The 576,716-nt window shown below is 43.3% G+C and overlaps 6 protein-coding genes across 9 annotated transcripts in view; 1 reads left to right on the forward strand and 5 right to left on the reverse strand.

Annotated features, from left to right (window-relative positions):
- RASEF (RAS and EF-hand domain containing) overlaps positions 1–33,141 on the reverse strand; it is a 112,346-nt gene extending 79,205 nt beyond the window's left edge. Inside the window, 3 exon segments of the mRNA XM_068242856.1 lie at positions 30,312–30,501; positions 30,504–30,682; positions 33,086–33,141. Of these exon segments, the coding sequence (XP_068098957.1) occupies positions 30,312–30,501; positions 30,504–30,682; positions 33,086–33,141 (425 nt within the window).
- A 2,480-nt stretch (positions 33,142–35,621) lies between these two features.
- Positions 35,622–128,086, reverse strand: LOC137518697 (uncharacterized). The gene is made up of 15 exons (XM_068236876.1): positions 127,994–128,086; positions 122,738–125,351; positions 117,599–117,713; positions 112,722–112,816; positions 106,013–106,129; positions 105,582–105,643; positions 104,121–104,268; positions 90,727–90,896; positions 68,230–68,384; positions 64,200–64,277; positions 63,623–63,812; positions 53,827–53,954; positions 42,843–42,959; positions 38,093–38,203; positions 35,622–35,823 (listed from the first exon to the last, which is right to left on the reverse strand). Exons 1-15 carry the CDS (start codon positions 128,084–128,086, stop codon positions 35,706–35,708), a joined length of 4,311 nt encoding a protein of 1,436 aa, XP_068092977.1. The 3' UTR covers positions 35,622–35,705.
- A 19,918-nt stretch (positions 128,087–148,004) lies between these two features.
- On the reverse strand, positions 148,005–443,273 carry FRMD3 (FERM domain containing 3). Of its 2 annotated transcripts, XM_068236899.1 has the most exons (15): positions 442,901–443,273; positions 298,242–298,346; positions 290,191–290,227; positions 282,482–282,487; positions 254,645–254,723; positions 227,892–227,989; positions 205,367–205,490; positions 201,256–201,343; positions 198,192–198,280; positions 195,910–195,973; positions 187,159–187,247; positions 185,104–185,178; positions 182,432–182,500; positions 180,067–180,200; positions 148,005–156,792 (listed from the first exon to the last, which is right to left on the reverse strand). In XM_068236899.1, exons 1-15 carry the CDS (start codon positions 443,039–443,041, stop codon positions 156,191–156,193), a joined length of 1,800 nt encoding a protein of 599 aa, XP_068093000.1. In that variant the 5' UTR covers positions 443,042–443,273; the 3' UTR covers positions 148,005–156,190. The 2 variants fall into 2 exon arrangements, with proteins under 2 accessions (XP_068093000.1, XP_068092990.1); XM_068236889.1 differs by lacking the exons at positions 282,482–282,487; positions 290,191–290,227; positions 298,242–298,346; positions 442,901–443,273 and having other exon boundaries at positions 187,159–187,244; positions 254,645–254,717.
- A 21,239-nt stretch (positions 443,274–464,512) lies between these two features.
- On the forward strand, positions 464,513–495,095 carry IDNK (IDNK gluconokinase). Its single transcript, XM_068236914.1, has 5 exons — positions 464,513–464,588; positions 469,497–469,527; positions 472,360–472,446; positions 481,256–481,299; positions 492,491–495,095. The coding sequence occupies exons 1-5, from the start codon at positions 464,551–464,553 to the stop codon at positions 492,831–492,833; spliced, it is 543 nt and encodes a 180-aa protein (XP_068093015.1). The 5' UTR covers positions 464,513–464,550; the 3' UTR covers positions 492,834–495,095.
- Positions 495,096–522,676: 27,581 nt separating this feature from the next.
- UBQLN1 (ubiquilin 1) lies at positions 522,677–554,426 on the reverse strand. The gene is made up of 11 exons (XM_068236925.1): positions 553,911–554,426; positions 545,903–546,054; positions 545,683–545,813; positions 542,774–543,036; positions 541,210–541,368; positions 537,166–537,409; positions 534,265–534,407; positions 532,306–532,389; positions 529,127–529,242; positions 525,497–525,665; positions 522,677–524,313 (listed from the first exon to the last, which is right to left on the reverse strand). Exons 1-11 carry the CDS (start codon positions 554,037–554,039, stop codon positions 524,161–524,163), a joined length of 1,743 nt encoding a protein of 580 aa, XP_068093026.1. The 5' UTR covers positions 554,040–554,426; the 3' UTR covers positions 522,677–524,160.
- Positions 554,427–575,162: 20,736 nt separating this feature from the next.
- Positions 575,163–576,716, reverse strand: part of GKAP1 (G kinase anchoring protein 1) — a 70,023-nt gene continuing 68,469 nt past the window's right edge. For all 3 annotated transcript variants that reach the window (XM_068236953.1, XM_068236939.1, XM_068236946.1), the window contains one exon: positions 575,163–575,348. In XM_068236953.1, coding sequence (XP_068093054.1) covers positions 575,301–575,348 — 48 coding nt within the window. In that variant the 3' untranslated portion in view covers positions 575,163–575,300. The remainder of the gene's footprint in view (positions 575,349–576,716) is intronic.

Consider the following 576,716-nt stretch of genomic DNA (forward strand, 5'->3'; position numbering starts at 1 on the left):
CAAATCCCTTTCCAAAACCGATAAAAATCTGCAGCAGCTGGGGAGTCTGCCACCTGATGCAGAACGTGCAATCTTGTAATAGCTGATAAATTGAACAAAAAAAGGCGCCAATACAGGACAATTTGTTAAAAGAGGAGGTAGCGCTTGACTTACTGTATCTCTTCAAAGTAGACACAGATTCTGTTGATTAATAGTCAACAATAATTTTATTCATTTACTCCCATTACTATAGCATTGTGGAGTATTTGAATACAATTATTGTTGACCATTAATCAACCAAATCTGTGTCAACTTTGAGGAGATACAGTAAGTTCATCACTACCTCCTCTTTTTAATGGCTTTCAACAAATGTCATCCTGTAGTGGCGCTTCTGTTCAAACTATCAGTATACTGCCAAATTAACAGGTGTTCCTGTGACATGTTAGGGAGCAACTACATGACTGGTAGGACACTAACTCATCTTGTGTACTCTTGCAGCACTGTTGTATTAGCGGTTTTTGTGAGCCTTTGCACTTTGAAGTATTCTTGATATCAGCTGCATGCAGGGTCCTTTCTCTCCCCATTTTTTTTTTTTTGCATAGACTATACATTTCCATGCACTATTGCACTTTCTCAATTTGAGGCACTCTTGTCTCACACACACTTTTTTTTGGGGGGGGGGGGGGGGCATTTGCACACCATATATTTGCATTTTTGCACATGATTTGTCATTTTATATTTTTTTCCTTCCTCTTTATTATCCTGGTTTTTCACTTTTTTATATTGCATACTTAGCCATCCCAGTAATTATACATCCTCCGCCTTCTTGCCTGTTTTTAGTATTTTTTATTGGTGTGGGGTATGCCCCCGTAATTAAAATCATTCATATTATTGAGTCGAGGTTCACAGTGTGGTCAGCTGCATAACTCACGTGTTATAATGAGTGTGAACTGCAATGGAGACTGGACATAGACTTTAATGCAAAGCCTGCATGCAGCGAGTTAAAATAACGTGATCAGTTACTGTGAACAGGCCCTTGGCATTCTATGGGCAGTAAGTTGGCATGCAGAATTATTCTGCAACACAACTGACCACTGTGAACAGGGCATCCAGCTCTCTTTTTGTGGTAGAACATTTTTCTTTTTTCCCCAGTTATAACTAGCTTTACCACACGAGCATATAGCGATTATAATGTATGGCTTCATAGCCTAAGACAAGGATAAAGGCTTAGTTAATCAATCCACTAGTAAATTAATTGGACATTAAAAGTGTTATCCTCTCCAACACAACCAACAAATGTAAGCAGTCTGTGGAGGATCAATAAACTCATGAATGAGGAAATAAGAATCAGAAAGTGCATGAGCTTTAATCACAAAGCCTGATGTTGGATTTGCATATGGTTTAGAAAAGAGAAACATCAAAACGCCCCATCTATGGACTGATCTTCTAAGATTTTGGGCTGACTCATTACAAGATGTGATAACAGCCTTCAGTTTCCTTATTGCTGTCCACAGTAATTCTTGGGTCAATCTCTGGGGAATTCAGAAAGTACAAAAATTGCTCTGCATAATGAAATCAAACAAGAGCCAAATGTACAGTATCCCATGCCCTATATCCAGTATTGCGTAACCAATGAGAGATTCCCAAGGATTTCCTACCCAAATCAAAGCAAAGGAAGAAAAGGTAGAGTCTACGATTAGGCCCTGAACACAGCTCTAGGCCCACTGTCACATGCATTCTAAACACATGCCCCATCCTGGGTGTAAAAAAAAAAAAAAAAAAAAAATTATATCTATCTATATATATATATATATATATATATATATATATATATATATATATATATATATATATATATATATATATATATATATATATATATATATATATATATATATATAATATAATAATAATAATAATAATAATAATAATAATAATAATAAAAAAAAGAGCTGGTGGGCTTCCACAAGCTGCTAGAACCTTCTCAACAGGGATGGTGGCTTGCTCACCCCATCTACTAGACAATAAGGAGAAGCTGCAAGTTTTGAAGAGGGCCACTCATTTCTGACAGCTAATGAGGTGACATTAAGGGCATGTTTGCACTAGAAACATTGTGGTAGATCATAATATAAGTTATCACACAGCAACGAGATTTAATGGTCCTAACATGGGCCCATTCATATCAGTGCTATAGTGCATCGGGTTCCATCAGAATAATGCAAGCTGACTTGTGTGCTACCAGACAATGAGCATGTTACGCCCACATTACACGTTAGTGATGGTAAGGTACAGTGCGCTGCGACGTGCACGTTACCGAAACACACTCATTTTGAATGTAATGTGCATTCGTTTCAGCAGGAAACTTAGCTTAAGGAGTATGATTAGTTTCCTGCTTGTCCAGTTTGTGTAGAGCAAAACCCTGAGCTCCTCATCTTTTTCTTTGTCTAGTTTATGTTGCTGTATTCTAACACAACTCCACACATGAACTAAACTGATTCCTGTGGTGATCTCACAGCACAGATTCCTCTTCCACAGCAAGTAATTAAAGCAATGAAAACATAAAACAACCATTGCTGTTCTGTTGTCAGGCAGAAGCTATGCCATCTTATTTGTGCATCACTGATTCTTGGGAAGTTTTTTGTTTTTCCCTTCACTTATAAATCACTGACTTTTGTTCACTGACTTTCATTACAGCCTCACAGTAGGAGTTTTGCATTGTTTGGCTCCAATATCAGAATTGCACATAAACCCCATTCACTATCTTTCAGTGATAACCATGATTATGTGCTATCAGGTTACATAATTCCTCTACAAATATAGGTGGCGTCTTTAGTTAGTGCGGTGTGATAGGCTGCTACCACAAAAGAAAAAGCTTTATTTATAGTCTGAGTTTCATACATTCCAGTTTTCTTTGAGCATAAAAAACTTTATTCTACATATCAGGGGCGTAACTAGAAATCACTGGGCCCCCCTGCGAATATTTGGATGGGGCCCCCCCCATAGGTGCCAAATAATCGTAATGGGGCAGCGTTTCACTGTAAATTAATTGTAAAGTGGGCAGCATTTTACCAGACAATCGTAATGTGGGCCAGAAAATCGTAATGTGGGCAGAGTTCACCAGAAAATCGTAATGTGGGCCTTTAGAAAATCATAATGTGGGCAGAGTTCACCAGAAAATCCTAATGTGGGCACCAGTCACCAGAAAATAGTAACGTGAGCAGCAGTCACCAGAAAATTGTAACGTGGGCAGCATTCACCAGACAATCGTAATGTGGGCAGCGTTCACCAGAATATCGTAATGTGGGACAGAAAATCGTAATGTGGGCAGAGTTCACCAGAAAATTGTAACATGGACAGCATTCACCAGACAATCGTAACTTGGGCAGTGTTCGCCAGAAAATCGTAATGTGGGCCAGAAAATCGTAATGTGGGCAGCGTTCACCAGAAAATCGTAACGTGGACAGCATTCACCAGACAATCGTAACGTGGGCAGTGTTCACCAGAAAATCGTAATGTGGGCCAGAAAATCGTAATGTGGGCAGAGTTCACCAGAAAATCGCAATGTGGGCAGCAGTCACCAGAAAATCGCCATGTGGGCAGCAGTCACCAGAAAATTGCAATGTGGGCATCAGTCACCAGAAAATCCTAATGTGGGCAGCAGTCACCAGAATATCGTAATGTGGGCAGCAGTCACCAGAAAATCCTAATGTGGGCAGCAGTCAGTCACCAGAATGTCGTAATGTGGGCAGCAGACACCAGAAAATCCTAATGTGGGCAGCAGTCACCAGAAAATCCTTATGTGGGCAGCAGTCACCAGAAAAATCGCAATGTGGGCAGCAGTCACCAGAAAAATCGCAATGTGGGCAGCAGTCACCAGAAAATCCTAATGTGGGCAGCATACACCAGAAAATCGTAATGTGGGCAGCAGACACCAGAAAATCGCAATGTGGGCAGCAGACACCTGAAAATCGCAATGTGGGCAGCAGACACCTGAAAATCGTAATGTGGGCAGCAGACACCTGAAAATCGTAATGTGGGCAGCAGACACCTGAAAATCGTAATGAGGGCAGCAGACACCTGAAAATCGCAATGTGGGCAGCAGTGACCAGAAAATCGCAATGTGGGCAGCAGTGACCAGAAAATCGTAATGTGGGCAGCAGACACCTGAAAATCACAATGTGGGCAGCAGACACCTGAAAATCGTAATGTGGGCAGCAGACACCAGAAAATCGCAATGTGGGCAGCAGACACCAGAAAATCGCAATGTGGGCAGCAGTGACCAGAAAATCGTAATGTGGGCAGCAGACACCAGAAAATCATAATGTGGGCAGCAGACACCAGAAAATCGCAATGTGGGCAGCAGACACCTGAAAATCACAATGTGGGCAGCAGTGACCAGAAAATCATAATGTGGGCAGCAGACACCTGAAAATCACAATGTGGGCAGCAGTGACCAGAAAATCATAATGTGGGCAGCAGACACCTGAAAATCACAATGTGGGCAGCAGTGACCAGAAAATCACAATGTAGGCAGCAGACACTAGAAAAAAAAAAATGCACCTGTGAAAAAAAAACAATTCACTTACCTGACAGAAGTCTTCTCCTCTCCCGGCATCTGGCTCGCAGCTCCCAGAGTCCTCCTGCAGCACATCTCCCGCGCTGACAGGCAGAGTGCAGGGCTACGGCAAGATGGCTGCCGAAGCCCTGTACTAGAGACACAAATAGTCTCCAGTGTAGGGCTTCTTCGGCGGCCATCTTGCTGTAGCCCTGCTCTGCCTGCCGGAGACTATGCAGGCTGCTGGTGGAGCGGGGCTGCGGGGAATGAACTGGCAGACGCTGCGGCCAGTTGAGCACCTTGCTGGGGGGTCCAGAGCAGCGCTCCCCCCACGCACAGTGAGCGGGCCCCAGAGCAGCCCCGGGCGGCCGGCCCCCCCTGCGGCTGAGAGAGTCGCATCCCCGGTAGGTACGCCGGTGGTGACAGCCTTTCCTCCTCCGGGCCCCTGACTTGCTAGGGGCCCCCCTGCAACTGCAGGGGCTGCAGGGTCTATTCCTACGCCCCTGCTACATATCACACAAGCAAGTCAACCCGATATAAAAACGTTGGAGAGCTCCGTATGTGTGTGGGTTTTTTGTTTGTTGTGAACAAGAACATATTATACCACAAAAATGTTTTCAAAGTTTTAAGTCCTTTTTTTTTTTACTTTGTTGAAATTCTGCCCTAAAGCTGTTAGTATGTAATGACAATAGCATAACATGTACTTATCGTTCTCCCAATGATAGCAACTTTAATGAACATATATGTACTGTCACAAGGCAGAAAGAAAAGTGCAGCACACAAACCAGGACGCAAATTCGTTGTAGGCAAGAGGTCCTCAGTAGAAGCCGAGACTGCAAAACTGCTATCAGGCCTCTACTCCCTATGCACCCACTACACAAAGATAACAAACGCAAAAAACAGAAATTTCCAACTGACACGGGTAAACTCACTCCTGTTAGTAACAGTACCAATTTAAATATTATCCAGGACAGGTTTCTGAAACAAAAAAAAAAAATGCTCTTGTCATGACGTATTTACATATCCTGTACTTTCCGTAGTCACTTTATAGTGTAGCATACCACTACTTCAGTAGCAACTGTCAGTAGCATTTTGGCAAATAATCGCCAAACCAGCTTTGGAGAAACAGACGCAGTCCATTAACTGGTAGTACTAACATAAACATGTTGCAAATATAGTATTATTGCTCTCACCTGATCTAATAACCTACTCTCACATCTGCATTTAAGACTTCTTTTCTCTTCTGGAATGCATTTCCATAATCCATTTGGCACTCACCATCCCTCAAGATCTTCAATCACAACCTTCAAAATTCACTTTTCTATATAAGAATATACAGTAAGGTAACTTAGGACACACCACCTACTTAGCCCAAGTCCAAGAACTAGTCCAATATCACTTCCTAGCTTGGCCACCACAGTTTATCAAGTTTATTTCCCTATGTTTTACTACTTTATTCTTTTAGATTTAGGCCTCTTTCATAGTAGGACGTTGTGTTTTGATGCAACGTCAAAGTCGCAACGCAAATTACCACGCAAGGCCCCAAAAAAGTTGCAACAGAACTTAATGCCCCATTACGGTTGCTTATAGTAGGGCTACAGGCAATGAAACGTATGCTTCCAAGTCATTACTGAGCATGTGCAAACAGTCCAACGCAGCTAATAACGTGTATAACGCATTGCATGCAGTACTTTCACTTAACGTGCAGCGTTAGTCACCAACGCAATGTGTACACTGTGAACGGGGCATTGATTTTTCATTGCAGTGAGTTATTCTGTGTTAAATGTTGTTTTAACGTGCAAATTTAACATCGCACGGTGAAAGAGGCCTTAAAGCTCCTATAGGCGGGGCTAGTCCTCTGAATGTGTCATGATTGTTATACATTGTCTTGCATTTTCTGCTATGAACCCCATACTGAGTGCCATATTGCTGTGCACTCTATACTACCCTGTTTGTGTTATTACGGTATATTTGTTATTGTGTGTAATTTGTGTCACTGCAACTGCACCACAGAATATGTTGGTGCTATATAAATCCATAGTAGTAATATAAGCATATCAGCTCTTTCAAGAAATACCAGTATACAAAAATGGTACAGTACTTATGAGCTTGTAGTGTGGTCCTTCCTTACTACATAAAACCACAGAAACCTGTTCCTTACAGCAAGATTATGTGAAATGAAATATGATCAGAGCTAAAACGACAATCCAGGAGAATAGTGCAAGTTCCAGGAAGTACAAGGAAGGGTTAGACAAGGATTTCTGAAGGCATGCGTCTTTTAGCCCATTGCTATGCAGATAGTCTGCATATAAAAGAAATACAATACCATTGCTACTCTTCAGTTAAATTCCTATAAAGAACTATGCATCCTCTACTCACACACAAAATTTGTTAGGCATAGCTGTCCCTTCTGCACCATTCAATGCATTAATAAAACCTGCTAAGATGTTTATAGAACTTACTACCACAGTTTGTCACAAACATTTCTTTGAACTAACCACCTCCAGTCCTCACCAACTAAAACATCTTATGCATGTTCTCCTTCATGCTAGACACAACTAAAATAAAGTGGATGCCCTCACTGTGTCCCAGCTAAACTACTGTGAGGGTGCACAAGCAATTTTGACTGGCCAATCACTGACCAATTTTACCACCTTGATGTAGCATGAACGCCAACAGATTTTGAATACTATGAACAGATTGTGTAAATAAGCTCTCATACTACATAGAAGTGGTAAAATTGGATGTGTTTACCAAGCTTAAGATACTTTCAAGCTATAATCTTCTAATTCATTACTTTGATACCATCACAGTACATCCAGAATTCTGCATATCAACTCATCTACCCTCTTCTTACTTTTCAACATTACTCTTATTGGTCATTTACTCTATTGGTGGCCCAACCCTGGATTCCTCTCGGGCTACTAGCTCTATCATACAAAGCTTTTCCCAGTCTGGCTGCACAATCAATGCAATCATTTCTAGATAGGGTAAATTATCAATATCAGTGAGAACTTGATTTTTACACATTTTATTCTAAATGCAATTATCAAGCAAGCGTACTAGCGTAATTCATTACGTGGCACTGATAGAGATATATTATATATATATATATATATATATATATATATATATATATATATATATATATATATATATATATATATATATATATATATATATATATATATATATATATATATATATATATATATATATACACATACAGTGAAGGAAATAATTATTTGACCCCTCACTGATTTTTTGTAAGTTTGTCCAATGACAAAGAAATGAAGTCTCAGAGCAGTATCATTTCAATGGTAGGTTTATTTTAACAGTGGCAGATAGCACATCAAAAGGAAAATCGAAAAAATAACCTTAAAATAAAAGATAGCAACTGATTTGCATTTCATTGAGTGAAATAAGTTTTTGAACCCCTACCAACCATTAAGAGTTCTGGCTCCCACAGAGTGGTTAGACACTTCTACTCAATTAGTCACCCTCATTAAGGACACCTGTCTTAACTAGTTACCTGTATAAAAGACACCTGTCCACAGAATCAATCAATCAAGCAGACTCCAAACTCTCCAACATGGGAAAGACCAAAAAGCTGTCCAAGGATGTCAGAGACAAAATTGTAGACCTGCACAAGGCTGGAATGGGCTACAAAACCATTAGCAAGAAGCTGGAAGAGAAGGTGACAACTGTTGGTGCGATTGTTCGAAAATAGAAGGAGCACAAAATGACCATCAATCGACCTCGCTCTGGGGCTCCACGCAAGATCTCACCTCGTGGGGTGTCAATGGTTCTGAGAAAGGCGAAAAAGCATCCTAGAACTACACGGGAGGAGTTAGTGAATGACCTCAAATTAGCAGGGACCACAGTCACCAAGAAAACCATTGGAAACACATTACACCGCAATGGATTAAAATCCTGCAGGGCTCGCAAGGTCCCCCCGCTCAAGAAGGCACATGTGCAGGCCCGTCTGAAGTTTGCCAATGAACACCTGAATGATTCTGTGAGTGACTGGGAGAAGGTGCTGTGGTCTGATGAGACCAAAATAGAGCTCTTTGGCATTAACTCAACTCGCTATGTTTGGAGGAAGAAAAATGCTGCCTATGACCCCCAAAACACCGTCCCCACCGTCAAGCATGGGGGTGGAAACATTTTGCTTTGAGGGTGTTTTCCTGCTAAGGGCACAGGACAACTTAATCGCATTAACGGGAAAATGGACGGAGCCATGTATCGTGAAATCCTGAACGACAACCTCCTTCCCTCTGCCAGGAAACTGAAAATGGGTTGTGGATGGGTGTTCCAGCACGACAATGACCCAAAACATACAGCAAAGGCAACAAAGGAGTGGCTCAAGAAGAAGCACATTAAGGTCATGGAGTGGCCTAGTCAGTCTCCGGACCTTAATCCAATAGAAAACCTATGGAGGGAGCTCAAGCTCAGAGTTGCACAGAGACAGCCTCGAAACATTAGGGATTTAGAGATGATCTGCAAAGAGGAGTGGACCAACATTCCTCCTAAAATGTGTGCAAACTTGGTCATCAATTACAGGAAACGTTTGACCTCTGTGCTTGGAAACAAGGGTTTTCCCACTAAGTATTAAGTCTTCTATTGTTAAAGGGTTCAAAAACTTATTTCACTCAATGAAATGCAAATCAGTTGCTATCTTTTATTTAAGGTTATTTTTTCGATTTTCCTTTTGATGTGCTATCTGCCACTGTTAAAATAAACCTACCATTGAAATGATACTGTTCTGAGACTTTTCATTTCTTTGTCATTGGACAAACTTACAAAATCAGTGAGGGGTCAAATTATTATTTCCTCCACTAACATATATATATATATATATATATATATATATATATATATATATATATATATATATATATATATATATATATATATATATATATATATATATATATATATATATATATATATATATATATATATATATATATATATATATATATATATGTATGATCTTCTCAAAAAATTAGCATATTGTGATAAACTTCATTATTTTCTGTAATGTACTGATAAACATTAGACTTTCATATATTTTAGATTCAAGTACACTCAACTGAAGTAGTTCAAGCCTTTTATTGTTTTAATATTGATGATTTCGGCATACAAGTCATGAAAACCCAAAATTCCTATCTCAAAAAATTAGCATATTTCATCCGACCAATAAAAGAAAAGTGTTTTTAAAACAAAAAAAGTCAACCTTCAAATAATTATGTTCAGTTATGCACTCAATACTTGGTCGGGAATCCTTTTGCAGAAATGACTGCTTCAATGCGGCGTGGCATAGAGGCAATCAGCCTGTGGCACTGCTCAGGTGTTATGGAGGCCCAGGATGCTTCGATAGCGGCCTTAAGCTCATCCACAGTGTTGGGTCTTGCGTCTCTCAACTTTCTCTTCACAATATCCCACAGATTCTCTATGGGGTTCAGGTCAGGAGAGTTGGCAGGCTTATTGAGCACAGTAATACCATGGTCAGTAAACCATTTACCAGTGGTTTTGGCACTGTGAGCAGGTGCCAGGTCGTCTGGTCTGTGAGCAGGAGGAAGCCCCATTTGCTAGTCAATTCACATTGAGGTGTGAGCTGTGGGCTCATCCTGTCTTCCCCAAAGGCAGGACACTGGCCTTGTGGTTCTTAAATAGCATCTAAATGAGATCAGCTTGGTCAAACTGAGTTTTACACCTCTGGCTAAATTAGCAAGTCACAGGGCCAGTTCCATGAAAAGACTCTGCTATCTCCTATGAAGACAGCAGAGACTCCCCAGGCTGGACTGCCTGGTATCCACAGACATGAGATTCTGATTTGGCAGCGCAACGACAATCGAGGCAGGACCCCGATTGCGGTTGCGTTTTCGTTTCTCATGGCTGTTCCGTGACACTAACCATCCCAACTGCACAAACACCCTTACACACAAACAATAATATATATAAAATCCTTAAAATACTTCACTATAAATAACATGAATAGAATAATTTATACATTTGTAATAGAATAAAGAGCCTTAAAATCACGTACACATTAATAATATTATAAATAGAAAAAGGTGTGTGTGTGTGTGTGTGTGTGTGTGTGTGTGTGTGTGTTATATATATATATATATATAGATAGAGATATATATATATATATATATAGATAGAGATATATATATATATATATATATATATATATATATATATATATATATATATATATATACACACATACATACACATACACATACACAGTATATATAATATAATAAATAGCCTTACAACTACATATGCATTAGAATTCTTAAAATAATGGTAATATTAAAAGCGATATATTAGTGTTAATAAAACTATAATCGACGCATTATAAGTGTGAAAAACAAAGTTAATACCAAAAGCGATGTATTTCTAATATAATAAGGTTGAAAACGATATTTAAGCATTATACATATGAAAACGAATTTTAAATGACAAAATAAGTGTAAACGAAAATTTACTTCTTACAGTCCTGTAAGCGAAATTTAAAACCTGGAAATTAAGTTAAAGCTCCTATAAGCGAAATTTTAAAAAACGAAAAATAAGTATAACAAAGTCAAAACGAACTTGTAAACGATCTTTGTTATAAACCTTGTGCTGTAAACTAAAAAACTTTTGTTAACAAGATCCCTGCAACCGCTATTTCTCAGGCGCCCTTTTTTCCTGTCGGGTGCCGAATAGCCGATATTTTGCACTGCAGTCTATGGCGGCGCCCTTTTTGTTCACTAGCCATATGCGCCCTTTTTTACTAGCCCGAGGTCAGACTTTGTCTGATACTCATGCTACGTACACACATGCGACAACGATCGTTCGTTGTAAACGACGAACGAACTTTCAATTGATGAAAGAACGACCTGAGTAAAGTTAGTTTTAAAATGTGTGTAACGATGTGATCGTTAGAACGAACGTTACATCACGTAAAGCAACTATTGCGCTTGCGCATAAAAATGAGAAGTTTCATTGAGAAATAGCGAAATGCGCATGTCAAGCCTAGTACGAACGACCGTTTCCAACGATGTACTACTTTTGCAAACGATCGTCGTTGGTAAAAATCCGCCAAGCTAGATCGTTAGTTTTTAACGATCTAGCTCGTCCGTCGTTAGACTTAATCATCGTTGGTTGCTTTTTTTTAAACGATCGTCGTTTGAAACGATCGGGGAACGATCGTTTCAAACGACTATAGTCGCATGTGTGTACGCACCTTCAGATCCACATAGGGTGAGGCCATGCTGAACTAGGTCTGGTAACAGTGCCTCTAGTGATTATCCCAAATGCATCCAGATGATATTTAAATTAGGTAGGGCAGTGGGAGGAATAGGGCCAGTGGCGACCAAAGTGTCGGACACTTTGATCTAAAGCATCGGATGCTGTACAGGATCTTTTTTGGCAACATAGTCTAATGTAGGATTGCAAGGGGTTAAGCGAGTTATGCTATTTGCGTACCTTGCTACATTAATTGCATAAGTCCGGTGAACTGAAAGTGTGCTGTCAGCAAACATTACATTTACCAACCTTTTATGCATAGTCTACAGACACACTTAGACCACAGATACAAAAAAAAACTCTGCTTCCTCTGGTAGATTCTCCATCACTCAGCTTAGTACCTCTTCACCACTTTTCTGTATACTTGCAAAAAAGCATTTGGAACTAGACTCTGGGCGGCTAATTCAGACGTCCATCTGGACCAGCCCTAAGCTTGACCGACCCTAGCGTTTCTCCAGGATGTATTTATTCTATCAAACAAACTTGTACCTGTATTCCTTGATGTTATCATTCTGTACATTAGTTTTGGATGTATTTGGGTTTCTAGATGTCTCAATGTACTGTGCAATATAACTATGTTATATCTGTGTCTGCAGTGCTCTGTGCTAGTTGTCTGAATCACCTAAGCACAAGTGATCACTAGGTTTCTACCATACAGCTCTCAGGTCAGGCACTTCTCAATAATCACTTCATTCTACACACGGCTAGGAAACTTCTTGGTTAACTCCTGGCCTGCATGTGTAAAAGGTTGCATCAGCCATCACATAGAGCTGGAAGTGAAACCACAGCACTAAGCACTATCAGACGCAGATAAGTTTTAATATTTGTGTACTTTAGGACTAGTGGAAAAAATCATATCAAAAATGACCTTTATTACTGTTTAAAAACACATCTCATAACAGAGGTTCACTAGACAAAATATTCCATGAGCTAAATTAAAGTTACAGTAGGTAATGCATTGGGCAGGTTAACCTCCTTAGCGGTATGAACGCATTGTTACGTCCATTTGAATAATTTTTTTTTTTTAAACACGCAGCAAGCACTTTGCTTGCTGTGTGTCTCACCCAATCGCCGCCGCCGATCCGCCGCTACGCAGGGCCCCCCCAGGCGAGATCCTGTGCGCTGCCTGACCAATCAGTGCCAGGCAGCGCTGAGGGGTGGATCGAGTCTCCCTGTGATGTCACCGACGTCGCGACGTGCGTCGCCATGGCGACGGGGGAAGCCCTAAAGGAGATCCCGTTCAAGAACGTGATTTCCTTATGGCTTACAGCGCCGGTGGCGATCGGAGGGGTGGGAGGGATGCGGAAGGGAGGGGGGCATCATGTAGCTAGCGCTAGGCTAGCTACATGATTGAAAAAAAAAATATATATTAAAAAAATAGCGCTGCGCTGCCCCCTGGTGATCTTTAATAGAACGCCAGGGAGGTTAAAGCCAATGGTGGCAGGGTTCCAGTGGACACTCAAAACATTCTGCTAAAATCATATTGAATATGTAATAATGCAAAATGGTACACAGACACCAGACAAATGATCAATATCAGTGAGAACTTGATTTTTATCTATTCTACCAAAAAATAAATAAAGTGGGGGCGTGGCCGGATGCCGAACAAGATGGACGCTTAATTCCTCGCTCCGGCAGGGCTCCTGACATACATCTTCTCCCACCCTTTCATAAAGAAATGGCAGGCAAACCGAACAAGACCACCTCGTCTCAAAAGGCCCAGGGAGACCCCGACACCCAAAACAGGAGTATTCATGCGATCTTCCGCTCACACAAAGCCGCTGAAGCCGACCGCAAGGCCTCCAACATGGCGCCCGCTACTGCCTCTGATCGTGCTGCTGAACCCCCACCCGCCGCCGATACTGACTCTCCGGTAAGCAATATCGCCATGTTCAACTATATGCGCCAGCTACCTACAATGTCAGACATGACTTCCTTGGCCACTGACATTAAGAACAGTATGATGGGGGCGATGCTGGAACTTAAAGATGGGATGCAAGGCCTAGTTGAGCGGTTAGATAAGGCGGAAAAAGCAGGGAATAACCGTGACGCAGCAATAGAGGAACTACAGCAATCTGCTGTTTCCCACAACCTTCAGCTTATCGAGATGAACCGTCACATGGAGGACTTAGACAATAGGGGAAGACGCCACAACATACGGGTAAAGGGAATCCCTGAGTCTGTCCCAAACGAAGACATACAGGTAGCATTACAAGCAATCTTTAATAGCCTCCTGGGACGACCCAAAGAGAGTACGATCGAGATGGAAAGAGCACATAGGGCCCTGAGGCCACGAGCTAAACCCAATGATCAGCCCAGAGACACTGTTGCTTGGTAGACTTTACTCTGAAGGAAGAAATTATGCGGATGGCGAGGGAACAGGACACCATCTACTTCAACGACAGTACTATTACAATTTACCAAGACCTCTCCCCAATTACACTGCGCAACAGGCGTGCATTAAGACCACTACTATCCGAGCTACAGAGGCATGGGATCACATACAAATGGAGATTTCCGTTTGGGCTCTATGCATCTAAGAACGACCGGGCTGCTCTCCTAAAAACACCCTCTGACCTCGAAAAATTCTGTGACGTCCTGCAAATAACACACATTGATCTTCCAGATTGGTACAGTGAATTCCGCTTACCTGTTGAGCTAGACCAAATGTACGCAGCGGGGGCAATCGCAGGCACAGATTCTCTTCCTAACCAAAATGTCAGACGCATGCGAGGTCGAGGAACTTTCCGCAGAAAACGCATCAACCGCAGCCCAACCCCGGAGAGCTCCAGGGAAAGCTCCCGTCCAAGGGATGACAGTGAGTCCTCGCACCCTCAGTCAGGAGAGGGATAAATAAAGGTCCAATAAGAGCACTCAACTGCACTTACGCATACCTGTACCACATAGTAGCAATTTTTCTGCATTCTTAATGTTCTCTCTATGTCACCGATTGTTATTGATGTTCTTCCAGATGCTTCTGATGCTAACCCTTTCTTCTTAGGAGATGGGCTTAAGTATTGAAATTAGCCTCATTCAATTGTTGTATTAAAAGTTAATATATATCTCTAGAACTGTAATTATAGGATAGCAACAGATTTGATACTCTAGCTGCGTAGAAGCATATTTAAGCTACTATAGTATATGCCACAGGTATTAGTTACCACCTGACTCTTTCGACTGACTACTTTTCAGGCGTCCCTCCACCTCAACCTGCAACAATATACTTTGCCTAGCCATTATTAATATGTTGTATACTCATATGGGTGGGGGAGATAGAGGGACAGGGAGCCCTCAGGACACTTAGTAGATCTCTTTTTATTTCACATAAGAAATCAGCCTCTTGTTTGGCCTCTCTGACCATCTCTCCCCGCCAGGGGTAGATACATAGGCAGTCCAATACTGACTCCCATCCTTTTATTACTCCCTGCCTATAGATATATACCCCAAGATATCCCAGTTTACAGGGATACACCACTTGATAATTGGTGCTCCCGGGGATAAAATTTCTAGTTCTTATACAGCAGCACTCATTAGATTAAAAACCTTAAATCTAACTACAGGACAAACCACGGTTCAGAACCACAAGATTTACACCCTAAAGGGGTACAGGATGAGTATCCTGCTCAGAACTTTAATGTTTGTGATTTTTATTTTTTTCCTTTTTGTTGATATACTCCCCCTCGCTTTCCAGAGGGCAGTCATGACTCCTCTCTCCATCACTTCTTATAACGTAAAGGGCCTTAATAATCCCTCCAAAAAGGCATTCCTTATTTCTGGAACTGCATAAGCTAAACACGGATGTGGGTCTCATACAGGAAACACATTTCCGAAGGGATCAAATACCCTCAATCAAAGATAAATATTTCACGCAGATCTACCATGCAACAGATGCCTCTTCCAAAACTAAAGGAGTTATGGTTGCCCTCCATAAGCGATTATCATTTAAATTACTTGACATAGTACGTGATGAAAAGGGTAGATTCTTATTCATCAAAGGCAAAATGAATGGAGAGTTAACCACACTGGTCTCAATCTATACTCCAAACTCTAAACAACCGAGGTTCCTCCGAACCATAGTGACCAAATTGAAGGGTTTCTGTGAGGGCCTCTTGCTGATTGGGGGTGACCTTAATGTCTCTCTAGATCCAATGATGGACACTTCAGATGGGAAATCTTCCCTTCCGTACTCAGCCATAAAACATATTAAACATACTTTGAACTCCATGCAACTAATTGACTCATGGAGATTAGCTAACCCAACGGGAAGAGACTACTCCTTTTTTTCAGCTTTACATCAAAAGTATACCAGAATCGATCATGTTCTGATCATGCAGAGAGACCTTCACAGACTCCAAAACTCTGAGATTGGTGTAATATCAATTTCAGATCATGCACCAGTCACCACCAGGCTTCATAAAAAAGATACCCACCCCAAGCAATGGTTGTGGAGACTCAACCCTAATATCTTAGCAGGGGAAGAGGCAGTACAGAAAATAAAGATAGCTTTAAAAGAATACTTTGATTTGAATGCTAACGAAGACACAAATCCTATGACCACATGGGAGGCACACAAACCAACAATAAGAGGTTTATTCATAAGCCTAGGTGCCCAGCTTAAAAAGGAGATGGAGGGTCTCATCAGCCATCAAACCAAAACGCTACGAGAATTAGAACTGAAACATAAAAAAGCACCTGACCGAAATGACATGAACGAGATCACTGAGGCTAGGCAAAATTTACTAAGGACCTTAAACAGACGGGCTCAAAAGACCTTTCTCCATAGGAAAAATGACTTCTATGAACAAGCTAATAAGCCAGGCAAAATGCTTGCCAGAATACTGAAACAAAGGACAATGCAACTTCAGGTAAATGCTATCCGAAAAACTGACTCCAGTGTCACAAACAAACTAGATGATATAGCCGAACAGTTCAGACTTTACTACAGCGACCTCTATAACCTACAGCTCCCTCAAAATAAAGTAACTAGAGAGCACTCAATTAGAGCCTTCCTGCAAAAAAACTCACTACCTCGCCTACCTGACTCAGACTTGGAAAAACTAGAATCAGAAATCACTCCTGAGGAATTCTTTTTTAGCACTAAAAAACACCCCAGCAGGAAAGAGCCCGGGGCCTGATGGCTTTTCAATTCCTTACTATCGTAAATTTAATAATCTACTCTGCCCACATTTCCTAAAGGCCTTCAACAACATGATAAAAGACCCTTCCCACTCACAAGAACTACTTCAAGCCCACATAACAGTGATTGCCAAAGAAGGAAAGGACCCCCTCTCATGTGCTGGATATCGTCCCATATCACTGTTAAACAATGATCTTAAATTATTCTCCAAAATCTTAGCCACACGTTTATCGCCTCATATGCCATACTGGATAGACAAAGATCAGGTTGGTTTTGTCCCAGGACGTGAAGCCAGGGACAATACAACTAAAGTCATAAACATACATCATTGGCTCTCTCGGCGGTCGGTGGGGGGACTCCTTCTCTCCACCGACGCCGAGAAGGCCTTTGATAGAGTAGCATGGGACTACATTGAAGCGGTCCTACAGGACGCGGGAATCAGGGAAAATATGAGAACCTGGATCTCTATACTATACTCAAACCCATCTGCCAGAGTTAAAGTGAATTACACACTCTCAGATAGTTTTCTCTTAAGAAATGGCACCAGGCAGGGATGCCCAATGTCACCACTTATCTTCGCCCTGACACTCGAACCCTTCCTAGTAGAAATCCGTTCAAATCCAGATGTTCATGGCGTGCGGATCGCTTCTAAAGAATATAAAATAGCTGCATATGCAGACGACTTGATTTTTTCATAACTGAGCCTTTAATATCTTTGCCTAATTTACTTCATGCATTTGACGCCTACGGGAAATGATCCAATATGAAAATAAACTACAGTAAATCCGCAGCCATGAACATCTCTATGCCAGACTTACTAGCACAACAATGCCACAAAAACTTTCCATTTAAGTGGGAAACCCATAAATTCACCTACCTAGGCATTAAGATCACTAGAAAACTGTCAGAGCTATTTAAGGAAAATTACCTCCCCCTCATGGAATCAATCCAAAAGGACTTGGGGAAATGGAGTGGAAGACCTTTATCCTGGTTTGGTAGAGTAGCAAGCATTAAAATGACAACTCTCCCTCAAATGCTGTATGTATTTCAGGCCCTACCCATATATCTTCCCAAAACTTGGATTAAGAGGTTACAATCTATAATCACTAGATATGTCTGGGGAGCCAAATCCCCTAGACTCAAAAGTTCTAAAACTTTGCTATCCTAAAAACAGAGGAGGTCTAGGTCTCCCCGACCTGTGGGCCTATTACCAGGCCGCCAACCTCACTAGAGTAGCACATTGGCACTGTAACGTTAATTCTAAGGATTGGGTACTCTTGGAAAATGAATTCTACTCCAGACCAATACTGTGGCTCCCATGGTGCCCCCCCTCCAAGGCATATTCAGAGATGAACTCTGAAATCAATACACACCCCTTAATAGGAGCAACCTTAAAGAACTTTAAGACCCTCTGCCAGGGAACCCCTATCTCCTCTATTCCAGGCCCATTTACCTCTTTACGATACAACCCTGACTTCCCTCCTGGACAACACCCTCAATTTTTACCTTCCTTTGCATTGTCACCCAACTTACTAGCGGGGGAACTGATGGCTGATGGGACCTTCCCTACCTACTCTTCATTGTTAGCCGATTCCTCTGAAAAAGTACCTTTCTGGACATACTTGCAAGTAAGAAGCTATGCACAACACTGGGCTAAATCTGGGGTTCTGTCGAGACCACTTACCCCTTTTGAAAATTTTTGTAAGCAGGCCACCCCTCATAGACATCTTCTCTCGCGCTTGTACAAAATAATTTTAGACCAAATGCAAAATCCTAGATTCCTATTCAAGGAAAAATGGGAAAAAATTTTAAGTAAACAATACTCAGAGGATGATTGGACTAAAATATGTTCATTAACCTTTAAGAGCTCGCTGAACACTGTCATGCAGGAGTGTAATTTTAAACTGCTCTCTGGTTGGTACAGAACCCCAGAGACCCTACACAATATGTTAAACTCAATCCCCAACACTTGCTGGAGGTGCAACTCAGATGTAGGAAACTTGATGCATATTTGGTGGCTGTGTGATGGGATCAAGGGGTTTTGGGAAAAGGTACAATCCTATATTAAGAAAATCACGACTGTCGACTTGCAAATGTCCCCAGATCAATACCTACTTCACTTGTGCCAAGAAGCGCCACATCAATATAAGTCCTCACTAACATGTCACATGATCAACGCTGCTAAGGCGTGCATCCCACTATTATGGAAAACACCCAACCCTCCCTCACTGAAACTCTGGTTTGGGAAAATTAACCAAATACATGAGATAGAGGAATTGATAGCCTTGAAAGCATATAAAGGAGATAAATTTTACAACACCTGGGCACTATGGATTGACTTCAAAGATAGTGATGAATACAAACAAATATTAAGTCCCACTTCTTCCCACTAGTCGATGATACTGGAAAATTATTAATACACCATACGACCAGAATATGCTTAATACCCAGGAACCCCCTAATAATAATAATGTAATAAGACCACTACTCTAGCTATAATTAGCATTAGCACTTGAACTGCCGCATCTATAGGGTAACAATAAAACAAGCATCCATCAAAACTAGCCAAGATCCCTGAGATGTTTATAGGATGAGACCCACATGTCAAGTAACCTCATAGAATGTCAATAAGTGCCGACCCACATGTAACCCTCTCTCTGCCAGTTCCATCTGTGATACTGATACCCCCCCCCCCTTAAAGGGTGTCTGAACTGTTTTATGCAACATGTAACATGCAATAAGTCCCCTTGTAACGAGTACACTGTTATGAGATTGCTGCTGTATCACTGTTAACTTAGTTCTGTTTTGTATATCCTAAAGAATATGCTATATCCTATGATAGAGAGCCTTCTCTTGAAGACTCTCTTTTCCTTTTTATGATGTTGGATGTTATATTTCAATAAAATGTTTAAAAAAAATAAATAAATAAAGTGTACGGCCACCTTTATTCTATTATGCGCCTGAAAATAAACACCATACACATTCACATTTGATTCAAATTGAATCGAATCATGAATTGGACATCGAATCAATGAATCGAATCAAATTGAATCTAATCTGACAAAGAATCATATGGTGTGGATGGGACTGACTCTGGCTGATTCTCCCAGCAGCTTATGACTCTTTGCACAAACGACTCTCTGCAAAGATTGTTGCTAGGCAACCAGACTCCCAATGTAAACACATACTGAGGAGCTCAGCTGTAACAGCGATTCCTGCCAGCAGTGGATTATACCACTGAAAACTAGGTAGGCAGGAGTTATGGTTGTGAAATGAAAGTAAAAAAACAACAACAAAAAACACCTCTAACAAATGGATTCCCAGTCCGTCATCCATCACATGTTGTATTGATGAAATAATTTTATTTTTTATTTTTTTAACACTATTTTAGAAGGATGTTTAATAGTTTATGCATAAACCACTTTTTTTTTTCCTCATTCGCAAAAGAACCCCTTTAAAGTAAATCTGTAATGAAAAAAAACTCCCCTGGGGGGTACTCACCTCAAGTGGGGGAAGCCTCCGGATCCTATTGAGGCTTCCCCTGTCCTCCTCGGTCCCACAGCGGCGGAGAAATTCCTCCCGGAGCGGCAGCGATGTAACTATTTATCTTTTGGCTCCAGTGCAGGCGCAGTTTCCGCTCTACCCACGGAGATAGGCGAAAATAGCCGATCTCCGTCGGGCCGCTCTACTGCGCAGGCGCAAGTCTCCTGCACCTGCGCAGTAGAGCAGACCCGATGGAGATTGGCTATTTTCGCCTATATCCGTCAGAAGAGCCACAACTGCGTCCCCGCTGGAACCCGAAAAGTTAAATATTGCACAGGCTGTCGGATTTGTCGCCTGTGCGTTCGAGGCTGCAGCGAGACCGCAGTGGGACACAGGAGGACGGGGGAAGCCTCGATAGGGTCCAGAGGCTTCCCCCTACTGAGGTGAGTACCCCACCAGGGGAACTTTTTTTCAGTACAGGTTTTCTTTAAAGGGCATCCGAGGTAAAAATTAACTAATGAGAAAAACAAATGTATCTATCCTCATTCTCCTAAAAATTACTTTTTTAGATGTCCCACAGTTTTATGTTATATTTGAATCTAGATTTTAAGTTTTTACTGTTTCATTGTCTCTGCTCAATGATGCCTTCATTGAAATATGCCAGTGCTCAAATCTATGAATTATTGACCCTTTTTATCTCTTTCCTGCTCCCAGAAGCCATTTACTGACAGGAAAGTGTTTTATGGCTGTAATTACTTATCATTGAGGGTTATTCAATAGTCAGAGATAACACAGCATAGTTATTTGTGTGTTTGGCACACAACACTGAACACATCAGTGTTCTCCACAGAAATGTTTACCAACACTGCACATGTCTATCTCATCACGTCACCTCAGTTTTTGAACATTCCGGCCACTAGAAAGAGCAGAGAGTATAAACAAATGGTCTTTTGTACAAGGATCTGTTCACATAACAGTGCAGGTGGGCGCAAAAAAAAAACAAACAAAAAAAAAACAACACATAAGCAGCTCCAGGTTTTTTTCCCGCTTAAATGTGCTGTCAGTTCTAATGCATTTCTGCATTGTGAAAAAAAAAAAATGTGTGAAAAACCCAAGAGCTCTTTCAGATTTCAAAGTTGGTTTGCACTAGCAAGAAAGCAGGATGCACTTGTGTTGCAATATCTTTTGCGCACATATGCATTTTTATTTGCCTGTGCATTTTGCCTATGCATGGCAATGAATAGGTAGAAAGACACGTTATGAAAATGTAGCATGCAGTGTGTGTGCGCATAATGGCCATGCATTCCATGTTTTTTTTTTAAAGAAAAAAAAAATGTACTTGCTACAATGGAAGTATATGCCATTAGAGGGCAACCCTAGTTTTACCCCAGGCATCCTGCAAGAAAATGACAATGGATATAACCAAACTAGGTAATTTACTGAATTTGGATGATAATAAATGGTTAACATTTAGGCTTTGTTAACATCTAAAATCGATTCGCTACAGGCCGCATTTTGTGCTTTTTCGCACGATTCCCCCGACCACCCCGAGCCCCCCTCCTCCCTCCCAGCGCTCCACTGCGTGCTACAATTTTGTACAAAGCGCTTTTGCAGAGCGATTCCGTTTTTTCACTTCCTGACGTCAGTCAGGAAGTTAACTCTTTCACCCGGAAATAAATAAATACAATGTATTTATTTATAACAGCGAGAACGCAATCGCCGGATAAAGCAATTTGTGATCGCTTTGCGCATTTCCTTTACCTTCCATTGTAGCAAAGTCGCCCTGAAAATGGATGAATGCATGTCTCCATAAAGATAAGGGTACCAAATGATTCTTCACTTAGTGTACAACAAGAACTTGTTTTCCAACATGTCCTCACAGTACCTGAAGGCTTTAGTCACCCCTTTCAAATATACCTCTTGGTATGCGAAAGAGCAACTTATATAGGCACCCTAGGAAGATTAGAACTGGATATGAACTGACTCTTACGCTGGGAATACACGGTTCGTCTCTGCAGTGCGTTTTTGCTCCCGATCGCTTTTGCCGCTCGATTCAGCTCTCAATTCTCTTATCTTCCGATCATTTTTCTTATCTTTTTCCATTCACTTCGATCAGAAAACAAGCGGCCAAAGAATCGAATGGGAGATTGGACATGTCGGAAATTAGCTATCGAACCATCTTATCAGCTTTAAAACCGAACCGTGTATTCCCAGCATTACCAATATGGCCAATGGTAACGGATTATATATGCGCCATAAACACATTTTACCATGCTAGAGCAAGGAGAAAGTGATGGGGGGGGGGGGGGGGGTGTAAGGTTTTATGAAAACACCTTTTAATCTAATTCATTGACAAAATGATAATGTATGGTTTAAACTGTAAAAAATTTAATAAAAAACGATGAAAAAAAATAAATAAAATAAAAAAAAATCTACTTGTTTGAACATAGAAGATAACCGAGAGCCCAATATACAGTAATGTAGTATGCCAGAAGGTATATGAAGTCTCAAATCACAAGTCTGGGTTACCTCCAATGTAACCACTGTAAAGGCAGGTGGGGAGATTAGACCCGACCCCACTAGAGTTACGAAGTAGTTATATGTAGTAACAAAAAGGGGCGACACACTCCCCCAAGGGTGGACAACGGGCAATACAACTAATGATATAACAAAAGGTACCAACAACTATAAAATTGTTAAAGGACATCCGGGGTGAAAATTAACTAATAAGATAAACAATTGTACCTATCCCCCTTCTTGTAAAAATGACTTTTTAAGATATCCCACAGTTTGATTTTAAATTTAAATCTATTTTTTAAGTTATTACTGTTTCCTTGTCTCTGTTCAGTGACACATTAATTGAAGTATGCCAGAGCTAAAATGTGAACTATTACCTTTTTTTTTTTTTTTTTTAAATAGCCTACTCTCATAAGCCATTAACTGACAGGAAAGTGTTATATGGCTGCAATTTCTTATCAGTGAGGGTTATGCTATAGTCCAACCCGGTCCCGACCCAGACAGAAATTGTCAATTGCGTACCTGATTTTAAACTCAGCTAAGTTATTTGTGTGCTTGGCACTGTACATATACATGTCTATCTCATGTCACCTTGAATGTCCTTTAAAAATAAGTAGTGGTGGACTTACATTCTATTTGATTACTCAAGCAGTCAATTTCAAAAATACTTTTTATTTATCACTAGGAAATGCACATGACATGTTCAGGCATTACTGGAAGACTGGTGGCAAAAGTTAGACTGGAGGTGATAAAGGTTGCTAACACAACCACAAGGGCCAAGACCTGTTGTGGCACCCCTAATAAAAAAATGAAATTCCACTTGCTGGCTATTAAAATAATTAATTACTTTTGAAGCACATTTCAATGGGGTAGGAAGGGGGGGGGGGGGTGTTTGGTTGGATAGAGAGAGGGATCTGTCCTGTGTCATAGGCATCATAGGCATTTGCTCAGCATTCCAGTGCAGATTCATCACAGCAGTTCAGAGGCTGAACTGTGTGACAGGTTTTTAATGCGGCTATTGGGAACTGTCATTTTTCAGTGCGTCCGGAAAGTATTCACAGCGCATCACCATTTCCACATTTTGTCATGTTACAGCCTTATTCCAAAATGGTTTTAAATTCATTTTTTTCTTACACACACACAAACACTCCATAATGACAACGTGAAACGAGTATACTTGAGGTTTTTGGAAAATGTATTAAAAATAAAAATATGAGAATGCACATGTATATTAGTATTCACAGCCCTTGCCATGAAGGTCAAAATTGAGCTCAGGCACATCTCGTTTCCCCGATCATCCTTGAGATTCTTCTGCAGCTTAATTGGAGTCCACCTGTGGTAAAGTCAGTTGATTGGCCATGATTTGGAAATGTACACACCTGCCTATATAAAAGGTCCCACAGTTGACAGTTCATGTCAGAGCACAAACCAAACAAAGTCAAAGAAATTGTATGTAGACCTCAGAGACAGGATTGTCTTGAGGCAAAAATCTGTGGAAGGTTTCAGAAAAATGTATGCTGCTTTAAAGGTTCTAGTGAGCACAGTGGCCTCAATCATCCGCAAGTGGAAGTTCAAAACCACAAGGACTCTTCCTAAAGCTGGCCAGCCATCTAAACTGAGCGATGGAGGGGGAAGAGCCTTAGTCAAGGAAGTGATGAAGAACCCGATGGAAACTCTGTCAGAGCTGCAAAGGTTCTCTGTGGAGTGGGGAGAACCTTACAGAAGGACAACCATCTTTACAGCAATCCACCAATCAGGCCTGTATGGCAGAATAGCCAGATGGAAGCCACTCCTTAGTAAAAGTCATGTGGCAGCCCACCCGGAGTTTGCCCAAAGGCACCTGAAGGACTCTCAAACCATGCGAATTAAAATTCTCTGGTCTGATTAGACAAATATTGAACTCTTTGGTGTGAATGCCAGGCATCACGTTTGGAAGAAACCAGGCACTGCTCATCACTAGGCCAATACCATTGCTACAGTGAAGCATAGTGGTGACAGCATCATGCTGTGGCAAGGTTTTTTAGTGTCAGGAACTGGAAGAAAACTCTGTGAATGTTCTTGAGTTGCCCAGCCAGAGCCCAAACTTGATTCCAATAGAACATCTCTGGAGAGATCTTAAAATGGCTGTGCACCGACACTTCCCAACCAACCTGGTGGAGCTGCAAAGAGGAATGGCCGAAACTGGCCAAGGATAGGTGTGCCAAGCTGGTGTCATCATATTCAAAAAGATGTGAGGTTGTAATTGTTGCCCAAGGTGCATAGACAAAGTACTGTACATAAGTATTCACAGCCTTTGTTGATTATAAATGATCAGCGCAGAGTCCAAAAACAGAAGACGAGTCTTCAACAAAGAATAAGATCAGGCAAATCTCCACCACAATAAATATTGAGGTCACGGCAAAGCTCTGCATTCATGGATACCCAGAAAAAGGAAAGAGGCTTACCAGCTGGTGACAACCCACATTATAAGGTTGTATCAACGATTTGGTAGGACATCAGGAAGCAACAGTCTGTCCAGGATCCACCAATTCAGCAATGATTCCTCTCACAAATGGATATCAATAGTAAACATCATAAAAACACAAACAAACGGCAACTCTAAGTGTAAACCGTTTTAATATAGAGTTTTCATAGTAAAAACAGCATAAAAAAAAAAAAAGCATAAAAACAAAACTTACATACTGGGCCCATGCAATGGGAACCCCGAGAAAGTTGCATGAGTGTATGGGTCAGCAGTAAAGGACAGTATAAAGGTACCGCCTGTCTCCTTCCTGACTGGTTTCGCAAACTAGCGTCAGGGGAACCTAGTCAGGGGAGCCCTGACGCTAGTTTGCGAAACCGGTCGGGAAGGAGACAGGCGGCACCTTTATACTGTCCTTTACTGCTGACCCATACACTCGTGCAACTTTCTCGGGGTTCTCATTGCATGGGCCCCGTATGTAAGTTTTGTTTTTATGCTGTTTTTACTATGAAAACTCTATATTAAAACGGTTTACACTTAGAGTTGCCGTTTGTTTGTGTTTTTATGATGTTTACTATTGATATCCATTTGTGAGAGGAATCATTGCTGAATTGGTGGATCCTGGACAGACTGTTGCTTCCTGATGTCCTACCAAATCGTTGATACAACCTTATAATGTGGGTTGTCACCAGCTGGTAAGCCTCTTTCCTTTTTCTGGGTATCCATGAATGCAGAGCTGTGCCGTGACCTCAATATTTATTGTGGTGGAGATTTGCCTGATCTTATTCTTTGTTGCAGACTCATCTTCTGTTTTTGGACTCTGCGGTGGTCATTTATAATTTACCTGCTTGTGAACTCTGGACATTGTTCTTCTCTCAGCAGCGGCCACTTTGTTTCCTGGGCGCTGATACACATATGCAAACTTGTGAATACTTATGTACACGGGATTTCACTTTTTTTTTTTTATGTTTTAATAAAGTTGCCAAATCCTCCAGTAAACTTTTTTCATGTTGCCATTATGGTGTGTTGTACATAGGATTCTGAGGGAAATATTATTTTAATCCATTTTGGAATAAGGCTGCAGCATAACAAAATGTGGAAAAGTGATGCACTGTGAATACTTTCCAGATGCACTGTATGCCATGGATATGATTGTGTTTTTTTCTTGTACTATTTGAACATATTTTGTTTTGATGTGCACAGATAGTCATGTAGAACAAAAAAAAAAAAAAAAAAATGACTGGATGGTGCAAATGCCGTGTCCAGAATGGTCAGCAAGGGTGGCCACGGGTGTGAATTTTCAACTTTATTTAAAACATACAGAAAGTTTCTAAAACAAATTAGTTCGTAGAAAATCGGTTGTTACCATATTTAAAAGACTAAAGAGAAACCGTGACCAAGAATTGAACTTCCTCCCAATCAGTAGCGGATACCACCTTTTACACAAACATATCATCTATTCCTTTTCACAAACAGATCATCAGGGGGCTCTGTATGGCTGATATTGTGGTATTGTGGTGATACCCCTCCCATGGTCCTGGCAGTTTCCTGTCTGTGAACCTCGTTGAACTGTGGGAAATAGAGGTTTACAGCTGTTTCCAACTGCCAAAAAAGCAAGCAGCAGCTACTTCCAGTGACATCACCTGCCAGCAGTAAAAATGTCACCATGTGATAAATATCAGAATGTAAATCAGGGAGAGGAAAGCTTTTACAATGGGCAAACACTGACTAAATCATTTATACATAATTATTGTAAAAATGAAGCACTTTTTATTACATTATTTTCACTGAAGTTCCTCTTTAAAGACTAATATAGGCGGTGCTTCAATGCACAGTACCTAGATATCCTTATTGTACGTATACAACTGGTAAACTGAAATCCAGTTTCTGAAAACCATTTCCATTCTGCTCTCTTGCATAAGGCCCAAAACATATTACAAGTTAGACAACCACTGGCTTTGCAGATGTTGCTACACTACAAGCTGGAACCATCACCATCCATCATGCTGGCACTGAGAATTCACCTAGGCTATGCAAGGACAGTATTATTGTCTACATTTCAAGTAACAGCTGTATGATGAAGTTTTTTGTTTTTTTAACCTCACATTACTCATTGGATAAAAGATCTCAGTAAAGGTGCCTATTGCCAATACCATTTTTTAGCAAATTATAAATATTTTTGATAAGATAATTCAGAATAAAAGAAAAGCATATCTTAGCCAGTTATGATAACATCTATGAAAAAATCCACCATGTGGTACAATGAATAAAGCTACACAGCCACATTTCAAACCCAACATTTCTGTCGTTAAATATAAGCAAGTAAAACTTTCAACAAACAAACTATGATTGATGCATGTTCTAATGCAGTTTAACTAATTCAGGTAGATTTACCAACATTAGTTTATTACACAGTTTTCCAAACTGTGATATGCAATACCATGGGTGGAGACTGAACTTTGTTTAGGTGAGACATTTCAAGGCTCAGGATTTCTTTGCAGAACTGCATTGTGGGAGAATCTGTTAAATATACTTTCAGTTACAGTGGTAGGTACCAAAGGGAGCACAGTTAGGCTCGGTTCACAGTTGAAAACGTATCCGTGGCTCCGTTTTGGGGCACGGACCAAAACCGGAGCCACAGATACAAAATGTTAAAAATAGCGTCCGTCTTCACCCACTTCAAAAACGGATCCGTGGGTGATCCACTTTTAAAAACTGAACGGAGGGTCCGGATTTGCAGGGTTTTCACGGACCCTGGATACACACGGGTAGTGAAAATCAATGTAAAAACGGATCTCCCTCTACACAGACAGCTTTGGACACAGAAACGGATCATTTTCCAGTGTCCCAGTCCTGTCTGTGGGTGGGGAGGGCAGCGGGCACCGCGGTGGGGAGGGTCGGACCCCCCTCACCTGGGATCTCCCTTCCCCGCTCCCCCTCCAGCTAGTTGCTTTTAAAATGTATCCATCAGAAAGCAGCGAGCAGGGAACTTACTTCCTTGCGTTTCACCACTCGCATCACTTCCTGCAGTGCCACCCTCTGAAGTACTGAGGGCGGCATTGCAGGAAGTGACGCAGCGAGCTGTGGAACACAAGGAAGTAAGTACCCTGCTCGCTGATGGATACATTTTAAAAGAAACTAGCTGGAGGGGAAGCAGGGAAGGGGAGCCCCTGGGAAGGGGGGGGGGGAATACAACCCCTCACCCCGCCGCTGTACCCGCTGCCCCCCTTCCTGCCAGGGCTGGGGATCGGTTTTCATGAACTGGAAACGTATGCTGCAAAAAGGACACTTTTTGCAGAACGGAGGGGAAACCTTTTTTTTTTTTACAAAAAATGGATCCATTTGAAACGGGATCCGATCTGCAACCTGACACGTGTGGACCGAGCCTTAAATTATATCTGAAGGGGGGAAAAAAAGTGCCCAAATTGGGTACTAACCTCGGTAAAGTGCTGCCTCTGGATCCTTCAGAGGCTTCTCCAGTCAAGCCACCTCCTTGCCATTTTAGCCCTGAGACCGCCTCAAACCGGTCAACAAGGGCTTTTCAACGGAGCTCACCTGCACTATGAAGATCCTCAAGAGGCATTCCCTTCCATTCCGCGCTCGGACCAAAGTTCGACAGAGCTCGTCCGCACTGCACAGACACAAACAGCTCACACCTGCACACTAGCACGGAGCTGAATGGGCTTGACTTTTTTCACGGCTGCTTCCTGCTAGTGTGCATGTGCGAGCTGTCTACACCAGTGCAAGCTCCATCATAAGGCCCCCTTGCACACTGCAAATCTGATTTTCGATTCCGATATTCCCTGGATACTAACAAAAAGAAAAAAACGCAGAACAAAAACACAGCAAGCAGTACTGATTAAAAATCGCAAACGCATGTAAAACCATGTCAAAATCACAAATTGTAATTGCATGTAGTGTGCACGAGTCCTGACTTCGGGGGTCCCAGCGCTGGAACTGAGAGACAGAGGAGGATAGGGAATACCTCTGGAGGATCAAAAGGCTTCCCTCTCCGGTGGCAGGTGTCTAAATGTTTCACCTAAGAATCACCCAGGTAGAAGGGTTTCCCTCGGCTAGTAAAGGCTCCAAGTGACATTTTTGATAACCAAATTGTTGGAACCACAATATCTCAAAGATGCAACACACACACACTAGCTTGAAAGAAGATAAAAGGTGTTACAATCAAGATATAATATCAGTAAGTAACCAAAAATACAGGTTCATTAAAAAAAAAAAATAGGATATAATAATAATAACAATAACAAATATATATATATATATATATATATATATATATATATATATATATATATATATATATATATATATATATATATATTCACATAGATAGATAGATAGATAGATAGATAGATAGATAGATAGATATTTCCAGTATATATATATATATATATATATATATATATATATATATATAGACATATGCAGACACTTTTAGCTGATGTATCAGTGCTTCAGTGATTTTGATTTTATGGACCTGTTTATATGGTTATATAAATATAAATAAGTATAAATATACATATAAATAATATTACATCTTGTTTATAAGACCCTTGATCTAATTTCAAGCCCATTTTCTTTCCTGATATAGGATTCCTATCATGAAAACATTCTGGATACATTTCTGGCACTGTAGGTTGACAGTTCACTTGCATGGCACACCTGGTCATTAATAATAGACTAGGTGGTATATTCAGACATAAGACAGCAATAGTGGCTGTTATACTAGTAGTATTATAGCTTATATTACTGAACAAATTTTGAGCACCATCAAAGTATCATATGAAAAAAATGAATGAAAACCAAGAGAAGACCTCCAGAAACTCCCCAGAAGCCAGGTGACAGCTGTTACTCACTTTGGGATGTAGTTGGACTCTTCTCCCAGGCGTAGTTGGAAGTCTTTCCAAGCTGGACTGAAGTTCTCCTCCTCATGTTGCTCCTCACTTCCTGAAGGTCTGGAAGACGTTTGTGATTCCCCTGTATTAGAGTCCCGATTTGCTTCTGCCATCTTCGGAAAGCTGTCCTGGAAGGTGTTAGTCCCGTTTATCCAGATATAATGAAGAGGTGTTCCACCCCTGCTGGACTCACCCCGAGCTCCACATACAAGGAGGAGAAGTCTCCTCGACCCAGGCGTCCAGGGCGCTTGCCATCAAAACAAATGAAGACACAAAACTTGTCCAAGTTTAGCTACTCTTCCAAGCACAGGTGATCAGCCCACTCACAGTCACTGATAGGAACGAGATAACCTCAATCCTTCACTTCCCACAATATCAACACTGTAACGCAGCTTACAGCAAACAAGCACCGCCCCGATCGCAGGGTCCCAGTCGTGACTTCACTTTTAAATATCTGATTATCCTTTGCTTAGTGGTTGAGCTTCACAGAGATATTGCATGCAGAGAGGTGAGCTGCGCTCCAGGAACAGGTGGAGGACGGACTGCAGACGTGGCCAGCAGGAGATCAGTGTGCCCACAAACTAACGCAAAGTTATTATCAGAGTGAAGTAACTTTAGAAAAGCAAGTCCCAGTGATATTCTGTATTCCCGGTATCCCCAAAAAGTGTGCACCTGCTTGAGATCACTCCAGCCCCAGCAGCAGTTCTTCTCTGTACAGCACTGAGCTCGTTATTACATAGCATAGAGGCATCCGCTGATCCCTCCCACCTCCTGCAACTGGCTGACATATTAACTCCTTGTGGTCAGCAGAGCATCTATAGCTTGCAGGTAAACGAGGGCTCATTTTCTATCATTTGTTATTATAATATTCATGAATGCTTCACAGTGTGTTATAGGGCATTTTACCCTTTCTACACCCCAGTATGTTTATGAAAGCTATGTGTTCCTCTCATAAGATTTACATTTATTATTAGATTGTAAGCTCGCAAGGGCAGGGACCAAAGCATGAGGCAGGTGGTTACGGCGCTCAGCGCACAAGCGCTGAAACTAGGTGTCAGTATAGCAGTAATGCTATAGTGCGCGGGGTGCGTAGGGGCTCAGTCACACTATGCGCTGCGCTGTCAGTTTTGACATAGTGTGCGATCCACATGGTCACATGAAAGTCCATAGAATTTCATGTTATGTTGTTCACAGTACAGCTGTGTGTTCTCATGCGTTACGATGAATTGCGTCTGGGAACATTTTATCACACGTTTTCCCGATGGGTTACATTGTGCTGCGGCTGCTGACCTCTGCACTTTAACGCACCACGATGTACATTCCGTGCATTGAGAATGCTTGCACAAAATCACATTTGTGCAAGCATTCTGTAGTGGGAAAGAGCCCTAAGGGTAATTCAGGGTTCCAGTGATCGCCGGACCCCAAATTACTTCACCCTCCAAGTTGTTATGATTCAGAGGGGAATAGTATTTAACCTCTTGAGGACCGCTCAACACCAATCGGCATGGATGCGGCGGCAGCCCCAGTACCGCCTAACGCCGATCGCATGCAGTCCTGGTGGCGTGTTTTACAGGAGATTGCGCATGCCGATGTGCGCGCATCTCTGCATGGTTGACGGAGCTGTGCTCCGCCATTAGTCTCCCAGCGGCGATGGCTGCTTTTTATGAATAAAGAGCTACAATATACTTTGGTGGTGCCGACCCATTTTCATTATTGGACTTTGCTGACCCCAAGAGGCACTGGGGTTGGGGTCTGCCACTGCCGCTTTGCATTGGTGCTCCCCATCTTGCTTTTCACTAAGCCTGATGCAGTGTCAATCACATGCTGGCAAAGAACTCCACTGTCTAAAATTGGGTTTAATAAAAATCGGGTTTCACTCTGGGTACCCAGAGTGAAACACAATTTTTGTTAAAGGCACGACATTTGACCTGAGGTATCGGTTTATACAGCGTTGTCCTAAACGAGCATAATAAAGATAAGAAAAAGTTTTTGAATTCAACATTGCTTTACATCTACTCCTTGAAGGTAGGCTTTGAACCCCATATCTTCTTGGTGTACATGAAAGCTAGTCCAGTCTGTTACCATATTACGTTATCCTATAAATGTGTATATTGATTTTTTTGGGCACCTCCTACTGCTTACTAGTTTCCCTATAATCAACCCCTGATTTAAGGGGACAAATTTCAGGCTAGTTTTTATTCTGTAGCTGTGACCGACAGAGTACATCAACAAGGCCGAGTGGGGAGGGTACTTCCCCACATGCTCTCTCAAGTGGTTGCCTCCCAAGCAACCCAACCTTGTGAGTATATCTACAAAGTCTCATTAGCGCTACCATTGTGACCTAACAATATTGCACCAGACTGGGCTCCCGGCATCCCTGTGTGCTTTTTCTTCACAAGTTTGGATTGTTAAAAATAAACAAGTTTATTCATTTACATTAGCAATAAAAGTATGTGAACCCTTTGGAATTATATGGATTTCTGCACAAATTAGTCATAAAATGTGATCTTATCTTCATCTAAATCACAACAATAGACAATCACAGTCTGCTTGAACTAATACTACACAAATAATTATCGTATTTTTTTGAATATAAGACACTCCTGACCATAAGACACACCTAGGTTTATAGGACAAAAACTAGGGGAAAATAATATATATATAAACCTAGTTCATCCATGCTGAAGGAGCATCTTGTGGATCATGCCCCCTTTGTACCTCATGCCCCCTTGTACCTCTTGTATCTCCTTGTGTCCTCCTCTGTCCCCCTTGTGTCCTCATTTGTCCACATTTGTCCTCCTTGTGTCCTCCTCTATGCCCCTTTGTATCCACCTTGTGTCCTCCTCTATGCCCATTTGTGTCCCCCTGTGTCCTCCGTTTGTCCCCCTGTGTCCTCCTCTGCATAGGCATAGTACAGCGAGTCCCCGACATTGCGATGGGTTGGAGGTTTGCATTGGCAGGTGTTCACAAGTCAGGAACTCCCTGCATTTTTGGACTATAAGATGCAGTGACTTTTTTCCCCACTTTTGGGGAGAAAAAGTGAGTCTTATATTCCCAAAAATAGAGTTAATGTTTCCATGTTTTTATTGAACACACCATGGGCTTGATTCACTAACCGTCGCTAAGTGATAGCGACGGAGTGAATAGCCACTTAGTGCCTGAAAAGTAGCTTTGCGGGCACTAATAGTCCCGCAAAGCTACATCGCGCACAGCTCAGGGCAGTGCGCGCGCAACCAGTAATAGTGCACGGTGCGACGTCGCACCCTCTGCCCTGTAGACGAAAACGGCGCATAGGGTTCCCATAAAACGGCGCATCAATGCTTGGTGCGACGTTTACAGGGCAGCGGGTGCAACGTTATAGTCGTACCACGCACTATTACTGGCTGTGCGTGCACTGCCCTGGGCTGTGCGTGATATATGGGCGCAAACCACTTAATTCCGTGGTTTGCGCCCACTATGTCTTTAGGCTCACTAACTGGCTTAGTGCCGGTTAGTGAATCAAGCTGCATGTAAACATTCACAGTGCAGTTGGAAAAGGTATGTGAACCCTTGGATTTATTCACTGGTTGAACCTCCTTTGGCAGCTATAACTTCAACCAAACGTTTCCTGTAGTTGCAGATCAGACGTGCACAAGAGTCAGGAGTAATTTTTGACCATTCCTCTTTACAGAACTGTTTCAGTTCAGCAATATTCTTGGGATGTCTGGTGTAAATCACTTTCTTCAGGTCATGCCACAGCTTCTCAATTGGGTTGAGGTCAGGACTCTGAATGTGCCACTCCAGAAGGCGTATTTTCTTTCAGTTTAAGCCATTCTGTTGTTGATTTACATTGACTTCTATGCTTTGGGTTGCTGTCCTGTTGCAACACTCATCTTCTGCTGAGCTACAACTGGTGGACAGATGCCCTTAAGTTCTCCTGCAAAATGTCTTCATAAAATTGGGAATTCATTTTTCCTTCGATGATAGCAATCCATCCAGGTCCTGACGCAGTAAAGCAGCCCCAAACCATGATGCCCCCACCACCATACTTCACAGTTGGGATGAGGTTTTAATGTTGTTGTGCTGTGCCTTGTTTTCTCCGCACATAGTGCTGTGTGTTTCTTCCAAACAACTCAACTTTGGTTTCATTTGTCCACAGAATATTTTGCCAGTACTGCTGTGGAACATCTAGGTGCTCTTTTGCCAACTTTAAATGTGTAGCAATGGGTTTTTTTGGACAGCAGTGGTATCCTCCCGTGAACTCCATTCTGGTTTAGTGTTTTACATATCATAGATTCGCTAACAGGATGTTAGCATATGCCAGAGACTTTTTATAAGTCTTTAGCTGACACTCTTCTTCACCTCATTGAGCATTCTGCGCTGTGCTCTTGCAGTCATCTTTACAGGACGGCCACTCCTAGGGAGCGTAGCAACATTGCTGAACTTTCTCCATTTATAGACAATTTGTCTTTCCGTGGAATGATGAACAGCAAGGCTTTTGGAGATACTTTTATAACCCTTCCCAGCTTTATGCAAGTCAACAATTCGTAATCATAGGTCTTCTGAAAGCTCTTTTGTGCGAGGCATCATTCACATCAGGCAATGCTTATTGGAAAAAGCAAACCCAAAACTGGTGTGTGTTTTTATAGGGCAGGGCAGCTGTAACCAACACCTCCAATCTAATCAATTGGACTCCAGCTGGTTAACACCTCACTCCAATTTACTCTTGGGGATGTCATTAGTCTAGGGGTTCACATACTTTTCCACCTGCACTGTGAATGTTTACAATGGTGTGTTCAATAAAAGCATGGAAGCATAAGCAGACTGTGATTGTCAGTTAGTGTGACTTAGATGAAGATAGGATCACATTGTATGACCAATTTGTGCAGAAATCCATATAATTCCAAAGGGTTCACATACTTTTTATTGCTACTGTACTTGGCTGAGGTGGTGGGGCTGCTGTACTCATGCTAGATTCTCAGCACAGGTATTGGCAGCCTCATCACACTTATGAGGCTTAGCATTATTCAAACCGATGATCTGAAAAGCAATTAAAATCCCTTAAAAGTGTTTTTGGTGTGAAACAGCCCTATCTGATTTCCACCTTTCAGTAAGGTTACTTGGCCTGTCTGAGCTGGATTTATATTCACCCAGAATGTTAGGGGTGATCATTAAGATATTTCCTATTGTCTATACATGGAACAATAAGTGAAACTTACAGTAGTATGACTACTGGCAGAAATATACCATAGAAGGCTATGAAGAATGAGAATGCATGAATTGTGTTATGCACAGCATTTTATTATGAGAAATTATGCTGGAATTATGCAATAAATTAATACACCTGTGAAAGACAAAGCTGGATGATCTTTCTTCCTAAATATTTACAGTCGGTATTGAGAGATCATGTAAAATATGAATGGATTTGCTCAATTTTTTGATATGTTCAAGATCAGGAGATATGCGACAGCCATAAAGATGGAGTGTCTTCAACCTTAAAAACAGTTCAAAATGCATATTGTTAATAACAATAAAATAATGTTGTTTAAATGCTAAAATTGTCCACTCTTGCTTACCCTCTCCCCCCTGACTAGCCCCTCAATTCTGACTGCCCACTCCATCCTCACTTCCCTCCCCTCACCATGGCTGACCTCTCTACCCTGACCACCGTATATACTCGCAAGCAAGCCGAATTTTTCACCCCCCAAAAGTTGGGGGGTCGGCTTGCTTGCGAGTCATGTGCCAGTATGGGTAGGTGGGTAGGTAGTGCCCCTCCCCGCTCCCCCTGCCTCCGCTGCTATTACCTTAGGCGGCGCCGCTTCCTCTATCCCCGTCCTGCTCCGGTAACTAATTCACAGCAGCGCGCCCCTCGGCGACTGCTGTGATGACGGAGGAAACCATAGAGAGTGGTTCCCATAGTAACGGCGATACACATCGCTGCTACAGGAAGCCGCTCTCTATGGTTTCCTCCGTCATCACAGCAGCCGCTGAGGGGCGCGCTGCTGTGAATTAGTTACCGGAGCAGGACGGGGACCCATACTGGAACTATACTAGCCATACTGGGCGCAATGCTAGCTATACTGGGGCACTATGCTAGCTATACTGGGCACTATGCTAGCTATACTGGGGCACTATGCTAGCTATACTGGGGCACTATGCTAGCTATAAAGGGCACTATGCTAGCTATACTGGGGCACTATGCTAGCCATACTGGGCACTATACTAGCCATACTGGGCAATATACTAGCCATACTGGGCAATATACTAGCCATACTGGGCACTATACTAGCTATACTGGGACACTATACTAGCTATACTGGGCACTTTACTAGCTATACTGGGGGACTACCTACCCATACTGGGCACTTTACTAGCTATACTGGGCACTAAACTAGCTATACTGGGCACTATACTAGCTATACTGGGACACACTGGGGGGGATCACGCGGCCAGCATTTCCTACACCCGGCTTATATGGGGGTCAATCATTTTTTCCTGATTTTTCAGGTAAATGTTAGGGGGTCGGCTTACATGCGGATCGGCTTGCTTGCGAGTATATACGGTATATCCCTTACTTCTGACTGCCCTTCTCCAACCTGTCTTCCCTCCTCCCAACCTCCAACCTGGCTGACCTCTCTATCCTGACTATACCCCTCACTTCTGACTGCCCTTCTCCAACCTCACTTCCCTCCTTCCACCATGGCTGACCTCCCTATCCTGACTATATCCCTCACTTCTGACTGCCCTTCTCCAACCTGTCTTTCCTCCTCCCACCATGGCTGACCTCTCTACCCTGACTATATCCCTTACTTCTTACTGCCCTTCTCCAACCTGTCTTCCCTCCTCCCAACCTGGCTGACCTCTCTATCCTGACTATACCCCTCACTTTTGACTTCCATTCTTCAACCTCACTTCCCTCCTCCCACCATGGCTGACCTCTCTACCCTGACTACTGTATATCCCTTACTTATGACTGCCCTTCTCCAACCTGTCTTCCCGCCTCCCAACCTACAACCTGGCTGACCTCTATATCCTGACTATACCTCTCACTTCTGACTGCCCTTCTCCAAACTCACTTCCCTCCTCCCAACCTGGCTGACCTCTCTGTCCTGACTACATCCCTCAATTCTGACTGCCCTTCTCCAACCTGTCTTCCCTTCTCCCACCATGGCTGACCTCTCTACCCTGACTATATCCCTTACTTCTTACTGCCCTTCTCCAACCTGTCTACCCTCCTCCCACCATGGCTGACCTCTCTACCCTGACTATATCCCTTACTTCTTACTGCCCTTCTCCAACCTGTCTTCCCTCCTCCCAGCTTGGCTGACCTCTCTACCCTGACTACATCCCTTACTTCTGACTGCCCTTCTACATCCTCACTTACCTCCTCCCAACCTGGCTGACCTTTCTACCCTGACTACATCCCTCAGTTCTGACTGCCCTTCTCCAACCTGTCTTCCCTCCTCCCACCATGGCTGACCTCTCTACCCTGACTACATCCCTCACTTCTGACTGCCCTTCTCCAACCTGAATTCCCTCCACCAAACCTGACTGACCTCTCCACCCTGACTTCCTCCCTTACTTATGACTTCCCTTCTTCATCCTCACTTCCCTCTGCCCACCATGGCCAGCCCTCTTCTGACAATGGCATGGATGATGGCTATTTTTTTCTCCGTTGGGGGTGGGGGCCCCATCCAAATACTTGCTGGGAGGTACTGTGATTTTTAATAACGTCCCTGCATCAAACTATATACTTACTGTACCTTTTGCAATTTTTGCAAAGTTTTTGAATGGCGTCGGCTGTTATTTCCTTGCAGAAACTGAGCTTTAAGCATTCCAGAGAAGTATAGGAATAGCTGGCTAGCAAGCATACTCTGCAAGGGAAAATCAATAATAAAAAATAATATACACAATCTATCTTTTCTTTCTTGGTAAAAAAAAAACAAAAAACCTAATCATCATTCTATCTGTCATAAGCATGACGCAATGTAATAGTAATATAAAGAAGAATATGATTGCCATATGCAAACTTGACAGCAGACTAGACAATAGAAATGAAGTAGGCACTTCCTGTGCTGAAGCTAACATTTATTTTATTGATGGACACTCTACATTTAGCAGGTTAATTCAGATTAAGGATGTGTCAGGTTTGCTTTTATTATAATTATGACCGTGTAAAGCCATGTACTAATTTAGAAGAAGCAGAGAGGTCAGAACTAGATTGAACTTAATGAACTGGTCAGACAGCTGAGAGGTGTGTGGCTGTTGGAGACCGAGACCATAGATAATCTACCAGAGTGAGATTTGAAAAGATGCGGGCACCAGTCCACTAGGTTATGCACAAAATCACCTTTTTTATTGCATGCTCAGCAAAACGCATAGAACATTACAGTCTGGACAGCCTGACAGCCATTTCACTGGCTAGACCCGCTTCATCAGAGACCACAAGTAAAGTTGTAACTAACGCCTCTGAAGAAGTGTGTATAGCCCGTGAAATGGCTTTTAGGCCTTCTACACTTTAATGTTCTGTCTGTCTTGCTGAGGATGCAATAAGAAGTCTCACTTTTGTGGTAAAGCTATGTACACACACTAGATTTCCTTTACCCAAAACAAATATGTGTGATCATTTGGTAGAAAATGTTGTGTGAGTACATGTGCTCTTGGCTCCCTCCCCACTAAAGATTTACTAAGGTAGATCCTGATTGTTCGAATGCTACCCTGTTTCTCTGAATATAAGACACTGTCTTATATTAATCCCCCCCCCCCCAAAAAAAAAGAAAGATTTCCTTTACCCAAAACAAATATGTGTGATCATTTGGTAGAAAATGTTGTGTGAGTACATGTGCTCTTGGCTCCCTCCCCACTAGAGATTTACTAAGGTAGATCCTGATTGTTCGAATGCTACCCTGTTTCTCTGAATATAAGACACTGTCTTATATTAATCCCCCCCCCCCCCCCAAAAAAAAGAAAGATGTGCTAGGGTTTATTTTCATGGGGGGATTATATTTTCAAGAGGGTAGACACTATATTAGTATATGGGGAGGTGTGTAGACTCTTATCGCACCTCCCTTGTGGCTGAGTCCCCTGCACACCTCCCCATACACTTACATAGCGTCCCGTTTAGCTAGGGCGTATTTTCAGGGGAAGGTAGGGCAGGATGTGCTTCTTCGCACAGGGCTGATCAGTCTATATCAATATTGATCAGGGAAACAATGTTGCCCAAAGTGACTAGGAAAATCTTTTGAGGCAGCAGGTATCCCATCTGTATGCAGCTTAAGCTAAGCTATCAGGTTTACTTAATAAACCTGAACAAAGCCTAATGATGATATGCAAACTTTAAAATCAACAAAAAGCTATCAAATTAACTTACTGTGGTCAGATGTGTGAACTCTGTGTTTCATGCTAGATACACACGGTGCGTTCCCGCACTCGACTTCCCGCTCGATTCCCGGCCGCTCGATTATTTCCGACATGTCCGATTCGCGTTTCGATGGATTGTTAGGTCGATTCGGCATACTTTACATGAGAATCGACCTAACAATCATCGAAACGTGATCGGACATGTCGGAAATAATCGAGCGGTTGGGAATCGAGCAGGAAATCAAGTGCGGGAACGCACCATGTGTATCCAGCATTAGGGCCATTTCCACTAGGATATTACATTTTGCCTCGCTTTTCCAATATGCAAATTTTTGCATTTCTTATGCAAATTTTAATGTGAATTTTCATGTGTGTCTAGCATTAATTGACAATCATTTTAGGATGTGTGGTGCAAGAATCTGCAGCATGCAGCCCATATTTGTCCCGCATTGGAAGACATTTTGAAAAATGCATTCAATGGACACAACTCCATTGAACTGTATTGGTTTCAGTGTTAATGGGCCCTTAATAAACTGGACAAGACAGCACATGGAAACTTCACTGAGACTTCACAGTGTTAAAGAATGTCTGTTTGGGCTCTGAAGAGGGAGAGAGAAAGAGTAGGAGAAAAAGTTAAGAGGAAGGTTGAATAAGACACAACTAAACGCGACAAACAAATGACCAAGAGAATAATGAAGGCAGAAGAAGGGAAAAGTTTATTTGCGCAACACCTGCAATGTAACTTGCATAAGTACAAATATAATTGCCTTGCGCTGCCTGCATATGGCAATTTTACTGTAGTTTGGTGAATATACAGTATGTGTCATTTACTGTGGATGACATCATCTCAAGTACCCCTTCACACAAATATACTAAGAGAGGACACAGGCAGCTCTTTTTTCTTTGTTGTAACTTTTACTGTGCTTGAATACATTTTTCTGGAATTGGGGTGCCGGAATCCGTTTCCTTCTTTGGCATTATATATTAAGAGTATATTATATTTTGATTATAGATGCTTTTTGTAAGCAGCTAGAACTCCTTATAATAAGAAGCAAAATAAAAAAATAATATCATGAACTTTCTTTTAAAGCTTTCTCTGAAGACAGACAGGTTAGAGCTGTGTCTTTAATAGTCCTAAAAGCAGAAGACTGAAAAGGGTCCCATTGTACAGTACAATACTAACATAATTACTACAGGACAGTCAAAGAGCATGGGTTTCCATAGCAGCTTTCCTTCCACAAGCTGAAGTCTTACAGCACTGTAATACAGGAGTGGAGATTAATAATGCTTCCAGAAGCACTGAACATCTTTTCTTAAATGTGTATTTTAATTAGTTGACTACTATTCAATAAATACTGAATAGCAAGGACCCTCATTATGCCTGGCAGTAGTTAGCCTATTATTATAGACTCCTGTGACGCATGGCTCTTCTCAGTGACTTCAAGCTTGCTTTCTTTCAACCACTTTCACTGCATTTATGCTGTCAAGTAAGAAACAATATAGCATGAAGGCAAACAGGAGAACAAGGGATTCCCTCCAGCTGAACAGGGATTCTACAACCAGTTCCTTATTGTACACAGTGTATGGACTTTTAAGTTAATTCTTATTTATATCACAACATGGGACTAAGGCATTGTATGGGAGGATGGTTGAGGACATATACAAATTTTTCCTACCAAGGCACTAAAAAAAGCTATATAGGAGGATTATTTGTGGACTTCAAGTAAAAATTCTTCAATTTGATGTGGTACTGACAGAGCTGTAGAGAACTTTCATATTTGAGGCTGGACTGGAGGTTTAGCAATTCTGCTACAAACATTTGCCCTAGTTCCCCTAAAACTAACATGGAACCTTGCCTTGCTATTACCCTAAAAAACAATGCCTTGCACCATTTAATTTCTGTGGACTCATGTTCATCCCCAAACTGAAATCTGTCTGCTGGTAAACCAATGAAATAGATGTTTGGGACCACTTGGTACATATACCATGCTAATCATTGTACAGTATTGTTCAAATGTAATTTCACTTTCATACTTTGTACAACACAGGTACGTCAATTGTATTGTAGCTAATTCCTAATGTAGCCTAACTGTGAACCCTGCGCCTAACACTACCCATCCTTTCTTGGCTGGATAGTGTACTGGTTAAGGGCTCTGCCTCTGATACAGGCAACCTAGGTTTGAAACTTGGCTCTTCCTGTTTAGTAAGCCTGCACCTATTCAGTGAGGAGACCTTGGGCAAAACTCTCTAACACTGCTACTGATTATGGAGTGTGCCCTAGTGACTGCAGCTCTGGAGATTTGAGTCCGCCAGGAGAAAAGCACAATATAAATGTTATTTATCTTGTCTTGTCCTTTTTTAGCTTAATTTGGCTACTGTGGGCGCCCCAATTACACACTTTTTAACGTAATTCATGCTCCGGCTATAGCGGGCACCTAAAGTACACACTGGATGCCGCTATAGCCGTGAATAACATTGTGTTCTATGGCAGTGCCCAAATTACCAAGAGCCAAATGGCACCCAAATTACCTGCCTCGACATTTTGGGGCAGAGTGCCACACAGACACCTCGTTAGGCTGCACAATCTAACTCACTGCATTAAAGTTCTCAGTGCCCCTTTTTTCCATACACATATAATCGCATTAGGTGGGAATGGCCCACTGGTTTGCCAGAAATAATGCATTTTTTGTGTGTTGAAAAGCACTAACAGCCGGGTTTAGTGGAAACGGGCTCTAAGACATTTTGATTAAAAGTATCCAATGAAGATCACTAGTATAAACTAAAAATAACAGTTTGTGATAAGTTTCTCAGTTTCTGAAGCTTCAGCTGCTGTATTAAAACAATATCTTTCTCAGTGTCAGCAAATAGTGTAACTTCTTACATGACTATTAGAATCAGAAAGCTATGATGGCCTAAGGTAAAGAACAGCTTCGCCATCCCAGGAGAGATACCTGTGCATTTCCAATCATCTCTGCTGACCCCAAATGCTCCAATGCATTCAATCCACAGCAGGTTCCATGTATTTCTTCAAAGATTTAACATTTTCGGCTACTCAAACCAGACAGTAACAAAAATATCAATATCTGTAGCCAGGCATGGCAAAATTCATTTTGTATTAGCATCACTGAAGCTAAAACCTGTGAATGAACTTACCCCCTTTTTCCTGTTCCTGTTGAACTGAGATCCAAGGAACAAATCTGTTGGCAGCTTCGGGCTAGGGCTTGAATTCCAATGTCTGATATCTTTTTGCATCCACTTACATCAAGATACCTAAGGAAAGATTCCACATTGCACAATACAATTTTCTTTAGTATTCATCGATCACACGCAATAAACATTAGAAAGTATTATTCATACCTATACAAAATATAATAAGGTTTTTGTAATGATCGCTGCTGCAGCAGCTATTGCTGGAAGTAGTAGTGCTGCAGCTCAGGCAGATCTGATCTATTTCCATGCAAGCTGCATAGCTTTGTCTGTCTTTCCCTGCTGTCAGCTTGTGACTGATTATCATTCACCTGTGTGGGAATCTGCATGTCTGCTCCCATTGGATGACCTCAGTATAAAGATCTGCTTCCTGCAGGGTTTCCTTGGGTTTTCATAGCTTCAGCTTAAGCCTGCCTTGCTGTCGCTTTAGCCCCCGATCGTGTTTCTTGTTAAAGATACTTTGCTGGTCTTTGCATCATATGTTGGTTCATTGCCAATATATATGCATACCAGCACGTTTATTATTTTCCTTGTATTTGTGTTACGTTGATATATCAGTGTCGCTGATGTATACGTACACGAACTGTTTATATCCTGTGTGCAGTTAGTCAGCTTTCCAGCACGTTTTGGTAGGTTGCGCGTACCGTGACCACCCGTGCTGAGGTAGTTACCCTGCTCCTGGTTCTGTTTGTGGATTGCGTTCATCTCTGCGAAGAGATAACGAATCCTTCTGAATCCTGTTCTGTTACCGTTTGTGGATTGCGATCATCTCTGCGAAGAGATAACGAATCCTTCTGAATCCTGTTCTGTTACCGTTTGTGGATTGCGTTCATCTCTGCGAAGAGATAACGAATCCTTCTGAATCCTGTTCTGTTACCGTTTGTGGATTGCGTTCATCTCTGCGAAGAGATAGCGAATCCTTCTGAGTCCTGTTCCCTGTGTTACTCCATTCCTAGTCAGCGTTCCTGCTTATGTCATATATCGGTTCATTGCCGATATATACATATGTTAGTCAGACGTTACAAATAGTTTCATTGATAGCTGTAATTGTAATACGCTAGGAAAACATACTTATTGTATATTTATCTGTGTTACGTTCATCTATCTTAATCCTGCTATTTTCTGACTATCCTGTCCTGTCTTTGTGAGGCACGCCATCGCCGCATCGCATTGGCTGCCTCATTCCAGTCTGTCTGGTTTTGGACGCTTGCTGTCGCTAAGTAGCCGCTAGCTAGCAAGCGTTCATTCTGTCTACCTGTCCTGATCTCCTCAGCTACTTTGCGCTGAGACGTTATAACGAAAGCATTGTTTGTGGCTGTCAGATCTGCACCGGCTCTGTGCGCCACAATCTCCTATTGGAGTCAGTCCTCCCCTCCACTATACTAGGGATAGCCTGTTTCCTTGTGCTAGTGTGTGTACCTCCTCCACGCCAGCTCATGCGTTGCATGCTGACTGTGGAGAATACACCACCAAGCCTTACATTATGAAAACCCCATTACCAATCCCCATTGTGGGGGGGATTCCCAGAAAGTATGACACTGTTAATTATGGTTCCTGTTCCTTTAAGAAATTTGAAGAACTTAGCTCTGAAACAGAAAATGAGTTTTTCTCTGAATGTGCCAGGTTCCTGACCAATCCTGATCTCCAAGCGACTCCTGTTTCAACCTGGGCACTCCAACTAAGTTATATTTTGTTTAAAGGGGAATTATTCCAGTGGGCATTTGATGTTCTCAATCATTCCGATTTGAAAGATAGACCGCTGGAATTTCTAGCGTTTGTGATCCATAACTGGTTGCGCATAGATCCATTGCCTTTTCCTCTTAATGAACTCATGGCAGCAGGCCAATCAGCTACTCCTTCAATTGCTTGCAAGAATGAGCAGCAAGCAGAAAGTGTTACTGATAATTTTCCTGCAGCTTTGAATAAATCACCAAAAACCGCAAGGTCAAAGGCAAAACGCAAACGTTCTAAGAAACGTGTCCAATCTGCAGAATCGTTATCCTTAGCGACTGAGACCTATAATGAGATTCTGCCATTAACAGATAATGAAATGCAATTGTCTTTCAGGGGAGTTAAATGGACTTATGAAACTACTAATGAACTTTCCTCCCTGGCTAGGGAAAATAAAGATTTTTGTTTAAAAGAATTATCTGAGTATGATTATGATGAGATATTACAGAGTATTGAACAAATCAACTTATTTGTGAACCAAGGGAAGTTTGCATACACTACAGTTCAACACTTGCTACAGGTATTGGAGATTCTTAAGAATAAGGAATCTGCCAATCACCTGCTAATTAACCCTATACATGTGCCTGCCACAATCATATCTGCAGACTGTGATCAGCCTAAATGTTTCGCTGTTAAGTATGCATGGGATCCTCCATTCGAGAGGGGAGAGATGGAAGCCCTGGTCTGTGAATGGAAGAATGATTCAAGTTCATTTTGTCAATTTTACAGTGCAAAAAGTGAAATGGTATTGAACGCATGCATTAAGTCAGCCTATAACCTAATAGAGGCTGGTGTGTGTAGGTATGACTGTGTGGCTCCTTTGATTGATGTGTGGGAACTGATTTTGGATGATTTTTATGTGACTCCGAATTCGCAAATTTGGCGTTCTGACCCGCCTGCTTCAGCACCTTTGGCTGATTCAGCAGGTGATTCGGAGCTCTTTTTGTGTGAAATTGAAGTTCCTGCAATTCCACCCTGTACCATGGATAACTCAGTGTTACTTCCCAGTAAAACAGAAGCCACTGATACATTCTTAACCTTGCCCTGCGCAAATTTCTCAGCAGAGAATCCAGAGGTCCTGCTGACTTCCGAGTCCAGCCTAGCCAGTACTCATGACTCCTTGTTTAGTGAAACAGACACCAGAAAAATCTTACCTGTCTCTGCAAACACTTCTGCAGAAATTACCTGTGTTAATAAAGTTCAACTCCTGTCTGATCCAGCAGATGCCAATAGATGCACTACATCAGTTTCCGAGTCCCAGCAAATGAATGGTGATTCAGATGCGCAAACATTGTGTCTTGATCTTCCTGTTTCTACACCTCGCTCTAGTTTCGTGAATAGCTCAGAGCATCTGCTATGTGAACCTGAAATCGCAGAATTATTACCTTGTTCAGAAAATTTTTCAATAAATTTGCCCTGTACCATGAATTGTGCAGTAGATCTCTCCAATGAAACTCAGGTCACAGAATCATTATGCTGTCCAACAGGTGCTTCCATGGTTTTGCCCTGCAATATGGACTGTTCAGTGATCCTGTCCAGTGAAGCTGTGGTCGCAGAGTCTTATGCTTCACCCAGTACTTTGGATACTTTAAACCCTCTAGCAGAGGAGGCTGAAGCACTGCTTACCTCAGTTGGTGTTGCAGTAATATTCACTTGTCTAGCAGCTGTTTTGGAATTACAGTCTGCTCTAATAAAACTTGATGAATTTCTGCCCAGCAAAGCAGAAGCCATTGAAATTTTGTCCTCGTCAGCAAGTGTGTCAGATACCTTGCCCTGTACACAGTCTGATTTAACCAATGTTGTTGAGTCCCTCTCCAGTGTTGTAACAGCCGAGGAACTCCAGCCCTGTCCTCTGAATGTTTCAGAAGTCTTGCCCTGTAACATGGATAATTCTGATTCTCTGGTCAAAATAATAGAAATCTCAGAATTTCAGTCCGGTCTGATGAGTGTTCCTGAAACCCAGCCCTGTATCCTGAAAGATTCTGGTTCTCTGGCCGCTGTGGCAGAGGTTCCAGAGTCCCCTTCCTGTCCAGGGAATTCCTCAGTTTTGCCTAGTCCAGTGGGGGCTGCTGCAATGCTGACTTGTTCTGCAGCGCCTCATGAGCTCCAATCCAGTGTATTAAATGAGTCTCTGTCCAGTCCAGAGGTAGTTGTGGAGTCCCTATCTGGTTCAGTGCATACATCAGAAGATTTGTCCTGTCTTGTTGGTGCCCCTGAATCTGATTTGTTGCTGACTTTGCTGGAATCAGCGACATCTAAGTCTGATCCAGCATTCTCGTGTAAAAGTCCAGTAGTTGCGAAGTTTAGTCATGATGATTTTTTTTTTGGCCAGTCCTGGTTTTGGTCCTGTCTTGGCTGACCCTGAGGCTCACAGTTCCTTGACATGCCCAGAGGTTTCTCTTGTGCCGGTGTGCCCAGATGTTCTTTGTGTGCCAGAATGCCCAAGTGTGTCTAAGGTGTTAGCGTGCTCTGATGCTTCCTTAGTGGGAACACGTTCTGATATTGCCAGTCTGCCTGCATGCCCAGAGATGGTTCTGGTCCCTGAAAGCCCTGATATTGATGTTTGTCCTTGTGGCCCTGACTCGGGAATTGCCCTAGGTTCCATAGGGGTTCTTGATGGTTCTCCATGTGAGCCTAAGGGGCATTCTGACCTATGGGGATCTCTTTGGAGCTTCAAGGTGTTCTGGGAGGTCTCTGAGAAAACTTGTCCTGGTGCCTTGGACTGGTTCAACAGTGGGTTTTGTGTTGGTAAAGACAGTACCGGTGGGCATTGCAAAGGCTTTGGCGTTTCTGAACGGTTTCTGGAAGGCGGTGGGTATCGCTCAGGGAGTTTCGGAGGGCTTTCTTCTGGAAATCATGGTTCTGATGGGTGTCACACTGGGGCTTGTAGTACTGATGGGCATGGTTCTGTAGGTTCTGGTTCTGATGGGTCCAGTCTTGTGGGGACTGATTCTGGAATTCGGTCTTGCCGGGCTGTCCCGGTCATCATGAATTATCAGTCAGACTGTTTTGTTGGGAATTTCAGTTTTGAAAAGCGTCTGGAATCCGCTTTTAAAGGCGGGGGTACTGTAATGATCGCTGCTGCAGCAGCTATTGCTGGAAGTAGTAGTGCTGCAGCTCAGGCAGATCTGATCTATTTCCATGCAAGCTGCATAGCTTTGTCTGTCTTTCCCTGCTGTCAGCTTGTGACTGATTATCATTCACCTGTGTGGGAATCTGCATGTCTGCTCCCATTGGATGACCTCAGTATAAAGATCTGCTTCCTGCAGGGTTTCCTTGGGTTTTCATAGCTTCAGCTTAAGCCTGCCTTGCTGTCGCTTTAGCCCCCGATCGTGTTTCTTGTTAAAGATACTTTGCTGGTCTTTGCATCATATGTTGGTTCATTGCCAATATATATGCATACCAGCACGTTTATTATTTTCCTTGTATTTGTGTTACGTTGATATATCAGTGTCGCTGATGTATACGTACACGAACTGTTCATATCCTGTGTGCAGTTAGTCAGCTTTCCAGCACGTTTTGGTAGGTTGCGCGTACCGTGACCACCCGTGCTGAGGTAGTTACCCTGCTCCTGGTTCTGTTTGTGGATTGCGTTCATCTCTGCGAAGAGATAACGAATCCTTCTGAATCCTGTTCTGTTACCGTTTGTGGATTGCGTTCATCTCTGTGAAGAGATAACGAATCCTTCTGAATCCTGTTCTGTTACCGTTTGTGGATTGCGTTCATCTCTGCGAAGAGATAGCGAATCCTTCTGAGTCCTGTTCCCTGTGTTACTCCATTCCTAGTCAGCGTTCCTGCTTATGTCATATATCGGTTCATTGCCGATATATACATATGTTAGTCAGATGTTACAAATAGTTTCATTGATAGCTGTAATTGTAATACGCTAGGAAAACATACTTATTGTATATTTATCTGTGTTACGTTCATCTATCTTAATCCTGCTATTTTCTGACTATCCTGTCCTGTCTTTGTGAGGCACGCCATCGCCGCATCGCATTGGCTGCCTCATTCCAGTCTGTCTGGTTTTGGACGCTTGCTGTCGCTAAGTAGCCGCTAGCTAGCAAGCGTTCATTCTGTCTACCTGTCCTGATCTCCTCAGTTCTGGTTTATGCGCTCAGCGCTACTTTGCGCTGAGACGTTATAACGAAAGCATTGTTTGTGGCTGTCAGATCTGCACCGGCTCTGTGCGCCACAATCTCCTATTGGAGCAGTCCTCCCCTCCACTATACTAGGGATAGCCTGTTTCCTTGTGCTAGTGTGTGTACCTCCTCCACGCCAGCTCATGCGTTGCATGCTGACTGTGGAGAATACACCACCAAGCGTTACAGTTTTAAAGGTGTGATGTTTTATTAAGTTAGAACATTTCAACCTACTGTAAGTTTGTTTGTTTGATTGATTGATTCATTGATTGTTTTTATCTTTTTACACTGATAAACAAAAATAGACTCATTCCAAATATAAAATCCAACTATAAAAAAGAATATAACTGAATGTGTAAGATTGTGCCAATTGTGGCAAAAAGTCCCAAACTATTGCTTATAAACGAAAAACAATGTAACTAATCCTGTATTTTGAATAAGGGTAAAAAAAAACAACAACTGTGGTAATATATATATATATATATATATATATATATATATGTATATATATATATATATATATATATATATATATATATATATATATATATATATACAGTATATATATATATATATTATAGATTATAGGGGAGCTGACAGGGTTCGGCTGATGCCGGATAAATGAGCTTTCTGGTTACTCGAAATGGAGGAGACTCAATGTTAAAAATTTCCCGCCGCTCCCGTGGTCCATAATGCCCCACTTTCACTTTCGTGACTCCCGGGTCAGGTAGCTGCACTGAGAGACTGTGTGTATCTCATAGAGTGCAGGGAGGCAGGGGAGCGGCAGGAGGCGCAGACAGGGAGAGAGAGCTGCCCAATGGCAGACCAGAAAACCCTGCAGGAACGTCCCTGGTGGGTGTTTTAAACAGGGAATTCTTCTCCCCTATATTTACCTCCGAGTTAGCAACAAATCTTGTAGCTAAACTCGGGGGGCTATAGTCCAGCAGTGGGGGGCAGAGAGCAGTGGTTGGGGGACACAGAGCCATGCCATTAGGCAGAGGACATGGCTCTGTGTCTCATCTTCCCCTGAAGATCCACCCTGGGTTCTTTTTAAGCACAACAAGGCTCACAAACAGCCTAAGAAGTTGGCCTCTAGGACTACAGTATATACAGCATATATTATATATATATATATATATATATATATATATATATATATATATATATATATATATATATATATACATATATATATATATATATATATATATATATATATATATATATATATATATATATATATATATATATATATATTAGTTTGGGTTCAGAGGTCACACCATCAATATGTAGATGTACTCAACTGGTGAAAATGTAAGTGACAGATGAGGTCACATGTATCAACTTTTCCTTATGCTGGGCAGGAGGACTTAACCCCAACCCCTTTCCATTCTATTCAAGATAAATAATGACAAGATAAAAAAAGTATCCTGGAACTGAGCTGTAAATCTATTGACTGCATACAGGTAATCTTCTTTTAACTAGTGACTTTGCAAACAACGCATAGGTCATATTAAGGGGAATGGATACTTTTCCGATAAGGAATAGGACATTTTGTGTTTCTATTTGCAGAGACCTGACATGAAAGTGTTTATTGGGTATATTCACAAAAGTTTGGCAACATTTACATGTACAGACAGAAATAACATTGCACATAGAGTACCCATAAAATAATAAGTCTTTTAGTAATAAGTAATAATTAAATAAGCATATTCAATTTAGTAAATAATTTCTCTATTTTGGTGTAAGAAGTGACAGGTCTTTACAAATGAGACTTCAGATGCTGAACATGCAGATTTATTACTGGTCAGTATACGGACAGGTATAATGTGACAGTGCTGCTGAAAAAACATAAAAAAACTCATAAGTGCAGACTGTAAAAGTGTAGCAATTCAAAGGGATCAGCATTTGGTTTCAGTTTTAGTTTCCACATCTTTATTTCAAGCCAGCCTGGAAAATAAAGACATAATTCTGAAAGATAGGGGTAAGTTCTTCAAAATCTCAGAACTGATGTCTGACAAAACTATTGCATGATAAATTCAATTCAATTATTCTAGCAAACTTTAACCCAGGACTTAACTTAATTCCAATCACTTTCCGATACCCCCTTTCCCATGAGAAATCTTTACCTTTTCTTAAATAGATCATCAGGGACGTCTGTGTGGCTGATATTGTGGTGAAACCCCTCCCACAGTGTGATGTCATTGCTATGGCCATGACAGTTTCCTATCTGTGAAGCTCATTGCATTGTGGGAGATAATGGTTGTTGCCAGCTGCCAAGAGAGTAGTATCTCCATCTGTGGTGGTGTTTATAGACAAGAGCAGTTTGTGCTTCCAAAACAACATGAAATAATTACATGGCGAGTATCAATCATTTGTTGATCTATCTTCGTTTTTTTAACATCTTTGCTTTTTTAACATTTCACTTTGCATGTATTGAGTTACCCCAGCAATGGCCCACTTTCACTTTTGTGACCTGTGGGTCAGGTAGATGCACTGAGAGACTGGGGCAGAGAGCGGCAGTTGGGGGACACAGAGAGCCATGTCATTAGGCAGAGGACATGGCTCTGTGTCCCATCTGCCCCCTGAAGATCCACCTCGGGTTCTCTTTAAGCACAACAAAGCTCACAAACAGCCTAAGAAGTTGGCCTCTAGGATTCTAGGACTATATACAGTATATACTGTATGTATATATATATATATATATATATATATATATATATAATATATATATATATATATATTTGGTTTCAGAGATCACACCTATCAATATGTAGATGTACTCAACTGGTGAACATGTAAGTGACATATGAAAAACTTTTCTTTATGCTAGTCAGGAGAACTTAACCCCAACCCCTTTCCATTGTATTCAAGATAAAATAATGACAACATTTAAAAAAAAAGTAGTAAACTTTAACCCAGGACTTACCGTATATACTCGCATACAAGCCGAATTTTTGACCCCCAAAAAGGGGGCCAAAAGTTGGGGGGTCGGCTTGTATGCGAGTCATGTTGGTCCGTGGGTCCCCCCCCCCCCCCCCCCTCCGCTGGTCCGCGGGTCCCCCGCTCCCCCCACGTCCGCCGCCGCTGCTATTACCTGCCCGCATCTTCTATTCTTCTCTCCGTGCTTGTAAACATTCACAGCAGCGCGCCCGGCGCTGCTACTGTGACGAGGCAGGAGGCAGGAAAGAGCGCGGCTTCCTGTTACTATGGGAACCGCTCTTTCCTGGCTCGCCGCTCGTCACAGTAGCAGCGCCGGGCACGCTGCTGTGAATGTTTACAAGAACGGAGAGAAGAATAGAAGATGCGGGCAGGTAATAGCAGCGGCGGTGGGGGTCGGGGGAGCGGGGGACCAGCGGAGGGGACCCGCGGACCAGACTATACTACCTACACTGGGCACTTTACTAGCTATACTGAGCGCTATACTGAGCACTATACTAGCTAAACTGGGGCACTATACTATCTATACTGAGCGCTATACTAGCTAAACTGGGGCACTATACTATCTATACTGAGCACCATACTAGCTAAACTAGGGCACTATACTATCTATACTGAGCACCATACTAGCTAAACTGGGGCACTATACTATCTATACTGAGCACCATACTAGCTAAACTGGGGCACTATACTATCTATACTGAGCACCATACTAGCTAAACTGGGGCACTATACTATCTATACTGAGCACCATACTAGCTAAACTGGGGCACTATACTATCTATACTGAGCACCATACTAGCTAAACTGGGGCACTATACTATCTATACTGAGCACTATACTAGCTAAACTGGGGCACTATACTATCTATACTGAGCACCATACTAGCTAAACTGGGGCACTATACTATCTATACTGAGCACCATACTAGCTAAACTGGGGCACTATACTATCTATACTGAGCACTATACTAGCTAAACTGGGGCACTTTACTAGCTATACTGAGCACTATACTATCTATACTGAGCACTATACTAGCTAAACTGGGGCACTTTACAAGCTATACTGAGCACTATACTAGCTATACTGAGCACTATACTAGCTATACTGGGCACTATACTAGCTATACTGGGACACTATACTAGCTATACTGGTACACTATACTAGCTATACTGGAGCACTATACTAGCTATACTGGGGCACTATACTAGCTATACTGGGGCACTACCTACCCATACTGGGCACTTTACTAGCTATACTGGGACAAACTAGGGGAATAAGGCGGCCAGCATTTCCTACCCCCAGCTCATATGGGGTTCAATCATTTTCCCCTGGTTTTTCAGGTAAAAGTTGGGGGGTCGGCTTATATGCGGGTCGGCTTATATGCGAGTATATACGGTAACTTCATTTAGTAGCTGATACACCCTTTCCCATGAGAAATCTTCACCTTTTCTCAAATAGATCATCAGGGACGTCTGTGTGGCTGATATTGTGGTGAAACCCCTCCCACAGTGTGATGTCATTGCCATGGCCATGACAGTTTCCTATCTGTGAAGCTCATTGCATTGTGGAAGATAATGGTTGTTGCCAGATGCCAACAGAGCAGTATCTCCATCTGTGGTGGTGTTTATAGACAAGTGCAGTTTGTGCTTCCCAAACATCCAGCAGCCTGTCCCCTGGGATCGCGGTGGGCTCCAACAACATCAAACTTCATCGGCAAAAGTAGATTCAAAATGCGCTGGGCACCAAGATGTCTGCTACCAGTGAAATTTATTAGGACAGATACAGGTACAAGGTTATGCAAAGGGAGGGGTAGGTCTGACAGCCGTTTCACAGATAACCCGCTTCTTCAGAGATTCTCTGAAGAAGCGGGCTATCCTTGAAACGGCTGTTAGACCTACCCCTCCCTCTGCATAACCTTGTACCTGTATCTGTCCTAATAAATTTCACTGGTAGCAGACAATTTGTTGATCTATCTTCACTTTTTTAACATCTCACTTTGCATGTATTGAGTTACTGAGTACCAGACCAGTAACCCCCCCCCCCCCCTTCTACTATCTTTCGGTAATGTTCCACATTCGAAGCAAGCAGAACAGTTAGATTCCTCTTGTACTTACTTAATAGTTCTTAGGTAAGTGCTGATTTCCACCAGACTGACGTCTGTGACTTGGGAGCAAGAACTGAGAGTGAGATTCTCCAGCTTTGGACATTGCTTCACAATAACATGAACAGCACGATCCCGTACCTGCAATACAAAAGAGCACAGCACTGAAATAAGACAAAAATTAAGACAGCTATAGCTGTGTGCTTCAAATTGATTGTTAGAATGGATGGACCCAACTAGGCCTAAATATCACTTGGCAAACAATTTATTTCACTTTTCTCTAAGTTGACCAAATACTAAAGAAAGACAACAGTGTACCATGAAATACTATTTTGATATTAGGTAGGCGATCAGTGATTGATCGGCTGCTTCTGCCTATCCCAAAACAAAATCCCGGCAGATTGGCAGCAAAACAAGTATCAATGAAACAAAGAAACTATAAATGTGGAACCATCTTCCGCTAGAACCAACCAGAGAAAAACTCATGGGACTTGATCAGCTAAAGTTCTCCATCATTTCTGGCATGTCTGATCTGCTCCTGATCCAGAGAAAAACTCATGGGACTTGATCTGCTATTGATTTTGCACAGTAGTGATCTGAAAATCAATCTTGTTATCGATCAAGAGCAGATCAGATATGTCTGAAATTATCGGTTCGACCTGTTGATCTGACAAGAAATTGCAGGGTGTGCACCTAGCATCAGAAGTGCAGAGACTGGCACTCGCTCATGTCAAATTTCACATAAAACACAGACTCAACTCTGCCAATGGATCGCTCCAATGCAGCTACAACTTACACAAAGTTATGCAGCCCCTTTGGCTCTGATCTTAAATGTGAAAAGTGGGAAAATGCATACACTGCTATTAAATAATACATATATTTATATATATATATATATATATATATATATATATATATATATATATATATATATATATATACAGTGGCTTGCAAAAGTATTTGGCCCCCTTGAAGTTTTCCACATTTTGTCACATTACTGCCACAAACATGAATCAATTTTATTGGAATTCCACGTGAAAGACCAATACAAAGTGGTGTACATGTGAGAAGTGGAACGAAAATCATACATGATTCCAAACATTTTTTACAAATAAATAACTGCAAAGTGGAGTGTGCGTAATTATTCAGCCCTCTGAGTCAATACTTTGTAGAACCACCTTTTGCTACAATTACAGCTGTCAGTCTTTTAAGGTATGTCTCTACCAGCTTTGCACATCTAGAGACTGAAATCCTTGCCCATTCTTCTTTGCAAAACAGCTCCAGCTCAGTCAGATTAGATGGACAGCGTTTGTGAACAGCAGTTTTCAGATCTTGCCACAGATTCTCGATTGGATTTAGATCTGGACTTTGACTGGGCCATTCTAACACATGTATATGTTTTGTTTTAAACCATTCCATTGTTGCCCTGGCTTTATGTTTAGGGTCGTTGTCCTGCTGGAAGGTGAACTTCTGCCCCAGTCTCAAGTCTTTTGCAGACTCCAAGAGGATTTCTTCCAAGATTGCCCTGTATTTGGCTCCATCCATCTTCCTATCAACTTTGACAAGCTTCCCTGTCCCTGCTGAAGAGAAGCAACTCCAGAGCATGGTGCTGCCACCACCATATTTGACAGTCGGGATGGTGTGTTCAGAGTGATGTGCAGTGTTCGTTTTCTGCCACACATGGCGTTTTGCATTTTGGCCAGAAAGTTCCATTTTGGTCTCATCTGACCAGAGCACCTTCTTACACATGTTTGCTGTGTCCCCCACATGGCATGTGGCAAGCTGCAAACGGAACTTTTCTGTTAACAATGGCTTTCTTCTTGTCACTCTTCCATAAGAGCCAACTTTGTGCAGTGCACGACTAATAGTTGTCCTATGGAAAGATTCCCCCACCTGAGCTGTAGATCTCTGCAGCTCGTCCAGAGTCAACATGGGCCTCTTGACTGCATTACTGATTAGCGCTCTCCTTGTTTGACATGTGAGTTTAGGTGGATGGCCTTGTCTTGGTAGGTTTACAGTTGTGCCATACTCCTTCCATTTCTGAATGATCGCTTGAACAGTGCTCCGTGGGATGTTCAAGGCTTTGGAAGTCTTTTTGTAGCCTAAGCCTGTTTTAAATTTCTCAATAACTTTATCCCTGACCTGTCTGGTGTGTTCTTTGGACTTCATGGTGTTGTTGCTCCCAAGATTCTCTTAGACAACCTCTGAGGCCATCACAGAGCAGCTGTATTTGTACTGACATTAGATTACACACAGGTGCACTCTATTTAGTCATTAGCACTCATCAAGCAATGTCTATGGTCAACTGACTGCACTCAGACCAAAGGGGGCTGAATAATTATGCACACCCCACTTTGCAGTTATTGATTTGTAAAAAAAATTTGGAAACATGTATGATTTTAATTCCACTTCTCACGTGTACACCACTTTGTATTGGTCTCTCATGTGAAATTCCATTAAAATTGATTCATGTTTGTGGCAGTAATGTGACAAAATGTGGAAAACTTCAAGGGGGCCGAATACTTCTGCAAGCCACTGTATATATATATATATATATATATATATATATATATATATATATATATATTTTTATATACATTATTTGTCCTTAATAGTGTAATGATCTGCTCAGCTGTCTGCACAGGCAGACAGCTGTTTGACCATTCTTTAGGTCTGAGTGCTGCAGGTCTCTGGAAAAGAGAGTTGCTCTGCTAGTGAGGAATTTGCATATACTTGTCATGCAAATTGCTTAGTTGCTTCCTCTGATGGCTTGCAGTATAAATACCATTTCTTCCCAGAATTCCCTGCTGGTCATACTGGTTTGTTTCTGCTTACTTACCTGGAGTGTCAGCCTTTGCAAATCGTTTGCTAAAGATTATCTTAGAGTAATTCCTTGGGAATGCACTAGGCATTCCTTCTAGCGTAGTCAGATAGTATTATCTGTTTTGCTTTGTACTGTCTATCTGTTGCGATTGTCTTGTCACCAGCGGCGGTCGACAGGAAATCGTACTGTCTGTTGGGATCGCATTCGCCCTAGCGGTAGTGGCGGTGGTTCCTTCTATCTGCGAGTGTAGCCCAGAGCTGCGGTTGCTGCTGGCTACTCCTTCTGTCTGTCTTGTCTGGAGCGAACGCTTGCTGTAGGCTCGGTGAGGCAACCGTTTAGCAAGCGTTCACATTCTCTTTTCGTTTTTGTGTTACATCGGTTAGTTAGGGTTGGAATGCTTTATCTCTATTGCGCTTTTTGTGCGGAGACCGCGCCATTAGCGTGCTTTGTCGCTGTTGTGCTTTTCAAGCGGCGACCGTGCTTAGCGAGTGCATTTGTTATTTTCCTTGGCGTTCTGATCATTGTTATTTGCTGTGTCTTTCTTGCTACATTTGTGCTCTGTCTTACTCAGTCTTGTGTCACTATTGGCAATCGCCACTCTTGCGATAGCATTCCTACTGCATTTCTGCTGTGGTGTGTTCGCCGTCGCTGGGTGGCGACTAGATTGGTGGACACACATACATTCTGTCTCTGTGTTCACTTTCTCTCTACAGGTGCATAGCACCAAAGCTGGGTTCTATCGTTTTATACGCTTGTGGAGGACTTCCGCAGTGTCAGCGCACATCTTGTGCGCTGACCACGGAGATATTTCTGCAATCCTTACAGAATGACCAGCCAAACCCAAATTCCCAGTGTAGAGGGAATTTCCGATTTGTACGTTTTTGTCGAATATGGTTCTTATACCTTTAAGAGCTTTAAAAGACTAGTCCCTGAAACCAAAGAGGACTTCCTTTCTGAATGTGTAAGATTCCTTCTGAATCCTACATGCAAATTTCTGATGCGTCCACGTCAGCTCTCCAATTAGCTCATACTCTATTGCATGGAGATCTGTTTGTATGGGCTTATGATATTTTGAAAAGCAATTCCTGGGATGATAATCCTTATCAATTTCTTACATTTATTTTCTCCCACTGGTTTAAACTGCCTTGTTTACCACCCATTCTTGATGAATATGTATCTGCTAATCACTCAACTATTCTATCCCATCCATGCAAAACCATTCAGTATATTAAAGGAGTAGGAAGATCTATGCATGTTCCTGAGCTCAACCCGTATGAGTATTACCTTGATACAGGGTTGTTTGAGCCTCCATTTGCTCCATGGGAGATTGGGGCTCTGATTGAGGAGTTCGAGATGGATTGGAAGGCGTTTTGCGATTTTTACATCGCAAAAATCGAAGTGACTCTTAATGCTTGTGTTAATTCTGTGTACACTTTGATTGACTCTGATGAGTGTGATGAATGTTTTGTGGATCCGGTGATTTGTGTGTGGCAGACGATTTTATATGAATTGCACACACACCAACCAATTGATTCCAATAAAGAGACACCGTTATGAGATAATTGTTCCTGCCTTTCTGGGGTGAAGCAAGTGAGCTTAGACACTGTGCGATCTGAAATGAATGGGTGTACTACTGTGGTTGACACCTGTGCGAATTCTGAAAGATTCTCTTCTGCTGGTGTGAAGTTTAAGTCTGTGCGATCTGAGGCCTGTTTCTCAGATGTTCCTGCAGATTGTGATCGGCGTGAGTGTGTCAGTTTTGTCAAAGATATGTGGGATCCCTTGTCGCTTAAAAACAGATCTTTTCCTCCCAGTGATTTTTTAAGACCCTCCATCTATGATCCTGCTATAGGGAAAATTCCTAAACCATGCAGCCTCAAGAGTAATGTTAATATGACTAATAAAGTCTCTCATGTTGTTGTCACAACCTCTTCTGCAAATAAATCTATGTCTCGCTCTGTTCACACCTGTAAAGGCATGTTGCCAGATGACAGTGGTTCCAGTATTTCTGTTTTGAACACTTTGCAGTCTGCTCCACAGATTGCGGAGGCTTGCGCTCTGGAAGCGTCAGTTTCACAACCTAAAGCGATCTTGGATTCGCAAATTTTGTGCTCTGACTCCTCGGATTCGACATTATTAGCCGAGTCTAAGGGTGAGACAGCGCTTTGGTTTTGTGAATCTGATACTGAGGAAAGTAATGACTTTCCACCCTGTACTCTGGATGAGTCAATATTACTGTGCAATAAATCTTCTGCAGGGAGCCCAGAGGCGCCTCTAGGTATTGCAGCTAATTTTATCTGTTGTTCTGCCATTTCAGAATTGCAGTCTGGTTTGACTGCTATGAAGGATTCTGCCTGCAGTGAAACTAAACTAGGGAGTCAGTATTGGTTTCACTAGATATTCCTGTGCATCCTGTTCTAGATGATGAAATTCAGTCTCAGCATATGGTAGAACCATCCCTGGGACATTTGCCTTGTCCGCAAGAGGTATTTGATGTTCGGCCCTGTAACATGGATAGTTAAGAATCCTTGTCAGAAAACTGGGGAAATGATGCTTCTGAGGTCTTGTTTGATGTTCTGGAGGTCTCTGAGTTCCTCCCAAAGGGTGCAGAACTTTTAGGAGGTGCCTCCTGCCCCGCAGGGCCGTTTGAGGTTTTGCCCACTTTGGTAGGCATTGCCATTATGCTGACTACCTTTGCAGCTCTTGTGGAGCTCCAGTCATGCGTAGTCAATGATGAGTTCTGGTTGGATACAATTACAGTCACAGAGATTTCTAAGTCTGAGTCCAAGTCTTCTTTTGAAAGACCAGTGCTTGTGACCACTACTTGTGATGATTCTTTGCTCGGTCCTGGTTTTGGTCTTTTCGTGACGCACTCTGAGGTTGGCAGTTCCTCGACGTGTCCTGAGGTTTCTCCTGTGCTAGTGTACCCCGATGCGCTCTGTGAGCCAGGATGCCCAAGTGGGTCTCGGTTGCCAGCATGCTCGGATGCTTCCTCGGTGGAGACATATTCTGATATTGCCTGCATGCCCAGAAGTGATCCCTGAAAGCCCTGATCTTGATGGTTGTCCTGGTAATCCTGAATTTGGAATTGTCATAGGTTCCATGGGGGTTCTTGATAGTTCTCCATGTGAGCCTGGTGAACATTCTGGCCTCTTGGGACCTCTGCGGAGCTTCAAAGTGTTCTGGGAGATCCTGGGAGAAATGTTTCCTGGTACCCTGGATGGGATCAACAGTGGCTTCTCTTTGGAAAGGGACACTTCAAATAGGTATTGTGGCAGGTTTGGTATTTTTGGAGGGTCCCTGGAAGGTGGTGGGTATTGCTCGGAGAGTGTCGATGGGTTCTTCTCTGGTATTCACAGTTCTGATGAGTGTTACGCTGAGACTTGTAGTACTGATGGGCATGTTTCGGTGGCTTCTCCTTCCGATGAGTTCAGTTTTGGGAGGACTGACTCTGGAATTGGGCCTTGTCGGGCTGCCCCGACCTTCATGAGTGTTCAGTCGGACTGTTTCCTTGGAGATATCAGTTTTGAGGGACGTCTGGAAGCCGTCCCTGGAGGGGGGGGGGGTACTGTAATGATCTGCTCAGCTGTCTGCACAGGCAGACAGCTGTTTGACCATTCTTTAGGTCTGAGTGCTGCAGGTCTCCGGAAAAGAGACCTGTCTTCACTTTGCAAGTTTCAGAGTTGCTCTGCTAGTGAGGAATTTGCATATACTTGTCATGCAAATTGCTTAGCTGCTTCCTTTGATGGCTTGCAGTATAAATACCATTTCTTCCCAGAATTCCCTGCTGGTCATACTGGTTTGTTTCTGCTTACTTACATGGAGTGTCAGCCTTTGCAAATCATTTGCTAAAGATTATCTTAGAGTAATTTCTTGGGAATGCACTAGGCATTCCTTCTAGCGTAGTCAGATTGTATTATCTGTTTTGCTTTGTACTGTCTATCTGTTGCGATTGTCTTGTCACCGGCGGCGGTCGACAGGAAATCGTACTGTCTGTTGGGATCGCATTCGCCCTAGCGGTAGTGGCGGTGGTTTCTTCTGTCTGGGAGTGTAGGCCAGAGCTTCGGTTGCTGCTGGCTACTCCTTCTGTCTGTCTTGTCTGGAGCGAACGCTTGCTGTAGGCTCTGTGAGGCAACCGTTTAGCAAGCGTTCACGTTCTCTTTTCGTTTTTGTGTTACATCGGTTAGTTTGGGTTGGCGTGCTTTGTCTCTGTTGCGCTTTTTGTGCGGAGACCGCGCCATTAGCGTGCTTTGTCGCTGTTGCGCTTTTCACACGGCGACCGCGCTTAGCGAGTGCGTTTGTTAATTTCCTTGGCGTTCTGATCATTGTTATTTGCTGTGTCTTTCTTGCTACATTTGTGCTCTGTCTTACTCGGTCTTGTGTCACTATTGGCAATCGCCACTCTTGCGATTGTATTCCCACTGCATTTCCGCTGTGGTGTGTTCGCTGTCGCCGGGTGGCGACTAGATTGGTGGACACACATACATTCTGTCTCTGTGCTCACTTTCTCTTTACAGGTGCATAGCACCAAAGCTGGGTTCTATTGTTTTATACGCTTGTGGAGGACTTCCGCAGTGTCAGCGCACATGTTGTGCGCTGACCACGGAGATAATTCCGCAATCGTTACAAGTAGTTTTTAACACTTGGTTTCTGATAGTTGTCCTTAAAGCACAGCAAACCTAATACAAACAAACAAACAAACTAGATACAATATATAGAAAGCTGCGCCAGATGGTAGAATAACACTAAGTCAAATCAAGGTAAAGCAAAAAGGAATAAAGCCGGGAGGTCAGAACAATACAATACAGAGCAGGGAGCACACATCTAAGCAGCAGAGCCAAACTGAACTGAAATTTTGTCAAAGTTCTGAAGTGGGTGGAGTCCTTAAAGTGAGCTGAGCACAATTTTTTTGCACCCAGGACATCTCAATAGCACATTAAAATGCATATTAACATTGTGACTGATTACTAAAAAAAATTCACTCTACCCCTTCTTTTTTTACATTTAAATGTTTGTTAGAGGCTGTCATTGCTCCACATCCGTGGCCTTCCATTTGCAGCAAGAGCGGGTAGATAAGGATTGCTGTAATTTGCAGAAGCAATGAGCAAACAAAGCTTCCATCAGCGGGAGGGGGGGGGGGCTGTGGCAGATAGGACACTGTACTTTAGAGAGCCACAGTTGAGCCCCTTCACACCTCCCCCTGGATAGATAAGAAGGGGAGGAGGGCATGGCAGCTTCTACAGCTATTAGAAACCAGGACAAACTACAGAGAAAGAAAGCTGCTTGGATTCCTTTAGATGCAAAAAAGCAACAGGTAACATGGTTCACTAAATATCCAAACAGCTTGTAGGAGGGTCACCAATGTCCAGAAAGCACTGCAGAGCACCGTCTGCCGATGAGCAGAAATAATAAGCATTTAGGCAAATGTTAGGTACCAACAAGGTGAACAAAGTAGAGCTGGACTCCTAACACTATGGTAGAAAGGCTGTATACTATAATCCATACTGTCACATAGAGATGCAGTAATCCAGTACAAGCCCACTTTAACCACTTAAGTACCAGCGGTCTCTGCCCTCTTAAAGGGAACCTAAACTGAGAAGGATATCGATTTTTCCTTTTAAAATAATACCAGTTGCCTGACTCTCCTGCTGATCCTGTGTCTCTAATACTTTTAGCCACAGCCCCTGAAGAAGCATGCAGATCAGGTGCTCTGACTGAAGCCAGACTGGATTAGCTGTATGCTTGTTTCAGGTGTGTGATTCAGTGATTCAGCCACTACTGCAACCACAGAGATCAGCAGAATAGTCAGGGAACTGGTATTGCTTAACCCTCCTGGTGGTCTATTAGAAACCACCAGGGGGCAGTGCAGTGGCTTTAAAAAAAAAAAAATTTGTTAAATCATGTAGCGAGCCTAGGGCTCGCTACATTATAGCCGCTGTGCAGCGGCATCCCCCTGCCCGCTTCGATAGCCTCCAGCGATCTTTGATCAGGAAATCCTGTTCAAAGAATGGGATTTCCTGAAGGGCTTCCCCGTCGCCATGGCAACGGGGCGGGATGACGTCACCGACGTCGTGACGTCACATGGAGTCCCGATCCACCCCTCAGCGCTGCCTGGCACTGATTAGCCAGGCAGCGCACGGGGTCTGGGGGGGGGGGCGCGGCGATCGGCGGCTAATCGGCGGGCAGCGGCGGCGATCGGAATGCACACGCAGCTAGCAAAGTGCTAGCTGTGTGTTGCAAAAAAAATTTATGCGAATCGGCCCAGCAGGGCTTGAGAAATCCTCCTGCGCGGCATAGCCCGAGCTCAGCTCGGGCTTACCGCCAGGAAGGTTAAAAGGCAACATCCATATTCCTCTCAGTTAATGTTCCCTTTAAGGACCAGAGACCGCTGGTACAGAAACGGCAGAATCCTGACAGAATACCGACAAATCGCCGCACATACTCTTTGCAACCGCCGCACGTCGGGATCCTGGGTAACCCACTCTGCCGTCTTCATGACGGCAGAGTTCCTGTGAGCCGGTCAGGACTGCTTTCATTGGCTCCTGACCCTGCCTATCAATGTAAGCCAATGAGAGCGGCTTACAATGAAAGACAGGGCCAGGAGCCAATTAAATCGGCTCCTGACCCACTCACAGGGCTCTGCCATCATAGACACAGGCAGAGCCATAGAGCTGCGGTGACTGACGGCGGGGATTAAGAGGCGGGAACAACGGAAACGGCGGATGCGCGCAGCGGCGACTAATTGAAATCTACGCTCTACCAAAACAGGGCGCAGATTTCAATTAGCTCAGTCCTTAAGTAGTTATTACACTCATGGTTAAAGCTATAACATGACTGACTACAGTGTGTCACATCCCACTGGATACAACAAGTAGTAGGATTGCCAAAGTTAACAAACATGTTGAAGATTTTGGACTTTCAAATACACACAATTAAATAATCAGCTAGTTTGTTAGGACAAAGTGTCCAGATGTTTATAACTTACCACATTCAGGCCTGTCAGATTGAGTGTGTTCATCTTGTGTAGATTGGACGCTATCTTTGTCAGACAAACATCAGTGACTTTCGGTACTCTGCCAATGTTTAAGTTCTCCAGATGGGAACACTCAGTAGTTAGAGAAATCAAGCAATGAGCAGTGAGGGCATGGCAGCCAAATACTTCTAGTTTGATAAGACTGAACATAAATATCTATTAGAAACCGAACACAACATACATCTTAAAGATACTACAACAGCTTTGACATTCAGAAATAGAAAAGTGCATCAAGCAGTCTATTGGTCTGATCTAATTCACTTTTTCTCCAAAGTTTTCTTCTAGGTGACATTTTCAGATTATAAATAAAATGCTTTTTAAGCCACCAGCAAGCAAGAAAATACTTTTTGGCACGTTTTCAATTGCAGATTACAAACGTTATTTTAAACTAAAGATGAAAAATTATCTCAGAGGAGAAAACTTGGGATAAAAAGTAAATTGAATCAGAGCTAATGTAGCCTTTTGAAGACAAGGCTAAATTAGCATTTTTTTGTGTGGTTTATACAATTAGCACCTAAGGAATACATACCTTTTACTATGTTTCTTTAAAAGGGCAGTGATGGCTTGATCTGTAATTTTGCAGCCATTTATTGACAGAGCTTTCAATCTGTAGGAATAGATGGCGAATAAAATCAGTTTATTTCACCTATGTAATTATGGATGGTCAACAACTACATTGTCTATGGCTTTTTCTAGATAATTATATACATATTGCTGTACAGATAAAGAAGGAGAATTTCCACTTGTAGGCTTAAAAATAATTGTGTAATTGTGCTGATATATAAGAATTTTGAAAAGTATGATAGAAAGCATTGTAGCAACCAGTACAATTTCTGCATGGTAAATGTCAATGCTTGAAACTAGGAATAGTCAAAGACAAGACATATAACATTCATATTGACGCTTTTCTACTGTAGCAGGTACTTAGGTCGCACTTCACAGACAACCAGAAGGATTAGGGAGCCTTGCCCAGAGACTCCTTACTGTTTTACATTATGCAGTTAGTACAGTTTGAGCTGGGAACCCTGATCTAAGCTCAACCAGTATACTATTTGGCTGAATTTATGCAAATTGCATACTATTTTTGTGCAAATGCATGAAGCCTGGAAATGGGCTAATTAATGCAGCAGCTCTTGGATTTGAGTGGTCTATTTCCAAGCTCTAAAAAACGGGGAAAAAAGGAGTGAATGAAACTCTTGAACCTTATTTGCAAAGCTCTCTAACACATGGTGGTGGTGTGTGTGGGTGGGTGGGGGGGGGGGGTGGCTAGGGTTATCCTTTCCTATTAACTTGTGGTTAATGGGTCTGTACCACTCTGTGCTCTGTACCACTCTGCGCTCAGCCACAGCCAGTGTGAACAAGCCCTAAAGCATTTACTTTTGGTCTCGCAAGACTTTGAATGCTTATACAGTATTTGGTTCCACAGTAGTACATGTAAATTTGCAGGGATGGCACTGCTTTGCTGTAAGCACCATCACTTTTCATATTAAAAAGGTTTGCTCCAGTCATTTGGAGCAATACCTGGGCCCATATGCAATTCACTTTTTCTCCTGAGTTTTCTCGTAGGAGATAATTTTTCATCTTCTATTTAAAATAACTGTTCAGTGCTTTGCAATTGAAAAAGTACCAAAAGGTAGGTGAAATGGTACTATCTAAATTATTTTGAGTATTGTCTTGCCTGCTGATGGGTTAAAAGGCATTTTATTGACAAATCTGAAAATATCACATAAGACACTGATCTGCAAACTTCGCTCTCCAGCTGTTAAGGAACTACAAGTTCCACAATGCAAAGCAGGAGTCTGACAGCCATGGTCATGATTCATAAAGGTAATTGCATAGGGGCAATATGTTGCACGCGCTTTTCAACAAGTGTGGCCCCAGCCTTAGTGCATGTTTCATGGTTCTATAGCAGTGTCCCATACCTTTTGTTTTCTGCCATAGCTATATGAGACCATGGTGGTAGCTGGCAAACAGGGAATTTTTGTTGTGCATAGTTATGCATGGGCAATGTTTTGTTGTAAATGGGTGATTGCCAGCTTTGCTGGATCCATAGCTCATTGCCAAGGATCTCAGCTCAAACAAAGCAAGTCTATTGTCTGTTATAGGCAACAGAGCCGTTCCTTTCATTCAGCTTTTTAATATGTTAGTCCTCAGCTGAACAGATGTCATTGTTCACCTGACAATTACCCCTATGCAATGTACCACAGTTCACACACCTGTCTGAACCAAAAATATCACTGTGCCTTTTCTTCATCTGGGTCTCCTCATTGTTTCACTGCAATCTCGTGACACCTTATACTGTGTTTATGTATTGAAATACAATCTATCTGCTTTAAATAACAAGAGTCATTCAAGAAAAATCCAGCTATGTATCCTGCATGCCATTTCATGTTGTTTGTGATATCATATGTATACCTGCTGTGTTTCTTGTCCCTAGATGATGAAAGAATTGCAAAGTCTGAGCTAAAAGAAGAAACACTACCTCATTTAAAATGTAAAAAACTAGCAAACTTGTTTTGTTATAAATAACCTATTTGTCTTGACATTGCACCAGGTAGAGCCATTTTCCCTCATTTTCGATTTGTTAAAAAAAAATGGCAGCGACCCCAGGGTCACAACGCTGCAGAGAGTACTCTGTGCTCTCCCTCTAGGAGCACAGAGTGCAGAGGTGCAGGAGAGAGGCGGGAAATGGGTGGAGAAGAGGCGGAGCTGGGCCATTGAGAGCAGGGGAAGGAGCATTCCTAACGTTGGGGGGGGGGTTGCAGGAGTGCCTCTCCTTTAAGGAACGTGGCGCAGGGGGTGCAGAGAGCAGCTGGGAGGGGAGACAAAGGGATGGCATTGAGCAGGGAACATGCTTCTGTGTCCATTTGCCTCCCATGTGCCTCCTCGGGTACACTTTAAGATGGACTGAAACAAAGTAAAAAAACTATCCTTTGATCTGATAAATTTAAAATTATTAGTGAAAATCATGGGTACCGCACTTTCCAAAAGAGAGGAAAAAAACATGCAACTTGTTATCAACATACAAAAGTTACCATCCATGATGGTATGGGGTGCATTAGTGTACAAGGCATAAGTAGCTTTATACTACTTCTATACTACTGACCCATTAAAGTGGATTCATACCAGGGGTCAAAGCCTGCTGGTCCTAAGTTAGTTAAGGTGAAATTTCAGCATGCATGCTTTAAAATATACAAATTTGCAATAAACAATTGTATTGTCACATACTGATTCTATCTTCATTCATCAATGACTTCCTGCCCTATATTTCTATAAAAACCACTCTTGTTGCCATCTACCTACCAGATCACAGAACCATCTCATTCTGATAATTTTACATAAAGAATCGGCACTCATGCTAATGGTGCCCACTAATGATACAATCTTTTTTAGGGACTAAGCTTTTTTTTAAATATGGATATCATGAGGGTATATTACTGTTATTTTAGTACATAAGTGCTTACAATTGATGGGGACGGGAAAAAAAAAACAGAAAAAAATACACCTTTATTTGCACATAAGATATTGATGCCATACATTGTGCTAGGAACATAGTTCAAATGTTGTGATAGCCAGGACTAATGGGCAAATAAAATGGATGGGTTTTATTTATAACAGCATTGCTTATTTTAAAACTATAGGAGATGGAATTGAAAAAATTGTGTATTATTTCTTTCTTTTTTTGTGTGTGCTTGCCTATAAAATGCATAGAAAATAAAGTAATTACTGAAAACAAGTATCAGCCACAAAAAGCTTTATTTGTGCGAAAAAAAGATATAGATCATTCATATGTGATGAGTAGTGATAAAGTTATTGGCGAATGAATGGGAGGAGCGCTGACAGAGGAAAATTGCTACTATCCTGAAGGGGAAAACACCTACAGGCTGAAGTAGTTAAAGAGACACTGAAGCGAAAAAAAAATGATGCTATTATGATTTGTATGTGTACTACAGCTAAGAAATAAAACATTAAGATCAGATACATCAGTCTAATTGTTTCCAGTACAGGAAGAGTTAAGAAACTCCAGTTGTTATCTCTATGCAAAAAAGCCATTAAGCCTTACGACTTTCAAAGTCGTGGAGAGGGCTGTTTTCTGACTTTTATTATCTCAACTGTTATTGAACTATTTACTTTTTCTCTGCCAGAGGAGAGGTCATTAGTTCACAGACTGCTCTGAAAGAATAATTTTGAATGCTGAGTGTTGTGTAATCTGAACATATTATAGAATGATGCAATGTTAGAAATAACACTATATACCTGAAAAAAAAAATATGGGAATATTTTCTTTGCTTCTAATCTTCTAGTAATTATTCATAGTACACAACCAATTCATTATATCATATATTTTTTTTTACTTCAGTGTCTCTTTAAGGAGATTCTATAGTCCTTCACTCTGTATATTGGTGCCAGCATATGGGAGACAGGACTGTCGAAGTTAATAGATAATTTTCATTCATTTGAGATTGTAAGAGAGTGCAGGAATTAACTATTTGTTGTTGGTTCAGTGACACTTTGTTCAAAATAGTCTTAAAAGAAAATAGTGTACAAACTGTACTCACCGTGTAACACCATCTACAATGGCAGAGATGCCTTTATCGGTGGTGCCTGTCCAGCTTATATCCACTGATGTCAGATTGGTGCAGTATCCACTGGCACAGGACAACACCACATCACCTTCAAAGCTGGGTCCACTGCAGTTGGTTACATTTAGCTCCTAGATAAATGGACATAGCATTCACTGAGTCACACTGTTAAAAGTATGAACACAATGGGCCATATGCAATTAACTTTTTCTCCTGAGTTTTCTCCAAGGTGTTAATTCTAAACTTGTCGATAAAATGTCTTTAAAGCCACCAGAAAGCAAGAAAATGCTTAAAATAACTTTGATAGTAGTTTTTCACCTACTTTTCGTTACTTTTTCAGTTGAAAAGAGCTGGAAAGTTATTTTAAATAGAATATGAAAAAAGTGAATTGCATTTGGGCCACTGTGTAAAATAATACAGTTTTGTTGAAATAATTCAAGTTTATCCTACGCTTTTACGTTATCTGTTGAAAGTAATAATCAGAATTGGGAGCTGTAGTACCTAAAATCGATTATAGAAATTAGCCAAGAAGCTCATACACAGATAAAAACAAGCTTTGTTACTGAATACCCTGATTTACTAATATTGTTCTCCTTGTTTATAATGGAGAGCACACTTAACGAGGAACTCCAGTGAAAATAATGTAATAAAAAAAGTGCTTCATTTTTACAATAATTATGTATAAATGATTTAGTCAGTGTTTGTCCAGTGTAAAATCTTTTAAATACCCGATTTACATTCTGATAATTAGCACATGGTGACATTTGTACTGCTGGCAGGTGATGTAGCTGCTGCTTGCTTTTTTGGCTGTTGGAAACAGCTGTAAACAGCTATTCCCCACAATGCAACAGGGTTCACAGACAGGAAACTGCCAGGACCATGGTCCTCAGAGTTTCTTGTGGGAGAGGTTTCACCACAATATCAGCCATACAGCGCCCCCTGATGATCTGTTTGAGAAAAGGAATAGGTTTCTCATGGGAAAGGGGGTATCAGCTACTGATTGGAGTGAAGTTCAATTCTTGGTCACGGTTTCCCTTTCATATGGCAAAACCAGCCTCTGGCTTAGTTAAAAAATGTTTGCAGTTAGGTAGGACCGGTACCTTCATAGGGTCAAGATGGGCAATTGCCCAGGGCTTCAAGCACATTAAGGGCCCCACAAGTCAGGATATGTAGCGGTCACAAGTGTACTGTCAGTACAGAATGAAAATGTACGGGGCCCTATATTTATTTTTTGCCAGGGGCCCCATTTCACCTAAAACCATCCCTGCAGATAGGTGGCAAAATGTTGATTGTGTGCTCCTCTGAGGGACAGTGGCAGGACTAAATAACTGCAGAGCATTATATAAATATATATCAGTGCTATAAAAATATAATATTTCCCAAGAAATGTTGTTTGTCATCTCGGGGACAAAATGAGTAAAACTCATATTTCATGCTGACACATGATACAATTTTCTGGCAGATTTACCTGCCAGATCAACTATTTACAACAGGTCCGAGCGATTGTCCGTTCACGTCTATGGAAAATTGATTGGAAATCAGATCAGACCTGTTGGAAATAGTCGATCTGACAGGTAAATCTGCCAGAAAATTGTATTGTGTGTACGTAGCATTTGGACGTGCTGTCCGAAACATCATCCATTTTATCTACCTTGCTAATGACTCAGTAAACAATGTATTTCCCACTCAGCTTGTTACGGACTCCTTCAACCGCAAACTTTGTATTTTAATAGGTGTTTCACATGTGAATAGCATTTATCGCATACCTGAAGTTACATGTAGCACAATGAGCTAAAGATACAGTATAGAACCAATACAGAGCCAATCGTACTTAGAAAGTTTGTGTTCCTGGTTATTTTGTTTTTTCATTGCAAGGCTTAATAAATGAGTGCAATCAGGCTGCAGTGTAAGCTCTCCTGAAAACGAATTAAAGGCCATAAAACTTTTCTGTGGTTGTGAAAAAACTGTGGGGCTGTGCAAACATTCCTGACTACAAAATAGTATGAAAAGTTCCAAAGATCTTCATTACTCTGTGTGGGTGCTGAATGAACAGCCACCGTGTCACTGTTCTGTCTGGCTGAAACTACTTACCTAAGCCTGTAATCTTTAAAATAAAAAATAAGAATCAGACACTTCAGAAAAGTTCTATTTAGGATTAGTCTTATAGATAAAAATTATTTAAAGAGGAACTGTGGCGAAAATATTAAAATTTAAAACACATACAAATAAGAAGTACATTTCTCCCAGAGTAAAATGAGCCATAAATTACTTTTCTTCTATGTTGCTGTCACTTACAGTAAGTAGTAGAAATCTGACATCACCGACAGATTTTGGACTATCTTCTCATAGGGAGGGTTCTCAGGGTTTTCCGGCGAATCCACAAATCCCTCAAATATTGGGAAATATTCGGGATTTGTGGATTCAAATCCCAACGCCATTTACCGCTCGCCAAATCCGCCGAATCCCGACGCTGCGTACCCGCGCATCCGCCGCTCCCCCTCATCCCCCTCCGTCCCCCTGCGTCTCCTCCGCTTGCCCCCCACATATTTGAAAAAAGTATCTGCTCACCTATCCAGAGCGGAGTGCAGAGCCATAGACCTCTCGCTGACTTCCGTGTTCTCCCTAGTGACCTGCATTCACTATTACGTCATCAGTAAAAGCCGGTGCGGCCACTAGGGGGAACAGGGAAGTAAGCAAGAAGTCTGCCACTCTGCACTCCAGTGGAATGTGAGCGGGAACTCATTTATGCGCGGGGGGCGAGCAGAGGAGAAGGCCACGGGGGGGGGGGGGGCCTATACTGGAGGCCCTATACCCTGCTTCCTATACTGAAGGCCCCTATACCAACCTACCTACCTACCTGTACAGGAAGCCCTATACCCTGCTACCTATACTGAGGGCCCCTATACCTACCTACCTACCTACCTATACTGAAGGCCCTATACCCTGCTACCTTTACTGAAGGCCCCTATACCTACCTACTTACCTATACTGAAGGCCCTATACCCTGCTACCTATACTGAAGACCCCTTTACCTACCTACCTATACTGAAGGCCCCAGTGGCGTAGTTAACTACCTGCGGACCGACGCAGTACGATTCTACAGCGGGCAGGTGGCGCTGCGGTTCTGACTGGACGTAAACTCTACATCCCATTCACCCATTCACCGCGCGTCCCTGCTGTTCCCGCCGCTTTCTCCCCGCCGAAATTTGCTTGCCCTGCCGTCTCTATGACGGCAGAGCACTATGAGCCGGGCAGGAGCCGTTTTCATTGGCTCCTGGCCCTGTCATTCCTGTAAGCCGTTCCCATTGGCTTACATTGAGTGACAGGGTCAGGAGCCAATGAAAGCGGCTCCTGATCGGCGCACAGCGCTCTGCCGTCATAGAGACGGCAGAGAGAGGAGTCTGCGGCGGGGACAGAGCGGCGTGACCGGCGGGAGTGACGGATTTTAGCGGAGATTTGTCGGGAAGCAGCGGTTTACTGTGCCAGCACCCTCTGGTCCTTAAAGGGAACCTGTACTGAGTAAAATTATTTAAAACAAACACATGAGGTAACTTCAAATGAACATTACATAGTTACTTTGCCATCAGTTCCTCTCAGAAGCTCACCATTTTCTTCTGACAATGATCCCTTCCAGTTCTGACAACATTTTGTCAGAACTGAAACATATCAGTTGCCGTCAGTTATATATCAGTTGCTGTCAGTTACAGCTGAGAGGAGAACTGATGTGTCCATGTTTCCCTATGGTTAAAGTGGGCGATATTACAGTTTAACTGTGTGGTGACCAGGAAGCTGTTATGGGGTAATGGCCATTTTCAAAATGGAGGACGGAGAATTCCATTGATCACAGTGGACAAACAGGACACAGGAGAGGGGAAAGAAATTGATGAGTAGACTACGCAGCAGGTAAGTATGACTTGTGTATGGTTATTTTGACTTTTAATTTTCAGTTCAGGTTTTCTTTAAGGGGGCAGAGGGTGCTGGTACTGAAGTGGTTAAGGAGCTGTGGGCCCCGATGCAAGTTTTACAATGGGGCCCCACAAGCACTCTCTACGTAATAATTGATAACGGCACACCAAAACCTGCCAATGGCAACTACAGTGTCAGAGTTGCAAGAAGGTAATGGGGAACAGCTAGTTAATTATTACCACTATTCAAAGTATTTATAGAAGTGATTAGCATGAGCACAGGACCAATAGAGAGCTAATACTGCAGTTGGAGGGAGGGCCCTTTGGGGCCCCTCTGGCCCAAGGGCCCCGATGTGGTCGCAACCTCTGCAACCCCTATTGCTATGCCCCTGGAAGTCCCCTTTACCTACCTACCTACACTGAAGGCCCTATACCCTGCTACCTATACTGAAGGCCCCTTTACCTACCTACCTATACTGAAGGCCATATACCCTGCTACCTATACTGAAGACCCCTTTAACTACCTACCTATACTAAAGGCCCCTTTACCTACCTACCTCTCTATACTGAAGGCAATATACCCTGCTACCTATACTGAAGGCACACCTATCTTGCTACCTATACTGAAGGCCCCTATTCCTTGCTACCTATACTGAAAGCTACCTATATTGAAGGCACCTTTACCTAGCTACCTATACTGTGGGTACCTATGCCTGGGTACCTATACTGCAGGCAATTATACCATGGATTGCACAATTATGTGCAGGATTCGTTAAATTCGTGATTCGAAAGGTTCAAGATATTCGAGAACCTTTTTTAGATTCGGATTCGTATTTGGATTCAAAGAAATTGTGGATTCGTCCCATCCCTAATCTTTATGTAAATCTTTTTCAGGGAATGTCTTTATAAAGAATAAAGGCCATGCTGAAAATGCCTTATGGAGAGATGGGCTAGTCCAAAACCTGTCGGTAATGCCAGATTTCTACTACCTACTGTGATAGGAGAGAAGTAATTTATGGCTCATTTTACTCTGGGAGAAATGTAATTCTTATTTGTATGTGTTTTAAATTTTAAGATTTTCGCAACACTTCCTCTTTAAGTATTTAAGTTTATTTTCATTTCAGGCTTGCCATTGAGAATCTAACTGATCTTTCATTTTCACTTAAAGAAAACCTGAACTGAAAATTAAAAGTCAAAATAAGCATACACAAGTCATACTTACCTTCCATGCAGTCTACTCCTCAGTGTCTTTCTCCTCTCCCACGTCCTGTTTGTTCGCTGTGATCAAGGGAATTTTCCGTCCTCCATTTTGAAAATGGCCATTACACATAACAGGTAAAAACAAGGAACACCAAGAGCCCCAATAGTGTAATATGTACTGGTAAATGGTTACTAGATAGAGTAAATATTAATACTCACAAACCAGGGTTACCATTAGGCAACCACTGTAAAGGTAGGTGGGGAGATTTTCCTGACCCCACTCAGGAATAAGAAGTCGCTCTCTGTAGATGAGAAAAAGGGGGTTCAACCCTTCACCCAGGGTGGACTCCTCTGCCTGGCTCTTCTACTGACCACATATGCTATTGCTCCGTTGTTATTGCCTGATGAAGCGGGATCAAACCTGCGAAACGCGTTGCATATTTGGAGTTCATAAATAAAATATATTGACTGTGTTTACTACAGTCGTTGTGTGTCTACTTGGAGGAGGTAAGTCCACCACTACCTCCTCTATTTACCATGGCTTTGGTTTTTAAGCTCATTTAGCTTCCTTTTATCCTTTTGGCGCCTCTGTTCTCCTGCATATTACACATAACAGCTTTCTGGTCAGCACACAGTTAAACTGTAACATCGCCCACTTGAGCCATAGGGAAACATGGACATTACCTGGTACATCAGTTTTCCTCTCAGCTACAACTGACAGCAAGTGATATTTTACTGACAGCAACTGATATATTTCAGATCTGACAACATATTGTCAGAACTGGAAGGGATAATTGTCAGAAGAAAATGGTGAGCTTCTGAGAGGAACTGATGGCAAGGTAACTATGTAATGTTCATTTGTGTGAGAAAATGCGGAAAAGCCGCCGCGTGCGCTCAGAGCAAGGCGGCGGATTCCGCATCCAGGTTCAGAAGGACGCGCGCGCGCGCGCTGAGAGGCAGAACTTTTATGACAGCCAGAAGGGAGTCAGCTGACCAAGCCGGTCAGCTGACGATTGTACCAGTTCCCATTGGTCCAGCACTTAGGGGAGGCGCTGGAGAGAGCTGGGCTATATATACTGGGTGCTGGTCATTCGCTGGTTGTCTGTCGTTGCGATCACTACGTGGAAGCACTCAGACCTTATTGTCAGAATCTGTGTTATCTTTCTGTTATAAACAAACAAACAAACAAACACAGAACATTTATATTGCGCTTTTCTCCTGGCGGACTCAAAGCGCCAGAGCTGCAGCCACTAGGACGCGCTCTATAGGCAGTAGCAGTGTTAGGGAGACTTGCCCAAGATCTCCTACTGAATAGGTGCAGGCTTACTGAACAGGCAGAGCCGAGATTCGAACCCAGGTCTCCTGTGTCAGAGGCAGAGCCCTTAACCATTACACTATCCAGCCACTGCATATACTTCAGACTAGTTCCAGGGTGTTGATGATCAAGGACCTAACACCTAAGATTAGGAATCTGTGTTATCATTCTGTTATCCTTCAGACTAGTTCCAGGGTGTTGATGATCAAGGACCTCACACCCAAGATTAGGAATCTGTGTTATCATTCTGTTATACCTCAGACTAGTTCCAGGGTGTTGATGATCAAGGACCTCACACCCCAGATTAGGAATCTGTGTTATCATTCTGTTATACCTCAGACTAGTTCCAGGGTGTTGATGATCACGGAGCTCACACCCAAGACTAGGCATTGTTTATTATCTGTTATGACTTTCTGCTTTCCTGACCACTCTTCTGTTCACTGATTTGGTACTTCGTTATATCTGATACTCTGTTGCCAAACCCTGCTTGCCTTAGGATTACCAAATCAGCCTCCTGTCTTTGTACTTTGTATGTCCGTGTGTTGCCGACCTGGCTTGTCCGACCTTGAGAGCTATCTCCCCAGTTAAGAGATAGTTCACAGATCAGTCAGTGACATCCTCCTATTAGTGTTACTCACGCTCTGGTCCTTCCCTCTCCCAGTCTGACTCCTCCCTGCGGGAGAGTCTCAGGCTGCGGAAAGGTACTTACTCTAGCAGTATTCCTTACTGCCTTGTACCTGTCCTCCTGGTATTATTCTCAAAGTATTACTGTTACACCAAACACTCATATCTCTCAGGTGTCCAGAGGTTAGTAATATATCTGATTATTGGTGATACTGCAGATCATCAATAATCGGGTATATATCTGTATTTTTGGTGATACTGCAGATCACCAATAATCAGATCCTCTCTGTGTTACACCGATCGTTACAGAACGACAGACCAAAAAATGCAAATGGACGCACTCACCAGCCGTCTGGGCACACTTACCACTTCTGTGGAAAACATCAATATAGTGCTGGGCAGTCACCAGACGGTAATGGACGCTTTGTCTGGATCTTTACAAACCCTCCAGACGGCAGTGAAGGATGTGCGATCTCCTCTTAGCACAGACATACGTATGCCTGTACCTGAAAAATTTTCTGGTCACAGATCTGACTTCCGAAATTTTAGAAGTAGAGTGTTATACTTTGAGTTAAGACCTAATTCTTCAGGAACTGTGGCCCAAAGGGTTACCTTTATTAAAACCTTGTTATCTGGCGATTCTCAGACCTGGGCGTATAGCCTTCCCACCAGTCACCAGGCCCTAACCTCTGTAGAGGAATTTTTTAAAGCTATGGCTATAATTTACGACGATCCAGACATTGCCTCGACTTCTGAGCGGAAGCTCAAACTTTTACGTCAAGTCAAGAGTCCGGTTGAAGATTATGCTGCTGAATTTAGGAGTTGGTCAGTATCGGCCAGGTGGGACACATTTGCCCTTTTAGATTGTTTTTTATCAGGGTTGGCAGACGAGGTCTCTGATCTTATGTTAAGTCAGCCGGAACCTAAGTCCATCGATAAAGCCATTTCATCGGCCATCAGGATAGATCGCCGGCTGCGATATCAGAGACAGACCCGGGGTAAAAACCATGTAAGAATGGTGTCCCACGCTGCTCCCCCAGTGACTCCACTTCCACCCGCTTCACCTCCACCAGAGCCAATGCAGATTGGTCGGTCAAAATTGTCTCAAGTGGAGCGGAAACACAGAATCTCAGAGCGTCTCTGTCTTTATTGTGCAGAGGGGGGTCATAGAGTACAGAATTGCCCTAAGAAGTCGGGAAACGCTACTGCCTAGGTGTAGTCGGGGGTAATACCCTAGGCAAGCAATTTTTACCCCTGGATGATAAACGTTTGCTTCTTCCCTGTGCTATTTCATGGGAAGATAGGTCTGAAGTCACTGAGGCCTTTATTGACTCAGGCTCAGCGGCTAATTTTATGGATTTTGAATTTGAAAAAAAATTGGGTATTCCGGTCACCCCGGTAGAACCACAGATACAGGTTACTGCAGTAGATGATTCCCCTCTGCAGGGTAACAGTCCTCTGTCACAGACTCCAGAAGTGGGGGTCGCTGTCGGGGTGTTGCATAGGGAAGATTTGTTTTTTTTTTGTGTTACGTATGTCCACCTCCACGATCATTCTTGGCATGCCTTGGTTACAACTTCACTCACCTCAGATTGACTGGGCTACTGGTCAGCTAACGAGCTGGTCTCCCCAGTGTTTTCATCATTGTTTAGCGAAGGTGACCTTAGGTGAGATCAAGATTCATGTGGAGGGATTGCCAGATCAGTATTCTGAGTTTGCAGACGTGTTTTGTCCTAAATCGGCTGATAAACTTCCTCCACACCGCCCTTTCGATTGTCCTATTGATCTCCGGTCTGGTTGTATGCCCCCTAGAGGTCATCTCTACAATTTATCTGGGCCCGAAAAATTGGCCATGCAGGAATACATCCGTGAAAAATTAGCTAAAGGGTTCATTCGCCCTTCCCGGTCGCCTGCTGGCTCAGGTTTCTTTTTTGTAAAGAAAAAAGACGGTGGCCTTTGGCCGTGCATTGATTATCGGGGCCTGAATAAAATCACAGTAAAAAATCGCTATCCATTGCCTTTGATAGATGATTTATTTACTCAGGTCACCAATGCTAAGATTTTCTCAAAATTGGATTTGCGGGGTGCATACAACCTGGTACGGATCAGAGAGGGCGATGAATGGAAGACGGCTTTTAACACACCCGATGGGCCCTACGAGTACCTGGTGATGCCCTTCGGGTTGTGTAACGCCCCGGTCGTCTTTCAGGAACTCATTAATGAGGTGTTCAGAGAGGTTTTAGGCAAATTTGTCCTGGTATATTTGGATGATATACTAATCTTCTCAGCCAACCTCTCAGAGCATAGGGATCATGTCAGGTTTGTGTTGTGCAAGCTAAGACAAAACATGTTATATGCCAAATTGGAGAAATGCATTTTTGAGGTAACATCTCTCACCTTTCTGGGGTACATTTCTACCTCGGGCCTTCCTATGGACCCTGCCAAAGTCTCTGCTGTTCTGGAGTGGCCTCAGCCCGTGGGTCTGAAGGCTCTCCAGAGATTCTTAGGGTTCGCTAACTACTATAGAAGGTTCATAAAGGGGTACTCCACAGTCATCGCACCCCTTACCAGTCTCACAAAGAAAGGGGCAGATACTAACCATTGGTCCTCCGAAGCTCTTGCTGCTTTCTCCACCCTGAAGGAATTGTTTTGTACTGCACCCATTTTAAGACACGTTGACATCTCCTATCCCTTTATTGTGGAGGTAGATGCCTCAGAGGTTGGGGTAGGGGCTGTGCTGTCTCAGCGTTCTGGGTTGCAGGGAAGGTTACACCCGTGTGCCTATTTCTCTCGTAGATTTTCACCCGCCGAAAAAAACTACGATATAGGCAACAGGGAGCTCCTAGCCATTAAATTGGCCTTTGAAGAATGGCGTCATTGGCTAGAGGGAGCAGAACATACGATTACAGTTTACACTGATCACAAAAATTTGGAATACATCGAGGGGGCTAAGAGATTGAGTCCCCGACAGGCTCGGTGGTCACTGTTTTTTTCGATATTCAGATTTATAATCACGTATACCCCGGGTAGTAAAAACGTTAAAGTGGACGCTTTATCCAGATGTTTCGAGCCAGAGACAGCACAGCCCTCCGACCCAGAGACTATTCTCCCACAGAAAGTGGTGTTGGCAGCCACAGAGACCTGGAGGAACTGGACTGAAACTTTAAGTCCTTTCCAACAGGATGTCCCTGAGGGAAAGCCTGAAGGAGTCATGTTTGTACCATTGCCATTCCGCCTCCAGATTTTGCAGATGTTCCACTCCCACAAAAATGCTGGACATCCTGGTGCCACCAGAACACAGGATCTTGTTGCTAGGTGTGCATGGTGGCCTTCATTGGCAACTGACTGCAAGGAGTATGTGAGAGAATGTGCAGTATGTGCAAGAAGTAAACCCTCCCGTCAGGCGCCTGTGGGAACGTTGCAGCCTTTACCCACCCCGAGTGAACCATGGACCCATTTGTCCATGGATTTTGTGGGCGAACTCCCGAAGTCTGAGGGCATGTCGGTCATTTGGGTGGTAGTCGACAGATTCAGTAAAGTGACCCATTTCGTGCCCCTGAAAGGACTCCCCTCGGCCCAGGAGTTGGCCGATCTTTTCATCCTGCATATCTTCCGGCTACACGGTATTCCGGAGAATATAGTGTCTGATCGGGGAGTCCAATTTGTTTCCAAATTTTGGAGGGCATTCTGTCACCAGTTGGGCATGGAACTTTCATTTTCGTCGGGCTACCACCCACAGACCAATGGTCAGACCGAGAGAATTAATCAATCTCTGGAACAGTTTTTAAGGTGTTATGTGGCAGATGCACAGACTGATTGGGTCAAGTTGTTGCCGTTTGCAGAATTTGCACACAATAATTTGAAAAGCTCTTCTTCTGGATTCTCTCCATTTCAGGTGGTAACAGGAAGGTTGCCTAGGTTCTCCCCATTGCCAGTGGCCTCTACTTCGTTTCCAGCTCTGGAGGCTTGGCAAAAGTCATTTAAAAACATTTGGGGAATGGTAAAAAAGAATCTAGAGAAGGCTTTTCAGAGTCAGAAAGGACAAGCTGACAAGAAACGTTCCATAGAGTGGAAGTTTCGGCCAGGAGACTTGGTCTGGGTGTTCACTCGTCATTTGGCCCTAAAACAGCCTTCACCCAAGCTAGGACCCAGATTCGTGGGTCCTTTGCCTGTAACCAGGAAAATCAACAATGTTACTTATGCCATTGATCTTCCTGCCAGTATGCGGGGGGTGAGATCATTCCATGTATCCCTGCTTAAGCCAGGAGTGCAGGTAGATTCCACTCCTCCTCCCCCTGTGATGGTGGACGACCAACCTGTGTATGAAGTGGAAAAGATTTTAGACTCACGTATTGTACAGAATTCGATACAGTATTTGGTTCACTGGAAGGGTTATGGCATTGAGGAAAGAACATGGGTACCTGAGTGCCGCATGCATGCGGATGAATTGAAGAGGGAGTTCCATGCCTTAAATCCTGAGAAACCGGGTAGGAGCTGTCCGGAGTCCACTCCTCAGGGAGGGGGTACTGTGAGAAAACGCGGAAAAGCCGCCACGTGCGCTCAGAGCAAGGCGGCGGATTCCGCGTCCAACGCGGCGGTTTGCACGCGTAGGCCTACATCTGCCAGTATGGCTGAACGCGGAGAAACCGCCGCATGCCTTGATAGCGGTGCGGTGGGCTCCGCGTCCAGCGCAGCGGGTGGTACACAAGACATGTCTGGTGTGGCTGGGACTGATAGTCCACACAGGTTCAGAAGGACGCGCTGAGAGGCAGAACTTTTATGACAGCCAGAAGGAAGTCAGCTGACCAAGCCGGTCAGCTGACGATTGTACCAGTTCCCATTGGTCCAGCACTTAGGGGAGGTGCTGGAGAGCGCTGGGCTATATATACTGGGTGCTGGTCATTCGCTGGTTGTCTGTCGTTGCGACCACTACGTGGAAGCACTCAGACCTTATTGTCAGAATCTGTGTTATCTTTCTGTTATACTTCAGACTAGTTCCAGGGTGTTGATGATCAAGGACCTCACACCCAAGATTAGGAATCTGTGTTATCATTCTGTTATCCTTCAGACTAGTTCCAGGGTGTTGATGATCAAGGACCTCACACCCAAGATTAGGAATCTGTGTTATCGTTCTGTTATACCTCAGACTAGTTCCAGGGTGTTGATGATCACGGAGCTCACACCCAAGACTAGGCATTGTTTATTATCTGTTATGACTTTCTGCTTTCCTGACCACTCTTCTGTTCACTGATTTGGTACTTCGCTATATCTGATACTCTGTTGCCAAACCCTGATTGCCTTAGGATTACCAAATCAGCCTCCTGTCTTTGTACTTTGTATGTCCGTGTGTTGCCGACCTGGCTTGTCCGACCTTGAGAGCTATCTCCCCAGTTAAGAGATAGTTCACAGATCAGTCAGTGACATCCTCCTATTAGTGTCACTCACGCTCTGGTCCTTCCCTCTCCCAGTCTGACTCCTCCCTGCGGGAGAGTCTCAGGCTGCGGAAAGGTACTTACTCTAGCAGTATTCCTTACTGCCTTGTACCTGTCCTCCTGGTATTATTCTCAAAGTATTACTGTTACACCAAACACTCATATCTCTCAGGTGTCCAGAGGTTAGTAATATATCTGATTATCGGAGATACTGCAGATCATCAATAATCGGGTATATATCTGTATTTTTGGTGATACTGCAGATCACCAATAATCAGATCCTCTCTGTGTTACACCGATCGTTACAATTTGAAGTTACCTCATGTGTTTACTTTAAATATTTTTACTCAGTACAGGTTCTCTTTAAATAGGGCCAGTTTGCACTACAAACCACAAATCTCAATTGGTAAGCGTTTATGATTTTCTCCTTATTTTATCAGTTTTGAAGGAATAAGTAAATTTTAAGCATTCCTTCAAATACAGTTGCAGGGAAAATGCTGCAAGCACCATGTTTCCGAAATGAAAACAAATCACACTGCAGTAGTGTAATCACCCCTATAGGGTTCCACTGTCCTAGAGCTTTGCCGATCGCCAGCACAAACGATCCAGAAGCACAGGTAGTGGAAGCAAGCCCTTACAATATTGGCTTTTGAATAGAACTTGGTTATGGTTTATAGACATTTCTTGTGCCTCCCTTCCATTTGGGGAGCCTAGAGGTGCAAGCATGTTGAGAGACGGCTTACCATGGGAAAGCCGCGATGATGTCACCTTCCCCCGGGCATAGAGAGCTGGATAAGTAGACTGCATAAGACTGCCCATCCAGTCCACCGATCCAGCTACCCTCTTTCCCTGAAATTAAGACATCCCCTCAAAGTAAGCCCTATAGGGAATTTCAAGCATGCTCCAAATATAAGACCTACCCCCGAAAATAAGCCCTAGCTGCAAGCCCTAGCTAGGGGTAAAAAGTATGGCAACTTGTGTTTCTACTGGAGCCGATGGTCTCTTAGGCAGGACTCTGTCATTGGGCCCAATCACTGCACTCATTGCTACTAAGCGAGTGCAGTGATCGGCCCAATAACAGAGCCATGGTTCCGCCTACGAGATCAGTTGCCGTACTTCTTCCACATAGGCTGAAGACACAGCAGCATGGAGTAGGAGGGAAGAAGAGGATTAGGGGGACATTGCAGGACACTGGGGACAGCGCCACATGGAACTAGGGGTAAGAGGAGGATGCAGGGGGACATCGGAGCACACAGGGGACACCAGAAGGACATAGGGTTACACGGGACGCAGGAGTTTAGGTGATAGAGGAGAACACAGGTATAGAGGGGGACACTAAAGGTACAATGGGGACACAGGAGCACACAAGAGGTGGATCTGGCAGGAAAGAGGTAGCACAGCGGGGAAGGCAGGAGGACACAGAACAGGATCTTGAAAATAAGACCCAACATTTGGGGCAAAAATTATTATAAGACAGTGTCTTATTTTAAGGGGGAGAAATGTGGTATCTATGGTCTGAAAATGGCGAGATCAGTGTGGCTCCAGAATAAAGAGTGTGGACACACGCTGCAGAGGATTGGGGGGGGGGGGGGAGCGGCATTAAGTACACTTGCAGAGGAGTTTCAGGATCTTAGATTCAGTGGAGGCCCAGTTTAGGGCACCAAAACACCTGTGTTTATAGGCTCCCGAGATCCAGCCCTGATTATTATCATTATTGTATTTTTTATTTATATTCCACCATTTTCAAAAGAAACTGTAACTGAATTAAGTCAGTGAACACCACACAGTCATGAAGCTTTGCATACAATTTGCTGACATGCTCAGATTCACAATAATCTTTGTAAAGGTGGTTATAACTGGATGGCTTCACCTCCACTGCAATGATGTTTGTCTGGTTCTGGTATTAGCTCACATTTTTGTCACATTTAGCCCTTGGGGTTGAGATAGGTTTTCAGCCTATCACTTCTAAAGTAACATCAATTATTTGATTTTAGAACAATATTGTGTTTTGTCTTTATAATATTATATGCTAAATATTCTTATTCTAGAACAGGGGTAGGGAACCTATGACTCAGGATCCATATATGGCTCTTTTGATGGCTACATCTGGCTCACATACAAATCAGTAGGGTTTTATTCACTAAGCTACACTGCTAAAGCAGGGCAGCTTAGTGTGTTAGTGCAAATAAAAGTTTCAAAGTAGGCACGCTACTGCTGTAGCATGCACTACTAACCTACTCATGCTCCCCTGTCACTTGACAGCCTATTGAGCCAAAGTGCGGGGATCTCATCCTACAAAGTGAATCAACCCCCAAGTCAGCTAGCTAATTGTACAAGCTGTTAGTCGGTATTTCTCCTGTCTGGGAAATTGCTGATGTTGCTGAAACTCAAGAGAAGCTGAAGACGTGTCTGACACTTCTGCTGCCTGGCGGATCAACTGTGTACACATCACCATGGCAACAGGGACATAAGCCCTCTGCTGCGCATGTGCACTGTCCCAGTTTAAAATATATTGTATGGCTTTCACAGAATTACATTTTAAAATAAGTGGCGTTTATGGCTCTCTCAGCCAAAAAGGTTCCTGACCCCTGGTCTAGAACAACAGACAGCTGTCATTTCCACCCACCTTATAAAGCAACTTGTTGCATAAAGCTACAATAATCAGCCATTGTTATTCTTCGAGATATTTGTACCTATAAGCATGTACTTTTGTCTGCAAATTATTGACCAGTATGTACCTCAGCCTATCATCTGTAGACCAGCCTAGACCCAATACTAACTAATCTCACTCCAGTCAGCATAAGGCTTGTAGTGTGAACTAGCTTCTTTGAGAATAATGAAGTCTGATTTGTCACAGGATTTTTAAATGGCTACTACATGCCAGAAGTCGCCTGCAGTGACCATTACTCTGCATCCACAGCTCCCCTCTGTAAATCCCTGCACTGGCTCCCTATCAGCTTCAGAGGCAGTTTCAAGATTCTGTTCCGGGCCTATAAATCTGTACACCTGCCCAACCTACATTTTTAATCTTGTCCACAGGTACATACCATGACATTCTCTCCAATTCCACAATGACCTTGCCAATCTCATTGGCTCACATTGGTCACCATGTCAGGAGCCAATGAAATCGCCTCCTGACCGGCTCACAGAGCTTGAGTGAGTAAGCTTCAGTGACGGGTGAGTGGCGCAATCAGACATTGGTCACAATGTCAGGAGCCAATGAAATCGCCTCCTGACCGGCTCACAGAGCTTGAGTGAGTAAGCTTCAGTGACGGGTGAGTGGCGCAATCGGACATTGGTCACAATGTCAGGAGCCAATGAAATCGCCTCCTGACCGGCTCACAGAGCTTGAGCGAGTAAGCTTCAGAGACGGGTGAGTGACGCAATCGGTGTTAGCAGTGGGTCTGTGCAGCATGTTGTCGGTAAACCTGTTTTGTTGCACCAGCGGTCTCTGGTCCTTATTGGGCCAGAGACTGCTGGCACTGAAGTGGTAAAGTTACTAACAGAGTTTGGGGTTCTTCTCCATGATCCTGTCCTAATCTGCTGCTTGACTGTAGCCTGTTCTACTTTGCATTGAAGTGTTTTGCCTGCTAGTAACTAAAGCTGAGCTGAGGACACCCCAGGCTTTTTTTTATTATCCTATATAATAAAAGCCTAACTGTCCCAGCGTCATCCTCCAACAGGAGGAGGACGGGGCCAGGGGTTGCGAACGGAGGGTGGCGGGTGGGTGTGCGCGTGCACGCGGCAGGCGGGCGCGCGCAGTGGGTGCACGTGTGCGCTGACATGCGGCAGTGAGAGAGACCTAGAGCCCATTTTTAAATGGGCTTAGGTGTACTAGTTTATTTATAATTAAAAAAAAACACACAAACAGATTCAAGCTGCAGAGATGTTTACTTTAGATTACAAAATCACAGCTCCGCTGCACATTATTATCATATGCAAATCTGCTACTACTTATCATGCAAACAGGAAACTCAGGAGGAGGGGCGCAGCTAACCTGACAGTTACATAGTTACAAAGTTAAGGAAAGGTAGGGAGAAAGGCTGCGCATCCCTAAACACATGTTGCAATTGAATGGTTAATCGCACAGGCATACACCGCCGCTGCCAGACTGAAAAATGCATTTGTCAGGTTAGTTGCTCCCAGCCCCTCCTCCTCAGTTTCCTGTTTGCATGATAAGTAGTAGCAGATTTGCATATGATTTGCATCTGAATTGAATGCGAAGTGTGCAGAAAATCTATTTAGGTGCTTCACACTGAGCTGGTGGTCATTTCAGATGCAGCCTTAGTGGTATGCGCTGGCGTTCTCCTCGCTGTTCAACCAAATGTAAGTTACACATTTTTTTTGCTTAGCTGCTCCCAAGGTTTTAAATTTAGGTTAGGTCACTTGCCCGGAGGTCTGCCTCACCGTGGCGCAAGTGTCTAGTATAATATACTTTGCATGCAAACCATATTGGAAGCTAAAGTTCCTCCTAGTTTAATAAATGTTAGCACTTGTCTTGGATGCAGGGCATACATTTTTCAGTCTGGCAGAGGCGGTGTATGCCTGTGCGATTAACCATTCAATTGCAACATGTGTTTAGGGATGCGCAGCTTTTCTCCCCACCTTTCCTTAACTTTGTAACTATGTAACTGTCAGGTTAGCTGCTCCCAGCCCCTCCTCCTGAGTTTCCTGTTTGCATGATAAGTAGTAGCAGATTTGCATATGATTTGCATCTGAATTAAATGTGAAGTGTGCAGAAAATCTATTTAGGTGCTTCACACTGAGCTGGTGGTCATTTCAGATGCAGCCTTAGTGGTATGCGCTGGCTTTCTCCTCGCTGAGTAAATTTTTAATCCGGAGGTTCACTTTAAGGACCACGCTAATTGAAATCTACGCCCTGTTTGGTGGCTATCTGGCTGCCAGGGTGTAGATTTCAATTCATCGACACCGCGCATTCTCCCCGCTTTCATCGCTTCCAACAATCTCGCCGCTGTCTCCCAGCCACAACTCACTCGCTCTGCCATCTCTATAACGGCAGAGCCCTGTGAGAGGGTCAGTAGCTGATTTAATTGGCTCCTGACCCTGTCTATCAAGGTAAGCAACTCCCATTGGCTTACATTGATAGACATGGTCAAGAGCCAATGAAAGCGGCTCCCGACCGGTTCACAGGAACCCTGCCGTCATAGAGATGGCAGAATGAGTGGCTAAGGTTCTGGCATGGACGATGATTGCGGCGGGTATGTGCGTTGATTTGTCGTTATTCCACCGTTTATTGTACCAGTGGTCTCTGGTCCTTAAGTGGTTAAAGCTTTCACTGTGTCAGATATATAATGTTAGTTTGTTATGTTTTTCAGCATTTTACGACATCAAATTCGTTTTCAGTGAGAGTTATGTTACACATAGAGAGCAGATAAACTGTCATTTAGCGTCCTGGATTCCCAACCCTTACAGTGAAAAATAAGGGACCCAGCCTAGTTCTAAGTAGGATTGAGTCGGTACATACCAATGTTTACCACTTTGTGTTACGTCACTTCAGGTACCCTCTAAAGTGTACCTGAGGTGGATTGAAATTAAAAACATACTTACCTACGTAGAGGAAAGCCTCTGGATCCTGCAGAGGCTTTCCACGGCCTCCTGGTCCCCACTGTTGCCACATACTGACCCCCAAAAATAATTAAACAAGAGCTTGCCGGATTTCTGATCGTGACTGCGCTCTTCTTCATGCACAAGTGCAGCCATACTGTGCCTGCGCTGTAAGCCATAGCCGTTCATGCATGAGTGGCTCCATGTTTCTTCGCAGGCTCAGCTGTACTCATGCGGGTGGAGCATGGCCCACTTGTGCATGAAGAGGAGTGTGGCTGCAAATTTCAGGAACACGGCAAGGAGGACACGGAAGCCTCTGGAGGTATCTGGGGTTTTTTTTGTCAGAAGTTTGCCTCGGATTTACGTTACAGTGAACCTGAAGGGTAAAAAGTGCCCCAAATGGGTAATTACCTCAGAAGAGGGAAACCTCTGAATAATCCCAAGGCTTCACCTGGCCCCCTCACACCCACTAATCCAGTACTGGGACCCCCGGAATCTACTTAACAAGGGCTTTTTCTGCTGAGACCGAGTGACTCTGTTCTGCTGCACAGGTGCAAGGCATCATGCATTGGCCGCACTCACAGACAGAAGCACAGCTGCAAACTCCCAGAGGGTACAGCACTGGATCGGTGGTCTGAAGGAGCTCGAGGGAAGAGGTAAGTATCTAACTTTTGCTGGTTTAATGTGATTCATGTGATTCAGCTGAAAAGCAGGCATGAATCATTTGGTAATAGTCAGATAACTTATAGGCATTTATGTTAATGTATGCATAAAATTAGGTCCTAAAACGGTTTAATTACTATTGAATCATAGAGTAAAATGGAGTCAGCAAAATCCTAAAAATTAACAGAATAAATGCACTAAAGGAGTTTAGAAATGTCGGTGTCCGCCACTGGCTCCGGCTCCGCACTCTTCCTCACATACATGCGGTTGCCGGCAACCATGTGTGGGCACGTGCATGTGAGGAAGAGTGCGGAGCCAGAGCCAGCGGCAGCACAGACAGGTAGAGTTTTCATGCACTGGGCACTATTGGGGAATATTTCACACTAAGGGGGACAGAGCTGGGGGTTCCGCCGCGATCCCCCGGGTATCGAACGCTGTTACAGTCGCACACCCGATCCAATCGATAAAGGCGACCAATTTCAGCCCAGCATCCTTGACTGTGCATGCTCTTGATGGCACCGATTTTCATACGATTTGATTATAATAATTGAATCAGATGGTCGATCGGCCGCCAAATCCCCTGTTGTATGACCACTATTAGAAACGAGGCTATGACGATGAAAAGTCTCTGTTTGACCAAGTGACAAGGGATAAACAACAGTTATATAAAACAAATCACCTTAATTTCATCTGAGTTAACAGTGACGTTCTCCTATTTCTCAGTACAAGCTATATAATCTCACACTCTTGCCTGCCAGGTATGGTTCCAGGATGTGGTTTTCTTTTGTAAACAAACACGTGAAAGCTCTTCAAACTGCACTGGATATGTCATGGGTGAGGCCACAATAGTGCTGCGCCTGAAACATTCCCTCACAGCTACATCTGCACTACACTAATGACGTCTGTCCTGCTGCACTTAACCTGCTAACTGCACAGAGAAAACAGCAAATGCAAACAATGCACCCTGCCAAATCCCCTTAAGACTTGGAAGCGACAGGTGCATTATTCATAAGCACACTTTGCCAAACTTTAGAAAGGCACATACAATAAGTTCTGGATTTCTCGGTCACAGTTTTAAATACGTAAGACTCTCTCTCTTTGGTTATCCTAGATGTGTCCTCAAGTACTCCTAACAGGGTTTCTTCTTAACATGGTCAGGAAGGTGCTCTGGTGAAAACTGCCATTTATAAAGAATGCAACATATGGTATATTTCACTCTGCTGATATTACTCAAATGACTATGGGGGTAACAGATTGGCAACTTTTGGTATAATGGTTTTAGGTGAAATGTAAATTTTGCTTTTACAAAGGCTATGTACACTAGTTCTGTACGAATCTTGTTAAATTTAGTGGCAGACATTCAACTTCAAAAGCTGACTATGGGCTCTAATTACACTTATTCACATACAGGGAATGCTTAGTCTTTTTGGCATATACACTGCCTAGTAATGTATTTTATCATTCCCTCATTGATGCACAGAATAGGAGCCACATTGAAGGACAACTGAAGTAAGAAGCATATGGGGGCTGCCATATTTATTTCCTTTTAAACAAAACCAGTTGCTTGGCAGCACTGCTGATCTTTTTGGCTGCAGTAGTGTCTGGATCCTACCAGAAACAAGCATGCAGCTAATCTTGTCAGATCTGACAACAATGTCAGAGACACCTGATCTGCTGCATGCTTGTTCAGTGTCTATGGCTAAATGCAAAATAGCAAGACAACTGCTTATAAGGAAATAAATATGGTAGCCTCCATATCCCTCTTGCACCAGTTGTCCTTTAATTTATTCTCTGATCCCTAGAGCAACAGTTTGCCTGCGTAGTAATAAGGAGCCACTCATGCATGGCTTTTTTTTCCTTTATGATTGCAGCTGTGCAGTGTGATCATAATCAATATCACAATCAGACCAGGCAAAAAATTTTGGTCGATCAGCAAAACGGTGAAGCGGGAGTAGATTTTTTTTTTTCCAACTCAGCTCTTGTATCATATGCCCAACTATTTAATACAAGCTTCATCGCAGCCCTCTTGGGTCGGGTAATTGTTTTGCATCATTGTTGGTTTATCACGTAATCAATGAAATCTTTATTTTTCTTCTTCCTTCCATCCCTCCCTCCAACTTTAAAAGAGAAGGTTGTAGTAAGGCACAAAAGCAAAACAACAACAACAAAAAGCACAAAGGAAAAAAAAAAAAAAAACCAAAGGAAAATGATCACCAAAGTTATAAACCATTCCGCCTATATAATATTCCCAAGCCTAGTGATTACACAAGTCTTAGGCTATTCGATAACTCCTACAAATACGCTTCATATGATACACAATTTAAGTTAGAACCATCTATACTCCGCCTCTCCTACTTCACATAATTATTTGACTTAAAAACACACTGAATATACATACTCGCTCTTCCATTCGTTATACTCCAAACATTCCATTAGTTTATTTTCATTCTCCCCTATCAATCTCTCCCCAAATCACATAATCGTGCTTAGTATATTGTCCCAAGAGGATCTAATTACATTTAGTTTATTAGATAATGACCCCTCTTCTATAAGTCCAGTGCAGTCCTCAAGGGTACAGGATAACCCACCAATCCAGTCCTCCAAGGTTGGAGTAACAACTTCTCTCCATCTCTGCACAATCAGTCTTTTGGCCACCAAAACCCCTATTTGTTTCAATGAGGGGCTACCGTTTTCATCCCCTAACCCAAGAATCACCGCTTTACTGTCCAGGTCTTTAAAAGGTTTATTATCATCCCTGCCGAAAGATATTATGGCAGTCCACAGATTTTTTATTTCGGGGCATGCCCAGATATTATGAGTTAGAGTACGGCCATCTGCTCCACATCTCCAACATTCGTTAGACTGGCGTCCCTTTATTCTAGCCACCCGGTCGGGGGAGAAGTACCATCTATTCAGTAGCTTGTACTGAATTAACTGGAGTTGATTGATAGGTATTTGCCAGATGTTTTTAAAAGCTCTTGCCCAAAAAGTGTTGTCAATTGTTAAGCTAAGTTCCACTTCCCATTTTTCAGAGCTTTTTAATTTTCTACCCTTACCAAACTCTCCCAATAAGTTGTAAAGGCATGAAGGGACTTTAATGGATCTTTGGCGTAGTAGTATCAATTTTTCATATTTATTTAGCGTTACCCTTAAACCCTCCGTTTTACTTTTTATATTATTCAGATAACTTTGCATTTGTATAACTGCATAACTTCTGGGATTCCTTGGATCCTTTAATAAACTTTCAATATGTAAATCTTTATTTCCCAGCAAATGTCAATGCTCAATATTATTTTTCCTAAACCAAGACTCTGACTGTGCTGGTGGGAAGTCTGGATTATGGCCCAGTGAGGTCAGAGCAGAGAGTCCCCCTGCTTATACCATTCTTTTATTGTTTGAAGTATTATGCGTATAGAGGGTTTAATCAGCCGATGGTCTACAGAGGCCACATTGGCTGGGATCCAAGAAAACAGGAGTAGATTGACTCCCCATAGCATTGCACTGTACTGAACATTGAAATACTGTAGTTTGATAGATTTTCAGTTGATTTCATGGTGAAAATGAAAATCTGTGCTGTGTATGAGGGGATTCGATCCCTCTCTCTGACCAGATTCCTCTGTTTGCCACATTGGGTAGCAATCTGTATGTTTATGCATACCTTCAGGGTCAAAGTGAAATTGGTTTGGTGTGCTTTTATCTCACACTGACATTTGTGTAGGGGTCAAAGCTTACTTTCAATGAGAAACATGCACATGTTTAGTAATCTTACTGTGAGCGAAGCCTTGCAATGCTGAAAGACTTTCCCAAGACCATCTTGTGTTATGCTCTGGTTATCATCATGGCAGCGATGTAATGACAATGACTCGGGGTGATGAAGTCCTATGTTTAGCAGGCAGTTGTCATCAAGGGAATGACAATTTGTAATTTTAATTACCTTCCCTAAAGAAGAAAATAAGAAGATAGCAAGAAGAAAAAATGGAGATCAATTTATAACACAAAGGAACACAAATATAAAAAATCAACTGCTTTAGATGCGAATGATGCAACTAATTGTAGATGATCCCAACCCCCCTATACACCTCCTCTGCATTACCTCCCACATTGACTGTCCCTAGTCCATAGGGAAGTAATACTGCACACCTTAATGATATCATACATATTATTGGACACAGTGGTGGTGATATTGAGACATTGTAAATGACTACCAGTAGATTAACAAAAATGAGAAAAAGGGGTGATGGGTGATGACAAGTGATCAGGTCTGCAAAGTCAGAAGCAATCTTGGGATTACTGTGCGTTGCTAGGATCCTAAAAGATCCGGGGCACTTTTTGGGCGCTCCAGATGGAAAATGGGTGTGGCCATGCACCAGAATGTGGGTGTGGTCATGGGTGGAGCCGAATTTACATGAACTTAACAACGGTCTAAGTAGGCCTGCCCAGCAAAATGTTGAATGAAGCCCCCTCCCTTAATAAAAAAAAATGTAGCAAATAGGCAATGTCCCTGCCTAATCAGAGTCACTGCCTAATCTGATTATAACTAATCAGAGTTATCTGGCTTCTGTGCTGGCTGGTCTGACTTTCTGCTAGGCGAGCTGGCCTGCTGCCAACATATTACGCAGCGCTGGACATTAGTTTAGGTTACAGACAATATTTAGGGGTGACATACAGCAATATGACAATACAGGAATACATGAAAACCAGATCACACAGCACAGTATGAGTACAAGGTAATGCCTAGTCAGTCACTGGATGGGAGCATGGAGATTAGGCAAATCGAGTTCTCTCAAGAGTGCACTCAGATCCATAGGATGGGTGTACGGTAATGGAGGTGCATGAATAGGTAGGAGACATGAGGAGGACCATGCCCGAAAGGCTTACAATCCAGAGGGAGAGGTAGGGACACGAAAGATAGGGGACGAGAGTTCAGCTGCGGGTTTAGAGCACTAGTGTGTGTGTGTGTGTGTGGGGGGGGGGGGGGGTAGGCCAGAGTGAAAAGGTGAGTTTTAAGGGCCTTCTTGAAAATGTTGAAGGTGGGGGAAAACCTAATGGGGGAGGTAGGGAATTCCATAGTTGGAGCAGCTCTTGAGAAGTCCTGTAGGCGTGCATGGGATTGGGTGATCCGGGGATAGTCAGGCAAAGTTCATTAGAGGAGCAGAGTGAGCGGCTAAGTGTGTACCTCTGGGCAAGATTGGAAATGTAGGTTGGGCAGGTTTTGTGGACAGATTTATAGGCCAGACACAGTATCTTGAATCTGATTCTGAACTGAAAATGGAGCCAGTGGAGGGAGTCACAGAGGGGAGCCATCGTGGTGGAGCAATGGGAGGGGTGGATAATTCTGGCTGCCGCATTCATGATGGACTACAGCAGGGCAATTCAGGTCATAGGGAGACCAGACAAAAGGGTGTTGCAGCAGTAGTCAAGGTGGGAAATTATGAGGGCATGGATGAGGAGTTTGGGGGTGACAGAGGTCAGGAAAGGGCAGATCTTGCAGATGTTATGGAGGTGGAAGTTGCATTACTTTGTGAGGTTTTGGATGTGAGGGGTGAAGGAGAGTGCGGAGTCCAGAGTGACACCCAGACAACGGGTTTGAGAGGTAGGGCGAATGATTGTGTGACATTCACATCTGAGAGGGTCAGGGATGGCCGGGGTGGGAAGATCAGGAACTCAGTTTTGTCCAAGTTTAGTTTCAGGAACCTAGTGGACATCCAGGAGGAGATGGCTGATGGAGGAGACCTTGTCCATGGTAGTGGTGCATAGATCAGTGGTGTGGAGGTAGATCTGGGTGTCATCTGCATACAGATGATAGTTAAAACCCATGGAGGAGATAACCTTGCCAATGGAGGATGTGTATAGGGAGAACAATAGGGGGCCAAGGACCGAGTCTTTGGGGACTCCTACAGAGAAGTGTTTGGGGGTGGATGAGGACTTATTTAAGGAGGTTGTGAAGGTGCGGTTGAAGAGGTATAATGAGAGCCAAGCCAGGGCGAGGTTATGAATGCCCATGGACTGGAGGAGTAGGGGATGGTCCACTGCGTCAAAAGCTGTTGAAAGGTCAAGGAGGAGGAGAATGAAGTATTTGCCTTCAGCTTTAGCTAAGGCAAGGTCATTGACCACCTTGGTGAGAGCTGTTTTGGTTGAGTGGGCAGGCCAAAATCCAGATCGCAGCAGCTCTAGCAGGGAGTTGGCATTGAGGTCCTGGATCAGGATCAAGGAGTTTTGAGGCAAAGGGAAGGAGGGAGATAGGGTGGTAGTTGGAGGGTAGTGAGAGGTGGAGAGGGTTTCTTGAGCAGGGGTAGTGCAGTGACCTGCTTGAAGTCTTAGGGGAAGGTGCCTGTGGATAGGGGGAGGTTAAAGAGAGTCTGAAGCCATAATAAAAATGGCTTTTTACCTTATATTCAGCAGGGGCAACACCGCTATCCCGCGGCACAATGAGCGGTCTTTACCCCCCAAATCCCCCCTGGTACCTCCGGGGAGCGATTCTGTGTGAGGCAGGGCTATGAGCTGCAGCCCTGCCTCACACACGTCTATCAGCGGTCGATCTTCGCCTCTCCCCCGCCCCTCTCAGTCTGCCTTCGCTGAGAGGGGCAGGGGAGAGGCGGAGATCCGCCGCTGACAGACGCGTGTGAGGCAGGGCTGCAGCTCATAGTCCTGCCTCACACGGAAGCACACAGGGGCAGCAAAATCCACGACCAAGAAAGTTGTGGATTTTGCAGGGGGGATTTGGGGGGTAAAAACCCCTCGTTATGTCGCGGGATAGCGGCGTTTTAGCAGGGGCAAACATACCCGTGCTGAATATAAGATAAAAAGCCATTTTTATTATGGCTGCAGACTCTCTTTAAACAGAGCAGTGAGGACTGGGGCCAAATCCGGGAAGTGAGGATGGAGTAAGTCAGAAGGGATGGGGTCAAGGGGGGGAGGTAGTGGTATGTGAAGTCTGCAGTAGGTGGTTGACTTCCTCAATGGTAGTAGGAGTGAAGGAGGTGAGGGGAGGATCGGGTGGAGGAGGAGCTGGATGGGAGGGGGTGGGAGGTGAGGATTGAAGGCTGGATATTTTGTGACAATTGGAGACGATTTTGTTCGTGAAGTGGGTGGCTAAATCCATGGCAGAGAGGGAGGAAATGGAGGGTGGGGGGTGGGTTTAAGCAGGGAATTAAAAGTGGCAAAGAGACGCCGGGGGTTGGAAGCTTGTGCTTTGATGAGCTTGGAGAAGTATTCCTGCTTTGCATCAGCAAGGGCAGTGTGGAAATGCAGCAGGTTAGCTTTGTACTGTAGGAGATCCTGGTGGAGTTTTCCTCCATTTCCGTTCAGTAGCACGTGTTACCCTCTGGAGGTTGTGTGAGTATGGGTGCTACAACCGCTCCACTAATCCCCAGCTCTAGCGAACGCTAGAGCTGGGGGTTAGTGGGGCGGTTGTAGCAGAATATTGGGGAAGCAGCTTCCTCTAGGGCCGATGAGAGGGTTTAATGATACTGAGCTGCAGCAAGATTAGGACAGGTTTGTATGGGGAGAAAGGAGGAGAGGGCATGTAAGGGGTGTTTTAGGACACTAGGGTTGAGCTGACGTAGGTCTCGCTGCCATTGGCCAGGTGGGTGGGTGGATGGGAGCTGCCTTCTGTGAGGAGGTTGAAGGTGAGAAGGTGGTGGTCTGAGGGTGGGAAGGGAGTGATGTCAAGGTCTGTAATGGTGGTGGATTTACTGAGTATAAGGTCGAGAGTGTGACCTGCAGTGTGGGTGGGGTTGATTGATTGAGATCTTCTGTCCGTGACAGTGAAAATCTATAAGTGTATGGGCAACTTAAAAGGAACCTAAACTGAGAAGAATATGGATTTTTCCTTTTAAAAAAATACCGGTTGCCTGATTTTCCTGCTGATCCTGTGTCTCTGATACTTTCAGTCACAGCCCCTCAACAAGCATGCAGATCAGGTGCTCTGACTGAAGTCAGACTGGATTAGCTCCTTGCTTGTTCCAGGTCTGTGATTCAGCCACTACTGCAGCTAAAGAGATCAGCAGGACTGCCAGGCAACCGGTATTGTTTAAAGGAAACATCCATATCCCTCTCAGTTTAGGTTCCCTTTAAGTGGCATTATATAACATCATAGTTCTGGTGTCACTACTGGACATTGCATATCTAATATTTTACAGCCATAAGCTACTTTAATAAAGGTGTTTATCCGTTGTACTTACAATAATAATTAAGGTAAATAATTTTATATCTTTTTTTTGTTTTCTTTCTAAGGAATGTGTGTATGAGACAGTTCAGACAAGCCAGATGAATGGCACACCACTTGTACTATAACATGCACTTGTTCCTTTGTTTGCCTTTCAATTACTGAGAAATATTACTTGTTTGCTACCGGTGACTGCTCAGTCACTAAGCAACCTGGATAAACACTGAGGTCTTATCTACCTACAGCGTATAAGCACCGCAAATTGCAGCACTCAAACTTCCACACAAGACAAACATATTGTTCAGAAGGCAAACGGTCATTGTGACGTCCTTCTTTGAGATTGCGGACTACGCTGCATTGCGTGTTTGGTCAAGGTGGTAATATTTGTACTAGACTTTACTATTTCAGTGCGCAAGCAACATCTAACAGAATAAACCATTTTGCCAGTTTCTAGGCACAATCCCAAATTAGGTCATTGAAGAGTTATAGAGGTGACCATATTATGATCCTCTAGCTATAATGCTGCCTAAGTCACGCCACTGGAAAATCAGAGCACATCATCTGTATACTTACTGCCATGCAGATCATGTTGTAATTGGAGAATCGTTTTAATTTTTTAAGTGGCATATCACTTTTGCCTAAAACTTGTTATAAAGTACTACTGCTGCACTCATCTTATTGTATTTTAATGCTGTTAAAATTGTTTTTCCATTCCTATTTGCATTCAAATGTAATTCTCGAAAACACATGTTGTACTTGTTTTCAACACAAACTTCTAACAACTTAGAAAAAGACTTCTAGCAACATTTGAATGGAGGGTCAAATCGAGTTCCCTCAGAAAACTCCCAAATACATCGATCAACATTAAGAAAAAAATAAATGATTAAAATCCCTATTTAGTTTATTGACTTACAGACTAATGGAAAATAGGTAAGGGGTCTGCTATAAGATCCCTGTTACCCATTTTCTTGGGTGGAGGTGGCTAACTGACTGTTCACTTAACCTTTTGCCGACCGCGTCACGCCGATGGGCGTGGCCGCGGCGGCAGCCCCAGGACCGCCTAACGCCGATTGGCGTAAAGTCCTGGGGCTCTGTTTTGAATGAGATCGCGCGCACGCTGCGCGCGCATCTCATTCTCGGAGGGCGGAGCTCCGCCCCCTCTTCAGTCTCCGAGCGGGAGACTGTTAGACGGCGTAATCGCCGTCTAATTACCCGTACAGCGCTGCGATCAGCAGCAGCGCTGTACTGGAGACAGCCGTGTGACATGGTTGTCCCCTCCTGAGCCACAGAGGTGATCGGCTGTCATAGGCTGAAGCCTATGACAGCTGATCACAGGGATTGACCGGCGGGGGGGAGGGAGGGAGGCGGGTATACAACAGGGAAAAAAAACACACTTTTTATTTAAAAAACAAACAAATAAACAAACACAAATAAACAAACAAACACTGGGGGGCGATCAGACCCCACCAACAGAGAGCTCTGTTGGTGGGGAGAAAAGGGGGGAGGAATCACTTGTGTGCTGTGTTTTGCGGTCCTGCAGCTTGGCCTTAAAGCTGCAGTGGCCAATTTAATGAAACTGTGCCTGGTCTTTAGGGGGGTTTAACACAGCAGTCTTCAAGAGGTTAAAGAGACTCTGTAACAAATTTTTCAGCCTAATTTCTTCTATCCTATAAGTTCCTATACCTGTTCTAATGTGCTCTGGCTTACTGCAGCCTTTCCTAGTTGCACAGTGGCTGTGTTATCTCTGTTATATAATCTAATCTTCTTTTCCTCTGTCGGCTCTGTCGGGCTCAGGCACTCAGGCTGGAATGTGCAGGTCTGCTTGTGATAGGATAGAAGCTATACACACCCTCTCCAGGCCCCTTCCAAGCTCTGTATGACTCACACACTGAGCTACTCTCAGTCTATCACATGCTGTTAGCAGCCATGTCTTTTGTTTGTAAACACTGCCTAAAACTGGCAATTACAAGCCAGGATTGCAGCAGGGAGTGGCAGAAACAGCACAGAGGGGCCCAGGAGAACATAATGACAAGCATGATAAGCTTTTTATTGTAAGAATTTTAGAGTACAGATTCTCTTTAAGTGATGTCTAGATAACGTTAAAAGCTCCACTCCTCGTATTGCCTTCACTTTCCCTTGGGCACTGGAGATGAGGAGGAGCCTTTTGTTCTTAAAGGGGCACTACAGCGAAAAACTGTAAAATTTAAAATATGTGCAAACATATACGAATAAGAAGTACATTTTTTCCAGAGTAAAATGAGCCATACATTACTTTTTTCCTATGTTGCTGTCACTTACAGTAGGTAGTAGAAATCTGACAGAAGTGACAGGTTGTGGACTAGTCCATCTCTTTATAGGGGATTCTCAGGAATATATTTATTTTCAAAAGCACTTAGTGAAAGGCAGTTGTTCTGTCCAACTTTCAAAAACTGTGTAGGGAGCAGTGAAGCTGGCCAGCATCATTGTTTAAATCCTTTTTAGGGAATATCTTTATAAAGAATAAAAGCCTTGCTGAGAATCCCCTATCAAGAGATGGACTAGTCCAAAACCTGTAACTTCTGTCAGATTTCTACTGCCTTCTGTAAGTGACAGCAACATAGGAGAAAAGTAATTTATGGCGCATTTTACTTTGGAAAAAAATGTACTTCTTATTTGTATATGTTTGCACATATTTTAAATTTTACAGTTTTTCGCTGAAGTGCCCCTTTAACAATGGAACAAGGGTGCTTTGCAAGAGGGGAGGCCATTTTGCTACTGGCCTTTGCATGGTACCCCACATTAAAAGATATGTTGATACTGGCCAGGGGCTAAAAGAGCTATGCAAATGGACTCTACCTTCCTGGTCACCCAATCCATATGATGGATAAAGGGGTATCTAAAGTTGAGAAGAGGGACTATGCTGTGCAGATGTGTACTTGTACACGTGTGCATAATGCTAGAAGACAGACTTCACAGGCAGCCATCACACTGCATGATTATTACATAAATACAACAAAATGTACTTTCCATCTCAATGGAGTCCACTGGCATAACTATGTTGGAGCAGCACGTGCAATCATGGGGGAAGGGGGGAGAGGCGGCTTTGAGGAGGGACCTGGACTTCTTCCTTACTCCTCCACCAGGACCCCCTCATGTGCTGCCCTGACTTTACCGCTCAGACCTACAGAACAGCACAGTGACAGAGCTTACCTATTCCTCCATTGGGTCTCTCCGGTGCTCCCTCTGCAGCCACTTGGTGTCTCTCTTTGCTCTGTCTTTTTCTCGGTCTGATGCATGTCACATAACGTGCAGAGGAATTCAGACCAAGAGAAGGTCAGAGTGCAGAGAGGACAGTGACACCTAGTGGCTGCAGCGGGAGTGCCGGAGAGACCCAATGGGGTAATAGGTAAGCTCTGTCACTGACACCCACTAATGTGTAGGTGTGAGTGGCAGAATCAGGAGAGCACAAAAGGGTTGCCTGGATGGAGGAAGAAAGAGCCCATCCTCCCCACTGGTCTCACGGGGTAAGGGGGGTTCTGATTGTAAGAAGGGGGTCCCTTAAAAGTTTCACTGAGGTGCCCTGTCAGGAGTAGTTACTCCCCTGATGGAGTCTATCACAACGCCTTATGTGTAGAACACCATGGAAGTTTAGGGCTCCTGCACATGGTAGCTGCATTACTGGGATAGCAATTGGCAATCCCTTGACTTAGGGCCTGTTTCCACTACACGCAGATTGGATGCAGAATGGATGCAGAAAAACTGACTCCAATGAATGCCTATGGCGCAATTTTTCAGATGCCGATTTTCCCATAGGCATTCATTGGAGTCAGTTTTTCTGCATCCATTCTGCATCCAATCTGCGTGTAGTGGAAACGGGCCCTTAGTAAATAAGGCCAACAGCCTCGTTTCACTCTACAAATAGTACTTCACTAGCAGTCACCATTAGTCCGTGGTTTTACTCATTACAAATTAAACTGTATAGAAAAAGTAACAATGAATAAGCGTGCAATTACTCAATTTATTCCATGTTTTAGCAAATTAGAACAGCTCTCTTCTGAAATGCTTTGGATCACTGTTGATAGCTATTCATATTAATCAATTTGGGAGATTAGAGCTTGTTTTCCATTCGAGTAAACTAATTATAGCTACAAAAATAGCTGCTGAGTATGTGAATCAGACAGCTGCTTGTGGATGTGTACAGCTTCTCTCTGCAAACAGCAATGCACAGAAACACTCATTCTGCAACTCTTTCATCATCATTAATATCCACAATTACTGTTTACCTCTCATGTACAGTAAGTGTTTGCAGGGGTGCCTCTAGTCATTTTGTCACTCCAGGCGAGAAGACCTGTGGCGCCCCCCCCCCCAAGCCCCTCCCCCCAGGAAAATAATCATAATGGAGCATCGTTTCACCAGAAAATAATCATAATGTGGCAGTGTTTCACCAGAAAATACACTTATTGCAGCAGCAGTTCACCAGAAATTAATCATAGGGCAGCAGCGTTTCACCAGAAAATAATCGTAATGGGGCAGCGTTGTCAGAAAATAATCGTAATGTGGAAGCGTTTCACCAGAAAATACACGTAATCCGAGCAGAGGAGAAGAGTAGAGAGGCAGCATAAGATGTAAGAGGGGGGTAGAGGAACAGAGAGGGGGAGGGATAGACAGCATAAGATGGAAGAGGGTGCAGAGAAACAGAGGGGAGAGGGAGAGACAGCATAAGATGGAAGAGAGTGCAGAGGAACAGAGAGGGGTAGAGACAGCATAAGATGGAAGAGGGGGCAGAGGAACAGAGAGGGGAGAGGGAGAGACAGCACAGCACTAAAGCACAGGTTTACAGCTTTACCAGCCTACAGCCTAACCAGCTTTCAAAGAAAACGCTAGTATCAAAAGAGCAGGGCACATTCTAGCAGTTATAACAGTACTGGGAGTCTGCACACAGGACAGGAAGTGTTCTTAGCAGCCTGCCTGCATACCTTCTCTTCTGCCTGTGCATGCAGCTTATCATCTCTGGAGTCTAGAGCAGAAACGTCCCTTCTCCCGGGCTGTGTTGCTGTCTTGTGCGGGGGCGGGGCTCCAACACGGACACATCACATTCTTCTCTCTGTTACTGCATCTGTCCCCTGGCTGTCTCGCTCCAGTGTCTGTGTGAAGCCAGTGACACAGGTGGGGGGTCAGACTGTCGGGGGCATAAGCTGGCTGGCCGCTGGCTCCTGGTTTGACTGGCGTGGGGCGGAGTTAAAGGCTGGGCCACACGAGGTAAACACTTTACCTGTGTGGCTACTGAGAAGAAGGGGCACGGCTTTAAAGAAGGAGCCTGGCAGAGAAGAGCAGTATTGATTGCTCTATTGGCTGGGGAGAAGTGGAGGTGGAGGCACTGCTGAGCACATGGTAGCGTGCCGAGCACCGGGGACTGAGTCGGGAGGTAATATAATATTAAAAAAAAACATGGTCACAGTAGCAGTGGCGGGGGAATGCGCCTCACCACCTCATGGCGCCTCACCACCTCATGGCGCCCCAGGCAACCGCCTATACTTGCCTGGTGGGTGAGACGCCCCTGAGTGTTTGTATATACAAATATTTGGCTGTAATGGGAAATAAATATCTTCCAATTTAAAATCATATTTTAAAGTGGATCTTCAGAAATAAGGATTGCAAGTTCCAGTGAAAAGAGCTCCTTATCCTACATTTGTCATATAGAATAATAATATAACAGTTGCTTAGGAATTAAGCTTTAGCAGTTGTGACTTAACCCCCAAGTGTACTGGCATGGGAAATGCAGCAGGGGAGGACTGGCCCAGGGGGACGGGGGGCAATTGCCCCCCGGGCCGCCCGAATCTTAAGTAATTAGGGCCAGCCGCTGCTATACGCAGCGGCCGCAGACATACCACAGGTGACAGGTTCGCAGTGGGGATTGTAACCTCACACGATATTTCCCGGCAAATTGAAGTATCCAATCAGAGAAGGGGCTGAGGCGGCCGGACGTGGTGTGCCCTTGTGCGTGGCTGCGCCTGCGGTGGATGTGAGCGGCACAAGGACACAAATAGCTTAGGTCCTCTCCGGCCCGGTGGGTTGACCCTGCTTGACTCCGCCCCCCGCCTGGAGCCATTGCCGCCCGCAACGTGCTGCTGTGCCTGCGGTGTCATCGGAGTGAGCTGTCTCACTCTTCAGCTTTCTGTGCTGGGGGGGCTGGGGGCCTGGAGCTGCGGCTACGAGTGGCTGGCTGTCCTGGCTGGAGGAGTCGGACACTCTGGGGGCTGGGAGTCGGAGATGCCACCTATAGCTGCTTGCTGCTGTGGAGGAGGAGGAGGTGTAGGATAGGACTGAGGAGACAGGAGGATAGAGGAGGTCGGGTCCAGGTTGCCAGAGGAGAAGGTGGTTTTTATAAATTTTGTTTCTGTACTTCTTCTCCCTTCTTGTCACTGAGTTACTCACACTTTGCTGCCTGCCTGCTACTGCTGTCAAATTCAATTTTCTGCCCAGGCCAGTGCCCTCTGAGGTTTTTTTTGTGTGATAATCATCCCCATTCTGACCCTGGCCTGAGGGGGAACGTTTTTTCTTCTTGTGGTGTGATTGGCAGCAGGGGAGGGGGGAGGCAGGCAGTTAGGCACTGTCAAACAGGTAGTTGGAGGGGGGGGGGGGGGGGTAGGTGTCAGACAAGTAGTTTGTGTGGTGGGTGGGCAGGAGTGGGGTTAGGCATCACCAGGTAGGTAGGTTTGTGTGTGTGTGTGTGTGGGGGGGGGGGGGGTTGAGTGAAGGAGTTATCAGGCATTTTTAATGAAATAAGTGTTACTTACCCGGGGCTTCCTCCAGCCCCACGCTCCCAGCATGTCCCTCGCCGCAGCTCTGCAGTCAGCCAATCGCTGCCGCTGCCTCCCAGTCCCCGGCGACGGCACCAGTCCGACCTGGATGTCAGCCTGTACTGCGCCTGTGCGAGCAGCACTGTCAATCCCCGCCACGTGGACCGGAGTGTACTGCGCATGCGCAGTAGTTCTTCGTCTGCACAGTACGCTCTGGTCCATGTGGCGGTGATGGACAGCGCCGCTCGCACGGGCGCAGTCGGCCTGACGTCATCGCCGGGGGCTGGGAGGCAGCGGCAGCGAACAGCTGACTGCAGAGCTGCGGCAAGGGACATGCTGGGAGCTTGGGGCTGGACGAGCCCTGGGTAAGTAGCACTTGTGTGTGTGTGTGTGTGTCTGTGTGTGAGTGTGTGTGTATGTGTGTGTATGTGTGGCTGTGTGTGAGTGTGTGTGTGTGTGTGTGTGTGTGTGTATATATATGTGTGTGTGTGTGTGTGTGTGTGTGTGTGTGTGTGTGTGTGTGTGTGTGTGTGTGTGTGTGTGTGTGTGTGTGTGTGTGTGTGTGTGTGTGTGTGTCTGGGGCTGTTAGTTATCACAATTTGAAGATTTGCACACAAGAAAGATATGGCTTTGGGCTGGGGATGCCGTGAAATGGGCCTCTAGTTTGTGTTGTCCCCCCAGGCCAAAAGGTCCCAGTCCTCCCCTGAAATGCAGTACACTTGTCTCTAGCTGATTTCATGGAAGAGCAATGTCCTCTGTTATTGTGCCTTCAATTCCCCAGGTACAGTGCCCCCAACTATAGTATCTCTAATTAAAGTGCCCCAGATTCAGCACCCCAATTTATGATTTCTGTACTGTACTGCTCCTGCTGTGCTCTCAACCATAAGGCCTCATATTACATTGACTTCAGTTAAAGTGTGTCACATGATGGTGCCCTCATTTATAGGGTGCATAGGTTGCCTGCACTAGATTTAAAGAATAAGGGTACTGGAAAAGTTTATTTGCTCCACACGCTTGTTTGAACATATATCCCCCTCTAAATTCCCATTTCTTCACTCGACTCCCCCAACCACTTTACCTGGGTGCACCAGCAACTACTGGAGGCACACCTACCCAAGGCAGGATTTATAATTTTTCCGCCGCTAGGCCAAGTGTGACTCCCTTTCCGTGCAGCATCACCTCTCCTATTCCATATGCAGCCCCCTCTTCCATGTGCAGCATCTTTATACTGCAGCACATCTCTATAATGAACAGCTCCCTTGGACATTAGCTTCCCTTTTCATGTGTTGCTCCAAATTTGCGGCCTCTGTCTTCATACATATCAACCTCTTTTCATGACCAGGCGCCCATTGGGCTGCAAACTGCCCAATGCCCAGGCCTTTGTGGCATTTCCAGAAATCCGGTCCTACACCTACCACAGGTAGGCCACTCCAACAGTTGTGTAGGAAATAACAGATGAGCTTCTCCATTTAAATGAGTGGAAAGGCTATATACAATTTTCTTCACAGCACCATCTTTTGGCAGAGGAAACAGATAGGCATGAAAAAGTCTGCTTGGCCTCTGAGAGCTAGACCTTCAATACTAATAGGGATTGGTCTATGGCAGGAGAGGGTTTTTCAGGGGTTTTTTTGTTTCTTTTTTAAGGGGAGGGGGCAACCTTATAGGAAAAGTGTACATTATAAGTTACATACAATTCAATGTATGTACTTTAAATGTATTGCAAATGTGTATGGAGTTGTTTGCCTTTAAATTAGGAGTTTTTATCCTTAGGTTATCACCACCCACATAAGCTGCTTGCTATTAGCACTGTGAGAAAGTAGAGATAGCTATGATAACTTTAGGCAAATGTGCTATTTATTTTGACTGCCATATATTTTGAGAACAAGCAGACTAAATAAAACAACAACAAAGCATAAAGCCAATAACAACACAATGTTTTGATTTCAGATACCATAGACTCCGTAAGTTATTTGCTGAAACCAAACGTGAAAGGAACTACTGAATAAACAATAATATTTATCAGGACAGGCCTGGAGTCATGCGGTCACATGGGTGTAACTAACTGAATAGTCACATCATTAGAGGCACTGCCAGATCAGCTCATATGGCACTCTTGCTTGTCAAGTACAACTTACTGTCAACTTACTGTCTCTTTTAGTGCCGGTATTTATTTTTTATTTGAAAAAATAAAAAATTAAAAAAGAAAGAAATACTTACATAGGCTGTCATCATTTGCAATATATCTAAATCGTTGACAAACTTGAGCAACTTTAGATAGGTCTTTATGAGTCAGCTTTTTTAAAATGTAGATCCAAAGTTCATCTGGGAGAAGAAGCCACACAGAGCCATCATTTTCTTCTGGATTCTGCACCAAATGTAAGCATCACTTAGTCAATACAAGGATCACTCTCTGTCAATATACTTAGGGCTTGATTCACAAAAGAGTGCTAACTGTTTGCATGGCCGTTTTCGCGTGAATTTTCGCATTGCGCGCAATCGCGAATTTTCGCGCGAACGATAACGGTTTTCGCGCGCAAAATGCATTTTTTGCGCGAAAATGATATCGATTTCGCGCGAAAATGATATCGATTTCGCGCGAAAACGGCCGTGCGAAAACGGCCGTGCTAACAGTTAGCACTCTTTTGTGAATCAAGCCCTGTATATACAAACACTGAACTTATTACTATTAGTGTTGTTGTTCAAATCCGGGTTCCCTTATACCAGGCATGGGCAAACTTGGCCCTCCAGCTGTTTCTAAACTACAAGTCCCACAATGCATTTGCCTTTATGAGTCATGGCTGTGGCTGTCAGACTCCTGCAATGTATTGTGGGGCTTGTAGTTCTGTAACAGCTGGAGGGCCAAGTTTGCCCATGCCTGCCTTATTCGGAATCCCAGATAATGCCAAGGTAAGAGGAAACATCGGTGACAGGTGAAGGGCAATGTGAAACACAACCACGTGACTCTCTCCCTGGTAATGGTGCTGAGCTGCTGTGCACAGCATTATCCAAGTTTCAGAATAAGGAAACCCGGATTCGAACAACCACACTAATTTCTGCATACTTTTACACAACATGCTACACAAAAATACCATCCTTCAAGTGACTGTTAATTATGTAAGCGCTCTAGAGTTTGTAGGACAACAAAAAACTTGAAATAACTTTACACAAAAGTTGAAGAATGTTAACAAAATAAATAGCAAGTGGTATAGTTCAAATGTAATCAGTGGCTAAAGGACATTCCAGAAACCCGAAGACAGAGGAATACAGAGAATGCCAACTTCATTCCCTTATAAACAATGCCAGTTGCCTAACTGACATGCTGAGCTTCAGTTGTTTTTGAGTCCCACGCCTGCGACAAGTATGGAAGTCAGACCAAAATCAAAGCATCTGATCTGCATGCTCATTCTGAATCTAAGCCACTGACGTAAAGTAGCTGGATAGCTGGTAAGGCTTTTGCCTCTGATGTGGGATTTGAGCCTCAGCCTTTGACCAAGTTTGAATCCCGGCTCAAGCCAAAACATAAAAAAGTAATTAGTTGTTGGGCAAGGCCCCCTAATGATCATGGTTGCCTGTAGAGAGTGAAACACTCTCTACAGTCTGCCAGAAGAAAAGTGCAATAACCTATATTTATTGTCCTTGTAATTTCCACTGTTTAAAATTAAGTTTATATATATTTACCCATGGAAGATGGTGGGATGAACTGGCTGAATATCTTCTACAAATATGCTCAGTGACTGCCCCTGGAAACAGAAAATTTAGTAAAAACATCAATACATACAATGTATAGGTGTTACAGAGTACCCAGTTAATAACTAAATGGGTACTTTGTAACACTCGAATGCCCAAGTTCCTGAATATAGAACTACAGTATGTTAATCTATGGCTTGTACTAATGAGGTCCAATAAATCAGAAACAGTTGTATGCATGTTGGATTACCACTCAGTAAATTAATAGGCTATAGTCACACTGCACACAAGTGTTTCCTAATGTGTGTCAGACTTTCACGGACATGTAGAGATGTTTTAAATATTCATTGGTGATGCTTTATGGGAGTTCCCAGAGATGTTTCCGGACATTTTAGCGCCCCAAGCTTACTAAGTCAACTTACATGCATTTGCAGTCTTCATATAAGCAGCAGCAACATTCTTGTACTCAGCAGTCTTGTTGTGAGAGGTACTGCTTGGTCTTTGAATTTGTCTTGTCATTTTTGTGGATGGGTCAAGGTCTATGTGTCAAAGTATAAGAGACAAAGGATCAGTCAGACACAAAGGTCAAAAGGTAGTCAGCAAAAGCACTTTCCAAATTCCTCTCACTTAAGATTTGATGTTTTTGATACTGACAAAACATTATGTATAACCGGTGTAGTAATCTGCAATCATTGCAAAATCCACGCTTATTGTTCCATAAGTTTGGGATTTTTTAGAACAGGTAAAAAAAGCAGGTCTCACTTACTATGAAAGATTAGGCAAACTGGGCTTGGAGAAGAGATGGCTTCAAGGCAAATATTAACATGTATAAATACATCAAACAGCAATTTAAAACTTGACAAATTACCCTTTTTAGCCCTAGGTTTGTACAAAGGATAAGAGCACATGGATCGGATATGGAGGAAAGGAGTATAACTACTTTTTATAAAGGGGTTTTACCCAGTAAGAGTAGTAAAGACTTGAAATATGAATCTCAATTCCCTGTATCTTAACATAGAAATGTTATGTCAATTCTATGTTTGCATTGGATGCTTCCCTTAACTTGCAGGGCATTTGGAGCTAAGATTGCTAGACATGGGGACAGAGCAGGGACAAGGTCCTCCAGCACCCAAGGCTGAGACACTAAAGTGCGCCCCTCCATCCCTCCCACCCCAGCTGTCACTCACTGATTGCTATTAGACTAAGAGGGCCACAGGGCCCACAACCTCCCCAACACCTTAATATCTAGTTATCTGGCTTGCAGTCACTGCTATGTATCCCCTTTTCTTATTTCTTTCTGCTTCAAACACAATTAGGAATGACAGCTGAATTAATTGTGCGCCCCCTCCTACACTGCGCCCTGAGGCTGGAGCCTCTCCAGCCTATGCCTCGGCCCGGCCCTGCATGGGGAGGTGATTACTTGATTCAGTCAGGGAAATCATTTTTACCCCAGTGGCTTTACTTTCCCCTAGATTTAGGTACAGTGAGGCTTAAAGGACCATTATCCCATAAAACCGACAGGTTTTGGGCCAGTCCATCTCCTCATGGGGGATTCTCAGGGTTTTCTTTGTTTTCAACAGCATTTCCTGAACAGCAGTTGCAAAGTCTAACTGACAAAATAGTGTGCAAGTGAGTAGGGAGGCTGGATGGGATCTTACTATTTTGGCAGTTAAACTGCTGTTCAGGAAATGACATTGAAAATAAAGACAACCCTGAGAATCCCCCATGAGGAGATGGACTGGCTCAAAACTTGTCGGTTCTGTCAGATTTTTATTGCCTACTTTTTTTGCGACAGTGGTCCTTTAAAGTGAACTTGAGATGAAAATAAACTGATAAGATAAACAATTGCATTTATGCTCCTACTCCTCAAAATGACTTTTTTAGATAGCCCACGGTTTCAGTTCATATTTAAATATTTACAAACTAGATTCAATTTTTTGTTGCCTCTGCTCAGTGGCAGCCTGATAAGTGTCCCAGAGTTAGAACAAGGTTCATAGTTCATGTATTTTATCTCCTTCTGTTCTCAGAAGTTGGATTCGGCCAGGAAATCTTTTTGGCTGTAATTAGCTTATCAGCAGGGACGGATCTAGGGGGGGGGGCGAGCGGGTCTCTTGCCCCAGGCGCAGTTTGTTGAATTCTTAAAAAGGCGCCAAAACTGGATAGGGAAAGGCAGTTTAGGCACCAAAACCTGACCTTTAGGCACCAAAACCTGACCTTTAGGCGCCAAAACTGGATGAGGAATGGCAGTTTAGGCGCCAAAACCTGACCTTTAGGCACCAAGACCTGACCTTTAGGCGCCAAAACTGGATGAGGAATAGCAGTTTAGGCGCCAAAACCTGACCTTGCCCCAGGCGCAATTTGGTCTAAATCCGTCCCTGCTTATCAGTGATGTTTACTATATTCCCAAAAAGGTACCTACAAGACAGAAGACAGTAAAACAGCTTGGTTATTAATATGTTTTGCACTGTACATACACATGTTTATCTCATCATGTCACAATTTACCTTGGGTACAAATTTAACCACTTGAGGACCACAGTGGTAAACCCCCCTAAAGACCAGGCTATTTTTTACAAAATTGGCCACTGCAGCTTTAAAGAGAACATGTACTCTAAAATTATTACAATAAAAAGCATACCATTCTATTCATTATGCTCTCCTGGGCCCCTCTGTGCTGTTTCTGCCACTCCCTGCTGCAATCCTGGCTTGCAATTGCCAGTTTTAGGCAGTGTTTACAAACAAAAGACATGGCTGCTAACCAGCATGTGATAGGCTGAGAGAAGCTCAGTCTGTGACTCATATAGAGCCTGGAGGGGACGTAGAGAGGGTGTGTATAGCTTCTTTGCATCACAAGCAGAGCAGCACATTCCAGCATGAGCCGACAAAGCTGACAAATGAAATAAGATTAGATTATATAACAGAGATCATACAGCCACTATGCAACTAGGAAAAGCTGCAGTAAGACAGACCACATTAGAACAGGTATAGAAACTTATAGGATAGAAGAAATAAGGCTTAAAATTTTGTTACAGAGTCTCTTTAATGCTGCAGGGCCGCACAACACAGTACACAAGTGATCCCCCCCCCCTTTTCTCCCCACCAACAGAGCTCTCTGTTGGTGGGGTCTGAACGAGCCCACCCCCCCAAGTGTTTATTTTTTTTATATAAATATTTATATTGTGTTTATTTATATTTTTTTTACTATTTCTGCTATTATAATTTTTTTTAAATCCCTCCCTCTCCCCAGCCAGCCACTCCTGGCGACCGGCTGTCATAGGCTTCTGCCTATGACAGCAAATCGCTCTCATGTGTCCCGCTGTACTATGTGTGAAGACAGCGGTCTCACCGCCTAACAGTCTCCCGAGCGGCGATCCCGCTCGGAGACCCCCGAGCAGGAGATGCACATGCAACCTGCGCACGATCTCCTGCAAACTGCAGCCCCAGGGCTTGACGCCAATTGGCATTAGGTGGTCCTGTGGCTGCTGCCACGGCCACTCCCATTGGCATGGGGCGGTCCTATAGTAGTTAAGAGGTTAGATATGATGGACCCATTTCCTTTTTCAACTATGTAACTGTAAGGAGTCAGCAGGCCACTGCCGGCCCTTCTGTTGACTCACATGTTGTTGCCGTCCCTGCCGCTGACTCACGAGCGGGGCAGGGTGGCAAGCGGAGGACGCGTCTCAGTGCGTGCTCCACCTAGGTAACAGTGGCTATGTTTCTCCCTGCATATCAGCTGATCAGCTGACATGCTGAGTTCTGATTGGTCAGTCCATGTATTTGAATCTGCTGGGCGCTTCTGTCTGGGCCCGTGATAGCCTATGCTGGGCTTGTAGCTGAGATTGCGCTCACACCAAGTGCCTTGTCTTGCTGCAGATTTCTAAATGTCTCTTGACCAAAGCTTCTTGCAGATTTGATTACCTGTTGCCACCTGTTATTGACCCGGCTTGTACCTGACCTTGTATCGTACTGGATTTCCTTTTGCCAACCTCGGATTGTTAAAGGACCTTGCATGAACAATGCCTGCCCTGATCCCGGCCTGTTTTGACTACGCATCTGTATTGTAATTACACTTTCGTCTGGCTTGCCTCAGCCCATAGGCCTCAGGTGACTATTCAAGTATACTGTGTTTGCATTACCTTGCTGTGTTTGGTGAGTGCTATGTGCCAGGTTGTATGCTACATCTACCTGCAGGGTTGTGTAGTTTGTTGTTAGGCAGGTACGCAGGTGTTAGGGCTGGGTATAGGTCAGTCATATGAGCATACAGTCTGACCTATAGCTAGTAGCCAGGCAAGCCTGACAGTAACAATACCATTTGCCTTAAAGAGGAACTTTAGTGAAAAAAACAATGAATACAATTGCTTACTTTTTTACAATATTAATTTTTAGATCATTAAGTCAGTGTTTGCCCACTGCAAAATCTTTCCTGTCCTTGATTTACATTCTGAAATGTATCATTGGTGGTAGTTCTGCCAGGTAATCTGTACAGAATGTTCGTTTACTGAGAGCTCTTTGCACAGAGGGAGATATTGCTCGCTTGGAAGTTGGAAAAAAGCCGTTATTTCCCACAATTCAACAAGGTTTACGGACAGCCAACTGTCAGGACCATGGTCATGACTTCACACTGTGGGAGGGTTTTAACCACAATATAAGCCACACAGATCCCACCTCCTGATGAAATATTTGAGAAAAGGTAAAGATTACTGGCGGGAAAGCGCGTCTCAGCTACTGACTGGGATGACGTTAAATCCTTAGTCCAGTGGTTCTCAAACTTTTCCGGTTGAAGGCACCCTTGGCGATTTAGACATTTTTTGAGGCACCCCTATGGGCTGTCGATCTACCATCGCTCCCCCGATGCGTCCGACTGATTGAAATTTACAGTCCGATTGTGATTTATGATCGATTTTTACAATCGATGCGGCTCATGGAATGACAGACAACCAACAGATTTGATCACAATAATCAACTCCGCCAGAAAAAAATTATGCGTGTTTGACACAGACACACACTCTGTACACACACACTCTGTACAAACACACACTCTGTACACACACACACTCAGTACACACACACACACACTCTGTACACACACACACTCTGTACACACACACACACACACACACACACTCTGTACACACACACACACACACACACACACACACACACTCTGTACACACACACACACACTCTGTACACACACACACACACACACTCTGTACACACACTCTGTACACACACTCTGTACACACACTCTGTACACACACTCTGTACACACACACACACACTCTGTACACACACACACACACTCTGTACACACACACACACACACACACTCTCTGTACACACACACACACACTCTCTGTACACACACACACACACTCTGTACACACACACACACTCTGTACACACACACACACACACACACACACACTCTGTACACACACACACACACACACACACTCTCTGTACACACACACACACACACACTCTCTGTACACACACACACACACACACTCTCTGTACACACACACACACACTCTGTACACACACACACACTCTGTACACACACACACACACTCTGTACACACACACACACACACTCTGTACACACACTCTGTACACACACTCTGTACACACACTCTGTACACACACTCTGTACACACACACACACACTCTGTACACACACACACACACTCTGTACACACACACACACACACACTCTCTGTACACACACACACACACTCTCTGTACACACACACACACACACTCTGTACACACACACACACACTCTCTGTACACACACACACACACACTCTGTACACACACACACACTCTGTACACACACACACACACACACACTCTGTACACACACACACACACACACACTCTCTGTACACACACACACACACACACTCTCTGTACACACACACACACACTCTCTGTACACACACACACACACTCTGTACACACACACACACACTCTGTACACACACACACACACTCTGTACACACACACACACACACTCTGTACACACACACACACACACACACACACACACACACACACACACACACACACACACACTCATCCATCACAAGCCCTCTCTTGAAACAACCTGCCAGGTAACATCATGTGTAAAGCCTGAGAATAACCCCCCAGAAAAAACGTGTGGGGCCAGAAAGAATCTCCATACCCCCCCTCCCCATTAGAAATATGTGTGCAGCCCTTAACTACCCTACCCGTGCACCCCCGACTCCCCCCTCCTTCCTGCCCGAAGGGCAGGTGAAGAGCCTTACTTTGTGCTGGCTGGAGAAGGTAGAGTCCATACTCATTGGTGGCTCTACTGTATGTTTAGACAGCGCATTTTTTTTCTTTTTAGAAACACGCACTGATTGCTGTGCTCTGTCCCCGGCTCACAGCGATGTGGGGCTCTGATTGGCCGCTGCTCTTTCTTGTGGACGGATACAGTCCCCGGCTCACAGAGATGGGGGGCTCTGATTGGTCGCTGCTCTCTCCTGTGGGCGGATACAGTCCCCGGCTCACAGCGATGTGGGGCTCTGATTGGCTGCTGCTCTCTCCTGTGGGCGGATACAGTAGAGTGTACTGTATCCGCCCACAGGAGAGAGCAGCAGCCAATCAGAGCCCCACATCGCTGTGAGCCGGGGACAGAGCACAGCAATCGGCGGCCGTGTTTAAAAAAAAAATGCGCTGTCTAAACACAAACACAGCAGGGCACAGCGCGGCACCCCTGGGAAGTGTCCGCGGCACCCACTTTGAGAACCGCTGCCTTAGTCAAAGTTCCTCTTTAAAGAGGAACTCCAGTGAACATTTTACAGTTGGCAGGTGATGTAGCTGCTGCATGGTTTTTGGCAGGTGGAAACAGCTGTAAACAGCTATTTCCCACAATGCAACAAGGTTTACAGACAGGAAACTGCCAAAAGTTCGAACTTTTCCTGTGGGAGGGGCTTCACCACAATATCAGTCATACAGAGCACCTTGATGGTCTGTTTGTGAAAAGGAATAGATTTCTCATGTAAAAAGGGGTATCAGCTACTGAGTAAGATAAAGATCAATTTTTGGTCGGAGTTTCTCTTTAAGTTACATGACACAGAATGAAAATATTCTTGAACAGACCTAATGCTTTACCCCCTGGGCACTGGCCATTCCTCCTTGTCGGATCTGCTGATGAAGGTCTTTGGATGCTCTGTAGTGACCTGCACAATGGATTCCTAAATTAGCAGGCAAATATAATTATAACAAGACTACTATACTGAATAACATTAAAGTACAACTGCAGGAAATGTAATTGCTCCTAGAATTTATTGACAACTATGGCTTTTATTCACAATCATACAGTCTTACCGAACGTTTGATAATATTTAGAATGCGAAAATCAATTTCAAATTCAATGGGGTTCTTCTAAAAAGTTTTATTGCCTTTGGCTGTGTCCACATTTTCAGCGCTTGGCACTGCCCCCTTGCAGCCGAGCGCTGCGCTGTTCTCTGTACCAGAGATACAGAGTGCCACAGAAGCACCACAGCACTCTACTGCAAGGGGCAGGGCTAAGCTAGTTACACTAGCTGCTGGGTGTGCTGTGATTACTATTGATCTTCCATTGTGACTTTTACCTGAACTGTCACTGCTCTATTGAATTGCTGCCTGGATTGAAACTTACCTGGACTTTGACAACTCTATTGGATTGCTGCCTGGACCGACCTCTTTCTTGTACTTAGACTACACTTCTGAAACACCTCCTGGTTTCTAATACTGATCTCTGCATGTATTATTATTATTGACTAGCTGATGGCCGGGCGTTGCCGGGTATGTATTTGGCTGGTGTTGGCTCCGCCGGCTTTTTCAAACCCTATCACACAATTACTCAATGACCTAGTTTGTGAGCTTTGCTGTCTTTGGCATCAATAATTTGCATTGAAATGAAACAAATCTGATTGGCTGTGGCCCCTCCCCTTTTCGGAATTTGAACCCCAGTCAACCAATTAGCAACTTTACCAGGTTTGAGGCTTGTGCCATTAACAGTGCAAGAATAGCAGCAATTACATATTTCCCTTGAAAATCAATAGGTGAATTTTGATTGGCTTTTGTAGGCTCCACCCACTTTTTCCTGAATATGAATCCCAGTCACCCAGTGACCAACTGTGCAAAGTTTGAGAAGCCTACCATTAACAGTGTAAGAATGGCTGCAGTTTACATTTTTTCCATTGAAATTTATATTTGTCTCTACCTACTGATGGCTCGGGTATGCATTTGGCTGGTGTTGGCTGCGCCCACTTTTTCTATCCTTAACACAAAATTACTCATTGATGAAGTTTGTGAGCTTTGTGGTCTTTGGCATCAATAAGCTTCACCCACTTTTCTGAATATTAATCCCAGTCACCCAGTGACCAACTGTGCAAAGTTTGAGAACCCTACCATTAACAGTGTAAGAATGGCTGCAGTTTACATTTTCTCAGGGAAATTTGTATTTGTCTCTGCCCACTTTTTGGTTATGGGGATAAAAAGTATCCTATATGTTATTCCAGGTAATGTACTATGTGTGTGCTAAATTTCATTCAAATCTGTTCAGCCATTGTTGCGTGATTGAGTAACAAACAACTATACTTTCGCATTTATAATATTAGTGAGATGTGTCACTGTAATAACTGTGTACCAAATCTGTATATATCAAATCTGTATATATCTATATGTACAAATGTCTTTATTGTGTGTATACTATTGTCTGTGTTATTATGTACCCCATGTTTGTTTCTTACTTTATACAGCGCAACAGAATATGCTGGCGCATTATAAATCATTAATAATAATAAAAATAATAATCTAGCACATACAATATAATGCATGTCAGCAATGAGTATTGCATTGTTTAGTCAATGGTGACAATATCAAACATGATTTTTATAAATCTTTGAACGTATTGTCTTATCTCAAAACATGTTTAGCTTGCATTGTTATAATTCATTATTGCTTATTCCAATGTATTTGCGAATATTCACGTTCATATATTTATAATTATTGTTTGTGCTCCCTATCTCTTCCTATACAGATGGATAAATTGTTTTATTTCCTCTTGACAGACGTTTATTGAAATAATAAATGTGGTACCTCTACAATACATCCTGAAAGGTCTTATTTCTTCATCAATAACATGCAATTAAAGAGGGGATAACATGCTGGCTTTTCTCACTGCCTGTGGCTGATATATGAAATGGGAAAGCCACATTAATAACACAGGTTGCCCATTGACTAATGATCATGTTTTATTTCATTACAGGAATCCTATGTTTAAAAATAGCTCTGTTTACAGATATAAGTACCGATTTCCATCTTCTTTTCATAATGCTCTGTAATAATTGCCATTAGTCACATCATACTGTGCATATTCTGAATGGGGCAGTGTGGCAAAATGTCCTGGGATGTGGCCATTGTGTCGAAACAGTTGTTCTCTTGTTTACAAAAGTCCCGTGGGGTATATACTGTACATAGCTAAATTTGATGTGGAACAGAATAAGTCAAAGGCCACGGCAAAATTCTTTAAAATCTGGGGCCCTTTCCTCAAACAGTACACCCTCAAAGCAAAGCTGAAAATATAATTGAACTGTTTAAATTGACCACATGGTATGTGACTAAACATATGGCAGGGTCTCTTAGTGGATTGGATATTTTAAAGTGTTTTAAGGTACTTGCACAGGTACCCTTACCCTAGTATATGTTTGTAGGAGAACTCAGGGCATACACGTATCTATAATACTTTGACTTTGAGAGACGTTGAGTGTAGGGTTGTTGAGCTGCATAGTTCTATCTTTATTTTTCCTATTGGTGATAGTTTTAAGTATTTTGCCTGTGATCCTAGGGACAGGATTGTTTATCTGTAATCTGAGATATGTTACATCAAGGGAGCCTAGTGTGTTTTTCTCTTTTTCATCAAATGTTATTGTTGCAACTCAAACTTAAAGTCTCCTTTATGTTTTCATAATTTACTCCTATTGGCTAGTTGCTAAGCATTTTGCTACCTTATGTAGAAAAAGTTTGATTAAATAATGTTTGGATGCAATATCTGTACTGACCTTTCTTTTTGTGATTCAAATGATTGACATCTTATTTTCCATGTACCGCCTTTGACTTCATAATAAAAAAAAATATTTAAAAAAAAAAAATCACATGGGGTGTAGGTAGTTGCTGGCCTAGGGCCCGATTTAATTTACTTTTTCTCCTAGGAGATAATTTTTTATTTTCTGTTTAAAATAACTTTTCAGCATTCTGCGATTGAAAGGGTACCAAAAAGTAATTGAGAAAACTACTGTCAAAATTATTCTGAGTATTTTCTTGCTTGCTGGGGGCTTAAAATACATTTTATTGGTAAGATGTGAAATATCACTTAGGAGAACACCTAGGAGAAAAACTGAATTGGTTTGGGCCCATAGTTATACAACTATGGGCCCAAACCAATTCAGTTTTTCTGTGTTTGGAGAAAGTCCATGATCCATGAAGTTGCTTTATCAGAGATCTACATCTTGGAGTGGATAGATAGCAAGGTGCCTCATAGCTTCAAGTGAAAAAAACAAAGAATATGTTGCTTGATGTGTTGTGATAAATGTTTAGCAGAACTGCAGCTGAGCCTCCATTGTAGCAGCTTTTTAAGGTAATGATGAGAATAAAGTAGAGACCACAGCCAGAACTATGAACTGAAAGTCAGTGGGCTATTCAATAACACTGCAATGGTCTTGTAAAATTACAAATTATGAAATACTTTAGTGCTGATCAACATATTCATGCTTCAGTAGATCAGAAGAGATAATTAAGGGCCCAATTACACAAACGTTTTTTGAGAACGGAAAACTATGACATTTTATCAAACTCTTAAATCAATAGTATGTTAATCTGTAGGCCCATATGCATCTATGTCCAGATAAGGGGAGGGGGTGTTAAAAAACACTATTTAAGGTATTTAGATTGTGGCAGCTGTCCTCAACCATGAATATGTGTTTGGCCTGTGTACACACAACATCTCCATCCTTCTACACTCCAGTCAGAGCCTTGGTGAAAATTGTTTGTTGACCTCAAACTGTCACCCAGGGATTGACTCCTGATACCTGCGGGCAACAGTAATTTGCAATGTGTACAAGGCTTTAAAACGGACCTGAACTTAAACTTCCTCTCTGCTCTAAAAGATAAGCAAACAGCATAGAAACCTTTAAATAAAAACATTTTTCTTTGTTACAGCTGATACAAATCCTGCAATAAATCTGAAGTTTGTCTACCTCCTGCTTTTATGGAAGCAGACATATTGTCCACATCCTGTGTTTATCAATTAGCTCTCTTCTGTAGCAGGAGCTGATACAGCTGAAGAGATCAAATTACAACTTGTGATTAGTCACAGATGAGGGGTATTTAAGACTAGCAAAACTCTCTAAATACATACATTTCTCAGGTTCAGGTCCACGTTAAAGAACAATGTATATAACCCCCGAAATCCTGGGGCAAAATTCAAGGACTTTCTAAGTCGTAGATTTTGCTGGCCGGGAGAGGCAGAGCTTAGAGCTGCAGCTCTGCCTCCAGTCCAATCAATCTCTGATGATCTGAGAGAGGCGGAGATTGACTTCACTGGAGGCAGAGCTACTGCACTCATCTCTGCCTTTTCCAGGAAGTGACAGACAATATTGCCACAAGGATTTCAGGGGGTTAAACATATCGTTCTGCCGCCAGCATGTGGCAAATCATCTTTGATCATACTGCTGAAGAGCACTGGGAAATAAAAAGAGGTAATTTTATTGGCTTCAGACTCCCTTTAAAGGGACAATCAGACTGTTGGAGAACAAACAAGTGGTTATTTGTAATCAAATCACAACCTCTTAATCAATAGACCCTTTTGGCACTGTGCATTAACTGTCCTTAAAGAACTGCTTTGCTTGTAAGTCTAGTAAATAATCATATATCTCTAAACCCATGTGAAAACTAGCAGATACTGTATTGTAATAGGAATAGGACAGGCTAACCTTGATTTCAGCTCTCCATGTGTATATGAGGACCATGCAATACTGGACTTCTCCCAGTGCCTCTTAGGACCAGTGGCTTTAGATGATTTTTGTTGGGGTTTTTGCTGCTTTCTATCTAAAATATGTAATTATAATGAAATTAATACATTAGTTGTGCTTGGTGGCACCCACCCACTTCCCATGAAAGTGAACCTGTATAAAAATTCCTTAGTAAGTATAGAACGTATACAGATATGAGCGATAATAGGATCCGTCTCGCCGTTTTTCAAAATCTCTAATGTTTAAATGAGTGTTTGAACTGTACAAAGTACCCAGATAGCTCCTGGCCACCCAGAACTACTAGGAACGTTTAGGGGGCCGAAAGAAACCAAAAAGCCCTCTTGCATAAAATTGCTTTGCAAAATGTAAATGTGTCTTCCTAAAACATAAGCTACAGTATTTGCAGTAATACAGGTTTGAGTGAGGAAGAAAGATCTTCCATAATGCATCAGATCATTAGCATATTCAGCAGAAATGCATCATGGGAGATCTTTTTTGCTTAGTTAAAGCTAAATTATTGCATATACCTTCTGTGTTAAGGAGGCAAACATATATTTATGTATGTGGTCAAAGAAAGCTCATCCCTGCATATGAGCTCCTCAGTATATTTGAGAGCAGGTGCAACAGTTTCCCTGACTTAGCCAGTTACCATCTATGACCAGATACAAAGGTCAGAAAGCTCAGATATAAATTAAAAACTTACAGACCACAAAAAAGATGAGCAGCAGTCTAGTCTTATCCCCTCTCAGTAAATCTGTATATGCATTTAGCTTACTAAAAACAATTTTTTGTACAGATTAACTCTAAGGTTAGTTTTTAAGATATATATTTCAGTTTATCTAGAATACCTAACAGCTTTAAATGAGAGGCACAATAATTCAACAATTAACAATTTTATTTAATTTATTAAATATGTGTGCTGTACAATCAAACCAATATTGCCTAAAAATATGTTATTTATGTTAAATATATGCATTTAGTTATTGCTGCTGCTTGATTTACATATAACATTAATTAACATTAGAGAGTCATTATTATACATTAAGCATAAAAAATAATAATTATTATTAAGTATGGCCAAAATCTGTATATAGCATATTATGTGGTCATAATTTTCTGTTACATGCACTCCGGTGATCCATTCAATTTTGCAAAGAAATAGTTATTTTGACCACGCAAATTATAACAAATCATAACGTAAACCTGTGTCCAAATGTTTATGGGATAAGACTCAGACCAAGTCAAGTTTGTCTAACTTTTATAGAGTGAGATTTAGGCCTCAATTCATCAAGCATTACCGCATTCTGTAATGCTGAAAACAGCTGAGTTTATGGAGCATTTAGTAAAATGTCAATTCATCAAGGCTGTTTCCGCATGGCAAGCTGAAATTACCGAGCAGTGAGGTAAATTGCCGACTTGTGCGGTAAACACCTCAACAAATATCAGTAAATGTCAATTCATCAAGGTTACAGCATGCGGTAAAACACAGTAACCTACCCAATATTTACCGGCTGCTCTCGTCTGTCGAAAACTAGCTTTGAATGCCTTCCGTGTGGATATCCCCATGATTGACAGGAGCAGAGAGCCAATAGGAACAGCCTCTGTCTCCTGCAAGTCCCTATGATTGGTTCCAAAGCCTTCTGTGGCGGGTCCAGCTTTTCTACCCCCAGGCAGCGAGCAGAGAGATCAGAACAAAATAGGCTTCCCCTGTAGCCGTTTAACCTCTTGGGTTCCTGTTTGAAGATGCATAGGAGCTAATAGGGAAACCACCTAAGCATGACATGTGTAATGTCTCCTGGAAGTTCATCTAAGCTGTGGCAATTAACTACTTCAAGACCTCCTCACGCCAATGGGCATGACCGCAGAGGCAGCCCCAGGACCGCCTAATGCCAATTGGCATCAAGTCCTGGAGCTGCAGTTTGGCAGGGAACGACCGCGCACATCACAGCAGAAAAAAAGTCCAATAGCTCTACTGCAAAACTGTGAAGTAAGTACCAGGGAGTCAACCAGTCAGCACCTGGATCCAAAATGGTGCACAGGAAGCTCAGCAAAATGAAAGGAAGACCGGGTCTCTACCTGGATTTGTGCAATTATAGCAAAATATTTAATGTGCCATAGCAGCTAGAAACACAACTTTCGGCCTAAGGCCTTTATCAAGTGTTACCAAATACATTCAGTGCTCACATATATAAGACTCACATAATAGAAAAACACGCCCCAAAATAGGACGGGCACAGACTGCAAAAAAGTTGAGAGACAGCAGCCAATTTAAAGAGACAGTACAAACATTACTGTGAGAACAGTTGCTACAAAAAACATCTTAAATTAAAGTCCTCATTAAGTCCATTCGGAGTTAGTGTACTTAGCTTGTCAATCCATCTGCTCTCGCGCCTCAATAGAGCTATTTGTTCGTCCACACCTGTACTGGTTAACACCTTCTCCAATACGCACCATCGTAAGTCACTCACTCTGTGGTTGCATTCAAAGAAGTGCTTACCTACAGGGGAATCAATTTTTTTATTAGGATCGTTATGATATTTTTCATACAGCCTGATAGTTAACTAAAATTAAAGTGAATGGGAACTTTTCCTGTGTGACGCCTAATGTTATCTATTTATTAAAATGCCCATGCGGCATGGGATATGTAGGACAGACTACAAGACCTGTACGTGTTAGAATCAATGAGCACCGTAGTGACATCAGGCTGTATGGAAAATATCATAACGATCCTAATAAAAAAATTGATTCCCCTGTAGGTAAGCAATTCTTTGAATGCAACCACAGAGTGAGTGACTTACGATGGTGCGTATTGGAGAAGGTGTTAACCAGTACAGGTGTGGACGAACAAATAGCTCTATTGAGGCGCGAGAGCAGATGGATTAACAAGCTAAGAACACTAACTCCAAATGGACTTAATGAAGACTTTAATTTAAGATGTTTTTTGTAGCAACTGTTTTTGCAGTAATGTTTGTACTGTCTCTTTAAATTGGCCGCTGTCTCTCAACTTTTTTGCATTATGTTTGTGCCCGCCCTATTTTGGGGCGTGTTTTTCTATTATGTGAGTCTAAGGCCCCGTTCACACTTGCGGTTTTGTAAAAACCGGAACGGATGTCCGGACCGCACCGGATCCAGACCGGACCTGATCCGTACGGTTCCTATCCGGATCCGGTCCGGATCCGGTCCGTTTGCATCCGTTTTCCGTGCGGTATGAACACGGTTGCGGTCCGGATCCGGTTTCTTAAAGAGATAACAACCTGTAAATACCTGGGGTCTGGGAGGTCAGCAGAAGCTCTGGGGTCATTGTTGGAGACAGGTGGATGTGTGGAGACCATCCGTGGATACAGAGACTGCAGTTGGGACCATGAATCCAATCATTTTTTACTCATATTACCTGTGAATTCTCTCCTTCCTGTTGTTCACCTACTACTATGTGGGGAGAAGGCCTCACCTCCTCGTTATCAGACATATCATCAGACATGTTGCTGCCAAAGAGCTCCAGCATGAAATCGCTGCTGCTCCACTCTGTGAACACTGGGCCCATGTGGTCCCCATCCAAAATGGCCACTAGAAAAAGTATAGGAAGTGGGGTAGAACGTCCGTTTTTTATAGCCAGTGTGTTGTGCGCTCTCCGTTTCTCATTGGTTTGTATTGGCCGGATGCAACAGTCAGGCTCCGCTCCGGATACGTCTGCCGGAGGAGCCGGACCAAAAAATAGCGCATGTTGGATCTTATGCCGGTCCGGATCCGGTCTGGACGAAACGGACGCATGTGAACGGACGCATAGACTTTCATTGCTATGCCGTGCGTCCGTTCCGTCCGTTCCGCATGTGGTCCGGCTCCGGCACGGCGATTCCGGACGGCGACCGCTAATGTGAACCGGGCCTAATATATGTGAGCACTGAATGTATTTGGTAACACTTGATAAAAGCCTTAGGCCGAAACGTTGTGTTTCTAGCTGCTATGGCACATTAAATATTTTGCTATAATTGCACAAATCCAGGTAGAGACCCGGTCTTCCTTTCATTTTAACGACCGCGCACATGCCAGTTCATGGAGCGGATCTCCGTGATTAGCCTGCTATCCGCCAATCGCGGCTAGCAGGCTGTTTGTAAACAAAAGGGGAAAGAAATCCCCTTTGTTTACAACTGTACAGCACTGCGGTTTCCGGCAGCACTGTACAAGATCGGCGATCGCTGGCCTCTGATTGGCCGGGGATCGCCGTCCTCTCATAGGCTGATGCCTATGAGAGGCGGAACAGGACGGATCACTGTCCTGTTCCAATTTTGATGGGGGAGGAGGGAAGGGGAGGGAGGAGGGAGGGAGAGCATCATAGAGGCTTGGGGAAAAAAAGGCCACAGCGATCGGACCCCTCCGGCGGCATGTCTCCTTAGGGACAAAAAAAAGAGGTGAGTCCGATCGCTGGGCTGTGCAGGAGGCTGAAGAAGCTGCACAGCCCAGCTGAGCTAAAAACAGGCTGGTCGTTGGGGGGGTTAACACTGTGGTCGTCAAGTGGTTAAATAAAATGTTAAGAAAGACTAATGGACAGATTCAGAGCGAGCAGAGGCAGTATAACAAAAATGTACAACTAAAGGGATGTCGGGATTCCTCTTACTATTGGAATGCTGTCTCTGCATGGAGAACAGAGACAAATACACAGGCTTCTGCTGTTACTGAATAGGTTTTTGTCAATGGACTTTGGTAAATTACCGAACTACTACCGCACCTGTGAAAATATTGATGAATTAGCAAAAAAAAAGTCTAAACTACCGAATGCGGTATTTTCCCAATATTTAATTTTTTTTTAATCATACAGCCTTTGATGAATTGAGGCCTTAGAGATTTAGGCTTGAGTTGTAAATTGTACCCACATCCCTCACTAAACTGTTTCCATTAGCCGCTAGACCAGTACCCAGTAATCTTGATACCTATAACTTAAGACTAGAGATAATGACAATTGTCCAGTGGTTGCAGCTTAGTAAGGGAGTTACAAATGGACACAATTTACAACTCGGGTCAAAATCTCACCCTATAAACAGCTGGACAAAGGGTCACTTTAAATATATGCAGTAAAGTATGCAGTATCGTCAAATTATGGTTTACCTAGTGGTTTGAGTTTGGATTCAGTCTCATGAATGTTCTCAGTGGACCCTCCAAAATGTTTCTCAACCCTTGCTTGTTGATAAAAAAGATATGTATCAGGTTTTCGACCGCAAGCTTCCAGTGATTGTCCACTCTCATCACTGTCACTTGGGACATCATATATGACAATTGTTTTGGGTAGATAGTCATTGATAGTTCCTCTTTCATTTTGATGCTTGGGATGTTCTGCAGAAGACTCATCTTCACTTGAAATGTCACAGAATTGATCACCTTGAAAATCTTTGCTTTGTTTAGTTTTCACTTGACTTTTTAACATATCCAACTGTTTCACACAGTGGAAATATTTCTCTAGTACACTGCCATCAGAGTCTGAAAGCACGTCTGACTTGTCTTCCCAACAAAGTGCAGTTTTACGCTCCTCATGAATTGGCTTCTTTCTTAATGTCTCTTCAAAATGTTTCCCAGTTTCATTCTTAACATTTAAAAAGTTATCTAAAGTTTTTTTATGTGGCCTCGGTAACTCTTTTAGAAGGTTTTCTTGTGAGGTTTGGTCTTTGTCATCCCTTAAAATTGAGCCACACTCTTCACACCAGCTCGTTTTTGTGGTATTGCTATAACTGCACACAGTACAGACTCTGAACCTTTTTGAATCAGAGTCTTCAGACAGACTGATGGTTTTATAGGTCTTGTATGACGAAGGCTGTACTCTACCTACAACATTGTTCAAGGTTGTGTTGTCCTCTGATCCTACACTCCTATTCACAAGGTATGTCCTTCCTGTCCTTGACCCATCTATCTCTAATTGTTCTTTCTTTTCAGTTACTTTCTGGAGCTTGTCAAGATTGTCTAGAAGAGCATTAATTCTTTCTGTATCTAGACTGGAATTTGATGAGCTTGCATCATCATCTTTGGCTATAAGTAAATTGTTTGTGTTATCATCTGATCCTTTGATCCTAAAAGTTTTCATGTTATAATTCCCATGGCTCTCAAACATGTCAACACCATCAACATCATAGTCTTCTTCCTTAAAATTAATAGACTGTTTGGACAAATCTAAATACATTTTGTTGCGGAATTCATCCGTGCCCAGTTCATTTGTCGCCTTATGTGGGTACATGCTGTTGAAAGATTTGACATTCTGATATTCTGTTTGCTCACTTTCGGATAAGGGTGACACTGGTCTTTCTTTGAATGTAAAGTTGTGTTGTTTGGAGAAAGATGAATCTAGTGTTTCTGTTCTTGAATTATTAAAATCGGATTTTATTTTAAAGGTGCTCCTTAAATTATTTGTTTTTTTACTATCATTTCCTAATGTTTGCTTATTGATGCCAGAAGCATCATATTCTATATCTGCATCATGCTGTAGTGTACTGCTACTAGAAGCAACATCCATTTTCAAGAAAGTATTCCCTGTCCTAGAACTTTGGTAAGGCTGAAATTCTGAGGCTTTGTCACCCACAGTAGTCAGACTACCTCCACTATCGCCATCAAGGTAATCCAAGACATTTCCTCCGCCGCATTTCTTGAGGAATTTTTTTGCCCACAGCATTACATGCTGAAGTTTTTCTGACTCTGGAACAGATACATCTTCTAAAAGGCGCTGATCTAGATCAGAAACTAGGCTGCTTCTAAGGAGACTACGGTGACTAGAATGTCCAATAATTTCTACATCTGGTTTTGAATTTGGGTAACGATTAATGGAAGGCTCTTTAGGCATTGATTTTTCAGGTATCGGGTAGTAAATGGGAGCTTCCTTTGTTATATGTTTAAGTTTGCCTAATGTTGGCCTAGAAAGGTTTTCTAAATTTTCTGGATCAGAAGCTAATTTACTTTCAAGACTACAGTGATTAGATCGTCTACTGATGTCTATATTTGGTTCTGAATTTGGGTAATAATTAATTAAAGACTCCTTAATTCTAGATTGTTCTGGTATGAGATGATAAATGGAATGCTCCTCAATCTTTACTTCTTTTTCCTGTGGATCAAAGTCATACATGGAAATGATTTTACTACCATTTTCTAGTGTTGGCTCAACATTTTGTTGAATCGGTGGTTCCTTAGCAGTTTCTTTTGATGCTGGTTGTAAAACATGCTTATTGATAGGAGTATCCTGCAATTCTTCTAGGCTTTCTTGAAGACCAATGTGAACAGATGGTTCAGTACCAAACGTCTCTGAAGCAATATGCAAATTACTGTCTACTCTTGGTGAAGAAGGTGAATTCTGCTGAACTATAACTTCTGAAGTGCTTTGCTTTCCTGTCTCTTGAATCTCATTATTCATTTCAGACGTCCTTGCGTCTACTGTTTCCTCACAGGAATTAGCAGTATTTGTATCAAAGCTGTTCCTTTTCTGGACTTTACTTGTTGCAGACATATCCTTTCTTGGATTTAAAGCAGGTGCTGAAAGGCATCTTTGTGGTTTGTGACTTTCTGCAGGTCGGTGGTTCTTAGAAGCCACTAGACTTTCAGGCTTTTCTGCGGTGAATAAAGACGTCCTAGAACTTTTTTCACTGAAGTAACTCAGTCTTTTTGCCCGGAGAAACTTTAAGTTACTAGTACGGGGTGTATCTGTTGTCTTATTTCCATTATCAGTCATGTTTGGTGACAGCTCCATCTGTGGCAATAACAAAGGAAAATAAATGTGGGCATGCATTTAAAAACAAAAACAATAATTATTGGTCCAATTACTGTATTTAACTGTTGAGTACAAATTTGGGACTCATTGTTACTCCTGCATATGTAAATTAAGAGAGATCCACCATATACATACATCAGCCTCCCATAATATGTCCACCTATTCTATAAAGTTAGCAGCACCCATACTATAGTAAAAACATTTGAATATATGTAAAATTCCAAGAATTTTCCCAACTCCAGGTACCCAAAAATTTATCCTACTCCTCTCAAATCCACAGCCCTGACCCTGTGTAGGTAGCCGGAGGAGCACCAGTATTAGCTAGATTTAGCCCCCAGTATAGATAGCCACAAGAGTCCCTAATATTAGGGAGCCACTTGCAGCCCCCTCCCAGTATAAGATGCTCCCTAGTACAGGTAGCCAGAAAGTACCCCCACCTTGTAGGTAGTCAGGGAGCCCACTGTGTAGGTAGCCAGAGAGCCCCCTTTCATTTCTGTAGCGAGAGGGCCCCAAATCTGGTAGCCAGAGAGGCCGTCATCTTGGTAGCCAGAGAGACCACCTTCATTTCTGTATTGAGAGGGCCCTCAAATCTGGTAGCCAGAGTGCCCGTCATCTTGGTAGCAGAAAGACCCCCACTTTGGTAGCCAGCGAGACCCACCCCTCCCCCCACACACACGCACATTTTGTAGTCAGCGAGCCCCCTGCTTTGGTAGCTACAGAGAGGGGGAACATGCAGAGTGTGCGCAAGAGGACTTGGGAGTACATTAACTCACCGACCGGAATCCATGCGCCGCATTTACTCTCTGATTCCTTGAATCCCATCTCTCTAAATGGTAACAGCGCCCACTACAGGACGCTATTACTGCCACCAGTGAGAGAGACGGCATGCAAGGAATCAGAGAGTAAATGCAGCATATGGATCCAGGCAGGTGAGTTAATGTAAATACTCCCGAGTCCAGCTGCGCACACTCTGCATGAGCCCCCCGCCGATGCATCTGTTTCTAGAAACAGGCATGGTCACAGGTTTTACATATTTTAGACCCATTGGTTCTTTCTCATACTCAGCTATAGGTAATTACAATAGGTCTGAAACATAAAGCTCTGTTACTCATCCTTACTGAATGAAGCTGTTTTATGCTTTATGTGCAGGCCTCTTCTTCTGCTGTGGATATTATACTGTATTTGTAGCAACATGAAGGTGTGACAATAACTCTGGTGCTGGCAGTAAAAGTCAGCCAACATCTCTCTCTCACAGTAACACAGTGGAAAACAGAAAATTGCCTTCTTAAATCAGAAGGTATTTATTCATGTTGGAGTGAACTCCGAGGTGTCCCACAGTGCATCACTGCTGCATATGCAAATCATCTTTATTGTCCCTGATAGCTAAACACACCTTCAGAACCGCTGGAATGCAATGATGTGTAAGCTTGTTACTTGTGCAGAGCCACAATAATTCAATGTGTATAGAGATTGAGACTGGTTGGTCCTTGTTAGTGCATGGCAAGGACTAATATGACTCTATGCGTTAGGACTTAAAATACCCGGAGTTACAGATTGCCTGGCAAACTCATGGTGCACCAGCACTGGAGGAGCGAGTAAGGGAATAAAAAGGACCCCCAAGAAATCATCTTACAAAAAAGCTATACATAAAAGAAATTTTCAGATTTCTGTTATACATATCATTCTAGTAAGAGGGAATTTTGTTTCTTTTTAGCCCGTTACACACTCCTAGGAGTTCTGGTTCACTATGAGCATGCTGGATAATCTATAACACAGTGGCCAGCTGACTTTTAATGTTGCCTATACTCCTTGAGCTGTGAAAAGCTTCTGCCAGCCTTTATATAATGCCATAACGCTGATCACGATCTCATAAGTTTATTGACAGGCGATTACATTCTGGGAAAGAGGCAGTTGCATATCTGCCACTATAAGCTCATGTAGTCCTTATTGGGTTTGGAGGAGTCCAGCTTTACCAAATTGACACCAGAGCAAAAATCACCAAATCAACTTTAGGCCTGGGACCCAAAGCGAAATTGCTATTGCTAGCGATTTGTGGTACCACTTTGCAATGGATTTTGGGAGCGTTTTCCCTGCTCCTATACATTAGAACGGAAATGTTCCCAGCCTCCCAAAATGCTGCATTTCTTGCGATTGCGATCGCAATTGCTCTGGTGGAATCAGTCCCATCCACTTACATTAGCAAAGCGTTTAGGAAAATCGCTAGCGATTTAAAGGGATCCCTAAACGCATAAAAAAATGCTCTGGTGGGTTCCTACCCTTAGAGATCTCAATTAAGAGTATCACTATGATAAAGATGAAGCACAGAAATCTCACTTATCACCATTAAGGGGCTGAGTGAACAACACCATGACACCAAACATACAGACCCAATACCCATTGTTACACCTGTGCATGCAACTGATCAATATAGCAAGACAGAAGGTTTAAATTAAACCTACTGGAATAGGTTTATTATGCAATGTGTATGCTGTTTAAGCATAACCAGTTGGAATATGAGTCGGATATTGGATGACTAATTACACGAAATAATTGGACAGCCCAGGGATACGTCCATTTTAATATACAAAAAAATAAGAGAAGTAAGTTACACAAGCCTTTACGTCAATTATAATGGGAAACTGTAGCCATCTAAGCACATATTTCACAGCAGAAAACGAGAGATACAAGTACGGCGTTATAGTGCAGAAAAGCATTGCGAGATCGCGGTAAAATTACCCGAATCAGCGGCTCCAGGACAGCTCACGAGCAGAGGCGATGAGCCTTGCGGTTACCATAGCAACACGGACGCTAAACAGAGCCAGGCTAGTGCGCAGGCGCGTAGTTCAGGAAGCCGCCTAGAGAGAGATGATGTCATCCGATTCTTACAATTCATATTCAAAGCACTCGTGTTCCAGGGAAATAACCTGATCTTTGTTGTAGCGCTGTACGCCATTGCCGTCCTAAAGAGAACATCGGCATTGACAGTATAGATACGCCCTTCCAGCTTAAATTTCCTGCCTTTTAACTTGCATTTTTGAAGCCGAAAAGGTTTACTGCAGGTGCAAAAGGTCAGCGGAGGTTAGGATGAAAGTGGCGCGCTTTAGTAGTATATCTAGGATCTAACAAATAGGATTAGGTAGCCTTTTTCGACAAAAAATAAAATGATGCTAGTGTATTATATCATTTGACCACTAGATGTCAGGTTTGAATAAGACTTTGCGATTCTGCAACCTCTATTTGGATAAGTATTGTAATAACTTGGCTCTAAAAATATTAGATTTTAGAAGTATCTGGTTTAGGAGTTTAAAGAGGAACTGTAGAGTAATTTTATTTTATTGTTCGTGTTATTTTACATAATTAATGACATGGCTTTTTTTTTTTTTTTTTTTACAATATTTATATATAGATTTCTGTGCGCTTTTTACAGCGCACTGCCCTGTGCGATCAGCAAGGTATTTACTTTCCCATGTAACTAAATGTAGCTGGTTCACATCTATGCGCTGCGCTGAGCAGCGTTACAGAAACGTAGGGTTGCATGCATTTCTGTGCGTTGAGCTGGAAAGCGCACAGCAATGCAAGTGAATGGGTCCGCTTTTTTAGCGCATAGAAGCGCGTTCAAGCGCATAGAAGCGCATGCGTTTTTTACCCCTAATTGGAGAAAAAAATACATTTACATACAAAAACAAAGTTTTATTGACAACTGCTGCTGGTACAACAAGCAAAACGTGCTTTAACTGGTTCCCCGCCGCCGTACAGTATATCTACGCTCCTTTGGACTTCACTTCCCCGCCCGGAGCGTAGATATACGCACCCCCCGCCGCTACCGCCGCTACCGCCGATGTCCGCTCTCCCGCTCGCACTCCCGCGATCGTGCACGCCGCTGCCCGCTCGCCCGGAGATCAATGAACGGGAAAATACATTCCCGTTCGTTGATCTCTGCCCCCGCAATGATCTGCTGCTTTCGCTAAGCAGCTCGATCATTGTAAAAAAAAAAAAAAAATACCAGCCTCTTTGTACTTCCTCCAAGCTTCCGGAAGGAAGCTTGGAGGTCGCATTAAACTGTTGCCATCTTGTGGCCAAATAGTAAACTACACCCTAAACTATTTTTCACACACACATACATTACTTATACAAAAAAATTAACTCATTACCTCCCACACTCCCCATTTTTTTTTTTTTTGTAATTAAAAAAAAAATAAAAAATGTACAATTAAAAAAAATACATAAATAGTTACCTTAGGGACTGAACTTTTTAAATATTTATATCAGGGGGGTACAACACTGTTACTTTATAAACTATGGGCTTGTAATTAGGGATGGACGCAAAACTGAAAAAAATGCACCTTTATTTCCAAATAAAATATTGGCGCCAAACATTGTGATAGGGACATAATTTAAATGGTTTTATAACCGGGACAAAAGGGCAAATACATTTCATGGGTTTTAATTACAGTAGCATGCATTATTTAAAAACTATAATGGCCGAAAACTGAAAAATAATGTTTTTTTTCCCATATGTTTTCCTATTTTCCCATTAAAACAGATTTAGAATAAAATTATTCTTGGCATAATGTCCCACCTAAAGAAAGCCTAATTGGTGGCGAAAAAAACAAGATATAGTTAATTTCATTGCGATAAGTAATGATAAAGTTATAGGCGAATGAATGTAAGGAGCGCTGAAAGGAGAAAATTGCTCGGATGCTGAAGGGGTAAAACCCCTCAGTTGGGAAGTGGTTAAAGAAGCGCAGCGCAACGCACAGATACGCGCACTACAGCGCTCACAAGCGCATGCGTTTTTTACCACGCGCTTTCACACGTTTTTAAGCGCAGCAGATGTGAACGAGGCCTAGTCAGTATTTGCCCATTGTAAAATATATCCTCCCCCTGATTTACACTCTGACATTTATCCCTGGTGGTGACATCTTTAGTCCTGCCAAGAGATCTGTATGGAATGTTCCTTAGGGCCCATTCACACCTGAGCGGGAATCGCACGATTCCCGCTCGCGGCAAACCGCTAGCGGTTCTGCAAGAACCGCTACACATTGTAGCCAGTGGCCGTGTTCTCACTGCCGCGGTTGCGGTTAGCGATAACCGCAACCGCGTTGCATGCAGCGGTTTGCCGGCGACGAGCGTTCCGCGATTTGCGATCGTGATTAGCGTGCATAGCACGCTAATCGCGATCGCTCCAAAACCGCCGCAGTGTCCAGTGATTTTTCCGCGCTAATCGCGGGAAAATCACTCCCGCAGAACGCCGGCGGTAATCGCCGGCGTTCTGCGATTGTAAGTGTGAATGGGCCCTGACTGAGAGTTCTATGCACTCAGGGAGGTAAAGCTTTCTTGGCAGTTGGAAACAGCTGTTATTTCCCACAATGCAACAAGGTTCACAGACAACAAACTGTCAGGACCATGGTCACGACACCACACTGTGGGAGGGGTTTCAATATCAACCATGCAAACCTCCCTGATGATCTATTAGAGGAAAGGTAAAGATTTCTCATGGGAAAGAGAGTATCAGCTACTGATTGAGATGAAGTTCAATCCTGGATTAAAAGGTCCTCTTTAAATTAACAACCTACAGTGGTTTGCAAAAGTATTCGGCCCCCTTGAAGTTTTCTACATTTTGTCATATTACTGCCACAAAAATGAATCAATTTTATTGGAATTCCACATGAAAGACCAATACAAAGTGGTGTACACGTGAGAAGTGGAACGAAAATCATACATGGTTCCAAACATTTTTTTACAAATAACTGCAAAGTGGGGTGTGCGTAATTATTCAGCCCCCTTTGGTCTGAGTGCAGTCAGTTGCCCATAGACATTGCCTGATGAGTGCTAATGACTAAATAGAGTGCACCTGTGTGTAATCTAATGTCAGTACAAATACAGCTGCTCTGTGACGGCCTCAGGTTTTCTAAGAGAATATTGGGAGCAACAACACCATGAAGTCCAAAGAACACACCAGACAGGTCAGGGATAAAGTTATTGAGAAATTTAAAGCAGGCTTAGGCTACAAAAAGATTTCCAAAACCTTGAACATCCCATGGAGCACTGTTCAAATGATCATTCAGAAATGGAAGGAGTATGGCACAACTGTAAACCTACCAAGACAAGGCTGTCCACCTAAACTCACAGACCCAATATATTTTTTTGGTCAACTTCAAGGAGGACGAATAATTTTGCAAACCACTGTATATAAAGAGATACTAAAAGATAAGCATAAATGCATGCATATGCTCACGCTTTAACTACCTGAAGACCGCTTCACGCCGATAGGCGTGGCCGCAGCGGCAGCTCCAAGACCGCCTAACGCCAATTGGCGTCAGGTCCTGGAGCCGGCTACTGAATGAGATCGCACGCAGGGTGCGCGCGCATCTCCTTCTCGGGGGGCGGAGCTCCGGCCCATCTTCAGTCTTTAAGTGGCTATCGCCGCTCGGGAGACTGTTAGACGGCATGATCGCTGTTTATTTACACAGTACAGCGCTGCGATCAGCAGCAGCGCTGTACTGGGGACAGCCGTGTGACACGGCTGTCCCTCTGGGGCACAAAAGAGCGATCGGCAGTGATAGGCTGAAGCATACCACAGCCGATCGCTGTGATAGGCTGGCTGGGAGAGGGAGGGAGGCTGGCTGGCTAGGAGAGGCAACAGAAATGTTTTTTTAATAAAAACACTATAAATATTTATATAAAAAAAATAAACAATTGGGGGGCGATCAGACCCCACCAACAGAGAGCGCTGTTGGGGGGGGGGATCACTAGTGTGCTGTGTTGTGCAGCCCTGCAGCTTGGCCTTGAAGCTGCAGTGACCCTTTTAGTAAAAAATAGCCTGGTCTTTAGGGGGGTTTAGCACTGTGGTCCTGAAGTGGTTAAAGAGAATCTGTATTGTTAAAATCGCACAAAAGTAAACATACCAGTGCGTTAGGGGACATCTCCTATTACCCTCTGTCACAATTTCGCCTCTCCTCGCCGCATTAAAAGTGGTTAAAACAGTTTTAAAAAGTTTATTTATAAACAAACAAAATGGCCACCAAAACAGGAAGTAGGTTGATGTACAGTATGTCCACACATAGAAAATACATTCATACACAAGCAGGCTGTATACACCCTTCCTTTTGAATCTCAAGAGATCATTTGTGTGTTTCTTTCCCCCTGCAGCTATCTTCCACTGAAGTGTCAGGCTGTTTCTTCCTGCAGAGTGCAGACAGCTCTGCCTGTATGTAATTCTTCAGTATGTGAAAGCCCAGCCAGCTCAGAGGAGGATTTATCCAGCTTGTAAAAGATAAGAGAGAAGAGAGAAGCTGCCCTAATCTAAATAATACACAGGCAGTGTGCAGAGAGGGGCCTGGAGGGGGGAGGTGCATCACAGAACCACAACACTGAAGAACTTGGCAGCCTTCCAGACACAGGCTGACAAGTCTGACAAGAGAGAGATAAGTTGATGTATTACAGAGATGGTGATAGCAGAAAGTGCTGCAGTAAGCCAGAACACATTAGAATAGCTTTTTGAACTTGTAGGATGATAAAAAACAGGATGCAATTTTTGTTACGGAGTCTCTTTAAAGGAAGAGATTTGCCTTTTTGGAAAACTAAGTACTTATGCCTTTATAATATTGGCAGGCAGTACTCATCTCCACAGCACATTTTATTAGTCAAACGATTTACAACTCTAAGGCAGGGATGACACATTCCCCTTTTTCAGTGCAATGCAATGCCCTGCAGAAACACCCTATGTCTACAAGTGGGTGGTTAACATTGTTCACGGTTTACTGTCCACATTGACAGCTGGCTGATAGGCTTGCATTAAGTGTGAAACACATTCTGTATGCAAAAGAGAACCCAGCAGGCTGTCAGTTTTTAAACTGCGAACACAAAAACACGGACACAGTGAACAGAGAAGCGCAAAGAAGATGCCTGTAGCGGAATGGCCGCTGAATGGCCTGAGGCATTTCACAAAAACTTGAACGTAATTTTGTCACTGCAGTTGAAAAGAGTTATTTTTTATTTTATTAACTGCAATTTGCATGGTTACATTTTTTACATCATTAACAGAACCATGTCAAAGAGAAGTGTAGTATTTTCAGGTGTTGAACTCCAGGCCATCATGAAATACCTGCACAAGAAAACTCTAAGCATCCTTTCACACTGAATCAGTTACAGTCAGTTATAACTGAACAGACAACTGATGTGCAGCCCAGGTGAAGGTAATACACATTTTAACTGAAAACTTGCAAAATGCACTGCTATTGAACAACTGAACGGTTAAACCGCATCTTTTTTTCGGTGTACAGTGTGAAAGAGTTAGAACGCGTATAATGTGAACTGACCAATAGGGAGACATGGAGACTGGGCTGCACATCAGTTGTCCATTCAGTTATAAGTGACAGCAACTGATTCAGTGTGAAAGGACCCTAAGGTGGCATTCACACTTTTCAGTGCTTTTTGCATAGAAAAACTGAGAACCAATGTTAGTCAATGGGCTAATTCACACTGTGTTTTTCCCATGCAGAAAAAAACTGACCGCAGTACACCACTGTCTATGAAAAAATGCACACATTCCCCTACATTCAAGCACATAAGGTGTGCAGATAACACATGCAGAAAAAATGACAGACAAAAATGAATGCTGCTCAAAGGAAATTTTAATGTTGAGATAATACTCATCTATGAAGAAGTGATGTGCCAACTTTTCAGTATAGAGATCAGTATAGAGATTTAGAGACTGAAGACATAGCAAGATCTGGGCAGCATTTAACAGTGCCAGCTCCTGAAATTATTAATAATAGTCATGATCTCATTTTGTCAGATCAGGGAATCTCAGCTAGAACAATTGCTGATATACTACAGTAAAGATATCCAGGAAAAGTCTATACTTCAGCAGAAGGTGGATATGCAGAAGCATTCAGTGAAGCGGATGCACACATTTCTGAATGCTGATAAGAGAAGAAAGAGACTGGACACATCCAGTGATTGCAGCACTTTATGCTATTCAGTGATAGTTTTGTGGAACCACTCACCACTGATGCAGAGGCCCGATTACACCACAAGGGGTGCATGTCAAAAAAAGGGCGCCTGGAAATTTGGGAGCCCAGGAACCTGATAGTAGAATATCTGTAAAATTATCAATCTTCTACTCTCACACTGAACACTCCCACTACCGATGCCTAACAGTAACCACCCCCCTCCCCACAACTAATCTTAACTGTCCCAGCCACTGCAAACCCCCCCCCCCCCCCCCCAGCTAACCTTAACCCTAACCCCCATTGCTAACCTTAACCATCCCCACTGCCGAAAAACCTGCACCGACGGCTAACTTTAACCATTCTACCTCAAGGGCCAGCCTTAACCGTCCATGCCACAAAAACTTACACCCACTGCTAACCTTAACCCTTCCGCCCCCACAGCAAAACTTAACTGTCCCAGTCACCGCAAAACCAGCACCCACGGCTAACTTTAACCCTTTCTCCCCCACAGTTAACCTCAACCGTCCACACCGTCGCTGCTAAATACAAACCCAAAAACCATAATTTTCCCGCAGTCCAGTCATTTGGAATAAAATAAATTATTTGTCAGTGAATAAAATAAAGGTAAGTCTTCCTTAACACTGTAAGGCTCCCTCTGCAAATCCGTTTTCCGATTCCGATTTACAATTTCGATTTTCCCTGAATGCAATCAACAGAAAAACCGAGGAAAAAACGCAGCATGCAGTAACGATAAAAAATCGGAATCGCGTGCAGTGTACAGGGAGCCTAAATCGCAATTCTGAATTCTGATTTATGATTCTGACTTACTAGCAACATAGGAAGAGAAACATAGCACGCAGGCATCAAAAATCGGAATTGTATGTAAAATTGCATCAGAATCGAACTTGCATGCAGTGTAAAAGCCCTCAACCGTAACTAACAGAAGTTTCAGTCATGAGATGAGCAAAATGAAAAAAACGTTATTTGTTGTCATGTTTGACAAAGCATTCCGGACACATCTAAAAGTACAAATTGAATCGAGAAAACAATGGCAGAATAATAGACACTGATTTCTCAACAAGTGATTTTGTTGACTTTTGCATGGCATTGTTTTACGCTGTGAGGGGGGGAGGGGCTGGTGTGTTTGCAGGGGGCCTCCATGATCATTTTGTTTGCTGAGGGGCCCTGAGCGCTATTATTACACCCCTGCCAGGGAGTCCATATACTTCCTTGAAAGAAAGCTCAGATGGAAAGAATCTGTTCAGTGAGACAGAATTGTAGATTGCATTACATTGAACACTACTGATGATGTAATCATGCTGTGCAGTATGCACAGGTGTGTTATTGCAATTATTACCATTACAGTTACTTCTGTAGGGAAGAAAAACATTGTGGAGCTACTGCAGCTGGTTGGGTTGCATCATCGTGAAAAATATACGCTGCTACGTCGGAAGCCGGTGAGTTTCTTCTGCTGTAACAGTAATGCTCCGCTTGCGACTCTGCAGAGGGAGGGAGCGAAGGGGAGGGGGACACATTGCGTAGCCCAACTAGGCCTTATATTCGGAGGATTTCTTATATTTCAATGATGAGTCACAACATACCACGTGACGAAACGCGTAGGGCGGAGCTTGGAGGACGCACGCTGTACTACCACTAACCGGAGGAGACGTGGCCTGGGCATGTGAGAGGTGCCTGGAGCTGGCGGCGATGTGGTATTGTGATATGCTATATTGCAAGATTTTTTTATGTACGCAGTTTTAACTTGGGGGCCATTGGGAGCCTATTAAAGCGGTTTTATGCTATGAGAGACTTCTTGATGTTTTTAAAGTTTTACAATCCGGATGTTTTATGATATGCAATACTGCCAAGAATTTCTGTGGTGAGCAGGGAAAGCAAGGGGGGTGTGTGATCCCCATCTAATCCTGGTGATAGTCATTTATTCCCTCACGCAGTGTGTGTTTATGCACAAGGGTGTCACTGATGAGGCAATACTCACTATGAGAAGGATTGGGCCGTTGTGTTCTTATTTATAAGGGCCTTGGATTGCAAGAGAAAACACGGATAACTGGCGCGGCTATTGTGTGAACCTTATTTTTCAAGCTTGCTTGAAATATAAGACATGTCTTATTTTCCGGGGATGTTTTATTTTAGGGGAAAGATGGTAGGTATAAAGCACCACATCTAATTATGTCCAAAACACTTATTTATTGCACAATTACCAGGACACACCTGCATTCCAGCACTGATGAGTCAAAACCTGCACAACATTTAAAACAACAGTATACACATGCGATCGTGGTCAGAGCTAAAGTCAAGCAGGAAGCATAGTGGGCAAACAAATTTGAAAAAGAGCATTCATCTGTTACTAATAGCCTGTTATAGATTTTTGACACCGGTGGCAACCGCATGGTTTTAACAATGTGTCTGCAGAATGTTTTAAATGTTGTGCATGTTTTGACTCATCAGTGCTGGAATGCACGTGTGTCCTGGTAATTGTGCAATAAATAAGTGTTTTGGACATAATTAGATGTGGTGCTTTATAACTATATTTTTCATGCTTTTTTATACCGGTTTACATGGTTGCGCCAACTCTTGATGTCCAAAAAAACACAGAATTATGGAAATATTTATGCATTAAGATTGCTTGTACGTATGCTAGCCAATAAAAAAAAACAGTTTATTTGGGTTGCATCATCAGTTGTTGATGCATGACCTGACTAGTGTCTAGGTTCCCAGTTAGAACCTTTAGAAACTTCAAAAGTGATTTTATTAAAACAAGCTGAGCAAGTAGCTTCTATATAGGCCAAATCTAGCTCTGACATTGAGGGTCCTTTTGCACTATTGTGAATGGAGTGGTGCTTTAAAGAGAACATGAGGTGAGAGGGAATTAAAGAGACTCTGAAGTCTCTAAAAAAATCATTTTTTATTACAAAATCCACTTTAATATACAGTATTAGTCCTACCTAAACCGCCGCATCCCCACCGCTCTAATCTAACTAAATCCCCCCAAACTCCCCGGGGGGCAATCCGGGCAGCGCTTCCGTGAGAGGCAGAGCTATGAGCTGCAGCTCTGCCTCTCAGAGCGTCTGTCAGCCCGGATCGCCGCCTCTCCCAGGCGGGGGAGAGGCGGAGATCCGCCGATGACAGACGCGTGTGAGGCAGGGCTGCAGCTCATAGCTCTGCCTCACACGGTAGAGTAGAAGGCAGCAAAATCCACGACAAAGAAAGTCGTGGATTTTGCAGGGGAGAGGGTGGGCAATTTAAGGGGGATTTAGATTACGGTTTAGATCGGGCTAATATGTTAAAGAGGATTTTGTTATAAAAAAACGGATTTTTAAGAGACTTCAGTGTCTCTTTAAAGGATACCCGAACTGAAATGTGACATAATGAGATAGACATGTGTATGTACAGTGCCTAGCACACAAAGAACTATGCTGTGTTTCTTTTTTTTCTTTCTCTATCTGTAAGAGTTAAATATCAGGTATGTAAGTGGCTGACTCAGTCCTGACTCAGACAGGAAGTGACTACAGTGTGGCCCTCACTGATAAGAAATTCCTCTGTTTATCTCTTTCTTGCTCTCAGAAGCTATTTTCTGCTAGGAAAGTGTTTTATAGTTGGAATTTCTTATCAGTGAGGGTCACACTGTAGTCACTTCCTGTCTGAGTCAGGACTGAGTCAGGCACTTACATACCTGATATTTAACTCTTTCAGGCAGAGAAAGAAAAAAAGGAGCACAGCATAGTTGTTTGTGTGCTGGGCACTGTACATACCCATGTCTGTCTCATCATGTCACATGTCACTTCGGGTATCCTTTAAGTTCAGTTATAGATAAACCCTTTTATCTTATCTTTTGTGACTCTCTTTCAATTGGCAGAGTTCCAATAGATTGATATACAGCCCATGTTTTCCCATTATTTACGAAGGGTAAAAAATCAGATCTGGGAAATTATAGACCTGTAAGCTTAACGTCAATTGTGTTCAAACTATCGCTATAAAAGACTTCATAGCAGAGAATAATGTTATTTCTCAGCAACAGCATGGGTTTACTAAGGGAAGATCTTGTTTGGTTAATATGCTCAGCTTTTATGAGGTGGTGAATGGTAGTGTGGATATTGGGAATGCTGTCGGTGTACTTAGACTTTGCAAAGGCTTTCGATACTGTTCCCCAAAAAAGTCTAGTACAAAAGTTGAGGATGCAAGGATTGGGGAAGTGTATGGATAGGAAACTGGTTAATGGACAGAAAACAGAGTTGTGGTCAAAAGATCTTATTTAAAATTGGTGCACTGTTACCAGTGGGGTCCCACAGGGGTCAGTACTGGGTCCAGTACTCTTCAATTTATTTACTAATGACCAAGTAGATGAAGTAGAAAGTAATGTTGATATTTTTGCAGATGATATAAAACTGCAGAATTATCAACTCTCAGGAAGATAGTGACATACAGGATCTGGATAGGATGGCTATATGGGCACATACCATATTTTTCGGACCATAAGATGCTCCGGACCATAAGACGCACCTAGGTTTTGTGGACAAAAATCAGAAAACAAATATATATATATACTTATCCTGGTGGTGTGTCCATGGCACAGGGGCATCTTATGGACCTTTTGTCCCAATCCACCCAAATTATTATGGCTCCCTTGTACCTTTTGGGTCCCCCTTGTGCCTTTTGTGTCTCTCCTTGTCCTCCTCAGTTCTTCCTTTGTCCTCCTATGTTCACCCTGTGCCCCCCATGTCCTTCCTGCGTTTGTCCTGTGTCCCCCTTTTTCTGTCCTGTGTCCCCCTCTCTGTCCTGTGGCCTGTTGCTGCATCTCCCATGGCCCCCTTCAGATGCCTGCCGGCCAATCAGGTCCTCACTCACCGCACCAATGCGCCAGAAGCTGGGAGGAACACCAATGGAACACGCTGGTGCGGGGGGCGGCGTATGGGTCACGTGCCAGCCACTCAAAATGGGCATTTCAAGAAGAGCGAGGCAGCCCTCTGGCAGAGGAGACTTAGTGGAAAGCACGCACTGACATCGCTGTACAGAAGCATCAGGCCAGGAGGAAGAGTGACAGCAGGGGTCAACGTATCGGGCCGCTGCAGCGGCCATGAATGACAGCACCCCACATGATTGGCTGGCATCTAAAGGAAGAATATGGAAGCGGAGGCCACCTGGACATTACCTTTAAAGTGAGTAACACGCTGGCGCATTGGTGCGGTGTGTGGCAGGGGTTAGCGTGTCTGACCACTGTGTGTTTGGGTACCTGGTGCTGGTCCCGATTGTTACATTCGGACCATGAGACGCACATACTTTTGCCCCCCACTTTTGAGGGAGAAAAAGTGCGTCTTATGGTCCGGAAAATACGGTAAATGGCAGATTAAATGAAATGTTAAGTACACATTTTGATCGTACCAACGGTCTACCACACAAAATAAATGGGATATAGCCAGGGCCGGTTTAAAGAGAATCTGTACTCTTTAAATTTTTACAGCAAAAAGCATACCATTCTATTCATTATGTTCTCCTGGGCCCCTCTGTGCTGTTTCTGCCACTCTCTGCTGCAAACCTGGCTTGTAATTGCCAGTTTTAGGCAGTGTTCACAAACAAACTAACCAGCTTGTGATAGGCTCACATAAGCAGAGTTTGTGAGTCATACAGAGCCTGCAGGGGGCCTGGAGGGGGTGTGTATAGCTTCTACCAATCACAAGCAGCCCTGCACATTCCACACATTCCAGCCTTAGCCCGACTGTGCCGACAGAAGAAAATAGATTAGATCATATAACAGAGATAACACAGCCACTGTGCAATTAGGAAAGGCTGCAGTAAGCCAGAGCACATTAGAACAGGCAAAGGAACTTATAGGATAGAAGAACTAAGGCTGAACATTTTGCTACAGAGTCTCTTTAAGAGGCTTGGGGGCCCTGGGTCAAAGGTAAATTGGGGGCCCCCTACACCCTCAAGCAAAACCCCCACCTTTCAACAGAACCCCCCAAAACATTGAGACGCATTAAAAAAGAAATAAAAACGTGGGATGTCCCTGTTTAACTCTCTAGAAAGCCCACATCTGGAATATGGAACTCAGTTCTGGGCACCATATTACAGAAAGGATATTGCAGTTTTAGAGCAGGTGTAGAGACGAGCAACAAAAATTTGATTAGAGGAATGGAAGGTCTCACTTACCAGGAAAGTTTAGATAAACTGGGCTTATTTAGTCTGGAGAAAAACATTTCTGTAGGCTTGTGCAAAGGACCAGAGGACATGATCTGCACCATTTGTTTAGGAAAGGGTTCTTTACAGTAAGAGTGATTCAAATGTGGAATGTATTGCCACATGCAGCAGTTATGGCAAATTCTATATCTGCATTTAAGAGGGCTTAGATGCGAGGCTTTCCTTGCATTTAAAAACATCCATAGCAATAATTACTAGGTAATTCCCGGTAGTGTTGATTCAGGGATTTTATCTGCCATCTGAAGTTGGGAAGGATTTTTTTCCCTTTTGGGGCTAATTGGATATGAGGGTTTTGTTTTGCCGTCCTCTGGATCAACATCCATATGTGAGGGTGTAGTACCTTATTTTCTGGCTGAACTCGATGGATGTATGTCTGTCTTTTTTCAATACAAATATTGATGTACTATCTAACTATGTAACATATGGAGGCTGATATATCTATCATATTTTTTGCACTATAAGACGCACCTGTCCATGAGATGCACCTAGTTTTAGGAGGAGGAAAACAAGAAAAAATATTCTAAACTCTAATCCTTGCCTCATGTCACTAACTGTCCTTTGGATCTTATACTCAAATCATTATCTCATGTCATCCTTAATGACATGAGAAAAAGATTAGGGTGTAAGCTCCTTTGGGAAGTTAGTGACACGAGGCAGTGATTACATTGTAAGCTCCTAAGGAAAGTTAGTGGCAGCAGGCATGAAGGCAGTGCAGTTTCTAGGCTAAAATGCACCCAGGGCGAGGGTGTAAAAATTGCGCCCCCCCCCCCCCCCCCCCGCGAGCAAGGTATGGGTGCCCGCAGTATAGGTTAGCCAGGTCTAGTTGCACTTAGTATAGGTCCCCCCAGTATAGGTAGCCAAGAATAGGTACCCCAGTATAGGTAGCCAGGCATAGGTGAGCCAGTATAGTTGCCCCCGCTATAGGTTAGCCAGGTAGGTGCCTCCAGTATAGGTAGCCAGTATAGTTGCCCCCAGTATAGGTTAGATAGGCAGGCGCCCCCGGTATAAGTTAGATAGGTAGGTGCCCCAGTACAGGTTATTTAGGTAGGTGCATGCAATATAGGTAGCCAGTATAGTGGCCACCTGTATAGGCTAGCTAGGTAGGTGCCCCCAATACAGGTTAAATAAGTGCCCCCAGTATAGGTTAGATAGGTAGCTGCCCCCCAGTGTAGGTTAGATTAGGTAGCTGCCTCCCAGTGTAGGTTAGATAGGTAGCTGCCCTCCAGCGTAGGTTAGATTAGGTAGGTGCCCCCCCAGCGTAGGTTAGATTAGGTAGGTGCCCCCCAAGTATAGATTAGATAGGTAGTTGTCCCCCAGTGTAGGTTAGATAGGTAGCTGCCCCCCAGTGTAGGTTAGATAGGTAGCTGCCCCCCAGTGAAGGTTAGATAGGTAGCTGCCCCCCAGTGAAGGTTAGATAGGTAGCTGCCCCCCAGTGTAGGTTAGATTAGGTAGGTGCCCCCCAGTGTATGTTAGACTAGGTAGGTGCCCCCCAGTGTAGGTTAGATTAGGTAGGTGCCCCCCAGTATAGGTTAGATAGGTAGCTGCCCCCCAGTGTAGGTTAGATTAGGTAGGTGCCCCCCAGCGTAGGTTAGATTAGGTAGCTGCCCCCAGCGTAGGTTAGATTAGGTAGGTGCCCCCAGGATAGGTTAGATAGCTAGCTGTCCCCTATAGTGGAGGGGGGAGCCGGAGCCGCGGGGAGGGCAGCCCGACCTCTCCCTCCCTCTCCCGGGCGCCCTCCGTGCTCCCCCCTCAGATGCAGAGCGAGCAGCCGGGAAGCGCTGTTTGCAACTCACCTGCCTGGCTCCAAGCGCTGCTCTCTCGCCGCTGGTCTGTCTCTTCTCTCTGCATACATGCTGATACACGCGGCTTCCGGCTAAACAGGAAGCCGCGTGTATCCGCAGTATGCAGAGAGAAGAGACAGACCAGCGGCGAGAGAGCAGCGCTTGGAGCCAGGCAGGTGAGTTGCAAACAGCGCTTCCCGGCTGCTCGCTCTGCATCTGAGGGAGGAGCACGGAGGGCGCCCGGGAGAGGGAGGGAGAGGTCGGGCTGCCCTCCCCGCGGCTCTGGCTCCCCCCTCCATTATAGCGCCCCCCTCCTAACAGCGCCCCGGGCGGCGGCACGCCCCGCACGGGGGTAGAAACGGCCCTGCATGAAGGTACCCCTATCCCTGGCAGTGTAGTGGTCTCCGGGCTCCACTTTCCTCCCTCCCTTCTTGCAGCTTCTTATTCACTGCACATTACAAATAATTAGCAACCAGCTATGTCCTATTGCAGTGACCTGTTAAGAGTATCTTTTCATATTTTTAGGACACTGGCTTAAAATAATTTTGGTTTGTAGCATGTCCATTGACATTACTAGGAAGTATGGCCAGACTGTGACTCCCCGCCTCTGTCTGACAGGTGCGCTATGTCCTTGTGCTGTCTCCTCCCTCCCCCATGTGGAGTTATGCAGAGGAAGCGTCTGTGTGTATAACCCACTCTACCTGCAGCAGCAATCTGGTGATCAGCAGTGTACAATACTTATCTTTGTATTCAGGATCCTTGCTTGATGAGTGAGGACCCTGAAGACACAGAGAAGTACAAAGAGCCACTGCAGGGAGGGTGGGTTATACCCTTACTGCACATAACTCTGCATGGGGGGGGGGGGGAGTGAGTGGAGAACCCAGTAACATAGCGAACCTGTCAGACAGGGGGGAGGGGGGGGCACAGTCTGGCCATATTCACACCATAAGACGCACTAACATTTCCCCCACTTTTGGGGTAAAACTTGTGGTATGAAAATATAGGTATTTCCTTTTAAACAATACACATTGCCTGGCTGTCCTGCTGATCCTCTGCCTGTAATACTTTTAGCCATAGACCCTGAACAAGCATGTAGATCAGATGATTATGACAAAAATTTGACAAGATTAACTGCATGCTTGTTTCAGGTGTGTGATTCAGACTACTTACCAGAAACATCAGCAGGACAGCCAAGCAACATATGTTTAAAATGAAATAAATATCGAAGCCTCCAAATGTCTTACCTCAGGGTCCCTTTAACTCAAGTTTAGTTTTTCGTTAACACTAGACAAGAAAGGTACAGAGGCATCCAAATATTGTATTTTGTAGGATTTTATTAGGGATTGTCAGCATAATAACATACAAAATGTGAAATTTACTTCATACAAATATCATAAGGCTCCAATGACGGGTAGAATTTCTTCTCATTTACAACAGAAATTATACATAGATATTCATTTAAGTTCCCAGAGGTGTATTTTTTTCTTAAATAAGACATACCACAAAAGTACATTGTAATTACAGACATAAATACAAATCACTGTTCCAACACTTTGTCTTCATAAAACCCACTAAGAAATACCTCATCTGTACATACATAATCGACTGAACAAGGCTGGTCGCAAGAAAGTCCTGCATTTACTGTGCTTCCTGTTTCCTGTCTGTGCTGTCCTCCAACAGGCCCAAACCTACAGGAGTTTCCACAAATCTCTCCCAGCTGTCAGGTGTCAATTGTCATGCCACAATGAAATCCGGGACATGCTTTTCACTCCTTTTTCTTGGAAATATTTTGATCCCCACACAAATGCTATTTTAAAGCCAGAGATTATCAGATTTGAGACAAATCAAAGGACTGAAACTAAAGATAGTGATAGCAATACAAGATTGTAAATGACTGCAAACTAAAAATAAGGCTCTATTTTTATACGCTTATTTTTTCTACTGACATAAACAGCCATACATGTTAGAACACCTGCAAGAGATTCTAAAACGGTTTTTTTTTCAATTGTATTTATTTTATTTTCTAAAAATGTTTTTGTTTTGCTTTTAGGACCATAATAATTAGCATGAATGAAAATATGATAATAATAATATAGGGTTACGTGTGCCACCAAGCCTTATAAAAATAAGAAAGGCTTAGCTGGAACATATTTACGAAGGACAACAGGATCTAGACATAAGTCATAGAGTCTGGGGACTTTGCTCTTGTAATGTTTGTTGCAGCAGTAAAGCTACACTGTCTTCTGCTTAAAGAAAATCTGAACTGAAAATTAAAAGTCAAAATAAACATACACAAGTCATACTTACCTCCTGTGTAGTCTACTCCTCAATCTCTTTCTCCTCTCCTGCGTCCTGTTTGTCCACTGTGATCAATGGAATTCTCCGTCCTCCATTTTTAAAATAGCCATTACACCATAACAGCTTTCTGGTCAGCACACAGTTAAACTGTAACATCGCCCACTTGAGCCATAGGGAAACATGAACACACTTGTTCTCCTCTCAGCTGTAACTGACAGCAACTGATATATAATTGACAGCAACTGATATATTTCAGTTCTGACAAAATGTTGTCAGAACTGGAAGGGATCATTGTCAGAAGAAAATGGTGAGCTTCTGAGAGGAAATGATGGCAAGGTAACTATGTAATGTCCATCTGAAGTTACCTCATGTGTTTATTTTAAATAATTTTACTCAGTACAGGTTCCCTTTAACCAGCTGAGCGGTCTGGACGAGCTCAGCTCGTCCAACACCGCCAGCGGCTGCCGCTCAGGCCCTGCTGGGCCGATTTTAATGAAATAAAAAGCAGCACACGCAGCCGGCACTTTGCCAGCCGCGTGTGCTGCCTGATCGCCGCCGCTCTGCGGCGATTCGCCGCGAGCAGCGGCGAAAGAGGGTCCCCCCAGCCGCCTGAGCCCAGCGTAGCCGGAACAAAAAGTTCCGGCCAGCGCTAAGGGCTGGATCGGAGGCGGCTGACGTCACGACGTCGGCTGACGTCGATGACGTCACTCCGCTCGTCGCTATGGCGACGATATAAGCAAAACAAGGAAGGCCGCTCATTGCGGCCTTCCTTGTTTATTCTGGGCGCCGGAGGCGATCGGAAGATCGCCTCCGGAGCGCCCTCTAGTGGGCTTTCATGCAGCCAACTTTCAGTTGGCTGCATGAAATAGTTTTTTTTTTATTCAAAAAAAACCCTCCCGCAGCCACCCTGGCGATTTAATCAGAACGCCAGGGTGGTTAAAGAACATGAGCAGGTGGGGATGGTGCTGGAGCAGAGAAACAACAAAAAGTGTGTCTGTAATATTTTATATGTAGCTAAAAGTAATTTAAATTAATTAAAACAAATCTGCCAAAGACTATACATACCATTCAAGGAAACTTTATTTTGTATATTTCAATTTTAACTCATTAAGTCAGAAAATGTTTGCCAATTTCACTTCTACATGAGCAAGATGTAGCCTCCATAATGCATCATTTTAAGAAAGGGGGTGGAGTATGCAAATAGTTCCTTTACCCCTATTGTGAGCCAGACATAAGTCCAGAACCAATGGTTCATAGCTTTGCCTGTTCCACCACTTTGTGCAGCAGTGCAATATATGGATTGGATACAGCAATGTGTACAGTACTTGTTTGGGAGGTGTTACAGGGTCACCAGTTAGGTTCTAAAGAAGCTCCAGGATTTTTGTAGCAGACTAAGAAACTGGTACTGGTTTTGCATAACTAAATTGCATACCTGAAGTTACCTCTGATTATTGAAACAAGCTTTTCAGATAACATTTCTGCAATTCCTACCTCACAGCGTTTTGTCATTGTCTAGACTACATTAAACACTTCACAGTTCCATTCAAGAGAACAACATTTTGTCAGGTATGAAGATAAACTGTGAGGAGATTCTTATTTCTCCATCTGCCCCATATAAGATTGTCTACACCTGCCAATAACAAGACACTGACGCACTGCCGTGATACAGGAAATGCATCAAAACTGAGCAAAAACGCTTCACAATCCTAAGTTTACCTCGTAATGTGGGAAAAAGGGACAATTGTACTTTCAGTGCCCAAACAATAATTTTGTTTTGAAACTAACAAACCTTACTGTTATTTTCCCTGAGCTGTGGTCATGTGGTTATGCCAACAGGAAGATGCCAACTGAGACAGAACTGCCTGCATTTGGGTTGGCAGGGAATCTGAAGCCCAGGGAACATGGGACATTTTACAAGGCTATATATAGTTTATGCAATATGGAGTGTCCCACATTACATATAGACAATATGGTATTTGGTGTTTGCTCTGCTTTACACTAAATATCAAAATGCAAATTGGTCCCTAAAATACACTGCCACCTACCTATTTTAGTGCACCATTGCTGCCAAAGTTTCCAACTAGTCCTCACTGTACCTGTGCAGAGTGAGTAGTGGTGTCGTCTATTATGTTTAAACAATGGTCCAGCTGAAAATCGTGCCCCAACGATGATAAAATACAGTGATGTAGATCAACAATCTTTGTTAGTCATTCATACCAAATGATAACAAATGATTGATCAATTCAAAGTACTTAAAGGACAACTGAAGTAAGAAATATATGGAGGCTGCCTTATTTATTTCCTTTTATACAATACCAGTTGCCTGGCACGCCTGCTGGTCTATTAGGATGCAGTGTCTAAATAATGTCAGAAACAAGCATGAAGCTAATCTTTCAGATCTGACAATAATGTCAGAAACACCTGATCTGCTGCATGCTTGTTCAGGGAATATGGCTAAAAGTATTAGAGGCAGAGGATTAGCAAGATAGCCAGGCAACTGGTATTGCTTAACCTCCCTGGCGTTCTATTAAAATCGCCAGGGAGGCTGCGGGAGGGTTTTTTTTAAATTAAAAAAAAAGTATTTCATGCAGCCAACTGAAAGTTGGCTGCATGAAAGCCCACTAGAGGGCGCTCCGGAAGCGTACTTTCGATCGCCTCCGGCAATCGAAAGTAACAAGATAGGCCGCAATGAGCGGCCTATCTTGTTTCGCTTTACTCGTCGCCATGGCGACGAGCGGAGTGACGTCATGGACGTCAGTCGACGTCCTGACGTCAGAGCCGCCCGATCCAGCCCCTAGCGCCGGCCGGAACTATTTGTTCCGGCTGCGCTGGGCTCGGGCGGCTGGGGGGACCCTCTTTCGCCGCTGCACGCGGCGGATCGCCGCGGAGCGGCGGCGATCGGGCAGCACACGCGGCTGGCAAAGTGCCGGCTGCGTGTGCTGCTTTTTACAAAATTGAAATCGGCCCAGCAGGGCCTGAGCGGCGACCTCCGGCGGCATACCCCGAGCTCAGCTCGGGATTACCGCCAAGGAGGTTAAAGGGACCCTGAGCAGTGCCTGAATTTAAAAGATTGCACTTTCCTGGGGCTTCCTCCAGCCCAACGCAGGCTGCGAGGTCCCCTGGCGTCCTCCTGGCTATTCTCCGCGTGGCTCCGCCGGCCCCCGTTACTGGCGACACCTGGGCCGACTCTTCCTGGATCCTTACACTGCTCGTCATCACGCCGGCAGCTACGCGTCATCACGGTGCCATCAGGCCCAGGTGTCACCGTTAACGGGGTCCGGCGGGGCCGCACGGAGAATAGCCAGGCGGACGCCGGGAGACATCGCAGCCTGCGGTGGGCTGGAGGAAGTCCCAGGTAAGTGAAATCTTTTAAATTCGGGCACTGCTCAGGGTCCCTTTAAAAGGAAATAAATATGGCAGCCTTCATATCTCTCTCACTTCAGTTGCCCTTTAGGTCTTCTGAGTCTTCACCCTCATTGCTTGTGGTGACCAGCGTGTGTATGGAGCTTAAGGGCCTGTTTCCATTAAGTCTGAATACGCAGCTTTCCTAGCAAGTGAGCTAGATGGGGAAACAGTGCCTATTTAGACAATAGCATGCCATCCAAATCGCATGCCGGTGTAATTACAGATGGCACACAGCAGGTTTCCATAGCACGCAACCGATTCCCTACAACCATGCATGGCACAGGTATAGCGATTCTGCTGCAGCAGTTTAAAAATGGATGCGACACCCGGTGGAAATAAGCCCTAACACTTCCTACAGTGCTACATTCCAAAGTTGTTCAAGTCCTTTAGGCCTGGGCAAACACAGGCTGCTGGAGTCTCCAACTATCTTTCCTGCAGTGCTCCCTACAGACCAAATACAATGTATAGGCATGGTCACAGCTGAATACCATAGTGCAAAAGAAGTGTCTTTGCTAGTTAACAGAAGTTTATTAACAAAGGAAAGGATACCAAAATTTACACACAATTTAAATGGAATATAGCATTTGCTTATTGGCCCATATGATAGTACTTTGTACATGTGAGTTGGGTACCAACCAATCATTTCACAGGGCTGTAGCTCTATTGTTGCAAATTGTGCAGAGCTTTATGGTGAAAGCTGGGAGAGATTTGAGGAACTCTCTATACATGGCTAAATGCTCACTTTCCTAATTATAAACCTTTATGTCACTTACATGAAAACCTTCCACATTCAAACATTGTAATTTACACTTGCTTTAACCTGCTACATTTTGATTCTTCATTAGTCTTATTTAATAACATTAATAGATGTACAGTACATTGCAAGTACACAGCAAGAAGGTTTTGGAACAAATGATGTATTAAATAGCCTGCTCGGTTATACAGTTATAGCAGGAACCTATCTATGAAGCAGAATAAATATTCTGATATAAGCATTTTATATGACGTAAGAAGAACTGCCATCAAAAAGCAGTTCTCCTTAAGCAGATACATTTTATACTAAACCAACACATCTTTGTGCATTTGGAACATCTATTAGATTTACCAGAACTGTTTGAAGTTCGGATTAGAAAAGAGTTGTAATATTTGAGGGAGATTTAGCAAGACCACTATAAGGAAAACTGGAGCAAAATGGAGCAACCGATGAGGATTCAGCTTTTGACTGAGAATAGGACTTTGATTGGCTGCTCTAAGCAACTGTTCCACTTTTGCTCCAGGTTTCCATGTATTTGTCTTGGTAAATACCCTCTCTCTGCTGGTGAATTCCCCCTTAATCCCTGTCCCAGTAACCCACTGTTGACTAGACAGTGTTATTTGCTCCCTGGGCATCAAAATAATATATGAATAATGTACTCCACAAAGAGGAGACAGGATGATCAGGTATCAGCAGTGCCCTAGGGGTCAATAGTACAGGAAATAAGGGGGAATTGTCCCAGTCAAGACCAGGACAGCCAGTAAGAAGCTAACAGAGATACTGTTCTTCCCACACATCCCTCAAAACATGAATAAACATCTTGACTGGAGTTTCAAGCATTAATTGCCTCTTAAGGGGCACGTCTATACTTATGTATCCGGTGGGGATCAGTGGAGTGAGAGGACTGTATGATATCATTCCATCAGTAATCCCATATGAGAGGCCTTCTCAGGATCTGTGGCTTTCCTGTATGGTTCACAGACACTGATGCAAGTTCACAGACCCAAGAGAAAACTCACATCATGCAAGTATCCAGTCATAGCAAACTGGATTAAAAGAGATGTGCAACTTAACGCAAACCTGAAATGAAACTTTTCTAATGAGATAAACAATTGTATCTATAGAGCTAATCTTAAATTAGAATGGTATATTCCTATTTGGAATTTAAAGGTTAAATCTTGGTCTAACGTTTTAACAGTCTCAGGTGCATGGCTACAGTTATTAATGTTTACTCATCCCCCAGATGGCACATTGCCACCTACTGAACTTTTTATCGCACTTGTATTTATGCCAGCCACACATGGGTTCTATGATCTCTAATTAGTTATCAATCAGAGTAATCCCTGCAGACTGCAAATAAACTCTTCCTTACAGCTCTGCATTATTAACCTTGACAATGAAAGGAAAAAAAAAAAAAAAACATTGTCAGGATGTAAGTAAAATTGATACTGTACATATACATGTTTATCTCATTATGTTACACATCATTTCAGAGTCACTTTAAATTAAACCAGCCTCTCCTGATGGATTTTGTTAAAGTGCACTTTCAATAGTTTAGTTTTAATAAAAAAAAATTGCCCCTCTAATGTGCAACATTTAGGTTGAACAATTTACTTCTTTTAGGCATTTTTTTAGGTATTGTTTCCTGCTTTTCGACAAAGCATACCGTTTTCTATAAATGGGTTGAACACAGTAGGTAGGCTAATAGAATTAGTAATTTAACACTAGCAGGTTATTTAAATAACAGGGTAATGTTTACCATTCAGTGTGTGTTACAGCAAAATACAACAGCTAGGATTTTACTCATGGATTCAACTGTTCACCTGAATAATACCAAAGTTTACATAATATGTCTCTTGACAACAGAATTCTTTCATGTAAATATTGGGCAAAAACTGTTTTTGAACCCTATTTCATAGCTGCATCAGCAAAGGAACCCCAGAGCATGCTGGGAAATGTAATGCACCAACTGATGATGCTAACAGTAAAGAAATACCAGGTATTGCAATATCCAACAACATTCATAGGCTACCATAACTACACTTGTCACGATATGGTCATAATGAGATTTGGGGCTGACTCTTTAGTTAAGCCCTTCAGACAAACTGAAGGAACTGATATTTCAAACTACCTCATGTAAACTTTCTATGTTGTCCCATAGACACCAAGCAGGTTTGAGCCAGCAAAGTAAGGTGATACTGCAGTGTTAAAGATGATTATGAGGAAGTACAGGAATTGTTACATGACACAGTTGTATACATTTGTTCATGTTTGTGCTGGAGTCAGAGGTCAGTGTGGAGATGAGCTGATACAGTGTTACATTCCTTCACAATGTTAGGTGTGTTCAGCTCCACCTTGTTCAGCTACACATGGGGAAATACTGCTAACTGAACACAGAAATAGCAAAAATTAGACATAGAAGTCATAGACTGGCCAAAAGCTACATTTTCATGAAATTGCTTTACAAAAATAAGAATTGCTTGCATGGAAAACTGCTAAGACAATGCAATTATATAATTTTCTGTAGTAATGCACATTCACACTTTCATATAATCAGCGCCTCTTGATTGATTGAGATGTCGCTGAAAGAATTAGCAATTTAGCATAAGTTACAAAAGCAGCTTCAATTTGTTCTGAGAGGTTTAATCCCTAGAAAGACATTGCAGCTCCTAGGAGCAATATTAGTAGACAGAGTTAACAAAGTGACAAATCACAGTATCTAATTCTTATGCATCATTTACAAGCTTTTCTCTATGTTATACAAGGTTCTACCATGACATTTTTATGACTGAATTCAACAGAATTTCCCAAGATCCGTGTAACAGCTGAACCCCACCTAAACCCCCCAGTTCAGTCAGTCCTGTGTGAATGCTCCTCAAGTTATAGAGTCACTGGTTAAAAAAAGCAACAGGTGGCATTGTCACAACAAGGCAATGATCACACTGTGTATGTCACGTTTCTTACTAAACTTCAACATTTGTGTGATTGAGAAATTAAAATAGTTAATTCCGTTTTCTGTCCCTTTGGCCACAACAACCCTATAAAAATTCACTTTTCACTTACAGCTAGAACTAATCAGCATTTGTGATGCTGGTTTTGGTCTTATGTTGCATACTTTACTTTTGTTTGTGCTAAAATGTTTGACTATAAAAAAAAATATTTACTGGTAAGAATACCAAAATGGGCAATATCTTGAACACGCCAAAGCTATATGTTAAGCAATTCTTTAGAGTTTAATGTTGCAAGTAAAAGATCCAGCTTCAAGCCACTTAATCCTGACTTGACAACTAAAACATGCTCTAACCTCTAACACATCTTAAGGTAGCCATACATGGGTCGATTTTCCTGATAGATTGTGTCACCTTGAAATCTGCCAGTGATCTATTGCCCTCATCCTATCCCACTGAGTAACTTCTCATCAATGTATGATAGTTTATTGATTAATATAATCGATTCCCAACCAGGTTTCTGTTGAAATGTAATGGGGAATAAGTGAGACAAGGTGGATCTATGCTTTCTGATTGATTTCTGATTGTTGAGTCATTGTCTACTTGCCAGATTGGGATGTTATCGACCCATGTGTAGTTAGCTTTAGAGAAGGGTGGCTGCATCTGGGTCCTCATATATTCTCTCTTATCGTGGCTTTCTATGAGGAGTCTGAGGAGTGTTACTCTTGCTTCTGAGTGCTTTGATCACCCACTACTGTAGAAGATGCAACAGGGCAAGCAAGACAAACGAGGGAAGAGGAGAAAGATAAACGGGGGAGGAGAAGGAAGGACTCTGCACAGATATTACTGTCTGAATTCTTGATGCATATCTAATAAAACCCTAACAAAACCAATTCAAACCAATGAAAGATCTGTTTTATTTGGACTTATCATTAAACAGCATAGGGAGTTATAAGTGCTGATCTAAGGTAACCATGAATAAAGCACATGGCAGTAGTATTTGTTGCAATTAAGGCCACACTATACAATGGTGTATTCATGTAAGTCAGAGACTTACGGATATGATTTGAACATGATTAAGCAAATTATAAACTAATAAAAACTTCTATTTTTCCTTTTCCTGTAAGATACCACATTATAAATTGCCCAATCCCATCATGATTGTCAAGAAAGCTTTCACAAATACAATTTATGAGTTGCAAAATATTTCTTATAAAATCGGATTCCCATTTCTGAAACCCATCCTAAAAAAATGTGCCAAACTTAAACTCATTATCACTACCTTTGTTGTGGACATATTAGCAGTTATTATTCACATTAAACCTTGTAAAAAAAATAGGAGGGAAACTGTGTGTTGCTTTGTAGTATCTGAGTAACTGCTGGTTAGGAAATGAAAACACAGCAAGCACTCAAAAGCCACAAAACAATTTACTATGTTGCATCATTGGATCTTATTGTAATAGATTTTTGTAACACTGCAAAGAAAGTTAAAATGAACCTGAAATTTTCTTTAGATGGTAAAGAATATTAAGTACTACTTCCGAAATATGACAAGAAGGTTTACCAATCAACCCAATTTGAATACAGACCTTAAAATATACTTCAAACCCCGGCTAAGAGGAACATTAACAACATCTAAGCTCCACTTAATGTGGTAGTTAAAGTGAGCACAGACCTACAAGAGCTGAGGCTAATGTAATAACATCACTAACCTCTGTGGTTTCATTCACTAGCTCTCGGGTTGAACAGCATGCACTACCAGCTCTACCACCTACAGCTTAATCTGTGAGGAGAATGTGCTGAGGTAATTAATGTGCTGAGTAATACTTCAGCATCACTTAACTCAATCCCACTAAAGGTGGCCACACACAATACAATAAAATTATCAGATTTTATGGCAATTTGATAAAACTGATTGGATTTCTCAAAAAGTCAAAAGCTTACTCGAGCAAGAAACCCAATCGGATTCCCATTTTTTTTCTATAATAAGTAAATTGGGAGTGGTGGATTTTACTAATCAGTTTTTATGAAAATTGAATGGTGTAGGGTAGATTGTCAATTTCTTGATATATACCAAAGCAATTTTCTTAGAGTTTTCAATCATTTTGTTTTTCATAATTGGGGAAAAATTGAACAGGTGTGTGTAGCACATCGGAAAGATTTTTCAAATGTTACAATCAATCAGAAAAATGTATTGTAATCCTTGAATTTAAACAATTGTATGGTGTGTGGCCACCTAAACAAGAATTTCCCTTAAAATTTGCCCTAAATAAGCCAATGGCCCTTATCCATTTAACCTTTCTCTTGAGTTTTCTCCCTTGAGAAAATGTTTCACCTTATCTACGGAAAAACTTTTCAGCACTTAGCAACTGATAAAAGTACTTAAATGTACTGTAGGTAGAAAGGTAACTTGTTTTAGGTAATTTCTTGCTTTGTGAGAGCTTTAAATGTGTTTTATAGGTAAGGTTTTAAAATACCTCCTTGGAGAGGACTTAATGGGACATGGGACATTGTATCAATCACTGCAGTTCAGCTAAGAAAACTGTAACATGTATATTGGTACCAATGGTAAGAATGCTATATAATATTACTGTACAAACACATGATCTAAAACATTTTCCCATTCAAAAATGGATGGATTGAAATATATAGGAGTAATTATTTAAGCCCATTGTGCATTTTTTCTTTGTTAAAATATCAAACAAAAAGCACCAAGATCATTTTACGAGATTTCAAAGTATATCAATGAGTGTATTTGATCTAATCTCTCCTCTAGGTTTTAGTTTGTGTAAAAGTCAGCATGGGAAAATGGAAAATGTAATCAAATATAGACTAGGAAAATATAGACATATGCCTCTGCCTATAATGTGCCAGCCAGTACATGCCTCTAATGTGCCAGCCAGTACATGTCTCTAATGTGCCAGCCAGTACATTCCTTGTTTGGCAGAAGATATCTAAAAGGATCATAGCAATGGTCAAATACTTTCTACTCTTCTCTAAATTAGTGAAAAAAAAGTGCACTGAAATTCCAAGAAGGTTGAAAATCTGTGTATTGATTAACAAACTATATCAACTGTCAGAATAATTGGGGTAGCATTAGATGGACCCTCAGTTGAGTGATACACAATCTACCCTAAGACATGTCTGGGGAACATTTGCTTTCTAAAAAGCTGGTTGGAAGATCATATCAGAATAATGTTTTCCTATTTATAAGCTTAAAACTACGTATTAGACATGAATACCGTTCTCCTGACCACAAAGAAAATGTGACCAAGTCTCCATAATATTAATTTCAAATTATAGGCATAAAAACCTCCCGTAAGGCAATGCCTCTCTATGTACCCTGTCAAAGTAACAAGCACTGCTTCATCACTGCTTGTGAGAACATAATCAATCATAATAATCAATAATTGCGTACAGATAATAGCTGATGCTTGTGCACAGACAATAACTGGTCAATCAGTAAAGAGTAACTCTTAATTGGTTAGTAATTGCTACATGTTACTGCACTAGATAATAAGACCACTCTGCTTACATCCCACTCAGTCTCTAGCCTGGCTTTTACCCACACCCTATTAGAAATGAGAAAACAATGATCATATGTATGTAGTAAATGTTAATCTGGAAATTTAACAAATATCTTAATGTGAAAAACGTGTAATTTTTTCATAATTTGCTTATATAAACCAATCCCTTCATCGTCTGCCAAATGTTTAACTTAATTTGATCCAAACATGATATACGGTACATTTAGCACAGATTAACCTAAATAAATACAGTAAATCCTTAATTCATACGCCTGCTCTGTTTTGGATGTAAAAGTTACCTATACAGCAAGGTAAACCCTCTGCATACAATGTAAATATGGTTTGGAAAATTGAGACATACGTACCAGAACAAAATCATGTTAGGGCAAAAAAATATTCTAATGGACATTTAAAAATACCTTTTTTTCAATATGCTCTTGTGCATTTTTTTAATCTGTACAATTAAATAAGTTAAGACATATTTCTTTTCTACAAATGTTTACCAAAATTTTGAAACACATAAAAAGTTAAGAAAAATTAAACCAGCAAAAAAATGTTGCTTGTATAGGCCTCGGTTAATTCTTCCACTGCCAGAGATACCCGGACCAGAGCTGTGTGATATGTTCCGCTTCTCTATGACATGGAAGGAGCTGGGGACTTTAATCTGAGGTTTATATCCAAAATGAACAAACCCGAACTGCTAAAGATCAAGGATAATCGGATTCAATTTAAACACACCAAGTCAGCATCTACGAATATGTACATAATGACCAACTATACAGTAAAAAAGCAATAAATTCAACAATTTTTACAATTGACTTCCTGGTTTTTTTTTGGTAGCAGTTAACATAACCTCTTCTGCGAGAAAAATATCTTTTTGATATGGTGAGGACAAGAATTTGAATATAACCCTCAGATGTTAATATTGCAATAGTTTAAGCACTGTTGGCGACATTCAGCGCAGAACTGATCTTACACGCCAGCCACTTCCTAAGTGGACAGTAGTACTCGTTGTGGAACTGCTCAAACTCTGGTGTCTGCCGGATTTCATGGAGAAAGGAAATGTCAATGTCTGACTCCAGAAGAACGAGGAGAAGCGGGAGAAGCACCAACAGCAGCCCCAGTGCCACCAAGACAAGCCGAGAGAAGCTCTTCAGGAAGGCATTCAACTGCATGTTTCCCATGAGGAAATTGTAGCTTACACTTAGGGCTTTCCTGGCTTCCTTCAGCTCTTCCTCCTCTGCAATCAAAAATGCATGTTCATCTGCATCAAATTCCTCAAATGAATCAATATCTCTGTCTCTGTCGCACTCTGGCCTGAGGGTGCTGTTAAACAGCATCTCAACTCCCTCATCTATTGGTGTGGGCAGCAAGCTAGCACTTGGGTTATACATCTGCTCTGAGATAGTTAAAGGCTCCTCTTTCATTCTCTCTTCCTCATCATGCCTTAGATCTGGCATCACCTCTATGTCTCTGGTAGGGGAATTGCCAGCAGCAGGAGAGGAACTGACATCATTGTGATGTGAAAGCAAGATACCTACAGAGAAAACAAAGAAAGAAAAGCATGTTTTTATTAACCAACAGGCTAAGGAGCTAATTTGTTAAGGCATGTTGCAAAGTACACTATACCACAGCAAGTATCACCATTTACCACCCGGTAAACTGAAATCTGATGACTTGCTATGGATTAGTATAATCTGCAACTATGACTATGATTGCTGTAGGCACAGATATTAAATGCTAGTAACAAGACATGTAGATTTCACGGAGAAAATATACGGTTAGCAACATAAGCCTTTTTGAAAGAGGATATGGTTTAGCAATTGACCATAATGTTATTATGTTATGTTTCTAATCCTTGTTTTATCACTAACAGGCCACCTATACATGCATTCTCACCGTGATCACAGGACTGCCTCTTGTGTTGTTCAGTCAAGCAAAACATATCTGCTTCTAAAAATGACTGCATGATGTACAAGGTAAATGCGGTCTATGTAGTACAACATAACACTCCTCCTGAATTCATTACACATTGTTCATTACTCTTTACATACAAGAATCAGATACACCTTTTCTTACACACTTCAAGCATACTTAGGACTTATGCAAGCATTCTTAAAATGGGGCCAGGATCAGTAAAGCAATATATATGCCACTTTCATTGTGCATATTCTTTTATTCTGTGATTATACTTTGGTGTTGGCCAATTCCTGCGGTGTTGGCTCAAGCAGTGATATACAGCAGTGCGGCTAAACTTCTAGTGATGCTTACTTTTAAGAATAGTAAGCAAGCACATCCATTACTGTGATGTTAAATTGCAGATTTATTAAAGCGGAATATAACCCTGCATTTCAACTTTGCTCTAAAACATTATTTACAGTATATTATATGCCAACAGCATTTTTTTTTTTACTAGACCAGCATTGGAAGGGTTACACAGGGCTTTAAAGTTCCTGGAGATTTCTGCAGACGCATCCGAAGCTGACATAGATACATTTTGTTTACATAAATGTATCTAAGTGTGACATGTGACTCATCTCTCTGACTGAGAAGGAGCTGGAGGACAGCCAAAGAGTGTGTAACATTTCTCAATAGATACATTTAACTAAATAGAATGTAATAATCTGAACTTCTGCATATCTCTCCACGAACTTTAAACCTCTGTGTTTAACCCTTCCAATGCTGGTCTAGTAAAAAAAAAATGCTTTTTGCATATAATATGCTGTAAATAATGTTTCAGAGCAAAGTTGAAATGCAGGGTTATATTCCGCTTTAAGCAGTATTCACTACAGGGTTTATACCCCGGCGATGGTGGCACTAATGACCAGCCATTAGGTGGTACTGCCTTTTAACCAAACCATGGATTTGATAAGTGTAAATGTAATTAAAACATTTACAGCAAATGAATAATAATCATATCTAAACATTTGTCATGAGCTAGTAATGTATCCCTTATCCATCTATGTAGATTTAGTGCGGGGAGCTGAAAGCCAGGAAGCATGCAAGCCCTCCTACCACCCTACTGTGTATAGAGTATGAGTCCGGTCTTACAAGAGGTGAGTCACTTCTTATTATAAACAGGACTCATATGTCAAGTTTTAAAACACAGCTAGCATCAGTAATGCTACAATACATTTTATCTAAAAAGGATGTAAGTAAACTAGCATTTTATGCCAATAATTTACTCCTCTGACCCGTTCGCATTAATGCAGTTTAATGCATACTACAAGCCATCAAATTCTTAAAGACAACCTGAGATGAGCTTAAAGAATATTTGAAGTCATGCACATACATTAAGCTTTACTTACCTGGGGCTTCAAGACCCTAGAAGTCTGTTTGGTCCCCCGCTGCAGTTCCACTGTGATCCCTCAGTTTCTGCACATGACAAGTGCACCGGGAGTGTTCTGCGCATGTGCAGTGCTACTACATTTGCACAGAATGCTCCCAGTTACAGAAGTGTGATCATGACCGGTGGGCGTATGCGCAAATGTCGCCACATAAATTGCTGAGGGATCAACTGAACACTGGACCACAGCGGTACTGCGGCGAGGTACTGCACAGACTTTTAGGGGCTGGGAGAAGCCCCAGGTAAGTAAAGGTTAATGTGTGTGCCTCACCTCGGATACCCTTTAAAGACAAAAATTAGATACTTACCTAAGAAAAGAGCAGCCTTTAAATCCTCCAGAGGCTTCCCATGTCCTCCCGGGGACCACTGCTGCTGCCTGGGACCCCCTTCATGGTCACAACCATGCTCCTCTTCATGCACGAGCACAGCTATACTGCACTTGTTCATAATGGCTGTACCTGCACATTAGCACAAAGCTAAACGTGCTTGGTGGCCACGTAACATATCCGACAAGCTCTTGTCCAACATATTCCGGAGGTTTGTGTGCAGTAACGGCAGGGGCCAGAAGGACATGTGAAGCCTCTGGAGGATCTAACGGCTTCTCTTTTCTAAGGTAAGCATCTCATTTTTACTTTAGGTTCTCCTCATGTACACTTTCAAGCATACCTAACCCGAAGCAAAGCTACATAAGGTAAGTTTGTTGTCAGTGTACTCAGTGCCAGGCTGTGCAAAACTTCAAAGTATAATTGGAAAGCCAAATAATTTCCTGTTTTAAAGTGAAGCAAGATTAGAGTCTTTCAGTATGCTACTGCACACTATATAGGGACTAGATTGTGAGCTCCTCCCAGGGACCGTTAGTGACAAGACTATATATACTCTGTACAGCGTTGCGGAAAATGCTAAAATACTAAATAATAATAATAATATCCCCATAGGGATGATTTCCCTATACATCCTGTTCCGTGACCATATATCACCAGAAAAAAAGAATAAAACCCTGACAAAACTTCTAAGACTAGCCACACACCATACAACCCTCACAGAACTCAACTGGTAAGGCTACCATACACAATTTGATGTTTTTAATAGAGTACATATTAGCAGGGCCATTTCTGGCCATTCTTAGGGCCATTTTTTAAGGGTGACCTAGCTAGCAACCACTGTATCCTGCTCCAGTTGTACTCTAACTGGCTTTGGCCAGTGCATGTTTGGTGAGCAACACCCTCTTCTCTATACTGTCTATGGATCTTAATTTTGCAAGCTGTTAAATTAGCTCCTTGAACTTGGCAAGCAAGTTTGATATAAAGCATACACTATTTATTAGCTAAATATGTGCACACCATTGCCATGATCAGTGTAAAAAGGTCTAGACATTTTTGACGTGTGCAGATTAAGAGCAGACCCTGCACATGGCATAACTGAGCAAGCATAATTGAAAGTGGAACTAATAGGAAACAGTGCATGAGTGCATGGGGAACATATGAGCAGCTTCAGCACAGCTGAAGATAAGTCCTGTGGATTGCAAAGGCAGCAAGAAAATATAGAGCTTGAATCTGATTGGTGATTTCGAGGCAACACATAAAAGGATATATATTCAAAATACCTCAGTACAATGTATGTACGCAGAGGGCTCTTATAGCTCACCAGGCTTCATGCGTACTACATAGGACATTGCGCAAATAGCGCAACTTTTACAAGCTGGATAGAATAGCGGCTGGATAGTGTACTAGTTGAGGGCTCCTCCTCTGACTCAAGCGACCTAGGTTTAAATCTAGGCCCTTCCTATAAGCCAGCACTTATTCAGTAAGGAGACCCTGGGCAAGACTCCTTAACACTGCTACTGCCTATAGAGCGTGTCATAGTGGCTGCAGCTCTGGCACTTTGAGTCCGCCAGGAGAAAAGCACAATATAAATGTTATGTGTCTTGTCTATTCTACATGCATAACAGGCAACTTAGGCATTGTATGTATAACACAAATTACAGTATTTGTGAAACATGCACATGTAAATTTTACTGAGGTTTTGTGAATGTACCATATATACTGTACATTGTTATAGCAGAGCCTTCTTCCCTAATGGCATGTCAGGGTAATGTTATTCTCTAAATCAGCAGTCTCTGTGGGCGAGAAGCGATGAGGAGCTCAGCCCACAGATACATAGGTTAATTTGTGTACAAGAAACAATAATTGGCTCTCATGTGAAGAGCAGTAATGTGATGACCCTCTGAACCATAATAATTATGAGATGTTTTTTCCACATGATTTTAACAGAGCAGTATAATATAATTACTCAGGCTGCTGCAATCAAGAGGACTTGATGGATCAGCTCCTCAGGAAATAATTACTCTCTTACTACATCCTGTACTTGTTATTTGAAATAGTCAACAAGTAGAATTAATCCAACTACTAATAAATGTAATTCTGCTATCTTCTGTTACTCTCATTATTTTTATGTAACCATAGTAATAAAACTTATGATATATAATGTACACTGAATCAGAGCACCCTTCTTCAAAGTTAACAAAAATTATACTTCAGCTACAAATATATAAACGTAGGACATTTATCAAACAAATAAGGGTAGCCATGCTCATCCTGCTGGTACTTAAAGTGTACCTGAAGGCAAATTAGGAGAAAAAGTTAGAAACAAACCTCAGTAGATGGAAGCCTCTAATTTAGAGGCTCGCCCCAATTCTCCTTGAGCTCACTGTTTAAGTGCTGGGAGTTAAACCTATACAACAAGGATTCATCAAATAAGTTAGTGCGGCCGCACTGCACTGGCGCTAGGTGGCCTGTGTCGGCAGCCTCCTTACCAAAATGCTATGCAAAACAGAAGTTTGCGTTCTTAAAACAGAAGGTAATCGCAAATAGCTTATTTTGAGTGTGTGTTTTGATCGCGGAGGGTAAATGATTGCTCATTTAGCCAACTAGACTAACAGAATCAGACAACTAACAGAGATCTGTATAAAGAGGAATATAGGGCTGCCACCTTTACCCTGTTCTAAAATGTTATTCACCTTTAAAGAAAACCTAAACTTAAAATTAAAAGTCAAAATAAGCATACACAAGTCATACTTACCTTCCATGTAGTCTACTCCTCAGTGTCTTTCTCCTGTCCCGCGTCCTGCTTGTTCACTGTGATCAAGGGAATTTTACCGTCCTCCATTTTGAAAATGGCCATTACCCATAACAGCTTTCTGGTCAGCACACAGTTAAACTGTAACATCGCCCACTTGAGCCATAGGGAAACATGGACATTATCGGCCACATCAGTTGTCCACTCAGCTGTAACTGACAGCAACTGATATTTTACTGACAGCAGCTGATATATTTCAGATCTGACAAAATATTGTCAGAACTGGAAGGGATTATTGTCAGAAGAAAATGGTGAGCTTCTGAGAGGAACTGATGGCAAGGTAACTATGTAATGTTCATTTGAAGTTACCTCATGTGTTCATTTAAAATATTTTTACTCAGTACAGGTTCTCTTTAAGCTTAACACAACTAGAAGCAGCATTAAAGAGAACCTGAGGTGAAAATAAACCAATGAGATAAACAATTGTATATATGCTCCTACTCCTTAAATGACTTTTGCTATATCCCATGGTTTTATTTTATATTTAAACATTTACAGACTAGATTGAATGTTTTGTTGTCTCTGCTCAGTGCCAGCCTAATAAGTGCCCCAGAGTTAGAACAAAGTCAATAGTTCATGTATTTTATCTCCTTCTGCTCTCAAAAGTTGTATTCTGCCAGGAAGGCAGGCTCTTGTAAAAAACAAAAAAGGACACAGGGAGACGGGAGCCCGATCTGGTGTATTATCAAAGGGACACTTGGAGTATATATATGATAAGAAGAGATATACTCACAAAATTGGGTTGCTGAAAAAGCAACCACTTTTCTCGCATTTGAGGAAATGCCGTCCTCACTCGGCCTTGCTTCTGATAATATGGTTAGTCGCAACTGCAAAAAGATTGGTCACTGGGAAGACTTCCAAGTGTACACTCCCCTGTACAGGGGTAAAAGAGACTGGGAGAGAGTAGGAGGTGCCGTGGACATATATCAGTGTTTCTAATCATTCATATAGTAGTTAGAGTAAGGTACTATAGTTCCAACCTTATAGTAGTAAAAAGCACTGGTAAGGTAGTGGTAAGTATTTCTCAAGTTTTATTGGGGCGCAAATGACAACGTGTTTCACGGTCAAAACCGCTTCCTCAGGTCTATAGGTGTGCCTTAGGTGCAATGTCACTATCCTGGGCACCAAGAATCAGGGGCGGACTGACCATTAGGGCACTCGGGCACGGACCGAGGGCCCGTGGTCAGGGGGGGCCCGCCGCCCCTCCAGAGAGCCCTGAGCAGGAGGGGAGACAGCCAGCGAAGGAGGGCGATTTGCATAGCAGCGGAGAAGGGGGGAAGTTTCCCCCCCCCCTTCTCTCACCTTGGGGCCCCCCTTCCTGGCTCTCCCCTCCAGAATCTGTAAAGTGTTGGCGCAGAGGCTGACAGCGGGCGGAGACTTACCGCTGTTCAGCCACCGGAGGGAGCGCTGATCTGTGTGCCACTAGTGGCACACAGATCAGCGCTCCCTCCGGTGGCTGAACAGCGGTAAGTCTCCGCCCGCTGTCAGCCGCTACCCGCTGCGCCGACACTTTACAGATTACGGAGGGGAGAGCCAGGTAGGGGGGCCCCAAGGTGAGAGAAGGGGGGGGGGGAAACTTCCCCCCTTCTCCGCTGCTATGCAAATCGCCCTCCTTCGCTGGCTGTCTCCCCTCCTGGAGACACTACAAGCCTGGCTGCATATACTGGGGGCACTTACAGACCTAGCTACATATACTGAGGGCACCTATAGACCTGGCTATACTGGGGAGACCTATACACCTGGCTGCATATACTGGGGAGACCTATACACCTGGCTGCATATACTGGGGGCACTTATACACCTGACTAAATATACTGGGGGCACTTATAGACCTAGCTACATATACTGGGGGCACCTATAGACCTGGCTATACTGGGGACACCTATACACCTGGCTGCATATACTGGGGAGACCTATACACCTGGCTGCATATACTGGGGGCACTTATACACCTGACTACATATACTGGGGGCACTTATAGACCTAGCTACATATACTGGGGGCACCTATAGACCTGGCTGTATATACTAGGGGCACCTATAGAGCTGGCTATACTGGGGACACCTATACACCTGGCTACATATACTGGGGACACCTAAAGACCTGGCTATCTATACAGGAGACACCTATAGACCTGGCTATCTATACAGGAGACACCTATAGACCTGGCTATCTGTACTGAGGACACCTATAGACCTGGCTATCTGTACTGGGGACACCTATAGGCCTTGCTACCTATTCTGGAGACACCTGTAGACCAGGCTACCTATACTGGGGACACCTATAGACCTGGCTATCTTAACTGGGGACATCTATAGACCTGGCTATCTTAAATGGGGACATCTATAGACCTGGTTATCTATTCTGGGGACACATGTAGACTAGGCTACTTATACTGGGGACACTCTATAGACCTGGATACCTGCACTGGGAAAACCTATAGACCTGGTTACTTCCACTGGGGATACCTTTTGACCTGGTTACCTATACTGGGGGCACCTATTTTGGGGGAACTGCTGCCAGATTAACTATTTTTGGGGAACTGCTGCTGCCAGATTAAGTGTATTTTGAGAAACAGCTGCCAGATTGTGTATTTTTGGGGAACCGCTGCCAGATTGTGTATAATGGGGGAACTGCTGCTTCCAGATTCTGTGTATTTTGGGGGAACCACTGCTGCTACATGTATTTTCGGCGGTGATCCGCTGCCAGATTATGCATATTTTGGGGAGACGTTGCCAAATTATGTGTATTTGGGGGAACCGCTGCTGCCAGATAACGTCTATTTTGGGGGAACGACTGCCATATTATCTGTATTTTGAAAGAACCTCTGCCAAATTGCATTGATTTTTGGTGAAATGCTGTCAGATTACATGTATTTTGGGGCGAAACACTATGGCAGAGTTCAAACTTCCCCGGCAGACCTATTACACCACTGCTAAGGTCATGTATATTTTGCCCCACCCATATTCTGTTGCGTGACCACACCCATTTTTCGGCGCGCCGGGGTTTTTATCAGTATAAAATATCACAATATAACATATTTACTGTTGTCAGTAAATTATTATATCTTAGTCTGTAAAAATATAACGTGAAAGGTGGGAGACACTGGTATGGGGGCCCCATAATCTCCTATTGCCCGGGGGCCCCATGAGTTGTTAGTCTGCCCCTGCCAAGGATAGTGACATTTTTACTACTATAAGGTAGTACTCTAACTACTATATGAATGATTAGAAACACTGATACAGTATATGTCCATGGGTGCCAACTTTTATGGCTATACTTTTCTTAGCAGTGATGTTTACTATATTTCTGACAAGACAGAAGTTGTCACCTCCATGCCTAGAAATTAACTATTTCAAGCAGCAAAATAAAACAAGTAAAACTGCTTGGTTATTAATATGTTTTTCAATGTACATACACATGTTTATCTCATCATGTCACATGTCGCCTCGAGTACATTTTAAGCCAATGGATTTAAAGAGGAATTGTGTAAGCAAGGATTGAACTGTATCCCAATCAGTAGCTGATACCCCCTTTCCCATGAGAAATCTTTACCCTTCATCTTCGGGGGAGGGGGGGAGGGGTTTGTGGGGTGATGTTTCTTTGTGGCTGATATTGTGGTGAAACCTATTCCACGGTGTGATGTCAGGACCTAGTCCTGTCTTTGAGCTTGTTGTTACATTGTGGGAAATAATGGCTGTTTCCAACTGCCAAGCAACCAATATCTCCCTCTGTGCATATGTGTAGCTATAAAAAAACAACATTTTAGCCTATTACATTGTTAGTGGGTGTGGTTATAGGTAATGGCAGTATGTGCAGTCTGTTTGTTTTCTGTCTGCCAGTAGTAAATATGATTATTTGTAGACTGATTGTGGAACAAGCAATAAGCACAAATTACATGGCGAATATCAATCATTTCTTGATCTCTCTTCCAGTGCTGGACAAGTGAGAGGGAAATGAAATGATCTCACTTTGCAATGTATTGATTTATTTTTTCCCCTTTTCGATAAAGTTTGTCTTCCAATCTCAGTCTGAATACCAGCTCTATGTACAGTACGTATTTTGTGTCAATGATTCAGCATGTACAAAACATAAAAAAATATATATATTTGAATATGGATTAAAGTCCAGGTATAACTTTAGTTCTCGTTCTGGATAGTATGGAAATGCAGTAGATTTTTGGGGTTTTTTTTTTAAATAATGTCTGAGACCCTACTCTTCACGTTCAACCCCCAGGACCTCCATAACATTAATTTGAACTAAGCTGACCCAGTGGACAAACAATAAAATATTATCCCAGACAGTAGCACAGACAGCAATAAAAACCCTAGACTGGTTTTAACCCCTTTTAACACTATGCAGAAGTAAAATATTTTTATTTTTTTCTGGAGTTGTTTGTTAACATGCCCAGAGGCAATACATATGTACAAATTTAAGATTTCTCTAACTTTTTGGACAAATGAGAAGGAAAAAAAATAGATCTCAGTCCACTAAAATCTCTCCCTCTAAGAAACACAGTCACATGCATGTATTGACAACACTCACTCATAAGCCAGGATTTTCATATGGCCCATAGAGAATAATTACATGGCAGTACTTAGCATGGTGTGTGTGTGTGTGTGTGTGTGTGTGTGTGTGTGTGTGTGTGTGTGTGTGTGTGTGTGTGTGTGTGTGTGTGTGTGTTGTCAGAACTAGGGGTAAGTGGGGGGTAGTGTTAGGTTTTGGTAAAGGGGGGGGGGGGGTTAACATGAGAGGTTACAATGGGTGACAGTAGAATATTGGTAACACTACCGATATTCTACTATCGAATTTATCTGGCACTAGTACGTCTAGCGCACAAAGTGAAAGTTTGGCTTTACTGTGTGCCAAATTTCCAAGTGCTGTTTTTACATGTGCAAAAACCAGGAATCCTAGTGCCATAATGCAATAAAATACCTTCTATTATTGCTATTATAGGATATTTCCATGTCATGTAACTTAATATGACAAAAACACAAGTAGGAGCCTTGTATGACCCAAGCCTAGCAATGATGCTGCATATGCCAGGACACCCTGGGACTGGATTAAGTGCAAAAATAAAACTGTTACCAGAACTCTTTCCTCTGATCCTGGATCCAAACTTCAGCAAGCGGATGAAGATCTCTTTGCTGGAGTGATTCACCATGCGCAAACATACACTTTTCGTGGTCTTGATTTTAACCAAGCACTTCACCATCCTGTCTGCTCTTGTGCTAGCCGTACCATGCAGCAGTGTCTCACAGTCTCTAACAATGAATGCTACCGATACGCCAGCACTAGAAATGTTTCTAGCGAGAGAATAGGAAGGTCACATACACAAAGCCAGGGATTTAAATGAGAGGATAAAGTGATCTACCACTCTAATAATACACACTTAGCTGCAGTAGCTAGCTATGCATCCTTTCTCTTTTTAACAACAGATATAAGTTTGGCTACAGTTAATCTAATCAATGAACAGAGGATGTAAGTTTGTCAGTTTCACAAGTGTGCAGCGACATGTCTGGAATTAAAAGCTACAGTTACAAAACATACAGAACATCCTACGGTGATGAAAGGACTGAATATGCATTTAAAGCTACACACTTCAGTTGGTTTCTTTTATAGGTGATTGGATTGTTTCCAAAATTATTTGCAGATTATGTAACTATATTAATGGAAGTTATATGGTATAACCCCTCTCCCTCCTCCCCACCAAACACACAAACACTTGGTAAATAATGTTACTGTGTTATCAGTTATCATTTTGCTGTACTGGTAAGGCTATAGCCTTAGATGTGGGATCTGAGCCATTGACCAGGGATCAAATCCTGCCTCTAGCCAGTACGTACGTAATGATCCTGGTCGCCCGTGGAGACTGCCTTAGGTGGCTGCAGCTCTGGCGCTTTCAGTCCGCCATGGGAAAAAAACAGTATAAATGTTCTGTGCCTTGTCTTCAACAATTTATTTAGCTTTCCTAAACCTATCATGTTTTTGCATTCAGTGCTTGCCTAGATACAGGAACATGCAGATAAACAGAGAAATAAAATGTCAAAATATTGGGGTGTATGTAGTGCAAAGTCTTAACACGTGATAAGTAGAGCTTAATGCATTGCATGTAATATATTGCATTCTGCTCTTCTCATCGTGCAGTAAAACTATATGCACATTAATTTCCTGAACGCAGTTTACTGCATACACAGATTGTGAGCCCCCTCTGGGGGACAGTTAGTGACAAGACTATTTACTCTGTACAGCGCTGCATAATATGTCGGCGCTATATACAGTAAATACTTTAAACAAATACACCCCATTCTCAATACTGTTTGAGTAATATGTATGAAAGAAGTATTTCAATGCCACCATCCAGGATTTTTTTTATATAATGCCCCATCCACTCGATGTCCATCTCATAATACAGTGGGTTGCAAAAGTATTCGGCCCCCTTAAAGTTTTCCACAATTTGTCATATTACTGCCACAAACATGCATCAATTTTATTGGAATTCCACATGAAAGACCAATACAAAGTGGTGTACACATGAGAAGTGGAACGAAAATCATACATGATTCCAAACATTTTTTACAAATCAATAACTGCAAAGTGGGGTGTGCATAATTATTCTGCCCACTTTGGTCTGAGTGCAGTCAGTTGCCCATAGACATTGCCTGATGAGTGCTAATGACTAAATGGAGTGAACCTGTGTGTAATCTAATGTCAGTACAAATACAGCTACTCTGTGACGGCCTCATAGGTTGTCTAAGAGAATATTAGGAGCAACAGCACCATGAAGTCCAAAGAACACTCCAGACAGGTCAGGGATAAAGTTATTGAGAAATGTAAAGCAGGCTTAGGCTACAAAAAGATTTCCAAAGCCTTGAACATCCCACTGAGCACTGTTCAAGCGATCATTCAGAAATGGAAGGAGTATGGCACAACTGTAAACCTACCAAGACAAGGCCATCCACCTAAACTCACAGGCCGAACAAGGAGAGCGCTGATCAAAAATGCAGTCAAGAGGCGCATGGGGACTCTGGACGAGCTGCAGAGATCTACAGCTCAGGTGGGGGAATCTGTCCATAGGACAACTATGACCAAAATAGAACGTTTTGGCCAAAATGCAAAAAGCTATGTGTGGCAGAAAACTAACACTGCACATCACTCAGAACGCACCATCTCCACTGTCAAATATGGTGGTAGCAGCATCATACTCTGGGGGTGCTTCTCTTCAGCATGGACAGGGAAGCTAGTCAGAGTTGATGGGAAGATGGATGGAGCCAAATACAGGGCAATCTTGAAAGAAAACCTCTTGGAGTTTGCAAAAGACTTGAGACTGGGGCGGAGGTTCACCTTCCAGCAGGGCAACTACCCTAAACATAAAGCCAGGGCAACAATGGAATGGTTTAAAACAAAAGTCAAAGTCCAGATCTAAATCCAATCGAGAATCAGTGGCAAGATCTGAAAACTGCTGTTCACAAACGCTATCCATCTAATCTGACTGAGCTGGAGCTGTTTTGCAAAGAAGAATGGGCAAGGATTTCAGTCTCTAGATGTGCAAAGCTGGTAGAGACATACCCTAAAAGACTGGCAGCTTTAATTGCAGCAAAAGGTGGTTCTACAAAGTATTGACTCAGGGGGGCCGAATAATTACACACACCCCACGTTGCAGTTATTTATTTGTAAAAAAATGTTTGGAATCATGTATGATTTTCGTTCCACTTCTCTCGTGTACACCACTTTGTGTTGGTCTTTCATGTGGAATTCCAATAAAATTGATACGTTTGTGGCAGTAATATGACAAAATGTGGAAAACTTCAAGGGGGCCGAATATTTTTGCAAGCCACTGTATATGCTGCTTATTAATTGGAAACAAACAGTAAATACTTTTAGTGGTATCAGAGAGCTGATTAGGGATTGTTGTCTTCTGAGCTCCCCTTCCCACTGGAGATAGTAATACATCATCAGACTGCCTAGCAGCCTGCCCATGTTGTTGCCTGTTGGAGGAGCATAGCGTGACTGTCACTAGCCCTTGCTCTGTAAGTAATGCCTAATGGGAGGGGATGTTCCCCAGGCTGCAGCTACTTACCCTCCCTGCAGTAGGCTGGGGGGGGGGGGGGAGGTGGAGGTAATGGCTGATTAGAGGAAGCATGTCCTAGACCAGGGGTTGCCAAACTTTTTCGGTCCAGGGCCAGGTCAACATACTTCAGACTGCTGGGGGAATGGGACATACATGAAATGATGTTGAAAAATATTACATTGAATCTAGGTATTGATTTCTCCCATCATGCCCAGAGGAGAACTCCCGGCAGCAGCCATTCAGTCATGTGGCGCCTGAAGAACCTCTTTATGCACAAGACAGTGAAGCATACCCAGGTGACAACCTGCCGTCCAGTTTGACAGCATTGTCTCCTGATAAAGAATTGGATTGGAAGGCAACGAATTACTGCCTGATGGCTTCTACAGTATGTGGATGGGAGGTGCCAGTGCTGCTATTCTATATGCAGGCTACCGATATTTAAAGGTGCAGTGGGCCACATCTATAAGTTATACATCTTGTGTTTGGGGGCCAGTGAAAAAGCCCCGGGGGGCCGCATTTGGCCTATGGGCAGTAGTTTGAGGACCACTGTCCTAGACAGACAGGTTTCTAAACAATGAACCTGGCTGTCTGCAAGAAAGGAAGTGATGGAATGTCCACTGCCACTCTGATGTCAAGAAAAGGTATTTCCTGTTTTCTTTTTATTGAACAACACCTATCTATGACAGGATGATCAGAAGAGGTTGTTTGGTAAAAGTACTACTGGAACTGGAGTGTCTATAAAAAGGTGTGTAGCAATATTTGGGAATAGGGTTTGCTGCTGTGTTGATCTTTAAATTAAAATGAATTATTGTATGTTTCATCAACAGCAAACACTCATGGAGTACAAGCACACGTACTGGATGCAAACCTATAGTACTAAGAGAGTCACAATGCTTAAGGTTGAGGGCAGAGCACACACAAGGCGAATGCAAGATACAGTAAGGGGGGGAGATTTGACAAGCAGGATGCAAGTAGCTCAGTGTATAGAAAGGAAGGGAAAGATCTGAGTCTGCATAGCAACAGGAAAACACAGAGCTTGTTTATCAGCAGGCTTTATAGCAGTGGTAAATCTGAGGCATGTTAAGAGACAGCAATATGTATATAAAATACACCTAGACTCACACAAATGCTTTCTAGGATGGCGGGATGTCCTTTGCTTGGGCGCAGGCTTGCTGTGGGGTCTCGGAAAAAAAGTGGAAAAGTCAGGCGCAGGTTTCTACCTTGCCTTAAATCTCTTTAAAGTATAATGGGGAGGGGGGGGGGGTGCATTTATCAAGACATGGTGAATCCCCAGAGGAAAATCTCCTGTGGATTTTCTATTTGTATTTCTGAAATCATTGCAGTTCAAATGAAGAAAAGGAGCATCTATAAAGGTATTGCATGTAGATAGCGTTCACTTCAGACACCAGAAAGTCTGGCTTATGGTGCCCATACATGGTACAAATGTTTTCAATTTTTTTCGATAATTTTATTTGATTATTCTGTTAAGATTGAAAAAATCGCATAGTTGTTTTCGAGGTACTATACACAAACGTTTGATTTGTCGGAAAATCTGGAAAAAACGATTGAATATAAAGATTTTTCCAAGATGTCCAATCAGATTTTTATCATCGGGGTAATAGTTCGTTTGTCTTGAGCAATAAAAAACAAGATTCTTTTCGATTTTCATGCAATTTGATCAGTATGGTCGAATAAATGGGAAAAATGAACATTTTATTGTACCGTGTATGGGCACCATTAGGTTGAACTGGATAAGCTATCTCAGTACATAAATAAGGATTATCTTTACACACTTAATAAGCATAATTACGTCACCTCAGCATGTCCATATGTCCTGTTACACCACCAACACTATTATCTACACCTAAGCACAAGCAAAGCAGCTTGGTAAATACAGTCCAATGTACTGAGAAGTGCAACGTTATATACATGGGAGAAGCAAGCAGGCCCTAGAAGGCAACATTTGCTGGCCCACACCTTTTGGCCTTCCTATACCTCAGCAATGGATATTATTATGCTCATTTTAGACAGGAAAGAATACTGATTCATACGGGGTTCACCATCACTAATCAGCAATGTACCACTGTTCAAACACTTTTACAGAGATATTTTAGCAACCATACACATCTCAGCCACAATACTGTACAATTAATATCTGTATAATAAGTCTCCTAGTGCTAAGGAAAGGGTGTCAAACTCGATCATGTAATGGGCCAAAATCTAAAACCTAGTCTAAGTTATGGGCTAAGTTGCGGGCCATACTGTTTATTAAGATTCAGGCTAGGTTCACAGTGAGATGGTGCATTGTGCATTTATGAACGTGCACATAGATGACAGCTGCTAATTCAGCATTTCAAGGGTCCAATATCCCATAGGAATGCTGCAAGGTCCTTACCTGATAGATAAAAACAACTTTTGGTAGGGATTGGTTCACACTAGGGGGTATATTCACTAAAACTGTGGTAATCAGAATGATGTGCGTAAAGTCTTACTGCACGATGCGTATAGCATATGCAATACTTTTCATTAATGGTCAAACAGACATGCAGAAAAGGCCCATGCTTATCTATGGGCTTATTCAATCTCCACTGTAGAAAAATGAAGTGCCAGCATGGCTTGTTCAGCCAGTAGACTGACAAAGGACCCTGAAGCAGTACAGCATATCTGGTCTACATACAGTTAGGCCAGTTTCACGGACACTGGGCACTGGCAGCGGGGAGGCATCTGTCTCATGGAACCACATCTGAGTGTGGTTGCAGCTACGCTCAGATGGGACATAGGTGGTTCTCTTTGATTATAAATGCCGTCATTCAGCTGCATTAGACTGTAGCCGGAAGGTGCTCATTGGCACATTTAACCTCTTGACGACCAGCTAACGCCGATTGGCGTAAACTGGTCGTCTGCGGGTTACCATGGAAATGGCCGCTCGATCGAGCGGCCTTTCCATGTCAGTTCACGGAGGGTGTCTCCGTGAACAGCCGGAGAGCCGCCGATCGCGGCTCGCCAACAAAATGTAAACACGCGGGGAAGAAATCCCCGCTGTTTACATCACACGGCACTGCTGCGCAGCAGCGCCGTGACGTAGATCGGCGATCCCCGGCCTCTGATTGGAAGCCTATCCTATCCGAATTCCGTCCTGCGCCGCTCACAGGGGGAGGGAGAGGGAGGGAAGGGGAAGGAGGCCAGGAAGCGCTGCGAAGGGGGGCTTTGAAGAGCCCCTGCCGCAAGCGCAAGCAGCCGGCGGCGGTCAGACCCCCCCAGCAGGACATCCCCCTAGTGGGGAAAAAAGGGAAGTAGTCTGAACGCCCTGCTGCACTCCTGATCGGTGCTGCGGGCGGTAGAGCCCACGCAGCACCGATCACTGGAAATTACCCTGGTTGTCAAGTGGTTAAAGGACAACTGAAGTGAGAAGGATATAGAGACTGCCATATTTATTTCCTTCTAAACAATGCCAGTTGCCTGGCAGCCCCACTGGTCTACTGGTCTACTTGGCTGCAGTGGTGTATGACTAACACCAGAAACAAGCATGCAGCTAATCTTGTTAGATCTGACAATAATGTCAGAAACACCTTATCTGCTACATGCTTGTTCAGGGTCTATGGCTAAAAGTATTAGAGGCAGAGGATCAGCAGGATAGCCAGTGTACCAGAGCTTCCCCCCATAAATAATTATTACATACCTGGGGCTTCAGCTTGGATTGCTGACACGCCGCCTTCCTCCAATGTCTGCAGCACTGGTACCGGGTCCCCGCACTTCTGTCAGTCAGAGCCAGTCCACGCAGGAGAAGTGCGCTTGAGCCAGTCCACGCAGGAGAAGTGTTGCTGGAGAGATACATAGAGGGCGCACTTCCCTTACGTCAGACTGGCTCCGACTGACAGTAGTGTGGGGACCCGGTACCGGCGCTGCAGACATTGGAGGACGGCGGCGTGGGAGCAATCAAAGCTGATGGGGCTGGAGGAAGCCCCAGGTTTGTATAAATCTTTTTGGGGGGGAGCTCTGAGTCCCTTTAAAAGGAAATACATATGTCTGCCTCCATATCCCTCTTGCTTCAGTTGTTTAAGCCATCCATGTGAAAAAGCCTTTATGCTCCAGTATAGTGTGAAATGAGTCTAAATCAAAGAAAGGTCTGCAGTATTGCTTATATTTTACAATCGTCTTCAAAGCAGGAGGATCTAATGAGCTCCACTGATTTCAGAGTATTTGCAGACTGGTGCTTATCAAAAAGAGTTTTAACTTTCCATCAAGAAATTAAAAAAGCCTGTGTGGTGCAGTTTTAAACAAAATAATGTTTCTTGCCTTTGGGTGTCATAATAACCCGGACTTGGCGACAAAAAGTGTATTTATGCAAGACACAGCAAAATGCTACTCAGTTTAATTAAGATTATAACTGAAATAAGAAAATGATATAATGCACAAGGGAGGCCCCGACTCACTTACAATGCACTACATAAAATCTATTCTTGTCAGCTAAATGCTGAACAGGCTACGTAAACTTTAAAAGAAAAAAAATACTGTGACTGTTCTTAGAGATAACATGCGCATAATGCCTTTTATTCTAAAATAGCAGGTAGGGAAAAAGTCAAGCTGTTTAGTTCCAGCCAATGCCATCTGATGCTATGAGTAGAGGTCAGCGTGGATGTAATGGTCACAACAGGAAACAGGAAATTGCATGCTTCTTCCTGTGGCAATTTCTCAGTTAACTAGAGACTCCCACAGGAATAAGTGGAAAAGCTGTATCGGCTTTTGTTGGGTGATTACAATGAATGTAACCAAACTCACTCCTGCCCCTACCATCACATGGCAGTGAATGCTATTCTTATTACATTTTTATATATGAGAAAATGAATGTCAAAACTTTAGGCTGATGAGTTTCCATGATCGCAAATGCTATCAGTTTGCCCACAATGGACGCAATTTGACAGCTTAGGCTGCCTCCATATGTGGGGCATAAAACAGGATCGCGCATGCAAATCCCCATCGCCATGCATAACACAGCTATGCATAACACAGTTCTCGAAGAAGCATACCAGCATGGTGAAACTATAGCCTTAGGACCCCTCATCCACTAACTGTTGCATAACCCCTCTTCCACTAGCCTTTTCTGGATCAGAAAAGCTCAGGGGTTAATATGAAAATCATGGTGCTTTTCCACTAGTGTGATTTTTTTATTTATTTTTTTGCCCTCCTGCCTGAAATTGCAAAGACACTTCAATCGTGCTGTACATCCGTCAGATCACAATAGGATTGTGGGAAAATTGCGGTAGTGGAAATAGAAAGAAATGCGATTGCAGCACAATTGCAATAGTGTTCCTTAGTGGAAACGGGCCTTTATTGTTACCCACTACTGGGACAACAGTTTTTGAAAGCTTTAGGTAGTTGTAAGAGCAAACAACCAGCTGGTCACACACTGCCAACTGAATCAGGCAATGTCATGTATTGTATATAAGCTTGTGAAGTATGCTACGGATAGCATATTTTTGGGTAAATGAAATGACCTGACTCATCCTGAGAACCTAATATACTGAAGTGATCCAGCAAAGCCAATTCAGAATTTTTAATGTTGTGAAATGTTAGTTGGCAAAATTCTGCCATCTTCAGCTGAGTCATAGCTGACGGTGGCAAAGATTACTTAGGTGTTATTGAAAGTGCACTTGTGTGATAGCAGTCACTTTTACACAACTGTATACGTTCTGCAAAAAAATACGTTTGTTATATACAGATAACCTAATTTATCCATTATTCTCCAGACACGGGGAATTCTGGGAAACCAGACCCTCACTCTGAGGAAGAAAATACATCTGATTTTACTGGAAAACGTAATATATGCAAAACTTGCAGCATATAATACAGAACAATAAAATATACTCAAAACTTAAGTTATACAGCAGCCATTGTTACTCAGTCACTGACTGGCAGCTTATGTCTCAGTCTGCTAGTTTCTGTTACAAACATTGTGCAAGGATTGTGTTTTAAATACAAATACAAAGAAAGTAATCCTGAAGTGGGAGGGATGTGGAGGCTGTCATATTTTTCCTTTTTAAACAATACACACTGCTTGGTTGTGTTGCTGATCCGACTGCCTCTAATAGTTTTAGCCATAGACCCTAAACAAGCATGAAGATCAAATGTGATAGCAGTAATGCCATTCAACATGTTTATCAGGCACAATACTAGCGGTACATTATTTTTCCAAGTATAGCCTCTAGATGGCAGGAGTGAACCCTTTGTATTATTATCTGCAAGCTTAGAAGAAAGTCCTTATTCACATGAGTTCTCCTCAATCTGATGGCATAATGCTTGAAAACTGCAATGCTTATTCAGGGCTGGTGCACACCAAAGGCTTGATTCACTAAACCGTGAGAACTCATACCACGTCCGTTTTCGCTTTCGCGTGCGATTGCAAATTTTTGCGCGATATCACGGATTTTTGCACAATAGCACATATTATCGCGGTCGTTTCCATGCAAACATTCACGATTGTGCACAAATGCTAAAACGCGCGCAAAATGGCAATGATACAGGTTCTCACAGTTTAGTGAATCAAGCCCCAAGAGCGGTTCTGAGCATTTTTAAAAACGCTTGGGCTTTGAAAAGCGCTTGGCTAATGTATTTGAATGGGATGGTGCACACCAGAGCGATTCGCTTTTTCCCCAAACGCAAACTCGGGTCCTGCAGCATTTTTGCTGATTTCTGAGGTGATTCAGCCTCGATGTAAAGTATAGGAAAGTGGAAAATCGCTCTGAAAAGCGCTAGATCAGAGCGGTTTTCCAAGCATTTGTGTTATAGAAGCTGTTCAGTTACAGCTCTACTGTAACAAAATATAAAAAACGCTACACCAAAACACTCCAAACATCGTTAGGTATGCTTAGAAAATCGCTAGGCACATGCCTAGAATCCTCTTAAAAAACCACTTCAAAAAGAGCTAAGCGTTTGCTTTTTTCGCTAGCGCTTTTTGGTGTGCACTGGCCCTAAGCTCTAGTAATGTGCCTTAATCTGTGATCAATCAAGAGACTGCAGGAATAATATGACTTTGCACTACAGCTTGAAAAGCACTCAAGAAGCACAGTAGGTGACTTAAAGGATAAGAGAACCTATAAATATATCAGTCTCAAACGCGTCCCAATCGCCGGGAATTGGAAAAAAACGCCTAAAAAAAGCCCACCGCGGACGGACACATGAGCAGAACGCAATGTGAACAAGGCCTTACTGAACATAAGTAGCAGATAGTAGTTTTGCAAAATTGCAGGTTTTTTTTCCAAAACTTTTTTTTATGCATAACTAATGTGAAACAATATTCTATCAAATGCATAAAAAAATGGTGCCTGACCTCTGTGCAGTTCAGTAAAGCAGATGTAATAAGTCAAATGGAAACAAACATAAAGCTAACTGAGCTGTAGCACATATCACTTACATTCTAACTCTGCAATTAACAGATTATAATACTGCTGATGACATTTTTCTGCCAATTTAAATTAGTTAAAACGTGAACAATGATATTGTCTTGTAGACTGAATGCGTGCTCAAAGAGAGCATGGAAACTGTACATGGCACCTATTACTGGGAGGATTAGATTATTATTCAGTACTATATGAGCTCAAACTTTAAAGGACCCCTATGAGGAAAATCTGTAAAATTCAAATGTATGTATGCATAATAATATTAGATGATACATTTCATGCACGATAAATGATATTTATGTAGCTGTCAATTGCAATAGGTATTATTAACCTCCTCAGTGGTATGGACGAATATATCCGTCCATCACCGCCGGAGGTCGCCGCTCAGGCCCTGCTGGGCCGATTTTTACAAAATAAAAAGCAGCACACGCAGCCGGCACTTTGCCAGCCGCGTGTGCTGCCTGATCGCCGCCGCTCTGCGGCGATCCGCTGCGAGCAGCGGCGAAAGAGGGTCCCCCCAGCCGCCTGAGCCCTGCGCAGCCGGAACAAAAGTTTCGTCCAGCGCTAAGGGCTGGATCGGAGGCGGCTGACGTCAGGACGTCGGCTGATGTCGATGACGTCACTCCGCTCGTCGCTATGGCGACGATGTAAGCAAAACAAGGAAGGCTGCTCATTGCGGCCTTCCTTGTTTATTCTGGGCGCCGGAGGCGATCGGAAGAACGCCTCCGGAGCGCCCTCTAGTGGGCTTTCATGCAGCCAACTTTCAGTTGGCTGCATGAAACAGTTTTTTTTTATTTAAAAAAAACCCTCCCGCAGCCTCCCTGGCGATCTTAATAGAACACCAGGGAGGTTAATCTGATGTCTTAGAAACTCTAACTGGTTTTAGACTACTCCATTTACTCATGGGGGATTATAAAGATTCCCTTTATTCTCTTGAAAGTGCTTGCTGCACATTATTCTGGCAGTTGGACCCTGCCACTACCTTTATGTTTGTACTTCGGCAAAGAATAAAGAAAACGCATGAGTTTCTCATGAAGAAGTGCATTAGTATCAAACGATGTACCCCATGTTTGTTTCTTACTTTGTACAGTGCCATAGAATGTCCTCAATTCTGGTAGGGTTTTAAAACAAATTACCTCATGTGCGGTAATTTACCTCATAAGTTAATGACATTTAGCAATTCTGGTAGGATTTAGTCATGTTTTACCTCATACGGTAAATTATGAGGTAATTCGTGAGGTCATTTGCATTAATTTTACTGAAAATAGCTATTCTCATGGAAACTAGTGGGCATGTTAGCACATAATTTACCGATCAGTTTAAGACCTGCCTGTACCTGGAGGTAAAGTCAATTTGAATGCATTTTGCAGTTTTTAGTGGAGTTCCTATTGCTGTTTTAGTGGAGTTCCTATTCAGGCTGTGTAATAGAAAAAAACTCCAATTATTTCCTGGATTTTTTTTTTTATAAGGGATGTTTATAAATATACTTTTTAAAGGTTGCTACAGAATCAAATACACCTTCCCCATCAAAAACAAATTCTTCTAAAGACTATCCTAACTTATGGAAGACAATTAGACAATTATTATTTATTTACTACATGCTTACCGCTGAAATACCGCACGTATTACCACAATTTATGCATTTACCACACGTTCAGAAATGCAGAAAAAGCTTCAGAATTGCTAAAGAAAGAGGAAAATACTGCATGAAGTATTTTACCGATAAAACAATATTTACCTCACATAGATACCAGAATTGAGGCCATTTTGTTGGCACAAATCAATAATAATAATAACGAAACCAGTCAGAAAGAGATTGCGGCCATAAAATTAATAACACTTACTGTAAGTTACAGCTACATGGGAACCAAGTCATTTACAGTGCATTTTACACTAAGAAAAACATACATCACACATGCATTCTATTTTAAATTTTACAATTTTTCACCATAGTGGTCCTTCAAGAGAAAATCGGTATGACTTCCTCTTCGGTGCAGCGGGGAAGTTTGTTTTAACATTTGCAAATGTCACCTCACTTTAATTTTCTTAGTTAGTGCTATTTAGTAAGGTAGGTGTCACACGCAGTGGATTTCACGCAATGTGAAATTGTGGTATAGAACACAAATAATGTGTTCCCACGTGCCTACTGCAATTGTGCTGCAATAAGCATTGTGATTGTTCATTTAAAATACTGACAGCCCTTAGGCATGGTCCACACTTGCGCAATGCAAAATCATATGTAATGCTTTACTGTGGAGATGCACAGATTTGCTCAGAACTCATTTTTTTTTACTGCGATTCCCACGCGTTTTAAGAATTCCAAGAGTCCTTGCAGCATACAAACTCACACCGCATTCTACCCCTATAGTCAGCAGGTGCTGGTAATTTATGGTGGGTGAGGCACAATTGTTATGGTCCGCAAAACCAAATACATTTTTTGCAGACACATGTGGGGTTGCAGCTTAAAACTAAACCTTACCCTACTGTTAACATTACCTATACCTGCCCATGAATCCTTCAGTAACATTGACCCAAAACTAATTTATGCAACTGGCGGCAAATCCTTGCTCTCAGAAACTATCAGTATCAGCAGTGCTAATCTCTGCACACAAATAAGTGGCTTGGAGATTACCAGATTGCTATTTACAGCATTTATAAGTAAAAAGAAGGGAGTATAATAGACAAATGATGCATTTGAACACAAGTATCCGCTACTTGGCTTACCTTCTAAATGCCTTAACTGCCCTTACAGATTATTTGAGGACTCACAGTTATTTGTAATGTATTTTGTTTTCTCACAGATTGCCGTACTGAATATATGTTTAACATAAGCAGATAACATTTATTGATGAATCAATTTACCTTCGTCTTTCAGAACTGCCTCCTCCTCTTCATCCTCCTCACTAGGAGACGGGATCAGTGGCTGCAGTGGCTCCATATTGATGATAAGTTGTTTGTTTAAGGAGTATGAGCTACGACTGTGCGGTATTAACGACCTACATGATAAATGAAGGCAATCAACAAATTCTTCTAAAAAAAATATGCAACCCCCCTCCCCCCAAAAAACGAAACAGTTCTACGTATGCATGAAAAAAAAGGCCACATTTATGCTGTCAATGAGTTGTAATATCCTGTTTAACCACTTGCTGACCGCACTCATACCGCGCGTCGACAAAGTGGCAGCTGCAGGACCAGCGACGCAGTTCTGCGTCGCCGGCTGCAGGCTAATTAATCAGGAAGCAGCCGCTCGCGCGAGCGGCTGCTTCCTGTCAATTCACGGCGGGGGGCTCCGTGAATAGCCTGCGGGCCGCCAATCGCGGCTCGCAGGCTAAATGTAAACACAAGCGGAAATAATCCGCTTTGTTTACATTCGTACAACGCTGCTAACAGTAGCAGCGTTGTACCAGATCAGCGATCCCCGGCCAATCAGCGGCCGGGGATCGCTGTCACATGACAGGCAGGAGCCTGTTAGAGGCTGCACAGGACAGATCAGTTCCTGTGCAGCCTCCGATCTCTCGGGGAAGGGAGGGAGGAGAGGGAGGGGGGGGGAATTTCGCCGCGGAGGGGGGCTTTGAGGTGCCACCCCCCCGCAACACCCAGGCAGGCAGGAGCGATCAGACCCCCCCAGCACATCATCCCCCTAGTGAGGAAAAAAGGGGGGCGATCTGGTCGCTCTGCCTGCACCCTGATTTGTGCTGGGGGCTGCACAGCATACCCAGCACAGATCAGCTAAAACAGCGCTGGTCCTTAAGGGGGGGTAAAGGGTGGGTCCTCATGAAAAGTGCAATTGTATTTATTTGCCTATACCAACCAATAAGATCTGTATTTACCGAAACAACAAATAGATTGCTACTTTTACTATAGTTTGAAAATGCACTTTAAAAATGCACTTTTGTACACCTGATTTTTGCGTTGCGGTGTGATGTTATGCTCCTGCTGCATCCCACCGCAGCACAAAAAATGACAAGCAAATGACCCTGCGACAGAGTCCGGTGACAGGATCATATGCTTAGTGCCATCCCCCGTCAGACGTACTCCCTCCTCTACGAATCCCGTTGTGATGCACCGTCACACATACTGCGTCGCCCATTGACTTCCACTACCCCAATCACCATGCGGTAAGTGTGGTGCTTGCGGTAACTTGCTGCAGGCTGTGCGGCAGGATGAACACTTCTGGTGCGACACAGTAAGTGTGCTAGGCCCCATTAAAGGAACCCTGAGTAGTAAAAATAAATGAAATCGGGGCTTACCTGGGGCTTCCTCCAGCACACCGTAGGCCGCAAGGTCCCCCGGCGTCCTCCTGTCTCCTCTCCCAGTCCTGTTGCAGAAATCATGACAGGCGTCACCAGGGCTGAGTGTCGGGCTGACACTTCCTTAACGGTGACGCTATGCGTCATCACACTGGCTGCTACACGTCATCACGGCAGCCGGCGTGACAGTACTGCGCATGCACGGTTTTCTACCTCTGAACCACGCATGCGCAGCACTGTCACGGCGGCCACCATGATGATGCGTAGCAGACGGAGTGATGACGCGTAGCATCACCGTTAAGGAAGTGTCGGGCCAACACTCGGCCTGGGTGTCGCCGGTCGTGATTTCTGCAGCGGGACTGGGAGAGTAACCAAGAGGACTCCGGGGGACCTCGCGGCCTACGGTGGGCTGGAGGAAGTCCTAGGTAAGTCCCGTTTTAATTTATGTTTACTGCTCAGGGTCCCTTTAACTTGCATTGCCATTGTGTTACCAACAGGGAAACGCATTGCAAGTGTAAAAGGGGCCATAATATGATGTTCAGTTTCCTAACCCCCTTGCCCTGTGTGAGGCATACTAAATTCTCTTATCCCATGAGATCATATGGATACTGCCACTGCAATGGACTTTTGTATCAGCAGGGCATGGGGGATGGCTAAGTGAACTACCACCAATATTCACCAAGAAGTTTTGAATCAGGATGATACCATTTATTGGCTAACTTAGAGATGGATAAACAGTGAGCTTTCGACTTATAAAAAGCCTTCGTCGGACTGGTTCCTCGAAGCTTTTTATAAGTCGAAAGCTCACTGTTTATCCATCTCTAAGTTAGCCAATAAATGGTATCATCCTGATTCAAAACTTCTTGCTTTTACTCATGGCTAACACGGTACAACACTTTACAATATTCACCAACCAAGACAACTTTGACTACTATCTGTAACTGCATGTACTGTAAATAAAACATCTTACAGTTTACCTGTGAACCTCGGGAGGGTCCCTGTGGATTTTCGAGCTGGCTTCTACAACTTCCTTTGCAACTTTCCCACTGATTTAAAGACAAAAAGTAAGTAATTCAGTTTTCATGATATACTTTATTGGCATTGTCATATTAATGTATGTGGTTTTAGGAACACACTGTACTGAGTCTTAGTAGATTAGACATTACAGTAGATTCAACGTAAACAATACATCTAACAAAAGACACACACTATATGATTGGCACAGTTGTATTACTAATTGAAAGCGTACTGCTGATAAAATGAATAAACTATTACTGTAATGTTTTCACATTCACTGTCACTGTATTATTTAGGCAATAGTTAAATTAAGTAACCTTACCTAATATAATCAGATCAAAATAAAATGTCACACTTACAGTGGCTTCCACAAAAACTAGCCCTAGCCTAGACTATGATAGATAAATTAGAATGTGACATCAGTCGAGGGAGAGTTGTGACATGAACAGTCCGTGTACTCCGTAAAGTGCAGGCACATACAGTGGGATGCGAAAGTTTGGGCAACCTTGTTGATCGTCATGATTTTCTTGTATAAATCGTTGGTTGTTACAATAAAAAATGTAAGTTAAATATATCATATAGGAGACACACACAGTGATACTTGAGAAGTGAAATGAAGTTTAATGGATTTACAGAAAGTGTGCAATAATTGTTTAAACAAAATTAGGCAGGTGCATAAATTTGGGCCCCACAAAAAAGAAATGAAATCAATATTTAGTAGATCCTCCTTTTGCAGAAATTACAGTCTCCTAACACTTCCTGTAGGTTCCAATGAGAGTCTGGATTCTGCTTGAAGGTATTTTGGACCATTCCTCTTTACAAAATATCTCAAAATATCATTCAGGTTTGATGGCTTCCGAGCATGGACAGCTCTCTTTAACTCACACCACAGATTTTCAATTATATTCAGGTCTGGGGACTGAGATGGCCATTCCAGAACATTGTACTTGTTCCTCTGCATGAATGCCTTAATGGATTTTGAGCAGTGTTTAGGGTCGGTGTCTTGTTGAAAGATCTAGCCCTGGCGCAGCTTTAGCTTTGTCACTGATTCTTGGACATTGGTCTCCAGAATCTGTTGATGCTGAGTGGAATCCATGCGTCCCTCAACTTTGACAAGATTCCCAGTCCCTGCACTGGCCACACAGCCCCACAGCATGATGGAACCAACACCATATTTTACTTTAGGTAGCAGGTGTCTTTCTTGGAATGCTGTGTTCTTTTTTCTCCATGCATAATGCACCTTGTTATGCCCAAATAACTCTATTTTAGTTTCATCAGTCCACAGCACCTTATTCCAAAATGAAACTGGCTTGTAAAAAGTGCGCCTAATGGTTGAATGATGCACAGTAACTCTATTTGCAGCCTGATGATGTTGTAGGTCTTTGGTGCTGGTCTGTGGGTTGACTCTGACTGTTCTCACCATTCGTCGCTTCTGTTTATCTGAGATTTTTCTTGGTCTGCCACTTCGAGCCTTAACTTGAACTGAGCCTGTGGTCTTCCATTTCCTCAATATGTTCCTAACTGTGGAAACAGACAGCTGAAATCTCTGAGAGTTTTCTGTAACCTTCCCCTAAACCATGATGGTGAACAATCTTTGTCTTCAGGTCATTTGAGTTGTTTTGAGACCCCCATGTTGCTACTCTTCAGAGAAAATTAAAAGAGGAGAGAAACTTGCAATTGACCCCCTTAAATACTCTTTCTCATAATTGGACACACCTGTGTATGTAGGTCAGTTGTCACTGAGCTTACCAAGCCAATTTGAGTACCAATAATTACTTCTAAAGGTTTTGAAATCAATAAAATGACAACAGTGCCCACATTTATGCACCTGTCTAATTTTATTTAAACAATTATTATGCATTTTCTGTGAATCCAATAAACTTAATTTCACTTCTCAAATATCACTGTGTGGGCCTCCTATATGATATATTTCACTGACATTTTTTTATCATAACAATCAATGTTTTATACAGGAAAATCATGACTATTAACAAGGTTGCCCAAACTTTCGCATCCCACTGTATGTAAGTTAGATGCCCTCAAGTAGACTTACAGTACATTTCAGTGTTGCCTGAACATCATACTGAACTTTGGCTTCTGGCATGGCCCTGGTTGCATATTAGTTGCTTTGCTGCCCTCTAGTGGTCACTTTGCACACTGTACTTTTACAAGAATGCTTAAACATTGTCAATGGTATAAGGTTTGGTATTATTATTATTATTATTATTATTATGCATTGTTATAACACTGACAATTTCCCCAAAGCTTTATAAAGTAGACTGAATAATTCATGTCACTCTCCCTCAAAAAGGTTAAAATGTAATGACCCTAAAACAGTCATAGTCTAATGCCCCTTCCACCTTCTATGGCCTGCATGAACTAGTTAACCTGCCAGTACGTATTTGGGATAGGAAAAAAAAGAGTTCCCACAGAACTCTATTATTTATACAGCAAAAACAAATATAATAATAATGTAAATGATACTTGTACTATATGTTATATATAATTGATTTTGAGTCAGAAATAAGCATTAAAAAGTATCATGCTTTAAATAGGATAATATATAAATGTGATCTGAGACGAATTACACACAGGAAAAGACAAAAGGCAATTTATATTATGAAACACATACCAATATCGATATCGACTTCCTTTAAAAAATATATTGCTGCTTGTCACAGTCTTTACTTGGCTGGATTTTGCATACCTAAGAATAAAAGCATAATTGGAACACTTTAGAATATTTGGAATGGAAAGCACTAGTAATGTCGCACATCATCACCCTCCAGCATGACCAAGTCATGTCAACAGCTTTGTAGCTGCAGCACACCACTGGTTATGGTACATATCTATGTAGAGGCAAGCAGCCACAGTGCTTAATGGTTGTTTGCAGCTGCATTGGATAACATATTTTGCAACTCCTTATTAATGTGTCCCAGCTACAATGTCTCCAGTGTAACAATATTCACTGCAGTAGGTACCAAATCATTTGCTTCTAATGAGCCCACTGAGATATATAAAAACCTTTTGTAAATAATAATAAAAAAGTATAATGAAGTTCAGATGCAAGACATTTTCCTTTAGTAAGGTGTGTTAGAGTTTTTTCTCCTGATCCTGCCAAAAATATCCATATTAGAATGCATGAACACAAGAGTAAAAACATGAAAACAAGTGCAAGCAAAACGTTCACAAAACGTACCTTGAACAACCAGTCCATGTTTTATTTAGCAGGAAAATCATGATTGCTCCATGTGCTTTTACTTTCTGTGCACCTGTTTAGGTAATTCACTCTCTACTGTGTCTTACAGAGACACTTAAGCCTATGAAAAAAAAAAGTTTTATTCACATGGGGCTTCTACTAGCCCCCTGCAGCTGTCCCGTGCCTCGAAGTCTCGATCAGATCCTCCTGTCCTCTGCCGTCAGCTACTTCGCCGACAAGCCTGGCCACGCGAAGCCTTCTCCGTGTTCCCATCCGCAATAGTGTTCTGCACCTGCGCAGGGCACTATTGTGGACAGGAACCCGTAGGAGACACGTGGCAAGGACTGTGCAGGAAATCAAAAGTAGCTGGCATCGGGGAACAGGAGGATCTGATCGAGACTGCGAGGGCACAGGACAGTTACAGGGGGCTGGTAGAAGCCCCAGGTGAGTAAACTGTATTTTTTTTCACAGGCCAAAGGATCACTTTAAGACCTTACAGGCTCTTTTTATTAAGTACAGTTTATGACACTGTCCCATATGTTGTTTACTACAACTAAGGGATATTATGGTTACTTGCCACTACATAAGATATGTAACCAGTGGTATGTTGCTGCTACAAAGTCCATTGGGCTTGATTCACAAAGCGGTGCAAACTGTTTAGCACGGGTGTGCTAAACAGTTAGCACGTGAAGTGCTTTTCGCAGACTTTTGCGCGCGCAAAAGTCAGAGAAAAGCACTTTACGTGCTAACTGTTTAGCACACCCGTGCTAAACAGTTTGCACCGCTTTGTGAATCAAGCCCAATATGTTTTTTTTAAGGAGATTCTGTCAAGTTTTGTACAAATGGTTATTAACATGCTTTAATAGTGAAGTGAAATCACTTAACTTCTAACAGGCATCCAGATTCCTGGCAGGTCCCTTTGCTTATGTATACATTTGACTCCCCAATAACTATTCACTGATAATACTTGGGCAGAGATAACTGGTAATAATTGATATAGCACAATAATAGCCCAACGGATGACAAAACAAATGCTGTGATTCATACAAGCCAGCTCAGAATGAACAAGCTGCACAGCAATAATTTCCTACAATGGTTCCAACAGTGTTCTTATTACTGGCTCACAGAGACTATAGTTCTAATAACAATATGGTGAGATTAAAAGATCTATGGCTGGCCCTTGGTTATCACAACCATACAGTGGAAGATTTAGAGAAAACAGATAGTGAAAAATGAAACTGGAAAAATTACTTGTTTCAACAGTCCGGTGTTCCTACCTATGGGCATTCATCAATGACAGTCATTATTGCCTATAGCATGGTAACATGAGCAGATGTATGGCATGGTACCTTGGAGAGTTCCCAGCACCTCTCTGCAGACTGCACTTGCCTTTCACCTATATCTGAATGTGTTTTCTTGAGTTGTAAGCAACAAGTTTCTAGATAAGGGATGCTTGGGCTATAATATATAAGAAGAGTATGGACTCACTTGTAAAAGGCCTGATTTTCAACGCCACATTTCCAGAGATGTTTGCAGGCAGCTGGTGTTGAGGTATGGTAGGTTAAAATTGCTTTCTTCTGGAAGATATACAAAAAGGAGCTATATTACTGGTTATTTTACAGTTAACATAATTTTATTCTGTAGTTACTTTGTCATGTTTTATGCATTAAAAATTACATACATATAATTAACGTCCTTAAAAACTGGCCTGTAAATAAAAACCATAAAACGCAACCTAATGTTCTCAGATACTTTCAAAGTAAATTCTCGCTATGAGTGTTGCATAACAGGTGTATTATAGTGTGAGCATTATTCAACACACACTTTAGCCTCGATTCATAAAAGTGCTGTCGGTAAGGTAACGTCGAGCGGGGAAACACCCCTGTCGGTATTTCCGCCTTCAGGGTGGTAATTCATAAAAATTTTGCTAGATGAGACAGGCGTGCGGAGATATTCCGCTGTAGGCAGGCGTTAGGCTGTCGGGAGACATGCAGAAACAGGAGAAGCAGGCGGAGTCCCTCCGTGCGGTGTTCTCTCTGCAGCTGCTTGGGAGGTCTGTCCCATTCACTGCACTGTATTCCGCATGCTTCTCGCCACATCAGAGGTAGCGGTAATACCCGTCCGCATACCGCTACCTCTAATCTTTATGAATTGACTACTTGTTACTTTTGCTATGATAATCACCGCGCAAGGCGGTGATTCATCACTCTGTTCGCGAATGTCGGCTTTTCATGCGGAAAAAGCCTTTATGAATACAGATTTTGCTGTGTGGTCGGTAAAGTGAGCCGTTTTCAGCATTTCCGAATGCGGGAATGCTTTATGAATCGAGGCCAAAGTGCGTAAAAAAACACCTTTGCTGTGGAATATGGGAAGATTTGCGAACATTATTCAGAAAGGCACTGTTGACAGCACATTAGGCTAGTGCGATCCAGTACACTGCAAACATGTGAACTTGTCCATAGAATTGTATGATCAATGAGCTCACATTTGGTAACATGGCAACACAACGCACATGGGCCCATATGCAATTCACTTTTTCTCTTGAGTTTTCTCCTAGTTGATCATTTTTCATCTTCGCTTTAAAATAACTTTTTAGCACTTTGCAATTGAAAAAGTACCAGAAAGTAGGTGAAACAATACTGTTAAAATTATTTTGAGTATTTGTTTGCATATTTTTATTTACAAATTGTGAAAATATCACCTAGGGGAAAAATCAGGTGAAAAAGTGAATTGCATATGGCCCATAGTGTGAAAGCACCGTTAGTGTGAAGTAAAGGCAAGCTAGATGGTCCTGAAGATTCACACACTGAAGACCTTACACCAGTGCAATGGGGAAAGGAGACACCAAAGAAGTATAGAAGAGATGGAGAAGGTACCATCAGGAGCCTCATACTAACAAGGTGACCGAGAATCTGCTTTTTTCACTGGTTATGGTGTATTATTACCCAGTGTAACTAATAAACCTGGAGTTATACTTTAAGTTATGAAGTAACTACACCTTTCTGTCCAAACAACATGATAAGGTGCATATGGTCAGGTCTCCTGCAATATTCTTCTATAACATTATGCAATGTACAGTTTTTACAACTGTGTGATTACAGGGAGGTAACTGAATACACAGAGAGGAAGCCATGTGACAGCAGCAACTTTGTTCTGTGATAAGTGGCGGTATTGGATAACAATAAAAGCAGCTGCAGCTGGAGATCTGTACAGTGGCCCCAGCCCTTTGCTGTGTGTTGCTCATGTCATAAAATAACCTGTAACTCCAGAAGCAAAACACAGGGATAGCACAGCTAGCAGGATTTCACTCTGGGATCATCTAATGAATAGAAGAAACATCCTATTATTAACTAAACTGAATGTTTGTTTGTAAAAAGTGGATATGTTGCCACAGCAGCCAATCAGGTTTTAGATGTCAATTTTCTATTGCAGATTAGATGATTAAATCTAAGCCCCAAGCTAACACTTCATCACAGACTGTGATAAATGTGCAGAAGTACTGCTGAGTTACCCATATCCTCTTCCCAACAGCTGTTTGCTTTCCTTGTTACCCTTTCATTGATGGATCAAATTGCATTGTCTATGGAAGGGTATTGTGGCTGGTGACACCACTATACTTCACTTACTTGCTCTTAAAAGCTCTCACACCTTTCAACTACACTATTTTCCACAGATATAGTAAAATAAACATCAAATCACGTGTTTTTAAATTTCAAATGCATTCTTAATACTGAATTCATTCATTATTGATGCCACATTAGCAGGTGTCTTAAAGAGACACTGAAGCGAAAAAAAAAATATGATATTATGATTTGTATGTGTAGTACAGCTAAGAAATAAAACATTAAGATCAGATACATCAGTCTAATTGTTTCCAGTACAGGAAGAGTTAAGAAACTCCAGTTGTTATCACTATGCAAAAAAGCCATTCATTTCCACGACTTTCAAAAGTCGTGGAGAGGGCTGTCTTCTGACTTTTATTATCTCAACTGTTTACTTTTTCTCTGCCAGAGGAGAGGTCATTAGTTCACAGACTGCTCTGAAATAATCATTTTGAATGCTGAGTATTGTGTAAGCTGCACATATTACAGAATGATGCAATGTTAGAAAAAACACCATATCTTCTAGTAATTATTCATAGTACACAACCAATTCATTATATCATTTTTTTTTCGCTTCAGTGTCTCTTTAAAGGGTACCTGTGAGTTAAAAAAGTTAAACAGACACCTCAGTAGAGTGAAGCCCCCATCCCTATTGAGCTCGCTATTCCAGTATTGGGACTGTCTGAACCTATTCGACAAGGTGTTGTCAAATAGGTTTGCATGGCAGGGGTTTCCATTCGTGTACGAGCGCGGCCGTACGGCACAGGCACAGGATGACGCGCACCTTGTGCATAGCACGGAGCCACTCATGCACGGCTTATTCCTACATGTATGAGTGGCTCCATGCTGCAGCTGCACCCCTACACAGCCTAGAGCACGATTGTGAAGAAGAAGAGGGTCCTGGTGGGGATCGGTGGGCTACAGGAGAATCGGAGACCCCTCCCTCTAGGCTTCCCTCTCTTTTTTAAGCTCACAGGTTTACTTTAAATATTAGTAACATGATCCCTAGCTGCTTGTTGTCACAAAGAAAGTGCTAGTTTTGTGAGGGCAGGCACCCACACGGACTGGCCCAAGGTACAGATGGATATAGGAGGTGCTTGCTTAGATAAATTATACATTTAGGGTTACTAGTCGGCGGGGCACCAATGGTGAAGCCTCTTAGCCTATACTGAAACTATTAAAGGATTTTTCCTCATATATGTAGTGTATAGCTGTAGGGCAATAGAGCTATAGACAAGACTGGATAGTTTTCACCACCCAAGGTCCACTCTCGCCAGTCGCCCCTGACATTATTTCATCCACCCCAAGTATAAGTAAGACAGATGACCACTTCTCCCCAGTGAAGGGATCCATATATCTATCCTCCTCCTTCAGTATAGATAGCCAGATGGTTTCCTCCCAAACCCCAAAAACATACAGATAAGTTAACCACTTGAGGACTGCAGTGTTAAACCCCCCTAAAGACCAGGCTAATTATTGCTAAATTGGCCACGGCAGCTTTAAGGCATAGCTGCAGGGCCGCACAACATAGCACACGAGTGATTCCCCCCCCCCTTTCACCCCACCAACAGAGCTCTCTGTTGGTGGGGTCTGATCGCTCCACAGTTGTTTATTTTTATTTTTTATAAATATTTATTTTATTTATTTTTTAATACACTTTGCTTTGCTTTTTTTTTTATTTATTTCCCCCTGCTCGCTCCCTCCCTCCCTCCCTCCCCCCACCAGCCAATCAGGGTGATCAGCTGTCATAGGCTTCAGCCTATGACAGCCGATCACTCCCCAGCCTCAGGAGGGGACAGCTGTGTCACACGGCTGTCCCCAGAACAGTGCTGCTGTCGATCCCAGCGCTGTACATGTAAATAGATGGCGATCACACCGTCTAACAGTCTCATTGCTGCTCGGATACTGAAGGCGGGGCAGAGCTCCGCCCCGAGCAGGAGATGCACGCGCAGCCTGCGCGCGATCTCCTGCAAAGTGCAGCCCCAGGACTTGACGCCAATTGGCGTTAGGCGATCCTGGGGCTGCCGCCGCGGTCACGTCCATTGGCATGAGACGGTCTTAAAGTAGTTAAAGAGGAACTCCAGTGAAAATAACGTAGTAAAAAAGTGCTTCATTTTTACAATAATTATGTATAAATGATTTTGTCAGTGTTTGCCCATTGTAAAATCTTTTAAATCCCTGATTTACATTCTGACATTTATTACATGGTGACATTTTTACTGTTGGCAGGTGATGTAGCTGCTGTTTGCTGTTTTGGCAGTTGGAAACAGCTGTAAACAGCTATTTTCCACAATGCAACACGGTTCACAGACAGGAAACTGCCAGGAGTACCACGGTCCTCAGAGTTTCCTGTGGGAGGGGTCTCACCACAATATCAGCCATACAGAGCCCCCCTGATGATCCGTTTGTGAAAAGGAATAGATTTCTCATGTAAAATGGGGTATCAGCTACTGACTGGCATAAAGTTCAATTCTTGGTTGGAGTATCTCTTTAATTGGCTTCCCCCTGAATTGCCCCTAGACTACGATACATACACTTCATGATACATACATAGACATATGACTATGGTAGGTATTAGATTGTGAGCCCCTCTGAGGGACAGGTAAGTGACAAGACAATATACTCTGTAAAGCGCTATATAAATGTTGTCACAATATAAATACTGAGGACAGCCTCAGTGGGGGACAAGTAACATATGGTGCTAAGCAGCTGTGGATGACAAGTGGCTTTGGGTGTCAAGTAGCTGTGGATTCTAAGTAGCAGTGTGCAGTAACTCTGGGTACCAAGCAGTAGTGGGTGCCAAGGTGTTGTGGGTGCTAACTTGCAGTAAGTGCTAATTTTGCAATAGGTACCAAGTAACTGTGGTTGTCTGGTAGCAGTGGGTGCAATGTAACTGTGAGTGCAAACCAATAGTGCATGTAAAGAAGCAGTGAGTGCTAAATAAACAAAGATACCAAGTTGTGGTGGGTGAAAAACTGCAGTTGTGTTGATTGCCAAGTTGATGTGGAAATTAGGTAAAATTGGGTACAAAGATGCCTTGGGTGCTAAATAGCACTAGGTGACAAATTGCAGTGGGTGCCTAGCCTGCTGAGCTCCCGCCTTTTGTTGCCTGTCCTCTTCAAGGTTGCATAGCCTGGGACACCAAATATCTCAGAAATTGCCCAAATTATAAATGCTGATTTTTGTATATGTGACACATAGAACTGATACTAGCACATTTTGTCTGTTTTAAGAAGGAAAGAGGGATTTGGGAGGGATCAGCATGTGGTGTGCCCCTTGACTCTGGTGGCACTTCAGACACAGGTCTTCAGTGCCTCCGCCAGAAAATGGCCCTGCCCATTATACAGCTCTTTAAGACAGTGCAATGATATGGAAGGTAGCTTTGAGGGCTGCTATACACTTACTAAAGCTGTGATTAGATGCAAAGTCCCAACATGTTGCCACACTAACCACAGGTCAACAGAGATGTCAGGGAGAAGAAGCCTTCAGAGAGGAGAAGAAGAGAACAGGAGGGCACTAGGAGCCTTTCTGGGTAGGTGAATAACATGTTTACTCTGAGGCCTGAGGCACAATGCAGAGCGCTTTTTGATCTGTCAGCGCCGCGTGTGCGCTCCCATAAAAATTGTGATAAAAATAGCAGTAAAATCCCGATTTTTCATGCAAGTCAATGGGAGCTTTTTTTTTTTAAATGCAAACTTTAAATTACATGACCTGCGTGTGACAGTTATGGCAGTTGGAGGATCTCTGGAGAGAGAGCAGAAAGATAATTTGAGCACTCGCATGTTTTTTCTCTAAACGCTACATTCTCTTACTAAAGCTTTTCCAACATCTTGTAAGCAAACAGGATTGAAGTCCGATGAAGGCTATACAGCCGAAAGCTTGCTTACTCTTATTCTTTTAAGTTAGTCAATAAATGGTATCATCCTGATTCAAAACTTCTTGCTTCCAATGATAGCTGCAGTGATTCCCATCTGATGACGGGTGATGCTGATGCTTCTAAGATGTTTTGTTATTATTACTGTGTAATTATATAGTGTTGACATCTTCCACAATGCTTTACACAGTATATAGTCATGTTCATAACTGTCCCTCAGAGGAGGTCTAACCTGTACCATAATCATAGTCTAAAGTCCCTATCACAGACTAAGGTCAATTTGGGAGGGAATCCGTCAACATAATCTGATTGTTTTCTGTGATGTGGGAGGAAACTGAAATGCCTGAAAGAGAACAATGTAAATATGGATAGAGCATAAAATCTCCATATAAATAGTGTCCTGGTCCAGATTTGAACCTGGGACTCCAGTGCTGCAAGACTATTGCCCACTGTGCCACTTTGTAATCATTCTTAAGCTTCATGCACTTGAGTTATCTTATACCCATGTTCAGAAATAAAAGAAAGTTGTTATACACAAAACAGGACTGTAGTGCACTTCTACAGTCACAAGAAGGCAGCACTGGGCAGTTTAGGTCCTCTGTAGTGAGTTGCAGAACTGAACTATGCTGCATATGTACATTGACAATGTACATGAGAGGCTGGGACCAACAATTTTCACATGCTGATTTCACAGCTAAAACGTGAGTCTAGCACAAAGCTAAACTGGTAAAAGGGGTCTTTAGTAGATCACTGAACTGGCAGGAATTGTATTTTATTTTTTTATTAATGTCAGATGTCTTTAGTGTGCTTATTTGGGACATTCATCTGTTTCCACCTATGTGTCTAAGTTGTTATAAGTATTCTTTCAGGTCTGCCATCTTACCAGAAAAATCTTATCAGCTTGCTGCATCCCTGACTGAAGCACCACAGTCATCTCTGTATGACCCTCTATACAGAACTACTATAGTTTATACAGTGAAGCCTTTTTATGCCAATTATTGCCATTCTCTTTCTATTCCTCTTACAGATCGGTCTCCTGGTCATTCGTGGTGCCACCTAAGAAGCGATGGAAGGCGTGGATGGCCTGGGACTGGTGCTATAAAATCTCAGACAAGTACCTCTTGGCCATAGTGCTTGCACATTTCCTCCATGCTGGCCTGAAGACTGAAGAGAGAGTCTTACAAACAGAACAGTTCCAGTATCTCTGGTCTAAGATCACTATTTGAGGGATTCCAGTTAATACTCTTATGCTTCCTTTTTGATTTTTAGCGAACTAGATAAAAGAGGATGAGCCAGCCTTTGAATGCCAACTCTACCCCTGGGCCCTTGGATGGACGTGTCTAACCGCAACATCCAGGCTGCACCAGCTTTCAGATGCCAACTCTACCCCTGGGCCCTTGGATGGACATGGCAGAACAGAATGTTTAGGCTGCACCAGCGCCAAAATGATCTTCTCCTAAAGCTGCACTTCAAGGCCCATGTGTCTCAAGAAACCTGTGACCAGGTATGGGAAGTTACCCAAAAAATATGTAAGGGGATGGGTGAAGAAGTGGGTGACTCGCTCTGTGTGATAACAACTGATATCTCTCTCCTCAACCATGCTGTGAGCTCAAAGCCCTAATGCCTGGTACACCCTATGCAATTCCCATCCGATCAGCGGGTTGAAACAATAATCTTGGACAGGTGCAATCAGGGTTTCAATCTATTTTGTACAGCAGTGATTGAAAAATCAATTGGAAAAATGATCAGAAATCTGAATGGACCTGTTAGAAATTATTGATTAAACCTGTCGATCTGACGGGAAATTGCATGGTGGGTACCAGGCATAATGCAGGCTCAGTCAGCAGCAAGTGCTGTGCTTTTGGAAGGTGTTAGGTAAATAAACAGGCATCCTGTTTATTTACCTAAGACATACCACAGCACAGTACTTGCTGCTGACTGAGCCTGCATTAGGACAACTGTCTTTGAGCTCACAGCACATAGGGGAGAGAGATATCAGCTGTTATCACACAGCCAAACTGAACACAGCACCCCTAGGACAACTTTGTTGTTCCTCCTATCCATGTGTAGCAGCGCCCCTTCCATGTACGGCCCTTTCTTTCATATGTAACATCCATGTACAGCAGTCTCTCTCTTTCATGCGCAGCTCCCGTCTTCCATGTGTTGCTCCCCATTTACACACTCCCTTTTCACCTGGCAGCCTTTTCTTCCATATTCAGCAACCCCTTTTTTATGTGGAGCCACCCCTTGGGCAGCAGACGCCTAAGGCCCTGGCCTTTGTGGCCTTTCCTGAAATCCGGCCCTGCTGCTATCACATGACATATCTGCTCTATTGACAGGGATAAGGAAGATTAATTTTACAGTATACATTGGTAGTTACATTTAAAGTAAACAGGAACAGAAAAGGAATATGAAGCAGGGAAATCCCAAAGTCTGAGTTATACTGAAAGAGTTGTTCACTATTTCTGAAAGTGCTACTTGCATGACAGCTGCACTAATCCTCAACATTTTAATACATTCTGAACAACTGCCAAAAGCAAGTATGCAAATCAGGCATTCTGAATTAGTCCAGGAGTGTGACGCTACTAAAGCCTATACGTCATTATGGCAGCCAGGAAACTGGAATTTAAAAAATAAAGATGGCAGTCTCCACATTTATATAGGATAGTATAGTATATACAGTATAGGATATATATAATTATAATATAGTTAGGATTATTTTCAAGAAAAAAGTTTAGAAAGTAAAAAGAACAATTTTTTTACCTCTTTCTGCAAAACTACAACACAAAACGTCTTCCCATCAAATCGCATTTTGCAGATATCTGGCCTGGAATACAAAACAAACTGATTTAAAATGCAGAGAAACATGGTGTTTGACCATCCCACTGTATGCTATCTTTGTCTATCTTTTGTTCACTCGATAAAACCAATAAAGTTTTAACTGTTAAAAAAAATGCAGAGAAACATATAACAATTTGGTTCAAGTTTAGATTTTAAAATTCATGTCAAAAAATGATATGCTTTAGACATTGGCTTCATTTTTGCCAGTGGCATTGTTTGGCAGCATCAGCATAACAGCAAACCACCAACTCAAAGCACTGTTAATGTGGCATCATTTGTCTACCCTCTCAGTGTTGGTTCACACTATAGTGGGCAGTACCGCATCCATATTGTAAGGATACATTGTACACACTGTGCGGTCTGCTGAAAGATCCACCGCGCAGAGGCATGCCATTCATCAGATGAATATAAAAATGGACACATCAAAAAACAGACTAGTGTGGGCCAGTCCATCGCAAAACATTCCCAGCTTCATCGCCACCAATTTTGTCTGCTGCCCATTCCATTTAAAATGTAGGGCAGTGGACTGTGTGTGTTTTATTTTAGCCTATTACTAATGTCTGGGACATTAAGCAGACCTTGATTTATGCAAGCTGGGGTGCTGCTTTAAGCAGCTATTTACAGACTCTCCTTATTTTTGTTGCAGTTAAAATAATCTATGGGATCCCATACTGCATCATTGATTTCTCTAAGATGCAGGATACTGCAGTGAGAATCTTTACTGCTGATTGCATTATGAGCTTAATGCAGAACTGAAGATAATATTAAAACAAACAGTTTCACTTACCTGGGGCTTCTGCAAGCCACCTGCAGCCGTCCTGTCCTGCGCCGGTCCTCCACGAACCTCTGTTCTCCCGCTGCCAGCTACTTTCGGTTTTGCCGAGGGGCCACTGCGCCTGCGTATCCTTCTTCGCGTTCCAGTCCACAAAAGTGATAATGCAGATGGGAACATGGAAAAAGGAAACACTTGGCAGGGCTGCGCAGGCGCAGTGGCCCCTCGACTTACAAGTCGAGAAATGAAACTAGCTGGCGGCGGGGAACGGAGGATCGTGGAGGACCAGCGCGGGACAGGACGGCTGCTGGGGGCTTACAGAAGCCCCAGGTAAGTGAAACTGTTTGTTTTAATATTATATTCAGTTCCGCTTTAAATCTTTAGTCTTGAATAGATCAAAGTTTGTTCAGTGAACTGTGCAAGGAAGCTTAGAAATCAATGGTATTTGTCATGTATTAGGATAAACCATTCCCTAACACTTGTATTATCATTTTGCTATGGTGACATAAATATTGGTATATACTGTATGGTATGTTTTGCTATTTAAGTGTTAAAGGGAAAGTTCAAGCAAAATAAACAAAAATGAGTTTCACTTACCTGGGGCTTCTACCAGCCCCATGCAGCCATCCTGTGCCCTCGTAGTCACTCACTGCTGCTCCAGTCCCCCGCTGGCAGCTTGGCGACCTCGGAGGTCGGCGGGACGCATTGCGTACATTTTTACGCATTCCCACTAGTGCTGGAACATTAACATATACATTTTTACGCGTTACTGGTTCAATGCGTACATTTTTACGCATTGAACCAGTAATGCGTAAAAATGTATGTGTTAATGTTCCTGCACTAGCGGGAATGCGTAAAATTGTGTCAAAAACGTGAGCCTTATTGAAATTTCCATTGCAATTTTCAATTTGTACTTCCTCTGCATTTAAAAAAAGTCCCTCTGCTTAAAATCGCAAAGCGCATGCAATTTGCACTCAATGTATGGCAATTGGACGTATTCGTTTGGCGTTTTTTTCATGCATTTAAACATGAGTTCTTGTGCAAATGAGGCTTGGTAATGTATTTCCTGCCCCCAGCTTCTTATCTTTTGACTTTTGTGTAAGGTGAAGCAGTAAAAACATATATAGGACAAAATGCAGACAATCGCAAAGACAAAAGCACACATAAAACTCAGGGGAAAAACGCATAAAAGTGCATTGAAAAATGTGAGTCATTACAACACATGTGTTTGCACAGTTACAAGTGTGATTCCTGCCTTTGCCATACTATTGTTCATGGTAGCTTGGACATGTCATCATTAATGCATGTAGGGAAATTATTTCCTTGTTTTTCCTATAGGTCCATTTATTTGTATTGCTTTATTAAGCCTTCATATACGGTAATAAAATACATGCCATTACAGACACAATAAGGTAAGACTGAATGTAATTACCATCTTATCAAATGTATTCTCTTATTTCCCTGGAAAACGACAAACCCTGCAGCAGTGAATCCTAGAAATGTTGTGGTCCCAGTTGAGTCCTTAAAGTAATAAAATAGAGGTACATAAAAATAAAAATCTATTTTAGGCTGAAGCAATTTAATCTCCAACACATAAGTAAACATAAAAATATCGTTTTTCTTTTCATCCTGCTCATAAGAAAGATGTTACCTAATGCAATATACATTGAAACAGACAGGTTGACGTATTCTTCACGTTCATAAATCCTTATCAAATCCTCTTTATATAACGGTAGTTAAACATATTTTAGCACACTGTATTTCACCAACATATTTGTGTTTACTCTGCTGTTTACCAGGCCTATATTATGGGATTCTGCATCTGCTTTAATGCAAAAGCTACCTTTCATTGCTGTCAGCTGTTACTGAAATGGAACTGATGACTCCAGCAACAACAATAACTATCTTGGCACTCCAAGAAGATCTGTAATATTTATTATAAAAGCTGCAATAATCAAACATTTCGGAACAGCTATGCATTTCTTTATCAGGGCAAAAACTTCAGAATAAATGATGTGCTTTGAACAGTTCACGCGCTAACATTTCGGAAACATTAAACAAAATAAATAACAAAATATAAAGGAAACACTATGTGACTTCACCAAAAAGTGCCATAATTGAACCACAATTATATGCCACCTTTATACACCTGTCACTAATAAAAGACAAATCTGAACCACTTAGAATACACAGTATTGATAATATACTGGACTATGGGGATTTTTTTTATTTTCTACTATACATCTCCCCCTCCCCCCCTTCCTCTTGGCATTCCAGCTAATTGTTCAGAAGAGAGAGAGACACGCAAAATATGATGTAAGTGGTTGTGCTACTACAAATTTCACTTGGAACTGGTGAATCCCCACAGGATCACTAGGGCTGTATTCACACAGGCAGATTACATGGATTTGCCAGATACTGGCAGCCATCTGTGAGTGGTGGAGTGGCACCTGTCCCATGCATGGACATCCTCTAGATGTTACATACAGCATTTGTCTACTATGTAGCAACTGCAGCATGTCAACTTCTGAAACGTGTGGTTACAATGTTGCCATTTAGCTGCACTATACAACAACTGGACGATGCTCGTTGCTGGCAGAGCTGTGGCTGAACCTTATTGCAAGAGAGCAGTTTCACCATCTTTGTGAATGTAGCTTTGGACAGGCAGAACTCACATTACTTTAACGCATTTCACCTGCCAAGTTCACAGTTTTTGTTAGGATATCATTATATATTTTTTTAATTCCTAAACTTTTCATTAGCACTTTTTTTTACACTCACTTTATTGCTCATACTTGTGCTGTATATACTGGCTATTTTGTCTGTTTTTATTTGTTAATATAGTTATGGTGATTCCTCTAGGGGGTTTCATATCTGATACTGAAATTTTAAACTGAGTAGTGTATAGCTCCTGTTTTATATATAATTATTTAAAGCTTCAATAATTATTATTACACTGCAAATGCTTAATTAACATTTGAAGCATATAACAGTACTGTTCCGATAAAACGGAATTCAGCCATCTGGCAGTTTTAACCCACCGGCATGCCTGGGGAAAGTAATGGGGGCTTTCCGTTCTAAGTTTGCAGAGCACAGCGTAGCAGAAATGACTTACAAATCCTCTGGGCGCCAGTCTTTTTCAATCCTGCAGCTGCTTTGCTGCAACCTCGTACTGCTCCCTGGCAATCACCTGACCTGTGATGTCATGTGATGCATCGGAGCCGTCCAGAGAAGAGAGAAGTAAGCTGTGCTCTGGATTTCATCTACGGGGGGGGGGGGGAGGTTAGTGTTATTTTAGGCCCGGTTGCTAGACTTCTTAAAGAGGAACTGTCGTGAAAATCTTAAAAACTAAAACACATACAAATAAGAAGTACATTTCTTCCAGCGTAAAATGTGCCTTACATAACTTTTCTCCTATATTGCTGCCACTTACAGCAGATAGTAGAAATCTTATTTTGCCGCCAGGTTTTGGGTTAGTCCATCTCTTCATGGGGGATTCTCAGCATGGCCTTTATTCTTTATAAAAACGCTCCCTGAAAAAGATTTAGATAAAGATGCTGGCCAGCCTCCCTGCTCGCTGCACACTTTTTTGGCATTTGAACGGAGCAACTGCCATTTACTAAGTACTTTTAAAGATAAAGAAAACCCTGAGAACCCCCCATGAGAAGATTGGCTAGTCCAAAATCTGTCGGTAATGTCAGATTTCTACTATTTACTGAAAGTGACAGCAACATAGCAGAAAAGTAATTTATGGCTCATTTTACTCAGAAATGGACTTCTTATTTTTATGTGTTTACAAGTATTTTAAATTGTACTATTTTCGCGACAGAGGTCCTTTAAGCAACCAACAAGACACTTTTCCAGCATCAGGCAATCCCTACCTTTGCCAGATACCAGGAACTTTACTGAAAATATATATATACCGATTACTGGCGCGTCTTCATGTCCCCCTGTGGGGACGAAAAAACGCTGATCGCGATGGGAAGCCACCGAAAGCCCAAACGAGATGCAGCCGAATGGGATGCCACTGGAAGCCAGGCAGAAGCCCGTGTGAACTGACCCTAAAGCATGTGAAAAGCCTTGCACTCATTTGTTGTAATTTTTGACGTTAAAGAAGTTTTGTACATCTAAAGTCACTAACTGCATCGGAAGAAAAGAACACTGGGGCAACAAAAACATGTTAATTTCTCCCAATAGTTTATTTTCATACTGTCAAACGAGGTAATTTCCACTTGGAACTTTTTTCTTAATTGAATTATGCTATTATCCCTCCGCATGGGAATATATATTGTAACCGTGCCAGACTCATACTCTCTGTAAAAGGCATAGCGTGTATCCAATTAGCTGCACAGACTGAGCCTAACAGTGCATGTGCGCATGTAACAATTGATGTTATCTATTAGTGTCACAGCTCCATTGGTTGCACAGTGGAAGAGTGAAATTGCTGATCAGAAGGCAGCAGTTTATGGACAGTGGACTAAGAACAGCTGGTGTACCTTGCATGGATGAGGGTCAACGCCGTATGTTTCCAAGGAATGTGCTTTCAATAGCAAATTAAATTCTGCAACAGCTGGGCTTTGACCTCTGAAATGGTACAAGGGGAAGGAAAGGTCATTCAAAGTTTTACATAGTAAGCAAATCATGGCAGAGAATCCACATTTTCTCCATCTAGCCAGATTCAAAAGGAAACAGCAACAACAGCAACAACTTTCACAAAATGCTGATGTAAATGTTAGATCATATGGTGTCATTTTTTTGTATACAACATATGGTAAACATTTTTTAAAGCAGTAGATGGATTTTGAAATGACACTGACTTCTAAACAGTCTTTTCTATATTATCAAATCTTCCTCAGTAGATATTTTTTGCGACTTATACATTAACAAGAAAGGCAAGCGCTGACCAGATCATACTCAATAGGACTTCTTAAAGGGAACCCAAAAAAAAACGAGTTTCACTTACCTGGGGCTTCTACCAGCCCCCTGCAGCCACCCTGTGCCCTTGCAGTCATTGATGGCTCCTCCGGTCCCCTGCCACCAGCTAGTTTCATTTTTGCTGATTCGGTGTCGACGGGCTGCCACACATACCTTTGTGCGCACTCCCACTGGTGCAGGACGCTATCGTGGACGGCAACACGCATCTTTGTACACGTTGCACCAGTCACTCCCTCCTCTGAGTGTGGAGCTACTACTCCCCCCCCCCCCCCCCTTCCCTGAGGAGTCATACCAGATGACACTACAGGAAAAAGCTAACAGTGGGCAGGGTGTACACTACAAGTTATGGAGAACAGTTGAATGCTGCTGAGTGCCCACTGAGTTCTAGTGACCAACCTAATACTAAAGGCACATCTGGTTATCTATTCTGGAAGCGGGAGGGGGGGACGACAGGGTAACCGACCTAACACTTAGGGCACATCTGCTACCTATACTAGGACAGGCAACATTTTGGCCCCCAAGTAAAAAAGTTTGCCCACCCCTGTTCTAGTCCAATACTGTGGCTGAGAGGTAAGCTTTATTTATTCTTGTAATGTGTGAGTGCCGTACTAACATACTATCTTCTTCTCCAACTGCAAGGGGCAGTTTTAAACTAAGTAGGTGTATGCTTAGTTTAAGGTAGATTTTAAACTATATTAAATTGCATGAGGGAAGGTTTTGCTAGCTACTGAAATATTAAAATGTAAAATAAAAGCCCTGAAATACTAAAGCTCTATTTTAGTAACTTATTTTTATCTAACTGATCTCTGCACCACCTAATCTACCATTGACCCCACCATTCACCACAGACCTCCAAGCCATGCTGAGCATCCTTGAGCCTAATCAGCACTGTTCTGACTCCTGTATCTTCTGCTCATTCCACCAGGCCACGTCCCACACCAGAGCCATAGCCTCTGGTGATGGCTGTACTTGGCGGTATTCGGGGCTGTAGCATTCACACTCCCCAAACTGGTGGCAAAAGGAGTGAGGGAATGTGAAAAGCAACATTTTCTTCTTCCCAAAGTGACTATGGGAGGCTGGCCACTGTGAAGACACACTCTGCATACATAAACAGAGCGAAGCCCCAGCATGATGCCATCGCTCAAATTTTTGGTTTCACAGGTCAGTATAGCTGAGTGGGAGGGCACTCACCTTAATAAACGTTGGAGCAGTTGGAAGCATATTAATTTTTGCTGCTTGAAAATGAACCAATCAAATTTGACCTTAGCAGGAATCAATTGGTCCATTTTCAAGCTACATAAATTTGCATTAGCAATTTATACACCCCTGCATGAACTCTGAACGATTAGCATCTCATTAACCATTCCTATGATGTATGAGGGCTCTTTGGATAGATTCCTGTGTTTGGTGGGTGCCCATTAACAGGTGAGAGGGTTTATGGTATGGTCCGATCTACCCACATTCAGGCGCACCATGATTGCCAGGTCCTATTATCAGGAATCCCACCAGGCAAAGGGATTTCCCTGAAGAGCCCTCATGCCACCACTGGTGAGGAAGGAAAATCTGCCATGCTGTAAGCTGCAGTACCTGCTGGTATGGCGTGGGTGTGGGGCTCACTGCAAGATTTTTCCATCAACTCTAATATTTTGAGTGAATACAAATTCCATGTTTGGAATGAAGTGGCATTTCAATTTGCTGTTAATTTTAGAAATTCACAGCTTGCAGCAAATTGACATGGAAAGATTATTTTAATAGCGTTAATCTGCCAAAAGACCTGTGCAGCGTTGCAGTATGTTAGAAAATATGAATAGAAATGGGATTTTACTATGAAGAATTCCTGAGTGTTTGTTTTGTTATTTAAAGTGGAACTGTGACCAATATGTCAGCTGCGCTGTGAAAGCTTTACCACAACTCTTTTACCTGTGGCTGTCTTACTGTGAAAAATTAATGTTTCCTTTTATCTTTGCAAAACATAAAACAAATGTAGGATTTTTGTATTAATATTTCTTTTTACTAGGTCACAGTTTATTGTATTTTTTCTTCTGCCTAAAGGTGGCATTTAAACTCTTCAATTCAGTTCTCCTGGATTCTTCATTGCTGGAAAAGATGATTAGGGGACCAATTGCTTAGAGATTAACTCTTTGTGGTCAGCACAGCAGCTACAATTTTGCAGAGTTCCACTCTAGCTCAGAGTGTAATGAAGCATTTAAACCTTCCCACACCCTCCCAGTATGTTCATAAAAGCCCTATGTACCTTTCATTACTCTGTCCAGCATGCATGTAATAAGATAACGTTTCTCACAGCTCTTAATCTTTCATAAAGAAACAGGGAAGAATGCAAAAATGGTAAATGCTTTAATACCCACTGAACAGGGAGGAAATATAAAGGAATGATGTGCAGGGTCAGCCGTGTTCCCAGTGAAAGACTTGCTGGTGCTCCTTCCTTAGCTACCTCATGTAGGCTTTGGTGGGATAAAGGAAGAGTTTGCATGATACATAGAATGCTTATCTAATAACCATGGGTCCTGCCAGGGAAACTTTGATGGGGTCCATCCAACATTCACAACCCTTTGACCTCCCAATGTAGTGAGCCCCACGGCCTGGGGGGGGGGGGGTCTATCTGCTAGTGGTCATATATCAAGTGTGACCACCATGCGGAGTACACACCACTGGAATCGGAGATAAGAAGTCTATCGTGGCTGTGCCTGACATGTTCAGCACACACTGCTGGGATCATAGATAAAGAATATGTCTGCAGCTGGGGCTGTAAGTCTCCTTGTGGGGTCTACGCTACGCTGTATGTACTAGCGATGTTGCATTTCAACTATTGCTCCTGTGGGGAGGCCTGCAGGTGGATTCCTCATTGTCCACACACAGTAACAGTTTGTCTCCCCTGTGACAGTATGAGCTATACCAATCGGAAAGTTGATTTTCCCACAGCTTAGATTACCCAATTAGAGGCTATTTGTGCCATTTTTGTAATGACATATCACCATCTTATCTTTATTTGCTATTTAGTTTTTTTTTTGTTTTTTTTTGTACTATTTTTTGCTACAGTGCCCCTTTCAGATGGTTCCACATATACCTTTTTGTTTGCACGGCAGCAGTTTCCTTAATAGAAATGTATCTCTTTGAGTCTCCGTAAAGTCAATGACAGTGCCTCAGTCTGGACACTGTTGTGCCCTTGAACCAAACTTCTGGCAAGGTAGAAAGAATGACCCTTTTTATCTGGAGCAACTGTCAGTTCTAATTTAGAAACATTGACTTTGCAGGCATGGCCATATCCAAAAATTTCAAAAAGCAAAATGGAATCCTTCATAAATCAAATCCTGTAGATCACATCAGATTCTGTAGGCCAGGCCAGCAAGGTGAGATGGCCCTGTGTACAGTACTAGTAAGACAATGTTATTTAGGAATCGAGAACATGGTACATATGGGCTAAAGTTCAGGTTTGCTGAAAGTGCCACTTCACACTAAGACTGGCAAGCATCATACTGTAGCAGTTCTTAGTTGAGAATTGTTATTTAAAAAAAAACAGATAGCCACATCATGATCGATGGTTGCCTTTAGCACTAACCAAAATAACATTGAATAATTGATGTAATTGGTTGCAGAAAATGCACAGAAAAACTGACTAGTGGAGACAGACACTTACTGACATTGCAATAATACCTGAGTTCACTTTTATGAATTTCAACAATTTTGCGCTCCAGCTTCAGTGATTGCTTCGGGAATATCTTGAAATCGCAGATGTAATTGTCGGGATGTTCATCAGGATCATAATCGCCAATCTCAGCTGTAAAGGTAATAAACATCTATTAGAAAGCTCATGGAAAGACAACAGGATTCATCAGAATGTTTTTACAGTGGAGTGGATAATTATCAGAGTGGGCTTTATTTGCGGATGTGTAAACACGCAGGCCAGAGCCCAAATGGCTGCAGGCAAGAGGCCATCTGCTGCTGCAAGTCACAGGATCTCCATCACTGAACAAAGGTGAGATGGATTAACACATTTCACTTACCATCTTAACACAGATAAATACATATCTAGAGCTGTTGATGGGATTAAGGGAAACTGTATTGAATTTCCAGTGCACGTATGTTCTGAGATTACACTGGAGTGGTCAGCTCATTGTAGGTTTTGCTGCTACAATATCTTTCTATGTATATATTCCATATATCTATTATTGTATTACATATAGAGATCTGTTGATAAGTCAGCAAAGAAAGGTCTGTATGCAACAACTCTGCCTCCCTGTTCTGTGTGTGTGAGATAAGAGATCAGCCACACACACAACACAGAGGACTTTGTAAAATTGCACTGAGAAGTGAATGGTACAGAGCAAAGGTTGTTTAGCACTTAACCACTTGAGGACCTAGGGCTTTCTACCCCTTAAGGACCGGCCACTTTTTTTCCATTCAGACCACTGCAGCTTTCACGGTTTATTGCTCGCTCATACAACCTACCACGTAAATGAATTTTGGCTCCTTTTCTTGTCACTAATAAAGCTTTCTTTTGATGCTATTTGATTGCTCCTGCGATTTTTACTTTTTATTATATTCATCAAAAAAGACATGAATTTTGGCAAAAAAAAGATTTTTTTAACTTTCTGTGCTGACATTTTTCAAATAAAGTAAAATTTCTGTATACATGCAGCGCGAAAAATGTGGACAAACATGTTTTTGATTAAAAAAAAACCCATTCAGTGTATATTTATTGGTTTGGGTAAAAGTTATAGCGTTTACAAACTATGGTGCAAAAAGTGAATTTTCCCATTTTCAAGCATCTCTGACTTTTCTGACCCCCTGTCATGTTTCATGAGGGGCTAGAATTCCAGGATAGTATAAATACCCCCCAAATGACCCCATTTTGGAAAGAAGACATCCCAAAGTATTCACTGAGAGGCATAGTGAGTTCATAGAAGATATTATTTTTTGTCACAAGTAAGCGGAAAATGACACTTTGTGAGAAAAAAAAAAAAAAAAAAAAAGTTTCCATTTCTTCTAACTTGCGACAAAAAAAAATGAAATCTGCCACGGACTCACCATGCCCCTCTCTGAATACCTTGAAGGGTCTACTTTCCAAAATGGGTCATTTGTGGGGTGTGTTTACTGTCCTGACATTTTGGGGGGTGCTAAATTGTAAGCACCCCTGTAAAGCCTAAAGGTGCTCATTGGACTTTGGACCCCTTAGCGCAGTTAGGCTGCAAAAAAGTGCCACACATGTGGTATTGCCGTACTCAGGAGAAGTAGTATAATGTGTTTTGGGGTGTATTTTTACACATACCCATGCTGGGTGGGAGAAATATCTCTGTAAATGACAATTTGTTAATTTTTTTTACACACAATTGTCCATTTACAGAGATCTTTCTCCCACTCAGCATGGGTATGTGTAAAAATACACCACAAAACACATTATACTACTTCTCCTGAGTACGGCGATACCACATGTGTGGCACTTTTTTGCACCCTAACTGCGCTAAAGGGTCCAAAGTCCAATGAGTACCTTTAGGATTTCACAGGTCATTTTGAGAAATTTCGTTTCAAGACTACTCCTCACGGTTTAGGGCCCCTAAAATGCCAGGGCAGTATAGGAACCCCACAAATGACCCTATTTTAGAAAGAAGACACCCCAAGGTATTCCGTTAGGAGTATGGTGAGTTCATAGAAGATTTTATTTTTTGTCAAAAGTTAGCGGAAAATGACACTTTGTAAAAAAACAAAATTAAAATCAATTTCCGCTAACTTGTGACAAAAAATAAAATCTTCTATGAACTCGCCATACTACTAACGGAATACCTTGGGGTGTCTTCTTTCTAAAATGGGGTCATTTGTGGGGTTCCTATACTGCCCTGGCATTTTAGGGGCCCTAAACCGTGAGGAGTAGTCTTGAAACGAAATTTCTCAAAATGACCTGTAAAATCCTAAAGGTACTCATTGGACTTTGGGCCCTTTAGCGCAGTTAGGGTGCAAAAAAGTGCCACACATGTGGTATCGCCATACTCGGGAGAAGTAGTACAATGTGTTTTGGGGTGTATTTTTACACATACCCATGCTGGGTGGGAGAAATACCTCTGTAAATGGACAATTGTGTGTAAAAAAATCAAAAGATTGTCATTTACAGAGGTATTTCTCCCACCCAGCATGGGTATGTGTAAAAATACACCCCAAAACACATTATACTACTTCTCCCGAGTACGGCGATACCACATGTGTGGCACTTTTTTGCACCCTAACTGCACTAAGGGGCCCAAAGTCCAATGAGTACCTTTAGGATTTCACAGGTCATTTTTGTTTCAAGACTACTCCTCGCGGTTTAGGGCCCCTAAAATGCCAGGGCAGTATAGGAACCCCACTAATGACCCCATTTTAGAAAGAAGACACCCCAAGGTATTCCGTTAGGAGTATGGTGAGTTCATAGAAGTTTTTATTTTTTTGTCACAAGTTAGCGGAAATTGATTTTAATAGTTTTTTTTCACAAAGTGTCTTTTTCCGCTAACTTGTGACAAAAAATAAAATCTTCTATGAACTCACCATACTCCGTACGGAATACCTTGGGGTGTCTTCTTTCTAGAATGGGGTCATTTGTGGGGTTCCTATACTGCCCTGGCATTTTAGGGGCCCTAAACCGTGAGGAGTAGTCTTGAAACCAAATGTCGCAAAATGACCTGTGAAATCCTAAAGGTACTCATTGGACTTTGGGCCCCTTAGCGTACTTAGGGTGTAAAAAAGTGCCACACATGTGGTACCGCCGTACTCAGGAGAAGTAGTATAATGCGTTTTGGGGTGTATTTTTACACATACCCATGCTAAGTGGGAGAAATATCTCTGTAAATGACAATTGTTTGATTTTTTTACACACAATTGTCCATTTACATAGAAATTTCTCCCACCCAGCATGGGTATGTGTAAAAATACACCCCAAAACACATTATACTACTTTTCCTGAGTACGGCGGTACCACATGTGTGACACTTTTTTGCAGCCTAGATGCGCTAAGGGGCCCAACGTCCTATTCACAGGTCATTTTGAGGCATTTGTTTTCTAGACTACTCCTCGCGGTTTAGGGCCCCTAAAATGCCAGGGCAGTATAGGAACCCCACAAGTGACCCCATTTTAGAAAGAAGACACCCCAAGGTATTCTGTTAGGAGTATGGTGAGTTCATAGAAGATTTTATTTTTTGTCAAAAGTTAGCGGAAAGTGACACTTTGTGGAAAAAAACCAATAAAAATCAATTTCCGCTAACTTTTGACAAAAAATAAAATCTTCTATGAACTCGGCATACACCTAACAGAATACCTTGGGGTGTCTTTTTTTCTAAAATGGGGTCACTTGTGGGGTTCCTATACCGCCCTGGCATTTTACGGGCCCAAAACCGTGAGTAGTCTGGAAACCAAATGTCTCAAAATGACTGTTCAGGGGTATAAGCATCTGCAAATTTTGATGACAGGTGGTCTATGAGGGGGCGAATTTTGTGGAACCGGTCATAAGCAGGGTGGCCTTTTAGATGACAGGTTGTATTGGGCCTGATCTGATGGATAGGAGTGCTAGGGGGGTGACAGGAGGTGATTGATGGGTGTCTCAGGGGGTGGTTAGAGGGGAAAATAGATGCAATCAATGCACTGGGGAGGTGATCGGAAGGGGGTCTGAGGGGGACCTGAGGGTTTGGCCGAGTGATCAGGAGCCCACACGGGGCAAATTAGGGCCTGATCTGATGGGTAGGTGTGCTAGGGGGTGACAGGAGGTGATTGATGGGTGTCTCAAGGTGTGATTAGAGGGGGGAATAGATGCAAGCAATGCACTGGCGAGGTGATCAGGGCTGGGGTCTGAGGGCATTCTGAGGGTGTGGGCGGGTGATTGAGTGCCCTAGGGGCAGATAGGGGTCTAATCTGATAGGTAGCAGTGACAGGGGGTGATTGATGGGTAATTAGTGGGTGTTTAGGGTAGAGAACAGATGTAAACACTGCACTTGGGAGGTGATCGGACGTCGGATCTGCGAGCGATCTATTGGTGTGGGTGGGTGATCAGATTGCCCGCAAGGGGCAGGTTAGGGGCTGATTGATGGGTGGCAGTGACAGCGGGTGATTGATGGGTGGCAGTGACAGGGGGTGATTGATGGGTGGCAGTGACAGGGGGTGATTGATGGGTGATTGATAGGTGATTGACAGGTAATCAGTGGGTTTTTACAGGGGAGAACAGATGTAAATATTGCACTGGCGAATTGATAAGGGGGGGGTCTGAGGGTAATCTGAGCAAATAGGCGGGTGATTGGGTGCCCGCAAGGGGCAGATTAGGGTCTGATCTGATGGGTAACAGTGACAGGTGGTGATAGGGGGTGATTTATGGGTGATTGATGGGTAATTAGTGGGTGTTTAGAGGAGAGTAAACGCTGCGCTTGGGTGGTGATCTGCTGTCGCATCTGCGGGCGATCTATTGGTGTGGGTGGGTAATCAGATTGCCCGCAAGGGGCAGGTTAGGGGCTGATTGTTGGGTGGCAGTGATAGGGGGTGACAGGGGGTGATTGATGGGTGATAGGTGATTGGCAGTTGACAGGTGATCAGTGGGTTATTACAGGGAAGGATAGATGTAAATAATGCTCTGGCGAATTGATAAGGGGGGGTCTGAGGGTAATCTGAGCGTGTAGGCGGGTGATTGGGTGCCCGCAAGGGGCAGATTAGGGTCTGATCTGATAGGTAACAGTGATAGGGGGTGATTGATGGGTAATTAGTGGGTGTTTAGAGAAGATAACAGATGTAAACAATACATTTGGGAGGTAATCTGACGGCGGGTTTGCGGGCGATCTAATGGTGTGGGTGGGTGATCAGATTGCCCGCAAGGGGCAGGTTAGGGGCTGATTGATGGGTGGCAGTGACAGGGGGTGACAGGGGGTGATTGATGGGTGATAGGTGATTGGCAGGTGATTGACAGGTGATCAGTGGGTTATTACAGGGAAGAACAGATGTAATGAATGCACTGGTGAATTGATAAGGGGGGGTCTGAGGGCAATCTGAGCGTGTGGGCGGGTGATTGGGTGCCCGCAAGGGGCAGATTAGGGTCTGATCTGATAGGTAAAAGTGACAGGTGGTGATAGGGGGTGATTGATGGGTGATTGATGGGTAATTAGTGTGTGTTTAGAGGAGAGAATAGATGTAAACAATGGATTTGGGAGGTGATCTGATGTCGGATCTGCGGGCGATCTATTGGTGTGGGGGGGTGATCAGATTGCCAGCAAGGGGCAGGTTAGGGGCTGATTGATGGGTGGCAGTGACAGGGGGTGATTGATGGGTGATTGACGGGTGATTGACGGGTGATTGACGGGTGATTGACAGGTGATTGACAGGTGATCAGGGGGGATAGATGCATACAGTACATTGGGGGGGGGTGGTCTGGAGGGGGGGGGTCTGGGGAGAATCTGGGGGGTTGGGGGGTGATCAGGAGGGAGCAGGGGGCAGGGGGGGGTATTAAAAAAAAATAGCATTGACAGATAGTGACAGGGAGTGATTGATGGGTGATTAGGGGGGTGATTGGGTGCAAACAGGGGTCTGGGGGGTGGGCAGGGGGGGGTCTGATGGGTGCTGTGGGCGATCTAGGGCGGGGGGGGGAGAAAATCAGTGTGCTTGGTGCAGACTAGGGTGGCTGCAGCCTGCCCTGGTGGTCCCTCGGACACTGGGACCACCAGGGCAGGAGGCAGCCTGTATAATACACTTTGTAAACATTACAAAGTGTATTATACACTTTGTATGCGGCGATCGTCGGGTTAACATCCCGCCGGCGCTTCCGTATGGCCGGCGGGATGTTGCGGCGAGTGAGCGGCGATAGGCGGAGGCGGAGGATCGCGTCACGGATGACGCGATCGCTCCGCCCATGCCCAAACAAGGACCGCCGCATTTTGTCAATACGGCGGTCCTTGCGGCGTCTGCTTCCCGGCCGCCATTTGTCTATACGGCGGTCGGGAAGTAGTTAAAAGAAATATGTACAACTACTAAGCAAGTGGATGTGCCTCAGGACATATAAATAATTACCAACTACATATGAACTACTGTATATATGAAACATGGTTTAACATTAATCTGATGCCTTTTATGTCTATATTTTAAATAATTAACTATATTTAGCTATAGCTCCCTTCAGATAATCAACTGCAATGTAACACTAAGAAACACACAAACGTAAACATTTCAAGAGCTAGTTGTAGAGGAAAGTGTACAAAATATAAGTAGTAATTCTATCTTCATGTACAGTTGGCTTTGAGGCAGGTGGTTTCGGTGCACTGCGCTCAGCGTTCCTTAGCAGTAATGTTATACTGCGTGGGGCACATAAGGGTAATTCGGGGCTCCAGCGATTGCCAGTCACCAAATTACACTTCCCTCCCAGTTGCGATGACTCAGAGGTGGGATAGTATAATGCAGCTGGGGATTTGAGAAGCAGCAGGAAGAGACGTCATTTGGCTCACCCTGTGCCTAGCTCATGTACATATACTAGTACATACGCAGTTGCCTTACTCTCCAATACTATTATGGAGAAGCATACAATCATCTGCAGACACGGGTGTATATTATTGCACATGATTGGCTGACGGGCTTCCTGTGGACCATATAAAAAGGGCAGTTTGCTGGCTGGGAGTGAGCATTTGCTTCTCGTGTGTTTTGCAAAGGCTATTTAGCCCAGGATGGCAATAGCTGTGTCTGATGCATTTAAAAATCTTAAAAGGAAATAATGCAAGAGGAAAAGATTTTTATCCAACATCAACTCTTTTTTTTTTTCTTTTTTTTATCACAACATATTATTTTAGTCAGCTCCAAAAATTGCACTAAGACATTTAGCTGAAAAAAAAAGCGTGTTAAAGTGAACCGAGCACCTTTTTAGCACTCAGGACATTTCTTTAGCACATGAAAAATGCATGCCAACAATCTGTTTCATTATTAAAATAAACTTTCATTTTACCTTGTATTTTACAATCAAAGTAGTTTTATTAGCCTGTTTCAGCAGCCTGACTGTCCTCAGAGATCTCAGGAAGCTAATTGTTTTATTGAGCTAATTACCCAGAAGTAAACAATACCTTTTCATCAACAAAAGGGGGTGGGTAATTAGGACTGTTTCTTCAAAGACATTGTGTGTGTCAAACAGTCCTAATTACCCACCCCCTTTTGTTGATGAAAAGGTATTGTTTACTTCTGGGTAATTAGCTCAATAAAACAATTAGCTTCCTGAGATCTCTGCAGACGGTCAGGCTGCTGAAACAGGCTAACAAAACTACTTTGATTGTAAAATACAAGGTAAAATGAAAGTTTATTTTAATAATGAAACAGATAGTTGGCATGCATTTTTCATGTGCTATAGAAATGTCCTGAGTGCTAAAAAGGTGCTCGGTTCACTTTAAGAACCTGATACGCTCTCCATGGTGCTGATTCTGTGTTTTTATGGACTCTGGGTGAAGAAAACTTTATCCAGAAAAACAGCTGCCCCTGTATCACCTCTACCAGTCTGTCCCATTAGGCATGTGGTATTATCAGGACAGGGGGCGATTTTCTATCCTGCTGATACTAGTCAGCTCAACTTGTGGTTAGTGGTTACTCCTATTAAGGAAGGAGATTATTCTGGGAGGGTGAAGTCACCTACTTACTCTAATGCTAGAACACCCTGTTGGGCAACAGGGTGCTATAAAGCACAATGCCTTGTAAAAGAAAGCGATTATACCTATATTCACCCCGTAACAAAATCATACAAATATCAGGTTCAAGCTATCAATTGTCAAAAAGTGTTCATTTTATTAACAGACGTATCCCAATTCATTAGAAGCATGAAAACATAATAAGAAAGATGGGGGAAGATACATATCCTTGCTGGATGTTGATGTATGGGTGATTAATACTGTATACAATCTAGCAAGGATATGTGTGTTTATGTTTTTAATGATTTTTAACTAAATTGGGATATGTATGTAAAATTAACACTTTTTGATAATTGATATCTTGAACCTGATATTTGTGTGATTTTTGTTTTGGGGTGAATATGGGGAAGTATTTTTGTATACTTTTACATGGTTGGTACCATCCTTTCCCCTACTGACACCTAATTTGGGTTATTTATTCGTTTAGTAATTATGCCATTTTTTGTGGAATAAAAGTTTGTGTTTTTTGTTTTGTCATAAAGCACAATGCTTGTCACCACTGGGTACTTTACAACATGCGCCCCAGTTCTGGACACTCCTTATAAAAGACACGTCAGTGCTGAAGGTCACACAGGCTGCTGTCTGCCAGGCATGTGACTGCAGCTCTGCTGCCTCTTGCACTTGGGAGTTCAGTCATGCCAAGGTGATATGGGTTGGTAGAGATCAGAAGAGGCTTCACACTATGTTGTTTTATGTAGTTCATGTCGGCAAAGGAAAGTGGGACAAGAGCAAGGCTGGAGAACTTTGGTAGCAGAGAGAAGACACAGAAGCAGACAGAGGATACATGGGAGGTAGTGGCTGGAAAGAGAACACCTGGCATCTGGAAATTCTGAGGAGGTAGGTACTGCACTCCCTCTCTACAAAATGTTACTCTACATTGGTTATTAAATCAAAATAGAACAAAGCGAGCATATTAACCACTTCAGGACCACAGTCTTTTCGCCCCTTAAAGAGAATCTGTATTGTTAAAATCGCTCAAAAGTAAACATACCAGTGCGTTAGGGGACATCTCCTATTACCCTGTGTCACAATTTCGCCGCTCCCTGCCGCATTAAAAGTGTTTAAAAACAGTTTTAAAAAGTTTGTTTGTAAACAAACAAAATGGCCACCAAAACAGGAAGTAGGTTGATGTACAGTATGTCCACACATAGAAAATACATCTATACACAAGCAGGCTGTATACAGCCTTCCTTTTGAATCTCAAGAGATCATTTGTGTGTTTCTTCCCCCTGTTCTCATGCACTGAAGTTTCAGGCTGCTCTTTTCTTCCTGCAGAGTGCAGACAGCTTTGCCTTTGTCTGTAATTCCTCAGTATGTGAAAGCCCAGCCAGCTCAGAGGACGATTTATCCAGCTTGTAAAAGATGAGAGAAGAGAGAAGCTGCTCTAATCTAAATAATACACAGGCAGTGTGCAGAGAGGGGGGAGTTCATAGCAGAACCACAACACTGAAGAACTTGGCAGCCTTCCAGACACAGGCCGACAAGTCTGACAGGGGAAAGATACATTGATTTATTACAGAGACAGTGATAGTATGAAGTGCTGCAGTTAGCCAGAACACATTAGAATAGCTTTTGGAACTTATAGGATGATAAAAAACAGGATGCAATTTTTGTTACGGAGTCTCTTTAAGGACCAGAGCCTTTTTCTCCATTCAGACCACTGCAGCTTTCACGGTTTAATGCTCGGTCATACAACCTACCACCTAAATGAATTTTACCTCCTTTTCTTGTCACTAATACAGCTTTCTTTTGATGCTATTTGATTGCTCCTGCGAGTTTTACTTTTTATTATATTCATCAAAAAAGACATGAATTTTGGCAAAAAAATGATTTTTTTAACTTTCTGTGCTGACATTTTTCAAATAAAGTAAAATTTCTGTATACATGCAGTGCGAAAAATGTGGACAAACATGTTTTTGATAAAAAAAAACCCATTCAGTGTATATTTATTGGTTTGGGTAAAAGTTATAGCGTTTACAAACTATGGTGCCAAAAGTGAATTTTCCCATTTTCAAGCATCTCTGACTTTTCTGCGCACCTGTCAGGTTTCATGAGGGGCTAAAATTCCAGGATAGTACAAATACCCCCCAAATGACCCCATTTTGGAAAGAAGACATCCCAAAGTATTCAGTGAGAGGCATGGTGAGTTCATAGAAGATTTTATTTTTTGTCACAAGTTAGCGGAAAATGACACTTTCTGACAAAAAAAAGAAAAAAAAAAAGTTTCCATTTCTTCTAACTTGCAACAAAAAAAAATGAAATCTGCCACGGACTCACTATGCTCCTCTCTGAATACCTTGAAGTGTCTACTTTCCAAAATGGGGTCATTTGTGGGGTGTGTTCACTGTCCTGGCATTTTGGGGGGGTGCCTAATTGTAAGCACCCCTGTAAAGCCTAAAGATGCTCATTGGACTTTTGGCCCCTTAGCGCAGTTAGGCTGCAAAAAAGTGCCACACATGTGGTATTGCCGTACTCAGGAGAAGTAGTATAATGTGTTTTGGGGTGTATTTTTACACATACCCATGCTGGGTGGGAGAAATATCTCCATAAATGACAATTGTTTTATTTTTTTTACACACAATTGTCTATTTATAGAGATATTTCTGCCACTCAGCATGGGTATGTGGAAAAATACACCCCAAAACACATTATACTACTTCTCCTGAGTACGGCGATACCACATGTGTGGCACTTTTTTGCACCCTAACTGCGCTAAGGGGCCCAAAGTTCAATGAGTACCTTTAGGATTTCACAGGTCATTTTGAGAAATTTCGTTTCAAGACTACTCCTCGCGGTTTAGGGCCCCTAAAATGCCAGGACAGTATAGGAACCCCACAAATTACCCCCTTTTAGAAAGAAGACACCCCAAGGTATTCCGTTAGGAGGATGGTGAGTTCATAGAAGATTTATTTTTTTTGTCACAAGTTAGCGGAAATTGATTTTAATTGTTTTTTTTCACAAAGTGTCATTTTCCGCTAACTTATGCCCTAAACCGTGAGGAGTAGTCTTGAAACCAAATGTCGCAAAATGACCTGTGAAATCCTAAAGGTACTCATTGGACTTTGGGCCTCTTAGCGCACTTAGGGTGCAAAAAAGTGCCACACATGTGGTACCGCCGTACTCAGGAGAAGTAGTATAATGTGTTTTGGGGTGTATTTTTACACATACCCATGCTGGGTGGGAGAAATATCTCTGTAAATGACAATTGTTTGATTTTTTTTTACACACAATTGTCCTTTTACAGAGAGATTTCTCCCACCCAGCATGGGTATGTGTAAAAATACACCCCAAAACACAATATACTACTTCTTCTGAGTACGGCGATACCACATGTGTGACACTTTTTTGCAACCTAGGTGCGCTAAGGGGCCTAACGTCCTATTCACAGGTCATTTTGAGGCCTTTGGATTCTAGACTACTGCTCACGGTTTAGGGCCCCTTAAATGCCAGGGCAGTATAGGAACCCCACAAGTGACCCCATTTTAGAAAGAAGACACCCCAAGGTATTCTGTTAGGAGTATGGTGAGTTCATAGAAGATTTTTTTTTTGTCACAAGTTAGCGGAAAATGACACTTTGTGAAAAAAAAAACAATACATATCAATTTCCGCTAACTTGTGACAAAAAATAAAATCTTCTATGAACTCATCATACACCTAACAGAATACCTTGGGGTGTCTTCTTTCTAAAATGGGGTCACTTGTGGGGTTCCTATACTGCCCTGGCATTTTACGGGCCCAAAACTGTGAGTAGTCTGGAAACCAAATTTCTCAAAATGACTGATCAGGGGTATAAGCATCTGCAAATTTTGATGACAGGTGGTCTATGAGGGGGCAAATTTTGTGGAACCGGTCATAAGCAGGGTGGCCTCTTAGATGACAGGATGTTTTGGGCCTGATCTGATGGATAGGAGTGCTAGGGGGTGACAGGAGGTGATTGATGGGTGTCTCAGGGGGCGGTTAGAGGGGAAAATAGATGCAATCAATGCACTGGGGAGGTGATCGGAAGGGGGTCTGAGGGGGACCTGAGGGTTTGGCCGAGTGATCAGGAGCCCACACGGGGCAAATTAGGGCCTGATCTGATGGGTAGGTGTGCTAGGGGGTGACAGGAGGTGATTGATGGGTGTCTCAAGGTGTGATTAGAGGGGGGAAATAGATGCAAGCAATGCACTAGCGAGGTGATCAGGGCTGGGGTCTGAGGACGTTCTGAGGTGTGGGCGGGTGATTGGGTGCCCGCAAGGGGCAGATTAGGGTCTAATCTGATGGGTAACCGTGACAGGTGGTGATAGGGGGTGATTGATGGGTAATTAGTGGGTGTTTAGAGGAGAGAAGAGATGTAAACACTGCACTTGGGAGGTGATCTGATGTCGGATCTGCGGGCGATCTATTGGTGTGGGTGGGTGATCAGATTGCCCGCAAGGGGCAGGTTAGGGGCTGATTGATGGGTGGCAGTGACAGGGGGTGATTGATGGGTGGCAGTGACAGGGGGTGATTGATAGGTGATTGACAGGTGATCAGTGGGTTATTACAGGGAATAACAGATGTAAATATTGCACTGGCGAATTGATAAAGGGGGATCTGAGGGCAATCTGAGCGTGTGGGCGGGTGATTGGGTGCCCGCAAGGGGTAGATTAGGGTCTAATCTGATGGGTAACAGTGACAGGTGGTGATAGGGGGTAATTGATAGGTGATTGATGGGTAATTAGTGGGTGTTTAGAGGAGAGAATAGATGTAAACAATGGATTTGGGAGGTGATCTGATGTCGGATCTGCGGGCGATCTATTGGTGTGGGTGGGTGATCAGATTGCCCGCAAGGGGCAGGTTAGGGGCTGATTGATGGGTGGCAGTGACAGGGGGTGATTGATGGGTGGCAGTGACAGGGGGTGATTGATAGGTGATTGACAGGAGATCAGTGGGTTATTACAGGGAATAACAGATGTAAATATTGCACTGGCGAATTGATAAAGGGGGGTCTGAGGGCAATCTGAGCGTGTGGGCGGGTGATTGGGTGCCCGCAAGGGGTAGATTAGGGTCTAATCTGATGGGTAACAGTGACAGGTGGTGATTAGTGTTGGGCGAACAGTGTTCGCCACTGTTCGGGTTCTGCAGAACATCACCCTGTTCGGGTGATGTTCGCGTTCGGCCGAACACCTGATGGTGTTCGGCTTTTTAAGTTCGGGTTCGCCCCGAACTTCTAATGGCCGCCGAACAGGGCCGAACAGGGCCCCTGTTCGGCCGAACAGGGCCCTGTTCGGCCGAATACTGCCCCCCTATGGGGTCGCAGGCATAAGGGGGGAGCATGCCCCGATCGCGGGGGGGGTCAGAAATTCCCCCCACCCCCTCCGCTAGCGCTCCCCCCTCTGCCCGCTTCCCCATACAAAAGTTTAAGCAAAGTACCTGTAGTGGATGGCCTGGCAGTGGGCGGCACTGTGGAGTGAGGAGGAGGAGTCCGGAGAGTGACGAGTTGAGGGAGGCCGGGCAGCGGGCGTGAGGTCAGAGAAAGGGCGGAAGTACCACAAGGGTACTTCCGCTGAACCGCCCGCTGCCCGGCCTCCCTCAACTCGTCACTCTCCGGACTCCTCCTCCTCACTCCACAGTGCCGCCCACTGCCAGGCCATCCACTACAGGTACTTTGCTTAAACTTTTGTATGGGGAAGCGGGCAGAGGGGGGAGCGCTAGCGGAGGGGGTGGGGGGAATTTCCGACCCCCCCCCGCGATCGGGGCACGCTCCCCCCTTATGCCTGCGACCCCATATGGCCCCCAAAAGCTGGATGTTCGGAAAGTTCGGGGTTCGGCCCGAACATGCCGAACATCTCGGCCATGTTCGGCGAACTTTCCCGAACCCGAACATCCAGGTGTTCGCCCATCACTAGTGGTGATTGATAGGTGATTGATGGGTAATTAGTGGGTGTTTAGAGGAGAGAATAGATGTAAACAATGGATTTGGGAGGTGATCTGATGTCGGATCTGCGGGCGATCTATTGGTGTGGGTGGGTGATCAGATTGCCCGCAAGGGGCAGGTTAGGGGCTGATTGATGGGTGGCAGTGACAGGGGGTGATTGATGGGTGGCAGTGACAGGGGGTGATTGATAGGTGATTGACAGGAGATCAGTGGGTTATTACAGGGAATAACAGATGTAAATATTGCACTGGCGAATTGATAAAGGGGGGTCTGAGGGCAATCTGAGCGTGTGGGCGGGTGATTGGGTGCCCGCAAGGGGTAGATTAGGGTCTAATCTGATGGGTAACAGTGACAGGTGGTGATAGGGGGTGATTGATAGGTGATTGATGGGTAATTAGTGGGTGTTTAGAGGAGAGAATAGATGTAAACAATGGATTTGGGAGGTGATCTGATGTCGGATCTGCGGGCGATCTATTGGTGTGGGTGGGTGATCAGATTGCCCGCAAGGGGCAGGTTAGGGGCTGATTGATGGGTAGCAGAGACAGGGGGTGATTGACTGGTGATTGACGGGTGATTGACGGGTGATTGACGGGTGATTGACAGGTGATCAGGGGGGATAGATGCATACAGTACACGGGGGGAGGGGTCTGGGGGGGGTCTGGGGAGAATCTGAGGGGTGGGGGGGTGATCAGGAGGGGGCAGTGGGCAGGGGGGGGGATAAAAAAAAAATAGCGTTGACAGATAGTGACAGGGAGTGATTGATGGGTGATTAGGGGGGTGACTGGGTGCAAACAGTGGTCTGGGGGGTGGGCAGGGGGGGGGTCTGAGGGGTGCTGTGGGCGATCAGGGGGCAGGGGGGGGGAAATCAGTGTGCTTGGGTGCAGACTAGGGTGGCTGCAGCCTGCCCTGGTGGTCCCTCGGACACTGGGACCACCAGGGCAGGAGGCAGCCAGTATAATAGGCTTTGTATACATTACAAAGCCTATTATACTATTTCCATGCGGCGATCCGGGTGCTAGTAACCCGCCGGCGCTTCCGAACGGCCGGCGGGTTACTACGAGCGGTGGGCAAAGCCAGTCCCCGGCGGCTGATCGCCGCATAGCCACCCACGCAGCCGCCCCCGCCGATGGGCGTATTGCGGTCGTTTGGGCCCGGACTTTGCCGCCGCCCATCGGCTGGGGGCGGTCCTCAAGTGGTTAAAGAACCTCCTGTGTTATGGTATTCTAGGAGGTTCCTAGGCTTGGGTTACTGAACAGGAAAGAAAATAGAAAAGAGCTTCCCACAAGGACATGAACAAGAATGTCATCTACAAAAATCGCCTGGACCAATTCACAATGTAAATATAATCTTCATTGAAGGAAAAAATTGATAAAAACCACTAAAAACAAAATGTGGCCCAAACTCTGCATTGGTTAGACGTTAGGGGAAGGGGAAATGGGTGAGGATACTTTTCTATGTATTCTGCAACAGAGATGACTCGAACCTCCAATTTTCGGTTCGCGAACCTCGAACTTCCCCAAAAAGTTTGGTTCGCGCAAACTTTTCGAACTGCAATAGGCTTTAATGGGGAGGCGAACTTTGAAAACTACAAACATTTATGCTGGCCACGAAAGTGATGGAAAAGATGTTTTAAGGGTTCTAACACCTGAGTTTTTGCATGGCGGAGTGGGATACACGCCAAAAGTCCTGGGGAAAAATCCAGATTTGACGCACAGCAGCGTTTTAAGGGCAGAAATCAAATTGAATCCTAAATTGGAGGCCTAAAGTGCTTTAAACCATCTTGCATGTGTATGCATCAATCAGGTAGTGTAATTAGTGTACTGCTTCACACTGACAGACCAAACTCACTGTGTAACGCACCGCAAACAGCTGTTTGTGTAGTGACGGCCGTGCTGGACTGGTGCGCACCATGGCCAGAGTGCAGACGGTTTTCAAGCCCATATGGTCGCCGGGCTGAGGTAGCTCAATGACAAAACAACAGTAACTGTCCAGCTGATTGAATTTGGTCTATCCACAATGAAGCAACGACCTTATTATGTTGGGTGTGCCCCCCCCTCGCCCGCCCGTGACACACTCATATAGCCGGCAGTCATTGCTTCATTGTGATATGCAAGCCCCTTCACCGCGGCAAGGTAACGATCACGAAGGGGAATTGACACATGTACATGCCTTTTGTTTGCAGTTGCAGCTGCATTGCAGCCAGAAAAATTAGACAGGCATGTACACGCACCAGAAAAATGATTATAGCGATTAGCGATTATAAATTCAGGAATCCGCCTTGAGTCCTGGACCCTGTTGGTGGTGGCAGAGAAGGCAGTCAAGCGGCCTGTAGGCAGAGATGCTGTGTGGGGAGCGACTTAGTCTTGGGGCATGCAGTAACACGGCGTGCAGGCAGAGATGCTGTGTGTGGGAACTGACTTAGTCTTCGGGCAGGCAGTAGCCCTCCGGGATCCATGCCTCATTCATTTTGATAAAGGTGAGGTACTGAACACTTTTGTGACCTAGGCGACTTCTCTTCTCAGTGACAATGCCTCCAGCTGCGCTGAAGGTCCTTTCTGACAGGACGCTTGAGGCAGGGCAAGAGAGAAGTTAGATGGCAAATTGTGACAGCTCTGGCCACAGGTCAAGCCTGTGCACCCAGTAGTCCCGGGGTTCATCGCTGCTCACAGTGTCTACATCCACACTTAAAGAGAAACTCCAGTGAAAATAATGTAATAAAAATGTGCTTCATTTTTACAATAATTATGTATAAATGATTTAGTCAGTGTTTGCCCATTGTAAAATATTTGAAATCCCTGATTTATATTCTGACATTTATCACATGGTGAGATTTTTACTGCTGGCAAGTGATGTAGCTACTGCTTGCTGTTTTGGCAGTTGGAAACAGCTGTAAACAGCTATTTCCCACAATGCAACAAGGTTCACAGACAGGAAACTGCCAAGAGTACGTACTCAGAATTTCTTTGTGCGAGGGGTTTCACCACAATATCAGCCATACAGCGCCCCCTGATGGTCTGTTTGTGAAAAGGAATAGATTTCTCATGTAAAAGGGGGCATCAGCTACTGATTGGGGTAAAGTTTCATTCTTGGTCGGAGTTTCTCTTTAAGGCCAGGTAGTTGGTGGAGGGTAAATCCCGAAGGGCTAAGGCGAGGCGTTGGACTAAAGAATGTCCGCATGTCCGACATCACCATGAGATCGCTAGAGCGTCCTGTCCTTGCCTGCGTGGACATGGGAGAAGGATTACTGGCAGTGGTACCTTTATTCCGTTGTGCTGTGACATCACCCTTAAACGTACTGTAAAGCATAGCTGCCAGCTTGTTCTGCAAGTGCTGCATCCTTTCTGCCTTCTGATGATTTGAAAACATCTCTGCCAGTTTGTGCCTATACCGAGGGTCTAGTAGCGTGGCCACCCAGTACAGCTTATTCCCCTTGAGATTTTTTACACGGGGGTCCCTCAACAGGCTGGACAGCATGAAAGATGCCATCTGCACAAATTTGGATTCAGACTTACTTTCCATCTTGCTCTTCCTCAGTGATGTCAGGTAAGTTCTCCTCCTCCCCCCAGCCATGAACAATACCACGGGAAAGTTGAGCAGCACAAGCCCCCTGCGACGCCTGCTGTGGTTGTTCTTCCACCACCTCCTCCAAAAAAACACCTTCCTCATCATCTGACTCCTCTTCCCCACATGAATCTTCCTCCTCCTCCTCCTCTGTGCTGCCGCAGGTGTTGAGGAAACATCTGGTTCTGAGAATTGATCCCACAACTCTTCCTCCTGTTCCTGTTCACTCTCCTCCACAGCTTGATCCACCACTCTACGCACGGCATGCTCCAGGAAGAAAGCATATGTGTAATGATCTGCTCAGCTGGCTGCACAGGCAGACAGCCGTTTGACCATTCCTCTAGTCTGTGGGCTGCAGGTCTCTGGAAGAGAGACCTGTCTTTCCTTTGCAAGTTTCTGACCTGCTCTGCTGCTGAGGAATTTGCATACATTTGTTATGCAAATCACCTAGCTGCCTCCTTTGAAGGCTGGCAGTATAAAAGCTATGTTTTCCCAGAATCCTTGGCTGGTCATCCTTTCATGGTTTGTTACTGAGAAACACTCCTTGAGTGTCAGCCTTCCCTGTTGGATTGTTAAAAGTTATCTTGGAGTAATTCTGGGGACTGCACTAGGCAGCTCCTCTAGTGCAGTTAGCTTGCTTATCTGTTTTGTCTGTGTTGCCTCTCTGCTGTGATTGTCCTGTCACCAGCGGTGGTCGTCAGGAAATCATTCTGTCTGTCTGGGGGTGCTAACCAGAGCAGCGGTTGCTACTGGTAGCCCCTTCTGTTCATCTGTTTGGATCGCACTAGCCCCTAGCGGTAGCGGCTGTGGATCCTTCTGATCTGTGATCCTGTCCCTGAACCCGGATCGCACTCGCTCTGGCGGAAAGAGCAGTGGATCTTTCCTATCCTGTTCCTGAACCCGGATCGCACTCGCTCTGGCGGAAACAGCAGTGGATCTTTCCTATCCTGTTCCTGAACCCGGATCGCACTCGCTCTGGCGGAAAGAGCAGTGGATCTTTCCTCTCATATTCCTGTTTTCCGTTTGTCTGTCTTGTCTGATACGAACGCTTGCTGTAGGCTCGGTGAGGTAACCGTTTAGCAAGCGTTCACGTTCTTTCTTGTTGTGTTTGTCTGTCATTGGTTAGTCAGGGTGGCGTGCTTGTCTCTGTTGCGCTTTTCGTGCAGAGACCGCGCCGTAAACGCGTTCGCTGTTGCGAATGAGTGCGGTGTTCGCGTTTAGCTAGCGTATGTTGTTTTCATTATTTTCTCATTGTTGTTTGCTGTGACTTTGCTCCTCTCATGCTCTGTCCTTTTCTGTCTGGTGTCTGTTGGCAATCGCCATTCTTTGCGATTGCGTTCTTGCTTTTGTTTCTGCTGATGTGTGTTCACCGTCGCTGGGTGGCGACTAGATTGGTGGGCACACATTCATCCTGTATCTGTGCTCTTTCTCTTTAAGGGCTGTTCAGCCCTGCATTGCCTTAGATCTGTACAATTCCCATCTGACATCTGTGGCCTTGCAGAGGCTGTGCACGTCTGCACTCCACAGCGCCATCTCCCGGTGGGAATTGCCCTCTGCTGGTGCATTGCACCTAGCCTGGGTTCACTTAATTATACGTTTGCGGAGGGTTTCTGCTGTGTCAGCGTGCATTTTGTGCGCTGACCACGAAAACGATTCCGCAAACGTTGCAATATGGGATCAAGTCACTGATGGCGCTTTCACTGCAACTCACCAGGTTTGTCACCTCCTCAAATGGCCGCATGAGCCTGCACGCATTTCGCATAAGTGTCCAGTACTTCGGCCAGAACATCCCCATCTCCCCAGAGTGTGTCCTTCTACTGTAGTTGTAGAGATACTGGTTGATGACTTTCTCCTGTTGTAGCAGGCAGTTAAACATAAGGAGGGTTAAATTCCAGCGAGCGCTTTCTCCGCTGAATATCGGCCAAGCGTGCCATGGCCGTGTAAGACTGCCTGAAATGCCCACACAATTTCCTGGACTGCTTCAGGACATCCTGTAAGCCTGGGTACATAGACACAAATCTCTGAATTATTACATTGAGCACATGTGCCATGCAGGGTACATGTGTCAACTTTCCCAAATTCAAAGCCGAAATGAGATTGCTGCCAGTGTCACACACCACGTTGGTGCGGGGTCAGCCACTGATCCACCTGTTTATTAAGAGCAGCCAGGAGAGCTGCTTAAGTGTGACTCTCCGCTTTGAGGCAAGACATGTCTAAGATGGCGTGACACCGTCGTACCTGGCATGCAGCATAGGCCCTGGGGAGCTGGGGTTGTGTAGCTAGAGAGGAGATCACAGGACCAGTAAAGTTGAACTGCCACTCAGCCAAGGAGGAGGACGACAGCGAAGAGGATGTAGCAGGAGGAGTAGGAGGAGAAGGAGAGGAGGTGGCAGCAGGTCTGCCTGCAAGCCGTGGAGGTGTCACAACTAGGTCAGATGAACAGCCACAAGGGGCTGCCGGGCAAGGGGGTGACTGGCAGACATTGGCTTTTTCCGCTCAAAGATTTCCCTCACGGACACCTGGCTGCTGCTGTGGGCAGAGGAGCAGGACCCGCTCAAGGTGAGAGGCGAAGTGGAGGAGGGTGGCTGTGATTCTGAAGGTGCAAGAAAGAAAGCGGCTGAAGATGATGCACCTGAAGGAGGAAGAGGAGAAGGAGGGTGGCTTTGCTTTTGTTCGCAGCTTTTCCTCAGGTGGTCTTGCCATTGCAGTTTGTGCCTTTTCTCCATGTGCCTTCGTAAGGCGGGTGTTGGCCTTTCCACGGCTCAATTTTTGGCGGCAGAGAGAACAGATGGCATTGCTCTGATTTGAGGCAGACACACAAAAACACAAAAAAATTTCCACACCGCTGAGCCCAGAGGTGTGGGCACTATGGTGGCGTCAGCAGCTGACGTTGAAGGGCATGTTGGCTGGCTGTCCATAGGTGGAGATACATGGCGCTGAACACTGCCACCAGCTGTTTCTGACGACGAGCTCCCTCTGCTTCTTTCAGCAACTCATCTCCTCCTACTCCTCTCTGACTCCCCCTCTGAACTAACCCTTTGGTCATCTTGTCTATTAGAATCCCACGTGGCATCCATGGCATCATCATAATCATCCTCCCCAGCTTTGCTTGCATCAGACACCTCCAAAACTGCACCAACAGCAGGTACTTCATCATCATCCTCCTCACACCTTACATCCATAGTGTCGCCTAACTCAGACATATGAGGTGGTGTAACTTGCTTAGCGCCTTCATCTTGTTGTAACAATAATGGCTGTGAATCAGTGAATTCCCCACCAAATAACTCCTGAGAAGTGTCAAATCCAGTGTATGTGGTGCTTGTAGTAGCGCTGGTGGCTGTGGAAGATGAGGTGTTTTGTGTTAAATAGTCAACCATGTCCTATCATTCTTGGAAGTTGATGGGACGTGCCTTCTTCTGAGCACTATACTTTGGTCCAGGGCTGCACGAAATCACGTCAGCACGACCTCGAACAGACCTGCCGGGTGGCTTGCCTCTGCCTGTTGCTTTGTCCATATCGGGGGGGATGAAGTGAAAGGTATGCACTGACTTGACTAATACAATGTGCAGTCACACAGGTGCAGTGAAAGGTATGCAGTGACTGGTATTACAATACAATGTGCAGCTGTCACACAGGTGCAGTTAACAGGTATGCACGGACTGGTATATTAAACAGCGTGCGGTCACACATGTACTGTGAACAATTATGCAATGACTAGTATTACAAATGTGCAGCTGTCAAACACACAGGTACCATGAACAGGTGCAGTGACTAGTATATAATATAACACTGTGTGCGCTCACGTAGATAGGTGCACTGAACAGGTAGGTATGCATTGATTGGTATTACAAATGTGCAGCTGTCACACACACACAGGTACCGTGAACAGGTGCAGTGACTGGTGGTATATAACACTGTGTGCACTCACGTAGGTAGGTGCACTGAACAGGTAGGTATACAGTGATTGGTATTACAAATGTGCAGCTGTCACACACAGGTACCGTGAACAGGATCAGTGACTGGTGGTATATAACACTGCATGCGCTCACGTAGGTAGGTGCACTGAACAGGTAGGTATGCAGTGATTGGTATTGCAACTGTGCAGCTGTCACACACACAGGTAGTCACTGAATGTGCTGGGCCTGGCAGTGGCACAGTAGGAATTACCAAGGGGCCAAGGGCCAGCTGCGACTGACTGACAGGGCTGTATAAGTGTCTGTGTGACACACACAGACACAAATAAAAAATAGATCACAAGAACAATATTAGCTCTCAAAAGAGCTGTTGAGGGGTGCTTTTTAGCAATAAGTATCAGCAAGGAGCAAGCTAACAAGCCTAACACAAGAGCCTAACTAATCTTTCCCTATGTCTACAGCAGGTTCTCTCCCTTCTCTAATTACTGCAGCCACACGAGTGAGTGAAAAGGCTGACACTGCCTGCCTTTTATAAGGGGGGGGGAGGGGCTCCAGGAGGGAGTGTAGCCTGATTGGCTACCCTGTGTCTGCTGACTGTGATGTAGAGGGTCAAAGTTGACTCTAATGATATAGTATAGGGGGCGGGTCAAACTCGCATATAGTTCGTGGTTCACCGCAAACGCGAACCACCGAAGTTCGTGCGAATCGGTCAACCGTTTGGGCCATCTCTATTCTGCAATGCTACAGCAAGATCCAGACAGAGGCTGGAAAACTTCAACATTACCAAATAACCCCATGAGCAGAAACAGCACTGATCTCTCATGCACGTAGGAGCTAGAGCCTAGACAAAAGCAACACACCGCAAAGTTCAATACAGTTTGCATTATCTTCTGGACAGAAATTGAAACTTTTATTACATTTTTAAATATTACGGTTTGCTTTAAAAGTCAGCCTTTATTTTTTTTTATTTTTTTTATTAAAACTGAGCTTTTGATTGCTAGTTTTGCTCTATATCTTGATTTCAGACTGTAATAAATACAAATGCGGTGACCTTTTAAAAGCAAGAAAAGAAGCTATCATGGCTTGCTATGTAGTGAAGAAGTGCTGAAGGCCCAATAATAATGTTATGTAACAAAAGACAATATACAAACCTTGAACTATACAAGCACCAAGAAAAGCAGCATCAGCAAAGGAGCACAGCAGACGTCCATGGAAAATATCCCTCTTTGTTTGTAGGTACAGGAGATATCTAGAAAGCGCATAAAACAAAACAGACATTTAGAGAAACATTTTCAAACACTAATTAGTATACGGTACTTAGTATAGTTAGTTATAAGCATCCCCAGTGTTAAAATGACACAATTTTCATCTTGTTCTGATTCAAACGGATGAGAGACTAAGGGCTTGATTCACAAAGCGGTGCTAACTGTTAGCACGCCCGTGAAAACCCCCTTAGCACGTCTAAACGAGCTTTATGCGCGCAAAACTTTATGCGCACAAAAATTTATGCGCAAAAAACCTTATGCGCGCACTGCACAGAGCGCAGGGCGCTCCGTGCGAAGTGCCCTTTAAAGTCTATGGGACTTAGCACGCATAGGACTTTGCACGTGCAAAACTTTACGCGCAAAACTTTGCGCGCGATCTGATTGAGAAATCCGGTGCTAACCTACTTAGCACCCTGGTTAGCACGTCTAAAGACTTTAGACGTGCTAAGTAGGTTAGCACCGCTTTGTGAATCAAGCCCTAATGGCCCATACTCACGGGCTACAATTGTCGCCGCAACCACGTGGCACGCGTGTGTTGCAGCGACAGGTCGCCTGTGAGTATGAGGTGCGCACCCCGAACCATCGCTCGTCGCTGCTGTCGCCAGGCGATTGGCGTGGTCAATCGCATGGCGACATTTGCCGCCGCAACTTTGCCGCAACTGTCGCTAGTCCACGTGTGTATGCGGACTAGCGACAGCAACCAATAGAGAACTCACGCCACTTCCGGCGGGGGGGGGGGGAGGGGGAACGTCGGTGACAGCTTCCGTCGCTTCAGTAATCCCTGTTCCGTGTGTATGCGGAGGAATCTGGCGATGAGCTGTCGCCGAACTGTCGCACACACACTCCCGTGTGCTAGCGACAGGCAACAAAAGTAGCCCGTGAGTATGGGCCATAAGAGTGTTAGTTCTACACTGCATAGTTCCAAAGCCAAGTTCCATTCAATAATTTTGAGCTCTTGTATACATGAGAGCTGGATGACTTTTTAGATAACCCTTTATTAAAAATGTAACCTGAGACAAGAGTGAAAACCATTCACATATGTAGAAATATAAACATCTTCAGTAAACACAGATATTTTTATGGCTGGATGGTGTACTGTTAAGGGCTCTGCATTTGACACAGGAGACCAGGGTTCGATTCTCAGTTCTTCCTGCTTAGTAATCCAGGACCTATTCAGTAAGGAGTTCTTGGGCAAGATTCTCTGCTACTGCCTATAGAGTGCACCCTAGTGGCTGCAGCTCAAGCACTTTTAGTCTGCCAGGTGAAAAGTGCAATAAAAATGTTCTGTGTCTTGTCTGTTCATTTTGTTAGCATTAAGATAAGTAATAAGTGACAAAACTCTAACAACAAGAATACTGTGTGGCATCTAAATGTCAATTGAAAAAGAACCATTTGTCTGACAACGAAGATGAAAACGGGAAAATATAAAATGTCATAAAATTAATAAAGGCCATAGAAATGCTCCAGCATTATCAAACTGTGACCTCGCCTTGTTTACATAGTCTGTCATTTCCTCTAGCCTTTTAATATGACCTATTTATGTTTTAAAATTTTAAAATATTTAGAGCTGTTCAAGCTGTCAAGCAATCTGATCATTGAAAAAAACATCTTAGCAACAGAAGAGATAGACCTTTCCCATATACCGTATGGATTAGGCCACGTCAATATAGAAGTCAGAAATGTGATGCGCTGCTGTAAAGGGAATAAGATCCAATAAAACGTTTGTAAGAGCATTGTGTAGAAGGGAAATAAAGTGTGCATTCGCTGACAGTAAAATACTCCTATAAATCCACCTTCCTAAAATAATCTAATATAACAACATGATACAGACAAACAACTTTCAACGTAAATGCTAATCTACTATGTATTTTATTATTCATTCATATTTTTTTTAAAGAAAATGTTTCTTTTTACAATAAAATGTTTTTCAGCATGCTAACACCTTGCTTATCAATTAAAGCAATCACTTTCTTCCCTAAATCCATAATAACCCAACTAACTAAATAGCAATGACCCCTGCACAGTGCAACATCGTTTGTACATAATTAGTGAATGGCAGGCTTAAGCTAATCTGCATTTAATTACAACAGCTAACACAAAATAAACATCAGTGCTTTGAACGCACCACGGAAAGCTTATTAAGCAAAAACAAGGCCAGAAGAATCGTAATTTTAGGATATAAATATAATATAAAACATAATGTGTAAAATATGGCTTGTCCTTCCTCCCAAAGTATGCCCTCTATAAAGCTCATGGAACTTCCATTACAGGCCAAACTTTCCCATGTATCCTGACTCTATAAAATCACATATAAAGCCACCAAAAAATCATTATTAGTTAATAAAAAGCATTAAGAAATGTTTGAAAAGTATTTATACACACTTATGGAGTACAAATATGTAGGCATTAAGAAGTACTCGAGATGATGTTATTCACAATCGAAGGTACTTGGTAAACCAAATTAAACACAGCATAAAATTGCAGTATACATTCGGCTGTAAGTTGAGAACTTAAAAGTTTGACTCAGTAAAGAAAAGTTTAGGGTTGACTTGTCTACCAGTCAAACCTAAATTTCTGACTTGTAGCTGGGATGTGGAGAACCTCTGTCTCCCCCTATGTCTGCCCCTCTCCCTCCACAACTCCCAAGTGCACCCATCTCTCACTCCTCCCCGTACCTATATGCAGAGTGACTGCAGCAAACACACATGGCACCGAGACCTTTATCTCATCTTGAGGGTGGTTTGGTCAGCCTGAATTAGCGTCCCTCTGTCGGCTCCTGATGATGTCCCCGGGAGCCGACAAGAAGGACAACACCGAAACATTTTAGTGCAAGCATTTTGCCAGACACCAAGAATTGGTAAGTGTGACTGTATATAACACTGACTACTGATTGCCAATAAAGATCTTTTGTTTGGTAAACAAATATTTCTTGGCAGTAAATGAAACCTAATGTGATGGACTGTTTTTGGTTGAACATCAGAATAGCTTTGTATATCGATATCAATATGTAGCAGTGCTGCCAAGTTGTGAATGGAAACTCTCTATTGATCATTGCATAGCCATACCTTCCCCAGGTTTGCTTGCTGATAAGCTCAGGTTTCAGCCAATAAGCTTGGTTTTTGAAGGACAAAGCTCAGTTTGAGTAGATGCTGCATAAATGTCATGTATAGGGCCAACTTAGGTTCAGACCTACAGTAAGTGAACAATGCAACATCCTACCTCCAGTGCAGGAAGGAGAAGGGAGGAATTGTGCAGTTGCATCCATGTTACCACAAAGAGTGATATCTTCAAAAACACATGCAACGTTGTTTGTCTTTTACCAACTATATCTTCTGAACTACTAACTCAAAGAATGTGATAAGGACAGTTTGTTTTAAAGCAAACCTGAACTGAAAATTAAAAGTCAAAATAAACATGTACACTCATACTTACCTCCTGTGTAGTCTACTTATCGTTCTCTTCTCCTGCACCCTGTTTGTCCACTGTGATCAATGGAATTCTCTGTCTTCCATTTTGAAAATGGCTGTTAACCCGTAACAGCTTCCTGGTCAGCACACTGTTAAACTGTAATATCTCCCACTTGAAACATAGAGAAACATGGACATTACCTTGCCCATCAGTTGCCCTTTTAGTTATAACTGACAGCAACTGATATATGTACCTTTAACCACTTGATGACCACAGTGTTAACCCCCCCCCCCCCCCGTACAACTCAGCACACAAGTGACCCCCCCTTTTCTCCACACCAACAGAGCTCTCTGTTGGTGGGGTCTGATTGCTCCCCCAATGTTTTTTTTTTTTATATAAATATTTATTTCTATTATTTTTAAACAAAATGTTAATTTCTTTTTTTGATACCCTCCCTCCCCCCGCCAGCCAATCAGCATTACTGGCTGTCATAGGCTTCAGCCTATGACAGTGGATCACTTCCGCATCTCCAGAGGGGACAGCCGTGTGACACAGATCGCACCGCTGTACAATGTAATTAGACTGCGGAACAGTCTCCCGAGCGGTGATCGCCGCTGGGAGACTGAAGCCGGAGCGGAGCTCCACTTTCCAAGCAGGAGATGCGCGCGCAGCCTGCGAGCGATCTCCTGCTAGCCCCATAGACAGCCGTTCAAGCCACTCGGCATGGAGCGGTCCTGGGGCTGCCGCACTGCTCACGCCAATTGGCGTGGAGCAGTCGGGAAGTAGTTAAAGAAAACCTGAACTGAAAATTAAAAGTCAAAATAAACATACACAAGTCCTACTTACCTCCCGTGTAGTCTACTCTTCAATCACTTTTTCCTCTCTAGCGTCCTGTTTGTCTACTGTGATCAATAGAATTCTCTGTCCTCGATTTTGAAAATAGCCATTACCCCATAACAGCTTTCTGGTCAGCACACTGTTAAACTGTAACATTGCCCACATGAGCCATAGGGAAACATGGACATTACATGCCTCAACAGTTGTCCTTTCAATTATAACTGACAGCAACTGATATAAAACAGACAGCAACTGATATATTTCAGTTCTGACAAAATGTTGTCAGAATTGGAAGGGGTCGTTGTCAGAAGAAAATGGTGAGCTTCTGAGAGGAACTGATGGCAAGGTAACTATGTAATGTTCATTTGAAGTTATCTCATGTGTTTATTTAAAATAATTTTACTCAGTTCAGGTTCCCTTTAATATTCTAATAAGAAGAGCAGGCATAGTTGTCGGCAATGTTCCTAGCAACGACTTAGAGTGCTTCCACTGCCAAGGTAAAATCCCATACAACAGCTGCATACATCATTGTAATATAGGAGGAGCTGTAAACATGATTGTTCTTCTGTTTGTTGTCTGTTCAAGATCATCCATCCCAGAAGGTTGTCAGTGCGGGGCTAAGATGATCATTTAGTTTGACCCTGTGTTTACAAATGATTAGATGTTGCCTACTGTAGAAATAAACCTTGAAGCAAGTGATCAGCAGCACCATGTAAATGTATTTCAAGCTCTCTATTGCATAAAAGACAGAGAGGTAGCCATAACAAGCGACAGACGCTGTTTCGGAAGTGGATTTTCAAGCTGTATAGTCTCTTTCTCTCTCTCTCTCTCTCTCTCTCTCTCTCTCTCTCTGAGAAAGCCTATACAGCTTGAAAAAGGAATCCTCTTCTGATCACTTGCTTCTATGTGTAGGCCCTGTGGGGGGACAGGACCATTTTAGCTGTGCACAAGCCTTTATCCACCTTTGGGTGCTTGTCAACCCTGCTAGGAATAAACCTTTACATGCAGCAAGATCTCAGAAAGATAACTACCAGAATTCAGAAGAAATCTCCTGCATTATATTTCAGTTATAACTAAATTCTTAAAGAGGAACTGTTGCGAAAATCTTAAAATGTAAAACACATACAAATAAGAACGTTTCTTCCCAAGTAAAATGAGCCATAAATTACTTTAGTCTTATGTTGCTGTCACTTACAGTAGGTAGTAGAATATGACATTACTGACAGGTTTTGGGTTAGTCCATCTCTCCATGGGGGATTCTCAGCATGGCCTTTATTCTTTACAAAGACATTCCTTGAAAAAGATTTACAGTATACAATGATGCTAGCCAGCCTCCCTACACACCGTACACTTTTTTGGCAGTTGGACGGAGCAACTGCCATTCACTAAGTGCTTTTAAAAATAAAGAAAACCCTAAGAACCCCCTATGAGAAGATGGGCTAGTCCAAAATCTGTTGGTAATGTCAGATTTCTACTACTTACTGTAAGTGACAGCAACATGGGAGAAAAGTAATTTATGGCTAATTTAACTCCGGAAGAAACATACTTCTTATTTGTATATGTTAACATGTATTTTAAATTTTTCAAGATTTTTGTGGCAGAAGTCCTTTAACCAGTTCGGCCTATCTGGACGAGCTTCGTCGTCCAGATAGGCACTGCTGCTGCCGCCGCCTCGTGCGCGCGATCGGGCGCGCCCCCGCGCGCGCTCCCGCTGCCCGCCGCTAGCCCCCCGATCAGTAAATGGGAATATAATTCCCATTCACCGATCTATCTTCCCCGCAGAAATACTGACGCTTTCTATCCAGAGAGCGCAGTATTTCTGCCCCCAGGAAACATCTCCCCTGCTTATAAGTTCCTGGATGCGAGATCGTTCGCATCCAGGACTTTTTTCACTGTGGCCATCTTGTGGCCAAATAGTAAACTGCACCACAATACATTTTTAATAAAAAAAAATATTATTTTACATTTAAAATTAACAGTTTCCCTCCCACACCAAAAATTACCCACATACACTTTTTTTATTAAAAATAAAAAATACAATTAAAAAAAAACAAAAACAACATAAATAGTTACCCAAGGGTCTGAACTTTTTAAATATGCATGTCAAGAGAATATGTTATTATATTATTTAAAATTATAAGCTTATAAATAGTGATGGACGCAAATTGAAAAAATGCACCTTTATTTCTAAATGAAATATCGGCACCATAAATTGTGATAGGGACATCGTTTAAACGGTGTAATAACCGGAACAGATGGGCAAATAAAATACATGAGTTTTAATTACGGTAGCGTATATTAATTTCAAACTATAATGGCCAAAAACTGAGAAATAATGATTTTTTTTTCATTTCTTTCTTAATCTTCCTGTTAAAATAGATTTAGAAAAAAATAATTCTTAGCAAAATTTACTACCCAAAGAAAGCCTAATTAGTGGCAGAAAAAACAAGATATAGATCAATTCATTGTGATAAGTAGCGATAAAGTTATAGGCGAATGAATGGGAGGTGAACGTTATGAGATTTTCGGACCGCGGCGCTGAACCGGTTAAGTACAACTGAAGTAAGAAGTACATAGAGGCTGCCATATTTAATTATTTTTAAGCAATACAAGTTGCCCAGCAGTCCTGATCTCATTGGCTGCAGTATTGTCTGAATCACCCACCTGAAACAAGCATGCAGCTAATCCAATCAGACTTAAAGCAGACCAAAACTCTTGCACAAAAGACAAGTAAAACACATAGAAATTCACCCTGTGTGTTTTCACAGAGAATAGCCTGTCAACTTCTCCCTTATCTGCTGAGGTTTGTGCCAACTCTGTGCTAATATGTAAACACAGGAGATTAAAGTTGGCCATACACTAGACTATTTGCCATCAGATCGACCAACAGATAGATCCCTCTCTGATCGAATCTGATCAGAGAGGGATCGTATGGCTGCCTTTACTGCAAACAGATTGTGAATCGATTTCAGCATGAAATTGAAATTGATTCACCATCTGTGAAGCTGCCGCTGCCCCCCCCTGCATACATTACCTGATCCGGCCGGCGCGAGTCCCCCGGTCTCTGCTGTCTACCAGCTTCACTTTACTTCCTGTCTGGGAAAGTTTAAACAGTAGAGGGCGCTCTACTGTTTAAACTTCCTGTCGGGACAGGAAGAAGTGAAGCCTGCCGGAGCCCAGCGGAAAAGGAGCAGCGGGGACAGAGGGGATACGCGCCGGCCGGATCAGGTAATGTATTGCCGCTAGTGTCGGTCGTCGGACATTTGAACGCTGCTATCGACGCACTCCCGACCCTCCGGCGATCGAGCGAAATCTTCCGCACGGACAGATCGATGAGAACGATAGATTTGGGACGAAAATCGATCGTTCGGTCTGCGTTTGCTCAACGATTTCACAGCAGATTCTATCACAGTCAGTGATCAAATCTGGTGTATATCGGCGGGAAATAGTATAAGTGTATGGGCCCATTAACTCTTTCTGTGCTCCCATGAAACCAGGAAGTAACCACACTGCAGATTTATTGCAGGAGTTCTGTAATTGTAACAAAGGTATGGCAGGACAACCAGGCAATTTTAATTGTTTAAAAGGAAATTAATATGTCAGCCTCTTTATCCCTCTCATCTCAGGTCTGCTTTAAACCCCCATCATCCTTGTTCTGCTAGAGCTAAATCATGTGACAAGCAGTCACATTTTGCAGTCACACAAAAAGTGTCTCATGTATGTGCTGTCTTTTTTTCATCAGTGTGCAAGCATGATAGTGCATGCCCTTTCTTGCCACCCGTGAAGTAATGTATTATTGCACAATTACTGTTATGGAAAGGAGCACAACATGAAGGATGAGGCTCAGCAGTATCATTTATAAATAGGGAGAGGAGATTGGAGAAGGGCGTGTGCTTATAGAATCCAACCAATAACTTCAATAGAAGAGTGTTTCAAAGGTATAAAGGATTCCATTTTATAAAGTAGAAATAGATAATATAACACAATGATAATTGGATGTCAGATAGCCAGAGCTACCTTAAGAATAAAAAATGACAATTTCAAAACACACCGGATTTCTCCCAACATATATATACTGTAGCATACACACTGCTGTCTGAAAAGCGACTAACACTTTTCACCATGAAGGGGTGAACAGGATTTAGCTCAAAAACTCCATCCAACCTCAGAAGCCCATAAACTGAGAACAGTCAGGTAATGACCATATACCATCCGGATAAATGAACAGTTCAATGAGCTATGGCTCAAACATAATTCCATCCAGCAAATGGCAGACCCAATCGCAGACTATCCAATGTGGCATATGAAAGAGCTCAGCCCTGGTAACAAACAGCATAACTCAGTGGAGAACAGCAGCAGACGACTCAATAGGCATGGAGAGAGAGCAGCTCAGAAGGCAAATGCATATGCAAGCAGTCAGAGAATGGTGAGTAGCAAGCAGTCAGGTCCAAGCTTATTAATCTGAATTGAAGTTCATTTAAATACCTTCCCGCTTGTGTGATGGATGTAAAGGTTTGCTGTCCTGCATTGCAAGCGGAAGTCCATAGGCTCCTCATACAGCTTGCTTTGCAGCGTGGACCATGTCGTGTGTGCAGTGTCACGGGTTTCACACACCAAACGGTTTTGCACATGCGGGTTTCCTCAGGGTGTTAAGGGTTCCTCAGCAGTATCATGGCTACTATAGCAGAGATATGGAGTGGCAGACACATGAATCAGTTGTCATATGCCATTTCATTCATGTGCTTTTGCCTAGAATACCCTTCATGTACTTAAAGGGGCACTATGGCGAAAACGTTTTTTCCAGAGTAAAATGAGCCATAAATTACTTTTCTCCTATAATGCTGTCAATTACAGTAGATAGTAGACATCTGACAGAAGTGACAGGTTTTGGACTAGTCCATCTCTTCATAGGGGATTCTCAGCAAGGCTTTTATTCTTTATAAAGATATTCCCTGAAACGGATTTAAACAATGATGCTGGCCGGCTTCTCTGCTCCCTACACAGTTTCTTGGCATTTGGACAGAGCAACTGCCATTCACTAAGTGCTTTTGAAAATAAATACATCCCTGAGAATCCCCTATGAAGAGATGGACTAGTCCAAAACCTGTCATTTCTGTCAGATTTCTACTACCTACAGTAAGTGACAGCAGCATAGGAGAAAAGTAATGTATGGCTGATTTTACTCTGGAAAAAACTTACTTCTTATTTGTATATGTTTGCACATATTTTACATTTTACAATTTTTCACCATAGTGCCCCTTTAAAAGTGTGGGTTGGATGGCACTATACTTAACCGCATGCATACGGTATCATTGCTAGTGTGTATGTGCGGTAATTCCAGATTTTACCTGCAGGGTGTGGTGTAGGTGAAGTCAGCACATCATCCAATAATAGAAAACCCCCAGAAATGACCTGACTGCTTTGTCTAATTAAAATACAATCTAGCCTGACAGTTTAATGGTGAGTTTATATAATGAATACCTGTTATAGGTCCAGGGCCACCAATCTGCTCCCTAACAGCCATTTCATAAGGGGCATCAATCAAACCCTAGTCATGACTGGAGGAAAATGTAATCAGTTTTTATATAATCATTTACTAATTATTCCCACACAATCACTCGTTTGATTGATAAAATGATCAGATTGCTGTATATGGGCACATTGAGAGGGTTGATGGACCAGCGATAGAGCACAGTTGTTACTGGTACATGTCTTAAAAGACTAGAAAGTATTTACAAGCTGCCCTTGATGCACAGCTAGGATATGAATGACAGATAAAATAGCTGCTAAAGCTCTTTGGTTGTGCTTTGCTTTATTAGGTGTTTTTCTCCCTTTGACATAATTTACACAGAATAACATTTTGACAGGAGCATCAAAAGCATCAGAGATGTAGCAAGTAAAACAAATGTTTGAAAGTGAAAGGATGATGAGCAGGTGGCAGACTAATAGCACCATTACATTGAGCCTCGTACATTTGTAAATTGCTTATGCTTCAACAAAAGCATATTAAGAAGACATGAGTCATGCTTTTACTGGCTTAATAACAACATGACTCTTATTACTGGAGCAGCAGCACAAAACACTAGCAGCAGCCACTAAGGCCACATACACACATCAGACTATAGTCTTTGGAAACTGAAAGATCACAGACCAATCTTACCACCCTTCATGTAGTATGAGAGCCATACTCTACATAGTCTTTTCTATGGAGCTGAACTCCACATCAGAAAAAATCTTTGCAAGATGCTGCACACACAGATGCTGTACAGACACAAAAGATCAATATCTGCAAAAGATCTGTTCCTGCCAAAAATCCATTCCTGCAAATTGCAATGATAGTCTATGAGATCTGCAGATCATCATACACACATGATTTAACTGACATTCATCTGCAGATCAGATCCACCAGGATGGATTTTCAGATCTGCGGATCTGCAGATGAATGTCAGTTAAATCATGTGTGTATGATGATCTGCAAATCTCATAGACTATCATTGCAATTTGCAGGAATGGATTTTTGGCAGGAACAGATCTTTTGCAGATACTGATCTTTTGTGTCTGCACAGCATCTGTGTGTGCAGCATCTTGCAAAGATTTTTTTCTGATGTGGAGTTCAGCTCCATAGAAAAGACTGTGTAGAGTATGGCTCTCATACTACATGAAGGGTGGTAAGATTGGTCTGTGATCTTTCAGTTTCCAAAGACTATAGTCTGATGTGTGTATGTGGCCTTACTCTTGCTGTTTTCTATTTTGTGGCTGTCCATAGGTCAGTTCTCTACAAAAGTATTTTTGAGAGCGTTGAAATACATATATATTTTCTTCTGCCTGCATTATTAATAAAGGGAAACTATAGTGGAAAAAAGTAAGCAGTTGAAATCTGACAGAACTGACAGGTTTTGGATTAGTCCATCTCCTCATGGGATATTCTCAGGGTTTACTTTTTTTTCAAAAGCATTTCCCAAAAGGCAGTTGCTAAGTTTAACTGACAAAATAGCAAGATACAAGCCAGCCTTCCTACTCACTTACACCCTATTTTGGCAGTAACTGCCATTCAGGGAATGCTTTTGAAAAGAATAAATACTGAGAACCCCCGATGAGGGGATGGATTAGTCCAAAATCTGTAAGATTTTAACTGTTTACTTTTTCTCGCTATATATATTGCCACTTATTGCAAACTGGACGTTTATATGCATCCAGTTTGCTTGCCCTTAATGCTATCAGGACGGCAGCTCCACAGGTTGTGAATCAATTTTATGCTAAAATCGATTCAAAATCTGCGTGCGGTGTATGGGCAGCCAATAGATCCCTCTCTGATCAAATTCGATCAGAGAGGGATCAACCTGATGGCAATCGACTGGTGTATGGCAATCTTAAGATCTGAACACTGTTTTCCCACAGTAGGTCTTTGTCTCTTTTCTTTCCCACACAACAAAGGCCTATGGAAATAGAAAGTGTTTGAGAATTAATTGCTATTGTACACATCTGATCTATTTTCAATTAATTCCTTCCACCCACTTATCCCAAAGTTCAGAAGCATGTAACAGATGGAGATACACACATAATATAGCCAAAGATGAGGTCTTTTACAATGTGAAGAAACACAATGTTATTGCCAGCAGATAATGAGGATTGCCACTCTCCACATTCCCCTCGTAGTCAATCAGTGCCAAGCAGCTTGCCAAGCTTACTCCAGCTACTTCTTCATATGAACTGGCTTGCTGAACATTTCCTGTTGCTGCAGTTCTGCCTCACTATTGTTTATAGTGAAAGCAAAATGCAGAGTCACAAAATCCACCCCAGCTCTCCCATTACATTATGAGCTTCTAGCACGTGATTATGTAGCCTGTGCATGTATGGCATAACGGTGTATATGGAATAGTAAACATTAGGGCTGATCATTGACACACATGATTATGTACCCGCGCATACGTGGCATAACAGTGTACATGAAATAGTAAACATTAGGGTTGATCAATGACACACAGGACTATGTACCCCGTGCATGCGTGGCATAATGTGTATATGGAATAGTAAATTTTAGGGGTGATCAATGACACACAGGATATTGTACCCCGCGCATATGTGGCATAACGGTGTATATGGAATAGTAAACATTAGGGTTGATCAATGACACACATGACAATGTATCCCGTGCATACAAGGCATAACAGTGTATATGGAATAGTAAACATTAGGGTTGATCAATGACACACAGGACTATGTACCCCGTGCATACGTGGCATAATGTGTATATGGAATAGTAAACATTAGGGTTGATCAATGACACACAGGACTATGTACCCCGTGCATACGTGGCATAATGTGTATATGGAATAGTAAATTTTAGGGTTGATCAATGACACACATGACAATGTATCCCGCGCATACGTGGCATAACGGTGTATATGGAATAGTAAACATTAGGGTTGATCAATGACACACAGGATACTGTACCCCATGCATATGTGGCATAACAGTGTATATGGAATAGTAAACATTAGGGTTGATCAATGACACACAGGACTATGTACCCCGTGCATACGTGGCATAATGTGTATATGGAATAGTAAATTTTAGGGTTGATCAATGACACACATGACAATGTATCCCGCGCATACGTGGCATAACGGTGTATATGGAATAGTAAACATTAGGGTTGATCAATGACACACAGGATACTGTACCCCATGCATATGTGGCATAACAGTGTATATGGAATAGTAAACATTGGGGTTGATCAATGACACACAGGATATTGTACCCCGTGCATATGTGGCATAAAGTGTATATGGAATAGTAAACATTAGGGTTGATCAATGACACACAGGATACTGTACCCCGTGCATACGTGGCATAAAGTGTATATGGAATAGTAAATATTAGGGTTGATCAAGGACACACATGACAATGTATCCCGTGCATACCAGGCATAACGGTGTATATGGAATAGTAAACATTAGGGTTGATCATTGACACACATATTTATGTACCCGTGCATACGTGGTATAACAGTGTATATGGAATAGTAAACATTAGGGGTGATCAATGACACACATGATTATGTACCCGTGCATACGTGGTATAACAGTGTATATGGTATAGTAAACATTAGTGGTGATCATTGACACACATCATTATGTACCCCGTGCATACGTGGTATAACAGTGTATATGGAATAGTAAACATTAGGGGTGATCAATGACACACATGATTATGTACCCGTGCATACATGGTATAACAGTGTACATGGAATAGTAAACATTAGGGGTGATTATTGACACAAATGATTATGTACCCCGTGCATACGTGGTATAACAGTGTATATGGAATAGTAAACATTAGGGGTGATCAATGAAACACATGATTATGTACCCGTGCATACGTGGTATAACAGTGTATATGGAATAGTAAACATTAGGGGTGATCATTGACACACATGACAATGTATCCCGCGCATACAAGGCATAACGGTGTACATGGAATAGTAAACATTAGGGTTGATCATTGACACACAAGACTATGTACCCGTGCATACGTGGTATAACAGTGTATATGAAATAGTAAACATTAGGGTTGATCAATGACACACAGGATATTGTACCCCGTGCATATGTGGCATAAAGTGTATATGGAATAGTAAATATTAGGGATGATCAATGACACATATGACAATGTATCCCGTGCATACGTGGTATAACAGTGTACATGAAATAGTAAACATTAGGGTTGATCAATGACACACAGGACTATGTACCCCGTGCATACATGGCATAAAGTGTATATGGAATAGTAAATATTAGGGTTGATCAATGACACACATGACAATGTATCCCGTGCATACAAGGCATAACGGTGTATATGGAATAGTAAATATTAGGGTTGATCAATGACACACATGACAATGTATCCCACGCATACGTGGCAGAAAGTGTATATGGAATAGTAAATATTAGGGGTGATCAATGACACACATGATTATGTACCCATGCATACGTGGCATAAAGTGTATATGGAATAGTAAATATTAGGGTTGATCAATGACACACATGACAATGTATCCCGTGCATACCAGGCATAACAGTGTATATGGAGTAGTAAACATTAGGGGTGATCAATGACACACATGATTATGTACCCCGCGCATACGTGGCAGAAAGTGTATATGGAATAGTAAACATTAGGGTTGATCAATGACACACAGGACTATGGACCCCGCGCATACATGGTATAACAGTGTACATGAAATAGTAAACATTAGGGTTGATCAATGACACACATGATTATGTACCCCGTGCATACATGGCATAAAGTGTATATGGAATAGTAAATATTAGGGTTGATCAATGACACACATGACAATGTATCCCGCGCATACAAGGCATAACAGTGTATATGGAATAGTAAACATTAGGGTTGATCAATGACACACAGGATTATGTACCCCGTGCATACGTGGCAGAAAGTGTACCGTATATACTCGCATACAAGCCGAATTTTTGACCCCCAAAAAGGGGGTCAAAAGTTGGGGGGTCGGCTTGTATGCGAGTCTTCCCTGGTGGTCTAGTGGTGGGTGGTGGGTGGTCGGGTGGTCCGCGCCCCGCTCCCCCCCCTCCCCGCTCCCCCCGCTGCTATTACCTTCTTAGACAGCGGCCGCTTCCTAATCCGCGTTCCTCTTATTTCTCAGAGTGTCAGTGTATCACAGCAGCGCGCCCGGCGCTGCTGCTGTGACGATGCAGGGGGCAGGAAAGAGCGGTTCCCTTGGTAACGGCGATACAGATCGCCGCTATAGGGAGCCGCGCTCTTTCCTGCCCCCTGCATTGTCACAGCAGCAGCGCCCGGCGCACTGCTGTGATACACTCTGAGAAAGAAGAGGAACGCGGATTAGGAAGCGGCCGCTGTCTAAGAAGGTAATAGCAGCGGCGGCCGCGGGGGGAGCGGGGGGAGCACTAAACTGGCTAAACTGGGCACTATACTAGCTAAACTGGGCACTATACTGGCTAAACTGGGCACTATACTAGCTAAACTGGGCACTATACTAGCTAAACTGGGCACTATACTAGCTAAACTGGGCACTATACTGGCTAAACTGGGCACTATACTGGCTAAACTGGGCACTTTACTAGCCATACTGGGGCACTATACTAGCTAAACTGGGCACTATACTGGCTAAACTGGGCACTATACTGGCTAAACTGGGCATTATACTGGCTAAACTGGGCACTTTACTAGCCATACTGGGGCACTATACTAGCTAAACTGGGCACTATACTGGCTAAACTGGGCACTATACTGGCTAAACTGGGCACTATACTAGCTAAACTGGGCACTATACTGGCTAAACTGGGCACTTTACTAGCCATACTGGGGCACTATACTGGCTAAACTGGGCACTATACTGGCTAAACTGGGCACTATACTAGCTAAACTGGGCACTATACTAGATAAACTGGGCACTATACTGGCTAAACTGGGCACTATACTAACTAAACTGGGCACTTTACTAGCCATACTGGGGCACTATACTAGCTAAACTGGGCACTATACTAGCTAAACTGAGGCACTACCTACCTATACTGGGCACTATACTGGCTATACTGGGCACTTTACTAGCTATACTGGGCACTATACTAGCTATACTGGACACTACCTACCTATACTGGGCACTATACTAGCTATATTGGGACACACTGGGGGGCTGCACCAATCCAGCATTTCCTACCCCCGGCTTATATGGGGGTCAATCATTTTTCCCTGTTTTTTTCAGGGAAAAGTTGGGGGGTCGGCTTATATGCGGGTCGGCTTATATGCGAGTATATACGGTATATGGAATATTAAATATTAGGGATGATCAATGAGATGCAAATCATTTCTCCTTGGATTCAAAGTTAATGTAAATCGTATACAGATTGAAAGTGGACCAATCATAATAACTTCCTGTCAATTTTTATTGGTCTTTGGTCAAGCTGCATAACATTTGCCTGAAATTTGAGTGTAAGGGGAAATTATTTGCATCTCATTGTTCATCCCTAGAAAACATGCAAGAAACTGTAAAGAAAAAAAAAACTCTCATAGCATGCACTGAGGATGCGAAAGAAATAAGCCAGCCAAATCCAGAAATTGACAATCAACTAAATGGCAGCTGGTCAATTAAACCATGGCTACAACTTTGGTTAACTCAATTTAAAGGAAGTGAGCAAAGTGAAAGGGATAAGGAGGCTGCCATATTTTTTCTTTTAAATAATACCAGTTGCCTGGCGTCCTTCTGATCTTTCTGGCATCAGCAGTGTCTGAATCACCTAACATAAATGCCAGAACATTTGCACTGTTCAACAACTCCAACTCTAAGGGCCCAGACCCACTATAAGAGCTTTTCTAAGCGCTTTGCGTTTGATTTGCTCTTTTAAAAAATTTCTCCCATTCACATTCATTAAAATCTTGGTAAAAAACGCAGCTATTTTCCGAGTACACGTTTGCGGAATCACAGTGATTTTTACCGCAATTTTAATGAAAGTGAAAGGGAGAAATTTTTAAAAAGCGCTCAGAAAGCGCTAATCCATCGCAAAACGCTCAGAAAAGCGCTTCTAGTGTGAATGGGCCCTAAGGGCCTATTTACACTACTTCTGCATCAGTTTTTCTGCATCCAGATTTCTGGATGTGGCTATTTAGGGCCTGTTTCCCCCACGCGCGGATTCTGGATGCAGAAAAACACATCCCACGTATGCGCAGAAGACCCTGACTGACGCGACTGAACCTCCTACCGGGGCTGATTGCGGCAGAACATGGGAGGACGGCGACATGCTTATGGTAAGTATTAAATCTTTCTATATTACCTTCTCTGGTACACTCTAAGCATTTTGCTGACATCCACCAGTGTTAAAAGGCCATGGGAGCTTGAAACTTGCTTGTGGCCATGGGAGCTTGAAGCCTTGTTTATATTAAGTAAAGCATAACGATTCAGTTGCTGGCATGATGAGGATCTGTTCCTGACTTCTAGCACTCACCTTCACACTTGTAAAATGCAATCACATTCTTCCTTGTAAGCATGGCCATATTAAACTGAAAGTTCACAATCTGTAATCATTCAGATTAGGAAATCACTCTACAAATGTTTATACTTTCCATTCAACCTGTAAATTACTGCTCCGCTTATTTTAAAAAATGCAAAGTATACTTCTCTTATGCAATTGTGGCCATTGCAGGTATCTCTGAGGTACGGGAAACTGACAGTCTTTGTAGCACTGATAGCTAGAGCTGTTGTGGGAAAGTTTAAGTGGGAAGGAGGAGGCATTGGCTGGAGAGAAGGTTGTTCTTTTGCTTTGTATTTTTGCGTGAACGGGTTTCCATCTCTCTCATTTCTAATAGTCATGACGTTTGCAAATTGCACTATTGACTACAGCAGTGATCTTCAAACTTGGCTCTCCAGCTGTTCAGGAACTACAACTCCCACAATGCATTTGCCTTTAGGAATCATGACTGTGGCTGTCAGACTGCTGCAATGCATTGTGGAACTTGACAGCTGAAGAGCCAAGTTTGCAGATCACTGGACTACAGGAACTTGAGGTGTATTTAGTGTATTATTAAAAAGTTCTTAAACATTCTTTGGGTTGGGGATAGAAGGATGTTTGGCACCAAAGCACAGGGGACACCCTGATATACAAGGCCCAACTCCAAGAACGGAAGACAAGCTTGGCTCAGCCCTGTCCCACATTATGTGGTTGTGTACTGGGTCATTATTGTGATGGGTAGTCTCACAAACAGACAGGGAGACCAAAGGGGCTGAAGCCAAACTTTACTTCACTTCTTAGTGCATAAGATTTCAGAGCTACATTGAAGCTTCTAGAGTAGATTAAAAGAAAGCTGTAATTGATAACTTGGGAGAAGGTAAGCGTTATGCTACAAGTTACATTTTCCTCTGCTGCAGCAATCAAAGATGAATCTTTAAACATGCTGCTATCAGCTCTCCTTATCTAAGCCGTTACCCAGCAGCACTCCTCTATGGACCATGGGTACCAGTTATGCAGCAGGAATGAAATAAAAGCAAATTTGCTTGTATATAGGAACACTGCATTGTGTGCATTTTATCCCTACCCACTGCTGAATAATATGAAAATGAAGGAATGCTGACATGCTTGTCATCTGTACAGCACAATTCAGCCATGAAATCTGTCAGAACACAGCTCTGCACTAGCTGCTTATTAGAGCATGTGTTGCTTCAGATGGATATTATATGGCCACATGCATCATGTGAACCAAATTATTAACTGCCAGAACTGCACAAATCATCTTTATTTCTTAAAGCAGACACGTTACAAAACTAAAGCAACAGCAGTTCCTTTCATCATTATTTAGTTTGAAATGGAGTAGTGCCAGGCATCTTAGATGGGGAAAGTAAGTTTAAGCAACATAGGAGTATATTCACTAATCTCTGGTAAATTCTACATATGCAGACAATGCACATATAGCTTACCTGGTCTTATGCAAATTATGTAACAACTGTAATGCCTATTAAGAACAGCCAAAAGTAGCACTAAAAACATGATTGTTCTGTTACCCAAAACACAAATAAGCTGTAATGAAGCAACTGTGCCGAAACCACTGGAGCTGAAACCATATGCACTGCTCTCAAAAACAGGAGGGCAGTTGAGCCAACTAGCCACATACTACTGAACCAAACCCAAGGCTCAATAAACTCTTGAGGACCACAGTGCTAAACCCCCCTAAAGACCAGGCAATTTTTTTTCAAAATAGGACACTGCAGCTTTAAGGCCAAGCTGCAGGGCCGCACAACACAGCACACTAGTGATTCCCCCCCCTTTTCTCCCCACCAACAGAGCTTTCTGTTGGTGGGGTCTGATCGCCCCCCAGTTGTTTTTTTCCCCTCTGTCTCCCTCCCAGCCAATCATAGCGATCAGCTGTCATAGGCTTCAGCCTATGAAAGCCGATCGCTCTCTTGTGCCCCAGGTGTGACACGGCTGTCCCCAGTACAGCGCTGCCTTAGATTGCAGCTCTGTACTAAGTAAAAAGACGGTGGTTTCGCCGTCTAACAGTCTCCAAGCGGCGCTAACAGTCTCCGAGCGGTGATGGCCACCGGGAGACTCCGCCTGCCAAGCGGAGATGCATGCATTAGCCGGCCCCAGGACTTGACGCTAATTGGCATTAGGCGGTCCTGGAGCTGCCGGCGCGATCACGCCCATTGGCGTGACGCGGTCGCGGTCTTTAGGTAGTTAAGGTCCACAACTTGACCTGGGAAAAGGACCCTCTGTAAAAAGAAAAAGTAAGTAGATCCCTTGTGAATATTTGTTTCTGGAGCTCTTGGAAGTAGCACCTGCAGAGCCTCTTGGGGATGAGAGTCTTCTACATGCTACCATGGTCTGGACCTGCTACCATTCTCTGTCCCCTTTGTTGATCCCTATGGGAGGGGATGTAAGTAGAAGAGCCAACTGACCACACTCCCAAGGGTGGCAATGGACTGGCACTCAAACTCCCTTCAATTATTCAGTATAAGAAGAAGGACACAAGGCTTGGGACCAGCAGAAGCCAAGTGGTCTGCTTGGAGATGGATGCAGAATATCAAATAATTGCTTAATTTATGACAGCAAAATAAAGGGGCAGTGATTTACTGAAGTTCTTCAGGCTGAAGATCAGATAACTTTTAGAACGTATAAATCTGGCCGGGACATATAGCAAATTATCTGCTCTAAAGGGCATTGGACCCTCACACGGGTCATTTCATGCCATGGTAAGTATTGCTGAAAGGTTAGTGAATAACAAATAGGGTGTGTACATATGCTGGCACCACCATTAATAAAACACATTTAATCTGTTAAAGAGGAACTACAGCCTAAACAAACATACTGTCATTAAGTTACATTAGTTATGTTAATTAAAATAGATAGGTAATATAATCTCTTACCCACACTGTTTTAAAAGAAAAGGCAAATGTTTGATTTCATGATGGCAGCCATCTTTTTGGTTGAAAGGAGGTGACAGGGAGCATGAGAACCAGTTCCAACTGTCCTGTGTCCTGAGCACCTCTCCGAGTTGCTAGGCAACGTGTATAACATAGGAAATCCCAACATGCTCTGCACAGCATCAGGGGAAAAAAGCCCGGGCTTTTTTTCTTTGATGTGTGGAGATTAGCTAAAAATGCTGCTAAAAATGATGCTTTGGTAAGAAAAACAAAATTCTGATTCTGTGAAACTGTTAAAGAAACACCAAGCCTTTTCAGTTCTGCTGAGAAGATTTTTAGTCCGGAGGTTTACTTTAACGTCTTACCTGCATTTCATTATACAGAAAGTTGCTTGGCTATCTATTAATATTTATTTTTAACATTTCACTAATTTTTATTAGATAAAGCACGACATCCCTATTCACACTACATACTCTAAGGCCATATACAGTATATTATACACATAATATAAGGTTTCCTGTAATTAACAATTTATATATCTGCCCTACAGAGATACGACTCAAATGAGAGAGCAACTGGAGCAGCCATAGAAAATTCCTTTACTACAGCCATCTCTGAGGGCCTCAGCTCCTTTGAAAAGGCTGGCAAGTAGGCCTTTCATACATTTTGATACGCTACACACTTATAAATTATGTTCACTTTGATTTCAATTCTGTAAAGCAACATGAGCTTGAGTAACAAACAGCACATTCTTAAAGTAGCCTAGAAGATGGAAAGAGCAGATCACTAATAACTGATGTAGTGCTATCATGCTACAACCTTCAGGGAGTTATCACTGAGAAAGAGGAACAGCAGTAATGTTCATAGATACAAGGATACACAAACAGCCATTCCCAGCTCTATATTTTAATATCATTAGATGGAAAAAGACATTACAGATCATCGATTTAAATTTTTAATGTTCTTGGTCGGGAAATGTTTTGTGATGTGCTGCTGAGTAGAAAAGATTGAGAATCTGTTTTAAAACACAAATTTAAAGGTACGGTTTGAGGCAGGCAACCTGCTACAAAAACCGTTATACAGTTATGTGAAAAACTATTTGCACCCTTCCTGATTTCTTATTCTTTTGCATGTTTGTCACACTTAAATGTTTCTGCTCATCAAAAACCATTAACTATTAGTCAAAGATAACATAATTGAACACAAAATGCAGTTTTAAATGATGGTTTTTATTATTTAGTGAGAAAAAAACTCCAAATCTACATGGCCCTGTGTGAAAAAGTGATTGCCCCCCTTGTTAAAAAATAACTTAACTGTGGTTTATCACACCCGAGTTCAATTTATGTAGTCACCTCCAGGCCTGATTACTGCCACACCTGTTTCAATCAAGAAATCACATAAATAGGAGCTATCTGACACAGAGAAGTAGACCAAAAGCACCTCAAAAGCTAGACATCATGCCAAGATCCAAAGAAATTCAGGAACAAATGAGAACAAAAGTACTGTAATTGAGATCTATCAGACTGGAAAAGGTTATAAAGCCATTTCTAAAGCTTTGGGACTCCAACGAACCACAGTGAGAGCCATTATCCACAAATGGCAAAAACATGGAACAGTGATGAACCTTCCCAGGAGTGGCCGGCCGACCAATATTACCCCAAGAGCGCAGAGAAAACTCATCCGAGAGGCCACAAAAGACCCCAGGACAACATCTAATGAACTGCAGGCCTCACTTGCCTCAATTAAGGTCAGTGTTCACGACTCCACCATAAGAAAGAGACTGGGCAAAAACGGCCTGCATGGCAGATATCCAAGGCGCAAACCACTTTTAAGCAAAAAGAACATTAAGGCTCATCTCAATTTTGCTAAAAAAACATCTCAATGATTGCCAAGACTTTGGGGAAAATACCTTATGGACCGACGAGACAAAAGTTGAACTTTTTGGAAGGTGCGTGTCCCGTTACATCTGGCGTAGAAGTAACACAGCATTTCAGAAAAAGAACATCATACCAACAGTAAAATATGGTGGTGGTAGTGTGATGGTCTGGGGTTGTTTTGCTGCTTCAGGACCTGGAAGGCTTGCTGTGATAGATGGAACCATGAATTCTACTGTCTACCAAAAAATCCTGAAGGAGTATGTCTGGCCTTCTGTTCGTCAACTCAAGCTGAAGCGATCTTGGGTGCTGCAGCAGGACAATGACCCAAAACACACCAGCAAATCCACCTCTGAATGGCTGAAGAAAAACAAAATGAAGACTTTGGAGTGGCCTAGTCAAAGTCCTGACCTGAATCCTATTGAGATGTTGTGGCATGACCTTAAAAAGGCGGTTAATGCTAGAAAACCCTCAAATAAAGCTGAATTACAACAATTCTGCAAAGATGAGTGGGCCAAAATTCCTCCAGAGCGCTGTAAAAGACTCGTTTTTGCAAACGCTTGATTGCAGTTATTGCTGCTAAGGGTGGCCCAACCAGTTATTAGGTTCAGGGGGCAATTTCTTTTTCACACAGCTCCATGTAGGTTTTGAGTTTTTTTTCTTACTAAATAATAAAAACCATCATATAAAACTGCATTTTGTGTTCAATTATGTTATCTTTGCCTAATAGTTAACAGTTTTTGATGAGCAGAAACATTTAAGTGTGACAAACATGCAAAAAATAAGAAATCAGGAAGGGGGCAATTAGTTTTTCACACCACTGTAATTACCCCTTCAAAATAATTTTCTACACATATTCAGATATAGCACAAGCAAGCCTAAAGGCTAATTTAATAGGTCCTATATTCAAAGTGCAGTGGCTCATAGCTACCAATCAGCTATCATCCTTCATTAAAGATTACAATTAAAGAGGGTACAAAACCTGATTAGCTGATATAAGGTGTATGAGATATAGCACATTATCATAGTTCTGGGGTCTACTGAACTGTAGGCCTAAATGTACCCGTATATCCCCGAATATAAGTCGACTTTGTGTATTAGTCGACTCCAATACTTCACCTTCTTAAGCTGGAATGTGTTACTGACTCAAGTATAAGTCTACCCAGCAAAGTTAAGGGCTGCACTTGTGGACAAGGAATAAATAACAGTGGCACTTGGGGACCAGAGGGGTTAATGACTGCACTGCATACAGTATTGCAGCCATTAACCCCTCCTGTCTCTTAAGTGCAGCCAATAACTCCTCCAGGCCCCCAAATGCAGCAATTATTCACTCCCTCCCTGCAGCCCAGTATTTTTCCTCCTGACCCTTTCCCTGTTAACTTTTGTGGCCAGGACTTTCAGACCTGTGTTTTCTTGGAATTTCCTTCATCAAGAGTCACTTACCACTAGGTACATTGCTGCAAATGAGAAAATCACTACTAGAACACACCTTACTCAGAGTGCTCAGTGTTGCTCATGACGCATGTATAAAGCTGGCCACTAACGGTCCAATTTCTAGCGAAAACTCGTTCGAACGATCAGAAATTTTGATCGGATGAAAAATCGTTCACTACACCATCAACTAACCAATTATTGCTTCCTATCTATCACGACCACCAAGAAAATCCAAATTTTCGTTCGACGAAAATTCATTCGGGCGACATTTTTTTCAGTCGTTCATAATCGATTGTGTCCACCAATGGAGATTATTTACAACCAATCCGATCAGAATTTCTGATCGCTCTAACGATTTTTCGCTAGAAATTGGACCGTTAGTGGCCAGCTTAAGTCATTCCTCTAAACCTTCATTTAGTGAGTCACACCTAAATTTCTAGACTTATAGTTTAGTATATAGAGGTAGTCACTTAATTAGGACAAAACATCCCCCGAAGTACCGTAAATTCAAGACTCTGCTAAGGGAGACATGGGTGTGACATTACAGTATAAGATGCCATGGGTGCAAGTTGGCATGTTTTAAATCACTTGCCATGTCTGAAAAATCACAGACTGCAAACTGAAAAGCAAAAGTAATATTTAATACCGTAATGCTACAAAATAACTTGAGTAGCACAACAAAAGTTTAGTTTTTCTATAAATCGCTCTGGTTCACATACAAGAGTGTAGTATTTCTGCTGTTGTTATGGCTAATAAAGTCCCAAGAAGAGTGGTCAGCACCTCCAAAAAAATGTTCTTTTACTTAAAGGGAAGGTTCAGGGAGGGGATTAAGAAAATAAAAATAAATTTCCACTTACCTGGGGAGAACTACTGCGCCTGCGCAGTACAGCCCGGCGGACGTCCGATGACGTCAGCGGGCCGGCGTGGGACGCAGAAGTGCCAGGAAATGGAGCGCAGAAGAGCCCGACCTGGCAGCCAGCCTGGCCAGGTCGGGCATCGGAGACCACCGGGAGCCTGCGGAGCGGCGGCGAGGGCACCTCCTGCCTGCCACGGGCTGGAGGAAGCCCCAGGTAAGTGGAAATTTATTTTTATTTTTTTAATCCCCTCCCTGAACCTTCCCTTTAACCACTTGCCGACCGCGCACTCATACCGCGCGTCGGCAAAGTGGCAGCTGCAGGACCAGCGACGCAGATCTGCGTCACCGGCTGCAGGCTAATTAATCAGAAAACAGCCTCTCGCGCGAGCGGCTGCTTCCTGTCAATTCACGGTGGGGGTCTCCGTGAATAGCCTGCGGGCCGCCGATCGCGGCTCGCAGGCTAAATGTAAACACAAGCGGAAATAATCCGTTTTGTTTACATTCGTACAACGCTGCTAACAGTAGCAGCGTTGTACCAGATCAGCGATCCCCGGCCAATCAGCGGCCGGGGATCGCTGTCACATGACAAGCAGGAGCCTGTTAGAGGCTGCACAGGACAGATCCGTTCCTGTGCAGCCTCGGATCTCCCGGGAAGGGAGGGAGGAGAGGGAGGGGGGAATTTCGCCGCGGAGGGGGGCTTTGAGGTGCTCCCCCCGCAACACCCAGGCAGGCAGGAGCGATCAGACCCCCCCAGCACATCATCCCCCTAGTGGGGAAAAAAGGGGGGCGATCTGGTCACTCTGCCTGCACCCTGATCTGTGCTGGGGGCTGCACAGCCCACCCAGCACAGATCAGCTAAAACAGCGCTGGTCCTTAAGGGGGAGTAAAGGGAGGGTCCTCAAGTGGTTAAAACATAGCTCTTTATTAGAATATATTAAAATCCATAAAAAATGGTGCAAAAATAGTATAGGGCTGCTAACCAGCGACAGCCCGCTGTTCCAGACTTCATCCGCCTTTCATCAGGCTGAACAGTCCCATACATGAGTATACTATACTATTTTTGCACTATTTTTATGGGTTTTAATATATTCTAATAAAGAGCTATGTTTTAAGTAAAAGAGCATTTTTTGGAGGTGCTGACCACTCTTCTTGGGACTTTGTATGCCGTCCAAGTGGTACTGAACCAACCAATAAATCTAGCTTCCCCTAACCTACTCCTAAAGCTCACAGAGCCACACTTAAACCCCATAATCTCACCTGACCAAAGCAACCACTGAAATTTGGCATACATACCTTTTGGCATTAATGCAATATCAGTGTGAACAGAGACACTGAAGCGAAAAAAAAGTTATGATATAATGAATTGGTTGTGTAGTACAGCTAAGAAATAAAACATTAGGAGCAGAGACATAAGTCTAACATTTGTTTCCAGTACAGGAAGAGTTAAGAAACTCCAGTTGTTATCTATGCAAATAGCCTTTGAGCTCTGAGACTTTGAAAGTGGTGGAGAGCTCTGACTTCTGATTAGGTTATCTCAGCTGTGTTGTGTTTTTCTTTTGCAGAAAACAGTTCAGGACAGGTCAAAAGTTCACTGCCTGTTCTGCAAACACTTTTAGAAAGGTGAGTAATATGTAAACTGCAAACTGCAATGTTTTAAAAAAAAAAAAAAAAGCTGTATAACTGAAAATAAAAATATGAGAATATTTTTTTGCTATCAATGTTGTAGTATTACACATCCAATTCATGATATCATAATTTTTTTTTTTCGCTTCAGTGTCTCTTTAAAAGTTAACTGAAGTTCTCCAAAAGCTAATTAAATTACATTTTTTTTACAGATAAGATATACTATATATACTGTGTTTCAACTATATTTGTATTTGGTAGCATGGAGTTTAATCTAATCTATAAATTTAGTGCTGAATGTCAGTTGCTACCATAATGATGGCACAAGTAGAATTGGTAAATTTCTCCAGAAATTCCAAAACAATTTTGCTGAAATTTACTTGCACTAAAACAACCACTATATATTTACCAGTGAAAGTCATAACTGAGAGAAGAATTCCCAAATTGATCATGACATCACACAGTAGTCAAAAAACAAAACAGAATGTTTACACTAGATGAAAGTAACCCACATTTAGTAACTGCACACATCAAATACAAAAATATACTATGCATCAGAGAAAAACATCAGAGTGTGGAATGGCCAAACTGGAGTATTTGTGTTGGAAGACGACAGCACTTGTGACAACATCAATGGACCACTAACTCCATACAGTACCTTGCCTCACACTGTGACACACAGACACATAGAAAATACCTGGTAAGCTCTTCTTTAATCTTCAAAGGTTCATGTGGGTAGAATTTCACTCTAAAGCACATGGTGTATGGTGGATGAGCTGAAACGTTATAAAACAAAAACAAAAAAGCATGAGAACAGCGCAGGGTATTGTTGCATGATGAAAACGCAGGAGCGGACTCATAACAGTTAATGAAATGGTTTCACCTGCCGGACCAGCCAATGCAGTAAATCAAATTATGCTAGCAAAGCTGAATGTATTTGTTGACATGACCAGTGAGCACCATGTAATGTCAGAAGCAGATATGGAGATGTCTCTAGTGATGCCTTCAGTTCAGTGACAACCGCTACTGACAAAAAATGCTCAGCAAAGAACAAACTTCATGCAGTGCCAAGCCAGAAACATCATACCCCATCATACCAATAATGCAATACCAAGAAATAGGCTCTTATCATTATGAAAGTACAGTATATACTCGCATATAAGCCGACCCACATATAAGCCAACCCCCCAACTTTTCCCTGAAAAACCAGGGAAAAATGATTGACCCCCATATAAGCCGGGGGTAGGAAATGCTGGATTGGTGCAGCCCCCCAGTGTGTCCCAGTATAGCTAGTATAGTGCCCAGTATCGGTAGGTAGTGCCTCAGTATAGCTAGTATAGTGCCCAGTTTAGCTAGTATAGTGCGCAGCTTAGCTAGTATAGTGCCCAGTATAGCTAGTAAAGTGCCCAGTATAGCTAGTAAAGTGCCCAGTATAGCTAGTATAGTGCCCAGTATAGGTAGGTAGTGTCCAGTATAGCTAGTATAGTGCCCAGTATAGCTAGTAAAGTGCCCAGTTTAGCTAGTATAGTGCCCAGTATAGCTAGTATAGTGCCCAGTATAGCCAGTATAGTGCCCAGTATAGGTAGGTAGTGTCCAGTATAGCTAGTATAGTACCCAGTATAGCTAGTAAAGTGCCCAGTATAGCTAGTAAAGTACCCAGTTTAGCTAGTATAGTGCCCAGTTTAGCTAGTATAGTACCCCAGTATGGCTAGAATAGTGACCCAGTATGGCCAATATAGTGCCGCAGTATGGCTAGTAAAGTGCCCAGTTTAGCCAGTATAGTGCCCATTATAGGAAGGTAGTGTCCAGTATAGCTAGTATAGTGCCCAGTATAGCTAGTAAAGTGCCCAGTTTAGCTAGTATAGTGCCCAGTATAGCTAGTATAGTGCACAGTATAGCCAGTATAGTGCCCAGTGTAGGTAGTGTCCAGTAAAGTGCCCAGTTTAGCTAGTATAGTGCCCAGTATAGATAGTATAGTGCCCAGTATAGGTAGGTAGTGTCCAGTATAGCTAGTATAGTGCACAGTATAGATAGTAAAGTGCCCAGTTTAGCTAGTATAGTGCCCAGTATAGCTAGTATAGTGCCCAGTATAGCCAGTATAGTGCCCAGTATAGGTAGGTAGTGTCCAGTATAGAGCCCAGTATAGCTAGTAAAATGCCCAGTATAGCTAGTAAAATGCCCAGTATAGCTAGTATAGTGCCCAGTATAGCTAGTAAAGTGCCCAGTTTAGCTAGTATAGTGCCCAGTATGGGTAGGTAGTGCCTCAGTATAGTTAGTATAGTGCCCAGTTTAGCTAGTATAGTGCCCAGTATAGCTAGTAAAGTGCCCAGTATAGCTAGTATAGTGCCCAGTATAGGTAGGTAGTGTCCAGTATAGTGCCCAGTATAGCTAGTAAAGTGCCCAGTTTAGCTAGTATAGTGCCCAGTATAGCTAGTATAGTGCCCAGTATAGCCAGTATAGTGCCCAGTATAGGTAGGTAGTGTCCAGTATAGAGCCCAGTATAGCTAGTAAAATGCCCAGTATAGCTAGTAAAATGCCCAGTATAGCTAGTATAGTGCCCAGTATAGCTAGTATAGTGCCCAGTATGGTAGGTAGTGCCTCAGTATAGCTAGTATAGTTCCCAGTATAGGTAGGTAGTGTCCAGTATAGCTAGTATAGTGCCCAGTATAGATAGTAAAGTGCCCAGTTTAGCTAGTATAGTGCCCAGTATAGCTAGTATAGTGCCCAGTATAGCCAGTATAGTGCCCAGTATAGGTAGGTAGTGTCCAGTATAGAGCCCAGTATAGCTAGTAAAATGCCCAGTATAGCTAGTAAAATGCCCAGTATAGCTAGTATAGTGCCCAGTATAGCCAGTAAAGTGCCCAGTTTAGCTAGTATAGTGCCCAGTATGGGTAGGTAGTGCCTCAGTATAGCTAGTATAGTGCCCAGTTTAGCTAGTATAGTGCCCAGTATAGCTAGTAAAGTGCCCAGTATAGCTAGTAAAGTGCCCAGTATAGCTAGTATAGTGCCCAGTATAGCTAGTATAGTGCCCAGTATAGCCAGTATAGTGCCCAGTATAGGTAGGTAGTGTCCAGTATAGCTAGTATAGTGCCCAGTATAGGTAGTATAGTGACCAGTATAGCTTGTATAGTGCCCAGTATAGCTAGTAAAGTGCCCAGTTTAGCTAGTATAGTGCCCAGTATGGGTAGGTAGTGCCTCAGTATAGCTAGTATAGTTCCCAGTATAGGTAGGTAGTGTCCAGTATAGCTAGTATAGTGCCCAGTATAGCTAGTAAAGTGCCCAGTTTAGCTAGTATAGTGCCCAGTATAGCTAGTATAGTGCCCAGTATAGCCAGTATAGTGCCCAGTATAGGTAGGTAGTGTCCAGTATAGCTAGTACAGGGAGTGCAGAATTATTAGGCAAGTGGTATTTTTGAGGAATAATTTTATTATTGAACAACAACCATGTTCTTAATGAACCCAAAAAAACCATTAATATCAAAGCTGAATATTTTTGAAAGTAGTTTTTAGTTTGTTTTTAGTTTTAGCTATTTTAGGGGGATATCTGTGTGTGCAGGTGACTATTACTGTGCATAATTATTAGGCAACTTAACAAAAAACAAATATATACCCATTTCAATTGTTTATTTTTACCAGTAAAACCAATATAACATCTCAACATTCACAAATATACATTTCTGACATTCAAAAACAAAACAAAAACAAATCAGTGACCAATATAGCCACCTTTCTTTGCAAGGATACTCAAAATCTCATATTTTATGATGGACCACAGGTTCTCAATGGGGTTCAGATCAGGTGAACAAGGAGGCCATGTCATTAGTTTTTCTTCTTTTATACCCTTTCTTGCCAGCCACGCTGTGGAGTACTTGGACGTGTGTGATGGAGCATTGTCCTGCATGAAAATCATGTTTTTCTTGAAGGATGCAGACCTCTTCCTGTGCCACTGCTTTAAGAAGGTGTCTTCCAGAAACTGGCAGTAGGACTGGGAGTTGAGCTTGACTCCATCCTCAACCTGAAAAGGCCCCACAAGCTCATCTTTGATGATACCAGCCCAAACCAGTACTCCACCTCCACCTTGCTTGCGTCTGAGTCGGACTGGAGCTCTCTGCCCTTTACCAATCCAGCCACGGGCCCATCCATCTGGCCCATCAAGACTCACTCTCATTTCATCAGTCCATAAAACTTTAGAAAAATCAGTCTTCAGATATTTCTTGGCCCAGTCTTGACGTTTCAGCTTGTGTGTCTTGTTCAGTGGTGGTCGTCTTTCAGCCTTTCTTACCTTGGCCATGTCTCTGAGTATTGCACACCTTGTGCTTTTGGGCACTCCAGTGATGTTGCAGCTCTGAAATATGGCCAAACTGGTGGCAAGTGGCATCTTGGCAGCTGCACGCTTGACTTTTCTCAGTTCATGGGCAGTTATTTTGCGCCTTGGTTTTTCCACACGCTTCTTGCGACCCTGTTGACTATTTTGAATGAAATGCTTGATTGTTCGATGATCACGCTTCAGAAGCTTTGCAATTTTAAGAGTGCTGCATCCCTTTGCAAGATATCTCACTATTTTTGACTTTTCTGAGCCTGTCAAGTCCTTCTTTTGACCCATTTTGCCAAAGGAAAGGAAGTTGCCTAATAATTATGCACACCTGATATAGGGTGTTGATGTCATTAGACCACACCCCTTCTCATTACAGAGATGCACATTACCTAATATGCTTAATTGGTAGTAGGCTTTCGAGCCTATACAGCTTGGAGTAAGACAACATGCATAAAGAGAATGATGTGGTCAAAATACTCATTTGCCTAATAATTCTGCACTCCCTGTATAGTGCCCAGTATAGCTAGTAAAGTGCCCAGTATAGCTAGTAAAGTGCCCAGTTTAGCTAGTATAGTGCCCAGTTTAGCTAGAATAGTACCCCAGTATGGCTAGTATAGTGCCCCAGTATGGCTAATATAGTGCCCGAGTATGGCTAGTAAAGTGCCCAATTTAGCCAGTATAGTGCCCAGTATAGTAAGGTAGTGTCCAGTATAGCTAGTATAGTGCCCAGTATAGCTAGTAAAGTGCCCAGTTTAGCTAGTATAGTGCCCAGTATAGCTAGTATAGTGCACAGTATAGCCAGTATAGTGCCCAGTGTAGGTAGTGTCCAGTATAGTGCCCAGTATAGCTAGTAAAATGCCCAGTATAGCTAGTATAGTGCCCAGTATAGTTAGTAAAGTGCCCAGTTTAGCTAGTATAGTGCCCAGTATAGCCAGTATAGTGCCCAGTATAGGTAGGTAGTGTCCAGTATAGTGCCCAGTATAGCTAGTAAAATGCCCAGTATAGCTAGTAAAATGCCCAGTATAGCTAGTATAGTGCCCAGTATAGGTAGGTAGTTGCCAGTATAGCTATTATAGTGCCCAGTATAGGTAGGTAGTATAGCGCTCCCCCCTCCCTGCTCCCCCCGTGGCCGCCGCTGCTATTACCTGCTTAGGCAGTGGCTTCCTCTAATCCGCGTTCCCCTCTCATGTTGCATATAAGTGTATCACAGCAGCGCGCCCGGTGCTGCTGCTGTGACGATGCAGGGGGCAGGAAAGAGCGCGGCTCCCTGTAGCGGCGATGTGTACCGCCGTTACTAGGGGAACCGCTCTTTCCTGCCCCCTGCATCGTCGCGCTGCTGTGACACACTTATATGCAACATGAGAGGGGAACGCGGATTAGGAAGCGGCCGCTGCCTAAGCAGGTAATAGCAGCGGCGGCCGCGGGGGGAGCGGGGCGCGGACCACCCGACCACCAGACAAGACTCGCATACAAGCCGCCCCCAACTTTTGACCCCCTTTTTGGGGGTCAAAAATTTGGCTTGTATGCGAGTATATACGGTATGTAAGATTGCTCAGTTTAATGTTATTCTACATTTCGATCTCACTCTAGTAGATAAAACTTCTGCTTGGATTTGCTTATGTCCTTCTACAGTATATGTTTTTTTCCTGGGATAGTTTGGCTGACCCTCATGCTTTATTGAATGGGCTCGTATACATTTTCAAGAGTTTTTCTCACACAAAAAGAAACACTTTGACCTGTTTGTTTTTTTTCCTGCATGCCATTCAGGTTTTTGCATTAAGAGACTGAGGCCATGCACATTTTAACTTAGAGTAATGCACATTGTATGCTACAGAAACGCATTTCAAGTTTATAGTGTTAACAAAGCCTTGGTGTTCTTATTATTAAAGTGAACCAGGAGTGAAAATAAACTTATGAGATAATGAATTGCATGTGTAGTATGGATGATAAATAGAAAAGAGCCTCCTTTTTTATTTACTATTGTATAGCTTTATTTTTAAGATTGCATCAGACTGTCACAGCTGCAGTTTAGAATCCACACTCTGCCTTTTAGCTGAAAACAGAAATACAGAAATACAGATACAGAAATATAAACTCTGTGAACTATCCTGGAGTAAAATCATATTATTTCCCTTCACCCTGACAGATATCAGCCTTTTAGCTTCTATTTACTTTTCAGGAGACCGGGCTGAATTCAACAAGCTGTTTTGCACACATAACAACTCAAGTTTCTTACCGTTTGCTGTAGTGAAAAACAGAAAGGGAATTCAGATAATTTCTTAGTAGGGCTATATTATATGTATACAGTATATGTTTATCTTATCTTGTCACATGTCACTTCAGGTATCTTTTAAAGGGAAGGTCCGAGCTACTTAAAAACAAAAAATCTACTTACCCAGGGCTTCCTCCAGCCCCTGGCAGCCGTCCTTTGCCCTCGCCGCAGCTCCGCATCCAGCCGGGGGCCCGGGGTCCCCTCCGGTGCAGATGCCAACCTCACCAGGTTGGCATCTACTACTCCTGCGCGAGAGTCACGCTGACGTCATCTGGCGTGTCCTGCGCAGAACTACTACGTCTGCACAGAACGTTGATGAGTTTTTGTGCATTTCCACGCATTTCTATGAGTTTTACTTCATTATCAAACCACTATGAAGTGACGTAGAGGGAAAGGAAACCAGCTGATTCAGCTGGGCTTATTTGCATAATCCATGTGCTGAAACTCACATGCATGTCTATGAGTTTTAATTACTCCTGACGTGGTGAAGTACACTGCACAGCAACTCGCTGTTGTAGTGTAAGGCTGGTTTCACAGTGGGACGTTAAAGTCCCACGTTACAGCAGCTAGTAACGCAGCCTAACTCACAGCACTGTAAAATCAATGTGCTGTTCACAGTGCACACGTTGCGTTACATTGTAACGCAGCACGTTTAAACAAAGTGCTGCATGCTGTATGTTATACTGGGCTAAGCCACGTTAGACTGTTTGCACATGCTCAGCAATGTTGGAGGAGGAGGTCTCCCCTCCTCCGCAGCCAGCCACATGGCTAATTAATATTCACTGCGCTGTGGAGACTCATGGTGGGACTGTTCATCCGGATCTTTTTTGTGAGTCGAATCATCCGGATCATCACAATAAACGATTCGGTTCACAGTGGATGTCTGTCTGGAAGAAGCAGGAACATACGGAATGAACAGTGCAGGGAAAGTCTTGTCCTGCTAATCATTTCACCCAGTCTGCTTCCCTAGTAAAATGATTCAAATGATTCGGTTCAAAGATCCGGATCTTTTCAATGATCCGATTCACATGATCCGCATCCTTAAAAAGATCGGACTTCCCATCACTATCCTGGAACTGCTGCTTTGAGAGCTGCATAACGCAGTTCAATCTGACGTACAACTTCAACACCACCAGGGGTTGAGTTAGGGGCACGCTATGCGACCATAACGTCCCCTAAAACGCAACGTCTTGGTGGGAAAGTAGACTGAATGTTAAAATGAAAGTCTACTGACTTTCATGTTACCATGCTTAACGCATGCTATGTGCAGTGCGTCAAAACTCACTGCAACTCACATAGTGCGAATGAGCCCTTCATAGTGAACACACAATGGACACCACTAGGTAGCACTGCTTGAAATGTTGGTGTGTAGTGTCGGGACATTATGTGAATCCTCTGCCAGCCTTTTTATTAAGGTGTCACAACACAATGGCTATCATAAATAAAAGCATGTGCGGTAAAAAAAAATCTGGTTGGGAAAATACCGCATTCTATATTTTAGACTTTTGTGTGCTAATTCATAAACATTTTCACAGCTGTGATAGAAGTACTGAAGCCCAACTGTCAGTAACATTGTTACAACATTGTTACATTCCTGTTCTCTGTGCAGAGACAGCATCACAATAAAAGAGGCATCTCCAACTTCCCTTTGGATGTGCATGGTTTGTTATACTGCCTCTGTTTGCCCTGAATCTGCTCTGTATCTGTCTATTAGTCTTTCTTAACAATCTATTTAATTGCCACAGTGTAGAAGAACTTCAAGAAACTTTACACATGCCTTGCTTTCTGATGTGAAATATACATCTTAAAAGCAGGAACCCAAGAGGTTAAATACACAGCCTAAGGTATTTAGGGGAAGCCTTGTTAGTTCCGCTCTCACTGCTGCTGCTGCCTGGGGAGATCTCTGCTTGTGAGTCTCCATTAACTTTGCTCTTACTTAGCTCTGCGCCATTACCGCCTGCTCTAATCTTTATGAATTGACATTTACTGAGATGTGTTGAGGTAATTACCGCACATTTCGGTAATTTACCTCACTGCTCGGGAATTTCAGCTTTTCATGCGGTAACTGCTTTTATGAATTGACATGTTTCTAAGTGCTCGGTGAAGTCAGCTGTTTTCTGCATTACCGCATGCGGTAATGCTTTATGAGTGATAGGCATTGTGTGATGAGTGGCATGTAAGCTCAGCAGGTGTGGATGGTGCAGAGAGGATGTCACAGTGGCACACACTAGCGTGATGAAGTCCAAACACTGTATACCCCCGAATCTCTAGTTGACTTGCTGTCATCCTGTCACCTTTAAATACTGTCACCTGTCACAGGTCTTCCTTTACTGCAACGTTATTTTTCTTGCCTTTCTGTCTTTTTATTATTTCCGAAAATACGCATTTCAGTCATTACTACTACGATATTTCCATATTCTGCTTTTAGTGCAGATTGTGCCAAACATTTTTCCACGTAAAAAGACTGACATGTCTGACGAGCAGCAGCTCATTAGCTTGTTGATATGGAAACCCCCCCTATATATGACACTAAATGACAGCATGAGGTAAACAATTCTGTGCCTATGTATTTCCACAGGCAGAAGCTGCTTTCTGTCCTGGCTAATGTTATTAATAAACTATGATATAATTTGCAGGTTCATGTTGTTTACAAGATAAGCCATTTCTTCCCACAGAGCTGCTGGCCTAACATCAACCTCTCGTTTCATCTGCATCCGTATCTAGCGCATGAATTATGAATCATCTTTCTACATAGCAGGACCGCTCTCAGGAAACAGAGGGTGAGCGTTGAATGATGAACACGGTGGAAGGAAAATGACAGATTTCAATAAACCACTTTCTTTAGTTGCTCTACAGCTAATGCATTTGACCCAGGTGTTGTTAGTACCCAGAAGCCACTGGACAGGAGAAATATGGTTACAAGTGGAACAAACACAGATGCGTATGTCAGCTTTTGAAGTATGTAATGCTTTACGGCTATTTCAGCTTTGAAGTCAGTGATTTCCCCACAATTGGTTCAGAGAAGACGGGAATATTCAGGACAAAGTAGGGAAAAAGGCAAATCATTCATGCACACAAGTAGAATAACTTTGCAGGCTATGCTTCACCTTTTAACAGACAAGACGTTCTGTGACCTATTTTGTTGTTCACTCATACCAGAAACTTTATCTAACTTCAGACAGAAATCAGCAGGAAAGAGTTGGTGTGAGGGCCGCCAGCTACATTTGCTGACTGCCTTATCTTACATAAAAGGCAATATGGCAGTTTTAAGAATAGTTGTATTTTTCTTTTTATTAGGAAAATATGAAATATTGCCTATTCGGCTGCAGGTCATTTCTGCCTTCCTCCTTGTGTTGCTTCCCATTTACAGCTTCCCTTTTCCATTTGCAACCTTCTTTTTAATATGCAGCAACAACAAAGCATTTGTAAAGTGCTTTTCTCCTGTAGGACCCAAAGCGCATAAGCCTGTCTCAGATCAGTACATAGTGATGTGTACAGGCGAAAAGGTTATGTGATCATAAATTCCAGACTAAACAGGTGGCTTCTCAGTTTTGATTTAAACATGTCCAGGATTGAAGCTTTCTTGATTAATTTTGGCAAGGAATTCCAAAGGGTAGGGGCAGCATGACAGAAAGCTCTGGCTCCAAAGGTTTTTAGTTGAACTCTGGGGGTGGTCAAGTTATTGGATCCGTTTGATTTGAGGTTGTGGGAGTTGTGACACAGTTGCAACAAATCCTTCAGGAATCCAAGGCCTAGGTCATCTAGGGATCTGAATGTTAGCATGCCAATTTTAAGAAGTGCTCTCCATTTTATGGGTAGCCAGTGTAGTGAGCAAAGGATTGGTGTTATGTGGCAATGGCAAGGTTGGCTTGGTAAGAGCCTTGCTGCAGTGTTCTGTACTAGCTGCAGGCGGTGTAGGTCTTTATTTGGAAGGCTTGTATAGAGGGCTTTGCAATAGTCCAGCCTGATGTGATGAAGGCGTGAACTAGAAGGAATTAGGAGCTTTATTTTCAAAATATTCCTTAGATGAAATAAGGCATGTTTCAAAACAGCTGAAATTTGATTCCTGAAGTTGAATTCCCTATCAATCAGTAAACCCAAGCTGGGCACATTGTTGGAGCTAGCAACGTCTGAGTTCCCTACCCTCAGCGGTGTTTACTAGTGATGCTCTCTGTGTTGAAGGAGGAAGTGTTTGTAGTCACATGACACGGCTTGGAACGCAGCATGGAAGGCGCTGTGGGTTGGATGAAAGAAGATGGATGCTGGGTAAGTTTAACCCCCCCCCCCCCCCCCCCCCCCCCGCTCAGCTGCATTAATTAGGAGGATGAAATCCGAATAAAAGTCATTTGGTTTTCATCCATCGCTCATTGCTTGTGTTGACTATGTCTGAAGCTGCTTTGCGGGTGGGCGCTGATGTCTGATGACAAGAACCTCAGTTTTGTCTGCATTTAGTTTAAGCCAGTTGCCATTCGTCCACTCCTGAAGCTCAGTTAAGCATGTGTTCATTTTGTAATGGGGTTTGTCATGTCAGGTTTAAATGACATATACAGCTGGATGTCATTAGCATAGAAGTAGTATGTCAGATCTTGTTTTTGGATGATTTTCCCGAGTGGCAGCATGTATATGGTGAACAACAAGGAAGTTAGCATCGAGCCCTAGGGCACACCGTGTTTTAGTGGTACGTGGTTGGACTGGACAGGCCCCAAGGCTACCCTTTGTGTTCTACCAGCCCTGAAGGAGGAGAACAACTGGAACACTCGCCTCTGTCTCTGGCCATGAGCAGGTCATTGCAATACTGGACAAGGGCTGTTTTACAGCTGTGGTGCTTCTTAAAACCAGATTGTAGGGGGTCAAAGATTTTGATTGTTAAGAGCCTGGCTTCAAGTTGGAGATATGCACCCTTCTCAATAACATTTCCCAGAAAGGGACGTTGGAGAAAGGTCTGTAGTTGCTCTGAATATCTGGATCTAGGAATGGTTTCTTGAGTAGTGGCCTGATGATTGCTTCTTTCAGATCAGTAGGAAAATGTCCTGCTTGCAAGGAACAATTTACTATTGTGTGAAATGCTGGCCTGATCAGAACCCCTCTTCCATGTCTGGCTGCCCCTTGGACAGCAGGTGCCCTAGGTGCCCGCCTGTGTTGCCTTTTCACAAATGCATCTCTGCCCCTAGTATTCACTGCTTCTTCCTGTGGCAAAGAAATTTGTGTTGCAAAACAGAATTTCTCTTGTAGTTAATAAGTGGTTTCCAACATCATGCAAAGTGATTGCTAAATTTAACTCCATATTTGGAGCACGAAATCAATGTTTTGGAGGCAGGGTAGGATGTACCACTTTAGCTGCATCTCCTGAGCACCATAAAAAGGTTAAGTGAGATGTGTATACATTTTAACATAATTTAAGGGGTGCCTGACACCCCTCTGAAGCTGACAATGACACTTTTCTACTAATCAGATTGTTGCAAATTCTTATAAGGCTCGTTTACCCCTAGGAAATGTAATTGGTTCTCAGCGAGAAACACCTGATTAAATGATTCAACAACCTATGTGAAATGGACCTGAGTGATTGATAGTTAAGTTGAAGGATTTTTTTTCATGTGTGTGAAATGTCATTATATTAAATTAAGATAAGTGTCACACTACTCCGGTGATGAGTTTAGCATTCTCCCTGTAAGCATACAGGTAGGTTGATACCCTCAGTCCTGGAACTGAATGATGGAACGCTGTGTAGGGTAACAAACCTGTGTCTGCATAATTTTGCACGTAGCTTGAGGTTTCATACATACAGTGGGATGCGAAAGTTTGGGCAACCTTGTTAATCATCATGATTTTCCTGTATAAATTGTTGGTTGTTATGATAAAAAAATGTCAGTTAAATATATCATATAGGAGACACACACAGTGATATTTGAGAAGTGAAATGAAGTTTATTGGATTTACAGAAAGTGTGCAATAATTGTTTAAGCAAAATTAGGCAGGTGTATAAATTTGGGCACCACGAAAAAGAAATGAAATCAATATTTAGTAGATCCTCCTTTTGCAGAAATGACAGACTCTACACTCTTCCTGTAGGTTCCAATGAGAGTCTGGATTCTGCTTGAAGGTATTTTAGACCATTCCTCTTTACAAAACATCTCTAGTTCATTCAGGTTTGATGGCTTCCGAGCATGGACAGCTCTCTTTAACTCACACCACAGATTTTCAATAATATTCAGGTCTGGGGACTGAGATGGCTGTTCCAGAGCATTGTGCTTGTTCCTCTGCATGAATGCCTTAGTGGATATTGAGCAGTGTTTAGAGTCGTTGTCTTGTTGAAAGATCCAGCTCCGGCGCACCTTCAGTTTTGTCACTGATTCCTGGACATTGGTCTCCAGAATCTGCTGATACTGAGCTGAATCCATACGTCCTTCAACTTTGACAAGATTCCCAGTCCCTGCACTGACCAAACAGCCCCACAGCATGAGGAACCACCACCATATTTTAATGTAGGTAGCAGGTGTTTTTCTTGGAATGCTGTGTTTTTTTCCTCCATGCATAACTCTTCTTGTTATGCCAAATAACTCAATTTTAGTTTCATCAGACCACAGCACCTTATTTCAAAATGAAGTTGGCTTGTCCAAATGTGCTTTAGCATACCTCAAGTGGCTCTGTTTTGTGCTGTGGGTGGCACAGCACAAAACTCACGCATACTCACGCATACAGCATCTTCTTGTGTAAAGTGCGCCGAATCTTTGAATGATGCTCCATCTGCAGCAAGATGATGTTGTAGGTCTTTGGTGCTGGTCTGTGGGTTGACTCTGACTGTTCCCACCATTTGTCACTTCTGTTTATCCAAGATTTTTCTTGGTCTGCTACTTTGAGCCTTAACCTGAACTGAGCCTGTGGTCTTCCTTTTCCTCAATATGTTGTAACTGTGGAAACAGACAGCTGAAATCTCTGAGACAGCTTTCTGTATCCTTCCCCTAAACTGAGATGATGAACAATCTTTGTCTTCAGGTCATTTGAAAGTTGTTTTGAGACCCTCATGTTGCTACTCTTCAGAGAAAATTAAAAGAAGAGAGAAACGTACAATTGACCCCCTTAAATACTCTTTCTTTCTCATAATTGGATTCACCTGTGTATGTAAGTCAGGAGTCACTGAGCTTACCAAGCCAATTTGAGATCTAATAATTAGTTCTAAAGGATTTGGAATCAATAAAATGAAAACAGTGCCCAAATTTATGCGCCTGCCTAATTTTATTGAAACAATTATTGGGCACTTTCTGTGAATCTAATAAACTTAATTTCACTTCTCAAATATCACTGTGTGAGTCTCCTATATGATATAATTAGCTGACATTTTTTATCGTAACAACCAACGATTTATACAGGAAAATCATGACGATTAACAAGGTTGCCCAAACTTTTGCATCCCACTGTATAGGAAATAGTAAATATAACAGCTTCTAGCCATAACTGAGTTATGCATAAGTAGTCACTTAGTGGTATATTTGGTACCGCTACACACACTAGTATGCTTAGTTAAGTAGTTGTGCCTCCTGAAGCTAGAGACTGAATAGTCACATGACTGAACAGGCATAGCTTGATTTTTATATATCTGCTGTAGTTTTTTCCCTAAAAGCTAACATATTAGGCATTGGACCTTTAATGTATTTGCTGTAGTTCCGGTAATTTCTTTAATAACTAAATGTACATGGTTTACTGTAAGCTTTCGAAACTTAAAGAGGATCTGTAACATCAAAAGATTCCCTGGGGGGTACTCACCTCGGGTGGGGGAAGCCTCCGGATCCTAATGAGGCTTCCCACGCCGTCCTCCGTCCCTCAGGGGTCTCGCTGCAGCCCTCCGTGAAAGATGACGTCAATATTTACCTTCCCGGCTCCTGCGCAGGCGCTCTGACAGCTGTCGGCTCCGAACTGCACGGAAATACCCGATCGCCATCGGGTCTGCTCTACTGCGCAGGCGCAAGTTTCCGGCGCCTGCGCAGTAGAGCGGACCCGACTGAAATCGGGTATTTCCGTGTAGTTCTGAGCCGAGAGCAGCCACAGCGCCCCCGCTGGAGCCTGCAAAGGTAAATATTGAACTGACAGTCGGCTCTGTCACCGGCTGTTTGGAGGGCTGCAGCGAGACCCCCGTGGGACAGAGGATGGCGTGGGAAGCTTCATTAGGATCCGGAGGCTTCCCCCACCCGAGGTGAGTACCCCCCAGGGGATGTTTTTGAGGTTACAGAGTCTCTTTAAAGTTTCTTCTTCAGGCATTATACAGAACTGGGGCGTTGTGGTTTTATGGTTCTGTATAATGCCTGAAAAATAAACTTACAGTTTCAAAACCTTGCAGTTAGTCAAAGGTATTACTGGAATCCAATAAAAAACCAAAACTATTTAGAAAACATAATGAATAAAATACTGTTAATAAAGGTATTATTACTTGTTTTGTTAAAACATAATGTCTGCATCTGGGCTTTGAATATACTACCTCACATAACCACACCACACTATTTCATGAAATAAATTTGTCTGGTGAGCCAAAGAAAAAATTCTTCAAAACTAGCAATTCACTCACAGATTATTCTACATGGTGCTTATGTACGGATAATTACAGAGATTCTATATTTATCACAGAAGGAGATTTGGTTCAGCTGTAGTTTTTATGTGCTGAGTGTACATTTAGCTTCTATCTTTAATTCAGTTTATAATTAAACATGCTGCTTAAAGCATATGAACATTGTCTGTTTAAAACTATGTAAAAGCGTTACCAAAACTGTATTTTTTTTCTTGAAATACCTACAGCTTTCTTACAATGAACCTGCATTTACCGGAAATATAGAAGCTGCTTTGTGTATTTTTACAAGTACTGTCATGCTCATCCCATGGCTGCACTACTTAAAGGAAAACTTAAGTCAAATAAAAAAAATGACATTTACTCACCTGGGGCATCCCTCAGCACCCCGAAGCTGGATGGTGCCCTCGCAGCCCCGCTCCGATCGTCCTGTCCCCGCCGGCGGCTACTTCCGGTTCGGCGACAGCCGCCGACAGGCTGGGAACGCGGCTGATTTTCCGCGTTCCCAGCCGCTGCTATCACCCTCTATGCTGCTATAGCGTATATATAGACGCTATAGCAGCATAGAGGGTGATAGCAGCGGCTGGGAACGCGGAAAATCAGCCGCGTTCCCAGCCTGTCGGCGGCTGTCGCCGAACCGGAAGTAGCCGCCGGTGGGGACAGGAGGATCGGAGCGGGGCTGCGAGGGCACCATCTAGCTTCGGGGTGCTGAGGGATGCCCCAGGTGAGTAAATGTCATTTTTTTTATTTGACTTAAGTTTTCCTTTAAAGTGGAATTTTAATGCAAAAAAAATGAAATTCATCCCACTCATTAGCAAGAAATGTTTTAGTTTTTCTTGAATAGTTCATAAGAGACATCTGTGTGGCTGATATTGAGGTGAAACCCCTCCCACTGTGCGATGCCATGGCCATGAACGTTATGGTTTTTCATACCTGCCAGCAGAAAGATGTTGACCTACAGGCTTAGAGAGTTTCAAACAATATTAACAAAATACACAAGTATTAAAACATTTCTTAATCTAGCTTCCATTTTTTAACTTCTCACTTTGTAATGTCTTGATTTATTTCCCCCACCCAACAACTACTATATTTCGGTAAAGTTCCTCTTTAAATGAGCTGGATAACAAAGACAGATTTTATTTAACATATAAGAGGAAACCTTATTGGTTGCTCCTCAGGGTGTCTGCTCCACATTTGCCACAATTTACTATACACCTAGTTTTTTTAAATCAGTCCAAATAAATACGGTAACTCCATGAAGGCCGAGACTTGTGACTTCACTGAGTACATTTTCTGTCCATGTTGGTCACTCACGATCACTCACTATGGGTTATTTACTCCAGTATTATAGAATACAAAAAAACAATACCTGTACTAGAACTATAGTTTTATGTACCAACCAAGCCAAAGAAAAGAAGAAAATATTATACACACCTTAAAAAAATTGGAACCCAATTTCTGTTCATAGAAGAAATAAAAAAACAGAAAACATATCAATGGAATAAGCCAGACGAGAAGTCCTCCTCACAGAACTGTTAGTCAAAGCTCTACCCATTGGAACAGGAAGAATCATCTTTTGATTTAGTTTAGTTTAGGCTTCCGTCTAATTTTTGGCAATCAGCGTTCATTACTTAGGGAAGATTGTGTGTACGGGATCGCAAAAACGATAAGGACTGCAAGGAGATTTATAAGTCAGCTACTGGATTTGTAGACCTGTAATAGCATTACATTTACAGCCAGGACAGAAAATACTGAAGAAAGAAAAAATACTTTATAGCAGCACTGCAAGACCTGAAGTGTATCTCTAATTTTGCAGAAGAAACAGCTATAGACTATCTCTAGACGTCAGCTAGGTCCACGTCGTCCTCCCTTGACATAAGAGGAACTCTGCAGATGAAGCCTCAGTTGGCTGATTTACTATCAAAATTAAATTGGTGCAAGAGTCCAAATCATGGAACAGTCTGTTTTCCCAAAAATGTAAGAAGCCATCAAGGCTAGTTTGATTACCCAAGATCGGAATATCTGCAAACAGGGAGTCTTCCAAGCAAAGTTCAAAGCAGTTTATATACACCAGGCAGAAAGTTTTTCAGATACCCGGAGGTCTTTATTATAGACTGCATGTAAAACAAATAAAGTAATTACTTCCAGAACTCTAGGGCCATTTATACAAACAAGGTCAGTCACTGGAAAGTCAGTTTTTTATCATAAAAAACCATTAGCATCCAAAAAAAAATAACTTTGGCCATGCTAGTATTTTAAACCTAGTCTATTAAAATAATGAAAGGTTGAAAAACATCAATATGCTCCCTTGTGGTTACTGCCATCAGTGCGATTTTGTCTTTAAAGGAAATTATTTTACACATTCTTGCACCAAGAACAAAAATCTGACATTAATTCTTCAAAATATGTAATCTATCCACTTAAATATTTATAATGGCTCATCATTTCCTGGAGGCTGGACATAATATGTCACCACTTTGTTTTAAGACACTGAAACAATCCCACCACACAAAAAGTAGAGGAGATCTCCTCAGAAAATTGTATCAATGGGATGTTTTGAACCTAATGATCTCAGACAGCGTCAATCTTTTATCTGCAGTTTTTATGTGCATGCTTGTTTTATTAAAAATGTATCTTAATCTGTATACACACTAGAATAAACTTTTGGCCGTTTGGGGCTGTCATGGTTAAAAATCTAGGCTGTGTATTATTTATTTGATTCAATGATAGCACACTAGCAGTTGCAAAAGCTCAGCTGGCCATAGTTTATAAGAAATTCAACTGATCTGGCAAATGATTAATATCTCATGTATTGAAAACTGATCAGGGGATCATCTTGACGCCGTGCACCGCTTGATATCAATGAGATCTTTGCAAAAATCTGTTTGCAAATTGATCAAACTGACTGAATTGATCAAACTGACTGAACAAATTGACTGAATATGTTATTTTGTTTTCCTCTTTGTTCTTCTTTTTACAACAAAATGTAGCTTTTTGTTATTGAATGTATGCTAAGTATATGATGTATGTATATGTTTCTTTATGCCACAATAAAAAGATTTAAATACAAACAAACCTCTCCACCAATTTTGTCGTTTAGCCTTCTCCTTTGTATACAGAGATCCCTCTAAATCAGGGGTGCCCATTAGGTAGATTGCGATCTACCGGTAGATCGCAAAGGACTTTATGGTAGATCCTGACTGCACTACATTTTCCATTGTGTATATTCAATTGTGCTCCTAAAATCCTACATTAGTAGATAATTTTGACTTGCTAATTTTTAAAGTAGCTCAGAAGCCAAAGGCTCTAAATTCTCTGAATATTATCATGATACTGCTAGTGATGGAATCTTTAACTTGCAATGTTTCACCCGAGGAAAACAGAGTGGTATACTACCTCTCCCCATCTTTAACCTCTTAAGGACCACAGGCTTTACCACCCCCCCCCCCCCCCGGCTATTTTTTTAGCAAATAAGGGCTCTGCAGCTTTAATGGCTTGCTGCAAAACTACAGATCCGTGCACACAAATCAATTACCCCCCCCCCTTTTCTGACCACCAACAGAGACTTCTGTTGGTGGGCTCTGTTTGCTGCTACGGAAGTGTTTTTTTTTATTAATTTAATTATTTCCTCCTTCCCCCAGATAGCGAATGACAGTGATCAGCTGTCATAGGCATCAGCCTATGAGAGCCGATCGCTCCTGAGCCTCAAGAGGGGACAGCCGAGTGACACAGCTGTCCTCAGTACAGCGCTGACATAGATCGCAGAGCTGTACAGTGTAAATAGACGGTGGTTTCGCCGTATAACAGTCTCCTAGTGGCGATCACCGCTGGGAGACTGATGTCATTCAAGTGGGGATGCACGCGCGATCCCCAGCAAAGCACACCCCAAGGAATTGATGCCAATTGGCCTTATGCTGTCCTGGGGTAGCCGCCACATTCACGCCATTTGGTGTGACGCGGTTGTTAGGTAGTTAAAAACAGACTCTAAACGAGTCAGCCTGTCTGGGATGTTAATTTTTTTTATAGTCAATGGATAGAATCAAAGGGGCTGGCACTGTGTGTAAAAGCCTTAGGGGGGGGGTTTCAATACGGTATTGGGGTGCATGCACAGATCAATGAACTAGGTAGAATATGTAATAAATCTAGTTCAAGAAGCAGATGATAGTGTGGCACTCCCTATAATGATACAGATGATGTGTGGGAGAAAACAATTGAAGCTGTAAGGTAGTCTTCGCCTCCACAAACCCTGCAATGGGATCAGAGGAATGCTGGGACTTGTGCTCCGCTGAATGTCACGGAAGGAAGGGAACAACAGAAATGTATGCAAAGAAGCAGAGGCGTGCACCAATGTCCCATAAGTGTATCTTGTCTTTTAATCCTCGAGATCAATTCCATACAATAGGGTAAACATTAGTGTATACTTGAATATATATCATACATACTGATTATGGTGGCGGTGATCCGGTGGGTGCTCAGGGTGTGAAAAGGTCGGCGACGGCCGTTTCGCGTCCAACAGGACGCTTGGTCACGCTGCGTGCACGGAGCCTCAGAGGAAGCTCATTGGAGCGAAACGGTCGTCAGGCGGACCGCTGCCACCCCCACATTGCCCCACAGCCAGGACCTCAACAGGGTATGTCAGTTACATTTGCCTTTCTATGAGAAACGTGTATGTTTTATGGATGAAGATTGAAACTGACTGATTTACAATAAAGAAGAGCCTTGGAGCAGTGCAGGATCGCTTTCTTCTTTTGTTTATTAATTTTTTTTATACCTAAAGGAAATGAGGTTATGAATCATTTCATTTTTTTCACCAATATTTAACTATTAGGATTTCACATACTTTCTACATTATACTGTACATCTTAAAAATTGTTGAACATGTGCAATATATGGTCCGTTTACAAAGTACCTACTGTAAAATTGCTATTCCTATTAAAATAATGTTAATACTGACACGTAAAAATTATAAAACAAATAAAAATCTATATTCGCTAAAGAAAAAAAAAATCTAGAACATTTCAAAGCAAAAGCTTAAAAATATGTATTTAAAAATAATGAGATTTAAATAGTACAGCACCATGAAAATATGAATTAATTCTCTACATATAATTATTTCAAACAGTACATACATAGCCTGAAAATTTCAGGTAAATATAATTGCTCCCAAAAGCCTTAAAAGATGAAAAAAAATACATCTTATTACAAGTTGTAATTATTATTTTTTTTTGGTGGGGGGGGGGGGGGGAGAGGGGGGTGTTTGTATTTTTTTCTTACTTTGCAAAACACTGTTTACATGACTGAATTTTTTACCCACTTCAAACAAAGCTTGAAAACATTGTAACGCATAATCATAGTAGCAATAAATGTTACCGTATATACTCGGATACAAGTCGACCCCGTGTATAAGTCGACCCCCAAATTTGATCCCCAAAAGCTGGTATTTCTCCAAGTCTCAAGTATAAGTCGGCCTAGGAAAGTTGATGGCTGCAGGTGGGGACTAGGAGGGGTTACTGGCTCTGCACTTGGGGTCCAGAAGTAATGCCTGCCTTTGGGGAACAGGAGAAGTTAATGGCTGTAGTGCATAAAACTCTGCAGCCATTAACTCCTCCTGGTCCCCAGGTGCTGCTTCAGCTTTTCACTGTTTAACTCATTTTGTTCTGCATTCTGTATGCAGATCGGATATCCTGAGTACTATGGCCAGTTTTCCCTATAAACTCCCCCTCCAGCCGCTATTGTGCCTGCCATTCTCTCTCTCCCCGGGTGGCCCCTCTCTCCCCTGTGTTTAGTGAATGCCCCTCTCTAGCTCTCCCTCCCGCCTCCTCCTAATTATAATTGTGGCCAGTTTTCCCTATAAACTCCCCCTCCCCTTCCAGCCGCTATGGTGCCTGCCGTTCTCTCTCCCCGGGTGGCCCCTCTCTCCCCCGTGTTCAGTGAATGAATGCAGTGTAGAAAGCTGACATACGTTACCTAATCCACCGCTGCGCGCTGTGTCCTTTGATCTCCTCTTCGCTCATGCCGGCGAGCATATTATAGCGTCTCTCCTGCTTCCAGTACCATGTGACATCGGGAGTCACATGGTACTGAAGCAGGAGATACGCTATAGTATGCTCGCCGGCATGAGCGAAGAGGAGATCAAAGGACACAGCGCGCAGCGATGGATTAGGTAACGTATGTCAGCTTTCTACACTGCATTCATTCACTGAACACGGGGGAGAGAGGGGCCAGAACGGCAGGCACCATAGCGGCTGGAAGGGGAGGGGGAGTTTATAGGGAAAACTGGCCACAATTATAATTAGGAGGAGGCAGGAGGGAGGGAGAGCTAGAGAGGGGCAGTGCAGTGTAGAGTAGTGAGGAGAAAGGGGCACCCCGACCTCGGCTACAAGTTTGGAAATTTAGGGCTGACGCGACTATAAGTCGACCCCCCCACTTTTAAATTGTGAGTCAGTCCTAAATTTCTCGACTTGTAGCCGAGTATATACGGTACTTTTCTGTATACTTTATGCTGTGTATCTCATGCTCCCATCACAGCTCAAACATAACCTAAAAGAATTAAAAATATATAAAATCAATACATCTTAACGCCATCTGTAAGGAATTGTTTTTTTGTTTTTAGCATTTTTTTTCACTTTGCAAAACACTATTTACATAACTGTACATTTTCTATCACCCTCAAACAAAGCTTAAAAACATTGTAACCACTAAAGATAATAGCAATTAAAATGATGTTATGTCAACTTGATGTTGTGTATCTAATCTCTGTTTTGATGGCTTATACATGATTGTTTTGTATTCTTGTACGCGATGTTTACACTTGTGCATGATTTGTTTTGTTGACAATAGGAGCTTTCTAAAAGTCTAAATTATGAAGTATAAAGCTACAGGCTATGCTACATGATGCTAGCAGCAAATAAAATGAACCCTCAAACTGCACTGTTTGTGTGTTACACAAACTCTTCAGAATGTCTTTCAAGTAATGCAGTATATAAAACTAAAGTAGCCAATAAACACATCAATTTTCCCATTTGATTACCTGCAGATTCAATCACTCCGATCAAATCGGATAGAAATCAATTCCTTTAAATGATCATTAGAATGTTGATGAAATATGACCAGGCATGCTCAGATGTACCAAAATTCGGTTCGAGTACATTCGAATTCGGGTCCGCAAGACATTCGGATTCAAATTCGCCTTCGACTGCGAAATTCGGTTCGGATTCGGTTCGGGTGTCGGTTTCAAAATTCAGTAAAAATTCGTGTTCGGAAATTCGGATGCGTTTTTTTTTTTTTAAAGGGAAATCACATTGAAATAGGTGTAATTTAAAAAACAAAACAAAAAAGTGACATATGGCATTGACAGCAGGCAATGTATTGTGTGGACCTACAAATCTCATTCAATGTCAGGCCTACACTGCTTTACAACATCAGGCAGTGTATCCCTCAACTCCCTCACTCATCTTCCAGGGACGTGTAGAATTTCAAAAGCCAGCTTATATACCTTGACCAGGAATTGAACCCAGGTCTTGGCCAGGAATTGAACCTAGGTCTGAGTGCATGGTAGATAGCTCTCTTAACCGCTATACCACCACCAACACTACATGCTGAAGGCAGCCTAGCATGTGCCATTATGATATATCCTAGAGAAAAATGAGCTTGCTTAAAGATTTGTAGGCTTTGAAAAGCCAGCTTACACATACCTTGGCCAGGAATTGAACTCAGGTCTGAGTGCATGGTAGATAGCTCTCTTAACCGCTATACCCCCACCAACACTACATGCTGAAGCCAGCCTAGCATGTACCATTGTGATATACCCAAGAGAAAAATGAGCTTTCTCTCTCTCTCTCTCTAAGACTTGATGGTTTTAAGCTGAAAATTCACTTCAATGGCATCAATGGATACCAGCAGAATTTCACAGGCAATTTCAGAATTCTGCCGGATTGAAAAAGCAATTCCATTCCGACCAAACAGAATGGAATGACCAATTTCCGCCCAAAATTACGGAAGATACCACGGAAAGTGGTGACCATCCCTACTAGAGAGAGAGAGAGAGAGAGAGAGAGAGATGAATCTACATGGCTATCTGGGGTTCTATTCAGACAACTGTTGAACACAAAAGGCAAGGCCATGCCTGGGTGGGGTTGAACCACCAACCTTTTAGTTAACAGCCAAACACACTAACCAATTGTGCCACAGAGACTGTGTTCTATTCCTGGCCAATGTGAGTTGGCTTTTGACATACTACACATCCTTAAGCAAGCTCATTTTTCTCTAGGATATATCATAATGGTACATGCTACGCTGGTTTCAGAATGTAGTGTTGGTGGTGGTATAGCAGTTAAGAGAGCTATCTACCACGCACTCAGACCTGGGTTCAATTCCTGGCCAAGGTATGTAAGCTGGCTTTTGAAAGCCTACAAATCTTTAAGCAAGCTCATTTTTCTCTAGGATATATCATAATGGTACATGCTAGGCTGCCTTCAGCATGTAGTGTTGGTGGTGGTATAGCGGTTAAGAGAGCTATCTACCAAGCACTCAGACCTGGGTTCAATTCCTGGCCAAGGTATATAAGCTGGCTTTTGAAATTCTACAAGTCCCTGACAGATGAGACCCTCCTCCCTCCGGGAGGAGGGGGTGAGGGGGTATAAATACAGCAGGAGCGACGTGTGGCACAGTCACACAAGTGCGTGGCTCTGCAAGATGGCCGTCGCCTTATATAGAGGAGGGGAGGGCCAGGTTCCCCTCCTCTGATTGGTTGCCAGGTCCTCGGCTGGAGGACCTTTTATTGGCCTAATGACGTCATCCCCGAATTCCGAATTCAAATTTTAACCCATTCGGCCATCCGGCCGAATTGGAGTGTGCACATTCGGGAAAATTCGCATTCGGATTCGGATTGTTTTGAAATCTTCGGGTTCGGGTTCGCATTCGGGAAAGCTTAAAAATCGCCCGAATTTTCGGGTAAAATTCGCATTCGGGGTCTATCTGAGCATCCCTGAATATGACTAATCAATTGAACGATCAATTGAAAGTATCTATTGAATAAGACAGAAAATGTAGGTCGATTGGGGGGGGGGGGGGGCAAGAGCGGTGGTGTTCGATGTAGTGGAACGGTTGATAGCCTTGCACTGCATCGAGCAGTACAGTGCTGTTAGAATCTATTAAAATTTGATGTGCTGTATGTGGCAGGAATCACTCCCTTCTGAATCGCTCCCTATCAGAAAGAAAGCGATTGTTTTGGAACATTGGTTGGATATGTATATGTGTATGGCCACATAGCCCATGCTGAAAAATGTATAATGTTGTGGAAGTTACCTTACTCTGGGGGGAGAAGCCCGGCGACTGCAGGGAGGCTCAGAGGTGTGGGAGGCCCCCAACTACTAACCTTTCCTCTCTCTGATACCTCAGACAAGGTGTTTTTGTGGCTACACATGTTATGCATGTGAAGACCCTGATGGACACATTTGTGTTATGACCCTTATATGATGGACCCCCATGTTGTGAGGACCACCAAGGGGAGGCAAGGGAAGGATTGTGAACATTAAGAGGGCCCTATCAAAGTGTTGCTGGGGGCTCCATGATTTGTAGTTATGCCCCTGAATATATCAATATCTATCATTTCTAGAGATAAGGGATAACAACAGAAAATAGTAGGCAAAACTTTATTAACCCTGATTAAAAATATAAAAATGAGTAGTCTATTTACTATGATTAAAGGGACAACATTTGAATATGGTGCTGACAACAACCTGTGACAGGAAGGCCCACCCTCAACATCCTGTCAATAGAGTACCATGGAATGGCTTGGCAAAATCCGCCTTTAAAATTGTTTGTTCATTTTATTCATCCATTACACAGGACAGATGTACAGGATTCACAACGGTTCCGGGCTTACCGAGATCCTTTTTCAAGCTACACAAATCCGTACAATCATTACAATGAGCTCAAAGCATTTATCTATCACAAGCAAGAAGTCAGCTTAACCAATCATAATGGTACTATAAACTTCCCACCAATCCTAAATGGTCCCATGTCTTGTGGACCTGATAGGGTACTGCTCGTCTTACAAAACTGACCAATGAGACAGTGGGACTATCCATTCTAACTCTTTATCTATACCATCCTATCTGCCTATCTCAATGCAGTGGAATAACACCTGTATACCATGCAAGAAATGGAGACAGTGGACTTAGACACTCTGAGCTTCTGTCAAAAATTGGAGGAAGGCATCAAGTATTGCGGCCAAGGTTTCTCAAAAGAAAAAAAGTGCTGTCTCTGAATATGGCGGATAGTAATCACACGCCTTCATAAAGGGGGACCCTGAGCAGCCCCCGAAACAATTGTCGGCTATCTTTGTGGATATAATGGCTCAATAAAGAGCATGAATACTTGAACTACGGTTTGCTGATATACTGTATTGTTTACTTTGTTTGGGGCATAGCCTATGCCACAATATCAAGCACCCAACCTTTAACACTGGTGTGCACACTCACAATCTCTTTGATCTGCATATTACAGGATGAGTTGTAATATGGGTACCACTCTGTCTAAAACACATGGCATATTAGAGGATAGGCTTATATTAGGAGCTATGCTATACTTAGTTGATGTTATTGGCACATGTGGACTTTGCATTAAAGAGGATAAGATTACATGCAATCAAACTTATCTCTGTCCAGATAAAATTTTTAATCCATATTTTCATTATTGCTTTACATATATCTGTGAGGTTTATTACCAGTTTTCTTGGTGGGAATGTGACATCACTATACTGGTTCATTGTTACTGTCTTGCTTATAAATTGAGTTATTTCTATGTTGGTGATTGGTGGATCCCAAGCAATCCCAAAATGACTGTCAACATATTTATATACGATCAGTGAAGAATAAAAGTAACCCCTAATCATAATTTTGGAGCGTGCCGACCCTTCTTTAGGGCTGGGACCAACTACTGTGTTTTTTTGGCAGTGTTTTGGGATCGCCGACAATCACCAGTAATTACCACCAGTAATCACCAGTAATTACCACTGGTGAGATTGTGATTAGGGGTAATTGCAGTCGTAGGACATGCAGCAGTTTACACTCAACGCTGTGTTTAGTAGCACTGCAAAATCGCTTTGAAAAGTGATTTTGCATCAATTTGGAGGGGGGTGGGGGCCAGCGATTGAAAATTTAAAAAAAGATATTTATACTTACTCGTTGTCTGTATTTCCATCTGTAGCCCTAACCCCTAGCAGAAGTGGTCGCAGGTGCTTCTCTGATTGGTCGTAGAGAAGCACTGATGACCTCTTCCTTTGGTAGCGGGGCTACAGATGGAAGCTGGACACCTGGTAGGTATTGTAAAGTTTATTGGAAAAGAAGTGAATCACTAATCGGAAGTGTCGGGAATCGCGAGTGCAAACATCCTAGGAATTTCTGCACACAGCGATGCAGCAATTTTAGATCGCTGCAGCGATTACTACTGATTCCAGGCCTTACTGTTTATTGCTGGTAGTACCAGCTATAACACGTTACTGCAACTTAGTATCTTTGGATTACCGTATCTCCTTTCACACTGCTGCACATTCATAAAAATGATAAAAGCTTGTGGTGTGAAAAAAATATGGAATTCATCAAGCATTAAAAAATAATTTGTGATAAAGAAATTGAATTTTCAGGCAATTTTTTTTTTCTAAAGATGCAATTATTGATTTCATATGTAGGGGCATATTATAACAGATAAAAAAACAGAGAGAGAGTGAGTCACATTCCTCAATTGTTACATTGTGTTTACTTAAATGTATCTATCTAAACTTCGGATGCGGCAGCATTTCTCTCCACGGAATTTTAAAGCTCTGTGTGTAACCCTTCCAATGCTGGTCTAGTAAAAAAAAATGCTGGTTGCATATAATATGCTGTAAATAATGTTTTAGAGCAAAGTTGAAATGCAGGGTTATATTCCGCTTTAAGGTGGATATACATGTGCTGCAAATGTCACCCATTGTGATCAGTTCTGGCCTATCAGTTGCATCAGAGTGAGGCATACTGTTGCTATGGGGAGAAGATGAGAGACAACAGTGTATCACACAATGGAGCTGCTTCCGGGGAGCGAGGACAGGAGGGGAACAGTGTTCTTGCCCAGAAACATCCACTGTGCTTATTTGAACAACATTGGAGGAATCTTGTATAAATGCAAAATTATCTTCTCTTCTTGAGCTCCTGACGAAGTGGTCACGTGGATCACGCCACACTTGGAGCATTCCTGTGTCTCCCTCTGCCCGGATGGATCGCTGCCCTACTCCTTCTTACTTGTGGAACGCTGGGTCGGTGTAGTATGTATGCCACTAACCACTTATCCACTTTTTTACGCCTGACCTACCCAATTTGCTCACTTACTGACCTAGTCGTTCAGGTATGGCTATGAGCATATTTATTTCTTGCACCATCCCTTGCTTTATATCTCACTACTCATATGCTTATACTACTGAGCACTAGCACTTTTGCATTGGCACCAGTCACTTTATTTACAATCAGACCCGGGTCCCCACAACCCATTTGGGGCTCTTTTAAGAACCCTAAGTGGGGTGATACTGCAGCTTAGGGAATCGTTTATTACTCAGAGGTGAGGCACTATTGTTAATTACTTGACATTATCGTGCCCAATAGGGTTTTTTCTAGTGTCGTATCGTATACACTTTTTAATTGGTGTTATGTGATTCGTTGTTCAATAAAGTTTACAATTTGTATATCAATTTGGTGGTGCAGCTCATATGTACAGGATCCTTTTTTGCTTGTTTGTTACATAATCTGTCCTGTACCTTGCACACCACATACATTGGGGAGTGCAGATGTTCATTGCTTATATAATGCAAAATTATCTTCTGAGATGGTCCGGAATGTCTGCCTCAACCTAGGTCAGTGTACTGTACAACTAACATTATATTTCACAATAAAAATGCTAACTAGGGAATAATCAATTCACTAGCATAAGAAACCAAAGTCTAAGACTTCTTTTAGTGATAAGCTCATGTTATGCATGGATTCCTTTATTACTGATATACTGTAATATTTATAGTACCTACTGCTGCCCACCTACAACCCGACCAGTATCATTTTCCAATTTCCCCATGCAGAATGCCGCAGGCTTGGTTCTTGGTTTACTTTTTGAACTTCTTTCATGCATATTCCAATCCTTTGATCATCAATACAAGCAGGAGACCTTCTATACCTTAGAATATAGTTACAATTGATGCTACTCTCGTTATTAATAAATGTTAATGACAATCACTGTACATGTGAGCATTACTATAACTTATGTATGAAGAGAGATTCTAGTAAAAAGAACTCTTACCAGATTCTAATTAGTACAGTACTGGCTACCTAAGTGCAAAAGCCTTCTGGTTTAAGATGACAGCACTGTTGTACTTTTCAGTGTTATTAGCACAGAAGGTTACTTTTAATCCGTAAGTCTTGGTGGCTACAGGTCTCTAATACTTTTACTTTGTACCCATGGCACACATCCTAATTAGGCTAAGGAGAGTGTTAACCTCCTGAATTGCTTTACTACAGCACTCTTGAAGAGAATAAGCCCACTTTCTCTAGTAACTAACTGGAAGATGGAAGGTAAACTGATTATGAAAAGTAACAGATTGGGCATGATTCACCTGTTTACCTCTGATTTCCCCTTATCTATATTGCATTTTTAAGTTCCCAAAGAGCAAAAATATAATATAACTAGTGACCTAAGCCCATTTAAAAATGGACTCTAGGTCAGTCCTCGCCGCAGCATCACAGCACGCATGCGCGCACCCAATGCGCACACATGCCTGGCCAGTCCGCCACCTGGCCCTGTCCTGCGTCCTGTCCCAACGACTGTCAGTGCTGGGCAGTAGCGCAAAAGCACTGACACATGGACAGGACGCAGGGACACTTGCAAACTATTATATAGGATTAAGAAGAAGTAAGTAGGAAAAGTAATATTGACATGAAGTTAATCAGGAACAACTTACTTAGAGTGATTATTTTGCTTGTAAATGTGCTGAAAGGTTATTTTTATCAATTAAGTGATAAATAAGCCATGTATAAGAAGCTTTGTGAATAGAGTCCATTGTCTGTTTCTTTACCAACAGGACCTCTAAATGTGTTAGGGAGTGGCTGCACTCTCATATCAAAAAGGAAAAAAAAAAGGTACATCGTTCACCGATAATATACTCCACAGACAACTTACAATGTAATAAGGGTGCTTATATGTACATTTTCCATTTTAATCTGTGGCATACTACAGAAAAATAATCTCATCTACCATCTCTAGGATGGTCCCTTTAAATTTATTTTGTTTCTCTTGTGTGAGGTCATCTACGGAATGTTTTCAGGTATGTGAGCAATATATCAGTTGGCTGCATTTGCACATCAGTAGAATACCCCTGATTACTTGCTGGACATTTGCTTTCCAGTACCTGTACTCAGAGGCGTCCGAGCCATTAGGCAGCTATAAATTTTTGCCTAAGGCGACAGGAAGAGGCAAGGGCGCTTCTGCACTGAGTAGTGAGAGAAGAAATGCCTCTCAGCTGACTCAGGTGTCAGTTTACACAGCAGCAGCGGGGCTGACTGGACTTCAGCTCAATGATTCAAAGAACCACAGTAATGAATGAGTCAGTGAGAGAAGGCACTCATCCTAGTCAGGGATCCGAGGAGTACAGCATCATCAGCTCCTGAGTCCGACTCCTGAGAATTCAGTCCCTCTCTCTCTGCTACTGTTTTTTTTTTTTAACATAATTTTATTGGTCAGATGAAATTACATACTTTCATATGCAGTCATAACATTTGCATCTTTGTTACAATATTTGTGAGAAACTTGGTTTCTTTTTCACCTAGAAAGACTGGTCTGAGGTTGATAGGATAGTGACAAAGATACCTTTCATTTGCAGATGCGGTATTGGAGAGGTAATATCTGTTAACACTTCTTTGACCAATTTAAATTTTATCCTAATAATAACATAGAAATATACAAAAAACAATTAATAACAAATAAACTTTTCCGTTGATCGATCGAGAGAGATAAATAAAGAGTTCTACTGTGGTTGTTCCATTAGTTCCTTATATTCGGATGTGGTTTGGTAGTCTATCCAAACTGCCCATTTTGCATAATATTTGTCATATTTTCCCTTGCTATCCTTGCTAGATAGAATGTTTCTTCCACCTGTTGTATCTCGTTCCGTTTTTTGAACCACTGACCTATAGTGGGAGCTTGAGTGGTTCTCCAGAGCATAGGGATAATGCACTTAGCTGCGTTTAGCATATAGGGAACTACTGTACGCTTGTAGTGTTTATATGTATTCATATGGAGTAAAATACACCCGGGTGTCTCTTCTAGATTAAGAGCAGAGACAGATTTGCTAATCCTTATAACTTCTGCCCAAAAGTTTTTCAGTTTGGGACATGACCACAGCAAATGTATTAGAGTTCCTCTGTCTTCACAGCCCCGCCAACATTTCCCATCTATTGTGCTATATATTTAGGCCAACCTGTCTGGGTCCTATACCATCGGGTTAGTATTTTGTAGTTAGTTTCTTGTGCTCTGGTGTTGATTGAGGTAGCATGCGTATACTTGATGATTGCCTCTCTTTGTTCTGTGCTAAATTCAATACTAAGATCTTTTTCCCAAGAGCGTATATAGTGTAATCCCTCTTCCTGTTCCTGGCCTAGCAAGAGATTGTACAGAGAGGAGATCATATGTTCTATCTTATTCTTTTTCAAAAATATCCCCACCCATTCCGTTATCTCTGCTCTGTCGTCCAGAACAAGTTTCTGTTGTTTAACCCCAGCTTTCTATCTGGCATAACCTCCAAAAATCAAACGGGAATTGTGAATGTTGTTCCCTTAGTTCACCCAGGGTTTTAAGTCTGTCTCCTTCCCATATGTGTCCCAGACATATGCCTGTGCTGCCTTTCCATGTGCCAAAAAGCCCCTTTCTAGGCCCGGGAGAAGAGAGGAAACCTTCCAAAGGGGATAACAGGGAAATATGTGGGAACCACTTGTGTTTTTTGTTTAACACGTCTCCTATGCGTAGGGAGTTGCTCACCCAGTCTGGGCAGTTGTTGGAAAGCTCTCTCCATCTTTGTGGGACCCATTGTGCTCTAGCTAGCTCCCTCCCTGCTAACATCTTTTCCAATATAACCCAGTCCTTTGTGTCTGAGCTAAATGCCCAGTCTACTAGTCGACCCAGTGCTATAGCTCTATAGTATAATTTGATGTCCGGGAGGCCCCAAACCTCCCTTGCCTTTCTTCACTTGTCATGATAGAGTGAGATACCTGGGGGGTCTATTTCTCCAGATAAATTTGATAAATAAGCTTCTCATTTTGGAGAAAAATGTCTTATGTAAGAGTATTGGGATCATGGTCATCAAAAATAGAATCCTGGGTAGGACAGTCATTTTTAATATACTGATTCGGCCGAACCAGGTAAAGCAGTCTCTGTCCCATTTCTTAAGGTCTAATCCAATTTTTTCTAGGAGTGGTTGTCTCTGCTACTGTTAACTGCGTGGATGTAGAGACTGTGTAGCAGCCAGGCATTGACTTCCCCCAGGCCGCCTTTCATTCAATGATTTAGGGTTGGTCCTGTGTCTGCTGTATTCAGGTTTGTTGATGTAAGGCAATGTAAAACACTAGGCTAGCTGATAAAAGGCAATTAGAGGGCAGGCAAGCTGGTAAATACACACAGCATGATGCAGAGCTTGCCTGGAGGGTCAGTGGGAAAAAATCTGTCTGGTCTCTCCCCATTGTTATAATGACTGCAAGTGCAGATAAGGTCTTAAACAGGTTGAAAGTTTTGACAGTCCCTAGACTCAGGAGGGCTGCTTGCTGACTTGTGTAAGAGAATGGCAGGGACAGCAGTCCTATTACCAGCAACTAGTCTCTGTGTAATGTGGGACTGCAATACAGATAAACTGCTCCATCTCAGGCTATTCTCAGTCTCACTCCACTCCTCCTATCTCTGTATGTGTATAGTGTATGTCTACTGTGTGCTGTGTATAGTGTGGTGTGTGTGTGTGTATAGTGTGTGTACTGTGCTGTGCGTGTCTAAAGTGTATGTGTACTGTGTATAGTGTGTATGTTGTGTGCAGTGTGTGTACTGTGTGTGTGTGTGTACACTGTGTGTGTGTATAGTGTGTGTGTGTGTACTGTGTGTGGTGTGTGTGAGTGCATGCCGCAATAAGTATATTTTATGTGAAACGCTCTGCTGCATAACAACTATTTTCTGGTGAACCCATGCCGCAATAAGTACATTTTCTGGTGAAACGCTGCTGCATTATGATTTTCGGGGGTCTTGGGGGTGGGGTTCACCACAGGAGTGGTGTTCACCATGAGGGGTGCGGGGTATGGGACTGGGGGCAATCACGGGGGAGGGGGGTGGTGGTGCCACAGGGATTTCTTGCCTGGAGTGACAAAATGGCTAGAGACGCCCCTGCCTGTACTTGAGACCGAGAACCAGGAGCTGATCTATATAGGCCCTGTACATTACAAGACCTCATAGTTGCTTAGCTACAGGAATCATCTTCGGTAGGAAGAAACCTTTGCCTTCTCCAAGATGGTTCTAGAGGAATTCGATGGACTAGTAGTCACAGGATTCAGTAATTATTAGAGGGCAAATACTTTGTTTATATGACTATTATTTGAATGTGCCTAACACACTTCCAAATAGAAATCCCTCAAGCCAGTTCCATTTTACATTATACAGTCCACACGATCAAATCGCTTATCTTTACATCAGATCAGTCAAGCTTAGCACCAGGGAAATTTGGTGCTATAAAAATAGCCAACCACAACTTTAGGCTGCCAAAGATTGTTTTTGCTGCCAGAGTTTGGCATAGCTGAAAAGCCCACACAACTTTTTGGTGCTAGGGAATAATAAGTGCAAAACAAAACTGGTACAGTATTTCTCTCCCCACCATCAAACAACATTGTGCATGTGTATCTTAAATGCAGCCATAGTCCACCTGTACTAAAGTCTAAAATTACAGCTTTTAGCTGACACTGCTGAGTTGAATTATATGTATGTTTCTTCTCAGAGACTGCAATAGTGGGGATTCCCTGCAGTTGGCTGTTCCGCCCTCTTCTACTAAGTCACAACAATAGTGTCTCTGTCTTCTGACTGGCATCTCAAAACGTCTGTTTACTTTATGTTATGTAAAATCCTTTAGCAGAGTGTGGCAATATTATTTGCCTTGTAATGCATGCATTGCCTGTGAGAAACTGGGAACTGTAATAAAGATAACATAGCAGTGAGGAAACATGTACTGATATCCTATAGGGAAGCATATTGGATAAGTAGTAGGCAAACCTCATTACACAGACAGATTTTTTTCAGGTCTGAGCCCAGGCCAGCATTATGGCTGCATGGAGTCTGTACATTTGATGCAAATGCATTAGTTTCCTATAAGTGTTTCTGGCTTTCTCCCACATTCATGAACATACTAGCTGGTTAACTAAGAATATGGTCCTAAACCAACATGATAAATTGTCTTAAAAGTCACTAAACTAACTATACGGCAGTGGCGCCCTAGCTGGGGCAGAAACAGTCAATTGTGAGCTCCAGTGTAGTCATGCAACTTTTTTGATGTTTTCTGTAAGGCCCCATTTCCACTAGAGGCAAATTCGTATCACGATTTTCCGGCAGTGGCTCTAGAACCAATGCAAATCAATGGAGTCGTTTCCATTGAATTGCAGTTCAATCCCTGAAACCCCAGCCAGGAGAGCATTATTGCTTCAGCCTTCTCCTTTTATCTAGTCCTGGCAGTGGAATATCAGAATGCTGCCTTCACTTAAGATTTGGGGAGCAGAGATGAGAAACAGAGAGGCAGTGCTGGACACAGCTGAAAGGAGGCGGAGCCACACACAGGCACACACAAGATGATGAGCTGATATCAGCTCTCTTTGCTATCGCAGTAATCACAAAGATTTGCACACCTAGAAGTCTACACTAGCCAAAAGGGGGGGGGGGGGAATTGAAAATCCCAGCCTTGTCTTCTTCCTGCTCTGATTAACTAGCAAGAGGGAGGAGGTGACGGGTCAGCTCTCACTGGCTCACAGAAGCTGCTGTCAGTGTCATCTCTCAGCAGCAGCCAATCAGCGCTCTCTTCACCCCAAACTTTTCCAACTGGGGCGGAGCTCAATGCGGTTGGATGGGCGGGGCTTCCCAGCGGCCAAAAGTGGCCTTTTTATTAATAATTAAAAAAGGGGGGTGCCTGGGCACCCAGGGCCCCCCTCTCTGCACGTGCCCTGTCCCTCCAGGCCCTTCCAACTAAGTACTGGAGACAGAATAGGGCCTTTTCAGGCAGCTACAATGGGAATTTAGTATAAGACTACTTCTAACTGTAAATCCTTTATGCCAACATGTACAGTAACCCATAAAAGACAGCTGTGACATGCGTCATCAGTGTTATCACCCCTTACATCAGCACAACAGAGAGCTCTGCTTTTCACACCACCATGTTTCACTATTGCCTGATACACACATGGTTTACACTCCTCCATCACATCATCACCTGCAGGTCATTCTTGGGAACTTAATACAACAGTGAAAATATTTCTGATGAACAAGGCAGTACAGGATGCTATGCTAGGACCACCAGCTTTGCACAACTTTGCTTATTTCCCACAGAAAACATAATTGTAATCCTGCTTAAAGAGGAACTTCAGCCTAAACAAACATAAACTGTCATTAAGTTACATTAGTTATGTAATTAAAATAGATAGGTAATATAATCTCTTACCCGCTCTGTTTTAAAAGAACAGGCAAGGGTTTGTAATTTCATGAGGGCAGCCATCTTTTTGGTTGAAAGGAGGTGACAGGGAGCATGAGACACAGTTCTAACTGTCCCGTGTCCTGATCTCCCCTCCCAGCTGCTACGCAATGAGAGCAACAACATCAGAAATCCCATCATGCTTTGCCACAGCATCAGGGGAAAAATGCCCGGCAGTTTTCTTTGATGGGGTGGAGCTTAGCTTCTAAGCAGCTAAAAATGAGGCTAGGGTATGAAAAACAAAGTTCTGATGCTGTGAACCTGTTAAAGAAACACCAAGCCTTTTCAGTGCTGCTGAGTAGATTTTTAGTCTGGAGGTTCACTTTAACCCCTGTAGATATTAATGACTGGAGGCCATATGCAATTCACTTTTTCACCTGAATTTTCTCTTCGGAGATAATTTTTCATCTTCAATTTAAAATAACTTTCCAGCACTTTTCAACTAAAAACGACTAAAAAGTAAGCGAGAAAGTACTATTACAATTATTTTGAGTATTTTTTTTGCTTGCTGGAGCTTAAAATGCATTTTATTGACAAGTTTAAAATTATCACCTAGGAGAAAACTTAGGTGAAAAAATTAATTGCATATGGCCTGGATCTGAAAAACAGTAACACAGCTGTATCATTATAAGTAGCACTACACTGGGAAATTCTGCAGTCTTCCACCAGCTTCAATCTACATGACAGTCCAAATACCAGTTCATCTCTATAGAGTACCAAGGCTCAGTGAATCTCTGCAGAACACACATTCTCTGTATGGTTTCAAATCTCAATAAATCATTATTGAGTCACAAAGCCCATTGCATCTAACAAAATACTGTATAGTATTAGAACTGTGCATATTAGAAATTACACTCTTATTACTATCTCCCCCACACCCCAGCTGGGTGCTCTTTCAAATAGGTAAATACAATGAAAACCTCTGCATCAACATTGAACACAGTTACAGTACACGTCTTATGCCACAGTTCTCACTGAAGGGTTTTTGCTTGTAGATGTTTAGATTCTGTAACTTTTTCTCTACTGCAGCAAACATTAAATGATAAATGTCTGACATACGTGTGGACTCAGCATGAAAAGGTCAACCTTTGCAAAACAACAAGCAAACCATAACAAAGCCATGATAAGAACAAGATGGTGAACTGTGTTATAAACACCCAGCAGCAATGTCGCACGCACTGTTGTTAGGGGAATTGCTGTATTTTTTGATTGTGTCAACATCAAGAAACACATAACTGAAGCCGACAAGTTCAGGTGGCAGCTTATATATTTATGGATATTTGATAACGAAATTGGAAAATGTATTTAAGATTTGAAAAACTTACATTTCATTTTGCTTGGCGATGGGTTTGTTTGGATCAAGCCAGTGCTGGAAGCAAAAAAAATAAACAGAGATTAGGGTTACATGTGCAGATATCCACATAAATAAACTTAGAAGATAAGATACAGGCTTGTATAGCAGAATCAAAAATAAATAGGGTGTCTTGCAATACTGTGTACTATCTGTACTATTTCAAATATGATGCTTTGGCTGGCTGAATTGTAATTAAAAGGGTCTTCAAATTCACTTAACAACAATCTTACTAACATGCATATGATATGAGAACCGACCAACAGAATATAGTCTGAATATTTCGCTCAGGAAGTTACATATACAGCATAGAAGTGGTCAAATGGGATTATGATTGCCCAAACAGGTCCTTCTGTATATGGCAAAACAGGTAGCTTTTCCGTTGCTCAGTGAAAGGGAGGGGCGACCAAAGTTCTGATTCACTTCAAAGCAGCGCGCTAGGCAAACATTTTGTCAGAAGTAAGTATATTAAAATACTAAAACGGACCTCTATTCATCCTGCTTACTTATAAGTGTTGGCAAATTAGTAAACTAGACGTTTATAGTTAAAATGCTATAAACCTAGGTGCAAAAAACTCATACATACCATACATCCCTCCTTCACACACCCTAACTTTCTTTTTAAATGTTAAGATGCATACTCCTCCATAGTCTGGTAATCCATATCTCTCCCCCCCCCCCCCCCCCCCCCCCATCCCCAATAACCCCATCATAAAGTTAAAAAATTGTTTCTCCACACACTTTATTAACAATATTACCCCTCAGCACCTAATCCTGGCACCCCCCACCTTCCCCCCAAAGAAGCCCCAATATACTAACCTAATGAAGAAGGCCAGCATGGAGATCCCTCGCACCGAGATCAACTACGTTCTGCTCTGTAACCACTTATTTTGACCCTGAAGCAAACAGTGCCAAGGTTAAGGAATGGAGTGTCATCATGGGAGCCTGCTGTTCTCTTACCAAGGTATGTTCTGCACAGCTATTGCTGCCAAGTTCCAGTGCCAATGTTGTCTGGAAGCCCTAAGTTTCAACACATCATTCAAGTATACAGTATTATGAACAAAACGCATATCCTGCACCGAAACTACTTCAGCGCTGGATCCAACAGCTGTGTTCTTAGCTCCCATAAAGTGACATGCATGCACACACCATCTAGGACAGGGGTAGGATACCTATGGCTTGGAAGCCAGATGTGGCTCTTTTGATAGCTGCATCTGGCTCACAGACAAATCAGTAGGGATTGATTCACTAAGCTACACTGCTCAAGCAGTGCAGCTTTAATGTGGCAGCGCAAGTAAAATTTTCAAAGGAGTGCACGCTACTGCTGTAGCATGCACTACTAACTTACATGCGCTACCCCAAAACGAACAGCTGCTCCAATTGTCCCACTTTGGACTATTGAAGGAGTGCTTTTCAAAATAAAAGAAATCCAGCAACTTTCATTTTGTGTACCAAATTTTGTGTGTACCAAATAAGAGTCGGGTAAACTGGGGAATGATCATTTATCAACAAGAAAAGTAATAGAGGTTTTAACTTTTGGCTTGCCTTGTTAGCATTCTTATTACTTGTTCACCGGATAAAAATAAAGAATTTATTTTTGATTTTATGTCCGACAGTTACTCTTTTTATGTAAAAAAACAAACAAACAGTTTTACTCACCTGGGGTTTTCTACCAGCCCCCTGCAGCTGTCCCATGCCCTCCCAGTGATGATCGGATCCTCTTGTCCCCGCCGCCAGCTACTTTCACTTTGCTACTTTCACTTTGCTACTTTCCTCCAAATTGTTTTTTTTTTTTGGGGGGGGGGGGGGGGGGGAATTAAGGATCCCTTTAAGTTATGAACCCCTCTTGAGACTGTATACCATGTTCTATTGCGTTTATGCTGAGCTTAATGTTTCAGAGCAAAGGTGACATTTTGAGTTTCATACCAGGTGAACTGCACAACCATTGTGTGTTGTACTCTCTTGTCATGGGGAAATACACTAGGAAAGAACACTGTGCTCAAGTGTGACTAAATCCTCCAAATGATAAGCTTCCAAAGATGTTTACAGACAATACATGACAAATAGCATGCCATAAATACTTATTTTCTCCAGAGGAGCTGGGCTTTTCTAAGCACCGTGTCAATGTCATGCAGAACAACTATTTTTACTTTGCAGGACATACATTTTGATTTAGTGTTGCTTCTATTAGCATAAACCATTACAGCAAACAAGAAAAGCATTGTTTAATCAAATTATGCAATTAGCAGAAATCATTCAATGCATTTTGTAAATAGACATTAAAACTAAGTGAACCAGTACTACCTTGTTTAAATCCCCTAATGAAATCACATGGACTACGAGACAGGGTAGCAGCCTGGTGCCAGTCTTATATATAGACACTAAATAACTATATCCTGAAATGATTATTGGTGAACATTTCAGGGGACAGTTTTAGGAATGATCACTGTAGAGACACAATGCTCGGCTCTAGCAGAGCTGCCTGTTCTGTGCTATGAGGAGAGAACAGGGGCAGGACGAACAGAGGATGAGCAGCAATTGCCAAATAATAATGGTTGTCCGTGTTGGTCGTGTAGTGATTCGGCAGAGAGGATTGCTAAATGATACCAGGAGACACCTGTACTGGTGCAAGATTTCCCCCCAAGCCAATCATAGCCGATCAAAAAAAATTGCATATGAACAAAGATGTTCAGTACTAGTTCCCTTATGTTAGCAGAGGTCGCATTGATAATCTCAACAAAGTGTAACTCTGCACAATCCATTAGGCCGTGACCTGTTTACAATAGTGGACCTGCACTTAGGAGAAGACGTATGGCAGGTTGACAGTTGTGCATGCTGGAGCTTTCTGAATCACAAGACTGCCTGAACACACAGGAGGAACTTTAGCAAAAAGTGGGAAAAATAAATCAATGCATTGCAAAGTGAGAAGTTAAAACATAGAAGAGAGATCAAGAAATGATTGATGTTTGCCAATATCATTTGTTCATGTTCAATGAGGCTGCATGCCATCATCTTTACTATTGGCAGACAAGACAGACAAGAAAAAAACTAGACAGCACCAACTGTCATTATTTATAACCACATCCACTAACATTTTTATAGATATACATATACACAGAGGGAGATACTGGTTGCTTGGCAGCTGGAAACAAGCTGTTATTTCCCACAATGCAATAAGTTTCACAGACAGGAAAATGTCAGGGCCTGGGTCCTGACATCACACTGTGGGAGGGGTTTTTACCACAATATCAGCCATACAGAAGACCCTGGCCCATATGCAATTTACTTTTTCACCTGGGTTTTCTCCATGGAGATAATTTTTTTATCTTCAAATTAAAATAACTTTCAAGAACTTTTCAACTAAAAAAATACCAAAAAGTAGGTGAAACAGTACTATCAAAATTATTTTGAGTATTTTCTTGCTTTCTGGTAGCTTAAAAGGCATTTTATTGACAAGTTTAAAAATATCAACTAGGAGAAAACTCAGGAGAAAAAGAGAATTGCATATGGCCCCCTGATTCCAAGAAAAGCTAAAGATTTATCATGGAAAAGGGAATATCAGCTATTGAGTGGGATGAAGTTCAAACTTTGGTTACAGTTCCTCATTAAGACATTTGATATATTTTGTATTTCAGCTGTGTTCAGCTGTGTTCAGCTATCATGAAACCAGCACCAGAGATTAAAGGTCATGGCCCAGTGCATTCATTTTACTGTATTTCTATTGACTAGAACCTACATGCCAAGACTACATATTAATTTTGTTATAACCAAATACATACTAACAATAATATTTTGGCCAAAGCAGTGTGCTTAATTTGAGAAAACCTTTTCTGGAGCTTTTATCAGAAGCATATCATATGCAGAGCACATGTATGTGAAGCAACATTTATGATCTGTGTCACCAGGCAGATGAATCTACCCCATGCCCTAGCAGAAAAAAACAGCATGGCTGCAGCTATTATGCCACCATAAATGTAATTTTTATTCTGGTGTTAGCAGGCCTGGTCAGAGGTTATTTATAGACCATTATGTTTCCAACAACCTCATAGTGTCATGCTTCCACCACCAAGCTTCACAGTTGGAATTGTATTGCACAAGCATTGAGCAGGGCCTGGTTTTCTACTGATATAATGCTTTAGAATTGAATGCGATGATTTCAAATTTGGTTTCATCACACCAGGTTTATCTTGTTTTCAATCTGAAATTCCTTTTTTAGTAAACTTCAAGCAGAATTTCATGTGTCTTTTACTGAGGTGAGGCTTTTAATCTATGTCGGGAAAGATAATAATCTTTACAACATTTACCACCTAACTTCACGGCTAAGTGAAATATCACACTGCAGTATGTGCTACAATAGCAGAAGGCAACTAGCACAGAATCAAGAAAAAAATGTAAAGTTTGTTTTTTTTATATCTAAAATTAGTGTTTAATAATGCCAGTTATGTTAAAAGTTATGTTATAGGCTCTGGGCGATAAAAATGTAAATTTTGCATGTGACTTGTTGGTAAAATGCAATTAAAATAAGTCAAAACAAAAAAAAAGGGGAATCACTTTTTGATACCTTATGGCTATTCAATTATTGCAGCTTTCCCCTACTTCTAAGGTGATAATAAACAAAAGATGACAGTGAGACTGCTTTCCTATTTTTACCACATTATCTGCTGGGTGACAGTGGCTGGCTGAAGCTATTTGTAGAGCAAGAAAAGACTGTTTTGCTGCCTCAACTGCTGATTTGAAAGTGCAATTCAGATCCATTTAATAAAGATCAGCACAAGATATTTTCCTCATTGCAGTTGAACCTTTTCTTATGATAGATTACTTGTGAAAGTTTTTTGTATTCTTAAAAACAGACAAAAGCCAAGGATGTTGAGCAACGAAGACAAGCAACATTTCAATGGAGCTGCCTCTGGTCTGCCAACGGGATACAAATTATCAGCTGTAAAGGTAACATGCGCAACAATCATTTCTGCCAAAAGACCCTGGGCACTTGGTAGGAAGCCAGGGACACAGGCCCAAGATTTAGCATTAATCCCACAGACAGAATTAATTAGCTCTTAATTAACAAACTGTCCTAAAGCCTCTCGTAGGCACTCCAAGACAGATGAAATGTTCATTTGTGATTGTAACGGCTAACAGTCTGCCTGCAGCACTCTGATAGTGTATCCATAATTACCATGCTTAGCTTGGTTGAGCTGAAAATACTGTCTTATGGACAGGGGAGGGAGGGCGAGGGGAAACAAGAGCTGCTGCCCAAAGAGGGGAAAAAAACAGCTGAAAAATGTTTGCTAATTACTCAGGTTTTCCTGGTTGCGGAAGTCGAGGTAATGTCAACCCAAACAACAACAACAATCATTTTGGCCAGAAAAAGTCTGATGTATGTCCAGGCCTTTAGTGAAGGGCTGTGGATCCCAACTTGTTGCTCCAGATACATGTAGGGCTCAGCTAGCTTTCTAATACCACCCAGAATAATTTTGGCAGATGACCATTGATCTCCCACTGCATCATTCCTTCAACTACTCTTCATTGCAACCAAAACATTTCTCTCCACTGACTGTCCCTCATCCACTTTAAAATCCAGACTTGGTGCTCTCAAACGCAATCTTTATTCAAAAACTGAAGGAAGACCTTAATGGCCATTACTCTTTATTCGCTAAAGAAGTTTCAGTACATAGAGCAGAAACATTGTGTGACTCCACATATCTTGTAAAAATATGAATATACATAGCTAAAGACAATATTCTAAGAAAACTTTCAATGTTTAAATGAATGAAATATTAAAGAGAACCCAGGGTGACAGAGTGTGACAATAACAGAGGCTGGGAATTATATGCAGACCCAGCCTCTTTGTGCTAATAGGATTCTTAGAACCCACCTTGGGTTCTCTTTAAGATCTCATCATGAATAATACACATAGGCCCATATGCAATTAACTTTTTATCCTGTGTTTTCTCCTAGGTGATATTGTCACACCCTGTCAATAAAATGCCTTTTTTAAACCACCAGCAAGTGAGACAATACTCAAAATAATTTAAATAGTGCTTTTCACCTACTTTTTGATACTTGCAGAGTGCTAAAGTTATTTTAAAGACAAGATGAAGAATAATCTTCCTGGAAAAAAAGTTAATTGAATAAGGACCATAGAGGCATTGCTTCTCATTCAAACTTTACATGATTATGCCTCACTAAGTAACAATAGTTGAGAACCTTAGGATTCTAATTGTGCAAAACTCAGAACATGACAAACTGAATAACAACTGTTTCACAAACTAAAATAAACTATTATCAACACAATGCGTAGTGGAAGCGTCAGGGCTGTGGAGTCGGTACAAAAATCATCCGACTCCAACGCCGACTCCTCAGTTTATGAAACCAGTGACTCTGACTCCAGGTACCCAAAATTGCTCTGACTCCACCAAGGCTGTGGATTTGGTACAAAAATCATCCGACTCCAATACTTAAAGAGGAACTTCAGCCTAAACAAACATACTGTCATTAAATTACATTAGTTATGTTAATTAAAATAGATAGGTAATATAATCTCTTACCCACCCTGTTTTAAAAGAACAGGCAAATGTTTGATTTCATGAGGGCAGCCATCTTATTGGTTGAAATGAGGTGACAGGGAGCATGAGACACAGTTCCAACTGTCCTGTGTGCTGATCACCCCTCCCAGTTTCTAGGCAACATCAATAACAACATAGGAAATCTCATCATGCTTTGCACAGCATCAGGGGAAAAAGCCTGGACAGTTTTCTTTGATGGTTGGAGCTTAGCTAAAAATGATGCTTTAGTAAGAAAAACAAAGTTCTGATGCTGTGAAACTGTTAAAGAAACACCAAGCCTTTTCAGTTCTGCTGAGTAGATTTTTAGTCCGGAGGTTATGAAACCATCGATTCCGACTGCAACTCCGGGTATCTAAAATTTCTTCAGCTCCTTGACTCAGACTCCACAGCCCTGGAAAGGGTGCACAGGTTATATGGAAAAAATCCCAGTAGAGTGCTACTCTGAAGTGAAGTATGAATCAACAGTTCAAATATAGAGCGAAGCTGAGTGCACGTCCAGTGTTAAAATGTATTTTATTTTTAAAATCTCATTAAAAAGTTCACAAGCAATTGAAGGTGTATAGGCAAGCATATCCTATTAGAGCATAGGAGAGAGAGGCATATAAAGGCCAGGGTCTGACCCGGCACTGGTCTGTATATGCCTCTCTCTCCTATGCTCTAATAGGATATGCTTGCCTATACACCTTCAGGGCCCTTTCACACTGGCACGGAGGCAAATTGCCACACTGCTACCACAGCCTAATGTATTCCTATAGGGAAGTTTATACTTCCCCATGTTGCGGCAAGCTGCGCCAGAAATCCCAAATCTAACACTAGTGCAGAACTACGTTACCGTGTGTAGTCTGCAGCGACCTGCAGCAATCTGCATCAGCCCAGAAGTCATGTTAGTCTATGGCGATGTAGGGATCTTAAAAAAGTATTTTAACAATACGCTTCTGTGTATTTCCGCATACCCAAAGCAGGAAGTGACCGCAAGCACGCGTCACTTCCTGCTTGGAAAATTGCCAGACTTTAGATAAGTAGAAAGGACCATAGAAAAATGTCATAAAAAATTCATGCAAGGTCAGTATGGTACAAAGAATATCAAAAAAGCTTTATTAGCACATAAGAATTTTTTTTCTCTTTGACCTATATATGTAAAAAAGAGGGTACTCTCCATTATAGTACTACTGGAAAATTGCCAGACAGGGAACACCGTGTGCTAACGCAGTGTTCCCTAAAGGCCTGTTTTTAGTGGTGTAATGCAGTGCGGCCCACCCACTGCACCAAACGCTACCGCCAGTTTGCAATGTGAAACCAGCCTCAATTGTTTGTGAACCTTTTAATGAGATTTTGAAATAAGATGGATTTTAACAGTGGATGTGCACGCCGCTCTCTATTTGTAATAAAATAAAAGGGAATCTAATCAATGAACAATATTCCTACTTATGCAGTGATATACAGATTCTTATCCATTATATTATACATACACGTTGCTTTTCAGGGTCGACAAAGCGGATTCCAAAGTAGTCTTTTTCCAGCAAGCTGTAGTGGTTGCAGATGTGATCAACAAGAAACTGCCCTTTGGTCTCTTTCTGAAAAAGAAAATGCATGTATAAATTATAGGAACACAGTCTGCAACCAACTTTGTAGTTTAAGATGAAAATTAAAACCAAGCTATATCCAATACAGTATATACAACTAAATAAACTAGTGTAGAAAGCTGCTTTCCTGCACCATTTATTAAATGTGATGATTCTTTTCCCTTTACAACAGTAGAAATGTAATTTCGGAAGGAAATGAGGGTTCCCGTGTTGGTTACAGAAATGCACCAGTTTCTAGCTTCATTTTGTAGCCTCTACTAGAAAATATCAGCAGTAATATCATTGTATGATGAGTCACGAAGTGTAGTGAAAATAAAGTAATGTATAAAATTGCTTTTTTTTTTCTTTTTTACAATATTCATTTATAAATAATTTACTCAGTGTTTGATCATTGTAAACTCTCTCTGCTCCCTGATTTACATTCAGAAATGTATTACAGGTGGCAACATCTTTAGTCCTGCCAGACCATCTCTGCTGAATGTTTATTTACTGAGACATCTATGCACAGAGGGAGATCCTGCTTGCTTGGCAGGTGCAAGGAGGTTCATAGACAATAAACTCTCAGGGCCATGGCCTTGACATCACACTGTGGGAGGAGTATCAGCACATTATCAGCCACACAGCCCCCCCCCCCCCCCTCCTTTCCTGATGATCTATTAGAACCACAATCAACTACAGCAGTTCCAAGAGATGTAAGGTGACAGACATATACCGGCACATTATATGTATTAAGTATATAATACAGTATTTACCTTCCTTATGTCAGGGCAAACATTAATGATTAATGGTAATGTATAAAGGTATGGCAGTTTACAGCATCCAATCAGATTTTCTATATAATTGATGCAGAGCAGTCAGACCTGCAGAGATGATGATGGATGGATGATGAAAAGCAATGAGTTCCTGTGGTTTATAATTTCCATTGGGCTTCCGTGTTTAATAAACTGCATTGTAATCTCCAAAATGACAAATAAAAACATGCAATAGCTCTGGATGTCCTAAAAGGACAACTATTGTGAAAAATTGTAGCAATTTACATACACACATTAAAGAGGAGCTGTGAGCCATACTGTCTCAGAAAAGAAAACCACATATATAAGTAGATGAATACTTGCTCTACTTATATAACATATGGATTGCACTGTCCACGTTTTATTTTAGTGATTTTTCTACAGTAAAAAAAGAGAAAATCCTTCTTAGCATTTCCCATATTAAATGTGGCTATTTTGAAGCCAATCCTGATGTCATTTCCTTCCTTACTCTCCTCTGCCTGATTTGCCCTCCCATCACTATAGAAAGTGCACAGAGGTGTGGAAGGGGAAAACAGGAGGGAAAGAGGCTTCAGCCAATCAGGCTGCATTAGTTAAGTCTGAGGGAAAGTAGAGAAGCAAAAAAGGACAACCCAGCATGCCCTGCAACTTCCTTTTTGTGTACCAAATTATGTGTGTACCAAATAAGAGTCAGGTAAACTGGGGAATGATCATTTATCAACAAGAAAAGTAATAGTGATTTTAACTTTTGGATTGCCTGGTTAGCATCCTTATTACTTGTTTACCAGATAAAAATAAAGAATCGATTTTTGATTTTATGCCGGACAGTTACACTTTAAAGATGTGCATTTGTCACAGAGTAGGGTGCACTAGAAATTACTTCTTTCCTACATCACTGTCACTTACAATAGGTTGTAATAATCTGATAAATTTGTCAGTTTTTTTTGACTAGTCCATATCCTCATGGGGAATTCTCAGGTTTTATTTTAAAAGCACTTACTGAACAGCAATTGATCAGTCCAACTGTCAAGGTGCGTACACACATGCGAGTATAGTCGTTTGTAACGATCGTTCCCCTATCTTTACCAACGATGATCGTTACAAAAAACGAACCACCGACTATTAAGGCAAACGACGAACGAGCCAAATCGCTACAAAAGAAAGTTCTGTCTCGGGCGGATTTTAACCAACGACGATCGTTTGCAAAAGTAGTACATCGTTGGAAACGGTCGTTCGTACTAGGCTTGACATGCGCATTTCACAATTTCTCCGTGAAACTTCTCATTTTTATGCGCAGGCGCAATAGTTGCTTTACGTGATGTAACGTTCGTTCTAACGATCAGATCATTACACACCTTTTAAAACTAACTTTACTTAGGTCGTTCTTTCATCAATTAAAAGTTCGTTCGTCGTTCTCAACGAACGATCGTTGTCGCATGTGTGTACGTAGCATCAGAATGGAGTATAATGATCAAACGAGTAGGAAGCCTAGCCAACATCTTTGTATAGATCCTTTACAGGAAGTTTTGGTTTTTTTTTGTAAAGAATAAAGGAAATACTGAGAATAACCAATGAGAAGAATGACTAATCCAAAACCTCTCAGATGTGATATAGTGACAGTGATATAGGAAAAAGTAATTTATAGTACATGTTACTTTGGGAAAAATGTAGGTCTCATATGTATATATTTTACATTTTATTTACAAAATTGGTCCTTTAACTACATGAACTTTTACATAGGTATTACTGTGAAGCGGTATTAGAGCAGGGGTAGGGAACCTTTTGATGGCTACATCTGGCTCACATACAAATCATTAGAGGACGATTCACTAAGCTACACTGTTTAAGCAGAGCAGCTTAGTGTGGCAGTGCAAGTAAAATTTTCAAAGTAGGCGCACTACTGCTGTTGCATGCACTACTAACTTACTCACACTACCCCAAAATGAACAGCCACTCCAATTGTCCCACTCTGGACCCTGTCAGTGACTTTGTAGGACAAGATCCCCGCACTTTGGCCCAATAGGCTGCCTATCTATTGGGCCAATCAAAATGCGGGGATCTCGTCCTACATAATCAACCTTAAGTCAACTAGCTATTTGTACAAGCTGTTAGTCGGTATTTCTCCTGTCTAGCTGTTGGGGAAATTGCTGATGTTGCTGAAACCCAAGAGAAGCTGAAGACATATCTGACACTTCCGCTGATCAACTGTATACACATCACCATGGCAACAGGGACGTAAGCCCTACTTTCCCAGTTTGAAACATATTGTATGGCTCTCACGGAATTACATTTTAAAATATGTGGCTTTTATGGCTGTCTCAGACAAAAAAGTTCCTGACCCCTGTATTAGAGTATTAAGAGGTATTAACAGGTATTACTGGAAATACTCTATAGCTCGATACCTGTGCAAACGATTATTTTACACGGGATCACAGAAATAATTCGGTTATCTTCTCTGATATCCACCTAGCACTGGCCGCTTCAGTTCAGCACCTCAGGGAACATATTAAGCATGTGGCTTACCAAGAGAGATTAGTGCTAAACATTGTTAATACTCTTTACAGCCTTTTGCATAAGTTCTAGTTAATTATCAAAGCTTAATCAATATCTGCACACTTTCTCTCAGTTAAAGCAAACCTGTATTGAAAACAAGCTGAAGAGTTAATTAATTTTATGTGTAGTAGCAATGGTACACTACTGTATATTGGCAAACGTAAGGCCTGCCTTTACACACACACACACACACACACACACACACACACACACACACACACACACACACACACACACACACACACACACACACACTTTAAAGGATACCCGAGGTGACATGTGACATGATGAGATAGACATGGGTATGTACAGTGCCTACAGTGCCAGTGGGTATGTACAGTATCTACAGTCACAAACGTTTGTAGTGTGCATAGCTAGGTACTTGATTTCATACACTTGTGGCCATAAAAAAAACAACGCTAACATCTGAACTCAATGATTTGCATCGTAGTGTGTCATATGTATATGCACCTTCAAGATATTGCCATTACATGCGGCACACCGGATAGCCCAGGCATTTGAAGCTGTCCGCCACTCATGTACATAGAAGAAGGGGACTAAGTGGGAGTGCATGGCAGCAAAAAGAGCTGGTGGGACTGCTTGGGAGATGAGGATTTGCATGGCAGTGTGAAGGCAGGGAAATTATTGATTTCTATAATGCTGACATATTTTGCAGCGCTTTTACAAACTATATTATCAGGTACCTGTTGTCGCTCACAGTCTGATCTCTACCATAATCATATATCACTATTGTTGTAGACTGGGGACAATTTTGGGAGGGAAACCAGTTAATTTATGTATGTTATGGAATATGGGAGGAAACCCTGGGTGTGCCCATAGGAATCCAAGAAAACAACGGGAGAACAACAAACTCCAACGCATGTAAATACTGCAGCATGTCAATTCCTTACTCTGCAATTAAACATTTTTAGTTTTCCATGTATGCCTTGGCTTCCAAGGCAGTAATAGCTGTATCACTTTTATGACCAGGATGCCCAAATATTTGTTCATTGTACTTCATGTGGAACCTTCAGACATTAATTTTATGCAGTATTGACCTTTAATTATTCCTGTTCTTTAGGAGAAGGCAGCAGAAAATATGGATGGCTGAGCTGGTGCAGACATTCCCATAGAATAAGCATTCATGGGGAGTTGTGTAGGAAAGCACGGGGATTACTGGCTGTATCCTTGCTGGAGAGAACAGTGAGAACAGCACAGCAGAGGAGTCCACAGCATTTACTGACTGATTATTGGATCGCAGACAACGTACAGCTGAAGCCATCTCACAAATCCCTTAAGCACGGAACAGGCATATGGTGAGTGAATTAACCGGCTTTCACAGTTTGTTTTGTGCTGTGGTATTTACAAGACTTGCCGGGCAATTAAAAAGCTACGATTCCCAGTAAACATTGACTTACATTGAAGGATGAAATGTTGTATAAAAGTCTTCAACCAATTTAATAGCAAACTTAGCACAAAGAAAGTTGTGTGAGCAAATTAATGTTTGCATTTCATCTATAATCTTCCCAGTGCAGCTTTCATTACCTACCTGCAACCAAAGAATATAAATATCTCGCACAACCTTTAAATGGCCAGAATACCTACACGGCTCTCTAGCTTATACAAAAGACTAATCAACAGCAAATTCACATAAACCTTTTAGCAGCCTGTAATTGAGTCTGGGTGTACACTTGTGAGGATCCACGCGGCTGCCTGCGCAGGCAGGCAGCCTTTTGACCACTGTTCAGGTCTGCATTCTGCAGGTCTCTGGAAGAGAGACCTTTTGTCAGTATTGCAGCTTGCTGCTGAGGAATTTGCATATGTTTGTCATGCAGATTTCCTAGCCACATCCCTTGTGGGCTTGCTCTATAAAGAGCTATGTTTCCCACAGTAAGTTGCTGGTCATAAGAGTTAGATCCTTCGTAACACTCGCCTGGAGTGTCAGCCTTGCTCTTTGTTGAAGATTAGCCTAGAGTAATTCCTGGGACTGCACTAGGCAGGTTTCCCTAGTGCAGTTAGGATTGCTTATCTGTTTTGTTTGTCTGTTGCGATTGTCCTGTCCCAGCGGTGGTCGACATGAAATCGTTCTGTGTGTCTGGGTGCTAACCGGAACAGCGGTTGTTACTGGTAGCCCCTTCTGATCTGTTTCCCTGGATCGCACCAGCCTCTTGCGCTAGTGCTGTAGATCCTTCTGTTCTGCTACTCTGTACCTGGATCGCACTAGCATCTTGCGCTAGCGCTGTGGATCCTTCTGTTCTGTCTTCCTGGATTGCACTAACCACTTGCGCTAGTGCTGTGGATCCTTCTGGTCTGCTACTCTGTACTTGGATCGCACTAGCATCTTGCGCTAGTGCTGTGGATCCTTCTGTTCTGCTACTCTGTACCTGGATCGCACTAGCATCTTGCGCTAGCGCTGTGGATCCTTCTGTTCTGTCTTCCTGGATCGCACTAGCCACTTGCGCTAGTGCTGTGGATCCTTCTGGTCTGCTACTTTGTACTTGGATCGCACTAGCATCTTGCGCTAGCGGTGTTGATCCTTCTGTTCTGTCTTCCTGGATCGCGCTAGCCACTTTTCGCTAGTGCTGTGGATCCTATCGTTCGCTTATTCATGTTTTCGTGTGTCTGTCTTGTCTGCTACGAACGCTTGCTGGAGGCTCGGTGAGGTAACCGTTAAGCAAGCGCTCGCGTCCTCTGTTTCATGTTTGTCTGTCAGTGGTTAGTTAGGCGTGTTTGTCTCTATTGTGCTTATCACGTGGAGACCTCGCATAAACGCGTGCACTGTTGCGAATGAGTGTGTTTGTTATTTTCCGTATCTTCTCATTGTATGATTTGCTGTGCCTTTGCTACTCTCGTGCTCTGCCTTGCTGTAGCCTTGTGTCACCTCTGGCAATCGCCTCTCTCGCGATTGCGTTCCTGCTTCCTATCTGCTGTTGTGTATGCACCGTCGCGGGTTGGCGACTAGTTTGGTGCACACACATACACTCTGTCGCTTTGCTCTCTCTCCTTCAGGGCTATCTTGCCCTACGTTCCGTCCCTTCGTGCAATTCCTGTCTGGCGTGTGTGGCAGGGCAGAGGAGCTGTTCCTCTGCACTCCACAGCTCCATCTGTCGACAGGAATTTCCCTCTACAGGTGCATTGCACCTTTTGCTGGGTTTCCCGCAAATTATACGCTTGTGGAGGATTTCCGCAGTGTCAGCGCACGTCTTGTAGGAAGCAGAGGAGTTTGGAGAATCCCTCAATCGTTACAACACTAAGCCATTTTTAGGCATAGACAAACCAGGCAGATGTGACATCTGCAACTGCAGCTCAGCAGAGATTTGTCTTCCTAATAACGTCCTCGTTGCTCAATATCTTTTCAAAAACTATGTGTACCTCTGATTGACACCACATCTCAGTATGTTTTCAAAAACTATGTGTGCCTCTGATTGACTGCAACATCACTTCTCTTTAATCATCCTTTAGGCCTCTTTTCCACGGACAGTTGATATGCAGTGAAATGCCTCTCAAACTCTTACAACTGCCTGCTGCTGCCTGGCAACTGCTTGCTGCTGCCTGATAACTGCTCACTGCTGCCTGGTAAATGCTTGCTGAGCACACAGTTTAACAGTCCATGGAAAAGAGGCCTTATGCTGGGAATACACAATGAGATTTTTTTGGGCAGATAGATGGTTCGATAGATAATTTCTGACAGGTCCGATCTGATTTTTCGATCATTTTTCTGATCTCATAGAAGTGAATGGAAATTGATTGAAAAAATGACCAGACAGAAAATCTGCTGAAAAATCTCATTGTGTATTCCCAGCATAACATATTCACACTACAGAATGTGTTGGGTGGGTTAACTTCGTTATCACACACTGAGCAGGGAGGAACTGGACAGGAAGATTAGACTCTGCTGAGCTGCAGCTGTACACTCCAGGTGACGTGGGCGTGTTCCTGCGCTGGGCAGGTGCATGGCCGTGCATGTGCAGGCGACACTGACCCATCGCGGGTCAGTGACCCTTAGAGGCTGCCAGAGGGACCCTGGACAGGACCATAGCTGCGGTATGAGACAGAAATTACTTCTAGGTGCTTGAAGAAGCCCCAGATAAGTAAAACTACATTTATTTTGTGGCCTCGGAAACCTTTAAGGGAATAAAATATTTGCTGTAAATCTGACTTCCCGAATTCTGCATGCTAGTCACTAAGGCCTCGATTCATCAAGACTAATTGAATCAATTACCAACAGCTCGGTAAAATACCAAACTCGATAAGTTATTTCAGGACTCATCAAAGTTATCTACAGCTGTTAGCGAGCATTCGGTAATCGTTCGGTAATGATGCGATAAAACGGAAAAAAGTGCAATTCATGAAAATGGGCGTGGTTTAGCATTAAATTTAGGATTAGTTATCTCCTTCACTGCTCTGTCGTTATTCCTGTCAGATCATTGCTGACAGAGAAGATGGAGCCATTTGAAGTGGTTATCAGCTAAGAGTGATTTAAAGGCGCAGAGGGGCAAGAATAAGGTCTAGAACCATACCAATTTTCAAGAGAATGGATTTATTTGTTATACCAGGACATCACTATTTCTCTTGAATCATCTTGTAAGAGAACACAGGCAGTGCCAGAGTTAACTAGCACTAGCTGCACTACATTTTTTCAGAAAAGGCTCCTATCAAGCCGTAGCTGGCGAAATTGTGGGATTGTCCCAAGCCACTTCCAGAATCCTGGTCCAGGTGTTATGCCCTATTCGGAATGTTGCTACGTGGTGTTCAAAGGACTGCCTTTTTACCCACAATTCCAAGGGAATCTTATGGCGTTGTGTTAAATTACAGCTGTGAAATGGAAATATCGACACGTTACCGAATGGTTAACAATATTTTTTTTTCAAAAATCACTTTTTATTAAAGGCAAAGCATCAAAATACAAACATTGTCAAAATGTAGCAAAAATTACAGAATAAGGAATCTGTTGTTGAAAAGTAACACTGTACATCCATCTCTACTTTACCAATTTACAGTAGGAAGGGAGGGAAAGGGGACAAAAAAAAGGGGGGGTGGGAAGGGGAAAAAGGGGGGGGGTAAAGGAAGAAGGGTAACTCAGAAACATACCAATGAAAAATGCACATGTCTTATTGCATGGAGAACAAGGCGCAGAAGTACAAGTCTGTAGTCATACCAATCAATATGTTGGAGGGCTCAATGTATCTTAAAGTGGACAGAGCTGTGAAGGGCACAAGCATCGAATTTTGTGTGGTATTGGGGTGTGGAGGGGCAAGAGCGGGCAGACTTCTAAGCTAGAAAAGTGAGGAGGGCATCCGAGTTGCAAAAATCAATCCATACCATCCATCTGAGAGTAAATACATTATATTTGTCTTGGGCAGAGAGGAGGAGATCATCCGTTCTCTTTATATGGTTCATTTGGTTAATAAGCTCTGATAGAGAGGGGGCTAGCTGTTTCCTCCAGTTTCTGGCAATAAGCAGACGAGCGCAAATCAGAATGTATCGGAAAACACTGATTTTTTAGCAGAAGCCAATGAGCCCGGAATCATGGAAAGTAGTCCAATTTCAGGAGTACAGGGCATATGTTGAAGGTATAAGATTTCGTGCAGGTCGAGTACCTTTTGCCAGAAAGGGTGTAGAATAGGGCATTGCCACCATATGTGAAAGTAGGTGCCATCTGCAGAACCGCACCGCTAGCATGTACTAGATGTGTTTGTGTCAAATTTAGCCAGTCTAACCGGGTCTCTGTACCATCTGGTGAATAACTTATAGTTCCGTTCCTGAGCTACCACTGAGGGTGACATTTTATGTAATAGAATAAATGACTTATCCCAGTCCTCCAGGTCTATTTCTCTACCTAAATCTCTCTGCCAGGATTCCTGTAATTTCTGAAGGGCAAGGTCCCCTGAGTCAGCTATCAGGATTTTATAAGTTTGGGAGAGCATGCGTGATGGCTTGGAGGCCCGTGAGCAAAGTTCTTCAAACGGGGAAAGACGTCTATGCACATTACCGGATGAGAGCAATGATTTATAGAACTGGCGGAACTGGATGATGAGGAACCAGTTTGGGTGGGGAGAATCATCTCTACCTCTCCAGTTATCTGGCGACGTGAGGGAGGTAGACCCAATATAGTGCCTAATTTGTGGCCAACTATCTCTGCCTCTACCTATGAAATCTCTCTTGTGAACACCAGGACAAAAGTCAACATTATCCAAAATGGGTGTGAGGGAACTGGGTATGGCAGATAGATTGTATTTTTAGGACAAACTGTCCCATTTACTAAGTACCTCTGCAGACCAAAACTGAAGGATATTGAGAGGGGGTCTTTTACTTTTTCATGTCCAGAGGAGTGCCCGTTGATCTATTGGGTCTAACTTAGATTCCAAATTAACCCACTGTTTTTGATCCCTCCCATAAAACCAATCTAGAACTAATGTCAGAAGGGCAGCATCATGATATTTAGAGAAGTTGGGTAATCCCAAACCTCCATCCTCCTTGGATCTGAACAATAAGTTGATGTTGGTCCTGGATCTTTTACCCTGCCATAGAAAGGAGCTGATTCGCTGTTTGAGGCCTAAAAAGAAAGAACTAGGGGCCAGCACCAGGGCAGCCTGGAAAACATATAACAATCTTGGCAAAACATCCATTTTGATAACATTAACTCTGCCCAACCAGGATAGGTTACGTTTGTTCCATGCCACTAAGTCCTTATTTATTTTATCTACCAGGGGAGGGAAATTAAGTTCATACATTTTTGTGAGATCAGCTAGAAGGAAGATCCGCAGGTATTTCAGAGCCCCTGAAACCCACCTAAAAGAGAACGAGGATTGTAGATGTTGGAGCAGGTCAGAGGGTAGTGATATGTTTAGGGCTTCAGTTTTAGATACGTTCATCTTGAAGTTGCTCAAGGCTCCAAACTCCTCTGCTTCCTTCAAGAAACAGGGGAGCGTCATTAAGGGCTCAGAGATATAAAGAAGCAGGTCATCTGCTTATAAGGATAATTTAGTTTGGTGATCTCAATATTGTATGCCCTTAATGTCACGGTTGGAGCGAAGAGCATTTGCAAAATGTTTCATGCAAAGAATATACAGCAAGGGGGACAGGGGGCAACCCCGTCTCTTCCCATTGCCAATGCGGAAGGCGTCCGACAGGATTCCGTTGACTTTGGCTGAAGGGGAACTATAAAGTCTCAAGATCTTGTAAAGGAGAGAGGGGCCCAAACCAATTTGTAGGAGAGTCTCTTTCAGAAACCCCCAGTGAATCCTGTCGAACGCCTTCTCGGCATCTACTGAAAGGACACAGAGAGGGATGTTGTCTCTTTGGGCTCTATGGATTATTGATATGGATTTAAGAGTATTATCTCTAGCCTCTCGGAAAGGAGTGAAGCCTATCTGATCTGTGTGGATGAGGTTAGGTAGAATGGGTTTCAATATTTCTGCAATTATCTTGGCGAACACCTTGATATCAAGGTTAAGCAAGGAGATAGGGTGGTAACTGCTACAGGAATTAGGATCCTTTCCCTTTTTAGGAATTACCACTATGTGGGCTTGTTTTAGTCATCAGGGGAGCCAGATCTGAAGCAAAATGTTTGTAGAAGGCTGCGGAATATCTGTCTGGCCCAGGACATTTCCCTGGTTTGAGTATTGCTATACCCGAGAGTATTTCTGCTTCTGAAAATGGATCCTCTAAATCCTTAATAGTTGCTTCATCTATGACTGGAAGTCCAGTTTTCTGTATATATGATTTAAATTTTTGAGATAAATCCAATGGATTCATATTTCCGAATTTGCCTTTGATATTATACAGATCTTCATAATATGATTTGAATGTATCCGCTATTTGGTTAGCCTTATGCACTAAGGGACCTTTTGTGGGGGCAATAGAAGGAAAGTAGGTGGCAGTTTTCCGGTGGTGAAGATATCTTGCCAAGATTGTACCACATTTGTCAGCCTTTTCATATAAAACCCCCCAGAACCTCTCTCTCTGAGCTAGGGAACACTCGTCTAGGATATTTAAAACCGTTTGTCTACAGGCATTTAGTTGGAGTGTTAATTGCTGTGAGTTCGTGGGGTCTCTTTTAAGCCTATCTTCTAAATCTGAAATTTCAGTGAATAGATGTGACAGTCTGGCACTTTTCTCCTTCTTGAGGCGAGCCCCATGAGAGATGAGAACCCCTCTAACGGTAGATTTCAAGGCTTCTCATTTGAAGGTATCTAGAGTGTCATCAGCTTCATGTACTGGTATGAAGTCACTAATTGTCTTGCGGACATTGTCAAGGCACATCTGGTCATTTAAAAGATTAGGATTAAGCTTCCATGAAAAAGAGCCCTTAGGTCCCCCCCAGTAAGTCTAGAGCACAGAAGACCAGGGCATGGTCTGACCAGAGTCTGATCCCAATATGGGATGATGAAACCTTATCTAGTAGACTGTGGGAGAAGAAAATAACATCAATTCTACTGAATGACCCGTGGGGGGCCGAGAGAAATTGTATAATCTTTATCTCTGTGATGGAACACCCTCCAACAGTCCACCAGCCTAAGGGCATGTAATTTGCTTTTGATTTTAATGCACACGTTTGAGGATATGCTAGAGAGGCACCCTGAGGAGTCCACGTCCAGGTTTAAGCATAAGTTCAAGTCTGCACCTAATGTAACCTGTCCCTTGGCAAATGTTTCCAGTTTAGAGGGATACCTCAAGAGAGTTTGGCCCTGATTCTGGTTAGGCAAGTAAAAGGAGGCAATTGTGTATTGCTTGCCACAAATCTTCAGGTGTATAAAGATGTATCCACCGAAGGGGTCTATTCAAGTTTTAACCTCAGAGAAGGGGAGAGATCTGTGGAGGCCAATGGAGACACCTTTAGATTTGGAGTCAGGAAAGGTGCTATGGAACCACATATTGTAGTTTCGGTCTTTAATCAAAGGGAAGTTATCAGTTCTGAAGTGAGTTTTCTGCAGCATTAGAATTTTGACCTTGGCTTTATGCATACTATGCAGGATCTGAGATCTTTTGTTTGGACTATTAAAATCTTTCACATTGAAGGAGGCACATCCACACATCTCGCCCCTTGATCCTATATTCGTGCTAGCTGCCATGGCTTAGAAAATAATACGTTTGAGCAGCATACATTGAGGCGTGCCTATTACCATTGTACTTCTTAGGAGAGCATAAAATAGAACATGGTCCATCATAAGACATATTTGGGATAAACAGTGCATTTCTTGATGGAAAATAAAATGTGAGAAGAGCAAAAAAAAAACATAAATCAGCATTTTAAATAACCTATTGAACAAGTGCAAAATATTAATCACTTATATCAAGAAGCCTAGAATCACCAGGCTAAGATAGGTGGGAGGGTAGAAGCCAACAACACACTGGGTCTCACCACCTAAACCCCCAAGCAGGCAGGTTATGGGACAGTTCAGCAGCACAGCACAAGGGTCCACCCATCATCATGTGGTGATCAAAACAGTGCCCCACTTCAGAGGGACAGAGACGTGTCTCTTGAAAAGTGAAAACAGGAACGTGGAAAACAAGTATAAGCAGGATGGAGACTCACAGTCAATGTCCAATGTGCACTCCTAGTCCATCAGACTACAAGGTGTGTAGGAAGAGGCAAACTCCGTGTTGGAGTAAACCAGTGATCAGGCATAACGAGGCAATGGCAAGCCCAACAACAAGCCCAACAAGCCCAACGCCACCAAAAATGTTCAGTATAGGGAGTGCAGGCCCGGTCCAGGGGACCATCGGGCGTGTGCAGTGGGGAGAACATATTAACAGTCAAACTTGCCCAAGTGGAGAAAAAAAATCTTAATTGGTGAAAAAAATGAAAAAGAAGTTCAGCTATACTTATCCGGTACATGGGGCTTCAGGTCTATCCTCAGACCGACCAACTAGGCCTTCGTTTCATGGAGTCGCCTGACGAGGAGAGGGTGGATGACTAGGGCCTGATTCTCTTTCGGATGATCTGCCCCTCCGCCTGTTGTTGCTGCCAACTGTCGGCCATCTGCTCCTTTGCTGTAGAGCCTCCGGGGGTGCCTCAGGGGATGGAGGATCAAGGAGCCAAGCTGAAAGCTTTACCGTAGGCAGGTCGAGGATCTCCCGGAACTTAGCCAGGTCATTGGGCGAAGACAGGGAAGCTGATTTGCCTGTGTGATATACTTGCAGCTGAAAAGGGTACCCCAGCGATATGGAATGTGTTTGGCTCGTAAGACCTCCAATAGAGGGCAAACCGCTCTGCGTAGTTGTAAGGTAAGGCGAGAGAGGTCAGCCAGTATGGTGATTATGGCGCCATCAAAGTCAATGTGACCTTTATCTCTAGCAGCAATCGAGATGGCCTCCTTGACCGTGTAGTAATGCAGATGGCATACCACGTCTCTCGGGCGGTCTAAATTGGTGCTGACCGGGTCCAGAGTCCATCTTGATGGAAGAGTCTCTGGGGTTCCCAAGGAACATACTAAAAATGCCCGTAAGAGTGGGGATGAGATCTTATACCTTTGTATACTCAGGGATCTCTCTGATATGGAGGTTGTGCCGGCGTTGCCTGGTTTCTTGATCATCAATCTTCATATAGATGTCTTTGATGTGGTTAGAATGACGTTCAAGCAGAGCCTCATGTTCTTGCTGTTTCTTATCTAGCTTCTCTATCTCCTTCTCCAATTCCTCCACTCTGTGGCCAATATGGCGTATCTCCGATTTAACCTCTTCCAGCTCCCTCCGGTAGGTTGCCTCTATTCTGCTAACGTATTTCTCCAGATCGTTTTTGGTCGGGAGAGAACGGATATAATCATGGAGGTCAGTGCCTTCTGATCTAGGAGGCAAGGGTGGGTTAGAAGTGTCTGCACCTTCTAGCAACTCAAAACTCGGCATGGCTGCAGCCTTGTCTTGATGAGTAGGCACCTCCGCCATCTTGGAGCTTTCAGTGGTGCTGAGCGAGCGGGTGACCAGATGGAAAAAAGTTGGATAGTGGATGTTCAAGAGTGGTCAGAGTTTCTCCGCTCCTTCCTACTTCTCCTACCGCCCATAAGGGACCCGAACGGTGAGCCGATAAACGCTTATAGACAGCCTGGGAGAGACGGTGACGAGAAGCTCAGTTCAAGAGCGTCCTACTCGCACCATCGGCAAGCCACACCCCTGGTTAACGATATTTTATCGAAGTCACACCAAATGCGGAAAAACCTTGATGAATACAACTAGAAATTAATAAACTTCGAATTTGGTAATTTAACGAACTGGAAAAAGTTATCGCAAAGGCAATGATGAATCGAGGCCCTAAGGACAAACTACAAGCTCCATACAATCTTTGTGCATAAAAAAGCATGCTTAGAATACATCCATTTAATCAGCCTTTTTCTTTCAACTTCTTGTTTCGTTACACATTTCATAGAATGAATTATATTCCCAAGGTATAAAGTAGCACACATCAGCATCTATTCCATTTAACCAAGCTACACTTAAACCAGTACAAATCTAATTAATTTAATCTCATGTAGATAATAGATACACTCCATAATCCATGATCTGATTTTTAAGTAGAAGAATCTTAAACAAGTTTTAAATATATCAATGCAAAATGTTGCCTGCTCTCCTGAACCACTGAACGTTTGATGATAACAATATCTGAAAACTGTATCTACATTATTCATGCTTTCTGACCAAATAATTCCTTTTGGTAAGCAAAGAACCAGCTAATTATAATGCCTTTCCAGATCTCTACCATTCTATATCACAATCAAATGACTGCAGTGCAAGTTCCCCGCATTGAACGATTCTTATGAGAGAATTATACTTCCCAAACTGCATAAAAAATGGACTACTCCTACCTATGATGAATAGATCGAGAGACCACTATGGCTTAGTCCTCCCACCCCCTACCCTTCCCCCACTCTACATGCTGACTGGTAAAAATGTCTTGTCAACCCAAAAACAATCTATGAGGGTTGGTTCACACTACGCCAAATCTGACTACAGCAGCAGTGCATCTGCACAGCTGCACTAAAGAGGGATGACATCTATTGGATAAATGGCAACACATCTGCTGTCCAAAAAAAATCCTGCAGGTCAGCAGTGTCCATTGCAGTATCATAACGGACAAACCTGGAACCTGTGAAAACCGACTCATGGATGGCTCATATGAAAGCATACATCTTTCTAATTTAATATTTACGTTTGTGTAATACAATACAGGTCAGCTTGAATAACAGACGCCCTCCAGATACTAATTTTGCATGGTGTGAATTGGAGATATAACTATAGTAGTCTTCAGAGATTCATCTTGTGATCTTGTCTTATGGAGAACTCTGGCTTGTCGATAGGTATAACACCACACAGTAGGCACCAACCTGAGCTATGCTGTTGCAGGTGGCTTATTCCCTTTTCCCCCTTGGTGGACTAAGGTTTCAGTGACATCCTTCCAATAATTTTAGGGTGTTGTCTCTAGCCAAAGGTTAAAAGCATCATTTGTTTCAAAAAAAGTTTCAGGATTTAATTACATTTGATGGTATTACCCACTTACATTGATTTGTAATGTACTGACTTCCTGTGCTAATGTCAGATAATGCTTGGCTGGACAAACTAGCAGCTGTCAAGAGCAGATTTCAGAGTCATATGACTGGCTTTTTTAAAAAGGAATTTCTGTAGAACAGTTGCATTGAACAGTACAAGTCTGTGAATAATAGCATAATCACCTTTAGTAGCTATGCAAAATGCAGTAGAGTAAACTAGGGTTTTAATATTTGGTTGTCCCACTTTATCAGCAACAGTTGCAATACAATGATTCTGGAATATGGCAGGGAAGGATCTTTCTTAAAATGGTTTTTATTAGAGCCTGGAAGACAGGGAGTAGCCCCTAATATGCTTATGTGGCCCTTTCTTACTTTTGGATCTGGTGTGTTTTTTATCTAGCTGACCTGTATAAAGCGTGTTTGAGGACCTTTTTACACTTACCATGTTGCAATGCGCTGGGTTGCCTCTACATAACGTACCTCATCACAGTAGCCATTGAAAGCAACAGGACATATCACACTTCCTGTGGTGTGATGCGGTGCGGGTGCCATTTTAACATGAGCAGATCGCATCGCACCAAGTGTACAAGCAGCCTGAATTTTTGTGCATGTTCCTTTTCGGAAAAGGTTCAATTATGTTGATAGTTCATAAGCCGAAGGTTTTTCTTATGTCTTTTCTTCATCTTTTTTTTTATCATCTGGGTCCTGGAGACTACAGGATTATCTTTTACAGAAAATTAAAAAAAATGTATTTTGAGGTCTTTTATACTAACAACATATGATCTTAACAGCATTTTATATGACTTCACAGTAGAGGTGAAGAATAGCTCCAGAAGATTATATCTGGTAGATTATATCTGGTAGACAGAAGGCCTATATGGACAGAAGCACGTGATATTGTCCAAGAGGTTGCAACAAATAAGATCCTAAAATGAAGAAATATTAAGAAGGCATATGGTTGTCCACTGTGGCTTTAAAAGTTGATGAGAAAAGTAGGATAGCAAAAGCCAAAAGAGACACAGAAATATTTGCCAAGCTGAACACAGAGTTCCAGAAAATACTACACAGTGATAAGGAAGTTCATCTGAAATAAATCATTTCTCCACGTTTACGTATGTATAACACATGACTACAAAAAACTCAACGTACAAACTCCCGGAATGGAACCTGTTTGTAAGTAGGGGACCTCCTGTATCTTTATTTATCAGATCCTCTGGAATATCATTTGAGGGAGGCACATTGTGCTGCTTGTTGAGCGCTTTTAAGCACAGTTCTATTGCTGGACACAGTGATGTTTACTGTCAAAAGCTCTGGCAGCCATCAAGCTAAGGTCAAGAGCTCTTTATTTAATGAAATATATGAACATTCAGCCATTCAGAAATTGTACATTATAGTTTATCAGGTTGTCTTCTGTATTATACTGAATTTGTTTTGAGCTAAGAAACAAAGTCTTATGAAAGAACAAAACAAAGGAATTCAGGAGGGGTGTATTACTTTCCACAACACTGTACTTTCTCCAGGTGTGGTATTCTAGGGGAAAGGATTTCAGCCAGGCATCCTAATCATTTTAAAATGAGTTCAAGTTGGCAGCCTTTATGGTTTTATGAAATAAGGTGTACATTTAGATTCTAGGGGAAATAGCTGATAAACACGTGAGATGCTTATGCTGGCTTCTATGTCTATCTGACAGGGCAAACATGTGCATGTATATTTCAATAGACTGATAGAGTAAGTCCTCATACCATATTGGTAAAGCTTCCCAGTGCTCATACGTCGAGCGATGCATAGACAGATCGACAATGAGACAGATCTTGTTCTGTTGCCTGCCCATACACCACAGACCGAATTCCGATAGTTTTATCATTAAATTTATCAGAAATCGACCAGGCACTGCCGCTTCTGCCACATGCCTGGCGTAGTGTAAAATGTCGTTGGCAACAGGGGTGTCATGGGGTATGCTGGTAGTCATGCCAGAAGGACAGGTGAGAATTTACAGAGCACGGGTACTGTGGGGGACATTTTACATTTGGAAGTACAGTGGCCGGAGGGCTGTTGCGCATGTCAGGTGTCATCATTTCGAATGCTGTTACCACCGTGCACCAGATCGTGCCCTTTCGACCAAGATTTTTCCGCATGTTCCATTGATGCTTTGGACCAATTACAGCCCAAAATCGATTGGAATTCGATAAAATTATTGAACTGGATTGTCAATTGGGATGCAAAATCTCTAGTTGTATGGCCACCTTAAAATGCAGTGATTGCTTAATAAGATTGCAGTGTAGTGACAGCAGTATATGCTGGTCTCCCCTGGACTCTACTTTAGTCCACTCCTTTCGCTTACATAATTATTGGGCTAGTTATTATTTAGATAGCTGGTACTACTCAAAACTGTTTGCATGGTGTTAATTTACCGCCATTAGTCAGCTGATTCATTAAATCCATTACCCATTACAATTGCTGCTCTTTTTACTGCTGACTGCTCCATCCTCACCAGCAGGGTAATTACCGGCATTGCTGCATTACATGCAAAGATAATGACACAAACTAATTTATTTTTCATTGACCTGCTTCTCAATTGACTTCAACCAGCAGAGATAAATTCTCTGTTTAGAGGGGAAAAGCAGGCACTTTGGAAAACAAGTCTGTGAAAACAAGTAACGGATCCCGGAACACAACCTAAGACATATAGATTTACAGACTCATTAGGTTTCATGGTATAACAGTCTTTCATGGCTGCAGGTAAACTCTACAATAAGTGGCCTAGTTGTTTTACAACCTAGTGATTGCTTCAATTAACCAGTTCCAGAAGCGTTCAGTAAGCAGTATGTTCATCTTCTTTAGAGACACTATTGATTTTATTAGTATACAAGGACAATCAATTGATCTCTGGCTGTTCATTTAATTCCACTCGGCCTTTCGGTAAACTTGGTGAAATGTGGCAGGCATTCTCTTACATAGCAATGCATTGTGCCAGTGATAATTATCTGTTGTATCATGATCCTCATTTAGTCATCAGATACTTTACAGGGCCAGTATAGAGAAAATGAAAACGCTACTTTACATTATCTAACAATATAAAACAGCAAGGCTGCCAACAAGGAGAAAGACCCCCTTTTTCATTTTGTCTTTTCAACCTGTCAACATTTCTGTCATTACTTCTTTGAACACAGCTGCTGACTCGGGAAGTCATGACTTTTAGAAGATGTAGAGGCCAGTTAACCATGCAGTCTATGGTTAAGTTGTGTACATATGGGCAATAACCGTTGTCCATATGGACCGGAACTGATCCCTGGGGTGACAGATCTAGAATTGATTGCTAAATAGGCACGTTACTTAGCTACAGCTGAAAAACACATAGGGCTTGATTCACAAAGCGGTGCTAACAGTTAGCACACTGGTAAAAAGCCCTTTATCACGCCTAAACTCAGTTTAGGTGTGATAAGTTTAGGTGTGATAAGTTTAGTGGTGATAAGTTTAGGTGTGATAAGTTTAGGCGTGATAACTATAGCGCCAACTGGGTTAGCACTGCAGTGCTCAGCTTAATAAAAGTTTTGCACTAGCAAAGTCTGGTGCACTTTACATAGAGTTTAATGGCGCTGCTTTGCGTGCGGGACTTTGCTCGCGATATAAACTTATCTAAACTTATCACGCCTAAACTTATCACGCCTAAACTGGCTTTTCACCAGCGTGGTGCAATGGTTATCACGCCTAAAGTCTCTAACTGGGTTAGCACCGCTTTGTGAATCGAGCCCATATTGTTGCTATGAAGTGGGACAAGAGTGTGGGCAAAGTAAGGAGAGGAACAGTGTGCTCGTTCATTAGTGTCACTTACTGATCTGGCCTTCTGGATCAAGCGGGCTAAGGACATACCTGTACACGTGTGTACACAAGCATGCGTGATGGCTTTATAGAGGCAGGACAAGCCAACGGGGCATGGTTGAGGTAAGAGGCTCATGGCTAGAATTTCAAGTCAAGATGTCCTGCCAAATTTGGGAAGCCATAAGGACTCAGGAGAGCCCCGTTATTACCAATGGGGAAAGGTGCCATTATCTATAACCACACTCACTAACAATGCAATAGGTTATAAGGTTGTTTTTTTATAGATCTACATATGCACAGAGAGGGAGATACCGGTTGCTTGGCAGTTGGAATCAGCTTTTATTTCCCACAAAGCAACAAGGTTCACAGACAGTAAACTGTCAGGACCTAGGTGCTGACCTCACACCGTGGGAGGGGTTTTACCAAAGTATCAGCCATACAGACCCTCCTCATTATCTATTCAAGAAAAGGCAAGATTTCTCATGGGAAAAGGGGTATCAGCTACTCATTGAGATGAAGTTCAATCCTCGGTTACAGTTCCTCTTAAAATGACAGTGATCCTAACTTTTACCAGTAGAAGAGTGGCTGCATTACCACTTATCACCTTCTTGGTTTTTACAAGCTGACCACATTTTCATAACGTACCAATTAGCATTGCGCTACTACTATTTTCAAAATGCCTCAGTATATAATTTCAGATTCTGAATAGCAGTCTGTGGAAACCAGAATGCGGCAGCTTTATTTTTTTTTTTTAGCTTCTTTATACTTTGTTAGGTTTTATTCACAAAGCTGTGCTTTGAAGAACCCTGTGGTTTTTATTGCACTGCCATATTTTTAGACCTGGTATTTACATGGCTGTTAGACGGGTGTTCATTTTGCAATGCAAACAAGGCTTCTTCGCTCTCCCCTGTGCGTCGCTCCTAACTTCAGGGAGCACTAAGGCACTGATCATGAAGCAGGCTGGCATGCCGACCGACCTGATAAACCAATGTTTTAGTTGTCATGGAAATGAAAGAAACCTCACTGATTGGCAAGAAGCACCAAAAATAATCTGTGTTTTACAGGAAAATACAAGAAAGAGCATAAATTAAACAGGTTGTCAGCTTTTCCAAGCCTTGTTATTTTTAATTAAGCGTTTTCCAAGGTTACTTCATCACATCCGCTAAAAGTGGGAGATATTACACAAATTCTTTCAGCTGTCAATTATGAGGAAAATTCTGCTGAACGACTCTATGAACACATGTACTGAGTTGTTCTCATCAGAAATGTTTTTGTTCAGTTAATTAATATTAAAATAAAATGGGGTTAGGCTCTGAGGCCCCTAATTAACATTTAAAACTATTTTCCTGCCTAGATTTATTGTTATCTTTATGGAGCCACTTTAAAAGCCAAATAGATTTTTTGGAATTCAAGGCAGTTTGGGCAGAGCAGAGGTTCAACTAATTACCAACACCTTAATGAGACAATTAACTGCATATCAATTAATCATTTATTTAAATTGCTTTTATCTTTGAAGGAAGACGTACCTGTCTAGCATTTAATAGTTGGGTGTAATGCTATGCTCCACGCAAAACAAAAGAATATAATTTATTTAAAGTGTACATGAAATCATTACAATTTTTACACATAGTTAAAGTACACCTGAACTGAGATGTATATGGAGGTTACCATATTTATTTCCTTTTTAACAACACTAGTTGCCTAGCGGTCCTTGTGGTCTCTTTGCTTGCAGTAGTGTCTGAATTGCACACCAGAAACAAGCGTGCAGATACATCAGTTAGACTTCAATCAGAAACATCTGATTTGCCTGCCTGTTCTGGGTCTATGGCTAAAGGGATTAGTGGCTCAAAGTAAACCTGTAGCCAGGAAAAAAAAGTCTGATATTTACCACTGTAGATGCTTGCTAGGGGCTGGAAGAAGCCCCAGGTGAGTAAAATATGTTTAAGCCCCTCGCCTCGGAAGTCCTTTAATCTTCACGGCTGTGTTTCCCTCTGTGTACCAGCGCAGCTGCACTGTGCAGGCACCAGTGGGTTGGCACATGTACAGTAGCCCAGAGCCGCTCGTGTACGGACATAAAAGCGGCGCATGAGCAACTCTGTGCCACTGCACAGGCTGTACCCCTACAAAGTGCAGTCGCGTTCAAACACAAAGGGCAGCGTGCCCGTGAGCAATATTCAACATTAATAGTGAAAATTGTTAAGAGAGTCCCAGCTCAGGAACAGAGGGGCATAGGAAGATCGGGCCATCCAGAGACTTCTCCCTACTGATGTAACTATAACAAGTGTATTGAAGGAACATATCCCAAAATAAAACAGTTTAAAAAAATGAACACAGTGATAATCAGGCATATCTACACATATATACACAAGAATGGCTGATAGTCAATCAATGGTACCACTGTTTGGACCACTATGGGCAAGGTGGACCACACTGTAATAAACTGTCTATCTACAGAACTCAGCTAATGTGTCAATAAATAGCCTCCAATATGCTTGTATATAGTGATGGCCAAGAACTGGTAGGCAAGCTGATATAAAATAATGCCAAATAGTAAAAAGGGAACCAAAAAAAAAAAAGATCACCAACACCTTACCCAATAGTCAGAGTAGGCCGCCGATCCTGAGTCTGTTTCTATTTCCTCTGTTCAATCAGTACTTTGGCTTTGGCCAAGCTAAAGGTGGCCATACAAGATACAATAAAATGATCCGATTTTACGGCAATTCGATAAAAACGATCGGATCTCCCGAACAAATTGAAAGCTTTTTTTTTTTTTATTCGACTTAAAAATCCGATCGGATTTCCAGTTTTTTTCAATTTTTATCGATCCGGAATGCCAGATATTTTTCTTCAATCTTTCAAAAGATTGTATGGTGTGTGTTAGATTGTCAATTTATTAATATACACACCCTAGCAATTTTGTCAGAGTTTACAATCATTTTTATCATAATTGGGGAAAAATTGAACATACGTGTGTGGTACATTGGTCATATTTTTGAAATGTTACAATAAGTCAGAAAAATTGATTGCAATTCTTAAATTGAACAGACATTTAAAAAATTGTATGGTGTGTGGCCACCTCTCTCTTGAGATCGTGTCATGCTGTATAAGCTGTGTTGATGGGCTTCTAGTCAGATTCTGTACACAAAAAATCCTTCGACAAGCAAGACACTTCACATATGTATGTATATGTATCTCCATTGTGTATGTAGATGTCTGTCTGGAGTTCAACATTAATAGAAAAATATCGTTTACAAGTCAGATTTGTGCCACCATCCAATATGAGTGATCAAAGCTCAAGCGAATTAGTTTGCCCTCAGTGATTGGGAATGGATATAAACTGGTGCTTTCACATTAATTGCTATGGTTTTTTAAAAAGTTGAATAAATGGAAGGATTGCATAAATATTGTAATAAATGTCTTCTGCCACATTACAACTAAGTCTTGTATTATTTTAATACATCATGTAAATTTTGCTTGAACGATTCTCACATTAGTCATTAGTGTCAGTCCGGTTTCTTGGGACTCTTTGACACAAGACAAATGTTTTAATCAGCAGTGCAGCAGACTAATCCATCTTTGCGGAAGAAGAGTTGTCTTGAAAATATAGCTATCCTTGTCTACTGAGAACGGTGATATAGAATGGCTTACATGTTACTTTTCTCTGTTTAAAGCATCTTGATTGATGCAATGCCCTATAATAGTAACACAATCACTTTAAAATAGCTTTTTGAACAAGGCTGCTGGGAATCCCTGTGTGGCAGTTACAGGCATATCACCAGGGCGAAATAGCGACAACAAAGTCACAAGACATTCACGGCGGAGTGAGGAAATTCTGAGACCAGCATTTGTATTCAGCACACAGAGTACAGTGTCCTCCCTGCTGCCCACAGCCTATTAGAAAGCCTACTTGCATACCAAGCTGTGTGCGCTGTACAAGTGCCAGCCTAGCTTGCTGTGAGCATATATTAATGATATTAATAAACAAGCTCTACCCAATGCTAAACAGGCCCTAATGCTGGAAAGGAATGTGCAGACTCCCACCACATTTTTCAGCCATAATTCATCACTTTCAGAAGCTAAACTGAAAATAAACACAGGAAATTTTGATGTGTAAGAAAAGAAAAATCATGAAAATCTTTTTCATATAAAAAAAAATGAAATACAGCACACCACATGATGGAAGTAAACTAAAAATGCATTACATTCATCTCTAAATAACCTAGCAAAGACAAATGTTTCTAGTCCGGAGTAGACATTCCATGGCTGAGCTTGCTTTCTATCTATTAATCTGTACACAAGCTTCTTGAATAGCTGGTGTCATTTAAAAGGCACGGGTCAGGATCGCTTTCTCGAGCCATTTCCTACTACACAGACTTTTAGCATTCTAGGCCGCAGTCTTCTCTGACAGGTCTGTCTGTGCTCCGCCTCCCTGCACACTGAGCACCATAAGAATGCTGAGATGAGCAGTAGCCCTGCCAAAAGATTTTACAGTTAAAGGGGCACTACAGCAAAAAACTGTAATGCTGGGTACACACGTTGAGATTTCCCGTTCGATTCTCGGGATCGATTCGATTATTTCAAATATGCTCGATTGGATTCCGATCGTTTTTTTAATATTAAGTATCCAAAATCGACGGCAGGAACGATCAAAATCCGATCGAGCATGTTTGAAATAATCGAATCGAACCGCGAATCGAGCGGGAAATCTCAACGTGTGTACCCAGCATAAAATTTAAATTATGTGCAAACATATACAAATAAGAAGTAATTTTTTTCCAGAGTAAAATGAGCCATAATTTACTTTTCTCCTATGTTGCTGTCACTTACAGTAGGTTGTAGAAATCTGACAGAAGTGACAGGTTTTGGTCTAGTCCATCTCTTTATAGGCGATTCTCAGGGATATATTTATTTTCAAAAGCACTTAGTGAATGACAGTTGCTCTGTCCAACTGCCAAAAACTGTGTAGGGAGCAGAGAAGCTGGCCAGCATCTTTTTATAAATCCTTTTTAGGGAATATCTTTATAAAGAATAAAAGCCTTGCTGAGAATACCCTATGAAGAGATGGACTAGTCACTTGTCACTTCTGTCAGATTTCTACTGCCTACTGTAAGTCACAGCAACATAGGAGAAAAGTAATTTATGGCTCATTTTACTCTGGAAAAAATGTACTTCTTATTTGTCTATGTTTGCACATATTTTAAATTTTACAATTGTTCGCCATAGTGCCCCTTTAACCTCTTTAGCTGTTGTGTTTTAGGTCATAATAACAAAGTTTAAAAACAAGATTTGTAGCGGCCACTTTTAGTACTATGCCTGTAGGCGGGCCTTGAGCAATACCATACTATGCAGTGCAGCCAATTCCATTAGGTCATGGTTGCAATTATCAAACAAATGTCTCAATGCTTTAGTTGTATGTGCGAATCACAGGCACAGATCATTGGACCGTAAGAAAGAATGTAGTCACAGCATGCTTTGAACAGACAATTACTATTCAATGTTACTAGCAGGATTCAGGTTTTAGTTGAAATGGGGCCCTGGGCAAAAATAAATGAGGCCCCTTACATTTTCATACTGTACTGACAGTAAATGTGTGATCTCCACAGTTCCTGATCTGTGGGGCCCTTAGGGAGCATGGGGCCATGGGCAGCTGCCCAGTTTGACCCTATGAAAGCATCAGCTCCAACAGTATTTACTGGAAATTGACCACATATCGTTATACTCCCCCCACCCCCAATCAAACTCAAAGGGGCACTATGGTGAAAAATTGTAACATTTAAAATATGTGCAAACATGGACAATTAAGAAGTACGTTTTTTTTTTCCAGAGTAAAATGAGCCATAAATTACTTTTCTCCTATGTTTCTGTCACTTACAGTAGGTAGTAGAAATCTGTCACAAGAGACAGGTTTTGGACTAGTCCATCTCTTCATGGGGGATTCTCAGCAATGCTTTTAGTCTTTATAAAGATATTCCCTAAAAAGGATTTAAACAATGATGCTGACCAGCTTCACTGCTTGCTACATGGTTTTTGGCAGTTGGGCAGAGCAGCTACCATTCACTAAGTACTTGTGAAAATAAATAAATCCCTGAGAATACCCCCATGAAGAGATGGACTAGTCCAAAACCTGTCACTTCTGTCAGATTTCTACTACCTACTGTAAGTGACAGCAACATAGGAGAAAAGTAATTTATGGCTCATTTTACTCTGGAAAAAAATGTACTTGTTATTTGTTTATGTTTGCACATATTTTAAATTTTACAAATTTTCGCCATAGTGCCCTTTCAACAGTATTCAGTTTGTCAACATTATTTCCAAGAATCTATCTGTATCCGCATCTGAAGAAGGCTCAGTGTGCCCCGATGAGGTTTGCATCAAGATTAAGGTCCTATTAAAAGTCTGTGTTATAGAAAAACGTACATCCAGCTATTTTCTTTGAATCAGTGTACTAGGAATATCACTTTTGATGAGCCGCTTGTCAAAAAGAATTCCATGAGAGCAAAGTTTCTTATCAGAGCAGTGAGGCTAATTATTTGCTGATCTTAAACGCGTAGCCTTCAATGCAGAAGTCATTTTAACAAGTTCCGTCACATCATGTGCAGCAAAAGCCAGTTGAACAGTAACGGCTAAAGGTCTGAAATCAAATCGGTTGATGTCATTTTTGGTTTATACCGCTGAACTGACTCTGAAAGTGATTTCAATTTTTGTGAACAAACCTAAAGTCTCAGTTTATGGTGCAAATCAGCAAATGAAGAAAAACACAAATGTATATAGGCATACAGGTGTCAGTTTCCTTTTTCTCCATAGAGTTGGTTGAAAGGTTATTTTTACCACTGTGAGCTGGGGCTGTTCAAAATTAATTGACTGTACTTTGTGACTACCTCTCAGCGCAGGGAAAATTAGTGATGTGATCTGTAAAGGAGTGAGACTAATACAATCTTAGTTTTTCAGTCTTACTTTCATGTAGTATAAGAGCTTATCAACAATCTTTTCAAAGTATTTTCAATCTGTTGGTATAGATTTGGTAAATCTGTGCAATCAAGATTGTCTGGTGTGTGGCCACCCTTAGAAGCTGCCAGTCTTTGGAAGCTCCCGGGGACACGAGTGCTTCTGAAGCCTCCTGAGGGTTCTCAGATGTGTATTCTACCAATTGGTCAGGTACACACAACAGGGGTGACATCGTTGGAACGAGGGGAGCAAGAGAAGACAGGGTAGTCTCTATAGGATAAAGAGCATTCCCAATGAGGGGAGCAAGAGAAGACAGGGAAAGCTCTATGGGATAAAGAGCCTTCCCAATGAGGGGAGCAAGAGAAGACAGGGAAGGCTCTATGGGATAAAGAGCCTTCCCAATGAGGGGAGGAAGAGAAGACAGGGAAGGCTCTATGGGATAAAGAGCACTGGCGTAACAATAGGGGATGCGACCCCTGCCGTCGTGGGGGGGCCCGGGGCCCCCTAGGGGACTTTTTGGGGGCAGGAGGGGTCGCAGCATAAAAGGAGAGCTGTGGCCGAAGATCGGTGGGGAGGGGGGAAATTCCCCCCCCCCCTCCCTCACCTCGGGCACTCCTCTCAGCGCTCCCCTCCTTCAAGAAATCATTGGTGGTGCTCGTGGCAGCCACGGCGGCGGCGGCTGGCAAGCTGAGCACATACCTCCTTCTGGCCAGTCTCCGATCACTAAGTGCTTGTGTAAACAGGAAGTTCTATGAAGCACTTAGTGATCGAAGACCTCCGGCCAGAAGAAGGTATGTGCTCAGCTTGCCTGCCGCCGCTGCCACGAGCACCACCAATGATTGCTTGCAGGAGGGGAGCGCTGAGAGGAGTGCCCGAGGTGAGGGAGGGGAGGAGTTTCCCCCCTCCCCACCGATCTGCGGCCACAGTTCTCCTTTAATGCTGCGACCCCTCCTGCCCCCAAAAAGTCCCTGAGCGGGCCCTGGGGGGGGGTGCTTTCTAGGTACGCCCCTGATAGAGAGCCTTCCCAATGAGGGGAGCAAAAGAAGACAAGGTATGCTGTATAGGATAAAGAGCCTTCCCAATTAGGGGAGCAAGAGAAGACAGGGAAGACTCAATGGGATAAAGAGCCTTCCCAATGAGGGGAGCAAAAGAAGACTAGGTATGCTGTATAGGATAAAGAGCATTCCCAATGAAGGGATCAAGAGAAGACAGGGAAGGCTCTATGGGATAAAGAGCCCTCCCAATGAGGGGAGCAAGCGAAGACAAGGTACGCTCCATGAGATAAAGAGCCTTTCCAATGAGGGGAGCAAAAGTAGGCAAGGTAGGCTCTATAGGATAAAGAGCCTTCCCAATGAGGGGAGCAAAAGAAGACAAGGTATGCTGTATAGGATAAAGAGCATTCCCAATGAGGGGAGCAAGAGAAGACAGGGAAGTCTCTATGGGATAAAGAGCCTTCCCAATGACGGGAGCAAGAGAAGACAAGGTACGCTCTATGAGATAAAGAGCCTTTCCAATGAGGGGAGCAAAAGAAGACAAGGCAGGCTCTATGGGATAAAGAGCCTTACCAATGAGGGGAGCGAGACAAGGTAGGCTCTATAGGATAAAGAGCCTTCCCAATGAGGGGAGTGAGTGAAGACAGGGTAGGCTCTATGGGATAAAGAGCCTTCCCAATGAGGGGAGCAAGAGAAGACAGGGAAGGCTCTATGGGATAAAGAGCCTTCCCAATGAGGGGAGCAAGAGAAGACAATGTAGGCTCTATAGGATAAGGAGCCTTCCCAATGAGGGGAGCAAAAGAAGACAAGGTAGGCTCTATAGGATAAAGAGCCTTCCCAATGAGGGGAGCAAAAGAAGACAAAGTAGGCTCTATAGGATAAAGAGCCTTCCCAATGAGGGGAGCGAGACACGGTAGGCTCTATAGGATAAAGAGCCTTCCCAATGAGGGGAGCGAGTGAAGACAGGGAAGGCTCTATGGGATAAAGAGCCTTCCCAATGAGGGGAGCAAAAGAAGACAAGGTAGGCTCTATGGGATAAAGAGCCTTCCCAATGAGGGGAGCAAGAGAAGTCAGGGAAGGCTCTATGGGATAAAGAGCCTTCCCAATGAGGGGAGCAAGAGAAGACAGGGAAGGCTCTATGGGATAAAGAGCCTTCCCAATGAGGGGAGCAAGAGAAGACAATGTAGGCTCTATAGGATAAGGAGCCTTCCCAATGAGGGGAGCAAAAGAAGACAAGGTAGGCTCTATAGGATAAAGAGCCTTCCCAATGAGGGGAGCAAAAGAAGACAAGGTAGGCTCTATAGGATAAAGAGCCTTCCCAATGAGGGGAGCGAGACACGGTAGGCTCTATAGGATAAAGAGCCTTCCCAATGAGGGGAGCGAGTGAAGACAGGGAAGGCTCTATGGGATAAAGAGCCTTCCCAATGAGGGGAGCAAAAGAAGACAAGGTAGGCTCTATGGGATAAAGAGCCTTCCCAATGAGGGGAGCAATAGAAGTCAGGGAAGGCTCTATGGGATAAAGAGCCTTCCCAATGAGGGGAGCAAGAGAAGACAGGGAAGGCTCTATGGGATAAAGAGCCTTTCCAATGAGGGGAGCAAAAGTAGGCAAGGTAGGCTCTATAGGATAAAGAGCCTTCCCAATGAGGGGAGCAAAAGAAGACAAGGTATGCTGTATAGGATAAAGAGCATTCCCAATGAGGGGAGCAAGAGAAGACAGGGAAGTCTCTATGGGATAAAGAGCCTTCCCAATGGCGGGAGCAAGAGAAGACAAGGTACGCTCTATGAGATAAAGAGCCTTTCCAATGAGGGGAGCAAAAGAAGACAAGGTAGGCTCTATGGGATAAAGAGCCTTACCAATGAGGGGAGCGAGACAAGGTAGGCTCTATAGGATAAAAAGCCTTCCCAATGAGGGGAGTGAGTGAAGACAGGGAAGGCTCTATGAGATAAAGAGCCTTCCTAATGAGGGGAGCAAGAGAAGACAGGGAAGGCTCTATGGGATAAAGAGCCTTCCCAATGAGGGGAGCAAGAGAAGACAGGGAAGGCTCTATGGGATAAAGAGCCTTCCAAATGAGGGGAGCAAAAGAAGACAAGGTAGGATTTATGGGATAAAGAGCCTTCCCAATGAGGGGAGCGAGACACGGTAGGCTCTATAGGATAAAGAGCCTTCCCAATGAGGGGAGCGAGTGAAGACAGGGAAGGCTCTATGGGATAAAGAGCCTTCCCAATGAGGGGAGTAAGAGAAGACAGGGAAGGCTCTATGGGATAAAGAGCCTTTCCAATGAGGGGAGCAAAAGAAGGCAAGGTAGGCTCTATAGGATAAAGAGCCTTCCCAATGAGGGGAGCAAAAGAAGACAAGGTATGCTGTATAGGATAAAGAGCATTCCCAATGAGGGGAGCAAGAGAAGACAGGGAAGTCTCTATGGGATAAAGAGCCTTCCCAATGACGGGAGCAAGAGAAGACAAGGTACGCTCTATGAGATAAAGAGCCTTTCCAATGAGGGGAGCAAAAGAAGACAAGGTAGGCTCTATGGGATAAAGAGCCTTCCCAATGAGGGGAGTGAGTGAAGACAGGGAAGGCTCTATGGGATAAAGAGCCTTCCCAATGAGGGGAGCAAGAGAAGACAAGGTAGGCTCTATAGGATACAGAGCCTTCCCTGTCCATAGGTAAGTATCTAACTTTATTTCTACCTTTAAATATGGCCATTTTAAATATGGTGTTTGGGGTAATTGATGAACACTGATCTAGCCCCTAAAATTGCTGGCGCTTACTGGTGAGGAACCATTTTCTTTCTACAAATTTCTTAAAAAGAAAATGTTGTAATTGTGATGATTTGCTCAGCTGCCTGTGCAGACAGGCAGCCCTTTGACCATTGTGTAAGTTTGCATGCTGCAGGACTCTGGAAAGAAGAGTTTCTGTCAGTTTTGCAGCTTGTGCTTGCAGAGGAATTTGCATACGTTGTCATGCAAATTGCCTGGCCACATTCATTGGAGGCGTGTACTATAAGTACTATGTCTTTCCCACAATGCTTTGCTGGTCATTTCCCTTCCTTGCTCAGTTCCTGATGGACACTGCTGGAGTGTCAGCCATTGCTATCTAGTATAGTTAATTCCTGGGGGTTGCTTTAGGCTCCCCTTCTAGCCCAGTCAGGTTGTATTATCTGTATTGCCTGTTCTGTCTTGTCTTGCCTGTTTGCCATTGTCCTGTCCCTATGGTGGTTGACAGGAAGTGGTTCTGATCTATGTTCTTGGAGTGTAGCTGGTGCGGCGGTTGCTGCCAGCTATCTCTTCTGTTCTGTTTCCTGGGATCGCGCTAGCTACTTTGTGCTAGCGCTGGGGATCCTTCTATTCTGTTTCCTGGGATCGCGCTAGCTACTTTGTGCGAGCGCTGGGGATCCTTCTGTTCTGTCTTGTCGGTCACGATTGCGCTGTCACCAACGGCGGTTGATAGCGAATCGTTCTGTCTTGCTGAGATCGCAGTAGCCGCTAGCGTTAGCGGCTGTGGATCTTTCTGATCTATGTTCCTGCTTGGATCACACTTGCTCTGGCGGAAGAGCGGTGGATCCTTCCTGCCTAGTTCTTGTTTTTCGTGTGTCTGTCTTGTCCGCTGCGCTTGCTACAGGCTCGGTGAGGTAACCGTTAAGCAAGCGCTCGCGTCCCGTTTCATGTTTGTCTGTTTATGGTTAGTTAGGCGTGCTTGTCTCTATTGTGCTTATCACGTGGAGATCGCGCATAACCGCGTGCACTGTTGCGAATGAGTGCGGTGTTCGCGGTTAGCTAGCGGTTGTTGTTTTCCGTGTCTCCTTATTGTATTTGCTGTGCCTTTGCTACCCTCGTATTCTATTCTGTTCTGCCTTGTGTCACGTCTCGCGATCGCACCTCTCGCGATCGCGTTCCTATTTCGTATCTGCTGTTGTGTGTGCGCGGTTGCGGAGTGGCGACTGGATTGGCGCACACACATACAACCTATCCCTTTTGCTCAATCTCATTCACAATCGCCTCTCTTGCGATTGCGTTCTGCGCTTCGTACAATTCCTGTCTGGCACTTGTGGAGGTACAGAGGATTGGTTCCTCTGCACTCCCCAGCGCCATCTGCCGACAGGAATTTCCCTCTACAGGTGCGTAGCACCTTTTGCTGGGTTCCTGCAAATTATACGCTTGTGGAGGATCTCCGCCGTGTCAGCGCACGCGTTGTGCGCTGATCACGGGGAAAGTTCCACAATCGTTACAGAATGACCAGCCCAACCCAAAACCCCAGTGTAGACGGAATTTCCGATTTGTACGATTTTGTCGAATATGGCTCTTGTACCTTTAAGAGATTTAAAAAACTTGAACCTGAATCAGCAGACGAATTTTTGTCTGAGTGTACGAAACTGTTAGCGAACCCTGAATTCCAATGCACCCCAGTGTCTACCTGGGCCCCCCAAATGGTCTACATTCTGTTGGGGGGCGAAATGTCAATGTGGGGTTATGATGTGTTAGATCATACCACCCTGAGTCAAAGACCCCTGGAATTCTTGGCCTTTTTAACCACTTCCCGACCGCCCACTACACAGGGGCGGTGGGGAAGTGGAGCCCTGTAGGACGGCCTCACCCACAGAGGCGGCAGTCCATTTAAGGGCATGGGCGGAGCGATCGCGTCATCCGTGACGCGATCCTCTGCCCGGGATCGAAGCACGGGCATTTTGTCTCCGCTCGCCGGCCACTTAGCAGAGCCGGCGAGCGGAGGAATCCGCAGGATCAGCCAATCCCTGAGTATAAGGCACTTTGTTAGGTAAACAAAGTGCCTTATACGTGCTTCCTCCTCGCCTCGTGGTCTCATTGTTCCAGAGACCACCAGCGAGGAGGAAGCACTTGTAAGTTTCACTGCACGCAGCTTGATTTTGCCCACAGCCTCCCTGATCACCCACCCCAGGCCTCATACCCCCCCTGATCACCCCAGCAGACCCCTGCCCAGCACCCTTGCACCCCTGCAAAACCCCCACCCCCCCCACCTGCCACTAACTAGCGACGCTGCCCCTTAGTTTAGGTCCCTAACTGCCTCCTAGTCACCCCTGATCCCCCCTCCCTACCTTTAGATCACCCCCACACCCCATCCCAGACTACCCCCCTGTATACTGTATACATTTGTATACAGCTACATTACCCTCTGATCCCCCTCTGATCCCCCTCTGATCACCTGTCTATCACCTGTCCATCAGCCCTCAGCACCCCCACCCATCAGAGCAGACCCTAACTGCCCCGCGGGGGTAACCGATCACCTGCCCAGGCCCTCGATTGCCCTCGTACCCCCCTTCTGATTACATCCCCTGCTGTTTGTTTACATCTGTCCTCCCCAGCAATCACTAACTGATCTTTGATCAGTAACCCCCTGTGTCTGCCTCTCATCAGATCAGGACTCAGTCTGCCCCGTGCAGGCTCCTGATCAACCCCCCATCCCCTCAAATCGCCCTCAGACCCCCCCCCTAATCACCGTCCAAGTGCATTGTATTTGACTGTGCTGCGCTTGTATTCGATTGTGCTGCGCTTGTATTCAATTGTGGTGTAATTGTATTTGATTGTCCCGTGATCGGCTTCGATTGCCCCGTGATTGTTTGATTGCCTGAGACCCCACTTCCCGCCACACCCAACCCCACCCTCCCCCCCACCACACCCAATCCCACCCCACCCCCCCCCCCCCACCACCACCTCCAACCACCACCTTCCGAGTGCATCAGATTTGCTTGTGCTGTGATTGGAGTCGATTGTGCTGTAATTGTATTTGATTGTCCTGTGATCGACTTCGATTGCCCCGTGATTGTTTGATTGCCTGAGACCCCACTTCCCGCCACACCCAATCCCACCCTCCCCCATCACCTTCCGAGTGCATCAGATTTGATTGGGCTGTGATTGGAGTCGATTGTGCTGTAATTGTATTTGATTGTCCCGTGATCGACTTCGATTGCCCCGTGATTGTTTGATTGCCTGAGACCCCACTTCCCGCCACACCCAATCCCACCCTCCCCCATCACCTTCCGAGTGCATCAGATTTGATTGGGCTGTGATTGGAGTCGATTGTGCTGTAATTGTATTTGATTGTCCCGTGATCGGCTTCGATTGCCCCGTGATTGTTTGATTGCCTGAGACCCCACTTCCCGCCACACCCAATCCCACCCTCCCCCCATCACCTTCCGAGTGCATCAGATCTGCTTGTGCTGTGATTGGAGTCGATTGTGCTGTAATTGGATTTGATTGTCCCGTGATTGTTTGATTGCCTCTGAGACCCCACTTCCCACCAACCCCAATACCTCTCAAATACTCCCTTTTTGCTAGGTAGGTGCTCTTTTTTTCTGGGTAGTCTCGGAGGAAAACCCCATAAATTTAGCAATCCAAAATGGCAAGAAGGGGGCTTTCCGATGACGAGGTATACAGGTACATGGACCAGTCGGATGAGTTCTTTTGGGAAGAATCATCCGTCGAATCTTCCGGGTCCGATTTTGAACCTGTAGAAAGCAGTGGTTCCCTGACCGATAGTGATGACGAGGCTATGGTCCCGGCTAGAGCCAGGCGTACCAGACCCCAAGTCGTTAGACCGCAGGTGGCGCAGGATCCGCCTCAAGGGCAGCAGGGTGGTGCTAGCGCTGTTGATAGTTTTCTTGGTGAGGCAGGCACCAGCAGCGCAGCATCTCCTGGACTTAGTGCCAGTGCTTCCGTAGACCCTGACGAAGTGGTGAGCGTCAGCATGGAAGTTGAAACTGGTACGGTGGCAAGTGCAGTAGTACCCCCGTCGCAGCCACCAACAAGAAGACGGGCCCGTAGTACCCATAGACTCCCAGAGGTGCTGGCACAACCAGATTGGCAATCCCCTGATTCCGCCGCACCCGTAGTGCCCCCTTTCACCGCCCAGTCTGGAGTCCAGGTGGCGACAGCTCATCTAGGAACGGCCCTAGACTTTTTGCAGCTGTTCATCACCCAGGTTCTCTTGGACTTAATTGTGGTTGAGACCAACCGTAAAGCCACACAATTCATCACCGAGCACCCGGAGAGCATGTATGCCCAGCCTTTCGGGTGGAAACCAGTCCAAGTTTCCGACATTAAAATCTTTTTGGCCCTTATCCTTCACTTGGGACTAATGAAACAGAATGTACTGCGGTCGTATTGGTCTACGAACCCAGTAAATCATGTTCCCTTGTACCCTGCTGCCATGTCCAGGACACGATTTGAGTCCATCCTGCGCTTCCTGCACTTCAACGACGACAAAACCTGTCATGAAAAGGGCCACCCTGCTTATGACCGGCTCCACAAAATTCGGCCCCTCATAGACCACCTGTCATCAACATTTGCAGATGCTTATATCCCTGAACAGAACATCTGCGTAGACGAGTCCCTCTTACGCTTTACCGGGCGCCTTGGCATCAAACAGTACATCCCAAGCAAGCGCGCCCGGTATGGGGTGAAACTGTATAAGCTCTGTGAAAGGGCCACAGGCTATACATGTCGTTTTAGGGTCTATGAGGGAAAAGACTCAAAATTGGAGCCGGTCGGATGCCCTGACTACCTGGGGAGCAGTGGAAAGGTTGTGTGGGACTTGGTGTCACCCTTGTTCCAGAAGGGGTACCATCTTTTTGTGGACAATTATTACACAAGTGTGGCCCTCTTTCAGCACTTAAAGTTAGAAGGAATCCGATGCTGTGGCACTGCGCGGCCTAGTCGCCAGGGCTTCCCCCAACGGCTCGTTACCACCAGACTTTTACGGGGGCAGAGGGTCGCCTTGCGTACTGAAGACCTGCTCGCGGTGAAATGGAGGGACAAGAGGGACGTTTACTTTCTGTCCACCATTCACACAGACACGACAGTCCAAATTCAACGGGCAACTGCGGTCATTGAAAAGCCCCTTGTCGTCCACGAATATAATGTCAACATGGGAGGGGTGGACTTCAATGACCAGAGGTTAGCGCCCTATTTAGTTACCCGGAAAACAAGACGCTGGTATAAGAAAGTGTCTTTTTATCTGATTCAATTGGCAGTTTACAACAGCTTTGTTCTCTACAGTAAGGCTGGGAGAACTGGATCTTTCCTCCAATTTCAGGAAGAGATCATTATGGACATCCTGTATCCAGGAGGTGCCAGGCCCCCCCCCCCAGATGCAACTAGCCGACTGCATGGAAGGCATTACGCCTATCAGCTTCCGTGTGCCCCAGGTCAACGCATCCGAAGAAAACGTTGCCGTGTCTGCAGCAGGGCTGGAACAAGGAGTGACACCGTTTATTATTGTCCCCGCTGTCCTGACCAGCCTGGTCTATGCGTAGGGCCGTGTTTTGAGAGGTACCACGAGCAGGTACACTATTAGAACCTAGGGAACTCCAGACACAGGAGTAGGCACACACTCAGTGGTCTTTCGCACATTGTCGCAGGGAGAGGAGAGGTAAGCTTGAAGACCAAACGGGTAAGCATAAAAATGGGAAGAAGGATCGGTTTCCATGCTTGATATTGCTGATCTGTCCTGGGTTGGCGATATAAGACGGCATGTTTGAATTTCCCTTGAGTGTGGACACCCCCGGTTTATATGTGATTTGGGCCTATGATGATGCTTTAATGCCACACAGAGTCATCTCTATTGGCAGGCATATTGCTGTATCCTACAGGCATAATGCTGTATACTAAAGTTCTGAGGCCCAGTCACATAAGTTGGTGGCTCACCCTGAGTGCAGGGTGGCACGGGGTGTCTCTCTCCTGAGGTTATCACTGCCATTGATGTGGAGGAAGATCTGCCATTGATGTGGAGCAAGGTATGTTTGCCGTTCATTTTTCCTTTCAGCCCAGAGTGCATTACTTGTATACCCAATATAAGGAGTATAGCAGAAACTCCTAATACTGGCCATACATGTAATGATTGCAGAGACCCTAAAATGCCAGGACAGACTCCACAAATGACCCCATTTTGGAAAGAGGACACCCTAAAGTATTATGTGAGGTGCACGGTGAGTTCATAAAAGATTTTAGTTTTTGTCACAAGTTAGCAGAATTTTTTTTTTTATTTTTTTTTAACAGTGTCATTTTCCGTTAACTTGTGACAAAAAATAAAATTTTCAATGACCTCACCATTCCCCTCATGGAATACCTTGTTGTGTATTCTTTCCAAAATGGAGTCATTTGTGGGGTTTGTTAACTGTCCTGGCAAGTGGGCGGGGTGCTAAATTTTGAGCACCCCTGTAAAGCCTAAAGGTACTTATTGGACTCTGGACCCCTTAGCGCAGTTAGGGTGCAAAAAGGTGCCACACATGTGGTATCGCCGTACTCGGGAGAAGTAGTACAATGTGTTTTGGGGTGTATTTTTACACATACCCATGCTGGGTGGGAGAAATACCTCTGCAAATGACAATCTTTTGATTTTTTTACACACAATTGTCCATTTACAGAGTTATTTCTCCCACCCAGCATGGGTATGTGTAAAAATACACCCCAAAACACATTGTACTACTTCTCCCGAGTACGGCGATACCACATGTGTGGCACTTTTTTGCACCCTAACTGCGCTAAAGGGCCCAAAGTCCAATGAGTACCTTTAGGATTTCACAGGTCATTTTGCGGAATTTGATTTCCAGACTCCTCCTCACGGTTTAGGGCCCCTAAAATGCTAGGGCAGTATAGGAACCCCACAAATGACCCCATTTTAGAAAGAAGACACCCCAAGGTATTCCGTTAGGAGTATGGTGAGTTCATAGAAGATTTTATTTTTTGTCACAAGTTAGCGGAAAATGACACTTTGTGAAAAAAACAATACAAATCAATTTTCCGCTAACTTTTGACAAAAAATAAAATCTTCTATGAACTCACCATACTCCTAACGGAATACCTTGGGGTGTCTTCTTTCTAAAATGGGGTCATTTGTGGGGTTCCTATACTGCCCTGGCATTTTAGGGGCCCTAAACCGTGAGGAGTAGTCTGGAAATCAAATTCCGCAAAATGACCTGTGAAAGCCTAAAGGTGCTCATTGGACTTTGGGCCCTTTAGCGCAGTTAGGGTGCAAAAAAGTGCCACACATGTGGTATTGCCGTACTCGGGAGAAGTAGTACAATGTGTTTTGGGGTGTATTTTTACACATACCCATGCTGGGTGGGAGAAATACCTCTGCAAATGACAATCTTTTGATTTTTTTACACACAATTGTCCATTTACAGAGTTATTTCTCCCACCCAGCATGGGTATGTGTAAAAATACACCCCAAAACACATTGTACTACTTCTCCCGAGTACGGCGATACCACATGTGTGGCACTTTTTTGCACCCTAACTGCGCTAAAGGGCCCAAAGTCCAATGAGTACCTTTAGGATTTCACAGGTCATTTTGCGGAATTTGATTTCCAGACTCCTCCTCACGGTTTAGGGCCCCTAAAATGCCAGGGCAGTATAGGAACCCCACAAATGACCCCATTTTAGAAAGAAGACACCCCAAGGTATTCCGTTAGGAGTATGGTGAGTTCATAGAAGATTTTATTTTTTGTCAAAAGTTAGCGGAAAATTGATTTGTATTGTTTTTTTCACAAAGTGTCATTTTCCGCTAACTTGTGACAAAAAATAAAATCTTCTATGAACTCACCATACTCCTAACGGAATACCTTGGGGTGTCTTCTTTCTAAAATGGGGTCATTTGTGGGGTTCCTATACTGCCCTGGCATTTTAGGGGCCCTAAACCGTGAGGAGTAGTCTGGAAATCAAATTCCGCAAAATGACCTGTGAAAGCCTAAAGGTGCTCATTGGACTTTGGGCCCTTTAGCGCAGTTAGGGTGCAAAAAAGTGCCACACATGTGGTATTGCCGTACTCGGGAGAAGTAGTACAATGTGTTTTGGGGTGTATTTTTACACATACCCATGCTGGGTGGGAGAAATACCTCTGCAAATGACAATCTTTTGATTTTTTTACACACAATTGTCCATTTACAGAGATATTTCTCCCACCCAGCATGGGTATGTGTAAAAATACACCCCAAAACACATTGTACTACTTCTCCTGAGTACGGCGATACCACATGTGTGGCACTTTTTTGCACCCTAACTGCGCTAAAGGGCCCAAAGTCCAATGAGCACCTTTAGGCTTTCACAGGTCATTTTGCGGAATTTGATTTCCAGACTACTCCTCACGGTTTAGGGCCCCTAAAATGCCAGGGCAGTATAGGAACCCCACAAATGACCCCATTTTAGAAAGAAGACACCCCAAGGTATTCCGTTAGGAGTATGGTGAGTTCATAGAAGATTTTATTTTTTGTCACAAGTTAGCGGAAAATGACACTTTGTGAAAAAAACAATACAAATCAATTTTCCGCTAACTTTTGACAAAAAATAAAATCTTCTATGAACTCACCATACTCCTAACGGAATACCTTGGGGTGTCTTCTTTCTAAAATGGGGTCATTTGTGGGGTTCCTATACTGCCCTGGCATTTTAGGGGCCCTAAACCGTGAGGAGTAGTCTGGAAATCAAATTCCGCAAAATGACCTGTGAAATCCTAAAGGTACTCATTGGACTTTGGGCCCTTTAGCGCAGTTAGGGTGCAAAAAAGTGCCACACATGTGGTATCGCCGTACTCAGGAGAAGTAGTACAATGTGTTTTGGGGTGTATTTTTACACATACCCATGCTGGGTGGGAGAAATAACTCTGTAAATGGACAATTGTGTGTAAAAAAAAATTAACAAATTGTCATTTACAGAGATATTTCTCCCACCCAGCATGGGTATGTGTAAAAATACACCCCAAAACACATTATACTACTTCTCCTGAGTACGGCAATACCACATATGTGGCACTTTTTTGCAGCCTAACTGCGCTAAGGGGTCCAAAGTCCAATGAGCACCTTTAGGCTTTACAGGGGTGCTTACAATTTAGCACCCCCCAAAATGTCAGGACAGTAAACACACCCCACAAATGACCCCATTTTGGAAAGTAGACCCTTCAAGGTATTCAGAGAGGGGCATGGTGAGTCCGTGGCAGATTTCATTTTTTTTTGGTGCAAGTTAGAAGAAATGGAAACTTTTTTTTTTTTTTTTTTCGTGTCACAAAGTGTCATTTTCCGCTTACTTGTGACAAAAATTAATATCTTCTATGAACTCACTATGCCTCTCAGTGAATACTTTGGGATGTCTTCTTTCCAAAATGGGGTAATTTGGGGGGTATTTATACTATCCTGGAATTCTAGCCCCTCATGAAACATGACAGGGGGTCAGAAAAGTCAGAGATGCTTGAAAATGGGAAAATTCACTTTTTGCACCATAGTTTGTAAACGCTATAACTTTTACCCCAACCAATAAATATACGCTGAATGGGTTTTTTTTAATCAAAAACATGTTTGTCCACATTTTTCGCGCTGCATGTATACAGAAATTTTACTTTATTTGAAAACTGTCAGCACAGAAAGTTAAAAAAATCATTTTTTTGCCAAAATTCATGTCTTTTTTGCTGAATATAATAAAAAGTAAAAATCGCAGGAGCAATTAAATAGCACCAAAAGAAAGCTTTATTAGTGACAAGAAAAGGAGCCAAAATTCATTTAGGTGGTAGGTTGTATGAGCGAGCAATAAACCGTGAAAGCTGCAGTGGTCTGAATGGAAAAAAAGTGGCCGGTCCTTAAGGGGTAGAAAGCCCTAGGTCCTCAAGTGGTTAATTCACAATTGGCTGAGATTACCTCAATTACCATACCCCCTTAATGAGTTGTTGTCAGCAGCTCAATCAGCTGTTCCATCTACTCTTTCATCCAAAGCCTCTAAGTCTAGTAAAAGATCTAGGAAGGCTTCCCAGCGGAAAGATCCGTTGCCCCTAGCAACCACAAATAAAGAGGTTATTTCTGTCAAGTCTGAAATGGGCAAAACCATGCAGTATGATAATGATGTTTATAATGCATCTGCTGATCAGTTTCCAGGTTTTCTGCCCCAACCCAAAGCTTATGTGGATCCTGCTATAGGTAGGATCGCACACTACATTAAAGCAGTTAAAAAATCTGTTTTTGTTTCTGAACTCCACCCCTATGGAGATTATTTGGATACTGGCCTGTTTGAACCCCCATTTGCTTCCTGGGATGTTGGGGCCTTGCTGGAGGAATTCGATTTTGATTGGAAAGCCTTTTGCGATTTTTACATCGCAAAAAGCGAAGATGTCTTGAATGCTTGTCTTGACTCTATCTACCTTCTGATTGATTCCGATGAATGTGACAAGGATGATGTGGATCTGGTGATCTATGTATGGCAAACGATTTTGGATGAGTTGCACACACACCAACCAATTGATTCCAATAAAGAGACATCGTTGTCGGATGATTGTTCCTGCCTTTCTGGGGTAAAGCATGTGAGCCTTGACTTTGTGCAATCTGAAATGAATGAGTGTGCCGCTGTGGTTGATTCCTGTGCGAATCCTGAAGGATTCGCTCCTGACAGTGTGCAGTTTGAATCTGTGCGATCTGATGCCTGTTTCTCGGATGTTCCTGCAGATTGTGATCGGCATGAGTCTGCCGGTTTCCTCAAGGATGTGTGGGATCCTTTGTCATTTAGAAACAGATCTTTGAGATCTTCCGTCTGTGACCTTGCTATGGGGAAAGTTTCTCGACTGTGCAGCGTCAAAAGTAAAATTAATATGCCTAATAAAGCTTGTCCTGTTGATGTCACTATTTCTTCTGCAGATGAGTCTCTGTCTCACCCTGTTCACACCTGTAAGGGCCCGTTGCCTGGGGACAGTTGCTCCAGCGTTTCGGTCCTAGATGCCTTGCAGTCTTCTCCGCAGATCGCGGAGGTTTGCGCTATAGAAGCGTCAGTTTCACAACCTAAAGTGAATTTTGATTCGCAGGTTTTGCGTTCTGATTCCTCGGATTCGACATTGTTAGCCGAATCTAAGAGTGAGACAGCGCTTCGGTTTTGCGAATCTGATGCTGAACCCTCTTTGCCTTATTCAGAGACGCTTTCTCTGAACCTGCCCTGTACCATGAATAACAATATGATGTCCAATCACACTGACATTTGTGAGTCCCTTTCTTGCTCTGAGGGAAGTTTTGACTCTCCACCCTGTACTCTGGATGAGTCAACATTGCCTTGTACAATATCTCCTGCCCTGCCCCTAGAGGCTCGTCTAGGTATTGCTGCTATTTTTACTTGTTTTTCTGCAGTTTTGGAGTTACAAGCTAGTTTGACTGCCACACAGAATTCTGGGTACAGTGAGAATGAAGTTAGGGAGTCAGTGTGTGTTCCAGTAAATATACCTGTACATTCCCCTCATGATGATGAGATCCAGTCTCAGGTTATGGTGGAACCATTCCTGGGACATCTGCCCTGTCCACAAAATAAAGTTCCAGTTTTGCCCTGTAACATGGATAGTTCAGAATCCTTTTTAGAAAACTTGAAAAATGATGCTCCTGAGGTCTTGTTGGATGTTCTGGAGGTCTCCGAGTTCCTCCCAAAGGGTGCAGAACTTGTAGGAGATGTCTCATGCCCCCTAAGTCCTTCTGAGGGGTTACCCTCTTCCGTAGGCATTGCTGCCTTGCTGGCTACCTTTTCAGCTCTGATGGAGCTTCACTCATATGTAGTCAAAGATGATATTATTGTCACAGAAATTTCTGAATTTGTATCCGAGTCTTCTTTTGAAAGTCCAGTGCCTGTGACCTCCACTCATGATGATTCTCTGTCCGGTACTGGTTTTGGTCTTGTCGTGCTGGACTCTGAGGTTGGCAGTTCCCCGACATGTCCTGAGGTTTCTCCTGTGCTGGTGTACCCCAGTGTGCTCTGTGACCCAGAAAGCCCAAGTGTGTCTCGGTTACCAGCGTACTCAGATGCTTCCTCGGTGGAGACATGCTCTGATATAGCCTGCCTGCTTGCATGCCCAGAAGTGGTCCCTGAAAGTCTTGATCTTGATGGGTGTCCTAGTAATTCTGAATCCGGAATTGTCATTGGTTCCATGGGGGTTCTTGGTAATTCTCCATGTGAGCCTGGTGATTGTTCTGCCATCTTGGGATCTCTGTGGAGCTTCAAAAGGTTCTGGGAGATTCCGGGAGAAATTTTGCTTGGTACACTGGATAAGATCAACGGTGGCTTTTGTGTTGTAAGGGACACTTCGAACAGGTATTGTGGCAGGTTTGGTATTTTCGGACGCTCCGTGGAAGGTGGTGGGTATTGTCTGGAGGGTGTCGATGGCTTCTTCTCTGGCGTTCACAGTCCTGATGGGTGTTATACTGAGACTGGTAGTACTGATGGGCATGTTTCGGTGGCTTCTGTTTCCGATGAGGTCGGTTTCGGGTGGACTGACTCTGGAATTGGACCTTGTCGGGCTGCCCCGACCTTCATGAGTCTTCAGTTTGAGTCTGTTGCTAATAGCAGTTTTGAGGGTCGTCTGGAATTCGACCCTGGAGGGGGGGGTACTGTGATGATTTGCTCAGCTGCCTGTGCAGACAGGCAGCCCTTTGACCATTGTGTAAGTTTGCATGCTGCAGGACTCTGGAAAGAAGAGTTTCTGTCAGTTTTGCAGCTTGTGCTTGCAGAGGAATTTGCATACGTTGTCATGCAAATTGCCTGGCCACATTCATTGGAGGCGTGTACTATAAGTACTATGTCTTTCCCACAATGCTTTGCTGGTCATTTCCCTTCCTTGCTCAGTTCCTGATGGACACTGCTGGAGTGTCAGCCATTGCTATCTAGTATAGTTAATTCCTGGGGGTTGCTTTAGGCTCCCCTTCTAGCCCAGTCAGGTTGTATTATCTGTATTGCCTGTTCTGTCTTGTCTTGCCTGTTTGCCATTGTCCTGTCCCTATGGTGGTTGACAGGAAGTGGTTCTGATCTATGTTCTTGGAGTGTAGCTGGTGCGGCGGTTGCTGCCAGCTATCTCTTCTGTTTCCTGGGATCGCGCTAGCTACTTTGTGCTAGCGCTGGGGATCCTTCTATTCTGTTTCCTGGGATCGCGCTAGCTACTTTGTGCGAGCGCTGGGGATCCTTCTGTTCTGTCTTGTCGGTCACGATTGCGCTGTCACCAACGGCGGTTGATAGCGAATCGTTCTGTCTTGCTGAGATCGCAGTAGCCGCTAGCGTTAGCGGCTGTGGATCTTTCTGATCTATGTTCCTGCTTGGATCACACTTGCTCTGGCGGAAGAGCGGTGGATCCTTCCTGCCTAGTTCTTGTTTTTCGTGTGTCTGTCTTGTCCGCTGCGCTTGCTACAGGCTCGGTGAGGTAACCGTTAAGCAAGCGCTCGCGTCCCCTGTTTCATGTTTGTCTGTTTATGGTTAGTTAGGCGTGCTTGTCTCTATTGTGCTTATCACGTGGAGATCGCGCATAACCGCGTGCACTGTTGCGAATGAGTGCGGTGTTCGCGGTTAGCTAGCGGTTGTTGTTTTCCGTGTCTCCTTATTGTATTTGCTGTGCCTTTGCTACCCTCGTATTCTATTCTGTTCTGCCTTGTGTCACGTCTCGCGATCGCACCTCTCGCGATCGCGTTCCTATTTCGTATCTGCTGTTGTGTGTGCGCGGTTGCGGAGTGGCGACTGGATTGGCGCACACACATACAACCTATCCCTTTTGCTCAATCTCATTCACAATCGCCTCTCTTGCGATTGCGTTCTGCGCTTCGTACAATTCCTGTCTGGCACTTGTGGAGGTACAGAGGATTGGTTCCTCTGCACTCCCCAGCGCCATCTGCCGACAGGAATTTCCCTCTACAGGTGCGTAGCACCTTTTGCTGGGTTCCTGCAAATTATACGCTTGTGGAGGATCTCCGCCGTGTCAGCGCACGCGTTGTGCGCTGATCACGGGGAAAGTTCCACAATCGTTACAGTAATGTTCCAAAGTTTACATTCATAAATAAACTTGAAAACTGCAAACACATGCACACAACACACGCTTTTTATTTTGCTTGCACAATTATGTTTGGCAAACATAAATGTAGACTAATCAAAAAAAGTTAATTTGCTGCACGAAGCTGTACTGGCCCTTCTGGATGATAAGAAAAATGAAAGCTTATAAAAGCTTACAGAAAAGAAAGCAATGATTTCTCCCTCTTTTTGCCTTGAATAATATCCGTTAAATAAAATATTAGGAATTATATTTGAATTATTCATTTGCTGAAAATCCATGCATCAAAGGCTCATACAGGGCTGAACTATAATGGAATCAACCCGGGCTTAGTTCTACTCATGAGGTGATGTTGTGGAAGCACTTTACAAATACAAGGGAAGTACAAAGCTGCACTTAGGCTCCTTCCAGTGCAGTTTCAAGGGGCCAGTAAAACTATAACACAAGATGACTTATATAAGATATAGGTACGTTGTGGAAATGCTGTTTAAGGCCCTTTTCAGACAGGTAGCTGAAGCCATTGAATTTGCCGTCTGTCAGCTGTTTTTTCTTAGAATCCTCATTATTCGCCGAGTATGCTATTGATGTTCCCGGAATTGGTTGTGGTACACATGGCAGTGACGGGAGAATGAGAGACATGAGACAGGCATACATACATAGTATTGGGAAAAGTACATTGATGCAGGTGAAAGGGACAACCAGAGTAAATTGATACAGGTGAAGGAGGCAACAGAACTTATAAGAGCGGAGCAAGTACAGCCCAGGAGGGCTTGGAAGTTCAGGTTGGGCCTCTCAACAAAAGAACTGTGCTGACCATGGGCTAGAGCAGGGCTTTTTAACCCTGTCCTCAAGTACCACCAACAGTGCATGTTTTGCAGAAAACCACAAACATTCACAGGTGAGGTAATTAGTGTCTCAGCAGAGCTGATTAACTGCCTCTGGATTTCCACAAAACATGCACTGTTGGTGGTACTTGAGGACAGGGTTGAAAAGCCCTGGGCTAGAGGATGTGCATGTGGAAAGAAGGTGTTCCTGCACCTCACAGTTCTGGGGGGGATGGTTCTGAAGCAGCAGCCTGATGGGAGGGGCTCAAAGAAGAGGCTACCTGGGAGGGAGAGGTCGTGCAAAATCCTGGTGGCTCTTGTCTTCATTCTGGCAGTGGAGGTGGTCAAGAGGTGGCAGAGGCATTCCAATGATCTTTCCCGCAGCGCTAATTACTCTCTGGAGTTTATACTTGTTGCTAAAGGTTGCCCTTGCATCTCAGACAATGATGAAAGAGAAAAGGATGGATTTGATTGGTGGTGTAAAAACTGGCGAGCAGCTCCCGTGGGATTCTGAATTTCTTCCAAAGGCCTCTTCTTTAATTTTTTTTGTAATTTTTTTTATTCTCTTTCAAAGGCCTGAAAAGGGCACATTAAAAGTGTACCTGAGACCTCAAAAGAAGTGTATACTCACCCGGGTCTTCCTTTAGCCCCATGAGCACTGATGTGTCCCTCACCGTTCTCCCGAGTGCCTCCATGCGGCCGCAATTAGTCCGGGGAATTTGGCTCAGTTACGCCAGTCGACTTTACTGTGCAAGCACAGCCCATCAGCAGTTGCATAAAAGAGCCGACTGGTGCAACTGAGCCAGATTTTCCGGGACTAATTGTGGCCGAACAGAGGTACTTGGGAGGACGGCGAGGGATGCATCAGTGCTCATGGGGCTGGAGAAAGTCCTGGGTGAGCAGAAAATCTTTTACTTTAGAGATCTCAGGTTTATAAGCTCCCCAACAATCTCCTCACCTAGCTGCTGCTGCCAGGTGTCTGTCTGTGTGTATGTATTAAGAAGGTGACTGCTACTTCTGTCAGTTGATATCACCTCTAAACCATGTATACAGACATTATTCTCATGGACTTCTCACTTCTTGGGAATACTGCTACCCTCTTTCTCTCCTCTCAATACTTCATTCAGATCTTCTGACCACTGGAGGGCACAAAAAAGTATGAACAGGTGTTTTTTCCTTTCATCTGTCCAAACCAGATGTGCCCATTGTGTAGACTGTGATCTACCAGTACATCTGGGTAGATCGCACACTGTTTGCCTGAGTGACATACGTGTCATACTCTGTCTATTGGATGAGATTAGTGCTTTATGCTGTCTTGAAGTTTTGCACAGCAGTGTGGAGGATTATAATGGTGCAAGGTGGGGAGCCATACATTTACAAGAAATATGCTGCCGATTACAATTTTGACAAACATTGAGTATGATATTGTGACACTATTTGGTCAACCACTGTTCTATTTGTCTTACAGAGAAGGACCCTAGGATGTGCATCTAATTGACTGGAAGCTTGTGGCAATCAATCAACTGCTGTGAATGTGCTGCAGTTGTAGTTTGCATCAATAACTAAACTCTACCTGGTATATCATTTTCAATTAATAATTTTCAAAGTAGTTTGCAAGCTGAAAAGTGTGAGTACCTCTAAACATTTCTGCACCACCTAAAGTGGAGCCAGATGATCTACAAGGCAACATAGGTAGGTGCCTAAAGCATGGCAGGGGTCCAGGGGTGTGACTGCCACCTATTCTGATCTCCATTTTACCTTAACAAAGAAGCTAAGTGGGCAGCAGGGGGAGACAAACATGCTATCTTGCCAAGAGCGCCAATTCATGTTGATCCTTCTCTGATCTGAACACTGTCAGTTTTACATAACAGTGGATGCCTGAGAAGTTAAAAGACTAGGATTAGTTGAGGTGAGCATTATTATTATAGGCAATCAAGAAGAAATGCAGAATATATGCACTTATCCTGTATGCCGCTGAAGCTACTGACTGTCGAGCTTCATTCTAGTAAAAAAGCAAAACAAAACAAGCAAGAGACAGCGATAAGCTAAAAACAAGGTTAGTAAGGTCAGCCAAATGAAAGAATTACATCAGATTTCTATTAAATCTGTCTTTTACTGCGACTGTACAGAACTGTAATTCATTAGATACAGCCCCTGACAATCTAGAAATGAATTTCCCCATATTAAGCCTGATAGCTTTTTGTTTAATTCACCAACGGCAATGCTGAATAGTGATATGTTATGGATTGCAAAGCAAACATCTGTTAGAATTTTATAAATAAAAAGCGTCTCACAGCATTTAGCTAATTATTTTCATCAACCACTCATATGAGTGTTTACCATATTATGCAATAAAAAATAATTTACGTCTACAGTACTTCAGCACACTTCAGAGCAAGTTTGGCTTTTAACTGAGAATAACAGTGAGCAGGCATAATGATAGCGAGGTGTTTAAAGTATAAGTGCCCTCTGAAGGCACAATGCCTTTAATTCACTAAGCATTACCGCATGTGGTAACGCAGAAAACAACACATTTTACTGAACATTTTGTGAAATGTCAATTTACTAGGGCTGTTACCTCATGGAAAACTAGAATTACTGACTAGTGAGTTGTATGAGGTTTTTTTAAATCCCTCTCCAGTAAAAAAATGATTCTCCCACTGCCTCCTCCCTCCTCTCAATGGTGTAATACTGTAAAATTAGAATAATCTATGTTTAAAAATAGCGCTAAATAACTGAAATATGATACCAGCAGGCTAAACATGTGACCTACATGGCTAACCTAAGCCCTCCTTTCCTCCATGGGTGGAGAAACATTACATCCTGTGTGACAGAGATGTGGCTGAGCTGTCACTCCCAATCCCTACTAATCAGAATGTGGAAGAGGGCATGGCTGAGCTGCCAGGAGTGGAACATGTGCATATCCCCAGTGGCAGTGGACTGTGAGAGGGTGTCTGTCAGTTGGGAAACAGCATGTGCTATCATGTGACTGCGCCGCTGATCAGAAATTACAGATATTTCGCTTCTTTTTTAAAAACAAAATATTGCTTTCTTAAAACAGAAAGTATTTGCGATAATTCAGGTTGGAGTGAACTCCGAGATGTCTCCCAGTGCATCACTGCTGAAATATGCAAATCACCCATTGTTGTCCCTGGAAGCTAAACACACCTCCAGATCCGCTACAATGCAAATATGTGTCAGCTTTTCAATATTACAGAGCCACAATAATCCAACATGCATACAGACTGTTTCGGATTGATTGATCCTCATCAGTGCATGGCATGGATTAATGTGGCTCTATGGGGTAGGACCAGTGGCGAAGCAATAGGGGTTGCAGAGGTAGCGACCGCATCGGGGCCCTTGGGGCAGAGGGGCCCCGAGGGGCCCTTCCTCAAGCACAATATCAGCCCTCTGCTTCCTCAAGCACAATTGGCCCTTTGCTGGTAATAATCACTTCTATAGATGCTTTAAATAGTAGTAATCATTAACAAACTGTTCCCCATCCCCTTCTTGCACCTCTGACACTGTGGAAATTAGTGGCAGGTATTGGTGCGCAGTATCAGTTGTTATGTATAGAGTGCTTGGGGGACCCCATGTAAAACTTGCACCGGGGCCCACAGCTTCTTAGCTTTGCCACTGGGTAGGACTTATCTTGTTGCACTATTGGGAGGTGGAGGGAGGCAGCAGAGGGATAGCACATTTTTTTTGTAAAATAAATTTTTATTATAGAAGTTTTGACAATACAATAAAGAGATCAAACAGAACAATAACAAGATTTCCTGCAATATTTGTTGTTGGGTAATACAATCACTGTAGAGGAACAATTATACTGAAAAGCATTTTCTGCATCTTTAAATGGTACATAACAGTGGTTCCAAAAAATGTAGTACAGACAAAGCAGTGAGATTTAAACCTAAGTATGCAAGGTTGTGTTGAAGTCTTAATGCTTAGTATAGTGTCTTCCGTCTACTGAGCATTCGTCTATATGGGTAGCTGTGATCTCCAAGGACGGATAGCACTTTTAGGCTTTATTCACACGGACGCTTGCCGGGCATACAGAAAAGCATTTGCCCAAGACACAGCAGGACATCCAGCAAGCATCCGTGTGTGGCCTTAACTGAAGAAAGCTATACATTAGCAAGAAAAAGTATGTGAACCCTTAAGAATTATATGGATTTCTGCACAAATTGGTCATACAATGTGGTATGCTTCAAGAGAACCCGAGGTGTGTTTAAAGAATGTTATCTGCATACAGAGGCTGGATCTGCCTATACAGCCCAGCCTCTGTTGCTATCCCAAACTCCACTAAGGTCCCCCTGCACTCTGCAATCCCTCATAAATCACAGCAGTGCTGTGAGGCTGTGTTTACATCTGTAGTGTCAGTCTCAGCTGCTCCCCCGCCTCCTGCATAGCTCCGGTCCCCGCCCCCCGTCCCATCCCTCCAATCAGCAGGGAGGGAAGGGATGCAGGCGGGGACTGGAGTTCTGCAGGAGGCGGGGAGAGCAGCAGACTGACACTATAGAGATAAACATAGCCAGCTCTGACAAGCTGTTTGTCAGCAGCGTGGCTGTGATTTATGAGGGATTGCAGAGTGCAGGGGGACCTTAGGGGGGTTTGGGATAGCAACAGAGGCTGGGCTGTATAGGCAGATCCAGCCTCTGTATGCAGATAATATTCTTCAAACCCACCTCGGGTTCTCTTTAAACTAATACCACACAAATAATTAAATGTTCCCTGTTTTTATTGAACACACCATGTAAACATTCACAGTGCAGGTGGAAAAAGTATGAAAAGTATGTGAACCCTTGGATTTAATAACTGGTTGAACATCCTTTAGCAGCAATAACCAAACGTTTCCTGTAGTTGCAGATCAGACCTGCACAATGGTCAGCAGTAATTTTTCACTATTCCTCTTTATAGAACTGTTTCTGTTCAGCAATATTCTTGAGATATCTGGTGTAAATAACTTTCTTGAGGTCATGCCACACCATCTCAATAGGGTTGAGGTCAGGAATCTGACTGGGCCACTCCAGAAGGTGTATTTTCTTCTGTTTAAGTTGATTTACTTTTATGCTTTGGTTCATTGTCCTATTGCAACACCCATCTTTTGCTGAGCTTCAGGTGGTGGACAGATGGCCTTAAGTTCTCCTGCAAAATGTCTTGATAAACTTAGGAATTCATTTTTCCTTCGATGATAGCAATCCGTCCAGGCCCTGATGGAGCAAAGCAGCCCCAAACCATGATCCCCCCACCACCATACTTCACAGTTAGGGTGAGGTTTTGATGTTGGTGTGCGGTGCCTCTTTTTCTACACACAACAGTGTTGTGTGTTTCTTCCAAACAACTCAACTTTGGTTTCATCTGTCCACAGAATATTTTGCCAGTACTGCTGTAGAACATCCAGGTGCTCTTTTGCAAACTTTAAATGTGCAGCAATGGTTTTTTTGGACAGCAGTGGCTTCCTCTGTTTTATCCTCACATGAACTTCATTATTGTTTAGTGTTTTACGTATCATAGATTCACTAACATGGATGTTAGCATATGCCAGAGACTTTTGTAAGTCTTTAGCTGACACTCTAGGATTCTTCTTCACCTCATTGAGCATTCTGCGCTGTTCTGTTGCAATCATCTTTACAGGACGGCCACTACTAGGGAGAGTAGCAGCAGTGCTGAACTTTCCCCATTTAGAGAAAATCGAGGACTGATGAACTGCAAGGCTTTTGGGGATACTTTTATAGCCCTTTCCAGCTTTATGCAAGCGTAGGTCTTCTGAGAGCTCTTTTGTGCGAGGCATCATTCACATCAGGCAATGCTTCTTGGGAAATGCAAACCCAAAACTGGTGTGTGTTTTTAATAGGGCAGTACAGCTGTAACCAACGCATCCAATCTCATCTCATTGATTGGACTCCAGCTGGCTGACACCTCACTCCAATTAGCTCTTGGAGATGTCATTAGTATTGGGGTTCACATACTTTTTCCACCTGCACTGTGAATGTTTACATGCTGTGTTCAATAAAAACATGGAAACATTTAATTATTTGTGTGGTATTAGTTTAAGCAGACTGTGATTGTCTATTGTTGTGACCTAGATGAAGATCAGATCACATTGCATGACCAATTTGTGCAGAAATCCATATAATTCCAAAGGGTTCACATACTTTTTTCTTGCTACTGTATTACATTTCAGATCGCCAGAAGAGTCACACCCAAGATAATCAATTCACACAGCTAAATAGGCATTTGCAGAAAGCAGCTAAGGCATTTACAAGAGGCTGTCAAATGATTATCAAAGCCTAGAACACTGAAGTGACAGTCGCCTCCCAGAAGCTGCAGGCAGCATCTATGAAAGCCAGATCTAATGCAAGGGTTTCACAAATGCCTATCCTTAACTCATCCATGAATGCTTTCATACAGACAATGGATAAGTGGCTTACCTTCTGTTAAACACTTTTAGAAATGATCTGCAACATGAACACGTGAAGCAACCCATATAATAGCCTGTGTATCATCTGGTACTTGGTGCTTTGGGAACATGTGTGAGTTACACCTCCACTCTCTCCTGAGAATCACACAAGACTGAGCAGGCTGGTAATTTCTATTTGGATGAAAGTAACATAACTACACATCTGTGATACTGCGGCATTATCACATTATTCTCTAAACCAGCTAAGATGTGATCTGACTGCTAAACAACAGGCACCATTTATTTTATTCTTGCAGTGTCTGTTCACGCCATTTCTATAATAGTGCATTCTGTTGCATTATAATACAGCAGAATGCACAGCCAATCGTGCAAAAAAAGGACAAACTCTGTGTGTGGGTGTGCGAGTGTGTGTGCGTGCGAGTGTGTGTGTGTGCGAGTGTGTGTGTGTGCGCTCTCTCCCTAATGAAACCGCATCTCCATGTAGACAGACATGCTAGCAGTGTGTCCCTTGTAGGAAGTAACAGACTACTCAACAAGCTCATGATGAACCAGAACTCCTAGGAGTGTGTAAGGGGCTACAAAGGATCAAAAAGCCCTCTTACTAAGATGTTTGAGGTGGGCTCATAAAATAAATAAAAGATATATGCTACCTGATCGGGGGGGGGGGGGGGGGGCGGATCAGGCAGTCGCCGAAAGCTCCGATCTCCACCACTCCTAAGACCTGCACTGCGCCACTTTCATTTTCGTGACCTCTGGGTCACGACGCTGGAAGGAGAGCGATCTCTCTCTCACAGCAGCATGTAGAAAGGCGGGCGAGCGGCAGGGGGCACAGCCAGGAGAGCTGCCCAAGGCAGGCGAGCGGCAAGAGGCACAGCCAGGAGAGCTCTGGAAAGCCTACAGGAACACTCCTAGTGGGAGTTTTGAGCAGGGAATCCCTCTCCTCCCATTGCCCTCCAAGATAGTGACAAATATTGCCGCTAATTTCAGGGGGGCTATAGCGCAGCGGTGTGGGGGGGGGGGTGTCAGAGATCGGCAGTGGGGGGACACAGAGGCATGTAATGAGGCAGAGAACATGCCTCTGTGTCCCAGCTGCTCCCCAGGGAACCGCCTCGGGTTCTCTTTAAGCAAAACAAAAATTTGCCTTCTTAAAACAGAGGGTATTTGCTATAACTCAGGTTGGAGTGAGCATATGATGTTTCCCATAATGCGTCACTGATGAATATGCAGATCATCCTTTGTTGTCCCTGTAAGCTAAACACACCTCCAGAACTGCTGGAATGCAATTGTAGGAAGGTAAAAACACAAATGATAATCCTGAAAAAGGTATTCAACAGTAATCAGAGCAGACACTGACAAGGTTGGGAGTGTCAGAGCTTCCTGACAATCACTCAGTGTATGCAGTATACAGGTGGTGGAAAACCAGCAAAAACTGTGCCTGCTCTCTGCAGGTAATCTCTCCTGCAGAAAGGAGAGTATACCTGAGCCGTCTGCATTGGAAGCTAGTGCAAGACAGAATGAAGATTCTAATCAAAATAGGAATACAACTTGGGCTTGCGGTCAGTATTGAAAATTCCTAACTGGCTGCAAAAATAGGGAAACTGAACATTCAGTAACTTTAATTTGTGCAGCACCGATACATGTTTCTAGCACAGATGAGCTACATTTTCCCCATAGCTCAGGGGTACAGGTTACCATAGGAATAAGATCCATAAACTACTCTTGTTATGAAACAGGAATTAGGATTCGGCATTTGAGCAACTCAGGCCAGGGGAATTCACTGACAGAGCAGATGCAGGAAAATAATTAAGGAAGTCTTTCTGGAAAGTGAAATTCTGTATCTAGCTACATTTACAAGCTAAATATATTTTGTGTTGCCAGATGGTAATCCGCTAAAGGAAAAGAGGATCTTAGCTGACCATCTGGGCTGCCTCTGAAACTAGTGCTGGTGCCCTCTTTATTAAATGCAATCTATTGCAACAATTGTAGCTTATACCTGCTATAGAGGGAATACTTACTATGGAAATGCATGCACATTACAATGCAGGATTAAATGGCAGGATCGCTGACAACTTTACATATACAGTATGCATGAGATCCATTGGTACGGTAAGCTCCGGCTAAAATTATAATACCAAAGACAATCTAAAATAAATTGGTTTGACGTATCAAACTAAGCCCCCATTCTCAAACATCCCAGGGACAGTAGCTACTGAACATTATACCTTCTTTCTAAACCTTTCTGATCTCACAACTGTGGTCCTACTCAGGCAGGGTTTCCTCTTTAGCTCAAACTACCAGGCAAGGTCCTGTATGGTCTGGCACTTTAGCAGACACAAAATATGCTGCATTGACTTCAAAGGAGAGGCCACACTAAGCAGGCTGAAGGCGGCTTAAGAATGGAACTAATCTCTTCATTGCAAGCATTGATTACAGTGAGAGTTGTGTCTATGACAGTTATTCTTCTCACTGTATTTAACCTTCCAGGCGGTAACCCCGAACTACGTTCGGGGTAAGCCGCGCAGGAGGATTTCTCAGGCCCTGCTGGGCCGATTTGCATAATTTTTTCTTTTGCACTTTGCTAGCTGCGTGAGCACACCGATCGCCGCCGCTCCGCCCCGATTCGCCGCTATTCGGCGCGCCGCCTCCCCCCAGACCCCTTGCGCAGCCTGGTCTATCAGCGCCAGGCAGCGCTGGGAGGTGGATCGGGACTCCCGATGACGTCACGACGTCGATGATGTCGGTGACGTCATCCCGCCCGTCGCCATGGCGACGGGGGAAGCCCTCCAGGAATTCCCGTTCTTTGAACGGGATTTCCTGATCGCAGATCGCCGGAGGCGATCGAAGCGGTTGGGGGGATGCCGCTGCACAGCGGCTATCATGTAGCGAGCTCTAGGCTCGCTACATGATTTTAAAAAAACAAATAAAAAAAAAACTGCTGCGCTGCCCCCTGGCGGTTTTCAATAGACCCCCAGGAGGGTTAACTCAGTCACTAAATAATGTAGCTTAATAAAACAACTTTAAGTTGAGATACAGCATTCTGTTTCCTGTGCAGGAGGGAAAAGGAAAGAAAAGCACAGTAGTCATTGCGCAACTATTGAGTAAAAAGCTAGGTGTTTATAAAAATGTTACTGTCCAGAAGCGAATGCATCAGGGCTGCTCATGCTCACCTGGGTCTTCTTCCATGAAGCAGGTGATTCCGGCTTCGAACGTCAGCTGCGTAGCATCTGGAGCTGCTATAGCAGTAATGCTACAGTCCGCAACCTGCGCTTGGGTACTGCGGGGTTCCAGTGATCGCCTTTTACAAGTGTACGTCTATGGGAATGGACTACAGCTCTACTGCTAACCAGTGCATTAAGTGTCCACCTTATACCTACATACTACAATATTGATCAAGATTGCATGCAAGGCCTTGGTAACAGTAGCAGCCCTGGACCATGGATATGGATACAGGACTATAGTGGGCTACAATAGCCTGTGCAATAAAATGGCTGGTGGAAATGGTGTATGAGGCGACTAAAACTGATGCCATCTCATAACCAATAACAGACTCAGGGACAGTCGACACTGTACAGGGTAGTAAAATGCCAGCTCGAAACCATTCCATGTGATCACATGACTGCTACTTGGGGTATAAAAAGTTATCCTGAATTTATTAAGTTTGGTATATGTCTATGTTTATCTTGCATGGGTGAGGGTAGCAGATTTGCATATCATTTTGAGTGCTCTTAATATACTTTAAAGATGCATATCCTGATCTATTATCTGACGCTTCCTTCAGCTCCATACAGGCCGTGGGCTTCATCGACATTCTCCTGAACAGCTCAGTTTCTCTGCCATCTAGCCCAGTACATTTCCTAGTCACACTTTACTGTATATGCGCCACTATTGTGCATGCGCAGTACGCTCCTGGCCACAGAGACATGATAGGGGCTTGCGCATGGCCAGGCATACACAGTGAAGCATGACCAGGAAAGACAATAGAGGAACAGAGCGACCTGGGAGGTGGGCGTGGAGCCCACAGCCTGCATGGTGCTGGAGGAAAGGACCACTGTCGCGAAAATCGTAACATTTAAAATACATGTAAACACATATAGTTACATAGTTACATAGTTACGTAGTTATTTTGGTTGAAAAAAGACATACGTCCATCGAGTTCAACCAGTATAAAGTACATACAATTAAGAAGTACATTTCTCCCAGAGTAGAATGAGCCATAAATTACTTTTCTCCTATGTTGCTGTCACTTACAGTAGGTAGTAGAAATCTAACAAAACCGAGAGGTTTTGGACAAGCCCATCTCCTTATGGGGGATTATCAGGATTTTGTTTATTTTAAAAAGCACTCAGTGAATGGCAGTTGCTCCGTCTAACTACCAAAAAAGTGTGCAGCGAGCAGAGAGACTTGGCCAGCATCATTGTATAAATCCTTTTCAGGGAATATATTTATAAAGAATAAAAGCCTTACTGAGAATCCCCCATGAAGAGATGGACTAGTCCAAAACCTGTCGGTTCTGTCAGATTTCTGCTACCTACTGTAAGTGACAGCAACATAGGAGGAAAGTAATTTATGGCTCATTTTACTATGGAAGAAACATATTTCTTATTTGTTTACACATATTTTAAATTTAACAATTTTTCACGACAGTGGTCTTTTAACCACTTAAGGACCGGGCTGTTGTTTGCTGATCTGTGCTACGTGGGCTCTCCAGCCTACAGCACAGATCAGCAGTGAGGCAGGGCGACCAGACTTCCCCCCTTTTTTACCCACTAGGGGGATCACCTGCTGGGGGGGCCTGATCGCCGCTGCTCCGTGTTTCCGAGCGGGGGGCCTCCTCAAAGCCCCCCTCCGCAGCGATATTCAGCCTCGCTCCCTTTCCCTCCCTCCCCTCCTTGCTGTGGGCGGCACAGCACGGCGATCCGTCCTGCGCCGCCTCTGATAGGCTTCAGCCTATCAGAGGCCGGCGATCCCCGGCCTCTGATCGCCGATCTCCTTTATGATGGAGATGTATGATGTAAACAGCGGGGATTTCTTCCCCGCATGTTTACAATTAGCCTGCGAGCCGCGATCGGAGGCTCGCAGGCTGTTCATGGAGACACCCTCCGTGAACTGACATGGAAAGGCCGCTCGTACCATGTCATTCCACTTACCAAATGCCGCCGCCTATCTGTGTTAGGCGGTCGTTAAGTAGTTAAATGGTACAATATTTCCCTTTATGTAATGTGATTTTATGTAAACAGAAAGTATTTATCAATTGTTCCTCTTCAGATACGATTGTAAATTCCAACATTTCAATTGACATAATTCTGTATTCTAATCAACCATAGAATCACTTCACACTGATTTTCTTCACATACTGCTTGGTTTTCTGTATTATACGTTCAGAAAAGTCTAATCAAATGAATGCATCTGAGGAAAATATTGTTCTGTTAATGAGCACCTTAACAAACAGAACAAGCATACAGCTAGCGCATGTCAGGTTATTTGCATGCTATATAGACAGATGATGGCTCAAAGGATGCCAGCTTTGGAGCCTGTACATTGAAAAACACACCAGCAATGGCAGATATGTCTCCAAACAAAATCATTTTAACAGAGGCCAGTAATGAACATACTAATGAAATGTACAGACTATTCAATTAGGTAATGCAGACTGCACTGATTCCGTAAATAATTTACTTGTCTAGAGCAATTCACATGGCCTGGTCAGTTTAAGATAAAATATGAGCAGATGCTATGTGTTATTGCACTTCGCAATTTGACTTTGCCTTGCTAAATACACACCATAGCATCCAAAGCTTTAGAACACCATACACTAAAAACTTTCATTTTGTTACCGGTACCCACTCTTACAAAAAATCCAAATATTACACTGATATTCATCTTCTATATTTACCATTCATTTGAATTTTTGTTGTTATGTATAGTGCTATTTTCCACTATCATATACATTTCACCCTGGACAGAGTTAATTCTTATTAGGATTCCTATGCATGGTGTATTTGGTCATGTATCGCTGGTTGCACGATAGCCGTTTGTTGCCATAGCAACAGTGGATTTCTCACCAACATCTGAAATGTGCTTATTGCTGTATGCTGAATAAATTTGCCATGTTTTTTTCTCTTTATTTTAACCAAAAAAATGCAGGCACTTCTATTGAAAGCTGACTTCAAACTCAAATAAAAAAAAACAAAACAAAACATTTTTTGATGTTTAAAGCTGATCTTTAAATAATTTATTTACAGAAATTCAGTAATGAAAAGCTGCAAATAAAGTAACATTCATGATTTTCTAAAGTCTTCTTTACAGTTTTTGTAATTACATTGGAATGTAATAATGAAAAGTATGAAAACAAAATGTGCATTAAATTAAATGCGTCTGAAATAGAAAAAACAAAACTGAGTCTGCACCACCAACAATATGCCGCCTCCCCTCCAACGTCCATGCAGTTAAGCAGCTCACCTGTCTTTGGCAGTGGCACAGTTAACATCTTGGGGAAGTCAACTGCGGTATCCAGAGCAGCAACCCCTCCCTTACTGCTAACAGGCAGGATGTCAGTCACCATGGAGATATAACTGCAGAGGGGATCACAGTGAAATCCCCCTCCCATATCACTGCCAGGGCCAGGTTTTATGGGGGAAGGAGTAATAGGAGGCTGCAGCTATTAACACAGCGGTCCTGTTGGCTGTTGAAGGCTTGAAGCTTCAAATGTTTAGAAAAAAAAGTTTTTTTTAAAGCGAACCTGAATTTAGAACTTTTTCTCTGCTGTAAAAGATAAGAAACAGCATACTGTAATAACCTTTAAAGAAAAACGTTTCTTTGTTACAGCTGATACAAATCCTGCAATAAATCTGCATCATGTCTACTTCCAGCTTTCATAGAAGCAGACATATGGTTGACAGCCTGTGTGTACTAATTAGCTGTTCTGCCGAGGCAGCCAGCTGACACAGGAACTGCAGACTTGTGTGATTTTGTGAACATCTGTAGCCATTGAAATGAGTAGAGAAAATGTGCATGTGTAGGTACCCCTTTTCATCACCAGGCATCATACTTGTATTTTTTTGAAATTTGTGTGCTGCTTCCCTGCTGTGCAATGCTTGGCAAAGACTTTTCTTACATGCTGTGCATGCGTAAATGTGTGTACATTGCGTTCTTCCCAAAACACCACAGTCCCAACTGTAAGCCTTATTAACTCCATTGTCCACATGCAGGTTTAATGACCAGGAAAGCAGAGCCTATGAGTACAGGGCATCACTATCTGACCACTACTGGCCCACCTACCTTGCAGCAAAACCTCCAATAACAGTATTCTGCCACCACACAATCCCTAACCTTGAATGTCAGTGTGTGATCCCTTTTTCTTTCTTTGACTGCCCTTTTGAATAAGCCCTTAAGCTTATGTTAGACCCACATATGAGCACAAAGGGAGACAGTAATGGAAGGATTCATGACCTAAAGGGTTTTAAAGGGGTGAAGGGGATATGGAGGCTGCAATATTTATTTCCTTTTAAACAATACCAGTTACCCAACTATCTTGCTGATCCTATGTCCCTAATGCTTTTAGCCATAGACCCTGAACAAGCATGCAGCAGATCAGGTACTCTGACTCAGCTGACTCAGGTTTTATTGGATTAGCCATATGCCAGTTCCAGGGTTTTTACTCAGACACAACTTATGCCAGAAGATCAACAGGGCTGCCGGGCAACTGGCATTGTTTACAAGGAAATGAATATGGCAGCCTCCATATCCCTCTCACCTCGGGTTCCCTTTAAGACCTCATTTGGTACCATTTAAAGAGACTCTGTAACAAACTTTTCAGCCTTAGTTCTTCTATCCTATAAGTTCCTTTGCCTGTCCTAATGCGCTCTGTCTTACTGCAGCTTTTCCTAATTGCACAGTGGCTGTGTTATCTCTGTTATATGCTCTAATCTGTGTTCTTCTGTCGGCACAGTCGGGCTAAAGCTGGAATGTGTGGAATGTGCAGGGCTGCTTGTGATTGGATAGAAGCGATACACACCCTCTGCAGGCCCCTTGCACACTCTGTATGACTCACATACTCTGCTTATGTGAGCCTATCAGAAGCTGGTTAGTTTGTTTGTAAACACTGCCTAAAACTGTTAATTAAAAGCCAGGTTTGCAGCAGAGAGTGGCAGAAACAGCACAGAGGGGCCCAGGAGAACATAATGAATAGAATGGTATGCTTTTTGCTGTAAAAATGTTAGAGTACAGATTCTCTTTAAATCATCCTTGTTGCATTACCCATTGATTTCAGCACATACACTATACAGGGCCAATTACAACATGGAATATTCCAATTGCACAGATCCCTAATGTCTGCATTGCTTATTGTATGGGTTTGCACAGGACAATGCACCATGCTGATCCCATGATCACATGCTGGAGTTCATCACACTTGCTCCACTCATGCAATTATGCTACCAAATAAAATACACTTACCCAGAAAATTATATCTCTAACTGCGTTGCTTGATGACCTAGAACCTAATATCGGCAATTAAACAAATGACCACTGGGCACAGATTTCTTCTGTGACATTTTACATACATACTGAGAGTAATTACCACATTATATATCAAGCAGAATAATAGCTGATGCAGAAGATAAAACCCATCATAAAGGATGAAAATTTTTTTTAAAGCCCTGTGGGAAGCCAGTGATATAAATCAGGAATGCTTGCTTGATATAATAGGAAATCTCCAGACAAATTAAGCTTCCTTCTTTATATAACAGAAAGTCAAGTATACTTGTCACAGCAGCGCAATGCCAACCAAACTACCTCATTGTTGCAAGTTAGATCACGTATTGCTTTCCATGGAGGGGAGCAATTTTGGAGTACTCATTGTTAAATATACAGAACTGATGGACGAAATCTTCCTGGGCATTGAAGATACACCGTTGACAGCTTAATTTCAATGGAAGAACTGAAGAAGCTTAAAACTGAAGTTACCCTTCTGCTTTTAGACAAGTGGTGTAGATAGAAGAAGATTCAGAAGACCCGCCCATTGGTACCTGATCCCAAGTGACTGCAACAGCATGTATGAGCGATGTATAGCACTTAGTTGTTGACAAAACTTATTTGCCATCAGCACCACAGCTTCCTCCATGCTCTGCTGGCTGCTAAACTGTAGACCATGCAACCCCACTCCACTTAGATCAATGGAGAATCAGATACTGTATGTATATCTGACTTCAAAAATACAGTGACTGCTTAATTGCAGCAGCACAAGTGACTATTTTTGATTGGTTTATTTCATTTTTATTAGGGGTGGGACGACGAATCCGGCGAATCCACGAATCCCTCGAATATTAGGAAATATTCGAGATTCGTGGATTCGAATCCCGACGCCATTTTCCACTATACGAATCCGCCGAATCCCGACGCCGCATCGCCGCGCATCCGCCGCTCGCACTCGTCCTCCTCCGACCCCCCCGCGCCTCCTCCGCTCGCCCCCCCTGCCCGCATCCACTCACCTATCCATAGCGGAGCGCAGAGCGGCAGACCTCTCGCCGACTTCCTGGTTCCCCCTAGTGACCGGCTCTTACAATGACATTATCAGTAAGAGCCGGTCCGGCCACTAGAGGGAACAGGGAAGTAACGAAGAGGTCTGCCGCTCTGCGCTCCACGGGAAAGGTGAGTAGATTATTATGCAGGGGTGAGCGGAGGAGGCACGGGGGACGGAGGGGGCCGTGGGGGGGTTGGCGAGGGAGGGGGGTTCTATCTACCTACCTACCGACCTAACACTATCCCTACCTACCTACAGGCCGCTATACCTACCTACCTACAGGCCGCTATACCTACTTACCTACAGGCCCCTATACCTACCTAAAGGCCCCCTATATGCACCTACCTGCCTACCTAAAGGCCCCTATACCTACCTACCTAAAGGCCCCTATACCTACCTACCTACAGGCCACTATACCTACCTACAGGCCTCAATACCTACCCACCTACCTACAGCCCCCTATACATACCTACCTACCTAAAGTCACCTATACCTACCTACCTGCCGGACACTATACCTACCTACCTACAGGCCACTATACCTACCTACCTACCTACCGGCCACTATCCTTACCTACCTACAGGCTGCTATACCTACCTACCTACCTACCTACCTACCGGCCGCTATACCCACCTACCTAAAGGCCCCCTATACCTACCTAAAGGCCCCCTATACGTACCTACCTACCTACCTAAAGGCCCCTATACCTACCTACCTACCTAAAGGCCCTTATACCTACCTACCTACAGGCCACTATACCTACCTACAGGCCTCAATACCTACCTACCTACCTACCTACAGGCCCCCTATACGTACCTACCTACCTAAAGGCACCTATACCTGCCTACCTACATACTTACCTATACTTAAGGCCCTATACCCTGCGACCTATACTGAAGGTCCCTTTACCTACCTACCTACCTAAAGTCCCCTATACCTACCTACCTACATACCTACCTATACTTAAGGCCCTATACCCTGCTACCTATACTGAAGGTCCCTTTACCTACCTACCTACCTACACTGAAGGCACATGTACCTTACTACCTATACTGAAGGCCCCTATACCTAGCTACCTACCTATACTGAAGGCACATATACCCTGCTACCTATACTGAAGGCACATATACCCTGCTACCTATACTGAAGGCCCCTATACCAAGTTACCTACCAATACTGAAAGCACATGTACTGTGCTACCTATACTGAAGGCCCCTATACCTTGCTACCGATACTGAAGGCACATGTACCTTGCTACTGATACTGAAGGCCCATATACCCTGCTACCTATACTGAAGGCCCATATACCCTGCTACCTATACTGAAGGCCCATATACCCTGCTACCTATACTGAAGGCCCATATACCCTGCTACCTATACTGAAGGCCCATATACCCTGCTACCTATACTGAAGGCCCATATACCCTGCTACCTATACTGAAGGCCCATATACCCTGCTACCTATACTGAAGGCCCATATACCCTGCTACCTATACTGAAGGCCCATAAACCCTGCTACCTATACTGAAGGCCCCTATACCTTGCTACCTATACTGAAAGCTACCAATATTGAAGGCACCCATACCTAGCTAGCTATACTGAAGGCACCTTTACCTCGCTACCTATGCCTGGGTACCTATACTGCGGGCAACTATACCACGGATCGCACAATTTTTATGTGCAGGATTCGTTAGATTCGGGATTCGAAAGGTTCGAGATAATCGAGAACCTTTTTAGATTCGGATCCGGATTTGGATTCGAAGAAATTGTGGATTCGTCCCATCCCTAATTTTTATGGACTAAGCACTGCTATTACTGTATATATGTTATTTATGATGGCTATTATCTGAGAAATAGAACATTTTATAATATGTTCTCTTTTAATTACAGTTAAAATTTATTAGGAGTCAGAGTATTTTTTAACAACTCCAACTACCCAAAAATTGCTCCGCCTCCAACTCCTTGATCATCATGGTCTCCTTGCTTATGGCCCATCACCAAGCACATTTAAAGCAGACCTGAACTATTGCACAGCACACAATGAAAAGTCTTTATTCCACATATAGTTGCTAAAGAAATGAATTGCTCTGTGTTCCTGTGCTTGTTTAGCTAGATCAAAGTGTCTAATTAGTTCTTATCAGCAGCTGTGAATAGACTACTATATGGAGAGCTGCCTTGGCAGAGCTTTCCTGCAAACACTGAGGCTTAACCCTTTTAGTGTATTCTGCAAGAATAAAACCAAGTAAAACTTCAGGTTAGGATTTCCATAAATTGGAATGTAGAATGTTTTCCCATAAATGTTAAATGCAATTCAGTGATTCCACAATACTACAGGCGAAGAATTACAACCTGACACAGGCCAGAAGATGTTCTGTTGATTAACAATGTTCATTGAGTACTACCAAGTTGAGCTATGGCTTGATCTAGCAGTAGTCTATGCACAATTCCTACCAGCACAAATTCCGGTTACTGGCAAATGATACAGCTTTATAACAATGCAGCTCTACTAGATCTGACTGTTGGCAGTAGTTGTGTCATGTTATAGACAGCATAACCATGAAAAGGAATTCACACCTCCTATTATGTAGCAGCTCTAATATGAACCATGACCCAAAAGTACATGGGGCATTTAAAATTAAATGTGACCATATATCTATTATAGCTAAATGAGCTCACCAGAAAAATCTAGTTAACAGCTTTTCCAATTAAGTCTGCAGAGAAGCAGATGCCGAAGATTTAAATTAAGATCTTTCAATCAGCTATTCCTTTTGGTACAGTGCATGCCTGCAGGTCATGACAGATTCAATAAGGAATTATCTGAACAACAGTGACAAGTAGGAACCCTCTAGACTACATATAACAGAAGAGAACGTGGTGTCATCTCCCCCCACTCTCCCACTGATAATAAAGCTACATGTAATCAATCACAAGTACTACATTTAAAAGTGATGTGCTTATTCAGAGCTAAAATAAGTAGTCTGGCATTGGTACTGTGTGCCGATCTGTTTGCTGCTATGACAATGGCTTTGTGAACTTAATATACCGCCAAATATGCTAAGACATTCCTGTCTCTACTCCACTTAATTCAATTCAAAGGATGGTTGCAATTACAGAACTCCAAATTGTTAGATTGCTGACTTTGCAAACCAATTTCCAACTTTATACTGATTGTTGTCATTACAGACTTTTGCATTGATGTCTACAGTGCCAACTTTCCAAGTTAATAACAAAGAAAAAAACAATGACATCAAATTTGCTACCATAAATATGTTTTGGGAACATGACAGAGTGTTAAAAGTGGTATTATACTCCCAAAACTAAAATTCCAGTAACTACTTTAAGGGACATAAAAGAACATTTGACATCAACCCCACATATTCTCTTGGTGTACAAATGTTTAATTTCACTGCAGAGAGCAGGAGAAGACCTTATCTGTAGTCACCAGCAAATGTAATCATTGCCAGCAACAATCTCTCTCTGCCTGTGCTCCGCTCTGCCCCCTTCCTTTTCTGCTGAAGTACCTCAGCTGTTGCCAGGGTGATGTGTCTGTTCAGCAGAAGGAAGGGGCAGAGTAAAGAGACATAAGGTGTGTACTCACCTCTGACTGATGTCACCCACCAGGCATCTGTACCCAAACCCCTTCGGTGACATCACTGGACATCACTGGACCAGATGCAGAGTGTAATGGCTGAGGTGGCCTCCTCAGCCAACTTTAGTCATCCGTGCGTACGAGTCTATACAGAGAGCTTTAGCAGCAATGATTACATTTGCCGGTGACTACAGATAAGCTATCTTCTCCTGTTCCCTGCAGTGAAAATAAATGTTTGTAAACTGAGAGAATATGTGGGATTGATGTCAAATGTTCTTTTATGTAACTGAGGGTATTTAGTGAAATTTTAGTTTAGGGAGAATAATCCCACTTTAAGACCTTGTAGTTTTTGCAGAAATCGAAAATCTAAAAGCACCTTGTTAAGCTCATGGGCAGAACTGTGCGTGTAAGGGGGGGGGGGGGGGGGGGAGGAATCCTTAACATCTCCGTGCCTCAATCTTCAATTGATATTTCCCAATCCAATTAATGAAGGGGGGTGGAGATTCATTTTGGAAAGTGACATTGCTGGGAAGTGCAGCATTGAGGGAAAACCCCAGGAGTTTATAGATAGGAAGAAATATTTTCATAGAATACAATCAGGTAAGATTGAGTAGGTGAGTGTGGTACAGGATAAACAGCCATATTAGTCTGGCATCAGCCAGTATAAAGCTAGCAGTGGGTGTGATCAATATTAGATCCAATCACTGTTCAAAATCTAATGCCAACTAGTGCAAGGTGGCAAGCAGATAAAAAATTAATATCAGGTAAATATCAATCATACTAATCTAACAGTATATGATGTTCTTTAGAAGGATATGAGTACTTGATTGAAGAAAAGGGGACTGTGTTGGGTGTATAAATTACTGAGATAAGAAGTATAGGCAGGAGCTGTGAAGTAATTTGAAGGCAAGGCATCTCAGGTTTATAGGAAGGAAGTCTGTGAATGGACTGACAAAGAGGACCAGCACGGCGACATAGTGGTTAGCGCTCTCGCCTTGCAACGCTGGGTCCCCGATTCGAATCCCAGCCAGGTCAACATCTGCATGGAGTTTGTATGTTCTCCCCGTGTCTGCGTGGGTTTCCTCTGGGTACTTCAGTTTCCTCCCACATGCCAAAAACATACAGATAAGTTAATAGGCTTCCCCCTAAAATGGCCCTAGACTATGATACATACACAATACATACATAGACATAAGACTATGGTAGGGATTAGATTGTGAGCCCCTCTGAGGGACAGTTAAGTGACAAGACAATATACTCTTTACAGCGCTGCGGAAGATGAATAAATAAATACTAAATAATAGTCATCATCGGCAACACAGGTCATCATCACCATCGGCAGCACGGTGCCCGGGGCACTATCTGCACTGAGTTTGTATGTTCTTCAAAACTATTTAAGAGATGTTGTGTACAAGGAGGAAGCATAGATGTGAGATATTCTGGGTGTGCCAAGGCAAGGATGACTACAAAGCAGCAGCAAACTTGTAACTATGAAGTACGGTATATGCTAGTTCTTAGCAACGTTACTCTGTTTCAATAATAGCATGCCCCACCGCACAGAGGACCTGTTACATGTTTCCTCAAAGATCTTCTAATGTGGTTGTTTTGCATACGCATAGTATTACAGAACGTACCAGAAGCTCCTCTTACCAATTCTCCTTTGGAAAACAATGAGGAACGGTGAAATTTATTACGTCAGCATGCCTCTTTATGAAATTCTATCTCTTTGTCTCAAGTGTCACTTTCCAGGAACAAATATAACATGTTGCATAGGAATGACGTCTTCTTCGAATGGAAAACACAAGCTTCACTTGCACCCAGCATGCAGAATGGGGAGCCAGTTTACTTATCTCCTGTGCTTTGTGTTTATACAGTCAATAAGTTCTTTCGTGAAGAGTGACTTTGCAACACATTTGCCCATGACAGGGCTTTTGATCGTAACGCCTGTTTTTTCCCTATATTTTTCTATCGGCCATGGTAGAAAATTCTGATAAATAGATTGTAAATTCCTTGATTTGTGGACCCAAGCATTCTTTTCTTATTTTTTGATCATTTTTTTTAATTAGGGAAACATTGAACACAGAAAGGTCACACATTGGTCAGTTCTTTAAAAAAAATAACCATTCATCTTAAAAATCATACTTCTCTCTCTCTCTCTCTCTCTCTCTCTCTCTCTCTCTCTCTCTCTCTCTATATATATATATATATATATATATATTGTATTGTGTATGGCCAGAAGAGGGTAAAATTAGGATTACTGATACAAAAGTCAGTAAAAGAAAGTACAATGGTACAAGGCTTGTAAGTGTATTCTTAACCCTAACATGAAATGCCCATCATTCCTGTGTCTGTGCACTGTACTTAATAGTGTACCAAAGATGAGAGATACATAGGGAGTGCACTTCTCTTGCGCAGACTGGCCACGACTGGCTGAAGTTGCAGGACCCAGTACCGAAGAGGGAGAAGGCAGAGGACGGCGGCGTGGGAACAATCCGTGTGCACGGGTCTGGAGGAAGCCCCAGGTATGTATAAACCTTTTTATTCAATCTCGTCTCTGGTTTCCTATAAAGTATTATCTGTATTATTAAAGAAATCAAGCAAAAAAAAAACCACACACACACAAACACACACACACACACACACACACACACACACACACACACACACACACACACACACACACATAAATAATAAGAACACAATCTATTTGAAAACCCAGAATTTGTATAACTATCCTGAACAACTTTGTTGTTGTTTTTTGGGAGTGGGACACAGAGAAGAAAATTATCTAAAAGTTTTGGACCTGTAGTGGGGAGTGAAAACTAATACAGATCCTGATTCTGAGAGTTCCTTACAGAAAAGAAAAGAAGCATTCATGCATTATTCATTTTTATCTCTCTTCATATATAGTAGCCCATAGCAAAATTAATTAGAAATCTGCTGGTCTGCCTCCCTCTCTCACTTTTCCTCCTCCTGGAAGCTCATCAGAAAGACCGCTTCCCTGGTCCCCTGTGGCCACTTCCTGTTACTGGGACCGCCCACTGGTGACCAGCGCAAGGAGGCAGTATGAGAGACAAACTATACTGAGATTCCTCTCTCGCTGAATGTGTGATGGCTGATATCACCCCTAGCAAATGCAGCTTTATTCCTGGTAATACAGACACCAGAAATCAAGGCTGGACAGTGCATGTACAAAACACCAAGATCACTGCTGTACAGCACTAACAAAATATGAAGAGCAGCAACCAGTTTATGATTCAAACTGATTTAAGACACACATGGGCCACTTTTGAGATGATGATGATGATGATGATGATGACGACAGTCCCACTTTTAGATTTTATAAGAGATCATGCAATGTATCTTGTGTAACAATTCAGCAGTGTTGTCTTTTTTTTTTTCTCTCTCTGTAAATGTCATTATAGGTTAAATAAACATGTTCAGCCTGCAGTGTTTTCAGACTGTTAACACATATATACTACACAAAGTAATATGCTATGCATTATAAACATAAATGTCCGAAAGATAATCTTAGTGCAAGTAGACGCTAGAAACCTTATCCGCAAGGCAATAATGTAGTGTAATTATATCTAGATAAAGCAAAACCAGGAGGAAAACGCATATAGCATAATGTAGTGCAAAACCACACAAATGAATTATTCAGTACTACATACAGTACATCAAAGCAAAGTTAAAAATATCAGAAGACAGTAAAAACACAGATTAAACAATAAATAAATGTCATCTATTTTATCATGCATAGCTTCTGCATTGGTGTTTAAAAACACACCAACCTGCACCATGGAGATCCCTTATATGAGTCTGTGAAAAACAGGCGTAAGGAAAAATGGGAGCAAAATAGTGGTAATCTAACATCCGTACTTTTACCAATAATCTACAGTACTATTTGCAATAGTAGAATAACGGTAATTTTACCAATATTCTATCACCCTTCTGTACTCCAATTCTCACTTAAAGGGAACCTTATATGAAAATAAAATTTGATTTATACTTATCTAGGGCTTCTCCCAACCCCCCGCAGTCTATCTGGTCCCTCGTTGTCCTCCCAATCTGGATTGTTCTGCTGCTGTGAGCCCTGGTAAAGTCCCTGATTGAGCCAGTAGGGGATTGCTGCACATGCGTGGCCCTGGCTGCATGCCTCCTTCATGGCACTCCCATGGCCTGGAGCGTTCTAAAACTCTGCAAGTTTTACAAACTGCACCGGTGAAGAACACGACATGGGGAGGCACACGGGCAAGACATTGCATGGAGTGTCAGCGACATAGAAGTGAGGATCGGGACGACAGTCCGGGTCCAGATGGACTGCAGGGGGCTAGAACAGTGATCTGTAAGCTCGGCTCTCCAGCTGTTAAGGAACTACAAATCCCACAATGCATTTGCCTTTATGAATCATGACTGTGGCTGTCACACTCACGCAATGCATTCTGGGACTTGTAGTTCATTAACAGCTGGAGAGCCAAGTTTGCAGATCACTGGGCTAGAAGAAGCTCCAGGTAAATTAAAATCAACTTATTTTTTTCAATGAAGGTACCTTTTAAAGTAGCCAAACTCCGGTGAACTATTACTCCAAACATTGGGCTTGATTCACTAACCAGCGCTAAGCCGGTTAGTGTGCCCTAAGACTTAGGGTGTTAGGTGGCTTGCGCCCACACATTGGATACAGCCCCGCTCACTGCGCGTGCAGCGCGGGTAATAGTGCGCGGTGCGGCGATAACGTCGCACCCGCTGGCTCTTAAACGTCGCACCTGGTGTGACGAAAACGCCGCATTGGGTGCCCGTTAAGCAGCGCTTTCATACGCCGCTTCGGGGGCACCCGATGAGCCGTTATCGTTTAAGGGGTAGCGGGTGCGACGTTATCGTCGCACCACGCACTAATATAGGCGCACGCAGTGAGCGGGGCTGCGCGCAAAGTAGCTTTGCGCACACTAGCGGCAAAAAACTGCTTTTCACACCGGTGCTAACACTTAGCGCCGGTTAGTGAATCAAGCCCATTCTCGCCATTCATACAGAGTTCTACTACTATGTGACAGAACTCTGCTGGCGCTATCTTTATAGGCTGGCTAATGTCCCTGAATGTCCGGCTATAACCAGTATTTCACTGTTTTAATATGGGCGCCTAAGGCAGCACCCAAATTTCCAAGGCGCCACTTGCGCCCAAATTGACAGTTTCGCCCTCTATTCTGCCATATATAGCATAGAGCTAAGTAAATAACTATATGATGCCTTCTCACACCTGTAAATGCATTCTGTGACACTCATGGGCGTTAAGTTGTGGGGGGCAAGTTCTGTGGCGCGCTGCGCAGAAAATTAGGCGGAGGCCAACAAATGGGCATGGCCATGGATCAGGTAGTGGGTGTGGTCACAGGTGGAGTCAAATTTACATGAATTTAGCAATGGTGGGACATTAGACTAGGACTATAGTAGGGATTAAATTGGGAGCGTCTCCAACACAGATGCCTCTCAGTAAAAGGGACTCCCCCATGTTTAGTGATAGGGACCCTCCTAATGTAGCTGGTGACAGGTGCCCCCAGTTTTAGGTGGTGATAGGGACCCTCTATGTTTAGTGACAGGGACTCCCCCCAGTTTGGGTGGTGACAGATGCCCCCCATGCTTAGTGACAGGTGCCTCCCAGTTTTAGGTACTGAAAGGGACCCCTCACCCCCTAGTGACAGGTGCCCCCCAGTTTTAAGTAGTGACAGGGACCCCCACTCACCGTCAGTCGCCTGCCTCTCCCCCCCCCCCCCAGCCATCCCCGCTGCCTATCATGTAATAGGCAGAGTGCCAACAGTCAGCTTCAGACCTTCAATCAGTGGGCGACCAGTGTGAAGCGAGCGCATGGAACCCCCGTGGGCACCGCGCTGAATATGCAGAGGTGATGTCACTTCTGCATATCAGTGCGGTGTCCGCAAGGTCCTGCTCGCTGGTCGACGGCTGATCGGAGGTCTGATGCTGGCTGCTGCCTTTTACATTATAGGCGGGGGTGGGGATGGCTGACGGCCGGGGGGGGGAGTCTGCCCCATGTTGCTTCATGTGCGGAAGCCCATGGTGACACTAGGAATGATAATTGGGACTGCACTATCAAGACAGTTGCAAAGAAAACTGCAGCAAAATGGAGCGGTTGCTCAGAGCAACAAATCAGGTTTTAGCTCTTGAATGAAACAGTCTGACTGGAATCTCTGGGCAAAAGCCCTAATTCACTATAGATTGCTATGCTCCTGGTTTAATAAAGCTTCCCCATTCTGAATATAAATCAATAACTATGGAGTGGCACAATCTCTAAAGAGGCTAGGTTAGAACTCTCACTTTGCTGCACTGCCAGTACCCAGTTAGTGCATGGTGAGCTAGATCTACTAGGATTTCGTAAGGGGCCAAAAGAAACCTAGAGGCTCCTGTACTAAAAACCTATGATAGATATAGTTTAGAAGGCATTTGCAAACATTCAGCTTTATGTGTGGAAGATTTCCCATGATGCATCACTACTGAATATGCAAATCATTAATTTATGTCCCTGCAAGCAAGACACACATCCAGAACAGCTGACGTGCAGTGTGCCTACAACCAATTCATTTTACAGAGCCATACTCATCCAACACACGCCACACACCAGGCTCTTTTGTGTTCTCTGACTATAATCATTTTTGTTCTGGCTCACAACTGTGTGTGTACTCTGTAACATTGGACTGCTCAAGTCCCGCCTCAAAGAGCCTTGCCTTGCACTGACGAGGACCAACAAGTCCAAAACAGCTGTATGCATATTAAAATTTGCATATTCAGTAGTGATGCATCCTGGGGGGTCTTTCCTGCTCACAAAAAGCTGAATAATTGTAAATGTTTTCTGCTTTAAAGAACAAAGTAAGGAGAGGGATATGGAGGCTGCCATTTCCTTTTAAACAATACCAGTTGGCGCCTCCATATTCTTCTCACTTAAGTTGTCCTTTAAAGCGAACCTGAACTCAAAATGTCCTCTCTGCTCTAAAAGATACACAACAGCATAATAACTTTTAAACACAGAACATTTCTTTGTTACAGCTGCTACAAATCCTAAAATAAATCTGCACAGTTTCTACTTCCTGATTCATGGAAACAGACATACTGTTTACAGCCTGTGCTTTCAAATGGGCTTATCTGCCATAGGCAGTCATGTGACAAGGGAGGGGGGGATCAAATTACAACTAGTGATTAGACACAAATGAGGGGGAATTAGACAGGCTAAACTCTCTAAATACATACAGGGTGCATTTCTCTCTGTTTTCCTTTTGTCTAGTGCCAGAGTTTAGGTCCAATTTAAGAAAATAAGTGTACATGTTGCAATAATAGTGTCCCTGGTTTGTATCCCTGTCAAGCCATTATCTGCATGGAGTCTTTAACTTCACCCTTTGCTTTGGTTCTTGCCAACACTCTTAAAACATTAGTAAGCTAATTGGCTAACCTCAGAAAACTGACCCTAAACCCTGTTAGGTACATTAAATTAGGAGTCCCACTGACGGACAGTAATGTGAATAGTGTTCCCTGAATAGTGCTGTAGAAAAAGTGTCATGCTGTATATAATTGGGTAACAATAACACTGTCTATGAAAATGTCATTAAAATAAACACGTTAGCATGACCTGGTGCATCACAACAATCCGAAACACCCAACCTAACAAAGTATCTATGGGTTACTGTCTTCCTGAAATATTCCAATGCACCAACAAAAAGATATTCATGCAAAATGTTAAGTCTAGATAATGTTAACCACTTTCATCAGTTTCTCATGCAAGACACTAATGCTCTGCTCGCATGTTCCGCTATTCATTTATTATCCGCAGTGTCCTCCTTTCCAAGCCAATCACATTCTTTCTGCAAAGACTGCACAGTGACCCTCGAGCTGTTTTCTCCAGTTTAGCCCATCAGTCTACACTGGCAGCACTGATCCTATTTTTAGGACGTAGATGAAAACAATACTGAATTCCCAGGTCAGAACACAGGAAACTCACAGTGCTCAGTTTCCTTCAGATCTCTGACTTCCAACCAGTTGCTGAAACCAAGATACATTTTTAATGACCCTATTATTAATGCATGAGCACTACAGTATGAAGGTTTACTGAAACAAAAATCACTCTGCCGCCACACTATTGACTTCTATCTTTATCTCCAAAGAAAGCCGTTGGAAGCTTATATCGGGCTATTGATGTAAATTATCCCGCTTTGACTTAAATTCTGTATGTAACTTAGATGATCATTGCCTGAACCAAACATTCATAATTGTACTGGATAACAATTCTGTGTCTGTATAGGAATCACCTATAAGCAATGTAAGCTAATTAGACTTCAGCAGCTTAACTGTTAAACTACACTAGTATCGGTGTTCAAATTGGGGACCATGTGGTTCAGAACCCAGACAGCTACATTCAGCACCATATCAGCACTGGACAGCAGGACTGGGTCCTAACAATGAGGGCCCGTTTCCACTAGTGCGGTGCAGAATCGCCGCATATCACCGCTGACAAAATCGCATGCGGATGCGATTCCGCATGCGTTTTTTGCCGCGATTTCGCATGCGATTTCGCATAGGCAGGGTATATGCGATTTTAACCATGTCACTGCCTGTGTCAATTTACATTACTTTCAATGCAAAATCGCACGCGAAATCGCAGGGAAAAACGCATGCAAAAAATGCATGCGATTTCCCTATTAAATACATTGCCTGCGATTCGCCTGCATTCCACACGCAGGCGAATTCTGCAGGGTCTACCGTGCAGAAAAATCCTGCACATAAAAACGCAAATGAAAACTGACAAGTGGAAACAGTCCCATCCACTTGTATTGCTTATGCGAATCCGCATGCGTTGTCTGCATGCGAATTCGCGCTAGTGGAAACGGGCCCTGATACTTTCTCCTTCCTCCTGGAACTAGGAAGTATCAGAGCTAAATGAAATGCACCCCATCCTGCTGAAATGGTGCTGAATGCAGCTGTACAGGTTCCAAACCACGTGGTCCCGAATTCGAACACCAACACTAATCTACACATGACAATGTGTATAGTATGGGGTTCTAATATGTACAGGTCTCTCTGCTTGGATGGGCGTCCCTCTGTTTCACTGCTTTGTCCACTGCGCACTCCTTATATGTTTGTCCTCCGGCCTGGCTGAGCACAGCACCTATGGCAGGTTTGCGTACTTCAAAAGTGCCACTCATGCACTACTCATAAACTACAACTAAAGAACAAGCTGTTATGGATGCAAAGAAGCATGGCACAGACTGACCTATACGAGAAGAGCACTGCTTTCAGTTCTGGAAGTCTGTACTATGGGAAATACATGGTAATCGGGCCAAATACTTGATTATTTGTATTAGCTAATAACTCAGAATACAATATACAAATATAATTGCAAGCTCTGCCTAGAATTAAAGACCCCAACCCTCCTCCCTCTTTTTTCTCCAGGTCTGTAATGTGCTGTAAATATTCTGTTTGGTATTTGGTAATTTGGTATTGTTTTTAGGACAAATAGGACATCCTCTTGGTAGCATTTAAACTATGCTGTATATTTAATGCTTGTATGAAAACAAAAAAGAAAGAAAAAGGAAAAAAGAAACGGTGAAAAAAAGGAAAAATTATATATATACTACACACTCCGGTTATGGAGAGAAGCTTAATACGTTTCACACAAAAAATGCAGACTGAGAGCTGGCACTGAGAGTCGGGGACAAAGCTGAACCAGCAGCTATGGCTGTTTCCTGACAGATGGAGCGCTATGATTGATCATTGTAGTGATCACCGGTGTTAGGAGCCAATTAACAAGGCTTCTGACCTGTGCTCTGCGGTGTCAGTTGTCCAATGACAGCTAAATCTTTATTGTGGGATAAATATGACAGCACTATTGGCAGAACGAAAACCTTGAAAGCTATGGTTCAGCCTCCCATTTTTGAATGCGTATGATAGTAAATGAATGTGTATTAGCAACACACAATGTTTTGTACATTACACATCTCTCATGTTTGCAATAAATATTATGAAATTCTCTGCTTGACTCTTGCAATTTTTTTTCCATGCACAGCAGTACAATAATAGACAGAATGCTGTCCTGGCCAAATCCTATTATCACTCACGTCACGTGATGCTAGGTACACACCATACAATTTTCTGTTCGTTTTTCTGTTAGATTTACCTGCCAAATAGTTAATTTCCAACATGTTGGAAATTATCTATCTAACCATCTATCTGCCTAGCAATTAGGCATTGTTCTACTCAGCAGGAGATAACCAGAAGACAATGCACCAGAGATAATGACCAGTCTCTACCAGTACTTTACAGAAAATAATCTAATTGCAGAAAATCTTAAAGAAAATCTAAAGGTAGCCATACACTGGTCGATTTGCCATTAGATCGACCAGCTGACAGATCCCTATCTGATCGAATCTGATCAGAGAGGGATCGTATGGCTGCCTTTACTGCAAACAGATTGTGAATCGATTTCAGCCTGAAACCAATCACAATCTGTGGAGCCGCCGCTGCCGCCTGTCCCCCCCCCCCCCCCCCCCCCCCGCGCATACATTACCTGACGCTGGCTCCCGGGCATCTTCTCCGCATCTTCTCCACGCTGCACTCTCTCCATCCCGGCGCTTCCTGTGTCACTCCGTGACCAGGAAGTTCAAATAGAGCGCCCTCTACTGTTTAAACTTCCTGCCGGGCTAGAAGAAGTGAAGCATGCCGGACCCGGAGACCAGACCAGAGCGGAGACGGAGCAGCGGTGATTGGGGGAAGTCGCGCCGGCGGAGCAGGTAATGTATGCGGGCTCTATTGCGTCGGTCGTCGGGCACTCGAACGCCGCTAGCGACGCACTCCCTACCCACGGGCGATCGACAGTAATTTTCCGCACGGAGCGATCGACGGGATAGATCGAAATTTAGCGTGTAGCGGGAATGATGTGACAGCAGATTCGATCCCAGTGATCGAATCTGCTGTCGATCGGCAGGGAATCGGCCTAGTGTATGGCCAGCTTAAGGTTGTCCGGGAGAAGATGTGAGGAGGCAGGAGTCACTCCCTATGAGCACAGATAACCTTACCTAGCCCCAGGCACAGGCGTTCTGGTGGCCTAAACTGCGTCCCTCAACACAGGCCACACCCCCAAGTCAAAATATTCTGAACTCTAATCCCTGCCTTATGTCACTAATTATCCTTAGAATCTTACACTCTAATCATTGTCTCATATCATCCTTATGCTGGGAATACACCATGAGATTTTTAGGCAGATAGATGGCTCAATAGATCATTTCCGACATGTCCGATCTGATTTTTGTGATCGATTTCTCATAGAAGTGAATGGGAATCGACCAGAAAAACAATTGGAAAAACGATCGGAACATCGATCGGAAAAACGATCAGACAGTATTTCTGCTGAAAAATCTCATCTTGTATTCCCAGCATTAGTGACATGAGAGTAGGATTAGGGTGTGAGTGCCTGGGGTTAGTGATATGAGGCAGGGATTAGAATGTAAGCTCCTAAGGTCAGTGATCTGAAGAGGGGGCAGCATCTCCCACATAAGGCACCTGTAGGCACGTGCCTACAGTGTCTTATGGAAAATCCGGCCCTGCCTATATATATACAGGATCTTCTCAAAAAATTAGCATATTGTGATAAAGTTCATTATTTTCTGTAATGTACTGATAAACATTAGACTTTCATTTATTTTAGATTCAAATACACACAACTGAAGTAGTTCAAGCCTTTTATTGTTTTAATATTGATAATTTTGGCATACAGCTCATGAAAACCCAAATTTCCTATCTCAAAAAATTAGCATATTTCATCCGACCAATAAAAGAAAAGTGTTTTTAAAACAAAAAAAGTCAACCTTCAAATAATTATGTGCAGTTATTCACTCAATACTTGGTCGGGAATCCTTTTGCAGAAATGACTGCTTCAATGCGGCGTGGCATGGAGGCAATCAGCCTGTGGCACTGCTCAGGTGTTATGGAGGCCCAGGATGCTTCGATAGCAGCCTTAAGCTCATCCAGAGTGTTGGGTCTTGCGTCTCTCAACTTCCTCTTCACAATATCCCCCAGATTCTCTATGGGGTTCATGTCAGGAGAGTTGGCAGGCCAATTGAGCACAGTAATACCATGGTCAGTAAACCATTAACCAGTGGTTTTGGCACTGTAAGCAGGTGCCAGGTCGTGCTGAAAAATGAAATCTTCATCTCCATAAAGCTTTTCAGCAGATGGAAGCATGAACCCACTTTTAAACCAGAAACAGCGTCAGAAGCGCCTGACCTGGGCTACAGAGAAGCAGCACTGGACTGTTGCTCAGTGGTCCAAAGTACTTTTCTCGGATGAAACCAACTTTTACATGTCATTCGGAAATCAAGGTGCCAGAGTCTGGAGGAAGACTGGGGAGAGGGAAATGCCAAAATGCATGAAGTCCAGTGTCAAGTACCCACAGTTAGTGATGGTCTGGGGTGCCATGTCAGCTGCTGGTGTTGGTCCACTGTGTTTTATCAAGGGCAGGGTCAATGCAGCTAGCTATCAGGAGATTTTGTAGCACTTCATGCTTCCATCTGCTGAAAAGCTTTATGGAGATGAAGATTTCATTTTTCAGCATGGCCTGGCACCTGCTCACAGTGCCAAAACCACTGGTAAATGGTTTACTGACCATGGTATTACTGTACTCAATTGGCCTGCCAACTCTCCTGACCTGAACCCCATAGAGAATCTGTGGGATATTGTGAAGAGAAAGTTGAGAGACGCAAGACCCAACACTCTGGATGAGCTTAAGGCCGCTATGGAAGCATCCTGGGCCTCCATAACACCTGAGCAGTGGCACAGGCTGATTGCCTCCATGCCACGCCGCATTGAAGCAGTCCTTTCTGCAAAAGGATTCCCGACCAAGTATTGAGTGCATAACTGAACATAATTATTTGAAGGTTGACTTTTTTTGTTTTAAAAACACTTTTCTTTTATTGGTCGGATGAAATATGCTAATTTTTTGAGATAGGAATTTGAGGTTTCATGAGCTGTATGCCAAAATCATCAATATTAAAACAATAAAAGGCTTGAACTACTTCAGTTGTGTGTATTTGAATCTAAAATATATGAAAGCCTAATGTTTATCAGTACATTACAGAAAATAATGAACTTTATCACAATATGCTAATTTTTTGAGAAGATCCTGTATGCTGGTGAACAATTAACTCTTTCCAACCAGCCTTGCAGCTAATGCAGAGTCTCAGGGCCAGTTCACACTTGAGTGCTTTTCAGCACTTTGCTGACCGCTGTCAATCAGCAAAGCGCTGCTGCTAATGCATCCCTATGCATATGAAGGTGCTGGAGCCACAGTGTGTGTTAGCGGTGGTCCCCATACAAAAAAAAAAAATTAAGCACGGTGATAATACTGTATCTGGCAGTGGTCTCCCTCCATAATATATAAAGCAGCCTATAGATCTTTTATTTTAATTTTATCACATTTTTCTAATTGCCTGTGAGTACCTGTGGAAAGGATAAGGATAAGGAAGATCGTTTGTTTGGAACCTTTATGCTATGTTAGCTGTCTGTGGGGTCTAGGCAGCCATAGCCCAAGGTGAGAGTGGTCCCTGTGGGTGGTGGAGCACAAGGAGACAGTGTCGCGATTTAAAATACTGCATGGGTTTCTTCTTCCCCAACCTACTTCTTCCTATTTTCCTTCTTTTCCTTCTTTTTACTTTCTTTCTTCCTCTAAATGGTTCTGTCCCATTTACCTAACAATTCCTGTGGCTTTATAGCTAGGAGACTATTTGAGTCTGGGATTACTTCCCTTCAGATTGAGGCTTGAAAATGGGGGAGAAACCGAGAGCCCAATATGGTGCAGTATGTTAATATGGAGAGATCTGTTGTGAATAAATGAGATGATTATACTCACAAGGATGGGTTGCCACAAAGGCAACCACTGGAAAGGCCGGCGGGGAGAATTGTAACCTGACCCCGCTCAGGTTTAAAAAGTTGCTCTCTGTAGATAGGAGAAAATGGGGATACATCCCTCCACCAAGGTGGACTAGATAATATTGAAATACGATAACAGAGGCGCCAAGAAGAATAAAATTAGTTAAAATTGTTAAAAATGGGGAAGTAGGTGGACTCACCTCCCTTCTGAAAAAAAGGCCGGACAATGGACAGGTTACTTACAGTCTAAAGTAACATTTATTAGTAACTCCAAAAGTGCAACGCGTTTCACGGGTACCAGTCCCGCTTCTTCAGGCAAACGATTATTTGGAGGGTGCTGGGGAAGGGAAACAAAAGGAAAAAAAGGGGATTGCCAGAGGAACGCAAATACCAGGCACCCAAAGGTGCACCGCAAGTCTACAGCAATAAAATGTGCAATTATGCATTTAACAGCAAGATATGCATACAAAATAGACTGAGAGTGTGTGCAAATAGCATGTATAAAGTGACAGTGCACATATCCATAATATAAAGGCAGAGTATGAGTCACTCTTAGTAAAATGATAAAACAGTAAAAAAGTGAATTTAAAACAGGGAGAAACAGAGAAAGGTTTAGTTTTTAAAGGAGTGAGTGCAGCAGTATATTATGATAAGGCAAAAAAGGTATACTGAAAAAAAAAAAAAAAAACAACAGTGTTTGAAGATGAGCAAATGTTCGACTTACTAAAGTTATGAGAAGCAGAGAAAGGTTTCATTTTTGAAGGAGTGATTGCAGCAGTATATTATGATAAAACAAAAAGGCATACTAAGAAACCGCAGTGTTTAGAGGTGAGCAAATGCTCAACTTACCAAAATCAGGTCATGAACAAGGTAGAGCGCCTCTGTGAGGTGTGGGGTGCTCTGTCTTAAATTTATAAGTGACTGGAATCGCCCAGAATGGGGGATGGGAAGGGGGAGCGACAGAGGTCGCATGTTGATGACATATGGTAGTTGGGCGGTGCAGTACTGTGATCAATGTGGGAATAGGATGCAAACCTATGTGTATGATGCTGGATGGGAAGGGAAGGGGGGAGGGAAGAGAGGGATATAGGCAAAGGGACTGGGATATGCATAAGTAACGACGTGCTTACTCCCATAGTGTACCTTGTATGGGTTGGTAGTGGATGGTGGAAAGCGCATAGGATTGGAGGTGGCCTAAATCTTAAGTAAAAACAATAGGTGTGGTGTTTGTTATAGGGACGGAGGCTGGAGAGAGGAAATGTAGAAAGGTTGAATAAAAGTTGCACTTGGAATACATAAAAAGTACATGTAAAGAAAATGCATAAAAAAATTTGTTCATGCCACACTATGCCGAATGTTGGATCCAAAATATACTGGAGAGGTTCATTCCAGCTGGGGTTAATGGTACAGGGTGAAAAACAGAAAACTGCTGTAATAATAGGAGTATGGATACAAAACTATGCATAGTTGCAAAAATTTGTATGAAGCATAAAACTTGACGAAAATACATTAAAAATGATAAAATAAGTAAATGATCAATACAAAACAAGTGTAAGACAAATATAATGGGTTCGAATAAAAGAGAGGATCCCTTCAGATTGAGTTGCCAACCTAAACAATTCCCAGTCTACCCAACAAGAAATAGGGTACCTTTAGTCGAGTGCTATTGGACCACCAAGACTAAGTGGTGGCCATTGTTATATTGTTTGATTTCTAGCTATTTGCCGACTCTTTGGGGTGAATGTTGCCTTGTGCCGCTGACACCTATGTTAATTTTATGTTACATTTCTGCGGTTGCAGACTCTGTTATACCTTATGTTATGCACATTTCAATGCAGTTGTATATTTCATATATGTCTTATGAAGATCTGTTCACTTTTATATTGAAAATAATAAAAACTTATGTGATAAAATACTGCACGGGCCATATCTTGTGGAAGATTTAACTTTGAACTGATAGTCTATGCGTTGAAGATTTTTTTCTTCTGTTTTGAGGTTTATTGGTTGTGAAGACTGAAGAGGAACCAAACCCGGTGGCTGTGTGGCCAGGGACTCTACTCGGTTTAAGTGAACTGTGACGCAGCGCAAAGTTTATAATTTTTAATTGACTGTAGGATAGATATCTCACATTTGGCCCCGTGTATACAATGTTATTTTAACTACATTGTTCTACCGCTTGTGCACAGCATTTAAATGAGTTGGTCATTTGTAATATTGGTGTGTAAACAACGTTGTTGGAAAAACTTGTGATTCGTCTTTCCTGCCGGTAAAGTTGTTTCCACTATGTTGGTTGTTGCAGGTGTATGGACCTATCTGTCAGCAGCACATAGAGAGGCTTCAGAGTGATTCTTCGGAACACCCATTGTGTCTCTCTATACTTTCTAGAAGGTATTTCTTGGTCACATGACTTTCCCAAAGGGAATTACTGTAGTCTGTAAGGGATGAATGAAATATTTTTATGATTACTGCCATATTCCCCTCTTCTTTCTTGCATAGAGAATCTGACAACTGGAACAATAGACAGTATTGTGAAAGATGGGTAAATGTACCTCTGGCACTGGTGTTTACACAGCTTAGAGATAATACATATTGGGCCATGTGCAGTTTACCTCTTTTTTCCGCTTAGGTCATTTATTACACCCTGCAGATACAAGGCGTTTTAACCCACCAGAAAGAAATAAAATAATTAAAATAATTGGGATACTACTTTTTAACTGTAAAATGCTGAAAAGTTATTTTAAAGAGAAGATTAAACATGTTTCTCCTAGGAGATAGCCAAGGAGAAAAAGTTAATTGACTAAGTCCCATTGTTTTTCCCAGAAATGTTTCCCAGCCAGGTGGCATGAAAAAGTAGCCAGGTGGGGAGTGCTGGGGGAATACAAGGTCAGCGCAACTCTGCTTACAGCATAGAAGGAGAATGAGGAGGCGAGCCGATGACAGCCAGGTGCTCACCAAAATTAGCTGAGTGGAGCCCCCGGCTAAAAGAGCCTGGGGAGAACACTGAATATGTGATGAGAGAAATCCATCTGCACCCCACAATTTCCTTTTTTTTGTTAATTTTTTATTAATGCTGGTGTTATTAGCCTTTTTTTTGTTATTCTCTAAAAAAACCTCAATGCATGATTGGTAACAACTAAGTGATACATCTAAGATAAGTATGTATAAGGCCTTACTAGTTCTATGCACAACTGGACATGATTGATATAAACATAGGTAGCCAGAGGCATAAACATAGGTAGCCAGAGGCCTATGTAGGAGCAAATATCCTTTGATTGTCATTGACTGTTGTTCACCAAAGCCTTCAATGTCTTACTGAAAAGGAATATACTGTTTTTTGATGAACATTGATCAATATTGTATTGTTTGATTTATCTGTACTGTTTTAAAAACAAAAAACTCTCTTTCAATAATAAGTATTTGAAAAATTAAAAAATCTAGATGGGTGAATAAGGCCTTTAAATTGCACTTTGAGGCAGAAGGAAAATAAAACAAAACCCAATAGGCTCTCATCACCTTGGTTTCAGCCAGAGATAGAAGGTACCTTTTATAATTTTTATTTTAATAGACCCGCATGTGAAGAGGTTGAGGTACCTAGTCAGGAGCTCAGACACAGGACTACCACAAACTAACACTGCAATACGATGCAGTTCTCTCAGAAAGATTGTCTTTGCCAGCCCCCCTTAAGGTGGCCACACACCATACAATTTTTTAAATATCTGTTCAATTTAAGAATTGCAATCAATTTTTCTGACTGATTGTAACATTTCAAAAATATGACCAATGTACCACACACGTATGTTCAATTTTTCCCCAATTATGATAAAAGTGATTGTAAACTCTGAAAATATTGCTAGGGAGTGTATATTGACAACCCAACACACACCATACAATCTTTAGTAGAAATTTAAGAGAAATATCTGGCATTCCGAATCGAAAAAACGGGAAATCTGATCGGATTTTTCAGTCGAATGAAAAAACAGCTTTCGAGTTTTTCGAGAGATACGATCGTTTCTATCGAATTGCTGTAAAATCGGATCATTTTATTGTATCATGTGTGGCCACCTTTACAGTGTGCAGAGCAGGAGAACCCCATCCAGCAGAGCCTCAAACTGACTTGCTCAGCTGCTTTAGGTCAAATGATGACAATTTTAAAACACAATTGTTAACCAAAATCTTATCTTACTATAGGTAACATTTATGAGATGGCACTTTGTATCTGTGACGGAAGATAGACTTTGTATCTTATGCCAGCGATGTATTCTTTATGGGTCAAGGGAGAGCACTGGCATTTTCCAGGAACTATTTGTACCTGTATTGTAATACAATGGTTTATGTAATGTATTCTGACACAAAGGTTAATATGAATATGTATATTTGGCTATACTTGTATATACATATATCACGCATATCCCAACGTCTGCACATTTCTTTCTGTATAAAAATACAGCATATAGCAGGCACACACAATGTCTCCACATTTCTTTTAAATTTAGAATAAGCAAAGGCAACAGAATAGTTCCTCAGGAGTCAGGACTACTCCTTGTCCTGGAGGATAAATAGTGTTCTCATATCTAGGCTAGGCTCATACCCCTGTTAAATAAACATGGCAGATAAGATAAATGATGTGAATTATAAGGCTGGGGAAGCCAGAATGCTGATTTCAGCATACTGTTTTCTGAGATCTGCATAACACTTTCTTAGTTTGGACTATGAGAAGTTACTTAATTCCATTTCTACTACGTTTTAAATAAGCCTTTCCTAAACTAACTGCGAATGACTCACCTATTACAACAACTCCTATACTGAACTCAGTGAACTTCGAGGGCATTTAATATCAGGATCACATGATCCCACCTTCCAGACACTTTTACCCGTGGAGCCATAAGGACTTAGAGATGGTTCATCTCTGATAAGCGCTGTCCCAACTCCTAAACTCCCCACTGCCACATCTCAGGAAACCCCTAATCTATCTCACACTGCCACATTCTCTCCCTCATAGCATCACATGTTGACAACATGCCTCTCAAAGCTCAGTATATAGCCATGATATCCTCAATCAGCAGTGATGGGAGGGACCGACGGCACAAGCCTCACAATCCCCCTCATATGTTAACACAGGAGACTGGGCCACTGTGATCATGTGTTGGCCTGCCTCCACAAGTAGGCAGGGACTTGGAGAGAAACCCCAAAGTGACATCATTGCTATAACTTCTGGAGTTTAGGTGTGTATCGGAAGTTAAGAGGTGCTGGGTCCATTTAGAAATAGTTGGCGGAAGGTGGGTAGAAGGGAGGGAAGGAAAAAAATGTATAATTATATAGTCGGGCTTTATGTGGAAAAAAAAAAAAGAAAGAATGGGCTCTATGCAATTCCAGAAGATAAAGAATCTGAGAGTCTGCTTTATTAATAAGAGGAGCACCAAATGTCCACCCCCAAGACCATGGTTAATAGGTAAAGTGTTAAAAGTAAAATCTTTATTTCCTATTTTTTGTTTCAGATGACAAGCTGAGGTGACTGTACAGCAGACTGGGAAGTTTTCCTTTTCTGTGTGCAGTGCTGACAACCTATACAAAATGACAGCTTTCATGTAGGTTATAAATCCAGCAGCACAAATCATTTACGAGAAATAAGTTACACTGTGGTAAGTACGTCTGTTTACTTCTTCATTTTCAATCTTTATTATAAGTATGACTTGTAACGCTATACACCAGAAATCTTTATTTAACTGAACAAAATCAAAGCATGTATTAGACAAGAAAAGGATATGTAATACTGGTCAGCATCAGCCTACGCATTGCTACTACAACTGGCTGAATCGTTCAGATATGGTCACCCAAGCATGACCAGCTTTATAAGCCATCCAAGCATGAACAGCTTTATAAACTAATCCAATCCACGTATTTGCTTTCCGTTTTGTGAATCCAGTCTGCCAAGCTGTCAGTCAGCCTGTCTGCTCCACTGGAGAAGCACTTTCCTCATAACTCAGCAAAGCACTACAGCAAGTTAACAGACAACATGATAGATGTAATCCAGCACTGGTGTTATTTTATGGGTATTAACTCAGTAGCAAAAGTGCTAAGCTACTCCGTGTGCAAGTGCTCAAGTCTAGTCACAGGACATTTCAGAATTGTACCAAAACATGTTTCCCCCTCCTAATCAATCAAAATATTGCTAAGATCTCAAGTGCAAGTCATAACATTAAAGAAGAATTAATCAGCTTCCTGTGGGTAAAGTAAATATTAGATGCATCAAAATCATGTGATATATAAGGGACATTCGGCCATATCCTATTAAATTTTCTCTTAAGCTTTCTTTAAGGAGATATTTTCAAATCTTATTAATATTTTTGGCCCCTTTCACACTAGGCCACTTTCTTTGCATTGCAATATCTTTTCTGCACGCAGGGTAACGCAATAGCAATTAAAGTTTATGGGGCTTAGTAGACTAACCGTGTCGCATTGCGCCAAAGGTGTACGATTCGCTGCCGACACACCGCAAAGCCAACAGCGCGTTACCGTCAGACTTCCGCAGTGACCTAATGCATGTAAGTCAATGGGCGGTGAAGACATTTTAAATATGGCGGCAGTGCAGCAATCCTGCACGGAACGACACAAATAAGTCAGGGAAGAGGGGAATCGCAGTGACATACTTCCTGTCCAGCAGGGAGTACATCATTGGGCGAGGGGCAGCAACGGGTGGCGAAGGGTGTGCAGAGAGGCTGTGCAATGCATATGACCCTATCACTACACTTTGCCACAGGGTCATATGACTCTATTTTTTGGAATTGCGATGCGAGAGGGATGGAGCTTCTAAGAAGTGTCCTAAAACGCATTGCTGGCTGAGTCACTGCACTATATTCCAGCATAACTTGTGTCATTTTAAACATCTCATGTTAAAAATGAAAAAAAAAAACGTTGGCTGTCAGATTGCATTATTTAAAATTTGCGTAAATTAAACGCATGCAAGAAGAGAACCCTGTGTACTGAATCTCAATACTGAATATTAGTGAAAAACAGGCTGTACTACCATGATCATTAGCGGATAAAAGTGCACATGGGTAGAAATCTACAATATACTAATTAGTTGTCAGAACAGAACAACATGGTCAGCCATATACAAATTCATTGTTTATCTATTTAATTGCCTGGAACCAGACAAGTCATAATAGTAATTGCAAACACAGGCCCAGCCTTCACGACTATTTCACCCTGAATACAAACAGCCCACCACTCCATATACTCTTCACATGCTAAGTGGATTGTAATACTCTAATAGCACTTCCCTAACAGGCTGCCACAAAGCACTTGGTCATCAGGTCTGGTTTGCCAAGAAGAGAACGAGAGTCCACAATAAAAGCGCTGAGCTGAAATGCAGCAAATGCTGAATTATTTAACACATTAAATGGAATGGTTGTTACATGAGATGTTTGGCCTAGCATGGTCCAATCCACTACACTTAAAGGTAATAGTTTTTAACTCTTTACAGTTAGTGTGATGTTTTCAATAGCAAGTTCAGTGCGGTAATTATTACCCATTGTGTTAAATTAGTACAAAATTAAACAGCAAAGGTATTAGATCTCACAGGTGTCACGCAAGCATGTCTGTTAGGTGTATTTAGCTTCTAAGGCCGTCAGTATAGACACAGTCCTTTACATGCTCCCATTAATACATACACAAGCGGTATTATATTAGTATTACCAGACCTTTCAGAACTGCATCCACCGTTCAGTGTAAGGAATAATATTCAATTTTGGGTACATGCTGCTAGGATATCTCATTCTCTAGCTTCCAATATCTGTCAACACAAACAGTACGAAGATCATTCTACTTATGTTTCTGAGACCTTCCCCCTCCTCTTTACACATCTCAGTCATCCCTGGGAGAGCCCCAACCAATACAGATTTTACAAACACTCTAGTAATGTTCTCTAATCCTTCTAACCTCAGAAGAAGAGTAAAGATAATTTTGTCATTTCCAAAAGGCCTCTACAGAAATGTCTAAACCAGCTGTAAATTTGCTTAGAAATTTCTAAAGAGACTTTTCAGAAATCTCTAAAGTAGCTCTTCTCAGAAGCTAAGCGCTAGCTATCAATATGCGATGCACAAGTGCAAAAGATGCAGAAGTCAGACATTTCATAGTTTGACCTGTTTGGGGTTTTCTACCCTTGCCGCACATACACAGGTGCTCTCATCAGGACCAGCTGTACCACTGATTTTTTTTTAATCAAATTCATGAAAGGTTCTAGGCCTATTTTTATGTGTATTCATGAAAATGCACTCTTTTCATTGATTTCATGATTATTATTATTTTTCTATCATACATTTGTCATGGAGATGTCATGGAAAATGTTTGGCATGATGTGTCACGACTTGAGAGGGATGGGAACTACTGCCCTAGAACAACTTTATTACGAGATGAGCGCCATGAAGCTTAGTGTAGATGAAAGGATAACAGACACCCCACACAGATCTGCCTTTAATCCACAATTTATTATTTGCTGAAGTTCAAAAGTATGAAGTTGTTTTGTTTATTATTTCATAATTGTTAATATTCAATGAATGTACTGTATGATATATCAACACGGCACATTTTGCTTGTGATGTTATTTTGCTTGCTAGTTAGATTAAACATTATTATGAAAACATTTCCTCTGTAAGCCTTGAGCTATTTTTAAGGCTCATTTCCTACAGCACATTATGATACCCGGGACACTTCTCCAAAGAAATATGCTGTGGATCTAGAGGCAGGAAGCAGCAATATGTTATGGAATTACCAACATACAATTTTACCGAGTAGATTCTCAAACTACTGAAAATGACACAAACAATAGGCCAAAGGGCTTCCTTGAAAGTCTCTAGCTCTGCCGTTATTAAGCTCATTCTCAGATCTCAACAAGTCACTGTGCCTACAAGCAACAGTGATGAGTAATGCAAGAAAGCAGAAAGGCCTCGCTGAATAAAAATAGACAGAAAATAGCCAAACGCTCGTAAAACAGACCTATTATTTACAATGCAAGTATAAGTTTGTAGTAAAGCCACCAATACAGCTGAGTGCATGTTTACATTACAAAATGCATACTTATCTACCACAGATGCATATTTACCTACGACAATTGCATACTTACCCACCAGATACTTACCTACAACATATGCATACTAACCTACCACATACTTACATAATACATATGCAGGAGAACAGAGGCACCAAGAGGATAAAAGGAAGCTAAATGAGCTTAAAAACCAAATTCTTGGTAAATAGAGGAGGTAGTGGTGGACTTACCTCCTCCAAGTAGACACACAATGACTGTAGTAAAGACAGTTAATATATTTTATTTATGAACTCCAAATATGCAACACGTTTCGCAGGTTTGATCCCGCTTCATCAGGCAATAACAACGGAGCAATAGCATATGTGGTCATTAGAAGAGCCAGGCACCTCTTTTGGTGAATGCTGTTCTGACACAATTATTTTGTGATAGTAGGTTTGTAATGATCTGCTCTGCTGTCTGCACAGGCAGACAGCTTTTTGACCATTTTGTCGGTCTGAGTGCTGCAGGTCCCTGGAAAAGAGACCTGTCTTCACTCTGCAACTTGCAGAGTTGCTGTTCTGGTGAGGAATTTGCATCCACTTGGCATGCAAATTGCTTAGCTGCTTCCTTTGATGGCTTGCAGTATAAATACCATTTCCTCCCCAGAATTCCCTGCTGGTCATAAAGGTTTGATCCTGCTAGACTTACCTTGAGTCTCAACCCTCTGCATACTGTTTGCTAATATTATCTGTATTGCCTGTTCTGTCTTTCTGTTGCGATTCTTCTGTTGCCAGCGGCGGCCGACAGAGAATCGTTCTGTCTGTTTGGATCGCATTTGCCCTAGCGGTAGAGGCGGTGGTTCCTTCTGTAATCTGTCTGGGAGTGTAGCCAGAGCTGCGGTTGCTACTGGTCGCCCCATCTGTCTGTCTGTCTGGATCGCAACCGCCCTAGCGGTAGAGGCGGTGGTTCCTTCTGTATTCTGCCTTAGGAGTGTAGCCAGAGCAGCGGTTGCTACTGGTTACTCCTTCTGTCTGTTTTGTCTGGAACGAACGCTTGCTGTCGTCTCGGTGAGGTAGCCGTTTGGCAGGCATTCGCGTTCTCTTTTGTTTTCGTGTTTCTTTGGTTAGTCAGGGTTGGTACGCTTTGTCGCTATTGCGCTTCTCGTGTGCCGATTGTGCCATGCACGCGCTTTGTCGCTATTGTGCTTAACGTGTGGGGACCGCGTGTAGTTAGTCCTGTCTGTTCCTTTGCTCTGTCTTACTCAGTCTGGTGTCGCTTTGGCAATCGCCATCCTTGCGATTGCGTTCCCACTTGGTTTTCGCTGTTGTGTGTTCACCGTCACCGGGTGGCGACTATATTGGTGGATACACATACATTCTGCCTCTGTGCTCACTCTCTCTCTCTAAGGGCTATCTTGCCTTGCATTGCTTCAACTCGTACAATTCCCATCTGACATCTGTGGCAGTTTAGAGGGGTTATTCCTCTGCACTCCACAGCTCCATCTGCCGGTGGGAATTTCTCTCTACAGGTGCATTGCACCAAAGCTGGGTTCTGTTGTTTTAAACGCTTGTGGAGGATTTCCGCAGTGTCGGTGCACACCTTGTGCGCTGACCACGGAAATAATTCCCCAATCGTTACAAGGTTTAAAGCGGAATATAACCCTGCATTTCAACTTTGCTCTAAAACATTATTTACAGCATATTATATGCAAAAAGCATTTTTTTTTACTAGACCAGCATTGGAAGGGTTAAACACAGAGGTTTTAAGTTCCTGCAGACATTCAGATAGTTACATTCTATTTAGTTAGTGTGTAACTGTTTATCAATAGATACATCTCTTTGGCTGTCCTCCAAGCTCCTTCTCAGTGAGAAAGATGAGTCACAATAAACACATATTTGTAAACAAAAAGTATCTAACTCAAGTTCGGATTCTCTGCAGAAATCTCTAGGGACTTTAAAGCCCTGTGTAACCCTTCCAATGCTGGTCTAGTAAAAAAAAAAATGCTGGTTGCATATAATATACTGTAAATAATGTTTTAGAGCAAAGTTGAAATGTAGGGTTATATTCCGCTTTAAGGCTGTAAATAATATTTTAAAGCAAAGAAGAAATGCTGAGTTTTAGACCACTTTAAGACATATAAGCATATACTGATACCTATCTCATGATCCGTTTCTCTCTTTTTCCCTCTATTTATGTAACTTTTCAGCATCCAGCATGCAAATACCCAGTTAAATTAAGATAAGAAAAGTAATATTATGCTTAAAGTGAACCCAAGGTAAGAGTGATTTGCAGGCTGCCATATTATTTCTTTTTAAGCAATACCGGTTGCTTGTCTGTCGTGCTCAGCCTCTGCCTCTATTACTTTTTTTTTAAAATAAACCTAAATAACAAAGTATAATTCTGTAAGCCAAGGTAGTAAATTCTAAAAACCAGAGGCAAGAATCCAGAACTAAATCCCAAAGACATCACACTTTAGATGAACTTTCAAGCCAATCCAAAAATAATCAGATCTCCCAACCTTCCAATTTAAACATTTGCACACATACACGTGCTGATATTGTGTGTCTAAACATACAACAGCCCAAACATCTCAACCTAGAGGTTTGGTAAAAGCTTAAACAACTAAGGTGACGCAAGGACATGATGAGATAGACATGTGTATGTATAGTGCCAAGTACACAAATAACTATACCGTGTTCCTTTTTTTCTTCCTCTGCCTGAAAGAGTTAAACACCAGGTATGCAAGTGACAGTTTCTGTCCGGGTTGGGACCGGGTCAGACTACCCTCACTGATAAGTAATTACAGCCATAAAATACGTTCTTGTCAGTAAATGGCTTCTGAGAGCAGGAAAGAGATAAAAAAACGTCAATAATTCATAGATTTAAACTCTAGCATACTTCAGTGAAGGTGTCATTGAGCAGAGACAATGAAACAGTAAAAAACTTAAAAACTAGATTCAAATGTAAAATAAAACTGTGGGATATCTAAAAAAAAGTCATTTTTAGAAGAAGGAGGATAGATACAGTTGTTTTCTCGTCAGTTTATTTTCACCTCGGATGTCCATTAACTTGCAGCCACAGCTGTCAACTGATTATCTCAGCCGGCTAAACCTGCCTTACATCAAAGGCCAGCTTCTTTATTCCTTTATGTACACTATCTTGACACATCAAAAAAATCTGTATGAATAAACAATTTCACTTTTTTTAGTTTAAGCATTTCCATGCCCTTTATTAGTGTTATCTCTAATGACTTCTATAAAACATAAGTAAAATCATTCTGACCAAATAAAAGCGTGGAAGGCAAGCTCTCTCTGAGGATGCTGCCATTAAAAACAGAAAGTAACTTTGAAACATTTTACAACTGTGTATCAAACTGTAACCAGTCCTCCCACACCCTCTAGTAATTCCAGCTCTAGCTGTACCTGAAAGGAAAAGAAACACATATAAATACAATCTGAGCTACCTAGATGTCATTCTTACAGTGCTGCGGAACAACTATCACAGGGTGGGGAGGGGAAGCTATAATCCTCCCTGCAGGATGAAAAAGAGGATTCCCAAAAATCAATAGCCTACAAGATGAATCATAAAGGCTAATAGGCTGAAAGGCAATAAACTAACAAGATAGTGTGTGTGTGTGTGTGTGTTTGTTAGGTATTCCTTGGATTAGTTATACACTGAGATGGATGGTTGGGTAGAGTCTGCAGCCAATCAGTCATCTGAAAACGTAGCCACAGCAATGCAGATTATTCTCTGCTGAAATAAAGCTAGTGGCACATAAATACAGAAATAGGAGGCATGGCACCCGGAAAAGATCGGGACTCAATCCCTCGGGCAATACAGGGCTGAGACTTTATATGCTGCAGTCTAGCCATGTGTTCTGTTGCTATGGGGGGAGGTGGGGGGGTGTAGGTAGAGGCAGCCATTATCGGCCACATTAGCTGAGCGTGTGTAGGAGGTGTAAGTCATCAGACAGAGCTTGGTACTCACTCTCCTAGCACTTTGCTGAACACCAGACAACTTCATCCAATAGTTACATCGACACCCAAACCTTAAAATCCAATAGCCAACCGATAATTGGGCAGACATTCTCCTTTCATCTTGTGTTTGTTAATGTTATACATGTCTATGAATACTGTAAAAATGCAGAGGCGGCCTTAGAGTATGCGGGGCCTGGGGCGAGTGTCATATGCGGGGCCTAGAGCCATAAGTGAAGGCCATGTACCGCACCACCACAGTCACGGGCTTGTCCACCTCTAAAGCAGTATGCCTTATTACTGTTTAAAAACTAAGCCAACCAATATAGGAACAATTACAATACGTAATGTAATCAAACTGTACCTATCCCTAGCTCCCCAGCCAGCCTATACCTATCCCTAGCTCCCCATAAAACCTAGCACCAATCCCCAGCCAGTCTGGAAGCTCCAGCCTGAGCCCCCTCTAGCTCCAGTCCATGTTTGACTAACCTAAATGCCCCTGGGGCCCTAAGGCTGAGGATCTTGCACGTTACCTTAATCTGACATTTGGCAAGCTTCATGTCAGTGCAGAAATTCTTTACAAAAATGAAAACGGCATAGTACAGTAAAGCATGCTGAAGAGGAAAACCTGAGAAATAAAAGGGGGGTTGGTGCAAAATATAAGGTGTGTAAAACAAAATAGGAAGATCTGAGTATTTGTAAATGACACACTGCTCAGAACAAAAACAGCTAGACTTCTGTAGACTTTTCCTTCACCACCACCAAAATGAGCATGGTATGGCGGGCATGACATGCGGGGCCCTCTTCTTGTGCGGGGCCTGGGGCGATCTCCCCACTTGCCCCCCCCCCCCCCCCCCCCCCAAAGGCCGCCTCTGTGAAAATCGCCATGATCTAATCACTGCAAACAAAGCACCTCAAGTCAAGCATCACTAGAGAGGATAAGGCAAGTATTCCACTTAGGTCTTCACGGAGGGAGTAACAACAGCCATTTCCAATTTTAGGAGTAGCTATACTTTTCTTTTCCCTGTTTCAGCATAATTACCAATATGGATTTAGCCGTTTGCAATTGACAAATAAATGTCCACCCTCTTGCAAACCCAGGGAAGAGAGAGTAAATCATCTGAACGGTGGAGAAAACAGACTACACTGCTGCCTAGCTGGCGTGCAGAACACAGATATACTGAATATTATTGAGGATCTCTAATTGAACCCTATATAGAGTAACTGAATCAAAATAAAATGGATACAAAAAAGTAATTGCATAATAATGCTGAAAAAAGTATACTATTCACTGTATAAATGTCACCAGTTTGGTGGAATCACATGTGCTCAGGGTTTTAGGCTTAACATTTATATTAGACATTACAGAACTACAGAAAGCTGAATGATCTAGTCTGTTCTTCCCAGTAGAATGCTGGGAAAAGAATCTTGTTCTTGTTCATTACCCCAGGGAGGCCACTAGAGCAAGCTATCACTCTGACTGTGCAAAGAGAGACAGAGAAATAGTATCCCAGCATGACCAGCAGATCATTAAATGCCACAGGCTGGAGATCAGCTGAATGAGAGAAACCTTCACTTGTTAGGGAATGCAAATTATTAGAAATATATGTGTGTAGACCCAAATAGGGAAACTATTGTACGGCTGCAAGCCATGGTCGAGATTAAATGAGAATTCCACCAAGTAGCATTAGACTGGGAAGTATACAGGGATAATATCTGTAATTTATACCTATTATTTTTTTCTTATCAATAACTAAACTTCTCATCTGTGGTGAGGATCTGATATCTGACTAAAAGTGGCCATAACAATTCTTCGGACGATCAATTCTCTGATTCAATCGTTAAATTGACTGCATCAATCCATGTTTCGGATCAATTCCATTAATCCATTCATTTAAAAAAATGGTGCTTTGTTTGTGCTGTCCCCTTTCCCGACAGGCATCGGGAGCTGCAAGGTGATGGACTGCACGGCGGCTACACTGAAGAGGACCTGTCCTGCCACAAAAAAGGTAAAGTATGAAGCTTAACTGCCACGCTACTCTGCAAGATCTGTCAGGAGGAAGGAAACAGGAACTGCACACGTGGGGGTTGGCTATCAGTTGGCTATGGCTGTGTTTGTAACTTCACACGTGTCAACGTTTGACATGCGTTACCCAGCAGCAAAAAAACAACAAAAAGTGTCATGGCTGCGGCCCCACTCAGATTTGACTTAATACAGTGGCCGCTTCTCCATCACCCGTGCCAAGCGCTAGCAAGTGCCCAGACAATACACAGGAGCAACTGACAGGTGGTGAATTCACCTCCTTCAGCTTTCAGCCATAAAGAAAATGACAGGAAAAAAAAAAGAATTACTCATTTTAATAAAATATTTAATGCTTTGTTTTTTATTTCAAATAAAATGTGTATTGAACTCTTTATTATAAATTGATAGAGGGTAAAAACAACACCTCCTTTACCTATTTACAATGGGTGGAAAGGACATGTGGTGGTCCCTTGTTAAATGCATGAATGGTGATAGCTATCCCTACCTCCCTTAGCACAGGGTAAGGATGGGCCCCTTGTATTTAAGGGAGGGATTACACTTGCATCTGCGAGAATAGCAGACAATGCCCTGCAAGCGTTTTGCCACAGAATTGTACAATTTGCAGAGCTTGTAAACAGCATTACTTTTATAGTATTAGTATTTTTATAGTAGCCATTGATTTCCATTGAAAACCACATGCATTGTGCAGGCAAGTAGTGCAGGTTGTACCTTTTTTAACACTACGCAGAATCTCATATGCTTCTGGAAAATGCAGCAGCACCATAGACTATCGATATATGCGAATCCACATGCATTTTTTGTCTGTGGCAAAACGATGCGGATTTACTCTAACGTGACCCCTGCCTAACATTGGATAAGGATTATTTGCAAATGGGGAGGAATCCCTTTTATTTTGTTTATTTCTTTTAAAATAATAAAAAAATCCTCTTTTTTTAAGTTCCACTTCTGAAGTGCTGTACATGCTTCCTGGCTCATGCATGCACAGTGCAGTTAAAAGTGACTTTGCCACTGTACTGCCTGGCTTCTGCACAGTTATTTAATAAATAAGCAGGCAGGCCACCATCTGGCCGACACCAGCCTTATGGTAACAAAGGAATAAGAGGGCTGGAGAGGAAAGTCACTTTATTATTATTATTTTAATGTAAATAAAATCCTTTCAGGATTCCAGAGAATGCATGGGGTGAGCCTGGCAGTGTGATCAGGGGGCAGCCATGTGACCTGGCTCTTACTTGGGCTATACTTTATAACACTGTCAGTATGCACGTTTGAAATATTGCACCTTTTTTATTTTTCCTGATGAAGACTAAATTTTATTAATTGTCGAAACATGTTGTATTGTTGGGGGTGATGTTTATTGTTGGGGTGACTATCTATGTATAGAGACTGAGGCCACTTTACTAATGTTTGGCTGCACATGCAATGCTCCCTTCTCTTGGAATTGTGCATCCTGAGTGGGTCAGGGATCTTCTGTATATCTTTTTCAATAGGACTGTGTGTATATCATACTGTATGTTTATTGATATTTGGATGACCACTTGTGATGACTGAAATCCTCATTAAAATATATACAACAATGACAGAGCGCACTATTTTGTGGCTAGGCGTGATACAGTCCTTTTGAATATGTCCATTTGATAGCCATCCCCATGTTTTGGTGCTGGTTATGTGTATGGCCCGTTATATTGTTTTAAATTGACTAATAAAAGTTATATTTTATATACTATAGCACTATTTAGGAAGGACATGTTTTAGGTTCTGTTGACAGTCCCAGTGCTTGCTGTTTATTGTACCAAATGTTATCAATTATAGTGAAGTGTTTGCAGCCATGTGTCCACCAATCATCAGGACTGCGTTTAGGCCACTTTCATGGTTTCTGCATATGTGGGATGTTGGGGTCTGTGTTTTATCTGCTGGGTAGGGAAGAGAATTCAAAAAGAAAAACTCCTATGCCTGAGCGCTAACCAGTTTCCACACAGGCTCTGTGAGCTGCTATTGCTTTAAACCCAGCCAATCACAGATGCTGTGACAATAAGCACATCCAGCTGTGCCCGCCCCAGCTGGAGAGGGGTTAAAGATGCCATATGCATAATACAGAAAAGCCTTGTATAAAGAGACCCGCTGATGATATGACAGCCTAAGCAGACCCAGCTGATCTCATTACGCTGATGTGCATAAAATATAAATACCTTTGCATTGAAGTTTGCAGATAACTGTGATTTTCTAAATTGCCAGGAAGCTGACATTTTGATGTACAGAAGCTCGTAGATATCCATTTCCCTGCATGGGTAATTACCTACACAGAGCAGGAAGTAAAATGCTATTATGCTGAAGGCAGCTTTTGTCTCTTTGTAGATCTAAATGGATGGCTTGATGCTCTATAGTCTTTGTTAGTCGCTCTTATAATAAACTGACACAAGCCATACTGTGTACTATAAGTGTAAAGATACAATTTAACTCACATCCTTTTCTTTACAATTAGATCACACAGATTATTAGAAGAGGATCAATATACTTTCCTATAAGCTAGTGAAAAAAGCCACATAAACACATGAGGGAGCCAACAGGGATTGTCACTGAAAGCTTGGAGAGAGAGATGAGTGTAAAGAGCCACTGCAAAGTGATGCCCCATTCATGCTGAACTTTACTATGAGAGTCTTTACTACGAGAGTCTGTTGAGCCTCTTCAAACTCCCTTATACAATATGAAGTATGGTGCATTTCTCTTGACTCACTTAGAAAAGAGCTTTCCTGAAGGAGGCTTCCAACTTGTCATAGTAATCTGACAAGGAATCTTTTAATGCTTGTGCTGTATCAGGAGCTCTGTGTAGCAGCATAAGTGAGCTGGTGGGAAGCATTGCCTATTACACCCCCCTTAGGGCGCTCCTCCACTAGGGAACCCAATCCCGCTGTGATGCGGCTGCATTTCTTATTGTCCTCGAACGCCTAGGTTCTCAACGTGTGGTACGCGTACCCCAGGGGGTGCTTCTGATGGTTCCAGGGGGTACTCTGGCTTGATATACTTAACCAAACCAAGAACAACAAATTTAGAGTTTAAGAAAATTATAAATCTCATTTAACCACTTTGTCCTCCTTGACGTATAAAAACGTCAAGGAGGACAGGCGCGCTCCCGCGCCCTCCCGCGGCCGATCGCGCGCGTGCACGCGCACTCCCGGCCGCGGAGTCGGTAGCCACGGAATCAATTTATCGGGCTATGGAGCCCGATCATTGATTCCTCTCCCCCGCTGAAAAAGCGACAGCTTCTCTCGGAAGCTTCGCTCTTTCTGAAGCTGTGTCTCTCTAAGCGTACATTGTACGCTTAGAGTGACGTCATGTAAAAAAAATCGAGATTGCCATCTTGTGGCCAAAAAGTAAAACTACAAGTAAATTCCCAAAAACATTACAATACACCAATATTTCCCCAAATAAAACACTTTTATATCCCACCCTCCCAAAAATGCCCACATAAAATGTTTAATAAAAAAAAAAAAAACATTACTATAAAAAAAAAAAAAAAACATAAATATTTACCTAAGGGTCTAAACTTTTTAAATATCTATGTAAAGATGAAATATTTCTCTCTATTTTTTTTTTATAAGCTTGTAAATAGTGATGTATGCAAAACGGAAAAAATGCTCTTTTAGTTCCAAATAAAATATTGTCGCGATACATTGTGATAGGGACATAATTTAAATGGTGAAATAACCGTGACAAATGGGCAATAACAATACGTGGGTTTTAATTATGGAGGCATGTATTATTTTAAAACTATAATGGCCGAAAACTGACAAATAATGAATTTTTTCATTTTTTTTCTTATTCTTCCTGTTAAAATGCATTTACAGTAAAGTGGCTCTTAGGAAAATGTACCCCCAAAGAAAGCCTAATTGGTGGCGGAAAAAACAAGATATAGATCAGTTCATTGTGATAAGTAGTGATAAAGTTATAGGCTAATGAATGGGAGGTGAACATTGCTCGGATGCATAAGCTGAAAACGACTGAGATGTTAAGTGGTTAAACAACACCAGATTTGTATTTTAGCTAATTAAAAGCAATAATAAATGCTTGGAAATGGTTTAGGAACCAAGTATCATGTACTAGGATTAAATATATATTTGTCAAGGGGTACCTGTGGTAATGTTTACTACTATGCTAGGGGGTACTTGGTGAGTACAGGGTTTTAATAGGGGTACATACCAATAAAATGTTGAGAAACACTGCTCTAACGCGCCTGAGCTATGAAACAAAGTATAGGAAACTGCACTAAAAATTAAGCAGGAAGACGATTGTGCTTAGGAGAAAATTGGGCCTCACTAATGGAAACAGTCACCGATGTTTCCATTAGTTTAACTGCGTTTTGCAATCTGTTAGTAATCGGAATCAGATCGCCAAACATAATGTAGTGGAAAAGAGTCCATTAGTTGGCTATACACTGCTCGTTGTGGCCAACAGACAGATCCCTTTCAGATCACTCCCTACACCAGGCCTGAGCAAACTTTACACGGCCTTGGCTGCATTGTGCGGATTGCAAGCTTGAAATTCCAACTAACTCCTCTCCTTCAGTGAAAAGTTGCAAGTGGGCAGTGGGGGATTTGAAACTCACCTCCCTCACCAATGTCCCAAGTCGTATCTCCATGGCAACAGGGCGTAAAACCCGGCCACCCGTGACGTCAGGACGTGCCAACATATTACACCCTGGCGAGTCCTGACGTCACGCCATGTGACGCCCTGTTGTCATGGTGATGCAACGCGCGATATTGGTGAGCAAGGTGAGTTTCCAATCCCCCACTGCGAGACGTAATTTGCCCAACACTGCCCTATAATAAACAGATTTTAAATAGATCTCAGGATGAAACCGACTGAAAATCCATGTGCGCTGCCTGCTGGGTGTCTCCATCTATGTCATACATGTCAAACTCTGGCCCATGGGCCAAATCTGGCCCTCAGAGCCATCAGATTTGGCCCTTAGGTGGTTTTCCTACTTTGCATTATGTTTGGCCCACTCTTCATCTCCAGAGACGCTATATTAGAGGGTAAGCCCTAGATCACCAAGAAAGCCATATGGAAGGGGAAAGCACTACATTCCAGGAAACTGTATTGGAGATGGAGGGGGGCCACTAGACACCAGGGAATTGTATCGGGAAAGGAGGGGGCCACTAGACACTAGGAGACTGTATAGAGGAGGAACAGAGAACCACTAAACATCAGGGAATTGTATAGGAGAGGGAGGAAGGACCACTAAACACCAGGGAACTATATAGATGAGGGAGGAAGGACCACTAAACACCAGGGAACTGTATAGATGAGGGAGGGAGGACCACTAAACACCAGAGAACTCTATAGGGGAGGGAAGAGGACCAGGGAACCATATAGGGGAAGAAGGGGGCTATTAGAAACCAGGGAACTTTTAAGGGAGAGGGGTGGCCACTAGACATTGAGGTCGGCCCGCGACTTGGCCCCAGAGCTCAATTTCTGCCCACTTTGTATTTGAGATTGACACCCCCTAATCTATGTCCTCCCTACCAGGCCGTGTGGTGTAGGCAGAGAATACACTCACCTGTCCATCAGCGCTTCCTCTGGTGTCTTCTTTCCACTGCTGGGCAATTCTCCCTGTATCTTCTCTCCCGAGGCACTTGTGTCCAGGGAGTAAACGCTAGAGACCACACACTACAGGCACCGTGACATGTACCTTGCATGACCACTAGAGGCCTCTAGTGTTTGCCCTGTGAGCTATTAAAGGCATCTGAGCAACTCTTCTATAAAAATATGTAAAACGAACCTCCTCCTAAGGGAGGTTTGTAAATGGTGTGTGCTTTGTGGGGGGGCAGCGTTGATTTACATACCTACATTGATCTACTTCATCCGTAGCCCCCCACCCCCGAGTATATGAGGGCATCCATCTTTCTGCTGTCAGGGTCGCAGAACGACAGGTTTGAAGTGCCCACAGTGATCTTGAGTGTGTCCCCAGATACTATTGCATGCCTGGAGATGTAGTCATTAATGCAGGCCTGGATTTACATCACAGGAGGCACGGATGTCCATGCACCTTAGACTTCTTCTCAATGAACCTACAAACACCCCACCGCAAGTGTGCTTGCTTTCCCAGCTGTCACTTCTCCCTTACTTCCCTTGCCCATCATAGGTAGCTACAGTTGTCCCTTAGCATTAGGTAGCCAGAGGTACCCTCAGTATTAAGTAGGTAGTGGTGCCCCCGACTGAAAGAAGATCTGGTCAGTGGAATGCAGAGACCCAGGTGAGCAGCCTCTCATTTTCATCTGCTCACGACGAAGGAAGAAAGGCACTAGGGGAGGGGACTGAGATGCTTTTCCATTACCAGGTGCCTGTAGGTGCGTGCCTACAGTGCCTTTTGGTAAATCCGGCCCTGCATTAATGTGTTTATATCTCCTGGCTGGGAGCAGTCAACGCTGCCCCTTGTAATTTACTAAACTCCCTTGGAGGTTGGAGAGTTGTTTTCAATATTCTTACAAAAGAGGTACTCGGATCTCTTTAGCCTAGAAACTGCCCTGTTGCTAGAGCTCTTTACCGACAGTAAAGAGGCCGCCCCCTCTCCGGGTCATATCTGGTCATATCCGAGTGCAGCCACAGCATCGCTAAGATGTGACATGTCACGATTCTCTGCTGCTAGGTAACACCACTGAGTGTCAAGCACTGCCACACGTGGTGCTGCAAAGGCTGTCGTTCAACTGCATTTTAATTGCACTGGAATTGTGGCAAGCAGCTGGGAGGCTGAACTGTGCACTTGACTAATGAAACTGAGTTCAGTTGGACTCTTGAGCAAATGTTTACTTTAGTCATAGTTCAAATAAATGTGTCATAATAAAAGTTCATCCTACAGTGTAGTTACACTATTACTTCTACCTATAAGTACTTTTTGCACAGAACAAGGTTAAATTCACAGCATTTGTATAGAATCCTATGCACATCTCAGCCTGTCACTTGAAAGAGTTGACAAATGAAAGCTGTTTCTTATCACTTCTAATGAGACATGATTACATGATAAGAGTTCCAGGAAATTGAGCATACTTTACACATGAAGATGGACAGAAGCACAAGCCATAGCGATTCCTTCTGCTGCATTACTGTACGGTGCAACTGAACATGTTTCCTAGGGAACTACCAAACAAATGATGGAATCCAAATACATTAGAATGAGTCATACAACTAATCACATCTACCTCCTGCATGGCATCCTGCTTTTACAATATGTACAGCAATTTGCTGGTAGAATGACAACGGCTGCCTAGCGCCTGCTATTTGTCTCAATTACCACCCTAAGGTAAACTTCTATCATGGTAGGAGCATGCGCAAGCCTAGTAAAGCCACTGTGAGATGAGGTATCACAGACACAATAGGGGACGTGGGTCTAGACCAGTGCAGCCCTATTGAAGTCTTACACATCACATTTAATTTCCTGCGCTGATGCATATTACAAAATACAGAAAAGAGACTACAAGCCTTTAATGATCTTATAGTCAAATGTTAAAGACCGACTAGTATGGTTACAAGCTAAAAACCGCTTACCAATCTGATAAGAGTGTACCTGTGTCACTAGTTGGAACCGGGCCTGGCATCTATTGCAGGCAAAACTGTGGCCAAGATCCTCTCACAAATATGATTTCACACAAAGCTTTTGTTTCGATGACTGCAGTTTATTTGAAGGACATCCGAGGTGAAAATTAACTGATGAGATAAACAATCATATCTATCCTCCTTCTCCTAAAAATGACTTTTTTAGATATCCCACAGTTTTATTTTATCTTTCAATCTAATTTTTACTGTTTCATTGTCTCTGCTTAATGACACGTGCACTGAAGTATGCCAGAGCTCAAATCTTTTAACTATTGACATTTTTATCTCTTTCCTGCTCTCAGAAGCCATTTGCTGACACAAAAGTGTTTTATGGCTGTAATTCCTTATCAGTGAGTGTTACGCTATAGTCCGACCGGTTCCGACCAGGACAGAAACTGTCAATTTCATATCTGATGTTTAACTCTTTCAAGCAGAGAAGAAAAAAAAAAAGAACACCACATAGTCATTTCTGTGCTTGGAACTGAAGATACACATCTATCTCATTATGTCACATGTCACCTCAGGTGTCCTTTAAGAACAGCTTGCCCAGTCAGGTCATGGTGACCCAGAACCACCAGGAGTATAAGGCTCTAAAAGAGACAGAAAAGCCATGCTAAATATAATTTTGCCTTCTTAAAACAGAAGGTATTAGCAATAATTCAACCCTAAAGGGGAACTGAAGAGAGAGGTATATGGAGGCTGCCATGTTTATTTCCTTTTAAGCAATACCAGTTACCTGGCAGCCCTGCTGATCCTCTGCCTCTAATACTATTAGCCATAGCCCCTGAACAAGCATGCAGCAGATCAGGTGTTTAAAGTCAGATCTGACAAGACTAGCTGCATGCTTGTTTCTGGTGTTATTCAGATGCTACTGCAGAGAAATAGACCAGCAGGGCTGCCAGGCAACTGGTATTGATTAAAAGGAAATAAATATGACAGCCTCCATATTCCTCTTACTTCAGTTCCCCTTTAAGTAGGTAAGTGTGGTTTCCTATGATGCAAACCTTCTTAGCTTTTTGAGATAAGTAAGAGAGACACTTGAAGTACCCCTGAACTGAGAGCGGGTCTGCATGATATTAGTATGGTTTTGTGAACGGTGCTGACATGTCACAGCACCATCCTTTCGCTCCAGTGCCCCCAGGGGTCCCCGCACTGCTAGTTGTAGAACATCAAATATGGATGGGGAGGAAATGGCAGTTATCCTCCTCGGACTTCCTTAGGAACGCCCCTTTCTCCCCGCCCCCTTACACCGTAATTGTTGATAACCCGTAAAAAAAAAACACAGCAGGACTCACCTACTCTGGGTTCCCTTCGCTGTCTTTTCCATCCTGTCAGCTCTCCCATTCCGCCACAGTATCCCCTTGTAAATCCTGGCATTTTTACAGCAATGGTGCTGACCTGGATGTCAGCACCATTGCACTTCTGGGTCAGCGCCACTGCTGTGCAAACGCCGACATTTACAAGAGGACATTGTGGTACAACCGGAGAGATGACAGAGAGGAAAAGACAACTAAGGGAATGAAGTAGGTGAGTTATTCAGGAGTACTCTAAGCCATGCACCTGCCACACCCCTAATTACGCCCCCAGCACACCCCTAGTTGTACATACCATACAGATTTCATAGGAAAAATATGTTGTTTTATCATTCAAACCACACAGGTCCTTTCTATCCTGGTTCATTTTCCTTCATATTAACATTTGAAAATAAGAAATATACCAATTTAAAGAATGGGAATAAAGTTTAGAGTAAATTAAACACATTTTTCAATAGATATATTTATATAGATAAGTACATCAGTCCTGAAAAATGGAAAAATGATGAAGGAGAGACAGAGGGATTTAGTTCCTAATGAGAAACTGTTACTCTGAAAAAGGGACAGTGGGAGCTATGCATGATGCATCACTCCCTGATATGCAAATCATCTTTTAGGCTACTTTCCCACCAAGACGTTGCGTTTTAGGGGATGTTATGGTCGCATAACGTGCCCCTAACACAACGCATGGTGGTGTTGAAGTTGGACGTCAGATTGAGCTGCGTTATGCAGCTCTCAAAGCAGCCGCTCCAGGTTAGTGATAGGAAGTCCGGATCTTTTTAAGGATTCGGATCATTTGAATCGGATCATTGAAAAGATACGGATCTTTGAACCAAATCATTTGAATTATTTTACTAGGAAAGCAGACTGGGTGAAATGACTAGCAGGACAGGACTTTCCCTGCACTGTACATTCTGTATCTTCCTGTTTCTTCCAGACAGACATGCACTGTGAACTGAATCTTTCACTGTGATGATCCGGATGATTCGACTCACAAAAAAGATCTGGATCAAATGATCCGGATTCATGATCCGGACAACACTACAGTCCCACCACAAGTCACTACAGTGCAGTGAATATTAATTAGCCATGTGGCTGGCTGCGGAGGAGGAGGGGAGACCTCCTCCTCCAACATTACTGAGCATGTGCAAACAGTCTAACGTGCCTTAAGCCTCGTTCACATCTGCTGCGCTGAAAAACGTGTTAAAGCGCATGGTAAAAAACGCATGCGCTTGTGCGCGCTTTAGTCCGCGTTTCTGTGCGTTGCGCTGCGCTTCTTTAAAGCACGTTTTGCTTACTGTAGCAGCAGCAGTTGTCAATAAAACTTTGTTTTTGTATGTAAATGTATTTTTTTCTCCAATTAGGGGTAAAAAACGCATGCGCTTCTATGCGCTTGTACGCGCTTCTATGCGCTAAAAAAGCGGACCCATTCACTTGCATTGCTGTGCGCTTTACAGCTCAGCGCACAGAAATGCATGCAACCCTACGTTTCTGTAACGCTGCTCAGCGCAGCGCATAGATGTGAACCAGCTACATTTAGTTACATGGAAAAATGAATACCTTGCTGATCGCACAGGGCAGTGCGCTGTGAAAAGCGCACAAACGGCCCTGATGTGAACGAGGCCTTAGCCGGAGTATAACGTACAGCATGCAGCACTTTGTTTAAACGTTCTGCGTTACTATGAAACCCAACGTGTGCACTGTGATTTTACAGTGCTGTGAGTTAGGCTGCGTTACTGGCTGCTGTAACGTGGGAATTTAACGTCCCACTGTGAAACCAGCCTTAATGCCCCCGAAATTCAGGCACACATGCAGAACTGCTGGTGTATTAGTGAGTCAACAGTTTATACATTTTACAGAGGCAGGCCAATCCAATCCATGCAAGGACTGATATGGCTGTATGGGATAGGGCTTGGGCCTACAGAGTAGCCAGATAACTCATGGTGACCCAAAACCACTTGAAAAGTATAAGGGGCTAAGAGAGACAGAAAAGCCCTGTTGCTAAAAAGGCTACGCTTATTATAATTTTGCCTTCTTAAAACCGAAGCATTTTCAATAATTCAGCTTTAAGTGAGTCTCTCTCAGTCCCTGCTGAGTGTGGAAGAGCCTCTGACAAGACAAATAAAGAGGCAGTGATAACCTGTTAGTCAGCTGCCAGCTATCACTCAATTAATTGAGCTGTGCAGGTTACAAGCAAGATTTCACAGAGACAGAGACTGTACATTCTGCAGCTCTGGCCAGCCAGGTAACATGACACTCTACATTAGAAAAGCAATGCTATTTAGGAGCTATTAAAGGGAACCACACACCACTTTTTTTTTCTAGTTTCCATTAGCTATAAGAGCTGCTATGTTTCCCCCTCCCCTTTCCGCTGTCATTATTTATCCAGGGAAAGGTGAGGAGGAGTATCTGTGACTTCTGTAAACTCTTTGAAGCACAGTGTTTGTCCTACTCACCCTCCCAAGCATATCACCTGAGGGAATGATCAGCATCTCTGTGGGCAACATTACTTGTACCTTGTCTGTGAGGCTTAAGACAAGACATGACATGTAGTGGTTTTTTGCTGCGGTGTAACTGCAACGTGTGTAATGCACTGACATATGTGGTTACAAATGCCTCCATTTGGCTGCATTAAATTGCAACTGAAGGAGCTTGTTGTCCAGCAAGTCAGAGGCTAAACTATGCACCAACTGTGCAGTTCAGCCATCAGTGTGGAAGGACCTATCTTCAATGCCAGCCTTATACAGATTGTAAGCGGCTATTTACAACACAACAGGCACATATCTTGGCTGTCACTTGCTTCAGGGAGTATAAATGGTATGTGTTAACATTTTAATTGACACCTTTCCAGAAGGGGAAGACACTGGTTTTCATTGGCTAGCTTGGCCTAGCTACAGGCCACAGCGATTTACTATTAATGTGGAAGGTCTTTAAATGGTTAATATAAAATTCAAATTAATACATGCATGCAGTTTTCATACACCATGATTTCCACAGCCCCAGCTGGAAAATATACCTCAGCAGGTTACAAAGCATTTCAGCAGTTATAGAAAGTCTTTATTATGTTCCATAAACTAACAAGATCTCAGCAGTTACGTTATGACTTTTCCAGTGTTCACTTGAAAAGATTTGACCTCTTTAAGGGGACCTACATGTGTGTTACACAGACAGGAACCTTGATTTCAAAGGAGCTTATTTGCTTTTCCCATTGCTATTGACATAACCCAAACACATCACCCTGATGCCTCATCCAGTTGAGTTCACAAAGAGAGGTGTGCAGGCAGGATCCTATCAGTGAAACTCCGGCAGGCAAACAGGATGCACACGCATCATGTCTCTTCAAAGAAGGGCAGTGCAAACAAGCTGAAAAGATTCTTCAAGCAACATAGTAAAAAGAATGGAAGAAGAAGGGGGCAAGATTGGATCCCCAGGAAGAACCCTGAACACCTAAACAAGAAATAAGCACAAGGATTTGTTGACACAGCTTTTACTACTGGCAAATGTATAAGAGGAATTAAGACAGCCGGTATACATTAGTTGGGTTGGAGGTCAGTATCTTATTGCTCCATTATTCGACCAGTCAGAGAGCACTATAAACCCCCACTGGGTGATGTTTTGTGAAGGAAAAAGCTACCCTATCCCCATTGCAAAGCATCCCTACCCCACTGTTGATGGCCACTGCAGGCTATTAAACAGAGTTAGTGGGGACAAGTCTTCTGAAGATGATCAAGTATGTTCATCCCAAATGGCAAACATTGCTATCTAGACACAGTTTTAGCCCTTTTTTCAATAATTTTTTTACACATTTTAAATGTCCTGCTGTTCATACATAAGGAATCTTTGGCCAATCTTATGCTGGGAATACACCGTGAGATTTTTTGGCAGATAGATGGTTCAATAGATAATTTCCGACATGTCCGATCTGATTTTCAATCGTTTTTCTGATCGTTTTCTCATATAAGTGAATGGAAATCAATCAGAAAAAGGATTGGAAAATCGATTGGACAGTATATCTGCTGAAAAATCTCATTGTGTATTCCCAGCATTATAATCTGCTGTTCTTTACAAATACTTCTCAGAAGTTTTCTCGAGGAGATCATTTTTAATCTGTTTCAAATAACTTTTCAACACTCTGCAGTTGAAAAAGTACTTAAAGAGAATCTGTAATGTCAAAACGTCCCGTGGGGGGTACTCACCTCGGGTGGGGGAAACCTCAGGATCCTAATGAGGCTTCCCACGCCGTCCTCCATCCCTCAGGGGTCTCGCTGCAGCCCTCCGTACAAGATGACGTCAATATTTACCTTCCCGGCTCCTGCGCAGGCGCTCTGACGGCTGTCGGCTCCGAAGTAGGTGGAAATACCCGATCGCCGTCGGGTCTGTTCTACTGCGCAGGCGCAAGTTTCCGGCGCCTGCGCAGTAGAGCGGACCCGACGGAGATCGGGTATTACCGTCTACTTCAGAGCCGAAAGCAGCCACAGCGCCAGCGCTGGAGCCAGCAAAGGTAAATATTGAATTGACAGTCGGGTCTGTCGCGGCTGTTCGGAGGGCTGCAGCGAGACCCCCGTGGGACAGAGGACGGCGTGGGAAGCCTCATTAGGATCCCGAGGCTTCCCCCACCTGAGGTGCGTACCCCAGAGGGGATGTTTTTGATGTTACAGAGTCTCTTTAAAAAGTACTGTCAAAATTGTTATTTATTTTCTTGGTTTTCAAGGGCTTAAAATGCATTTTGATAAGATGTGAAAATATCCCCTGGAAGACTTATGAGAAAAAGGGAATTGGATTGGAACCATAGTTGCAGAGCTTGTTTTCATCTTTGCACTGTGGTGTAGCAATAGAGGGTGCAGTGGTTGTGACTGCACCGGGGCCCTTGGGCCAGAGGGACCTTCCCTTTACCACTGTTTTAGCTCTTGGTCCTGTGCTGGTAATAATCACTATAGATGCTTTGAATGGTAGTAACCATCCCCTTCTTACACCTCTGACACTGTTGTTATCCTTTGCAGGTTTTGGTGGGCTGTATCAATTGACATGTATACAGTGCTTGGGGGGGGGGGGGGGGGGGAGGCAATGCAAAACTTGCACCAGGGCTTATAGCTCCTTAGCTATGCCACTGTCTTAGCATAACCTTGTTTTCATTGGATATTTTCTTTTCATGAATACATGAGCAAATATAATCATTGTTGTTTCATTTGTTAGACTAGGCTTTCTTCAGCTACTTTTAGAACTTATTTCAACTGATGTTTTAGGTCACATTCATATACAAATATAGGACATTTTAAAAGGTTCATAAACTTTCAAGCACCACTGTATTTTATCTTTCAAGCACCACTGTATTTTATCTGCATAACTCTAATTCCTTTTAATGATTCAAATTAACACCAGATTTGAGTTTATAAACCTACACATTAATCTTTGTCATAGTCATAATGGAATATATTCACAAAACATTGGTAAAATGTATGTGTGCAGACTGGGGTTTGCACAATCTACAGAGTGCACGTTGTGAAAATAGTGTAATTTGGGTTATTCATGTAACACCTTCATTGCTTGTATAATGCACATTATACAAGCAGCATATCAGAGGCAGTTATAATGCAACTTATGAAATTTGCATAATGCACACCGCATAGCTTGCATAAACCCCAGTAAACTTTATGCTTTTTGAGTGATCTTTATGCTTGTAAATGTTATCAACCTTTGTAAATATACCCCAATGTCCGTATATACCTCCCACTGGCTTCTTCATTATCCTCTATAATAAAACCCCGCATCTTCCTGTGCCCGTGCGTACAGGCCAGCGTGCATGCACATCGCGCGGGCAGACTTGAAACATCAGGAGGACAGGTGCAGGGGGTCACGGCCGTGCGTGCGCGAGTCTAGGAGCACACGTGGGATCGCGGCAGTTGTGGATAAGGTGGGAGAAAGGGGTCAGGGGGTCGCGGCCAAGCCCTAGCGCCTGTTTTTTAACGGATGGGCTTATTTCTAGCACTGCTATAATATCGAAAAATTGTAAAATTTTACATACATACACATAAAGTGTACATTTCTCCCAGAGTAAAATGCACTATAAATTACTTTCTTCCTATGTTGCTGTCACTTACAGTAAGTATTAAAAGTTGACAGATCTGACTTATTTTGGACTAGTCCATCTCCCCAGTATTACCTTTATTCTTTATAAAAGCACTCCCTGGAGAGGATCTACACAAAGATGTCAGGGAGCTTCCCTACTCTTGTACACTACTTTGGCAGTTAGACTGAGCAGCTGAAGTTCAGTAAGAGCTTTTGTAAATAACAAAATAACTGAGAATCCCCGTGAGGAGATGGACTAGTTCAAAACCTGACAGTTCTGTCAGATTTTAACTACCTTCGGTAAGTGACAGTGACATAGGAAGAAAGTAATGTATAGTGCACTTTATATGTAAGAAATGTACTTTTATATGTATGCATTTTACATTTGTACAATTTTTTGCAATAGTTGTCCTTTAAATACAAACACCAGTTATGGACTGTACTAATCCATTACATGGTTTTGTGGCACATACGCAAGCAGTTTTATGCGTTGTCTGTTAACGCTGGTCATTTTCTGTCTATAGTAGGAGATCACTTCTCATCTCTGATTCGATTCTGCTTGTCTCTGATTGCCAGGAATTCTCAGTAATAAGCAGGTGTGCCAAGACAGAAGAGCAGAGATCAAAGCCATCACAGCTATAAATGTCTACAAAGAGGCAAGGCCTGAAATGTACAGTTCAACCTGGGTCACCAAGGTGGAAATGGAGGAGAAACAGTGGCTCAACTGTGAATGTCAGATTATCCTTTTTATTCCATCATTGGAACCACAAATTGGGGGAAATAGAGTACAGGCCTTCCTCGAGGGCACACAAATCCCACTTAAGCAATTCAGCCACTGTTTCTTGGCCATGAGCATTCAATCCACATAGGTGTGGACCACTATGGCTATGGTTTTGAAATGTAACCAGGAAGTAAACGACCATAATATGAGAATGATATCACAGTATCCTTAACTACCGTATATCCCCTCAAAACGCTAAGCTTAAGAGTGAAATTGTTGGTGCCAGGGATGTGGAGTTGGAGTCGTAGTTGAGGAGTCAGAGCAATATTTGGGTACCTGGAGTTGGAGTCAGTGGTTTCATACTCCACAGCTCTTGCAGCCATAGCCCTCCAAGGGCTGGGCAGATCGTTCAGAAACAGCCTTATCAGTCCGCCCAGCGGGAGGGTCTGACAGACCCATCGTTGGCGTCAGTAGTGCGTTTGTACGCACCTAAAGAGTTGCAGTTGGAGCAATTTTGGGTACCTGGAGTCGGAGTCAGTAGAATAATAAACTGAGGAGTCAGAGTTGGAGCCGGATGATTTGTGTACCACCTCCACAGCCCAGATTGGTAACCTTACAGCTCCTTTGAAAAAAAGTATTTGAGTATCTAGAAAAGTGATTAAATGAAAATAAATTGTCCCATGTTTTACCTACGTGCCATTAATGAAGTTAACAAAAACAAGGGTGAAAAGAGACGAGTATTGCTTTTCTATAAAAAGCAAGAAATTTTGAGTCAGGATGATACCATTTATTGGCTAACTGAAAAGAATAAGAATAAGCTTTTCAGACTTCAATCCTATTTGCTTACAAGATGTTGGAACAGACAGCTATAATACGCTACTGCTGTTCTACAAAGATGTAGTAAAACAGCCTGGACACATTTCCTGGTATCCCTCAAAAAGATCAGAAACTATTGAGTTGAATGGGTGGAATTAATTAGTTGGGCTCACCTCTTCCCATAGAATGATCACATTAGACTGAAAACAATCACAATGAATAATATTTTAATGAACTCAAAGTGCAATAGAACATCTAAACAGCGTTGTCCCTCACTATCCATACAGGAGACTGTTCAATAATGTTTCTTTATAATATACTGAACATGTATTGTAATAAACTGTAACACATTCCAAGCTCCAGGTGAACTGCTGTTGGACATGAAGTAATACGTATCTTTGCTATGACACAATGTTTGCAATCCATGGCCTCGATTCATCAACACTTAGCAAATTTGTTAACAACAGTTTGGTAAAATACCGAATTTGTTAACTTCATTTCAGGATTCATCAAAGTTATCTACAGCTGTTAGCGAACATTCGTTAACGATTCGGTAACGATTCGCTAAAACGGAAGAAAGTGCAATTCATGAAAAAGAAAGTGGGCGTGGTTTAGCGTTACCTTTAGGATTAGTTATCTCCTTCACTGCTCTGTCGTTATTCCTGTCAGATCATTGCTGACAGAGAAGGTGGAGCCATTTGAAGTGGCTATGTATCAGCTGAGAGTGATTCAAAGGTGCAGAAGGGCAAGAATAAGGTCTGCAACCATATAAATTTGTAAGAGAATAGATTTATTTGCTATAACACGACATCTGCATTTCTCTTGAATCATCTTGTAAGAGAACACAGGCAGTGCCAGGGTTAACTAATTTTGCTAGCTGCACTATAATTTTTTAGAAAAGGCTCCTATCAAATTGTGGGATTGTCCCAACCACTTCCAGAATCCTGGTCCAGGTGTAAAGCCCTATTCAGAATGTTGCTACGTAGTGCTCAAAGGACTGCCTTTTACCCACAATTCTATGGGAATCTTATGGCCTTGTGTTAAATTACCGCTGTAAAATGGAAATATCGACACGTTACCGAATGGTTACCGAATTGTTATCGAATTCACACCGAATGCCGAAAAACCTTGATGAATACAACTAGAAATCGCTAAACTTCAAATTCGGTAATTTAACAAACTGGAAAAAGTTATCTCAAAGACAATGATGAATCGAGGCCCATGTCTTTATTTTGTCCAGAACATGTTTCAGTATAAAGCAGATTCCATGTTTGTAAACCGCAGGTTTTTTTAGTTTTCCAATTGCTATTAATAAAGCAGTCAGATAAATCAGTACCAATAGCAATCAACTATGATATAAGATAACAGTGTAATTGTTGCTAATCACTGCAGTTAAGGCTGCACGTGGGTGTTTTCTGGAGTCATCACTTGCAGCTGTTTCTGAAAATGAGCTAGGGAGGCTCCTTACATTGCGCTGCTGTCCTGAAGTAACACACAAAGATTCAGAGTCATTTCTGTACAAGCAATTCTATGATGTATCCGAGGTCACACAAGACTTCCTACATCATTCATCTTTAATGAGACTGTGAAGCTCAGTATAGACTTCTGTGGCAACTACTCTCTCCACATGTCATGTGACTCATGTCTTTTTCCCCCACTACCTCACCTAACATAAAGGTTCCCCTTTTTTCCAACCACTCTCACCTACAGGGATCATAAACTTGGAAAATTGCCCTGGTCATGATATCCTTCCACAGAGCAATGCAAGAGGCATACTGGAATGCAGAACACAACCTCTCCCACAACACAGTGTGCCCTAAAGTGCTTCCCAGAGCCGGATCATCCACAAGGCAAACCAAGGCACAGTTGCCTAAGGCCTGGAGAGAGATTAGGGGCCTGGTGGATGCTAGCCCCCACCAAATCTTACTATAAAAGCCAGGTGACCATTAGTGATGGGACAGAAAATTCTTTCTTGCCTAGGGCCCCATTTTATCCTAATCCTTTTCTGGTGCCTCCCACAATACCAAAAGCAGGCTATTGCACCCCCCCCCCCCCTCCAATAGAGCAAAAAAAGAAGGGAGGGAGGGACGCAGCTGAGTGGTTACAGTGACCCTCCTCCAGAACCACATCCATAGGCCTCTGTATGACATCACATCTGGAGGCTCAACCTGAAATGTGATATCTGTTTTATGCTCTGATACGCCATCTGCTGGAGTGGACTATACACTGCTGCACTTGGGGATTGTTGCCAAAAACAAGTCAGAGTGTACATGCTGACCCAAGTCCATTGCTGAAGATGCCTACAGTGTCAGGACTGGCCCCACAAGCAATGGAAGAACATGGCCTGGTATAATGAATGTCATTTTCATCAGCTTGCAAAATACCTAGTTTTTAAGTTGATTAACCATCTATGGAAAGAGTTAAAAAAACGGACTTCTGATCATTTTTCTAAACGATTTTGTATAGAAGTGAAAATTGATCAGAAAAATGATCAGAATTCAGATCGAACCTATTGGAAATATTTGATTCCACCCGTCTGACGGGAAATTGCATTCTTGTTCACGCTGCAATGGACCCGCGGGGTCCGTTTCAGTGGGTGGGCTGCACGTCTGTGCAGTCTGTGATAATCCTCGGCACATGGAGGCATTCCCTGATATAGCCTATGGTGGAGTGCATCTGCCCTGGGGTCCACCGGGACCATCAGAGTGGGCACTACACCGTCCAATCCCACTGGCAACACGTGGTCCAGCAATAAGTGGGAACACAGCCTTACTCTCAGTCAGAGACCTGCCAGTTTATGGCCAACATAACAGACACCGGGTAAAATAGTAGAATGGCATATGTGCCCAAGGGACAGTGCTTTCTAGAGAAAAACATTGCATAGTATTGTATTATAATATAATAGCTGCATAGTGGTCATTAGAGTGTTCTGCTTTGTATGGAAAGAAAACCTTGGCCTTTCTTTGATGTACTGCCAAGAAATCTATTACAATGCAAGCATAAAACCAGCATACTGTTCTTATGAGGCACATACTGTACTAAGAAAATGAAGGCATGGTCAGCCATGGTCAGCCACAGCTGCTATAACAATATCTACATCTTAATTTTGTGCACCTCCCATCATAAACATACATCACATATATGATTTGCTAGTAAAGATACAGCAACTATAGCTTCACTTATCAAAACTTTTTACTGAACTGATGTTTGACACATGTAATATTATCATCTGACTTCAATCTTATCTGACAGTAAGATAATAAAGGGGGTAAAAAAACACAGTCACGCACCCAGGCAATTCTACGCTGGTTTCCTCTACGAGAAGAACATATTCAAAAAAATGCTTTCTTTCTCTGAGCCGCACGTATGCGCAGTATGCACCGACTGACGGGATTACCGGACTGAATTGGGGAGGATCCAGGAGGCAGAACAGAACGGCGAGGGACCGAGGATTCAAGCATTAAAAAAAAAAAAAAAAAAAAAAGATCCACTTACCTGGGGCTTCCTCCAGCCCGCCTGTTGAGTACCGACCTGATGATGTGGGTGGGACCACCTGCGCAGAAGAAGCCGACCCGGAACAAGACCTGGCGACGTCGGCTGCACCAGCGGAGAAGACCGGGAGCCACCGGAGCTGCGGCGAGGGCACAGGACGGCTGCCACAGGCTGGAGGAAGTCCCAGGTAAGTGGATCTTTTTTTTAATGCTTGGATGTATCCTTTAACCACTTGAGGACTGCAATGGTAAACCCCCCTAAAGACCAGGGCAATTTTAACTAAATAGCCCACTGCAGCTTTAAGGCGTAGCTGCAGGCCCGTACAACTCAGCACACAAGTGATTCCCCCCCCCCCCTCCCCTTTTCTCCCCATCAACAGAGCTCTCTGTTGGTGGGGTCTGATCGCCCCTATCTGTGTTTGTTTTTTATTTATATAAATATTGGTGTTTATATTTTATTAAAACGTCCTATTTGTTTAATTATACTCCACCCGCTCCCTCCCTCCCCCCAGCCAGCCAATGACACAATCAGCTGTCATAGGCTTCAGCCTATGAGAGCTGATCGCTCTCTTGTGGATAGGGGGACAACCGTGTCACACAGCTGTCCCCAGTACTGCGCTGCTGCTGATCGCAGCGCTGTACTCAGTAGAAAGAAGGCGGTTTCGCCGTCTAACAGACTCCTAAGTGGCGATTGCCACTCGGAGACTGAAGGCGGGGCGGAGCTCCGCCCCCCAAGCAGGAGATGCGTGTGCAGCCTGCGCGCAATCTCCTGCAAACTGCAGCCCCAGGACTTGACGCAAATTGGTGTTAGGTGGTCCAGGGGCTGCCGCCGTGGTCACGCCAATGGGCGTTACCCGGTCTTTAAGTAGTTAAGATTGACCTAAACTGAAAAAGAGCCAAACATAAATCATTGGGCCTGATCCAATTTACCTTTTCTCCTAGGTGATATTTTCAAATCTTATCAATAAAATGACTTTTATGCCACCAGCAAGCAATAAAATACTCAATACTCAGTATTTTTTCACCTAATTGTTGGTACTTTTTCAAATGCAGTGCTGAAAAGTTATTTTTAACAGAAGAGGAAAAATGATCTCCTAGGAGCAAACATAGGAGAAAGAATGCATTGGATCGGGCGCATGTTGTTTGCACTGTGGTCAAACTGACTCCCAATTGAGTGTAAATTAATTTGAACTGAAGTCAAACTCGCTTTAAATAATGCAGACGGGAGCCAGTAAAAAGGATCAAAGAAGGATAGAAAAGAAAAATGTTTTCTCTATAAAGAGAAAGCATTCTTTTTTAGAAGCAAGCATAAGACGTAGGGAGCACCACAAACAAATGCTAATCATTTGGGCTAAAAAATGTATTGCTCCTTTCAAAACAGCATTCCTTGGTGGGCTCTTCCCAGGTCTAAAGGTGCCCATACACTCGTCAGATTGGCAGCAGATAGATAAGAAATGCATCTGATGATCTATCTGATGCGTTTTTAGAACATTTTTTACCAGGATAGAATTCCAATAGATTTCAGTTTGAAATCTGTTGAAATTCGATCTGATGGCATTTTTTTGCCATCAGATTTCCATTAAGGCCAATGCAAACTGATAAGCAATCTCATCAGATCGACCTAAATTTTCCACCCTGCAAGTTCGATGGAAATCCATCGAAATCGATCGAAATCGGCCGTCGATCGGTCGATTGGCCAACCGATTTGCGATCGATCGATCGATCGCGATGCCAGAAAATCGGCTGAGTGTATGGGCTGCTTTAGAATGCTGAGGCCACGAACTTGGTGCTGTGACCCCATCACATTATGCTGTGGCCACAAACATAGTGCTGTGGCTCCATCAGATAATGTTGTGGCCACAAATGTGCTGCTCCAGCCCCATCAAATGATGCTGGTGCTAGGAACATACTGCTCTAGTCCGAGCACATGAAGTTGTGGCCACAAATGTGCTCTGGCCCCATCACATAATAGTGTCCATGTATTTTCTGCTCTAGCCTAATCACATCATACTGTGGCCATGAATGTGCTGCTCTAGCCCCATAACATGATGTGCCCTGATTTCACAATGTACCTGCTCACAAATGGGGATGTGCCAAGGCCTAGACAGACTCATGGGAAGATCACAAAACAACAGCACTAGGCTGCAATTGTGAAAAACACAGTACATGCTTAGCTCCCATGGACACCTCTAGGGTTTTTAAAGCAGTAGGATTAGCCATACTATGCCAGGAAAAAAACATATATTATAAGTAGATAAATACTTGATCTACTTACATAACACATGTATTGTACTGTCCATGTTTTGATTTCAGTGAATGTTATATAGTAAATGAAGAGAATTCTGTTTCTGGTGGGAACCATATCTTTTGCCCACAGTTTAAGGCTAAATACTGATGTCATTTCTTCCCTTATCTTTTTTTTCTTTTCTCCTCCAATCACTGAGTCACCTCAGCCTTGCTTGTAAACACAAGTGAGCAGAGGATCATGTTTCAGCAAGGCAGCTAGGCAAGGAAATAAAGGGAAGAGGAGGAATATATTATAGATAAAAAGAACCCCCAGCATGCAACTGTTTGGCACTGACTATTAAAGGGCCAGTGCTCCTAAAGTATGTGATAACTCCAAACCATAACAGCAGAACAAGTTTTGAAAGTTTTGAATGCAGGATTGGCATCTTTATCACTTAATACACTCAGACCAGTTGCTATTGGAATTTGATTTTTATAGTGACAATCCCGCTTTAAGCACGGTAAATGGCAGCCATTTTACCATCCTTAAAAAGTGCAAACTATTGTAAAACCAACCAGCTCTTCCACACGTACATGAGGGAGGATGGACTGTTAGGAGGTTGATGAACACAATGTTGCATGCAGAGTCTAGAGCAGGCATGGGCAAACTTAGCCCTCCAGCTGTTGAGGAACTACAAGTCCCACAATGCAATGCAGGAGTCATGACTCATAAAGGCAAATGCATTGTGGGATTTGTAGTTCCTTAACAGCTGGAGGGCCAAGTTTGCCCATCCCTGGTCTAGAGAGTGGTATTCCCTCTTCACACCGTAATGTGTACAGGATAGTGGTGGACCGTGGCAGTTTTACATTGCGGCTCAAAAAGTAGCCAGGGAAAGAAGGCTGCTCTGATACAACAAACAATTGCAATCTCCCAGTGCACATCCTCAGAGAACGGTACTGACCCGGCATACTCAATCTGGAAAAAACTCTGGGTGGATAATGATGTACAGCGTACCTTCAGGATGTTTAGCCTAACAAGTCTCCAATCAATCTCGCTACTGCAGTAGATGCTGGGTGCCGCGAGTGAATCGCTGGTCCCAGTAGCAAGAGAAGATGTATGGCTGAGAGTGTGTGTTCATGGATTTCTCTGTACAGCTGATCAGGGGCGAGCTGACATTAATTCCTGGTTAAAAAGAAATCTTGTTTATTAGCTACTAGTATAGCAACCCCCTACCCAGTGTTTCGGCTATTGTCTTTGTCAGGGGAATACAAAATGACTCTGATACAGCATTACTGCCAGTAATAATGGTGATGGGAAAAATATGCAGCCACAGAGTAGCCAGACTGCAGGAAACATGAATAACTATTTCATAATGAAAATAATATCCTATCATTTATACAATGGTTGTGACACCACCGGAGGCAAATCATTCCATTCAGCCTGCAAAATGCAGACAGGAATGATGAGTGTGCATTGTGAAGCCTGACCAGCTATCCAATCATTGGGGTTGTCTGGAGGGGTGGGCATTTTAGCTTAAAAACTAGAAAAAAGAAGAGCAGGACATGTTCCTAGGACAAATTGAAAAAAAGCTTTCAGTTCTTTGCTACCTCAGGAGAGTTTTTCACACATATTGCATATCGGTGACTAAAACAAAAAAGAAGAAAACTGCCGTTTCAAGTGTAACATACATTTTTCATTAATTCATGAGACTGCAGGGATTAAGTCACTGTATTTGTTCTGTGTCCAGTGTCATTTTATTTAAAGTGAACCCGAGGTGAAAATAAACTGATGAGATAAACAATTGTATTTATCCTCCTACTCCTAAAAATTATTTTTTTAGATATCCCATGGATTTATTTTATATTAAAACATTTACAAAGTAGATTGAATTTTTTTGTTGTCTCTGCTCAGTGGCAGTCTATTACGTGTCCCTAAATAAAAATACATGAACTACTGACCTTTTCCTATCACCCTCAGAAGTTGTATTCTACTAGAAAAACTTTTATAGCTGTAATTTGCTATATTCCCGACAAGGTACAGACAAGACAGAAGCTGTCTCTTCCATGCCTAAAAATTAACTCTTTCAGGCAGCAAAAGAAAACAAGTAAAACAGCCTTGTTAAAGATTTTCTTTGTTCTGTGCTAATGTGTGCAATAAAATAATTACTGCAGTCCTTAGCTGCTTAAAATGTCTGTGGTTGGGCAGGCCTAGGAAGTGGGAGGAAGTAGGATAATAAGGGCCTCTGCTAAACTTTTGACTGTAAAAGAAGAGGTATTTTTTTTATTAATGAGCCACATTCAGTGTTCTCCCCAGAAAGTTTTTCCAGCCGGGTGGCATTAAATAGTAGCCGGGTGGCATGAAAAAGTAGCCGGGTGGGGTAATATGAAAGAATGCAGGGCCGGTGCTTCTGTGCGCAACTCTGCTTATAGCATAGGAGGAGGTAAGCCAATGACAGCCGGGTGCTCTTCAAAACTAGGCGGGTGGAGCACCCGGCTAAAAGAGCCTGGGGAGAACACTACACATTGTTGGCATATAAATAAGAAACACCAAGAGCCCAATATAGTGTAGTATGTATTGGAAACCATGAAATATTAGAGTGTGAGATGAATATCTTTACAAACATGGGTTACCTCTCATGCAACCACTGTAGATGCAGGTGAGGAGATTAGACCTGTCCTCACTCAGGAATAAGATGTCGCTCTCTGTAGATCGGAAAAGTAGGGGTAGGTCCCCCTTCCACCAGGGGTGGATACAGTAACTGTCTGAATTAACCACCTTGGCGGTAATGACGAGCACAGCTTGTCCATCTCCGCCGCGGTGGATTGCTCAGCCGCGGTGGATTGCTCAGCTAGCACTTGGCTACCTACATCACCCCTCCGATTGCCGCCGGCTCGCTCTGATCTCCCCGATCGCCGCTGTCGCTGTTTTATGCTTACACCCCCCCCTGTAACTTTTATTACTTTTTTTCCTGCTGGCGCCTCTGTTCTCTAGCAAATACACATTGTTGGTATGCATATTATATGTAACAGATATGTACAAAACAGTCCAACGACTTTAGGGGTTTTATAGGAACAGCACCAGTCTTTATTCTTCATAAATATAAATTCTCCTCAATTGCAGATGTGAAATGTAGACAGGTCACACAAGGATCCAATATACAGATCCAAAAATTGCCTGACACGTGTTTCACGGTCAAAAGTCGCTTCCTCAGAGGCACACGAATATATAAATATCTGTTAAAAATACATAATGTACACAAACATATATCAGTTCCCCTACCCTCAATCAGATGCTTGCACATATCAGGAAACAGTGGACATGCCACTAACAATAGCATAATCTTAAAGAGGAACTCCAGCCTAAACAAACATACTGTCATTAAGTTACATTAGTTATATTAATTAAAATAGATAGGTAATATACTCTCGTACCCACACTGTTTTAAAAGAACAGGCAAATGTTTGATTTCATGACGGCAGCCATCTTTTTGGTTGAAAGGAGGTGACAGGGAGCATGAGACACAGTTCCAACTGTCCTGTGTCCTGAGCACCTCTCCCAGTTGCTAGGCAACGTAAATAACAACATAGGAAATCCCATCATGCTCTGCACAGCATCTTTGATGGGTGGAGCTTAGCTAAAAATGCAGCTAAAAATGATGCTTTGGTAAGAAGAACAAAGTTCTGATGGTGTGAAACTGTTAAAGAAACAGCAAGCCTTTTCAGTTCTGCTGAGTAGATTTTTAGTCCAGAGGTTCACTTTAACCACTTGCTGACCGCGCACTCATACCGTGCGTCGGCAAAGTGGCAGCTGCAGGACCAGCGACGCAGTTCTGCATCGCCGGCTGCAGGCTAATTAATCAGGAAGCAGCTGCTCGCGCGAGCGGCTGCTTCCTGTCAATTCACGGCGGGGGGCTCCGTGAATAGCCTGCGGGCCGCCGATCGCGGCTTGCAGGCTAAATGTAAACACAAGCGGAAATAATCCGCTTTGTTTACATTGTTACAACGCTGCTACAGTAGCAGCGTTGTAGTAGATCAGCGATCCCCGGCCAATCAGCGGCCGGGGATCGCTGTCACATGACAGCGGGGATCCTTTTAGAGGCTGCACAGGACAGATCCGTTCCTGTGCAGCCTCTGATCTCTTGGGCAAGGAGGGAGAAGAGGGAGGGGGAGAATGTAGCCGCGGAGGGGGGCTTTGAGGTGCCCCACCCGCCACCCACAGCATGCCGAAGTGATCAGACCCCCCCAGCACATCATCCCCCTAGGGGGGGGAAAAGGGGGGCGATATGATCGCTCTGCATGCCAGCTGATCTGTGCTGGGGGCTGTAGAGCCCACCAAGCACAGATCTGAAAATACAGCGCTGGTCCTTAAGGGGGGGTAAAGGCTAGGTCCTCAGGTGGTTAAGGTGCGTACGCACGTCTGATATTTCTGAACAACTTGTCATTTGAACGACTTGTAGTTCAAACAACAAGCCGTTCAGACATCATGCACACACTGACCAACAAGTCGTTTGATATGCTAATTTACCTAATTTACACGTTGTATAACCAACTTGGTAATGGACAATGGACTGGCTAGAACAATAGAGTAGATTAAATGACTGATCTAATGACTTGTTGTTTTATTTTATATTTGAATGTCTTTTAGTGTTAAACTAATACACTTTCAAACAACAAGTTGTTAGTACACATGTACGGACCTAACTGTCGTTTGAACAACAGTTAGTTCTCGGATCCGCTGAGCGGATCAGTCAAAACTTCTGCTATCAGTCTAACGATCGTTTGCAAAACTGTCGTTCAAACAACTGGTTTGATTGACAAGTCATTCAGAAATGTCAGAGGTGTGCACCTACCTTTACCAGATAAAACCAGGTTTAGAGAACCCTAATCCTGTTTCCTATAAAACCCCTAAAGCTATTGGATTGTTTTGTACATATCTGTTGCATAGTGTTCTGGGGTGGAACTGTACTAGCGTATTATATTTCAAGTTATTGGTATTATGCATATTATATGTACTATTGAGATGCCCAAGGTGCTAAAAATGGTGCTTGGTTCACTTTAATATGTTTTGCACTGTACATACCCATGTTTATCTCATCCTGTCATGTCATGTTGGGTACACTTTAATAAATGAAGAAGAACAGGACAGAGAACAATATTTCTTTATGCTAAAATTGAACGGCTAAGCACAGACTTGCTGGAATGAAGAAAAAGCCTTGTGACGGGCACATAGGCTGGCACACTGACAGCACTGGACGGTCACCAGGGCAACCAGCGTTCAACAGTCCTGCAAAGATCAGACAGGCAGGAGAAATGTACTATGTGTAATGACATTATAGTGCTGACAGACCAATAACTACTGAGTAAATTTACAGACTATCGAAAGACAGTCACAGCGCCTGTGAAGTGGTGCTACAAGAGCCTGGAAAAAAACAGCATTATTTTACATTTCTGTCCACTTGAGTCTTCCAATGTTGCCACGGCAATGCTGCAGAAGAATAAAGGATGTTTGCAATTTAACACATTTAAATGACTTTAAGAGAGGGCTGACATCTGTGAGCTGTTTCACCAAACTGTACAAGTATTTGCTCTTCTGAACAATGGCCGATGACTCAAAGCAAACTTGATGTTCAGACATAAATTACAGACTTTATAGGAAAGTAAACATTCTGCTTGTCAGGCTCTCAGAGGTCTGCTATCTGCCTATAACTATCTCTCCAATAACATGCTGAAACCAAATAGACATTAGTAGATCAGACCAAGGCTCGGTTCCCATCTGCCGTCAGACCACGTGCAGCCAGCGGGATTTGACAGTGTAGTGTGCATTCGGATGATCCACTGTGGTCCACAGGCGTACGTTAAAAAGGGGCGCTGGGAAAAAAGGGCGCGGGGTTTTAAACGATAAGCATGGATAACGTTTGAAAAAAAAATATTGTACTATATTTCGTTTATAAATAATGTTTTATACAGTTATAAATCATTAAATAATGTGCATGAAATCGGCAATTGTGAAAACGTTAATTTTCCGTTTAAAAACTGAAATGCATAATAACGTTTAAAAAAAAATTAGTAAGTAACCCTCCCTGTACCTACCCCTAACCCCTAGACCCCCGTATTGGTGCCTAAACCTAAGACCCCCTGGTGGTGCCTAAACCTAAGACCCCCCTGGTGGTGCCTAAACCTAAGACCCCCCTGGTGGTGCCTAAACCTAAGACCCCCCTGGTGGTGCCTAAACCTAAGACCCCCCTGGTGGTGCCTAAACCTAAGTCCCTCCTTAGTGATCACTGTACTGTGTGTAGAATAAAGTTTTAGAAACAGTAAGCGATACAATATATTACAATTTACGTTACGTACTGATCGCTTTATTTTGTGCATAATAATGTTTTACAAACAGTAAGGGATAACATTTAAAATAATGTTTTATTGAAATAGGAAACGTAAATCATCACAAGCAGTTATAAAACATTAAAAATCTTCGGGTGCCGTTGGAAAACGTTATTATTCTCGGGCGCCCTTTTTTCCTGTTCGGCGCCCAGTAAACGATATTTATTATGGGAGTGAATGGCGGCGCCCGATTTGTCCACTAGCCACCTGCGCCCTTTTTTTACTGTTTCCTCCATTTGGAGCCCGGAGCGGATGGGTCCTCCCATAAGCTATAAGGGGAAACGCATTTGCCTGCCCGGCATTAAAGGGGATTGCACAGAAGTGCTGTCTGCTTACTGCAATGGATCCAATGGATCCCTTGCAGACTGACAAGTGTGAACAGCTCCTACTTATAAAATCAGAGAATCAGAATTAATTTATTTGGCCAAATACGTTTGCACTAACAAGGAATCTGACTTGACAGTTGCTTAAAGAGAAACCGTGACCAAGAATTGAACTTCATCCCAATCAGTAGCTGATACCCCCTTTTACATGAGAAATCTATTCCTTTTCACAAACGGATCATCAGGGGGCTGATATTGTGGTGAAACCCCTAACACAAGAAACTCTGAGGACCATGGTACTCCTGGCAGTTTCCTGTCTGTGAACCTTGTTGCACTGTGGGAAATAGCTGTTTCCAGCTGTTTCCAACTGCCAAAACAGCAAGCAGCAGCTACATCACCTGCCAGCAGTAAAAATGTCACCATGTAATAAATGTCAGTATGTAAATCAGGGATTTAAAAGATTTTACAATGGGCAAACACTGACTAAATCATTTATACGTAATTATTGTAAAAACGAAGCACTTGTTTTATTACATTATTTTCACTGGAGGTCCTCTTTAACAGACAGAAACAAAACAGGATATATATGTATTACAAGTCAAGGACAGTATGTAAATGATAGTGGCAGTAAATGGCATTTTCAGTTCTATGCTGAAATGCTTTCCAGTCCTAGCAGATCTAGCATGGTTCTGCAATAAGCATGGCTACCACCTCAGGGAAGAAGCTGTTCCTGTGCCTAGAAGTTTTAGTTGTCACTGACAGGAATCTTACACCTGAATTCCAGTCCTCAGGAGCTGTTCACTGTCAGTTTAGCCATGAGGTAAAATGAACGAAAAAAAAATGTCTGTTTTACTCTCAAGTGGGAACACAGCCTGACTCAGTTCACAAGATGGTAATATCCAAATGTAATAACAAAATTAGGTACCTGAAGGTACTCCGCCGCTGTTCCATGTAATTTAAATATTACGTGGGCGCGTTTGGGCCCGTCACTAGGGGAACAGTAGCCAGATCCAGTCCGGCATGGTGTCATCCTATGTGGATCAACATGCTGTACAAAGTTCAAAACTTTCAGCCTCTCCGGCACCACACTGCGTAATTGTTCTGGCCTGCATGCAATGGAGCGGAGCTACAGTACATGAGCTGGAGCCTCCCCCCAACTCACCCCCTTATGCTGGATTGCTTCCTCACTCTACTGCAAGTAGGTAGAGACACTAAGGATCTCTGCCACTTTAGCACTCCCTGGATCTTCCACCAGCACTTACTTTTTTTTCCAGTACGCGATAAGGCGGTGACACATGGGTGATCCAGAAATTGGATTGGAAAGTGTTAATACTGTGGTACAACTATGTGGCACTCCCTCTATCAGTACAGTGTGGGAAAGAGAATCCTGATCACTGGTTTCTGTACACAAACAGTTTCCACATGAGAAATGTTTATACATTAGGTCAGTTATCCAGACCGGAAATGCCATGAAATGTCTTTGAGTTTACTTTCTGGGGTTTATTTTCAGAGTTTGGATCCTCTGCCTTATTAGCAGCACTTCCCTATTGCTAAAGGCATCGCATATTGAAACGAATGACGAGAAACAAGTCGAGCAAGTATTTTAATGGTTTTAACGTTCATGTGACCTAAACAAATATTACACTTGCCATGAGTAAATACAGAATCCATTTCTGGTTAAAATGAAAGTGAACTATATTTAATTACTCCAAATGGACACCTGATCAGCAGAACAATTAAATAGGGCATAGCTTGTACAGATGTGATAGATCAGGTAAATGATCTGTATGTTTTCCTATCTACAACCTTGTAAGGAAACTAGGGAGGGAGAAGGAAAAGTTACATCTTTTACTCGCTAAGCAGGGACAAGGAGAAAAGGCTCTGATGAAACATAGCTACAGTCCTGGCCACAAAGAGTTAATCTCTCACCATCAAAAAGAGGAGGTGGGCGAGGACAGGTGAGCTATTGGCTGGTGCCCCTCCCAGCTCTACCATGGCTGCTTTAGGTGGGTGATAATAGGATAGAGAGAGGCACTTGAACAGTGATCAGTATTCTGTCTAATAAATTGCAATGTCATTTCAACAGGAAAAAAAGAACAACAGGACCCGGCCAGTCAGGTACTTTCAAGTGACTCATTGCAAAGATAACAGATAATGCACATTTACTATCACATGTATCAAAAAAAATAAAGGCTGAACGGTAGCTTTAAATGTTCCAGCGTTCCCCTGCTCAGAAGAACCTTAACAAATCAGCCCCTGTACATTTAATAAAAGGCTGCTGTTGTCAAAGCAATTTCATATTTTTTCAGAGGATGCATAACACATGGTAGGAAGCACTGAAATCAGAGAACAGAAATAATCTAATAACCAGGTTCTGCCAAAACTCTGCTATCAATTCTTCGGGGATGCTGACAGAATGAATCATGGGCCATCTTGTAATATTCTCAGGGCCTCCAACAGTGGTCTCCTCTCTGGGGAACTGCCCAAATGTAGAGTGCATCAGCCAGTATAGCATCGCTAGCAGCAGTCTGATACGTTGTTCCATCATTAGTAGCAGGATGTCAGCGAGTCATGAAGCAACACAGGGCTCTGTTGCTAGCGACATTGCTGGCTGATATTCTGTACATTCAGGTGATTCTCCACACAGTAAGAGAGCAGCCATCCGGATGAACAGGAATGGTGTGGATAGACCCTGTAGAGATTAACTTGTCAGCTTTAAAAAGACATCTTTACTTGATGGAAGGTAGTACCCTGGATTCCACACATGGCAGATCAGTGGTGTGCATAACAAATGGAAATACAATAACAACATGGAATACATACAATACTATAATGATGCATCACTGTAAGTATTGTTTGTCCTACAAGTCCATGTCTATGAATATTTTTTTTCTAAAATCTTCTGCAGCATTTTTGCAGAGTATATACTGTACTGTAGTCTTGTCACTGAATGTCCCATAGAGGAGCTCACACTCTAATCCCTGCCACAGTCATATGTCCATCATAATTCAGAAGTGGAGTAGGCACACCTTCACTGTTCCAGGGTGCTAAATAAAAGTGGTATAAGCAAGACCACTGATTTGAAGTACAGTTGCCAATATTATCAACACACCTGCTTGCAATTTAAAGCACACTTTTTATTGTGCCAGCTCCACAAGAAAGTCCAACAATTATTTCGGGGGCCTCACTTTATCAAGGCATGTGGTAACCAATAAAAAGTTTGCTTTAAATTGCAAGAAGGTGTGCTGATAATATTAGCAACTATATGTCCAGCACAGTCTAGGGCCAATTTAGGGGGAAGCCAATCAGCTTATTTGTAGGTTGTTGGGATGTGGGAGATATACATTTAAAAGGGGCGCCTGGTAAAATGGGTGCAAGATGGCTCTGATGTTCCTGGGGAATCACTGAATATCTGTAAAATTACCAATATTCCCCTCTGTAACATAAAGCTCATCCTAACCCTCCTCTACCTACCTACACCTAATACTAAGCTGTCCACCTACCTGTACCTAACACTAACTAGTACCAACCCCCAGCAATCAGCTGTACCGGCCAAGGCTCTAACATAAAAGTTGGTGCTTGCTGTAGCCAAACCCCAATGTCCAAAGTATCTACATGGCGCCCGGCTATCCTACCAAGCACTCAATATTGATTGCCAACAGAGCCGAATGCCCCCCCCCCTCCCCTGTTAGAGCTGAAGGGTATTTGGCTATACTATGGCCTAGTAGTGCCTATTACCGATTACCCGCCACTAGAGCTGATCACTGTTAGTACCTGTCCTGCCCCATGCGCAGTAACCCTTCCTTGACTCAGCCAGGTTCTGGACTTTCACTTGGCTGCAGCAGCACATCAGGTTGGACTAGGAGGACACTGAAGGAGCTGACAGAATACAAGGGGAGGGTAGAAGCACCAGGTAAATAAAAATCCTCCCTCCTAGTCCTTCCCCAGTTTACTTTAAAAAAATGTTGCTTAGTGCATGTGCTATAGTAGTCTCAAGTACAAGTCTGAGGACTACTACCTTAGACCATAATAGGGATTGGATTGTAAAATACTCTGAGAGAGAGTTAGTGACATGACTACGTAATATGTAAAAACAATGCAGAAGATGTCAGGACTATGTTAATGCCTAATAACCACTCAAAACAATAAACACTTTTGTGTGTTTTGCATACAGTGTGTGGAACCAGCCTACCTCCTATAAAAATGATGGATCTTGGAATCTACTTACACTAAAGTCCCCCACAGACATTTTACTATTAGTGGCCAAAACAATCATTTATGATAGCTTCAAATGACACTTCTCTAGCAGCCAGTGACCATAGCCGGCCTTTGATATGAGCGACCGGAGCGGTCGCTCAGGGCGCCAGCTTCCAAGGGGGTGCCTATAGCTGGTTGCCTATACTGAGGGCACCTACACCTGATTTCCTATACTGAGGGAACCTATAGCTGGCTACCTTTACTAAGGGTTCCAACACCTGACTACCTATACTGGAGGCACCTACGCCTGGCTACCTATGGGGGGATGGAGACCTTCAACTGACTTCCTATACTCGTGGCACCTATGCTTGGCAACCTATATTGAGGGCACCTACACAGGAGATCCTATACTGGGGGCACCTATACCTGGCTACCTACCTATACTGAGTCTGACGGTGTTTTTTTGGGGGGGGAGCGCACTGTGGCTATAACGCGTGGTGCAAATTGTCAGTGCTGTGCTATCATTCTAAATGGGGTGGAGGCGGCTAACTGTCCCACTGATTGTTTTTATTAATTTTCCTGAAAGGTTCTAGCTTTCATTTTTAAGTGTATTCAGGATAATGCACTCTTTCCATCCATTCGTGGTTATTAATAGTACTTTTTCTATTATACATATGTGATGTGTCACAGAGATCTGAGCATTTGGCATGATGTGTCACAACGTCAAAAAGGTTGGGAACCACTGTTCTAGGAGATATCTCAGGAGAAAAGGGGAATTGCATATGGGCCTGTGTGTGTATATGCACGTGGGAAGAGGATGAAGGGGGGAGCACAAAAATCAGGTTTCGCTCAGGGCGCTGTGAAACCTAAGGCCGACCCTGCCAGTGACAGTTTATGTACATTCAGCTTGGATGAGCAGCACATACTGTAGTATACAGAGTGGAGAGGAGGTTCACTGTCCCAAAATTCTGCCTGGTCAACTGCCTGTTCTCCGCTCTTTTTTTTTTTTTTTTTATTTAAAGTTTTATTTGAGTAGGTTCAGTCAATATACATATGATAAACATTGTATAAGTATAATTATTACATAACCATATAAGTAATTCCAATAAAATATCTATTATATATAATGTGATTGAAATTCAACGGTTTTCACTTTAACACTTACTGTGCCTACGTATATAATTATAGAACCACATTTTACGCAGTTGAACCTCAATAAGCATAATATCACCCAATTATGTGGAGAGGGTGACACTTAAGGCCCTCCCCTCCAAACCCCGTAGATGAAGAGAAATAAAGAGAGAAGGAAGAAAGAAATGAGATTAGAAGAAAACTAAAGAGAGGAAAGGAAAAGTCAGCCATGGAGCAAAGGACCAACTATTACATGATATCATATAACTTGTATTTAGAGAGATATGTTACCCCAAACCCTGGAGAAAGAGAACATCTTATCCTGGAGTTTAGCCATCAAATATTCCAAATTATAAACATATTTCAATCTAACCTGGAGTTCTGCTATTGTAGGAGGTTGAGCGTCCTTCCAATGTCTGGAGATCAGACAGCGAGCTGCTGATAGAAAATGATTTGTTAACCTAATTGAGGAGCTCTTGAGTTTAGGTAAGGGTTTAGCAAGCAAGCAGATCCATGGGTCAAGAGGAATCTCTATGTCAGCATGTCTTTTTATGAATGTTATAACCTCCGACCAAAAAGGTTGGATTTTAGGACAGTCCCACATGATATGATGTAAAGAACCAGTATCTCCACAGTTCCTCCAGCATGCCGAAGATATTGAGGGGAGCCATTTATTGAGTCGTACCGGAGTTTTATACCACAGCATCATAATTTTGTAAATGTTCTCCTTAGTTTGGACGCAGATGGATGATTTAGCTGCATTCTGCCATATCTTCGCCCAGATGTCTGGTGTGGTTGTGGTGTGAAAAGCTTGATCCCAGTATTGCATGTATTTATGTTGGATCTCAGGATGAAATCTCCTGGGGTCATTAAGCCATGTATACAGCATAGAGATTAAGCCTTTTTGCTTGGGGCCTCCCTCCCAGATTGACTCTAAATCTGTTTTTTTGGGGAATTCCAGAGTAGAAGATAGTGTACTTACAAAGTGGCTGATCTGAAGGTACTGTAGGAAGTAAGCATCTGATAAGTTCAGTCTCTCTTTTAGTATATCAAATGAGTATAGCTTTCCAGTGAAAGGGTCCAGTAGATCTCTGATACATTGAATGTGCTTAAGCTTCCATATCGAGTTCTCTGCTGTATTTAAACCAGGGAGAAAGTTAGGGTTACCAAATATAGGAATATAGCTAGAATTTTTAGAAAACAAAGACACTCGTTTCCCAAGAGAAGACCATAGGCGCACATTGGATGATATTGAGGAGTATATTTGATATGCTGGAAATCTGTTGCCCAACATACCCCACAGCAGTGCACTGGGATGATGTGGTTTAAGAGCGTGGAATTCTATTTGAGCCCACCTAGCATGTGGGCCACGTTCCCACCATGCAACCATTTGCCTAACCTGTCCAGCAATATAGTAGTTGTATAAATTTGGGACCGACAGTCCCCCTGCATGTTTTTGAAGGATAAGAATAGACCTTGCAATGCGGGGGGGTCTGCTGTGCCAAATTAATCTGAACAGTGATTTTTGTAAAGGGAGCAGAAAAGATTTAGAGATCCAAAAAGGTATTGCTGAAAAGACATATAATAATTTGGGGAGGGAGTTCATTTTAAAGGCAGCCATACGGCCAAACCAGGAGATATGATAGTCTTCCCATTTACGTAGATCTGTAATTACCTTATTGATTATGGGAGTAACATTACATCTAATTAGATTAGAAGTATGTGTGGTGATTTGAATGCCTAAATACTTTAGGCTGCCGTTTTGCCATTTATATGAGAAATTGGACTTTAAGGTGTTCATTAGATGTACCGGAAGATGGAAAGATAGTATTTCGGATTTGCTATCATTTATTTTATAGTTGGACAGTGATCCATATCTGGAGAGCTCTGCATGCAACACTGGGAGGGAGATAATAGGGTTTGTTAAAGACAGTAAGACATCGTCTGCATATAACGATATTTTAAAGGTAGATTTCCCTATTGTAATACCGGTAATATCAGGGTTGTCCCTTATCCTCGCGGCCAACGGCTCTATAGATAAAGCGAAGAGCAGAGGGGACAAGGGACAGCCCTGTCTAGTCCCATTAGATATTGTAAAATAGTCATTGGGGTCAGTGTAGGGTATCTTAAGAGCTACGCTTGGCTTTGAGTACAGTTTATGAATGGCATTTAAGAAAATTCCCCCTATTCCCATTTTATCCAGAGTTTGGAACAGAAAATCCCAACTAAGCCGATCGAAAGCTTTTTCTGCGTCCAGTCCCAGAAAGACTGACGATAATTTATGGTAGTTAATATAATCTACCAAGTTTATTGCTCTACGGATGTTATCTCCTGCATATCTACCTGTTATGAAGCCCACTTGATCGGCATTAACTAAAAATGGCATCACGGGAGAGAGTCTGTTTGCTAGAATTTTTGAGAAAATTTTTAGGTCAGCATTTAAGAGTGAAATTGGCCTATAATTGGACATTTCCAGTGGGTCCCTTCCTGGTTTGGGAATGAGGACCATGTGTGATTGTGTCATGGTTGGGGGTATAGGGTCTGCTCCCATGAAGCCATTAAAGAGAGTGGTTAATTTAGGAGTGAGGATAGACTTGAATTTTTTATAATAGGCCACTGAAAAGCCGTCTGGCCCTGGTGCTTTGTGTGGCTTTAAATTTTTAAGGACCTCAAAAACCTCCTCGTTATCTATGTCCCTATTAAGGGTTTCTAGTTGAGTTGGTGTGATACTGGATAGTCTACAGGAGCCTAAATACTTAGATATATCATTTAATATAGGTTTCTGCTGTCGGGTTGAGTCCATTATGTTATAAATAGATTTAAAATAATCTTTAAATAGTGTGGATATTATTCGCAGGTCATATTGGGTGGAGCCCCTTTTGTCCTTTAATGCGAAAACTGCGTTTCTGGATTTTATGTCCCTCAGCTTTTTGGCGAGAATAGTGTGTGCCCTGTTGCCTTTTTCATAGAATAGCTGTTTAGTGAACAGAAGTGCTTTTTCTACTCTAGCAAATTGCAGATCAGATAGTTCTTTACGTTTGGATTCTAGTTGGGCATAAATTATTTTATTTTGGGATTTTTTATGGCTTTCCTCTAGTTCTAGAATGTTATCAAGTAAGCTAGTGATTTTTTTTGGTGTTCCTTCTTTCTGGCACTAGTGATGCCTATCAATTTCCCTCTGATGCAGGCTTTATGGGCCTCCCATACTGTTGAGAAATGTGGAACAGATCCCTCATTGGTTTCAAAATAAAATTTAAGGCTTTCCTCAATACTGAGTGCTGTTTCTTCATCAGTTAAGATGCTGTCATTCATTCTCCAAACTGAGGGTGTATGGGGGCTTCGTGTTAAATTAAGAAGCAACTCTACTGGGGCGTGATCCGACCACGTTATTGGGCCTATAGTAGATGAGATCAGTGTTGAAAGCAAATGTGGGGATATAAAAAAATAGTCCAGTCTCGAGTATGTGGATGAGGTATGTGAGAAAAAGGTGAAATCTAATTCTGTTGCATGCAGAACTCTCCAGGCATCCAGATAACCAAATTGTTTGAGTAGTAGTCTAAATTGGCGTGAAGTCTTACAGATAGTAGGAAATGAAAGTGGCAGCAGTTCGGATTTCCTGTCTCTTATAGGTGAAATTATTAAATTAAAATCTCCTCCCAAGATTATATTAGGACATCCCAATTTCTCAATTTTTAAGAGTGTTTTTTCTACAAATTGCAGTTGGTGGTCGTTAGGGGCGTAGATGGAAGCTAAAACCAAATGGATTCCATGTAGTGTGCCTTGGACAATTAGAAAACGTCCCCTGGGATCACTGTGCACCTTAGAGACTATAAACGGGCATTTATGATGTATTAAAAGGGCTACACCTGCTTTCTTAACATTGGCACTAGCTAGGTATGAAACAGGATATTTCTTGCTTTTTAAATATCCAGGTTTCTGTGATGAAAACCTGGTTTCCTGTAAAAATACAAAATCTGCATTAGATCGCTCCAGGTCCTTTAAGGCTAGGTACCGTTTACGTACCGAATTTAATCCTTTAGTATTTAATGTTAACAGTTTCACCATTTTAGTTTGTGTAGAGGTATTTCATCTTGAATGCCTGGATCCCAGGGGAGGTCTAAGCGAACATAAGTATAGTTTATTTGGTGAGCTCCATAGCTGACTGAAGGAATAGGACAGAAAGGAAAGGTAGAGGACAGAGAAGAAAAAGAGAAGTAGAAACCCTGGGGGTAAGAGACCCCCTTAAATGACAAGCATAAACTGTTACATTTGCATACTGCCACAGAACCTGTTGAAAAAAATATAATTAGCAATAACATGCAGAGTGCAAATAACCTTTTAGTAGTAACCTTAATAATTAAGTATGCAAGGGTGTTGGTGTCCCCTGCTTGGACGCGACCCGCTTCGCGCCATATGGGAGGTAGCATGTGGACAACGTCAGAGTCTGGCCGGTCAGGCCTATCCTGGCTAGGCCTTAGCTAAAATTCTGAGGAGGGGAGTTCTCTGCATAGTTTTTAATGAGTGGGAACAAAGTTAGCTTCGGAGGTGTTCCAGTCGATCAGGTGGACAGGTGATCATGAGAGACCTCAGAAGGAAGAATCGGAGACACATTTCCTTTTGATTTGTTTGGGACAGATTTTGTAACCTTCGGCATGCTGAGACCAAGTCCCTTTAAGAGATCTGATGCATCATCCGGGTTTGATATGGCATGGTATTTGCCCTCCTTTATAGCTATTAGCTTAAATGGGTACCCCCAGCGATATTGAATCCCCTTATCTCTTAATAAGGTGGTAACCGGTTTCAGTTTGCGGCGTTTCGCCAGCGTGATTGGGGAAATGTCACTAAAAATCTGTATATCCTGATCTTTGAATGTATAATATGACATATTTCTTATTGCTGTGGATATGGCATCTTTCGCCTCAAAATAATGAAAACGAGCCACAATGTCCCGCAATAAAGGAGCTCCCTCAGGCCTGGGGCCTATCGCTCTATGCGCTCGATCGAAGCGCCACATAGACTGGGCCACATCCGGGCAAATGGTGCTGCATAGCTCGGTTAGATAAAACTTAATGTCCGCAGGTTTAACCGAATCAGGGACCCCCCTGAATCTTAAATTGGATCTGCGATCACGATTTTCTTGATCTTCCTGGGCTCTTTGCATATCTGCCACTGTGTCTGATAGCTTACCGTTCTCTTCTTCAAGCTGGGTGCATCTTTTTTGTAAGTCCTCCACGTCCAGCTCTACCCTCGAGGTGCGGGCCGCCACCGAGGCAACCTCGGACCGAAGGTCAGCTAGTGCGGCCGAGACTGCTTCCTTCACAGTCGAGGAGATTCTTCCTTGAAAATCTGTAAAGCATGTTTCCAGTACCTGCTCCCTTCTGAGCCTTAGACGCCATCTTAGGTTGGGCTGTGTGCTGTGCAGGCCTCAGGAAGTATGAGTCCAGATTATGATTGTCAGGAGCTGTCAGCCTCTTGGATCGTCTCATACGGGATCTGCAGGGCTTCACGAGCTAAATTCCGGTATGTCCAGTCTTGTTGCGCGGTTAGTGCAGTAGAACGAGGGCTTTGTAGTGCGGTCACGCCACGGAGCTCTTAGCCTAAGCAGCCATCTTCTTCCGCGCCGCGCATGCGCCCCCCTGTTCTCCGCTCTTTGACTGGCACAAAAGACAGGGAATAGTCATTTTATGCAGACATCAATCTGATGGCCAAAACAACTGTCTGATGTCTGCATATACCTTAGCTCAGCAGATTGAGCCAACACAGCCAAACTGTATGAAGAGGCAAGGTAATGTGTTGCCAACACAGATCTAAACTGTTGCCAACACAGATCTAAAGGTAATGTGTTGCCAACACAGATCTAAACTAAACAAGTCAGATGGTACTAAATTTGAGTGAATTTATGCAAAAACCAAATCTCAATAAAACTATGTGAAGTGGCACATCTCAAACAATTTTTAAAACAAAGTAAAATTCTATAGATGCAGACAGATAATATCTTCACACCTTGTGGGGTGTTCCATCCATCCACATTCCAGCATCCCCCATACACCTGTATGACTTCAACAGCATGTGTAATTCCATGGCCAATCTAATATGGCCATACAGAGGTCAATGTTTACAATGTACATGATAACTAACAAATCTAATGCAGATGAATTTACCCAACATATCCGATTAATAAGCTTCCAACCAATTTTTTAACATTTTATCAACCAAAATGGTGATCAAATGCAGCTGTAATATTTCATCCAGCAGGGGTGGGGGATGAGTGGTAGAGGATCAAAGGCCACATAAAACTGTAAAGCTGTACAGTGCTAGTGGCTCAATCGGTTCTTATGCCTGGGACCCACTGGGAGCGATTTGGCAGCGCTTGCATTTTGCTGGAGATTTGCAAAGCGTGAAACCAGTGGATCCCTATTAGGGTGACCCCACTAGTAAAATCGCTGCATGCAGCATTTTGGGAGCAATCCCGGAGCGATCACATTAGTGGCTGTGCAGCGATATTGCGATCTCTCTTGGGAAATCATGGCGCATTGTGATTTCCCACAAAGCATTCATAGTGGGTCCCTAGCCTTAGGGGGCCCATAAACTGGTCAATATTAGCCTTCGATCAATCAATCGATTTGCATCTGATTTTGAGCGATTTGATCTATCTGACAGGATGAAAGATCTAGGTCGATCTGCTGCTGGCAGCAGATCGATGGCCCATAGAGTTGCATTGGATACAATGGTGCAGTAATGCCTTTAGATCGATTTTCAATAGATTTCTAATAGATTTCATTCTGAAATCTATTGGAAATCTGTTCCTAGTATGTGGCACACATCAGATAGATTCCTGTCAGATTCGACCTGACAGGCTGTCAGGAACCGGCCCGCGGCACGCCTGCGTATACGGTTCCCGACTGCGGGTTTGACCAGATTAAGCGGGGAACAGCCTTATTTAAGCTACAAACAAGGCTGGAACCCCTCAAAACACCTCTCACTGCCACCACTAGCGTTGCTAGACACTTCCACTCTGCTGTCGAGTCCTCAGCGCGCACTCCGCGTTTTCGTATTTGGGTCAGCTTTGCGCTTAGGCCAAATACGGGAACGCCACGCACCCACACACACACACAGTTGCAATCTTACACTGTCGTGAAGCAAAGACCCACTAACAGTCGTTCCGAACGATACTGTTAGCTACTCGCACTGGCGTTGTTCGTACGTTGGGTCAGCTGCGCGCTTAGGCCAACGTATGACAAACGCCCCCACACACAATGCAATTACAATTTCCTACGGTAGTGTTGCTCAAGCGTACAATTAGGCATGAACTTATACACGGTTACACTTCAGTCTCTTCTAGGCTATGAGGGTTAGTTTAGTACGGCAGAAGTCAAACTTATTAAATAATAATTTAATATTCTAGAAAAAACATAAGACAGTGCAGAACTGAATATATACAAAAAGATTACAAAAAAACAAAGTAAAAATAGTTACAAGATAAAATGTACAAAGATAACACACAAAGCGATTTTGCTTACCAAAATAAAGGGATCCCGATAGAAGAATCGTGGACTTTGGTGTGGACGGACACAGTCTGGCTAGACCAGGAGTTCACTAGCTTGGGCCAGGAGACCGGCTGCCACTACCGTCAGAAGAGAACTGCTTTGAGGTAGCTGTCCCCTGGTTTTTATAATGAAATATTCGCCTCGAGGCTGTAAGCCTGTGTGGACGGGGGGGAAGCTGGATTTAATTACATCCTCAGTCATAATTGGATTTACAGAGATCCAACATCCACTATAGTCCACACACCCAACAAAAGACTTCCTTAGCCCAATTTCCCCAGGTTACAATGTCTTTACATCAAGAGATTGTTAAATGAGGCTTTTCAACTCCACCAATAATTCAATTTCCACAGGTAGAAAATGGTATCAAAAGGACTTCACCTCTTCAATAATTTCCAGTAGGCTGTCAAATACATTTCAAACATTCAGGTGTCAGCTTCCCCCTGCCCCCAAGACTCTAGCAGGCTTGCCTTGTCCCAATGGCTGACACCAGACTCAAAAGCCATGCCGACCAGCCTATTCTTCCTCAATTGGCAGGTAATTAGCAGTAGACACAGTTTCCCCTGCTGGACAATGGGGCACAGGTAATGGACATCTACATACAGAATTACATTAGACAGACTTCAGTTTACTCTGGCCAGGTGACCAATTACTCCCAAGCCCAATACACATCTGAGGCATTATTCAGACAACATGGTCTGACCACCTGTATAGGCTTCACAGCAACTGTCTAATTAAGGGTTTCCTCATTAGAAGCAGACAATGATAGGTAATTTACACTTTATACGGAATTCCAGGAAGACTGGCTAACAGACAATCCCATATGTTACAGTCAAAAAATGAAGGAAATATGTTCCTGTTATCCTTAATATCATCAGCACCTCAATATATCTCCACACCTCCGCCGTTAACTTGGTGCAAGGCAGATGATCTTCCCAGATCATCCTGCCAGCACCTACACTGTTGGTTCTGCTTGACGGGACAGCCCGTCAGCATTCCCATGATTGCTCCCCTTCCCGATAGCGCTGGCAGGTGATTCTAACGAATCATCCTGCCAAAGCCTACATTGACGGCCTGGCCGGGTGGGGAAACCCTTTAGCATCCTCAGGAGGGTTCCCCACCTGTCAGTTAGCTCCAAGCTACACGACTGGAAAGCTAGGTCAGGTTGCTGCAATGTGTCGTTGCCCTTGGCAACCTGACGTAACCAACCAGGGGAATGCGTGTCAGTGACGACCGTGAATTCGTGACCATAAAGACAGTGCTGCATCTGGGGAAGGGTCCCCACAGTCGCTACACGCACTCTCTCTATAGTGGCAGGACCTATCTCTCGGTCCCTTTGGGGAACGATTATCTGCCGGTCTGTCTCCTCCACTTCAGACAGCTCAGAGGGAATAACTTCCCAGGACCCTCTCAGCCCGCCCCTCCCAGCTGGTGACCTGCTGGCTAGCCCCCTGAGCTCTTCCAGGCTGCTGTCAAATCGAACCGCCCCAGAGAGCTCAGTGCTGCCTGTCACACATTCCAGGAAGGCTGCAAACGGAGAGGCTCCTGGGCCCTCCGGGCCAGGTTCCGAATTGGATGTGGCTGACCCAGCAACATTTGCCACTTCGGTGGACAGTCCCTCTGCTGTAGACCCGCTAGCACTGCGGGTTACCACTGCAGCTGAGGGAGTGCCCACATTATACACATCATGAATCACATCACATTTGGTCTTAAAACATCTGAAGGGGAAAGATCTGGCCTGGTGCCGTCTGCCCCTTCAGTGGGCAATCCATCTGCTGCAGCCCAGCGAGCCCGGCTGGTTACTCCTGCAGCCGACGGAGTGTCCACCTGACACACAGCATTATGTAGCACAACACATATGACATCAGCATTATCCATCTTACACATATTGACATTTAGAACATTACATTCCACATCAACATTATCTGCTGCATTATACCCAGTGCTACCCAGCACTTCACAAGTAGCATCACTAGTTCTTGCATCGATCGCCTCGATAGTCCATGCGTCATAAAGGACATCATCAGTTTCTGCATTCTCCGGATCAACATGTCCCACTCCAGGCCTAGGCACTGGAGAATCACTAGGGCTGGCTCCTAGCAAACAGTCCATAGCCCCTGGGGCCTCACTAGCACTCCCTACTTGCACAGCATTATCAAACAGTACCTTGCACGAGTCCTGAACTTCTGCTGGGGATGCAGGCCCCACAGGGTTTGGATTAGGCTCATACCGGGCCACTAACCGTCCCAGGTCAGTACCCAGCAAAACGTTGGTAGGGATTTTGTCTGTTACCCCAACTTCTCTCAATCCGCTGCCGGCCCCCCAATTCAGGTGGACCAAGGCGGTGGGTATGGCTGGGGTGACACCCCCAATTCCTCGGACAGCAATCATTTTCCCAGGTATGTACTGCTCCGGGTTCACAAGCTGGGGATGTATGAGAGTCACTTCTGCTCCAGTGTCTCTCAGCCCAGTGGCAACTGTACCCCCAACCGTGACAAGCTGCAGATTCTCTGCATAGCCAGTGGCATTCCTGGTAGCACACAAAGCCGTTGGGACTTCACTGGCGTTTGAGGCCTCACTGGATTTTGGGGCCTCCCTCTTCCTCTCTGGGCAAGTCGTGCTGATATGACCCACCCTGTCACATACAAAGCATTTCCGAGTGTCAGGTTGCTTGAATCCAGGAGACAGCGGTGCTTGCCTCCTCTGGGTGCTGGGTGAAACAGGTTTAGCAATCTGTTCTCCTCTCCAGCTGGGCGTAGTAGTCCTCCGGGACTCAGGTGCTCTATGGGCGGTGTAGGCATCGGCCATTTCCGCAGCCTCATCCACTGTCTTTGGTTCTCGATCCAGCACAAACAGCCGGACCTCAACAGGACAGGTGTGTAGGAACTGGTCTTTTATCATCAGCTCCTGCAGGGCATCCAAGGTTTTAACTGACAGTCCTTTTAGCCACTGCTGGAAGGCAGTGCGCAGGTTGCAAGCATGATCCAGGTAGCTGTCATTAGGACCTCGCTGCACTGTCCTGAAACGTTTGCGATACACCTCTGGCGTGAGGTGGTATCGCGCAATGATGGCTTTCTTAATTGCCTCAAAGTCTGTTTCTTCCTCCTGGGGGAGACTCACAAATGCCTCCAGGGCCTTGCCTCTCAGCCCTGGTGTGAGGTATCTTGCCCACTGCTCACGGGGCACCCCATACTGCCGACAAGTCCTTTCAAACCCCTGTAGGAAAGTGTCTATGTCAGAGTCCTTGTCCATAGCGGGGAACTTATCCAGGGGGATTCTGTGGACTCGCTCACCTTCGCGTTCTGCGGGTCCAGCAGACCGGTTCTGCTGCTGAAGTTTAGCCAGCTCCAGCTGGTGTTGCCGTTCAGCTCTTTCCCTCTCGGCCTGGTGTCGCTGTGCAGCTTGTTCCCTCTCGGCCTGGAGTCGCTGTGCCGCTTGTTCCTTCTCTGCCTGTCGGTGCAGTAGGATCAGCTTTAGGCGCAGTTCAGGATCAGCCGAGTTCAGTAGCTGTAGATCAGCTTCCAGAGATGTCATCTCCGTGTTCGGTGGATCATCCAGGACATCGTCTCCACTCGCATCCTGTAGCGGGAGCGATTCCTCCTCTGGCATGTCGTGAGCTGCATCCGCTGACGTTGAAGCACGGGCTTGCTCTGCCTCATCATACTCCTCGAGCGCACGAACTAACTGCTCCTTAGTTTGGCCGCTCACCGTCTCGATGCCTTTGTGCTCACACAGGTTGAGTAGTATCTCCTTGTTTTGCCTTGCATAGCTGGATGCTTTCTGAGCCATCGTGTTGCAAAAAATAAAAGAGAAAAAAAAAAGGGGGGGGGAAGGGAAAGCAAAACACCAAGTGTGTATCTTTGAACAAAAAAAACCGTATATAGATTCTGCACTGAGTAGACTTCTGTAGGCTAGTTGCTTCTAGCAAGCTTCCAGCCTTTAGTACTCAGAATAGCGAGCTAAACTGCGTACTAATGTACTAAACGATCCCACCGCTGCCAGCCAATTATGTCAGGAACCGGCCCGCGGCACGCCTGCGTATACGGTTCCCGACTGCGGGTTTGACCAGATTAAGCGGGGAACAGCCTTATTTAAGCTACAAACAAGGCTGGAACCCCTCAAAACACCTCTCACTGCCACCACTAGCGTTGCTAGACACTTCCACTCTGCTGTCGAGTCCTCAGCGCGCACTCCGCGTTTTCGTATTTGGGTCAGCTTTGCGCTTAGGCCAAATACGGGAACGCCACGCACCCACACACACACACAGTTGCAATCTTACACTGTCGTGAAGCAAAGACCCACTAACAGTCGTTCCGAACGATACTGTTAGCTACTCGCACTGGCGTTGTTCGTACGTTGGGTCAGCTGCGCGCTTAGGCCAACGTATGACAAACGCCCCCACACACAATGCAATTACAATTTCCTACGGTAGTGTTGCTCAAGCGTACAATTAGGCATGAACTTATACACGGTTACACTTCAGTCTCTTCTAGGCTATGAGGGTTAGTTTAGTACGGCAGAAGTCAAACTTATTAAATAATAATTTAATATTCTAGAAAAAACATAAGACAGTGCAGAACTGAATATATACAAAAAGATTACAAAAAAACAAAGTAAAAATAGTTACAAGATAAAATGTACAAAGATAACACACAAAGCGATTTTGCTTACCAAAATAAAGGGATCCCGATAGAAGAATCGTGGACTTTGGTGTGGACGGACACAGTCTGGCTAGACCAGGAGTTCACTAGCTTGGGCCAGGAGACCGGCTGCCACTACCGTCAGAAGAGAACTGCTTTGAGGTAGCTGTCCCCTGGTTTTTATAATGAAATATTCGCCTCGAGGCTGTAAGCCTGTGTGGACGGGGGGGAAGCTGGATTTAATTACATCCTCAGTCATAATTGGATTTACAGAGATCCAACATCCACTATAGTCCACACACCCAACAAAAGACTTCCTTAGCCCAATTTCCCCAGGTTACAATGTCTTTACATCAAGAGATTGTTAAATGAGGCTTTTCAACTCCACCAATAATTCAATTTCCACAGGTAGAAAATGGTATCAAAAGGACTTCACCTCTTCAATAATTTCCAGTAGGCTGTCAAATACATTTCAAACATTCAGGTGTCAGCTTCCCCCTGCCCCCAAGACTCTAGCAGGCTTGCCTTGTCCCAATGGCTGACACCAGACTCAAAAGCCATGCCGACCAGCCTATTCTTCCTCAATTGGCAGGTAATTAGCAGTAGACACAGTTTCCCCTGCTGGACAATGGGGCAGAGGTAATGGACATCTACATACAGAATTACATTAGACAGACTTCAGTTTACTCTGGCCAGGTGACCAATTACTCCCAAGCCCAATACACATCTGAGGCATTATTCAGACAACATGGTCTGACCACCTGTATAGGCTTCACAGCAACTGTCTAATTAAGGGTTTCCTCATTAGAAGCAGACAATGATAGGTAATTTACACTTTATACGGAATTCCAGGAAGACTGGCTAACAGACAATCCCATATGTTACAGTCAAAAAATGAAGGAAATATGTTCCTGTTATCCTTAATATCATCAGCACCTCAATATATCTCCACACAGGCATCTGACAGGAATCTATCTGATGGTCGAATCTGCTGCAAATCTATAGGTGCCCATACACTTGCCTGATTTACCGCCGATAGACAGCAGATTCAATCACTATGATCTAATCTGCTGTGAAATCGATGCGCAAACGCTGACCGTTCGACCGATTACCACCCGAAAATGATCGATCCCATCGATCTGTCCACACGGAAAATTTTGCTTGATCGCCGGTGGGTCGGGAATGCGTCGATAGTGGCGTTAGAATGTCCGACGACCGACGCTAGCGGCAATACATTACCTGTTCCGCCGGCGCTTGTCCCCGCTGTCCCTTCTCCACGCTGGGCTCCGGCTGGCTTCACTTACTTCCTGTCGGGAAGTTTAAACAGTAGAGCGCCCTGTACTGTTTAAACTTCCCCCGACAGGAAGTAAAGTGAACCTGGAGCCCAGAGCGGAGAAGAGACAGCGGAAACCGGGGGACTCGCGCTGGCCGGATCAGGGCAGCGGCAGCTCCACAGACTGTGAATCAGTTTCATAGTAAAATCAATTCAAAATCTGTTTGCAGTGTAGGCAGAATCGATCACAGAGGAATCTATCTGCTGGTTGATTTGGTGGCCTAATCGATCAATGTATGGCTGCCTTAACAGTGTATGGCCACCTTTAGGGCCCTTTTCCACTAGCAGTCACTAGCGTTCATGCTGAACGCTAGCGATTGCGATTCAGCAAAAGTTAAAAATTACCAGGCAATTTCCCGACGTTTGCAATCGCGATTATGCTATGCAAAAATCGTTCCGTGGCGCGATCGCGATTTAGTAAATAACGAATCGCGGTAGTTGAAATGACCTACCGCAATTCCTATGTTAACCTCCTTGCCGGTTATCCCGAACACAGTTCGGGGTAACCTGCGCAGGAGGATTTCTCAGGCCCCGCTGGGCCGATTTGCATAATTTTTTTTTCCTACACGCAGCTAGCACTTTGCTAGCTGCGTGTAGTACGCGATCGTCGCCGCTCGCCGCTGATTCGCCGCTACCCGCTGCGCCGAGCCGCCCCCTCCCGCCCCAGACCCCTGCGCAGCCTGGCCAATCAGTGCCAGGCAGCGCTAAGGGGCGGATCGGGATTCCCTCTGACGTCACAACGTCCATGACGTCGGTGACGTCATCCCGCCCGGTCGCCATGGCGACCGGGGAAGCCCTGCAGGAAATCCCGTTCTCAACGGGATTCCCTGCATACTCTGATCGCCGAAGGCGGTCGGAGTGGGTGGGGGGATGCCGCCGCTCAGCGGCTATCATGTAGCGAGCCCTGGGCTCGCTACATGATTTAAAAAAAAAAAAATTAAAAAAAAAGTGCAGCGCTGCCTCCTTGCCGGATTTTTTAGACCGGCAAGGAGGTTAAGAAGCAAACCGTAGCGATTTGAAAATCACTAGCGGTTTGCGATTTTGCGATTCAGCAATCACAAACGTTGTAGTGGAAAAGGGCCCTTAGATTTAGATTTAGAGTTAGATTTCTGCTTTAATCTAATGAAGTGGAACAAGGCGGGGCATCAATCCTTACTACCCAGATTGGGGCCGTTGGACTTACATAGAGGCACAAACACTGCGTATTACTATTCAGGAGCACGTTAAGCCCACACATATAGCTTAAATATAAAACTACAGACTAAACACATACACACACTTTTACAAACAATACTTCTACTGATAACATAACTCCACATCAAATTGATCAGCTTCACATATACTGTACATTCAAAACATTAAAAGTCTATAGTTTTTCTCTGACAGGTCTGTATAAGACACTAACTACTGCAGCAATAAAGTTATGAGGTACATTTGCCGACAATTTTGTGCCAATCTACAATAAAACACATTTACAAATAAGAATTCCAAGTATAATACCAGTGTGCCATTAAATTGGTTGTATTACAATACAATAGTAACCAGTCAGGATGAGACTGAAAGCGAAATAAGATGACCAAAATAAGGAACTAGAGCCAAATTTGTCATTATTTTGCCCCAGAATTACAGCAAAAATAGCAGTGAGGGGCTGCTTCTGAGTTTCTACAAGGCCAAGAAACAAGATATTTTAATGAAATCTAAATTATTAGTTCCACTAATATTCCATGCTATAATAAAAGTAGAGTGTGACAGCTTCATGTACAATTACATAGCACTCCCCCAATATAATAATATCTTCTTACTAAATGCCTTCAGTTATCCCTAACTACAATCTATACAGTGCTAGTGCTTCCATAGGGGCACACTGGGCAATTGCCTAGGGCCTGCAAGCCAGCTGCCGGGCCCTCCCTCCAACTGAATTGTGGTCTGGCCAAAAAGCTCCTCCGTTAGTCCATGTGTTCCATTCTTAGTCCATGCCGGCTGCATCTTCTCCATATTACATAGTAACATGCCGACGGCCCTCTGGGATAAAAATGGGAAACTGATGAAGGGACGCACTGGCCGGACAGGTGAGTTGCTCTGCGGCCGAAAACTCACGGGCCCACAATCCAGCTGGAGGGAGACTCGAGGGTCCAAGCAGCCGGTTCGGGACCCTGAAAAGATTTATCAGAAACTAATGCCAACCTCCCCCCCCCCCCCCCATGCCACTCATGGGTAGGTTAGAGATCGGGGGTCCCCCATGCTAATTTTGCCCAGGGCCACAGCGTAGCAAGAACCGGCCTTGAATCTACATATCACCTCTTGCCAGAGTGACCTCAGAGAAATTGGGTTAAATACCAAATCCCATCAAAATGCCAACATTATTGATAAGCACCCATTTATATTGCTTGCACATAAAATACATTATAGAGTCTGTGACATTCATAGTAAAACATATTCTAAATAAAATGTGTAGGGTGAAGATTTATGACAGATGTCAAGGAGGGTAGCCACAGGCAGGCGCCTGGGTGAATAAATCACATGTAAAGACCCACGCATGTAAATACATCTATCTGGGTTTATTGAGTGCCTATTACCAGTGCAGGAAGAAAATAGTGCCGATAGTAATGCATTCTAGCTGAATGATCCCTCCTCCCTACTCACAATTCAGCACAGAGCATCTATCCCAGTGTGACTGGGAGGTAACAAGAGAGATTACTGAACGGCAGCCGTGTAGAGAGGATGATGAGAGCTGCTATTGTATGCTGAGGGTGAAGTGAGGTACCACATTCTGCTCACATACCAGATGCAGGTCACAAGGTTCATCCTCTGCATCCCTCTCATGTGCTGCTTCCTTACCAACCACCCAACATCATCATCACAACTTTCCCACCCTGCCTCATCCAAACATCACAGATAAGCTTCAAGTCCTCTCTCCAGCACCATTGCCTTTCCCCATAAACTTCTGCGCAGCTCCCAAGCCCAGTTAGCCGCAATGTTTAACTTTTAATCAGCCACAAAGCACCTTCAGCACAGGACTGAGTGACCAGCAGTCATCACAATGCATCACCGACCATCGCCGCTCAGTGCACAATGCCTTCTCATGATAGCCTAGGCTAGATCCATCTCCGTACCTGGATATTGCAGGAGATCTCTGTGTCGTCCAGCAGGCGGATGGTGCATTTCATCTCCAGGTTTAATGATCTCAGACTGGCAGTCCTTAAGCGGTTCATTTTCATAGTCCCCTTGTCGTGGGTGCACTGGCAGCCAAACATGCAGCTTGACTCGGGCAGACAGTGCTCTCACAAGAAGGGGCGAAGGCTGCTGCTACCAGGAGACCGCAAGCTGCATCTCCTCCTCCCCTCCCTCCGGACACAGGGGCCGTGGAGGGCTCTGGGAAGGATGGCTGGGGTGGATGGAGCCCGAGAGGCTGTGTGTGATCCTTTATCTCCCGGGATGGATGGAGAGAGGGAGGGAGGGCTGTTGCTGCCTCTCTCCCCGTCTAGCTAGCTGTACTGCTGTGTGAGAGCGAGGCTGGGCTGCAGTCACTCAGCTATGTGACTGTGTGTTTGTCACCTCCCCAGCTCAATGAGGAGGGTGTGTGTTAGAAAAAAAATGCCTCACTTATGTTTATGTCATAAATAACATTAGCAGCGTGGCTCCTGGTGGGTGGATGGACTTTCTCTCTAGAGTAGAACTCGACTTGCAGAAAAAATATGCAGTTATGCACACCCAGCGAGGCAGGCTATAGAATGCTGCATTGTTTTGTTTGCAATCGGTGACATTTGATGCGTTCAATTCAGGTTATGTGACAAAGCCTGCAAGGTTCTGTTTGCCAACTGGTTTGTTTGTGACTCAAGTCTGTAATGCTGGGAATACACGGCTCAATTTTCGCGCTCAATTCCGCAGTCAATTCGCTTATCTTTCACTCGTTTTTCTTATCTTTCACCATTGTTCCCTATGCAAAATCAAGCGTGGAATCTCGGGCGGGAGATCGGACATGTCGGAAATTATCAATCGAGCCATCTAAATGGCTCTAAATCGAGCCGTGTATTCCCAGCATAAGGGTGATTAGCTGTGAACTAATATCTGAGACTCCAGAATGGGCTATATTGGTCACTAAATTTAGTTCTCATGAAAGGAGTAACCTTAATGAATTATAATTGCTTTTAAAGTCTGTCAGTGATTATTACATGGCCCCAGGCAACACTGAGAATGTAGCTTATGCGAAGTATGGCAATCTTTCACTATGGTTTCTGCATCACTAGGATGAAACATGTGGTGCCTTGATAGAATTTCTCCAAGGCTAAGTTTGCACCATTGCGATTTCTGTCCTTTTGCCGCTCAGGTCTGGGAAAAAAATTCGAGTGCCTGCTGTCTTTCTTTGCATAAAGCATGGGAATCCCCATAGCTGTGGATGGCACAATTGGAGTGCCTGCTGCCTTTCTTCGCATCAAGCATGGGAATCCCCATAGATGTGGATGGCACGACTAGAGAAAGGGACGGATTTACCATAAGGCTTTGAAGGCATGTGCCTACAGGCTCCTTATGATGGAAGGGCAGCTCGCTCCCCTCCCGCCTTACCTATGCAGAGTGTTGAGCTGAGTGTAAATGAGAGGTTACTCACCCTGCTCTGGCATTCCACTGACCAGATCTCCCTTCAGATTGGGACACCTCTTGGTACCTTTTACTTGGTGGCACCACTCTGAGGATAGCTCTGGCTACCTAACACTAAGGGGCACCTGTAGCTACCTGTAACAGGCAAGAGAAGTAAGGAAGAAGTAACAGCTAGGCCAACAAGGATATTTGCGGTGCGGTTTGGCAGGTGTTTGTAGGTTCATGGAGGGCAAAATCTAGGGTGCCAGGACATCTGAGCCTATAGGCTCCTGTGATGTAAATCTGGGCCTGACTAGAAAGAATTAGATGTGAATTTGCATGAGAACAGGTGCCATGTCTGATTTGTATACGCATGCGGCACCCTAGTGGAAACATAGCCTTAGGCCATGTTCACACTCATAATTTTTCTGTGAGTTTTCTGCACAGGAAAACTGAGAACTAATGTTAATCAATGGGCTAGTTCACACTTGAATGCGTTTTTCAATTGCAGAAAAACAATTGACAGCAATGCAGCACTGTCTGATAGACAAGTGTGGATCCAGCCTTAGCCTGGATCCACAGTTGTCTAGGGCTAGACTCTATAGGACCCAAAACCTTCCTTCTTCTTAGGTAAGTATCTGGCTTTGAAAAAAAAAATGATTCCCATTCACTTTAATGTGTTGCATATCAACACATTTTATTTCCCCATAGCAGTGCATTGTGAAAAAGCTTCAGTTTTTCAGCGTATAGTGTGAAAGAGGCCATATGGAAACTGGACCGCACATCAGTTATCCTTTCAGTTACAGCTGACAGCAACCGATATAGTGTAAAAGGCCCCTATGTTCACAGTGGTGCGTTGCGATGTGGATAACATTCGCATTGTAATGCAGCTTTCTGCACTGCAGTGCAGCACTCTCCCAGTGCAGCTGGTGCGATGCGGTGTAACACTGTGCTGCATCCCCAACATACTGCATGCAGTGCATTGCAAAACATGCCCATTACCAGTGAGGGTGAAGCATACTTTTCATTGACCAGGTGCCCCATAGCAGCAATGTCACACTGCGCGGAGCATGTAAGGGTAATTCGGGGCTCTGGTGACTGCCGACCCCGAATTACATCTCCCTAGTATTTAGGGAGTTTAACGTAAGCAGGGAGAGCTATCATTCGGCTCTACCGGCGCCCAGCTCACTGACGACGGGACAATATATACGCCTGTTCACAGTACTGTACAGTAAGATACAGTTTGATGTAAATTACTAATAGGTATGCACAAATAATAGCAATCGAAAAAATTGCATACAAAACGTGAAGAAGAGAATAAAAACTGAACCGAAAAAAATGCAAAACACAGAATCGGATGTGCAGAAAAATGCTGGAAATTGCGCTGATACGTATGATCGCTGCCTCAAATCATCTCATTTGAAAACTGCTGAAAATAATGATCCAGTTTTCAGTAAGGTCATGCCTTGTGTACCTATTACAAATATAACTCAAGAAATGACTGCAAAATGTTCACTGATTTCCAAGCCACAAATCCTCAGCATTTAAAAATGTATAAATATACTGTAGGTTTTTACTATTCGTTACAGAAGGGAATGCTAAAATGCAGGGCAGTTTATTTTAGAAACTCCTTGCTGTATACTCCTCTGTTCACTTTGCTATATTTAGTCATAAATATAACTTGTCCTGTCAGGTTATGTTTTCTTCTTCTGAAATTAGCTAACTGAGCTGTTAGTGTCTCAGAGGTTATGTTGGATGTCATCCCAGAATAATGAGCAGTGTGCAAGAATGAATCCACAAGCCTTTACCTGGCTTTAAAAATGGCTTCTTTCTACTGCTCTGCTGGTCTTCATATTTGTTCATAGCAACTAATCAGATTTTCTATTTGTAAGGTGTATATGTAAGGTGTAATATGTCTATTCCCATGTTTATATATTCTGATGTAAACCATGCACACAAAGGCATAATCTGATTAGTTGTGTTGGCAACACAGATGATTCTTATTTTGTACACTTTCTTGCATAAGCCTAATTATTTATTCAACCAAAGTTGTTCTATTCTGAGATAGGTCTGTAATTATGTTTAGTCGACAGTAAGGGCTCTTTCACACACTTTTTTGACAGTTAAAGAACAACTATCAAAGAAACAGTTTTTCTGTAAACCCCGCATACCTATAGAGCTTTTAGCCAGCAAAACTGAGGCCCCATTCACACTTGAAAGGGCAAAACGCCGGCGGTTTTTGTCGTCGTTTTGCGGGAGTGATTTTTCCACGATTTCACGCGGAAAAATCACTGAACAGTGCAGCGATTTCTCCGCGATCGCGTTTAGCGCTTCTATAGCACTGAAACGCAATCGCCGGGAAATCGCCTGAAAATGGTACAGGCTACGCGTTTGCGTTTTCCGATTTTGGGCAATTTGCGGCAATTAGCGCAAATCGCCCAAGTAAGAACAGGCCCATAGGGTTTTATTACACTAGTGCATTCAAAAGCGCTAGCGTTTGAGCATTTTCCCGAAATCGCCGGCAAAAAGCTCAAGTGTGAATGGGGCCTAAAATGCTTTTCAGAGGTTTCTCAGCACAACCTGTGTGAAAAAGAAAAGCTGTGTTTACCAGCTGTTTTGTAACAATTTGTGTCAGCATTGGGGGAGGCAGAACTGCATTGTAATCTGGCTCTAAACTGTTCACTGAGTGACAGAGAGAGAAACATAGACAGGCTCACAGAACTGCTGCCGCTGATGATTTATTACATACATTGGAAGCTATATTACTGCTTCCTATCATTCTGAACAGATTCCAGCACAGTATTAGAGCCAGTGGAGATTGTTTCTGTATGCTGGATGTGCTGGGCACATAGCAATGCCCCAGTGAGAAATGTTCTCTGTAAATGTCATTTTCTTCATTTAAAACATGAAAAGATGGAAAAAAAAGCCTCTGTATTGCTATTTGCTAGTAAAGTAGCTGGAAATATATGTGGCATTTAGAATTTTAGTTAACTTTGATAGTTGTCCTTTAACCTGGGTGGGAGGTAACAGAAAATGGGGTGGGTAGGATAGTTGAAGAGTGTGGAAGGTAGTAGATAGTGTGAAGGTTAGCAAAGGGGGCCCGAATAGTAGGAGCAGATAGTGGGGTGGGCAGGACTGGACAGGTGACCAGAGTGGGAATTGGCAGTATTGTGGTTAGGACACTTGAAGGCTTAACACCTGCTGTAGTGTGTATATAGGTTCAAACTGCAGATGCATGAAGCACATGGATTAAATGGTGCAGTGCCTGTTATCCAAAAGTGCGCAAAATACCTCATCACAGTCAGCGTTTGTACATTTCATCCATACCCCTTCTCAGTAGCTTCTCTGAAGGACAGACTGTCACTGTTCTCCATAATGCAGAGTGGCATAAGGGAGCATGTTGGACGTTGGCAGCATAGTTACCTTATGGCCCATACTCACGGGCAACTTTTTTGCATGTCGCAAGCACACGGGAGCGTGCTTGCGACATGCTGGCGACAGCTAGTAGCCAGGTCCCTCCGCATACACACGGCGGAGGGACCTGGCAACTGATGCGACGGAAGCTGTCGCCGTTGTCCCTCCCCCCGCCGGAAGCGCCGTTTATTTACTATCATGTTGCTGTCGCTAGTCCGCGTACTCACGCGGACTAGCGACAGTTGCGGCGGAGGTGCGGCGGCGACTGTTGCCATGCGATTGAAACTTTCAATCGCATGGCGACATGAGCGACGGGCGACAGTTCGGGGTGCGCGCGCGTGCAACGGCCCATACTCACGGGCGACCTGTCGCCGCAACACGCGCGCGCCGCGTGTTGAGGCGACAAAAGTCCCTCGTGAGTATGGGCCATTACCTGGCTCCCCCTATAAGCCTTCTTTTCAGTTGCAACTTGCAAGCACTTTTCAGACTCACTCTGTGCACACAGGGCAAGCTTGAGCAGTGTTCCTGCAACAGAGACACAGCAAAGGACAACCAGAAAAGATTCAGGTGGCATGTCACTGAAGAGAAGGCTCATGGGGGGAGTGATCTGCCCACTGCTATTGCGCTGTGGGGGAAGGAATACAGGCATGTGCACTATCCTTTCATTGGAAGCATTAAGCTTTATAAAAGCAGTTTGTAATACAAGTTATTCTCTTGCTGTGTTAGTTATTAGCAGTTTTTTTCCAGAAATATCCCAGATTTTCTATTGTTTTTATCAATAGAGCTGTTAATAAAACACTGTGGCCCATATGCAATTTCCTTTTTCTCCTGAGTTTTCTCCTAAGAGATAATTTTTAATCTTCTGTTTAAAATAATTTCCCAGAACTTTTAAACTAAAAAAATACTGAAATGTAAGTGAAAAAGTACTATCAAAATTATTTTCAGTATTTTCTTGCTTTCTGAGGCATTTTATTGTCAAGTTTAAAAATATCACCTAGAAGACAACTCAGGAGAAAAAGTTATTTGCATATGGGTCTGTGGGCCATATGCAATTCTCTTTTTCACCTGAGTTTTCTCCTAGGAGGTAATTTTTCATCTTCAATTTTAAATACCTTTCCAGCACTTTTCAACTAAAAAAGTACCAAAAAGTAAGTGAAAAAGTACTATGAAAATTATTTTGAGTATTTTCTTGCTTTCTGGTGGCTTAAAAGGCATCTTATTGACAAGTTTAAAAATATCACCTAGGAGAAAACTCAGGAGAAAAAGTAAATTGCATATGGGCCTGTGTCTCTTTACTCTGTTGGGCTCATTAAAAAAACATGAATTGGACAGCTGGAAAGAGGAGTTAAGAATTTCTGAGGCAAATTACTTTTCAAAGGGCATAAAGACTTTAAAAGGTATTACAGTACCTGTAATTAGAAAATCTAGCTCTATCCAATGTCTGATCACATGGATTTCCCATTTTCTCTGATCAGCTCAATTACTAACCTAGGAAGTACACAGGAATAAGGTCAGCTTTAGGAACTTCACTGAATAAACAGTAGCTTAAGCCTTAAAGCTTGAGGAGACAGATATTAAAGTGGACTCAAATTAAAAATACAAGATTTCAGAAATCAAATCTGTTTTCTAAATTATAATAATAAATAGCAGCCTTTTTTCAGCTGCATGATGACAAATATAAAATATTTTACATTTATTGGAGGAACCCCTCCCTTCCTTTTATATTCCGGGACAGAATCCGGCAAACTGGTGGAGTAGATGGTGTCCAGCAAAGGAGGAATTGCTAATGGCTGCCACCTGTATATCCCTAGTTATGAAAAGAGGAGGGTGAAAAGCAGGCACTGAAATGCTCATAGGCTTGAAGGAGTGTTTATTTATCTTTATATGTGTCAGAGTGGTGCAACTAAATATTTTGAATAAAAAAAAAGTTTGTTTTGGGTCCGCTTTAAAGATTTTTTACTTACCCGGGGCTTCCACCAGCCCCATAAGCACAGATGCGTCCCTCGCCGTCCTCCCACGTGCCTCTGTTAAGTGGCAATCAGCTCCAGTATTCAGCTCAGTGACATCAGCAGGGGGCCTTCTGCGCATGCGCGGACGTCACTGAGTCAGACTGGGCCCGACTGAACCGAATACTGGGAGCTGATCGCAGCTTAATGGAGGCATGTGGGAGGTTGGCAAGGGACGCATCTGTGCTTATGGGGCTGGAGGAAGCCCCGGGTAAGTACAAATCTTTAATATCCGTCATCTCTGGGTCACTTTAATGAATACAATTGCTTCCTGATTTACATTCTTTAATATATCACAGGTGGTGACATCTTTATTGCTGTTAGGAGTATAACTACAGAATTTTTGCTTATTGTGTGCTCTGAAGTGAGCAAAAACCTGGTCTCCCAGTGTGCACTAGGAGGAGAAGTCTTTGTGACATCATACCCTTGGCTAAACATCACTAGGAGAGCGGATTTGCATTCATATATACATGGCCGGATTTCTGACAAGGCCACATAGGCCATGGCCTAGGGCACCAGATAAACAAGGGACGGCCTGCAGACAGTGGGCATTATTTTCAGGGCATTTTTCGCAAGTGTCTAAACAAATGAAGGTGGTCAGGATAACTGCACTATTAGTACCAGCTGGCATCTGCCTGTGCTGTGCTACAGGCAGCTGCAGTCCGTTAACCAAACGTTTGTAATCAGTGTGTGACTAGCAAAAAGCCAGACCTTGTCCAATGACATAACAGCAGCTCCAGGCAGTTACAGAAGGCCGGGTCTCACACACTTGGTGTGGGGGATGAAAGGACCAGGGGCAGCACCAGCAAATAGTACAGAATACAGAAGGCAGCCTCTCACAGTACCCATTTCTTAATTATTGACTGGCCAGCGCTGTTACCCTCGAGACAGCAGTGGGTACAGGACTCACTTTTACGTGTTGCTGACCCCACCCAATGTCCAATTGTGAGCCACTTTTGATTATGTGTGTGTGGTGGAAGGCTCCCACCACGCCCATCACCTGTAGATCGCTTGATTGACCAGTTCCCCCGTGTGACATGATTGATTCACTTCACGTTGCCATGGAGACCTCGGCACTAGCCCCAATAGTGGACATCATCGGCCCAAAATTTTTTGCGTGGGTGTGTGTGTGGAAAGAGGTAGTAGGATACCGTTTCGGTTGCGGCGGCTGGTAATAGTCGGCCTTGGGCGGTAAGAAGTACAAATCCGGCCCTGCATATATACAGCTCTGGGCTGCCCATGAGGCGGGTTCCGCTTGGCCGTGGGTGGGGGGCCGCCGAGCTGGAGGGGGTGGCAGCCAGGAAGGGGGGCAGCCGGCACAGCGGGGGTGAGGGGGGTGAGACTCCCCCCTCCCTCACCTGGGTCCCCTTGGTCTGCGCTCCCCCTCCAGCTATTACTGTAGTGTAAAATTATCAGACAGCGGCCGGGGAAGCGATGACTCACCTCCTTAACTTGCCAGGGCTGCGTTCCACCGCTCGTCACTTCCTGAAATGCCGCCCACTGTACTTTACAGTGGACGGCAATTTAAGTACTTCCTGGGTCGCGGCTTAGCTTCCGATTGGAGGAAACTTACGGAGGCAGTGAGCGAGGGGGACAGAGGCAGGGAAACCCTGCCATAGAGGAGGCGGGGAGGAGAAGCTGATTGACAAATACAAGGTAAATAGCAGGCTAGCGACAAGCAGATTGTCGCTAGCCTGGCACTAATTTGCAAGGGGGGACAGCAGAGCCATGGGGGGACTGGTGGCGGCAATAGAAGGACACAGAGGCATGTCATTGTGCACAGAACATGCCTCTGTGTCCTATTCATATATAAACAATCCGCTTCGGCTTCTCTTTAAAGTGAGTATCCTGACTAATTTACTACATATCACTATATATCACTACAGTGCCTCTTTAACTGATCATTCACATTTGTTATGTTTTCTGTTTTGGGGGAGCTATAGAAACCATAGTAGCTGGAAGAAACTGCAAGTCAAAACATAAATGTTATCTGGCAATTTCAATAATTGCTATTTTAATCTCTACTTACTCATGTTGTGTTCTGCCGTATCTTGAAACATTCTGATATAGGCAAGGCACCGCTATGACTGAAGAATACTAGGAAATACTAGGACTGTGTTCATGATATAGAGCATATTGAAACCTTCCTGGCTGTAAAGAAGAGTTTGAGGGTTGTGCAATCCATCAGGGTAGTGGCAAGCCGGAATCTTCACTGCTGACATGGCTAAGCAAGTACTGCATTAATAATAGAAGCTTCAGCAGCATAGCACCTATCCATAGTAAATTTACCTAGACAGGAACAGAAGCATTACAGCTTGCTGTATTTTATCCTGCATATAGATGAGCCTGTACAGTAATGTTTCTCAAAGCTGAACTCCATGCTCAGCAAAGCGCTGAAGAGATGTTAGGAGGGGACACGAGACATCCTGCACGCAGTGCTCCTGCCAACACGTCATTGCATCATTATGTGGCACTGATGTCTCTTTGGAGGAAGAATAGATAATGCAGTCCAGGGGCGGAACTACAGGGGAGTAGCACCTGCAACTGCAGGGGGGCCCAGAGGTTTGGGTGCTCCAACTACTAACTTACTCTCCTTCCAATACTTCAGATCAGGTGATTTTGTGGCTACAGGTGTAAAGCTCATGATAACACTTGTTATTAGGACCCTTGTATAATGGGCCCCAGTCTGTGAGGGTCACCAAGGGAAGGTGTGTAAACGTTAAGAGGGCCCCATCAGAGTTTTGCGGGTGGACGGGGGGGGGGGGGGTGTGGACATGATTTGTTGTTTCAGCTCTTGCTATTTCTGGTACTGCAGATGCATTTGCACATCCTGTGCCTTTACATTTGCTGGGAGGCTTTTCCTGATGTCATTTATAAGCCAGGTGCTGCTTGGTAATGAACACTTATCATCCCATTCTTTGATAGCTGCAGGTGCAGTACCTGCTGGCCCTGGGTGTATGGCCGGATTTGTACTCTTTACCACCCAAGGCCACTGTCACCAGCCGCCCCCCTTCAGTATAGGTAGCGAGATGACCCCGCTCCCCTTCCCTCCAGTATAAGCCAGATGACCCCTTCCCTCCAGTATAGGTAGCCAGATGACTCCCTTAATCCCTCCCTTTCCTACTCCCCCCTTCAGTATAGGTAGCCAGCTCACCTTTACACCGCAGCAGCCATCAGTGTTGCTCGTTTCTCTGCCCATCTCCAGTGCAGAAGTTTCCTTTTCCTTTCCATCCCCAATGCTGCCCAAGTCCATAGCCGCCGGCCACAATGCAAACGTGTGCAGAGAGCAAGGTGGCTGCTGCACAGGCGGCTAGCAGCAGTACCGCAATCAGGCGCTCACCTGTTCTCCCTGCATTGTAGCATTTTCAAGTTTGAAAATGCTGCACCAGTTTAGCCTGCTGCTTTGGTGCCCTTGATCCTGTGGTGCCCTAGGCCTAAATCCGGCCCTGCCTATGTGCACATATACAACAATTTGTTGCTTTCTGCTACTACATTGCAGATCACCATTTCCAAGTTGGTCAATTGAGAAAGAGAGACTCAGTTCAGGGCATCCTGTAAGCATCAGACAGCCCTGTTTTTCCCCAGGTGAGACAGTAGGCTGTCTGATCATGAAGTTTTACAGCATTACCACCTTACTCACCATTGGATCTGCAGACCAGACAGCATAGGGAATTGCTTACATTATGCAGGCTGCTTGCAGTTCTGCCTTCTACAGGGTGGACAGGGTTATAGGATATTGGCTAAGCAGTATTTTCATAGTAATACCCCACTCTTTCTTCATATATTTTCCCCTGGTAGACAAGTGTTCCCCCCTTCCCCTTTAAGGCATTCCCTGGTAGTCTAGTGGTCCTCTTGTTCCCCAAAACCTTTCCTGGTAGTCTAGTAGTCCATCCTCCCACTTATTGCTGCCTCGGGTACTCTAGTGGCCCCCTCCCTGTTATACTGTTCCCTTGTAGTCTAGTAGTCACAGTTCCTTTTTAAAATATTCCCTGGTAGTCTAGTGAGTGGTCTCCCCCTTCCCTTGACATTCCCTGGTAGTCTAGTAGTTTTTCCTCTCTTGAATAGATTGGCAGCAGGAAGCTCTGCTGAGTAAGTATGCCTCACCTCTCCTGGTTCCTGTTTCAGATCAAGCTGGGGAGAAAGCCGATCACTGCTGGAATCAGCAAAGGTAGGGTTGCCACCTCATCCCTTTAAATACCAGCACATATGAATTATACATGCCTTGCGGCTAGTTAGATGGAGTTTAGGCACGGATTATGTGTGAGCAGCCCCAGAACCTGGATAACTTAGATGTGTCTGTATTTAAAGGGATAAGGTGGCAATGTCACACGCCCCCTGGTGGCCGGGCCACACAATGCCTTCCAATTGGTTTCAGCACACAGACCCTGCAATCTGTGGTCACAATCGGTGCGCAGAAACCGCGGGAATTTTGTCAGCAGACAGGCTAGAAGGGAGCTTGTGAGGTACAGTAACACAAATTACACACTATTTCAGGGTATAACTGCCACCACTCCTGCAGAAGTGTAGGAGACCTAACTGCACTGATACCTGCAAATAAAATGATTAAAAGAGAAACTCGGACCAAGAATTGAACTTTATCCCAATCAGTAGCTGATACCCCCTTTTACATGAGAAATCTATTCCTTTTCACAAACAGACCATCAGGGAGCGCTGTATGACTGATATTGTGGTGAAACCCCTCCCACAAGAAGCTCTGGGGACCGAGGTACTCCTGGCAGTTTCCTGTCTGTGAACCTTGCTGCATTGTGGGAAATAGCTGTTTACAGCTGTTTCCAACTGCCAAAACAGCAGCAGCTACATCATCTGCCAACAGTAAAAATGTCACCATGTAAGAAATGTCGGAATGTAAATCAGGGATTTAAAAGATTTTACAATGGGCAAACACTGACTAAATCATTTATATATAATTATTGTAAAAATGAAGCACTTTTTTGTTACATTATTTTCACTGGAGTTCTTTAAACACACTCTATTTTATCTAGCTATCAACAGTAGTAGTGACTTCAGAAGCTAGGATTCGGTTTGTGTGGCTCAATAGCAGGGGTAGCTGAACAAATAAATGACTTTTTAGAAGTCTTTTATTATAAATGCAATATAAATTATTAATATATACAGAAATCGTTAAAACCAACAATTATAGAGACAATAATAGCGCAGTATAAAAATAAAAAGGGAAGAAAATACGTATACTTAAGGTCAGGTGAAAATATGTCCTTTCTGGGAAAGAAATGCTAAGTCCTTGGTTTCAAAATCAGGCAACTCAGCGTCAAAGTCCAAACAAGCCGGATGCCAGCATGTCCTCAAGCTGGCAAGGATGTGATCGGGATGATGTTTCAAAGTGGAGGATATTGATTGTGGGTCCTCTGCCATTTTTTTTTCCCTGACACAGTAGGAGGGAGTGAGGGCGGGAACCACACAACCCCTTAGAACATGAGATGAGCCCTCCCCCTTCTGGGGACCAAAAATCATATCTAAACATATATGGGCTCTATCTCACAGAACCGTACAGGTCGGGCAGATTTACTAACATTTTCAGGTCATTCCGGATTTATCCAGCACCATGATACCAAACACGAGGGGTAGGACCCCTGTGGTATCACCAGGCCACTTTCGAACTGCCTAACTGACAGCCCATAACTCAAAATGTTCTGGAACCTTCTCAGTACCAGCGCCAGGCAAAGTCCGACACACTCTGCGAGTTTGAAGGGCCTGGCTGCTTTGCAACACAAGAAATATGACAAATATAGCAGTTTATAGATTATTATAGACATCTAGGAGTTACAGCAGGTCAGTTCTAGGTGAAGGGCTCAGCAGGTCTTTAAAGCTAAGACCGCAGAGCTAGGTGTCAGCTTCCCTGCTGAGATCGGGGCAGAGGAGTCTCACTCTCTCTCCTTTAAATTGGTTCTGTCAGGTTCCTATCGGACTTCATCTGATGGATGGGCCCTTAACACAAATGGGTGCCTGGGACACTTTCCTGCTGAAGGCTTCCTGTTATTTGGTGAAAGGAAAACAAGCTGTCTTTTAAAAGAAGATATGTCATTCTGATCGCTGGAATGACTGTGCAAATCTAACCGGGAAGCGATCAGAAAATCGATTGCGTGAATCTACCCGATTCGCCTGCGCGCCTCATAATTATTCTGTGACAGGCAACCCTGAGGAAAGGTGAGGCATACTTACCAGCATTGCGTTGTGGTGCAGCCGATCTTTGTTGGGAAGAGGGGGGAATTGGACACCAGGGTGAAACACCTTGGTTAATACACAGTTGGCTATGGTAATGAGCCCATTCGTGAGCTAACACACATGCTGTACTCATCAGCACTACAGACTAACAATCACATCCTTCAGCCAAAACTGGTGGCAGAAAAGATGTGAATATACAGTGGCGTAAAAAAGGCGTTTGGGGCCCCGGTGTTTTACATGGGACCCCAAGCACTCTATTGATATGGAGCACCAAAACCTACCACGGACAGCTGCAGTGTCAGAGAGGTGTAATCAGTCAGAAAACATCTTGTTAAAGGACACCTGAGGTGAAAATAAACTAATGAAATAAACAATTGTATCTATCTTCTTTCTCCCAAAAAATACTTTTTAAGATATTAAACAGTTTTAATTTATATTTAAATCTACTTTTTCAGTTTTTACTGTTTTATTGTTTTTGCTCAATGACACATTCATTGAAGTATGCCAGAGCTAAAATCTATGAACTATTATTATTTATTGTATTTATAAAGCGCCAACATATAACGCAGCGCTGCACAATAGATAAGTAGGTTAACATACAAGGTAGGACATATAGGAGCCTTACAACAAAACAAGATCATGCAAATGATTTGATAACAGTCTAGGGTCATAGGTCAAAATAGACACTGTTCTAGTCCACAAGAGGAGGGGTGATTGACAATGAGATTGCATAATCAAGCTGGAAATACTAGGGGGGAGGGCCCTGCCAGAGGCTTACAATCTAAAGGGTGGGGGTGGAGACAATAGGCGCATCTGTTGATAGGGTGTCTAACAGAACGTATTATGGTGCTGGTGTAGGGGGGGTTTGCGAGCATGGAAAGGTGAGTCTTGAGAGCTTGTTTGACGGTATTAAAGGTGGGGGTCGAGTCTTATGTCTGGTGGGAGCGAGTTCCAGAGAGTGGGGGCAGCACTAGTGAGGTCATACAATCGTGCATGGGACTGAGATATGCGTGGTGCAACTAGGCGCAGGTCATTGGAGGATCGGAGAGGCGGGCTGGTATATGCCTGTGGACCAGATCAGAGATGTAGGTCAGGCAGGTCTTGTGCATGGATTTGTAGGCCAAGCACAGAATTTTGAAATTGATCCTAAAGCTGAAGGGGAGCCAGTGTAGGGCTTTATAGAGCAGAGTCATAGAGGCGCTGCGATGAGAAGAATATATCAGTCTGGCTGCCGCATTCATTACTAATTGAAGTGGGGCAGTATGGTTAGAGGAGAGGCCAGACATAAGAGAATTGCAGTAGTCTATGCGGGAGATGACAAGGGCGTGGATGAGGAGTTTAGTGGTGTCAGGGGACAGGTAGGAGCGGATCTTGGAGATTTTGCGGAGGTGGAAGTTGCAGGATCGGGCAATACTCTGGATGTGGGGTGTAAAGGAAAGTGCACAGTCCAGTATAACACCTAGACAGCGGGCTTGGGAGGTAGGGTGGATGGTAGTTTTTTCGATAGTGATATGTAGATCTGGGAGGGGTGCAGCTGTGCGAGGCAGGAATATCAGAAGCTCAGTCTAAATTAAGCTTCAGGAACTTGGCGGCCATCCAGGAGGAAATGGATGTGAAGCAGGTGGAGACTTTGTCCATGGTAGAGGAGGAGAGATCTGCGGTGTGGAGGTATATCTGGGTGTCATTGGCATACAGGTGGTAATTGAAGCCCATGGAGGAGATGATTTTGCCAATTCAGGCAGTACACTCGCTATCGGGACTGCTGCTGCCCCAGATAGATACACATCGATAGCGAGTGTTTTAGAGGAGCCAGACTCCCGAATTCCTATGTAGAATTTTTTGCAGCAACAAACAGATCTTTGCCTCAGAGCAAATATTGCCTTGACAAAGGGGCCCTACCTGGCTCCGAAACGTTGGCCATATTTTTACATGAAACTAATAAAGATTGATTTTGGATGTGCCAGCTTTCCTCCTTGTTGAATACTGCATAGAGGGCGTCATCCCTCTTTTTAGCTGTTGCACTCCCCTTAACCCCCTTGGCGGTATGAAAAATACCGCCAGGGGGCAGCGCAGCAGTTTTTTTTTATTTTATTTTTTTTTTAAATCATGTAGCGAGCCCAGGGCTCGCTACATGATAGCCGCTGCTCAGCGGCATCCCCCCAGCCCCGCCGATCGCCTCCGGCGATAGGCGATCAGGAAATCCCGTTCAAAGAACGGGATTTCCTGGAGGGCTTCCCCCGTCGTCAGCGACGTCGGGACGTCATTGGGAGACCCGATCCACCCCTTGGCGCTGCCTGGCACTGATTGGCCATTCAGCGCAGGGGTCTGGGGGGGGGGGGCCGTGCGCCGCACCGGATAGCGGCGATCGGGCGCGCGGCAGCGGCGATCGGGGTGCTGGCGCAGCTAGCAAAGTGCTAGCTGCGTCCAGCAAAAAAAAAATTATGTAAATCGGCCCAGCAGGGCCTGAGCGGCACCCTCCGGCGGCTTACCCCGTGTCACACACGGGGTTACCGCCAAGGAGGTTAAAGACTATGGGTTTGATCCATTAGTGAGTGCGAGACAATACTTCCCTTATGGAACACAAACTGAGAGGGGTGTAGGAGTGGATGAGGAGCCATTGAAGAATGTTGTGAAGGAGCGATTGGAGACAGGGGAGCCTCTAGGCATAGGCAGTACAGGCCATTGCCTGGAGTGCTATTGGTCCTGGGGGGTGCCATGTTGCTGGATTAAGCCCCACCCCCAAACTTAGTTTCACCCCGGTCTAAGCCCCACCCCCATGGGTGTTCTATTACATGCTTCTGCTGCATCTACTTAGTGTATGTTGCAGGCAGCTGCCATCTCCTTGCCTTGTGCATCCTTCTTTCCACCTACGTGCCTCCTTCTGTCCCTTTTGTGCCTCCTTCTGTCTCCTTGTTCCTCTTTCAGTCCCATGTGCCATGTCTGATCCCCTGTTTGTCCTTCTGTCTCCATTTGTGCCCCCTTCTGTCTCCATGTGCCTTCCTCAGTCCCCCTGTTCCACCTCTGCCTCCTTCTATGCCCCTTTGTACCTCCTTCTGTCCCCCTGTGCCTCTTTATGTCCTATTTGCCTTTATTTGTCCCCTTGTGCTACCTCTGCCCCGTTCCTCCTTCAGTCCCACTCTGCCTCCTTCTGTGCCTCCTTCCGTCTCCATGTGCCACCTCTGTACCCTGAGCCTTTCTCTGTCCCCCGTGCCTCCATCTGTGCCCCTTTGTGCCTTCTTCTGTCTCCCTGTGTCTCTTTCTGTCCCCCTCTGCCTCCTTCTGTCTTCCTGTGCCCCCTTACATCCTCCTCCTGCCATCTTCTGTCCCCCTTTTGTGCCTCCTTCTGTCCCCCTTTGTGCCTCCTTCTGTCTCACTGTGTTTCCTTCTGCCCCCCTTTGTGCTTTTTTCTGTCCCCCATTGTGCATCCTTCTGTCCCCTTTGTGCCTCCTTCTGTCCCCTGTGTACCTCCTTCAGTCCCCCTGTGCCTCCTTCTTTCCTCTTGTGGCTCCTTTTGTCCCCCTTTGTGCCTCAATCTGTCCCCATTGTGCCACCTCCTGTCCCACTTTGTGCCAGCTTCTGCCCCCCTGTGTTCCTCTTTCAGTCCCTCTGTGTACCTCCTTCTGTCCTCTTTTGTGCCTTCTTCTGGCCCCATGCCTTCTTCTGTCCCCCTGTACCTCCTGCTGCCCCTCTGTGTATCTCCTCCTGTCCTCCTTTGTGTCTCATTCTGTCCCCCATTGTACGTCATTCTGTCCCCCTCTGTGCCTCCTTCTGTCCCCTTGTGCCTCCTTCTGTCCTCCTTTGTGACTTCTTTTGACCCTCATGCTTCCTTCTGTCCCCCTGTGCCTCCCCATGTGCCTTCTTCAGTCCCCCTGTGCCTCCCTCTGTCCCCCTTTGTACCTCCTTCTGTTCCCCCTTTTTGCCTCATTCTGTCCCCCATTGTGGCTCTTTCCGTCCCCCTGTGTGCCTCCTTCTGTCCCCCAGTGTGCCTCCTTTAGTCCCCCTGTGACTCCTTCTGATCTCCTTTGTGACTCCTTGTGTCCCCCTTTGTGTTTCCTTCTGACCCTCCTGCAGAGGCGCATGGTCCACCAGGCCGACCAGGCGATCACGAGTGCTGTGCGCGGGGGGGTGTCCCCAAGTGGTGAACTGGCTGGTGGCGTCTAATAGAAGCTGCGCCAATTCACTGGCCGCAGCCCATAAGCTCACTTCTGCAGCCTGCGGAGTCTGTGGGTTCCGGCAGGCAGAACGGGGCTACAGGAGAATGGAGTCCGGAGCCCTGCACTGGAAACTATTTGTGTCTCCAGTGCAGGGCTTTGGGGTGCAATTTACCCATAGCCTTGCTTTGCCTGTCAGTGCGGGAGTTTTGCAGCTGGAGTTGCTGCACGAAGATCATCGGGGGAACTGCTGCACGGTAGGGAGGCTTGGAGGGTGTCTTCTGCAGATGAGTAAATGTTCTTTTTATTATTATTATTTCCTGGTGAAACTATTTCCTGGCATTACAATTATTTTCATGGGGGGGGGGCACCATGGGGGCAGTGGGGGTCGCCACAGGTTTTCTCGCCTGGAGTGACAAAATGGCTAGAGGCACCCCTGGTTGGAGAGGTTGGAGGAGATCCAGGCTAAGGCTAGGTCCTGAATGCCCATTGACTGCAGGGAGTGGAGGAGGAGGGAGTGGTCAACAGTGTCAAATGCTGAGGAGAGGTTCAGGAGGAGCACGATGGAGTATTTACCTTCGGCTTTGGCAAGGGCAAGGTCATTGACCACTTTGGTGAGAGCTGTTTCTGTAGAATCGGCTGTAAGAAAACCAGATTTCAGGGGATTGAGAAGGGAGTTGGAACTGAAGAAGTTGGTCAGGCGTTAGTGGGCCAGGCGTTCAAGAATTTTCAAGGCAAAAGGGAGGAGGGAGATTGGGCGGTAGTTGGATGGCAGTGCAGGGTCAAGTGAAGGTTTCTTCAGCAGGGGAAGCACAGTGGCCTGTTTGAATACGGAGGGAAAGATGCCGGTGGAGAAGGAGAGGTTGAACAGGTGGGTGAGGACAGGGGCCAGATCAGAAAAATGTGGGCAGAGGTAATCAGATGGGACCGGATCTAGGGGGCAGGAAGTGGCAGGTGAAGTTGCCAGCACCTGGTTGACTTCCTCCACTGTGACAGAAGTGAAGGAGGTAAGGGGAGGGGAAAGAGGCAGGAGTAGGATGGGGTGAGCAGGAGGGGGCAATGGATGAGGTAGCAACCCTGCCTTTGCTGATTCCTGCAGTGATCGGAAGGTTGTAATTTTGTTGATAAAGTAGTTTGATAGGTCAGTGGCTGAGAGGGTGGAGGTTGGGGGGGAGGTGTGGGGCTGAGTAGGGCAGTGAAGGTGGCAAAAAGACGACATGGGTTGGAGGCCTGGGTAGCGATCAAGCAAGTGAAGTATTTCTGTTTGCTATCAGCGAGGACAGTATGGTACATCTGCAACTTGGTCTTGTATCCCAGAAAATCATGGTTGTGGCGGGATTTCCTCCATTTGCGCTCTGCAGCTCGTGTATCTTTATGTAGTTTTTTTGTGAGGGCAGTGTGCCAGGCTTGGGGATTGGTGAAATAGTTGGTACGAAAGGTCAGGGGAGCAGCATGATCTAAGGCTGCTGAGAGGTTTTATCACTTTCCAACTCTCAGAAGCCATTTTCTGCTAGGAAAGTGTTTTATAGTTGGAATTTCTTATTAGACCTGCCACTTACATACCTCATGTTTAACTCTTTCAGGCAGAGAAAGAAAAAAAGGAACACAGCACTGTACATACCCATGTCTATCTCATCATGTCACGTCACCTCGGGTATCCTTTAAGTATTACCTCTATTCAATGAACACATAGAGGTGTTCATTATCAGCATAGCACCAATGATGATGGGGAGATGACCTCCTCTTGAGTGTCCAGATCCGTTCACCGGTCCTCTTATTTCCCTAGTTCATTTGAGTGGTGGAGAGTGATTCTGAACTACGCATACACGAGTTTCAAACTGCGGATGCATGTGGATGAGCGATTGCTTTCCGTGTGCAAGCGCAAATCGGAAACCGTGTCTGCGCAGTTCTGAATCCCGTGGGGACACTTGGGAATAACTTCTGGATAAGTATTAGACCAAAGTATCCCGTCAAACACTTTGAGGACGGAGTACGGGGAATCCCCGTAGGTCAACAAGCAGCATCTAGACACTCAGGGAGGTAATCTAGCCCACCATGGGCTTAAAGTGAGCCTGAACTCTTGTACAGGATAGAAGGAAAACATATAGAAATGCATCCTATGTATTTATAAAGTTTAGCTACAGTGACCAGACGTCCCGGATTGCCCGGGACGCGTCCCGGATTCGGGGTCCGCTGTCCCAGGCAGCATGAGGTCCCGGCCTTGGGACTCTGGCCCCGCTCCAGCCTCCTTTGTCTTCCGGTGTCTCTTCCGACACCGGCAGGCGAGCAGGGCTACGGCAAGATGGCTGCCGAAGCCCTGTACTGCAGACTATTTGTGTCTCCAGTACAGGGCTTCGGGCGCCATCTTGCCGTAGCCCTGTCAGCGCGGGAGACGAGCAGGAGGAATGTGGTCCCGGGAGCAGCGCGCCAGAGGCCGGAGACTTATGCCAGGTGAGTAAATGCTTTCTTTTCCAGGTGAAATGCTTGCCCGCATTGCGTTTCTTTTCTGGTGAAATGTTTGCCCGCATTGCGTTTCTTTTCTGGTGAAATGTTTGCCCGCATTGCGTTTCTTTTCTGGGGAAATGTTTGCCCGCATTGCGTTTGATGTTTGCCCGCATTGCGTTTATTTTCTAGTGAAATGTTTGCCCGCATTGCGTTTATTTTCTGGTGAAATGTTTGCCCGCATTGCGTTTATTTTGTGGTGAAATGTTTGCCCGCATTGCGTTTATTTTCTGGTGAAATGTTTGCCCGCATTGCGTTAATTTTCTGGTTAAATGTTTGCCCGCATTGCGTTTATTTTGTACTGACATGTTGCCCGCATTGCGTTTATTTTGTACTGACATGTTTGCCCGCATTGCGTTTATTTTGTACTGACATGTTTGCCCGCATTGCATTTATTTTCTGGTGAAATGGTTGCCCGCATTGCGTTTATTTTCTGGTGAAATGTTTGCCCGCATTGCGTTTATTTTCTGGTGAAATGTTTGCCCGCATTGCGTTTATTTTCTGGTGAAATGTTTGCCCGCATTGCGTTTATTTTGTACTAACATTTTGCCTGCATTGCGTTTATTTTGTACTGACATGTTGCCCGCATTGCGTTTATTTTGTACTGACATGTTGCCCGCATTGCGTTTATTTTGTACTGACATGTTTGCCCGCATTGCGATTTTTTTGTACTGACATGTTTGCCCGCATTGCGATTTTTTTGTACTGACATGTTGCCCGCATTGCATTTATTTTATACTGACATGTTGCCCGCATTGCGTTTATTTTGTGCTGACATGTTGCCCATTGCGTTTATTTTCTGGTGTCCGGGGTAACTGTTACTGCATTTATTATTTAATGGTCATAGATGGCTATGTTTGCTGCTTTGTGGTTACGGTATACTATTAGCATCACACAGTTTCTGCACACCCATGATGCAAAGTCTCGTTTGTCCACATCATGGCGTAAACACTGCTTTCTTACGCCTCGCTGTTACATCATTACGTTAGCTCCGCCCATACAATATCATGGCCACGCCCATTTTCCGCTGCAGCCCCCCTCAGTCTTCGTCGCTGCACGCTCCTCAGTCCTCCCCACTTTTCGCCGCGGCAAGCTGAGCGCACCGCCCCTCCCCTCCCTGTCCCTGGTTGGACACACAAAAATCTGGTCACTCTAGTTTAGCCTTTCTAATTCCCCTCATCTGTGACTAAGCCCAAGTTGTAATTTGATCCCTCAGCTGTGTCAGCTGCCTGCCATGGCAGAGAGCTAATTGGTAAACACAGGATGTTAACATTATGTCTGCTTCCATGAAAGCAGGAAGTAGACACACTGAATATTTATTGCAGGATTTGTATTAGCTGCAACAAAGAAATATTTTTCTTTAAAGGTTATTATTCTGTTGCATATCTTTTAGCGCAGAGAGGAAGTTTTGAGTCCAGGTCCGCTTTAAGGAACACGAAGTGTGAGACCTATGGAAGCTTCCATATTTATTCCCTTTTAAACAAGATCAGTTGCCTGCATGTCTTGCTGATCTTTCTGGTCAGTAGTCTAAATCACACACATGAAACAAGCATGTGGCTAATCTTGTCAGATTTGTAATAGACATCTGCATGCTTGTTCAGGGTCTATGGCTAAAAGTAATAGAGGCAGAGGATCAGCAGGACAGCCAGGCTATGTGCATTATTTAAAAGGAAACAAACATGCTAGCCTTCATATCCCTCTCACCTCTGGTTCCCTTTAATTCATTTCCTCCCATTCAGGGGTACTTGAAGTACAGTATTCCTCAAGACCGCACCTACATTAAAAATGTAAACATTTGGCGTTCCCATGCATTTCCCCCTGGAACCTGTAGGTGTCTCTAGTCGGCAAGCAGAGCCTGATGAAGGGTGAGCTCGCAGACTTCCTGGTTGAAGCACGAGTGGGACACAAGGCAGAATGATAGTCGTGATGATGGGAGTGAGCGGGAGTGGAAAGTATGTCAATCCTCTGTTATGTCACTTGTCTCATGTGATGAATGATGCTGTGATAACGAAGGACAGCTGACGCTACGTAATCTGGTTGTTCGGCAGATGGAGGAGGAGGAGGGAGCTGTACAGATAGTATGTTATGGAGGGGGGGGGCTTCAGTGTGTTATGTAATAATACCATACACTGGGGAGAAAGTCTGTTATACTTGCCAAGGTTTAACAATGAAAGGCTTCTGTGGTACAGATGTGCTTTATATGCTAATAAAGCAATATACCAGAGCTGGGAGTTACTAGGGGTGTTTTTGAACAGGCATATAAGTCACAGAGTGCCCGTTTGTTGTAGTTTTACAAAAATAGAGGGTGTGACAAGACTGGTGTTCATAGTATCAATAGTGCATTATATCACTGCATTGGGAACTAGATTCTGGACCTATACAGAGCACAGAGTATATGGAAAGTGGCTACTTATGCTGAAGCTATCTATACACTTGGCAACATTGTAATAGGAGGTGTCAAACTGAATAGCAGAAGGGGCCAAAATCTAAAACATGAGATTAACCTCCCTGGCGTTCTATTAAGATCGCCAGGGCGGCTGCGGGAGGGTTTTTTTTAAATTAAAAAAAAAACTGTTTCATGCAGCCAACTGAAAGTTTGCTGCATGAAAGCCCACTAGAGGGTAGTGTTGTCCGGATCATGAACGATTCGGATCTTTGATCCGAATCTATTTTATGAGTCGATAATCCGAATCATCAAAATGAGTGATTCGGATCGCAAAAGGGGCGGGGCCAGGAGCGACACGCCCCCTCTCAGCGGGCAGCGGGGTCCTGGAAGCAGAGCTGAGATGGATCGCTCTGTTGGATGGGAGCCAGCCTTGCAGCCACACAGGTAGATGAGAGAGAGGGGACATGGGTGCCACTGCCAGATATGTGTAGAGCACACATACTGGCTATAACGTGCTGCCCATTATAGGCTGGCTGTTCCGTAGTTGTGCTGCACAGTGAACACATTGGAAGCTTTTGGCTCAGCACAGCTCAGTAACTTTAGAGACAGTGTGATTGAAAGGCAATATAATCCTCCTGCACTCAGCACTAAACAGCTGCACTTATCTTCTGGGAATGCTTTCTTTCACTGTGCGACCTTTTGTTTCAAAGTGTACAGATGAGCATATAGGTGAAATATATGTAAAGCATGTGATTTGCAGCATGTGGGTATTACGTGCAAACATTTCTGCTCGTCCCTCCTCCCTTCTCTGTCCACTCCCTGCCCTCTGTCCATCTTCTCCCCTTCTCTGTGTGTCCACTCCCTCCCCGTCTCCTGTCCACAGACCTGTCCGGCTGTTCATTTCACCCCCGAATGCTTCCGGTAGTAAAATGATCCGAGATTCGGATCAAAGATCCGGATCTCTTCAATGATCCGATTCGAATCATCCGGATCATTGAAAAGATCCGAACTTCCCATCTCTACTAGAGGGTGCTCCGGAAGCGTCATTCTGATCGCCTCCGGCGACCAGAATAAACAAGGAAGGCCGCAATGAGCAGCCTTCCGTGTTTCACTTACCTCGTCGCCATGGTGACGAGCGGAGTGACGTCATGGACGTCAGCCGACGTCCTGACATCAGCCGCCTCCGATCCAGCCCTTAGCGCTGGCCGGAACTTTTGTTCTGGCTGCGCAGGGCTAGGGGGACCCTCTTTCTCCGCTGCTCGCGGCGGATCGCCGCAGAGCGGCGGCGATCAGGCAGCACACGCGGCTGGCAAAGTGCCGGCTGCGTGTGCTGCTTTTCATTTCGCAAAAATCGGCCCAGCAGGGCCTGAGCGGCGACCTCCGGCGGTGATGGACGTATATATTCGTCCATACCGCTGAGGAGGTTAAGGCCTCGTTCACATCTAAAATCATCATTGTAATCGCAAGCGTTTTGCAATTTTGTGCATTTTTTTCCCCCTCCCAGCGCTCCACTGTGCGCTGCATTTTTGGTAAAAGTGCTTTTCTAAGCACATTTCCAGAGCAATTTTTAAATTCACTCCCTGTGGACTTTTGACCCGGAAAATAATAAATATATTAATGTATTTAGTCTTAAAAATGCAAACGCAATGGCTGCACAAAGCAATTTTTTGAGCATTTGCGTTTTTTCCTATACCTTCCATTGAGGCAAAATCGCCCCAAAAATGGTCCAGGCACCACTTTGCTGAATGCACAGCGCTTGTCAGCGCACGAACCGCACTGATATGAACACTCTCATACACATTCATTGCACAAGTGTTTTGTGGGCGATTTTAAAAATCCCTGCGCTTGATAAAAGGCTGAAAACGCCCCTAGTGTGAACGAGCCTTTAAAGGACAACTGAAGTGAGAAGAATATGGAGCAGGCTTTCTCAACCAGGGTTCCTTGAGGACTCTGCAGTGGTTCCTTGGCATTTCCCTCCATCGTGGGGGGAAATATAATAGAGCACATTATAATAGGAGGTACTATAAAAAGAAACACTAAACTGGGGGTCAGAATAATAATGAGCACATTAATAAAAAGCACTAGAATAAGGAGACAGTATAATGAGTGGCGGTGTAATAGGGGGTTGTGAAATAAACAGCCATGCCTACTTCTAAAGACCATGCCTCCTGCAAAATAAATGCAGGGGTTCCTCTAGATCAGTGTTTCTCAACTTTTTCGGCCCAAGTACCCCCTACCGCAATTCAGTTTCAGCCAAGTACCCCCCCACGTGTATAATAAAATATATATATATATATATATATATATATATATATATATATATATATATATATATATATATATATATATATATATATATATATATATACACACACACATACATATATACACACATACATACACATACACGCACACTTATACCGCACCGCAGGTATAGGTGCCCCCAGTATAGATAGATAGCCAGGTATAGGTGCCCGCCCCCAGTATAGGTGCCCTCAGTATAGCTAGGTATAGGTGCCCCCAGTATAGCCAGGCATGGGTTGGTGCCCACAGTATATATAGGTATAGGTGTCCTCATAGCTAGGCATGGGTGCCCCCAGTATAGCCAGGCATGGGTGCCCCCAGTACAGCCAGGATTGGGTGTCGTCCAGTATAGCCTGGCATGAGTGCCCCACAGTATAGCAAGGCATGGGTGCCTTCCAGTATAGCCAGGCATGGGTGCCCTTAGTACAGCCTGGCATGGATGCCCCCAGTATAGCCAGGTATAGGTGCCCCCAGTATAGTTAGGTATAAGTACCCCCAGTATAGCCAGTCATGGGTGCCCTTAGTACAGCCTGGCATGGATGCCCCCAGGATAGCTAGGCATGGGTGCCTACAGTTTAGTTAGGCATGTGTGCCCAAAGTATAGCCAGGAGGGGATGCAGCGCAAAACGGGGGAGCATGCCCACACATAGCGGCGGGGAGGCGGGTCCACTCCCCCCTCCCTCACCTTGGACTCCCCCGTCAGTGCTTCCCCCTCCGACACGTATTAATAGCAGCGGCGGCGGCGGCATGGTAAAAAGGAACGCACACTTCTGCGTTCCATGCCGGAGGTCCGATCTTCTCTGAGCCTGACACTACTTCCTGATAAACAGGAAGTAGCGTCATCGCTGAGAGAGAAGGACCTCTGGCGTGGAACGCGGAAGTAAGTCCGCGTTCCTTTTACCATGCCGCCGCCGCTGCTATTAATGCGTGTCGGAGGGAGAAGCGCTGACGGGGGGAGTCCAAGGTGAGGGTGGGGGGGGAGTGGACCCCCCTCCCCGCCTCCATAAATCAGACACCAAAGACTGTCTGTATAACTGAGGCGCTACTCCTGCTACTGCTGAAATTCTATTTGTCCCCACGTTTATTGCCTGATGAAGCGGGCGTGGCCTGCGAAACGCGTTGCATTTTTGGGGTACTATATAATAAATGTGATTACTGTTATACAGACAGTCTTTCGTGTCTGCTTTATGGAGGTAAGTCCACCGCTTCCTCCAAGCAAATTTTAAAGGTTTTATCCACTTTTACCCTGCTGACGCCTCTGTTCTCCTTTTGCTTATTCCAAAATGAAGCTGGCTTGTCCAAATGTGCTTTAGCATGCCTCAAGCGGCTGTTTGTGCTGTGGGCGGAGAAAAGTCTTCCTCTGCATCACTCTCGCATACAGCATCTCCTTGTGTAAAGTGCGCTGCATGGTTGAACAATGCACAGTGACTCCATCTGCAGCAAGATGATGTTATAGGTCTTTGGTGCTGGTCTGTGGGTCGACTCTGACTGTTCTCACCATTTGTCGCTTCTGTTTATCTGAGATTTTTCTTGGTTCGCTACTTCGAGCCTTAACTTGAATTGAGCCTGTGGCCTTCCATTTCCTCAATATGTTCCTAACTGTGGAAACAGACAGCTGAAATGTCTGAGACAGCTTTCTGTATCCTTCCCCTAAACCATGATGGTAAACAATCTTTGTCTTCAGGTCATTTGAGAGTTGTTTTGAGGCCCCCCATGTTGCTACTCTTCAGAGAAAATTAAAAGAGGGAAACTTACAATTGACCCCCTTAAATACTCTTACTCATAATTGGACCTGTGTACGTAGGTCAGGGGTCACTGAGCTTACCAAGCCCATTTGAGTTCCAATAATTAGTTCTAAAAGTTTTGGAATCAATAAAATGACCCAAATGTATGCACCGACCTAATTTTGTTTAAACAATTATTGTAAATTTATTGTAAAACAATTTCTATAAATCCAATAAACTTCATTTCACTTTTCAAATATCATTGTGTGTGTCTGCTATATGATATATTTAACTGACATTTTTTATCGTAGCATCCAACGATTTATATAGGAAAATCATGACAATTAACAAGGTTGCCCAAACTTTCGCATCCCACTGTATACTGTATATATATATATATTGAAAATAAAGGTAAATCACTGTTTTCTTATATTTTTCTTTAACAGGACTGAAGTGGGATCCCAGCTGGCAAGAAAGGTAAATGTCTTTAGTGAAAAGGAAATTTCTAAATGTGAACATTGCAGATAAATCCTAATGTACGCCTCCTGTTGTTCAAAATGTACCTCAGTGGTGGATTAGTGAGCCATCCTTGTGCCCGGGGCCAGATGTCTTATTTGCAGGTGTGTAGGATCAAGGGTCGCATTTGTGAGCAGGCCAAATGTGACTACCATTCTTTTACTGCTTGCTTGTTTCCTCTCCTCTCTGGATTCAGCTGGTGAGAAGGTCAATCAACTTTGACTATATATTACACAAAGGAGTCATTTCACACAACGTCTAACAAATGACTTATTTTTCTCCTAATTAATAAAAATAATCTTTCAGCACATTTACAAGCATAATAACTCAAAGTAAGTTTGTTCTTGATTAACTTCATTTCAACATTACTTGTCTTACCTTAATTATATTGGGGTTTTTTGTTCTTTGGGAGCTTTAGGGCTGGTTCACACGGGCGTCTGCTGAGCTTTTGCTTGGCACTGCGTTCAAACGCCAGCGTTTAAACGCCAGCGTTTAAAAGCTAGCTTTTGAAGGCTTTTGTAAAGCGTTCAAGGCTAGCAGTTCTGGTCTCTGATATTGTTTCCTCGCGTTTACTGCCTCTGAAAGCAGCATGTTGCTTTTGAGACTAGACGCAACGCTGGGATCTACTGCCAGGCTTTCATGAAAGCCTGCAAAAGCCAGCTCTAAACGCTCCCATTCACTTGCATGGGATGGCAGTAGATCCCAAAAAATGCTGCGTCTGAAACGCTGCGTTAAACGCCACAAAAACGCCCGTCTGAACCAGCCCTTAAACTGTAACATAGATAAGGTGAAAACAGATAAAAACAGGTGAAAAAGCTTTGTGAATCAGTAGGAAAACCAATATATATCAGCTGACTTTTCCCAGAACCTCACATTGCTGTGAAAACAATGGCCCTTATTCAGTTAACTTTTCTTCTGAGTTTTCTCACACCTTACCAGTGTTGTTATTATTTATTGTGTTTATAAAGCGCCAACATAATTTTTGCAGCTCTGGATAATAAATAGGGATACATACAATGTAGACAAGGGTTGACAAGACAGAGAGGTAGCAAACGGTTATACAACATAGCACAAGGTTATACATGCAAACTGGTATAACATGCATGATCATGTGATATCTTACAGAGACCCAGCAAATCAAGTCCAAGTTAGTCCATGAGAAGGGTGTTATTGTTGGGGTTGCAAGATTAAGAAGGACAACCTGGGGAGGGGGGAGGACTGGACTGGAGGGGCTCAGAAATGAAGGTTGGGCAGGTGTTGTGCACAGATTTTTAGGTAAAGCACAGAATCTTAAAACTGATCCTGAAGCAGATAGGGAGCCAGTGTAGGGCTTCGCAGAGGGGAGAAGTGGAAGCATAGTAGTGGGAAGAATGGATGAGTCGAGCTGCTGCATTCATGACTGATTGAAGGGGTGCAATGTATTTCAAGGGGAGGCCAGACAGTAGGGCATTGCAATAGTCAAGGCAGGAGATGATGAGGGCATGGATGTGAAGCTTGGTAGTGTCTGGGGTCAGAAAGGGGCAGATTTTGGGAATGCTGCGAAGGTGGAAATTGCAGGTAACATTTTGGATGTGGGGGCTGAAGGAGAGGGCAGAGTATAAGTTGACGCCCAGGCAGCAGGCCTGGAAGGTAGGGCAGATGGTTGTGCTGTTGATAGTGATGTGAATATCCGGGAGGAGTGGTGCAGCATGGGGCGGGAAAATGAGGAGCCTAGTCTTATCCAAGTTAAGCTCCATGAACCTAGCTGACATCCAGGAAGAGATGGTTGAGTTACGCTTTCTGCAGGCAAGACAGTAGTCAAAATAAGTTTGATATTACTTTTTAACTACATTTATTATTTTTTAAATTGCTTGGTGCTGAAAAATTATTGTGCAGATAAAAAGAGAAATTATTTCTTGAGTGAAAGCTCAGGAGAAAGGGTAATTAAACATGAGACAAATGTGCCTACAATGTGGACTTGCAGTGACAGGAAGTAGGTGGTGAGTGGTTGTAAGACCTCCGTTTGGTGGCAGGAAGCTAGAGACTGAAGACATTTTTATTATTGCTGGCTTTGGTAATCAGGCAAACAAAGGTGCACAACTAGGCTTTTCAATTTGAAAACTTTAGTTTGAAAGGTAATATGTATAGTTTACACTAGTCAACATAAGTTCAATTTTTGAATTGAGTTGGACTTTCAGGACTGTGAAAACCTATCCTAAGTGGCTGCGCTTCTCTGGTCAGTACTGCAAGGGTTACTTACATCATTCTGCAGGCAGAATAGCAGGACATTTCTGCTCTCACTGCAGTGAAACTCTTTGAACTGAAAGGTACTCTCAGCCAAGTGTACTCTCGGTGTCCAGCAGCCAAGTGCCTTTGTATTCTTGTATGGTGTTGTATAGATCATACAGCTATTTGCCACACAGCCCTGTTTGAAGAGCAGTTTGAATAGGAAGAACATAAGCCAGGAGGTGGAAGGCTGAAAGTGTGATGGACATGCGGTCTGCCCTCTCTATATTGATTACTCCCACTGAGAGAACATCAAAGTACACAGGCTGTACACAGTAGACCTGTATGGACTACAAATGGCAATGAGGTTCATAGAAAACTAACCAGACAGAGGGATTGCTGCAGCTAATCAAGTACATGTTTGCTTTAAAGTAGCATAAAAAAAAAATGTACACCTGAATGCTTTTGAAGTGTTTTATACTTTAAAAGTCAGTTCTGCATACCGTTAGACATACTAGTAGCCATGGAGGTTTCCTTGTCTGCATTACTGTATATGCCTAAATAACACTGCTGTTTTTGTTATTGCAGCTAGGTTGGTTATTCTACGATGGTGATGATTACCACCCTTATAGTAATAAAGAAAAGATGGCAAGTGGGTGTCCATTAACTGATGAGGTAAACATACTTTCAGTTATTTATTGTGCTGTTATAATAATTCAATGCGATATCATAACCTATAAAAAATAAAATGGTAAATATATTACATGCATAGTTTTTATTATTGTAACATGTTGTATTGGATATTATGATGATGAATTATATGTTTCACGTGATTTTTTTCAATTTTAAAGTGATATTTTAGCAACATAACCCAAGACAGAACTACTCCATATACCACTCCATTATGAACTGATCTGAGTATAAACAGAGCCTTGCATTTTACTACCGTTGCTCCTGCCAACTCACCTTCATCCCCATTGCCCCCCCCCCTCCCCTCTGGTCCTGCAGCCATTAATATTCCCACCGTATTAAAACACGGTAGGTCAGTGTTTCTCAAACCTGTCCTTGTAACCTCCCAACGTGCATGTTTTGCAGGCAACTTCACCTATGCACAGGTGGGGTAGTTAGTGTCGCAGCTAGGTGGCCTCCATGTAGCTGAGACATATTGAGGTTGCTTGCAAAACACGCACCACTGGGGGGGGGGGGGTTGTTTAGTCACAAGGACAAGTAAACACTGCAGTAGAGTGTTACAGAGGAGCATTTCCCTCACCCTCCACCCTCACAAGTCCCTCCAGGCCATCACTGGTCCCTAATGCGAAGTACTGTGCAGCTGGGAGGCATAGCTGCCTCTCCTCAGTTAGAGTGGTGAGACCCCTCTTCTGCTGCATACCTGTTAGTTTCTTGGCTTCCACTGCTGTGCCTTCTGCATCCTCTGCTCTCCCAAGGTAAGTATCTGATTTCTTCCTTCGGATAGATCTCAGGTTTAAAGTAGTGGAAATATTATGTTTATTTACGCCTTGAATAAGCTTAATATTTAGTTAAATACTCTTACCACATACCAGGATTTTTTTCTCTTTATTTTTCTGTGTTATGGGAGTGTCTATATTTTTTGCAGTGGTTTAGTCCATGTGTGAAAAGGAGTAACACGCTCCTTCCTGCTGTGGGTAGCGATTTACTCACGCAGCAAGATGGGACGTTACACCATAGTTTTCAGCAGGTCTCCTACAAAAAGTTATAACAGATACACACTGAAATGTAAAGCTAATGTTTAATGCCATTCAGCTACAAAGAGACTTGTAGAGTGATGATATGTTATACAGATTTTACTTGTTAACCTAAGGATTGTCTGTGTTACCATATGGCCCAATCAGACTCTCCCGTTCATTTCATGGGTATGCATGCAAGCAGTGTGAATGACCCCAATCTGTATCTGTAATGGATAGCGGAGAGGCCGCCGCAGCGGGGAGCGGCATGGCAGCCGTATCCGCGTCTCAGCCGGCAGCCTCCGCCGCGCAGTTACATGTTGGAGTTTTGCCTGGTCCCTCAGTCACACATAGACTGAGGGCTGCGCGCGCGCCAGGCAACAGGACCTTTATGCAGCTAGAATGGGAGTCAGCTGATCAGCCGGTCAGCTGACTCCAGTTGTGCTCCGGATTGGCTGAGTGACTGGGACGGCGCTGTGGAGCGCTCTGAGTATATATAGGACCTGCCTGTCAGTTGCTCTTTGTCTGTTGTTTCATATGCTACGTGTTAGCACTCAGACCTTTAGTCAGATCCGAAAGTGTGCTAGAACCAGCAGGAGCTGGGGATCCACACTTAGCCAGATTCTGTTGATAACTTAAAGTACTAATTGAATTGTATTATTTGTCATGACCCTCTGCTAGCCTTGACTACTCTTCTGTCTTCTGATTCTGATTCTGTGCCTATGCCTATCTGATCTAGTTGCCGACTCAGCTTATACCTCACTCTGATTCAGTCTTCTGTCTTTGTACCGTATCTGTCCGTGTGTTGCCGATCCTGCTTGTCTGACTCTTCTGCCCTGACCATTGAGTTTAGTTCTGGTGAGGGATTCTCAGTTTAGAAATCACCTGCTCCTCAGGTTGATAGCTGCAGTACAGTCTTAATCACCTGCTCCTCAGGTTATAGCTGCAGTATAGTCTGAATCACCTACTCCTCAGGTTGATAGCTGCAGTACAGTCTGAACTACCTGCTCCCCAGGTTGATAGCTGCAGTACAGTCTTAATCACCTGCTCCTCAGGTGACTAGTCACTACGTTACTGTCCTCATCACCTGCTCCTCAGGTGATCAGGAGCTGCAGTATAGTCTTGGATCTCCTGCCCCTCAGGTGATCATCTACTACAGTACAGTCTAAATCACCCGCTCCACGAGTGATAAGTATACATTGTCCTACTGTGCCTCATCCACTCCTCGGGTGAACCGATCACTACTCATCCGTGTCTCCAGCCTGCTGGAGTACTGTTTCCAGAGTTCTATAGAGATACCTCCCTCTACCAGCTCCTCTGGGATAGTGGGTATCTCTATCTATATTTACTGTTGCACCAAACACTTATCTTACACCTGGGTGTCCTGTGTCTTGCTATACTAGCATTATTGGTGATTCTGCAGATCACCACATAATCAGGTATAACATCTGTATTATTGGTGATACTGCAGATCACCAATATTCAGAAAATCTGTTCTTGCTGACACCGATCGTTACAGTATCCTAATTAGAGAAACCTGAGCAAGGGATCACACTATACTGTGTAAACAGGATTAGGATGTGTCAATTAATAAAAAACAAAAATCTTTTCAGGTTCCCACTGCTCTCCAACCTTTGTGACTCCTGGTCTATATACCGTAGTCTTTTTATAGGGTGGAGTAGCTGCTCTTGTGTGCTGTTCTGCTCCTCTCTTCTGTTGTCAGTGAAATTGCATACCACCCAGGTACACAGGATTACAGATCAATATTGTATTTCTTATTTAACCAAGAACAAGAATTATCTGAGATCTGAGCTGTTAACACAGAATTGTGCAACTTAATCCAGAAATCAGTTTACTTACACGGTACTGATATTTACTGTATGGGGAATTTCAAATAGACATTATAACCATCCATCCAAACTTTCTTCAAATTCTAATACACTTCCTCAGCACATAGGTAGCTTGTCCCTCAAAATATCATCCAGCATCTCGAATCAATGGTAATCAGTGGTGCCTAAATTAAAAGAGATGCCATACTTCCTTCGTCTACTTTGCTTACTTCCTGAAACCTCCCAAGCACCTAGCTGCCTGGACTATAGTGCCAGTGTTGTGCAGCAGAATCAGATATCACCCTGCATTACTCAAGACTATCTTTATAGACAGCCTTTGTGTATTGCCTCATGTATGTCCATTGCTGAAAATAGAAGATCTTGAGAGTGGACTGTTTAGCCCCACTGAAAGATCAGGGCATCAATGCTAGGTTTATGTGGAATGGACCCCGATTACTTAGCCCTAGAGTCACCGCTGACATTGATTTCATCTCATGGAACGTAAAGGGTTAAATATTCATTGTCTTTTCCTAAGGGAAATGAAACGGCTGAAAATTGGTAGGGAAAAAATGTCTAAAATCGTAACAAACCCACAAATGCATGATTGCAACAGATGCTTCATTTTCAGTTTGCTTGTGGTACTGGCAGCATTACTTGTCATTCACAAAAGTGTCACCAGCTTAATGCAAAAGCCTTGTACACAACTATGAGGAATGTTGCCAGCAAAGGATCATTGCTAGATCCCTTGGGCAACAGTGCAGGGCTGACATACCACTAGCCCCTAGGTTAGCGACATGTTTTTCTATCCAGAGGGTGGGGAGGAGCAGCGTGCGACTGATGTCACACAGGGGGCGTGGTGAGTGAAGAACAATGTTCTCGCCCAGCGATCGGCCATCTCGATCTGTTCTGCTGAGTTAGATCTAGCATGTCTTCGGGGATTTTCACTTTAATATTTACATACATTTGTTGTTTTCCAAATCTATGCTCCTGCTTGTCTGTTAAATACAGACTTCACAAAATAAACAGTTGGACAACCACTTGTGCCTCCCCTTCTTCATGACAGTTAAGGTAGCCATACACTGGTCGATTTGCCATCAGATCGACCAACAGACCGATCCCTCTCTGATCGAATCTGATCAGATATGGATCGTATGGCTGCCTTTACTGCAAACAGATTGTGAATCGATTTCAGCCTGAAACCGATTCACAATCTGCTGAGCTGCTGCCGCCTGTTCCCCCCCCCCCCCCCCTGCGCATACATTACCTGACGCTGGCTCCCGGGCGTGATGTCCCCGTCATGTGGCACCTCCGGCTCCGGCATCCGCATATAACTTACGCTATCACACCAGTGACAGCGGAAGTTCAAATAGAGCGCCCTCTAGTTGTACTTCCGCTGTCACTGGCATGACAGCGGAAGTTATACGAAGATGCCGGAGGTGCCATGACGGGAGCAGTGACGGACGGGATGCCCGGGAGCCAGCCTCAGGTAATGTATACATGCGTCGAAATGTCCCGAATCGTACGCCGCAAGCGACGCGCTCCCTACCCGCCGGCGATCAAAGGTAATTTCCCGCACGGCGCGATCGACGGACCGATTGATATCAGGAGGAAATAAATCGGTCCGGTGCGTTTAGCGCAAACTATTTGACAGCAGATTAGATGCCAGTGATCGAATCTGCTGTCGATCGGTGGGAAATCGGGCCAGTTTTTGTTTTGATGTACATATTTGTCATTTTGCCACACACATTTGTATTGTATTTTCCTAATCAAATCAGTATCCAGTGATGTGCAGCCTGCCCTTAACCTGTAGTGCAGAGTCACCTCCATAATCTACCTTGGGTAGTCAGCCAGCAGCATCCTGGCATGTCATCCTAAGAATATATCTTGACTAAACTGCTAGCTGAGGTGATAGCTTGGGTGCTGATAAATGCTGACTGATAGTGACATCTCCTCTGGGGGTCCCTGCGTATATTAGATTGAACTGGCAAACCTATCACTCATTTTTATCATATGTGACAAGTTTTGCTTTCCTCCAAAGAAAAATGCTTGGAAAAGAATGTCTGAGAGCAACGCAGTGGACTTAAATCAATTCCTGGAAGACATTTGTGATGTTCTTCCTCTCTGCCTCCTCTCTGCTAGAAATCTCCATAAATAATATGGAAGCACCACAAGAGACCTGACTTTCCTTGGGCAGCTGTGCTGCATAAGATCTTTTATACGCTAGTATGGAAATGTCTTTTTAAGATATATGCAGCAGTGTTTAAAACAAATTAAAGTATCAGTCTGCACAAAGAAATTTGATTAAAGGACAACCATCGTAAAAAAAAATTAACTTTTAAAATACATACATATAAATACATCACACATATAAGATGCACTATAAATTACTTAATCTGTTCTCCTCTAAAGTGCTTATAGAGTACCAAGCTAGATGGAAAAACATGTAATGCAAACCTCCTCATGGAGTCGGCTGCTGTTATTGGGTACCAGGAGTCAGTCGTTAGTATTGCATCGACTTCAACTCCTAATAAATTCAAACTATAATTAAAAAAGTACTATTTCTCAGATAATGGACATAATAAATAACATATATACAATACAATAAGGCCTGGTGCACACCAAAAACCGCTAGCAGATCCGCAAAATGCTAGCAGATTTTGAAACGCTTTTACTTTTTCTGTAGCATTTCAGCTAGCATTTTGCGGTTTTGGGAAGCGTTTTTGGTGTAGTAGATTTCATATATTGTTACAGTAAAGCTGTTACTGAACAGCTACTGTAACAAAAAACGCCTGGCAAACCGCTCTGAAGTGCCGTTTTTCAGAGTGGTTTGCGTTTTTCCTATACTTAACATTGAGGCAGAAACGCATCCGCAATCCAAAATCTGCAGCAGCCCGGGAGTATGCGTTTCTGCAAACCGCCTCCTGCTCTGGTGTGCACCAGCCCATTAAAATACATTACCCAAGCGGATCCGCACCCGCAAGCGGATCGCAAAACGCAGCCACACAGCTCTGGTGTGCACTAGGCCTTAGTGTTTAGTCCGCAAAAACTAAAATACAAACCAATCAAAAAACATTTACGTGCGCTGCTGCAATAAAGTAATCACCGAACATTCAAAATGAGACATGAATTTCCTTGTAAACCATAAAATTGCCTAGCTGTCCTGCTGATCCTTGGCATCTTATATGTTTAGTCATAGACCCTGAACAAGCATGCATATCAGGTGCTTTGACTGAAGTCTGACTGGATTAGCTGAATGCTTGTTTCAAATGTGTGACTTGTACATTACTCATGCCAGAAAGATCAGCTGGACCTCCCCTTTAAAGTGAACCCGATGTAAAAATAAACTTATAATATAAATAATTGTATTTATCACTCTACTCCTAAAAATGACTTTTTTTTAATACATCCCATGGTTTATTTTACATTTAAACATTTACAAAGTAGATTGAATGTTTTGTTGTCTCTGCCCAGTGGCAGCCTATTAAATGTTGAATGTTTTGTTGTCTCTGCCCAGTGGCAGCCTATTAAATGTCCCCTGTTTCCAGAAGTTGTATTCTGCCAGGAAAATGTTTATGGCTGTAATTTGCGTATCAGTGATGCTCACTATATTCCTAACTTGGTACTGACAAGACAGAAGCTTTGGCTTGCATGCCTGAAAAATTAACACTATCTGGCCTGGAACCCACTACAAATTGCAAATTGCTAGCGTATTGTAAGCGATTTCATGAGCATTTTCCAGCGCTTTTGGGAGTGATTTTAAAAAGTGTAAGCTTTTTACCAGCGATTGTGTAGCAATTTGAGATAAGCGATTTTTAATTCTGATTGGTCCTTTCAATGTATCATAATTTTATTTACAGTTTGCAATCACACTCAAATCGCTATGTGTAGCGAATCATGAGTGATTTGGCAGCACTTCTATACTTTACACTGAAGCACAAACACTCCTAAAATGCTGCATCTCCTGCGATTGCGATTTTGCTAATTGCAATTGCTACTGTGGATTTGTTACATTTATTTACATTGGCAGAGCGTTTAGGGATGTAAATCGCTTCCTAAATGTTAAAAAATTTGCTCTAGTGGTTTCCAGCCCTGAGGCAGCAAAATAAAACAAGTCTGGTTAATATGTTTTGCACTGTACATACACATGTTTATCTCATCATGTCACATGTCACCTCGGGTACACTTTAAAATTCAACTTGTTGCAGAGAGTTATGAAGTTAGCCATCCTGTCTCCTTGAAAAAATGCTTGTTTCCGGGCCTGTAATGCTGAGCCCATGTTTAGGATGCTGTCTGAATCATTCGCCTGCAGTAAGTATACAGATAAGATAGCCTGACTTTCCTGATCTACATACTTGTTATTGGGGAGTACCTCAGATGGCGTGTAGTGTAGATGGTTATAGGTCAGATCTGCTGCCTCCTTAACTTTTGAAGAACACTGAAGCGAAAAAAAAAAAGATAATATCATGAATTGGTTGTGTAGTAGGGGTAATTACTAGAACATTGGTAGCAAAAAAAAAATTCTCATTTTTATTTTCAGTTATACAGCTTTTTTTATAACATTGCATCATTCTCTAATATTTGCAGTTTACACATTATTCAGCATTCTAAATGTTTTTATAGAACAGGCAGTGAACTTTTGAACTGTCCTGAACTGTTCTCTGCAAAGAAAAACAATACAGTTGAGATAACCTAATCAGAAGTCAGAGCTCTCTGCAACTTTCAAAGTCCTGGAGCTCAATGGCAATTTGCATAGATAACTGGAGTTTCTTAACTCTTCCTGTACTGAAAACAAATATTAGACTTATGTCTCTGCTCCTAACCCTTTATTTCTTAACGTGGCCATACACTGGTCGATTTGCCATCAGATCGACCAACAGATAGATCCCTCTCTAATCGAATCTGATTAGAGAGGGATCGTATGGCTGCCTGCACTGCAAACAGATTGTGAATCGATTTCAGCATGAAACCGTTCACAATCTGTGAAGCTGCCGCCCCCCCTTTCCTTCCTGCATACATTACCGGCGCGAGTCCCCCGGTCTCCGCTGTCTTCTTCTCCGCACTCGGCTCCAGCTTCACTGAACTTCCTGCCCGGGGAAGTTTAAACAGTAGAGTGTCTCTTTAATGCAAGGTGTATTAAGCTGGCCAAACACTATTCAGTTATCACTCAATTTTGTTAATTGATATTATGATTGATATAATGATCGATAATTTATAACCGACTAAAGACTAAAATTGCACATCAACCGATTTTAGCCCTTAATCGTAAATGTTTAATTCCACCTCAATTTTTGATCGATCGATTAGACATTTTGTCTGATTGAATGTGTAATTGGATAAAAATTCATAAATTGCAGTGTATGACTACGTTTAGATATATGAGGGCTATGGCATTTTTCTGTGAGTCCCTCAGCAGACTCATGTGATGTCCGGACAGCAAAATGTACTGTGGCTGAGATATGGGCCCCTTTGCTTAGAAGCTCCACCTGCCGTACACACGGTGAACATATGAAATGCAGTGTGCTTCGTCCTCTGTCTAGGTTCTGGTTCTTCATTAAACCAGGGCACTAAGCAATGTACAGCATGAGCAATTCGGAAGACATCAGAAGTGCATAGACTTCACATTCTGATGTTTCCAACCATGCATTGCGCTTCAGCACATTAATGCAATAAATGGTTGCATGCAATTTAGTGAAAACGCAGTGTGATTCCATTAATTATAAATGAATGGGATCTGCTCCATATCAGACATTACTGGAGACCAACGCAAGTACGGCCGTCCACCTGCATTGCACAATTGGGGGAGGGGCCTTAAATGCGTGGATTCTATTTTGACATGTCTTATTTTGTTTCAGAATTTGGAATGTTAGGAAGTGAAATGTAAATGTCAGTATTTCAGAGCAGATGTATAACAAAAATGATAAACTAGTGAGCATCTCTGTTTTCTGTTCACAGGACAGACTCCCATGGATTGAGATATTGCATAACTTGTTAAAGAGGTGAGCAGATGTCTTGTACAAGAACTGTAAGAATCAGCTGCATCATTCCTGTTGTCGCTGGAAGCAGAGGTTTAAATGTTAATCATGGCCCGACCCGTCTCCCAGCACCTCCCATCATTCACTACCCCTCACTGTTGGTAACTCCCAGGGCTCATCTGCTAGGTATTATATAACAATTATGGTCACCATGAGTTTCCCCAATTACAACTTTATACACCCACCATGAGTCTTCTACTTCCAATAAGTGTGGCAGCCACACCTGCTTTGGATGCCGTAACCCTGTACTGGGCGGGATACGGAGTGTAGTGAAGTTGGGGCCTCCCAAAGCCACCATGTGGCCACAACACCTGCTCTGGAGACAGTAACCCTGCGCGCCTCCTCGATTGCGCTCCCGTCACCGAGTTCCAGTCGCAGTTATTTTGAAACTTGCGGCAGCACAATGGAGGAGACCCAAAGGACGCAAAGGGACCTGACACACTACAGGGGTCTGGAAAAAAACCCAGGTAAGTAACTCCCCCTTTTTTTATGTTCTGGGGTGCTTTAAGAAGTCGGGGCTACCCACATCTCTAGGGCCCCCTGTAGCTGCAGGAGCTGCTCACCCTTAGTATCGCCTCCAGTTGCAAGCTTGAGGGAGAAAAAGACAAGGCACAGTCTCCTAGCTTATCACTGGTGCAGAAGATTCCCATTAGCAGATTGTACTCCAGGTTTCCTTATGAGGTTTTGTGTATGACACGAATGACAGTTTTCATAATTATAACTCAACATTCATGCTGTCATCTTCTTCCTATAAACTGTCAAAAGCTGAAATATGATGCCTTGGCATGGGTTAGTGCACATAGTATTTCTTTGTTGACGTCTATGCTGCCCATAAAATTGATTTAAATAGTTGAGCTAGAAGAATATTTCTTCAAGAACTTGACACTAAAATATCTAGATAAAACATGAATTGTTAAGCCCCATACACACAGTTACATGATTGTTAAGGCGCGTACACACGCCTGATTTATTCAAACGACGGGTCGTCAGACTGGCCCGCGGGGCGGCCGTTCTAGCGACAGTTTCTGTGTGTGTACAGTCTGTTGGCAGGCTGGTAAGGCTGGTTTTGACGGACCTGCCAAAACCAGCCTTATCAGCCTGCCGACAGACTGTACACACACAGAAACTGTCGCTAGAACGGCCGCCCCGCGGGCCAGTCTGGCGACCCGTCGTTTGAATAAATCAGGTGTGTGTACGCGCCTTTAGGGTGATGCTGCAGGACAATATGCTATACGTTCATGTCACTCTGGTGTAGCTGAGTTCAATGGAGAGGGGAGGAGAGATGACAGGACGACTTAGTAGCTTCCGAATGGCGGGTAAGTCCTAAAGCAATGTGTGGATTTGTTGCTGCCAATAGCGATTTAGCATTGTAGGACACCTGTACACACACTAGAAGATTATTAGTTGAGAGCTTACAGAACAGTTATCTTGACCATGTTTTTTCTAGTGTGTGTACAAGCCTTTAGATTTTGGTGTTGTGATTTTGGGTTATCAGTGCAGAGCTATGTCACAACTTGTGTTTAACATTAAACAAAAACATAAGCCTAACATTAACACTAACTTATAGAGGATCTGTAAGAAAAAAAAGACTTACCTCAGGAAGGGGAAGCCTCTGGATCCTGACAAGGCTTCTCTGTCCCTCGGTTCCAGCACTGTAAGATGCTGAAGATCCACCAGGGCTCCAGGATCATAACAATCCTGTGTGAGCCCCTCGTATAGGCTCAGATGGAAATAGCCGAGTTGATCGGATCCGCTCTACTGGGCAGGCGCATGGTGTCTGTGCCTGAACAGTTGTTATTACTTTAACAGTTAGAATGTCCAAACACTATTGTCTGTTTAATAAGATTCCCTAAAACCCTGTATCAGCTTGGTTCCGATGCTAAGATCTGCCACCTTGCAGAAAATGGCATCTCCGCAATCCCTTACACCAATGTATTTAGTTAGGAAACGCATAAAAAAGCAATCTGCTGTGTAATTTAAAATTGCAGCAAAAACCACAAACCCAAAACCCAAACTAATGCAAACGATGTGCGATTTCCGAGTGGGCCATTCACAACAGTGCTTCCTGCCTAAAATATTCTCAACCTGTGCCATTGTAATGTAATAATTAGACTGATAGGTGTATGTATTGGGGCACTTGGGATGGCGATCCTTCAGTGTCATTGGCAGTTTTACACAAGTCCTTTTTGTCTTCTGTGAATTGTTGTCTACATAATTATGTCACAAGTATTTTTTGCAGCTGCGAATAGCAAGGACATAGGGGACTAAAACAACACAGTAATACACAAGCACAGTTGGATATTCGTTATATTATTATTATTGACATATGCTTGCTATGAACGGCTATCTCTCTGACCTGTAACAAACCTGTATCCTTTTCATAGCTGCAGTTCCTTAAAAAGAACCCGAGGTGTGTTTAAAGAATGTTATCTGCATACAGAGGCTGGATCTGCCTATACAGCCCAGCCTCTGTTGCTATCCCAAACCCCACTAAGGTCCCCCTGCACTCTGCAATCCCTCATAAATCACAGCCGTGCTGTGAGGCTGTGTTTACATCTGTAGTGTCAGTCTCAGCTGCTCCCCCGCCTCCTGCATAGCTCCGGTCCCTGCCCCCATCCCTTCCCTCCAATCAGCAGGGAGGGAAGGGATGCAGGCGGGGACCGGAGTTCTGCAGGAGGCGGGGAGAGCAGCAGACTGACACTATAGAGATAAACATAGCCAGCTCTGACAAGCTGTTTGTCAGCAGCGTGGCTGTGATTTATGAGGGATTGCAGAGTGCAGGGGGGACCTTAGGGGGGTTTGGGATAGCAACAGAGGCTGGGCTGTATAGGCAGATCCAGCCTCTGTATGCAGATAATATTCTTCAAACCCACCTCGGGTTCTCTTTAAGATGAATTTGTTGCTGCTTGTTTTCACCCTCTGCTCCATATTAAACAGCTTGGCAGCGGAGTTCAGTGTTATTCTCATTGCTGTTCCGAGCACGACCTTTGCAATGTTTGCACTTGACTGCACAGGGAAATTGAACTAAAAAATCTACTAGATCAAGAAGACAAACCACAGGGATGTCCATTTCCTTGTGTTTACCATTAAGATGGTTGCTGTCATTTTCATGTAGACCACTTGCTGTTGGCTCTGTCTGTTTATAATCTGACACAATACCAATAAGTTGGTCAGTGTAAAAAATAAATTGTATAAATGTACATATGCTGTAAAATATATACAGTATATATTCTATTCAGCAAAACATTTGTGGCCAGAACTGTAGCTACAGTTCTATAGAGTTTCTCTATCAGTTGCTGTCTAGTTCTTCTTTGCTTAGTTTGTAATAAAGCACTAAGGCCCGGTTCACATTGGCCTAAAAAACGCAAGGTTTAGCGGAACGGACGAGAACAGATGCAAACGGATCCATTCACATTGGTCCATTCGAACTGATCCGTTTGACATGTTCCACTAGTTCAGGCATGGGCAAACTTGGCCCTCTAGCTGTTAAGGAACTACAAGTCCCACAATGCATTGCAGGAGTCTGACAGCCACAGTCATGCCTCATAAAGGCAAATGCATTGTGGGACTTGTAGTTCCTTAACAGCTGGAGGGTCAAGTTTGCCCATGCCTGCACTAGTTTGTGGCTGCTGCAATTTTTCCGGACTGACTGATGCATCGCATTGACCTTGCACTAATGGTACGGAGGATCATGGGTGGAAAACTGGGCCTGTTAAAAACTGATCTGTGCCAGTGTGAACCAGGCCTTGCCCATCCCGCACCCTCCAATTGCGCTTATAAATGCAATGAGGAATGGTTTTATAGGGCAGTGAGGGCAAGGTGATGCAAAAAGTGAACTAGCCCTTACAGACTGCACCTATTCTAAGAACCTCCCCTTTCTCCTTAGTAGGAAACTGCACCCTCTTGTGGTACATTTAGAATACGAGACTGTACTGCACAGGTTTCTAAAACCTTCCTGTAATTTTCTCTCAGACGTTGTTGATAAAACTCCTTCTCCAGTTCGTGTGACTTTTCCAATGGGAATTTATTTGGAACAGCTGCAAAAATATCAATATGATGTAATAGCATAATCCCCTAATGAACAATGAAAAAGCCTGGAGGGTGAACTAAAGCTAAACCAAGTGGAGTAAAGAAATATGTGTTGTGTTGGGTTAGGTGTTTGGTTGTGTTTTGTTAGGTTTAGGAACCCAAAGGTATTTCACCTGGTGTTACCTTGAGCTTATTCTGTTCAATCGTTTCTTAGATTAAATATTAATTACATTTCCTTTGTGTCAACCATATAAAGAGGAAGGAACAACCTTCCCAATATAATTTCAGTGTCAATGAGCTAATCATTAAGAGCTTAGTATTTATCCCAAGGAGCTCAAATTTTATAGAATTTGAAACCACTGTCATATGTTCCAGGTTTCTTTTAACAAGTTGTTACTTGGGCCTTCTCTTCAGACAATGCTGAAGTGGTATATTGTTTCCATTTTATTGGGATCAGACACCTGACAGCTGTAAAATAGTATTCACTTTTGTTGTGCCTTTGCTCTAATACCTGTAATAGGTCAGCTCAGCACAAATATGAAATAGATAAAAATGGATTGTTTTGCATGGAAAACGGCTAAGAACATTTGGGTCCTGCCATAGACTGTAATGTGAATTAAGGCTATAGCGGCACTCCGTGAGTGAAATTTGGAGGCCAGCAAAAGACAGAGCCCCAGTTAGGATAAAAACAGAGCAATTCAGCCCCAGCAATTGCATCTCACCCCCACTGTAAGGCACTTTGGAGGGGGGATAATAATTAAGGCCGCCGGGAAATTTGCCACAGCAGGGTGAGCCATCTTTAGAGATGGCTCGAACCTCAGATTTTGGGTTCGCGAACCACGAATGCGAACTTCCGCAACAGTTCACAGACCGGCGAACCGCAATAGACTTCTATGGGCAAGCGAACTTGAAAAACTACAAACACTGTTTCTGGCCACAAAAGTGATGGAAAAGATGTTGCAAAGGGTCTAACAACTGGAGGGGTGCGTGGCGGAGTGGGATGCATGCCAAAAGTCCTGGGGAAAATTACAGATTTGACGCACAGCAGGGCTAAAATCCCTAAAGGGCAGAAATCACATTACATTGCTAAATTGGACGCATAAAGTGCTTTAAAACATCTTGCGTGTGTATACATGGATCAGGTAGTGTAATTAGTGTACTGCTTCACACTGACAGACCAAACTCACTGTTTAACGCACCGCCGCTAACAGCCGCAAAGGGTTGTCAGTTGACACTCCCAGGACATAAACTGTCAGTCCTCTCGGTGGCAATGTTTGTGTAGTGATGGCCGTGCTCATGCACATGTTGGCGAAAGGCAGGCCATGATGATTTTTTTTTTTTTTGATTAATTGAAAATTGAAGTTACTTATAAAATTCTACAATTTTTTTTTCCTGATTTACAGTGATTTGCAAAAGTATTTAGCCCCCTTGAAGTTTTCCACATTTTGTCATATTACTGCCACAAACATAAATCAATTTTATTGGAATTTCACATGAAAGACCAATACAAAGTGGTGTACACATGAGAAGTGGAACGAAAATCATACAAGATTCCAAACATTTTTTATAAATAACTGCAAAGTGGGGTGGGTGTAATTATTCAGCCCCCTTTGGTCTGAGTGCAGTCAGTTGCCCATAGACATTGCCTGATGAGTGCTAAAGACTAATTAGAGTGCACCTGTGATCTAATGTCAGTACAAATGCAGCTGCTCTGTGACGGCCTCAGAGGTTGTCTAAGAGAACATTGGGAGCAACAACACCATGAAGTCCAAAGAACACACCAGACAGGTCAGGGATAAAGTTATTGAGAAATGTAAAGCAGGCTTAGGCTACAAAAAGATTTCCAAAGCCTTGAACATCCCACGGAGCACTGTTCAAGCGATCATTCAGAAATGGAAGGAGTATGGCACAACTGTAAACCTACCAAGACAAGGCCATCCACCTAAACTCACAGGCCGAACAAGGAGAGCGCTGATCAGAAATGCAGTCAAGAGGCCCATGGTGACTCTGGACGAGCTGCAGAGATCTACAGCTCAGGTGGGGGAATCTGTCCATAGGACAACTATTAGTCGTGCACTGCACAAAGTTGGCCTTTATGGAAGAGTGGCAAAAAGAAAGCCATTGTTAACAGAAAAGCATAAGAAGTCCAATTTGCAGTTTTCCACAAGCTATGTAGGGGCACAGCAAACGTGGAAGAAGGTGCCCTGGTCAGATTGGCCAAAATGTAAAACACTATGTGTGGCAGAAAACTAACACTGCACATCACTCTGAACACACCATCCCCACTGTCAAATATGGTTGTGGCAGCATCATGCTCTGGGGGTGCTTCTCTTCAGCAGGGACAGGGAAGCTGGTCAGAGTTGATGGGAAGATGGATGGAGCCAAATATAGGGCAATCTTGGAAGAAAACCTCTTGGAGTCTGCAAAATACTTGAGACTCGGGTGGAGGTTCACCTTCCAGCAGGACAATGACCCTAAACATAAAACCACGGCAAGAATGGAATGGTTTAAAACTAGGGGTGGGACGGCGAATCCGGCGAATCCACGAATCCCTCGAATATTGAGAAATATTCGAGATTCGTGGATTCGAATCCCGACGCAATTTCCCCCTAAACGAATCCGCCGAATCCCGCTGCATCCCCGCACCACCGCCGATCCCCCGCTCGTCCTATTCCGACCCCCCCGCACCTCCTCCGCTCGCCGCTTGTATAGCTGTGACCATTGGCTCACCTAACACCTGCCCTGGATTCCCTACCTGCCGCCAGCGCAGAGCCGCAGACCTCTTGTTTCCTCCTCTGTTCCCCCTAGTGATCCGCTTTTGCATCGCGTCATCACTGAAGCGCCGGGCGGGTTACTAGAGGGAACAGATGAGGAAACAAGAGGTCTGCGGCGCTGCGCTGGCGGCAGGTAGGGAATCCAGGGCAGGTGTTAGGTGAGCCAATGCTCACATCTATGCAAGGGGCGAGCGGAGGAGGCGCGGGGGGGGGGGGGGGGGTCAGAATAGGGCGAGTGGGGGATCGGAAGAGGACGAGCGGGGGATGCAGCGGGATTCGGCGCTGGATCCCCTTGTTAGGTGAGCCGATGCTTTTTTTTTCTTTGTAAGGGGTGAGCAGAGGAGGCGCACAGAGGGAGGGGTACCCTAGCTAGCTACACTGAGGGTCCCTATACCTAACTAGCTACACTGATGGTCCCTATACCTAACTAGCTATACTGAGGGTCCCTATACCTAACTAGCTATACTGAGGGTCCCTATACCTAACTAGCTATACTGCATGCCCCTATACCTAACTAGCTATACTGAGGGCCCCTATACCTAACTAGCTATACTGAATGCCCCTATACCTAACTAGCTATACTGAATGCCCCTATACCTAACTAGCTATACTGAATGCCCCTATACCTAACTAGCTATACTGAATGCCCCTATACCTAACTAGCTATACTGAGGGTCCCTATACCTAACTAGCTATACTGAATGCCCCTATACCTAGCTGTACTGAGGGTCCCTATACCTAACTAGCTACACTAAATGCCCCTATACCTAACTAGCTATACTGAGGGTCCCTATACCTAACTAGCTATACTGAGGGTCCCTATACCTATCTAGCTACACTGAATGCCCCTATACCTAACTAGCTATATTGAGGGTCCCTATACCTAACTAGCTATACTGAATGCCCCTATACCTAGCTATACTGAAGGCCCCTATACCTAGCTAGCTATACTGAGGTCCCCTATACCAAACTAGCTATACTGAATCCCCTTATACCTAGCTATACTGAATGCCCTTTTACCTAACTAGCTATACTAAGGGCCCCTATACCTAACTAGCTATACTGAATGCCCCTATACCTAACTAGCTATACTGAATGCCCCTATACCTAACTAGCTATACTGAATGCCCCTATACCTAACTAGCTATACTGAGGGCCCCTATACCTAACTAGCTATACTGAATGCCCCTATACCTAGCTATACTGAATGCCCCTATACCTAGCTATACTGAATGCCCCTATACCTAGCTATACTGAAGGCCCCTACCTAGCTAGCTATACTGAAGGCCCCTACCTAGCTAGCTATACTGAAGGCACCTATGCCTAGCTAGCTATACTGAAGGCACCTATACCTAGCTAGCTATATTGAAGGCACCTATACCTAGCTAGCTATACTGAAGGCACCTATGCCTAGCTAGCTATACTGAAGGCACCTATACCTAGCTAGCTATACTGAAGGCACCTATGCCTAGCTAGCTATACTGAAGGCACCTTTACCTAGCTACCTATAGTGTGAGCACCTAGCCTGCCTACCTATACTGTGGGCAACCATTCCACGGAACGCAGGATTCGTTAGATTCGGGATTCGAAAGGTTCGAGATATTCGAGAACCTTTTTAGATTCGGATTCGTATTCGGATTCGAAGAAATTGTGGATTCGTCCCATCCCTATTTAAAACAAAACATATCTATGTGTTAGAATGGCCCAGTCAAAGTCCAGATCTAAATCCAATTGAGAATCTGTGGCAAGATCTGAAAACTGTTGTTCACAAACGCTTTTTAAAAAAAAATGTTTGTAATCATGTATGATTTTCGTTGCACTTCTCATGTGTACACTTGTACACACGTGTATACTTTGTATTGGTCTTTCACGTGGAATTCCAATAAAATTGATTCATGTTTGTGGCAGTAATATGACAAAATGTGGAAAACTTCAAGGGAGCCGAATACTTTTGCAAACCACTGTATGTTACTTTGATAACTGTGGTAATTCCAGAGCTACTACCTGCCGACGAGAGCTGACTAGATATCCTTGGGCCGATTGCACGTCCCCGTGACAGCAACGACACATTCAGATGTCTGACTGCCTTATCAACTTTCAATGGTTCTTTCTCTACCATTGTTAAAGCTTACATATATTTTTTTAAATTACTTTTTCTGCTGTCTGGGCAGTTCCTTCAACAAGAGTCTGTTATGGAGGGCAAGTCCTGACTCAGGGAGGTAGTGACGAAAAATAACATTACAGTAGGACTCTTTCGAGGCCTTGCTGTATAATGATGAGACAAATAAACTTTAAATCCTTTAACAAGAATCTGTTATGGAGGGCATGTCTGCCATTCATTCAACTGTGTGATAAACTTTCCATGGTACTTTCTCAGTACCAAAGTGACCACGGGTAACGGCCGGGGAATCAGGGTTCGATTCCGGTCTGGAGAGGGAGCCACAGACGCAGTGAAAGGTATGTACTGACTGGTATAATACAGTGTGCAGTCACACAGATCCAGTGAAAGGTATGCAGTGACTGGTATAATACAGTGTGCTGGGCCTGGCACAGTACAGCAAGGGCCAGCTGCGACACACAGGGCTGTATATATGAAGTGTCAGTCTCTGTGGCACAAACACACACACACACAAAAAAAACACATCAGAAGAACATTAGCTCTCAAAAGAAATGTTTTTGGGTGCTTTCAGCAACAAATATCAGCAAGGAGCAAGCTAACAACAGCCTAACTAACGCTTTCTCTATCTCCAGCAAGCTCTGTCCCCCTTCCTCGCACTATAGCAAGATCAGCAGAGTAAGAACATGGCAGACGCTGCTGCGTTTTTATAAGGGGGGCAGGGGTCCAGGAGGGAGTGCAGCCTGATTGGCTGCTATGTGCCTGCTGACTGTGATGTAGAGGGTCAAAGTTTAGCCCAATGATGTGGTATAGGGGGCGGGTCAAACTCGCTTTGTGTTTGCGGTTCGCCGTGAACCGCTGAGAATTTCGCTTTATGTGCCTGCAAACAAGGCTGCACCTTCGGAGCCTCTGGTGTATAGTGAGCCTGTAGCTTATACATTTCACAGAACCACATCAATCCACATGCATACAGTCTGTTTTGGTCCTCATCAGTGCAATATACACCATTGGTTCTGGATGTGCAGCCTTGTTTTCAGGGCTATAAAGAGATAATGTGCATATTCAGGAGTGATGCATTATGGGAAACCAGTTGCTCACTTAAAGCTGAATAACTACAAATACCTTCTGTTTGAAGGGGGCAAAATAAAATTCAGCTTTTCTTTTTGATGGTTCTGGGTCACCATGAGTAGTCTGAGTATTCCTTAGTACTGGTCCAAGCCCTATCCCATAGAGCCATATCAGTCTACACCATACACTGATGAGGACCAAAGTCTGAAACGGGCTGTATGCATGTAGGATTGGTGTGGCTCAGTAAATTGTACTAGCTGCAGGCTCACTATACACCAGCAGCTCTGGATGTGCAGCATAAAGAGATTATTTGCACATTCAGGAGTTATGCATCATGGGAAACCACGGTTGCTTATGTAAAGCTGATTTATCACAAATACCTTCTGTTTCAAGAAGAAAAAATTACATTTAGCTCTTTGGTCTCCATGAGCTGTGGGAAGTGGGACAACTTAGTCCTGCATAAGGGCCAGTTTCCATTAGAAGCGGCGTGATGCGGCTACATAGCCGAATCGCACCGCGGGTGGCCTGAACCCAATGCACGGCAATGGAACAGTTTTCATTGCGTGCATTGCATGGGGAGCGGTGTGGAGCGATCTGAGAATCTAAATGGTCCAGTCAATCCAGATCCTCCTGCAACCCACCATTCCAGTGCAGGATCCCTCTATAATTCACCTCAGTGAGTAGAGTAGGTTTCTTCTGGCCATGTGTATCTGGACTGGGTAGGAATAAGTAAGACCCGTGCAAGCCCAGTAGGACTAAGCACTTGTGCGTGGAGGAAAAAGTCACACACAAACGTTTTAGTTCTACTGGACATGAGCAAACCCTTACTTGTGCTTGCTTAGTCTAGATGTACTTGTCCTCAGCTGAAAGTGAGACCAGATAATGAAGAGGGACCCTGTGCTTGAATATTGGGCTTTAGGAGGATCTGAAAAGGCTCAGTAGCAGCCAGTGTTAAGTTTGGCCTCTGCACAAACTTTGTGTTTACAGCAATGGTCATCTGAAATCTTTGGCCACCTTTCAGGAATATTCTCCAGAACTAACAAGGAAAAGGTGAGATCTTGGTTTACAAGCTCCCCACTGGTTAAGTACAGTACTATAAACTATTGCAAGAACCATAGTACCACCAGCAGAAAGACGTGATTCTTACATGTGCTCTTTCTTCCCAAAGCAAGAAAGCTGACGGCCAGAATGTGGTGCTGGCATGCTCAGCACTGAAGAAAGCCTATAGGGAAGGACTGGTTGCTGGGACTAAGCCATGTTCACCTGACACTCCGACACAAGAACATCTGCGATCAGATATCATTTTCGTCTATTTGCAAGGTTCAAAAGAACTGATTTCTGAGAGAATGGAGAAAAGGAAAGGACATTACATGCCAGTGGAATTATTACAGTCACAGTTCGATGCTTTAGAGCCTCCAGCAGCACCTGAGCAGTTCTTGAAAGTTAATGTAGAAAAGGACATCTTACAAATAGTTTCTGAAATACAAGAAGCATTAGAGGGCAGGATTTAAGGTAAAGTTTAGAGCAGAAGTGACTGTTACCCCAGATGACTCGCAACACAAAGTGCCTAACACTAAATGTAAGGAGACGGCTTCTGTGGACTTTTTTTTTGTCCCTTGACATTTCACCACTGGTGCAAAAAATCAATAGTGGTAAAGGGGGAGAAGTGAAAATCGGAACATTTGTGTATTTGCAGGTTGGGCATCACCAATCTTCTGTATGTTTTGCAGTATATGGGTAAATATTAGCTATACTTGCTGGAAACCATGGCAACATTGTATGGATTGGTGTGGTTGGAAAAAAAAACTGATTCAATTGGCTCTGAATAGTGTTTTTTCCTGAGCTGAGCAATACAGAAGGTAACAGGGTAGCAAACTTAATCATTTGAAATTGTAGAAGAATTCCATTTGAAATCATATAAAACTATTTTATTTTAGTGATCAATTGAATCTGTATGTGAAAAAAAATCATCCCTGGTATGGTCACCATAAAGTCCAATACAGATAGCCAATGGGATGGTGATAATTCTGCCTTGCATGCAAATTTAATGCAAAGTATGGAGTTTTTCTTTCAACTAGGTAAAACAAAATAAGGACCAGGCTTGATTCACTAAACTGTGATAACTCATAGCATGGCCGCACTAGCGGTTTCATGCAAAATTGCGAATTTGCGCGCAAAAATGCTACTGCGGTCATGCTAGGAGTTATCATAGTTTAGTGAATCAAGCCCCATAAGCGCTAGCGTAATGGCAAAAGCTCAGCGCTTTTAGAACTGATTTTTCTTGGAGATTCCAGGCATGTGCCTTGCGATTTTCTATTTAATGCTAGTGATTTTTGGTGCGTTTTTGTGTAGCAATTTTTTACATATAGTAGAGCCGCAAGTATACAGGTTTTGTTAAAAAACGCTTGGAAAATCGCTCTGTTTTATTGGTTTTCAGAGCAATTTTCCACTGTCCTATACTTAACATTGAGGCTGAATCGCCTCAGACATGCTGCAGGACCCGCGTTTGCATTCGGGAAAAAGTCACATTGCTCTGGTGTGATCCATCCCCTTCAAATACATCAGCCGAGCATTTTTTTAAAGTGATAGCGTTTTGAAAAGCACTCAGAAGCGCTCTAGGTGTGCACCAGACCTTAATTACTCTCAATTTTGATTGGACCAATTCCAAGCTTCACGCAGTTTGCATGCAAACTGGAATTATTTATATCTCATTGACCATCTCTAAAGTCCACTAATGTAAAATGCACTGGTCCCACAATAGCATTTTTCTGGAATTCGGATATAACGGTATATACTATCAGACCCTGAAACACTTGCCTCGTACTGCCCTAGTGTTTCTAGGACAAGAGGTAAAAGGAACTCTCGCTACTTTGTTGGCAATCTATTGTCATTTCCACTTGTAACTAACTGGTCCAATAGCTTCCTAGTTGCCAACATAATGCTTACAGATCTGTGTTCTCTGTTAATTATGAAGAATCATCATATAAGATTTTAAACTACCGTATATACTCGCAAGCAAGCCGACCCGCATATAAGCCGACCCCCCCACTTTTAACTGAAAAAACAGAAAAAAATGATTGACCCTCATGTAAGCCGGGGGTAGGAAATGCTGGCCGTGTGATTCCCTCATGTGTGTCCCAGTATAGCTAGTATAGTGTCCATTATGGGTAGGTAGTGCCCTGTATAGCTAGTAAAGTGCCCAGTATAGCTAGTATAGTGCTCAGTATAGCTAGTATAGTGCCCAGTATAGTTAGTATAGTGCCCTAGTATAGTGCTCAGTATAGGTAGGTAGTGCTCAGTATAGCTAGTATAGTGCTCAGTATAGCTAGTAAAGTGCCACAGTATAGCTAGTAAAGTGCCACAGTATAGCTAGTAAAGTGCCCCAGTATAGCTAGTAAAGTGCCCCAGTATAGCTAGTATAGTGCCCCCAGTATAGCTAGCATAGTGCTCAGTATAGCTAGCATAGTGTTCAGTATAGCTAGTATAGTGTTCAGTATAGCTAGTATAGTGTTCAGTATAGCTAGTATAGTGTTCAGTATAGCTAGTATAGTGTTCAGTATAGCTAGTATAGTGTTCAGTATAGCTAGTATAGTGTTCAGTATAGCTAGAATAGTGCCCCAGTATAGCTATTATAATGCCCCGGTATAGCTAGTATAGTGCCCCAATGTAAGTAGATAGTGCCCAGTATAGCTAGTATAGTGCTCAGTATAGGTAGATAGTGTCCCGACCCCCCCGCCCGCCGCCGCCGCCGCTGCTGCTGCTGCTATTATTAGCTTACCCGGCGGCTTCCCATATCCCTCCCTCCGTCTCCTGCACTGGCTTGTAAATAGTTCGCAGCAGCTCGCCCCACGGCGGCTGCTGTGTGATGACGGAGGAAGCTGTAGGCAGAGCGGCTTCCTGTACGGGCGATGTGTATCGCCGTTGCTATGGGAACCGCTCTGCCTACAGCTTCCTCCGTCATCACACAGCAGCCGCCGTGGGGCGAGCTGCTGCGAACTATTTACAAGCCAGTGCAGGAGACGGAGGGAGGGATATGGGAAGCCGCCGGGTAAGCTAATAGCAGCGGCGGCGGAGGGGGGGGGGGGGGGGTATAAGGAGCAAACATGACTCGCAAGCAAGCCGACCCCCCAACTTTTGGCCCACTTTTGGGGGGTCAAAAATTCGGCTTGCTTGCGAGTATATACGGTATTCACTTGACTTATAGCTATAAGAAATAAAAGTGCCGATGCTGAATGTATTTCACTGGTGTAAAGCATTTGTTGCTAAAATGTATTTACTACACTGATCATTTTTTAATATTCCTAGATTTTAAAGTACAATTAGCATAATGTAAGGTGTTTAATGTGTGTGTTAATGTGTTTTTTTTAAGTCCTTTGTATAATGTTTAATTATAAATGTACAAATAAGCCAAATGCTTAACTTAACTACATTGTAAGCCTTTTCTACATAATTCTGCCTTATGATGTACCTTTTGTATAATTATGAATCTACCAAGACAAGTCTTGAAGAGAAAACTACAGTGTAACATAACATACCATTAAGAAAAAAAACTTTTAAAAAAGAAGCATGACCCATGACCCCCGAGTGATTCCCGGTTACTTTAGAGCGTGCCGGTTGCTTGAGTTCTGGATAACTGGGACTCTTCTGGAATTTGTTTGGTTCACTTTTAAGCTGCCTAAACTTACACACAGATTTTGCATAATTTAGCATCAACTCTGCATTATTTGCATGTCATTCATCATCCCTACTGATCAGGTGAAACTCTACTGGTATAAATAAGGCATTGCTGTATGGACTATGGTTTCTCAGTGAACTATGAAAGAAAAGAGTGCCCTAACGTGATCACAAAGTCTTTGAATACCGTGCAGTGGTAAAGTACCTAATGGAAAAGACAGAAGAAATCTACAGAGAGGGCTGGTGCACACCGAGCGGCGTTTTGGGCGTTTTCAGATCCGCTTGCGGCTGCGGATCCGCTTGGTCAATGTATCTCAATGGGGTGGTGCACACCGGAGCAGGAGGCGTTTTGCAGAAACGAAAAATGCCTGCATTTTTTGGATTTCGGATGCGTTTCTGCCTCCAATGTTAAGTATAGGAAAAACGCAAAACGCCTGTAAAACCGCTTGATCAAGCGGATTTTGATGCGGATGCGTTTTTTAGAAGAATGCGCACTTCCAGGTCAAAGTGTGCTTCCTGTGTGGCAGATTTGCATGAGGGATTTTAGACTGCGCAGGAGGAAGATGGCAGCAAGGTGGTTTACCACTGAAAACCTCATAATTAAGATAGAAAACAGCCCAGAACTTTATGACAAGTCATTGCCTGGATATAAAGACCACCAAAGGGCTCATGAAATCTGGAGCAACATTGCAAAAGAATTTCTTGGAGAAAAATGGAATACTTTGAGCCAAAAGGGCAAGGATTCTAAGAGTAAGTATATGTGTACAGAATGTTTTTTTTTATTTATTTCATGCAGCACTTTGCCGACAATATATCATCACCCCTCCACTAAATGAGTAATTAAACAATTAGAAATTTCATTATCACAGGTCTCTGGCAAAGCTGTTCTCTCTATAGCCATCTCTCATTATAAACAGCAGGTACATGTGTGTGTATGTACTCACATGTATTATTAGAGAGGGTGCTATTTGCCACTTTAGAGTGTAATGAATGATATAGACATACAACACGTTTTCAAGAATGTTTATTTGCACAATAATGATGATCACGTAATGTAAGTAAATAGCAGCCTGCAGGTTTTTTATTTCTTAAAGTTATGGCACAAAATAATCAGCTAATGGGGCGCATGCGCGGCGCGCTAGAGAGCGGAAGCAGCCTGATGCAGCTCTGCTAGAGACGGGCTCTATTTAGCCTTATCCTGGGGCTTTGAAGCACTTACAGAAAGCGAAATTTCAAGCAGCCCCTTCCCTTAGCTGTTGTGCATGTCCCGGAGGCAAAAAAGGACCGGAACATCGGGGAGACAGAAACCGGTGACTGATTACCTACTTAGGCCGCGCTCCTCTGTCACGATGTCTCAAGATGGCCGCGGCTCCCCAGCACCATCACTGGATTCTATACCTGAGTCAGGCCCGGATTGGACTCAATCTAAAGCGGAGAGGGAAAGAGGCCTTTCCAGATCGGACCTGGAGGAAAGTCTTGACCGGATGTGTGGCAAGCTGGTAGGAAAATTTCAATCCGAGCTCCAGCGCGTGGAGGCCTCTTTGACGCAGATTTCTGCGCTGGGGAACAGAACCAACGTCTTAGAAACGAAGCATGACGAACTTCTGGCCGCGCACAAAGCCTTAAAAGCAGAACATAACATCCTTAAAGAGTCGGTATGGGCATTGCAATCTCAATCCGAGGACTTTGATAACAGAACCCGTCGCAATAACTTGCATCAGGGGCCTACCTGAAACTTACCAGGATCTTCCAGCAACTGTAAGTCAAATCTTTTCTCTCCTATTACCTGAGTTGCCCCTTGAAAGCTTCACTTGCGACAGGGTCCATAGAGCTCTGCAACCTCAGCCGACCCCTGAATCCCTTCCAAGGGACATTATAATGTGCTTAAAAGACTTTCTGATTAAAGAGCAAATACTACAGAAAGCACGCCAGAAATCGGATATTACGTTTGAGAGCCACAAGATTCAAATCTATCAGGATCTCTCTCCCGTAACGTTGGAGAAGAGGCGCAAGATGAAAGCAATCACTGCTGCGCTTAAAGCACAAATTAAGTATCGCTGGGGCTTTCCCTTTAAACTTCTTGTGCTTCATAACGGAGTCAACCATGCTGCCATTTCCCCTGAAGATGACTCACGCCTCCTGCGCAAGCTTGGCCTGCAAATACCCCCTGCCAGCTCTCCCCAAAAGCAATCCTCCCGGCCGTTATCACCTATCTGGACCTCTAAGAAAACGCAAGCAAGATGCAACTCTCCTCAGGCCTCATGCTCTCAGACACAAGAAGAGGGGTGAAGGTATACTATTTTCTCATAAGGAACTAACTTTCTTTACAGTTCTTACACTACTATGTTAATCCTCACCTGAAGATCGCCCATACGTTTACTGCTCACCTTACTGTTTGCGAACTTTTGGCCCCGACTCCCGGCCCAATTTTACAGGTTAACCGTTATATTATTGCACTTCATTGCTACTAAAAGCTAAACTTCCGAGCTTTGCTGTTCCCCCCTCGACTGTGGGACTGCTCTTCCAGTCGTTGTATTTCAGGACAATTTTTTCCATAAGGTTGAAATTGGACTTGAAAAACTATTACAGTTTTGAGTTACCACTTCATACGGTATGCCTATTGAGATCCTATTTGCATGTCTCGAGCTTATTACCTTACCATCTAGTGGATAGAGTTAAAATGTTAAACACTTGCCTAATTATCAGTTTATTGATACACGTCCTCATTGTAAGTTGTCCTAGAGTATTATCCTCTTATAACATATTCTCGCCTGTTATTCCCATGTACTTTTCCAATTTAATTCTGATAAGATCCACAAGATGGCACCACCACTACTCCAGCTTCCTTATGCTAATAAATAATATCCTGGTTAAATGACCCTAACAATCCTTACGCATAATGTGCAAGGCCTAAATTCACCAACAAAGAGGAAGGCATTTAACCCATTCAGGTTCCGTCGTTTTCACGCGAGAAATGTTCACTTCCCATTCATTAGCCTATAACTTTATCACTACTTATCACAATGCACTGATCTATATCTTGTTTTTTCCGCCACCAATTAGGCTTTTTTTGGGGGGTACATTTTGCTAAGAGCCACTTTACTGTAAATGCATTTTAACAGGAAGAATAAGAAAAAATGGAAAAATTCATTATTTCTCAGTTTTCAGCCATTATAGTTTTAAAATAATACATGCCTCCATAATTAAAACTCACGTATTGTATATGCCCATATGTCCCGGTTATTACACCGTTAAAATTATGTCCCTATCACAATGTATGGCGACAATATTTTATTTGGAAATAAAGGTGCATTTTTTCCATTTTGCATCTATCACTATTTACAAGTTTAAAATAAAAAAAATATAGAAATATTTCATCTTTACATTGATATTTAAAAAGTTTAGACCCTTAGGTAAATATTTACATGTTTTTTTTTATACTAAAAATTTTATTAGGGTACTTTTGGGAGGGTGGGAGGTAAACAATAGATTTATAATGTAAATGTGTGTTAATTCTGTTTTTTTTTTTTTTTTCAGGTGTAGTATTACTTTTTGGCCACAAGATGGCGGCCATGAGTTTGTTTACATGACGTCACTCTAAGCGTAGCACGCGCTTAGAGTGACACATCGGGAAGGAAACGGCCAGAAAAGGCGCAGCTTCCGAGAGAAGCTGTCGCTTTTTCAGCGGGGGAGAGGAATCAATGATCGGGCTCCGTAGCCCGATACATTGATTCCTTGGCTACCGAGCCCGCGGCCGGGAGTGCGCGTGCACGATCGGCCATGGGGGCGCGCGGTAGCGCGCATGGTTCCTGGACGTAGAAACTACGTCCAGGAACCAAAATAGGTTAAGCAATATAAACAACTACAAGCAGATGTTTTACTCCTGCAAGAAACACACTTCTTGAAGGACCACTGTCCCTCCTACTTTGATAAATCATATACTAAGGCCTATTTCACTGCTTATCAAAACAAAACCCGTGGTGTTGCCATCTTCTTCAAAAATTCAGTGATGTTTGATTGTAGCAAGGTTTATAAGGATCCAGAGAGCAGGTTCCTGATACTGAAAGGGGTTCTGGGAGGAAAAGATATTACTATATGTAATGTGTATGCACCACATACAAACCAAGCCACTTTTTACAGAGAGCTATTCCAACGCTTGGAGGCTTTTCACTCTCCTCATCTAATATTTGCTGGGGACTTTAATGCTGTCAGCAATCCATTAGCTGACAGGAGCAGACTTGCAGAGAGCAGTAGAACCTTTCCCAAATCTTTAAGCACTGCTTTACGCTCCTCTCAGCTAACTGATTTATGGAGAGCCTTTAACATGGGAGATAAATCCTACACGTATTATTCCAATCCTCAAAACACTTACACCAGGTTAGACTACATAATGCTTTCTCCAATACTCTTAGCTAATGCCTCTGCCTCAGAGATTCACCCCTGTGTATGGTCCGACCATCAGATTGTTCGTGGTACCTTGAGGAATTTGGGAGCACCGTTCTCGATCGAGAATTGGAGACTTAACGATCTCCTTCTCCAAGATGCTGGAATAGTGAGTGATCTACATCAAGCACTCGAGGAATTTTTCATCTTAAATAACAATGGAGAAGTGTCCATAGGCACTCTCTGGGCGTGTCATAAGGCCTTTATTAGAGGGAAAATTATTCAACTGGCCTCTCAACGTAAGAGAACCAGACTTGCGACTATTATTCGCTTGACCTCTGAACTCTCTGCACTATACAAATCCCACTCCACTTCACATGACAGAGATATCTTAGCTACCATTAGAGAAAAGCGCCAACATTTAAACGATCTACTATCTGAAAAAACTGAAAAAGCTCTAAAATTCACCAGGGCTAAATTTCTACTATATGGCAGCTCGGCTAGCACCATGTTTGCCAGAAAGCTTCAAAAATTCCAGAAAGCTCTATATATATATATATATATATATATATATATATATATATATATATATATATATATATATATATATATAAATAAACTTCAGAACAGACATGGTACTATTGAATCTAGACCAGCCCAGGTAATGAAACTCTTTGAAGACTATTATAAGAAACTATTTGACTTTTCTTCAAAATGCCAGCCCAATGAAATTGAAGACTGGCTAGCCTCCTTACCTATCCCTAAACTTACCGCTGAACAGTCTGATGGTCTCAACCAGCCAATTACCACCCTTAAAATTTCTAAGGCTATTTCCTCACTCAAACAATCCAAAGCACCAGGCCCAGACGGTTTCTCTGGTCTATATTATAAAACGTTTGACAAGATACTTATCCCCCAACTTAAAAGTCTGTATAATGCTGCTCTCCAGGGCACTAAATTTCCTGATGAACTCACTCAAGCTTTTATATCACTAATTCCCAAACCTCACCTTGATCATACCCAACCCCAAAATTTTCGCCCAATCTCCTTAATCAACAATGACTCTAAAATTTTCTCTAAAATAATGGCTGATCGTTTAGCTTTAGTAGCCCCATATCTGGTTTCGCAACAACAATCAGGATTTATACCCCAACGTCAAACTATTGATAACACTAGATTGGCTTGTAATATCCTACAAGATGCTAAGCTTTCAGATGAGAGATTTTTAATGTTAAGTTTAGATTTACGCAAAGCATTTGACTCGGTGACATGGCCCTTTTTACATAAAGTTATCTCCCATATGGGTATCCAGGGTCCGTTTATTAATGCAATTTTAGCTCTTTACAACAACCCACAAGCTAAATTAAGGATTCCAGGAATTTTATCTGAACCGCTAACAATTAAGCGAGGGACTAGGCAAGGCTGCCCTCTTTCCCCCCTCTTATTTTCATTAGCTATAGAGCCATTATCACTGGCCATCCAGAACAACCCTGACATTAAAGGCTATCTTCATGCTAATCAAGAGCACAAAGCAATTTTTTATGCAGATGATGCTTTGCTATTTTTAACACAGCCTATCACCTCTATGCCAACACTTTTCCAGCTGTTGGAACATTTTGGCAGAATATCAGGCCTTGAGGTAAATGTGCACAAATCGTAAGCAATGGCAGTAAATCTTCCTCCTAAAGTAATCAAACTCTATCAGGCTAACTGAATTTAAATGGGTGTCTACTGAGTTGTCAGGGGCGTAGCAATAGGGGGTGCAGAGGTAGCGACCGCATCGGGGCCCTTGGGCCAGAGGGGCCCCGAAGGGTCCACCCTCTATCACAGTATTAGCTCTCTATTGGTCCTGTGCTGGTAATAATCACTTCTATAGATGCTTTGAATAGTAGTAATCCTTAACACACTGTTCCCCATCCCCTTCTTGCACCTCTGACACTGGTATTGTACTTGGCAGTTTTTGGTGCGCCGTATCAATTGTTATGTATAGAGTGCTTGGGGGGGCCCCATGTAAAACTTGCATCGGGGCCCACAGCTCTTTAGCTACGCCACTGTGAGTTGTCATATCTGGGCATTAAGCTCACTTCTGACTATACTCGCCTAGTTAGCGCAAACTATTTGCCATTATACAGATCTGTGCAGAATACCCTCAACGACTGGAATTCATACAAAATACCATGGTTAGGTAAAATCACTGCCATCAAAATGGTCATCCTACCCAGACTACTATATTTAATGAGAGCCTTACCTTTAAATCCTGGTCGCACCCTTATAAACAAGTTTCAAAGGCTGATTAATAAATACATATGGACAGGTAAACCAGCCCGCTTCAAGAACATTTACCTATATCGTAAAACTTCAGATGGAGGTGTAGGAGCACCAAATCTATGGCTATACCTACTCTCCACTAGATTTGCTCAATCCCTTTCTTGGTTTGATGACCAGTCCACAAATCTTTGGGTGAATTTCGAAAAAGAATCAATATTACCTTTTAATATCACCTCTATCTCATATCTGGAGATCTCTCACCTGAAAGAACTTAAAAGCAAAAATCTCATAGTGCATGAAAATCTTGCCCTCTGGTACACCTACAGGTATAACTTTAAACTATGTTCACCCAAACCTCCTAGGTTATCCCTCATTGGACACCCCAAATTTGCTCCTGCATTTAGAGACAGTTCCTCCTTTTCTTGGTGGATCAACAATGGAATCACTTACTCAAACTGATTCTGGATCGGGGGTAAATTTGTTCCCTTTGAAATGTTAAGGTTTACGAAAGAGCTACCATGGTCCCAATATTTCACATACACACAAATACGTCACTTCTTTACCCAAGCCTCCAGTCCTGAGGGTCTCACAAACCGTACTTTCTATGAAAGTTTGTTCCTTTCCCACACTCAGCCTACAGGAGTTATCTCTCGGATTTATTCCCATCTAATTACTCACAATATAGATACTAAGACTAAATATATGCTAGAGTGGGAAACAGAACTCCAAACCACACTTGAACCCCAAGACTGGTTAAAAATTTGGGAGAACCTCCAAATAGCCACAAAAAGTCAAGCAATCAAAGATACTGCTCTGAAAGTTGCCACTAGATGGTACAGGACCCCACTTAAAGGGAACCTTAACTGAACGGGGGGTAAAGAGTTTTACTTACCTGGGGCTATTACCAGCCCCCTGCAGCAGTCCTGTGCCCTCGGCGCCGCTCTGGAATCCTCTGGTCCCCTGCTGTCAGTTTCGTTTGACGACTCACCAGTCGCCGGCCGCCATGCGTATTATTGGACGCATTCACCAATGCAATTAGCGCTATTGCGGACCGCAATGCGTACAATAATACACGTTGCCGCATATCTACGCGTGCGGAATGCGGCAACGCGTATTTTCGTACATGTTGCGGTCCGCAATAGCGCTAATTGCATTGGTGAATGCGTCCAACAATACGCATGGCGGCCGGCGACTGGTGAGTTGTCAAAAATGAAACTAAGTGACAGCGGGGGACCAGAGGATTCCAGAGCGGCGCCGAGGGCACAGGACTGCTGCAGGGGGCTGGTAATAGCCCCAGGTAAGTAAAACTCTTTACCCGTTCAGTTAAGGTTCCCTTTAAGCTTAATAAAATCTTTCCCTCCATCTGCCCACTCTGCTTTCGTGGATGCCAAGCAGAAGGTTCCATACTGCACATATTTTGGAATTGTCCCTTAATCACGGTCGTGTGGGATAAACTCAGGACTGGATTACGATCCCTTATAGAAAAAGTGGTCAAGCTAACACCTTCTCAAGCTTTACTTCTTGCCCCCAACTCTGAAATCCCCCGCAAATGGAAAAGAGTGTACAATGTATTTATCTGCTCGGTCCTCTGGATGGTAGCCAGAAACTGGAAAGGGTCTGACACCCCATTTAACCAAGTCATATCTAGAGTTGAAGATATTCGGACTATGGACCTCATTTATCATACACTACACCACACCTTGCCCAAATTCCACTATAACTGGGATGACTGGTCTGTTTCTAAAATGTTTATAGATGCTTAGAATATCCAATAGATGCTGCTATTCGATGAGGATGTGCTCAACTATTATTATTTACTCTCATGTTTAATAGGTTAAATATTAATACAGCCTATATTACCATGTATGCTTTCTTAAACTCACAATACAGTTGTCTGTTAATAATCTTACTGATACTCTTCTGTACACATACTACTACTGTCTTATTCATGTCAAAATTGCATATCTGTAATGACTAATTTAAACCTCTATCAATAAAACTTTTGTAAAAGAAAATAATCAGCTAATTTGTCTCTGTTTTGAATGGCAGAAATGGGACCACGTAAAGTAGCTGGTGGTAACGTTACAAGAGCACTGTTTGAAATATCCTACTCTTCCTCCTCTATGGTCATGCTATCTAGTGTTCTCACATAATTATGCAAAATACATGTTGCCTTCACAACTGTTATAGCATACTTTGGTTGCATTTTTATTGCAGTGTGATAAATGCGCCATTTGTTTGCAAGAATTCCAAAAGCACATTCTACTACTTGTCTGGCTTTGGTCAGGCGGTTATTAAAGACTAGTTTTTTATGAGTCATATCTCTCTGTGCATACGGTCTCATAACATGTTGAGACAGTGCAAAAGCCTCATCAGCCACAAACACACAGGGGTAAGGTGGTTCTAGAGTGTCAGGCCAGGGGCGTGGTGGTGGTAAAGTCATCTGGCCTGTGCGAAGCTTCAAGCCAAATCGACTGTGCTGGAAGACTGAGGAATCATGGGAACTTCCGTAAGCGCCAACATCCACATAGATAAATTTCAAATTAGGATCCACCACAGCCATGAGCACAAGTGAAAAGAATTTCTTATAATTGTAATACAGACTGCCAGTGAATGCAGGCATAACCAGTCTGACATGTTTCCCATCCACTGCTCCAAGGCAGTTAGGGAAATCATGTTTTTCCCAAAAAAGCTGCATGTTAGCCTCCCACATAGGTACGTCAGGAGTTGGCATAAATTCCGGTTGCAGTACTTTCCAGATCAATTTGCAGGTGTCCAAAACTAAGTATCGGATTGTACTTCTTCCCATGAGGAATTGGTAATGAAGTGCTGCATATGAATGCCCTGTTGCCAGAAATCTGCAAAAGAAAAGAAATAACATGTATGTTTATTTTTATTCCTAGTTGGCCTCCTGCGGACAAGATGGAAGTCGGTCAGAGACAGTTACAAAAAGGAGATTGAAAAGCAATACCATGAATCAAAAAGTGGGTCTGGAAGTTCGCAGCGAACAAAATATAAATATTGTGGCATATTAGAATTTCTACGAAAACATCATGAACAGGCTGAGTAAGTATGGCGTAAATGTTAACCTATTGCAATGTTTGTCAACTTCGCCAATAGAACAGTGAAGGAAGTAGTAGCCCCAGAATGCAATTAAGTAGTGTTTAACGCATAATCTGCCATCACTCTACCAAATATATTGGGGGACGTAGCTTAATGTAAGCATGGTGTAGGTCCTGTTTAAAGTGATTATTACATGACAGGAATCTGGACTGTTCCTTACCCAACATAACAGTTGCCTGACAGTGCTGTTTATATGTTTGGCTGCAGTAGTGTCTGCATCACACATCTGTAACACACATCTACATAAATCATTGCTAGTTTACTCAGGCCAGTTTTGCTCTATGCTTGCTCAGGGGCTGTGCCTAAAAGCTATGTACACAAATTATGGGAAAAATAGACAGGCTACTGCTATTGTTTTGCAATGAAAGATGCATCGCATTGTGCGAATATATTTGCTGTGACATCCATGGTCACTATTCCATGAACTAATGTTGTGCTTTTCCCTTACCAAAGAACTGAAGCTAGCCTACCACCAGATCCTGAGAAGGACGATGTAGAGGTGCCACCGAACAGTGATGTAGAAGTGGAAGAAGACACTACACAGGATGTTGACACTGCTACAGTGGAAGACAGTGACTCTACTACCCCAGATCACACACCACACAGCCCAGCGAGTAGTCGGACACGCACAACTGTCAGGTCTAGTAGAGGTGTGAGGGTAGCTACACAAGGCAGGAGAATAGGAAGAGGTATGAGCAGGGCTGAATACGATCACACCAGATCACACACCACACAGCCCAGCGAGTAGTCGGACACGCACAACTGTCAGGTCTAGTAGAGATGTGAGGCTAGCTTCACAAGGCAGGAGAATAGGAAGAGGTATGAGCAGGGCTGAATACGATCACACCAGATCACACACCACACAGCCCAGCGAGTAGTCGGACACGCACAACTGTCAGGTCTAGTAGAGGTGTGAGGGTAGCTACACAAGGCAGGAGAATAGGAAGAGGTATGAGCAGGGCTGAATACGATCACACCAGATCACACACCACACAGCCCAGCGAGTAGTCGGACACGCACAACTGTCAGGTCTAGTAGAGATGTGAGGCTAGCTACACAAGGCAGGAGAATAGGAAGAGGTATGAGCAGGGCTGAATACGATCACACCAGATCACACACCACACAGCCCAGCGAGTAGTCGGACACGCACAACTGTCAGGTCTAGTAGAGATGTGAGGCTAGCTTCACAAGGCAGGAGAATAGGAAGAGGTATGAGCAGGGCTGAATACGATCACACCAGATCACACACCACACAGCCCAGCGAGTAGTCGGACACGCACAACTGTCAGGTCTAGTAGAGATGTGAGGCTAGCTTCACAAGGCAGGAGAATAGGAAGAGGTATGAGCAGGGCTGAATACGATCACACCAGATCACACACCACACAGCCCAGCGAGTAGTCGGACACGCACAACTGTCAGGTCTAGTAGAGATGTGAGGCTAGCTACACAAGGCAGGAGAATAGGAAGAGGTATGAGCAGGGCTGAATACGATCACACCAGATCACACACCACACAGCCCAGCGAGTAGTCGGACACGCACAACTGTCAGGTCTAGTAGAGATGTGAGGCTAGCTTCACAAGGCAGGAGAATAGGAAGAGGTATGAGCAGGGCTGAATACGATCACACCAGATCACACACCACACAGCCCAGCGAGTAGTCGGACACGCACAACTGTCAGGTCTAGTAGAGATGTGAGGCTAGCTTCACAAGGCAGGAGAATAGGAAGAGGTATGAGCAGGGCTGAATACGATCACACCAGATCACACACCACACAGCCCAGCGAGTAGTCGGACACGCACAACTGTCAGGTCTAGTAGAGATGTGAGGCTAGCTACACAAGGCAGGAGAATAGGAAGAGGTATGAGCAGGGCTGAATATGATCACACCAGATCACACACCACACAGCCCAGCGAGTAGTCGGACACGCACAACTGTCAGGTCTAGTAGAGATGTGAGGCTAGCTACACAAGGCAGGAGAATAGGAAGAGGTATGAGCAGGGCTGAATACGATCACACACCACACAGCCCAGCGAGTAGTCGGATACGCACAACTGTCAGGTCTAGTAGAGATGTGAGGCTAGCTACACAAGGCAGGAGAATAGGAAGAGGTATGAGCAGGGCTGAATACGATCACACCAGATCACACACCACACAGCCCAGCGAGTAGTCGGACACGCACAACTGTCAGGTCTAGTAGAGATGTGAGGCTAGCTACACAAGGCAGGAGAATAGGAAGAGGTATGAGCAGGGCTGAATACGATCACACCAGATCACACACCACACAGCCCAGCGAGTAGTCGGACACGCACAACTGTCAGGTCTAGTAGAGATGTGAGGCTAGCTTCACAAGGCAGGAGAATAGGAAGAGGTATGAGCAGGGCTGAATACGATCACACCAGATCACACACCACACAGCCCAGCGAGTAGTCGGACACGCACAACTGTCAGGTCTAGTAGAGATGTGAGGCTAGCTTCACAAGGCAGGAGAATAGGAAGAGGTATGAGCAGGGCTGAATACGATCACACCAGATCACACACCACACAGCCCAGCGAGTAGTCGGACACGCACAACTGTCAGGTCTAGTAGAGATGTGAGGCTAGCTTCACAAGGCAGGAGAATAGGAAGAGGTATGAGCAGGGCTGAATACGATCACACCAGATCACACACCACACAGCCCAGCGAGTAGTCGGACACGCACAACTGTCAGGTCTAGTAGAGATGTGAGGCTAGCTACACAAGGCAGGAGAATAGGAAGAGGTATGAGCAGGGCTGAATATGATCACACCAGATCACACACCACACAGCCCAGCGAGTAGTCGGACACGCACAACTGTCAGGTCTAGTAGAGATGTGAGGCTAGCTACACAAGGCAGGAGAATAGGAAGAGGTATGAGCAGGGCTGAATACGATCACACACCACACAGCCCAGCGAGTAGTCAGACACGCACAACTGTCAGGTCTAGTAGAGATGTGAGGCTAGCTACACAAGGCAGGAGAATAGGAAGAGGTATGAGCAGGGCTGAATACGATCACACCAGATCACACACCACACAGCCCAGCGAGTAGTCGGACACGCACAACTGTCAGGTCTAGTAGAGATGTGAGGCTAGCTACACAAGGCAGGAGAATAGGAAGAGGTATGAGCAGGGCTGAATACGATCACACCAGATCACACACACCACACAGCCCAGCGAGTAGTCGGACACGCACAACTGTCAGGTCTAGTAGAGATGTGAGGCTAGCTTCACAAGGCAGGAGAATAGGAAGAGGTATGAGCAGGGCTGAATACGATCACACCAGATCACACACCACACAGCCCAGCGAGTAGTCGGACACGCACAACTGTCAGGTCTAGTAGAGATGTGAGGCTAGCTTCACAAGGCAGGAGAATAGGAAGAGGTATGAGCAGGGCTGAATACGATCACACCAGATCACACACCACACAGCCCAGCGAGTAGTCGGACACGCACAACTGTCAGGTCTAGTAGAGATGTGAGGCTAGCTACACAAGGCAGGAGAATAGGAAGAGGTATGAGCAGGGCTGAATACGATCACACCAGATCACACACCACACAGCCCAGCGAGTAGTCGGACACGCACAACTGTCAGGTCTAGTAGAGATGTGAGGCTAGCTACACAAGGCAGGAGAATAGGAAGAGGTATGAGCAGGGCTGAATACGATCACACACCACACAGCCCAGCGAGTAGTCGGACACGCACAACTGTCAGGTCTAGTAGAGATGTGAGGCTAGCTTCACAAGGCAGGAGAATAGGAAGAGGTATGAGCAGGGCTGAATACGATCACACCAGATCACACACCACACAGCCCAGCGAGTAGTCGGACACGCACAACTGTCAGGTCTAGTAGAGATGTGAGGCTAGCTTCACAAGGCAGGAGAATAGGAAGAGGTATGAGCAGGGCTGAATACGATCACACCAGATCACACACCACACAGCCCAGCGAGTAGTCGGACACGCACAACTGTCAGGTCTAGTAGAGATGTGAGGCTAGCTTCACAAGGCAGGAGAATAGGAAGAGGTATGAGCAGGGCTGAATACGATCACACCAGATCACACACCACACAGCCCAGCGAGTAGTCGGACACGCACAACTGTCAGGTCTAGTAGAGATGTGAGGCTAGCTACACAAGGCAGGAGAATAGGAAGAGGTATGAGCAGGGCTGAATATGATCACACCAGATCACACACCACACAGCCCAGCGAGTAGTCGGACACGCACAACTGTCAGGTCTAGTAGAGATGTGAGGCTAGCTACACAAGGCAGGAGAATAGGAAGAGGTATGAGCAGGGCTGAATACGATCACACCAGATCACACACCACACAGCCCAGCGAGTAGTCGGACACGCACAACTGTCAGGTCTAGTAGAGATGTGAGGCTAGCTACACAAGGCAGGAGAATAGGAAGAGGTATGAGCAGGGCTGAATACGATCACACCAGATCACACACCACACAGCCCAGCGAGTAGTCGGACACGCACAACTGTCAGGTCTAGTAGAGATGTGAGGCTAGCTTCACAAGGCAGGAGAATAGGAAGAGGTATGAGCAGGGCTGAATACGATCACACCAGATCACACACCACACAGCCCAGCGAGTAGTCGGACACGCACAACTGTCAGGTCTAGTAGAGATGTGAGGCTAGCTTCACAAGGCAGGAGAATAGGAAGAGGTATGAGCAGGGCTGAATACGATCACACCAGATCACACACCACACAGCCCAGCGAGTAGTCGGACACGCACAACTGTCAGGTCTAGTAGAGATGTGAGGCTAGCTACACAAGGCAGGAGAATAGGAAGAGGTATGAGCAGGGCTGAATACGATCACACACCACACAGCCCAGCGAGTAGTCGGACACGCACAACTGTCAGGTCTAGTAGAGATGTGAGGCTAGCTACACAAGGCAGGAGAATAGGAAGAGGTATGAGCAGGGCTGAATACGATCACACACCACACAGCCCAGCGAGTAGTCGGACACGCACAACTGTCAGGTCTAGTAGAGATGTGAGGCTAGCTACACAAGGCAGGAGAATAGGAAGAGGTATGAGCAGGGCTGAATACGATCACACCAGATCACACACCACACAGCCCAACGAGTAGTCGGACACGCACAACTGTCAGGTCTAGTAGAGGTGTGAGGCTAGCTACACAAGGCAGGAGAATAGGAAGAGGTATGAGCAGGGCTGAATACGACCAGAAGCTGATTAGTTCAATAGAAAAGGCTGTTGATCATATGGAGAAGCGAGAGGATGAAATGAAACTTAAAGAGCCATGCACACAGTATCTTTTAAGTTTGGTGCCACTATTACAAAAAGTGCCTTCTGATAAGCAATGGGCAGCCAGACATGCCATCTCTGAGACCCTGGGGAGATTCTTAGTACCTGAGAGCCGTGCAGATGACAATGTGCACAACTACTTGCAGCAACCACACCTACCTGCTTCCAGTCAACAATATAATGCATACCCACAACTCTCTTACCATATGCAACGTAGTTATGACCCACCGCATTACCCACCAATGCATATGCCAAACATGCCATATGGTCAACAGCCTCATTACTCTATGCCTCCACCTCAGCGCCCTGATCAAGGTATGCGATTTCAAACATCATCTATGCACAGTGACTCTTCAGTGTACACTGATTTAACATCGCACAGCCAGGCTCATACAAATGCTGAATCAGGTACACATGCTTACAATCAGGGCCCTGGTAGTATGTGTGATTTGCTATCACAACATGACTAGTTTTTTTTTTTGTGTTTTTTTATTTTATTGTTAAATGGTCAGATTTGGACCTTATTTTACATTACCTCAATGTTATGAGGAGTCGCTCAGTTGGTGTGATTGCTAGGCGAAAGTTTGTGTCTTGTCGTTGAAGGGCATCCTTCAGTTTGGATAAAAGGACATCAAAACTGGAAAAAGATAGCATGCTTATGTTCAGATCGACTTTGTTAAAGAAACATTTTTCATTTGTGACATATTACTTTTGTTGCTGAAAGCAAAGTATGGACAACATGTCCAAAATCTTATTTGCCCAGAAGAACAAAACATTAAAGCTAAAGATTTTGTTCAAACATTGCTTCATTACTGTGTCCCATATGCTGATTGTTGCCTGACAGTCATATACTTAATGAAGTATGCACCAGGAGTATGTAAGGTCATAATATGCTCCAAATGTTATGGGTAAACTATGTATATATACTATAGTAATTACTTCAATCGGAAAATGAGATGGAGGCCTTAAGGTGCCCATACACTCGTCAGATTGGCAACAGATAGATAAGAAATGCATCTGATGATCTATCTGATGCGTTTTTAGAACATTTTTTACCAGGATAGAATTCCAATAGATTTCAGTTTGAAATCTATTGAAATTCGATCTGATGGCATTTTTTTGCCATCAGATTTCCATTAAAGAGAGTCTGAAGCGAGAATAAATCTCGCTTCAGACCTCATAAATAGCAGGGGCACGTGTGCCCCTGCTAAAACGCCGCTATAGCGCGGCTTAACGGGGGTCCCTTCACCCCTAAATCCCCCTCGGTGCAGCGGGGGAGCGCTTCCTGGTTGGGGCAGGGCTAACCGCCGCAGCCCTGCCCCACGCGCGTCTGTCAGCGCGTATCTCCGCCTCTCCCCCGCCCCTCTCAGTCTTCCTTCACTGAGAGGGGCGGGGGAGAGGCGGCGATGCGCCGCTGACAGACGCGACTGGAGGCAGGGCTGCAGCCGTTAGCCCTGCCTCCAGGAAGCAATAAATCTGCGACCTTTCTACGACACTCTTTTGCGGGGGGTGGGTTGGGGGTGAAGGGACCCCCGTTTAGCCGCGGGATAGCGGCGTTTTAGCAGGGGCACACGTGCCCCTGCTATTTATGAGCTCTGAAGCGAGATTTATTCTCGCTTCAGAGTCTCTTTAAGGCCAATGCAAACTGATAAGCAATCTCATCAGATCGACCTAAATTTTCCACCCTGCAAGTTCGATGGAAATCCATCGAAATCGATCGAAATCGGCCGTCGATCGGTCGATTGGCCAACCGATTTGCAATCGATCGATCGGGATCGATCGGTCGGCCAGAAAATCGGCTGAGTGTATGGGCTGCTTTATGCATGGAATACATAATACACCAGGATCAAGTATAACAGTAATTAGTTTAACTCATGTATACACCTGATTGATTAATGTGTTGTATTTCTGTTTTCAGTCAAACACAGTTAACTAAGGGCCAAAAAGTGCTTCCAATTTCATTCCTCCCCAAAATACTTAGCCCCATGATAAAGATAAGTGACAAGTATTCTTACCTGGACACAGACATGCGGGTGTAGCCAAAAAAACTTGTCTGGATGCTGCCTCAAATCTCTATATAGGGTCCTAAATTGACCCTTCCGGCGCCGCTCTTGTAGCATGGGATGCACCCAGTATCTCCTTGTCCTTGGCCTACGTCTCATATATGCTGCTACACAGAGCAATAACAGCACATCAGGAAACATTTTAAAAAAAAAGTCACTCTTCTCTCCAAACCACAGTGTCACCTCTCCTGAACTAACCCACAATGTTGTTAAGGACCCCACCCTTTTTATATTGGGTTTTTGACTTCAATTGCTTAATGTGCTTCACATGTGTCATCAATATATCGCACTTTAACCCTTTGTTTAAGGTCTCTTTACCTCTTTACAGGAAAAACGCAAAACGCTTCAAAAACCGCTTGCAAAAACGCACGCAAAAAACACAAAACGCCCCAAAAACGCGCCATCAAAATGACACTAAGCGGTTCAAAAAACGCTAGCGTTTTGCGGATCTGCTTGCGGTTTTTGGTGTGCACCAGCCCAGAGCTTTGGTTTAGATATGACTTAATCACCACTCAGTTGATGGAAATTAAAAACATTATTTGGATTAGACATTTTAAATTGGGCAAGCACAGAACACAATACCCAATAAGTTAAATAAGATTGGTACACACATCCAATTAATTGGCCAGTTTAATCACTTCCATTTAGTAAGAGCATACCTACTATATCTGTTCATAGTATTCAAAATCTGTTGGCACTCATACTACATGGAAATGGTAAAATTAGCCAATCAAAATTGGATGTGTGTATGGATCCTAAACATCCACTGCTGTCCAATACCTGCAGCTATGGTAAGCTTAAAGGAAACCAGAGCCGTCCTCAGGCTCAACACACACCATACAATCTTGGTTGTTCAATCTTACCACTTTCATGTAGTATAAGAGCTTATCCAATCAATCATTCAAGGTATTTTAAATATGTTGGCCCTTATACTTCATAGATTGGTAAATCTGTACAACCAAGAATGTATGGTGTGTGTTGAGCTTCAGTCTTCTCCCTCTTCTGCACAGGAACCCGCAAGTTCGGTAGTTGCAGCCAGTCTGATGCAAGCGCAGTGTGCTCTCTCCTGCGCATAATAGTACTGCGCACTGCACTCGCTCAGACTGGCCGCACTTACGGGTCCCCATGCAGAAGAGATAGAAGACTGTGGACAGTGGCGTGAGTGTGATCTGTGCAGATGAGGCTGGAGGAAGCCCCAGGTATGTATAAATCTTTTAATTAAAATTAATCTCTGGTACACTTTAACCACTTAAGGACCACAGGCTTAAACAACCTAAAGACCAGGCCATTTTTTGCAAAACACTGCAGCTTTAAAGCTTTGATGCAGGGCTTTACAACTCAGCACACAAGTGATCACCTCCCCCCCCCCCCCCCTTCCTTTTCTGACTACCAACAGAGCTCTTTGGTGGGCTCAGATCCCTCCTGTGATGTTTATTTTTTTTATAATAATAACTAAACCTATTTACTATTATTTTACTAATCATCCCTCCCTCCCACAGCCAGCCAATCAGTGTGATCGGCTGTCATAGGCTTCAGCCGTCTAACAGTCTCCTAGCAGCGATCCCCGCTGGGAGGCTGGTGACGGAGCTGAGCTCCGTCATTCAAGCAGGGATGCGTGATCTCCTGCAAAACAGGCTCACAGAACCTTACGCCAATTGGCATTAGGCAGTCCTGGGGCTGCCGCCGTGACCATGCCCATAGGCGTGACATAGTCAGCTAGAGATTAAGGGTGCGCACATATCAATTTTTTATGGGCCAATCAGGACTGGATTTACCTCACAGGAGCCTATAGGCACAAGTGTCCTGGCATTTTATGCTACATGCACACCTGAGATAAAAGTCTTTGGAAAAGGCAAGATCACAGACCAATCTTACCCACTTCCATGTAGTACAAACAACAAGCGTGGGAGGAGATCCACATAAGTAGAAATTCAGTGTGCCTCGGCCTTCACCCGTGTTCTTAGGGGTGCGCAGTATTAGCGAACAACAACGAAGCCGGCACCACTTCCAGAAGTAATGAATAAGCTTTTTTATTGCATCAGACCAGTGGCATGTACAAATATAATATTGTACATGCCACTGGTCTGATGCAATAAAAGAGCTTATTCTTTACTTCTGGAAGTGGTGCCGGCTTCGTTGTTGTTCACCACTTCCATGTAGTATGAGAGCCATACTCTACACAGTCTATGCTATGGAGCTGAACTCCCCATCAGATAAAAATCTTTGCAAGATGCTGCACACACAGATGCTGTACACATTCAAAAGATCAGTATCTGCAAAAGATCTGTTCCTGCAAATTGCATTCATAGTCTATGACATCTGCAGATCATCATACACACCTTGTTTAACAGACATTCATCTGCAGATCTGAGGATCCATCCTGCAGATGAATGTCTGTTAAACAAGGTGTGTATGAGGATCTGCAGATATCAGACTATGAATGCATTTTACAGGAACAGATCTTTGGCAGATACTGATCTTTTGAATGTGTACAGCATCTTTGTGTGCAGCATCTTGCAAAGATTTTTATCTGATGCTGGAGTTCAGCTCCATATAATAAACTGTGTAGAGTATGGCTTTCATACTACATGGAATGGGGTAAAATTGGTCTGTGATCTTGCCTTTTCCAAAGACTTTTATCTCAAGTGTGTATATCGCATTAGACTTTACCCTCCATGAACCTTCAAACCCCCACCAAACTGCACCACAAGTATCCCAGCTGTCACTTCTCCCTTACTTTCCTTGCCTGTCAGGAGGTAGCTACAAGGGCACTTTAGTATTAGCTAGCCAGAAGAACCCTCAATATTAACCACGGTGTTAACCTCCTCCCCCCCCCCCCCCCTCCCTAGTGACCAGGCCATTTTTACTTAATTGAGCCACTGCAGCTTTAAGACAAAGCTGCAGGCCCGTACAACTCAGCTCACAAGTGATTCCCCCCTCCTTTTCTCCCCACCAACAGAGCTCTCTGTTGGTGGGGTCTGATCGCCCCACATTTGTTTTTAGTTCTATAAAATATTTATGTATTTTATTTTTAAATAAATTTTACTATTTTTTTTCCCCTCCCTCTCCCCTGCCGGCCAATCACGCAATCGGCTGTCTTGTCCGCCAGGGGCACCGCCGTGTCAGACGGCTGTCCCCAGTACAGTGCTGCTGCTGATCGCAGCGCTGTACAAAGCAGTTAGATGGCAAAACCGCCGTCTAATAGTTTGCCGAGCGGTAATCGCCGCACGGAGACTGAAGGCGGGGCAGAGCTCCACCCCCCGAGCAGGAGATGTGCGTGATCTCCTGCTAGCCCCATAAAAGACAGTTCACGCCAATGGGCGTGGAGTGGTCCTGGGGCTGCCGCACTGCTCACTGCAGTCGGCAAGTAGTTAAGTAGCTAGAGGTGCCCCCAAGTATTAGGTAGTTAGAGGTACCCTCAGTATTAAGTAGCTATATGTGCCCCTGACTGAAGGGAGATCTCGTCTGTGGAATGCTGAGAGTCAGGCGAGTAACCTCTCATTGGGACTCTGCATAGGGAAAGAGAAAGGGGGAGGCACTCAGTGAAGACGAGAGTGATCCGCCTTTCCATCATCAGGCACCTGTGGGCATGTGCCTACAGTGCCTCATGGTAAATCCGGCCCTGCGGCCAATTCTACCACCTCCATGTACTACAAGAGCTCCAATATACAATCTGTTCTTGGTTATTTTTCAGGAATCACATCGATTTACAGTAATCAGCAATGAAGAACAATATCACAGCATCCCTCGTGCCACAGTAGACAACCTTTCTCCACCATAGTCATATCTCTGTACAATCTTGCTCTATTTTTTTTTCTTCATACTGGTTCTACATTTTTAACCAGAGGTTTGGCCAGGATGGGCCTATCGGACTCCTTACTGCACTGAGTATGGTACATTGCTTAAGATGTTTGTTGTTATAAGATACTTTCTTGATGAGTAATATCTCGCACAACTATACCATAAGATTGATATGCATGTTCACGTTTATCTGATGGTTTATTCTACAGTCATGTAATATATATACACATTGTAACCATATGGGATTATAAGTTTGCAAAATGTGAGGTCTGTATTAATGACTTTAGTTCCAATAAAATCGCATTTTGAATGTGAAAAAATATAAATAGCACAGCAAAATGCATTTGGGACCTAATTAAGCCAACGTTTTGCAATTATTTTATGCTATGTGCAGAGCTATGGAACATGTTGGCAATATATAAATATAAAATAATTCTTCAGCTTATGATGTGGTGAATGTGCTCCTTATTTGTAGTCTAACTCTTGCAGCCCATACTGTAAGGCACTAGCAGAAAAGTTCACAGTGCTCAATAAAATAATTCTGCATACCAGCTCACTACTTGTACAATTCTATAGGCCTGTCCACAGGAGTAACTAAAAAGGTTATTCTAATTCATTGCATGCAGGCCTTTCTAGTAAAGCAAATCTGAAGCCAGCAAAATAAAAAAGATACCTATGGAGAGGAAAAGCTCTGGGTCCTATAGAGACTTTTAGTTCCTCTTTGGGTCGCCTCATTCCAGCAATGTCACTCCCATTCGATTCTCCTGCTGCAGGAGCCCAAGTGCTCCTGAAGACAGGCAGCTCTTTCCATAAGCAGGAACACACCAGATGTATCGAAAAAGGTGGCAGACTACATCAGCTAATTATAAAGCCTTAAAGTGACCCTGAGATGAACATAAAAGATTTATACATACCTGGGGCTTCCTCCAGCTCCATCCGTACCGATCACTCCCTTGCTGTCTTCCTCCTCCCATTACAAGTACCAGAAGTTCGGCCAGTCGGGGGGTGTACTGCACATGCGTGCCCCGCTCCCACAGCCGGGAGCATTCTGCAGCTCCACAGTATGCACCCAGCTGATGGAGCGAGATGGGGGTGTGCAGCCGCACTGTGCATGCGTCAACTGGCACCAAGAGATCAAACTTACAGGGCTTCTATCGGGACAAGGTGGAGGAAAAGCATACGAGAGGTATTGGCACGGAAGACTTGGCGCAGGATACAGCCAGTATGGCTGATTCTGCTGCTGCACAAGTCCCAGCCGTGTTAAATACTATTCCCACTCCAGGCCGCCATGGATGGTGGGGAATGAAATAATTTGGTTTCCAGCAATTACTGGAAGGTGGATTATTGTGTTTTAAAAGTAACTTCAGCTCCATCAAGTTACTCCCTGTGTGCTGCTACAGCCGCAATTCCTATTACGGCCTATGGTGGCGCTGGCTGCGCCCAAGTGTCCTGCGCTGGATTCACGGTGTTCAGGAGGAAGACAGTGTGAGAGCAATCAGTGCAGAGGGGGTTGGAGGAAACGCCAGGTATGTATAAATCTGTTATCATTTGTCTCTGGTACACTTTAACTATTGCTGGCATCCCTGCTCTATTCACCATCCACAATGTTACATCTACCTCATTCTATTAACTAGCAGAACTTTACTGTAGAGGCCAACTCTGCACTTTTATTGAAGTCATGATTCACACCCAATTCACTGCAGATAGGCTTGAATACTTTCAGTTTCATCAGAATTTGCTGCCTTCTCTATTATAATACAAAAAAGTAAGCAGAACAAATGTTGAAAACCCAGACAGATGCCTGTTATGGTATTGGTTATACATTAGTTGTGTGATGTAAGCTTAATACACTGGGCTTTATTAAGATTAACAAATTCTAAAACTGTGTGACGTCATTTGCCTTCTCTTGCGCCTGTTGTATCAAATGCCAATACTGCCCTCTTGTGGATTGTGCTTTTTGTGTGTGTAGCAAGTAATTCCACTGAGGGCTGGAAAATTTGTATATTTGCTTTATTTACAACTCAAGAACTTTTCAAAAATGTTTCCATTACAAACATGATCTATAAGATATGTTTTTAGTATTCCAGCTGTAAATGTTTCATGCGCACAAGTGTCATATTACAATAAAGATGTCTCCACCAAGATCAAAGTCCCCAGACCTGGTGACTGATTACTAGGCTCTGCTGAGCTCTATGCAGTTGTATTGTAATTTTACTGCAGAAAATTTGTGCTGTCTAATACTTACATAGCTTACCAGACAAATTGCTTTTTTTCAATAAGTTTGTGGAATTTTCTAAGCATCCACAATAACCCATTAATTAAAATGTTAAGCGGGAGAATTGATATTTTAAATAACTAACTGAAGAAGTAATCTGTGGGGAAATCGCTGCAGTTTTACAAATGAAGGAAATGCAAAGACTTGGTGGTATCAGTATTAGCAGCAACTGAAAGTGGATTAGCTTCACCTCCTATGGAATCATCCCCTGGACCTCAGTAATTAATAGAGCTGATGTCAAGGGAGAAAACGCAGCGTATACTCTATCCACTCCATAATCACATCCAACATTAAAGGGAACCTAAACTGATGGATTTTTCATTTTAAAATACCAGTTGCCCGACTCCCCTGCTGGTCCTGTGTCTCTAATGCTTTCAGCCACAGCCCCTCAACAAGTATGCAGATCAGGTGCTCTGACTGACAGACTGGATTAGCTGCATGCTTGTTTCAGGGTTATGATTCAGCCACTACTGCAGCTAAAAAGATCAGCAGGACTGCCAGGCAACTGGTATTGTTTAAAAGGAAAAATCCATATCCCTCTCAGTCTAGGTTCCCTTTAAGCAACTGTTATATTGCTTCTATAAAGAACATAGAAGATTGCACTCACATTTACAATGATAAACATATCAAACATAAAAGTCCATCCACAGAACTTCAGGAACCTGTCAGCATCTCTACATCCCCCCCCCCCCCCCCCCCCCACGTTTAACCAGGAACGACTCATGCAATTACAGGGTAGACAGAGCAGATGCTGCAGAGGGATCCCCTTCCCAGGAATAGATTGGAGATTACTGAAGGATCTTGCCTCAGGTAGATGGATGTTACTCGATGGCCTAAATATATACCTTCTGAGAGTTTGGCTGTTCTGTAATAGTCAGCACTGAAATATGGATCCTGGGATTTCTAATGATTTCCCGGTGGTGGACAGGCATGCATTAAAAAAAAAAAAAAGTGACTGAATAAAATAAGGCCATGCACCCAAATGTCTGTTCTTTGCCGCAGATAGCAGCTTTTATAAGAAGCACATGCGAGTGCTGACCGAAGGACTTTCTAGGGCCAATGTCAGAAGATCCAGGAGGCAGAGGACAACAGTGAGGGAGCAATAAGCCAGGAGGGGGCTGGAGGAAGACCCAGGTACGTAACCCCCCCCCCCCCCCCATTTGTGTCAGGTTTACATTTAAGACCAGGTCCAATCTCCATTGCAGTTCACACTCATAACGCAAGTGTTATGCAACGGACCACTGTGAACCCAGCCTAAGACTCCCAATAAGGAGGAACTCTCTTTCCATTTGGTATAATATTATGATGTAGCGCTGAGAAATTTAATTATATGAAATTTGTTTGCTGTGATAAGCCATCCACCCCGCAAAGAAATTTGCTCCTCTGAAAAACTATTGCAGCCTTCTGCACTGAAACTTCAGATGTCCAGTGAGATTCACCCTTTTGTTGTGAGATTGTTGCCAAATTACAACATGCTTATCTTCTGATGAAAACTGCTTCCTAAATTAGGTAAGCTGGATTCTACCTGCATAACAAAGTTTATGCAAATTACAAAAAAGCTAAGAGGCATATCTTATGCACAATATCTGACTAACCCAGACTAAACCATAGAATTTGTTCTTACCAGTGTTATGCTAGGTACAAACCATACCATTTTCTGTAATAGTTTCTGTTAGATTGTTCTGTTAGATTTTCTGCAATTGGATTATTTTCTGTAAAGTACTGGTAGAGACTGGTCATTATCTCTGGCGCATTGTCTTCTGGTTATCTCCTCCTGAGTAGAACAATACCTAATTGCTAGGCAGATAGATGGTTAGATAATTTCCAACATGTTGTAAATTATCTAACTGGCAGGTAAATCTATCTAACCATCTATCTGCCTAGCAATTAGGTATTGTTCTACTCAGGAGGAGATAACCAGAAGACAATGCGCCAGAGATAATGACCAGTCTCTACCAGTACTTTACAGAAAATAATCCAATTGCAGAAAATCTAACAGAACAATCTAACAGAAAATTGTATGGTGTGTACTAGGCATAAAACCTTTTAGACAAAGTGGTGGTGCGTGTGAATAAGGCGCTGGGTAATTTGGGTACAAGGCAAAATATCTGAGGCTGCACACCCGGACCCTTGCCCGCGACCTCACTCTGGTTACTGCATCTATTTGTACACTGTAACTATCCTCACTTAGCTGATGGCGTGGATAGTGTTGTGCCGGTACCTTCTTTATGTTGGTTGCAGCCTGTGCACAAAATTATCAGCCGATGTGTGGCACCTAAATTACCTGTTTTGAAGTGGTGGACCTTCCCACTCATGCCGTGCAGTTTCTTACAGACTATAGCTGACACTTTAGCGCTCTGAGACAACAGGGAGACTTCTGGTGGGCTGTAGGCATTATGTAATATTATATTTTATCTGTTCTCCATCGCCATAGTGGTGGCTGCTGTACACATACTAGATTCCTGGCAGAGGCAGTCGTTAAAAGCCACCTCACCCTAGTTTCATCTAGCGTCTGTACACTGTGGGTGAAAGACCACACAAACCAGCTGAGGCTGGCAAGCTCCTGGTGACCAGGAATCCACCTCAACTCGAGTACAATGTTGTCCACTTTCCACCACACATACCAGCTGAGACTGGCAAGCTTCAGGTGACAAGGAATCCACCTCAACTCCAGTACAATGTTGTCCACTTTCCAACAGACTTTTTTTTTGGATGGCAGGCACAGTGCTAGAAATAGATTATCCACCTTATGGTTGGAAGGCAAAAAAAAGTTCCAACAGTGCGACATCTGTACCTCTCTGACCCATGATATGGGTAAAAAAAAAAAAAAAAAAGGATCATGCAGCCTAGCATTAACAACCCAGGAACATATACACACACACACACGAGATTATCTGATGCTTATAATTCTGGTTTCCATGTTTTTTTCTTTTTAAATTTACGATGCCTCTGTGACAGTCTGAGTCCCAATTGTGTGAGGATCTCGGTTCTAAGCTGAAGCATGTTTTCCCACTTACCTCGCCTGCCGTAAGCTGCTCAGTCATGCTCCGTGCCTCCCCCCACAACAGATGTGTCACTAGCCTGCATCTGTATAGACTTGGCCCCTGTCTCCTGAGGAACTAAGTCCCAATCACTGCCAGGCAACAGTCATTGAGTGTGTACAAGACTTTACATACTTTGTGGTATTTGTATCAGAGAATAAACCTCAAACCAATTTTTAATAAACTATTCCATAGTTTGACCTTTGAAAAATAAGCTTCTGAATTTAGTGTCATAGCATAGGTTCCTAAACTGAAGCTTGTGGTCAAGTATTCCAATTTCCACTCTAACCAGATGACATAAGCTCTCAGCCATAACCTCATCTCCAGGGTCTCCAATGTCCATGACACTACTTCACCTAAACTTCTACTAATATAAATAAATTCAATCTCATCACCCCAATAGTGAGATTAAGGATGAACAAGAAACAGATTAATTATTGGCATTTATTTATTACCTGTGCACAGGAGAGAGAGACCTACTGATAAAAACATAAGATTATCTATTTGTACAATATGGTTAAAATTATTAGAAGATCACATGACACTTTCTCACATCCTGAAATCAAACCACATGGAACAGAATTGAACTGCGGTGTCACCTGACTACAAACATTTTAGCTTGCACTTCAGAAGCATAGAGAACTCTGGTAAATAGAACAGTGACAAGATTTCCACTTTTGCCACAATAAGAGGCCTTCGTACTGATTGAGAACCTACATGTATCTGCAAACTGCTGATCTCCAGCTACTGAACCACAAATTCTCAGCAGCAACCATTTCTCACATTCTGGGAATGAAGCATATTTCCACTATTCTGCAACTCTTTTGGAAAACCTATTAGAAAGCAGAATTGCCAAATAATCAACTAGTGTTTGTCTAGATGGTTTCTTTGTGCTGCAAAACCTTACTGGGTTATCAATTCGGGCCTGTATTCACATTTTATAGCCTGCAGGCAAACGGAATGTTGCCTGAACATTCCACCATCAAGCTTAGAGAATTGTAGTTAAAACTCAGAAATAGGCATGAATTCAGGATCTGTCATTGGGACAATGGAGTCTTCAAAAAAAGAGAGAGGCTAACAGCTTAAAACATTAAGTGGGGACTATTCACATAGTTGACTATTTTGGCATTATTACAAAATCACATTTGGCAGAAATGATGCTTTCAGAAAGTACCTTCTAAAAAGGTTTCTACCCAAACCAAAATCTACTTGACTCTACAATATTCATATTGCAACTACACTGCATATCGGACCAGAATTTGAAGAGGCAAACTACAATTCCACATTTACTTAGATACCAAGTTTCCCATTATCTGTATGTAGATGTGTAGTTATAACTACTGCGGATGGGCTGTAGCTAAATGATCCAGGTTTACATAAAGATCGGAGGAGAACTCATAAGGCTAAATGAAACTCAAGCAGTATGAATCGTACAGCCTTATGCTAGCAAAAATACATGCTAAAGTCACAAAATGCGATAGTGTATCACCAATTATAACCTTATTTACTTGACTTCCGGTATCATTTGTAGTCTATATCAATTACAAAAGGCTACAGATTTAATTTAAGCATATACCTTTTGACGTTGGGGGGGGGGGGGGGGGGAAGTTGGATTAAACCTGTTAGGCAACTCCAGAAGCTATGCACTGAAAAAGAAAAATCACAAGCAATGCAGCGTGTTGGGGGTAGATGGTCTGTGCTACATGCAACAAGTCCAAAAAGGAAAAACTGAGCTTTGATTCCCACGGTTTCCGATAAACTACTGCACTTCATCCAGAATTAAATGCTTCGGGTTTAGTTTATAATGACTAGGAACTCCAGGAGTCAAACCGAAATAAAGCAGGTGTTTTATCGAGACTTAAAAGCCATTATCAAAAATAAATTACACTTTTTCTTCTGAATTGGGAAGGGATGCTATGAAGGCTGGGATCCCAGTAGTCGTTCAATGGCTGCGTTGATGTCTCCTCCAGTTGCTATTAAAGCTTGTACGTTTGCTTCCCTGTTTAGGAAACCCATTGCACTTAGCTGTTCCAGCTGCTGCTGGAATCGGATTTCTGGATTCTGAATCTGGAAAATGATGGACACATGCTTTGAGAATCAACAAAATGTCACAATGCTCAAAACTACACCATTTACTACCCATCTAAGTCAAAGTGCTCAGTAACGTCAGCTCTATCAAGCTGGAATGCTTGTAACTGCAATTATTCCACAGGTGGGGGGGGGGGGGGGCAGGACATTTCTTGAATTCCCTATCCAGTAAAGAAAGTGTCACTAGTATTAATGCTCGTCAAGGTCACAGGAAGTAAAGTCTTGCACACACGCTAGATTCAACTCTGCTGTGGTTACGGATAACAACCACTACAGCCCGAGTATCTAGCATGTGTAAAGTGGCTCCTGTGTGCACTCCCCACCCATGTTGGCAATTGGTCCATCTAGTGCTGGCTGAGTGCATTGCTCTCCCCACTTACCCAGACTACTAAGTCCCTCTTGCGCAGCTCTGTCAGCCCTCCTCCCCCAAATAGGAACAGTAGCTACCAACATGTCTATACAGACTCGGTCCCACACTGTTGCCCAAGGGACCAAATCCCAATCCCTGCCAGGTGACAGTCCTTGTATGGATGTATGAGGCTTTCGTGCTAGACTGAGGGTGGCCCAGAGAGAAGCAATGGGGAAACTTCGTGTTTGGCAAATCTGGGGGGTTAAGATTTAAGTAGGTCAAGTTCATAAGTAGCTTGATGTACGCTATGTCTAGATGGCCAAGTGGTCTAAGGCATTGCGTTCCCCTCGCGGCGCAAGCTGAAATGCCACTTCTGACAGCATTTGCATGGGCAGCATTGTGGCGTAGTAGATAGCACTCTCGCCTTGCAGCACTGTGACCCCAGTTCAAATCCAAGGCCAGGGAACTATCTCCACGGAGTTTGTATTTTCTCCCCTTGTCTAGGTTAGTTTCCTACAGCTACCCAGTTTCCTCCAACATGCCAAAAACACAGAAAAAAAAAATTACCCTTGACATAATTTGGCCCTAGACTACAATGGACATATGACTATGGCAAGGATTAAATTGTGATTTCCTCTAAGGGACAGTTAATGACAAGACTATACATACATGCACTGAAAAGCACTGCAAAAGATGTCAGCGCAATATAAATGCAAAATATTAATGAAGCTATAATAGCATATGCTATTTAAATTACAACTAGTCACTCCACACACACACAACATTAATTGGCACCTTCAAAATGAACATTACCTGTGGATTAGCACCAGACAGGGCTTGCAGCATTTGCTGTATAAACTGCTGGTGCCCTGGTTCAGAGATTCCAGATAAAGGACTGGAGTTTTCAGTTGGTCCAGGGGTGGGCACGGTTGTGGAGGGTGGGGGAGCAGGACTGCCTCCTAAACCTCCAAATGCAGTAGAACTGAATGAGGGACAACACATAGTAAATAATCAAGCATAGTAAATGATCAGTTGTGTTTAAGATATATAAAGCAAATGCAATACTGAAATATGGACGAAATACACAAACTTATTAAGCTTTATGTCACTGGAAAGTTAAGCCATTTTAGTGCCAAATGCATATACATGTTGCAAAGCGTGTACCCTATAGCTATAAATAGAAACTGTTGTATGTGCAGTACTTAAAGAGAACCCGAGGTGGGGTTCTAAGAATGATATCCGCACACAGAGGCTGGGTCTGCCTATACAGCCCACCCTCTTTTGCTATGTAGTGTCCCCCAGCCCCCACCCCGCACTCTGTTATGCCCCCATAAATCACAGCCGCGCTGTCGACACGCAGCGGGCTGTGTTTACATCTGCAGCTGTCACTCTCGCCGCTCCCCCCTCCTCCTGCATAGCTCCGTTCCCCACCCACGTCCCGTCCCTCCAATCAGCAGGGAGGGAAGGGACACGGGTGGAGACTGGAGCTATGCAGGAGGTGGGGGAGCGGCGAGTGTGACACTACATAGGTAAACACAGCCTGCTGCGACACGCTGCGTGTCGACAGCGCGGCTGTGATTTATGGGGGCATAGCAGAGCGCAAGGGGGGGGGGGGGGGACCTAGAGGGAGACACTACTACATAGCAACAGAGGCAGGGCTGTATAGGCAGACCCAGCCTCTGTGTGCAGATATAATTCTTAGAACCCCAACCTCGGGTTCTCTTTAAAATGAAGGTTCAAGCAAAATAAAAAAATGAGTTTCACTTACCTGAGGCTTCTACCAGCCCCATGCAGCCATCCTGTGCCCTCGTAGTCACTTACTGCTGCTCCAGTTCCTCGCTGGCAGCTTGCCGACCTCGGGAAGCATGTTCCCGTTCATTGATCCCAGGGCTACCGGGGGGACACCATAGGGGCGCGCCCGCGGGAGCCAAAGCGCGGCACCGCAGCAGAGCAGCTGCCCGGACGTGAGCTTCACGTCCGGACGGCAGAAATGGTTAAAGGAATTATCAGGCAAAAAAAAAAAAAAAAAAAAAAGTTTCACATACCTCAGAGGTCGGCAAGCTGCCAGCGGGGGACTGGAGCAGCAGTGAGTGACTACGAGGGCACAGGATGACTGCATGGGGCTGGTAGAAGCCCCAGGTAAGTGAAACTCATTTTTTTATTTTGCTTGGACATTCCCTTTAAAAAAATAGTTTCCCTTACCTGGGGGCTTCTACCAGCCCCATGCAGCCATCCTGTGCCCTCATAGTCATTCACTGCTGCTCCAGCTAGTTTCATTTTTGCCCACCTCGGGGTCAGAAGGCCGAATTGCTTAAATTTTTTTGCATTCCCACTGGTGCAGGAACATTAACGCCAACAATTTTTTGTGTTAGCGGTGTAACGCCAACAAATTTTAGCGTTGCATCACTAGCTCTAAAAAAATGTATGCGTTAATGTTCTTGCACCAGCGGGAATGCTAAAAAAATGTAAGCAACGCGGACTGCTGACCCCAAGGTCGGCAAAAATGAAACTAGCTGGCGGCGGGGGACTGGAGCAGGAGTGAGCGACTACGGCACAGGATGGCTGCATGGGGCTGGTAGAAGCACCAGGTATGTGAAACTTTTTTTTTTTTTTTTTTTTTTGCCTGATAATTCCTTTAACCATTTCTGCCGTCCGGACGTGAAGCTCACGTCCGGGCAGCTGCTCTGCTGCGGTGCCGCGCTTTGGCTCCCGCGGGCGCGCCCCTATGGTGTCCCCCCGGTAGCCCTGGGATCAATGAACGGGAACATGCTTCCCGATCACCGATCCGTGTCCCCAGCAGAAAAACCAAAGCGCTCTTACAAGAGGCTACAGTCTTTAGGCACGTAAAAATTTCTGCATCCCCCTTGTGCTTTTGCTTAGCGAGAAGCACAAGGAGGGGAAAAAAACTCAAGGTGGCCAAATAGTAAAACTACATCTATATAATTTTTTACATTACAATTTACACACATTAAAAATTAACTGTTCTTCCCACACCAAAATATTACCCAAATAAAAATTATTGGAAAAAAAAAATTACAATTAAAAAAAAAATAAAAAAAAAACGACAAATAGTTACCTAAGGGTCTGAACTTTTTAAATATGCATTTGAAGGGGGTATACTACGAAAAAAAATTAAATAAGCTTGTAAATAGTGATGGATGCAAAACAGAAAAAAATGCACCTTTATTTCCAAATAAAATATTGGCGCCATACATTGTGATAGGGACAACATTTAAATAGTGTCATAACCGAGACAAATGGGCAAATAAAATACATAGGTTTTAATTATGGTAGCGTGGATTATTTTAAAGCTATAATGGCCGAAAACTTGAGAAATAATGAATTGTTTCCATTTTTTTTTTATTAATCCTGTTAAAATGCATTTATAAAAAAAAAATAATTCTTAGCAAAATGTACCACCCAAAGAAAGCCTAATTAGTGAAGGAAAAAACAAGATATAGATCAATAAATTGTGATAAGTAGTGATAAAGTTATTAGCGAATGAATGGGAGGTGAAAATTGCTCCGATGCATAAATTGAAAAATCCCCAAGGGCTGAAATGGTTAAAGGGGCACTATTGCAAATTAAGCGTTTTTCAGTTACTGTCTAATGATTTTTGCAAGATAAGCAATGTTTAACATAGTTAAATTGGCAGGTCAAAACTAATCTGAGTACACTGATATAACTGAGGTGAGAATCTCCTTATCGACGTCCAGCTAACTTTTACTGACGTGATTACAACTGTAGCAGGATCATCTGGGTCTGTTCTGTCACTCACTCCCCCCTCTGTGTGAGAGTGAGATAGTAATCTCCTACCTCCCAGTGTCGCTGGCTGTAGTTCTGTGAGCAATGCTGATCTCTGGGTCCCCTGCAATCAAAGATCAAGTAACAGAGGCAGCTAGGCAGAGCACTGTTAGGTGTGGAGGGCTTTACCTGCCAAACTGCAGGCGACCCCCGGAAATCAGCTTTACTCACAGAGCTACAGCCAGCAACAGGGGAGGAGGGAGATTGCCATCTCAGCCTCACAGGGAGAGGGGAGGGAGTGACATAACAGCCACATAAACTTGCTACAGTTGTAATAAAGTCAGTAAAAGTTAGATGGACATCGGTAACTCAGCTGGTGAGGAGATTCTCACCTCAGTCATATTAGTGCACAGATTTGTTTTGACCAGCCAATTTAACCATGTTAAACATTGCTTATCTTGCAAAAATCATTTATGACAGTAATTGAAAAATGCTTAATTTGCAATAGTGCCCCTTTATAAGCATTAATGGTTACGGTTTTTCTTCTTTAAAGAAGCACATATTTCATAAGCTGCTTGATGGCATAATTTGTACATCAGACTGATTTTGTACTCAAGCAGCTGGTGTATGTGGATTTTTTTTTTTACCAGGTTCCCATTTTCCTGCCATTTATGCCAAAAAAAAATGGCTTGAGCTTACCCTGGAACCAGTGAAGGGGCTTCGGTAGCCAAGGTCTGAAGTCCCTGCTGAATTTGTAATAAGGCTTGCATTGCCCTGGGATTGGACATGGCAGACAGGGTTTCTGGATTCTGCATCTAAAAATGGAAAGGAAGGGAAACCATTACAGTAAGAATGCCTTCCTGGAACAGTTACATTACCAGCACAACATACACATTGTAGCCACCAGAAAGAGGAGATTGAGCAACATACTAGTCTCAGTATGATTCTTCCCACAGCAAAATTTCTATACCCATACCACTGCTATTTTCTACAAGTGCCCATGTATCCCAGGTCCAAACATGACATGAAGTTGGAGATGCAAAACACAATCTGACTGCCATTTACATGCCTGGGCAGCAACTATGCTCTGACAATTGCTTGGCTCGTGTAAAAAATGCTGGCCAATGCTGCAGGCTGACAATCGATTAAGGGGTACCTAAACTGACAAACATTTATGCACAACCCCAAGAAAGGATAAAACAGGTCATTAGCTCAAAATCATACCTGTGAAACAGTGAGGGACTGTTTCCACTACACGCAGATTCTGCATGCAGAAAACTGACTCCAATGAATCCCTATGGGAAATCTGCATCAGGAAAATCACGTTCAGTGGAAACAGGCCCATAGGCATTCATTGGAGTCAGTTTTCTGCATGCAGAATCTGCGGGTAGTGGAAACAGGCCTTGAGAGTGTCATTCAGCTGAGACAAAAATATTTAACTTTACTTTTAACCACTTGATGACCCACCCTTTACCCCCCCTTAAGGACCAGCGTGGTTATTAGTGATCTGTGCTGGGTGGGCTCTACAGCCCCCAGCACAGATCAGGGTGCAGGCAGAGAGATCAGATTGCCCCCCTTTTTTCCCCCCTATGGGGATGATGTGCAGGGGGGGGGTCTGATCTCTTCTGCCTGCGTGTGGCTGGCGGGGGGGGCACCTCAAAGCCCCCCTCCGCGGCGAAATTCCCCCCTTCCTCTCCTACCTGTCCCCTCCCCGGTGATCCGGGCTGCACAGGACGCTATCCGTCCTGTGCAGCCAGTGACAGGACATCCCCTGTCACATGGCGGCGATCCCCGGCCGCTGATTGGCCGGGGATCGCCGATCTGCCAGCAGCGCCGTACAAATGTAAACAAAGCGGATTATTTCCGCTTGTGTTTACATTTAGCCTGCGAGCCGCCATCGGCGGCCCGCAGGCTATTCACGGAGCCCCCCGCCGTGATTTGACAGGAAGCAGCCGCTCGCGCGAACGGCTGCTTCCTGATTAATCAGCCTGCAGCTGGCGACGCAGTACTGCGTCGCTGGTCCTGCAGCTGCCACTTTGCCGACGCACGGTATAAGCGTGCGGTTGGCAAGTGGTTAAAAGATAACTATGAGATTCAAGGAATGTTCCATTTAGGAATAGGACGCAATCATTATCAGTTTAGGTTTGCGTTAACCTCCTGAGCGGTATGGACGAGCTCAGCTCGTCCATCACCGCCGGAGGCTGCCGCTCAGGCCCTGCTGGGCCGATTTTCTTCAAATAAAGTGCAGCACACGCAGCCGGCACTTTGCCAGCCGCGTGTGCTGCCTGATCGCCGCCGCTCTGCGGCGATTCGCCGCGAGCAGCGGCGAAAGAGGGTCCCCCCAGCCGCCTGAGCCCTGCGCAGCCGGAACAAAAAGTTCCGGCCAGCGCTAAGGGCTGGATCGGAGGCGGCTGACGTCAGGACGTCGGCTGACGTCCATGACGTCACTCCGCTCGTCGCTATGGCGACGATCTAAGCAAAACAAGGAAGGCCGCTCATTGCGGCCTTCCTTGTTTATTCTGGGCGCCGGAGGCGATCGGAAGAACGCCTCCGGAGCGCCCTCTAGTGGGCTTTCATGCAGCCAACTTTCAGTTGGCTGCATGAAATAGTTTGTTTTTTATTAAAAAAAAAACCTCCCGCAGCCTCCCTGGCGATCTCAATAGAACGCCGGGGAGGTTAACCCTTTAGCAGCCATTCCTGCCGCTGGGGAAGTGTGCCTTCCCCAGCCTGGTATGCAGAGTGGGCAGCAAGGATCTTTCATAGTTACTTGTCTGGACAGTTGAGTCGGCTTCTTCTTCCACCACCGCAGCAATGTCTTCTCAGTTCCGATCACATGTTGTGAAGAGGGGTGATGGAAAAGACTCTACCATCACCCCTCTTCCACCGAGTGATCCAACTCATCACACTGAACCGAATCAGTTCAGTGGATGAGAAAGGAATCCTTTCTCATCCACTGAACTGATTCGGTTCAGTGTGATGAGTCAGATCATGACTCACAGGAAAGAACCGTCTCAAATGAGCCAATCCCTCATGAACCGGGCATCACTAGTGTGAAGGGAAACTTCTGACGATTCCCTTCACACGCAAACAGAAGGGGACAAGTAAGCATGATGTTATTGGCCGGGCAGACTTGGAGTGAGACGGAGGGAGAGCTGTTGTCTCTCCCTCCTCATAGTAACATGCTGCATAACTTGCACTGAAGTTGGGGAGCATAAAACAGTATAATCCACAGCTGCACTCGGGAAGAGGCATCACCTCTAGCATAATGGTCTGCCCAAATAACCCGTCGCCGTCAGTTTGTTCAGGGGACGCTGTCTGCAAGGTATATTAAAAAAAAGACACACTGCACAGCAGAAGCATATGCTGTGTTCGTTCTGACTCATATTGCCATATTGATTAATGCTGCTTCCAGAAATTGAGATACTTTAATAGTATTCCTTTAAGCATGTCCCAGTGGCTGCAGCTCTTGAGTGCTTTGAGTCTGACAGGAGAAAAGCGGTAAACAAATGTTCGATAATTAAAATCATTGATGGTTAAACTCCTACAGGAGGCTGTTTGTGCAATGACACAGTAAATCCTAAAGAATGCACTACTACAAAAATACTAGATTCCCTAACATTACTAAAGCAGCATTTCCAAATGATTTTCCACTGCAGCATTTTTGAAAATGGATTGCCTAATCTGCCTTGTATCCCCTTGCTTACAGCTAAAAAAAGGTCCTTGGAATGTATGTCTGCAGGTTACCCTCCTTCAGTAGATGAATACAGTCTCAGCAAAACCAGTATGGGTTAAAGTCATATATGGCTTAAGTTCAAAGGTTCAATGTCTAGTCAGCTTGTTTTTATCTTTAGTGAAGCTGTGTTTGTCTTCTAACTTACCTGTTGTAAGAAAATTGGCAGCTGCTGTCTCATTTGATCTTGAAGTTGAGGATTTCCAGCAAAAAGCGGATTATTCTGCATCATCTAATTAGATAGGAAAAGAACAAAACACATTTTAAGGTTTAAGGTTTAATACAAACCAATCGATTGCCACTACCACCCAATTAGCATGTGTTGAAACATTAATGTTTCTATATAAATTCATAAACTGCTATGGAAAAAGTAAAGCTGTCCCCATGGTTGCCATTGGCAACTTCTCCATACTAGAAACTTACAAGTGGGGAGCCAAACGTTAAATGTTCGGTATGCCAATTCTGGTCTGAAAGGACTTCTGCTGGGAATACACGGGTCGATTTTGCAGCTCAATTTGCATTTGTATTTTTGCACAGCATGCGGCTTGTGCTTTAATATTAATGATCGCAAGTGAAGACCCAAACACACAGGTAAAAATACATATGCATTAAATGCACACACTTGGGGCTTCCTCAAGCCCAGACCGATGGCTTCCTTGCTTCCATCCTGGGCTGGACCGATCCTCTGCTAGCCGATTCTGTAAATTCTTTAATCTGTTTGAGTCAATGCACACGCAGTCCAAGTGCACGTGGCCGCGCATGCACTATACACGGCAACTACAGGAATGATCAGGCCAACTAGCAGAGGATTGAGGCGGCCAGGGAGAACGGCAAGGGAACGATCGCCTGAAGAGGACTGGAGAAAGCCCCAGGTGCGAATAAATTATTTTTTGTTCTAGTCTCAGGATTCCTTTAAAGTCACCTAGAGAAATTCAGCCTACGATACGCGAGATACTCGTGGCACTGGATGGAAAACTTCCCTAAGGGGTGGAGGCACTACTATTTATTCGGACACTGTAACTTTAATACTTTTTTCTCTAAGTTTGCATGATTGATTGCTGCTATTAGCGCAATAATTCACAACATTTGAACATGCATGAGCACGAGCAGGGACGACGGGAAAATGCATGAACACGTGCACAGCAGAAATTCTTAGTGCATAACGTAAATTACATGTCCTGGAAGACCAATTAGGAAGTGAAATTCAAGTCCTAAAAATGTAAAGGGGTTAAACAATGTGCTACTGAAGTCTGGTAGAAATTTCCAAATGAGCAAATGTGGATGTATTCACTTGTGCAGTGTTTTGCCACACACCAGCAGTGGATTGTAAGGGATAAGCCTATGTACAGCAGTTGTGAGCCCACGCATCATGGCATCCTTATTTCTAATGCCAGCCACAAAATGATATCTTCCACCACTACGAGACTATCTTACCGTCTCATCAGACTGACTGGATGAGGAGCAGGAGGAACAATAATTTGAGTATGTTTCATAACTTAGAGAACCCAAGGTGGGTTTGTCAAATCACATTAGGACACAGAGGCATGTTCTCTATACAATGACCTGCCTCTGTGTCTTTCCATTGTGCCCCCCCCCCCCCCCCCCGGCTCTGCTGTCCCACATAAAGCGCCAGGCTAGCGACACGCAGATTGTCGCTAGCCTGCTATTTGCCTCAGCCTGTCAAGTCACCGCTGCTCTCCCGCCTGTGTCCCTTCCCTCTCCGCCACTGTAAGCCGATTAGAGGAAGCTTACGGAGGCGGGAAGGGACACAGGCGTGGAGCCGCGCTATACAGGAGGCAGAGGAGTGGCGGTGACTAAAAGGCAGAGGTAAATAACAGGCTAGTGACAGAGCCCGGGGAGGGGTCTGGAGGCACAATGGAAGGACAGAGGCAGGTCATTGTATACAGAACATGCCTCTGTGTCCTAATAGGATTTGACAAACCCACCTCGGGTTTTCTGAGTTTACATTTCCAGTTAACTATAAAAAGGCAATAATTTAAACTGCAGGAGAGCATTACAGCTGGACAGAAAATGACACAAAGTTTTACAGCAAGTACTTTCACACAACAAAGCCTCTGCAGCTGTGAGGTTACAGGTTCCACATTACCTGTGCTGCAAGTTCTGGATTCTGGCTAAGAGACTGCATCATGTTTCTCATGTAAGGGGCAGACAGCATATTCTGCATCAGCTGTGGATTTTCAGTTATTTGTTGCATCAGACTCTGCATACCAGGTGTATTGAAAATCCCAGCTGTAAGAAAGAAGAAAAAAAAAAAAAAAGTTGAGAGGACATCAGCTACTACATAAAACCAGATAACCTGCATCCACTAGGCACTCATCAGGATGACATGTCTAGGTGGTGCAGCATTCTCTCCAGGCTCTTTTAGCCGGGTGCTTCACCCGGCTAGTTTTCATCAGCTCCCGGCTGTCATCGCCTTGCCTCCTTCTATGCTGTAAGCAAGTTTGGCAGAGAAAAGCCAGCCCTGCATTCTCTTGCCACCCCCCACCCAGCTACTTTTTCATGCCACCCGGCTGGAGAAAATTTCTGGGGAGAACACTGTAAGGGCCCGCTCACACTTAAAATCGCAGAACGCCGGCGGTAATTTTCCCACGATTAGCGCGGTAAAATCACTTGACACTGCGGCGGTTTTGGAGCGATTGCGGTTAGCGTGCTATGCACGCTAATCACAATCGCAAATCGCGGAACGCTCGTCGACGGCAAACCGCTGCATGCAGTGCGGTTATCGCTAACCGCAACCGCTACATTGTGTAGCGGTTCCTGCAAAACCGCTAGCGGTTTGCCATGAGCAGGAATCGCTCTATTCGCGCTCAGGTGAGAACGGGCCCTAAGGGTTATCAAAAGGTCTTCAGCTCTAATCAACGCCATTACAGACTAACAATTTTAGGATAGTGGCTTGTCACCTCAATCAATGAAAATAAAAAAGGACTTGCAAAGTGAGGATAAGGAGCACAGAGGGACAATTTATAGTTGGGAGAATATTTAGAGCACAACATGTAAGTGGTTATTAAGTGTATATACATTTACTTCTAGATGGTCAATGAGATGGATACAACTAGAAGTAACTTGCAACTAAACAAAACCAGCAAGTGCACGTAAAAGTTCCAAGCTTCCAGAATCATTAGCATCTCACTGACCGTGTATAAATTTACTACTGGTGTAGGCATAGGTCAGAATCATTCATTGAACATAAAGGTGGCATATCAGGGTCTTGAAAACCACCAAGTAAATTGCATTAATGATCAGAGCTTCATTTTATTCGCACTATTTGCTGAAAGTGAGAGGAATACAGAGGCTGCAATCTTCTTACCCTTATAAGCAATGCCAGTTGCCTGGCTGTCAATGCTGAGTTTTTCTTTAGTGGCTTGAGTCACACAGCTGCAACAAGCATGCAGCCAGTGGCATGAGAACAGGATCAAAAGCATCTGATAGAGGCGAAGCATCAGCACAGACGTCAGGCAAATGGCACTGATTATTAGAAAATGAAGATGGCCGACTCCAAATTCCTCTCAGGGCTGGGGCACACCAAGAGCACTTTTGAACGCTTTTAAAAATGCTAGCGGATGCTTCAAAAAGCACGTGGCTAATGTATATATGGGATGGATCACAACAGAGCAATGTGATTTTTTCCCAAACGCAAATGTGGGTCCCTGCAGCATTTTGGAGGCGATTAGGTCAATGTTAAGTATAGGAGAAGTGGAAAAATCACACGAAAAAAAAAAGCTAACAGTGAATTTCCTAGCATTCTTTTTTTCAACAGCTGATCGCTTCCAGGTCAAAGTGCAGAAGAAGTAGAAAATTGCTACAGAAAAAAAACACTCCAAAAACCACTAGGCATAAATAGAAAATCACTAGGCACATGCCTGAAATCGCTTTTGAGGGAAAAAAAAAAAAAAAAAAAAGAAACCGCTAAGGGCACATTCACTCTAGAGCGTTTTGCCGCTATTTCGGCAAAACGCTCAAACGCTTTTTAAAAGCGCTAGTGTAATGAAAGCTTATGGGCCCGTTCTTGGGTGATTTGCGCCAAGTGCTGCAAATCGCCCAAAAACGCAAACGCGTCGCCTGCACCATTTTCAGGCGATTTCCCAGCAATCGTGTTTCTGTGCTATAGAAGCGCTAAACGCAATCGCGGCAAAATCGCGGCAAAATCGCCGCAGTGTTCAGCGATTTTACCACGTGAAATGGCCAGCATTTGCAAGTGTGAATGGGGCCTAAGAGCCTAACACTAGTGATTTTTGGTGTGCACCGGCCCTCACTTCAAGTTCTCTTTCTAAAGGGGCCCATACACCTAACTATTTTCCCATCGATATACAGCAGATTCAATCACTGATCGAATCTGCTGTGAAATCGTTGCGCGAACGTTGACCGAACGATCGATTTCCAACCGAAATTCACAATTTCACAATCTGTTTGCAGTAAAGACAGCCATACGGTCCCTCTGATCAGATTCGATCAGAGAGGGATCTATCTGTTGGTCGATCTGATGGCAAATCGACCAGTGTATGGCTACCTTTAGTCTGAATACACAAACACTTTATATTCTGGGTCACTGTGCAGGCATACAACAAACAGGATTAGTGCTAGGAAACTAAGCAAATAGAGGAAATCAATGAATGTGTACAGAAAACACAGCAGCTAAAAGGCTCCAGGCATGTCATAGGTATGGAAGAGAAGACTATGCAGTGAACAACTTAAAGCCATCTGTAAACTTTAATAAAAAGGTCACAATTATGTTTCAATTGTAATGCCAAGCTATTTATAATGGCTATAACCCTATCAGTGCTAAATAAGTAATTTTGTGAATAAAGAAAAAAAAATTCAATTTGTAATCTATGAATATCATAAAAATTTTACTTTTCTGAAGAAAAAGGTGCATTCCAATTCAAAGCCATCTCATTCCTAGCTCAGCAACAATTCCAAAGATCTTGTTTTAAATTGGACTCATCTAAAACAGTCACACTACAGCATGAAGAATTGAAACTGAACTTACTTCCCAAACCGGACGTAAGATTTGGTAAAGTGGAGCCAGGTGTAGGCGTGGCGTTTCCTCCACCACTGCTTCCAGTCTGGTTGCCTCCGCCTCCTGAGGATGAGGATGATGAGGATGAGGAAGATGATGAACCTGACTGAGGAGCCCAGGGGTTGGGCAATGGATCTCTATTCTCTGTTCTTGATGGTGGGTTTCCAGAATTTGGAGAGTTGCCCATTAGTGATGCAAATGGGTTACCACCGAACTACAATTTAGAGATTTAGCATGACATGATTACACAAAAAAATAACTGCATTAACATACATTTATAACAATTAGCAAATATGCCTATTGGGCACAGCACAACAATTTTCACTATCAGACATATGCTTGTTTCACAAGGGAGTAAAGACTGTGGTATTCAGCTCTATCCTTAAAGCATTAGCTCTGTAGAGATCAATAGCAGACAGTTTGGATGTTTGGGCCAGGCAGATGTGGCTGTACTTGCGTGGCGCTGAGGGTTCTATGTAAAAGGTGTTCGCATACGTGCAGTAGTGCGGTTATATTTCCTCATTTATATTATACTGGTGTTCTCGGTTATAGCACTGCTGTTTTTTCCTTGCATTGCACATGACTAGACAACATTCTCAGACAGTGAAGCTGCCTAGCAAGGGCCCATTTCCACTATCACGAATTCGCATGTGTTTTTCGCATGCAAATTCGCATAGCAATACAAGTGAATGGGACTGTTTCCACTTGTCAGGATTCCTTTGCGTTTTTCTGTGCAGAAAAAAATTTGCACGGCAGAGCCATCAGAATTCGCATACCGCTATGCGAATCGCATACAATGTAATTTAATAGGAAATTCGCATGTAGTTTAGGTATGCGAATTGTCATGCGAATCCGCATAGCAACAATGGACAAATCACACCAGCACTGCCATGGTTAAATTCGCATACATAGTCATTGCGAATTCGCATGAAAATTCGCATAGACCCGCATGAGAAATTCGCATCCGCATGCGAATTTTTACCGCGGCGATTCGCACCGCACAAGTGAAAATGGGTCCTAAGTGTTGAAAATCTAGTCATGATCAAAAATGTTTTCGCAGTAAAACAAAAGCGTTACTTCGGCTTTTTTTAGATTCAATTTATGACGACAGTCAATATTTGCAGTGTTGACCCTTCTCAATTTCTAAAACTCCCTCTGGCATTCTAGATTTAGGGTGCGTTTCCACTAGTGCGGTGGGAAATCGACGCGGATTCTCCGCGGACGAATTCGCATGCAGGAGCGAAATCGCATGCGGTTGTATGCGAATTTTACCGCAAATTCGCATATGATTTCGCATGGATGACGCTGTGTGCGAATTTAACCATGTCAGTGCCTGTGTGTGCTTTATCATTGATTCCATACGAAATCGTATGCAAATTCGCATGAAAATTCGCATGAAAAAACACCATGCGAATTCCCTATTAAATACATTGTATGCGAATCGCGTGCGTGCGGTGTACGAATTCGGATGACTCTGCTGAGCAGATTTTTCCTGCACAAGAAAACGCTCAATTTTCCTGACAAGTGGACACAGGCTCATTCACTTTTATTGGTTATGCGAATTTGCATGCGGGGAACGCATGCGAATTTGCGTTAGTGGAAACGCACCCTTAAGCTTCTATGCCAAGTGCCAACTGATGGTGTACCATTTGGGCTGTGCACTTGAAGTCTATAAAAATATATTGGGCTCCGCTTTCCTGTTTACTTATAGATAACAAACAATAGGTTCTAAATGGGATTAAGATCTGGGTTCCTGGGACATAGGTTAAAAAAAAACAAAAAAAAACACAACAATGTTATAATAACTTTTGTTTGTTACAAGGTGCTCCATCATGCTGGAAAACACAGATCATCCCCAAAATTGTGCCTGGATTGTTGAACATTCTGCTACCTATTCTTTATTCATTGCAGTGTTCTTGGACTTGCAATGTGACTGCCCTCACATCCTTTGATAATAAACAACCCCACACATGGTTTGACACTTCACTGCATGACATTCATGGTAGTTTTTTTTTCTCGAGACCAGTTTTCCAACGTCCCAAACAGAAGGATTAATCTGAGAAAATACTTTACACCAATTGTTGACTTGTTTTAGAATGTAATGTAGCAATTGGAGCTGTCTCAGACTCACAATATTGGATCAGCCACTGAAGTTGATGCAGTTGGTGCAACAGTGCTGCAGCTGAGTGGAGGATGATGCCTCAATCATGTACAATCAAAGATAAAGCTGGCACCTCCTAAACTTATCTTTATTCAGTCATAGAAAATAGTTCAAAAAGCCAACATTTCGGGACCAAAGAATTTCAGTCTGTCCTTAATATGTTTCTTGGAAAGATGTGGCTACTTTGCTGCCATTCTTGGCACAAAACTGTTGTCCAAAAGTCTTAGCATGGCTGTGTGCGTGCAGATGCCCATAACACCCACCTGCTACCAGTATTCAGGAAGCTCTGCACTAGGGTCACCATGAGTCTGTAGCTAGCTCCACAGAAGGCGAAGGTTCTGGCACTTTCTGGGACACTTTTGGATGTCTTTCATAAGCTGGCAGTACATTTTTTTTATTATTAGATTAGATGCTCGATTTAATAACTACATTAAAAAAAGAAAGGCTCCATGTAAGAATGAGATACTGCTCAAAAATTTGAAGAAAGTAGACACTTCTTTATATAATGAAGTGGGTGGGGAGCAGTATTTAACATGTAGGCTACATTAGCTTTATAGCGTATTGGCAGAAACCGTGAAATGGAGACTAAATCTCTGCCGAGATGAGAATTTATATTGAAAGTGACAAGAAGGTAAAACTACTGACATCAGACAGAGGGCTCATTTACCTGACCCAAGAAGAGTGTGGTGGCCTATCGGCTTACCCAGGGCGAATGTACGGGCTAGGTACAGGGAGCTAGGGTTGCAACGGTAGAAATTCCATGGTATGATAACCATGAAAAACAAAAAAATACCACGGTATGATGGTATTATACAATTATTTAGACCCAGGCCTCCCCTTACATTAAATAATGTGCCCCGACCCGAGTGTGGAGTGTCCCACTCCCTCGGCATACATACGATTAAGCCGCCAGGAGATTTGGGGCCCAGGGTAAAACTGTAAAAAGGCTCACCCTGCTCCTGCAAAAGTCCTGGTGGCATTAGAGATAGGTGTAGCAAGTAATAGGTGGCCACAGCATAGGTAGCCAGTAGTAGGTGGCCGCAGTATAGGTGGCCAGGGATAGGTGTAGCCAGTAATAGGTGGCATAGGTGGACAGGAAAAAGTGGCGACGATGTACTACTGCCTAAAATGTGCCCAGCTTAAAAAGTCCTGTGTGCAGGGCTTGGACCGGGCACTGAGCTGCAACAGGATAACGAAGAATGGCAGCAGGATACCAAAGATGATTCAATGTTTCAGCGTGCAATACTGAAGAGCAAGATTTCAAAGGCTTTCTTTTGACTGGTTGTGATGATCTTGATGGCAGGAGAAGAGCCCAGTTATTGATCCAATCACTGCGTTTGCTGAGAAGATCGAGCGTAATGATTGGCTCAATGACGGGGCTCTTCACTTGCCATCAAGACCATCGCGGCCAATCAAAGGAAAGCCTTTGAAGTCTGGCTCTTCAGTATTGCGCACTGAATGTTCTCTGGTATCCCGCTGCCATTCTCAGTTATCCTGCTGCAGCTCAGTGCCCGGTCCAAGCTCTGCACACAGGACTGGTAAGCTGGGCACATTTTAGGCAGTATTACATCGTCTGCATTCTTTTCTGTCCACTCGTGCCCTCTGCAGTCACAGTGGGAGGACCCCCGGAGACGTTCACCCCCGCCGCTGTTGGTGTGCCTGCTGTTGTCGCACATCTCCGATGCTGCCCCCCCGCAGAAAATGATAAAACTCGATCCATGCACAATCAAACCGCGGTATACCGTCATACCGCGGCAACCCTACAGTGAGCAACTTCATGTTTGAGTTTCACAGAAAGTCACAAAGGTAATCTTTATATATCTGAAACATCTCACAACTCAGTGTGAAAATACCTGTTCTTGCGCTGCATTTAGCATAGGCTCCTGAATGTCTGTGTACATTCTGCGCAAAGCATTGTAGCCTCCAGGAATACTTTCTAGATTGCTTAATGCTCGGTCTTGATTCCTCATCATCTCTTGCATCATTGCTGGATTTCTGGCCAGTTCTAGAGTCTACAAAATAGTTAATATTTACTGTATTTTTTTTTTTTACAGTACTTGCTCATAGTCCACAGCAGCATGTAACAGGCAATTCTGCACATGGAAAGCTATTACTGCATTTGTTTTAAAAGCATATTTTGGACCCGGATCTGCTCTTCTCAAAATAAATGTATTAGGTCCCTGACACTGAGAAGCATTTTGGGGGTGATTTTCATTAATAATAAAAAAAAAAATTTCCATTGCCTTGTAAAAATTGCCTTGAGTGCGCTTTTTGACAAAACGATCATGGCTATTTTGCCGCATTTTAATGCAAGTCAATGGAAGCGTTTTTTTTAAAAGGAAAAAAGTAAACGACCCGCAAAATGTTTTTGCTTATCAATTCACTCGCTCAACAACATCGAGTGCAGCGATTTGCTCAATGATGGAGCTCTGCTCCCACCCTCGGCGCTATCGGACCCAGTTAGAAGAGAAGGCGGCAGTGATTGGATGGATTTGTTACAGCTTCAGCGCCTGATTGGTCGAACAGCACTGGAGGCTGAAGAAAATCCTCATTAAAAAGGAAGCATTCGAGGTACATAAAAATAAATAAAATAAATCTACTTCCTCCAGCCCCTGGCAGCCAATATGTCCTTCGCCGCAGCTCCAGAGTCCCAGGATCCCTCCAAAGTAGTTCTGCACCTGCTCAGTCCAGACCATGTGAGTGTGACTGAAAGCAGTGCTCGCACAGTAAAGGTCGACCTGGCGAGGGACATATGGGCTGCCAGGGGATGGAGGAAGCCTCGGGTAAGTAGATCTATATTTTTTTTAACCTTGAATGTATCCTTTAAAGAGAGAGTCTAAAGCGAGATTAAATTAATGATTTTGCCTTGTATTAATGCTCAGCACTATAGCTAGTGCTAAAATGCTGCATCCCCATGGCAAGAGGGGTTTATACCCCCCCAAATCCCGAGCTAACAGCAGGGAGCGCTTCCTGATTGAGGCAGAGCTTATGGCTGTAGCTCTGCCTCTTCGCGCGTCAATTCCTGCCTCTTCCCGCCCCTCAGTCTTCCTTCACAGAGAGGGGCGGGGAGAAGCGGAGATCAGCGCAGCGAATGACGGGCATCGAGGCAGAGCTGCAGCTCACAGCTCTGCCTCCATGAGCTGCAAAATACACGACCAAAAAAGTTGTGGATTTTGCAGAGGGGATTTGGAGGGTATAAACCACGCGTTTTGCCGCGGAATAGCGGATGTTTAGCATTCCCTATAGTGCTTAACATTAATACAATATAAAAGCAATTTAAGAGTTTTTCCTGTAGCATCCGTGCTACCATACAGCAACAGGTAGACCATGATAATACACAGATGCTAATTAAGAACATTTACAACATCCTATTTAAGCAGTCTAGAAGAAAAATTATAAAAATAAAGAGAAACATACTTGTCGCATTATATCTGGATTATTGAGCATGTGACTGATCTCTGGATTTCTCTGGATTAATTGCTGCATTTGTGGATTGGCCATTATTAGTTGTCGCATCAAATCAGGGTTAGACAGCATGCTCTGTACAAATGGATTTTCCATGATCTGAACCATCATCTCTGGGTTGGACATAAGTTGTCTCTGCATTTGGCTCTGCAGCTCAGAGAAGTTTGATGCATTCATTCCCAAGCTACTGAGTCCTGCCAGGCCGCCAAGCCCTCCTGGAAGATAAATAAATAGGTCTTAAGATAAAGAATTAATGTTTACAGCATTCTCAATCCATTATAAAACTAAATCTTTCAAGTTCATTGTAAAATGGACAGTACCAACTGTGCATGTTAGAGTGATGCTGCTCTGTAAAATTTATAAGCTATAGGCTCACTATACTCCAGCAGTTCTGAATGTATGCCTGGCTTTCAGGAGCATAAAGACGTGATTTTGCACATTTGGCAGTGATGCATTATGGGAAGCCACAGTTGCTTTGTTTTAAGATTGCATTCAGCATTGATAAGAGAAGAGCACCACTTCCCATACTCACGTGTTTACTATATACGATGATCACTTTTTAATTTAATACATGTTTGAGCATGTGCTATTGCAGGAATTCTGTTAGTTACCTTTTGAACTCATACAAAATAAGGACATGGTCTAATAGGATCTGGAGTGTGAATATCCGCCAGTATTGGAGTAAAAGTAGCACCTCCTAAATTATTTGTAGCAATTTATTGTGAGGAAAGAACCAATGCCAATGTTTCAAGACCTCACAAGATCTCTTTATCAAGGCATGATGTTCAAGACAATGATCTGAAACTTTTTGCAGCACAGACAGGGTGAATCCACCTCATATAAACTGCTCTCAAGCAGCATCAACAGTCAGGAAAGCTGAGGCAGAGGGAACCATTTTAATGTACAAAAGCTTTGGGAGATGGGAGGCTGGGGGTCGGAACAGTCTTCAATAGGCTTTAAAGGAGTTCTTTTGAATCCTAAAACTCAAACTAGCTGACACTTACCTGGGGCTTCTCTCGGCCCCCTGCAGCGGTAATGTCCCGTGCCGTCCTCTTCCAATGCTCCGTTCCCCGCCGCTGGTCCTGGTGTAATCACGCAAGCGATTGCACTGCGGCTGCGCGGCCATGCTCGCTCCCGCATGCGTCATAAGGAGCTTACCGCGCAGGCGCAGTACAAGAAAACTGTACTTCGCAGTATGCTCCCGATGATGTGAGAGGCAGCGAGCATTATTCATCTGTATAGATGAATATTAAACCAAGACTGGCGGCAGGGAACGGAGCATCGTAGGAGGACGGCGCGGGACATTACCGATGCAGGAGGCAGATAGAAGCCCCAGGTAAGTGTCAGCTTGTTTGATTTTTAGAATCCCACAGAACCCCTGTAGCCACCCTGGCGCAAAAACGTTAATGACGAGCTGAGCTCGTCCATGCCGACAGGGAGATTTCCTGATTCTCTGCCCCACCGGCTGCATTTTGTTATCATCAGAGGTATTCCCCAGGATGGCTGGATGCCTGTCTGCACGGTGTGGGTAGCAATCTGTGCTACCCCAGCGTGCAGAACAAGCATCCAGCCACCCTAGAGAATCCCTGGGCAGCGGATCGGCGGGCAGAGAATGTGCGTGCGGGTGTTCCCCCTTGTATGCGGCGGCTGCGCGGGCGGGGGGGGATCCCCCTTGTATGCGGCGGGCGGGTGGCCTATCCCCCCCCCCCCCCATCAGCCCGTTGAGTAAATAGATCTCTCTAGCGACGGCTGCGGCACACACCCTCCTCCATCTCCGAACATTTACATTACGGGGCTTGGTGACGTCACCAAGTCTCGTAATGTAAATGTTCAGAGAATGAGACTTGGTGATGAAAGAGAAAGTGCTGTTGCAGCCATCGCTGGAGAGCCTTCGGGTGAGAAGATCTATATACTCAATGGGCTGAGGCGGGACTGGCTAAACACCTGGCTCACTATATATCTGGCTAAACACCTGGCTCACTATATACCTGACTATACATCTGGCTAACAATATACATCTGGCTACCTATACATCTGGGTCTTATACTCACCATTAGCGTGCTGATCCCTCGTCGCGTTCCTCTGATAGCTTCCCCAGTGCCTTCTTCCATGTCCCTTGGCGGATTTTGCTTCTCCCTCGATCACATGTCCGTCGGTCGGCGTTGATGACACCAGGGTCACACAGCGTCAACATCTCGCAGCAAACTTTTTTATTGAATTCAATACAATAAGCTGAATTGAATTCAATATCAAAAAAATTGATTGCAAAAAAAAAAAAAAAAAAAAAAAGGTTGAAAATGATTGGAAATACATTGAAACACTTTCTGCACGGAAATCCTGGGGAAATTGAACGCCAGGGTGGTTAAAGTATCTACAGCAAAGTCCCTGGTATCCATCACTGGCGGGGGATCACCTGATGCCGGATACATGTGCAGCAATGAATACGAGCCTCTAGCGACTTCTTCTAACCTTCCTGTAGCTCCCAACATCCTTTGTGCACAGCTCCCAGCGTTTCACCTAATCCCCGTTGGATCACATGACACGCAGGGGCCGAGAACAGACTCTGGAAAGCCCCTAGGAGCTACTGGAAGGTAAGAAGACTGTGCTAGAGGCTCTTTAAGCATTTTAATGCCTGCAAATCCCCCAACAAATAGTCCCCATTATCCCCGCAGGCATAACGGTTAGTTGATACTTCTGGGGAGATTGCTGCAGATACAAACAAAAAAACAGAACATAGCAAGTTTGAGAAAATTTTAATTGGCTCCAATAGGACATAGAAAAGAGTATTTTAAAAGGTAAATTACAATATAGTTTCAGCATCAAATATATGGATTTTTGAGCAAAGGTGTGGTCAAACTTACCTACGCCAAAAGGAGTATTTGTGGTTGTCGAGCTGGTAGTTGTACTGCTGGAAGTTGTAGAAGTGGATGCTGGACTGCTGGGGCTGTTGGGTTGTGAAGTAGAAGTAGAAGCAGAAGCAGCAGGCTGGGACCTACAAGACAAGCAGCAATAAATACAGCAATGTTCCCCAAGTGAAGCTTTTCAAAAGTAAGAGGAAACAAGACAGATGAAAGCACATACTTATTCTGTGTTTTGATGACAAGATGGACTGTAAGCCCGTCATTGATGCCATGCTGACTGAGTGTGTCCTGGTCCTTTAAAATTTTCCCGGCAAATATCAACACAAGCTGATCTGTGTTGGATTTGAAGCGTTTTGATATGTCCTCCTTAAACTGAAAACAAGGAAATGGTAAATATATCTGTTTTGCAAAGGTGAATTGTGACATTTGGAGCAAAATTGTGTTTCATGAATGTATCAAATAGATGTAGGGATACACTCAACTGTGCTTTTGCAACATCAAGAAAAAAAAAAAAAGTAACCAAAATTAGGGCTGGTAAAGACGGACGCTTGCAGAGCGTTTACTGCCAGCGTTCGGGGCTTGGCGTTAAACGCTCCCATTCAAGTGAATGGGAGCGTTTGTACCAAGCTTTTACGCGCGTTTGCACGAACGCGGCGTTCAGGTCCCGATTTTCACTGACGTTCAAGGAGCACCTGGAAGCTACATGTTGCTTCCAGGGGCGGTTAACCGCGACGGGTAATGTCCCCCTAGGGGAAGAAAAATGCGACCGCATCCGAACGCAATGCGAACGCTGCTGAAAGCCCGAACACATTGCCGCCGCGACGCCAACGAACGCGACGCCTCCAAACGTCCGTCTGAACCAGCTCTAAAAGTGGACTTCTAGCCAAAAACTTTCTAAAGGTTTTAACGGCACTAAAAACACCAAAACTTCTGTCATGCTGTTAGAGCGTTCTGTGTCAAATCAACACAATTTTGTATGAAAATCTGCCTTGACATCTCAGATTTTTATGAAACTTGTATTTAATAACTTTTGAATGAAAGGGACAGAATACCCAAGTAGCTCGGGGTGACAGAAAATTACTAGGAAAGTATAGGGGACCAAAAGAGACCTACTAAAAAGCAATGCTTAGTGTGGTTTACCTTCTTAAAACAGAAGGTATTTGCGATAATTCAGGTTTAAGTGTACTGTTACTCACAATGCACCAATGTTCAATAAGGTTTATGGTCATCCCAAGCTGATTGAGTATTCTGTTTTTCTGGTCCAAGCCCTATTGCAGTGATGGCTAACCTTGGCACTCCAGCTGTGGTGGAACTACAAGTCCCATGAGGCATTGCAATACTCTGACAGCTCTAAGCATAACTCGGGGAGGCAGAGGCATGATGGGATTTGTAGTTGTCACAGCTGGAGTGCCAAGGTTAGCCATCGCTGCCCTATTCCATAGAGCCATATCAATCCCTGCCATGCACTGAGGAGGACCAACAGTCTGAAACAGGCTATCTGTATGTTGGGTTGATGTGGCTCTGTAAAATTTTAATCTATAGGCTTGCTATACACCAGTGGTTCTGGATGTAATGGCAGCGCTTCCAAATACAGGCTGCACCCGAATTGACCAGCTGCATAGATGTGCAGGTCCCAAAACATGTGCAGATTATACAACTTGCATTCAAAACAGATGCAGCAAATGCAGTTTTGGATGTAAGCCTGGCTTCAGGGGCATAATGAGATAATTGGCATATTCAGCAGTGGTGCATTGTGGGTAACCACAGTCACACACTTAAATACAAATTATAGCAAATACCTTTTGTTTTAAGAAAGCAAATCACACAAAGGAAAAGCAGATTTTTTCTCCCATTTCTATTTATCACTGTGTAAAAGCACTAGATACACCAAGCTTCATCAAAATCAAAGGATGTCAGTCAGAATCAGTGTGTTGATTTGACACGGAATACCCCTTTATTATTTTGTGCCACTTAGTATAATTCCACTCTGTTTCTGTCCACAGGAAGATAATTAGTAATTAACAAACGCCCTTCCTCGACAGTGATATTAACTATCATATGGGGTAAAAAAAATAAATAAAAAAAATAAAACACAAGACCACTTATGTGATAGACCAGGGCTGTGGAGTCGGTACAAAAATCTTCCAACTCCAGGTACCTAAAAAGCCTCTGACTCCTAAGTCTAATACTTACCAGGGCTGTGGATTTTGTCCAAAAATCATCCAACTGACTCCTCAGTTTATGAAATCAACTCCAGGTACCCCAAATTGCTCCGACTCCAAAGCCCTGTGACAGACCTTGTAACAGATGGCACACTGGACAAAGGTGCTTGCTGGCCTACCATCTACAGACTAGCCCACAGCAATTTCTACACAAACTGCAATTCTGAACCCAGTTTCCACTGACAAGCTTCAGCCAAATGTGATGCAGCAGTATCTCTTATTAACTGCAATGCAATAGATCCAAACTACTCTCCTGACATTTAGCCAAAATAACCTGGTTTGGTGTACTGGGTCTTGGGCAGAAAGATTTTTCTCTTAGGTAACAAAAGATCATTTTAGCAGAAGGCTGGCAGAAACATCCACTTTTAAAATCTCAAGCTTAGGAGTACTTCGACAAAAGACAAAACCACTGTCTCCAGTGCCTCAGGACGTCAGGCAAACAAATATTTGTCTCCTCTTAGCTTCTACTTCCCGTTATACAGCAAAACCACAGAAGCCATGGGCAATTTTATAATTCGGTTATGTGATTCAGTAAACCAAGTAGATCTACTTACTAATGTGAAACGTAAATTAGTGACATCATTTACCTTATGTTCAGTACCTTTTGCTTGTTATATCCTGAAGAGAAATCCTACTCATAAGTGAACCCTCATCTGACAAAAGTTATTGTGAAAGCAGTACAAACATGAGGTTCAATATATTGGCTATAGATTTCATGTTGAAATCTATTGAAAATCGATGTGCAGTGTGTGGGGAAGGAAAAAGATCTCTCTCTCCGATTAGGTTCAGATCAGAGAGGGATCTGGTTGTCACATCACTTGGCAATCTATAAAAATGTACGGCTACCTTTAGAGTTTGGCAAATCAAAATCAGCAGGCAGTGTTTCTGACAGGGCTGTGGAGTCGGTACAAAAATCATCCGGCAGACTTCCGACTCCTCAGTTTATTATGAAACCACCGACTCCAACTCCAGGTACCCAAAATTGCAGGGCTGTGGAGTCGGGACAATGTTGGGCACCCAGAGTCGGAGTTGAAGTCGGAGTCGTGGTTTCATAACCTGAGGAGTCGGATGATTTTTGTACAAAATCCACAGCCCTGTTAAATATTACACTAAGGGGTCGGAGTCAAGGAGTCGGAGACGGGGCCATTTTGGTTACCCGGAGTTGGAGTCGGAGTAATGGTTTCATAAACTGAGGAGTCGGGAGTATTTTTGTACCGACTCCACGGCCCTGCAAAATTGCTCCAACTCCGACTCCAACTCTGACTCCACTGCCCTGGTTTCTGAGTGGCCCAATTCAAAGTTGCATACAAACCAGAATTCCCTGCGACCCTCTCCAGTACTCCAGTGTTCTCCCCAGGATTTTTTTCCAGCCGGGTGGCATGAAAAAGTACCCGGGTGGGGCGGCACGGGGAAATTTGGTGGTGTGGAAAATAAAATATGCTCTAATTATGTCCCACACATGCGCCCATATGCACGCTGGTAGCCACGTGGGGCATGTGTATGGATGATGGACGCAGCCTGGAGCTAGCGGTGCACACGGACAGGTAAAGTATAGGGGCGGCGGCACATTGCACATTAGGGGGGTAGGTGGCGGATGCGGATACTTACAGGCTTGACAGTAGTGTCCGTGCACGATGACAGCTTGTCGGCTTAGCCTCGGGCGCTGGTCCCGCCTCTTACTACCGCTGAGACTGTGACCGCACAAGCTCGCCGAGAAGCGCGAGATCTCGTGCACAGAGCTGTGCAGATTCAGGAGCATCGTGCGCGATAGCTGGCCGGTGATGGCAGCTGGGAACGCAGCCCGCCGGGCAGTAATTGATTTTACCAGGGCCGCCCACCTGTTTGATCCTGGGGAGAACACTGCATTGGTATATCTGTGGTTCAGGTATGCACACAGCATTGATGACATCTTTCTTATTTTGAACACATTGCTACAACAGCATGTCAGGAGTATCATCAAGCTGTGCATGTAGCTTCTCACAGCTCCACTGACTCATCTGCTGCTCCAGCCATGAGATCCATAGCAGCCTGGACCCCCCCCCCCCCCCCCGAGTGACCCAGACATATTTGTAGTGCAACCCTGACCCCCGATTGCCCCCTCAGCCAAATGCCGGGCAGAATCGTGCTGACACAAACTCAGCTCAGTGAGTTGATGTGTTAATGTCCCCTCCCCCCCCCCCCCCCCCCCGGGTTTTCAAACATCCTCCGGCAGAGCAGAGTAGCAGACAGAGTGTAGTCCTTATCAGCAGCGTGTCCGTCCCCCTCCTGCACATATGGGCTCTATTAGCAGAGAAGTTTTCACTCACCGTTTCTCGCCGTTCGGGTTCCCCTGCTTTGCCTGTCATTCCCCTGCTTTGCCTGTCACCGGCTCACATCTATGTCGCTATGCTGTGGCGCCTCGCCACCAGAGGGCATCATACATATGAGCCGGTGACAGGCAAGCAGGATAACCCGAACGGCGAGGAGCAGTGAGTGAAAACTTCTCTGCTTAGAGCCTGTATGTGCAGGAGGGGGACGGACACGCTACGGATAACGACGACTATGCTACTCTGCAGCGCTGCTCTGTGCACATTCGGGAGCAGCGCTGGTTTTTGCTACCCAGTGCGATACCCGGCCACGTGCTGATGGGACCGCAGGCAGCCGGGCGGTAATTGATTTTACCCGGGCGGCGCGCCCACTTGATTGATCCTGGGGAGAACACTGTACTCTATATGGAATAGGTACCAACTATTCTAAAGATTAGCAACCAAGGGATATGTAATAAATTCTCAGTTTTTCCAGAATTCATCAAGTTGCAAAATATCTACAGAGATAAGCCCCACAATCGAGGTTTATACTTATACAGTACTGGGAAAGGTTTCTGTATCTACATATTGTACTCCTTAATCCCACTCATGTAACCCTGCTTGAGTCTAAAAAAAAACACCCCATTGGCTAAGTCAGAACTTCTTTGGGATCACTAGTGTTTGCCCAAAACAAATTAGCAGTTCCCATAAATAATACAATCTTACCAAATCTATGTAGTAGAAGAGCAAATTGTCCAGAAACTTTGGGTAGTCCCTCGTATTGCATGGAGGTGGTAAGATTGTTTCATCGATGGGCCCATTTAATGAAGAATACTGTCCACCCTAAGCTACCAGTACCTGTGACACCTCCTTGATGTCCTGGTAACTGCAACTGCCTCCCTAAAGCCAGACATACACCACTAGCTTTTCATGCAACCCTGTAATAAATATCACCCTGACTGGAACTCAAGTGAGAAACTGACTGTTTTTATTGGTTAGGATTTAAAATTCAACATTAGAGAATGATCTCAAACTAAAAATGAGAAGAAGACACTCCGAAAAAAATTCTACTTACTATTAGCACCAGGGCTGTGGAGTCGGCACAAAAATCTTCTGACTCCAACTCCGACTCCTCAATTTATGAAACCACCGACTCCAGGTAACCAAAATGGCTCTGACTCCTTAGTCTAATACTTACCAAGGCTGTGGATTTTGTACAAAATTATTAGACTCCGGCTCCTCAGTTTATGAAATCACAGACTCCGACTCCAACTCCGGGTAACCAAAATTGCTCCGACTCCAACTCCACAGCCCTGAATAACACTACATATACAATTATATAATTTTCAGACCAGGTTTATATGCATGATCAGACATACCTCCAGTTTTGGAATATCAGCAATGGTCACATTTCTGCAGTTACCCTTTATAGCTCCCCTGTGATAGACCTGAGGTACAAGGGAAGGGTGGCTCGAGCCCCATATACATGTTAGATTAAGCTCAGCCAAGGTGGCCAAAAATGAGTATTCAATGGCTGAGTGACAACCAAGAGCACTGTTCTCCCCACTTACCCTGCCCACCGAGTGAAGTTATTGCTAAGCCATCAGCTCCCCCCTTCCACATATTGACAGAACATGTCACTAACCTGTAGGCTGGGACGCGTCTACATAGCCTTGACCTTGTAATTTCCAATCCCCACCAGGTGACAAGCAGGGCTGTGGAGTCAGTACAAAAATCATCCGACTCCTCAGTTTATGAAACCACCAACTCCGAGTACCCAAAATGGCTCCGACTCCTTAGTCTAATTCTTACCAGGGTTGTGGATTTGGTACAAAAATCATCTGACTCAGACCCCTCAGTTTATGAAACCACCGACTCAGACTGCAATTCCACAGCCCTGCTCGTAAGTGCATCTGGCGCTTAAGTCATCACTCCCAACAGCACAACCCTACTAATCAAATTGTGGGAGGAAGAATGTGGCTAAACAGCACAACTCCCTGGAGTCGTAACATGAGAAATGCACCACTGCTAACTTACAAGAAGGATATTGAGGATATTGAAATCAGTAAGGTGATGGGGGGAATGGGTGGTTGACATAACGTCAAATTATTATTACCCGTATATTATATACCCGTAAAATGACTGGGCATATAAGATGAACCACCCAAAAAATGTTTCCAGTTAAAATATAGAGTTTGGGATATACTCGCTGTGTAAGACTACCCCTCTTCCAATGTACACCAAATAAAAATTAAAAAAAAACATAGCCTGGTAAGGGCTGTGGAGTCAAAGTTGGAGGTTTCATAAACTGAGGAGTCGGACGATTTTTGTACCAACTCCACAGCCCTGCTGGTGCTATGTATGAACAGATACTGCTGCTGTACTGTATGTGCTACCCAGTATATAGGCGCTTGACTGGTTGGATTGGTCAACTCTCCCTCTCCCTAAGTGGATTGGTCAGCTCTCCTTGTCCACCTGTTTATCAGAGCGGTATGGAAGAATAGATCGTGTTGTGCCCATAAAACATGCTTCTTTCACCCTTCTGGCCCACCCTTGTATCCTATTTACCTCCTTCTCTGCCTCTCAGATCTCGCACATGTGCGCCCGCACCACTTCACTACAGTCCTCAGCAGCAAGATCTGAGAGGCGGTAACAGGATAGGGCATATCACCCGGCATCAATGACACCCGGCGTATAAGACGACCCCTGACTTTTCAGAAGATTTTCAAAGGGTTAAAAAGTAGTCTTATACGACAGAATGTATAGTATTTAATGCATTAATAAAGCTGCATAATAGTTTTATAAAGACAATAAATAATAATAACTCGACATTACTTCAACCACCCATATTTTTTTGTTTCCCGCACACAAAAACTGATTTCAATAGTCTGTTTCCCCCTCAAAATTTGCATGCGAGGAAACAGATGGCAATCACAGCAATGGAAACAGATTTATTCCATCAGTGTAAAGAAGGCCCAAGCCCTATCTGTACAGGGCTTGAAGAAACATCCAACCTCAATAAGGAGTTACCTTGAACCCCTGGTAAATGAATGCTTCTTCTGGCGCCTTTTTGTTCCCAAAACAAGCTGCTAAACATGCCTTGGTTACTGCTACTCCTAACCCTTCCCTAGACAGCATAACAAATGACAGCATCACCCCTCAGAGGATAAAAATCCATGCTCAGCATGTTAATATTTGCTGTCCAATTGTGTTTGTCCATTCAATGACCGTGTCTGCAGGTAACTTACAAACTGTATTAGTTCAAGTTGAGCCTCTGCTACCAGCTACCAGATCCAGTGCGCTAACATTTCAGCCTATGTGTCAAACCAGCCTACATACATAGGCTAAAGAGGTTAGGTTAGTAATTTGGGGTGTGGGGGGAATAGAAGGGGTAGGTTCGTATTAGACATTAGGATTAGATTTGGTATTAGGCAATAGGCACTAGGGGGGTAGCGTTAGGTACAAGACAAAGAAAGGTTAGAGTGAGAGTATTAGACAGGTGAGTCACTGTGATGAATATTGGTTCAACAAAAATGTAGGGGAATATAGGTTAGTTTGAGAATGTAAGCTATTTTGCACCGGTCTATACAGGTAAATGGGAGCTAGATCTCGGGCAGAGGTGTATCAGGCTGTCATTTCTCATACAGTCGGGGTAAACCAGTCCAGCAGGGATTCGGGACAAGCAGTGTGCCCTTCTGTACGGACGGCTGGCTCATCTCACCTCTCGGACGCTGCTGCTCTCTGGCACAGCGAACTCCTCCTTCTCTTTAGGGGTCTTCACTGTGACTTTGATGATCCTCGGTGAGTCGGAGGAGGCACTGGAGGAGGATGAAGCGGGGGGATCAGACATGACTAGGGATTGCCAGGCGGTGTGAGGAGTGAACAGAGGAGATGGCTGGTGGCAGCTAGGGGATGGTGGCAGAGCGCTGTGCGGAGAGTGTAGCGGCCGGGGTCTCCTATATTCTCAGTCTATGCACAGCATGTAAAGGTGAGCAGCTCTCCGGCTAACGGGCGCTATTGGCGCACCTCAGGCCGCACTATCAGCGCTTCCTCATATCCCAGCGTCACTGCTACGTCACCGCGAAGCACTCTGGGACACGCTTGTCACCCGGCTTCCCGTAACGCCTGCTGTGTTCGCCTGTTCTCTCCGCTAGCACTGCTACAGGGAAGAGACCGGAAGCGGGGCAGGGTTACGGAGGGTCTGCGTTCCACCTGTTTGTCCCGTAAAAAAAAAAAACGAAGTAAATGAGCGGGCGCGATATGATGACGTAAGGAGTGTCATAGAAACTGCTAGAACAGAGCTCTGGAATCTAGAAATGCTAGCCATCCTATAGGAAAGTGGAAGGCTAAAATGTGTCGCCGAAGCGGCCATTTTCTTGGCTGGATAAATATGCTGTGCTCATCTTGGTTGTCTGTAATCTTGAAGTGACATTCCAGGGAGCACAGAAAGTAAACTGACATCTGAGGGTGCCATGAAAGTAAATTGTCATCCCAGGTTACAGTAATATGACATCCCAGTATGCTTGGGCAATAAACTGACATCCCAGAAAGTAAATTGACATCCCAGGGTGCCTTGAGAGTAAACTGATATCCCAGGAAGCTCTGACAATAAACTGACATCCCAGGGTGCTCTGACAATAAACTGACATCCCAGGGTGCTCTGACAATAAACTGATATCCCAGGGTGCTCTGACAATAAACTGACATCCCAGGGTGCTCTGACAATAAACTGACATCTCTGAGTGCTCTGACAGAAAACTGACATCCCAGTATGCTCGGAAAATAAACTGACATCCCAGGGAGCCCAGAAAGTAAACTGACATTCCAGGGTGCTCTGGTAGTAAACTGACATCCTAGAGTGCTCTGAAAGTAAACTGACATCACAGAGTGCCTTGAAAGTAAAGTGACATCCCAGGGTGCTCTAAAAGTAAACTAACATCCCAGGGTGCTCTAAAAGTAAACTAACATCCCAGGATGCTCTGACAATAAACTGACATGCTCTGAAAGTAAACTGACATCCCAGGGTTCTCTGACAACAAACTGATATCCCAGTGTGCTCTGAAAGTAAACCGATATCCCAGGATGCTCAGACAATAAACTGACATCCCAGGGTGCTCTGAAAGTAAACTGACATCCCAGGATGCTCTGACAACAATCTGACATCCCAGGGTGCTCTGAAAGTAGACTGGCATCCCAGGATGCTCTGACAACAAACTGACATCCCAGGAAGCCCATAAAGTAAACTGACATGCTAGAGCGCTCTGAAAGTAAACTGACATCACAGAAAGTAAATTTTCTCATCCCACTTATTTTCATATGGTTATTATGAAGGAAAATAAACCAAGATAGAAAGGACCAGCATGGGTTGAATTGCTCTGCCTCCATGCACGTCTATCAGCGCGTATCTCCGCCTCTCCCCCGCCCCTCTGAGTGAAGGAAGACTGAGAGGGGCGGGCGGAGGCGGAGATACGTGCTAATAGATGCATGTAGAGGCAAAGCTGCAGCTGAGAGCTCTGCCTCTCACAGAAGCGCTCCCCGCAGTGTGCCCAGGGAGTTTGGGGGGATTTAGTTAGATTTTAGCCACGGGGGTGCAGAGTTTTAGTTAGGGCAATCATGTTGAACAGCTTTTTGCAATAAAAAGCTGTATTTTCGGAGACTTCAGAGTCTCTTTAAAGTGAATGTTTACCATTTAAAAAATAAAAAAGTCAGATGCTCACCTAAGGAGAGGGAAGGCTCGGTCCTAATGAGCCTTCCCTCTCCTCTCCCAGTGCCCGGTCCCGCGCAGGATCCCCCGTGGCAATATTCGACCAGTTCGGTCAAATACTGCCACTTCCGCAGCCGAAGGGATGTTTCTGAAGCCTCCGGGAGCACTCGGGCTCCCGAGGACGGGGCTGCTACATAGTACGCATGCGCGAGCGCCCTCTATGATGCACTCGCGCGTACGTAGTATGGAGCGGCCCGTCTTCGGAAGCCCGAGTGCTCCCGAAGACTTCCGAAGTCCCTGCGGCGGCGGACGCGAACGGGGGAGCAAGCGCAGCACCGAGGGCACCGGGAGAGGAGAGGGAAGGCTCATTAGGACCGAGCCTTTCCTCTCCTTAGGTGAGTATCTGACTTTTTTATTTTTTAAACGGTACCCATTGGCTTTAAGTGTCCCTATTTCTTATCTTAACCACTTCACCCCATGGCGGTTTTTACCCTAACGGACAAGAGCGATTTTCACCTTTCAGTGCTCATCTCTTTCATTTGCCAATAGCTTAATCACTACTATTCACAATGAAATGATCTATATCTTGTTTTTTTCACCACAAATTGGGCTTTTTGGGGTTGTAATTTGTTTTCAGTAATTACTTTATTTTCTATGCATTTTAAAGGGAAATACAAGGAAAAAATACACTATTTCTCCAATTTCATCCCCTATGGTTTTAATATAAACACTGCAACTGTACATAAAACCCACACATTGTATCTGCCCATTTGTCCTGGTTGTCACAAGATTTTAATTACGTCCCTAGTACAAAGTATGGTGACAATATATCATTTGGAAATAAAGGTGTATTTTTTTGAAGGGGTGTTTTTTTGTTTTGTTTTCATAATTTTCTTGTGCACGTGGACGGGTATGCACGTGCATCCGCAGGAGTGCGCACATGTACGCGCACAGCGGCAGCAGCACTGTCTGACTTATAAAAACGTCCTGTCAGCATGTCATTAAGTGGATAAAGTGTTAGGTTACGGCAGTGTGCCGTAAGATGACATCACAGTGGGCTCTGACAGTAAACCGATATCCCAGTATGCTCTTACATTAAACTGACACCCAGGGAGCCCAGAAAGTAAACAGACACCCCAGGGTGAAAACAGAAAAAAAGGAAAAGGAGAGGAGCGCTCTCTGGTGCATTAACTTCTTTAATTATACTTCCTGCACAAGGATGCAAAAATAAAACACGTACAATGTTCAATAAGAATAAAAGCTCATCATGATTATGTTGTATCACCGTGTCCCAGTTGTTACATCACCGATCTGGTCGCCTCCACACTATGGCCAGTAGTAGTGGGTGATCTACGGAATCCGGACACACCAGCGGGGTTTGGAACACAGGATTCTGCGGTAGTTGCCCTGCGCCTAGGACGTCATGACGCGTTTCGGCGTTCCACGCCTTCGTCAGATGACGTCAAGGCGCAGTGAATTGAATTAAAAAGGCTTAGTGTTGCCTGGCAACCGAGCGGGCACGCGTATGGCGGCCGTGTCGGATCAAATTAATAGCACTTGTTTAATTTCCAAACGGGCACGCTTACGGCGGCCGTGTAGGATCAGGTTAACTGTGCGTGTCAAGCCTGTAGTGTATGGAGTTGCCTAGCAACATCCATGGGCTGACTGGATTACTGCGCTCCTATGGCTAGACTAATAGGTTAAGAAGTACCACAAAGGATTTATTAGAACTAAAATTTGGCATTAGTCTCATAGAAAAATGCCTATTAAAAATAATGAAAAGCAATAAGCTTCTATAGAGAAAAAAAAAAAAAATTTTATATATCAAAAACTGGATGTATTAAAATTTGGCAAACATGCTCTGGTCCAGTTGTATGACGTTGGGGAAATTCGTGTGGATGATTTCATTTACAATCCAATCAAAAGCTAGAGGTTGGCCCGCAAAGGTGAAAAGGGCTGTAGCGCATGTATATATACAAAATGTAGCGTAAACAACGGTAATGCTACATGCTAATACATGCGTGCTGATTAGAGGGTTACGATGGGGAAAGGATACCCTAGCTGCAATAAATATAAATAAAAGTAAAACTGAGAGTAAAAAATGAAGAAATAGTATGTTCACAGGATTGTTGTGAACTAAACTGACTAGCCGTTTGGCGGGCATGTGTCAGGTTGTAATAATGACATATCCTTGAAGTGGAAAATGAATTATATATTAAATGATAGCTTTAAACTATCCTATACGGGGAGTGAATTAATTATAGTGGAGGATCTCACCAATGACCGCCGGAATTGCGTGTAACAAATTAGATACGATTGTAGTATTGTCACAACACAATCAATACTACAAGGAGGAATTACATACATATCAATAAAAATGCAAAAGGATAAAAACAGAATTAAAAATAAGATAACTTGAATATTGTATAAAAGATATATACAATATATATATCACTTTTACAAATAATGATCAAAACCAATTTGCATAGTGGTTTTCTTCCTCTTGCGGGACTATACAGGTTCACGCAGAGAAGAATGACAGAGGGACCTATACAATAAGTACTATAAATAAGGGATACATAAATATAAATATAAATATGCACACCGGTTGCTGTACAAGCTGTAAGAACAGCCTGTGTGCATTGCTACCTCATCTTAATCTATACATTAGAGGGGGGATCTTAGACACCATTATAACGTGCACCATTGTGCCTTGCTAGAACTGACCAATTGTCTAGGGATGTTAAACATAAAACGACCAATGGAAAAAAGTCATGTATATTCCACAGGCCGGTGTGCAAGATGTTTACAGTACATTTATATACTATCACATGTATGTAGGTTGACATAGATGTATGGGTAGATGCCCATATAGTAAGGGGAATTTTCAAAATACATACACCGCCTGAGGGAGGGGGGAGGGAGAGGGGGGGGGGGGGGAGGGTTCGCTTATTCCCTGTCTCTGTTACTATACCTAATAGTCATAAATAAGTTAGATATAGGTAGCTACTTCTAGGCCTTCATTAAGTCCTACAGGGGTCAATGAGTTCAACCTAAAGATCCAGTATGTCTCTCTTTCACATAATCTTTTGTAACGTAGACCTTTGTTGGTATCTTTTTTAATATTTTCAATTCCCATGATCTTCAGGCTGTCAGGCCGTCCTTCATGAGTTTCTGTAAAATGCCTCGGGACAGAGTGTTTAATGCTCCCGCCTTGTATGTTTCTTTTATGTTCCCCTAACCGTTGCCGTAGAGGTCTGGTTGTCCTTCCGACGTAGTATTTAAAAGGGCACCCACAAGTTAGAACATACACTACAAAGGAGGAATCACAATTGATGAAATCTTTTACTTGGATGATGTTACCTTCGCTATCTGTAATCTGAGAGGTGCGGTGTTGGATGTATGAACAGCATCCGCAACGCTTCTTACTACATTTAAAGTTGCCTTTAAGTTGTGGGAACAGGGTTAGTGATGCACCATTGTTAACTTGGTTACAATTTTTTATATTACTTGGAGCCAGTCTATTTTTGATGGACCTTGCTTTTTTAAAAATTACTTCTGGTTTTTCCGGTAACACTTTCTTCAACCAGGGGTCTTGTAATACTATATGCCAGTTCTTTTTTACAATGTCCTTTATTGTTCGTGCACTATTATTGTAATTAGTAACAAATACAGGGCCTCTAGTGCTGTCAGTTTGGGGCCTAGTGGTATTAGATGTCTTGCCTCTTTTCTTGTCATTACACGTGTTCTTAGTATTATCATAGGTCTTAAATTGTTCAGCCACCGCAGTGATGTGTTTCTCTTTATACCCTTTCTGTATGAATTTATTGGCTAAGATTTTACTTTGCTCGTCATAGTCCTTATTTAAAGAGCAATTCCTCCGCAAACGGCAGAACTGGCTTTTGGGTATGTTCTGTATCCATCTTGGATGATGGCAGCTTGAAACGTGTAAATTAGAGTTCCCTGCGGTGGGCTTAAAGTGCGTTTTGGACAATATCTGGTGACTTGTATTATCTGACATTAGCATAAGATCCAGGAAGACTATACTCTTCTTGTTTATCACGTGTGCGAAGGACAGGTTGAACTTATTATTATTACAATGTTTCACAAAGTGATTGTACTCCTCTTCGGTGCCGTCCCATATTATTAGAATGTCATCTATGAATCTCGTGTAAAACACGAGAATCTTTTTAAAGGGATTATGGCCCCAGATGTGCATCTTTTCCCAGTAGGCCATAAAGAGGTTGGCGAAGCTCGGGGCAAATCCTGCTCCCATCGATGTACCACAGGTTTGTAGAAATATCATGTCCATAAAAGAAAAATGATTGTGGGTTAGAGCGAACTTAAGTAAGTCCATCAGAAAGTTTATTTGTTCTGGCGGCAGTTCCTGATATACTCCAAGGAAGTATCTAGTGGCTTCTAGGCCCATCTCATGAGGTATACATGTGTATAATGCTGTTACATCTAATGAGGCCCAATGATAGCCTTCCTCCCACCTGTAATCTTTAAGTAAATCGAGCACATGTTGGGAGTCCCTTGTGTACGCTTCTGTGTTAACAACACATGGCTGTAAGAAATAATCAACAAAGGTTGATATATTTTCCAAAAGGCCCCCCATCCCTGCAACTATTGGTCTACCTGGCGGATTCTTAGTGTCCTTATGAATTTTGGGAATGATGTAAAAGTATGGTGTCAAAGGATGTGAAACTTCTAGGAAATTCTTTTTTGCTACAGTAATCAATCCGTTTCCAAACGCCCTCGTTGTGATGGCTATGAGTTCACTTTTATATTCATCAGTGGGATCTTTAGGTAATTTCATATAGGTTGAAGTATCATCCAACAGCCTGAGACCTTCTTTTCTATAGTCATCAAAATTTAACAAGACTATTCCCCCTCCTTTATCTGCTTGTCTGACAACAAGAGTCTTATCTTCTACTAGATCTTTGAGGGCTTTCTTTTCTGCCTTGGTCAGATTTTGATCTTTTGTCCTTATACTGGTGAAACATATCTCCTTCAATTGTTCCAAAACTGTCTTGTAAAAGGAGTTGATGTATTGGCCTTTCAAGTAAGTTGGATTAAAAATTGACTTCGGCCTGAAGGTTGTGCTTATCACCTCAGTGTCTGGGAAAAATTGTAACCAATCTCCATTGGGTTCATAGTCCAACATTCCCTCAGTTCCTTCAAGCTGTAGATCTAGGAGATCTTGCAGAGCCTCTTCGTCGGTGCTGCTTAATGAATCTCGCTGTCTATTATTATGATTTTCGGCATTCTCTATAGCCACTAGTGTCTCTATATCAGATGTAAGTGACTCCTCGTTAATCTTTTTCGCACTGGAAATAGCGAAGTACCTTTTCAAGGTAAGGGACCGCACAAATCTGTGCAGGTCTTTAAACAAAGTGAATTCATCCGGTTTTGATGTAGGGGCAAAATTTAGCCCTCTTTTTAATACATTTTCTTCATTTGTACTGAGAATGCGTGAGGACAAGTTGAAGATTTTAATTGTGGAGGAAGACTTCTCCGAGACTACTTGATTTTTCCTTTTTTGGACTTTCCTTCCTCCTCGGTTTCCCCTTCTGATTCTTCGAGGTGTCTTTTCACAGACTGGTGGGTCTGTGAACTGTTTACCCCTAAAAAAGAATCCTGACCGGGGTCTCTCACGCCATTGCCTGTGATCATCTCTATGATGGAATTATCACTGCTATGAATAGGATCATGTCCGTTCCCAGAAGTTGAATCCGTTATGATTGCGTGGGCCCCAAGGTGATCTTCAGGTGGAGGAGGGAACTTTTCTCTTTCCTCTACCGTTAGCACTTCAAATGCCCATTGGGGGATTTCTTTTGTCCTTGTTTTATCATAGGTCCTATACCCCCAAGAGAGGGCCACCAAACCATACATCATTAGGGAGAAGAAAAGGAGGCACAGGAAGAACATGGGAAAGGACCAAAAATCCAGAAATCTCCCTCACATACAACTCCACCAGAGATCGAGGTGGCTCATTATCCAAACACCAACAATATAGTCATCACAATCCTGTAACCAATAACCCAGGCACCCCCAAGTTTATGAGCAAATATTTGAGCAGAAAGCTAATAGAGGGAGCCATTCCAAAGGACAAATATAAATCAAGAGGTGGAAGTTTAACACCTATTAGAGAAAGGACCTATGATAAAACAAGGACAAAAGAAATCCCCAATGGGCATTTGAAGTGCTAACGGTAGAGGAAAGAGAAAAGTTCCCTCCTCCACCTGAAGATCACCTTGGGGCCCACGCAATCATAACGGATTCAACTTCTGGGAACGGACATGATCCTATTCATAGCAGTGATAATTCCATCATAGAGATGATCACAGGCAATGGCGTGAGAGACCCCGGTCAGGATTCTTTTTTAGGGGTAAACAGTTCACAGACCCACCAGTCTGTGAAAAGACACCTCGAAGAATCAGAAGGGGAAACCGAGGAGGAAGGAAAGTCCAAAAAAGGAAAAATCAAGTAGTCTCGGAGAAGTCTTCCTCCACAATTAAAATCTTCAACTTGTCCTCACGCATTCTCAGTACAAATGAAGAAAATGTATTAAAAAGAGGGCTAAATTTTGCCCCTACATCAAAACCGGATGAATTCACTTTGTTTAAAGACCTGCACAGATTTGTGCGGTCCCTTACCTTGAAAAGGTACTTCGCTATTTCCAGTGCGAAAAAGATTAACGAGGAGTCACTTACATCTGATATAGAGACACTAGTGGCTATAGAGAATGCCGAAAATCATAATAATAGACAGCGAGATTCATTAAGCAGCACCGACGAAGAGGCTCTGCAAGATCTCCTAGATCTACAGCTTGAAGGAACTGAGGGAATGTTGGACTATGAACCCAATGGAGATTGGTTACAATTTTTCCCAGACACTGAGGTGATAAGCACAACCTTCAGGCCGAAGTCAATTTTTAATCCAACTTACTCGAAAGGCCAATACATCAACTCCTTTTACAAGACAGTTTTGGAACAATTGAAGGAGATATGTTTCACCAGTATAAGGACAAAAGATCAAAATCTGACCAAGGCAGAAAAGAAAGCCCTCAAAGATCTAGTAGAAGATAAGACTCTTGTTGTCAGACAAGCAGATAAAGGAGGGGGAATAGTCTTGTTAAATTTTGATGACTATAGAAAAGAAGGTCTCAGGCTGTTGGATGATACTTCAACCTATATGAAATTACCTAAAGATCCCACTGATGAATATAAAAGTGAACTCATAGCCATCACAACGAGGGCGTTTGGAAACGGATTGATTACTGTAGCAGAAAAGAATTTCCTAGAAGTTTCACATCCTTTGACACCATACTTTTACATCATTCCCAAAATTCATAAGGACACTAAGAATCCGCCAGGTAGACCAATAGTTGCAGGGAAGGTTGAAAATATATCAACCTTTGTTGATTATTTCTTACAGCCATGTGTTGTTAACACAGAAGCGTACACAAGGGACTCCCAACATGTGCTCGATTTACTTAAAGATTACAGGTGGGAGGAAGGCTATCATTGGGCCTCATTAGATGTAACAGCATTATACACATGTATACCTCATGAGATGGGCCTAGAAGCCACTAGATACTTCCTTGGAGTATATCAGGAACTGCCGCCAGAACAAATAAACTTTCTGATGGACTTACTTACGTTCGCTCTAACCCACAATCATTTTTCTTTTATGGACATGATATTTCTACAAACCTGTGGTACATCGATGGGAGCAGGATTTGCCCCGAGCTTCGCCAACCCCTTTATGGCCTACTGGGAAAAGATGCACATCTGGGGCCATAATCCCTTTAAAAAGAATCTCGTGTTTTACACGAGATTCATAGATGACATTCTAATAATATGGGACGGCACCGAAGAGGAGTACAATCACTTTGTGAAACATTGTAATAATAATAAGTTCAACCTGTCCTTCACACACGTGATAAACAAGGAGAGTATAGTCTTCCTGGATCTTATGCTAATGTCAGATAATACAAGTCACCAGATATTGTCCAAAACGCACTTTAAGCCCACCGCAGGGAACTCTTATTTACACGTTTCAAGCTGCCATCATCCAAGATGGATACAGAACATACCCAAAAGCCAGTTCTGCCGTTTGCGGAGGAATTGCTCTTTAAATAAGGACTATGACGAGCAAAGTAAAATCTTAGCCAATAAATTCATACAGAAAGGGTATAAAGAGAAACACATCACTGCGGTGGCTGAACAATTTAAGACCTATGATAATACTAAGAACACGTGTAATGACAAGAAAAGAGGCAAGACATCTAATACCACTAGGCCCCAAACTGACAGCACTAGAGGCCCTGTATTTGTTACTAATTACAATAATAGTGCACGAACAATAAAGGACATTGTAAAAAAGAACTGGCATATAGTATTACAAGACCCCTGGTTGAAGAAAGTGTTACCGGAAAAACCAGAAGTAATTTTTAAAAAAGCAAGGTCCATCAAAAATAGACTGGCTCCAAGTAATATAAAAAATTGTAACCAAGTTAACAATGGTGCATCACTAACCCTGTTCCCACAACTTAAAGGCAACTTTAAATGTAGTAAGAAGCGTTGCGGATGCTGTTCATACATCCAACACCGCACCTCTCAGATTACAGATAGCGAAGGTAACATCATCCAAGTAAAAGATTTCATCAATTGTGATTCCTCCTTTGTAGTGTATGTTCTAACTTGTGGGTGCCCTTTTAAATACTACGTCGGAAGGACAACCAGACCTCTACGGCAACGGTTAGGGGAACATAAAAGAAACATACAAGGCGGGAGCATTAAACACTCTGTCCCGAGGCATTTTACAGAAACTCATGAAGGACGGCCTGACAGCCTGAAGATCATGGGAATTGAAAATATTAAAAAAGATACCAACAAAGGTCTACGTTACAAAAGATTATGTGAAAGAGAGACATACTGGATCTTTAGGTTGAACTCATTGACCCCTGTAGGACTTAATGAAGGCCTAGAAGTAGCTACCTATATCTAACTTATTTATGACTATTAGGTATAGTAACAGAGACAGGGAATAAGCGAACCCTCCCCCCCCCCCCCCTCTCCCTCCCCCCTCCCTCAGGCGGTGTATGTCTTTTGAAAATTCCCCTTACTATATGGGCATCTACCCATACATCTATGTCAACCTACATACATGTGATAGTATATAAATGTACTGTAAACATCTTGCACACCGGCCTGTGGAATATACATGACTTTTTTCCATTGGTCGTTTTATGTTTAACATCCCTAGACAATTGGTCAGTTCTAGCAAGGCACAATGGTGCACGTTATAATGGTGTCTAAGATCCCCCCTCTAATGTATAGATTAAGATGAGGTAGCAATGCACACAGGCTGTTCTTACAGCTTGTACAGCAACCGGTGTGCATATTTATATTTATGTATCCCTTATTTATAGTACTTATTGTATAGGTCCCTCTGTCATTCTTCTCTGCGTGAACCTGTATAGTCCCGCAAGAGGAAGAAAACCACTATGCAAATTGGTTTTGATCATTATTTGTAAAAGTGATATATATATTGTATATATCTTTTATACAATATTCAAGTTATCTTATTTTTAATTCTGTTTTTATCCTTTTGCATTTTTATTGATATGTATGTAATTCCTCCTTGTAGTATTGATTGTGTTGTGACAATACTACAATCGTATCTAATTTGTTACACGCAATTCCGGCGGTCATTGGTGAGATCCTCCACTATAATTAATTCACTCCCCGTATAGGATAGTTTAAAGCTATCATTTAATATATAATTCATTTTCCACTTCAAGGATATGTCATTATTACAACCTGACACATGCCCGCCAAACGGCTAGTCAGTTTAGTTCACAACAATCCTGTGAACATACTATTTCTTCATTTTTTACTCTCAGTTTTACTTTTATTTATATTTATTGCAGCTAGGGTATCCTTTCCCCATCGTAACCCTCTAATCAGCACGCATGTATTAGCATGTAGCATTACCGTTGTTTACGCTACATTTTGTATATATACATGCGCTACAGCCCTTTTCACCTTTGCGGGCCAACCTCTAGCTTTTGATTGGATTGTAAATGAAATCATCCACACGAGTTTCCCCAACGTCATACAACTGGACCAGAGCATGTTTGCCAAATTTTAATACATCCAGTTTTTGATATATAAAATTTTTTTTTTTTTTTTTATCTCTATAGGAGCTTATTGCTTTTAATTATTTTTAATAGGCACTTTTCTATGAGACTAATGCCAAATTTTAGTTCTAATAAATCCTTTGTGGTACTTCTTAACCTATTAGTCTAGCCATAGGAGCGCAGTAATCCAGTCAGCCCATGGATGTTGCTAGGCAACTCCATACACTACAGGCTTGACACGCACAGTTAACCTGATCCTACACGGCCGCCGTAAGCGTGCCCGTTTGGAAATTAAACAAGTGCTATTAATTTGATCCGACACGGCCGCCATACGCGTGCCCGCTCGGTTGCCAGGCAACACTAAGCCTTTTTAATTCAATCCCCTGCGCCTTGACGTCATCTGACGAAGGCGTGGAACGCCGAAACGCGTCATGACGTCCTAGGCGCAGGGCAACTACCGCAGAATCCTGTGTTCCAAACCCTGCTGGTGTGTCCGGATTCCGTAGATCACCCACTACTACTGGCCATAGTGTGGAGGCGACCAGATCGGTGATGTAACAACTGGGACACGGTGATACAACATAATCATGATGAGCTTTTATTCTTATTGAACATTGTACGTGTTTTATTTTTGCATCCTTGTGCAGGAAGTATAATTAAAGAAGTTAATGCACCAGAGAGCGCTCCTCTCCTTTTCCTTTTTTTCTGTTTTTTCCAGTAACGTTTACATTGATCCCAAAAGTAAACAAGGAGCAGCACTCATTGGTGGCATAACGAACTTTCTTTCTGGTGACATTACCTTGCTGGGCGCAGCGGATTAACTTGGAATTGTTGTTCTTATTTAGACACCCCAGGGTGCTCTAACAGTAATCTGACATCTCAGGATGCTCTGACAATAATCCGACATCCCTGGGTGCTCTGACAGTAATCTGACATCCCAATGGAATGCTGTGATTGTGTGATCATGATGGTCATACATAGGAGCAGTGGCGTAGCTAAGGAGCTATGGCCACAGTGCGAGTTTTACATTGCTGCCCCCCCCCCCCCCCCCAAGCACTCTATACATAACAATAAGGCGCACTAAAACCTGCCAAAGACAACCGCAGTGCCAGAGGTGCAAGAAGAGGATGGGGGAACAACTTGTTGATTATTATTCTTCAAAGCATGTATAGAAGTGATCATTACAAGCACAGGACCAATAAAGAGCTAATACTGTAGATGAGGGAGGGCCATGTGGGGCCCCTCTGGCCCAAGGGCCCCGGTGCGGTGGAGACCTCTGCAACCCCTATTGCTACGCCACTGCATAAGAGCAGGGTTTGTCAGCTTTAAAGAGAACCTGTACTGAGTAAAAATATTTAAAATAAACACATGAGGTAACTTCAAATGAACATTGCATAGTTACCTTGCCATCAGTTCCTCTCAGAAGCTCACCATTTTCTTCTGACAATAATCCCTTCCAGTTCTGACAATATTTTGTCAGATCTGAAATATATCAGTTGCTGTCAGTAAAATATCAGTTGCTGTCAGTTACAGCTGAGAGGAAAACTGATGTACCAGGTAATGTCCATGTTTCTCTATGGCTCAAGTGGGCGATGTTACAGTTTAACTGTGTGCTGACCAGAAAGCTGTTATGGGTAATGGCTATTTTCAAAATGGAGGACGGAAAATTCCCTTGATCATAGTGAACAAATAGGACGCAGGACAGGAGAAAGACACTGAGGAGTAGACTACGGATGGTAAGTATGACTTGTGTATGCCTATTTTGACTTTTATTTTCAGTACAGGTTTTCTTTAAGGCTTTGTTCACATCATAAATCACCAGCGCTGAGCGATTTATATTTTGTTCTGCGTTTTCCTGCACTTTGCGCTTAGAAAAGCGCTTTGCTAAGCACTTTTGCAGAGCAATTACGTTTTTTCACTTCCTGACATCAGTCAGGAAGTGAACTCTTTCACCCGGAAATGAATAAATACAATAGGCTCGATTCACTAATGCTGGGCATACACTGTTCGTTTCTGCCGCTCGATTCTGCAGTCGATTCTGTTATCTTCCGCTCATTTTTTATCTTTATCCATTCACTTCTATCAGAAATCGAGCAGCGAAACGATCGAGCGGGAGATCGGATATGTCGGTAATTATCTATTAAGCCATCTATCTGGCTCAAAAACGAACCATGTATTCCCAGCATAAGACTAGAGATGGCCTGAACCTCTGAAAATGTTTGCGAACATGCAAACTATTGTAAACCGCAATATACTTCAATGGGGAGGCGAACCTTGAAAACTAGAAATATTTATGCTGGCCACAAAAGTGATGGAAAAGATGTTTCAAGGGGTCTAACATCTGAGTTTTTGCATGGATGAGTGGGCTAGATGGCAAAAGTCCCAGGGAAAGATCTGGATTTGATGCAAAGCAGCGTTTTAAGGGCAGGAATCACATTGCATGCTAAATTGGAGGCATAAAGTGCTTTAAAACCTCTTGCGTGTGTATACATCAGTCAAGTAGTGTAATTAGTGTACTGCTTCACACTGACAGACCAAACTACTTTGGTCAAGGGCCGCACGAAATCACGACAGCGCGACCTCGAACAGACCTGCCTCTGCCTTTTGTTTTGTCCATATTGGGGGGGATGAAGTGAAAGGTTTGCACTGACTTGACTAATACAACGTAGGGTTGACACAGGTGCAGTGAACAGGTTGCAGTGACTGCTGGTACAACAGTGTGCGGTTACACAGGTGCAGTTAACAGGTTGCAGTGACTGGTATTACAAATGTGCAGCTTTCACACACATAGGTACCATGAACAGGTGCAGCGACTGGTGGTGGTATATAAAACTGCATGCGCAGTTCGCGACCCCAGAAGTTCGCCGCTTCCTGTTGGCCAATGAATCGTTTGGGCCATCTCTACATAAGCAAATTGCGTGCCTTATCAGAGTTAAAGCAGAATGAAACCCAGCATTTCTACTTTGCTCTAATAGATTATTTACAGCATATTTTTTTACTAGAACTGCATTCAAAGGGTTAACACAGGCTTTAGAAGCTTCCCTTCCAGCAGAGCTGGCCGCTTCCGAACTTTACATAATGTTATCTTGTGTTTAATTGTATCAAGTGAGAAATGTAAACAAAGCCTTCTCTCACACTGCCGGGTCCCCCGAACTAAAGGTTCGCGGCGGATCGCTCAGAAACAGCAATATCAGTCCGCCGACAGTGCGTACACACGCCGGACTGTCGTTGGAACGCCCACCCAGCGGGAGGCAACGACGGACCCTTCGTTGCCTCCAGTCCGACATGTGTACGGACCTTAAGTCAGACAAGCATAAATGCTTTCTGATTAAGTTAGAGGATGAATAAAGCAGTTATAAATAAAATGCAAAGTCAGCTCTCAGAGTAAAATAAGTGTACTTTAGGAACGTATAATTTCTAAATGAATAAAACTTATGCACAAAAGCAAATATGCTAACCGTATGGCATACAAAAAGTAGGAAAACATGTTTTTATTAAATATTATGTCAGGGTTTTATACCTCTTTAACACGCCTTATCAGAGTAGCATATCAAGTGCAACGAACTTATGCCTGCTAATTGGCAATGACGAGAACGCCACTCGTCCTGCCCTGAGCCTCTGCGGGTCCAATCACTTTAAAGGGAACCAGAGATGTATAAGGATAAAGATTTTATACATACCTGGGGCTTCCTCCAGCCCCATCCGCCTGGATCGCTCCCACGCTACCGTCCTCCGCTGCCCACAGCTACGAGAACCAGGTCCCGTCACTGACGTCATGGGAGCCAGCCTACGCAGGAGGTGCGCCCTCTACGTATCTCTCCAGCGGCTGCTGAAGAGATACGCAAACCGTGCACTTCTCTTAAGCTAGATTGGGTCCGACTGACAGAAGTGCGGGGACCCGGTTCTCATAGCTGCGGGCAGCGGAGGACAGCTGTGTGGGAGCAATCTGAGTGGATGGGGCAGGCGGAAGCCCCAGGTATGTATAAAATCTTTTACCTTATTCATCTCTGGTTCACTTTAAAGGACATTATCCCCACATTTGATTGGCCCAATAGGCTGCCTGTCACTTGACAGGAAACTTGACAGGCAAGCTGTGTTCTGCTACACTGATGTTCTCCAGCTTCTGGCCAGAGTGGAGCTGATTCTTCTGGTACAAGTAGTCTGCCTAAAGCATGAGCCATTCCTCTGCAAGCTCCTGCTTCTGTCCTACAAGAGTAAAAAGGTATTCCTGGCATCCCTATATATCCATGCTCTCTAGTCCCTCTGATCCTCTGTGTATCAGTCTTTCCCTGTTCACATCTGAAGGTTTACAAGGAAACCTCTATAAATGTGCCCTGCCCTTGCATCTTGTGCTCCCGCCCGGCCATACATCGATACCAATGGAGTGAGGTGTTAAACAATGAGGCTACTGCTACTGGCTGGCTCCTTTGCCTGTACATTTTACAGAATGGCTGTTAGTTGGCTGGCCATAAAATACCAAACATCTTACTTGTTTTACCGCATGAGCTTATCTTGGTGAATTGAAATTTATTGAGATATTTACCACACAAGTAATTAATTTACCTGTTTAGTAATTGTACTGTTCCAGGCAGTGCAACCTTAATGAATTGATGTTTGACAAGATATCGGTAAATTCTGCCGTTTTCAGCATTACTTTATGCAATGTACCTTAAAGGGACACTATAGCGAAAAATTGAAAAATGTAAAATATGTGCAAACAGACAAATAAGAAGTACATTTTTCCAGAGTAAAATGAGCCATAAATTACGGTCACTTACGGTAAGTAGGTTGCGGTCACTTACAGTAAGTAGTAGAAATCTGACAAAAGCGACAGGTTTTGGACTAGTCCATCTCTTCATAGGGGATTCTCAGCAAGGCTTTTATTCTTTACAAAGATATTCCCTAAAAAGGATTTAAACAAATGATGCTGGCCAGCTTCCCTGCTCCCTACACAGTTTTTTGGCAGTTGGACAGAGCAATTGCCATTCACTAAGTGCTTTTGAAAATAAATAAATCCCTGAGAAGCCCCTATGGAGAGATGAACTAGTCCAAAACCTGTCGCTTCTATCAGATTTCTACTACCTACTGTAAGTGAAAGCAACATAGGAGAAAAGTAATTTATGCCTCATTTTACTCTGGAAAAAAAATCTACTTCTTATTTGTCTATGCTTGCACATATTTTAAGCTTTACAATTTTCTGGCATAGTGCCCCTTTAAGGTGAATTGAAGCCAATGTTGTCATTCCACAAACTTCATAAAAAGATGACCTTCGACTGCCGTGCTGTGCAGCATTTCCACCCTTCGCCTATACAAAGGCCACGCACTCGTTTACGCGTGTGTTGGTGCGTGTGTGTGTGTGTGTGTGTGGGGGGGGGGGGTGCACATATAGAGTATAGCTTCTGTCTCTCCTCCCCCCTACCAGCCACTGGTTAAACCAAGCACACCCTCTGTTACTTTTTATTTATAGTCCATTGGCAGCCAGGAATGCTGCATAGGTAGTACATAGCCATGCTTTATTTCAAGTCCCCAGGCTCCTCTGTTCTGCTGATGCCTCACTATCTTGTCCATTGCCATTTGTAGTCACTGTGTTCCTCTGGCCTCACGCTGGACTAGCAATGCAGAGTGCTACCCAGAGCAAGACTGGAGACAAATGGTCTACAGACAGAGGCAAGCAGAGGAAATGAGGGGGAAGGTATTTGGTCGACATGAGCCCATATACTTGGAATGACAAGTGTCTCAGTTTATATGGCCAAATGTCACTCCTAGAAGAGGAGAAAAGGACAGCGCTCCACAATAAACAATTACTATAAACTTAGCACCAATGTCACCAGTTTTTTTGTATAGGGGATCCGCACACTTCGCTCGAGTATACACACTCTCCAATCCAAATCAATCCGCCAAATGAGAAGCTGCGATCACAATCCCGACCTCACTGCTGGGGCATAGGATTACCCTGTAAAAAAGCAGGATATAGTGCAATACTGCCTCTTATGAACCACCACGTGATCCACTCCAATAAGTTGTGCAAATAACGGCCTCCACCCAGGACTATAGAAAAGCAAGGGGGATCTTTGCACCCCCTTAGTGAGTGTCACTCACCAGATTCCCCCTTGAGCTTTATGCATACAAGCCCTCCATCCTGGGCAGCTGGCAGCAATAGCAACAGCAACAGTAATCACCTTTAGACAAAAAGCGGAACTCGCATAGTGTAAAAAACTTTAAGATTTATTGCTACAATGCATAAAAAATCTGCGTACCAGATTGAAGATCAAGACAGGCGTTTCTCTATGTGTGCCAGCACCGCCGCGGTCGGATCTCTGCTGCACGCCACAGTCCCCGCTCTGCTCAATTCCCCCTTCCGTCCTGCGTGACTCCTAGCTCCGCCCTACGCGTTTCGTCATTCGACTCATTGATGCCCCTGATGAGTCGAATGACGAAACGCGTAGGGCGGAGCTAGGAGTCACGCAGGACAGAAGGGGGAATTGAGCAGAGCGGGGACTGTGGCGTGCAGCGGAGATCCGACCGCGGCGGTGCTGGCACACATAGAGAAACGCCTGTCTTGATCTTCAATCTGGTACGCAGATTTTTTATGCATTGTAGCAATAAATCTTAAAGTTTTTTACACTATGCGAGTTCCGCTTTTTGTCTAAAGGTGATTACTGTTGCTGTTGCTATTGCTGCCAGCTGCCCAGGATGGAGGGCTTGTATGCATAAAGCTCAAGGGGGAATCTGGTGAGTGACACTCACTAAGGGGGTGCAAAGATCCCCCTTGCTTTTCTATAGTCCTGGGTGGAGGCCGTTATTTGCACAACTTATTGGAGTGGATCACGTGGTGGTTCATAAGAGGCAGTATTGCACTATATCCTGCTTTTTTACAGGGTAATCCTATGCCCCAGCAGTGAGGTCGGGATTGTGATCGCAGCTTCTCATTTGGCGGATTGTCTCAGTTTATAGCAGAGTATATACAGTGGAGGAAATAATTATTTCACCCCTCACTGATTTTGTAAGTTTGTCCAATGACAAAGAAATGAAAAGTCTCAGAACAGTATCATTTCAATGGTAGGTTTATTTTAACAGTGGCAGATAGCACATCAAAAGGAAAATCGAAAAAATAACTGAAAAAAATCGAAATAAAAGATAGCAGCTCATTTGCATTTCATTGAGTGAAATAAGTTTTTGAACCCTCTAACAATAAAAGACTTAATACTTAGTGGAAAAATCCTTGTTTGCAAGCACAGAGGTCAAACGTTTCTTGTAATTGATGACCAAGTTTGCACACATTTTAGGAGGAATGTTGGTCCACTCCTCTTTGCAGATTATCTCTAAATCCCTAAGGTTTCGAAGCTGTCTCTGTGTAACTCTGAGCTTGAGCTCCCTCCATAGGTTTTCTATTGGATAAAGGTCCGGAGACTGACTAGGCCACTCCATGACCTTAATGTGCTTCTTCTTGAGCCACTCCTTTGTTGCCTTTGCTGTATGTTTTGGGTCATTGTCGTGCTGGAACACCCATCCACGACCCATTTTCAGTTTCCTGGCAGAGGGAAGGAGGTTGTCGTTCAGGATTTCACGATACATGGCTCCGTCCATTTTCCCGTTAATGCGATTAAGTTGTCCTGTGCCTTTAGCAGAAAAACACCCCTAAAGCAAAATGTTTCCACCCCCATGCTTGACGGTGGGGACGGTGTTTTGGGGGTCATAGGCAGCATTTTTCTTCCTCCAAACACAGCGAGTTGAGTTAATGTCAAAGAGCTCTATTTTGGTCTCATTAGACCACAGCACCTTCTCCCAGTCACTCACAGAATCATTCAGGTGTTCATTGGCAAACTTCAGACGGGCCTGCACATGTGCCTTCTTGAGCAGGGGGACCTTGCGAGCCCTGCAGGATTTTAATCCATTGTGGTGTAATGTGTTTCCAATGGTTTTCTTGGTGACTGTGGTCCCTGCTAATTTGAGGTCATTCACTAACTCCTCCCGTGTAGTTCTAGGATGCTTTTTCACCTTTCTCAGCACCATTGACACCCCACGAGGTGAGATCTTGCGTGGAGCCCCAGAGCGAGGTTGATTGATGGTCATTTTGTGCTCCTTCCATTTTCGAACAATCGCACCAACAGTTGTCACCTTCTCTCCCAGCTTCTTCCTAATGGTTTTGTAGCCCATTCCAGCCTTGTGCAGGTCTACAATTTTGTCTCTGACATCCTTGGACAGCTCTTTGGTCTTTCCCATGTTGGCGAGTTTGGAGTCTGCTCGATTGATTGATTCTGTGGACAGGTGTCTTTTATACAGGTGTCCTTAATGAGGGTGACTAATTGAGTAGAAGTGTCTAACCACTCTGTGGGAGCCAGAACTCTTAATGGTTGGTAGGGGTTCAAAAACTTATTTCACTCAATGAAATGCAAATCAGTTGCTATCTTTTATTTAAGGTTATTTTTTCGATTTTCCTTTTGATGTGCTATCTGCCACTGTTAAAATAAACCTACCATTGAAATGATACTGTTCTGAGACTTTTCATTTCTTTGTCATTGGACAAACTTACAAAATCAGTGAGGGGTCAAATAATTATTTCCTCCACTGTAGTACACTGTACACACAATCCCACCAGATACCATGCAAATCTTAAATCCAATTTACTTGACACTTGCACGTTACCTGTACAGGGCGTTTAAAGCTATGTACATGCTAGATTACACTCAGCCGGGGAAGCAGGTAAAACAGACATATAGCGTATGTACAGAAGCCTCCCAATGTTACCTATAGATCTAGAATGGTGGATTCTTTAGCAACACCTGAGTGACCCCTAAACAATTTTTTCTCCCCATTAACTCCGGACACAAGAAGCCACACCACACTTTAGCTCAGAAGATGTTTATGTACTGTACTCTGTCACTTGAGCTTTTACCTGTAAACATATGCCCGAAGGCAGGAGCTAGATTTCTAAATTACAGCACTATTAAATTAAAAAAGGTAGGTTTTGCATTTTTTCTACCTAGGTTGATCTGGAAACTGGCAATTAATAGTAAAGCAGATTCCTAGACTGTAGTTGCTGAGGTGACACAAGCAGATTTATAGTCCTACACATGCAGTTATGGTCATCCAACCATTGAATGTTTAAAGATGTGATATTTTATGTAAGAATAACTTTATTAAGTCATGAAAAATTAACAATGTATGGCACAAGAACAGAAGTATTTAAATTTGCAGAAAAGTTAGAGCTGCTTAGAAAAACGTTACTCCTCATTCAATGAAGTGGAACCACAGCATCATCGGGCATGCTCAGACTCAGAGTTCTTTTTGCCTTTCTTACCACCCTAGGGAAGGAGGAAGAAAAAAAAGTAAGTATGAATTTTAAACAAAATACAGTATTAGTTTATATTACAATTGATGGAAAACAGACTGACCAATAAAACCTGTTATTAACAGTGGCCCGTTTATAATCCTGGAAATTATAGTCTGGTTGCCAGAAAAGATCAATTATTCCTACAGAAATAAATAATGGCACTTTTCAAATCACCTGAACTGGTGATCAGCTTAAAACGATCTTTTACAAGTGACCTGCCAATTCTATAAGATCACCAGTTCCCCAATGGGAGCAGACCTACATAGGTAGGTACATATTTCAAATATTACATTTATTAAAAAAGACAGATGAAGCACAACTTTCCATGTAAGGCACGTAAACGTGGAGTCACCAGGAAGAGTCGCCGTCGGAGAGGAAGACGAAGAGAAGCATGCAGACTGGTGAGCTCACACGCTATATAGTTGGGGGGGAGGGGGGGCGAGCGAGAGAGAGTAGAGATCTGGGAGGACTGCTAGAAAACTTGGTGGTATGAGGGCAGTTAGAAGCAAAGGGGCCAAATGCCGATTACAAGGGGTAGAGGTAACACCATGTCGTCATTGCCACCTGACCCATCAAACCTAGCACCACCAGCCTTGGAAACACGGTTTCCATGATGCCTCCATTACAGTGGCAGGCATACTATATTTTGAAAGCAATTTATTGCAGTTTTCCTGTTTTATTAAACATCAAACATTTCAAAATATGGTCTTCAATTGCACGTAACCCTGTTGGTGGGCTTTTATAAACTTTCCTGATCATCCTAGATTTTAAGATAAGGTTGGCAGGTCCGTGACTATATCTCGCTAGCCTTAGGCCCCGTTCACACTGCACGCGTTTCCAGCCGCTTTTGGAAACGCGTGCAGGTGGCCGACATGCACAACATCAGACATTGCATAGAGTGCAATGTCTGATGTTCACACTGCATGCGTTCCGGACCTGTGCGGTCCGGGAACGCATGCTGCACGCATTTTTTGTAAAAACGCGTGGCTGTCCCATTCACTTTTCAGTGATGGGATCAGCCACGCAACGCACACAAACGCGGATGGCGTGCGTTCGCATGCGTTGCGTTCCGCATGCGTGGCCATCCGCGTTTGTGATGTGAACGGGGCCTTACTGCATGACTTCACCTAAAGCAGAGGAAGTTGCCATACAATAGTAACAGCAGCAAGACAAGATTTTGTCACTGGTAAGAAAGTCACAAAGCAGCAAACATCCAACCAGTAATGTTTTCAGGGTAGAATTCCCAAGCACTGTTATGAAATAATCCAAAAGCAGCTAAAGTAAATCACATGACTTGGAAGTTTTAGAGGTGTGAAAGTAAAGAGTAAGAAAAAGTGAA

This window comes from Hyperolius riggenbachi, chromosome 1 (genome assembly GCF_040937935.1).
Source record: "Hyperolius riggenbachi isolate aHypRig1 chromosome 1, aHypRig1.pri, whole genome shotgun sequence".
Classification (NCBI taxonomy): domain Eukaryota; kingdom Metazoa; phylum Chordata; class Amphibia; order Anura; family Hyperoliidae; genus Hyperolius; species Hyperolius riggenbachi.

Bases quoted from the DNA above. Each gene is read 5' to 3' on its own strand.
- UBQLN1 (XM_068236925.1), bottom strand. From the start codon at position 554,039: ATGTCTGATCCCCCCGCTTCATCCTCCTCCAGTGCCTCCTCCGACTCA. The intron at 541,369-542,773 runs GTATGTTTCTCT...ACTATTTTGTAG, and splicing joins ATCCAGATATAATGCGACAA to ACTCTAGAACTGGCCAGAAA. The intron at 537,410-541,209 runs GTATTTTCACAC...TCTAAATTGTAG, and splicing joins TAAATGCAGCGCAAGAACAG to TTCGGTGGTAACCCATTTGC.
- IDNK (XM_068236914.1), top strand. From the start codon at position 464,551: ATGATAGTCGTGATGATGGGAGTGAGCGGGAGTGGAAA. The intron at 464,589-469,496 runs GTATGTCAATCC...TTTCTTTAACAG, and splicing joins GGAGTGAGCGGGAGTGGAAA to GACTGAAGTGGGATCCCAGC. The intron at 481,300-492,490 runs GTGAGCAGATGT...TTCTTCCCAAAG, and splicing joins TTGCATAACTTGTTAAAGAG to CAAGAAAGCTGACGGCCAGA.
- LOC137518697 (XM_068236876.1), bottom strand. From the start codon at position 128,086: ATGCTTTTCTGCACTATAACGCCGTACTTGTATCTCTCGTTTTCTGCT. The intron at 42,960-53,826 runs GTAAGTACAAGA...ATCTTTCCTTAG, and splicing joins ACTTACCTAAGAACTATTAA to GTATCTTGATGTAAGTGGAT. The intron at 35,824-38,092 runs GTACAGTAAGTA...ACTGTTTTTAAG, and splicing joins CTTTGCAAAAATTGCAAAAG to GTTGAAGACACTCCATCTTT.
- FRMD3 (XM_068236899.1), bottom strand. From the start codon at position 443,041: ATGTTTGGCTGCCAGTGCACCCACGACAAGGGGACTATGAAAATGAAC. The intron at 298,347-442,900 runs GTACGGAGATGG...TTTCTTTTTCAG, and splicing joins AGATCTCCTGCAATATCCAG to AAAGAGACCAAAGGGCAGTT. The intron at 156,793-180,066 runs GTAAATTGATTC...TTTTCTCTGTAG, and splicing joins GGCAGTTCTGAAAGACGAAG to GTATCTTGCTTTCACATCAC.